Below are 576,716 nucleotides of genomic sequence, written 5' to 3'. Positions count from 1 at the left end.
TGAGCTTTTCTGTGCCTCATCTCTTCATTATATATGTTCTATACGGAGGTTGTAATAATCCCTGAGCTGGTCTGGTCTGGACGTATTTGCTGTGATGTGCACCCTCTCTGCCTTGCCCCTGCTCTGTATCAGGGCGGGGCTGACCTCTGGTTTTTAGCAGGGTTTAGCCAATGGGAGGCACTGGCAGGAGGCTGGCGGGCAGGGATAGAAGGAAGCCAGACTATTTCTCCCCCTTGGCTCTGTCTTGGGCCAGGTCTCTGGAAGCAGCTCCTTCTCATTCATGAGCCCCCCCCCTCTCTCTTTCTCTCTCTCTCTCTCTCGCTCTCACTCTCTCTCTCCCCCTCCCTCCTGCTGGACAGGGCCACCGTGGTTCTGGCTCTGGATGACCCCAGAAGCCACAACATCCACCCTCTTTGTCTGCTCATCCTCTGGGGGGTGTGTGTGTGTGTGTGTGTGTGTGTGTGTGTGTGTGTGTGTGTTGGTGCCTTCCTCCTAGGCTGATCTCTGGGTTGTCTCACTAGCCTTGTTTGGCTTCTCTGCTTGAATGTCCATCCCCAAGAAAGCCAATTCTCTGCGTTAAATCCCCTCAATTCGAAAGACAGAGCGATTTTCCTCTTTTTCCCAATTGGTACCTTGTGCACTTTATGTGAGAATCAAATTAATCAACACGTAGATGATCGGCCCAGGTTAGCTTCTGTTCTTGTCCCCACCAGGCTGGTCAGCTCAACTCCCAGGTTCCTGACCCTTACGCTCCTCTGTGGCCTTTTCCACCGGGGGAGCAGCACTCCCACCCGTGGGAGTGACAGAACTGGGGTAGCGGCATCACCTCTCCTCACCTAAGCGCCAGTGCCAGGGGCTCACCCGCACCCTGTCTGCCCTTGGGTGCACCCGCAAGGTGGTGGTTGTCATTCCTCTCATACAGATGAGGAAACCAGCTCAGCCCACTAGGTGGCTGGCTTGAGGTCGGGGAGTGAAAAGGAAGTTCAACCCCAGCCCTGTGTCATAGAAAGCCTGTGTCCTCACCACCATGCTGGGCCCTGGAGCAGCGAATGCGGTTACATTTTCTGTAAGTCAGAGGGAGTCTGGCTCATGTCCCTGGACGTTCTTAAATTTAGAGTTTCCTTCTAGATGCTGCCGGTACCAGCAGCCGGGGGTGTGCGTGCATGAGTGTGGGTGTGTACATGTCTGTGCGTTTGGGGGGTGCTCTCTACCCCGTCCCTAACCCCACTACCTTCCCTGGGACCGGCTGGAAGCCATGTGACCTTTGCCACCCTGTACAGTAAGGGTCATACTGGATCTTCACCTGGAGTCTATACGGGTTAGTGGAGGGTGCCTCTCCCGGAGGCTGGGGCACGGGAGGGTGCTCTATGAGGAAGGAGGAACTGGCAAGGAGTTTCTCTTTACTCATTTGGGGCAGAGTTGGGAGGGGGAAAGCGCACAGCAAATGAAATGCCCCATCGTAGCGTCTGGTTGAGCAGACTGTGGTAAGTCCATACAACAGTATCCTAGGAGCACCAACGGTTACATCGTATCTGCTGACCTGGTACAAGAGACGCCCAGAGCCTGCTGTGCAGTGAGGGAGGCAGGTCTGTACATTAACTGTGACCTTGTCTGTGAGGAGACAGACAGGTGCCTGGGAGCGGGGTAGCAACAGACCAAACCAAGTCCTCTCGGGCAGAAGAGATTTCAACTTTCCTGCATGATTTGACTCCTGTCAATAAACAGGGAGCACGTACCCTTTTATTAACAGAAATACCCGCAAAGATGTTCACTTTTGAAACCTATGAGTGGAAAATAAGGGCAAAGTTGTGGACTCGTGCCTGTTTTCGGGTTTCTCTGCCAGGAAGGTGGGGGGTGGAGAGGAATACGTTGTCGCTAAAGGCAGGGACAGAAGTCTAGGACTTCGTTCTTCCCCAGAGAGGAGAGACCCGATCAAGCGTTTGTGCCGAAAGGCGCCCGCTGCTGGGGGCGGAGCGGAGACGGCAGGGAGGTAGGTTGTGCTCCTCTGCGGGAAAGGCCTTCGGGAGGTGGGGGTGGGGTGGCATCTGGGTCCCGGGGGTGTGGGGGAGGTGGGATTAGCCCTGGACAGGTGGAGGAGCGCCCCTTTCAGGCCACAGGAAGGGCCGTCAGATGTGCAAAGCGTGTAGGCGGGGCAGCAGGAAGGCGGAGGCGTCCTTTCTGGATCGCCTCTATCTTCTCAGCAGAGTAAGAGGTGAGGTCATGTCAAGACAGTGAGAGGTCAGCTTCCCAGGCTGGGGGCTCGAGGGTCCTGGGGGGGCCTTGGGAGGCACTTCCGTGGGTAGAAGAAGCACAGGTGGAGGGATGGTCACTCTCTGTTGAGGCCAGCTGCTGTCCGAGGCCTCTCCCTTGGCACTTGTCCTGCAGCCGAGTGTCTCTCTGGTGGGATTCCGCTGTCCGGAGCTGGGGGTGGAGACAGCGCATGGCTGGGTTGACTACCGAGCCGTAAGGCTTTATGGGTGAAGTGTGACCGAGGGACGAGGCAGTGGGGGGTTGGCAGTGATGGCTGGGGAGTGGGTTAAATGAGAAATCGTGACCTGCAGACTAGCTGGGAAAGGAGGGGAGTCAGCACGAGGGAGAGCGGGGACTCAGGGAGGACAAAGGTGGGCATCGCAGGACTGAATGAGGACGAGGAGGCTGGCTCCCGTGGCCAGGGATGAGATGTCGATGGTCAGGCGTTGGGGCGGGTGTTGGAAGGCTCCCCTTGTGATCATGGGGGAGGTCAAACTGGAGGAGGGGGTCAAGGTCGTTGGATTGAGGCCGGGGTGGTGGATGGGCCTTCCCCATGGTGAGGTGGAGGTGGGGTGGAGAGGGACAAGTGGGAGTTAGGGGCCCTCAGTGAATAAAAGTCGGGCGGGGCCCTGGCCGGTTGGCTCAGCGGTAGAGCGTCGGCCTGGCGTGCGGGGCACCCGGGTTCGATTCCCGTCCAGGGCACATAGGAGAAGCACCCATTTGCTTCTCTACCCCCCTTCCTCTCTCTCTCTCTTCCCCTCCCGCAGCCAAGGCTCCATTGGAGCAAAGATGGCCCGGGCGCTGGGGATGGCTCCTTGGCCTCTGCCCCAGGCGCTAGAGTGGCTCTGGTAGCGGCAGAGCATCGCCCCCTGGTGGGCAGAGCGTCGCCCCCCTGGTGGGCGTGCCGAGTGGATCCCGGTCGGGCGCATGCGGGAGTCTGTCTGACTGTCTCTCCCCGTTTCCAGCTTCAGAAGAATACAAAAAAAAAAAAAAAAGTCGGGCGGGACTGGTGATGGCAAAATCGGGCAGTGACGAGACTGGGAGGCGCAGGGTGGCACAGGAGGGCATTTTGTCCAAGGTGGGAAGGTCAACGCCAAATGACGTCTGGACAGTAAACCTACAGGGAAAAGAGCAGGTCCTGGGTTCTGGGATGCCAGAGGGGAGCCTGAAGACCATGCAGCACATTTCACAGTGAGGAATTTCTCTTTGAAATACTGAAACAGTCTTTGCACCTGGCCTGCACGAGTGGGAGGAGCTCAATTTGAGAGGAGAGTTCTTCCTCTTTAGGAGGAAAGATGAGTCAAGTGGCTTCATGCTTCCTTCTGCGTGAGACTCTGTCCACGCTACACTCAGCATCAAAGCCATTGTTTAGTCCTTCTAGGCTCACACTGGCCGAGACCGTGACCGCTAGCCGCAGTGAGTGCCATGAGAAAGTGGTCAAAGTGCACAATGCACTCTGGATTTCAAATAGAAAGAAGGAAAACAAAGAGAAATGTTGCGTTCATAATTTTCCCATTGATTGCATGTTGAAATGATAATATTTAGGCTTTTCTTGGGTAATATAATCTACATGATCAATTTCAACTGTTTATACTTTAAAAAGAAATGTGGCTACTAGAAAATTTCAAGGAACGTGTGTAGCTCACGTCTTCTCTTTCTGCTGGGCAGTGCTGTTTAGAGTCCAAAGCCACGTGGTCTAAAAGCTTGTCTGCAGGGCTTGAATCTCGGCTTCTTTACCGACAAATTGTGGGTTCTCTGACGAGATACTTTGTCTCTCTGGCCTTCGTTTTCCTCTTCCGTGCAATGGGAGTCATATGATTTTGGTTCCTGCCCCACCTCCCTCTGGGAGTCATTTCAAGCATCGAAGGAGAAAGGTGTCTGGACTGTCAGATGCAGCACGAATGTGGTCCGATCAGTAGCGGCGGGAGTAGGAGCAGCGACGTCTGCATCATCATCCCCACCGCCACCGTCAGTATCAGCATCACCTCCTCCTTCAGCCAAGAGAACGAGGCCACCAGGGCAGGGAGCATCCTACCAGACCCGGGGTTGAATGCAGCCCGCAAGAATTTCTGTTTTCAGCTCTTTCCAAACCCTGTGGCCGGATTATAAGTGACTTACCTCTGCCAGCTGCCAACAGTGCTTTTGTCTGCTCAGAGGGAGTTGGGTGGGACAGGTCTCCGAGAAAAATGTGCCTTCCACCTAGGACTTTTCAATCAATACTGCGTTTATGCATGCCTTCGGGTTAGAATAAGACATCCAGCTTTTTAATCCCCCCACCCACCCAAAGCATTTCTGTTGCATCAGACCACCAAAGCATTTCCCCTCTCTTTTTTTGGCCACCAAATATTTTTATGATTTTCCACATAAACAGCGAGGGAGAATGGGAGCAGCCGCTCAGGCGGCAGTGGCGGGCACACGCTGTCTCCCGGGAGAGTTGGGGATTCAAAACAAAACAAAACAGAACAAAAAAACAACAACCGGACTAATGCCGAGGATCTGGGGGTGGCAGGCGAGGGGTAATTAGTCTGAAATACAAGGATTTCTATGAATTCTTCTTGGGGATTCTGGGATAATTTTCTCGAATTCACCCTATGGCTTCAGGCATCCAGCACTCACTTTGGAAAGACTCCAGCATTGCAGATGAAATTAGCCATTGGTGAGGTTAGGAGGTGGGCGTGGAGCACCCCACCCACCTGAGGGCTGACCCCGGGGCCCGCTGACCTGTCTCGTTCTGGCCCCTTCTCTTCCCATCTTCCCAGCCTGGCCTGTGGCTGCCGCCCCCTCCCCTTCCTAAGTGAGACTCAGGATAAAATTGGGGACCTGCCTCCTGATAGACAATGTGAGGAGATGGCCAGGAGTGTGTGGTACCTCTTGATTATTTGGTCTTTCCCTCCCTCCCCCCCTCCCTCCCTCCCTCCCTCCCTCCCTCCCTCCCTTCCTTCTCTCTCTCTCTCTTTCTCTCTCTTTCTCTCTCTTTCTTTCTTTCTTCCTCCCTTCCTTCCTCCCTCCCTCCCTCCCTCCCTCCCTCCTTTCCTTCCTTCCTTCCTTCCTTCCTTCCTTCCTTCCTTCCTTCCTTCCTTCCTTCCTCCCTCCCTCCCTCCCTCCCTCCCTCCCTCCCTTCCTTCCTTCCTTCCTTCTTTCTTTCTTCTTTCTCCATCCCTGGCTAGCTTTCCCAGCGACATCGCGGGGCCTCTTGTAGCCAGCCAGCTGCTCTGTGCTGAGAGATTTAAAATCCTTCAATTGATTCTGACTGTGTCCAGGACAATAGGCGTCTGAATCTGATTTATTAATCTTCTGGGAGTGAGGGAGGCGGGCTTCGTGTCCGGGCTGTTTACGGCGATGACAATGGGCTGGTTTGGACTTGGGTTTGTTATGGGTGGAGGCCTGGGAGTGGTGGACAGAGGACACATCTAACTTGAGGGAGCACAGAACTGGGGGAGATGTGGTGGAAGAAGGGTAGGAGGGGTGGGGGTTGACTTTAGGAAGATTCCCAAATGGGCTCTTCTGGCAAGAGATGTAACGGAGGTGGCGGGTGAGGCTCCCGGTGGATGCTCAGCACAATGGTTTCCATGATCTCTGTTTTGTGGTCGAATCTCTCAGGTCTCTGAATGATGTCAGACAGGCAGGGCTAATGAGTTCCTTCTCCAAAGCAGAGGGCTGGAGGAGACTCCCTTGAGTAGGTTGACTAGCAAGTGGGTAAAGGCCTGTAATCAGCTCTAGAAAGTCTGGGTCAGGAAGACATGGCTTCCCTGCAGCCTAGGGGCATAGATTGAGGACAGGACACTTGGCAGGCACATGGCCACAAAGCCAAAGCATCCTGACCCATGAGGAACTAAAGAACACTTTAGTATTTGAAGGTTGCAATAGGAAGACAGATAGAAACTAATCCATCCTGGTACTTATGAGAACTTTTGAATCAGAGTGCCTGAGTCCAAATCCTGATTCTGCCACCTGTTGGTTGTAAAATGGGGAGGGGGGGGGCGAGCTACCTGATCCCTCTAAGTCCCAGCTTCTCTGTCTCTGGAATGGGGGTCGTGGAAGAACCTTTTCTGTGGGGTTGCCCTGAGAATTAAATGAAAGTCACCTTCGAAGTTCTTAGTACAAAATCAGAGCCGAACAACATTCGCCATCATCATCGGTGTCATCCTCATCACTGTTGTCATTTTTATTTACTATCGATGGATTTTGTACAGCCACAGTGGGGCAGAGCAGGAGCAAATGGGTGGAAATTGTAGGGAGGCTGATAGTGGTTCAACACAAGAAAGAAGAGTCTAACTGCCAGAGTTGTAGAGATAGGAAATAGAGAGAAAGGAGGGGCCTGGCCAGTTGGCTCAGTGGTAGAGCATTGGCCCGGCATTTGGATGTCCTGGGTTTGATTCCCAGTCAGGGCACACAGGAGAAGCACCTATCTGCTTCTCTACCCCTCCCCCTCTTGCTTCTCTCTCTCTCTCTCTCTCTCTCTCTCTCTCTCTCTCTCACTCTCTCTTGCTTCCTCGCCTGCAGCCATGGCTCAGTTGGAGTGACTTGGCTCCCAACACTGAGGATGGTGCCATGGCCTCGCCTCAGGTGCTAAGAATAGTTTGGTTGCTGAGCAATGGAGTAACACTCCAGATGGGCAGAGCTTCACCCCCTAGTGGGATTTGCCAGGTGAATCCTGGTCAGGGCTCATGCGGAAGTCTGTCTCTGCCTCCCCTCTCACTGAATTACAAAAAAAAGAAATGAAAGGAGGAAGGCAGAGGTAGGATGGAGGAAGGCAGCTCACACACGTAGATGTTTCTGAGTGAATCTGCCATGAACAGTGAAGGCAGAGAAGCCTGGGGCTAACCCCAGCCCTTGTCAGTGGCATCAGAAGACAAGAACCAGGGAAAGGCTTTCAGGCCACCCGTTGTTAAGAACAAGACGAATCTTATTGCCTCCTTACCTTCCCCTCTCCCCACAGTGGTTAGATCTTACCCCAGGGCTGGAAAGTCGGTGGAGAAATATGGGCTTAACCTTCTCGCAGGATGGTCCTGCAGAGCCCTTTGGCTGGTGTCTTCAAGGGCGCCCCCAGTCCAGAGCCCTTGGGGAACCGAGCGGGGCACTGCCAGCGAGGGAACGCCCCACCCAGCCAGGCGCAGCTGCCAGGGCATCCCGCCTCCATAGCCTCTTGGATGGCCTCTGCCCCACTCTTGCTTGGAAAAAACCCCTGGCTGCTTCTTGATAAACTGCTCTTTCTCCCGTTAGCTCTCGTTTGGAGGCATGCTTCTCTTCCTCCTCCTTCTCCCTCGCCTCTCGATTCCGAGTCTCTCCCAACCATCCCTTCTCTCTCCTTGGGCTAACTCTGCCCCGTCCTGGCCTCCCCTCTTTCCCCCAAAGCAGTGGCCCTCCCGGCCTGATGTGTGCGACCCTGGGACTCGCTGAGTCCACGGAACCCCAGATAGCTAGGCCAGCCTTGACCTCATCCACCTCTGGTCTCCTCACTGAGTGACGGGGCCCCCTGACAGCCTTCTCTTTCTTATTCGTAAACTCGGGCTTCCCTGCAGATTCTGTGAGGTCATGGATAGATGGGAAGTGCTTAGCTCGGGGGCCTCGTACAGTTAAGTGGAAGGGCTGATTATATGGTGGCTGTTATTTTTATTGTCAGAGACAAGGACAACGGAGCCGAGCCCTCCAAGCAGGCTTGAGGATAAGCCTGGAAGGAGGCACCGTGCACTGTGAGTGTGAGGCTGCGCAGGAGAGGAGAGCGATTGGCAGAGGCAGAAGGGGGGGTGGTGGCGGCCGGTGCTAACGAAGTTCATGCTAAAGATACGTCCTTGGCGGCAGCGAAGCCACAGGCCTGTGGCTCGGCGCCAGGCCCAACCGCGAGCCTCATTTCCATATGCGGGTCAGCCTGTGGCATGTTTATAGCTCTCCTCTCCGCAGAGCGTTACCAGGAAGGTCGGCCCCCCCAGGTCCGGGGGAGGGCCGCGGGCGCTGGCGGTGGGAGGTGGGCTGCGTGCCTTTGGCTGGGGGAGCGCGGTCCCCATCAGAGTCAATTACCGCGGCCTGCTCCTGACTTGAGGTCAGGAAGCAGGCCCCGGGCACCTGGGGGATGTGTGAAATGATGTAGGTGAGACCTATATGGGGGGCTGTCCACACAGAGCCCTGTGGTTATAAATACACACAGCCCGCTCGCGGAGAGCGCGCCGCGGGTGCCCAGATAGCCCTGCAGGCTGCTGTATAGGAGATGTAAACACACAGGCGGCCTGCGGTGCAGGGACTTCGGCTGAATGGGAGCTGGGGGCCCGGCCTCTCCCGGGGGGGAAGGGGGGCTTAGCAAGGGCTCTGTCTGGTCCCGCAGCTGCGCAGGGCTGCCAGGGGCCATCTCGGCCTGTACTCACATCCCTAGTCCTGACCCGGGGTCCTCAAGCCCCAGGCCAGCGGTGAGAAGGCCGCGCAGGGAGTGCAGAGCCAAGTCTTGGGTTCCGAGTGCTTCTGTATAGACAGCTCTTTCTCCGCCGGGAGGCGTCCTCCTCTTCCCAGCCCTTCTCCCTCGCCTCTCCAAAGCTCCTCAGTTGAACGGATGCTAATCCAGCCCTCACCGCCTCTCCACTGAGCCTGGCTTCCTTCCCCCTCACTCAGCCGGGTGCTCCTGGATGTTTGACCACTGATTCTCTCAGGGTGTGGGGGGTGGGGAATCCTGATTGCGTAGCATGTGTCCATTGCTGTGTCGATTTCAAATGATCAATGTGAGGTCACCGTATGCGCAGTTGGGAAGAGGTGCCCAGCGGCAGGCCATCATGTAGCATTTCCATCCTATGGGTACGCTAGATCTAGTCTCAAGAGCAACTGTAATAGTAAAATGTCATCGAATGATGAGAAAGCGATGTGTCTTTGCGTATTGTTTACTTTTGTTTCAAATGTAACTTGTTCAACAGTAGCTTTATAGAATCTAGTTTTAAATGAAGGACCACATGCAACGGCTGGCTTCCAAGAATTCTTGAGTATGTAACAATTGGCTTTCACAGGCGTATCAGCAGGACATGGGGCCATACTGCCCCATGCTAGAGCCAGTGTCTCATCTTTGTCTGGAACTGCCTGTCCTGGTCTCTCTTCCTTCCTGAGTCATGTCCCCATGCTTCAAACCTGATTATGTCATTAGCCAGTTTCAAGCTTACGTGAATTCTGTAACTTGAGAGTTAAGGCCCTTCTTCATCTGACCCCATCGACCTCTCTGGGTTCAACCCAGCCGCCAGCTCCCAGCCCCTCTCCTGCACCAAATGCCTTTCCACTGAATGAATAAACTATATTTTTATGTTTAGGTTTTAAGACTTTGTGAAGGCTGGTACATGGTGTCGTCACCCCTAACCCATTCCCCCACCGTCACCTAGAGTGTCCAAATTCGTCCTTTAAGGCAGGGGTAGGCAGACTACAGCTAATTGGCCAAGTCCACCCCGACACCTGAAGTTCTATGGCCCATGAGGCAAGCATTGTTTTTACTTTTTAAAATGGTTGGAAATAATCTAAGGAGCTCGCAGAACAGTGACTGGGGCCCCATCCTGTGTGACCTTGCAGGCTGTGGAGGGCACTTGGAACTTTATTCTGAGGAAAACCGTGAGCTGAGGAACAAAACCTGAGGTCTGTGTAAGAGCATCACTCTGTGAGGACAGGTCCTGTGGGGGCGGGGGACAGAGTGGAAGCAGGAAGAATAGTTAGGACACAACTGTAAAATTCCCAGTGAGAAAGGGCACCTGAAACCTGTATAATTTCATTCATCAGTGCCACTCTCATAGATTCAATAATAAAAAAAAAATCCCAGTGCGACAGGTGGTGGCTCGCACCGGGGTGGTGGGAAATGACCCGGTTCTGGACACGTTCTGAAGGGAAAGCCAACTTTTTTTTTCGATGGCAGAATGATCATGACAAGATAAGGCAGAATTGTCTTAAGTCCCGGCACAGCACGGTAACTTCTGATGAAGAGGCAATGAAGTCTGGTTAGGGGGTTAGGGAAGACTTCTCAGAGGTCACTTCCCAGGGGAAGCGGAGGGAAATGGGAAAAACGCAGAGGTAGGGGAGCATTTGGGACTGAGACAATGATGTGTGCAGAGTCACTGAACTAAAAATGGACCAGGTGGACTTGGGGAGTGGCGTGTGGTCCATTGCCGTTGGCAGCAGGGGAATGGAGGGGTGCACGGAGCGTGGTCCATTGCAGTTGGCGGTAGATGATTGGAGGGGTGCACGGAGCGTGGTCCATTGCGGTTGGCGGTAGATGATTGGAGGAGTACACTGAGCGTGGTCCATTGCGGTTGGCGGTAGGTGACTGGAGGGGTGCACGGAGCGGTTGGCGGTAGATGACTGGAGGAGTGCACTGAGCGTGGTCCACTGCGGGTGGCGGTAGGTGATTGGAGGAGTGCACTGAGCGTGGTCCATTGCGGTTGGTGGTAGATGATTGGAGGAGTGCACTGAGTGTGGTCCATTGCAGTTGGCGGTAGGTGACTGGAGGGGTGCACGGAGCGTGGTCCATTGCGGTTGGCGGTAGGTGACTGGAGGGGTGCGTGGAGGGAGGCCTGGCTTGTGGAGGGTCTTACTGCACAGCGAAGGCAGTGGTCCCCAACTCCTGGGCTGCAGACTGGTACTGGTCCGTGGGCCATTTGGAACCGGTCCTCAGAGAAAGAATAAATAACTTACATTATTTCCGTTTTATTTATATTTAAGTCTGAACGATGTTTTATTTTTAAAAAATGACCAGATTTCCTCTGTTACATCCGTCTAAGACTCACTCTTGACGCTTGTCTCGGTCACGTGATACATTTATCCGTCCCACCCTAAAGGCGGGTCTGTGAAAATATTTTCTTTTTTTTTTTTTTTCTGAAGCTGGAAACGGGGAGAGACAGTCAGACAGACTCCCGCATGCGCCCGACCAGGATCCACCAGCACGCCCACCAGGGGGCGATGCTCTGCCCACCCTGGGGGATGCTCTGCCCCTCCGGGGCGTCGCTCTGCCGCGACCAGAGCCACTCTAGCGCCTGGGGCAGAGGCAAAGGAGCCATCCCCAGCGCCCGGGCCATCTTTGCTCCAATGGAGCCTTGGCTGCGGGAGGGGAAGAGAGAGACAGAGAGGAAGGAGAGGGGGAGGGGTGGAGAAGCAGATGGGCGCTTCTCCTGTGTGCCCTGGCCAGGAATCGAACCCGGGTCCCCCGCACGCCAGGCCGACGCTCTACCGCTGAGCCAACCGGCCAGGGCCTGTGAAAATATTTTCTAAGATTAAACCGGTCCGTGGCCCAAAAAAGGTTGGGGAGCACTGAGCTAAGGCATTCAGGCAGCTTTCCCAGTCAGTAGGGAGCCGTCGGAGCTTTCTGGTAGTGAATGACGCTGTCTCTGGTGGAAGGTCGGCTTTCCGGGCGTCGAGACCGCAGACAAGGATACAAGGCAGAAAGCCACAGTAATGGCCCAAGTACGAGAGGATGAAGGCGGAGTACAGCCACTGACCACGTGGAGGAGAGGAGGAGACGGAGTCTGGTGAACTTCCCGAAGCAGAACTTGCAGCATAACTGATTAGTTGCTGTAAACCGGGAAGGTGGGGGGCTTGAGGCAGCAGCTAACGCCCAGGGCTCTGTCTCGGGATAAGTGGCGATGTGCAGGTCCATGGAGGCCAGACAGGTTTCAGAGTGAGGGCGTGCGGCATCCAGTTAGGACATGCGGGGTAAAATGCATGGTACACATCAGTTTGGTAAATGAATGGAAGAAGGAGTCAAGCTCAGACTCTCAGTATTGTGATGAAAGACCGTAATCTCCCATGCGGGGGCATTCCTGGCCTGACCCAATCGCCAATGACTAGGATTAAGCTGGACAATTTACAGCAACAGCTGTGAGGATGCTCCTCTCTGCCCAGTAGGGCAAGGTGCTATGAAGGACCTAGAGTTTGTAGGGGAGGATATTTGTTTATTTTGGCAACTTTTAATAATAAAATTTTTTTTTTTGCTATTTTTCCAAAGTGAGAAGCAGGGGCTGCAGACAGACAGATGCCTGCATGCACCCAACCGGGATCCACCTGGCATGCCCACCAGGGGGCGATGCTTGGCCCCTCTGGGGTGTTGCTGTGTTGCAACCAGAGCCATTCTAGCGTCTGAGGCAGAGGTCATGGAGCCATCCTCAGCGCCTTGGGCCAACTTTGCTCCAATGGAGCCTTGGCTGTGGGAGGGGAAGAGAGAGAGAGAGATAAAGGAGAAGGGGAAAGGTGGAGAAGCAGATGGACGCTTCTCCTGTGTGCCCTGGCTGGGAACCAAACCCGGAACTTCCACATGCCAGGCCGGCGCTCTACCACTGAGCCAACCGGCCAGGGTCTAATAATAAAATTTTAATGGAAGTATAACCTACGGGCAGAAAACTGCACACATGCTAAACAGACAGCCCAAGGAATTCTCACAAGGTTACCACACATTTGCAGCGGCACCCAGGTCAAGAGCAGAGCACACTGCCAGCACCCTGGAGCCTGGTTCTTTGATGGGCATGGTAGAAATCATCCTAGTGATATCTCTTCTGCTCTGGCTAAAGGCTGAGAGCCCCCGACCTTCCTTCCTCTGGACGGAGGTTCTCTTCCCGGCCGGGGGCCAAGTGCAGACTCCCAGCGCCAGCATCTGGGCAGGGTATGCGGTCATGAATTGGAGTAGGCACCCCTTCCCTGAACCATGCCTTCCCTCTTCTGTCCCCATCCTCCTCCCACATCTTGAGAACCCCTCTCTTCTCAGTGGCGAGAGGCTCGGGCCTCAACCATGGAACTGACTGAGAACTCATTGAATGACCTGTGCACGCCCAGCCAGGGGTCTGCAGCCCTCGACCCCACTGTGCACGCCCAGCCAGGGGTCTGCAGCCCTCGACCCCACTGTGCACGCCCAGCCAGGGGTCTGCAGCCCTCGACCCCACTGTGCACGCCCAGCCAGGGGTCTGCAGCACTCGACCCCACTGTGCACGCCCAGCCAGGGGTCTGCAGCACTCGACCCCACTGTGCACGCCCAGCCAGGGGTCTGCAGCACTCGACCCCACTGTGCACGCCCAGCCAGGGGTCTGCAGCCCTCGACCCCACTGTGCACGCCCAGCCAGGGGTCTGCAGCCCTCGACCCCACTGTGCACGCCCAGCCAGGGGTCTGCAGCCCTCGACCCCACTGTGCACGTCCAGCCAGGGGTCTGTAGCCCTCGACCCCACTGTGCACGCCCAGTCAGGGGTCTGCAGCCCTCGACCCCACTGTGCACGCCCAGCCAGGGGTCTGCAGCACTCGACCCCACTGTGCACGCCCAGCCAGGGGTCTGCAGCCCTCGACCCCACTGTGCACGCCCAGCCAGGGGTCTGCAGCCCTCGACCCCACTGTGCACGCCCAGCCAGGGGTCTGCAGCCCTCGACCCCACTGTGCACGCCCAGCCAGGGGTCTGCAGCCCTCGACCCTGTCCGAGTGGGATCAGTCGGAGCCTGGAGAAACTCTCTTTCAGTCTCTGTCATGTTTGAAGCACAGAAGTGATAAACTTCAGTTTGATAAAAATACGAATGATTGTAGTTGTTCACTGAGCATGCACTCTGAGCCAGGGTAAGTCCTGGGTATCCATCAATGCCTTTCACTCTCCTGTCCCCTCTCTGAGGTTGGGGACCCGTGGGGCTATTCGTTTCCTCACGCTCGAATCATATAGTCAGTGAAATGATAAATCAAAGACAATTCTCAAGAATGGATTTTTCTTCCTTATGAGCTTTCTCTTCTCCAAGGAGGAAAAACACCCCTTAAGTTTTGGTTAAATCAGGTAAACTCAGTCTAAACCAGTAGCTAACGGCCTCTCAGGTAACTGACCTCCAGCTTAGATTATTCAGGTACCTGGTGCCTCTTTCACGGGGCTTCTCCCTCTCTTTACTCCTTCCCAAGATGGCGCTGGGTGAGGACCCTGCTGGGTAGGTGGAGCACCTGGGGCTGGTGTGTTTGCGAGGGGAGTGGGCATACTTATCACCGAGGTGGGCTCCCGGACAAAAGTGATGGAAATGACTTCAGAGCAGTGTCTCTACCTCCACGTCTGCCTCATAAAATGCATCTTTTTTGAACCGGTCTCCAGTAGAGGGCAGCACTGAGGCACAGGGCATGTGTTTCCCCTGGAGAAGGTTGGATCTAGGGCCTCTGGGCAAGAGAGACCACTGACTGAAGGGTAAAGTGAGCTGCAAGGGACAGACACCGTCAGCCTCTGGACATGTTTCTCATACGCTTTGTAGGAAGAAGCTGTGGAATACAAGCGACCCTCCCGTCAGCCTGGGGTGCCGGTCGTCACAGACCTGACCTTCAGGCAGGTGGAGAGGCTGGTGCCCTTCCACTGAATCTATAACTGCCTCCTGCCACCCAGAGCCCTGCTGCTATGTGGGCCATTCTCTCCTGAAACAGAGGCTAGGGATCAAAACCAAACCAAACCAAAAGCAAGCAAACAAACAAGAAACAAAGGCCAGCTGATGCCCCCACAGCCTAAACATGACCTCACCATTCTTTCTAGTCCTGGGAGAGGTCATGTCCACCTTCCTCCCTTCTCCACCAGGTGTGGAACTAAGAAGGTGACATACATTATCCCCTGGGAGCCTGGACCTGAGTTTCTCTGTAGGAGGAAGGGATAGAGTCCCCAAAGTGTCAGGTAACCTTTCTCCTTCCGAGGGAGGGAAGAGCAGGAACTGTCCCGGAATTAGTGGTGCAGGGGTGCGCTGGACTGGCAGCCATGACCTTGGGGACCAGCTGCCCCTGGAGGGCTGAACTGGAGGGCTGTTTCAACCCCCCAGGAAAACGCAGCAGGCTGGGGTTCCTGCACTCAGCTGGAGGCTGGGCTCTCTCTTCACCTCTGGCCACTGCCAAGGGAGGGCGACAGAGCCCGAGGCTGGGCTTGCTCCTGGCTCCTCCGTAGGCAGAGCACAGAGCACTTAAGGCTGTGCATGAAACAACCTCAGTGCATGACTGGAGTCCGGCCATGGAATGCCGAGATACACAGGCCCCACTGTTCCAGCCCAGGTCTCCAGGGACTGGGGCTCCAGGGACTGAAAGCCTGCGTATTCCCTCCTCCCAGCAACCTGGAAGCACTGGGCACAGGCTGGGGCTGTGCAGGGGACAGCTGGGGACTGCGGTGGCGTTAGCTCATGGGCTACGGAGTGTGGCTCCAGAGACGCTCTTTCAAGGTGAAATCCGAGACCAGAATGACCAGATAGTGGAACAATGCATTACTGTGAAGGGACTGAGCAGAGAGGCAACAGGAAGGTATCTGGCAAGATGAGCTGTAGGCTTTGGAAGAGTGGGGAGGAGTCAAAGACTGCAGTGTTCCCTGAAGTGTTGAAATGAGACATGTACTGGGGTGTGGTGGAGCTTTTTATAGGGAACTGACCTGTTTGGATCATCCATCCATCCATCCATCCATCCATTTATCCATTTATCCATCCATCCATCCATCCATCCATCCATCCATTTATCCATCTATCCATTTATCCATCCATCCATCCATCCATCCATTTATCCATCCATCCATCCATCCATTCATCCATCCATCCATCCATCCATCCATCCATCCATCCATCCATCCATTCATCCATCCATCCATCCATCCATCCATCCATCCATCCAGTACACCATTCATTCATGCAACAGCACTTACAATGAGTGTGCAATGTACTGACAGCACTGGGGGATATAAGTAAAATAAGGCCAGTCTCTCCAATGGTCTCTAGCCCTAAAACATACCTACTCTGGGGCTTAAGAAATATCTCACAATGTCGCCACATCTTGCATGCTGTATCTTGTACACATCTGGGTAAGAATAAATCACTGTAGTTTTGAATACCTACCATAGATGCTGCATTCGGTGTTTTCCATACATTATTTCATCTCGTGTTCATGACAACTCTTAAAAGTGTAACAGTATCTGGGAGGTTTAAGGGATCTGCTGAAGTTACATGCCTGCTTAGTGAAGGATGGAACTGGGATAGGAACTGAGGTCTGATTTGGAGCGCATGCTCACTCTCCCCCCCGCCCCACTCACTGCCTCGCTGCTCAGGGGACCCTGGTGGTAGCTTTTAAATTCCTAGGGGGTGCAAGTCAGTATCTGCAAAGCAGAGTGTTTCTACTCCCAACCCTGAGTCCACAGTCAGATCTGCGGGGCAAAGCAAAACTGCCCTCTCATCAAACAAGAAACTATACTTTTATCTGGTTCATAGATTGGATTGTCAAGAAAATCACTTTATATTTTATAAAGTTGCTTATCTGTGGTAAGTAGCTCACTTAGAGGGTTGCTGTGAAGATGATGTGAATTAACACATGTGACATTCCTAGGCTGGGGCCAGGTACGCAGTAAGTGCTCTATAAGTGTGAGCCATGAGCACGCCCAAGATTTTGTTTCCACAAAGGTTTCCATGGCTAACAGACTTGCAAAGCGGCTGGTGCTTCTCAGGCGAGGCGAGGACACCCCCCTGGAGAAGCCGACCCCACCCGCGGCCTCAGCAGCCTGCAGTGTCAGCCTGCTTCTGGCCAGGGACGCCAGGCTTGCTGGGCAGAGGACAGCAGAGGGTGGTGCTGAGTTACTGCCAGGTGCTCCCCCCTTCCTTCCAACTGTGCTTGACCGACACGTGGACCGACGGCCAGCTCTCCTTCTCCAAGAACAGGTGTCCATTTTGTGCCTCAGCTGTGGTCCCTGCTCCCTTCCTCCTCCCCGGGGCCAGGCTGGGCTCCTTCTGGAGGAGCCGGTCTCAGCATCTCTGACTCCGTGTGACCTGGCCCCTCGTCTCTAAGTCCCTTCCTGGGGGGGAAGAGGGAGTTGCTCTCGCATTAAAGAAGCTGCTATGTGGCTTGTGTACACATGGTGCCAGTGTAAGGTCACACCAATGGGACTCACTGGGGTGCATCTAATACTTGGGGGTCTCCTTCACCACAGTGACCGGCCGGAGCGAGTTGTCAGAGGCATCAGTGGGCTCAGTGAAGGCTCGGTGGGATGAGGGTGTGGAGACTCCACGAGAAACCCAAGGTCATTCGATTGCATTGCTTCTGTCACTCTCTCTCTCTCTAGGATTTGAGATTCTTGAGGTCAGGGAGCATCACCCACTAGTCTCTGTGTCCTAGCAGCGTAGCTCAGGGACCGGACACACGATGGGCAAGTCCATACATAGTTGTCGTCTGGGAAACCGCCGAAGGGAGGCAGCAGTCCCCAAGCCGGCGAGGACCTCTCTCCAGAGCTGCTGCTTTGGATCCCACCAGACAGACTGCTTTCCAAGCTCGTCCCTGGCCACTTCATTATCTCTCATGTCCTCTCCCCCTCCCCCTCCCACCCCTGCCCCCCGCCCCACCCCGAATAGAAACGTGGGGAGTCAGGATTCTGAAGAGAGTGGCCTGCCCAGATTTGATCAAGACACAAGTGAGAGGCAATGATTTGTGAAGAAATCCTGGTCCCGTCTAATGGAATTTTCCCAAAATAAATTCATGTAAACAACTTCCCACAAAGAGGCAGTCAGGGGAGCCGGGTGTGTAAACAGCGTGAACAGTCGCAAGTACTATGGGCTCCAGGGGTGCCGTGTCGTCTGGAGGGGGGACTGTGGGGAGACTCCCTTTAGCAAAACACCTTTGGCCCCAGTCCTGACATCATAATGTCAGCCAATTCATTAACTTAAAAAGAAAAAAAGTCCTTATTTTACTATCATCCCCAAAACATAGCAATGCCACTCTGTAGCTTAAAAAAGACTGCAGGATGGATTTTGCTGAAATTTCTCATCCCATTTCAAAACCAATTAAACTGGGCAGGAGATGATCTTCATGCCCGGAGAAGGTGGGGGCAGGAATGGGGCGGGTGGAGGGAAAGAGGTGGGGGGGAAGGGGGGTGTCTGGAGGAAAAATCCCTGGAGAAATAGAAAATGACATCTCTCCGGTGCTCCGTGATGGCTATGAATAAACTCACATGGTTCCTAGAATTAAGGCAAACTGCTCTGCCTAAGGCGCGCAGAAGGACACTGCGTTCTTGTGGCCTGATGTCTCTGGCCACGTCCACGTGGAAGACGGCTTTGAGCTGGGTTGTGTGTATGGCCGTGCAGACCGAGCTTCCGGAGGGAAGTGTGTACAGGGCATCTGTGTGGGACACACCTTTCCCCAGACGTTTTCCCGACCGAGTCTGGCCCAAACCCTGGCTGTTTCTGGGACCTTGGTTTGGAGACTTTTCCTCCCTCCCATTACTGGAGAGAGAAGACCCGTATTCAAGTTAAGGTACCGCTCTTAGGCTCCCAGGAGACTTTTTGGCAAATCACGTCACTTCTCTGAGCCTCCGTTTCCCCATCTAGACAGCGGGAACCTGATAACACTCCCAGCCTTGTGAATCTCAGAGAGTTGTCAAGTTCAAGGTGGGGCATTGTTGCAGAGTTGAGGAATTTTATTCATGATAATGAATTTGATTCTGGTTTTTTGCTTTAGCCCTACCTGGAGTTTGATGAGACCCTGACCGTCTTTGCGACAGTTGAGAGGCAGTGGGAGGAGCCAGGGTGCCGCTAGGGGGCAGGAAGGGGCGGAGGGAAGGAGGACCCGTAGGGTCGTCTGGGCTGATGGGCGGCAGGCAGGGGTCCGGGGCATCTCAGACCCAGCTAGAAGCCTGCTGGTAATGATAAAGGTGCTGACTGGCTCTGGGTCTTAAGTTTTCACCCCCTGAAAAACGACTGTACTACCCAACTTGTTGTCACGTGACTTTTATGGTGCCCTCCCACTATGGGTGGGGGTCCCTTCCTCACCTCATGGATGTTAACTTGACCATCTGACTTGTTTTGTCCAATGAGATGCTAACGAGGTGCTCAGAGGCCTGAAATGTGTCGGCGCCATTCGTCCTCTTTTGCCTGGAGAAGAACGTGTTGGACGCGTGGATAGTTCTGCGTGCCACCCGGAGCCTGGAGTCAAGCACAGCTGATGGGCAGCACCAGCCAGTGGGCAGACCTGAGCGCGACAGGAATAAACGCTTGTTGCAGGTCACTGAGTCCGGGGAAGGTTTGCTGGGCAGCAGCATCTGATACACTGATCATGGCAATGGGGGTTCTCTGGTTCCAAGGCAGCGGCGATTTGCAAAGGAGGGCCTGGTTCTGAGACCCACGAGTTTCAGCGAACATAGGACGGTGCGAAGCGAAGCTGGCCTGTAATAATGGATAATACTATGTTTCCCTTGAAAAAAACATCTGAGCCCCTATGTGGACAGCACACCAGATGCCCGTGACAACGTAAAGAGAAAACAGGGTTCTGTAGAACTTCATGAGTAGGAGAGTGCCCCCTGAAGTCCGGCAGTCTTAGTTTTGAATTCTGACTTGGCCACATTTAAACTTTGGGATTTAGGACAAGTTCCTTAGCCTCTCTCGGCCTGAAGTGCTTCGTCTTTGAAACGAGGATACTACTTTTTGTGGAAAGCACATGAAACATGGTATTAATATGCTGTGAACCAGTGCAGCTAGTAATTCCAGGTCCTGAGTGGGAATGGAGCGGAATTAAGAATATAGGCTTAAAGTAAAAGGATGGGCTCGAGAGGGCTCTGCAACTGCTGATGGCAAGAACAGGGCACGCCCCACACCCGTTTCCTGCTTTATTTATAGGGCAAAGTGGGCCATTAGCAAATCAATGAGATCTCTGATCATATTTCCAGGTCAATTCAAGAATTTTACCAAGTGCAGAAAACCCCCACCATACATAACATCTTAACTTTACACAAAACAAAGGAGAGAAGAAACTTGCCTCCAGTCTTTCCGGGGGACATGGCGGGTAGGATGAGTATAAACAATCCAGCACCACAGCTTAACAGCCTTTTGCAACCTAATCAGGCAAGTGAGGTGGGGGGTTGGGCAGACAGTCAGCTTACAGCCATTCCCCACATTTCTGTCCCCCCAAATCTAAACTGCAAAAACCCTGTTGGCTATTTGGTCCCCAACATTAATATTTTTAATCCAGTGCCTACCATTGGGTGAATGCTCAATAAATATATATGTATCATCATTAGCTATTATTCGGAATGGGAAATTATATTCCTTGCCTTCCATAAAGCAATGACTCCCAATGGGTCAAACGTGGTGAAGGGCGGAAGAGCGATGGGGAGAGGTTGGCCCCATTCTCTGAGGGGGGAGGTCATCTTGCTCCTGCATGGGGGGAGAGGTGGGCCTGGCCTCCGGACAGTGGGCTCCAGCTCTGTCACCTGGGTGAGGTGACAAGACGCCTCAGCTTTCTTGAGTTCTACTTCTCCATTGAAAGCCCCGTCTCCTCGTCACCTGCTGCAGGGTGAGCCCAGATGCCTCGGGGGGACCTCTGGGATACGGTGCTCCTTTTGCTTAAAGGAGGGGATGAGGGCTGGGGGGTCAGAGAAGCAGCCATTTCTTCAGGATTAGGGCGTGTGGATTGGGGGCCCACAGGGTTGGGACTATGGGTCTTCACCATGGAGTGGACACTCCTCTTTCCCCTGAGCAGGAGAAAGACACAGTCTTCCTGCTAATAAAGCTTCCTGAGCTGGACACTGGAAGCTCCCTCCCCATTAGCTCGTGTCGAAGCTAATGATAACAATGATAATGACAATAATGATGTCATCTATCAGAGTGATGTGGATTCTGCAAAGGGCATGGTTTGATTTGGGTTCTTACAGCTCTCTGAGGAAATCTGGACAGGATTTTCAGCCCCACGGTCTCAGAGGCAGAAAGTAAAAGTCTCAGTCCACAAGCTCAGGTGTGCGGGCACTCCGCTTCAATTTCTCCTCCAAACTCCCACTGTTGGGAGGAGTACAGTTTCCCTCTTGGTCCACTTCCCTTCCCCGTGAGCCCCTGCCCTGCCCTGCCCTGCTGAGTCCCTCCTACCCCCTGGTTTTTTCTAAGTTCCAAAGAGCAGACTGGTTTTTGCAGGTCTCCACTGAGATGCCCCTTGTTCTGTCCGACCCTTGGTCAGTGCAGTCACCATCCGCACCTGCCATCCCTTATTCTCAATGGCAAGAGGTCTGGCGTCTGGGCCTTTCTCAGCTACGCAGGGATGGGCACCTGCTCCCTTGCCACAGTGCTGATTCCAAATGCAATCAATGAGGCTCTACTGGTCCTTCTCCGAACACCCACACAGCTTCTCCACTGTTGGCTGTGCCACCACCTGCTGCAGGGTCTCCTCTGTTCTCAGATCCCACAACCCTGAGGAGAAAGAGCTTGCCATTTCCCCATTCCACGCCCACCACACCCAAGGGCCCATTCATCACCTGCTTCTCCAATTGTGTTAGTGAACAAAGGCAGTGTTAGACGCCACTCCCCCGAATGTGCGATGGTTCAAATGCTGTAGGAGTTTCTCTCTCAGTCACATAAATCCCAAAATGGGTGTTCCTCATCGGGAGGTGACACTCTGGGCACCTACTGTAGCTTCGTCAGCCTTACCGTGTGGTCCCAAAGAAGCTGGCTGTGTTGGCATCAGGCCAGGGGACAAAGCAGAGCACGGAAGAATCGAGGTCAGAGGATGTTCCTGGGCCAGGTCTGGGAGTACCACGCATCACTGTCGAGCACATTCTGTTTGCTCGAGCTCAGCCGGATGGCTGTGCTTACCTGCACAGGTGTCTGGCAGGTGCAGTCTCCCTGTGTATCCAGGACTGAGGGGAAATGTGTATCCGGGCTAGGGACACAGCTAACCTGTCTCTGACAGATCGTCACTTCTTCTTGGTTGTTGGGCTTCAGTCAAGGTTGGATCATGCAGCCTAATTCTGATTCATCGTGTTAATTGCTGTGTTTATCTATTTTTGAAAGTCAAATGCCTTTCCTTCTGATATAGCTTTCCTCCCCTGATGCAATCAATTCTGCAAAGTCCAAGTTTCCGATGGGCTAAGGGACCTGGGAACAGTAACACCCAGAGGAAAACACATCAATAAATATTTTGCAATCGTAGAGGAAGTGACTTGCTGAGTTTTGACCCAGAACCCAGAACCTTAGCCTCTTGGTTGGGGATCCCCAAACCATGACATCTGGCAAGCCAGGAATCCACAAGACCCTGGTTCATCCACATCCTGGTGTGCGGTGTCTGGCCCGAGGACGGGGGGGCCAGGAATCCACGAGACCCCGGTTCATCCACATCCTGGTGTGTGGTGTCTGGCCCGAGGACGGGTGGGCACACATTGCGGAGCAGGGCTGAAACTGAGGGCCCGGGGACGGGCGGGCACACATTGCGGAGCAGGGCTGAAACCGAGGGCCCGGGGACGGGTGGGCACACATTGCGGAGCAGGGCTGAAACCGAGGGCTCAGAGGACGGGTGGGCACACATTGCGGAGCAGGGCTGAAACCGAGGGCCCGAGGACGGGTGGGCACACGTTGCGGAGCAGGGCTGAAACTGAGGGCTCAGAGGCCAGAGCACAGCCCGGAGCCGTAGTGGGGAGCTGCCTCCCAGTGCATTTATGCTGATCTTCTCTCTCCTCCTTTTCCTCTCTTCCCTGCGCTTCCACCTCAATTTCATCTTAGCCAACCTACTCCTTCCTGAGTGACTCCCTCTTTATCAAGGCCCCCCCACCCCCAGCTCCGTGCTCTGCTGCTGCTAAGAGACCCAGATCGGTACCTAAGCGGGACTGGGAGCCATGCTTGCACCCAACACTTCATTCCCCTAACACTTCCTGAGCGCCCTCGGTTAAGGAGCACTGGTTTGTGAGCTTCTTGGGGTGACGGGCCAAAGAGAACCACACAGTCTTGGGTTTGGACAAACTAGAGTTTGTATATTCTGTGTGGCCACTTGAGAATCAAATGGAGGGGGGCCAAATGATGTAACTTTCCTGGGCTGCATCCCCTCCTTCTAAAGTGGGGTAAATAGGCCCTGGCTGGTTGGCTCAGTGGTAGAGCGTCAGCCTGGCGTGCAGGAGTCCCGGGTTGGATCCCTGGCCAGGGCACACAGGAGAAGCGCCCATCTGCTTCTCCACCCCTCCCCCTCTCCTCCCTCTCTGTCTCTCTCTTCCCCTCCCTCAGCCAAGGTTCCATTGGAGCAAAGATGGCCCATACGCTGAGGTTGGCTCTGTAGCCTCTGCCTCAGGCGCTAGAGTGGCTCTGGTTGCAACAGAGCAACGCCCCAGATGGGCAGAGCATCGCCCCCTGGTGGGCGTGCCGCGTGGATCCCGGTCGGGAGCATGCGGGAGTCTGTCTGACTGCCTCCCCGTTTCCAGCTTCGGAAAAATGTAAATAAATAAATAAATAAGTGGGGTAAATAAACCAACTTCCCAGGCTTTGCGTTGAGAAGTAAGTGGGGAAGGGCCTTGCTGGGGGCTCACTTTCCGACGGCCGACGCACAGACCCTGCTCCATCTGTCCCCATCTTTTCCTTTGCCCCCTAAAGTCCTGTTCTTCCACAGACGCTCGGGACCCCAGCCCCGGTGACTTTCCAGAGCCCTCTCTCTAGCTTTATTGCCTTTCTTAATTGTGTTGTCCTTTTGCTGGCCCTACTGGATTATTCCAATCAGCACTCTAACAACTGCTCAATTTTTTCAACGTTTTAAAGGAAAAAACCCCACAAAAAACAACCATCCTTCGACCCTCCTCCCAATCCTGCTTCCGCTCCTGTGCTTCTCATACTCCCCACACACCCCAGATTCAAGCTGCTGCAAACAGCTGCCCTCACCTGCTACCCTGGCATCGCCCCATCCAATGTGGCATCCGGCCGACTAGCCCACGAGGCTGCTCTTGCCAAGGTCACCAATGACCGCCGTGATCCCATCCACAATAGCTCCTTTTCTGTCTTCACCTTACTTAACACTCAAGTAGCTACAGACCCTGTGGGTCACTCCGTCCTTTTAAAATGATTAGTTTCTCACGGTTTTTTCTCTCACCTTGTCCTGTTCGTTTTCAACCTCTTTTGCCAGCTCTTGTTTCTTTACTTGCTTTCTAAATGCTGGTGAAGTTCCCCATCCCTCTTCCCTTCTCTCTCTATACAATCTTTCCCTAAGTGGCTTTATTTATTCCCATGACTTATATGACATCTACATGTTCTTACTCCCCAACGAGTAGCTCCTAAATTCTATGTCTTTGGCATTCCAGATTTCTATAGGAATCTGCTGCCTGACATCTCAAAATAGGACCCTTTGCTTGACGTCTGTTCCTTTAGTCTTTCTCCATCTCAGTTCAAAGTTATCTTCATCCTCTTTCTCCTTTACGTCTCGCATCCATTCCGTCACCAGGTCCTGTTGATTACATTTCCCCAGTGTCTCCAATGTCCCCTTAGCAGCCCCAGCCACTTCCTTATTTATAATCACTTCCAGCAGAGTGATCTTTTGAAAATGTAAATTAAATACTATTAGAACAATATACCGGCTCCCAGAGCAGTTGGGTGGCTTCCCACGGATGGACGGACGGACGGACGGACGTGGAGCTGCCTGGCTCCTGCCTGCTCTTCCAACAGCAGCTCGGGGCCCTTCCCCCCAGGCTCACTGCACTGCGGCCCCCTGGCCCTGTGCCTCTGCATCGCGACGACACAGCGTTCTTGGCCACCTTGGGGCCTTGGCACGCTGGCCTCAGCTCATCACCTCTCTCCTGCACATCCTTTCTGTCCTGGCTTAAATGTCACCACCCCCAAGATAATTCCGGATGCCTCTTCTTAGTGCTTTGATCCTCTCTATTCATACTATTTATTTTCTTCCTATCATTCATCACCAGTTGAAGATTATACAATTACTTGTATCTTTACTTAGCGTTAAATGGTTTGCCTCCCCAGCAGACTGTACACGCTGTGAGTCAAGGACCGGGTCTCTGGTTCACGGCCGCAGGCCCCACCGTGGCACACGGTAGAAATGCAATACATTGTTATTGCTGAATGACAGCTAGTAATGGATGAGCTCTTCCTATGTGTCAGACAGTCTTCTAAGCACCTTGCTGTATGATTTTATTTAATCCTCATGATAGCCCTACAAGGTAGGTCCTATCTGCCACTCTATCAATGAAGAAATGGAGGCACAGAGAAGTTAAGTAACGTATCCAAAGTCACCCAGCTAGGGGTCAGTGCAACTTGGATGGGAGCTCCAAGCCCCAAGATCTTCACTGCTGCGCTCTGACGCTGCTGAAGAATGAATGAACACACCAGGCACCTGGGAAATAAAGCTGCCTGGGTGGTAGTTTGCTCCTGCTTCTCTTGGTCTGAAGATGGGGAGAACGTGGGACCTGTGGCTCCCCACCCGGCCCCGTTACACCCCTGTTGTACCTCGTCCCCAGACTCCTCCGGTTGGTAGGTCAGAGCCTCAGGGTGGAGCCTCAGGCAGGCTGGCAGTTGGGAGAGGCCCAAGGCTTCAGGACACCGGGAAGACGAGCAGGTCCTTGTGAGAAGGGTGCCTTGTAGAAGAGGATATCCTCAATGCTAATGCAGGATGAAGGGGGGGTGGCATTGTCTGTGCATGCCCTCATGCACGGGTCCCCAAACTTTTTACACAGGGGGCCAGTTCACTGTCCCTCAGACCATTAGAGGGCCGCCACATACAGTGCTCCTCTCACTGACCACCAGTGAAAGAGGTGCCCCTTCCATAAGTGCGGCGGGGGTGGGGGGTGGGGTGGGGCGGATAAATGGCCTCAGGGGGCTGCATGCGGCCCATGGGCAGTAGTTTGGGGACGCCTGAATGCGGGTTGTCTGCGCGTGCTCCGGGGGATGTGTGCAGTGCTCACCTATCTGGGTCCCTTGAAGAATGGAGCAGAGGGGGATAAACAGGTTTCCAAATGGCAATGAATGAAAAAAATATTTGTATTTCCTGAATCCCAAAGTAAAGAAAGCAACTCAGAAGTTGCTGTAGGGGGTCGCGGAGAAGCCACTGGCTGGTCCTGCTCTGTCCCACCTTTAAGCTTTTCTTTGCTCAGAGGCTGTTCCCTCCCTTTCAAGTCTCCCCCCCCCCTGAAACCCACACCCCCTACAGTCCCAACCACATGTCATGTCCTCCTGCATCCTTTGCCTCAGCCGACCCCAGTCCCTTTGGGGATAGGGGTTGAGATTTATTCGTCTTATCTCCAGGTTCTCACATTGTGCTTGGCGCTTAGTAGGTTACTGGTGAGTCCATTGGACGCATCCAGATTGTTTGAGCTGGCGACTTTCTCCTCCATGTTACCTTCCTAAATGCTACATGCCTTTGTCACAGTCCCTGGCCCATTGTACTTCACTATATCTTTATTCTTCTGCCTCTGCACTTAGAATGCAAGCTCCTGGGAGCCAGGAGCCACATAAAAATCTTTTTTCTATCTCCACTGTTCAGCACTTACATTAAACGAATGAATACATGAACAAACAAATGATCTTCCTTCTCCAGTCTCCGAAAAACCCGGCTTCTGATGTGTCCCAAGCAGGTGTGACTTTTAAGCAGTGCCCCCTACAGGTTGGGAGGTGAAAAAGCAAGTGGAAAGCCTCCAACCTGGCACAGGAGAGGGCTCCCTGCGGGCTGTTTCTTCTTGGAACCCTCCGGGCACGTCTCCCAGCTGATGTCTGAAGACCAGATACAGCTTCAGGGGATCAGACACGTGCAGTGCTGCCTTCATATCAAAAACTGCCTTAAGTGTCTATTAGGTGCCAGTCACTGGACCTATCTTTATTTCTTTTTTTTGGTACATGCAAATAGACATCATTGTTTTCATTACACAGATGAAGAACCAGAGACTCAGAGAAGTGAATTGTCTTACTTGTCTTTTTTTTTTTTTTTTTTTTTCCATTTTTCTGAAGCTGGAAACGGGGAGAGACAGTCAGACAGACTCCCGCATGCGCCCGACCGGGATCCACCCGGCACGCCCACCATGGGGCGACGCTCTGCCCACCAGGGGGTGATGCTCTGCCCATCCTGGGCGTCGCCATATTGCGACCAGAGCCACTCTAGCGCCTGGGGCAGAGGCCACAGAGCCATCCCCAGCGCCCGGGCCATCTTTGCTCCAATGGAGCCTTGGCTGCGGGAGGGGAAGAGAGAGACAGAGAGGAAAGTGCGGCGGAGGGGTGGAGAAGCAAATGGGCGCTTCTCCTGTGTGCCCTGGCCGGGAATCGAACCCGGGCTAGGCCGACGCTCTACCGCTGAGCCAACCGGCCAGGGCTGTCTTACTTGTCTTTTAAGGTGGACGGAACCAGTTTTTTCTTCCATTGGGGAAGAATGATAAATAAATCAGGTTATGTTCTCTTCCTGACTGCTTGGCCTCTTCCAACCAAGTGCCTTTTTGAAGGTAGTCTTCTTTTTTTGTGATGTGAACCTCCCTAGGACCAAGCTAAGAAAGTCCAAAGACCACCGTGAGTTTGGCTCGATCTTACAGCTGACCACCAGGTGGCGCTGTTGGCCCAACATATAGTCTTACAATATTGGGCTTTTGGGGAGTGCTCAAGTTGCTCAAGGAAAAAGCTTGCACTATTGTAATGAGTGCCATGAGCCCTGGAGTTCTGCTGTTTGCCTAAACTGCATTTCCCTTAAGTCACTTCAGTTGAGCCCCAAAACCTGCCTAAGGAGGTTGTCATCCCTTTCATTGGCGCTTTAGAGAATTATAATAATTGGAGTTATGTTCTCAGAGTGATACATCTAAGAGCCTGGATTTGAAACCAGGTCTCTATGATTCTAAATCTTCAGATTCTTGGGGTACACAGGAAGCAAATCCTGACCTCTGAGCTGCACAGCAACCTTCCCACCTCTAGCTCACCTAGCACAGCTAGAGGTGGGCTGTCCATCCGGGAAATACTGTGTCATGTGAGCCCCCTGGGCTAAGTTCTAAAGAACCAGGGTCCACCGATGGTTCTGGGAGGGGTGGGGATATGGGCATCTCTCCCCCAGTGTAGAGCACTGCCATTTCCGTCCTTCAGAAAAGATGCTATTCACAGTCCTTTCCCCATCTCAGGGATTCTCTTGGTGGAAACAGCAAGTTCACCTTAGAGTCACGGCATGTGACCCTCTGGAAAACACCCTTTGTATCCTCTTGTTTCTGAACTGACAAGTCAGCTTCCCTTTCTATTTTTCTCATTTTTCAAGGAGATACATATTGATCTATATGACAGTTGTAAATACATAACCAGAGACAAATTCAATAAATGATAGGGGTGCGTAGACAAGGGGAGATATATATAGTAGATGCATATAGCATTTCTCAGCATAAGAATATGAATACCTTGCAAACAAAACGATTGCTCATCCATTGACGTCCTGGGAGACTGATGACACTCGGGCTCAGAAACGGTAGTCACAGTGGCCACGCTGCACGCTGCTGTGAATGGTCTTAGATGTGCTAGGGGCGGTGAGTTAGTGATTCCTAATCCTCAGAACAGCCTTGGAGGAAGGTAGAATTCTCTTCATGTTATAGATGAGGCGGGAACACCCAGCTTCACGGGTCAGGGTGTGGGCTCTGGAGTCTAGTACCGAGGTTTAAACTTAACTGACCCGCAAGCCCAGGTCGCCTGACACATGTGTGTACTTCCAGGTGCCTCCCTCTGCCTCCTCTTCCTGGCAGCCACCAGCCTTGGACCCACAGGAGCCAGTGGGGAACTTGGAAGGGTTGGCCCAGGTGGGTGTGGGGCAGGCCTGGCAAAGGTCAGGCTTGAGCCCAACGTTTTAGGGTACCTTTGGGATCTGAGCTATTGACCACCTGTTTTTCACCCTTCACTTTTCCCCTGTTCTCTGGAGCTCCAACAGCTAAGGTTGGGGGCAAGGAGAACAGAAGCTTGAGAGGAACACATTTGTACCTATTATAATAAGTAAGAACTTTTGGATGGGCCAGCCTTGACTGAGGTGGCCCATGGCCCTTGGGGGAGTTTTCATCGTTGGAGGTGAGTCATGGAAGGCTGGCCTCAGGCTGACGTAACGTTCGGCAGGGTGGGCACCGGGTATGTAATATTGTTAGCGGCTCATGGACATGTTCTAATTTCTTTTAAAACCAGAAAAAAGATATAATTTGTAGATCGAATAAAATGTTGCATTATATAATCTATATTTGTCCATATCAATGCAAGTGGACAAATACGGCTTTTAATTTTTATTTATAGTTGACTTTCAAGATTATTCATGTGTGCGGCCCAGTGGTTAGACAGTCATTTACTTCACAAAGGGTTCTCCTTGGTATTTCCGCTACCCACCTGGCCCCATGCAAGTTATTACAATCGTACTGACTGTGTTCCCTGCACTGTACTTGGCACCCTTAGGACTGTTGCAACTACCAGCCCATCCCTTCCCCTTTCTCACCAGCCTCCCACCCTCCCCTCTGGCAACCACCAGCCTGTTCTCTGTGTCTACGAGTCTGTTTCTGTTCTGTTTGTTTGTTTGTTTTGTTCTTTAGATTCCACCTATGAGTGACATCATATGGTAGCTAATATAATTTTTCACATTTGTTTGATAAAGGATGTGATTCATGACAGCGGAAGTGCCTCCAGGCCATGAAAGTCTTCGTGTGGCCCTGGCTAGACCACAACTTGGGAAAGGTTAGGACGAAGGGACCCAAGCACTGGAAGGGGGCTGTCACCATCGCCAGCGCCTTCATTCATGCTTTGACACTTGCCTTAGAGTCCAATCTCCCTGGAATAAGTGCCCTTCGGAGAACAAAGCCCTCTTGCAAGGACACCTGCTCTGGGTCGCTTGGAGCTGATGCTGTAGAGGGGGACCCCTGGCAGCATCTGAACAGTGCCCACCATCTGTGGGCATTTGTTAAAGGTTAAACCACAACAATAAGGCAATAAGGCCCCTTGCGAGAGAAGAAGAGGGACCGAGGGTTTCCTGAAAATCTACTGTTGTCTGAGCACTTTACAAAGTTATTCTATTTACAATAGGCAGTTTTTATGTCTTCTGGGCACTTTACAGAGTTCTTTTATTTCCACATTTTACAGACGATGAAAGCGAGGCTCAGAGAGGTTAGGAACTTGCCCAAGTTTCCTGGTTAATAAGAAGTAGACACAGGTCTGCCGGAAGCCAGCGCTGTCTGGTTCCCCAGCTGGGTATCTTTCCACTGCACGGCACTGCCTCCAAGTTCCTGGACAGTGCGTTGCAGAAGAAGAAAACAACAACACAGGATGGGAGTAGGTGGTGGGAAGGGCGGGCTGAGAGTTGGGATGAGGCTTCTCATCCTGGATTTTCAGATTACAGGGCCTGAATGGGGTTCGACTGCAAGGAAACCGACGAGGAGGTCAGCACGCCCAAAGCCTCATTCATGCCGAAAGGCGAGAGGGCTGTGGCCTTGGGAGGCAGACCCGGGCTCTCCTGTTGCTTCTGCTGCTGGTCGCTCTGTGGCCCGGGGGAAGTCACTTCCACTCTCTAGTCGTGGCGTTCTGGCGGGGGAAGCAGAGGAGGCGGACGTGATCTCCGGCATTCCCGGATGGAACAATCCTTTCTGCAGTTTATCGCCCCAGCTAGCTTGGAATTCCCCTCAATAGCAGTGGCTAGCTCTGTTGTTTTATATCCTCAGTAGCTTCTTCATAATTTTTGTCTCGCTGGATACTGCTTGTATTATGATCTACTTGAAATGATCCTTTAAATTCATTTACTTTTCAAAAAAGTGACTCCTGTCCTAAGCAAATAATAGTCTTGAAATCATGGACTCAGTTCATTCATGCATTCCTTCAACAAATTCTTTAAAAAAAATTTTTTTTATTATTTTTTATTTTTATTTTTTTTATTACAGGGACAGAGAGTTAGAGAGAGGGATAGATAGGGACAGGAACGGAGAGAGATCAGAAGCATCAATCATCAGTTTTTTGTTGTGACACCTTAGTTGTTCATTGATTGCTTTCTCATATGTTACTCAGCAGACTGAGTAACCCCTTGCTCGAGCCAGCAACCTTGGGTCCAAGCTGGTGAGCTTTTTGCTCAAGTCAGATGAGCCTGCGCTCAAGCTGGCGACCTTGGGGTCTCGAACCTGGGTCCTCTGCATCCCAGTCCAACGCTCTATCCACTGCGCCACTGCCTGGTCAGGCTCAACAAATTCTTGATTGAATGCCATGGGGTGGCAGGCTCTTCTGGATGTCAGGGACACAGCAAAAGAAATAAACAGGTAAAGTCTGTACCGATGGAGGTGACATCCTACCAGAGAAGACAGCAGATAAACCTGGGTTTCCCTCGGTCCCTGCGGGGGGCTGATTCTAGGACCCCTGTGGACACCAACATCCGTGGATGCTCAAGTCTCTCCTATAAAATATGTAGTCTTTGTGTCTAACCTACACACACCCTCCCGTATGCTTTAAGTCAGCTCTAGATTACCTGTCACGCCTAACACAATGTAAATACGGCATAAACAGTTGTCATGGTGTGTTGTTTAAGGAATAATGACAAGAAAAACGTTGGCTCATGGTGAGTACAGATGCCACCACCGAAGGCCTTAGCTACACCCTTGACGTCAACGGTAACATCACAGTTTTTTTCCCCCCGAATATTTTTGATCTGTGGTTGGGTGACTCCACGGATGTGGCGTCTGCGGACCCGAAGGGCCGACTTGTACATACGTGTACAAGAAAACATCAGAGGATGATGATGACTCTGGACCAGAGGTGGCAGGGTGATATATTAGAGAAAAGACATTTGATTCCTGGCAAGGAGGCGGTTCTACATTGCCACCTGATCCAACGTGTAAACACACATGAAACAGACAATGTTTTGAGAAATACGTTGAGAGGCAGTATTTACCTTTACTGCATGTGACGGATGTAGTCTATTTTCTCTTTTGGTTTTAAATATGCTGATTATAAGCCACTGAAGACTGATCTTTTGATCTGTTAATGGATTGCAGTTTGCAGTTTGAAAAGCAGTGGAACATGGGCAGGGGTGGGGACTGGTGGTGGGACACCTGGCACTATTTTAGAAAGGGCGGCCAGAGAGGGGGCCTCTGTGGAAGTGAAGCTGGCGTCAAGGTAGCTGAGAAGGAGAGAGCCATGTAAAGGTCTAGGGGAGAAGGCCTTGGCCGGTTGGCTCAGCGTTAGAGCGTCGGCCCGGTGTGTGGATGTCCTGGGTTCGATTCCTGGTCAGGGCACAAAGGAGAAGCGCCCATCTACTTCTCCACTCTTTCCTCTCTCCTTTCTCTCCATCTCTCTCTTCCCGTCCTGGAGCCTTGGAGCAAAGTTGGCCCGGGTACTGAGGATGGCTCCATGGCCTCCGCCTCAGGCGCTAGAATAGCTCCGATTACAGTGGAGCGACGCCCCAGAGGGCCTGAGCATCGCCCCCTGGTGGGCATGCTGGGTGGATCCCAGTCAGGTGCATGTGGGAGTCTGTCTCTCTGCTCCCCCCCTCCCACTTCTCACTTTGGAAAAATACAAAAAAAAAAAAAAGATCCCGGGGCAGAGTATTCATTGCAGAGGGAAGAGCAGTGCAAAGAGCTCGAGGCAGGGTTGAGTTTGGGTTCAATGTGCTTGTACTCTGTGTGTGTGTGTGTGTGTGTGTGTGTGTGTGTTTCACAGGGTCCATGTATGCTACTACAGATGGAAATAACTGTATAAGAGTCTACATTGAAAATTCCCCCTGTGAACTGCGTATATTAGTCTCATTGCTTCTGCAACAAATCACCAGAAATTTAGTAGCTTAAAACAACACAGATTTATTCTCTTACAGTGTCGGTGGTCAGAAGTCCAAACAGGTTGGCAGGGCTGTGCTCCTTCCAGAGGCTCCGGGGAGAAGTCAGTTCCCGGCCTTTTCCAGCGGCGAGAGGCTGCTACATTCCTGCCTCCCGGTCCAGGTCACGCCAACCTCTGCATCTGTCCTTACTCCTTCTCCGACTCTGGCCCTCCTCCTCCTCCTCCTCCTTCTCCTCCTCCTCCTCCTCCTCCTCCTCCTCCTCCTCTCCCTCCTCCTCCTCCCCCTCCCCCTCCCCCTCCCCCTCCTCCTCTTCCCCCTCCTCCTCCCCCTCCTCCTCCCCCTCCTCCTCCTCCTCCTCCCCCTCCTCCTCCTCCCCCTCCCCTTCCTCCTCCCCCTCCCCCTCCCCCTCCCCCTCCTCCCCCTCCTCCTCCCCCTCCTCCTCCTCCTCCTCCCCCTCCTCCTCCTCCTCCTCCTCCTCCTCCTCCTGAGAATGCCTGTGATCACGTTGGGTTCACTGGTGTGATCTGGGACAACTGCTTGTGAACCTGCATCACATCTACCAAGTCCCCTTTGCTGTGTAAGGTCACGTGTTCCCAGGTTGTGGGGATTAGGACGTGGACATCTTTGGGGGTGGGGAGACATCGTTCTGCCTCACACACCAGGTACGATCATCTTGTGTGGCCCTAGGTGAACTCGCCACGCTTAGGAAAGCTCTCGCACAGTGCTTCGGCCAACCCGCTAAGAGCACTGGAAGCCTGACACGTGTTTGCCGAGTTGGTGAAATAAATGGACAGAGTCCCCTTCCCCATTGCCTGCTCCACCCCGTCCCTGCTTCTCTGCTCCTCTGGAAATATATCTGCCCCCAGGTGGCACCCAGGCCAGGGACAAATGGGCCAGTGCTTGTTGGTGTGCACAGGTCTAGAAAACTCCCATCCTCTTCTGCTCCCGTTCACGGGAGACTTCTCGCACATCGGACCCATCTGGGAGGGACTCTGAGGATCACAGAGTCAACCCTCTCCATCAGGAGGAGAAGAAAAGCATTCCAACCCTGTCACTTCTGTGGCTTCCCTGGCTGTTTTTAATTAGAAGTCACTTTTGTAAAGTTGCTTTACCTTCTAACTACACGATTCCCTTTTCTTATTTTATCCTCACCCCATCGGTGAAGGGCAACCATCAATCTTCCCATTTTAGAGATGAGGAGAATGAGGCCTTGAAAGCCAGGGAGGAAAACTGGGCCTGGGACACAGGTGTCCTGGCTTGGCCTCACCGCAAACTCCTTCCATTAGATGGTCCTGCTTCTCTTTTATTTGGAAGGGGGCAAAGTATTTGTAGCCCCAGAGGGCTTCTGGAAAGGCCGGCTCTATGGAAGAAGGGTCCATTGTGTTTTGTGGGGTGCCCCAGAACAGAAGTATAAGCTTTACAGAGACAAAAATTAGTTCAACATTGGGGGAGAGGGAGGGGCACCCTAAGAATCAGTATCTCCAGACCAATGGTGTCGGCTGCCTAAGGAAAAACAGCGAACCAATCCCTGTCACTGGAAGCTTCTTAGCAGGAGCTGGATTTGGAAATTATTCACCTTATTTAGATAATCTTTGAGTTAAAGGTTTAGCCCGGGGCCTTGGAGACCCTTAGAGAGCAGAGCCCCACACTGAACACCCGGCATTTTCCGTCTGTGCCGTCTAACTATAGGGCTTTGGAAGAGGAGAAGGGGGAAGGAGGGTACAAACGTGGGTATTACAGTGTGGGGGGGCTGATGTAAAAGGAAACCTCCAACAGGCCCCCCCCCCCAGGAGATAACAATCAAATCACATACATTTTAAAAGGCATTCTTTGGGTCTTAGTGATTTTCATATGAAAACTCAGTTTGGAGTTGTTGGCATCTGTTTCTCCTTTTAGGACAGAAACCAAGGGACTATTTACATATTCTGAGAGCCCTATCACCAATTAAATCATTTCAGAACCTCAGTCCTCCCTGACCAGCCCCTCCCCTCAGCGCCCCCCTCCCACATTTGGGATTAAATTTCTTGGCAGACGGTGGTTGCTGCTCTCTTTGGTGATTTATTTATTCAGTTGGATTATTTTTCATCCCTAGCCTGGGCATTTCAGACCTCGGCGTCCACCTTCTGATCATCGGGAGTTGACCCTGCTTGGGGACCCTCCCCAAACTCAGCCGCGGGCCGGCCGAGCCCGGAACGCATTCCTGCAGGCGCCGAGAGGGGGCCCGTCTCCGTGTCATCCCTCCTCTCCTCTGCCGGGCCTGACCCCTCCCCGACTGTGACAGAGCTTCCTCCGCGAGATGAGGGAGCACAGCTGGGTGACGTCACCAGGAATGCACAGGGGCCCGCGCAGGGGCCCGGAAGGAGCGGGACTAAGATGTCACTGTGAGCAGCTGGACGGGTCATTTTATCGTTTGCCTCAGGGGACAATGTGGTCCTACGGGGACTGGGGACTTAGGACTCTGGCTGAAAAGCTCCAGAACATTGCATCTGGTGGAATGAGCCTCCCAGCCCCTCCCTCCTCAGCGCCCCTCCCTCCTGAGCGCCCCTCCCTCCGCAGCGCCCCTCCCTCCTCAGCGCCCCTCCCTCCTGAGCGCCCCTCCCTCCTCAGCGCCCCTCCCTCCTCAGCGCCCCTCCCTCCTCAGCGCCCCTCCCTCCGCAGCGCCCCTCCCTCCTCAGCGCCCCTCCCTCCTGAGCGCCCCTCCCTCCTGAGCGCCCCTCCCTCCTCAGCGCCCCTCCCTCCTCAGCGCCCCTCCCTCCTCAGCGCCCCTCCCTCCGCAGCGCCCCTCCCTCCTCAGCGCCCCTCCCTCCTGAGCGCCCCTCCCTCCGCAGCGCCCCTCCCTCCTCAGCGCCCCTCCCTCCTCAGCGCCCCTCCCTCCGCAGCGCCCCTCCCTCCTCAGCGCCCCTCCCTCTGCAGCGCCCCTCCCTCCTCAGCGCCCCTCCCTCCTCAGCGCCCCTCCCTCCGCAGCGCCCCTCCCTCCTGAGCGCCCCTCCCTCCTGAGCGCCCCTCCCTCCTGAGCGCCCCTCCCTCCTGAGCGCCCCTCCCTCCGCAGCGCCCCTCCCTCCTGAGCGCCCCGCCCTCCTGAGCGCCCCTCCCTCCTGAGCGCCCCTCCCTCCGCAGCGCCCCTCCCTCCTCAGCGCCCCTCCCTCTTGAGCGCACCTCCCTCTGCAGCGCCCCTCCCTCCTCAGCGCCCCTCCCTCCTCAGCGCCCCTCCCTCTGCAGCGCCCCTCCCTCCTCAGCGCCCCTCCCTCTGCAGCGCCCCTCCCTCCTCAGCGCCCCTCCCTCCGCAGCGCCCCTCCCTCCTCAGCGCCCCTCCCTCCGCACTGCCCCCCTGGCTCCCTCCTCAGCGCCCCTCCCTCCGCACTGCCCCCCTGGCCCCTCCTCTGCCGCGGGGGCTTTCATCGGGGGCTTCTGCTCCCCGCAGGTAGCTAGAAGGGCTGGGAGCACAGCCCCCTGCTCCAGCTTCAGCCCCGCCCTGACCCTGGGGCTTACCAGCCCTGTGACCTTGAGCACATCACCCCACCTTTTTGAGTCACCCGTGAGACTTCTAAAAATCAGGCAAGCAGCGGGCCCTGCCTTGTGGGGCTGGGGGCGTCAGTGAGTCAGTGCCCACTGACACTGACCGGCTCCTGGCACATCAGAGACTGTAATAGCTTCGGCCTTTAGTATTCATTTGTCATCTTTGAGCACAAATGTAGGGGCCTTCAAATGAGACAGTCAACTTAATTCAACAGATCACCGAGTCTTGACGTTGTGTCCTGACTATGTGCTGGTGAAGCAGAGGTCAAGGGCAGAGGCAGGGGTGACCTTGGACTGAACCTCACAGAGCCTCATGGATAAATCGGATGACTTCTCTATAAAGTGAAGATGATACACATCTCAACGTAGCTGCTGAGTGGTGGGGAAGAAAATGCATGGGAAGCTCAGGCCGTAGAGAGATCATGCCATACATTATAGAGTTGTTATTTCTATCATGATAGTAGTCTATTAGTAGTAATAATAATCCTATAATTCTTATAATAATACGAGCCAATTCCTGCAGCCGAGGAGCTCAGCGTCTGGTGGGTGAGATGGGTGGGCCCGGAGACAGTGAAACAGACAAGGCATCAACGGGCAGCTCCCAGCACGGCGGCTCCGGAGTCAGCCTGAGTTCAGTGCCTTCTTCTCACTCAGTCGCCACGTCATCTTGGGTGAGTTACTCCGCGTCTCCCGGCCTCCGTTTTCTCCCGTGTAAAATGTGGATGATAACCATCCCTACCTTGAAGGGTTGAGGGGAGGAGGAAATAAATTAGGATAGGTTAAACCACTGTAATGTACGCTGCCTGCCCCATGATTAGCACTATCGAAGTCTGGCCTTCAACTATCACCAGGAAGCAATTAATACTGCGCACGCATGTGTGTGTGTGTGTGTGTGTGTGTGTGTGTGTGTGTGTGTGTGTGGTGGGGGGGGGGCAAGAGGGAAGTCTTCTGAGAGAGGTAACATTGCCATTGGGCTTTGAAGGTTAAAAAACATCGCCAGGTTGAGTGGGAGGCTCTTCAGGAGGGCTAGGCTTTCCAGGCAGAAGAGGCGTCTCGTTGAGAACATGGGGGCCTCGCCAACGATTGGCGTGTAAGGGAGGGGGAGAAAAGACGGGGCAAGGGGGGGCGGCTGGAGTCTGATGCTGGAGGGGCTGGGACCCCTGCTCTCGGCACTGGCAGCAGGTCTGTGTCTCCGAGAGCGCAGTTGGGCTGCGGTGTGAAGGACGGATTGCTGGGGCTCTTCATTCTCGCTGCCCATTCCTGTTTCCTGGGGTGCTTTTAAAAATACCAGTGTCACAGTTCTGTTCTTGACCAAGTAAATGAGATGGGGTCGGACCTGAGCAAGAGCCAGTGGTTCAGCCCCAGTTGGGGGTTCTCTGGATTGGAGGGAGAGCGGTTATGTCTTAATACAATGTCTTCATTCAGGTCAGAGGTGCCACAACCTGAACCAGAATAGCGGGGCGGCACCAGAGACAGAGAGACAGGAGGTAGGAGGCGGTGGCGGCTGGGAACCCACCTGTCTTTCCTCTGAGAGCCACTGGCCGCATCTCTGGGGCTTGGGACCTCACTCTGACGTGGACAGCGAGAGGTCTTCCGTCAAGACCCAGCAGTTGGGAGCTGCGGGCATGTGCGTTTTGACAAGCAATCGGGAACATGAGCTAAGCCAGGAAGGATTCCCAAATTGGCGAGCTTGTAACTCCATCCTCCTCCTCTGTAGATAGTGCTAATTCACCAGACCCCCTCCCCGGGGCAGGCTCTGGTGTCCCGGGTGAGCTGTCCTGCTGGGGTGGGCTGGGTCTGGGTGGGTGACGGCTCAGGGGTGGGCTTGCTAGCCTTTGAAATCAGAGCTGATTGTTTTTAATAATGTCAAGTTTTAAAATTCATTTCTCATGTTGGTGCTTTGTAAAACATTTGTCAGGCAGGCCAGGGGGTCTGCTCTGGGGTCCCCAGGGCTGGACAGCCCTGCCCCAGAATACGGTCCTAATCCCCGCTCGCTTTCAAGGCCGCAGACACCCGCCATTCACATGATGTCATGGCTGGAGGCTCCCTTCCCTAATGACTCTTGTTATGGCTAAGCTGACTGGGCCCTGCCCGGCGGCCATGCTGCGGGTCAGCCTGTCGCTGCTCTCCCACCGGCTCTGGTGTGGTGTCCCTTCCCTTTCCAGTTTGTCTCAAGCCCCTTCCTTTAAGTTTTCACAAGGCTAGTTCTGGGAGCACAGGCATGTGTGTGCGCGCACACTTGTGTGTGTGTGCATTTGTGCGTGTGTGCACTTGATGACTAGGAAAAAGGCAGCCCCAAGTGGAGAAATCTCTTGAGGGCAGATCAAGTGTAGCATAAGAATTGGACTAGAAATCGAGAAAGGCGCCTGACCAGGTGGTGGTGCAGCGGTTAGAGCATCAGACTGGGACGCAGAGGACCCAGTTTCGAAACCCTGAGGTCGCCGGCTTTGAGCGTGAGCTCATCTGGTTTGAGCAAGGCTCGCCAGCTTGAGCCCAAGGTCGCTGGCTTGAGCAAGGGGTCACTCAGTCTGCTGTAGCCCCAGAGTCAAGGCACATATGAGAAAGCAATCAATGAACAACTAAGGTGCCACGGTGAAGAATTGATGCTTCTCATCTCTCTTCCTTCCTGTCTGTCTGTCCCTCTCTCTGTCTCTGCCACAAAAAAACAAACAAACAAAAAAAAAAATAAAAAATAGAAATCAAGAGAGGCAATGTTTTATTTTTGGGTTGGTCACTCCTTCATTTGGGTCTGTCGCCTCTTATCTTTGGGCCTCAGTTTCCCCCATCTGTAAACTACGAGGTCAGATTTCGGTCTGCTCCACCATCTTCTGACTTCTTGAAGATGAGTTTTTAGTCAATTATTCATTCTAGCCCCGAAGGGTCGAGTCCTTCATAGGGTGCTTCTAGAAGTATGGTGCAGGTAGGAAACGAGCTTCTTGGGGAAACATTCCAGGACCACCCATGAAAAATGAGGGAGAGAAGGTGAACGTGCGTTTGCTGATATCTAGTATCTACCAAGTACTGCTTGAGACCTCTGCTTACCTGACACATTGCCTCCTTGCACCATCCCTGTAAGAGAGGTGTCAGAAACCTCTTGGCATAGATGGAGAAATGGAGAGTTAAGAAACTTTCTCAAGTGACAGAAACGGGATATGAGCAAATCCTACCCAACCCCGAATAGTAATAGCAGCAGTAGCAATAATAACGACTGTGGGTGCTGCGTGCTAACCATCCTTCAGGCTCTGTCCTAATTATCTTACTTACTCTGCATTGCAACGGAATAAAGCTGGTACTCTTAGAATCATGATCTATAGAAAAGGCATCTGAGGGTCTGAGAGGCTCCTTGCTCAAAATATAGAGCAGCCCTTCACTGGTAGGACTGGGATTCATGTCCCAGTCTTTCTAACTCTAGAGCCTATGAGCAAAGAATAACTGCCCTCTGAGCCCATAGGAAGGAACAAATTGGAAAGTGTCAGAGTGTCCCCACATGTCAACAGTGGGGCCTGCCTTTTAGGGGCAGCTGTATCTCTCATAGCTCTGCTCCAGCGGGAGATAAATAGGTAGCTGATGTATTCTGTATCCTGCCCTCCCCCCCATCCCAGCTTTAACCCCTCAGGATCAGACCAGAAGGTGGGACTCGATGACACCCAATAGAACATCTCCCAGCGCCTAGGAGGTGGCTTAGCGATCAATGATGAGTTGGCTGAACCAGGTTTCCTCCTTGGACACGATGAGCCAGGGAGGCAGCGGGCAGAGGGTGCCGAAGCTGGGAGTCTGTGACACACAGGGAAGGCAGTGAGGCCCCCTGAGCCTTCCAGAAGCAGAAGCTACCCGATGGGGAAGAGGCACGCAGAATTGGAGGAGAGGGTCAGCTGGCTGGGAGCAAGGAACAGCATGTGCAGAAAGGAACAGCACGTGCAGAAAAAGCTGGGGCTCTGGACAACCACGGGGCCCATGAGAGGGAACCCATCAGTGGCTATAAAAAAGAAGACAAGCCCCTTTACCCCCAGGGCCAATTCTTGCATCCCAAATATGAGCCCTCTGTCCCCATTGGTGCCCTGACACCACCCACTGCCCCCCATATCCACCCCTTGCATTCTTCGCATTTAAGAGATTTTTCTGATCCTGCAGTCACAGAAGCTTGACTCAAACACAGGTCAGCCTAGTGTGGAGTCCGGGCAAAACAAACTAGAGTCCTCATTTTAGTTTCATACTTGCTGGGGTTTCTTTTTTTTTTTTTTCAGATTGGTTTTTTATTTATTTATTTACTTATTCATTTTAGAAAGGAGAAGGAGAGACAGAAAGAGGAGAGATAGAGAGAGAGAAATGGGGGAGGAGCTGGAAGCATCAACTCCCATATGGGCCTTGACCAGGCAAGTCCAGGGTTTTGAACCGTCGACCTCAGCATTTCCAGGTCAACGCTTTATCCACTGCGCCACCACAGGTCAGGCCTTGCTGGGGTTTCTTGAACCTACTCTGCTCTACCATACTGAGGTGGGTCACAACTCTCTCCTGGAAAAATACCCCCAAGGAACCCCTCTCCAAATTCTCATATGTATGACATGTGCTTGACACATAGCAGGTGCTCAAAAAATAATATATGTGCTCAATAAACTGTATATAATTCTATACATTCTCATTTTATTTCTACAACTGCCCTATGGGGCAAAGTGACCATTACCCCCCCCCCCCCATTGTATAGATGAGGAAACTGAGGCTCATGGAGTTTAAGTGACTTGCCCAAGATCCAATGGTCTCAAGATGCAAAATTAGTTCTGAGCATTGTTAATGGCGAATGCAAAAATGAAGACATGATCTGTCACGTGTTCACATCACCCTGGGCCCCAGTGGAGATGCTACTGGAAGTCTCTCGGACCTTAGCTTGGCAGGGGTGGTGGTGGGCGTTCTCCCGGTGAACACACGGAGAGGGGAAGCTCTGGTGTGGACGCTGGCCTCCTCCCTCCCTCCTTTCTTCCCGAGGGCAAATTAAAGAGGAAAATAACTGAAATTATAGGCCACCTTTTGTTTTCTGTGTAAAGCAAATGAGCGCTGTCAAGTTCCGTGAGGAGATAAAAAGAGACTTATTTTGGGGACTTAGCCCATCTTTTTACGAATGAAGAAACACTAATCTTAACAATGAAATGATCACTACGGGCATTTTGGAGAAGCGGCCACTCACTGATGATGCCTTTGTACCATTCATCCTGAAATTCAAGTTCAAGCCGATGAAATACAAATTGGGGGGCTGTATGGGCCTCCGGGGGGGTTGCTCATCACAGCCTTGCATATTTTGGGTAGAATTCACTTAGTGACTTGGCGCTGAGTCCCCGGAAGCACCCACCCGAGCCAGCTGTTTGGAAAGTGAGAAGTAAGCCTATCTTCCGGCTGCTAGTGGCCTCATGCTCTCTTCCAACCACATGAGCCGGTTCTGGCTTTTAAATGCATCTACAGTATCCTGGTGCCCACCTCATCGCCGTGAGCACGCTGGACTCAGCTGTGGACAGTGGCTCAGGGCGCCGGCTCTCCCGGGTGGCTTTCTCTGCTCCTCCAACCTGCACTCTGCGTCCGAGCCTGGCTCTGGGCTCCACTCCCCGTGTCTGCTCTGGCCCTGTGCCTCTGGTTGGCAACCCATTCCTACCCTTCTGGCTTGCTGATTGGCACTTAGCCCTAGCACGGCCTTGATCTTACCGTCCCTTGTGGCTTCTGATAAGAGACGTGCTCCCGCCTGAAACAGGCCCAGCCAGGGAGTCACCGGTGCCCAGATTTGGGCCATGAGCATCAGAGTCAGGGCAAGCCGGGTTCTAGAGCAAACTTACCTTTTTTTTTTTTTCTTAAGCTCTGTGACCTTAGGCCACAGAGCCTAAGTTTCCCTGTCTGTAAAGTGAAGGTGATGAGATTGACCTTTCGGAGGTGTGGAGAGGGTTAACAATGCTGGTTTTATCGTTATTGCAATGTGAGATTTTCAGTACAAAATTCGGGGTGCTAGGAGCAATACATAAAAACCGGGCTGCTCTAGGACATAGCACTGTGCATGCTCAATGCTTTTTTCAAAGGGACAGCCTCCTAATAATCCTTCTGTTATGATACTGTCGCTTGCAGATGGGGAAACGGAGGCATAGAGGGAGAAATGAGGACACCTAACATCGCAGCCAGCTCATGAGGAAGTCTGGATTTGAACCCAGGTCTTCTGACTCCGGTTCCGGAAAGCCGCGCAGGCGGCCGCTTTGATCTCCCGAGGTTGCTGTCCAACAATGTGCCAGCGGGCAGGGAAGACAGGAGAGGAGCTGCCCCCTGCCGCCCCTCCTCCCGTGCGGCTGGAGGCCGGGCAGGAGGAATCCGAGCGCCTGGCTTGTGCTCATGCTTGAGGAATGTCTTGAGAAGTCGTGCCTAAGCCCTCTGTATCTGACTCATCATCTCCCCGTCTCCAGGAGTGTCAGAGAAGAGCTCCCTTAATCCCTCCTGTCCTCGGTCCCAGGCTTTCATTTGTCAAACTAAAAATATTCCCTCCGGGAACCTCCTTTTGCCAGAGGCGGAGGAGGTGGAAGGGGAATGGCGGGTGGGTGTCACCGCCTGACAGCGCCTCCCCATTGTTCCTCCGCAGGGGGAAAGGGTGATGGGGCCGCGGGAGCGAGGGGCCTCTGTCATTCTTGGGCCAGGGCCAGCCCGTTCACCTTTCCCCTGCAAACTGGCTTCCTTCTCCCCCTTCTCAACGGCCCAGACAATGACCCGTCAGCCTGACACCCAACCTTGGCCCAGGCCCTTGGGGCTGTGTCGTGATTCATGCCAGGTGAGGACTCGAACATGCCAAGTTCATTTCCTCTGCAGCCCGAGGGGAGGGTGAGCTGGCACATACTCGTCTGCAAGGTTAGTTTACCCATCAAGGGATGTAGAGCTTGCAGGTAAAGGAGAAAATATAGTCCTGGCTCCGAGGTGAGACAGAGTCGGAACTCCCCACGTTGGACAAGGGCTCTGGTGAGAGGCCATCAAGGTTTGTTTCCTGTTTCTCAGCTTCCGTTTTATTTTCTTCATTTTGTTACTGCTGGCAGCCTCTTGGTTCTCAGGGCTGTTCCTGAGTGTCCATGATCCTGAGTGTCCCAGGCTCCAGACCTTGGCTCATAGCCATGGAGCTGCCTCCTGGGGCCCCACCAGGGCACCCACCTGCTCAGTGGAAATGGAACATAATGAAACCAGAGGACCAGGGACTTGGGATCCAGGTGTCGGTTTACTCTGGCACCAGTCCCCAACTAAGTTGAGGAAGGCACCTCATCCCTGAGCCTCAGTTTCCTCATCTGTAGTAGTGAAGAGTCATACCCACTCTACTGGGCTATTAGGAAGTTCAATGAGATGGTGTTGAGAGAGAGAATTGTACAATAATGCCTGCACTACAGAAGGGGTTAGAATCATTGTCATCATCCCGATTCCTTCAAGACCCAGCAGCAAATGCCACAATACCATTGGAGTTGGAAGGCCTGGTTCTAATCTCAGCTCTGCCCTGAACTAGCTCTTTGGCCCTAGGCACATCCCCTGACATCTCTGAGTCACCTGTGCTCACTGGCGAAATAAAGAGTTTGGGCTTGATTTCCTCTGAGATTCTTCTCAGATCTCAAATTCTGGGGTGTTGGACATCCTTGGTAGTAGATGTTCATGAAAAATTTCACTCTTTAAAGCAGGGGTCCCCAAACTCTGGCCCACGGGCCATATGCAGCCCCCTGAGACCATTTATCTGGCCCCCGCCACACTTCTGGAAGGGGCACCTCTTTCATTGGTGGTCAGTGAGAGGAGCACAGGATGCATCCTCTATGTGGTACTGTATGTGGTGGCACTGCAAAGCGTGGCGTCGCTCACGTACAGTACTACTTCCGGTGATGCAGGACGCATGCGTCACGGCTCCGGAAGCGCGTCATATCACTTGTTACAGCTAGCAGTGACAAATATAAAACCGGACATTGACCATCTCATTAGCCAAAAGCAGGCCCATAGTTCCCATTGAAATACTGGTCAGTTTGTTGATTTAAATTTACTTGTTCTTTATTTTAAATATTTTATTTGTTCCCATTTTGTTTTTTTACTTTAAAATAAGATATGTGCAGTGTGCATAGGGATTTGTTCATAGTTTTTTTTTTTTATAGTCTGGCCCTCCAACGGTCTGAGGGACAGTGAACTGGCCCCCTGTGTAAAAAGTTTGGGGACCCCTGCTTTAAAGAATAGAAGGATAATGTAACTGCTTGCTATAGACTGAATTGTGCCCCTCTCCCCCAGTTCATCTGTCGAAGCCCTAATCCCCCTTGTAACTATATCTGGGGATTCCGGAGCTAGAGGCTTTAGGAGGTAATTAAGGTTAAATGAGGTCATAAGGATGGGGCCCTAATCTGCTAGAACTGTGGTCTTAGAAGAAGAGGAAAGCCCCTCTCTGTCTCCCCCTTCCTCTCCCTCTCTCCCTTTCCCTCTTTTCTTCTTCTTTCTTCTTTTTCTTTTTCCTTTCTCCTTATCCCTTTCCTTCTCCTTCTCCTTCTCCTCTACCACCACCACCTCTTCCTCCTTTTTCTTTTCTCCCCCCCTCCCCCTCTTTCATGGGAGGACACAAGAAGGCAGCCATTTTCAAGCCAGGAATAGAGTTCTCACTAGAAACCAAACCCTGCCGGCTCCTTGGTTTTGGACTTTCCAGCCTCTGGAACTGTGAGAAATAAATTTCTGTTGTTGAACCCACACACTTGGTTCCTCCAAGTGCAACTGTAATACCAACTTACACTGAAGAGCAAGAAATTGGGGTTTGAACGATCTGGTAAGTCCTCTTTAGGAAAGAGTTGTGGTGCTAAACTCTGTCCAGGGAGATGAGGCAGTCCCTCACCTTACATACTCTCAGCATCTAACAGAGCACAGGCCAGGAGACCACTTTATTTAAAACATAAGTTTAGTTCAACTTCTCATGTCTTGGCCCTTGCCAGCGGCCTTTTCTGGGGCTGGGATCTGCTCATTGTCCACAACATGGCTTGATACTGATGACCGTCCTCTTAGACCCTTTTGAGATGCCCTCAGTTTCTAGTAACGGAAAACCCAATTAAAAACGGCTTCGACATATAGGGCTTTGTTGTGGTTCTCCCCCGATGAGTGCCGAGAGGAAGGCCGTCCAGCTCTGGTGCTCGGTGGAGGCTCCGTGCTGCCCGCTCCTACTCCAGTTCTTTCCGTCCTGCGGTCTCAGCTTGTCAACGTGCTGCCTCCTGGTTTTGCAGGGTGTCTACACTTCTAGGCACTTTGTCCATGTTCCGGTCAGGGAAGCAGGGAGGGCAGAAGAGTCCTAGTCTTTTTATTTGGGAAAGGAAGCCCCGTCCAGGACAGTCCTTGTAAGCTATTTAGCCAGAATAGCTGGGTCCCCGATTCAGACACTTAGGTCAGTTACTGGCCAAGAGCGAGGAGGGGATCGTGACCGGTGTAGACCTGCGAGGATGTGTCTCCTGGGACTGGGGAGGGTGTTTCTGCTCCCCAAGATCCAGCGATCCCCGACTGCTACCTGAACAACAACCAAGTCGGGAAGTAAGGGTGGCAGATGGGTAGGCAGCCGCCAGCATCTGCCACGTATTTCCTTCCCCTTCGTCCACTTCCGTCACTGTCCCTTCCCCAGTCCACCCCCACTCGTCTCTAATTGCTCAGTCTCAGAAAAAGAGGGTGCAGGACTTGCATTTCCCTCAACTGTGTAGCCCACCGAGATGTCAGTGGTGTGAAGGGAGGGACCACTCTGTTTCGTGGCCCCGTCATCTGCAGAGCTTGTCACATGCCGATGCACTGCAGGCGCTCAGCAGATACAGGAGCAAACAGGTGACTCAGTACTGGCCAGGACCCCACGTGCCGTGGGCGCTCACTGTCTCAGGAACCCACACAGACAGAGCAGGCCTCCTCCCAGCCCTGGCCTGGGAAGGCAGTGTGTGTGTGTGTGTGTGTGTGTGTGTGTGTGTGTGCAGGCCAGTGTGCGAGTGTGTGCGTGCATGCACACTTACAGCTCCTCCCTGCCTCAGATTGAATTACTTATAAACAGGCCTACGCCAACCTGGCAGAGGCTGTGTTTCAGCACAACAGTTCTCATAATTTCCCCAATTCTTTTGATTTGGCAAAATCCAAAAATAAAACAAAGCCCCCCCCCACCCCACCCCGCCCCACCCCACCCCACCCCACCCCATCTTCTGCTCAGCATGTCTCTGGAGCCCAGTGCCTGCTCAAGCAATGGGTTCCGGATGTTTGGGCTCTCTCTCCAGAGCCTGCTGATCCCTCTGCTCTCTCCTGCCCTGCGTCCTGGCCTCTCGCTGGAGGTGGGTGTGCAGGCCGGGACTCGGGGCTCCCAGCTCTCTGGACCTGTTCTGCTTGGGCCCTCTCTTCTGCATTCGGGGTTTCTTCATCCAGGATGTCAAATTGACACAATCCTTTTGACAAAGGATTGAGAGTCTTTTTTCTTCTGATTTTGAGATTCCTATTGATCCCGAGATAGAGACTATTAAACTGTCTTCAGCTTCTGGACTCTTCCTAAGCGGTGTGTGGTTGGCTAATTTCATTTAACTTGATTCTTAGACACCGGGATGCGGCCTTTCACTGTTATCTCACACAGGTCTAAGATTTCATACAAATGAATTCGTGAGCTCCTTATCTATCAAATTAGGGGTCAGATTAGACTCTCTTTGAGGTTTCTTCCAACACTGACTAGGTAGAACAGCAAGTGTTACAGTGTTTTTAGTATCACAGGAAACTGAGGCGCAGGGAGGTTAAGGGAAAGACTCAAGGTCACACAGCAGGTCAGTAGCAAAACCAAGCCTTGAAAAAACCCCCACTCAGTCTGGTGAGCTTTTCATTGCACTATCCTGCCTTTCCTGTGAGTGACCCATGAATCGCAATGGGACAGGGACAGAACCCAGTTTCTCTCTAGGAAGTTTTTAACCCTCTCTCAGGACCCTAAAATGTTAGCTGGGCAGGGTATGGGCTCCAGCCAATGCCACGGTGACAGATGTCGTGTGGATGGGCCCCTATGACAAACAGCATCTGGAACTCGCAGCTGGCACCGGCAGGGGCCTGGAGCTCCCTCCCCCTCCACCCCATCTGTGCCTCCTCTGTGTTAATGAAGTGCTCCCATTCCCGATGCCTGTTTTTGTTTGCTTGTTTTTGTTTTATTTCCAAATGCACGGGGCAAACACCGAGTCTAGCACTCTACTGCTAGGATGGAAAGAGCAAAAGGCTGGGAGTGGAGAGACCAGGGTTCGAGGCCTGGCACAGCCACTCAGGAGATGTGGAGTTTTCTCACATCCTTGAATCTTCCCAGACCTCGGTGTTCTCTTGTATAAAATGGATGTGTGTGTGGAGGGGCCTCTAATTCCTTCTACCCCGAACATGCCACCGTATGTCTTTGTGATGCTATTTAACATAGAAATGGCCTGGACATACGTGGAGTCAGGAGCAGCTCATTGTAGATGCTGTTTGTTCCCCTGTGGTCGGGAACCCTGGGAACACAGAAGGAGTGTGTTAGGTGCGACCAAGGTACAGGGTCAGCGTTGTTAGGGAGAGTGGGTGCTAAGAGACTTTCCCACCACGGAGCGTTGACTACGTCCTGAGCGGGGCACACTTTTCTATCTTATTTAATCCTCATCATAACCTCACGTGGTAGACGTTGGTCCTCGGTGTCTCCAACCCACCCTCATTTCATGTTCTTTCCGTAATACCACACTGCTATGAATAGCATCTTCCACTTAGCCAACATTTATGATGTGTCCAATACTGCTACTCCCTGGAATTGAAATGTATGATTTAATGAAATAATCCGAAGGAAGTTAATCCGAGGTCCCTCTTCTGTGGACCTGGACATGGAGGCACAGAGATAGAGTCACCTGCCCAGGGTCACACAGGGAATGAGGGGCAGAGCCCGAGTTCTCGCCCCGTTCTGCTCGATTGCAACACCCACGCTGGGGTAACTTGCCTCCGCTTTGCCTCGCTGACAGCTAACACCCCTCAGCAGATTGTCCGCGGCGCCCTTGCCTAGACTTTTTCCAAAGTGTGGTCTGAAGACCAATTGCATCAGAACCTCCTGGTGCTCTTATTAAAACTGCGGATTCCTAAACCTCTCTCCAGACCTCCCGAAGCCAACTCTCGGGAGGTGGGACCTGGGACTGTGTAATATCAAACTCTCCCGTGAGTCTTATGCCCATTAAAGTTTGAGAACCACTCAACTAGGGAATGAATAGGCCTTACTTTCATTAAACCAACTTTTCCATGAGCATAGGAGATCCAGGGTGTTGTGAAAGTTTCCAGCAGGGAGCTAAGCATTATTATTACCTTACTGAGACACATAAAATATGGGCACTTTGCAGTGGTTTTTGGATATGGGTTTTATTTGTGCTTTAGCATGAGGTAGAGCCTAGTGTTTCAGTTAGCCGAGACTAGGTCAGGCCACGATTACGAGCAGCCCCCAAATATCTGTTGTTTAAAACAATGAAGATCTATTTCTTGCTTATATGACATGTTCAGGGTGGGTCTATGGGGAAGAAGATGAGGGGCTGGATTCAACATTTATTATCTCAAGTTTTTGAAAGGGCGAGTAGTAATTCGGCAGTGGTTCAGCTGGGTAATTCCTGTCCAGAGTCTCTCATGAGGTTGCCATCCCGGGTATCAGTTAAGGGACGTAGTCATCTGAAGGCTTGACCAGGGGTGGAGTATGTGTTTCCAGAGTGGGCCACTGTAAAGCCAGTATCCACGGCCACCATCACAGCTGCCTGGCCCATGCAGGTTCGCATTGGATTCGGACAGATGGTAATGAAACAACAGAGCCACGAACTGGTGGTTTATCATCTTTAATCCTAGCTTGTACCTGGCGGGCAAGTAAAAACACACACTGGGCTCCAAAACCCACTCATTCAGTGCTCACAAAGCTACTGACTTATCCAAGTTTCCTAGAATCAAAGGTTTCTAGCTCACCAGACTTATTCACCTCTGTTCCCCATCTCCTCCTCTCTGCACAAACTGCACAAACTGGCTTCTCACTCAGCATTCCGCCATCTTGGCTGCTTCTTGGGGCCTCTTCCATGTGGCCTTTCTCCACTCTCCTCTCTAATGCTAATCTCAGGAACCAAGAGAGAGCAAGCTCCTGGTCTGCCCCACTTTATAGTATAGAAATCCAAACCTTTAATCCAATATACAAATAGGGAAGTCTCTAATACAAAGTCACTTATCTGAGGCATGATGGGATTCCTCATGAGAGTGCACCACCCCACATCAAAAAAGGTGGGAAAGGCTTAGTCCTAAAACCAAGCCCCAGGATACAAGGATCCTGCCTGCCCACAGCCCGCCTCCAACACACATTAATATAATCACGCCCATCCCAAGCAATCACCTGGGCACAGGCTTCCATGTGGGCAGCGCCATCTTTAACAAAGTGAGCATAATATATTTTATCTGCCCAACAGCCACTCACAGAAGTGTTGGCAGGAAGTCATTATTATGTGGGCACCTCCACAAGTTGCTCCAGTGTCCTCAGGATGTCATACCTGGCTTCCCTTCAGAGTCAAGGATCTGAAGTGGGAGGAGCAAGCAGAAAGCTGGGGTGCCTCTCCTGACCTATTATTCAGAGTTGTGCACCATGACTTCCCCTTCATCCTAGTCATTCAAATTGAGTCATTAAGACCAGCCTTCACTCCAGGGGAGGGAGATTAGTTTCTACTGAGGGGAGAGTATAAACAATCTGTGGTCATTTAAAAACAAGCACAGTCCACCCTCTGGCCATGAATGATTTATATTCTTCTCACATGCAAAATACACTCACTCCTGCCCAAGGCCCCCAAAGGAGCATTCCAGCAGAACATCAGTTTGAATTCCAGAATTTTGTTAGCAAAATTGGGCTCATAACGACCATCAGATATAGTTTCGTAACAGCTCCTTAAGTATAGAAAGACCTTTTTTTTTAAAAAAAATTTGAGTTTATTAATTAGCCAGCTAGCTACACGGGGCACAAATCCCAAGTCATGTAGCACACCATACAGTTCTGAGGCTGATTTTATAGACAAAATCACAGACAGGTTGGGGTGGGTAAGGAGGGGCTCGTGATCCCTTGCAGGGGTCTCAAACTCGTGGCCCGCCCACCAATTTTGTGCGGCCCGCAGACTAATCAAACTTCGTGGATTAGTCTGCGGGCCAGTCTGCGGGCCGCACAAAATTGGTGGGCGGGTCGCGAGTTTGAGACCCCTGGGAGGTATAGTTACTCTCGTGACTTTAGAGTGAGTCCGAGTATAGGAATTCTTTTTTTTATTATTATTATTAATTTTAATGGGGTGACATTGATCAATCAGGGTACATATGTTCTGAGAAAACATCTCCAGGTTATTTTGACATTTGATTATGTTGCATACCCCTCACCCAAAGTCAAATTGTCTTCCATCACCTTCTATCTGGTTTTCTTTGTGCCCTTCCCCTCCCCCCCTCGCCTACCCCCCTTGTAACCCTCTACCCCCCCCAACCACCAACCTCTTGTCCATGTCTCTGAGTCTCATTTTTATGTCCCACCTATGTACGGAATCATATAGTTCTTAGTTTTTTCTGATTTACTTATTTTGCTCAGTATGTTATCAAGGTCCATCCATGTTGTAGATGATCCGATGTCATCATTTCTTATGGCTGAGTAGTATTCCATAGTATATATGTACCAAAGCTTTTTAATCCACTCATCCACTGACGGACACTTGGACTGTTTCCAGATCTTCGCTATTGTGAACAATGCTGCCATAAACATGGGGGTGCATTTCTCCTTTTGGAACAGTGCTATAGTGTTCTTGGGGTATATTCCTAAAAGTGGGATAGCTGGGTCAAAAAGCAGTTTGGTTTTTAATTTTTTAAGGAATCTCCCTACTGTTTTCCACAGTGGCTGCACCAGTCTGCATTCCCACCAGCAGTGCAGGAGGGTTCCCTTTTCTCCACATCCTTGCCAGCACTTATTCTGTGTTGTTTTATTGATGAGCGCCATTCTGACTGGTGTGAGGTGATATCTCATTATGGTTTTAATTTGCATTTCTCTAATGATTAGTGATGTTGAGCATTTTTTCATATGCTTATGGGCCATCTGTATGTCCTCTTTGGAGAAGTGTCTATTCATTTCTTTTGCCCATTTTTGATTGGATTGTTTGTCTTCTTGGTGTTGAGTTTTACAAGTTCTTTATAAATTTTGGTTATTAACCCCTTATCAGACGTATTGTCGAATATGTTCTCCCATTGTGTAGTTTGTCTTTTTATTCTGTTCTTATTGTCTTTAGCTGTGCAAAAGCTTTTTAGTTTGATATAGTCCCATTTGTTTATCCTGTTCTTTATTTCACTTGCCTGTGGAGATAAATCGGCAAATATATTGCTGCGAGTGATGTCGGAGAGCTTACTGCCTATGTTTTCTTCTAAGATACTTATGGTTTCACGACTTACATTTAAGTCTTTTATCCGTTTTGAGTTTATTTTTGTGAATGGTGTAAGTTGGTGGTCTGGTTTCATTTTTTTGCAGGTAGATGTCCAATTTTCCCAAGACCATTTGTTAAAGAGGCTGTCTTTACTCCATTGTATGCTCTTACCTCCTTTGTCAAATATCAGTTGTCCATAAAGGTGTGGGTTTATTTCTGGGTTCTCTGTTCTGTTCCATTGATCTATATGGCTGTTCTTATGCCAGTACCAGGTTGTTTTGAGTACAATGGCCTTGTAGTATATAACTTGATATCAGGAAGTGTGATACCTCCCACTTTATTCTTCCGTTTCAATATTGCTGAGGCTATTTGTGTTCTTTTTTGGTTCCATATAAATTTTTGGAATATATGTTCTATATCTTTGAAGTATGTCATTGGTATTTTAATTGGTATTGCATTGAATTTATAAATTGCTTTGGGTAATATAGACATTTTAATGATGTTTATTCTTCCTAACCATGAGCATGGTTTATGTTTCCACTTGTTTGTATCTTCCTTGATTTCTTTTATCAATGTTTTATAATTTTCCGAGTACAAATCTTTAATCTCCTTGGTTAAATTTACTCCTACGTACTTTATTTTTTTGGTTGCAATAGTGAAGGGGATTGTTTCCTTAATTTCTCTTTCTGACAGTTCATTGTTGGTGTATAAAAATGCCTCTGATTTCTGAGTATTAATTTTATATCCTGCTACCTTGCTGAATTCATTTATCAGGTCCAGTAGTTTTTTGACTGAGACTTTAGGCTTTTCTATATACAATATCATATCATCTGCAAATAATGATAGTTTTACTTCTTCTTTTCCAGGAAGACCTTTGACTATACATACTCAACATATAGTGCTGGGATGGCATAGGATAACCTCTGTCCCAAAGTAAGGAACACAGGAGATACAAAGGGCTTAGGAGTTCATGGCGAGTCTGAAATGTAGCCATTCTTTGATGAAGACTTTGTCTTACCCCTGCCTGGGAATCCTTCTCCATGCTCTGTGCCCTGTCTTCTGGGCTCTCCTGCTTGTTCCCCTTCCCCTGAGTCACCCTTCCTTTTCCATGGAAGGTTGTCTTGTTTGCAGCTGTGTAATGTTCTCAGGCTTTTTCTTGCCAGAATTTTGGGAGAGAGCTTCAAAGATCATTTTTGCTTTGTACTCTTTTCTGTGCCTTTCAGTTTAAGCTGGCTGTGTTCCTACAGATATAATTTTCTTAAAAACTTTCAGAGTCTCCTGCAAACAATACTGGATTTGCTTCATCAGACAAAGGCCATACCTGGAACCTCTGACATAAGCATATGGTGTCTGCTGAAATGGCTAAGGGACAGCATCTTTAAGCTTCTTAGAAACTATTGTTCAACTGAGAGTATCTGCAAGGCACATATTTGAACTTAGAATGACTTGTGTCTGATTGTGCAGCCCTCTGAGATAGCACCTTGCAGCTCTCTGCAGTTTCAACAGAGGGCTTTACTGCTACATCCTTGGCTTCATCTTCTGTGTGTTCACCTTGCAGTACCCTGGAATTGATTAATGTATGGAAGACATATCTTTTATTCTCAATTTAAGTGAGAGGAATGAGATAGAAAGACAGACTTTCACATGTACCCTGACCAGGATCCACCCAGTGACCCCCATCTGGGGCCAGTGCTTTGCCCATCTTGGGCCATGCTTGCAACTGAGCTATTTTTAGTGCCTGAGGTAGAGGCTCCACGGAGCCATCTTCAGCGCCTGGGGCTGATGTGTTTGAATCAGTCGAGCCATGGCTGTGGGAGAAGAAGAGTAAGAAAGAGAAGGGGGAGGGAATGAGAAGCAGATGGTCACCTTTCCTGTGTGCCCTGACTGGGAATCGAACCTGGGATTTCCACACGCCAGGATGACACTGTACCACTGTGCCAACTGGCCAGGGCCTGGAAGTCATTTTTTAATTTTAGCATTGTTTGTCATGTTGAGAGGTTAAAAAAATTTCAAGACTATCAAGTTCTGTCTCTTTCATGCTTAATGGTCCTTCTTTTAGCCCCTCTGTCTCCTCTCAGATTTCACTAGGAGCAACAGGAAGAAGCCAGGTAGCACTTTAACACATAGCTTAGAAAGCTCCGTGAAACCTGGTTAATTAGGTACGTTTTCTTTTCACATAACTGCAGGTGACTGTGTTGCCAAACTTTCTACTGTCGTACAAGAAGGAACTCCCTTTCCTCTGCTTTTCAGTTAAGTTTTTTCCTTCCCTTGTCTGCAGTTTCCTCAAAGGTCAAACGGTGTTGTCGCTGTTCTTTATGTTTTTACTAACACTCTCTTCAGAATTCTCCCACCTCTGCTTACTGCTTGATTTGAAAAACCTTTCCTACATATTTAGATATCTATTATGGCAACATGTCCTTTCTGGTACCAAAACCTATATTAGTTACCTTTTGTTGTATAACTAAGTATTCTAAAACTTCACCAGTTCAAACAACGTTATTTCACTAGTTACTGAGGGCCAGGCGTCCAGAAATGGCTTAGCTGGATGGTTCCGGCCCAGGACCTCTCGTGAGACTGCAGTCGCCCAGGGCTGGACGAACCACTTCCACGCTGGCTCGTTCACAGGGCTCTTGGCTGGAGGCCTCAGTTCCTCAGCACATGGACGGTCCGGCCTTCTCTATAGACTGCCCAAGTGTCCTCGTAACAGGGCAGCTGGCTTCCCCCTGGTTGAGTGATCAGCGAGCGAGAGAGAGTAACGAGGACACTGCCCTGGCCCGTAGGTTTGGAAGTGACGGGGGCCATACCTCCGCCCCATTCTGTTGGTCACACAGACGGACCTGGATGCGGCGTGGGAGGGGCCTCCTTGAAGGTGTGGGTGCCAGGAAGTGCGGGATCACTGGGAGCCATCTTGAAGCTGGCTGCCACATGCCTCCGTTGAATCATCTCTCTGGGTATGCAGAATACTGCTGTGCGTCGCGCTGTGCGAAGGGGAGGGATATCTATTTTTGTTATGTTTTGTGACAGTAACCCTGATTTCATATAGAATTTCAGCAACATTCGTTCTTTTTATTTTTACTCATACTCTGTCATTTCCTAGGATCGAGGCATGAGACGATGAGGGAGGCTGGCCAGGAGACACATCCAAGAGGCAGATGCTGGGCTGGTCGGAACCACCCTTCCTCCGAGCATCAGGATCTGGTTAAGCTCTGCTCTTCTGCCCAACTCTCTGTTCTCTTTGAGTGAGTTATTTCTGAGGAGTCCCCCGAGCTTCCTATCTGAATAAATAAACTCTCGGTGGGACTCCAGAACGCCCTGGAGACATATCTGAGTTCAGGATCGTGTAAGAAGGTAACCTAGGGGAGAAAGAGAAGCAGAAGCTGCAGGGAAATGCTCTAGACAGACCCCTAGTCCCTCAGCTACCAGGGGCCCTGGGGGATGTCTGTGGGTGCAGAAGCTGGGACATCCACAGTTCGCCCCTGAGAGCCCGTTCCAGCAGCAGCAAAGAGTTGGCTGATATTCTCTTGGCTGCCTGCCCTTGTATCTAATCTTAGGGTCCTCATTCCTGTGTGACCTCCTCCTCCAGACTTGAGGTTTCTGGTTGCTTTTCCAGTCCAACCATCCTTTTCTGGAATGATCCTAGGTATTCTTTGTCAATGAATACACCTGTTAATGACCCTATGCCTACTTTTGGTAATTTTTGTTTTTTAAATTAAGTGAGAGGTGGGGAGGCAGAGGCAGAGACAGAATCCCACATGTGCCTGATCAGGATCCACCAAGCAAGCCCCTTACTGGGCAATGCTCTGCCCATCTGTGGCTGCTGCTCCATTGCTTGGCAACAGAGCTATTTTAGCACTTGAGGTGAGGCCATGGAGCCATCCTTAGTGCCTGGGGCCAACTTGCTTGAACTGTTCAAGCCATGACTGCAGGAGAAGAAGGGGGGGCGGAGAAGCAGATGGGTGCTTCTCCTGTGTGCCCTGACTGAGATTTGAACCTGGGACTTCCATACGCTGGGTTGATGCTCTACTACTGAGCTAACAGCCAGGGCTGATAATTTTTTTTTTTTAATCCAGACCTGATTTTACTATTTATCATGATGAAATCTGATCTGTTCAACCTCAGACTGCCTCTCTACCAGTGCCTGGATAGCCTCCAAAAGGGAAATTCTAGGTGTTCTGAAGAAATCCCAACTCAAAATTCAGCCGCCCCGCCACAGACAGGTGAAAGCAAGCAGAAGGAGTCTACTCTCCTCTGTGAAGTGGGAGAGATGGGCACTGTTCCTGAGGCGTGACCTGGAATTTTCTGAGCGGCGCGGACGTGACTTCCTTGGTAGTATTCTGTTAGGACATGTGTATGGAGTGAGGAAGAACCTGCCCACGGCCATCAGAACCACGGATCACTACCTGCTTTTACTGAGTCCCCTGGAAATCACTGAGGGACTGAGCAGATGTTTGAGCCAGTGTAACGATTTGGATTTTTAATACTGTCAAGAAGAAACTGAATAACTTGAAGGCTTAGGTGGCATAGTTGTCTCTTTTTCTCTCATTTTCTTTTCTCTCTTGAAATGCGGGCTTTCAACGAGACGTGATCTGGCCCCTTACAGTCTGGTCCATGGCGCGGGAGAGCAGGATGATCTAGGAGTGGCGTGTCTGTCGTTAAAACCAAGAAGGACACATATGAAGGAGGCTTGCCTACCTGATCAAAATACTTTAAATTGAGGGAGAAAGATGCTCAGATAAAATGATATAAATGAAAGAAAAAATTCTTATGACTTGGAACAGAAGTCCTCTTAAGAGAAGAATTATGTGTATTCAGGAAAATGTCCAGATAAGCAGTTTGGGATGGAAGATAGAACCCCGTAGAAATAATATAACATGAGTCAAAGGGAAAACTCAGTGAAAACTTCCGCATGTTAGCAAAGAACAAACATATGGAGCAAGTTGGGAGAGAGTTGGGAAGTGAGTAGAAGGTAGAGAGAAGAGAGGTAGGGCATCGTGGCAGGTAGAGAAGGGGGGATGCGCCCTGGTCACCTGGACTTGTGTTTCTGCTGTGCTCATCAATGCCTGGTGCTTCTTGTACAAACCAAGGACACGAACTTGGCTTCAAACTTGGGTCAATGTGATGCAACAAGGGAAAATGCAAACAAGAAGGCAAGCTGATCTATAAGCTAAATGCAGGAGGCATGAGCAAAAGCTCAGTGCCAGACACTCAGGCAAAGGGAACAAGAAACAGGTGCGAAGTGGGAAGCAGAGATGCTCCGAAGCCTGTGCACCAGCACATGGGGTCGAGAACCAAGGCGAACCTGACGGGTAAGATGAAGGGCAAATTGGAGCTCAGAGAGTTGGAGGCCTGTTGGGATGTGGCCAGTTTAGAGGACAGTTCTCACAAAGGCAGGGCGGAGTGACCCAGTATATACAAGGAGTGGGGGAATCGATTAACTTCAGGGTGTACAGAGTAGAAAATCTGAGTGATGAAGAAAGATAATGATATCTGTTAATCTTTGTTGCATTTTTTCCTATTGGTAAGTACCATCAAGGCACTTTTCATGTAATATCTTATTTAATTTTTTGACTATACTCTTAAAGGGTAAAACTATTATTAATCCTACATTATGGATGGGAAAGCAATGATCAGAAAGGTTACGCAAGTTGTCCAGGGCCACCCAGACAGAAAACAGACTGAGAATTTAGAGCCAAGAAGTCTGCAGAGTCTAAGTTTTTATGGATATATGATTCACTTGGACTAGGAGAAGATATAGGTGGTTTTTCAAAAAATTTGTGTCTGACCTGTGGTGGCGCAGTGGATAAAGCGTTGACCTGGAATGCTGAGCTCACCCGGTTTGAAAACCTGGCCTTGCCTGGTCAAGGCATATATGGGAGTTGATGCTTCCTGCTCCCCCCCTTCTCTCTCTCTCTCTCTCTTCTAAAATGAATAAATAAAAATATTTTGAGTTCTTTAGCACAGACACAAGACAAGGGCATCAGGACTTCCAACTTTCTGGTCATCTGCTAGGGCTGAGATCTTTTTACATTAAAACTTCAGTGTTTGGCAAAAGCATTTTCACTTGCATAGCAAATAATACTATGTCTGAAAAGACAAAGGAGACAAACAAGAGAACTGTCCCCTTGCATTTTGTCACGGAGGGACGAACTTGCTCTTCCTATGGAGACCATGGGGAGCTTGGGAGCAAGATGCTGTCATCTTAGAGGATGTGGTAGCAAAGAAAGACATCACTGGCTTTAGTTAAACATGTGGCCGGACAGTAGGAGGGTAAATATGTCAGTGAAGTGCTTTTGCTGACATTTGAAAGAAGGGAGTAAATTGGCGCTTGTGACTGGGAAGCCAGAGGGTGATTGTCTTCGAGCTGTGCTGTCATCGGGAGCTCAAACCAGGGGACCAGGGATCCTGTTGTTCCTGTTGCCTCATCCCTTGGTCCCAAGCATTGGGATTTGCAGACAGATGGGAAAGGCAGCTACCTACAATTTCAGATTTATGACCCAGGTAGGAAAGCGTCCTTGAGCTCTTTCACTGTCCATTTTTCAACCCAAGCCAGGTCTCTAGTTGGCCTTGTTGGGTCTATTGTCCCCCCCTTTGGACTAATTGCAATTGCAAGATTGGTCCCATACTGTTTAGAGGACAGTTCCAACTTGGGTCACTGTTCCACCCAGTGATAGAGGTTGGGTTAGGGATGGTGGGTTCTACAAAAGAACTAGGGTCCCCGGGGCAACAAAATGATATCCATCATAGCACATTTTGAATGTTCATAGAGAAGTCTCTGGTCCAGTAGCCAATGACTTCCTAAAGGAAGGTAGACTGTTTCTAGAAAAGACTACAGTCAGAGCTGATCCCAATGAAGAGAAAAAGTAGGGGGCAAACAGGACAAAAGCCACACTGAAGCTACGCAGCTTGCTCTGTGGTGAGCTCTGACTTAAAAAAAAAAAGTGGCCCACAGGACCCTGATGGTGAGCACCAGAGGGTAGAATGAGAATAACGACAACAAGGCTATGGCTCAGAATAAACCCAAATTTAAAGAGAGACATCCTGAGAACAACATGAGGTCTTTGGGCTCTCTGTGTAGTGAAAAGAATAAAGGGTGTTTTAGTGTATACCCATTGCTTGGGCAAAGGAAATAAGGTTAGCTAAAAAGATAGAGAAAGCAAAATAGAAGTTAAAAATAGAGTTTTTCCATCAAGGATGTCAAAGTAGAAAGGGAAGAAGAAATACTATATGGAGACATTGATAGCCCATTCCTTGGTCACTTTCTCCCTTCTTCTTGGCAGACAGCTGACTTTTTTGTATTTGCATCCCTCCATCATGGATGAGGGATGAATTCTGTGTAGTTTAAGACCATTGCTGTGGTTTCATTATCCCCATCATTGACTGTTTAAGGCTAGTCAAGAGACTTACTTCTTATCAGTGAGATGTGAGGACTGGCCTAGCCGGGTTTCTAGAAAAAGTGATATATGGAACAAACAGCCCTTCTTCTACTGCTGGGCATTGTCTTATTTGCTTGTGATCGTTGGAAATGCGACATGTCTTGCAACCCTGAGGGAATTAAACTGACAAACTGAGGCAGGCACAGTAGAAAGGTAGAGAGTTATCCTTGAAGATGTAATCGGACTGCTGAAGTAACCAATTCTGAAGTCCCTCTACCCAGCACTTGTAATTTTATTAGATAATCAATTTTGCTTATTGTTAAAGCCAGTCAAACCTGGGGTTTCTGCTCCCAGCAGCCCAGGATATCTTGATGGGCTCAGAGCTCAAGAAAGATGAGAAGATTAGATAGGAAGGGGACAAGAAACTGTATCCAGCGGGTCTATCTGACCCCATGACTCACATCCGAGGTGTGGAAAGGAACTTTCCGGTGGGGTTGGGAAGCCGCTGTCAGAACCTTCTAAGTCATTGTGGAGACTAGAAGCCGGTGCCAGAAGCAAGAACTGGGCAGAGATTATCCTGATTTTCATAAAAGGGAGAAAAAAAAAAGATTGTTACTGGAAACTCCAGACAAGTAAGTTCGAGGTAGATCCTTGACAACAGGGAAGCAGAATGGATTAAAAAGCAGATGGTGGGTGAGCATTTAGGAAGGAATGCAGTGGTCAGTTGAAAGCAAAATGACTTCACTGAGTACAAGTTATTCCAAACTAACCTCATTTCCTCTTTTGATAAGGTTACTATGTTTGCGAATCAGGTGTATGCCATAAACATTGCAGATCTTGATTTCAGCTTAGGGTTAACAGTTCCTCTCATGGTTTCCTTGTGGCTGAGATGGTGAAATGTGGGTTGGATGAGAGCAGTGGTTTTATGTATTTGCAGCTGGCTCAACAGCTGAATCCAAAGAGTGTTGAGTATTGGATGGATGTCACAGCCCATGTGCTAAACTCAGGCAGGGTGGTGAGGAGAGAAGTGACACATTGGCCTGAGCTTGGCTGGGAGTGGAAGTCTGACACTCTGGGTGAGACAGCCCTTGGATGGGGAGGACAAGTGCCAGCAGACCTTAAGCGTGTTGCCCAGAGTCCCTGAGTGAAGCCGAGAGGATCAGGTAGATATAGGAAGGGGACAGAAATGTAAAAAAGGGTCATTAGGAAGACCCAGGGAGGTGGATGTAGACCAAGAGGCAGGTGTTGGGAGGAAGGAACAAGAGGGCAGAAGCAGCTGGGAGGTGGAGGAAGAGTCGGGTGGGTGGGCAGTCTCATGGGTGGGTGCCTAGAGAGCCGTGCTCTGTGTCCTGTCCCCTCTCTTCTCAGAGGGGCTGTTTCCAACTCATGACAATGGATGTCAACCTTCAGAGAGGATTCTCCCAGAGTTCTCAGGGCTCCGTCCTTGATCCCGTCTGATATATCACTGGATGAAAACTCAGGAGGCATACTGATCAAAGGTGCAGATGTCAGAAATCTGGGAGGGAGAGCTAATACCAGAGGTGATGGAATGAGGACCCAGAGTGATCCTGACAGGTTGGAATGCTGGGTCAAAAACAATAAGAGACAATGTAACTGGCCTAAATGTAAATAAAGTCTGGCATTTACGTGCAAAAAACAAATGGCAAAAACATAGAGTGGGAGAGATTGTCTTGGCAGGAAATCATGTGAAAAATATATGAGGCTTTTAAATGACCACCAGCTTAGAGTAAGCCAACAGTGTGATGTGATTGCTAACAATCCAACCCAAGGTGAAAGAAGAGAATGAGTAGAAACCCAGTACTCTTGGGAAGGAGTGGCCTCATTATATTCTTGGTCAGATGACACCAGGGGTATCCTGTTCAATTTCGGGCACCAGATTTTGAGAAGGGCATTGACAAATTAGAGCATACGCAGAGACGAGCTATTTAAGATGGAGAAAGTTCCAGAAATTATCTGGTGCGAGGCAAGGTTGTAAGAGCAGAAAACATTCTGTCTAGAAAAGCAAAAACAAGAGAGATGTCATTGAAGAAGACGTTGGTCCAGTCTCTGAGGCAGGACTAGAGACAAAAGGCAGGAGTTGTAGGAAAGCCAATTTACACGCGTAAAGAAAACTGTTCTGATCATTATAATCAAGAGAAACCATGACATCTGTGTACCATTTACGAGTTTCAAAAATATGAACTCATTTGTGAAGTGACCCATTGTTTCATGTCACTGATAAGGTAATTGTTTGGAATAATCAAGAAATTGTATACTGATGTGTCCCCAGTGCCTAGAACATTCCCTGGTAAATATTTGTCAAACGAGTGAGATATGAGAGAGGTTGAAGAGGTCACACAGACAGAGTCCCGACTCTATGACACACCTTGGAGCAATGTTCAGATGCCGCGGTCTACCATGAAAAGTCAAGGCGTTCGTGGCAGCCGAGATCACGTGAACCTCGGCGGGCATGCATTCGAGGGCTTAGGGTGACAGGGTCTCACCCGGAGTATTCCTAACCCAAAGAACTCCTCCTTGCTCTTGAGAGCACATGCAGGGTGTGAAGTCTGTCTTCACATGACCCCCGACCAGCCTCTGTCCTTGAGAGTGTCTTTCCTGGAATCTTCCCTCCCTGCAGATCCTGATCTAGGGTGCGCGTGTGTGTCCAGTGTCCCTATACAGACGCTCATGGTGAAATGCACATACAAAGGCTCATGGAAGATGGGATTTCGGTCCACTAATTGCCCATCTGTATACATAGCCAGCCTCTGTAGAGCTGTAAGTCCTCTGTCCTGCTTTGGTGAGGGAGGAATGACTTCATCTGCAGAATGTGACTTAATAGAAATTGAGTTGAGGCCCTAGATCAGGGGTCCCCAAACTACGGCCTGTGGGCCACATGCGACCCCTTGAGGCCATTTATCCGGCCCCCGCCACACTTCCAGAAGGGGCACCTCTTTCATTGGTGGTCAGTAAGAGGAGCATAGTTCCCATTGAAATACTGGTCAGTTTGTTGATTTAAATTTACTTGTTCTTTATTTTAAATATTGTATTTGTTCCCGTTTTGTTTTTTTTACTTTAAAATAAGATATGTGCAGTGTGCATAGGGATTTGTTCATAGTTTTTTATAGTCTGGCCCTCCAATGGTCTAAGGGACAGTAAACTAGTCCCCTGTGTAAAAAGTTTGGGGACCCCTGCCCTAGATCAACCTAAGTGAAGTCAAATATGGGTTCCTTCTATACCAACCCCCAGGATGGATCAAGGAAGTGTTGTTTATTTTCCCCCTTTTCGTGTGAGAATAAATTATGTTCTACCTAGAAGGTCCTCACCCCTTTGATGGTTATGGAGGCGAGGCAATTGGGCCAATGGTCATCAAATCAACAGTATCAGCTTCTACTTGTGCTAAGTTCTTGTGTCCCCTCCACCACAACAAGTGCAGATGAGCTCTCCGGTTAACTGAGGTCCTGGGGAGCCCCTCCCCCTTCCGGTTGGCCGAAGCTTGGCTATCTGTCTTCTGACCCCATCTCTGCTCGGTGGTGTCCACCGTCTCCACTAGGTGGAGAAAAAGAGCGGTCACAAAAAACGTACAAAGCCCCAAATCAAAAACACAGTCCAAAGAGTAAAATCCAATTCTAAATGGAACTCGAAAACTTGAGAAGTAATTTAAGGGAACCACATTAAATACTAGAATGTTTAATGGGGCCCATGTGTCCCGAGCAGAGAAAGAGAGCGCGAGAAATGGAACAGAGGAAACCAGGGAGACAATATGTCTGTGCGACTTGTTCTAATTAGAGGCGCAGGGCCGCTGAGGATCATCCATTATAATTTGGTTAAATCTTCAGCCCAGGGCCGAGGCACCTTTGCCGAGGGGTGTAAAACAAAAGGGCTCCGTCGTAAACGGGGCGAGCGCCTCTCTGCTGGAGGCTCACGCCAGGCGCTGGGGAGGGCCAGGGTTGTACATCACTCTCCTGCCAGCTCCTCTTTATGACTCCAGCGCTGGGCTCCAGCTAGCAGATGTCTGCAAATTTCGGGGAGGAGCGGGGAGGGGAGCGAGGGCGGGAGGGAGGGGGGCCCCCGGCGCTCATTGTCTCCAACTTGTCTGTCGCTTAATTCAGTATCTGTGTCTGCCGCTGGAGCGCGATGGGAAGAGTTCAAAGGAGGAAATCAAAACAGTCCACGGATCAGAGCTCGGGAGTGATCTGTGTGGCACCCAGAAATCACTGGCACTCCTCCGGCTCTCCCCTTTGAAATGGGGATGCCGGTGGTGATTTAGTGGGCCGCGCTGGCGCTCGCATCAGCGGCACGTGGGACCTGTACTGGGGGTTATTTTGAAAAAAAAGGAGTTAGGTAGCCAGAGGTTTGAAGGGGTGTAGGTGGTAGGGTAGGGGGTCAGGCTCAGCTTTGCCTCAGATGCGCTGTTCTTAGTTCGGAGCTTGGGTTGACCTGAGGGTGACAGGGTGACGAGAAGGACCAGAGATGAGGTTGACACCCCCCCCCCCCCCCAAACACACCCGATTCAGGTTTTGGACACCACAGCTCAGTCCCTTTGGCACAGACGCCTCACCCGGGCCTCCTGGCACGCTCGCTAACTCGGGAGGGTGCCCTTTGTTTGTTTTATGTTCTTTCACTGTACCCCGCTGCCCAGCCAACCAGCTGGCTTGCTGGGGCCCGGACAGGGCCTGAGCTGGCCCACAGGGCGTCTTTAAGAGCAAGGTGCCCCCTGGAGATAGAGGCAGAGTGTGGCCAGGCTGAGGATGCTTTGCTCTGGCTGGATGCAGCCTTGAGCTAGGCACTCAGCTTGTGAATGAACTCCACGAAGTTGAATTCCTCCTGTTGTTTGACTCTCCTGCCAGGTGTCTTTGTGCAAAACACAAACCACACACCCTTAGGCACCTGCCTCGGCACGGACAAATGACTAGCCCAGCGCTGCCTTATGCAGCCACGCTTGTGGGGCTGAGCCCCAAATTAATTCTGCAGACAAACATTCCCAGGTGTCATATGGGTCCTCGGCGGGGCCTGGTTTCGTTCCAGTGAGGAAGAGCTGCGTCTCCCGGCTTCATCTCAGCCTCAGCTGGTCCACGGGCTATTGGATGCTCTTGGCCAAGGTGGGGACCCAGGGACAGTGTGGATGAGTCGAGGTGAGCCCTGCCCTATGACTAGTAAACAACAAAGGCCCAGTAAGTCTTAAAGGTAGAATAAATGCTTCACTCCACGTTTCTACCTCTCCAGCTGGGCCAGCTGCCTGTGCTCTGTGTCATATATTTGTCTGTTTACTTGTCCAACACCCTTACTCAATTGTTAATTCGGCCAACGTCGGGGCTGCGGAGCTCCGTTCACATTTATGCCTCGGTGCCCTGCACAGCGCCAGGTTCGACAGATCCTCGTCTCCTCACATGCAAGGGAAAGTCCGCCCTGTCGCCTCGGCCCTGATTCAGCTGGGTCATTGTGCTTTAGTTCATCGATCCTTGATTGAGCATCTGCTATGCTGGCCCTGTGCTATGTGCAAGGGATGTAAGGATCATGAGAATCAGCACCTGACCCTAGGAGACTTCACACTCACGGGCGGAATGAGTTGAGGACTGCGTGGCGTGGGAAGAACAGACGAGAACCCTGCTCTGCGGCCGTGGGGCACGTCCAGGAATTCTTACGCACTCACTACGGCGGGGTCCCTCCCGAGGGGGCTGCCCCGTGTGCGACAGCCCTGGCAAGCCGCCCTGGAAGGCCTGATCCGGAGTTCGAGCGTGGAGGTGCAGCTTGCTTCGGAAACCGTCCTGAATATCAGAGATGCAGCAATCAGCTGCCCTGACAGGCAGCACCAGGACGGAGACGGCTGAAAGCTGGGTTCATGAGGAAGCCTGATTCCCCCATGTCTTCGGGCAGGAGGCACTCCCGTAGAACTGCACGCGGGGCCGAGGGCCGGGGCTTCTCCCTTCCGCAAAGCGAAGGGGTTCAAAGAGATGAGGAAGTTTTCCTGGAGGACGTGAGTCTTGACTGAGAAGATTCCGGCTCTGATTAGCTGGGGCTGTATATATACAGTGGTGGTGGTGGTGGTCTCGTAATGCGAACCACCTCTCGTACCACGTGCGCATCCACACCCACCCATAGCCTGTTACGGACGCGCGTGCTGGTTGCAGGTCATCGTGGTCAGCTCTGACCTGGGCTGACTTCATTTCTCACGCCTTCGGGCATCAGCATCCGGCCACATAGTCTTCTAACCTCGACCGCGCACTGCCTGCAGGAGAGGCCCGGTGCTGGGCAGGAAAGGAACGGAGGTGAGGGAGAGGTGGTCTCTGCTCTGCGCAAACTCATAGACCTGGGAGTCAGACGGTCCACAGAGGAACAAGAGCTTCCACACATTTGCATTTTCTTGGCCACGTCTCACGAGGATTTCTCGAGGACAGATAGGGCTTAGGAGAGTTGAGAGCGGCCAAGCTCAGGCTCTCTGGGTCCGTTTCCCAACAGCATCTCTTGTTGTTGAATGAGCTTGGGCAACATACATTCATCTCGCTGAGCCTCGGTTCCTCCGCTCATGAATTGGGGCTTATAATACGTCCTCCTCAAAGGGTTGATATGAGCATTACATGAGATAATGCATGAAAGATGCCTCGTATGCAGGAAGTGTTCAATAGATGTTAGCAGACATTATTTGTATGTCTGGCCCACTCCACCAGGCTGGTCACTCCCTCTCACTGCCCCCCCACCCCCCAACCATGGCTACATGGGTTTCTATCATAGCAGCTACTGCAGGACCTTGAAGCTCTGCTTCGTGCCAGACATGGGTGGGTTCCAGGAAGTCAGTAGTGAGCTGGCGAGCATTGGGAGTGGCTAGAATTTAATCCCTTGGGGGCAACTTGGGGAAACAGTGTGAAACAACACATCCCAAGGTTATCCTGCCCAAAGGGTGGGGCAGCTGGGGCATTTATATGCCAACTCTTCTAAGTCATTGGTTGAGAGCTGTTGGGGCACAGTGTGGTGAGTAAGGCAATTAAATTAAATTCTAAGCCTTATACACAGAAGTATGTTCCATACTGACGTGGGCACTGACAGCTTCTGTTACAGTTATTGATAGAAACTGCGAAGGTAAGGAGTATGTCGATGAAAGGAAGAAAAAGCTTTGTAAATGCTCAAGTCCTATCCGAGGGTAAGAAAGTCTTACTGTCAATACTCAACAGTAAATATTCTTCTGCACTTTCCTAGTGAGCTCCTTGGTGTAAGTGGCCTGTTGGTTTAGAACAGTGGTTCCTGACCAAGGGTGGTCTTGTCCTCAGGGAACATTTGTCTGGAGGCATTTTGACTGTCACGACTCATGCAGGCTGGGCTGCTACCGACACAGAGGGTGTATAGAGCGTATGGATATCACTGGACAGTCTACAATGTACTGGACAGTGCCGCCCCCTCCACCCCCAACAGTGATCTGCTTCGGATGTCCGTAGTGGCCAAACCTAGGCTAAACTTCTAGTTATAACTTTTTCAGGTCAACCTGGAAGAGAGAGAAGATGCCTGTTAATGCTGAGAGAGAGAGAGAAAGAGAGAGAGAGAGAGAGAGAGAGAGAGAGAGATGAGGGGATGGGGGAAAGAGATAGATGGACATATTAGAGAGAGTTATCTGTCTCCGGGCGGACAAGGACAGGTATAGTTTCTGTCCCTGCTGCAGCCTACAGAATCTCGTGGTCTTACTCTAAGAAACTGTCATCATCTGGAGGAGGACTTGAGTTTCCACTTTTCCTTTGTAGGCTGGGACATGTGATCCCTGGACGTGCTTGTGATCTGCAGTGACCCCGGGACAGGGAAGGGTGCTTGTTGGCCCACTGAGCCAGAGGGCCAGGAGACAGTCTCACAGGTTCTCTTTCAGAACCTGCAGGCGGTGGCCTTTGAACAACATGGGTTTGAACTGCACGAGATCAAATTTTATTTTTTTATTAAGTGAGAGGTGGGGAGGCAGAGACAGACTCCTCCATGTACCCTGACTGAGATCCACCCAGCAAGCCCACTACTAGGCAATGCTCTGCCCATCTGGGCCACTGCTTCGTTGCTTGGTAACCGAGCTCTTTTAGTGCCTGAGGCAAGGCCCTCGAGCCATCCTCAGCACCCAGGGCCAACTTTGCTTGAGCCATGGCTGTGGGAGGGTAAGAGAGAGAGAGAGAAAGAGAGATGATGGGGGAGGAATGGAGAAGCAGATGGTTGTTTCTCCTGTGTGCCCTGACTGGGAATAAAATCTGGGACTTCCACATGCCGGGCCGACGTTCTACTACTGAGTCAACTGGCCAGGGCCTCAAATTTTTTTATGCATTTTTTTTCCCCAATAAATACTGTAGAGTCAGTCCTCTGCATCCCTGAGTTTCACATTCATAGATTCAACTAACCACAGATCAAAAGCAGTATTTTCAATCTGTGCATGGGAATCCACAGATGCAGAGAGCTGATTTCATGCATTGTTCTACCCCATTGCATATAAGGGTCTTGAGCATGTGTGGGTGTTGGTATCCACATGAATATCAAATTCAAGGATTGAAGTCCTGAAAATCCCGCTATGCCAAGGGCTAACTGTATGTATACGGTAGCTGCTAGCATCTTGGCAAAGCTGAGACCTGGCATCAGCTCCTCACAAAGAAATGGTCGTTCTACCTAGGCTATAGCTAGGTACGCTGAAGACCTGGGGTTGTCCAGAAACGTGACCTAAGATCTGAAAGTGGAATGGTCTTTTCTAATTCTATCCTTTGCAACTACATGGCTCTCAAGAGAAACTTAGAGATGCCTCATTTTTTTTAATCAGTACTTCCTTTTTATTATCAAATAGTATTCTTTTTTTTTTTTTGCTTTGTAAACCCTGATATATTTTTAATTTCTTTCAACTATAGTTTACATTTTAGAAGTTTTTCATTCATTGAATACAGTCAGCTTGCCAACTGCTGAATGAGCTATCTTGAAGTAGGGTCTTCAGTCCCTTTGAAGCCTTCAGATGACGGTGGCCCCAGCCTACATATTGATTATAGTGTCATAAAAGACCCTGAACCAGACTTGTCCAATTAAGCCACTCCCAAATTCCTGAACTACAGAAACTGTGCAATGATAAATGTTTATTGTTTTAAGCAAAACAAAACAATAAAAACAAAACAACCCAGGAAGGCTATGTTCATAAAAAGCAGTATGGTTTCGCCTGGTTTTCTCTGAAGATTCTCCATCTTGGGATCCACTTACCATTTTTGCGAGGAAGCCTGGGCCTCACTTCAGGGTTTGCCAGACTTTTCAACCAAAGAAGCAGGAGGCAAAAGCTTGACACATCTTCCTGAAAGGAGGCAGCAGAGATGGGCAGTGCCAAGATCTCACCCAAGAGTCTTTGAAATCTCGTTTATTTCTTCAAAAATTAATGCGGGGTTCTTGTCTGACTCTATAATAAATCTCTTTCTTTTTCTTTCTTTTTCCTTTTTTCTTTTAGTGAGAGGAGGGGAGGCAGAGACAGACTCTCACATGTGCCTAGACTGGGATCCACCCAGCAAGCCTACTTAGGGGGTGATGCTCTACTCATCAGGGGCTGTTGCTCTCTTGAAACTGAGCCATTTTTTAGTGTGTGAGGTAGATGCCACACAGCCACCCTCAGTGCTGGGGGCCAACTCACTCGAGCCAACTGAGCCATGGCTGCATGCGGGGAAGTGAGAGAAAGAGGAGGGGGGTGGAGAAGCAGATGGGCGCTTCTCCTGTGTGCCCTGGCGGGGAATCGAACCCGGGACATCCACACACTGGGCCAACACTCTACCACTGAGCCAACAGGCCAGGGCCATAAATCTCTTTCAATATAAAGTTAATTTTAAATGACACGCCATCAAGTAAACTTGACCTTCTAAGATGTGCCCTGTTTACTCTGTGGCTCCAGTTACCCTGGGCATGCCGGCACGTCCTTCGGGGCCACGCCCGCCCAAGTTTGAGAAGCAGGGTGCTCTCCACACGTCCTTTATCCTGCTTCACCTACCCTCTCCACCTTCCTCCTTCTTTCCCCTGGATTGCCCTCTCTTTTCTCCCCTCTTCCAACACGGTTGGACGTTGCTTCACTGTGCTGGGCTGTTCCAGGCTGGAGAGAGAAGCCGCGGGCCGGGCTCAGGAGTGGCGCTCCTTCTCCAGCCCCGCTCATTCACGCTGAGCTCCGGGGGCCCTGGGCGTGCCCTGAGGAACAAGTCACGTGAGTCCCGGCCCCACCGAGCTTCCAGTGGGGGGAGAGGGCACGCAGCTATTAGTCAAGTAATTACAGTTACCCCAGCAGAGAGCTATGCAGGGCAAGAGCAGCGTGCGAGGGAAATATGGAACAGAGACCACTAGCATCCTCCGGGCGTCCAGGGAGGCCACCCTGAAAAGCACCTGCGAAGCTGAGATCCGCAGGCTGAGGAGGAAGGGGGAGAATGTGCTGGGAGAGGGAGTCCTGCGAGGGACGAGTGACGGCCGCGTAAGAGAGAACACGGAGCGGAGCGTCCAGGGCCCAGAGGAAGCGCCGTCCGTCTGGGTGTAAAAGGGAGGGTCGCCGGGGTGGAAGCAGGACACGCAGGCAGGTCGGACCTCAGGGCCCTTCATAAGTCAGGTCAAGGAGTTAGGGCTCGATTGTGAGGACGTGACCAGAAGGAGTGTGCGCGCGTGTGCGTGCACGTGTGTGTGAAAGAGGAGAGAGGAGAGAGGAGAGAGGAGAGCAGGGCAGGCGCTCTCCCTGTGGCGCCCCGTGAACTCTGTGGTGGAAGCTGGACGCTCCGAACTGCTGGGAACATTATGAAAAAAATAAAGAGGCTGATATTTCATCATCATTGCAGAATGCAATTAAGGACAACACAGACCTAATGAGTCAGAGAACAAATGTGGTGAATCAGAAGGGATATGTGGAAAACAACATGTTTTGGGCAAGAGGGGTAAGGTTGTTTAGGTGGTTCTTGCAGTGAATTGGATTATTTATTGAGCGTTTGATCTGTAAGTGACCTCAGGGGACTCCTCAGAATGGCCCAGGTCCCCCTTACCAGTCTCTGCCACCATAGTAGGCTAATAATGTCAGGTTCATAATGAATTCATTCAAGCCAGGGGGTTACCCTTCTAAGCCGGGAAGCTTACCCATCAGTCACCAAAAGATGAGCAGAGGAAAGTGGCAGGGGAGAAGGTGCCGGGAGGAGGAGTGGATGGTGGGGGCAGAAAGGGTTGGTCACTGCAGAGGCCCCGTGGCAGCCTGGGCCGAAGCATCGGGACCGCTTGCCAATCATCCACACTCCCACCCACCCGCGGCCCCAAATGCCGCCCATTCTTCTCGCTGCGGTTCCCAGGGGTGGACTTTCTGGATCTATTAGCTGCAGAAGAGGGGTCGCCTTCTACAAGCTAAGAGAAGTTCCCTAGCTAGGCTGGTGTCAGGAATTAGTCTAACTATTGACCTATTATCCCCAATCTTCTTTTTGAGGTGAGGGTGTGGGTAAGTCTGAATTGAGGAAGGAAGTTAGGAGGGATCTACAGCCCGAGGTTTTGCCGTGGGAATCTTGAGTGATGCTGAAAGGCGCTAAGGAAAGGTCCGTTCATTCAAAAATATGTATCAAGTACGTGGCAGATGGGATCCTCCAAAAGTGGCCGCAGCAGTATTTTCAGGCCCACATATTCTTCCCGACAAAAGGCAGAGTCTGTTTCCCTACCCGTGAGTCTTCGCCAGCGCTTCATTAAGAGAACAGAAGGCATGTGGCCTCACCTGGCTCCCTCCACGATGCTCCATATTAGAATGCAGTCACATTGTTGGAAGAAGCACAGGTCCAGTGGGGAAGCCACATAAGGGTGTGGTGGCTGACAAAGCCACTGAGATCTCCACTGACAGCCAGCATCACCTGGCAGACCTTGAGTGAACAAGGCTTCATCTACTGCCGGGTGCCAGGCTTGGAGCTGCCCCAGTGGACAGTGAGTGGAGCAGAGATGAACTATGACCCCCGTCAAGTTCTGACCAATCGTAGGTTCGCCAGTGAAATAGTTTCGTTATTGGTTTGAGACAGTAAGCTTGGGGGTTAGTTTACTGCGCAGCCACAGTAATTGGGAAAAGCACAGCTACAAAACACCCGACAATGGCTGCTGAAGACAGTCACATAATGATGTCAGCCAGACCCCTGAAGGGCTTTGTGAAGGGTGGTGGGGGAGGGGGGTTGGGTCAGTTTCACAGAAGGGAAGCTGAGGCTTATAGGGACCGAGTAAAAGGCTCAGAGGCAGTGGACTAGTAAGTAGCAAAGGAGACAAGCGGAGCCCCTGTTCTCAATGTCCCCTAGTTCACCTGACCAAGACCCAGTACGAGGGCTGTGAGGGCTACTTTAGAAGCAGCAGACAAGAGCTGGCATGAAAGCATCTTCCAGACGATAGAGGTGAGTTATGCCCAGAAATGACCATACCACACTACAGGGTACAAGGTGATAGGTTCCCCAATAGATTCATTCATTCATTCAAATAGTAGTTATTGAGTCCCTGTCATATACCAGGCACAAGTCCCTGCTCTCCTGGGTTTTCATTCCAGTAAGTAAGGTAAAATGAGGTCTTTCGGGTGGAACTTAATCCAACATGGCTGCTATCCTTATAAGGAGAGGAGATTAGGACACAGACACACATGCACGGGGAAGACCGTGTGAAGACGGGGGGAGAAGGCGCCCCTCTGCAAGCTCAGGAGAGAGGCCTCATAGGAAACCAACCCTGCCTGCGTCTTGATCTCGGACTTCCAGCCTCCAGCACTGTGAGCAAATAGATTTCTGCTCTTTGAGTTCCCCAGTCGGTGGCCCTTCGTGATGGCCGTCCTAGCAGATGCCATATAATTGTTGAGTCAGTTTGTGGTGGGTCTAGACTACTTTTTCCAAGACAATGGTGGGGGTGGCACTTGAAGAATGTTTTAGAAGAACAGGTCTGAAGATTCTAGGCCTGGGTAAAGGCAGGGTTGGGGGAGTTAGCTATAGGTGGTGGTGGGGCAATTTATAGGATTAAGGGCATCAAAAAACCATGATATTATATAATCCTGTTGTATAACCTTGTTAAGGTAGAAGTGAAGATACTTACAAATGATGCCAGCCTGTTCGTAAGTTCTGCAAATCACTTTGACTCAGCCCATCGCTGTTTAGAGGACACTTGACAGACCCTACCTCCCATCTACACTAATATTAGCAAGTGGCTACCCATTGCTCAGGGCCAAGGGCACAGTAAGACCTGGGCTTTCTTTGCATGCAGATCTGATGGCTGGGAGGAGAGAGCTCAATTTCCTAAGAAGTCCATGGCCTTCTGAGAGGGAAAACAGTTATGGCATCCTTTGTTATCCTAAGTTCAAAGTAAAATGCTCCCAACCAAGTTCCAATGGCCAAAGGGGGGAGCAAACCCCCTACAAATAAAACCTTTTTAAGGAAACAGAGTCTCCCCTGAAGCCCTGAGTCACCACATGGTTTGGGGGTTCCCAGGGGGGTCTCTGGTCTAGCAAAGCTTGTGGCTGGCAATGCTGGAGGCACCTCTGACCCAGCTCTCCCGACACCGTGGGTGGGTCTAGGCAATGCAGACTGGGGAGGGAGTGTGGACCTACACAAGCAAGGACGTCTGATTAACCACGGGCCCACCCTCAGTAATCTCTCCAGGGTACAGAGGGAACTAACAGCGGCAGTGGACCGGCTCAAACCTGGCGCTCTTCTGCTTGCTGTTGTGGTTAGACGGGGACTGGGCCCCCTGGGCAGAGTAACTCCGGGCGTGCTCAGACAAAGTGGGGCTGGGGTTTCAAGAAGGAGACACGGGACTCCAGTTGTGGAGACATTGGGTGCTCGAGCTATTAAATGAACAAGCAAAATAAAGTAGAACAAACGAATATAAGCTGCACTCTTAGATGTGGCTTTCAGGATGTAGACCAAGACACAGCCATGCACAGCTCAGGGCTGGGAGGGATTGTCAGAACTCCCTGTCCTGGGAAAACACGGTCCCCCCCCCACCCTTTCTGTTTCTCAGGGAACACTCAAGTTGAACTCTAGGTGTTTCTCAGAGGTGTGGGGGTTTTGGGAGGGCAGGGTGATGTGTTGCTTAGGTGGGCATCCCGCCCCACAGCCCATGCCTGCAGTAGGTGCTGGGAGATGCTGTCCAAACGGCATTGAGAGGCAAGCCCCTGTCCCCCATCATGTTGCCTGATCTTCACATGGCTCCTCTCCTGCCAAGAGGAGCTGAGCCCCAGGATCACCTTACAGAGTGATTCTCAGAATCTCCCAGACAGGAATAGCCTTTCCTGGACACTCGCTCCCCACTGTCCAGATGGCGGGGGCGACGGCAGTGCTGGGAACAGGAAGCCAGGTGGTAGGAACACTCGGCTGTGTGTGTGTGTGTGTGTATTTCAGTGTTTGCTCAAATCCCTTCTTTGCCACTGCCAGATTCCTCTGTTGGCAAGTGTGTCCTCCAGAACGAGGTGAGGCCCCCGCAGGTGGGTGGGGGACAGGAGCTGGGGGACGGTGGGCTCTGTGACCGCTTCTTTGACCAGGTTACAACACTGGGTTTGGGTTAGGAAAACTGGACAGGGTCCGGGCACTAGGAAGCGGCCCCATTTCCCAGAGCTCAGGACTTACTCAAACAGACCACGACTCGCCAGGATGCAGGCCCAGAGGGGAAGACATGGTCAGGGGCGGGGTGGGCCTCCCCGATCTGGTCCCGGGAATGAGAGTTCTTGCTGGGGGCTGGCATGGATTATCTCACAGTTTCTCATTGTTTTCATATGCTCTCCGGAGCGGAGCTTTGTGATTCTAACCAGCACCGCATCAAAAGACTGGTGGGTTTCACCTACGTTTGATAAGTCCTACCTCATTTCCGACAGTAATTGTCTTTCTCCCTGGGGCCAGGACACGGTGATGTTGGGGGCCCTCAGCCCCCTCCCCCCTTTCACTCCGCTATCTCTCCTGCCTCTGTCTGGTCCGGATGGAGCTGGGAGAAGGGGTGTCTGTTTGTCTGGCGGGGAAGACGACACATCTTCGCCCCGTGCTGGCTACCCTACGCTGTACGGGTACCACCTCTCAAATGCACCACGCAGCTCAGGCGATACGTAGGCGCATGAGATTTTTACAGAGGAGGCTGAGGGAGGTTAAATCACCTGTCCAAGCTCACGCGAGGTAGCTCTGTACCACGGGGATCTGTTAGGCTTGAGTGCCTATATTCAAGCTGCGGTGATTGCCACGCCAGTGTCCTGTCCTGTCCACGTTCCTCAGCCCACAGCGTGCAGCCTGACCAGGCGTCAACCCGGCGTGAGGTGCCCACCGTGGGGGTCCGTCCGGGCAGGGGGTGCTGTGGGAGGGATGCAGAAGGTACAGAACTGGTGTGTGTGGGGGTGTCTGCATCTCTAGCTGTAGAGATGGAATGCCATGCCCACGCCTCTGCAAAGCAGAAGGTTTCTCTTGCAGCCTTTGTAGTGGGCCTGACCCTGGCCCTCTCACCCAGGACGGAAGACCAGATCATTAAAGTGTGCCGAGGAGAGAAGTGTGAGTCACCGCTGCCCCGCGTCCCAATCCCAGCACCTGCAGCTGCCGACACAGACCCTTCATCTTAAGTCCCTTCTGCACCCCTCCCCCCTTCTCTGCCCTGGCCCTCCTGCCTGCCCGCCCCTGATGCTCACCGTCCAGGTGCAGGCTGGGACCGCCGGATGGGATGCTGACAGGAGGTCGGAAGGTTCGAACCCTCACAACTGCCTCTTTCTCATTGTGCCTCCCTCCTCTTCTGTGGAAATCGTGTATTTTTATTGAAGCCATGCCCGGCGGTTGATGTGACCTCAAGTACGGGATAGGCACGCTGGAGAGACGGAGAACCTTCCCTCTTGGACCTGCTTGGAGTCGTTTCCTGCTCCCACCTGCTTTTGGCCAAGGTTGCAGGAGGAAGAAGGTTCACGTCGTGCAAAGCCAGCTTGGAGAGCAGCTCCCGGGAGTGGTGACCCTGGCCTCCTTCGCTGGTCGGGCTGGTTTGTGTTGAAGTGGCCAGCCCTGGGTCACCACTTACTCTGCACGTCTGTTGGGTGGTAAAGCAGCTGAGGCCCAGAGAGGGGAACGGCTTTGCTGAACCCACTCAGAATCCGGAGGGCCACACCCAGGCCCCGGGTGCCTGGCCCAGCACCAGGCTCTGCTCACGTTGTTGTCAGGGGGCAACTGACTGCGGAGGCAGCCTGGTGGGGTGGGGGCAATGGGGTAGGGCCTCCCACATTCTCCTGCCCCCCCCCCCCCCGGGTCGTCTGCCAGGCTCCAGGGAGGAGCCAGGAGCTGGGGGTTCTGGAGACATGCCCGATGAAGGGGGAGCCCCTGCTCTCCGGGGCACCACAGCCTCCCGGGCTGATGGGAGAAACAGCCACAAGTCATTTACTGAGTAACTAGGTAATTGGGAAATAACTAATCTAGGCCACTTCAGTTCAGTGCCCCAGCTGGGTCAGCCCTGAAGCAAAATCTGAAATTAGGCCAAGGACTTACCTGATTTGACACCTGCGGGAACAACTACCCTCAGTGCGTTTAATGTGCTGGGGACGCATCGCAGGAAGAGGTGGGATGCGTGGGACGCTGGCTCCTGGGGCGAGTGACAGACCCTCCCCAAGCCTCGCTTTCCCTATCTGTAAAATGAGGGTGCACATTTCCCCCTCAGGGGTGATCTGTGTAAAGTGCTTAGCAGCATGCGGGGTGCAGGAAGGTCCCCACGCTGTTGCTGTTTATTATCAGGCCCCCGGAAGGCCGCAGTGAGAGAGGAGACAGGTGGAGAATCGGGATACAGCGCGTGGAGCTCCCCTTTCTTCCTCCCCCTGCCGACCTACTGCCCCCTGTTCCCATCCTCAACCTCCCACCCCCCATGCCTGACCCTATCTTGCAGGGCCGGTGGAAATGCAGAAGCCTATGGGGTCGATCCTGCCTGGGGTGGGGACACGTTCACAGGACACGTGAAAGCCTAAAAGACCTTCTACCCCAGACACGTGAATGACCGGTCACTGATCTCACGGGTGGGGTGGAGGGCTTCCTGCACCCTCACATCCTACCCCAGGCCCGCAGCAAGCTCTAGACAGACCAGTGGGTCTTGATCAGAGGTGATTTTCCTGTCCCCTTCCTCCCTGGGGACATTTAACAATGTCTAAAAATATTTTTGGTTGTCACAAGTGGAGGAGTGCTACCAGCATCTAGTAAGTAGAGGCCGGGGGTGCCGCTAAATCGCTGCCCATGTACATGGTCTCCTGGGCAACAAAGGGTGATCCGGACTCAACTGCCGGTGGCGCTGAGGGTGAGAAACTCTGAGACAGGCAGCAAGAGGGTGCTCACCCACAGGCATAGGTGCTCTGCTGGGAGCCAGCTGACCCGGGGGAGGGAAAACGGGACTGAGCACCAAGTGGCATTGCTCCTGGGAAAGAGGCTGGCGGTGGCCAGGAGAGGTGGTGATGGAAGGAGAAACCAGGGCTGGATCCAGAGTGTCCCAGGCTTGAGGGCATTGCAGGGGTTCCCCACTTTCAGCTGGGTGAGTGCTCCCTGTTCACGGCCGTGATGGGCCCAAAGCAGCCAGGCCGCTGGTCGGGATGGAGACGCCGAGCTCGGCTGGGGGACGGGCCCCCCTGGAAGGCACCCCTTCGGCGTCGGGGGCCCTGTGGACATAGCTGAGTTCATCGATCATTGTCGGGTGCGGGTGTGACTATGCTTGTGTGTGCTTTTGTTGTTTTTTAAAATCCACTAGAGGGCATATCAATGCTAAGATCTCCTGGCAGGTTGGACAAATGACATTTTGTGTGAGCTTAGCCGGCTAAGGCTCCCGGCCCTGGGTGGTGATGGGAGTGAGGAGGGGGTGGGTGACAGAAAATGGGGTTATTGATTCCCGCCCCTCCCCACAGCCCCTGCCCCTGCCAAGCGAAGACAGGAAGGTGATTTGTGGGTTCGTGGAGACAGCCAGCCCTGATTCTCCGTGCGATGACAGACACCGTTCGGGAAGTTCAGCTGGGAGAAGGACTGGGAAGGCAGGAGCAGAGTACAGAAAAGGCATCGACAATGGGGGACCCTCTGGGAGGGGAGCTCCTTCCTTCCCCGCCCCCACCTCCCCGTGGCCGGGCCGGGCGGGGTCGGGAGGCCTTCACTCCCCAGACTGAGCAGGGCAGAGTGTGGCTTCTGAGCCCCTGGAGGAGTCCCAAAGTTCTCAGCCCGGGAGCCAAGAGCGCGTCTGAAAACCCTCATTCTGCACGGCCGAACCGCCCCCAGCCCTCCTTTGTGTGCACATCAGCCTGCAGAGCTGGGCAGAAAAGCCCAGAGCAAGGGGTGGCTGACCCTGAAGTGGGCCAGGGTGAAGGTGCACGAAGTTGTGTCATTTTGTGGTCTTACGCTGATGTCAGGAAAGCTAAGAGGATGTCATCCGGGTGGGGGTGAGGGTGTGGGGAGCCGGGAGGGTGGAGGCAATGGGTTCAGGGAGGGGCAGTGGGTCTGCCTTCAGGAGAAGGAATCCCAGACGTTCTGGGGCTCACACAAGAGGCAATAGCTCTGGGCTGAGTCAGGAACCAAACCTGCTGTTTTTAGTTTATACGATAGTCAAGTAGGGAATTTGAGGGAGAATTTGTCCTTGGATTTGTGTTCAGAACTAGTAGGCTCTTTTCATTTTCCTACTGATACTTCCCAGAGGGTCATAAACAGTGGGCCATATATTTGTATATGAAGAGACCTGAGTCCAAAGCCTAGCTCAGCCACCAGTTTGCTCTGTGACTGTGGGCTAGTCATCATACCTCTCTGAGCTTTGGCTTTCTCATCAATGCGTCTCAAAAAAGTATTGTGCAGAGATGATGTATGAAAGGGCCCAGCCTAGAACATGGTTTAAAATAAGTGCTCCATAAACGTTCGTTCCCTCCAATTAGCAGTCCTGAGTCTATACAAATGTCAGTTGGTCACCAGGAAAAAGGTAAGAGAACAAACCAGGTTCAAGGATGAAAGTAGAACCAGCAACCAACCAGGTTGCCTTGGTGCCTAACAATATAGCACTGCTATTAGTACCAGTATAGGTGGTGGTAGATGTTTATTGAAAAGCCACTATTTCGGCCCTGGCTGGTTGGTTCAGTGGTAGAGCATCGGCCGGGATGTGTGGATTTCCTGGATTGGATTTCCGGCCAGTGCACGCAGGAGAAGTGCCCATCTGCTTCTGCACCCCTGCCCTCTTACTTCTCTCTCTCTCTCTCTCTCTCTCTCTCTCTCTCTCTCTCTCTTCCTGTCCTGCAGCCATGGCTCCATTGAAGCAAGTTGGCCACAGGTGCTGAGAATGGCTCCATGGCCACCACCTCAGGTGCTAAGAGGAGCTCGGTTGCTGAGCAATGGAGCAATGCCCCGGATGGGCAGAGCATCACTGCCTAGTGGCCTTGCTGAATGGATCCCAGTTGGGGCACATGTGGGAGTCTGTTCCTCTGCCTCCCCTCCTCTCACTGAATTAAAAAAAAAGCCACTATTTCACACATTCTACTTCCTTCAATCCTTGACAGCTCACAAATTGGTGAAACTAAGTCTCAGAGAGGTTCAGCCACATTCCAAGAGTCACACAGGTAGGGATTTTAAGGGAGTGGGTGCATGTGTGTCTAAAAGTCTCTAAAACCTGCTTAAAATGACAAGCGACTCCTGCCTTTTGCTGTTCTGAGGCAAACAGATAAATCAGTAATACTGCTCCTATCTTTACTTGAAATTTTGATGTTCTGTTCACCATGGTTGTTTTTTTTTTGCATTAATTTTGATTTTTAAAAATATCACGCTCAATCTTATCTTGATTGCTGAGTGTTTGGCACCTCTGAGGTGAATGCCTCATTCTATGCCCCTGGTCCCAGATCACTGCCTTGTCACTTCAACACTTCTGCCTGATGTGACCTGGGCATTGTGACTCTCAAGTATGCAGTGCAGAGCTAGAGGTCACTGTTCACTAAAAGAAATAAAAGTTCCTCAGTCAGTATTGGAAAAGGTCTTCCCCAGGTGGGCCCAGGGCCCATGAACCAATGCCCACAAGAGTGAAGCTGCTGGCAGGCAGAGATGTTTACCCTTTTCTGCAATCGGACTATTGCATGAGGTGACTTCATAATAAGTAAGATGCTTTGCTCTATAAGTCACCACACTTATCAGGAAAAGAAAAAGTGCACAAAGGAGAGAAACTTATGTAATACTGGTATGAGTATAAGTTAGTCTGGCTTCTTTGGAGAACAATTTGATAGTGTCTTTTAAAACTAAAAATATGCGTACCCAGCCTGACCAGTTGGGGTGCAATGGATAGAGCATCAACCTGGGATGCTGAGGTCCCAGGGTTGAAACCCCAAGAATGTTGGCTTGAGTGCAGGCTCATTGAGTTTGAGTGCAGACTCACCAGCTTGAGTGCAGGGTCACTGGCATGAGTGTGGGATCACTGATATGACCCCATGGTGACTGGCTTGAGTCCAAGGTTGTTGGCTTGAGCAAGGGGTCAGTGGCTCGGCTGGAGGCCCCCACTCCTACCCCGGGTCAAGGCCCATATGAGAAGCAATCAATGAACAACGAAAGTGCCACAACTATAAGTTGATGCTTCTCATCTCTCTCCCTCAAGAAAAAGGAAATTGATTATATTATTAAAGAGATATTCTTGAGTTTAAAATGAGTATATTGCAGACTCTGAAGTCAGCCCCCAAAGAAGTATGGGGACTTCTTTGGTATATCATTGAAATATGGCCTCCTTAGAATTCAAGTTCAAAAGATGATTCTACTTTTGGAGGCTTAAGGACTATTGGTCAAATAAGTTTGTAAATATGATATATATATTTGCTCACTTATATTGATAGTTTGCATTGGGTGTGGGAGACAGGCTATAAGCTGGCAAAGTCCTTATAGCCTAAGGCTGTTTTAAAACTAAGCTTTTCCCACCCTTTTAATACTAAGATCTTTTTAAAACTAAGCTTTTCTTCACATCCTTGACTGTTGCATGATAGGGGGTGGTGCACTCTTATGAGGAATTCCATTTATGCCCCTGATAAGTGGCCTTGTATCAAACACTTCCTTATTTGTATATTGGCTTAAAGGCTTTAATTTTCTACACCATAAAATAAAGCAGACCAGGGGCTCTCTCTCTCAGTTCCTGCCATCAGCATTGCAGAGGAGAGGCAGCCAAGATGGCAGAGTGCTGAAGGAGAAGCCAGTTTGTGCAGAGTTTGTGCAGAGAGAAGGAGATGGGTAACAGGTGAATAAGGCTGGTGGGGCCTTTGATTGTAGGCAAAATCGGATGAGTCAGTGGCTTTGGGAGCCCTGAATGGAAAGGGAAGTGTTTTCCTGCTGTGTGTACTTCTCACCCACCGGGTGTGAGCTAGGATTAAAGGTAATGGCCCACCAGTTCTTGGTTCCATTGTTTCATTACCGTCTGTCCGAATCAAATGCAAACCTGCACAGGCCAGGCAGCTCTGATGGTGGCCACGGCTACTGGCTTTACAAGGACCCATAGGTTTGCTTAAACTTTTTTTTTTTTTTTTAGTCCCTATTAATCTTCAATTACACCTTGAACAACCTAGAATTTAACCCGCCCTGTTTCCTAACCTGCTAACATGGACTTTTAGAAACTGGAATGACAGTTAAAGAGGGCCTTCAGATGCAAAAAGAGATAATTAGGAAGAAATAGTTTAGAAGTACCACTGTTCCAAAGACGGGAAGCCTTGCTACAAAATCTGGGCCCTGACGAATGCGTGTGCTACCTTCCTGTCTGGAGATGTCTTTCATATGGAAACAGAGCATCAGGTCCTCCCTCCTGTCTCCCTCTGGTTCGGGGTGTCCTTCCCTTACAGGTTCATGGCTGGGACAGCCCCTGGATGCTGTCCCTGTCTCCATTCCATCCTCAGACACCTGTACCAGATCAATCATCCCAGGACTCTTACCAGATCATGTCACTCTTGGAGGAAAAACACTTGGGATCTCTCAATTGTCTTAACAATTCAAGTTCTAAATGCCTCCGTTTAGCTTTCAAAGTTTGCTAAATGGCCCCACCCTACCTGGCCAATTTTATTTTCTTCTGCTTCCTGGCACACACCCTTTCCTCCAGGCACGTTTGTCTCCTCCACGTCCCATAAACATGCCGTCCTTGTTTTGTTGTATCTTTGTTCACGTTATTCCTGAAGCCTGGAATTCAGCCTCAGGTTCTCATCATAGAAATATTTGTTTTTATACAGTAAGTGAATTCCTGGTTTGTTGTTTAAAGTCTCTGTGTGTGTATGCATGTACGTAAGCAAATTCTGCTTCTATAATTCTGGAAGTTCCAGCTTCAGAAGTTTATTTTTTCCTTCTTTTCCAAGTGAGAGGAGGGGAGAATAGAGAGATAGACTCCCAATGCACCCTGACTGAGATTCACCCAGCAACCCCCATCTGGGGCCAATGCTTTGCCCATCAAGGGCCATGCTCACAATTGAGCTATTTTTAGTGCCTGAGGCAGAGGCTCCACAGAGCCATCCTCAGCACCTGGGGCTGATATGCTCAAACCATTTGAGCCATGGCTATGGGAGGGGAAGAGAGAGAGAGAGAGAGAGTGAAGGAGGAGGTGGATGGGTGGAGAAGCAGACAGTCACTTCTCCTGTGTTCTCAGACGGGGAATTGAACCTGGGACTTTCACATGCTGGGCTGACACTCTACCACTGAGCCAACTGGCCAGGGCCAGAAGTTTGTTTTAATTTGCGATTGGTCTTTGATTGGCTGTGGGCTCAATCCTTATTTTTATATTTTTCTGCTCCTAGTGGCTGCCAATCAACCAATACTTAAATTCATCGAGGAAGTTCCTTTAATATAATAAAAGCACATCTTTGATAGAAAGTGTAGACATACTTTTGCATTTTAAAAATTTGTTGTATTGTCGCCTGACCAGACGGTGGGCGCAGTGGATAGAGCACTGGGCTGGGATGCGGAAGGACCCAGGTTCAAGACCCCGAAGTCGCCAGCTTGAGTGCGGGCTCATCTGGTTTGAGCAAAAAGCTCACCAGCTTGGACCCAAGGTCGCTGGCTCCAGCAAGGGGTTGCTTGGTCTGCTGAAGGCTCGCGGTCAAGGCACATGTGAAAAAGCAATCAATGAACAACTAAGGTGTAGCAACGCGCAATGAAAAACTAATGATTGATGCTTCTCATCTCTCTTCGTTCCTGTCTGTCTGTCCCTGTCTATCCCTCTCTCTGACTCACTCTCTGTATGTCTCTGTAAAAAATAAAAAAAATAAAAAAATTTGTTGTATTGTCAACTGAGTTTTCCTTTCTTTCTTTTATTTTATTTTGAGAGAGAAGAGAGGGAGAGAGAGAGAGAGAGAGAGAGAGAGAGAGAAGCATCAACTCATTTTTCTACGTAGTTGAGTACCCTGTTGATAACTACTCATATGTGCCGTAACCAGGGCTTGAACCAAGGACCTCGGGCTTGAGCTGCTGCTCTTGGGATCAAGCTGGAGACCCTGGCACTCCAGGACAAGGCTCTATCCACGGCACCACTGGCCAGGGCACCAACTGAGTTTTCTTAAAATGGAACCTACTTGTATGTGTCAAACAACCTAATTTGGGATTCCAGAGTGATATATACCAAAGCCATCTTTAGGGTTTTATGTCACTATATCCTCAGAGATGTTTTTCTTCTCATTTAACTCCTATTGTACAGGTTTAGGTTTCAGCCAACTTAGTTCACTGGCTCAGGGCGCTGGCCAGGTGAATTTTACTGGGGTGTTTTTTGGTTTTGTTTTGATGAGAGAGGCTATGCCACCGAATGTTTTGACTGGACAATTAGTCTTTGGACTAAGACTAGTAATAAAAAAGTTCCTGTTGTCCTCCTCCAACATTACAGAAGAAGGGCAGTGATGGGAGAGAATGTCCTAACTTGAAATGCAGATGATTTTTGGGAACAGTTTCGGAAATGCTTATGATACTCTGGCTTCTGACTTGATTCTCTCAGAACGTACAGAATCTTCTGGGGATGGGAACTGTCAGAAGAGGGAAAAAAATAAGAGTAATTCACTTTTTTATGATAGCAGTGACCTCAAGATACCTATGTCTTGTGACTCAGCATAAAATGTAATTGGGCTGAAAGGGCACACATCTCCTTGATTCCAATGGAAAGGGAGAGTGTAGCAAATTAAGTGTTCCCCAAATGGTTGTGTCTCCCATCTCATGCTTGTCTTGCAATGTGATGGGCAACTTCTCCCATCAAGAGGCACTATGTGCCTTCCCCTTGAATCTGGGATTGTTGCAACTATAGCAGAAAGAATGGTATGTGACTTCCAAGGTTTGGTTTTTTTTGGAAGGCTCACTCTTGGAACCCAGCCACCATGATGTGAGGAAGCCCAAGCAGCCACATAGAGAGACTACATGTAGGTGTTTCTGCTAGTGGCTGCTGCTGGGGTCCCAGCCTACAGATTGTATCAGCTGTCAGATATTTGAGTGAGTGAGCTTTAAGATGATTCCAGCTCCTGGCCGTTAAGTCAGTACCAGCATAAATTTTCCCAGCCGAGGCCCTCGACATCATGGAGCAGAGTCACACGCTTCGCTGTGCCCATTTTAAATTTCTGGCTAAGAGCAGCCATGGATATAAGAAAATGATTTTATCATTTTTATACCACTCAGCTTTCTTATGTAGCAATAGAAACTGGAACAGAGCTACTTCTCTGAGGTCGGCGTAAAGGATTTGGGGGGTGAGAGAGAACTCTCCAGGGCATGAAACTGGCGATTACAATGATATCTGGACTCTCCAAGCACGCAGATTGTCCAGGTCTTACCCTGGACATTTCATTTGACCTGGAAACCTAGAGGTCAAATGAAAATAGAAGAAAACTAGAGAAATTTATGAGACCTCTGTGACTGTAACCTCTTGATCTAAAGACGGGAATAGGATGAGGCTGCAGTTTCAGTGGCCTCCCTCGTGAGCGAGGGCCAGGGGGAGAGTTCTGGCCTCATGACCCCCGGGTGTTCCCGGCTGGAGACCTGGGAACACTACTGGCATCTGTTGCATTGAGGGTAGAGTCAAAGAGGCTTGCAGCGCTCTTTCCTGGTGGCTAGTACAACCTGGCTCAATATGTAACACTTCACTTGTGATATTCTCTGGAAAATCCTAAGTAGCTGATCTAGCGAGGGAAAGGAAATGGCCTCCACTCACTCATGTGGACGTGCCACTGTCTACGCCTCTTCGAGGCGGGGCACTTCCCTTAGAGGAAGGACTGAGGGCTCCGCAGGATCAGGCTGGCTGTGGGGCAGCAAACGGCAGTGCACCTGGCCTCCGCTGACCCCTTCCCAGTCCTCCTCAAGCACTTTTGGACACCTCCCTTAGAGGGAAGCTGGGTGAGTGTCATGAAAGGAAATTCCCCCGAATAAATCATCGCTGCTCTTAGGAGCTCGGGAGGAGCACACAAGAGTCAGCTGAGGTACAACGTCTCTCAGGTCACCTTTCCTGACCCCGCCCCGCCCCCCGCCACCTTTCCTCCTCTGTCTGTGTTGCCTATTGACTTAACTGTCTCGCCTAGTGGACTGGGAGCTCCTTAGGGCGCTTTAATCTCTAGCTCTCCAATGCAATCTCAGTTCTGAGCACATCCTACTCAAGAAGTTTGCTGAAAAAATAAAGGACCCCCCCCCCCCAAAACATTGCCAACATTGGATGTATGTCTTTCGATTTCTCCCTATACATCCTTTTTCTTTCCTTCCTTCCTTTCCTTCCTTCCTTCCTTTCCTTCCTTCCTTCCTTTCCTTCCTTCCTTCCTTCCTCCCTCCCTTTCTCCCTCCCTCCCTCCCTCCCTCTCTCCCTCCCTTCCTTCTTCCCTCCCTCCTTTCCTTTCTTCCCTGATTTCTTTTTTCTTGCATAAATACAATCATAGTGAACATACAATTGTGCATCCTGCTTTTTTTCTTACCATGATTTCGGATACATTTTCCCTGTTGTGACATAATTTCAAGCCTTAGTAGGACTGACAATAACAACAACTCCACTGATTGCATATCCTGCTGTGGGCCAGACATGGTCAGTGTTAGGGGCTGTACACACGTTCTGTCACCTAATCTTTCCAGTTTGCAGGGTGGTTGTTATTGGCTCCATTTTACAGGTTGAGAAACTGAGGCTCAGAGAGATTCAGCAACTTGTTAACAATAACCAGCTGATGGAGACGATATTGACCCCTCTGGTTTCAGTATTCACATTCCTACTATTTAACATGCCTCTTCCCATCATTTTAAGTGACTTCACAATGTTTACTCTTTTGTGTGGACGAGTCATAATTTGTTTAACCATTTTGTTATTTTTGGTCATTGAGGATATTTACTAATTTAGATATTATAAACAATGAGGCACTGAACATCATTGTGCTAACAGACTTTGCCCCTATTTTTGGATTATCACCTCGGAATAGAGTCCCAGAAGTGGAATTACTGGGTTAAAGGGTAGGATTGTGTTTATGGCTTTTGATACTTGTTGCCAGATTGCTTTCCCAGAGGCCTGTGTTTAGTGTAACAGGCTCACTTTATAGGCCCAGGGGAGTCACCTTATTTCTCCAAGATGTCAGATTGCCCTCTAACCACTAGAGGGTGTGAAAGGATATTTGCTCAAGTGACCAGAGCCTGGCCCCCTCTAGGAAATCACCAAAACATGCTGGAGGAGCCTTCCGAGTTGCCTGGAAGGGGGGCAGGGGATGCTTAGTCAGAAGCTCAGTGCTGTAAGGACTGACTCTCTTGGATTTGCATTGGAGACGGGATGGTTTTTTGATCAGATTACGGAGAAGAGAGCAGTAAGCAGTGCTTCGAAGGCCCAGTGTTTGAGCTTGGCCATGCCACCGCCTGCTCAGAAACCTTGGGTGACTGACCCTCCCCTGTGTGTCTCTGCCTATGGACTTTGAGCCTCAGATTTCAGTGTCAGTTGGTCTGGCAGCAGTTAATTGACAGTGGAGAGAGTGTGTCCTGCTCATCTTTGTAATGTCTCCAATAGCCAGCACTTAATAAGAGCAGAGGAAATGGAGACTGAATTGATAGATGAAATGAGACCAGGAATTAAGAGTGAACTTCGGGAGGAATTGGCACAGACTGTGATGCTGGCTCCCAGTCCCCACAGATGGTTTATTGAAGGAGGGATACTTAGAGATCCTTCTGTCCACAACACAGGGCAATGACACATCACCCTCGAAAGAGGGGGTGTGCATGGGGATAGGAGAAGGGGGGCTAAGGAAAACAAAGGGTCTTGGGAAAAGTGGCTTGCCTCAGAGAAGCACATCTTAAAATGTATTCCTTGGGACATTAAATTAGTTCAGTTGGACATCTCGTAGATGCAAACTAAGAAATGGTTTGGTAGTTGTATCAGTCAGCTACTGCTGTATTAATGCTCAGTAACAAACTAACCCCAAACTTAGTTGCTAACAACAATATATTTATGATGAGCCTGTGGGATATCTAGGGTGCCTCTGCTCCACAAGTCTCTTATTTTTCTGGGATCAGAAGGCTACCCAGGGCCTGTTGTCCTATGGTGATGGAAGACAAAGGGGACAAGCTTGACCTCTATAAGCATATTTCAAGCCTTTTCCTCCATCATGTTTATTAACATCCCGCTGGCCAGACCAAGTCATGTTGCCAAGCCCAACATTAATGAGGCAAGGACAAGTACTCCACCTGTAGGGGCAGGAAGTGTAAGTCACAGCAAAGAGTGTGGATATAGGGAGGGGTAAAGCATTGGGAGCAGTAGCTCAATCTCCCAGACTGGTTGTATTGATTTAGGAAACATTGATGAATTAGTTTAAAATTAAAAATAAAAAAAATTATTTATTGATTTTAACAAGAGAGGGAGATAGAGATAGAGATAGAGAGAGAGAGAGAAAGAGAGAGAGAGAAGGAGAGAGAGAGGAACATAGATCTCTTCCTGTATGTGCCCTGACCGGAGATTGAACAGGTCCCAGACGATGCTATAACTAACGGAGCACTCAGCCAGGGCTACTTTTTTTTAATTGTAGGACTTCTCAGAGCCTATATAGATGATTCAACCTAAAGCCTTCACTTTAAACGAAAGGAATTTAAGCCCAGAGTGGGAAGTAACTTGACTAGATATTACAGCCACTTTGTAGGGTTAGGTTAAGGTTAGGGTTAGGGTTAGGGTTAGAAATGAGACCCCAGACCTTGTCAGCATCAAGTTAGGGCCCCTTCCCTTACCCTGCACTGCCCATGTGCCTTGGCCACACTGGGCAGACAGACCGGAAGGAGCTGGTACCTGTAGTCCTTCCCTTACCCTGCACTGCCCATGTGCCCTGGCCACACTGGGCAGACAGACCGGAAGGAGCTGGTACCTGTAGTCAGTCCTTCCCTTACCCTGCACTGCCCATGTGCCTTGGCCGCACTGGGCAGACAGACCGGAAGGAGCTGGTACCTGTAGTCCTTCCCTTACCCTGCACTGCCCATGTGCCTTGGCCACCCTGGGCAGACAGACCAGAAGGAGCTGGTACCTGTAGTCCTTCCCTTACCCTGCACTGCCCATGTGCCTTGGCCACACTGGGCAGACAGACCGGAAGGAGCTGGTACCTGTAGTCCTTCCCTTACCCTGCACTGCCCATGTGCCTTGGCCGCACTGGGCAGACAGACCGGAAGGAGCTGGTACCTGTAGTCCTTCCCTTACCCTGCACTGCCCATGTGCCTTGGCTGCACTAGGCAGACAGACCGGAAGGAGCTGGTACCTGTGGGAGAGACAAGCACCTGCACATCCAGGAGGCCAAAGCGGTGCTTCGGGGACCCTCAGAAACATGGCCCTGAGTGGGGCATGGGGAGCCACAGTCAGTTCTAGTCTTGAGGAAAAATGTACTGTGGAGTCAGGTTGTCTGTCCAAGTAGCAAGTTATTTTATGACTCTGTATACCTCATTTGTAAAATAGGGGTGGTAGACATGCCTGCCTCTTGGGAGGGGTGAGTTAGGACTTAGGAAGTACTTAGAACAGGACTGAGAATAGAATAAGTGCTGAATACAAATTAGCTGTTATTATGATTCATTATTATAATGATTAATTCATATTATCATTATTTAGCCTATTTCCTCTATGATGAGTTTTCCTATTCCTGAGTTTTTCCACCCATCCAGTCCCCTTCCTTTTTTTTTTTTTAAGTGAGAGGAGGGGAGGCAGAGAGACAGACTCCTGCATGCACCCCGACCAGGATTCACCCGGCAAACCCACTAGGGGGTGATGCTCTGCCCATTTGGGGCCCTTGCTCCATTGCAACCAGAGCCATTTTTTAGCGCCTGAGGCAGAGGCCATAGAGCCATCCTCAGCACCCGGGGCAAACTCGCTCCAATCAAGCCATGGCTGCAGGAGGAGAGGGGGACAGAGAAAGAGAGAGAGAGAGAGAGAAAGAGAGAGAGAGAAGAGGGAGGGGGAGGGGTGGAGAAGCAGATGTGTGCCCTGACTGGGAATCGAACCCAGGACATCCACACGTGGCTGGGCTAACACTCTACCACTGAGCCACCTGGCCAGGGCCCAGTCCCCTTCCTAATACTCCATTCTTTATATTAGTTAGTTATAGCTGGTCTCCACTAAGATACATCAAGTATCTTATTTAATAAGCATTATTACTGTTATTATAATAATACTGTTTTATGTAACAATAATTATAATAATAACTGATTTAATAATAACTATTGTTATTAAATTATAACAAGGATTATTTAATATTAAAATGGGGGACACTGGAGAAGTTCAAGGTCCTAAGAAGTGGCAGGGAGTGGAGTTACATTTTAGAAACAGGACTCTTATCTAATGCCATATCAAATCTCATTTCCCGATTGACCATCTGTCTCTTCAGATATTTGGGTGGAAATAGGTTGAATTTGACTGGGATGAGGAATTCACCTAAATCTGTGATTCTTAACTCTGGGTGCAGATTAGAATCACCAGGGAAGACATAAAACAACAACAAAAAGCCTTGATGTTTGGCGCCACCTTAGACCAATTAAATCGGAGTCTCTGGGGTGAGGCTTGGGTATTGAAAAGCTCTTAAAGCTCCGTGGGTGGTTCTCACATGCAGCCAGGTCGGACCACCACTGACCTAAGGCCTCAGATGGGCCCACAGAGACTTTGGAGTTACAGGTGAGTTTGCATCCCAGCCCTGCCGTTCATTCGCTGTGTGAGGTTGAGGGAACGGCTTAGTCTCTCTGAGCTTCAGTTTCCCTCCCTATAAAATAGGAATAATAATCATCTTGCTGAGATTTTATAAGAAGCCAATGAAAACCGATGTATCACACCTCATGTCGTTAGCATAAAGAAGGGGCTAAGTATTCATTAAACGAATGACAGTCAGTAAGAGCCGCAAGCAGGGAGCAGGGCTGGTGGCGTCCAATCCCAGACGAGGGCCACCTGCCTCTTCTGTGTCTGTGGTGGCTGACTCCTGTGCTCTCAGGCCTAAATCCTCGGCGAGAAGGACTGAGACCTGGGGGGGGGGGGGGCTTGCTTGCTTCAGGCTTCCTCAGTCTATTTACTGATCATAAGCACCAGGTCTGCGAAAGAGCAAGAGTTGCCAAGTCGTGTGCCCACAGAGCCAGGCCAGCCTTGGGGAATCACCTTTTCTAGTCATTCCTCCCCCAGTGGCTGTCTCGTCCTAAATCACACAACAGTACTGGAAAGACCAGCTGTGGCCTTGCCTGCTCCCTCTTAGGGACAAAGATGCCAGGCGGAGCTCATGCTGTTTGCAGTGCCAGCTTGTCATTCCAGCCCCGACCGTGGCTGCCAACAGCCCATTGGACGGGAGGCAGGGTGCATGCGCACGGCTGGGGCAGCTATTCTGAGCAAAGGCGTCAGGCCCTGGCCGAGTGGCGGTCTAGCAGCTTCCTCCAGGAGGCCTGGGTTTTGGCTAGGTTCATGCTTAGCACGTGGCGGTGTCCATGCTTTTGTTTTGAGAATTTCTTGATAACTCAGAAACAACTGGGTGCAAGCATTGGGATAGACACCATTTTTTTTTTTTTTTAATTTCCCAACAATCGATTTCATATTCCACTCAAGATAAAGGTTACTTATTAGAAGTATGAAATGTTTTAAAAAATAATTTCAGGTATATAAAAAGTGACAAAGAGAGAAAGATCACACAGAGAGTTTCCCAATATCCCAGTACCTTTCCGCCAGTCTCTACTCCCGCAAGCATCTTACAGGACTGTGGTGCCCTTGTCAAAGCTAAGAAACTGACGTCGCTAAAATACTGTCATGTAAACAACGGACTTCGTTCTGATGCCGCCAGATTTCCGCCCTCTCTTCTTTCACCCAAACCAGCATACCAGTTGCATTTTACCAGCGTGTCTCTTTCATCTGCTCAGGATAGACACTGTAAATCATTGTTATCTCAGGAGTTAAGAAACCTTTAAGAACAGAAAAGAAAAGGAAAGAAAAAAAAAGAAAACAAAACTCTCCCGCGACCTGCAACACTCGCTCTCTCTATCTTCTCCTCCGCGCCACCAGTCTAGAAGATTTTGCAGGCTGGACTCTTTGTAGTTAGTATTATGGAAAACAATAGGTCTGCTGCAGTGTGTTCTGAGATCTGGATATGTCCCGCTGGGGGGTGTGGCTCCAATGAGAACCCTGGTGTGACTCATGTAATCCTCTGGACCAGTGTGAGGTAGCTGTTGTCATGGCCCTTCTTCAGATGACAAAGCCAAGGCTCAGAGACATGACCTAGGAACAGCTGGACAAGGCAGCGTCTAGATTCTGCCCCAGGCCTTTTGAATTCGCTTGATGATCTTTCCATTTTAGGGGATTAAAAAAAAGAAAAAAGAAAGAGGAATTTCTGTTAAGCAATTAGCTTCAAAAAACATAATGACTAGAATCTGAATTTTCAAAGTGCAGTTTTCCATCAGGAGTGGCTGGAAATTAATATCTGAGAGCAGAAAATCAAGACATACCTCTTATAAGCGAGGTTGACCATGTATTTTTTTTTTTTTTTTTTTGGATGAGAGTAAAATGAGCACGTACCTTCCTAAGCTGTCTAACGAGAGAAAGACTTGAAAATGCTCTGCAAATCAACGGGCCATGCACGCGTGCTTGTGACTTAGATCAGAGATCCTCAAACTAGGGTTCACAGATTCTGGGGAAACCCATGGATGAGTAATTCACTGTGTGAACCGCTTATATTTGCGAGCAGAATTTTGCATGTGTGCACATATCTGATCATCTCAAGGGAGGGAGCACAGAGCTTTCGTCAGATTCTGAGAGATCTGTGTGACTCAAAAATGATTAAAAACCACTACCCCAGCCCAACCCCCTTATGTCATCTGCTGGGGAGAAGAACAAAGTAATAATTTCAGGATCTGAAATGCCACCTACATTCGCGCTCTGCATGTATCTTTCCAGGTCACGGGAACCCAGGGAAGAGGTCAGAGAAAATTTTCCAGGGGGAGGAAGATTAAGACTCCCTGCTTCCCAGTGGCCGTGGGCCCTGGACTCGCTCTGGGGTTCACGTATCCAGCTAGAGAGAGAGAGAGAGAGAGAGAGAGAGAGAGAGAGATTTCCCCTTCCCACGAAGCCATCGCTGTTTGAGCAGATGGCAGAAACTCCATCCCTTTCACAGTGATGAAGTGAGACGCCTCAGACAAACGCTTTCGAAGTCTTGAACCCGTGAGGTTTTGCTCCGACTTCAGGAAATCACAGGATATAAATCTGCCTGAATCATCCCAGCTCACGCAAATTCAATGCTGGGCCACGGTGGCTCTGGCAATGTCTTGTTCTCTTTTGTGTAATGACTTTTGATGCTGTGGATTTAGACGGATTACGCCATTTAGGGCAAAGAGGGGAATATTAATATACAAAATTGTTAAATGTCAAATAAAATCCCTTAATAATGTGTGTATTTAAGATGAGCATGCAAGCACTTTGAAAACACATCGAGCGCCGGCTCAAACATTTGAGAAATCCATTTTGCAAGTTCAAACAAATAATCCTCTACCAATTATGCTTGTACCTGTGCGCGTCTGACGGAAAATTCTGCACAATCTCAGCCGGGAGTGAGGGCCCGTTCCCCTATTGTTGTCAGGGGCGCTGGCACAGCCAAGTCTTCCCCCAGCTGGCTGAGCGCTCAAATCCCGCAGATCGGGGGAGAGCCTGTAACCAAGAGTTGGTTTTCGTTATTACTGCAAATTGATCACCTAGTGGTTGATTGTACTTGTTTGAAAGACCAATGTGGGTTAGAAGATCTGGATAGTTCGTGGGCAGTTCCCACCCTGAAGGTCCCTACATTTTGGTCTTATAAATGCTTGCAAATAATTGCCTGGAATTGGGAAGCATTTGGCAGTATGGGTGGGTGGGTGGGTGGGGGGCGGGCATGTGAAAATCGAGAGAGATCACATAAAAAGTTGAAAGTAGTAGAGAGTGTGATAATTTATTCCACATCAGATTGGATTATATATTCTAACCAGTATGGGCTAAAAACATGACCATTCTTTCATTTATTGATTCAAAACTAACGTCCTTTGGCATCATAAAGCCAAAGATAGGTATGAATGCAATCATCTATGATTCCATGTAGATCCTGACGACTCCTCTGGCAGAGGAGTGATGGAAGTGCTGGGAGGGCAGTAATGGAAGGCTGTGGAACACAGAGCGGTCAGTACAGTGTTTTACGGAAACAGTCGGGATGGGTAGTCAGAGGAGGCATATTGGAAGTGATCACATTTGAACTCAGCTGTGATCAAGGTATAAGGTTTAAAAGTAGCCTAATTCCTATCCTATAGTAGGTGTTGGCTAAGTGTCATAATCTGATTATAAGAACAACAGGGCTACATTAAAACCCACTTAGAATCACCAGCCAGGTAGCACAGTTGGTATCTTCATAAACCAAGGTTGTGGGTTCGATCCCTGGTCAGGGCACATACAAGCATCTACCAATGAATGCTTAAGTAAGTAGAACAATACACCAATGTTTCTCGTTCTCTCCCTTCCATAAAAAAAGAAAAGAAAAGAAAAATAATTTAGAAAATAGAGGAAAGAAGGAATAATCTCTCACAGTCTATACCAGCAACAGAAGTTTCACTGGCGTTTAGCTGCATTTCTTGCCATTCTTTCTCCCTGGGCACAGCCTCTGCCTAGCTGTTGTTGCCGTGCCGGATGTTATCATATTAAGCATACACTCGTGCATTCATTGTTAAAAGTGAATCAGTAACGAGAAGCAGTTTTCCATGTTCTCACAGGCAGGGGCCGATTTCAAGCAGGTGGAGATGGGGAATGAGCATTCTTAGGGAAGGAGAGGCCAGAGGCCAGGTGCAGAGTGGCGTGTTTGCTGAGAGTCCACTTGGGCCGCACCTGGGGCGGGTGGAAGGTCTGGAATGCTCTGCTAAGGAGCGGGAGTTTTATCACGTGGGTGACAGAGAGCTATTGGTGGTTCCGGGCGAGGTGGCAACATGAGTGTTGGACCCTTTCTTGGCTGGCTTTGGAAATTCTGGGATTTCCTGGGGCACCTGGGAATTTCAGGGGGTTTCTGGTGGAGATGGGTCAATAATTCACCCATCAATAGATAGAACAAAACCCCTGCCTAGCGTCTGATTGAAAATGTTCATGTATTGTCAAGTACTGCTTTTTATTAGTTTGTCATGAGGCTTGCGTTAGGGACTTCACGCCTCATCCTTGGATGTCAGTGGTCTGTCAGAGCCTAACCCCTGCCTCTTGTTGCCAAGCCGTATTTTCTATTCATGGCTGGCATGCCAGCTTCACCATACCTAACATCTGCAGTGCTTGGCCGCAGATGTCCTCGACACTGTGCCGGGGAGGACTCTGAGAGCACGGAGCGGAAAAGAGGGTGGCAAGGAGAGGCATCACTGGTAAGTCATAAATTCACCATCCTTATTCTCCCTCAAATGTTCACTTTAGATGTCTAATATTTATTTTAAAAAATGTTTTTGAAATTTTCAGTTATAGCTGATAGTCAATACTTAGGTCAGTTTCAGGTGTACGGCATAGTGGTGGGACAGGATGTCTTAGCTCTCTTAGGTTTAATTTTATTTTATTATTATTATTATCATTTTTTATACAGAGACAGAGAGAGAGTCAGAGAGAGATATAGACAGGAACAGACAGACAGGAATAGAGAGAGATGAGAGCATCAATCATCAGTTTTTCATTGCGACACCTTAGTTGTTCATTGATTGCTTTCTCATATGTGCTTGACCGTGGGGCTACAGCCGACCGAGTACCCCCTTGCTCAAGCCAGCGACCTTGGGTCCAAGCTGGTGAGCCTTGCTCAAACCAGATGAGCCCACACTCAAGCTGGCAACCTTGGGGTCTCAAACCTGGGTCCTCCACATCCCAGTCTGATGCTCTATCCATTGCGCCACTGCCTGGTGAGGCTTAGGTTTAATTATAGTATGGCCTAAATTGATGGAGCCAAACCAAATTGGGTTCAAAGAAAAAGCAGATGGAAGAAAATCCCTATTAGTCATTGCTTTCATAACATATAGTACTTGATTCATTGATCTAAGTCCACCCATCGACCCATTGACCCATCGATCCATCCACCCATCCATCCATCCATCCATCCATCCATCCATCCACCCATCCATTCATCTTTCCACCCACTTATTCAACAAACCTTTATTCTGCATCTACAATGGGCCAGACAATGTGTGGATTTCTGATGATCTAGAACTGATTCTTGTCTCCAGAATTCAGAAACCAGTAATAAAGCAACTGAAGACATGGGAAAATATAATATGGTGTGTTCCAAGCCGGGCCAGAGGTTCGAACACAGTGCCATGGCAGAGAGGCAGAACCTACTGACCCCAAATGAGGCAGGCCAGATGGTGGGGGCGAAGGTGGCACTGTGGCTTACTCGCTAAACTCAGACCTCCATGAGGACAGGGGCCAAATATTTATTGTCACATCCCCAATACCTAGCATCATGCCTGGCCCATAGTAGGTGCTCAGTGTATTTTTGTTGAATGAACGAGGTATCCAAGGAGTAGAAGGAACTCCCCAATGTCCTCTAGTCCATCCACCTGCCTCTAGGCTGAGCCACACCTAAAGCGTCCCATGTGCTATTTCAAGTGCAGTTATTCTTAGCTGGCCCCTCTGACAGCTGGAAGAGTCAGAGAAGCAGCCTCTCCTTTGAGGCTTGAGTGCTATGGGCCTCATTCAGGAAGAGCTCTGTTTGATTGAAACGAGAGCTGGGAAGAGAGGCAGAGGCAAGAGGGTCCCGAGCCTGCAGCTCAGCTGGAGGTAACTTAAGGTGGGCTGTCTCCTCTTCCTGGACCATCAGGAGGTGACACTGAGAAGTTCATCTTGCAGAGAAGCTTGGAGACTTGGTGATCGGGGCTCCTGAGGGCCTGGGGCATTCTTGGGCTCTAGTCTGGGGACCTGAAAAGGAAGAAGAGGAAATTTCAAGGGCTTCATCAGCATTCTTCCACTAGCAGCCCCCATGAGGGCAGGGGTCTCCTGAAACATGCAGATCCTCCTCCTTTTGGGTCCGCTCAGTTCCTGTGCTCCCTGCCCCCACCTCCCCCCAGTACGTCAGTGCAAGAGGAGTTTGAGGCTGCAGCTCCTTAAGGAGATCTTTTCTTCCAGGACCTGTTTATTCCAGGGTATTTCACACTGGCCGGGAGTGCCGGGGCCTAACACAGTCAGGCTGTACCAGGAGCCAGAGCCCAGAGCATTCTAATCTCATGGGAGATAGGAAGAAATGATTAGTGCGTGTTGAATGGCCCTGCTGTGAGCATTCTGAGCTGGGCTGGTCCTGGGGCAAAATCAAGGGCAAATTCTAATCTCATTTTCAGGTAGGGGAAGGGTAGAGAAGTGACTTTCTGGGGCAGTCTCTTGAAAAACAAGCATAAACAGGGAACAATGGTACTATTCCTTTCTGACCTACTCAACCTGGTGCTTGATACGAAATGAGTGTGTGTGTGTGTGTGTGTGTGTGTGAGTGTGTGTGTGTGGAAGAGAGAGACTAAGTATAACCTTGTGAACCCTCTTAGGAGGCTAATGCCAACTCCCAAATCCCCCCCACCCCCCGCATAGGGATGGAAATACCCCTTCTTCCCTTATAAAAACCTGTTTCTAAATGCAATACAAAAAGTGGTTTATGAAGCCACCCCTGAGCCTCAGGGCCCCCTGATGGCTACACAATCTTTACCCTCTGCTCCCCTCTGCCCCAACCCCTGGCACCCAAAGCTCTTTAATTAAAAATGAAAGTCACAGAACGAGTCCTGGAGACCTCTTCTGACCCTAGGAGAGTAGGAGACAGAGGGGTGACCATGGGCTGTGGGCCCACGGCCTGGAAGGGTAGCAGTGAAGAGGCACTAGGCATTGGATCTGCAAACATTACTGAACAGTGACCCCGGGCCTGAGATCGTCCCGTGGATGCTCCAGCGAGGAGCAGGGCGCTATCTCTGGCTATGAGGATGGTCTGAGACTCTGCTCACTTCCTGTCTACCTGCAGAAGGCCTTTAAACACGGAGTCGGAGGTTCCTGCTTTACTGCTGATGGAGCTCCCGGCAGGCACTTCCTTTCCTCTGAGCCCGACTGTGCGCATACCTTAAACATGACTCCCGAGAGTCCCCATCTCTTAGAATTCATGTCTCTGTCTACTTCGCTCCCTTTGAATGTAGGCTGGGCCCAGGGGCTTTCTTCATTGAGTAGAATCTGGATGTTCCTTCCAAGATTAGGTGACAAAAGACCCTGGCTTCCATCTTGTCCGCCCTCTTTCTCACTTGCTCACGCTTGTGGACATTTGTCCAAATCCATAGCACATACAGCACCAAGAGTGAGCCCTAACGTAAACTGGGAATGTGGGGCGATAATGGCGCTTCTACGTAGGCTCATCTGTTGTAACCAAGGGGCCTCCCTGCTGCCGGATGTTGACCATGGGGGAGACTTTGCATGTGTGGGGCAGGGACTATAAGGGAAATCTCGTCACCTTCCGTTCGGTTTTGCGAGGAGCATCTCAGATTTTTCTTCCCAGGAATGAACCTGTACTGGTTCATTACTCACCCCACACGTTCCACACCTGCCTAAGACGTCATTAGGAGGGGAGACTGGGCGTAAGGCACATGAGAACTCTCTGCTATCTTTTCAATTTTTCTGTAAATCTAAAACTGCTCTACATAAAAGATCAGGGGTTTTTCAATGGGGGTGTGTGTGTGGGTGTGTGTATACATAACCTTACGTTTATGTGCGTTTGAGGTGTGGGGTAGAATGTAAGCTTTCCTCAGACTCTCTTAGTGTTCCCTGACTTCCAGAAGGGCACTGCCCTTGAGAGTTAAAATGAAGGTGGGGAAGGGCAGGGTGGGGGAAGGCTGCGTGTCAGACTCCGAGTGCGAACGCAGGATCAGGCCGCAGAGGGCTGACGACTCGCTGGGACCTTGCCCTTGTGTGGTCTGGTTTCATGTCAGAGGGACTTCACTCCCTGCCTGACCCAGCCGAGTCAGATCATCTCTGAAAGGTGTGGTTGGAATATTCCGGAAAAAATAAAACCAAACCAAACCATGTGATGCATCCCAGAGCCTGAATGAATCAGAATATACATATTAGAAAAGACGCTGAGTGTGCCTGTGTCCTTGAGGTCAGAGCAGGGGAGGGGAGCGGAGGCGCAGGGTGAAGGGTAAGCGGAAGACGCCGCCGGCTGTGCGCCCCAGGCGAGCGGTCAGCCCTTCAGCACGTCCGTGCTGTGGAGAGAGCTTGGAGTCGACTTAGGCAGGCTGATATTTGGATCTTGACTGCGCCCTTCCTAACTAGGGGAGAGGTAACTTGGCACAATACTTAACTCACAGGGCTGATGAGAGATAATTTGCTTGTTTAAACCTCTACTTTGTTCAAAGATGACTTAAGACAGTGTTTGGAGAATAAAATGATATAAACAGATAAGGATCTTCCATAGGGCCTAGCATTTCACCTACTCTCCCCAACCATCTATGCACCCATGCATCTATGACCCCTCCAATTTTTCTGACCATTTACCACCCTTTCATTCATCTAACTATCCATTCACCATTAGTTCATCTGTCTGTCTATCCACCCATCTGTCCATCTGCCTGCCATCCATTCATTCATCCATCCATCCATCCATCCATCCATCCATCCATCCATCCATCCTTCCATCCATCCATCCACCCACCCTTCCATCCCTTCCATCCATCCTTCCTTCCATCCATCCATCCATCCATCCTTCCTTCCATCCATCCATCCATCCATCCTTCCATCCATCCATCCACCCACCCTTCCATCCCTTCCATCCATCCTTCCATCCATCCATCCTTCCACCCATCCATCCATAATATTATTGAGATCCAGTAGTATATCAGGTACTTTACTGGTTGTCTTAGGCTCTGGGGAAATAAGACAGGAATCCTACAATCAATTAAAAGTAAAATCAATGTTTTTCCTTTCCTTCTCCTCCTCCCTCCGCCATCTGCCCTCCATCCTACTTTCTTTTCTTCCCTCTTTTCTTCTCCTCCCTCCTTTCTTCTTCAGGTCCTGTTTTGGGGAAAGAATTGACTCCATCACGAGTTTTCAGGGAAAACCAAAGTCATGATGGGCTCAGTTTCCTGCACAGAGACCCTTAGCCTTGATAGAAAGTGCAGTGGTCAGTTGTCCCAGTGAACCCCATGTGATGAACAGTAAGTACTTGTTTGAGCCACTGTGAGGGGATAGAAGGGATCCCTAAGATTCAGCACCAAGTCTCCCAGTGCATCACCCCTCTGGGACTGCCCTGACCCCTAGGTGGACAGGTGAATGCCTTCCCCTTCTGTCTCCAGCCCTCCCCCCCCCCCACTCTTTGATGCGGGGAGGGCCACCAAGTGAAATGTATTTCTTGAACTGAAGGCTTTGAGCCTTGTGAAAATGGAAATCTCCGTGGGAGGGGCCACAGTTTAAATAGATATTGGTTATTTACACTTGCTTGTGAATGGGCACCACTTCTTCTTTTCAATGGAATTAAATCAACAGGTATTCATTAATTCTGCTTGAGATCGATTTGGGCATCCTTGGGGAGAGGCCTGGATGAGGAACATTGGATCGCCCGGATCAGGAGATGTTGGTGATGGTTCCTGCTGGGCCACTTCTGGGTTACTGGGCCTTGTCCGGGCAGTTCCCGCTCCGGGCTTTTGGACTAGATATCTAAGATGGCTCCCAGTCCTCTGGTGAAGCTGCAGAAAGGAGTCACGGAGGACTGGCTTCACGGGCGTGCGACCCAGGCAGTTGCGCTGGGTCCTGAGTTGGGTTAGTGCTCTTCTGCAGCTGTCTTACGGAGAATAATTTTTTTTTTTTGTATTTTTCTGAAGCTGGAAACGGTGAGAGACAGACAGACTCCCGCATGCGCCCGACCGGGATCCACCCGGCACGCCCACCAGGGGCGACGCTCTGCCCACCAGGGGGCGATGCTCTGCCCCTCCGGGGGCGTCGCTCTGCCGTGACCAGAGCCACTCTAGCGCCTGGGGTAGAGGCCAAGGAGCCATCCCCAGTGCCCGGGCCATCTTTGCTCCAATGGAGCCTTGGCTGCGGGAGGGGAAGAGAGAGACAGAGAGGAAGGAGGGGGGGGGGTGGAGAAGCAAATGGGCGCTTCTCTTATGTGCCCTGGCTGGGAATCGAACCCGGGTCCCCTGCACGCCAGGCCGACGCTCTAACGCTGAGCCAACCAGCCAGGGCCCGAAGAATAATTTTTGAACACAGGACCCACATTTTCATTTTGTGTTGTGTCCGCAAAGCATGTAGCTGGCCTTGGTGGGAGGTGGGAGTCAGGGAAGGGGCCCCAGGCACAACCCTGCTGCCTGTCGGAGTTTGCCTCCAGCCGCTCTGGCTTCCCGCCTCCCGGGCTGGCTCAGGACTCCCCTCCTTGAGGAGCCATTTCTGAAGAAGCCCACCTGCCCAGATCACTCAACTCCCAGGCAAATCTGCCGACAACAGGCTCTGCTCGGCATGCCCTTTAGCTTGTTGGCGGTACTCAGAGAGAAGTTGGGGTTTCAAGTGCGTGTACCCACCTCTCTGCTCGTCCCTCAGCATGGAGGGAAAACATGGCTTTGGAATCACATGGTTCTGGGCTTGAGTTCCGACTTCACCTCTCTTTTTTTTTTAATTAAGTGAGAGCAGGGGAGGTAGAGAGACAGATTCCCACATCCACCCCCAACCAGGATCCACCCAGTAGGCCCAGTAGGGGGTGATGCTCTGCCTATTAGGGGTGTTGCTCCATTGGTTGAACAACAGAGCTATTTTTGGCACCTGAGGCAGAGACCATGGAGCCATCCTCAGTGCCTGGGGACAACTTGCTCAAATCAATTGAGCCATGGCTGTGGGAGAAGAAGGGGAGAAGGGTGGAGAAGCAGATGGTCACTTCTCCTGTGTGCCCTAACCAGATATCGAACCTGGGACATCCATACACTGGGCTGATGCTCTATCACTGAGCACACTGGCCAGGGTCCCAGCTTCACCTTTTATAAGCTGTGTGATGAAGGGAAGGCGCCCCGTGAGGCAGTAGGACCTCAGTGTGCCTGCCTCCCACCCTCCTCCCTGGGTTTCTGAGAGGGCGCAGTGAGATCAGATGACAGTCACTCAGCACGGGGCAGGCAGCTGCTAAATGAAAAGGGTCTTCGTGAATCTCAGAGCCTCATCACCTCACCTCTAAAGCAGAGAAAGCAGCCCTGACCTCTAGGCGGTCAGGCACAGGGTATTTAGGTCCCTTGCAAGCTAAGAACACCCAGAACGCCTGCAGCACACCCCTCCTGGCAGAACAAGAGCCATGCCCAGCGGGAGTCCTGCAGGCAGAGTGGACATCTCTGGGCGACCATGCCTTGTGAGCTTCTAGCCTTAGATGAGCCCTTTGGGGTCGAGTTACATTTTCCCTTCACAGTCTAGTACTCTGATTTAAAGAGAAAAGCCGAGAGAGGAAGAAAGGAAGAGAGAGAAAAAGAGGACGGGGAAGGGAGTATAAAAAAATCCCAAAAAGGCTCCCAGGGTTTTTTTTTGGGACTTGGAATGGCTCTGCGGAGACCAGGATGGTGCCCGCAAATCAGAAACACATGCCCGAGGCTTCCCTCCCAGCGCGCGGGGGCTCCGAGTGAAGGCGCCAAGCCCTTAACGTGTTGCTTTCGGACCGGCCCGTTTCAGGGTGGGGAGGACAGGAAGACGGAGCTGCACCTGTGCTCTCTCGTCCCATCCGGGGTGGGAAGGGAGAAGGTGAGAACCTGGATCAGGAGGCCAGGGGAGGTTCCGAGGGGGTGGAGAGTTCTGGCAGCACCGGGCCGTGGAAGGGGCACCAGCTGTAATGTCAGGCAGACTTGGGTTAGCCTCCTGCTGTGCCCCTCCCTCATAGCTATGTGACTTTGGGTAAGTTACTTAAACCCTCTGTGCCTGAAATTTACCCTCCGAACTAGGAGGACCACGATCACTGTCCCAACAGGCTTCTGTGGGGATAAAAACAAATTTTGCATTTTGTTGATTTATTTAATGATGGATTGATTAGGTCCTATATACTTCTTTTCTTTCTGAAAAAGATGACAACTTCTTGAAAGAGACTCAAGACATGAAAGAAACCATGGCAAAGACACAACAAGAGCTGGACGGAAGTAAGAAGCCAGGACAGTGGTGGTGTACAAGCCCGCCCAGCGTGGGGTCTTACACAACTATTCATGTCGGTTAGCACACTTGTCTCTGAGCTTCTGCTTGGTCGGAGTAAAGCAGAACGCATCCTTTATAAGAGTCATGTGGTTTGTTTACAAAATGATTTCTCGGGGAAGCAGCTTTCTCTGGCGCTGAGGCCATGGTCATTTTTCCCCATGGGTCCTCTTAAGGGGTCACCAATTGGGAATCGAGGGACAGCGGCCCTCTGTGGCATTAGTGTGTCATGGAAGGTGTGGGGAAGAGTACAATACACCTGTCTTGGATCTCAGCACATAGTGGGTGCACTCTTCCAAGGCTCTGCACAGAATGGTTAGGGGAGACCGTCTCATTCCAGGAGAAGGACTAGTGAGCTAGTGATACTTTTTAGCCCATTGCCTGTTCCCTGTGGCTCGGTTTCACGTCTTGGGAATTCAACCCGCTCCTCCCTCCCCACCTGTCTGACGCATGTGTGGGGCACCCCCTAATGTCTCTGAGATGGGGGGCGATGCGGACCCATCGGGCTGCTCTCAGGAGGTCCAAACCTTGCTCCTGAAACTCTGCAATGTTGGGGCAGTGACATTCCATCTTTCTGGACTGTGTCCCAGGGAGAGGACATGTGGCCATTCTCTTGTAACTCAAGCATCGCTCTTTCCTGCCTCCCTCTCTTTGTCTTTCCTTCCCGAGCCAGTGGAAGGCAGAGTGAACGGACGCTTCCCTTCTGATGGGAAAACTCACTCCGGCCCTGACATGAGCTGGGAGAACTGATTTGTCAGGGAAAACCGAGGCTGTGGAATTGATCCTTAGTGTCAGAACAGTCCAGATCACTTTGGTACCAATCCAGTGTCGCTGGAGAGGAGCTGTGAGGTGGGAGCCCAGTGAGAACCACGCAGACTTGAGCAGAAGCAGGACAAGGTTTGACTGCGCCCACGCTCTGCGGCACTGCGCCACCTTGTCGGGACCTGATTTCGGTGCTCCAGACCAAAGGTCCTGGCTCATGCTTGCCTTCTCCCCTGCATCCTGAGGGTAGAAATAACTGGACCATGGCCCCATGGCAGTCACCATTGGAACGTGGGTGTTTAATCTGGAGCTCTGCTCCTCTTTAAATACTTAGGGATGTGGCTGAGGTCTTTGTGTGCTGACGGTGCGATAGACTAGAGAAAATGGAAAACGGTAAGAGAAAGGATTCTCGGCCTCCTTTTCCCGACCCCCCCTCCCCCACTTCCGCTCCCTCATCTTCTGGCTGCAGCTTCTGACGAGAGTGACATTATTTTGACATCTATGGACAGACCCGATGGGGTGGAGGAGAAAGAGAATGTACTTCAGAATCAGAGCCACAGGGGGATGTTTAAATCCTGGCTTCTCCTCCAAGAGCCATGCAAATCTGGGTGAGTGTTTAAGAGCTCAGTCTTCTCATTTGTGAAGTGGGGCTCTGGACACCTACTCCACAGAGTGGATATAAAGAGGAAATGAAGTAGAACGCATGAGTACAGCCACTGCTAGCATACTATTATTATTTTACAGAAATGCCATTGGCCCTAAAACAATGTACTCCTAAAGCATTCCTCAAGAATTCTGGGTCCTTTTATCTTGATGCGTTCCTTGCAGAACTAGATAGGATTAGAGGGTTGGGCTTTGTCCTGTTGTCCAGAGAAAGGGCACAGGGACTAGGGGTGCTTGGGCCATTCTATGAGCCAAATGCCACCATTTGATTCTTCCATTTTCTCCCTCAAACAACTCAAGCAGGTAGGGGGCACATTTTTATTAAAAGGTAAGGAAACAAACCCTAATATACTGAGCCTCTTGTCCTAGGTCCCCGGCTCAGGGCCCAGTCCTCATCTCAGAGCCTCTATGATGCCGCTCACCTCTGAGGGTGATGGAGGGGGTGGGGCGCTCCTTCTCCATCGCCACCCAGGGGCCCATGCTCGGGACTGTCGTTATGCCGTCTTCGGCATATTTCTCAGATGTTTATAGAGGGTTTACTTTGTGCCACACACTGTGGGAGTTAAAGAGGAGCAAGTCAGGGTCCCTGTCCTCAAGAAGCTGTCAGTTTATGTAGAAAGACAGACAGATACATAAACAATATTTTTCTAAAAAAAAAAACAAAACGCAAAAAAGGAAAGTTTGGGAAAGAGTGTCGAAAGCTTCTCTTTTGTCCCTGAGCTGTGATGGCATTGTGAGCCCCTGTGTGGGACGATGACAGGGTCGGTGTGCAGCAAATGTGGTCTGAGTGAATCAAACCTCTTCCACCCCAAGTCCTTCACCAGAGGTCCCACTGTGAGCCTCCCCGAATTGAAGACGTCGTGTCATCAGTGCACACTCAGCCCTCGTACTGATGGGCCGGGAACTTCGTTCCGGAATAAGACCCGGAGTGTGGGAGCCAGACGAGGCGATTCAGCTGAGGTCACAATAGGCACAACCACAGCCAGGAGCTGTTGAGGCTGACTCAGGGCCAAGACGACGTGTCTGCAGAGTCATCTAAGTCTCATGACTCCTGATGAGGTGGGTATTCTGCAGATGAGGACACCGAGACACAGTGAGCTTGCCAGTCTACAGGGCCAACACCCAAGGGGGAAGGAAGGCCGACTCGGGCCGGACCCCAAGGAGAACCTGTCACACCTGCACATGGGGCCGGGGGTCTGGGTCCGAGGGTCCGACGAGCAGCTTCAGGAAGGAAGGCAGGAACAGGAACCCGCGCAGGGTCCCCAGGGCCGACCCTGCACACCCCGCGCTCCAGCTGCCGCTCCCGTCTGCCCTGCCACGCCCCCTGTCTGCCCTGCCACGCCCCGTCTGCCCTGCCACGCCCCTGTCTGCCCTGCCACGCCCCCTGTCTGCCCTGCCACGCCCCCTGTCTGCCCTGCCACGCCCCCTGTCTGCCCTGCCACGCCCCCTCTCGCAGGCGCGAGCTCGAGTCCCCGAGTGTGCAGCTCGGAGGCCACCGAGAGGGCAGCTCCGAGGAGTCCTCCCTGGCCACACACACCCTTCGTGGGCCCGGGAGCATCCTGGGAATTTCTGGCCGGGGAACGCAGCAGAGCAGCGCAGCCGTTTCCTGGGCTGGGAGGAGGCGTCTCCATTCCTGTGTCCTCAGTTTCTTCTTCTGACGAATCTTCCGCCCACCCTCCCCTTCCTCTTTTGAATCCTCAGAATTTTCTATTTCCTTTTTCTCCTTCACATTCTGTTTCTCTGCCTCTTATCCACTCTCTCTGCTCCATATTCCTCCTTCTCATGGATTTTGAAAGAGTTGTCCTATATACACACACACAGGTATAGAAACTCGTACATGCAGACATATATGTATGATGTGAGGTTACCTCATTATGTATTATATGTGTGTCTATATTACATCCGTCCATCTATATAAGCGTAGGATATATGTATGTGGATATACATGTGTGTATACATACCCCACCACACACATACACATGATCAGACTAGTGTCATTATATATACTTCCAAATATGTCCCACTGAGAATGTGGGAGACCCAGAGATCTGGGAACCACAGTCTGGCCAGGGCCCCCTTGGGAGCTTCAAGGGTAGGCAGCAGAAGGGGTCGGGGCACAACAATGCCACAGAGCCTGGACTTTCCGTGTCAGAGATCGCTTGGGCTAGTACGTCCTTTCTGATACGAAGTTGCTGTGTGTCCCTGAGAAAATTACCTTGTCTCTGTTTCTTCTTCATGGGGAACTAAAACCAACAGTACCAATAAATACCATGCGGGAATGTACTGATGCTCAAGTCGGAGAAGAGTATTAGGGGGAAAATGGGAGCCGTTGGTTCAAGGGTGAGTTTTGATTCACCCCCCCACACCCCCATTTGAAACAATTGTGTGTGTGAAGGAGGGGCCAGGAGAGGAGAGAAGAGGGCGGGGAAGCCTTCCTTTCCTACAAAAGGAGAGTGGTTTTTCCATAATTCCGAGTGGATTACTCACTCTCAGTGTCTAAGGGAATATTTCTTAATTTTCTTTTAACTCATGCCCAACTGAACATTTGTCTAGCTTTTCATAATTTGTATAATTAAAACAAAACCTCTCTCTCTCTCTCTTTCTTTTTTTTTTCTGAGTATAATTTTATTTTGCAACATCCAGGATGCTTTCTCAAACTCCTCCTGGACATGTGGAATTGCCCAGGCCTAGGGGGACAGAGCATTTATCCCCATGGTTGTGAGACCTTGGCTCACCCTCTCATCTTCTCTGAGCCTCAGTTTCCCCTTCTGTAAGGTGAGGGACAGTGGTGCCTCCTTACCCCTACAGGGCCTGTGACGAGGAGCTGAGGTCCCCAGAGTCAAGCATCCCTCACCCCAAAGGGGTTTTCTGTCCAGGGTCTCAGGTCAGAGCCACAGGATAAGCAGGCATCCCTCGGTGAGAACAGTTTCTCTCTGGGGACCGTCCCCTGGAGATTTAGTGTGATATTTTTTCTCACCTTCAGGAATCTGGCCAAATTCCAGGGCCGCCTATCATGAGCAGTCTTGTTTGCTTGCAATTTACGGAGTTGTGAGGGGTAAAGGACTGGCTTTGACTATTCAATCAGGCGGCTGGGGGTGGGGAGCTGCCCTGGGCGGGAGGCTGGGCTTTTCCCTGCCTTTTAGGAGTCAGGGCATTCACCTGTGGGGTCCAGTGGGAGTGTGTGTGTGTGTGTGTGTGTGTGTGTGTGTGTGTGTGTGTGTGTTGGGGAAAGGAGGGTATATCATACTTTCCTGGGTGACTATTCAGTGCTAGCTGCTGCCTTGGTAGATGTCCTCTTATGCAATAGTCACTTACACAGTGTGGAGGCGTGCTTATCCCACCTTACAGATGGGACCACCGAGGCTCCAAGAGGGTCTAGTTGTTCCAGGTCCCGTGCTTAGCAAGATTTGTACGTAGCTCTACGGCCTCTGAATCATGGGTGGGAATGTGGGAGGGAGGGAGAGAAAAATGTTTCCAGGGGGTAGCAGGGCAAATTTCTGAGGGTCCCAGCTCCCTTTGACCTGCTCCCCTATTTCCTTGAGTAGAATGGATTTGAGAAGGGGGTGACAATAGTGGCCCGACTCCTGATTGTGCCCATCAAGTGTCCTGAGACCTCTGAGCCTGCCGTTTAGGGGGCCAGCCGTTCAGGATGGGGTGTTTCCTCCTCACACTGCGGGGACCATCCCTGCTGAAAACCAGGGCCGGAGAGGTGTGGCCCTGCCAGTCTTCTCCCCCAGCTTCCGCGGCCTTGGTTCCTTGTTCTGGGATGTCCAGCACTGTGTTCATAGGTGAAGAGAGAGGGTACAAGAAGAGGGAGTAAAAGAAGTGTGGCTTTTAATTGATTAATTAACTTTTATTGCGAGAGAGAGAAAGAGAGAAAGAGAGAAAGAGAAAAAAAAAACCCATGGATTTGTTCCACTTATTTATGCATTCATTGGTTGATTCTTTTTTTTTTTTTGTATTTTTTTTTCTGAAGTTGGAAACAGGGAGGCAGTCAGACAGACTCCCACATGCACCCGACTGGGATCCACCCAGCATGCCCACCAGGGCGTGATGCTCTGCCCAACTGGGGCGTTGCTCTGTTGCGACCAGAGCCATTCTAGTGCCTGAGGCAGAGGCCATGGAGCCATCCTCAGCACCCGGGCCAACTTTGCTCCATCGGAGCCTCGGCTGTGGGAGGGGAAGAGAGAGACAGAGAGAAAGCAGAGGGGGGGGGTGGAGAAGCAGATGGACGCTTCTCCTGTGTGCCCTGGCCGGGAATCAAACCTGGGACTCCTGCATGCCAGGCCAATGCTCCACCACTGAGCGAACGGGCTAGGGCCCATTGGTTGATTCTTGTATGTGACTTGCCTGGGGATCGAACCCGCAACCTTGGTGTAGTGGGATGACACTCTAACCAACTGAGCTACCTGGCCAGGGTCTAAGAGTGTGGCTTTTTAGAATCTGGCACATCTCGGCTTAAATCTTGTCCTGCCACCTCCCAAAGATGTGGCTTCAGACAAAACACTGCAGACCTTGGAGCCTCAGCTTACTCGCCTGTACAGTGGGGTGATGTCTCCTTTGCTGTAACACGAAAGAGATGAAGGAACGGAGGAAGAGCCTGAGACGAGTCCAGCACAGACTAGAAACTCAGGAAATGCTGGAGTTCTTCTTTGTGGGACAGAAGACGTGTTCCCTGGAGACACTTCAGCGAAGTCCCAGCCTTCCCTGCCCGCAGCGGCTCAGACTTAACAGGAAGAGACGGACACCTCACAAGCGCTAAATTTCGCTTGGAGAGAGAAAACAAGAACAGGAGAAAGAAAGAGCTGCAAACACCAGCAGAGAGATGCTCACAGCTATCCTCCTGAAAGGGCTCTCAGGGAGGGGGCTAGGCCTCGATCACGGGTTACCCCCAGGGGCTGCTCCTAGGGGCCGCGGTTCTGATGAGGGGTGGGGAGGTGAGGTCCTGGAGTCACTGGCTTCAGGGGCAGGAAGAGCCACCAGGCTGGGGCTCCCCGCCCGCTGTCGCTGTGGGGAGTTGAGGGACGTTGCCCACCGGGATTTTCAGAGCCGAAGAAACAGAAATTCTCCGAATTCACAGCTGCAGAGCAACACTTACCCAGTTTGGTTTTAATCAAGCTCCCCACGCTGACACTTGGGCTCCATTCAACCATTTAGAAAGTTCCATTAGCAAATAAACACTTAGCCAAATATTCACCCTTATGTCTTTTCAATAGTAAATACCAGCTATATTGCTCATCTCCTTATATCACCCAGCTGGGCCCGCCCCCTGTCGTCGCCCTGAACCCAGTGGCCTCCGAGGAGGGGTGGAAACCCCTTGCTGACCTCCTGCGGTGGAACCAAGAGCAGATGACTGAGGCCCTCGTGGCAAGATGTCCCCCTCCCACCCAGAAGGGCAGATCTGCTGAAGACCTCCGTGTGGAATTCGTGCGACCTGCACCGTAGCCCCCAGGCCCTGGAAGTGTAGTCCGTTCCCTCCTCTCCTTGGCCCTGCAGCACCTTCCCGTGCTCAGCGGCCTCCGGCCACCACCAGCCCACCTCTGGGAGCAGGGCGGGGTTCAGCGCTGCCTCCCACCCGGCCTCCTGGCCCAAGAGGGCTTTGGGGGGAGAGTCTAGGAACTGGATGGGCAGAATGGGAGGGAGAGTGAGTGAGCAAGGAAGGGCTTCCACTTTCACAGGCACAAGGGGGTTTGGGACTTTAGTGACACAAAACCCAATTCCACACAGATGCACACACGTGCACACCAACAGCCCCCACCCCCCACAGTGACCATGGTACTGGTTGGCATCCCAGTTGGTGGCAAGCAACTACTCCTCTATTAGCAGAAGTAAGAGCAGTGCGTAAGAGAAACGGCTGAAAACCCGGGCTGGGGAGAGACGGTGCCGCCCCTGGAGAGGGTGTCGTCCTAACATTTTCCATCTCTGACACTCTGCCTAGGAGTCAAGTCCCAGAAAGGAACTTTCTGGTTGGCCGGGATGGGATCCTGTACCTCCCTGCAGAGCAGGGGAGGGCAGGCCACCTTCATCAACAGTCCCCTGAGGCTCAGAAGCATGGTTTCTCAACTTTTTTTCACACCCCAACACACATACCAAGTGACATTTTAAGGCATAATGGGGTGAGAGGATAAGGCTACTTCTGGCCGTCAGTCACAGCTGGGCTGAGGGACGCAGCATCTCTGCACACTTATCCCCATTCATGGCAACTGTTGGGAAGCTCACCCGTGTCCCAGAGGGAGCAGCGATCCCTCAAAAGACAATCACGATGTGAGCGACAGGAGCGAATGGCGTGGAGACGGAGGCCCCACCCCCACCCCCCTGCCAACGTGTGCGGAGGCCTTGACCATCATCACCGAAGCAATCCGAGCTGCTCCCCTGCCTCGGCCCGGCCCATGCTGCTGCGACTCTGCATCTCATTCCCGCCCCAGTCTGTTAGATTTCCCACCTGGTTCCTGTCTCAGTAAAGGGACAGCAAGCAAATGCATCTGTATCTCTGCTCGCACATCACAAATCTCTCCTTCCAAAGACTGCGGGCGCTTGAGGGCCCAGGCTCTGACTCACGGGTTTTCAGTGGCACCTAGAACATAAGTCAGTCTTCAAAACAGACCCCAACCTTAGCTGAAACTCATGCTCCGGACATACCACTCCCGTAGCCCCGAGCACGCACTGCCGTTTCCAAGTCTGCCTGGGAGCCCTTCTTCGTTGGTAGAAACTCTACTGAAGGAGACCCTGGATGCGTCTTTATAAAATGAATAGAGAGAGGGCTAGGATGGATTCTCCCCAAAGAGGAATCAGGCCAAAGCACCAGATAATCCCAAGAGGTCCATGGTATCCTTTGTTTTTTCAAGGCTTGACAACTGGAATCTCTTATAAAAACTTGATCTAGCCTGCCATAATCTTGGCCTGGCACAAGTATCATGTTGAGGTTTCTGCCTATGATAACCCAAGAGAAATCCAGGCAGAACTGCTCTGAGGGGAGCATACATACTGATGCAGAAGTGGGACTTGATTTACGAGACTTTCTGAGGAAGTCCTGGGAAGTCTCCAGAGTGGAGAAAACTGACTGTATCAGGTAATTGCGCTTGTATGGTTTTGTGGAGTCTTTTCAGCAAAGCTTTGAGGTGAACGTTAGATTCCCATTTTGCAGATGGAAATACTGAGGAGTGGTTTACAACTCTACCTGGGTTTGTTTTTGATTAACTGGTGGGAGGCAGAGCCGGGGCTGAATCTCAGGTTTTGTGTGCTCTCTTCATCACCCTTTGCCTGTGCTTTTTGTAGGATCAGTGTTTTCTTGGGGGGCAGACAATTCTTTTATGTTGACTTCTTGCTTCATGAGAGAAAGAGCCTCCTATTTAGTTAAGCTGCTGTTATGTGTGGCTATGGCAATCCTATCTAATATAATAAATGTGCCGGGTACATTTGCACTTGATAAATAAATGGTAGCTATTGTTAGGGTAACATACAGATAGATGCACATTATGAAACAACCAACTTATGCAAATCTATATTGAAGAGATAAAGAAAGATTAAAAAAATTCTGCTTTGTTAAGAACCCAATTAATTAATTTGTTTTTTATAAAAGAAACTGAGCAATATAAAAGAATATATAAATAAAATAAGAAATAAAGATTTCCTGGGGCCATCCCTTTAATACTTTTCTCCAGAGGTAACATGTGTACTAGCCCCAAACATATTTTTATGCACTTAGGTTGGGACAACAGTGAGGCAAGGCAATACCTAGGGTGCAGAATTTAAGGAGGCACTCACTCTCAGGTTTCTGCAAGCACAGAGTCAACACCTCTATAAACCTGGATGGAGCACCTCCTTAAAATTTGCTCCTGAGAAGCCTGAGTTGAGTCATTCTAGTCCTGGCCTTGCTATGCATTGCATGTATTCATGTGGGTGTTTATATAGTTAAAAAACTGAAGTGACATATTTTATTGTAATTTTATTTCACTCAACAATGAATCAGAACCCATTTGTGTCAATTCTTATAAGTCTATCTTAAACTTTACCAGCTGTGTGATATTCTGTACTATGCATGAACCATCGATCCACCATTTCCCTACTGATGAACATTTCAATTTCAATTTTTGTTATTACAATGTGTCTTAGTCAGTTTGGGCTTCTATCACATAATATACCCTAGACTGAGCGGCTTAAAGAAGACATTTACTTTCTCACAGTTCTGGAGGCTGAGAAATCCAAGATGAAGGTGCTGAAAGATCTGGGTCTTGGGGAAGACTCTTCCTGGCTTGTAGACTGCCGCCCTCTCTCCCTGTGTGCTCCCACGGCTTTCCTGGGTGTGCGCTCACGGGGAGAGTAAGATCTTGTCCTGTCTTTTCCTTTTCTTATAAGGGCACTAATCCCATCATAATGGCTCATCCTCATGACCTCATCTAAACCTAACTACCTCCCAAAGGTCTGACCTTCAAATACCAACACGCTGGAAGTTAGGATTTCAGAATATTAATTCGGAATGACACAAACATTCAGTCCCTGACACAATAAGTGCTATGAAGTAGATAACCCAGGGCATAGCTACTTGCAAGTATTACCAGGTGACAGATTCCTAGCCGTGAAAATGCTAATAAAGGAGTATTTTAAATTTTGAAAGCTATAACCAAAACAGCCTCCCCAGCTTTGCACCAATTTGTGTTCCCACCAACAGTGCAGAAGGATAAAATGATAGACACTTTCCATTGGAATCATCTGCAGCATTTCTTTAAGTAGTCAGACGTTGTGGTACTTGGGTGCTCACATTAGACTGATATGCCGCTTTCCAGCAGTCAGTTTCCTGACCGGGTCTAGATGGGCTGGCAGAAACGTTTGCACTGCCTTCTGGGCCAGTCCTCCCCTGCTCGGTCTTCCCCACGGCTCAGCTGAGCAGTGGCTGCCCTGGCTTTTCCTACAGACCTGCAGGGGTACTCTGGAAATGGAGAGCCAGGTACTCTGAAAGGCCATATCATTGGTTATGATTTTATCATCGCTCCCCAAAGGCCAGTGCAGGATCACGAGTCCTATGGGACATTGTGGGGTGACAGCTGTAAGGGTCAATTGCTTGAATGCAGAGGAGGTTGTTGAATCTCAGTTTAAAAATATTTATTTTTTTATTTAATGAGAGGAGGGGAGGCAGAGAGACAGACTCCGACATGCACCCTGATGGGGATCTACCTGGCAAATCCACTAAGGGGCAATGCTATGCCCATCTGAGGCATTACTCTGTTGCTCAGCAACCGAGATCTTCTTAGCATCCGAGGCAGAGGCCATGGAGCCATCCTCAGTGCCCGGGGCCAGCTCACTCCAACCAAGCCATGGCTGCAAGAGGGGAAGAGAGAGAGAGAGAGAGAGAGAGAGAGAGAGGGAAGTGAGAGGGGGAGGGGTGGAGAAGCAGATGGGTGCTTCTCCTGTGTGCCCTGACTGGAAATCGAACCTGGGACATCCACCTGCCCAGCCGATGCTCTATCACTGAGCCACCGGCCAGGGCCTCTCAGTTTTTATATTAACGTGGAATAGTGAAGAGATCACCTTGGTGAAGAGGCAGGGTACTAGACCTGATGACCATTTGAGATTCTTGAAATTCTCTTCCTTCCTCCACCTCTCACACTTTCCCTACAATTCTGGGTGTCAACTCCTGACCATCCACCTTCTCAATCAGGAGTTGGCAAAATCTGGCCCATGAGTCACGTCTGCCTCCCATCTCTTTTTGTAATAAAGTTTTATTGGAACCCAGCCATGCTCATTCGCAGATTGTCCACAGCTGTTTTTGCAACTGTAGAAGTTGTGACAGGTTGTGTGGCTCACAAAAGCTGAAATATTTACTATCTGGCCTTTTACAGACACAGCAGGCCGATTTTGGCTCTAAATGTCTTTTGAATTTGTCTGTTCTTCTTTCCCACTAGCTTATCTCATCTTGCCTGGACTTCTGCAGTAGCCAGTAAGCTCATCATAGTCGGTGTGAGCTTTCTCGAATGCACATGTGAGGGGGGCAGGCCCGCAAAGGCTTCCACTTCTCTTGGTGCCTATGGTGTGAGTGTCTTGTCATCTAAGGCCCACCGAGTCTGGAGGCTGTTGGTAGTCACCTCTCTACTCTCATTTACTTGTAAGCCTTTCCTATACTCAAAGCTCAGTCGGTTCATCTGTGGAATGGAGCAAACAATACCTTGCTGGTGTTTCAGTCCCTATGGACTATTGCATTTCCCACCCACCCTACTCACTGAGTTTTCTCCCAAGCTGGTCCTCTTGCCCAGGGGGACCCCCTCTTCTTTCTTTCTTTCTTTCTTTCTTTCTTTCTTTCTTTCTTTCTTTCTTTCTTTCTTTCTTTCTTTCTTTCTTTCTTTCTTTCTTTCTTTCTTTCTTTCTTTCATTTTTCTGAAGTGAGAAGAGGGGAGGCAGTCAGACTCCCGCATGCACCCGGCTGGGATCCACCTGGCAGGCTTACTAGGGGGAGGTGCTCTGCCAGTCTGGGGTGTTGCTCTGCTGCAACTGGAGCCCTTCTATCGCCTGAGGCAGAGGCCATGGAGCCATCCTCAGTGCCTGGGCCAACTTTGCTTCAATGGAGCCTTGGCTGCAGGAGGGGAAGAGAGAGACAGAGAGGAAGGAGAGGGGGAGGGGTGGAGAAGCAGATGGGCGCCTCTCCTGTGTGCCCTGGCTGGGAATCGAACCCGGGACTTCCACATGCCAGGCTGAAGCTCTACCACTGAGCCAACTGGCCAGGGCCAAGGGGACCCCCTTTTGTGTAGCTGGTCAACTGCTACTTCTTCAGTGATGCATTTTTTTTTCTAGTAGGAAAGAGAAAGAGAGAGAGGGACAGATCGGGACAGACAGGAAGGGAAAGAAATGAGAAGCATCAATTCTTTGTTGCAGCACCTTAGCTGTTCATTGATTGTTTTCTCATATGTGCTTTGACTGGGGGGGCTCTAACCGAATTAATGACCCCTCACTCAAGCCAGCGACCCTGGACTTCAAGCCAGTGACCTTTGTGCTCAAGTCAGAGACCTTGGAGGTCATGTCTATGATCCCATGCTCAAGCCAACAACCCTGCACTCAAGCTGATGAGTCCACGCTCAAGCTGGTGACCTTGGGGTTTCAAACTTGGGTCCTCTGCGTCCTCAGCTGATGCTCTATTCACTGCACCACTGCCTGGTCAAGCTTCAGTGATGCATTTTTTGACTCCCTTGTTAAAAAAGGTATTTGTTCCTCCCTCTTTGCTCCCATGAACCACTCATGGCCTGCCTCCACTGTAGTACCTACACGGCATTATTTGTAATAACACGTGTCTTTCCCTGTCTCTCCCACTGATCTGTGAGCTCCAGCCTGCATGCAGCCTGTCTCATTCTCCGCAGCATCTAACAGTGTGCCTGGCCCCTACAGGTACTAAGGACATGTTTGTTGAATGAGCAAACAACAATATTCACGGAGCTCTTGCTCTGTTATCAATAGTGTCTTTCAGAATCCTTACAAAAGCCCTGTGGCACAGGTCCTGTTTTATCCCCACTTTAAAGATGTGGCAACTGAGGTCATAGAGAGATTGCACGCCCCAGGTCACAGAGCTTGCCAGGACTTGAACCTGGCAGCTGGATGCCAGAGCTCACGCTCTAACTTCTGGGTGACTAGGAAGCAAGTGAATGAATGAAGTCAGTGAGATTCTAGGAACGGAAGACAGGATAGGTAAATGCTAAATGACCTCATGAAACATTAATGGGGTTCGCAAAAGAAAAACGCAAGGATTGCAGGAGACCTGGCAGGGATGGAGGTTGACAATGGCAAGCCAGGCACTTGGAAAGGCTATGCCGTGGGTTAAGATGTTATCATTGCTCTCCAACCTCTCCAAAGGTCAGTGGAGGACCACAAGTCCTATGAGACTTCGGGATCAACAGCCCACAGAGTTCAGGGACAGTTTATAGTAAGTGAACTATCAGACCTTCCCATGAATCCCCGGGAGTGTGCAAAGAAGCTATGGGGCCATAGTTAAACAAGGCCCACCCTCTGCGTGTTGGGAAAGGACAAAAAGGCGCCAACCTTAACATTTATGGTGTGCCTTCCATGTGCCTCATGCCACACCATCAAGTTTCACATGCTTCTGCTCACAGAATGGAAACTGCCTCCTTCCCTCACCCCCTAAACTTTCTGATCCAACAAAATTTCCTTGAGCAACTACTACATGCCAAGCCCTTGAAGTAGATGCCAAGAGAACAAAAAGTGAATGACATTCTAGCGGTCCCCCACTAGCAGGGGAGACAGATGAGTTTATAATGCCAGCAGCGTACTCAGTGCCATCGGAAAGATGTAGCCAGGAACACTCAGGGGACCCGACTCTGCCTGGAGACGTGCAGGAAGATTTCAAGGCAGCGATGACCGAGTTGGGCTTTGAGGGATGAGTAGAAGTTTTCTGGGTGGACAAGGCAGTGGAGGGCTTCTAGGGAGAAGGCACAGGGGCAAGAATGTCAGGGAGCTATCAGTAATTCCCTGGGGAGGAATGGCCAGTGAGAGTCAATCCGGGAGAGTCTTCTGGGAACATTGTGAAGCTTGGCTTTCTCCTGTGAGGCAATGGAAATGTAGCAAAGGGATTTATAAGCAGGATTTATTTTATTTTATTTTATTTTATTTTATTTTATTTTATTTTATTTTATTTTATTTTATGAGATGGTACTTGCATGGCAGTATTGTGAGGAAACAGAGCAAGGCAGAAGTGGACGTGAGAAAACTGGTTAGGAGGCTACTGCCATAGTCCAGTTGGGATGTGAGGCTCTAAGCTGAGGACACAGGCAGGGAGGTAAACAGTGAATCAAAACACTGACAAATCTTGGTCTTAAATGGTAAAGTATGTATTAAGCATCTGTGTCTTTAAAAGTTTATTAGGCTTTTCACTTGAAGAGTCTGCGCACACACGGTAGAGGTAACACAGCGCATCTCTGGGGAGTGCGGGTGCTTGTGTGCGCACGCATGCGCACACGTTCACGTGGAAGAGGAATGCTAAACAAACCTATGCAAAAAAAGGAACCACAGGGTAGAACACCTGCAGGTGTTCTCGTCTGAAACAAGTGCGTGTGTTGCATTGGATGGAGGTAGGCAGGGAAGGGAAGCGTTAGGGGCAGCCGGGGCAGGGGCGTCACGAGTGGTGTGCTAGTTATCTATTGCTGTGTAACAAATTAGCCCGAAGTTAGCAGCTTCAGACAGCAAGCAGGTATGATCTCAGAGTTTCGGTGGGTCAGGAATTTGGGAGCGGCTTGGCTGGGGTGGTTTCGGCACAGGATGAAGCAGACGTCTTGGTTGGGCCTGCAGACTGATTCCGAGGTGGTGCACTCATCTGGCTGCAAGTCCACGCTGGCATCTGGCTGAGGCCTCAGCTCTTCACCACAGGGACCTCTCCGTAGGGTCCCCTGAGTGTTTCCTTGGCGCTGCGACAGGCTTCCTCCATGCGGCGTGGTCTGAGAGCGCAAGGTGGAAGCGGCAATGTGTTTGAAGACCTAGCCTCGGCAGTCATTTCCACAATATCCTTGTGGTTATGCAGGTCTGACCTATCCACGCGGGAGGGGACTGTATGAGGGTGTGAGTGTGAGGTTGTTGGGAGCCATCTTGGGCGCACAAATGAGCCCTGAGCTAAGTGGGCGAAGACCGGGTGTGCTGTGAAGGAAAGTCTGTAAGGCTTGGTGACAGGGACACATGAACGAATGGTCACGCTGCCTACGTTCTGCGATGAGCCTGTTTCTCACTTGGAACGTGGGGCTTGTCATCCCATCCTGGGGGGTAGTAGCGATGGGCATTTGAGAGAAGGTTTGTAAAATGCTTCTTTGACTCACAAAGCACTGTAGCCTGGTGTTGTGTAAAGTGACTGCACAACCAAAGGGGTATTGTGAAGTTCTCTATTTCCTCGGGAAGTTTAGACTTGATGACTCTAGGAGGGCCTCATGGAAGACACTTATTCCCTTAGTTCTGTGTCTGCACAACTCCAATAAATAACATCTATTGATATCCTGTTTCTACCCTGGCCAGATGGCTTGCTTGGTTAGAGAGTATCATCCTGAAATACAGAGGTTGTGGGTTTGATCCCCAGTCAGGGCGCCTACAGGAACAGATCGATGTTTCTGTCTCACTCTCTCCCTTCCTCTGTCTCTGAAATCCATACAAAATTAATATTAAAAAACAGAAGAGATCTTCTATTTCTACACCTGCATGTCAGGAGAGGCACACCCGTTCTGTTGCGATCTTTCAGCAATGCTGAGGATTGGGAGCTGTAAACCACACTGTGTGGAGAGGGGACAGAGGCTCGGGTTAAACAGCTTGCTGTGAAAAGGGGGGAGTTGGGGCTGCCCAGCCCTGACGGGTGACAGTGAGCGAGGGCGAGATGGGCTTGCAGGGCTTGTGCAGTGCCCCCGCCCCATCCAGATCTGGGACCCCAGATGTCCTTGGGGCTGGGTTTTGCAGGTCTGTAACATGGGGAAGGTGGCCAGGGGGTAACACGGCCTCTCCGTCCCTGTATATCCCAAAGCCCTCAGCCTTGAGTTGATGAAGGGTCTTCGAGCATGCACGTACATACGTGTGTGTGTGTGCGCGCACACGTGCACGTGTGTATGACCAGCCCGGCAGCTGCTGCCGTCTTAAAGCCGGGGATTAGGGTGACGAGGCCCACAGGACCCTCTGGCGCTGGCCTGCAGCCAGAGCCATACGGGGCCGTGGGCTCCTGGGAATTTGGATCCCAGGCCGTTCTCGGAAAAGCATTTGCAGCGAGAGGCCACTCCAGGTGCCAGGCCTGGCCATCAATCCCTCACTCTTTGGAGCAGCAAGTTTATAAAGTAGCAATTAAATAAGAGCTCTGTAAGTGCTTCTGGGAACTGCCCTGAATGCATTTTCCAAATATAAATAACGGGGACCTCCACTCCGCGCAGAGCTCATGCGGAGCAGAGAGGCAGCCACACTGAAAAGAAGGGAGCCCTGTTGTGCCGACAGTTGGGCTACGTGCCCCGGTGTGCACGCGCGCTCCGTGTAGGTGGCAAGTACATTTGTCTTGCCTGCCTGGGTGGCATGTCAGCCTGCCTGGACGTGTCGCAGCGAGAGGATGGTGGCCGTGACTCACTTTGCTGGGGGAGGCAAGAGATCGCTGGGCTGTAGAGATAATGGTAATGATTGCAAAAGCAACAATGATGACACTGTATTTTCATTGAGCACTTACTATCTGCCAAGAACGCACCGATCCCATATTTTGGGTAGGTGGGGAGACTTGTCCGTGGTGACAGAGCCTGTAAGGTGGTGGTGGTGGGGGGGCAAATTAAAACTCTTCAGCCTCTTGAATTTTTAGGCCCTCATTATATGACGGCATTGTTCTAACAGTTTTGCACGAATGAACTGACTTAAGTCTCCCAACAAAACTGTGAAGAGAGTGTTATCTTATCACCCTGCTTTGCAGGGGAGAAACTGCAGCACAGAGAAGTTAAGTCTCTTGCCCAGCGCCATCACTTAGGCCCGGGCAGGCTGGCTTCAGAACCCCTGCTCTTAACCCCTCCCTGTGCTGCATCAGAACACTGGACCTGGGCCCTGGTACCAAGTGCCACTCTGTCTTCTCAATTCAGGTTCGATGACTGTCAACAGTCCCAGCCCAAGGCATGAGCAACTCAGTCTGGTTCAGAGAACAGCATGGGACTGAGTGCTCCCTGCCAGCTTCCTCCCCCTCTGTGGGCCCTCCAAGTCCCTTCTTTGGCCTCTGCCCCAGGATTCCTCCCCTCCCCTCCCCTCCCCTCCCCTCCCCTCCCCTCCCCTCCCTCCCTCCCCTCCCCTCCCCTCCCCTCCCTCCCCTCCCCTCCCTCCCCTCCCCTCCCCTCCCCTCCCCTCCCCACCCTCCCCTCCCCTCCCTCCCCTCCCCTCCCCTCCCCTCCCCACTCTCGCCCTCCCCTCCCTCTCCTCCCCTCTCTCGCCCTCCCCTCCCTCCCCTCCCCTCTCTCGCCCTCCCCTCCCCTCCCCTCCCTTCCCCTCCCCTCCCCTCCCCTCCCCATTGCTGGCACCCACAGCGGTACTGGGACCCCACCAGCCATGCTTGCTTTGCTCTCACACCTTCACACCTGCTGGCCTGTCCTCCTGGATGCTCTTTCCTTGCTTGGCCACTAGGAAAAAAAAATGCCAAGGTCCGTCCGTTAAGTCATAGATGAAGGCTCAGCCCATCTTAGGAGTTATTTCCTGACCATCACCTCCTGTCCACCCCACCGTCCAGGTGAATTAGATGTCTTTCCTCTGTGATTAACTCTATTAAAATACACTGCAGGTCTTGTTGTTTTTCTAGATATTGCTGGGTGGATGGGGAAAGCCACCTTCCAATAAGGGTGGACACTGGGCTCCAGCGAAGACTAATCCTGCCCCGTCAGAGCAGTGCAAGCAGGAAGACTGATTGGAACTGGCTTAGGCTCTGCTGTGTGACCTTGCCCAAGTCACTCTCCTTCTCTGGGCCTTGGTTTTCTCATCTGTAAAACAAGAACAATTATATCATCCTGGCAAGGTTCTTCTGAAAGTTAAATAAGACATAGAAAGCAAAGGTACCCAGCCCATAATGGGCACTTAGTCCATATTAGATCCCCTCCTCCTTCTCCTTACTTGTGAAATGCGCTCTCAGGACAGCAGAGAATGGAGATAATCAGGATGGCTCCATGAATAGCTGTTGGCAACACACGGCTCTGCGGCTTGATGATTCTTGCGGCGCTCCGCCACCTCGGGGTCTCATTGCTTTCTGCAGGAGCCCCTTTTCCTGCCTCTGCCGGGGTGAAAAAGCAGGCTTCACGCTCAACTCCTGGTCACGTCACAATGAAATGTGGCATTGCTTGAGTGTTGTCTTCCCAGCAGCCTCTCACCCGAGGATCCCATCATAAAAGCCCCATCTAAAATCTGGGCCCTGTTCATTCCCGAGCGGGGAGTCAGTGATTTCCCTGTCTCAGACTCCATCGAAGTTGCCAGTGATTAAGAAACTCATATATTTTCACACTCATTAAAAGAAACATGATATTCACTTTTCCAAGAAAAGCCATCCTTGTTTGTAGACCCTGTAATATATTGGGAACGCCTCTTAATTGGCTTCTAGGACTCAGTGTCAGAAGTCAGACCCAAGTTTGTTTATTGACACAAGGAAAAAAATAAAACGTCGTATAATTAGTTGAGTGACTGACTCTAAATTCAGTAACTCCCATCGGTATGTGGCCTTGTCAGGGTTTAAGATTCCATTTTGGGTTATGAAAGAGGCCGGGTCCTAGGTAGTCCAGACGCGGGCTGCCCTGCGCCGTAGCTATTGTACAAATGGCCTCAGTGTGCTGTTTGTGTTAAGATGGAAAACTTTTACATGTTTGATTTTTATGCAAGTCAATTAACTTGTTTTTTATAACTGTAAGGGCTTGCTTTGCAAATAAGATTACTTACCACTATAAATTATGGGAACATAGGGGCCTATTCAGACAAAATGTTACACACCCCTACCCCGTGCACCAGGCTGCGTGCCGGCCTTCTGCAGGGGGACAGCTGAGGCAAACGGATAGGGAGGTGCAGGAGGAGGGAGGGGTTATTTTGGTGCATTCTGAGGGGCCCTTCCAAGAGGGATGCAAAGGGGGGTGGGAGGTCTGGGGGTGGGGACTAGGGAGCGAACCAGAATACTCTTGTCTGGCTTCTCACCCCCACCTCCACTCCCCCTGGTCGCACAGCCTTAGCCAAGGCTTTCCCTTATATGGCAACGGAGGAATCGCATTTTTTTTTTTTTTTTTTTTAATGTTTGCTTCTTGGTGATAGCACCTCCCCCTGAAATTTGAAGTTTAGGGCAGGGCTATGTCCGGACTTTATCCTCACTGTCATCTTGTTGCCCTTCCCGCAGTGATGACCCATGCCTATCCCGGCATCCAGTGAGCGACAACGCCCTCCGGCAGTGCAGATGGAAGGGGCGAGGGCAGGGGAGAGTGGGGAGAGCAGCAGAGAGGAGAGGAGTTGGGGAAGGGGTGTGGGAGGTCCAGGCAGAGGCGAGAAAGAGGAGACTCAGTCTTGGGTCCCCGGGACTGACACCCTGCCTACAGCTCCTTCACGGAAGGCCCCGTAGTACTACACGGAAGGCCTTCTGGAAAGTGAGGTTGGGACTCTCGGCTGTCCTTCTACTTTGTGAACGTGGACAAGGTCCGTCCTGTTGTGGGTCTCAGGTTATTTCTCATCTGTGACACGGAGGCAGACACCCAGGCCTGGCGTACCTCCTAGGGGTCTGTTGTCACATATGATTGTCAACAGGGTGATTTTGCCCCCCTGCCCTATGGACATTTAGCAATTTTTGGATACATTTTGGTTGCTACAATTGGGGGTATATTGGCATCTAGGATGGCATGTAGGAGGGAGAGACCAGGGGTACTACTACACACCCTAGAACAGGGGTCCCCAAACTTTTTACACAGGGGGCCAGTTCACTGTCCCTCAGACCATTGGAGGGCCGGATTATAAAAAAAACAACTATGAACAAATCCTTATGCACACTGCACATATCTTATTTTAAAGTAAAAAAACAAAACGGGAACAAATACAATATTTAAAATAAAGAACAAGTAAATTTAAATCAACAAACTGACCAGTATTTCAATGGGAACTACGCTCCTCTCACTGACCACCAATGAAAGAGGTGCCCCTTCTGGAAGTGCAGTGGGGGCTGGATAAATGGCCTCAGGGAGCCGCATGTGGCCCGCGGGCCGTAGTTTGGGGACCCCTGCCCTAGAAGCACTGGCAGCCCCTACAACAATGAACTGTCTGGTCCAAATTGGCCACAGTGTCACTTTTGGAAACCCTGAGTGGTGGAATTGCCCTGCTTCTCTGAGACATAAGAGGGACAAGCTGAACAGTCTCTGGGATGAAATATAACTTACCGAAGAGGCGACGTAGGGTGTCTAGTCACTCAGGAAAAGAAGGACAGGTTTTCACCAGAAACAACAGCAGCGTATTACTTCACACAGACATGGGAGGTTGAGGTTGATTCAGTGTTTTGGGGTATATGTTATGTCATGGGGGTCCCATGGAGATCTATGGGGGTAGCTAGGGAAACGACAGTCATTACAATCCTAAAAATGATTAGAATGATCGTTATTCCTATTCTGCGGATCAAAACACTGGGGCTTGAAAGTATGAAATCACTTGTCTGAAACCACCCAGCCAGGCCTCCGAGGGCCGGACCTTTCTCACACCCTCAGGGCAGGAATCAGGATGTGTTTACCCTATCGTGAAGCCACAGGTCTGAGGAACAGTTAACCGTCACTGTCAAGTGTCATTGTCAGGCATGCTTCACCACATTTGCAAATACTTCCCAAAGGGAGGCCTTCCTTCTTAAGAGAGTTGCAGGATCCTCCACATGCTTTGAGTACTTTGTACCCACTCTCACTGGGTCATAGGTCATAGCCTTCATGTCTGTCACCTCTATTGAAATGGGGCTCTTTGAGGTTAGGGACCATATCTTAATCGTCTTGACAGACCTCTCTGAGCGGTAGTTTCCTCTCCCGGAATATAGGAACAATGGGCCTCACCGGCAGACCTTCATTAAATGTCTGTGGAACACTTGGATGAAATAAGAAAACAGGTCCTCTTGTGTCCCTAGCCTCTGGCCCCCACCCCTTCGTCCTTTCCCCTGCTGGCTTGATGTCACATTTGGGTGGCAAAAAGCAGAGAAAGCAAAAGATTTGGGAGAGTGTGAGAAGCGTTATTGAACTCTGAGGATTTTACCTAATTTTTTAAAGCACAATTACAGAAAACTGAGGATCATTGATTGGTATTCAGGAGAATTGGCCTTTGGGCATCCGGTTTTCCTAATAAATGGAAACCAGTGGAGAGATTTCAACTTGCAAATAAATTTCTGCTCTGACTCTTCAGATCATTAAAGAATTGAATGTCCTCAAGGAGATGGAAATTTAGGTGGCCACCTGGCAGACCCGGAACCCACAGATCTGTTAGTGCCCAGCTTCTACACCTGCAGATGGCAAGAGTCACATCTGCCCTGATGTGCTCCCCTCTGTGTCACTCATGATGCATGCCCCCTGGACAGGCTTAAGAAAAGTCTTCTGACATTTTAGGCATAACTCTGTTCAAATCTGTGTCTGATGTCCTTATGCAAATCAGTTCTATTCTAGATGTTGTGGGGTCAGATCATAAAAGACAAAGGTTTTGTTCTTCAAATTACCAGTGATTTTGAGAACACACTATCCATTTATCCATCCATCCATCCATCCATCCATTTATTCATCCATTCATTCATTCATTTATTCATTTATTTCTACAAACATTTTTTTAGTGTCTTCCATGCAAACAGTTGTGTGCCCCTTGGCAAATTAACCTCTGTGAACCTCAGTTTTTTCTTTTATATAACAGGGATAATAAAACACTCTTCATAATGCTCACTACCCAGTTTCAGGAATATGGTTAAGTACTCAGAAAATAATATTATTAGAGTCTAAACAGATATAAATGTCAGAGTATCAGCAAAATGTAAAGATATTTAAATAAATTTAATCAGCAACATAGAAACAAGTGTTAACTGAGGCCCTAGTGCATGTTGGGGATTCTAGACACAGTCTCTGAATGATCTTGGAAGGCTCCCCAGAGGAGGTGAGATGTGAGTCTCAGAGTAAATAGCATCCTAGATCTTAGAACTAGAATCAAGATGAAATCCCCCTTGTCTGCATTCTGACACATATAATTATTGTTATTTTCTCATTATGAGGTGAAGAAACTGGAAGTAAATGAGATCGTCTTGCACCTATGAGTTAGAATCAGATACTATTAATATGTTCTTTTTGCAAACACGGAAACTGAGACATAGAGAAGATTACTCTTTCCCATGACCCACCATCAGTCAGGAGTGGACCTTGGATGAGACTGCATGTAGCCTAGCTCCAGAGGCTAGGATTGTAGACCCTAGATTCCATGGCAACAGAGGCTTTTGTGGGATATTAGACTTGGGGTCAGACGCACCTGGCTTCTAATCTCGGCTCCAGCACATACTGTCTTGTGAACCTGGAGTAGACACAGGCTCCTGGGCTCTGTCTTCTCTGGGAACTGGAAGTGATGATGATTTTCACCCTGTAGGGCACTCACAGACTGATACATACAGATTTGAAGAGTTTGCCATGGTTCCTCAGACAGAGGAAATTACACCTTAGATCTTTATAGGTTCTCAAAATACATTAGAATGTTTACGAACACAATCATATGGGATTTGCTCAGATGCCCAATGAGTTATGCAAGGGAGATATTTAAAAAACAACAACAACTGTTTATTGTGTTGATTTTAGAGAGAGAGGGAGAGAAGAAAAAAGCATCCATCTGTTCCTGTATGTGCCCTGACCAAGGATTGAACCAGCAGCCTCTGCACCTCGAGAGGATGCTCCAACCAACTGAGCTATCCGGCCAGGGCTTCAAGGGAGAGATTTTTATTTCCCTTCCGGATGAGAAAAGTGAGCCAGAGAGGGAAAGAAGGGTGATGGAAACTCTTTTAAATTCTCCATTTATTTAACAAATACTAGCCCGGCAACTGTTATGTCCCAGCACCACATTATGTTGAGATAGATAAGGATTGTCTCCATTTTTCTGGAAGAGGCCCTGAGGCTCAGAGAATCTGTATAACTTGCTCATGATCATGAACAAATCATAAGCAGAGTTGGCATTTAAACCAGGGTACAGGTGGCCCCCAGACGTGCCCATGGTAGAGAGATTTACTCCGGGGTCACAAAGGCAGTAAAAGGCACAGCCCAGGACAGCTCCAACCCTAGCCTTTCAGGTTCAGACTCACGTATTTGACATATAGGTTAGGCCTGCACAGGAGTTGGAGTCCGAATTCAAAGCAAATGCTGACTTACGCAAAAGGTTAAAAAGTCAGAACCTCGGAGCTAGAAAGTAGCCCCTTCCTTGATGAAATGTGGGAAGTCTTTCCATTATAACAATTGCTGTCTATAGGAAACCTTCCCAGACGGACACCGCCCCTATCTTCTCACCAAAGGGATTTGGAGACGGCTTAACTAAAGACCCAGCTACAGGGTAGTCAATGCAAAGGGATCTCTGACTTGGGCAAGTGCAGCCTCCCAGGCAAGTCTGTGAGACTGAAGGGTGTGGCTCGGTGATAAGTGCGATCAGAGGGTCTCTGTGGGTTTTGGAAAAGACAGGGTGACATGAAGCCAGAGACAGGGGATTGAAGTCTTGGTTCCTCCGCTATCGGCTGAATCACTCAACTTCGGTGTTGAGTGATAACCATCTTCCTCTGAAAATGAAGGCAATAACATTTTTTTTTAACTGCCACCACAGGATTGTTTGAGACTTTAAAAACATAAAAGAATGATATAAACTGTATTGTACAATATATCTGATATTCTTTTTTTAAAGAAAAAGTTCATGGAGAACAGTGAAATGAATTGGCGAATGAAAGTATTTTTCTTTGCTGCCAGTAATGTAATCCAGAGACCAGAAGTCCAGAATCTGACGGGTTTGGACAAACTGGTCACTAGAGAAGGTCAGTGCAGTCCACTTGTGGTGTGTTTCACTAGGTCCTACCTTATGAACATGATGATGATGACGATGATGATGATAATAATAGTAATAATAATATAGCACGTTGCTGTTTATAACACACTTCCACATATGGTTTTTGGTTTTGGGTCTCTGAGTTGATCACATGCTCTCTTCTTTCTGACCTTTGTACAATGCTGTTACTGCTCCTGGAAGCTCTGTCCCCTCTCTCTGCCGGGCTGACTATTTATCCTTCAGCATCAGTGTAAGTATCTCATTCTCAGGGAAACCGTTCCTGACCCACTCTACTCCCATCCCAGGGAAGAGCCTTCCTTTCCTAGTGTTTTCTGATTCTATGTAACGCAGGTAAAACTGCCTGTTGTTTGTATCTTCCCCAGAAGAGCTGGTGTGGACACTTGTTTATCTTTGGACTCCCAGAGCCTAGAACAAGCCTAGGCACGTGGAACATGCTCAGCGGATATTGCTGTATGTATGAATGACTGACTGAGTGAATGAATGAATTTGGCTTTCATGGCAATTGCATGAAAAGGTAGACAGGGCTGGAAGATACCTGAGAAATGGTCTAAGCCAACTCTCCCACTTAGATGAAGGAACCAATGTTCCCAAATTAAATAGCAGTCCTGAAGTCACCCTATGGGTGGCAGAGCCTCACTGGACATAACCCTTTGACTGGTTCAAGACTGTTCTTTCTGTTTAACTTGTGTCTGTGGTCTCCAGGTAACCTCAGGATGATGTTAGGTATTTAGGTACGTCGGTTTGGGGCTGAGAACCCTCCAGACAGTAGTTAAGGTTCTGTAATGGAGAGGACACTGGGGCTAGCCTGACTCCTCCCCTCTCTTGACTGTCTATAGCCAGTCAATCACCAAGAGCTGTTCATTTGACCTCCCAAGAAGTTCTTGAATCAGTTTTCTCCTCTCCATCTCTAATTCCTCCATGATAAAAGACCACCCAATTTTGAGCGCAGACATTGCAAAGTTTTACTAATAAATTCTCTTTTTCCGACCTATTCTCTACTTGATATACGATGCCCTTCAGTGGCTTTGTATGAAACCTTCGACGATTGTATGAGAGAGCCCCCTCCGCGTGAACCCTTCCATAGCTCGCAGTGGCCTTGAGGATGGAGTCTAAATTCCTGAGTGGCAGCTGCAAGGCCCTCCTTGCATGGCCCTGGGCCTCAACCACAGTTCTTCTTTTCCCACCATTCTCAGACTCACGCTCTGTGTCATGGTAACCCCAAACTGCACAGAGGGCCCGGTTTACACCAAGCTACTTCAGATCTCTGTGCGTGTGGCCGTGTCACTCCCCTCACCAGCAGTGCCTCTTCCCTTCTCCGTTGTCTCCCCCTTTTGCCTGACTCACTCTTACTCATCTTCCAACCCGCTGAAGTTCCCAGGCTGGACCAAGAGCTCAGTAGGAACACTTGCCCACATCACGGCCAGAAACCAGTTCTGCTGCATCTCATTGGTCCAGCACTTGGCTTTGTGGGTGTTTAGCAAATGTATGTTGAATTAGACGCTACAAGGAGTCATAATCTTATCCTGTTACTGGCTACCGTCTTGAGCAGATCACTTCCTCTCTTCGGACTTCAATAGATATATATATAATGTAGCTATTGTGTGTACACATGGTATAGGGTTCAGTATCTTCCCTTGTAAAATGGAGGGTAATAGAGAATGACTTACATAATCTTTCAGGTCCCCTCAGATTTTAAAGGGCATAGTTCCCACATCAGTTCCACTGGCATAATATCACTGCACTATAATATTGTATAATAAACAAACGGTGGCTTTGGGGATGGATCCGTTGTAGCATGGTGGTCAGGAAACCAGTCTTGACATCAGATGAAGAGGTTGTGAACAGCTGATTGGCGTTTTCTTAGAGGCTCAGTTTCCTTGCCTCAGAAATAGGTTGGCGGTGATAATAAAGGTTGGTGGGACAATCAAGTGAGACGCTGTGTGTGATGTGGCATGTGGCCCCTCGTGCTCAGGATGCTCAGGATGACTGAGAATGGCTGGCTGTGGCCCATCGTCACGTGACGTTCAGCCCCTGACAGGTGGTGTGAAGTCTGGGTTCTATGACTCCAGACTTGTAGGAACCAGGCTTGAATTTTCCATCCAGGGGGGCCCTCCAGTCAAATAGGTTGGAAGCAGCTAGCCGCCCTTAGTCATAGCATACCACAGGGGCTGAAGTCCCACAGTAGCTTCACCAGCGCCCATGCCTGGGAAAGGCTTGTCTGGATGTCCAGAGACTTCAGTTCTTCCACCCTGTCACCATCCCCCACACAGAGTTGTTTCTCTTGTTTGCTTTTACCCTGGAGTGTCTCTACCTTCTTCCCTTTCTGTTCTCTCTCTTGGGAAGATGTCTCGTTACCTCCTGAGCAAGGCCAGCTTGACCCTCTGGAAGATGCCCTTTGAGTTAGATGGACAGTCTTGATCAGCAGGATAAGGGGTGGGGGGGGGGAGCAACTCTGCCACCCCTCACTGTGGCTGGGATGCGTTGCCATGGCTACTAAATGGGGGGGGGGTGAAGGGGAGCAAAAGAAGCAGAAGAGAAAGCCAAGCCACAGCACATGTATATTGATGGGTCTGTGTGTCCACGTGTGCACACTCCTGTAGGGAAAAAGGAAGGGTGCTCATTTCGGAGGAGGCCTGACATTTTTTTTTTTTTTTTTTTTTTTTACAGAGACAGAGAGAGTGAGAAATGGAGAGAGACAGAGAGAGATGAGAAGCATCAATCACTAGTTTTTCCGTTGCACGTTGCAACACCTTAATTGTTCATTGATTGCTTTCTTATACGTGCCTTGACCGCGGGCCTTCAGCAGACCGAGTAACCCCTTGCTCGATCCAGCAACCTTGGGGTCTCAAACCTGGGTCCTCCGCATCCCAGTCCGGCGCTCTATCCACTGAGCCACCGGTCAGGCAGAGGCCTGACATTTTAACGATAAGACCGAAATCGTCCAAGGTGGATAGACCCACATTTCCATTCGCTGTATTGGTGACCCCCTACATAATGCTGTACGGTCAGAACAGACCCCAGAATCTTGGCTCCCGTTCCTCCCCTTCTCATCCCTTGCTATTGCCTCCGTCCCCATAGGAGAGAGAGGATGCACTTCTTACGTGCCCACGTGTGGCAGGCCTTGTGCAGGCCTCCTATTTTCCGACCTGCTTTCATCCTTGCAATACCGGGCAGGGTAGACAGTGCTACCGCTACTGCATAGACAGGGGTGGGTGGGTGTGGGGGTGTGGGGGGGTGCGGGCGAGTTAGGAGGCTAAAGGCACAGGTTGTGAAGGCAGAATGCCTGCGTGAGTCCCAGATCTGCCATTTCCTAGCTGGGTGACGTCAGTCGGTTTCTCCGCCTCTAAGCGGTAGTGCCGCCTCCCAGCCCTGCGAGGGGTGAGCGGGGACACGGAGGATGCTTAGTGCAGAGCTTGGCACGCGAAAAGCGTCCAATAAATGACCACTGCTCTCACTGACTCTCCCCAGGGACTGTGGGAACGGAAGGAGTTCGCAACTGTTGTTACTATGCCTTAACTTCCGTGGGGGCAGGACTCAGCCCACGAAAGGAAGGACACCTTTACCGTGGCTTTGCCATCGTCAGGGGCCGAGAAGGCCTGATGGGAGAACGGCAAGGCTCTCAGAGGCGGCTGCCAGTCCAGGTCTTTCTACTCTGAAACGAGCTCTTTCTACCCACTGCGTTCACTTGAGTCAGAGGCTGGTCGTGCCTCCGGAGAAGTTTCGGGGTAGGATTGGCAGCGGTCTGTCTCTGAGAGCCGACCGTACTCAGCCCGGCAGGGAGGACGTGGCTGACCCCGTGAACGTGCTGGGCGCCTTTCTGTTGTTTTTTTTCTGAAGCTGGAAACGGGGAGAGACAGTCAGACAGACTCCCGCATGCGCCCGACCGGGATCCACCCGGCACGCCCACCAGGGGCGACGCTCTGCCCCTCATGGGCGTTGCTCCGCGGCCAGAGCCACTCTAGCGCCTGGGGCAGAGGCCAAGGAGCCATCCTCAGCACCCGGGGCCATCTTTGCTCCAATGGAGCCCTGGCTGCGGGAGGGGAAGAGAGAGACAGAGAGGAAGGAGAGGAGGGGTGGAGAAGCAAATGGGCGCTTCTCCTATGTGCCCTGGCCAGGAATCGAACCCGGGTCCCCCGCACGCCAGGCCGACGCTCTACCGCTGAGCCAACCGGCCAAAAAGACAGTTGTATCGAGTGCTTTAAAAAATGATTTTAATCTTGAGGGGATGGTTCCGGCATTTCCACGGGGGTGCCGCTAGGATCTAGTCCCGGCTCCAGTGCTAACGAGCTTTGTTATTTTGGGCAAGTCTCTGGCCTTCTGTGGGCCTCAGTTTCCTCACCTCTGATGGGAGAGGACAGGGATAAATGGCAGCTGCTCTAATGTCCCTTCCGTGCTGGTCTTCTTTGACTCTACCCTCGGGTCCTCTTGGTTTAAATAGACTATAATTCCTCACTGTCCCACCTTTTGTCGAACCTGTGCCTCAAGAGGCAGCGTATCTACGGAAGAGCACGCCTACCTGGGGTCCACCGTTCTTTCCAGAGAGACCCTGTGGTCTCTGCAGTTGCTCCTGTCCACTGCCCCTCTCTGTCTGGGTGGGGACAGCCTGCGAGCTCCTTGGAGTATCCCATATTACTAATAACAGTGACTTCTGTTTGCTCAGGGTTTTAGAACTTACAAAAGCATTCATATTATCAGTCATATGGCTGGGAGGGGATAGAGCCAACAGCTGAGGGTCAACTTCAAAGTCAGGCTTTTCACAACTCCACGCTACCTACCTCTTCGAAAGGTCTCCTTAAGTTGAAGTTGGAATTAACTGGTCTTTATTAAACAAACCAACACATTCTTTTGGATTTGGCTTAAGAAAAGAAAGAAACAACTGGTCCATACCCACTCACACGGTTACTCACTCACCACATAAATATGCCCACTGAGTATTGGTCACTATTTTGGATAATATGGCTGAAAATCAGAATCAAATAAAGTAGCTTCCCTCAAGGGGCTTTGGAACCAGAGACAGCCAGATATGGGTTCGTACAAATTTCATGCAATGCTGTCGGTGCCGGGTGAATGTGTACTATGCGAGATTGGAAAGAGTGTGGGTTTTGGAATTTGGACCCTGGTTTTGACTTGTGGCTTTGCTACTAACTCATGAAGAGTCCTTGGTTAAGTCACCAAATCTCTTCGAACCTATTACATAGCAATTATAATACCAAATGGATTACTGTTGGAATTTAAACGCTACAGGTACCTAGGACAGTGCCTCTTTCATATGGGCAGTTGAGATCTATCATTGTATTATTATTCATCAACACTATGGGAGGACAAGGTATGTTTTAATTAATTCCACCCTGGCCAAGGGCTAAGGAGGCACCCTGTGACCTGGGCCCTGAAATATGAGTAGGTTTTCCCTAGGTAGAAGCCTGCTTTGGGGTGATGGGGCAGGGTGCGGTAGGGGGCATTTCAGGTAGAGCAAATAATTCAGGCAAAAGCATCCAAGGTCCAGCAAGCTTAGGCAGCCATGAGCAAGTCCGTGTGGCTGACAGGTGGCAGTGGGTGAAGCCCAAAGTGTTGGCAGATCATAGTGGAGAAGTTGGAGGTCATGGCTGGGTGGAGGACCTTGGCCACCAGGCTGAGGAAGTTAGTCCTGGCTCTATGGGGAGGCACTGGAAGGTTGGTGGATGTGCTAAGGAAATGGCTAAGTAAGTGGCGATACTGAAGACAGGACAGGCTGGAGGTGAAGAAGTTAACTATCAGGCTATCCCAAGGCCAAGGCAAGGGGTGAAGAGGGCCTGAGCTATAGTTTCTGATGATGATGGGGAGGAGTGGGTGACCCGAGAGGTACTCTGTGAGTGGGCACTCTGTGAGTAGAGAGAGGATGCTCACAAGAGGTAGACCAGCTGTTTTTGGGGGTCTCTATACCTGGGTGAATGAATGGTCAGGCCATTATGCAAGAATGAAAACAGAATTGAACATTTAGGAATAAGGCTGGGCTTCAACTTTGAACTTGTGTATGATGTGAAGTCCAGGAGGCTGTGGGCACCATAGGTACGGAGCTCAGAACAGACATGTAGCCCAGGGCAAAGATGGGGGTGCTGACTGCTCAGGCATGGGACTCCCACTGTGGGGGGCCCAGACCTCCCCTTCAGGCAGAGGCCATGAAAGGACAAGAGGAGAGCTGACCAGCACCCTGGGGAGCATCCATCTCCCAGGGTCTGGCCAGAAGGCAGAGTCACACTGAACATGTGCCCAGGGATCTGAGTGGGCAGGAGACACAGCACAGGGCTCACCCATGGTGATTGCTTTTGAAGGGAAGGAAAAGGATCATAGCAGAGGCATAAAGACTGCGGAACCTGCTTGGAATGTGGCTTTTGGTGCAAGTTGTTCAACCTTTTGGGTGAGAAGCACTTGAGTCCATAGGTTAGCTACCACGAGCCCTAAGTCCCATCAAAATTTCTCTGTTAGTCTTGATCTCTAACTTGAGATTCAACATTACCCAGGTCTCTTCCCCTCCTTGGGCCTCAGTTTCCTCATTCTTCCTGGCAGTGGCCCGGAGTGGTAGGTAGATGCCTCTAAAGTTCTCCATTGCTGCTAGTGCGTGCTGATGCCCATGGCGGCCTTGGGCGGACCTGCATGTGTCTGTTTCTCTCATAACTGGGTCTCTGCCCCCAACGTGAGATGAGAATGACACCACTCAGCACCGCTTCTGAAAGGTGGTCGCTTCTGGCTGATTGCTGGTCAAGGACCAGTAACTGGAAACGAGGAATTTCTAGAATTAAAACAAACTAGGGCTAATCACCTAGGCTGGATTCCAGCCTCTGTTCATGTGAAACAACTCCCTGGTTCCTTGATTTCCTGCCATCTTGATTTATCCTTCTGTCTCTCAGGTTTGCCTTTGATCATTCCTTTTCCCACTCTTGTCCATTCTTTGATTCTTTGGCCTATAATTTAAATAATAGCGACAACAACAAAAACCTAACCAAACCAACTGGCACTAAATACAGAGAAGACCCTCATAATAGCAAACTCCCTTCCCAGTAGAAAGGTTTTTGCCTCCAGGGCAAGTTATTCTTCAAGCCTCAGTTTCCTGATTTTATCTTTAAAATGATCATCAAAATTCTGGCTAAGGGCTAGAAAGAGAAAAAGGATGTGAAAGTGGTTCTAAAATATAAAATGTTAGGTGTGAATTGGTCACTGTTAAATTTTATTATTCCCTGGACAGGAAAGATCAAGTCTTAACTGTTCAGCAGATAAGATGTCACCTATTATTATTATTATTATTATTATTTTTTTTTTTTTTGTATTTTTCTGAAGCTGGAAATGGGGAGAGACAGTCAGACTCCCGCATGCGCCCGACCGGGATCCACCGGCATGCCCACCAGGGGGCGACGCTCTGCCCACCAGGAGGCGTCGCTCTGTTGCGACCAGAGCCACTCTAGCGCCTGGGGCAGAGGCCAAGGAGCCATCCCCAGCGCCTGGGCTGTCCTTGCTCCAATGGAGCCTCGGCTGCAGGAGGGGAAGAGAGAGACAGAGAGGAAGGAGAGGGGGAGGGGTGGAGAAGCAGATAGGCGCTTCTCCTGTGTGCCCTGGCCGGGAATCGAACCCGGGACTTCCGCACGCCAGGCCGATGCTCTACCACTGAGCCAACCGGCCAGGGCCCTATTATTTTTTTTATGTGAGGGGAGGGGAGATAGACTTCCACATGAGCCCCAACTGGGATCCACCCAGCGACTCCTATCTGGGGCTGATGCTTGAATCAACCAAGCTATCCTCACTGCCTGGAGAGGTGCTCCAACCAATCACTGGCTGAGGAGGGGGAAGAGGGAGAAAAGGGAGAGGGGAGGAGGAGAGAAGCAGATGGTTGCTTCTCCTGTGTGTCCAGACCGGGAATCGAACCTGGGATGTCTACACACCAGGCTGATGCTCTATTCATTGAGCCACTGGCCAGGGCCTACACATCTCCTATTTTTAAGGATTTCAGATGTGGGAAAAGTGAATCTGCCACCCACACATGAAAAGTGTCAGAAGTTTCTGCATGGATTTACTCAATGCTATTTAGCTTTTGATGCAGAAGTCTTCTCTAGGGGGTGAATTCCCTTCCTTGATTTGCTGAAAGAGTTGATCTCAGTTTAACTCAGCCATCCCCCACCCCCCTCAAGCTGACAGGCACCTTCGAAGTCAGTAACCCTGAAGTCACTGTAATCCCCAGAACTGAGACTCACTTTCGGGTCACCTGAACAGCCCTGGCTCGGTGTGCTCTAACACAGATGGGCACATTCTCAAATGTTCCCTGGATCACTGTTTATCAGGAGCAGGCTGCTGAACTCCTGCTATCCTCAGAGCCCCAGATGGAACCTGGCGGATTCCACACAGGTGGTCAATGAATATTTCTTCATGTATGCAGTCAGCTGTCTCTATAAATTGAGTGTCTATATGTGCCCCAAACTGCACCCGTACCCAGGGATACCTGGTGAGCAAATCAGAGGGAGGTGACAATCCACTGGAAGAGACAGAGCACAGAAGTAACTGAAAATTATAAATACCTACTACAAACTCGGATATATCCTGTTAGGAAAAGTCCTGAGAGCCAAGAGAGCATGAACCAGAGGGGGCGTGACCTGGTTTCCTCAGCAACGGTATCTGAAAGACGGGGACATTTAGGATGCTCGGCGGCAGAGAAGAATACACTCCGGCCTGAAGGTACAGCACGTGCAAAGGCACTGACGCAGGGGGAACTCAGTCCGTGATGAGAGAACCTTAACTGTGTGGCTTGAACCCAGTGGCAGGAGGAGAGGGGCCTCGTTCTGGTAAGGATTCTGGCCTTCATCCTCAGAGCCATGGGAAGACATTGAGAAGTTTTATGCAGGGGAGTGACAAGACCACATGTGTGTCTTAAGGTCACTCAAGCTATAGCGTGGAGAATGGATTGGAGCTGGGGCGAGCCTGAGACTGGCTAGGATTATGAACTCAGGGAGCACTAAAAACCCTTCTGCTTTTCCCAACAACTCGACTGGGCTCTTTTGCTGTCTCATCCATCCATCCATCCATCTCACTGATAAACTGAAATCTTCTCTAGACCTGTTCGAATCTTGTCTCCACCACCAATTAGCTGTGAGCTCTTGGGCGAGTCACTTAAGCTTCCGGTTTCCACATCTGCAACGTGGGGGAAGGATTGTTAACCTTGCTTGACTAATTTTTTTAATTCAATGTATTTAACACCGGTCAGACATCCTGTCAACAGTGGTCCCCAACCTTTTTTGGGCCACGGACTGGTTTAATGTCAGAAAATATTTTCACGGACTGGCCTTTAGGGTAGGACGGATAAATGTATCACGTGACCGAGACAAGTGTCAAGAGTGAGTCTTAGACGGATGTAACAGAGGGAATCTGGTCATTTTTAAAAAATAAAACATCGTTCAGACTTATGGAAATAATGTAAGTTATTTATTCTTTCTCTGCGGACCGGTACCAAATGGCCCACGAACCGGTACTGGTCCACGGCCTGGGGGTTGGGGACCACTGCTGTACAACACGGTCTGGGAAGAGGCTGCCAAAACCAGTGACTTTGTCACTTGGATGGTGTAGGCCACCACTGTCCTTCTCACTCCTATTTCATAGACTCACTGAGCAGTCTCTAGATGTGGGGTGGGCTTTCTGAGCCCAACCCGGACTCTAGAGAAATAATGGCAGCCGACCTCTTATTACTGATGGTACTAGCCACTCCTGTCTCCACCATCTGGAATTAGCTCTGTTTCCTCTGTTCAGTTTCTGTGAGCTTCCGTTTTCCTAGCTGTGACCCAGACCTAAGCACCCCTATCCTTCCTGTCAGTATTTGCTAAGTGCTCCTGTGGGCAGGCACTGTGCTCGTCTTTGGGGACATAAGACAGGCCTGCTTCCTTCCCTTGGGAGTTTTCACATCTCGTTGCATGTATAATTATGTTCATGAAGGTGCTTTTTAAGTTCTAACACTGCTTATACTTATGCTTATGACTTCCATAACTTATAAGCTTATACTTCAAGGGAGGGTTGAACCGAAAATCTGGAAACGTTCCTTTTGGTGCCATTTCTGTTTCAAAGTCACTAGAACTGAGACGAGTCATTTGGCCTTGACAAGCCTTAATTTCTGCAGTCAAGTGTGAAGAACTTTAAGCCCATCTCAGTTTAAATGTTGTCATTCTATCGCCTTTTCCTCGAAAGTGGCCTCCCCTTCCCAAATTTTGTATGTGGTTTCCTTTAGGACTTCCTTTCTTTGTACTTCAAAGAATCAAAATTTGCTGTTTATTTTCAGCCTCCTCCTTATATCTGATCCCAGGGTCCCAACAGCAAATGCCTGCAAGAGTTCTGGTAGGTAATAGAATAAGTGAAGCAGGCGATAGGGAGAGGTGGGGACTGTGGCAAAAGAAAGAGGGTATGTTCAAATTGAACAAGACAGCTTCTTCTCAGCGCCAGCAAATTACTATTTAATACAAAAATGCAGGCTGGGACTGACTTCTGTTTCCCTTTCAAACATCTCTTACTTGTGTCCTTTTCTTTCCTTCCCCCTGACCACACTGTCTTTCAGTAACGGGTGACCGTTACAGTCCCTCCCGTGTGGCCTTTCAGCCTGCAGATTTTTTTTTCTTTTTTTACACAAATCCAATCTAAAAGAATCTTCCCACTCATCCCTTCCACAAGAACCTACAATGGCTCCCTGTAGACCTCCCAGTCATTTCACTTCATTGAACCTACTACCATTTCCCCGAAAATAAGACCTAATGCAATTTTTTTTCAAGCTTAGAAATATAAGACCTCCCCTGAAAGTAAGACCTAACATGTCTTTAGGAGCAAAAATTAATATAAGACACTGTTTTATTTTCAGGGAACCAGGGTATAACCGAGCATTCACCATGTCGAGCATTATATTGTGTGCTATGAAGACTTACCAAGTGAGTTACAATAAGAAATTCTGTCCCTTAAAGATCCTTACAGCCTACCCTCACTGGTGATGCTGCACTGGATAGAGCGTCCACTTGGGGCGCTGAGGATCCAGGTTTGAAACCCCGAGGTCATGAGCTTGAGCACAGACTCATCAGCTTGAGAGCAGGGTCGCTGACTTGAATGTGGGATCATAGACATGATCCCAGGGTCACTGGCTTGAGCCCAAAGGTTGCTGGCTTGAAGCTCAAGCTCGCTAGCTAGAGCCCAATGTTGCTGGCTTGAGCAAGGGGTCACTGGCTCAGTTGGAGCCCCCTGGTCAAGGCACATATGAGAAGCAACAATGGACAACTAAAGTGCCACAACTATGAGTTGATGCTTCTTATCTTGTCTGCCTGTCTCTCTCTAGCTAAAGAAAAAACAAAACAAAACTCCTACAGCCTAGAACAGGGTTTAACCTTTATGACACAGACCTTAGAATCTGATGAATACTGCAGACCATCTTCCCAGAAAACAAACAAACACATACAAATGCGTTTTACACATGCTCTGCAGAGCCCCCCTGGACAACCCTTTTCTGAGTACAACGGGTTGAGACTTCCCTTCCTAGGGAGCCTACCATCCATCGGGCTCAGTGTGATGAAGGAGCTCAAAGAAGGGAGGTGACTCATCCCAGCCAGGGGAGGCCGTTATGGAGGAGGTCTGATGTGACAGGACATCACAGGCCTGCATTTGAATCTGGCTGCTTCTGCTTACCGAAGGTGTGTCCCCGGGCCAGTCACTTGACCTCTCTGAGCCGCATTTCACTCGTGTGTGTAATGGTGATGATGCCTCATTTCACAGTGAGATCACCAGTGTGAAGCAACAGGCTGGTAGTGTCACTCGGGCTGGGCCAGCACCTTTCTTTGCCCCTGGGCCTCTCCCAGGTTCTCCTGCAATGCTGTCTTCCGACCATTCCCAATGCAAATACATCTCGTACCACCAGCGTCCTTCTGGTCTGCTGAGGAAACATCTTACCACTCTCCAAGCTCAGAGTGCTTGATTATCCCTGCCCACCCTCTTTTGCTGTCTCTACCACCCACCCACCCATCCATCCATCCATCCATCCATCCATCCATCCATCCATCCATCCACCCACCCACACATCCGTCCATCCACCTACCCAACTCAATTATAAATTAAAACCTCTCCGGGCTTCTCAGATTCCTCCCTCTTCTGGACAAGCCTGGAACCTCTAACCTCCGTGTGTGTGAGGAAAAGGTGGCAAGTGGCAAAGGAAGCTCTTTCATATGAGATTCCTCTTCTGTGCCTGGTCCTATGCAGGCCTGAAATGTCAGGGGCCTTTCTAACCTTTCCCTCAGCGCCCACATCCAATCAGTCACCAAGTCCTTTCCAGTCTTCGGGCAAATGAGCTTTGTGTTCATTGGCCATTGATGTTCCTCCAGTATCTGCTCTTCCTGCCTCTCTCTGGACCACGTCAAGGTCCTCCTTACCTAATATTCTAGCAGCTACTATCCTATTTCCAATTCCTCCTGGACCCTGGCACCACACTTAAATTGCAAAAGACTATATCTTCTCATGTTTTTGTCTTGAGCATAAAATATAGAGTCTGGCCTATAGAAAGTGCTGGTGGTAGATTAAAGGTGGCCCGGGGTTCTTTGCTGCTGCTCCCATGGAGACGTGATATCTAATTCCCTCCCCTTGAGTCTGGGCTGGTTTTAGAGACATGCTTAACCAGTAGCCTGCAGTGGAGACAGAATTGTGGGACCTTTTGAGGCAATGTCATAAGAAGCCTTGTGACTTCCATTCAGGTCCCTTGGAATACTCTGTCTCAGAGCCATTAGCCCATTGGGAGGTCCAGCTATTCTGAAGCCACTGGACAGTGAGAGAACCCAAGCCGCATGGGGAAGCCACTTGTCTACTTGTAGGGGCTCAAGTCAACAGGCCAGCTGGGCTCTTAAAATGGCTAGAAACTGTTTGGGAAGTGGCTCCTTCAGCCCTCGGTGGATACCATGAATATCAGATGTGAATTGCTCAGCTGAGACCTTCCTAATTCCACACCCACAGAAGCCTGAGGAAAAGAAAATGGTTGTTTTGAGATTGTTAGTTTTGGTCTGCCTTGGTATACCTAATAGATAACCAGAACTGTGCTAAAAAATCTGGGGAATAAATAATCCCTTTGCAGTCATGCTCTTATGGTGTTCCTGCCCTATTCAAGAGCCATTAGTGGCTCCCTATTGCCTGACATATAAAGTTGAGGCCCTGTGTTGGCATTCCAGGTCCTCCACTATTTGGCCTCAGCCTACTTTTCAGACCTTACCACCTGCTGTCACTAGGCATGGATCCATCCTACTTTCAAGTTTGTGTGAGCTGTTTCCTAAGCACATACATTCTTTTCCAACAGTCTTTCTTTCTTTCTTTCTTTCTTTCTTTCTTTCTTTCTTTCTTTCTTTCTTTCTTTCTTTCTTTCTTTCTTGTGTGTGTGTGAGAGAGAGAGAGAGAGAGAGAGAGAGAGAGAGAGAGAAAGGGAGATAGAGAGACAGACTCCCACATGTGCCCTGACTGGGATCCACCTGGCAATCCCCGTCTGGGGCCGACACTCGGACCAGCCAAATTCTCCTCATCACCCTGGCGGATGCTCGAACCAGTTGAGCCGCTGGTTGCAAGAGGGGAGGAGAAAGAGAAGGGGGAGAGGGAGGAGAAGAGAAGCAGATGGTCACTTCTCCTGTGTGCCCTGACCGGGGATCAAACCCGAACATCCACACGTGATGCCAATGCTCTATCCACTGAGCCAACTGGCCAGGGTCAACAGCATTATGTCTTTACTTATATATAATGCTTGTTCCATCTAAATGCCCTTTCCTCTCACATCACCACCACAGTAGGTTGACATTTAACTTGTCCTTTGGGACTTTAGTCAGATGACTTCTCTGGCCGCCCAGTCCAGCACTGAGTCCTCCACTGTCTGGCCCAGATTTGTTTGATGGTTTGTTTACCTCCTTTTTCATCACTTACGCCATTCTTCATTTTTTACCTCCTCTATTGTATTTTAAATTCCTTATGTGTGTGTATGTGTGGGGGAGTCACAGAGACGAGGGAGAGGGGTCTTGGCACATAATGGGGTGTACAAAAATGTTCTGTGTGGCTTGCCAGGCACGAATCCCTACAAAACTACAGAAGAAGCAATGGGCTTTAGTATCAGCTCGGATTTAAAAATATAACTGTGTCACTTACTGTGTGGCTTTGGGTAAGATGCTTAAACTCTCTGGGCTCCAGTTTCCTTATTTGGAAATCAGAACCCTTGGATGAGAGTGGGTAAAAAGGGCCTCTCTCAGTACTTGGTGTCTCACAAGCCATTAATAAGTGACTTGTGAATAGACACAGCAGAATGGCCGAGCAGAGTTTCTGACGGTCTGTTGTCATTATGTCAGTTTTGGAAAGAACTTTCCCTGGCCAAAAAATAATAATTACAGTGATGATAACAACAACAACAACAACAATAATATACAAAGATAAGTTAAGAACAAAGAAAAGGGGAGCAGTGAAGGGCACCATGGATGTCCCCCCAGTCAACCCCAGCTATGTTAATCAGCGTGATCTTCCGCAAGTCCTGGCTGGGGTCTCAGTCTTCTCATCTGTAAATTGAATGGTGGGCATTGGAATCTAAGCTCCCCTCCAGCTCTGGCATTCCAAAAGCATTAAAGAAAAAGGATGAATCACTCCTTCAAAATACCAATATGGGCTGGGCCCTCCCCCTGCCGTCCCCCTCCAGCACAACTAAGAGCTCTTAATACACAGTCAGCCTCCCTGCTGCAGCTGCCACCAACCTTCAACCCCCTTTCCCAGGAGTCTCACAAGCAAGACTGATAATGGACCCCTGGCCTTCTCCATCTCAACAGGGAACCAGATCCCATTCCCAGACCCCCCTCCCCCGAGGGGGCTGGCTCTCCGCGGACATTCGGCCTCAGTATGCGTGTGCATCAAGTGTGGGGTGTTGGAAGAACCGAAGGGAGGAAGAAAAGGAAGAGTTAAAAACAGAGAGTTGATGAGTGGATTCTTGCAATCACGGCAGGAAGGCTAAGAAGATGAAAACCTCGCCATTATTTTCCAGGATTTTGAACAAGTTGATGTATCTGTATCAGTGATGGCTATAACTCTCCATCCCGAGGGGGCGTGGCCCCAGTAGCTGCATACATTCTCACACACAAGTTGTCAAAGCCTCAGAAGACGTCAAGATCCATTTTCCTTCTTACAGGAGATAGGCACTGGGTGACCACAAGAGATAAATTTCCTTGCCTCTCTGCCCAGAGCTCTCCACTCCTATCCGTGTGGATGCTATTATTAGTATTATCTACATTAACAATAATAGAGACGTAACCGGTTGTGCATTAGTCACAGTGTTCCGGGAGCCAGCACCTCCTTCGCTCTCTTCTGGGACTGCCTGGTTCCTGCCGGGTTCTCTTTCCGCGTCGGTGCGGCTCCGGCTCCGGTCCTTCCAGTTTCTGTCCGGGGGTCTGTCTCTTGCAGTCACCTCTGCAGCCGGTCCTCCTAGCTCACACCGGCTCCCGCTCTGAAAGCCGAGAAGCTGCCCGGCTGCGCGAGCGGGTTTTCCAAGTGGGCAGGGGTGGGGAGGAGGGGCGCGGGGCGGCGGGCGGGCGCAGGGAGGAGGGGGCGTCACGGAGGGGAAGACCTCGCATTGTAATCCAATGACATTGCCAGCGTGGGGGTGGGGGCGCTGGCCTCGGCGCGCTCTCCGAGTTTTGGCTGCCCGCCCAGCTGGGAATAACTCTCTTCGCATAATTCGCGTGTTTACCAGGCATGAAAATTCTTGCTTTCGCCCCCCCCCCAAGCCCTCTCCTCCTCTCCCCTCCCCACTACCTCCGCCTCTCGCAAGTGAAACTCTGTCTAAAAAAATATTGGCCCGGGGCACAGAAAGTTTTGCATAAATTCATAAGTGATGAATGGCTGATTTTAACGTTATTTGGGTATTTGTCAGACCTTAACAAATATACACGGGGACGGCGGTTCATAAACTTAAACATCTCAATATCCCCTTTCTTCTGGAAATAAATTACGTTTGTTTGCCCGGCTTGGAGTCTTAAGGTAGCCGACATTAGGAATATTTTAAAAGCCATCATCCATCGAGCATGTCTCCCAGGCGCCAGGAAGATTAAATGAAAGAATCATAAGATGGAGGTCTTTAACTTTTAATCCTTTTACAATGAAGCCTCAGATAGTCGCGGGGGCAGGGTGCCCTCTCTGGGGGGAATAATGCCGTTATTCCTCGGCTCTCAGTTAATGAATACCCTAACGTCTGTCCCACGGCTGACGGAGGCAGCGCCGGGGAGGGGGCTCGGGCTCCCGGGCCAGGCTATTGAAATGAGGAGCCAGCGAGGCTGCGTCGGGAGGGAAGAAAGCGCTCGGCTGGAGGGACAGGGCGGGCGGGGCCTGGAGCATTGAGGCTGCGCTGGGGACCCGGCGCAGGTTTGAAATAATTAGCATATATTCGCGGGGACTCCGGGCTGGGGGCCGGGGTGGTGGCGAGGCTGGGAGGGAGGCGCGGGGAGGTGGCGGGGGTGGGGTGGGGAAGTAGCAAAGGAGAGCGACTTTGGAGTCCAAGATAAATAAAGGGAGCGCGGAGCACTGTCAGGAAGCGGGCCCACGTGGAGCTGCGCGGATGGGCGCCACCGAGGACTGAGGCGGAGGGACGCACGCGAGTCGGGCTCCCGCCCCCAAGAAGTTGGCTTTTTAAGGGGTGCAGTGGGGTGATGTTTTGCACGTCCCTTTAAGAGATGACACATCTTTTGCCCCCATCTAACCCCAAACGCAAAGATCCGCATTCTGATTTCTCCTCCCTCCCCACCCCCAAGTGGAGTAAGTGTCCAAAGCGGAGGGGGCGAGGGAGAGGGGTGCACCCGGTTCCCACCGGCAGATTCTACCGGTGGCGTTTTTTAATTCAGTTCGGACCCCTCTGAAACTCTGACCCTCCGAGGCCTCCTGAGGTCTCGGGAGAGGAGGGAGGTGAGCGTCAGCTCTCTCGGCTATCCCAGCCATTGCGGCGGAGGGCCTGGGATTGCAGGGGCTCAAACTGGCAAGATCCCGGAGGCTGTTAGTGCCGATTCCAAGGGATTGCCTCAGCTCGCATCACCGTAACTTCCGGGCGTGCAAAGGGTTAACCCGGGCTGAATATTGAGGGGGGGAATGCGAGGCAGGAGGGGTGGCGGGGATCTGGGTGGGCGCGCTCTGATCCCCCCCCATTCCTCGGGGGTCAAGTTTCAGCGGCACTCCGCCCCCAGGGTAGGTGTGAAAGACACGTGTCCCCATTGTGAAGGGCCTGTCAGGCAGGACAAAGCGGCCGCCCACCCTCCCTCCTCCCCCCCCCCCCCCCGCCCCTCGGCCCAGCCTGGGGTCAACTCCAGGGGGCCGGCTGGGTGTCGAGGTCACGATGGCCAGAGCTTTGGTGACAGAGGGAGAAAAAGCGGGGAGACTGGGCGGAGGCCACGTGATGCTCAAGTGAGGGGGTTGAGAATACCCCCCCCCCCCAATGAAAAACTGAGTGGTCACCTCCATCACACCAGAAAGGGGATGAGCCCTTTCTCCCAACAGGCGCAGTAAGCACAGCGGCCCCCCCGCCCCCCCCCCCGCCCCCTCCCATCAATCACCAACACAGAGAATCGCAGTGTGGAGCGCAGTCGATTTTAGTGGTTTTCTTTAATCCTGCTCTGCACTTCTTTCTCATTTACTACACGGGATATTATAAAGAATAAATAGAAGATACTCTTAATTTACAGTGATTAGTCATTCCATTTGTTCTCTATATTTACAATAACTGTAAAATAACATTGAAATCTATAGCTTCTTCGAGGTCCAAGGAAAACCAAAACACTTTCCGAAGAATGGAAAATAGCTTTTTAAAAGTCCTTCTACAAAAGTTCTCCCCTCTCTTTGTACTTTAAGAAAAAATAACTTTCCCCCCTGCTTCGCCATGCGAAGGGCACTGGAATATAAATAGCAGGTTAACATTATTAGCAACAACCAGAATAAGTCTCTCTTTTCTCTGTTCTTTTTTTTTTTCCTTTTGCTTATTATTTTTTTTTAAAAATACAGTAGAAGCCGGTAACTTTTAACGTATAATACTGACCTTTTAATAAGTAAATTAAAACTGGGACCGTATATACACACAGATATACATTCCTACACAGTTAAACAGTGCATTACATGAACCAGAAAGCTAGGTCTCTGTAGCCAAAAAAAAAAAAAAAAAAAAAAAAAAAGTTCATTGAATCCCCTCGCGAGAGGGTGGTAGAACTGGTTGGAGACGGTGCGGGGGCGTCGGTGGGGATCGATCAAGTGTCCGGTTGCGGGCAGGGGGCCCCGAGTTCTAGCATGAGCACTTGCACTCGGAAATGATGGGGTACTGGATGGGAATCCAGCCGCAGCGCTGGCCCCCGCGCCGCTGACAGCGCCACCGCAGCACCGTGAGGTGCACGGACTTGGACGGCTTGCACACCATGCCCTCGGGCACGGAGCACGAGCGCTTACTGAAGCAGCTGCCCACCTTCACGTAGCGCGGCCAAAAGCGGCTGCCCAGGTCGTTCCACGCGTACAGCACCGGGCAGAAGGTCTGCGACCACAGCCACATCTGTAACTTCCTCCGCAGTTTCTTACTCAGGCGCTGCTTCTTGCCTGGGGCCAAGCCCTCGGAGAACTCCAGCCCTTTGATCTCGCTCGGCATGGCCCCCGACGGCCGCTGCCGCAGCAGCTGGTCCAGCTCGGCCAGGTCCTCTGCGCTCCCGGCCGACCCCCCTCCTCCGCCTGGCCGGTCCTCCGGGGGCGAGGTGGCCATAAAGCCCGGGTCGTAGTGGCCCCCAAGCAGCGAACGCAGCAGCGTCTCGTTCAGATCCTTCTCCTTGGGGTCAAAGATAGGGTCCGGGTGTTCGATGAGGTCCACCAGGGGCAGGTTGTCGCTGGGGGCCGGGCGGATGTGGAGATAGTGCTGGCCGCCGGCCGGTGCCGCCCGCAGCCCCAGGACCACCACCAGGGCGTAGAGGGTGACCCCCAGGCTGGGGCAGCGCTCCATGCCTCCGGCGCGCGCCCGGGGCTGCTGCTTCGTTCTGCGTCCCCGGAGGAGAGCACGCCGAGCCCGCGGCGCCGCCGCGCTCCCCCGTCTCTCCGGCGGCCGCTCACCCGAGGCTGGGCAGGCGCAGGGCCGGCAGCATGAGTCGCCCGCAGAGCCCTTCGCGCAGCACCGGCTCCCACCGGAGGCGGAAAAAAGGCACACAAGTTGGCTGCAACTCCTCTCCCGGCTCTATTCGGGCAGGCGGCCGCGGCGGGGCATCCGAAATGACTCCAGGGCGACCGCAGGCGCGGGGGGCGCCGGCTCCTCGCTGCCTTCCCGGGCCGGCGGCGGCGCAGGGCGCGTGGACGAGCCGCTCTCCCCTCCTCCTCCTCTCGCTGTTCCTCGTCCTGCCGCTCTGTGCAGCGCCGCTGGCCGAGCCGGTCCTAGGGGCACTTCCCTCCGTCTGCTCTGGGCTCCACGGCCGGCTCTGCCCGGCGGACTCCAGCGGCGGCGGCGGCGGCGTCGTCCGCGCACGTTGGCACCGGTTTGTCTGTCTCGCAGGGTCCAAGCCTTTAAATTTCCTGCACTTTCAGCTCCATCACCATGGAAACCACTGACTCTCTCGGCGTTGCCCCCTCCCCCTTCTTCCCCCCCAACAACAACCCCACCCCCCACTTCTCCACCCCCGAGGAGCTGGAGCGGTACAGGCTCCGGGGGAAGCCGCCTGCACTCGCCGCGGAGGCGGCGGCGGCGGCTTCGGCAGCGCCCAGGGCTGTGCCCCGCCGGACCCAGATGCCCCGGGAAGCCGACAGTCCGGCTGCCCGCCGGAGCTCACAGGCGGCGGCGGCGGCGGTGGCGGCGGCGGCGGTGGCGCTTGGCAGGTCTCCGCGCAATTTTCTCTCTCCCCCACCACCCACCCCCCTTCTCCTCCTCCTGCAAAATGCACCGCCCCCCTCCTTTCTCCTGGAGCAATGCAACTGGGGCTCTAGGCGCCCCGCCAGGGCCAGTGCTAGGGAAAGCTCGCGGCCTCGCTAAAGCCGGACTGGAGGGCGCAGGGCCGGTTTTAGGGTGCTCTAGGTAGTGCTGGGAGGCTTCTCACTAGCCGGGTGCTTTGCGCTGGGAGAAGAGGTACTGGGGGCTCGTTTCTCGGTGCAATTCGGCGCAAGGAATTTCTCCATGTGCATGGAGCTTTTTACCGGGCGCGTCTCGCCTTCCTCTCTCCCGGGCTGGGTCTAAGTCCCCCCTCCCCCAGCACACCACACACACACACACACGCGCGCACACACACACACACACACACACACACACGCGCACACACACACACACACACTCACGCGCGCGCGCGCGCACACACACACACACACACACACACACACACACACACTCAAACACACACTGCGTTGGGGAGTCTGGGAACCGCAGCGTTGCGCAGCGTGATGTAATTCCTAGGAAGTACTTCGGCCCGTCTGTTACCCGGGCCAACGAGGGGGGTCCTCTCCTCACCCTCCTCCTTGGCGGGGTCCTGCACCCTGAGTGGCCGAGCTGCAGGGACGCGTCCGGCTCGCCTGCGGCTCTTCTAGCCCGCCGGGCTCCGCGCGGCCGCCCCTCGGCTCCCTGGGGGCCGCGCGCCCTCTGCTGGCTTGCTGCAAGTTCTGCACCTGGCGCCGGCGGGGGCGGCCCTGCGAGGTGGGTTTGTGGGCTGTCTACTCTGACCTGCTCAGTTTCTGCTTCAGTGTCTGTGTCATCACGCGCGCTGATGGGTCCATTCTGGTTTCGGACCTTCTCTCAAAGCTCTCCAGGCCCTCAGTCTAAACAAACTTCCTGAGATGCTTCCCCAAACCCCTCAAATATCACAAGAACATATTGCACCTTTCTCCTCCACTACATCGGCTTCAGGGGACAAGTGTGGACCAGAAACTTAAAAGATGAATGGTAGTAAGGGGTCCGGAGTGCTGGCTGGGCTTCGCCCTGATATAGCCACATTAACCTTAGACGAGTCACTTTGTGGCATCATATACCTTGCTTTCTGTATTAGTGACACAATGACTACATTTCGCTTATGATCCTGCCTGTCTGTGATTCTAAATAAGCCTATACAACTCTTTCTCTTCCAGAAGCCGTTTCTCTCCGATGGGAGACGGATATTGACATGGTGCTTCTGGGTAATTTTCCTTTGCATGAAGAACTAAGTCCAAGCTACAGAACTCAAACTCAGTTTCCTTTGTGGTGGACGTGATTGGAGTCTGGGAAAAGCTGGAGAAGAGCTTTGGAGTGGAGGCCTCAAGTCTTCACCAGCACTCCATGGAGTGGAGTTCGGAGGTCTCATTGGGACAGTCGCAATCACTCTCCTTTCTTTCCCCAGAGATCTGATTTTTCCTTCCAACCTGTGCAGCCCTCCATCCTCGAGAAGTTTATCATTTGTCTTCGGAAGAAAACACATTGTTTTACAGTCCTTATGCGAAACCTCAGCAGTTGGGAGGTTCGGCCAGTTTTAGCTGAACACATTCTCTTAAAATATTCAAGTCTAGACAATATCTAGAATTAGACTCTTAAGGTGCTGCCTAAAAGGAAATCTTGCTTTGATGAAAATAAGAACAATTCATTGGTTGTTTGAATTGAGTTGTTCTCCAATAACGTGTGACTGCAAGCTGGCACGTAGTAGGCTCTTAAACAATACTCCTTTCTTTCTGATGGGTTTTAGGGGGGCTGGTATTGGTGTGTTTTCTTAGGGAGATTAAATGTTCCAGAGCAATTTGGTCACTGCTGCAAATTAACTAACAAAAATAATTTTTTCAGTCAAGAGTTCAAAGGCTAAATTCTAGCCCAGCCCTCCTGAGATGGTGCGTTCCAATTAGGGACATTCTACTGGGCTGTTCTCTGTTCCAGCAATCTCTTCTGTTCTCCTTCAGATCACCTTTCTGGTTGTTGTTGTTGTTGTGTGAAAACCAACTCAGATCCTTCAGTCCTTTATTTAAGCTGGGTGTATTGGATTGAACAGCAAAATAAAAGGGTCTCTTGGGAATGAAAAAACAAACCATGTTAGACGGCAGTTTGGGTGCCTATCTGTAGAGTGTCCGCTGGGTGAAGACCATGGAGGAAAACACAAAGGAGAAAGAAATCGCTGGGCATCGCCACCCTCCATGACTTTTGTAGTCTAGTTCAGGGGCATAGGACGAACGCATTTAAAAAGTGTGGCAAAAGAACTTACACATTCCCATGACAGTGTAGACGGGTGTTTCACAACCTTTTGAAAACCCATGCCCACTTTTGGTAAATATGGCCGGTCATGCTGTTCATTGAATGAATGCTGCTCGACATTTTTTAATACATTATGATGGCCCCCCCTGCCCCAACAAAAGTCAAAACAATGATAATAGAAGCTATACTATTTTGAAACTACGCTTCCCCTTCTTCACTGTGGGGTTCTGAAATGGCCCACTTGGGAAGCACGCAGTCGGTCCCCTACTCCATGCTTATGTACTTAGGTACTGGGTGAATCTGGGGATGTTGTTTGCAGAAACTAAGCGATACTGACACTAATAAATACTAATACTAATATCACTGATACTAATAGTAATACTAATGGGAGAGCTGGGCTTTAGGCTGGGCTTCGTGAAGAAAAAGAATATATTTATCTGAGTAGGGAGAGTGGGAGATTTGAGGCATACCATTTGACTCTGCAGGAAGAGGGACAACAGGCTGTGTTAGGACAGTCAGAAGATCTGGATGGACAAATGGAGGAGGAAGCGTCACCCACAGGGAAGCTCAGCACAAAGACATCTACCTGGCTCAGGCGGATCTCAGCTGGAATCCTGGTCCTGCCACTCACCAGCTGGGTTACCTTCTATGCATCTTAAGTGTAAACTTCCATTTCCGCATCTGGGAGATGGGAATGGCACACATCTCTCAGAATTGTCTCGCTAAAGCAGGTAGAGAACGCCTTGCTGAGCACAGCACTCAGGGCAGGGGAGAGAGTGGGCAACAGTCTTTCCAGAAATGTTAGTTCTTCAGAGGGCCCCACTGCCCTCCGCTGGCTGACCGTCTCAGGTTTGGGCCAGAGAGGCTCGAAGGGGACGGGATGCAGCTGAAATGGACTCTGGTACATTTGAGCCAGCTTTCTGTCCGCCCAGCACGTGGAACTGAGCTAGTCTGCACTGCCTCTGGCTCTCCGAGTTTGGGGGAGGGACACTGGAATTTCTTGGGGACTCAACAGCCGACCCATTTCAATGCTTCCGTGGCTCTATTGAAGAGGGAGCTTGACAAGCAGGACAAAGAGGGTTGTATTTCTTCAAAAGGAAGTTGTGGGGCGGGAGATGTGCGAAGGGAAGGGTGGCTATGGGCTCAGCTTTCTGGGCAGGCCCTCACTGTGGGGGGTGTTCGGACATTAGTGGAGACGGGTTAGGGACACGGGCCTTGGCAGCCTTTGTGAGGAAGAGCCTAGAGAACTAGGTGAGTGTAGGGCCAGTCTTCGCTGTCCACATCCCGGGATTTCTGTCCCTGCAGAATGCTCTAGGCAAGGGAAGCCAGAGCACTCCTCTGAACAACTGCTCGGCAGCTCTAGGTCAAGGCCAGGGCGCCCTGAGGAGGCTTTTCTGCATCTTTTCTTATTTCCAGCTGATTCTAAGAACAATTCAACAGTCTGCTTGTCCCCCCCCCCCCTTTGGCCCTGGAAACATAACCCTGAGGCAGCTGTGGGTGATGTACAGTATCACATGAGTGATGCTGGTGTTGGAAAACCTGCAACCTACCAGCTGTGTGACTTTGGGCGAGTCACTCTACCTCTCTGGTGCTCCTCTGACCTCAAGAGGTCAGGGAACCCTGAGGCACCGTAATAGAGAAAATCATCACCCTCTGATTCTGACCGTATCTCAGGTCTCCTAAATGTCAAATTTGACAGGCTTTTTCTTGGACTCAAAATATATTGCTCACAAAAATTAGGGTATATTTCAAAATGAATATGAAGTGATAAAATATCCCCTAATTTTTGTGAGCAGTGTAGCATTTTAGGACTTGATACAACTTAGCAAAGTGAGGAGCAATCAGCGGTGAGGGACGCTTGTCACTTTCCTCTCCTGGGTGGTGGAAGAATGGAAGGGTGGAGGTGACTTCCCAGGCGAAACAGAGGGTGGTGGACCCCCCCACAGCCTGCTTGGGGCGAGGAGGGTGCACCCTGGCTGGGTCAGGACTCACAGCCAGAGTGGCGGCCAGTTCACCTTCACAATACAATCTAATTGTGTGTCCCATTGGTGATGGGATTCTATTTAGAAGAAGTTGTAACTATGTATATAGTATAGGCGGGGTGGGGGGTGGGGGGTGGGGGGAGGATAGATGGAGAAGGGGAGGCAGACAAGTCCAAATATTGGGCTGGGCTGGGATAATGGGGAAATAAACGTGCAGTGCATTTCCAGGAACAGAAACAAAGCTAAAGGCCAAAGATGGAAGGGCTCTGGTCCCGGCTTGCAGCCCCTTCCCTTCCCCAGCCTGACTCCCGTTCCGCGCGGCCCTCGCTCAGCCCGACCCCCCGCGCCGCCGGGCTCCAGCTCCACGCTGTTGGGAAGGGGAGACGACTCCGGAGCCCGGTGGCTCATTCATCTCCTGATAAACTGTTTATCTGAGTTTTAACGAGGGCGCCTCTCTTTCAGCCCTGGAGACAGAAGCCTCCTCATGTTTAGCCTGCCCTGATGTGGGGGGCCTGGGGGTGGGTGGGGGGCGACGCCGGCAGGCCCAGCGCCTGCCCTCGCCGACAGCGGCTCGCGCTGCCTCTGCCTTTGCCCTCCGCTCCCTGGGCTCCGCGGGCCGTTCCCTCTGCTGGAGTCTGGGGCTAGGACGGGCTCAGGGTTCTGTCTGCACACGCTCACGCTCACGCTCACGCTCACGCTCACGCACCCATGGACTCGAGGTAAATTTAAGAATCAAACAAAACTGTGTTCTGAGTGGTGGACTATGTGACTCAGTATTTCAAAAGGAAAATGAATGGAAGGACGTAGCTGCACACGCGCTTCTGGTGTGGGGAAGGGATCTCTCAAATGATGGCTGGGATGTTCTGTGAAAAGACAGCTGTCACCAAAAAATTTTTTTCATTTGTAATCATCTTTAATTTTCCAGTTACAGTTGACATGCATTATTACATTAGTCTCCGGTGTACACCTCGGCGATTAACTCTATATTACATGACTCACTAAGTGTCATTCTGATAAATCTCACAACCATCTGACATCATGCATAGTTATCAGAATATTAAGGACTATATTCTCTGTGTTGTACTTGACAGCCTCATGACTGTTCTGAATCAACCAATCTGTACTTCCCAAACTCTTCCTCTTTGTTACCCACCCCCAAACCCCCTCCCACCTGTCAGCATTCAAAATGCTCTCTGTATCTTTAAGTCTGTTTCTGTTCTGCTTTTTTTTTTTTAGATTTAATTGTCGATAGTTATGTATTGATTGCCATTTTATAATTCATATTTTTAAAATCTTTTTCTTTCCTTCTTTTTCTTAAGACCCTTGAACATTTCATATAATACTGGTTTCGTGGCGATGAGCTCCTTTAGCTTTTTCTTGTCTGGGAGGCTCCTTTTATGTCCTTTGATTTTAAATGATAGATTTCCTGGGTAGAGTAATCTTGGTTGAGGGCCCTTGCTTTTCATTACTTTGAATATTTCTTGCCAGTCCCTTCCGTCCTGCAGAGTCTGTTGAGGAATCAACTGACAGTCTTGTGGGAGCTCCCTTGTAGGTAACTAACTGCTTTTCTCTTGCACTTTTAAAACTCTGTCTTTGAAAACAGAAAAGATTCTCTCTTTGTCTTTCATCTTTTGCATGTTAATTATGGAGCACCTGGGTGTGGGGCCTCTTTGGGACTCTGTGCTTCCTGGAAGTGTGTATCTCTTTCCTTCACCAAGTTAGGGAAGTTTTCTGTCATTATTTTTTTCAAATAGGTTTTGCAATTTCTTTTCTTTTTATTTATTTTTATTTTTATTTTTCCGAAGTTAGAAGCGGGGAGGCAGTCACACTCCCGCTTGCATCCAACCGGGATCCACCTGGCATGCCCACCAGGGGGTGATGCTCTGTCCATCTGGGACATTGCTTCGCTGTAACCAGAGCCATTCTAGCGCTTGAGGCCATGGAGCCATCCCCAGCACCCTGGCCAACCTTGCTCCAGTGGAGCCTTGGCTGCAGGTGGGGAAGAGAGAGACAGAGAGGAAGGAGAGGGGAAGGGTGAAGAAGCAGATGGGCACTTCTCCTGTGTGCCCTGACTGGGAATCGAACCCCGGACTTCCACACACCGGGCCGACGCTCTACCACTGAGCCAACTGGCCAGGGCCAGTTTTGCAATTTCCTGCTCTCTCTTCTCCTTCAGGATCCCCATGACGTGAATGTTGGTGCACGTGAAGCTGTCCCAGAGGCTCCTTACACTATCCTAATTTTTTTTGTATTCTGTTTTTCTTTTTACTGTTCTGATTGGGTGCTTTTTGCTTCCTTATATTCTAAATAGCTGATTTCATTCTTGGCTTCATCTACTCTGCTGTTGACTTCCTGTAAATTATTTATATTTATCATTTCAGTTAGTGACTTCATTTCTGACTGGTCATTTTTTATGCTGTTGGGGGTCTCACTAGGTTCATTGAGCATCCTTATAACCAGTGTTTTGAACTCCGCATCTAATAGATTATTTGTCTTCATTTTGTTTGTTTTTTTTTTCTGGAGTTTTGTTCTGTTCTTTCATCTGGGACCTGTTTCTTTGCCTCCTCATTTTGGCAGCCTCCCTGGGTTTGTTTCTGTGAATTATGTAGAGCTGCTGTGTCTCTCTCCCAGGCTTGGTAGGATGGCCTAATGTAGTCTTGTAGGGCCCAGTGGCACAGCCTGGTAGAATGGCCTAATGTAGTCTTGTAGGGCCCAGTGGCACAGCCTGGTAGAATGGCCTAATGTAGTCTTGTAGGGCCCAGTGGCACAGCCTGGTAGGATGGCCTAATGTAGTCTTGTAGGGCCCAGTGGCACAGCCTGGTAGGATGGCCTAATGTAGTCTTATAGGGTCCAGTGGCACAGCCTGGTAGAATGGCCTAATGTAGTCTCGTAGGGCCCAGTGGCACAGCCTGGTAGGATGGCCTAATGTAGTCTTGTAGGGCCCAGTGGCACAGCCTGGTAGAATGGCCTAATGTAGTCTTGTAGGGCCCAGTGGCACAGCCTGGTAGAATGGCCTAATGTAGTCTCGTAGGGCCCAGTGGCACAGCCTGGTAGAATGGCCTAATGTAGTCTTGTAGGGCCCAGTGGCACAGCCTGGTAGAATGGCCTAATGTAGTCTTGTAGGGCCCAGTGGCACAGCCTGGTAGAATGGCCTAATGTAGTCTCGTAGGGCCCAGTGGCTCAGCCTGGTAGAATGGCCTAGTCTTATAGGGTCCAGTGGCACAGCCTGGTAGAATGGCCTAATGCAGTCTCGTAGGGTCCAGGGGCACAGCCTGGTAGAATGGCCTAATGCAGTCTCGTAGGGCCCAGTGGCACAGCCTGGTAGGATGGCCTAATGTAGTCTCGTAGGGCCCAGTGGCACAGCCTGGTAGAATGGCCTAATGCAGTCTCATAGGGCCCAGGGGCACAGCCTGGTAGAATGGCCTAATGTAGTCTTGTAGGGTCCAGTGGCACAGCCTGGTAGAATGGCCTAATGTAGTCTTGTAGGGTCCAGTGGCACAGCCTGGTAGAATGGCCTAATGCAGTCTTGTAGGGTCCAGTGGCACAGCCTGGTAGAATGGCCTAATGTAGTCTTGTAGGGTCCACTGACACAGCCTCCCCAGCCACCCAAGCTGGGTTTTTGAGGCAGGTCCCCTCACACCCCTATGGGGTGTGTACACTTTCCTCTTGCAGTTGAGACTTGGTTGCTGTTGGCATGTGAATGGGAGGGATTTACCCCTAGGCTGATCAGCTGCAAGGACTGGCTGTGACCTCTGACCACCAATGTCTGACCACCGACCACCGACCACCATGGAGGATCAGCGGTGCAGGGGCCCACCCCACAGAGCAGGCTTACCTCTGATGCCCACTGAGCAGGTTTCTGATACCCACTGAGTCCCCTCCCCCCCTTGAGTGTGTCACTTGCAGAGGTTTTTGGGTGGTGATGCTTCGATCTGGTCTGAGCTGTCCACTGGGTACACTGGGGCTGGGGCCTCCTGGGAAATGCAGGCCAAGGTCAACTGCCACCTGTATTCTGCCTGGGGCCACCCAGCATGAGCTTCAGAGCAATGAGCTGATGGCTGTTAGTTGTGTTGGGCTTGGAGGTGCCCCTGTGAGGCCCATCTGTGAACCAAGGCCGGCTGCGGCTAGTGCCACACCTGGGGCCACTTAGGACAGGTATGGGGGATGCTGAGGCCAGATGCTGCTTGTTTGAAAGATTTTAGGAAATTCTGAAGCACGAACGAAGACAGGCCATTCATATGAAAAAGCCACTGAAAACAGTTGGGTGGGTCTGAAAGTTGGGTAGGGTGGGGTCTCCGGGAATCGCCAGAGCAGGGGAACAGTGTGAGCCAAGTTAATGGAGACGCAGGTATAGGACCTGCCTGCTGACTCTTTGGGAGGAGGGCTCATCAAAGGAACAGTGGCCTCTGCCAGTATTTCTGTGTGGGAGAAAGCTGTCCCCCTAGCTCTCAGCTTGATGCTACACAATTCAGTTTCTCCTCATATGGTGCTTTTGAGCTGCTGCCCCAGTGCTAGAGTTCAGAGAGGGTGAGTCTGAGTAAGTTAGTGTATGGGACCTTTAAGAGGGATCTCTTGGCCCTGGCCAGTTGGCTCAGTGGTGGAGCGTCGGCCTGGTGTGTGGGAGTCCCGGGTTCAATTCCCGGCCAGGGCACACAGGAGAAGCACCCATCTGCTTCTCCACCCCTCCCCCTCTCCTTTCTCTCTTTCTCTCTCTTCCCCTCCCGCAGCCAAGGCTCCATTGGAGCGAGGTTGGCCTGGGCACTGAGGATGGCTCTATGGCCTCTGCCTCGGGTGCTAGAATGGCTCTGGTTGCAACAGAGTAACGCCTCAGATGGGCAGAGCATCGATCCCCCGGGTGGATCCCGTTCGGGTGCATGCGGGAGTCTGTCTGACTGCCTCCCCGTTTCCAGCTTCAAAAAAATACAAAAACAAAAAAGAAAAAAAAAAGAGGGATCTTCTGGGCTCCAGCAGCTGTCTGTCTCACTCAGCCTCCATCCCTACTGGTTTTTGCAATCACAAGTTATGGAGACTTCTCTTCTGGGCACTGGGACCCTGGGCTGGGGGGCCTGGTGTGGGGTTGGGACCCCTTGCTCCTCAGCAGAGGGACTCCGCAGCCGAAGTATCCTTCCCATTTTTTATCCACCATATGTGGGCACAGGACCAGCCTGTTCCATGTGCCTGGCCCTCCTACCAATCTTGATGTGGCTTCTTCTTTAAATCCCTAGTTGTAGGACTCCCATTCAAGCAGATATCAGGTGGCTCTGAATGATGGCTGTTCTGTAATTTAGCGGCAGTTTTGATGCAGAGTGGGAGGAGGCAAGTACCGTGTTTACCTGTGCTGCCCTCTTGCCTAGAATTCTTTCACCAAATTAATAGAAAAGTAAACTCTCGATGCTCTGGGACCTGCTTCCCACCTCCACGTACTCACTCTTCAGATCCACACAAGCGCCCACTTGTACAGACACTGAGGCACTTGTTAACAGGCATAGCTTCCTCCTACCACCAGACATACAAGACTAGTAAATGCAAACACACCAGGATGCACACCCACACACACATGCACACCCACCACACTCACATTCTCTCTGCCTCTCCGTACACATGGCTGTCCTCTGCCCATCCCTTTGTCACCTGGGCTATCAAGGTTTCTAGAGATAGTCCTTCTAAGCCACCTGCCATGAGGATTACACATCACCTCCGCATCCTACCCCCAAATATACAGGCAGTCCTCTCAACTGAGGCTCACAGTTCCCCCACCTCTTGACACCCTGCTGCCTCAGATAGATGGTTATTGAGATCATATGGTTCAGTCTTCTTTACCCCCTCCAAGACTCTAGATAACAAGGAGATTGGAGCTCAGTGGAGTGAAAAAGAAAGGGAAAAGCTACCCCTATTTCAAGTGTGTGTGTGTGGGGGGGTGATTAACAGGTTCCGGCCACTGAATCCATCTAATGCTACAGTTTTTCCATCTCTCAATGTTTTTACAGTCCAGAACTGTATCTCCCCACCACCCAACTGTTGGCGCAGGCTTGGAAATTATTCACTGTGACTGCCTACTGTCATCCATCAGTCTTACCATTTATTCACCAGGCATGTACCCTTGTGTACCCTGATTCCAGATACTCTGCTTGCCAAGGAATAGACACAATCCCTTTTTTTCTTTGAGGAGCTCAAAGACTATTGGGGAAAAAAAGGGAAAATTAGTCAAAGATTACAATTCTGGATGTCAATTGCCATTACGAAGCATTGGAATGTTGGGGTGGGATAGAGGATCCAAGAAGGCTCCCCAGGAAATTCAGTGTCCAAGCTGGGTTCTGAAAGACCAATCGGAAGTCACAGGCCTGAGGAATGAGGAGGGAGCACTGACTGGGTCAGATCTAGGGTGATGGAGGTGACCGGCCACATAATCCAAATGCTGGGGACAAGTTGGCAATGCCAGGGGTTGGGGCTTGAGGACTAGACCCTGGGAGGCCAGGTGCTCTGTATAGTGGGCCATCAAGGGTCTTGAGCCATTTGAAATCCAATTCAAATTTAGGCTTGAGTTTAGAAATACTTGAAAGAAACCTTGGAAACCGTATTAATATGGTGATTATAGCTCCTAAATATTTTACGATAGGTACTGTTAAAAAACAAAAACAAACTTGATTTTGATTGAAATCTAAGCTGCTCAGTTCTAGAACACTTGCTTCCAATCTCTATGTAGGGATTATTTTATGTGCACGGAAAAATTCCAAAAGATATGTTTGTAAGTCATTCATTGTCATGATTACCCCCCGAAGAATGGGAAACTCACTTTTTACTTTATATTATTTTAATATAAATCTGCTTTTAATAAAGAGAGGGAGGACGATCATTACTTTTGTATTTAAGGAAAAAATCAATAAAAGATTAAAATCCATGAACTTAGAGGAAATAACTTGCCCCAGAATAACTATCAGGCATTAGTAAAGCTGGAAATGGTATTTAAAGTTCTATGTGTTGAAAAGAATTTTGAAGCCAGCACTAGGCTGCCCGGGAGGGCCAACTGGTAGGTATTCTTGGATGATTTCTGTTTCAGGTTCAGTTAAATGGTTCAGTGCTCATGTACGATGGTAAAGAAGGAGAAGCCAGTTTTAGGACCTGTGGTGTGCAGGGGCGTGCGTTTGTGCGCATGCGTTTAAGCATGTGCCCGACACTATTTCGTCTCAGGCATCCACAGAGAAATCAGACGGTTTTCAAAATAAAATGATACCCATGCCAAAACCCACCCCTGAACTGAGAAACAAAACAAAATGAAAATGCTCCAAGAACCAATCTCACACTTGATCAAAACGCTGCAGTCTGGAATGAGTTTGGGGTGGGGGTCGGGGACCCCGCGTAAGTCACCCCAGTTGAGGGTTTTCTCTCTCAGTTGCCAATCTTAGAAACAAGAAGACAAGTTCACCTTTTGGGAAGGTACCACCTGCCTTACAAACATTATCTTCTCTACATCACACCGGAGGAGCTTCTGAAGTAGAGACACTATCTCCCCATTTTAGAGATAGGGAAGTCGAGGCCCAGAGAGGTGAGGGAGCTTCCTGTAAGGTATTTCCCGCCGAGGAAGAAAGAAGAACGTAGCCACCAAGTGTGGAATAGCAAAAGCTTTATTTAGAGTGCATCCCAGGTGAGGTTCACTGGTCTGCAAGGCCGGGGCCAGGGAAGTCGCGCAGCCTCCCCTGCCAGGGGTAATTTATAGCGTTGGTATGGTAGTGGCGGGTTGATATGACACCGCGAAATTTCATTGGCTGACAGACAGTCATTCTTTTTCAAAGTGCTCCTGGGCCCTTTCTTTTGGTGGGCATGGATGTGGGTGGTTCTAGCCAAAGTCCCCAGACCTGGTTCCTCACGTGACCTCCCCCCATTGCCAACCGATCTCATACTGCCCGAGGCCATATTTCACCACAAGGATCGTCTCAGGAGGTAGGGCAAGGCTTCTTAACTCAGAGCTGGGGGCCCAGCGGGCCTGCTGGCTAAGGCATCGATCCTTCTCGGCCTATGTGCATCCATGTTTGACTTATTGCGGGGAGTCATCTGCAGCAGCAGGCTGGGGAGACTTAGTTCTGACAACCTGGTCAAGTGGGGGAAGGGTTCCTGTCGTCTTCCCCTCCCCCACCCCGCCCTCAGTCCCACCCTCCATAATGGAGCATGACTGTAGTAAAACAAGGCTTTTGATCAAGCTTCCTCACATCACTTTCAAGACAAACAATGTCTCTGAAGCCCCCAACTGCTTTTATTTTTATTATATCTAAGGTTTCACCGTAGTGCCTTTACCCAGCTTCATTAAAAAAAAAATGCCCTCAATTAAGAAAAAACCCCCCAAAACCAGAGCATTTCACCAGAGCAATTTACAAAAGAAACCCGCAGAAAATGAAAGAGAGGCTCCCACGTTATATCAATCTCCTTCAATTTCTAAAAGTGGTTCCACAGATGAAAAAAAATGTCAACAGTTTTTATATGGAAAAAATTTTTTTTTCCACAATAAACAAAGGATATTAATCTCGTATGAAATAAATAAATTTTAAAAAATAAAAATAAAAGGAGTTCCTACTGTCCCTCAAATTCATCAGGATTCTCTACCTACCCCCAGAAATTTCGTCTTTTTCTGGCATAGTAAATTAAGATGTTATGTACTTATGTATATTAGTTAAAATACAAATAACAGCGAATGAAACCATGACCAGTTCTTCACCAGCAGGAGTTATGGGTATACTCATGTTTCCATACAGGATTTTTCCAAGGTATGATTCCTTATTTATAGGATTTAAAAAGAAAAATGAATTTCATAAGTTATTTATAGACAAATAATTTTTTTTTAAAAATTTCTTTTCGCCCATGGTAGAGAGAAGGGATAAGGTCAGAGAAGAGTCCAAATGTTGGGCTCCTCGGTCCCCTCCCCACAACACGAATCCCAGCATACTACAATCTCAGACAAGTGTCTCTTTCCTCGCACAACGGCTTAACCACGTTAACTAGTTAATGTAAAGCTTGATTAAACTCGCCAAGATAATCCCTAAAATGCTGGGCGAGGGGCCCTTGAAGTGCCGGAAGGTGGCAGGGAGGGGGTGGGCCGGTAATGAGGCGAGGCTGTGGTTCCATCCTCATTTTCGCTTTGCATTGTTTCAGAAGTGAATTACCGCAGCGGCTTGGCAAAATACGCTGAGAAAAATGCAGAGCTGCCTCCCTCACCTCCAGGAGGATTTGAGTCACCACAGATGAGCCTTTAAATGTAGTAAGAGGCATCGTAATTATCATGCCACGGGGGTAAGAAAATCCTGGCAGATCACATTTTATAGAACTTGCTTTGCCTTCAGGCCCTGGCCTGGGAGGATAGGCAGCTCCTTTGGAGACTTGATGTTTATGGCTCAGGCTTCCTCAACAGTAGGAACGTTTGCTTCTGAGGTAGTCCTGTTGATTTGTGTGTGATTCCAACGGGCTTCTTCTAAATATTCTGACAGCCAGGGAAGCCTTCGAGCACTTGTCCTCTCTTAGGGACTACGAGGTGGTGATTGGTTGTGGGGTGGGGATTTGGTGAGGTCTCTGATTTGTCCCTGGGAGTAGCTCTTCTTCATCCTACAGCTAATAGGATCCTAAGTGAGGTCCCCATGTCCCATCACCATTTCTCCAAGTTCACCCCTGAGAAGTAGAGCTTAGCTTACAGGTAATACTAGCCTACCGGAGGCAAGAGTGCTTCCTGCTCAAGTGCATTGAAGTGCCCTCTCATTTCTCCCAAAGTCTTAGTACTCCTGAAGCAGAAACAGGCTAAAAGAAATTGATACATAGAAAAAGAATGACTTAACGATTGTTAGAAAACCTCTAAGGGTTCGCCTGGTTACTCTCGAGATAAAGTTGTGACATTGGATGCCTTTTCCAATCCGACCACAATCTACCTTGTCCCCATCACCTTTTCCCACTCTGCTCTTTACCTTATAGGCAGCTTGTCTAGAACTCCTTGGAGCTCGCTACACGGGGCCTGCACTTCCGCTGTTATATGTCTGTCTACTCATGTTCTCCCTTTTGCAAGATCATCTGCCACTTTCTAGATTCTGCTTATACATCGCCTCCTCCGTGTCTGATTCCCTCTGGGTGAAGGTCGTTGCCCCCTCCCTCAGAATTTGCACTATGCTACACCTTTATCTACTTTACTGAGGACCAGTTGGCATTCTAGGACGTGTTCTGTCTTGACCACGAGGCAGGGAGCTCTTTCTATGAGGGCTCATCTCTATGTTCCAGTACCTAGCATCGTGTTTGCTACACGGGAGGTGCCTGGTAGTGAATGAACCTTTGAACTTGTTTAATTGCTTTTGGGGACTATCATGGATCCTGTAAGTGGATGGAGGGAAGTCATGGTGGTGAAAACTAAGCCTATTTCTTAGTTAATCCAGCAAATCCGGACAGTCATAGCTTATAATGTTTGGTCTTTCTTAGAAGTCAGATCCCTTCTAGGTATCTGGAAGGTAAAGAGGCCAATTTGACTAAAATAGCTGCTTTGCGATATAACTGGTACACACCAAGGCCTTGCCCATGCCGAACTGGATGTGGCCTGGTTGTTGTACCAACACCCTCAGCAGCCCGAACGCTCACAAATTAGCAGCTCAGTATCCTGGGGTTGGTCGTCTCTGGTAGCAGAAGCAAGCCAGGGCAGGGGAGGGGGCGTGGAGGGCTTGGCTCTGTCCCAGGAAGCTGCAGCTTGGGTGGGGGGTGGAGAGTAGCTGAATGATCCCAGCTCGTTCTGGGGAAGCACAGCTGCTGCGACATGTCAGGCTGAACTCGGCCCACACCCTTGCAAAGAAAGATGGTGGAGTCCCCACCCCCATCCCTGAGACCCCAGGACCCAGTCCTCGTCGGAACTCTTTTCTCTCCTTCCCACCCCACTGCTCCCAGGCCCTGCTGTCTTCTTGGAGAGGTGGATTCAGAAGCTGCTTCCAAAAGGGCCGCAGATCACTAATCTTCCTGAAGACTCGGCTCCTCTTGGTGTCCAATTCCTCTCTGTGTAGCCAGCGAGCCTTGCACCCCATCTGGCACAGCTAGCGCTCACTGGGGGCGACTGGATCAATGGCTAGGTTCACTGTCAACACCAACGAGGTGCAACTCCCTAAACATCCTTTAGGTACTCTCAGCTGTCACTCCGTAGCCACCATTGTCCAGATAACCAGGTCAAAGGTGCCCCTCTGGGTATTCTTTTCCCAGCCAGAGTGACGCAGCCCAATGCAAGAGCTTCACAGGGGCAGCTCTGGGGTTCTGTCCACCTGGCACGAACGGCAACGCTTTGAAGAAGAAATGGATTAAGGTATTGGATTACAGTTTCTGTAGCCAGGCTCAGGGCCTGAGCTGAATGTCCTCCCCCAAATAGGGTGACTTGGCAGAACAGTTCAGGCTTCCCTCCCTCCTCTCTCGCTCTCTCCCAGTCTCCATAGCCCTTTGGACAGGGGGAGGGAGGTAGAAGGGGGACCCTCGCTCCTTACGACGGAAATCAACATTTTAGAGAAGGGTGGATGGGGCCACATTTCCTGCCTTAGACTTCTGCACACGTCTGTCCTATGCCGAGGCAACGTGAAGATGTGGGCAAGAATAGTCAGCGGGTATTATGAGTGAGTGGCAGCTGGGTAGAGGCAGCGGCTCAATGAGAAAATTGCTGTTAATCTCTTTCTTCTCTTCCTCCTCCTTCTTGCCAATTACTGACTTCTTGCTCTGCAACTAGCACAGTGCATTATATTTGTCATCTCATTTAGGCATTTTGAGGAAAACATCTCAGTTAATAAGTGAGAATACTAAAATTCAGGGAGGTCAAGTGACTTGACCAAGGTCACCCAAAGAGAACGTGGCCTTGCTGTGGTTGAACTCTCTGCCTAAACGCAAAGCTGTGGTCTATTCCTGATGGCCTCTTTTTGTTTCATCTGGGACTCTGCTTCTGGTGTTCCTTACACCAAATATAACAAACACAGAAGGTGGTGGTGGAAGAGACACCGAAGCGGAAACCAATGTGACCACCACAACGATAGTCTAAATTATTAGTAGATGCAAATATGTGTGGTAAAGCTTATAATGAGTGGGAATTATACACACTAGTTTGGATATAGTGGTTCTTTGGAGAGAGGGGGTGAAGTACTTGGTGGGTATTCATGTGTATTTATAACATATTTTTAAAAAAGAAAAAAAAACCTGTCAAAGCAAACATGAAACAAATAAAAATCTTTGGCATCCAAAACCACAATGAGATACCACTTTATACCCATCAGGATGGTGATGTGTGTGTGTGTGTGTGTGTGTGTGTGTGTGTGTATATATATATATATATATATAATTGGAAAATAAGTGTTGACAAAGATATGGAGAAACCGGAACCCTTGTGCACTGCCGCTGGGAATGTAAAATGTTGCTGTTGCTATACAAAACAGTATGGCAGTTTCTTAAAAAAATTAAAAATAGAATTACCATATGCTCCAGCAATCCCATCTCTGGGTATACACCCAAAGAGCTGAAAGCAGGGACTTGAGCACATATTTGTACATTCACCTTCATAGCCACGTTATTCACAAAAGCCAGAAGGGGAAACAATGGAAGTGCTCATCAGCAGAGGAATGGGTAGGCAGAATGTGGTAGGTACATACATCCAATGGAATATTGTTCAGCCTTAAAAAGGCAGGAAATTCCGACGTATGTTACAACATGGATGACCCTCGAGGCTATTATGCAAAGTAAAATAAGCCAGCCACGAAAGGACAGTGCTGTATGATTCCACGTATATGAGGTACCTAAGGTAATAGATCTCCTGGAGACAGGAAGTAGACTGGTGGTTGTCATAGGACATGGGTGGGAGGATGGGGAATTAGTTTTGTTTTTTGTTTTTGTATTTTTCCGAAGTGAAAAGCGCGGAGGCAGAGACAGACTCCCACATGTGCCCGACTGGGATCCATCCGGCATGCCCACCAGGGGGCGATGCTCTGCCTGTCTGGGGTGTTACTCCATTGTAGCTGGAGCCATTCTAGTGCCTGAGGCAGAGGCCATGGGGCCATCCTCAGCACCCGGGCCAACTTTGCTTCAATGGAGCCTTGGTTGCGGGAGGGGAAGAGAGAGACAGAGAGGAAGGAGAGGGGGAGGGGTGGAGAAGCAGATGAGAGGGGGAGGGGTGGAGAAGCAGATGGGCGCTTCTCCTGTGTGCCCTGGCTGGGAATTGAACCCGGGACTTCCACACTCCGGCCAATGCTCTACTTCTGAGCCAACCGGCCAGGGTGGGAATTAGATTTTAATGGAAACAAAATTTCAGTTTGGGAAGATGAAAAAATTCTGAGATGGATGGTGATGATGGTGGCACAACCATGAGGATGTACTAAATGCCACTCAACTGGACATTTACAAATAGCTAAAGTGGTCAGTTTTACAGTATGTGTATTTTACCACAATAGTAATAATAATGATAATGATAATAATAATAATAATAAACCTGTGGTGTCCAGAGAGGGAGGAGTAGACAGCTTTACAGACAGTCCCCCAGGTGCCATCTTTCCTTGACTCATCTGGGTCAGAGACATTAGACACAGAGTGAAGGGAGAAGCCCCCCTCTCCTGGGCATGCTCAGAGGGCAGCTTTCTTGACTCAGGTGGGCTCTGTGCAAAGCGAATTTCTCCATCCCTTTCCCTGTTGCTCAGCCAAGCCCTGGATGCTTTCAGGCTCCGAGGAAGTTCATCTGAAAAATCAAAGCAGGCCTTCAAGGGTCCACATGGATTGAAAGGCTCTTCCCTGGTCAGCCCTGAGGCTGAAGCATGGCTGGAGCCAGCCCCCTGGGTATAGTACCAGCCCTGTCAGCCAGGGCCGACCTGCCCACCTCAGAATCCCAAATTAGCACCTGGCCCTTGATAGGGCAAGGTTGGTTTAAAGTTTAAGTGAAAGCTTGACAGTCCCAGGGCCTTGAGGGGAGGCCCGGGCAGCTCTCATAGGATGCCCTTTCTTCAGAGGAATGCGATGTGTGTACAGTGTGGTGTCGCAGTCACATCCTACAACTGCAATTAGGGCCTTTCAGTGGGGGTGTCAGCCACACTCCCAGTCTGAGCGGTCTCACCCATGAAATTCATAATGGGATAAAAGTTCCATTCCGGGACTGACAACTTCAAATGGAATTTGGTGTAATCTTTTATTTGTTTACAGGGCTGTGGGAGTGTGTGTGTGTGTGGGGGGGTGGTTGTAAAAACCCAGTCTCACCGAGCATCCTCCCTTCCCCCTCCTCCTCCGACCAAGCTTCCAAGGATAAAAATGCGGGTTGGGATTACATTTGGAGGGAAGCAAGGCTATATTTAAATAACGCTTTGGAAAGCGTGGCTCCGTGTCTGAGGCAGTCGGTTCAGAGCGATGGCTTCATCCAGCCTGGCCCGGGCCATTCCAAAAGAATCCTTTCGAGACCTTGTGCTAATTGGTTCCAATTGATCGGCCCCAGCGTCTCCGGTACCAGGGCCAGGTCTGAGCTCTCAGAGAGAGGCAAGGCACTGAGTGTCCTCCAGCGGCAGAGAAACGGTGCATGCTTTGCCTGCTGTTCAGCGATGACGATGGCTGCCTAATTAATTCTTGAATGCCCCTTCTTTTTAACCTAAGCTTACCCAAGTCATTATTTCATTAGCGGCCTCTTGGTAGATCTTGCAGTAAGTTCAGTTCATCTTATTTACATAAAAGCAGAGTTTTTTTCCCCTCCTTTTTGGTATTTAGGGAGCCAGCCGAGTCGGAGGTTGGGGGTGGGGGCGGACGGATTAATTTGTAATTACAGTCGAGTTCTCGCTCCCGACCGGTCCCACCATTCTGTCCATTCACAGGCTCCGGCCAGGGCTGGCGCCAAGATCTCCGAGTTGCCCTGTGTTTATGTCATTGAGACGAGGACAATATTTCAGTGTGGAGCCAAGCCACAGGGATCCACTCTATAAAACCCTCACTAAAAATAGACGCTCCAACCCCTGCCCAGCCCCCTCCCCGCCTCCACGACTCCCCCGCGCCTGCCCCGGCTCCGCTTGGCGCTCCGGCACCCAGCTCCCATTCGCAGGGCGACAGGCGTGCCAAATCAGCCGAATCTCGCCGCGCGGGGCGCCTGGCGCGCTCCTTTCTTCCCCAGGAGTTTTAAAGCGGAGTAAAAGGCGTCAATTAGCAGCCTTTAGAGCTGACAGCGCAATTAAAGCTAAGTTGCAAGACAGAGGGAGAGCTAGAAGAGAGAGAGAGAAAGAGAGAGAGAGAGAGAGAGAGAGAGAGAGGAGAGAGGGAGGGAGGGAGAGAGAAGGACAGAAGGAGAGAGAGGGAGAGAGGAAGACCAGACACACAGAGAGGAAGACAGAGAGAGATTTCAAATGTATTTTTGGTGACAGCTGCATTTTTGAGGAGGGGGAGCCTCTCAAACTACAACTGGCTTTTTGGATATACTTTCACTTGTGAAGGGATATTTTCAGGGAACACTGATATGCTCAGTTTATTGCACTTTCCTCGTTAGATCTGAGCTGCTTGGGAAAATTCAGACAAACAGAAAGCAAAGAGATCTAGTCTTTGCAAACTCTCCCAACTGGCCTGGGTCCCAACACATCCGTTTCTTTGCAGGGTAAGGTAGACGCAGCAGGAAGTTGTGAGGGAGGATGGGGTAGGGCTGCAAGGCTGCGGGGCTGCTGCACCGTCAGGGAGGAATCCGGTGTGGGGGCTGCCTCCCGGGGCTTAGAGCTGATGACTCGGTAATAACACACTTTCTGTTGCCATCCCAGGACCCCAAAGTTATAGAACTATTGGGAAGGAGTTTGATTATTATTATTTTTTCCTCCCGAGTGACCATCATTCAGAGTCAGGCTTTGGTTTGGGATTTGGGAAGGCCTGAAGCTGTCTAGGGCAGATGGCGCTTGTAACAAGGGCAGTATTGATTTTGATTCACTGTTGCGACACACCAGTTCAGGGGGATATAGAGTCAAGAGGTGCTGTGCACCCGGATGGTTACAAGAGAGAACTACAACCCAATCAGAGAAGTCAGCCAGGGGAAGCTAAGAGCTTCATCACGGAGGCCTTCCTAGGCACCTCGCCCCCCCCCCCGGCCCCCCACCCATGGAGGAAATAGTGAGTACAGTTCCTGAGAGAATGTTCTCAAGATCACACTTGCTTTGCTGAGCCTCAACCTTCAGCCTCCCGTCCTATCACTTACAATTCTTTTCTCTTTAGCCTTCCTTACTCATTAAAAAGAGGGACCAATTCTATTTCTACCACATCTACCCCGCTCCTGGCTTCCCTGAACCTAGGGTGAGGCAGGCGCTGCTATTGTGCCCATTTTATGTAAAAGGAAACTGAGGCTGAGAGAGAGCGTCAGTGACTTGTCAAGGTCATCCAGTTGGTGAGTGGTGAAGCGGAGACTGGAACCTGGTCTAAGTCTAAAGATGGAGCTTTTAATCCTGACAATAGACAGGGGGCCCTCGAGTCACTACACAGCTCCGTTCCTACAACAGTGACGTAACCCAAAATTTGGTGTAAGTCGAAACGCACCCTAGCCTAAGTCACTTACCTATCCTAACAGTTGTAAAGTCATAATTTAGAACATAAAACACAACTAAGCCACAGAAAAAGGAAAAGGACGTAAATATACTGGACTGTGCACTGTACTGCGTATTCTTCCGCCACGTGCACAAACTAGTTCGCCCACATAGTTAGCAAGTACGACGCTAAAGGCAGAAGCCAAAACCCTCATGTCTCAATTTTTAAAAGTTTTTATGGGAGTGAGTGTTGTAAACTCGAAACATCATATACTGGGAGTGTTGTAACCTGAGGACCCCCTGTATACCTTCTGTACAAGGCTCCCGTGAAACTTGGGGAAAACTTGTTAACATGGGAGCGGCGTTCATTGGAATGGGGGCTAAGCTTTGAAGCCCTGAGTAATGGGGACTTACTTGCTCCTTCTCGGATACTGGTGAGAGTATAAAGACAAAGGTCAACATGCTTAGATGAACAGTGTTCAGCTGAAGGGAACTGAGAGGGACACTGAGTGGAGTGCGTCTCAAACCAGGGTCCAGGGCTCCTGGATTTGTTAGAACCTGTTCTCAGGAGCACAGGGACATTATGTATCTGAGGCAGTAGCTAGCCCAAGTCAAACCCCAACATTTATATTCAGCAAGGTGAGAGGCCAGAGAAGGTCACACAGTTAGTGATGGCAATTGAAGTCAGAATTAGAATGACAGCTCTGCCCATGACTATTTCTGCTAACCAGTAGAATTTTCTAGCCCCGGATTTATAGGTCACAGCTTGATTGAAGCCCCTTAGGACAAGGACTGATTAGAGGGGCTTTAATAAATATTTGGTGAGTGATTATGTAAAACCAATTTCGGAGTGGTTACAGGTAAGTAAACACTTGATATGCTAATTACAGACCCGTGTTACCTGCACTCAGGAGTATTAATATTTGGCCACAGTTCAATTGCTTAAATCAAATAAAATTGCCTTTCTGTGTATATCCTGAGTTCTTCTCTATTCATTCCACATTTAGTAATTTTTTTTTTTATAGAGTATGGACTAGGCACAGTTCCAGATTGTAAACAAAACAGACTAATTCCCCACTCCCGTCCCCATCAAACTACTATTTCTAGGCCGTATTGCTCTGTACAGTAATTGGGGTTTAGTTTAGTGAAGTTTAAACGATAAGAGGCCCAGTTTAGTTTCTCCAATCTGGAGGCAATGACTGCATCTAATTTTGTTTTTCTTCTATTATGCCTAAATAAATGTTTTTACCGTAACATTTTTAAAATGTAGAATTGACTAGATAATACATTGTAAAAAAATAAATAAAATAATATATGGATAGAAGTATAAAAAGTAGAAACAGGAAAGCCTCCCCCATCTCTCCCTAGAGTGGCGGGTGTTAATGATTTGACAGAGAACATTCTCCCATCCCTGCAGCGCGCGTGCGCACACACACACATACACACACACACACACACACACACACATTACTCATATAATATACAATGTATACTCATAGATATAAGTGGAACAATTCAGTTGGGGGAGGGGCAAGGTAACCATCCTTGTAATTTTGTAATCTGCATGGTGGCATCTTCTATAGACCTGGTAAGATAACATTATGATCAGACGTTTCAAAACAGAGTTTGAATGATCTTCAGAAAAGAAGACGGGAAGGCAGAAACTTACAGCCCTTTCTTCTTCCCTCTCACCTTCCCTGAAATCACATGCCCAGGACAGCCTTGGCCTCTATTTGAGACCCAAAGGATGGATCTCTGTTGGAGTTATTATTTTTGGCAGTACAAACAGAATAGCTTACTCTTTAATGGCCGCATGCTGTTTCATAGCATGAGGGTAACATGCTTTTTTTTTTTTTTTCCTTTAACTGTTTTACTAATGAGGAGCAATTTGGTTTTCTCCCCTTTTCTGTTATCACCAACAAAGCTGCAATGGAACAGCTTTGATACATGTCATCTGCTCACTTCTGTGACTGTTTTTTAAGGATAGATTCCTGGAAATGAATTATTGCAGCTAAGGGTTTGTTCATTTACAATTGTGATACCGCCAACTTCCCTTGAAAAGTGTTCCAGTTTGCACACCGACCAGAGGGGTGCCATTTACCCACCCATACTACAGTGGACATTTCTGCTCTTCATGAAGCAAACTGCAGGAGTTAACCAGAGGAATAGGATCACTGACAAATTGAGAAGTCCTAAGAATTCAGCTTGTATTGGAGGTCCCTTAGATCATCATGCCCGGCAAAAGTAGAACTTAGCTCATAATGTTACACATGGTGATTTCTTTTCTTTATTTTTCTTTCCTTTTTGTTTTTGTGAGAGGTGGGGAGATAATGAGGAAGATTCCTACATGTGCTCTGACCAGGATCTACCCAGCAATTCCACTTGGAGCTGATGCTCGAGTACCAAGCTATTTTTAGTGCCTGAGGCTGATGAACTCCAGTGGAGATATCTTCAGTGCCTAGGGCCATGCTCCAAACAATCGAGCCACTGGCTGTGGGAGGAGGGAGAGTAGGGGGAGAGAAAGGGGCAGGGGAAAGCAGATGGTTACTTCTCATGTGTGCCCTGACTGGAATGTCCATACGCCATGCTGATGCTCCATCCACTGAGCCACTGGCCAGGGCCCACACGGTGATTTCTTAACCTTTATAGAGATGCTTCGAAGAAGGTGTCCTTGGCCTTTGCCAGGTAGCCTACTTCAGGAGAAAGGGCACTGGACTGAGAAGAAGGGGTTAGATGACTAGATCCCACCTACTCTTGGCCACTTATTAGCTGTATCACCCGGAGCAGGTGTCCATCTAGCTCAGTGCCCTAACCCACTGAGCAGGATCATATTACATACTTTTCAAAACCTATGGGTTTGCTGTGCAGATATCACGCCCCAACATAGTATGGGAAAGTGTTTTGTAAAAGGTGTGTCGTTTTGATAACTGCAGATTTGGTGGATCTCTGTAGGGAGGACTACTGTTTTGCCATAGATTCAGAGAGCAGCTTGGATAATATTTGACTCTGTGCATAGTTATTAAATGATAACAGAAAGAGGCCTTGCTGTCTGGGTGCTTTGAAAGAGGGACCTTGGGTTGCTTATCTAAATCATGCTTCTTTTGTCTTCAGAGAAGCTTGTGAGGACTGTGGTGAGTTGTGAGGCACTTCTGGGGATTCTTTGTAATAATAGGAGGCGGAAGGGGGCAGGATGACAGAATGCTGTGTAACTGCCTAAAACCGTTAGGGTAGCTTTTGTATCTGCTAGCCTTGTCCATAGTAGGAGCTTTAGACGTACAGAATGAATGCACACATAGTGCTCACGCTTACATCCCAGCAGCTTGAGTTGGAGACCACGTGTCAGCCCCTTCCATGTTGCGTGCTACTGCCTACCGCCATGTGCCTGACTTCCGGGAGGGGCACCATTAATGCTTCCGTTTTGTTCCCTCCACCCTCTGTGTCCTGACCCTTTCTGGGTGGCACAGCTCATGCCCCACCTGTCCCCCTAGTTTAAAAACTGTTTGCATAAGAAATAATTCTGTGCCATCGTTGTAACCAGGCACAATTGTGTTCAGAGTTCAACTTTGCTATGTACTTGTTGTATGACATTGGACAAAATGCTTAACCGAGCCTGGCCTCAGTTTCCCCATCTGCAGAACAGAGATACTAGGAATGATCTCAGAGTCCTTATGAAGTTTAGATGGAACGGTACCGTGGGGTGCTATTCCAATGTTTATGACCCAACAGAAAGAGGCATTTTAGATCGCTATTGTTGTTGAGTATTAATAATACTAACAACTAACATTCTGGTGTGTTCCTGCTTCCAAACTCCTGTAACCTCTTACTTGAATTCCATTCTTACATGATATCATGAAACTGTCTTGGGGGGGGGGGCGGTAACTTCCCCAGAGTCCCACCCTCGAAGCGGTGAAGCTGACCATACTGAATCCTCAGGCTAATTCCATTCTGCTTGTCTGACTTGGTTCGTGTTCGGCTTTGGAGGTCCACAGACATCTGTCAAGTTCTGCAGCAAATGAAACCCTCCCTGGGTGGGTACAAGAAGACCCATCCTCCTCGCTGGCCTTGTTTCTGCTGGGTTCTACCTGAATTCTTCCCTAGGAGCTGTAGGAAGACCAGGGGACAAGTAGGAAGGGTGCGAGCCCTTCAGCTAACAGAGAAGCGAGCCTATCTTTCCGAAGTCTGGGATGAGAGATCATCTCATAGGGGAGCAGGTCCCTGGAGAAGCGTGAGGTTAAAGAAAGCCAGACTAGGAATGACCTCCGAACACTGGCCTCTCCCTCCATCCATCATTGCTCCTCTCTCCCTGCGTCTCCAGTCTCCTGGGGGACGGCTGTCTCCTTTCTTTTTCTGTAGCATCAGGGAAGATGACTCAAACACTGCCTTAGGGCACCAAAGCATCCACAAATTGGTCCCAAGCCCAGCTAATGAGGACGGCCAGAGAGGAGACTGGCAGGCTGTGTCCTGTGGCTTTGGGTTGTGCAAGGGACAGAGAAGGCAAGACATAGGCCCTCCTCTGACGCTACGCAGCTCGGAAGCCTCCAGCCTCCTGCCCTGGGCTTGTGGATCAGGCTTTTCTAACATTTCTTCTGCTCCAAGTCAGTGAAAAAACAGATCTGTCTCCAACATCCCACCCTCTTTTCTATATACATGCTTTCTCATATCAGATCAAACAGTGTAGCGGAGAGGTTAGGGTCTCAAGATCTTAGTGCCCATTCCAGCTTGTCCACGCCAAGCTGTGGAACCTGGGAGAAGCCATCCGCTGCCTCAAAGGCTTTAGCGTTCTTATCTGCGAAACGGACAAAGTTACACCTGCTGTGGAAAGCTGTGACGAGGAAGTGAGCGTGGGCACAGGAACTGCCTGGAGCCCCGTTCTTCAGGAAGTGGTGTCTCTTTTGACTTAAAAACCTTGTTCCAATATCCCCAGCCTCCCACCCTCCACACACACACACAGGAAAGAAAGCAACTACAGAACTCACTCAAGACCCATTTTTCTAAATCACTCCCTTTCTTTTAAAATCTATGACTTCTCGCAGTGTGGAAATCCAGCCCTGATGGCAATATCAGCATCCTTTGCTGATGAAACGCTGGCTGTCAGATTGGCTTCGCCCACTCCCGCCTACGACCTGAGTGTGGGGGAGGGGAAACAGAAGCCAAGGCATAGCCTGTGGAGTCTTCTCCTTAAACTCCTTTCCCTATCGCCACATGTAATCTCTGCTCATTCGAGGTGGTTTCCTCGGTTGATAAACTCAGCGGACTTCCTTTCTTTTTTTTTTTCACACCCGGCTTGAAGTCGGAAATTATATTGGTAAGACTCACGATGGTGGATGTTATTAATGTGCTTAATGGGCACTCAAGGCAGTTTAAAGATCTTAGCCTTTGCACCGCGCCTTTATCCCACCCTGGGGGTAAATAATGGAGATGCTAACACAGTCTGTAAAGGGGAAGGAGCAGGGGTGGCCCGCTGCTTCCCAGGGGCAGGGCGATGAAATCAGCTTGCCTCATTTTTACACCCTTTCAAACGGCCACTTCTCCCAACACAATGCACATTTCCAAGTCATTTTTAATTTGGCATGAAAATGTCTCCTTTACCCTAGACCTGAGCCAGCAGAGTTAATGGGAAACACACATCTGGGCAGCTGTGCTCTCCCCAGTGAGGCGGTAAGGGGGGGCCTGGGGAGGAATTAAAGATGGCACCCCCTCAGCCCCCATCAGCCCACAGGGATTTAACCCCATCACATTGTAAGTTTTCAGCCCTATCGGTGGCTCCTGTGAGGGGTCATAGGTTCCCTTCTTTTCCTCCCTAGAGGTGAGGTAGGGGTGGAAGGGGTGTTAGTTAACCTTTGGTGGTCCTTAGTTTCTGGTCCCTGGTGATGGGGGGGGGGTGCATTCTCTTTGCATTCTCTACTAAGGGAGTCCAAACTATTTCTGGCTGGTCCCTCTTCCGCTACAAACGTTGTCCATGCCTGACCCTCTTCATGAGTGCAGAGGATGGGGTATTTGGCTGAGGATAATGGCGTAGGCTTTGTCAAACTTTCAGGATTCTTTGTGGCTTGCTTTCATTCCCTCCCCTGCCCAGGTTCTTGGTGTGTGAATTTAAATTTAGAATGAATTTGTGTCAAAGACCAAGATACAGCGGTCTGGACAGAACCGTATGTCAGTAGTGACTGTCTATGAATGCCTAGAGTCCCAGCGGGAGGTCCCCCTACCTAAGTTCATCCCGTCTTTACTTTGGCCTCAAGTTTTAAGCATACGTTTATCCTACTGTAGTTTGTATATTATTCTTTTTAATTCCTCTTTCAGGCTGAGATGCATAACCTAAAGCCACCTGAGGTCTATGGATTCCTTGGGATTCCCTCCCCACGCAAAAAAATGTGTGTGCTCATGACTTTCATCAAATTCTCCGAGGGGGGCCCTGGCCGGATGGCTCAGTGGTAGAGCGTCAGCCTGGCGTGCAGGGGTCCCGGGTTCGATTCCCGGCCAGGGCACACAGGAGAAGCGCCCATCTGCTTCTCCACCCCTCCCCTTCTCCTTCCTCTCTGTCTCTCCCTTCCCTTCCCACAGCCGAGGCTCCATTGGAGCAAAGATGGCCCGGGAGCTGGGGGTGGCTCCTTGGCCTCCGCCCCAGGCGCTGGAGTGGCTCTGGTCACAACAGAGCGACACCCCGGAGGGGCAGAGCATCGCCCCCTGGTGGGCAGAGCGTTGTCCCCTGGTGGGCATGCCGGGTGGATCCCGGTTGGGTGCATGCGGGAGTCTGTCTGACTGTCTCTCCCCGTTTCCAGCTTCAGAAAAATACAAAAAATACAAAAAAAAAAAAAAAAAATTCTCCGAGGGGTCTCCAAGGCTGAAATGAGGGTGATCATGCACCCTGATTGCCTGGGACAGTTCCAGCTTGTACCAGCTGTCCTGGTGTAATAGTTAATAGCAACTCTTTTCACTCGTACCAGTGTCTTGGTGTGGATAATAGAATATAGCGGGGTCCTCACTGAATGTGGATGCCGTATCTGCATTTCGCTTACTTTGCTAGAATGCATTTGGAGCACCCCAATAGACATGTGTCACTTTTGTGGTCATTTGTGGCCACGCACAGAGTAGCAAAGGATGGAGTCGCCTGACGTGCCCATTTCAGCTGGGTCACAGAAGAGGATACTTTGCTCTTGTGTTCCAGCTCTTGTATCGTGTTCTTTCTATGGTCTATTTAGTGCCACTTTTTTTTTTCTATCTATGCCTTTCATTGGCCATTTCACTGTTTAAAATGGCCCCCAAACACATTGCCGAAGCGCTGTGTAGTGTTTTTTTTGTTTTTGCTTTTTTTTTTTATAGGAACAGAGAGAGAGTCAGAGAGAGGGATAGTTAGGGACAGACAGACAGGAACAGAGAGAGATGAGAAGTATCAATCATCAGTTTTTCGTTGCCGTTGCGACACCTTAGTTGTTCATTGATTGCTTTCTCATATGTGCCTTGACCGTGGGCCTTCAGCAGATTGAGTAACCAACCCCTTGCTCGAGCCAGCGACCTTGGGTCCAAGCTGGTGAGCTTTTTGCTCAAACCAGATGAGCCCACGCTCAAGCTGGCGACCTCGGGGTCTTGAACTTGGGTCCTCCATGTCCCCGTCCAAGGCTCTATCCACTGCGCCACCGCCTGGTCAGGCTGTGGTAGTGTTTTTAAGTGCAAGAAATTTGTGATGTGCCTTATAGAAAAAACAAAAACAAAAACAAAAATGTGTAGTTGGTAAGCTTTGTCCACGTATGAGTTATTATGCTGTTGGGTTGGAGTTTAATGTTAATGAGTCAAGTGCATATATTGAATAAGATGTATTAAGCAGAAACACACCTAACACTGGGTTATGGGTTGATTGGATGACAGAAAACAGGCTCACAGGAACCTAACCCTCTGTTTCCCCTAGGAACGATGGTTCTGTCTTTGATAATTCAGGCTTCTTTACAGACCATAACTACCATGAATAATGAGAATCAACTGCATTTGGTCACCCTTGCTAGAGCTCAGCGCTTTATAAGAAGATGACCGGCCATGCAGTGGGGAAGACTTGGTTCCAAAGCCCTGCTGTGCTTCTTACCAGCGATGACACCTCGAGGAGTCCCTGCCCCTTGCGGGCATCAGCCTCCTCTCAGTAGGGTGAGGATGGTGTAGTTGGGGTGCCCTTCCCCCTTTGCCTTGAGGCCTTGAGTTGAGGAGCCTGTCAGTTCTGTGGAGAAGCAGGCTCTCCACTGCAGCAGAAAATTCCAGATGACAGCTGTAGGTACTTCCTGTGTCTGGGGCCAACTGGCCTCTCTGTGGAGGACCTTTGTGACAATAACTGGAGTGAGTTTCTCCCAGGGCCTCTTGGTTGGGGAGGGGCCAGTCCTTGCACACCCTGGTAGAATCCACGCTCTTCTCCACCACTGCTTCCCTTCAAGGACCATCCACCAATTTGGAGATGTTCTCAGTCCTAAGGAGCCCAGCAAATAGCCCTTCTCTCCTGGGAACATCCTGGTCTGTTTTACAGGTACACTATAAAGCCAAGTGAGGAGCACCTAAACGAGCCAATAAAAACCAGGAAGACAGAGGGGTGGGAACTATCCCGTGCTGAGTGTCCACAAAGAGTTGGGCATTGTATTGTAGACTTCAATCAAATACCCCATTTCCCATGATGGTGTTGCTGGTTAGACATTATCACATCCCTTTGATAACAGCTGTGGAAACTGAAGCTAAGAAAGATAAGACATCTGCCCAGGGACACTTCATGAGTGAGCAGGAGTGTGAACAATTCAAACTCAAGCTTTTCAAACCCCATTATTTTAAGTTCTCCGTGGTATTTTCCAGTAAAGCCTGCTTTTGGAGAGTAGGGGCTAACTTTCAAAATTTCAGGATCTCTGACTCCCCAGGGAACTTTGGGAAGTAAAGCAGATCATACTGTGTCATGGAAACTCAAACAGTTGACCCTTAATCAACAGGGTTTAAACTGTTCTATTCACTTACACACACTTTTTTCAATAAATAATGTAAATACACATTATTTCAGCTCCTTGTGACTTTCCTAATAACATTTTCTTTTCTCAATTTACCATAAGACTACAGTATATAATATTGATACATGTAGCGTACAAAATATGTGCTAATTGACTGTATGTTATCAGCCAACAGTATTGACTATTAATAGTTAAGTTTTGGGGGAGTCAAAAGTTATACGTGGATATTTGACTGCATGGAGGATTGGTGCCTCTAGCCCCTCTGTTGTTCAAGACTGGGCTGTCGTTTCTCAGGGACCCTGGTGGCCAGCAGCCCCTCTGCAGACCCTCATGTGGGAGCAGCAGCAAACCTCCAAATTAGTTGTTTCCCTGCCTGGCCCCGTGGCCTGTCGGCCGCTGTCTGGTGGAGGGCATCCTCTGAGCCTGGCTTTCTGCTGCTTTCGAGCACCCTTTTTCAGAACAGGAGCTCAGTTGCAACTCTCTCTTTTGCTTGGCCATAGGACAGCTTTTCCACTGTCACCGCCCTGTAGCCTCAGCTGGCACAGACATTCCAAAATAAATGAACGTGTTGTAAATCGGGAGAAAATATTGTGTCCTTGCGGTGTTGATGTTGATTGCAGCCCGGCGGCTCAGGCAGCGATGACCACAGTTCCAGCTGCATATTTCTTTACCCAAACACACAGAGGGCCTGCCGGGGCCAGGAGCTCGGCAGACGACTCCATTCAGTACACGCTCGAGCTTCGGGAAGGTGTGCCTGTCGAGGCTGACAAAATGCTGTTGATCTTCAGCCCCCAGCCAGGCCCGGGGCCCTGCCCGTCAAAGTCAGGCTGAGACCAATCTTCCAGCCACGAAGCCCGATGATAACACTTTGGCAGGAGACGGTCCCCTAGAGCAGTGTGGTGCTGGCCTTCAGAATGGCCCTCCAGCCTGGGTTTGATTGGAGCTGGCACAGCCCAGCCTGTAGCTTACTGGAGCCCTGTGGTGAGACGCTTCTTGGGCTGAGTCTGGCTGCAGACTCCGAGGGGGGCTTGAAAGTTTGACCACCCAGTGTCATTTTGGTAGGGACGTGAATAAGAGAAAAACAAAATGTCCTTTGAAGGGGGCTCTGGGCAGGCAGAAGGGGAAAATGATCTGTTACCAGAATTTATTTTTCCCCCTTTGTCCAAAGACTAGGCTTGAATTTTCCAGGGAGCAGTAGGGATTCTTGTGCAGGTCATGCTCCTCGGAGTTTTGCAGAAGACAGCTGTTCATTTTTTCTGCCTATCTAGTAACCCCCACGCGCTCTTTAAGACATTGCTTCTACTTCCTAATCATGTGACTTGGTAGTTCAACCAATCACAGTCTCTCGTGTCCCTGGCTGCAGGAGCAGGACATAGTCTTGATCTGCCAATCACAGAGCTCCATTTCTCTCGCAGGAATGGACGCTTGACCCAACGTGGACCCATCAGAATCCTTCTCTGGGACTTCATTTTTTCTTTCTCACTAGGACCTTGGATTTGGAAGAGAAGGTGGCTTGCCTTTAGGACAGAGAGCTACAGGATATAACTTGTGGTTGGCTGGTGGGCATCTTCTTTAGACTTTGGAAATAGCCATTTGTAGAATAGGAGCGAATGAGACAATACACAGGAAATGTGAGTACCAAGTGATGGTGGGGAGAGAGGGTCCTGGGGTCGTGCTTGAGTTCCTGGATCTAGGTATGCTTGAAGCTTCATAGATTTCTGGAAGCATGGGTCAATATAGTCCCCTGGTCCTTTCTTTTTTAATCCTAAACTAGTTTGAGCTGTTACTAAAAGAGTCCTGTCTAAAACAAAGGTTGTGGCTCAGCCTTGGACAAATAAAAATTTGTTTCTGAGGGGGAGTAGAGAGGAGCTAGGAAAGGAATTATAAATCATCATTTTATGAAAATCACGCATGACAATGGTCTTCAGTTCTTTATTCATCCCCATTTATTTATTTAACACACATTCACTGAATGCCCTCTACAGGCCAGGCTGGTGCCAGGGCTGAGAGTATTAAAATGAATAAGGTGAAATCTCTGCCCTCGAGGAACTTACAGTCTAGTTGGAAACAGTGGTGATACAGCGTGTTATAATGCAGGGTGCAGATCAGTATCGGTGCTAGGGTGGAAGACTGGTACTCTGTGCCTAGGAAGGAAGCAGGCTAAGCCAGGAGGGAAAGGAGATCAGGACGGATTTCCCAGGTGAGTCAGCACCTAAGGCGCAGTGGGTGCTGGTGGGTGGGGTGGGGGGCGGGGCAGATAAGTAGTAGCTAGTCCTTGGCCTGGAGCTCCTATTCTGGGGTTGGGGCTGGAGGGACTGGGAATGAGGCCAGCACAGAAATCATGGTTGAGAGGCAATGGGGGCCATACCTGCTGACTCATCAAGAGCTATAGACTTTCACAGGAAGTTCAGAAACTCTTAGCAGGGGATGAGCTTTTCGGCTCATCACGATTCACCGGCTTGCTCCTCAGTCCTCAACCATAGCCTCTCCTGACCTTTCAGCCACTGACTTTGCTATCTGCTCTTTCTAACTGTGCTTTTCCAATATTTTAAGTCATGCCCCTCCTCAGTACAATTATTTTGATGAGGTGCTCACACTATTTGTGAATAAATTTATGCATTTATAAATTATATAGATAGCTGCTGTGCAACTACAGTCTGTCCATAAAGTCATGGTGCACTTTTGACCGGTCACAGGAAAGCAACGAAAGACAATATAAATGTGAAATCTGCATCAAATAAAAGGAAAACTCTCTCAGTTTCATACCTATTCAGTGCAGTTCGATGTGGGCTCACGCACAGATTTTTTAGGGCTCCTTAGGTAGCTATCCCGTATAACCTCTACAGACTCGTCACTGACTGATGGCCTACCAGAACGGGTTTCTCCACCAAACTGCCGGTTTCCTTCAACTGCTTATCCCACCGAGTAATGTTATTCCTATGTGGTGGCGCTTCGTTATAAACGCACTGATATTCACGTTGCACTTTGGTCACGGATTTGAATTTAGCGAGCCACAGAACACACTGAACTTTCCTCTGTACCATCCACATCTCGACTGGCATGGCCGTGGGCTGTTCCACTGTATACACGATGTTATGTCATCATCTGCGCATGTGCACATGCTGCCACATCATCCTACAGAAACTGGGAGGGTTTTCCTTTTATTTGGTGCAGATTTCACATTTCTATTGTCTTTTGTGGCTTTCCTGTGACCCGTCAAAAGTGCACCATGACTTTACGGACACACTGTATATTAAGCAATTATAATGTGTATTCAGAAACAGGAAATTTAAAAGAATAAAAACCAAATGAACAGTATATTAAGTGCCTTGCCAACAGTAGTAGCTAAATACACATTAGCCAATACGCCTTTGGGGTCAGGGTAATGGGAGATAAAGGTGAATTTAAGCCACCCATTTTGCAAATAGTCATCTTAATAATTTGATTTTTTTGATGATTTTCTTATGGTATATGATGATGCAGCTGATGACGAGTCCCCACTAGAAGCAAGAGAAGCAGGCCTGCCACTTCCCACTTCCTCACTGGTTACTGCACCTGCTCCGCCCGTGGTGTTCTTCATTGACACTTTTTTTGGGAGGGGGGAGGAGAATTCTTTTAAGCTATTTGTCTATTTTGTGAAGATGAGTTTGATTAACATTATGTAATTGTCTTGCCCCCTTTGGCCTGCTGTACCAAAACTCCACACTGACTGGGTAGCTGATAAACAACAGGCTTTATTTCTAACCGTTCTGGAAGTTGGGAATCTGAGATCAGGGTGCCAGGTGAGTCACGGAAGAGCAATGAAGAGATAGCCGGCTCTCTCTCTCTCTCTGTCCTCCATCCTGCGACTGGATCCTCCTCACAGCCTAACCCAACCCGAAGCTAGCCACTGAAAAAAAGCCCAGAAGATGGGCGCAGAGCAGGGCAGCGGATGGATCTGGGTGAGCGCATCGAGCAGGTCCTTCCAACGTTCGCTGTACTGCTGGGGCCGAACTGCAAAACCCGCCTCAGTATTCCAAGCTCGGGAAGTTGGGTGGGCCAGTTCCGAATCTAACCACGCCTCCATCCTAACCACGCCTCCATCCTAACCACGCCTCCATCCTGCTCCGTCTCTCTCGTTTCCTCTTAGGCCCTCTGTGATATATCATAGATGCTACGAAGGTTTCGGTCAACGATTTTCAACCTCTTTCACCTCATGGCACACATAAACCAGTTGCTAGAACTCCGTGACACACCAAAAAGATAGATATTTTTTGCCCATCTGACAAAAAAAAAATAGGTATAATTTTCATTCATCCACACATCCATTCATCCATCCATCCATTTATTCATTCATTCATTCATTCATTCATTCATTCATTCATTCATTCATTCATTCATACCAGATGGCGGTTATTGTGTTGGCTGCTGTCATTTTTTTTGTTTGACAATCTAAGGGAAAAGAGGTCAGTGCCTCTGACTAAATAGTCAGGTATTTCATGTTTAAAACATTTTTGTGGCACACCAGTTGAAAATCACTGGTTTAGATTTATGGGGAGAAATAACCATGAAGAAAAAAAAGAGAGGGGAGAGGGGCCAGAGGAGGTTGGAAGAGCCGTTAGACTGTGACGCAGGTCTGACATCTGTGAAGAAGAGAGGAAGGAAGGTGGAATCGGTAGTCTTAGACTGTAGTGCAGTTCTAAAAAAGATTTGCCAGGTCAACGGGCGGTTCTTGGACCAAAGTCTACACCAAAGGAGAAGGAACTGTCTCCTCTTTTGCAGGAGCTGTCTGCCTTCATACCCCAGTCATGCTGCCTCTTTGGCTGAGAGCCGCGGAGGACGCCTGGTCCCCGTGCGCGCGCAGTGTTGCATCCAGAGCCTGGCAGCTGGAGCCATCAGTCAATTATGCACTTATGGCAGGAGCTCTGAGAGATCGGCTGCATGGTTTCTGCCCTTCTTCCCTCCTTCTCGTTCTCCCTTCCTTCCTTCTTTTCTTCTTCCAGATAATGTTTTTGGAGTGCTCTTTCGGTTCCAGGCTAGGTGCCAGCCAGTGGGGATATGCCGTGAGCAAGGCAACCCTATCTCTACTCCTACGAGCTTCATGCTTCATTCTTCTTTACGACTTTCTGTATGGTTCTGTGAAATGAACTCAGTTCAGCTCTGTGCCCCCTACCCTCTTCACCCATAGAGCTTAGCCAATTGCCTCGCGCATCATTAAGACAACCATATTTTCTAAGCCCCAAACCAGACCATTATTATTTATGAATTTATTTATAGAAAAATTCATAAAAAACTGTGAAAATTTAATCTTTCTTTCCTTTTAGATTTTATTTATTGATTTTGAAGAGAGGAGAGAGAGAGAGAGAGAGAGAGAGAGAGAGGGAGAGAAATGGGGAGAGGGAGAGGAATGGGCAGCATCAACTCATAGTAGTTGCCTCTCGTATGTGCATTGACCCGGCAAGTCAGGGATTTTGAACCAGCAACCTCAGCATTCCGGGTTCATGCTTTATCCACTGCGCCACCGCAGGTCAGGCTAAATCACATTTCTTTATAGTTTTAATGAATCCTCCCCTTATTTATTTTTGAGAGAGGTGGGGAAAGGGAGAGAAAGAGTAGAAGGAAGATATATATACAGAGAGAGAGAGAGAGGAAGAGAGAGAGAGAGAGAGAGAGAGAAGCATTAACTCATTGTTCCACTTAGTTGTGTCATTGATGGCTTCTCATATGTGTGACCCGGCTAGAACCTGTGACCTGGGAGTTGAGCCATGACCTCAGGATTGAGCCAGCCCTCTCAGGGTGGAGCCCTAACTGGGGGAGCCCTAACTGGGGTTTAGACTGGTGCCTTCTGGATCAAGCTAGTGACCCTGTGTTCGAGCAGGTGCTCTAAGATGATGCTCTACCTACTGTGCCACCAACCAGGGCTGAATCCCCCCTTAAGAACTAGAAAATTTATGAAATTAGACTGACCCCAGGAAAGCCAGGGCTTATGTTAAGTATGGCAAGCAGGCTGCCTTAATCAGATTTATCTGGGGGTAAAAACAGAGATTCATTCAAATTATTCATAGGTTCTTCATAAGGTTACATGGGTAGGGGAACTCAGAAAAGCTATTTAGTTGGCCTTGGGAAGGTCGAGAACTCCAGCAGAATTCAGGCCACACAGAGACTGAAAGTGGAATTTGAAGTTCATCTGGAATCCTGGGAGGTTCCAGGAACGTTGGACTCAGCAGGCTACGGACCGTGACTCTGGTGTTCCACCGTCTCCATGACTCACCTCTTCTTCGTGGCTTGTTCTCCTCTTCCTGCAGACCGATTTCCTCAACCTCTGTCTCTTCTATTTTCCTGACTTCTTCTTTTCTTACCCTCATAACTTTACCTTGTTCATGCATCACATTCCCTCTGGTTTATTTCTGTCTCATGATTTGTCTTCTGCTGCTAAATACTTCTTTCTCCTGGCATTTCTTAGTTCGAATTCTACAGAGAAAAAAAATCTGGTTTATGACAGTCTGTGGTAATCAGTACTGAACTGGGGGCCCTCGTTCAGAAGTCCAGTGTGGTCCAATCACTTGGGAAGATTGGGCTGGGTTCCATATGACTTCACGTGTATTGCCTAAGTCTTTCTTTTCTCCTGGGGCAATTGTCATTTCAATTTCCCTTAGAAAAGGACCATGACTTCATTGCTGAAGATATACCATTTAAAAAGTCTTATAGTGGTCTGCACCGCTCTAAGTCATGATGAATGAAATAATGTTGTTATATACCTGTCATAACTCAGTCTTTTTTATATAAACTGATCCACTCTTCCTATTTCCCAGACTGATGAAGGAGGGGTGGATGTAAGGTTGGTTGAGCCCATACCATAGACCAAGAATGCTAGTATATGTTCTACATTCACATTTAATTTAATGATGACAATAACCTTATGAGGTAAGTACTGTCCACATATTACAGATGGCAAAACTGAGACTCAGAGACATTAAGACACTTGCCAGAATTAGCAAGTAGCTGACTCATGGTTCAAACCTAAGTGTCTGATTCCATGTCTGTACTATTTCTTCTTCAGCATCCCTTCTTTCATATCCTCCCATAGCTCAACTAGGTCCAGCCTGGACAGCATTCAAAACACTCCCTTTTCTGCTCTGGTTGGCCTGGGAACATGTCTTTCAGAGAGCATGTGTGTGCCTCTGTCTTTCACTTAGCTCAGAATCCCAGTGATTATTTGGTTCACGAAGATGGTGCGCACGTGCTGCCTGCTCCCTTCTTAATGTCATGTTGACCCTCTACTACACTGCTCCCTCTGGGGTGGTGAAAATAATTTTGGTTCAGAGGCTGTCGTCAGAAGACCTGAGTTCAAGCCTTGGCTCTGCTACTAATGAGGTGGGTGATTTGGGGCCAGTTTTTTTTTGGGTGACAGATAAGAAGGATATTTAAGCTTCTCTCAGTCTCAATAGTCCATGCCCAAAGGACAACTTTCAACTTTATCTCCACTTCTGAAAGCTCACTGGCTTCGGCTCAAGACCCCTCTAGAGACTCAGTCCTTCAAGGTGGATCAAGACTCTTTCATAGGCTCTTGATGGTCCGAGCCACCAGGTACGGTGTTTGGAAAACCAGAGGACACTGGGCTTCAGCTAACAGGGGCTTGAATTTGGGATGCATGTTCCATTCCATCTGATTCAGGACCTTTTGCGGGGGAGGGATGTGAACTATAACTGAGTGGAAGAAGGTAATTCCCCATAGTCGGAATTCATTTACTCCAGCTGTTTCCCAGGACCATGCTTTTGGTTCATCAACCCACAGTGTCACACATCACCCTAGCCTGCCTGGAGCCCCAGTCCTGGGATGCAGAAGTCTACCCACCGGGGAGTTCATCACCACTGCCTTCACTCAGTAGACATTGAGTGCCACCACATAGTTCTGGATGCCAGGTTTATAATAGCCAACAAAGCAGACATGGCCCCTTCCTGCCTGTTGCTTATACTCTGAAGAAAAGACAGTCAGTAAATAGGCGATAAACGGGTGATTCTAACTTCTTGGGCAGCTCTCCTTTAGAAGTTTCATAGGGAGTAAATTAAAGGGGACTAGCATCGTTGGGGAAAAAATCCTGCCTTTTAGTGTTACACATTACAAATAAGACCTCATAGTGGAGAATTCCTTCACATATCCCAATGAATTTTTCACAGTCCAATTCCGTTGCAGTGGGATCTAAAATATTTGGCACGTATTAGGTGTTCATGAAATGTCAATTGTCATTCTTTTCGCTAAGAAATAAGTGACAAGATAGATCCTGACTGGAACAGTGGAAGAAGGAAACTGTGACATAGACAGTTTTGAACTAAGCTTGTCATTCCATTCAATTATTAGATTTTTTTGCATTTATTACAATTATTCATTAAATCCTTAATTAAAGACTTACTATATGCCAGGGCTACTGGGCAAGCTACGTTGTGAGGGGGCCATGGTAGTCAGGACATAGTTCTTACCCCTGTGGAGCTGTTTATAACTGTTTCTTTGCCTTTATTTTTCCTTCCTTCCTTCCTTCCTTCCTTCCTTCCTTCCTTCCTTCCTTCCTCCCTCCCTCCCTCCCTCCCCCCTCCTTCCTTTCTTCTTTCCTTCTTTCCTTCCCTTTCTTCCTTCCCTCCCTCCCTTTTTCCCTTCCCTTCCCTCCCTCCCTTCCTTCCTCCCTTCCTTCCTTCCTTCCTTCCTTCCTTCCTTCCTTCCTTCCTCCCTTCCTCCCTTCCTCCCTTCCTCCCTTCCTCCCTCCCTCCCTCCCTCCCTCCCTCCCCCCTCCTTCCTTTCTTCTTTCCTTCTTTCCTTCTTTCCTTCCCTTCCCTCCTTCCCTCCCTCCCTTTTTCCCTTCCCTTCCCTTCCCTCTCTCCCTCCCTTCTTTCCTTCCTTCCTTCCTTCCTTCCTTCCTTCCTTCCTTCCTTCCTCTTTCCTCTGTTTTTCCCTTTGTCTCCTTCTCTCTTTCTACCAGTGGGCTTTTTCTGTGGGATAATGCTTTAGTAAACATGATTAAGATGATGTTGGGCATGGTGCAGGGAGTAATAAACAGAGACAGAGAAAGATGTGGCAAAATTATGGGGGGGGGACAACTTTCCTTTCTTTACCCTCTTTCTCTTGTCTGATAAACAGCCTATAATTAGAGACTACTGTTATAGTGACTTTTACGTAGAAGGGATTGAGAGAGAGAGAGAGTACTTGTTGTATCGGAGCATTAATTACAACCATGTGGGCCAACAGCCTGTCATGGAAATGATTCTGTTATTTACATAGCTCTTTACAGCAGGGAGATGTGCCATTCTGGAAGCTGACCTGCTTTACTTTCCGCAGGGGTGCAGGCCAGCGACTGTTTACGAGTCTATATATTCTGTGGCTTCTCTAAACAACTGGTAACCGAGGTGATGAGGGGGCTGGGGCTTTGCATAAATAGAAAAGCAAATGTATATTTGTCGGTATGGCTCTCCTCTCCTTTGTTTTATCCTCTTTCCAAAAATAAAGTGCATTGTTCCCGGGGAGTGGAATTTTGAAGGGGCAGCTGTCTCCCTGGCTGACTCCTTCCCAAAGAGCAGAGCCCAAGGAAGTAACCAGGGTTAACTGGAGTTTGTTCTGTCCTTTACCGACACGGGGATTCAAGATGCCAAAGTAGCTGCATTGGCAGGGTGTGCCATGCTAAGCCAGAAATGCCCGTCGCTCACACGTGTGCAAGTGACGCACAAGCTTTGCGGGTACCTGTGTCCTTGGGTTCTATACAAGTGTTGCTCTTTGGAAATCCCCCCACCCCCATAGTGCCATTTGTAAGGACTGGTCTAGCTGTCTGCCACTCTCTCCACAGTCCAATAGGGGCTGAGAATCGCGTCACTGGAGCTGGGTCAACAACGATTCAAATGAGGTTTGCTTTTGATTATGTTTGTGTTGCCCTTGAACTTGCGGGACCAGCCCAAATTATATACAAACAGGGACATGAGCACTGTGCTATGCTGGAGGGCTGGCTTTATTGTTTAACTGATTGATTTGAGAGAGAGAGAGAGAGGAAGGAAGAGAGAGATAAAGAAGCATTCAATTGTTGTTTCACTTAGTTGTGCATTCATTGGTCACTTCGTGTATGTGCCCTGACTGAGGATCAAACCGCAACCTTAGTGTTTTGGGATGACACTCTAAGTAACGGAGCTACCCGGCCAGGGTGTGTAGGGCTGGCTTTGAGAATAACTTCCGATTCACTAGATGACAGCTCACCCGTACTGATCTAAAGCCATTTGTCCAGAAGAGGGGACATGTCACTCAGGAAAATTCTGTGGACAAAATCCAGGTGCATAATCAAGGTTAAATTGATGTGACCTGATTCAACAAACATGATTAAGCCCTTTGGTATAGTTAGCATTCTAAGAGATCTTTGTACAATAATCTGTCTTTTCTTCGAATGGCTGGTGTAGTGTTTTCTATTAGCAGGAATGTTAGAGGGATAGTTTGTCTGCAATCCTCAGTCTTTGGTGGAGGAAGAAACATTCTCTAGAAACCACTGCCAGCCACGTTCTGCTCACAGGCGCGAACTGGAGGGGCTAGGGGCTGTGGATGTTGGGGTGAAATGGCAATAAGATATGTCCCTACCATAAAAAGGCACTTACTGGGTAGAATGGCAACGTCCCAAAAGATATATATATATATACATCCTAATCCCCAGAACCTGTGAACGTGATCTCCTCTGGAGAAAGTGTCTTTGCATATGTAGTTAAGGATCTCAAGATGAGATCATTCTGGATTATCCGAGTGGGCTCTAAATCCAATGACAGGTGTCCTTAGAAGAGACACACGAGAGGGGAGACACGCAGCGAGAGGAGAAGAGGGCCCCGAGAAGAGCGAGGCGGAGGTAAGAGCCGCCCAGCCGGCTGCACACCACGGAATGCCGGGGGCCAGCGAAAGCGAGAAGAGGCCGGGAGAAAGGCGCTTCTGATCCTTTGGAGGAAACGGGGTCCTGCCCCCTGTTGATTGTAGAATTTTAGACTTCGGGCCTTCAGAACTGGGAAAGAATACATTATTGTAGATCGAAGCCACCAAGCTTGTAATAATTTGTAACATTCGTCCTAGAAAACCTCTCCAGGGAATACACTAATCATTTATTCTGAAAATGCATAGTGGGAAGCGAGCTCTTTCTGAACTGTCAGAGGCCTTTGTGATTCATGCGTTCATCCAGTCCCTCTGCAGGCGCGCAACTCGGGCTACTGTGTGCTGAGCACTGTTCTTGGTGCTGAGTAAACAACGACCAGTAAGGCTCAGCTTGGCCCTTCAGGGATCTCAGGGGTGCCAGTAGGCCCCCTCAGAGGTGTGCACGGGGTGGGGTGGGGGAGCCCAGAACCAGGCTGGGCGCTGCTGTGTTTTTGCAGGAGGGTCTGTAGTTTACAAAACAATGGCGCGTGCCCCAAGGTATGGATGTGCTCAGAACCAGGGGGAACTTCTGCACTTCTGCAGGGTGAGCTGAGATTTCTTTACCCTAACCTTAGACTCACTTAAAAAAACAACAAAGACGGGCGGCTCCTAATTTATGGGGCCCATGGGGAGGAAAACAAAAGGGTCCTTTCTTGAGTAGGCCGATGTTTGTGGAGTTTATGCACAGAGTTCCCTCTGGCCTTGCCAGCCTGGTTTTGGATCTTTGTGAGCTGGGGATGGTAAGTGTTGGTGGTGGGTGGGTGGGGAGAGCAGAGCACTGGGGACCCCGTCACAGGAAAGACACCCCCTCCGAGACTGGGGCCTGGGCTAGACGTGGCGTGACATTCCCTGGGGACCGCTGTTTTGTCCCTCAGACTTGTTCAAATCCAGCCACTCGTTTATTCATATATGGAACACCGATTTATTCTTGTGGCATTAACAAGGGAGTTCTGTGCTAGGGGTCAAGATGAGATGGTACTTACTGGAAGGCAAGCAAATTCTATCAGTAGCTGTCATATAGGGGCACTAAGACACAGACCTTGTCACTGGGGACCACTGTAAGGCCAGGGTTAGCCCCACATGCAAGCTGTATGGACGGGACAGTAAAGCTATAGACCAGGGGTTGGGAACCTATGGCTCGCAAGCCAGATGTGGCTCTTTTGATGGCCTCATCTGGCTCTCAGACAAATCTTTAATAAAAAAATAATGTTAAAAATAAAAAACATTCTCATGTATTACAATCCATTCATTTCCTACCGCTCATGTTCATGGTTGCAGGTGGCTGGAGCCAATCACAGCTGTCCTCTGGGACAACACCAAATTTTTATTGGATAATGCGTAAAGTACAGGGGTCGTTGTATGGCTCTCACAGAATTACATTTTAAAATATGTGGCGTTCATGGCTCTCTCAGTCAAAAAGTTTCCCGACCCCTGCTCAAGACAGTTAGAAAAGGAAGGTCATTAAGCGCCAGCGTGATCAGGAAAGGCTTTCTGGAGAATGAGTGACTCCAAGTGGGGGTTAAAATATGGGCAGGATTTAGCCAGTTGAGAGTAGGTGGAGGCTGGATACATCTTCCTTCCTTCCTTCCTTCCTCCCTCCTTCCAGCCTGGCGTAGGACGAGGATGGCATGCCCAAAGGACTACCATAAAAAGGATCATCGTCTGGGGGAGAGGGCAAAACTTGTGTTGCCTGGGATATCAAATTCTGGTTAAAATAAATCTTGAGAAACAGAAAATATTATATAGTTTTATTTAAAGTAGAAAGCATAATTTATGGCCAGATTACAGAAGCCTTACTGGCTAAGGTGTTTGTGATCCTAAAAGCAGTTGAGCCATTTTTTTTTTCTTTTTAAGGAGATAAAATCTATTTCCAACCTAAAAGTAATAATACTTGTTACTAGAAGTAGAAATAGCATGGAGAAGAAGGAAAAGAAAGCACCAGAAGCCTCCCTTGAAGGATTCCTGTCAGTATTTTTCCTGCATGTAATTTTTTAAAATAGTTGCGGAAATCACAGATAGACTATTTTATATCCTGCTTCTTAATCTTACCATTAAAACACAAGCATTTCCTGATGTGATTTTTGTTCTTCAGGGATGCTGCTTTCAATGCCCGCATCCAGGAGATGTCCACTAATTTACTTAATGTTTCCCCTATGGTTGAACATTTGATTTGTTCGCATTTTTCATTATTGTAAATCATGCTGGGATGAGCTTCTCCGTGTGATAATCTTTTTCCATATTTATGATTATTTCCTTTGGCTAGATCCCTCGATGGGGAATCACGGAATCAAAGGGCATGAACATCTTTAAGGTTCTTTGAACATTCTGCCAAATTGCTTCCTTGGGGGTTGTTGAGCTTTGGAAGCGCATGATGAAAGATGAGTCTCATAGCCGAGGACAGGCAGGGTGAGGCCAGAGAGAAAGAGCATTCCAAACATTCTAGCAGGAAGAGACATTCCGGAGTCACCGAAGCCACAGCCCTGGTGATAGGCTGTCCTGATAGGGAAGCATTGTTGGTGACCCTGACATTTTTAGAAAGCCGGTTTTCCATTCTGCCCTACAAGGACAGTGGCCCCCAGCCCCACTGGCCTTTTCTTCTGTTCCGAAGGCACACCCAGCTGGCTTCTACCACAGGGCTTTTGCATTTTCTGTGTTCCTCTCTGGAGTAAGCTTTTCCTTCAGAAGTTGTCACAAAGAGTACCTTCTCATCCTTGCTGACTCAGTTCAAATGTTGAAATCTCAGAGAGGCCATCTCTGACAACTTGCTCTAAAGAAGCAAACACCCTTGACCTCTTGTTGTTTTTTATCAAGTGGACTTTATTCAGAGCACTTACCATCCTGCCCAGTATCGATGTTCAATAGCTATTTGTAGAATGACTGAATTAAAGTCATTCACTTATTCATTTCATCTACAGATATTTTCGAGGGGCCAGTTTAAAATATTCCCCGTTGCTCTAAGAGCAATAGACTTAAGGTAGCCTATAGAAGGTTTTCTGGAACTGGTTCCTACCTAATCTCTCCTGTCTGATCTTGACTCACAGCCTGCCTTAGTCAAAGCACTTCAGCCAAACGTGCTGTCTTGATGTTTTTGAAAGTACCATTTCTTACTGCCTCAGAGCCTTGGCACATTCTGTTCCCTCTGTCTGGAACTCGTTTTTCAGATCTCAGGTCAATGGCACGTCATCTGTAGAAAGTTTTTCTGATCCATTGTACTAGGTCAGATCCTTCTGTTACATACTCTTTGTGGGAGCTAGTCTGCAAAGATGGCCCCCAATGAACCACACCTCCTAGTATTCCTTCATCTTGTAGTGCTCCCTCTTTGAATCCACTCTGGTCCCTGTGACTCATTTTTTTGATTAATAGAATACAGCAGAAGGTAACTGAGCAGTCTCTGAGGTGAGGCCGTAAGGAGCTTTGCACCTTCTCCCTGGGCCTCTCGGAGTACCTGCTGTCTGGATGCTACACCGTCTCAGAATCCAGCCACCATGCTCTGAGAAGCTCGAGCCACACGGAGAGAGGCCATGGGTAGGTGCTCTTGTCATAGGGCCCAGATGAGAGCCCAGCTGATCACCACGTCAATGAGCCATCTCAGATGCCTAGCCCAGCTGGTCCTTCCCGTGACTTCACCTCCTCCAGCTGCCATCGGACCCCATCTGTATGACTGAGCCCAGGTCAGAACCACCTCGCTGAGCCAGGTCAGTCCACAGAACCACAAAAACGAATGTTTGTGTTAGGTCATCACGTTTTCAGGCCGTTGGTTATGCAGAAACAGACGACGGAAGCACACTTGTAGCATTGTATACCTCAGAGCATGTCAGCTCATCCTTCCCCGTAGCCAGCACAGCCGTGACTGTGTTTCCTGCCGGGTTATTTATTCACGGTGGTTACATTTCTTAGTTGTCTGTAAGCTTTCTGAGGGCTGAGGCCACATGGACCGTCTTTGCTTTGTCTTTTTGACTCACCACTGATAATGGACAATTGTCACTTCATGGTCACCAAGAAATGTTTGGGGGACTTGCCAGGGTTTGAGTTTCCAGAGAGGCAGGATTTTGCCTCCCAGCAAGGAAGCTGGCAGGTCAGTTACTCCCTGTCTGCTCCCTGACAGCCGGGGCACAGTACATGCCCTGGGCCCTGCTGGTGGGACACTCCTGCTGGGTCTTTGGAGCTAGTGATACAGAGAAGCAGCAGGGTGTAGGATTCATTCTAGTGGCCCTGGCAGTAACATCTAGTGTCCAGTGGCGGCAGCCTGGAGAACCTAACCTCTTCTGAGCCGTAGCCGACCGTGCTTCGGCTGACCGGCTTTCCTCAGGGCCCACCCAGCCACTTTACAAGTTGGTTCTCCAGACTTGCTGGTGATCTTTTCGGCTACTTGATCTCCCTCCAGAAATTTCATTTCTGGGTAAGTGTGCTAGAGTTGCTTTTGGTTGTATACACAGAGGATGCTGAATAGTGAGACAGTACCCAGCATTGTAACAAGATCACGAAAGGTATTTAATAACTATTGCTAAAGGAATGAATGAGGATATGTCAGGGACCTAGGTGGACATCAGGGATTCCAGGATAAATAAAGCTCTAATTGAGAGAAGTTTACATTTTACTAAACTATACCTAAGCAAAAACAGTAATTACAGGCAAGGGCAGCAAAAGTGAGAGGCACAAAATTATGAGAACAAACGATATGCAGAAGGGGGAAGGAGGAGGGGAAAATCCTTGACTTATCTCAGTGATTATAATTAAATGAACAGTCGATGTTTATTTATTGACTGAATGGATGAATAAATAAATGTAATGTTGAAGTAATGTATATGGAAAAGCTTTGCCAATAATAAAGCGCAACATAAATGAAAATCACTATTCTTAGAGTAATGCTTAATTTCTGTATTAGTTAGGCCTAGTTATATTGCAAATATTTAAAATCTCAAGTCAAACTGTCTTAGGTAAAAAAGACTATTGATTGGCCCATAAACAGAAAAGACCAGGGGGTATAATAACTTCAGGGGTTTAAGCGTTATTATTCAGACTTCTTTCTCCTCTTGATCTTATCTACATTGGCTTTATTCTTAGGTGTTCCCTACCAGGCGGTTCCCAGACATTCAAGGCTTCCCTATCTCAGGTTTATGCTCTGCAGAAACAAACAAGGCACTATTTCTGGTTGTTCAAGCCTTCCTCCTTGGGTTTGCATTGATTGAACCAGATTGGCCTTGCTTGGCAGACATGCCCCTTTCTAGACCAATCACTGATGGAGGGGGATATAGAAAATGCTCGGATTGGCCAGACCTAGTTCATGGTCCTGTCCCTGAAATAGGGGTGGAGGTCAACCCCGCTGCAGCTACTAGTGGATAGGACCCTGGCGCTGGATACAGACTACTTGGTTTTGTAAATTTTGCTTCTACCACTTAAGAGCAAAGCATGTATTTGTTTCTGTTTTAGTGGACACATCTCTGAAATGGAGATAATACTAGTACTTGACACCAGAGAGTTGATATAAAGATTAAATAGGTTTATATATGCAAAATGCCTAGAGCAGTCCCTGGCACACCGGAAGGGTTTACTGCATGTTAGTTACCACTCTTAGCTATTATTGCACGGACCAAGAATAGGAAAGGAACGGCTCTCCAAGGAAATTCATGGAACTGTTACTGGAAGAGAGTATGAATGAACGCTCGAAAGACAGAAACAACAAACGCCCACTACACTGCAGCCCCAAGTTCTAACCAGCAAACCACTGGAGGTGAGCAGCCAGTTAGCTCGTGCTGTCAGTCCTGTCCTCCGACAAGATGTTCCAAAGCACAGTCCCGCTACCTGCCTCATCAACAACCCAGCAGCGCTGAATGTCTCCCTGGCAACAGTCTTTTGTTTTGCGGGCTTTACCTTTGGGGCAGTCTTAGGAAATCCATGCCCTGGCCAGCCCGACTGCATATTAAACCATTTCAAAATGTTGGAAGAGGAAGTCTGCTTGCTTAATGTGTAATTTAGCTGAAAGGACTGGACCAACTTGCATTTTGGTATGTTCCTCATTTTGCAAATGAATGTTATTTTCATAATGGACCATAATGGCTCCCTTAGAGTTATTCTGGTCTGTCATATTAATGTGGATGGTGATGTTTTAATAAGAGTTGACTTTTGACTCTTTGGGCTTGCATGATGGTCACTTGGCGGCTCATGCACCAAACATCAGCCATTCTTGTTTCTGTGAATCCATATTCTTTATTTCACTACTTGCATGGAATGAGAAAGAACAAAAATAATACATCCACAAGCCCAAAGCTATATCAAACACTCGAAGTGACAAGGACTGGTTTTTAAGTCCTTACAAAATTCAGACGAGGAAGCATCATGTCCATATTGTCTAGTTTTGACTGACGTCTCTTCATCTCCATCATTCTTCACCTCTTTCTGGAGAGAGACTGGAGGGATGGTTTCATTTCCCCCAGTTCACAGTTTACTTCAAGATGGAGATGTTCACACCAGAAAATAACTAGGTAAGAAGGACCTTCAGAGGCAAGAGTTCCTGGAGAATATTTCTGGCAGAGAAGTAGTTTTGAGCTAGGTTCCTGGAAAGAAAACATAAACCCTTAAAAAAAATTTTTTTCTTACGGGAGTGCTGGAATATCCGGAGACACCTCTGTGCTTGGAGTCCAACACCATTGTTTGGGGACACCTGGGTGGTGGCTCTGACGCTCTATAGCTCCTGTGACACACCCTTGCTTCAGCTCAGAATACAGCAGGACCCGAGGCTTCCTTCGATCTCTTTCTGCAGCATTCCATGAGTTCTAGGCTCACTTCTCGAGTGTACCCATTGGCTCCTCCGTCTCCCCAGCACCCACTTCTCCCTCCTCTCACTCTCCAGGTGGTCATGCTGCCCCCAAATTCCTCATTATCCCCTTCCTGGTCAGTGACTGCCCACAGCAGCCTTATTCTCCCATAGGAAACCGCTTACTGTGCATATTCTAAGGAAGAAAGAACCCAGAACAGATGTCCCTAGAATGAATGTCCTGTGGCTGTGTTATAATACGTGTTAAACTCTGTATTTATTCTCGGTTGGGAATATATGGTCACTGAATTCTCCACGCATCAACCTTATTACTGAAGAGTCCTTAATGGCTGCTCCATGGTTCTCATTGGAGCTCAACAACCACCTTCACTGTGCATTTTGAAGCAGGCTATTTCACCTTTCTGAGCCTCAGTGTCCTTGTCTGTACAATGGGCACAATCAAATATACTATGCAGGATTTGTTAGGAAAACGGAATGAGATCATGTCAGCAACACACACCCAGCACAGTGTTTGGTACATACACTCTCAGTAAATGGTTGCCCTTGTTATATGAGAAGTCATCCTGTCCGTGGATGTCACTATTCTCCTCTCCCTCTTCCCTAGCTCCCTGGGCCCCTCCCCTGTCTCATTTTTCCCCCCTTTCTTTTTTCCCAGCCTCTGGTCTCCTCCACCGCTTTCCAATCCCACCCACAACTCTGAGAGGGTGGAAGAGGATAGAGTTGTTTATTTGGAGACTAAATTCAACATTGATCCTCAGAAAAAACAACCCCTGCAATACGCTCTATTACCACATAAGCGCCACATTTAAACAAAGCCTTGCGGCCTGAACTGAGTTACCGTCCCACTGGGAGGCATAAAGCGGCAGGCAGCCTGCGCGCAGGCGGGCAGCTGGCTGGGCCACGACTGCGGGGAGAACCCAGCCCCTGGCCGGGTGCAGTGCCCTCCCTCGGAAAATCGTGCCCCCTGGCCCGTGCACAGACAGGGCGGACAATAGCAATCTGTTAAAATGTTGGAGGGTAGGAAAGCCGCGACTTGTATAGATGGAAATCAGTAAGAGCTCTCCATTCAGCGACCTGCAGGAGAATTCAAGGGGGGGCTCAGATGGTACAGCCTGAAAACGGCACGTGGATCTGACGGCAACCCCTGCGCCCCCCACCACCAACAAAACCAACCAAACAAAAACAACAAAACCGACTAAACAAAACCCTAAACAACAGTGGAACCGAGGAGTTCCCCTCGACTGGGTAATGACAATAGGAACACTGAGAAGAGCAGACATTTCTTGAACACGTAGTGAGTACGAGGTCCAGAGCTCAGTGGGCGCTTTCCATATATGAATTCATTTAATCCTCATGACCCGACCGGCCTACGAGATAGGTGCTTTATTTATTTACTTATGACTTTAAAAAAAATTTTTTTGGGGGGGTATTTTTCTGAAGCTGGAAACGGGGAGAGACAGTCAGACAGACTCCCGCATGCGCCCGACCGGGATCCACCCGGCACGCCCACCAGGGGCGACGCTCTGCGGTTCTGGGGCGTCGCTCTGCTGCGACCAGAGCCACTCTAGCGCCTGGGGCAGAGGCCAAGGAGCCATCCCCAGCACCCGGGCCATCTTTGCTCCAATGGAGCCTTGGCTGCGGGAGGGGAAGAGAGAGACAGAGAGGAAGGGGGGGGGGGGTGGAGAAGCAAATGGGTGCTTCTCCTGTGTGCCCTGGCCGGGAATCGAACCCGGGTCCCCCGCACGCCAGGCCGACACTCTACCGCTGAGCCAACCGGCCAGGGCCTATGACTTTTTTTTAAACAGTAGTTTTAGAGATAGCCCGTGTGTCCCCTACTCCCACATGTGCACACCCTCCTGTTATCCACACCCTCTACTAGAGTGGGTAGATAGTACTGTTTTTCTCTTTGTTTTTTTACAGATAAGGAAAGGAAGCACAGAGAGGTTCAGTCACTCCTCTAAAGTCACACAGTGGTTGTATCAAACTCCAGCCTTCTGCCGCCGGAGCCCATGTGCTTAGTCCCCACCTGTACTGCCTCGTTCGGTGTAAGAAGCCCTCAGCTGATGACACTGGGGACCCTGGGCAAACCTGGGTGCAAGTGCGTGCGTCATTCCCATGGACTGGCTGCTCTGTTGCCGGGGGTACCTTATAGTTGTTTGCATGCCTGTCTCGTCATCTCCTGAGAAACGGTAGGGTCCTTGGGGATCTTGTCATTTCAGTGTCCCCTTCGGGCCGTGCACACTGTGCCTGGCACGTAGAAGGGGCTCCATAGATACTTGCTGTGCTTTGAACAGGTAGATGCTAAATAAGGTGACAGTGACTATCAACGTGAACTAGGCCTTCAGCAAAGACGAAGATGGGAGAGGAATGGAGAGGCTGGGGAAAGGTCCACGGGAGAGCAAATCGTGAGGCAGGCCTTGAAAATACGAATAGAGAACAGGTTGCAGAAAGGGCGCTCTGGGTGGGAAAACCACACGGGCAAGGGGTGCAGGTAGGGAAGAGGATGGCGTGGCATGGCAGATACTAATGGGGGCACCGGGTCAGCCAGAGTGAGTACTTGAACTTGGTACAGCTGGTCCTCCCCTGGGCTGGCAGAGGTTCTTGAGTTGAGGGGCTCATACCGTCCAGGGGTTAATATCATACTTGGAGTCTTGAGGTCAAAGCCAAACTCAGTCATTGTTCAGCTGTGGGACCTCATGCAAGCGTCCAGGCATAGGTCCCTCTCGGAGTGTGGAAGGACTAAATGACCTAAAGTGTGGACTAGGTCTGGTGTTGTCCCATAGTCATTGGTGTCAACTGCCATTATCCATGGGAAGCCTCGAGACAGAGGCTGAACTGGAGAGAGACTGAGCAGGGTGAGCATCGAAGGCCATGGCTACCACAACAGAAGCAATGGTAAATGCTGATACTCACGCAACTTTACACAGGGCTCCTCGTCACATAATTACCCGGGGAGGTGAGTAACGTTCAAGTGCTTGTGCAAGAGTGATCACCTGATTTGGGGGTCACGTGCACTCCGGCTTCCGGGCAGATGGGGCAACCCCTCGCCATATCTTATTGATTCAGATCAGGATGTGAAGGAGGAGGGGAGTTCATCGGTGGAAACATCCCTGGGCTGCAAAGTGGCGGGCACCAGGGAAGGGCCCTGAATTTCTGGAGGCCTCTTGTAATTCCTTCTACCTTTTGAGAAACACACAAGCCTCCCCCAGCCCTGCACCTCCAGGAGATTCTTCTAAGACCACCCACTCTTTTGTCTCTCTGCCATCACATCTTCTCTTGATCGTCATTAACCAAGAAGCCGTGTGGCAAGCTTAAATTTCAGGAGCTTGTTTTCTATGTTGTTGCCATTTCCAAGCAGATTTATAACATGAAGTTTTTCTTAATTTGTAGGTAAGCTCCATGAGGCTAGGGGCTTGTCTTGTTCACCCTTTATCCTCTTCATCTAGAATACTGCCGGTGTATAGTAGGCATTCAATATATAATACATTTGTCAAATGAATGGATATCCTTCTTCAAATGCACATGTCGCCGGGAATGCTTTATCCCTGGCACATGTCCAGAAGCTGGTGGCCAGTGTTATTATGGCAGTGAACTTGCTTGTTTTCTCAACCCCACTTCCCACAGCCTCCGTCCACCGGCTAGACTGTCCAGCTTTTATACTTAGTGTCCTGGGGGCTTCAGGACCCTTTATGTCTCCGTTCCAAGTTTGTCAGAGGCGTTGCTCGGAGTGAGTGCTCGGTCCATGCCGAGAGATTGGTTTGTTGGCGTGGCATGTGTGTGCAGGTGGACACGGGTGTGGTTTCCACACCAGCCCTCCTTCCGTGGAGCTGGAGGATGTTTGCTGAAGTTAGTCAGAGCGGCTGGGACTCGGGACTTTTGGGTTCCCTTCCTATGATTCATGGGCATTCTGGGGAAGTCTGTGGGGCCCGTAAGCTGCGGTGAAAGCCGGTACTTAAAACAGAGGATGACCTCGTTCCTCGTTCCCTTTTGCCTATTTTTCCACCAGCACGGAGGCTCCTCCAGGAAATTTTGGATCTTTAACCGCCTTTAGAACAAGTCATTATTAGTATTTATTTTGGATTTTTTTTTTTTTTGTGTGTGTGTGTGTGTGTAAGATGTCTACTAACGAGGCATTTGTTCATAACATTTCATTCATTCATTCATTCATTCATTGCTTTAACTCCCAGTTCCTTTGACCCTACTCTGTGCCAGGCACTGTCTGGCACTACAGAGACAAGACACATCTGTGCCCTTGAGCAGCTCCTGGGGCGAGGAGACTGACAACGGCCTGGGAGCAGAGATCTGGGGAAGAGGAATGGGAGGGTGAGGGAGGAAGGTGGTCAGGGGTTCAGAGACACGTCCAGAGGTGGGAGCACTCTCTGAATGGGGGCTCACAAGGTGCCAAGAACCATGCTAAGCATGGTGCAGACATTATTTCATCTACTCCTCACTGATCTATGATGTAAAGTGCTATTATGTGCCTGTTTTTTTTTTTGTGTGTGTGTGATCTTGGAAGAATTACTTCATGTCTCCAAGTCTCAGTTTCCTCATCTGTAAAATGGAGTCTAAAACCTCGGAGGGGTGTGGTGAGGAATGCGCATGTACAAACATACACGAGGTACTTGCCAACATGCTAAGTTGAGTTACTAGGTGGACTCACAGGTGTTGTCATAGTAACAATGAGGAGATGAGGCTTGGACTGGATGAAGGATGTCCCCTGCTCCCCACAGAGAGTGTTAGGAGTAGGATTTGGATCCTGTGCTCTTAAGGAGACTTGCTCTATTTGCAAGTCTACTTGGGAGTTTGAATGCATTCAGAGAGTTTTTTCCTGGATGCAAAGCTATATTATTGAAAGGTTTTTCGGCAGGGGCAGGGGACACGTCATATTTCTACTCTGTAACCCCATTCACAGTAAATATGCCGAGTCCTGGTCAACCTCTGAAATGGACATGGTCACCACCTTTCTTTGTTTCCAAACATCGTCACTCTTGCTTTGCTCTCAGAATCCCTTTCTTCTGAACGAGCGGGGAATTACCTAGAATGGAGACCACGGAGCCGGGAGAGGACCAGGGATTCTCACTGCACAGCTCCTGGGTAGCAAAAAACAAAGAAGTCGTTCCCAGGGGAGGAGTCGCCAAGGGAAAGAAAAGAGAAGCAAAGAGAAGAAAAGCCGGCCATTCCTGGCTCTGAGGTTGTTCACTGAAATAATTTTTTATCCTCTGTACGGAGTCACCACCCAGCTCTTCCTGGAGCCACCTCCCGGGGCCGTTGTAAGAAGCCCTGATAAAGATTTATGTGGTTTGTTTTCTTTGCCCAAGCCTTTGAAGATCAACAGAGGAGGTAATGTTTATGGTTGGTTGGTTAACCCTACGGCTCTCTCGGGTCTCCTTCTGCGACCCCGGGCTGATGCTCCAGGCAGGAGGCAGGCCTGCCGGGGCTGCCCCATCTGGGGAGCCGGCTGTCCACAGGCTGGGGTGGGAGAGGATTCCAGACCCAATGGTTCTGGAGGCTGCTCACCACAGTGGCGTCATCGCACCAGAACGCCCCCACCGTCTTCGGAACAGAACCAGTGCCTCCCACAGGGGACTGAACTCTAGAAAATCAGCGTCAAGAGGAAGGAAAAAAACCAAGAGGTGAGGGGGTGACACGTGTAAGGTTGGGTTCAGCAAGGTTCTGAAATTGCTCATTTTGGGCAGGTGAAGACAGAATTACCTAGGGTTTTTTTTTTTTTTTTTTTTTTTTTTTTTGGTATGACGGACATTCTAGGAAGATATGTATATATTAAAAAAAAATAAATGAATCTCTGCTTTATTTTTTCAAACTCTAATATTTTCCTGGCACTGCTGGCTAGAATTACTTGCTGGGTGTCTTGAACTGCATTTCTGAGACCCGGCTGAAAACCGTGGACAGCTGGCGGGAAGCAGACACCTTGGAGATTCGAAATATTTGGTATGCCTTTCTGACCTTATTAAAAAACAAATCCATTTGTTTTTTTCACATGTTCCTCCACATGCTAGGATAGCTCCTGAAAGAACATTGGAAAAACATGTCTTGTTGGAGTTACGTTGGTCAACTGTTCCAGGGAGGAGGGGACTTTAGTTCTTTGCTTCATACAGGAAACTGCTCCTTGTTCAGGACCCAGGGAGCTGGCAGCACACTGTTTAGCTTCTCCCTCTGAAAAACAGTGGGACTTGTTGGAGAAGCTAAGCTCAGAAAAGATGTTTACCCGTATATTGATGCATTGGTTTACTTTTGGTCCACAAGCTGGCCACAACCTACTCAATAAATTTGCAAGTCATTTCACTGATCTCAGCTGACTGTATTGAGGGTGTTCATCTCCTACTTTTTATGGCTGAGAAAACTGAGGCATGGTGAGGTCGAATAATTGGACTGCATGGCATTTCTGATCCTTTTTTTTTTTTCTTAAGTGAGAAGTGGGGAAGCAGAGAGACAGACTCCCGCATGTACCCTGATTGGGATCTACCAGGCAAACCCCCTACCAGGTGATGCTCTGCCCATCTGGGCCGTTGCTCCATTGCTCAGCAGCCAAGCTATTTTAGTGCCTGAGGTGAGGCCGTGGAGCATCCTCAGTGCTTATGGCCAACTTGTTCCACCAGAGTCATGGCTGTGGGAGGAGAAGAGAGAGGCAGAGAGAAGGGAAAGGGGAAGGGAGAAATACATGATTGCCTCTCCTGTGTGCCCTGACTGGGAATCAAACCCAGGACATCCACATGCTGGGCCGATGCTCTACCACTGAGCCAACCAGCCAGGGCTCCATTTCTGATTCTTTTTGCTTCCCTAGGTTGCTTTCCCCAGAATTTATGGTAGAATAATCTGAAACTCAGGCTCCAGAAAGACCTGAGTCCAAATTCTGTGTCTTCAATTTTCTTCTGGAAAGGCCTTAGGCAAGTTACTTAATTTTTTCGAGCCTCAGTTTGTTCATCTGTATAATGGAGATCCAAGCAATAACTTTGCCAGAGTTGTGGTATAAAAACAGATAGGATGTTAGAGCCCTGTGTGAATAGGTTCTCCACATTCAGCATGAAGTCGGGCATTATCGGGTCAAAGCTGTGATCCTTTGCTCTGGTCTGGGGGTCCTGAAAGGAGTGCTTCACGTTCGCGGAGGAGCCTCACTGACCTCTCAGAGGGTTAGATCCTGCCGTGGGTGCCATGCTCTCGGTGTTGGGCAGAGGTGGTCCTGAGAGAAGTCAGCTTTGGTTACTCTACCAGGAGGTAGAAATATTTAACATAACAAGGTGACCTCATCAGGGGCATACCAGATGCTATCATCCATAAACAGCCATTTATTCAAGCCGAGCAGGCCCCACATGCCACAGGTAAGCTGGGGAAAGAGAGATTGAATTGTTCAATTCTGCAGGAGCAGAGGTCGAACAGAAAAGCAACACAACCCTTACTCATAACTTCCAATTGCTCCTGCTCGTGGTTTTTTTTTTTTTAAGCAGGTTAAACAGGTTTTCCATGGAAAGGTGCTGAACAGACCCAAAGCAGGACAATGACAAGATTTTCTTTTACATAGAATCATCCTCTTCCTTCCCATCCCCACACTCTCTCCTTATCTCAACCCACCCTGGCCCCTGCCCCACATTTCAGTAATTGTCACTTTTTTTTTTTTTTGCGTCCCATCCTGAAAAAAAAAAACACGACGTGTAAGGCACAAATTAGTTAGACTCAACCGCATAAAGGCACACTCTTCCCAAATGAGCAAAAATATTCCCACTTAAAAATGTATATAAAATGTTTATGAAATGAGGGAGATTTAGAAGTTATAGGAGCTGCCAAATGTATGTTGGAGCACCTCTGATGGTTTGCTTTGCAACTGCCGTTTAAAATATGTAGACATGTTCTTGTTCCCTCCCTGGAAGGCCCCCACTCCCCAACCCCAGGCCCAGCTGCAAATGCACACAAGAACCCATATATATATATATATATATATATATATATATATATATATATATATGCACGCGCGCTCTGACTGAGGAATCCAGCACAACACGGGCTGTTCTTTATAGGCTGGGGAGCTTGTTGTTTTAGTCTGTTGTTTTCATTACGGTGCACCTGCGCCCCTCGCCTCAGCCCCCCACCACACTGCCCCTGCCTCGGCCAACAAAACGGGGATGTGTGTTTCGGAATAAGCCATGCATTATTCCTTTTGGTTTCCTAAGGAATTTGGTAGGAAAACTCTGGATCTCAGTGAATTGAGCTTAATTGGATCCTTGAGGTCCTGAGCATGTTTTACCTGCCTTGGGTTTGTTCTCTGGGACTTCCCAGTCCCCATCAGCCCCCCCCCCCCCCCCCGCCTCCCCCCCCCCCCCCCCAGGCGCTGCATGCATGATTCAGCTGAAGTCTTTACTCTTAGCAGCAGTAGGTCAAGGAGCTAGGTCTGCGGGTGGTAAGAACGGGCTGCCTGACATTTTGGTAACTAAAAGGTGGGTGGAGAGGGTGGACTCCAAGCTCCAGGCTGATGAAGAGCTGCTCCCTGTATTTGATGTCCAGCCAACACAGAACCCTATTTGCAGATGTGAAGCGGCCTTGTCAATATGGTACAGATTATCAGTAGCAGCAGGGGAGGGCGGACTGCAGCCGCTCGGCCTTTGGGTTCCCATGCTCTCGGTGCAATCCAGGGCCCACGATGTCTTACATCCAGTTTTCATTTGGTGGGTCTCTAAATCATGGCAGAGATGGCATTACAAAAACAAAGGCAATGGCTTCTTCATGGTGGGTGGGGAGCAAGCCAGTCTAGACCCAAAGACTTAGAAGAAAATCATCTCGTGCTTGTCTTGCGTTAGCATGAAAGAAACCTTTCTTTCTTAGCCAGAGAAAGGAGTGAAGGTCAGGAAATCAACAGTAGCTGGTTGAGCGCAGAGAACTCACTGCTTCAGCCTCAGGTGGCGTCGTTCGTTCTACTGTTATACAGCTGTGATCATCTGAATTTCTTTTCTGTTACAATTACATTGGTGTCCTTGCCAAACCCATTCTTTTTGCCATTATATTAGTTATTTATTGCAAATATATAGTTATAATGGAATACTCCAAAACTGAGCAGATTGAAGACAACAAACATTTATCATCGCAAAGAGTTTCTGAGGGTCAGAGTTTCTGAGGGTCAGAGGTTCAGGAGCAGCTTAGATGGTTGGTTTCATGCAGGTGCTGTCTAGACTGTAGTAGACAGGGTTGCTTCATTTGAGTTTTGACCGGAGATTGGAAGGTCTGCTTGTAAGATGGATCTCTTGCCTGGTTGTTGGGAGAAGGCCTCAGTTCATTATTGGTAGTTGGCAGGAGTCCTCAGTTCCTTACCAGGCAGACCTCTCCAGGGGGCTGCCTGAGAGTCCTCACGGCCTGGTGGCTGGCTTCTTCCAGAGCCAAATCCAAAAGGCAGAGCAAGATGGAATCCACAAGGCCTTTTATGACAGTCATGGAAGTCCCACGTTATCCCTTCTGCTGCATTCTATTAGTTAGAAGTGAGTCACTAAGTCCAGCCCACATACAAGGTGAGAGAAATCAGCCTCCACCTTTTGAAGGGAGGCGTATAGAAGAATTTGTAGATATATTTTAAAACTGTTAGAGACGTAGGTCTTCTAAATGATACTATAGAAAATAAATTTATTTACGGATTGCAGTACTCCTGTTATTTGACTGCAGCTAACATATCTTCAGTGAACACCTCTGGCTAAATATCCGGAGTTCCTTTGACGACTGCATACACGACTTGGCATGTATCCCTCCAACATCCTTGTAGAGTGTGGCAGTGAAGCTTCAACAAGATATGTTGGATTGAGCACAAGACTCGTAATATGAAAACAGAAGATATATCATTGTGAGAGCTATTAACCATGGTTAGTACAGTGCCTGGTACATAGTCAGTATTCTGTTAATATTTGCTATTGACAGAATGAACAAATGAATCACTAGATGGATGGACTTATATCTATTAGGATACCTGGAGACTGCGTTAGTTTATGTTTTTGGTTTCTTCTTTTTTAGCAGCTTTTTATACTTTTGCTTAATTCTAGTTTATTAAATCAAGTGCATAAATCAACTTTTTTTTTTTGCCTTTCTCTGTCCAGCTAAGATTCTCCCATTTTGTTCTTGGATTTTTTTTTTTTTTTACCTAAATATGGAACTTGAATCTCTATTAAATGACATCTGCTGTTCATGATCGTTCTGCACCATGAGCTATCTTGTGGTATAAATGATCTCTCCTAGACTGACGTTGTCCAAACATCTAATCTAGGAGTTGTACACGGTAATTGATTGACTATTGCTTCTTCAGGCTACCGAGTTATGTCATCTGTATATATTTGCTCTGCCACCGGGGCCCTTGATTTCCTGTCTCTCCCTCTCCCCGGACTCTGCATGTAATCAGCACTCCCCAAAATGGCAAACCACCCATAACGAACTGGTTCTAACTGCACCTAAATCGAAGCCAGCCTCCACAGATGTGGCTCTCTCTTGGTAAAGACCTTTGGAAAAGGAGATTCCACTGCCTCCCACAGTCACCTACTTCCAGAGGTCACCATCTGGAGCTTAGGAAGAAAGGGATGGGGACAATGATACATTTGCAGAATAATTGGGGTGGAAGGGATCTATTCTTGGCCTTTTTAGAGGGGGACCAAGGTCTTTTTTTGGGTATGAGTGGGTGGAAGGAGTTGGGAATGGGGAGCATGCGTCTCAACTAAAGTCTAACATCCAGTGGAGACGGCCACTCTGAGAAGCGATGCAGGAAGGGAAGGGCGGGGCCCTGGGCACTGGAGTCAGTGTGGGGGCCAGTTAAGAAAGTGCACTCGGATGAGCTCAAAAGACATAACAGAAGGGACCTGAACTTTCTGTGTTCAACTCCGACTTGGCGCAATTCTGGTCTCAGTTTATTTTTATCTTGATCTACTTTATTATTGTTTTTTGTTTGTTTGTTTTGTTTTGTTTTTAAACATTTATTTTTATTTTTTTATAGAGACAGAGAGAGAGTCAGAGAGAGGGATAGACAGGGACAGACAGACAGGAACGGAGAGAGATGAGAAGCATCAATCATCAGTTTTTCGTTGTGCGTTGCGATACCTTAGTTGTTCATTGATTGCTTTCTCATATGTGCCTTGACCGCAGGCCTTCAGTAGACCAAGTAACCCCTTGCTCGAGCCAGCAACCTTGGATCCAAGCTGGTGAGCTTTTTTGCTCAGACCAGATGAGCCCGCGATCAAGCTGGTGACCTCTGGGTCTTGAACCTGGGTCCTTCCGCATGCCAGTCCAACGCTCTATCCACTGCGCCACCGCCTGGTCAGGCTACTTTATTATTGTTTTAAATGACCAAAAACTCTCTCTTTTTTAAAAATCAAGTCAGATAGTCCTCTCCTAGTCCCAAAGTAAATTATCGCTTACATTTCTTTGCATATTAATTTCTATATGTATGTTATGTATGTGTGCAACACACCTATGCCTTCCTAGACTTTTTAAAACTTACTCGTACCAAGTTGAATCATTCTACCGGCTCATCCTCCTTCCCCTCCTCTGCTTCCTTTCTTCCTTCCTTTTCAACCCATCATGGATCTTTCCTGGCCAATGAAACGGCTCTGACTCATTCTTTATATTGGTACCACAGGTGCCGCATAATTTGCCTGCTGTTCCTCTATTTATGGGCACTCAGGTTGTTTCCAGCCAGCTTCGCCACAACCAGCAAAGCTGTACTGTCTTGTTCAAATAGCCTGATCTCAGGCCCTGGCCGGTTGGCTCAGCGGTAGAGCGTCGGCCTAGCGTGCGGAGGACCCGGGTTCGATTCCCGGCCAGGGCACACAGGAGAAGCACCCATTTGCTTCTCCACCCCTCTGCCGCGCTTTCCTCTCTGTCTCTCTCTTCCCCTCCCGCAGCCAAGGCTCCATTGGAGCAAGGATGGCCCGGGCGCTGGGGATGGCTCCTTGGCCTCTGCCCCAGGCGCTAGAGTGGCTCTGGTCGCAGCATGGCGACGCCCAGGATGGGCAGAGCATCGCCCCCTGGTGGGCAGAGCGTCGCCCCTGGTGGGCGTGCCGGGTGGATCCCGGTCGGGCGCATGCGGAAGTCTGTCTGACTGTCTTTCCCTGTTTCCAGCTTCAGAAAAATGAAAAGAAAAAAAACAACAACAACAACAACAAAAAAACAAATAGCCTGATCTCCTGGTGTTTTATCTCCGTTGGATAGATTTCCCAAAGAGGGATTTTAGTTGTACTTGGTAGCAGGTTTTACTTTCTTTTATGCTGGCGAATCGTATAATAAACGGTGTACTGTCTTCTCTCCCTTAAACCAGCTCTCTAAGCTATTATTCTGCTTAGATCAGGCAGTAGCAGATTTCCCAAAGGGGCTGTGTGGCTGAAGGGAAACCCAGGAAAAGGCATCTATTCACTGTTTGGGTGGGAGTGTAGGGTGAGCTAGTTTATATGGGCTCAGTTTTGAATTTGGTCGGCATGTGTTGGTGACTGTGTAAATATATGTTTACATATATGTGTGTGTGTAAATATATGTTTCTATGTGTGTTTTAAATGATTCAGCTGAAATGCAGGGGGTAACCATGTCTCAATATCACTCCATGTTAAACAAAATAAATGAACTACAATACTGAGCTGTGGTATAGTAGAGAGAACACAGGATTTAAACATTATTTATTTGTTAATTTTAGAGAGAGGAACGGCGAGAGAGAAACATCAACTTATTGTTCCACTTATTTATGCATTCATTAGTTGATTTTTGTATGTGCCCTGACTGAGTATCGAACCCACAACCTTGGGGTATTGGGACAGTGCTCTAACCAACTGAACTACCTGGCTAGGGAAAGAGACCATCAGATTTTTCTTCTCTTCCTTGCCCTCCCCTCTCCTTCCCTCCCCACCTCGCCTCCCCTCTCCTCTTTTCTTTTCTTAGTGAGAGGAAGGGAGAGAGAAACAGACTCCCATGTGTGCCTCAACTGGGATCCACCTGGCAACCCCTGTTTGGGGCTGATGCTTGAATCAACTAAGCTATCCTCAGCACCTTAGCACCCAGGGCCCACACTTGAACCAGTCGAGCCACCAGCTGCGGGAGGGGAAGAGAAAGAGAAGGGGAGAGGGAGGGGAAGAGAAGTTGATGGTTGCTTCTCACATGTGCCCTGACTGGGGATCAAACCCGGGATGTCTGCCTGCCGGGCCAACACTCTATCCACTGAGACAACCAGCCAGGGCTGAGACTATAGGATTTCAATTCAGAAGACCTGGGTCTGAATTATCTGGTTCTTTATCTACTAGCCATATTCTCTTAGAGTTGAAACCTTCATAAGAAGAATGGACACCATTGCTGTAAATAACAACCTTACCAGTTGAGAGAATTAAAAGAGAGATCACATTGTAAGGCAGACAACTCTTCATCTGCGGTTTAAATTTATTTAATGTAAGCAAAACACTCCAGAGGAAGATCTTTTAAACAAAAACCAAATAAACACATAGTGTCATTAGGAGGCTACCAGGACCTTATGCTGGAGGGGTTCTTTCAGAAACCCAGGAGGGCAGATCCAAATGGCACCTGAAGTCTTGACAAGGGCTGGGGGCTTGAGTGGAAGACACCAGAATCTTAAAATCAAGAGTGTATTTTATTTTATTTTATTTTTTGAATTTTTCTGAAGTGAGAAGCGGTGGGGAAGCAGACAGACTCCTGCATGTGTGTGACTAGGATTCACTGGGCATGCCCACCAGGGGGCGATGCTCAGCCCCTCTGGGGTGTTGCTCCACTGAAATTGGAGCCATTCTAGCGCCTGAGGTAGAGGCCAGGGAGCCGTCCTCAGTGCCTAGGCCAACTTTGCTCCAATGGAGCCTTGGCTGCGGGAGGAGAAGAGAGAGATAGAGAGAAAGGAGAGGGGGAAGGGTGGAGAAGCAGATGGGTGCTTCTCCTGTGTGCCCTGGCTGGGAGTCAAACCCGGGACTTCCACACGCCAGGCCAACACTCTACCGCTGAGCCCACTGGCCAGGGCCAATAAAGAGTGTATTTTAAAACAGTCACACACAAGAAGTTGCTCGAGTATTTTCTGCATTCGGACACCCAGATGTCACCTGGCTGCCCAGGATTAGTTTCTTTCGGAGAGCTGTTTGGTTTTGGTATTGTGGATAAAGATTCTTTTTGATGGACTGAAGCTGTTGGCTGCAGTTCTGTGCTGAGTAGCCTGTGGATACTTCTCAGGTCTTCTTTCACGAGGGCCGTCAGTTCAATGGTGTGCCCTGGACTATCTTGGGTTTTAAATGGAAAATCCAGCATCCTCGATCTTGGGTGCATTGGATGGCCTCGCTTGGATTCCGTGCTCTGGGGGGAGTCAGGTGTCGTGCCATGTGGACACTCAGCAGCCCTATGGAGAGTCCCACCTGGCGAGGAACTGAGGCCTCCTACATCTTGATTGCTATCCCTGGATAGCTAAAACAGTTTAAACAATAAAAAATATGTTATGATCATGAAAGTTGCCCTTTATCCCTCACTCTCTGGGGACTATTTTTGATTTTTAAAACCTGCACTTCTCAAACTGTGCTTTTATGAGATATTGATGTTCTGTGAACTGGAAGGAGGGTATTTTTTTTCATTAAAATGGAAGAACAGCTGCTTTTCCCAATTAGCAGTAAAGTAAAATATTAAAATGGCAGTAGAAGTTTATCAATTTTCAGTCCTTCGTCCAACTATGACTTATCACTTACGTCTTGTGACTCGCCTACAGTCTTATGGTTTTCAAAGATTTAATAAAATGACCGTTTAAGTGAAAATTTCACCTGTGGATATCATGGCATATCATAAAAAGCCGTGGCTTCCAATGGGCTTCATGACATAGTAAACTTTAGGGCCATTTAAAGGATCATCCTGATGGTGTGTTATATAGGGATTCTTTAGAAAGTGAGAGATGAGGGGAATCATATGTCCCAGTTTTCTAGGGATAATCCCTGGTAAGCTAGGGTCCCAGGGTTTATCCAGTTAGTGGCCGCTCTATCAAAAGTCTTCTGGTTTGAATGGTAAATTGTATTTTTTAATTGATTTTAATTTATTGTGTTTACATAGATTCTAGCGTTGCCCAGAATGCACCCCCCCTCCCCCGTAAATTGTATTTTTATACAACTTATTGGGGACCTGCTAAGAGGTTTATTATTTTTTTACCTAATATTTGCTAGCTACAGCCCATGCATTGATTCGACCACTTTCTATACTTATTCTTCTTTAACTTAATGACCATGAGTAGGTGCTATTAGAGGTAAAGATCCCAAGCCCCAGAAAGATTAAATAACTTGCTCACATTCAAAAAGCCACTAAGTGGCAGAGTCCGGATTAGAACCTCTGTCTGGCAAACCCTAGAACCTGTGCACTTAGCCGACACATACACATCTTCATCTTCATCCTTCTGTATTAGCAAGTGGCCTGAGAGGTTGAACTTGAGTCCCAGCGGCCTGAAATCCTCAAGATTCCCAAGGAAGCAGATGCGGCCTCCGGCGGCCACGGGGGCTCCCCTCTGGAGCGGCTGCGCGCCTTGGGTAGAGAAAATGAGGTGTCTGTACTCATCAGAGTATTTCAGGGAACCCCAAGGGAGGCCCTGGCCGTCCCTCATTAGTAGAGCTGCCTGTTTACAAGCTCACTGAGATCCCCCCCCCCCCCCCCCCCCCCGCCCAATTAAAGTATAACGAATTCGCTAAGCCTCCGTCCCACATCCCTCTGCCAGTTGGGCGTCCTGGGGTAGATAGGCCGGAGTGTGAGTCCAGCAGCCTGCCCCGGGGTGAGCAGAGAAAAGAGCAGATCTGTGTGCGTCCGAGCAGCCGGCAGCTCTCCCTGCGCTGTGGCCTGTTCTGGGACTGTGGGCCAAAGGGGCCTTGGAATAGCTTAGACCTGCCTCTGTGCCTTTCGCTGTCCGGGTAAAAACATCACCTCTCTGGAGGCCTGCGCTGGAGCACAAACCCACGTATTGTCTGGCCCCTGGCAGGCTGGTCTGTGGAGGGGACACTCTAAGAGCTCTATTTTAATCTTTTGGAGCCGGGCCAGGGTAGGAATTCAGCTGCCAGCACTAGGCGCCCCACCCCCACGCGCCCCCCCCCCCCCCAGCTCCCATACCGCGCCCCCCCCTCCTGGTTTCATTCGCGCTGACCTCCCATCATGAGAGGTGCTGGTGTTCTTTTTTTCTCCCTTTCTCTTTTCTCAACTAGCAGAGCTCTTTCATTGATTTGACCTCCCAAAGTGAGGCAGACCAGGGCTCCTCAGTGGGCTGCTGGGGACTCGGAGTTGGCACCAGGCCAACCCTTGAATCCTGAGTTTTCCCTCTAGATGTGTGTGCCTCTGTGCTTGTGTGGATGGGCGTGTTTGTGTTGTGCGTGCATGCGTGTGTATGTATGTGTGTGTGTGTATGTGTGTGTGTGTGTATGTGTGTATGTGTGTGTGTGTGTGTATGTGTGTATGTGTGTGTTGTTGGGGGAGAGCTGAGCGTGTTAGCGCATGGATGCGTGGTTTTTGTATCTCTATGACTTTCCTCTCCGTGGGAAGGAAATGATGGGTTGGGACAACGAAGGGGCTGGAAGGGAAAGGAGAAGGTGGCTCGAGTCCATCAACCTCCTCTGTTCCCTCTACCAACAATACTCCCCCCAGCCCGAGTCCGATAATGTCATTGTTGTCCTCCCTAATGGGTCTTCCGATGCCTGTCTGAGTCCCTCGGGTTTGTTTCTTTGGGTAAGAATGAGTCTTGTAGAGAGACGGCATGGCACAATGGCTGTGCGGCTCCCTGAATTCCAGTCCCAGCTCTGCCACTTGCCAGCTGCATGACACCAGGCACGTGATTTCCCTTCCTTTGAGCCTCAGTTTCCCAGTCTGTAAAAGGTGGATGATAATGCTACCAGCTTTCACAGAAAGTAGATAGTGGACGATTAAATGACACTCAGAAGATGACCCATAATGTGAGTTTCTTTCCCGGGAACAAGCCCTAAGGCAACTGTGGAGCTTGGTCCCTGGCCCCAGGGAAGAGGCCCCCAGCTGGGAAGGGGGCCCGGGAGCCTCCGGAGGAGTGGGAGGGTCGGAGGGTGTGGAGCTGCCTCTCCCACCCGGAATCTCCCATCTCCTCTTCCCCATCCTTGTGGCCTCTGCCAATGATGTGCATTTTCCCCTCTGACCCGCCTCCCAAACTGACTCATTACCTCGACAGGGTAGCAACTTCCAAAACAAAACTTTTTCAACCAAGGAAAATATAACTATGGGGAGGAAAACATTTCAATATCAGGCCTCTTGGGACCCGAGGAAATGTACTGAATGTTTGTCAGAGAATGATGCTGCCCTGACTTCAGGGACTTCGCTGAGGGCCGAGGGAGAGCAGTGCCTGGCTCTCGGCCCCGGCCAAGCCACAATGGCCCGCGTGAGCCCACGCTGGTGCTCAAGTTGCCCCAAGCTTGGAAGAATCACAGGTATGCCCAACATTGTGCCTCAAAGCAGGCCTATGGTGATACGATAAACATCCTACATAGAGGGGGCCCTGTGCTCTGTCCATGCCCGTCTTTCATCGTCCCTTCCACCCCAGAGGTGGTGTCCATTGCAGGCTTGCTGCTTGGCAAAGGGCCTACTTGTTTCACTCCCAAGTTCTAGGAAATGGCCAATGGCGTACTCTCCACACTTAGGTATAGTGTCCCCCAGAGCAGTGCAATGGTTTGACCCTTTCCAGGACAGTCCAAGGGGGAGATCGTAGGGTAGTTATTGGGCGAGATCCGAGAACAGCTGGTGGGTGCCTGTTCTGTCAATTAGTGCATTAAGCTGTAGGCCACAGAACAGACTGGTATTAGATACAGGCTAGAGGAGGTCAGGCACCAGGTGGACACTAAACTAGGTCAGGTGCTCTAAGTCAAAAGCAACTGTCTGGGGTTTTTAACCCCCTTCATTTTCCCAAAATATCTCACAGCTCCTGGCACAATACTTATTAAATAGCACCCCCTGGAGTTGTGCAATGCTTTGATGCTTCCCAGAACACTCCAGGGAAGAGATCTTGGGGTAGTGATTAGGCAGGATCTAAGAGTACAGCTAATGGGGGATATCAATACCAATCCAGGACATTGGGGAAGGCCCAAGGGTATATTCCAGATCTCATCCACTGTGATTCCACAGTGGCCTGGACAGCCACGGACTGGGGAACTGAAATAAATGGGACTGTTTTCTGAGAGAGACTGGCATCAGGGTTACCAAGAAAGAGAAATTTGGGGGGCAGAGTACAAACATGGGTTTGTTCCCTTTCCTCTGCACTCTCCTTTAGCTGCTAGAAACTCAATGTCATCTCTTACTTACCCTCCACTACCTACCTCCCCCAACAAGAGCGATGACAGCACAGAACATCTCCATAAAACCGAAATGCTCTTAGAGGACTCCCTCCTCCTTCCTGAGAGGGACGCAATGGGACTGTTCAGATTCTTGGAATTTCGAAGCCGAAAAAGATCCTACACGTTTGATGATGCCTTTGCCTGGAAGTTCAGAAAGATAAAGTATCTCTCTTGCCGTCTCAGAATGTCTGACCCCTCGCTAGAACATGGGCCCCACGGGAAAGTGTCCGTGGGCTTTTCTTGTCCTGTCTGGCTTTATCTGTGGTCATTATCTGTGGGTGTATAAATGTCCCTTGCATGTCTGTCTATGCACAGTGTCTCTTTCTCAGGGAGAGCTTTCCGTGGCCGATGCGGGCTTTGCTTTCTGTTCCCGTAGCACCTAAGTCAAAAGCACAGGGCATCCTGGAAAGTCAAGAGTCCTGGGTCCCAGGACTCACTTTACTGAGCCCCAGGCTCCTTATTTGTAAACAGAGTTGAAAAGTTCTTAGCAGCTCACAGGCTGTTTGTCAAGCTCCGATAGGGCGGGGCTTGTGAAAGCGTTTTATAAACACGTAGGAGATGGGAAGCCTGCGGGAGAAAATGGTGTGTACAAAAGTCACCTAAGAGGGCATGGTGACAAGCTGGGGACAGGTTTTCTGGATGCTCAGAGGATGCAGCCTGGATTGGTAGGTGATTTGCATATCAGTCTCCATGGTGCTCGGCCAGTGAGTATGGTGCCTCTCGGATAATTGCTGTCTGTCTGGACGTGTGTCCTGCACCATGAGCAAGGGCAGGGTTCTCCCCTGGCCCTCCGCTTCCTTCTGGGGGCCGATCTCAATCAAAGCATCCTGGGGATGGTGTGTGGGGTGGGAGGTGGAGCTTCTCAGGAAGTCTTGAGAGAAATACCTTGCGAGGTCCACTAAAGAGACAAACTGAGCTCCATCGGAGCTATTTTAGAGAGCCTCAGGCTGGCAGGTGTTCTCTTTTTTTATATGGAAGGTAAGCAATTTATGGGTGTTAATCTGGCTTGAAGTGAACCTTCATCCGTGATCATTTCACAGGTGCTTGTGCCAGGAGCTATGAAATGTGTGGGGAAGGTGACGGCCAAAGTAATGCAGGCTGTTGCCTTTGACTTCGAGCATCTGATGTAGCTTTGTGTTCATCTGCTGTTTGACCTCCTTAGCCTGCACCTCACCTCAGTCCCTCCTGGGGCCTACAGCTTAACGCAATGATCGACACAACAGGCATTATTATTATTATTATTATTATTATTATTATTGATGCTGGAACAAGGTGCATTATGCAGATGTGAAAATGCAGCATGCCACCTGGAGAGAAAAAATATATACCGTATATATTCACACTCAAGAGATCATTGCAAAGATCTAACGTACTTGACAGATGATAGTATTGGGCAAAAGAATTTCCTTGAGTTTTTTTTTTTTTTTTTTCTGCCTGATAGTTACTGTAAATTGATAAGAAACTCCTGGTTTAAACTTGCCTAATTCCCTAACATGACGCTGTTGCTGCTGCTGATTAATGTTATTATAAAGGTGAAATTAGTTCTTGTTGGCGCGTGGAAACACTGGGTACTGCTCGGCATACCTTAGCAGGGCGAAGCGTTTAATAGAGGCACACTTCTTCCCCACCAGCTGGGATCTGAAAGGCCTCCTCTTGCTCTGCACCCCTCGTGTCCCTCCCGCAATACCTCCCCACGAGTGTTCAGAGAAGAAAGGGGACATTAAAGAGCAATGTCATCTGTTTGGTTTGAGAAAGAAGGTAAACTTTTATTTAAAGACAGAGTTAGGAAAAGAAAGTCATGGTTTACTTAGAAAGATGACAATTTACATAAGGAAAACAGCACATTTGGCCAGGACAACAAAACAGCCCTCTGAGGCCGTCAGGAAAGCCGACCACAAACATGCCAATGGAGAGTTGGATTTGTGTATGTGTGTGTATTTAAAAGAACTCTGTGAAACAGCACAAGACAAATACACGGTCTAAAGCAGCATATTTCCTGTCTTTGGGACGTTGGAAGAACCTTTGTGCAGGTTCACGGGATTGAAGTAATCTCTTCGTGGTGGTTTCAAACACAGGAAAAAAAGTCTCAATTCTCAGCCAGAGGGAGCCAGGGTAAGGTAGGCGCTTTGTGGGCGTGGAAATAGAAGGATAGAGAAACAGAGATAGGACAGCACATGCAGAAATGCACTGCACCCATTTAAACATGCACACCGTGGAGGAAGGGGCAGGCTAGGATGGCCAAACTCCTGGGTGCAACTCGGTGCGAGCGTGCTGTGGCAGCCTACTGCTGTATCTGCAATACTTGGTGGTAACCACTTCTGCAAGAGAAAGAACCCAAATGCTATTGATCAATCAAGAGCCAGCTGCTCCAACTTTTCTGATACTTGTCAAAACAATTCCCCAAATCATAACTCTTTCAAAGTATCAGTGCGAAGATTTTAAAAACTCAGGCTGAAAAATGCGTATCTCACTGAAACTTGGAAAAACCATCAGGTAAGCCAAGGACTGACAATTCTGTTAGTTTATTAGTTAATTGACATTTCTCCACACTGAAGACAAAGGGCTTGGAAATTGTCCTTTAAGTAGCCAAAGATCTTATGAAGAATCAAAAATGTTTTTGACTTCTTTACCCTTGAAGTAGATTTCAACAACATCAGGTTAGATCTAAAGTATATTAGCGTTACTTAATACTTATGAAACAAAGTCATCCCCTCTGATTGCTAAGATCTCTTCAGTGGACTTTTTTTCTTTCAAATACAATTAGGTGAGTAAGAAATTATCAAAAATACTTGCCATTAGAAAAATTATCTTAATCCTGGTTAACCTCTGACCTCTTGTTATAAATTGGTAGGTTGGAGAGACATGCATTTTACTGGTGTTGCATCTGATTGAGGGTACTGGCCATTTACAATATCTTTTTAAAATTTCCGAATAGTTTGCAAAAGTACATACTACAAAATATTATTGTTTCAAGATTGAAAGTCATGTTGAACACACTATACGTGATTCATCTGTACATTTACAGAGGTTTAAAGCACACAAAATTGTGCAGATAACGTACCGAAGTCTAAACTTTTACGTACACTCAGTTGCGTTCATAGCAACAAGATACAATAGCTTCTGAACAAATAACCAATAATCAGCCAAATTATTATGTACATATTAGTCAGGAAGCAATTAAACACTGCCTAACAGAATGTCACTTAAATTACTTTTTCAATAAAACACCCCTCCCCCACTACACATACGCTTGTGCGTGTGCGCGCGCGCGCACACACACACACACACACACACTTCTTTAATTCTTTACCCATCACAAACATTACAGTGATACTTGTGACCACATACATGGGAAATTCGCAAACATTTGGTTTGTTACAGGGCAATAAGCAGTACAGCAACTCAGGGTGACTAAACACAAGAATTTGCCAAACTTAGTTTTTCTAAATCAGCTACTGGATGTTGGTTTCTGTGAAAGCATCCTCAGCCTTTCACGTCTTGGGCTGAAGAAGAGGAGCAAAGAGCAGTAACCAGGAGTGCTATAACATTTGCCACTGAGTTAACTATTGGCTTTTGCTAAAATGAAAAGTGTGTATATCTGGAGGGGAAAGACCCTAAGATGATATTTCAGATAACAACAAACCTCCAACTTCCTTGATCAAAAATAGCATATTTTCACAGCCTACCTATTTGTTAAATAAAACCAACTATCCTTTTGAATAAACATTTTACAAATTGATTATTAATGGAAATAAAAGAAATAATGAAAAAAAAAAAAGCCCTCCCAAATATAACTACTGTGTGCAGATGGAATGGAAAAACCAGAGACCCAAAATATGGCAAAATCAGTGTTTCATAAACAGTCAATGGATTTTTCTAAAAATACTTTTTGCTAATGGCAAAGTTCAACACCTCAGAAAAACTCTGAATTAAGATCTTAGAATAAGTTTCCAAACTGTACAACATAGTTTCAAATACACTACCCTTGTTGTTCGTAAGGCTGCATTGAAGTTTAGCTTAACAGTCATGAGCCATGTGTTTGAACATCTTGTGAGAGGTGACTTGCAAAGAAACAAATTTTTGCCTTGTTCACCCTGCTACCTGTGATGAGGTATCATTGCTTTCCAAATAGCTCCTTTAAAAATTCCCTTAAACGTATGACCAGGAAAAAAACCACGTTCAGATTTGCTTTATTGAATCCTCTGGAAATATATTTCGACTTTATAAAGTGAAAACTGCAGCACTTTCAATTCTCTGAGAGTGTTCTCTTGTTAATCTACAACTACCCTCTCTAACGGGTATGTTCTAATTCAATAAACAAATATACCAGGAGACTCACACTCCCTGCTATTGCTCTGCTGCATGCAGAGTTGAGAGAGCTGAGAATAATAGCGTCATCTTTCTAACAAGTAGCAAGTTTTGAAGAAGCCAGTGACTCCTGTATGCTGTTGACACAGCCAGGGAAACTAAGTGCGCCGTAGACCCCTTAGCGTCTTAAGTTGATAGTTCTCCAAGAGAAAGGGAGTATACCTTGGCTGGAGTAGGGAGAACAAGAGGAGGTCAAGGAGTTGGGATTTTTCCTGTTTCCCTCCTTGTCTAGAATTGTCTTCAAGTGAAGAGCCCGACACTCACTGGGGCGCGTGCTCGTGGGGCAGGATAACAATGAATGAGAAGTCAGTCCTCTTTTCCACTTGTCTGGCACGATCTCCTGGCAAGGATGGGGTAGGTGTTTGCCAGGTGGCTCCTGGACAAGGTCTTTTTAGGGGAGTACAACAAGGCTTTAGTCATTGCTTTTCATAAAGTGCTTTGGGGTCCTTCAGGAATGGGGGCTGGAGGAATATTATTACTAATTGGCTTCAACTTGCAAACCAAATGGAACAATTTTCTCCAGCGTAATTATTGCTTTGAGCATCAGTGAGTGTTCTGAAAATGAAATGGGTCTCATCTGTAAGTACCACTTCCTAAAATACTCATTCCCTAGAGTGAAAGTTTTTAATAACTGTCTCCCAGATGTCCTCACCAACTAAGATGTGATAGCCTTTTAAATGGTTGCAAGCATATACATTGAAGACCTGCATTTTTCAGGCTGTTATCCTTAGAAATAAACAGAAAGAGTGAAATCAAAGATGTCTGGCCCAACATGTACTATGTTGGCCTACCTGAGGAGACAGGCTCCGGCCTCTTCTAAGACACTGGTGAGATGTATGATGATGATGGCTGCACACATCAGATTATGAGCTCCTTGCGGCCTAGGGATGATTCTTTTGTTTCTTGTGGGACTTAGAATAGAGGCAGACATATGGGAAGACCTCAGTCAATCATTTTTAGGGTATTCACAAATGATGAGAGCTGGCTAACACAGGTGAGGATTAAGCATGTTAGAAAAATCATGGAAAAGAAGACTTGGGATGGAGAAGTTTCTTCTAGAGGCTCCCAGATAGGACTTTATAAGAATGAAAGAAAAATGTCCATCATATCCCAAACCAAACCAACAAGATAAAACAAAACAAACAAACGGTCCTCATACACTGTAAAGTTTCCATAATGAGAAGACTGGCCCAATGAATAAAGGACTGTGAATAAGAGAACGCAATTTTCGCTCACACCAATGAATTAATTTAAGCTAGGCTCACACAATGTTGCAAAGTGAAGGTTTGAGTGCAGGGAACCTATTTGAACACATAGCTAATTACTGAGGATACAACATCCACCACTTTTAAGTAGGAAAAGTGCTAGGAAAATGCATTTTCAAGTTGATGAAGTGTGCCCACTGAAACCTAATGTACGGTGTTCATTTCACAGGCAGGCATTTCTCTTCCTCACAGAAAGTGAAGCAATAACCCCGTGTCCTTGGCATAAATAGATTTAATGCAACTTGACTTCCTGAGTCATTATTTGGTCCAGTGCACTAGAGCTTGCTGACTAAGTGAGGGGCCCAAGGGTGCACCAGCCTCTGCTTTTGCTGCCTGTCAAACGCCTTCTGTCTAATTCACAGTCACAAACTTCCTTCCCTGCCACCAGAAAGGCCACGATCAGAGATTTGGTTCCTTAGTTGTTTATAGTTCCAGCAGCACCTCATCTCACTCACCTTTATCCAACATACACCATTTGTCATACAATCAGGAATAAGTGGACGCTGACTGCAGATGTCCTTGTCATTTTTGTCATGAAAGAGGGGTCATATCGTATGTGATTTTAAATTACATTTTCCCCAAATTCGCTTTTTAGTTGATCAGCTTAGATGTTTATTATATGAAATTTGAATTTTCTGGCAAACAAGGAGCTCAGTGATATTGGAAATCTGTTAGGTGAAGATTGAGAAAAAGTTAATTTGGAAGTAGATGTAATAGATAGATGATCTGAAAACTAGATAAGTAATCTATAGACAAGAGTTGACTAAGTATGTGCCAATTCCCAATGGGAGAGCTGCTAGAGAGAGAATGGTTCTGGGTCATGACCCTACCTCTAAGACTAAATTAGCTCTTTGACCTGGAGCAAGTCACTTAACCACTCTGGGCCTTAACTGCATCATCTTGGTAAATGCAAGGACCTAGAGTCCAGTGGTCGAGAAACTCATTAGTCAACAGAGCCAAATATCAACAGTACAACGATTCAAATTTCTTTTGAGAGCCAAATTTTTTAAATTTAATCTATATAGGTAGGTACATTCCTTATCGAGGTAGCGCCCGCACATGGTATTTTGTGGAAGAGCCACACTCAAGGGGCCAAAGAGCTGCATGTGGCTTGTGAGCCTTGGTTTGCCGATCAGGGACCTAGACTAATTTTATGGTCCCTTCTAGCTCTTAACACTCCATACACATAGAATTCACTCAGAAGGAAGAAAATTGCCTTTTAAAATCCTCCCAGGCTTGAGAAAGGATCTGCAGTGATTCTGATCAGATTCTTTGGGAGGTTCATTCAAGTCTCTTAAAAAAAAAAAAAAAAAAAAAAAAGACTGAGCTCTGGGGCTTAGTTTTCTAATGACCATAAGCCATGGGCCAAATCTATACCTTTCCACCAAGGGAATTATTTATGTTTAAATCAAATGTTTTAAAAATGGAAGGGATCAAAATAACATTGTGAACAAGGGACTATGTATGACCTCCCATGAGGATGACCATAGAACCACGAGGACACAAGTTGGGCCATAAAGAACAATATTTAACCAAAATGCCTACGGAGCAGAGAAAGGCCATTTAGGACACCAGTGAACATCCAGTCTTGGCTCCAGGACATGAGGGATGGCTCATGCCTTTTTGAATATGCAGTGTAATTTCTCGTTGACTTGGTTGCCTGTTTTGTGAGAAGGGCAGTGGGAGGCCATGAGACCAAAGCAGGATTTCCCCGTGTCTTCGAGTGTAGCCTGGGAACCACCGGCAGGGCCTTTCAGGGAAAGGCTTTTGCTGAGACTAATGGGCCAGCTGATTTTGGGGTAAAACTTACTTTGGAAGGTGCTGATTAAAAACAGGAAGGCAGCAACTCAAGCCCTGGACACTCTGTCCTATGACCTGTGAGGTGGGGGTGAGCAGATACGGCTGTGTGATCGCAAGGACTCCATCACTGCCTGACCTGACCGACAGGGCGCTTTCTTGTTCCATGAGAATTCTGTCACCTAAGAAATCTGGAGCAGATCCGTTATAACTTTCAGAGACACAGCCCCCCATGGACTTACTTATTTTAAGATTGTCAAGTAAATACATTTTTGCTCATATCTTTCTCTTTCCCCTTGTCTTGACACTGAGCTCAGCCCTCTTCTTGCATCCTGGGATAATATACGGCCTCTCTCATGCTTGAATGGGAGCTGAATGCAGGAAGGGCTGCTTCCTGCCATATTCTATCTTTACACGGAGCTAGAAGAGAAGCAGCCTTTACTTTTGTTTCTGGTGGTTTCCACAGAGCACTCAGTGAAGAAAAGGCCTGTCCAAGGCTTCCTTAATCAGATCAGTGCTGATGGATAAACTGGACTTGGTGAGCCGCTGAGAAGCCGGCACTTGGGAATGACTTGCCTTAGCTGACAGAGAACCCTTGTCAGCTTGACCCTGTGCCCTAGTGATACAACCTGGGCTCCTTTCCCTCAAACTGTTCGAAAGGTTTGGGATGGAGAGAAAAACAATGCTAATCTTAGTTTCATCCATAGAGCTCTTCCTATCAACCACAAATTCATGAAAGAGCCCTAAACCCAGATGACAAAGCCAGCTGCAGAACGGAGGGTGGCTCGTTAGGCTGCCCTACCTCAGTTCCAGGTGCCAGCAACAGGTGGCATGTTCGAACTGTTATGCCCAGGACTCGATGTTGACACAAAAGCCTACATCTTTTGTAGGCTGAGCTGGGAAGGGTACTGGCAACTCTCGCCCCGGCCTCAACTCTCCTCTTAGGATAAAAAAGGACTGTAACCTGTAACCTATGGATTTTTTTTAACATTCAAACCATTTGAAAATGGATGGGACATGGTTGGGGGCAGGCTGGGTGACAGAAAATGCAGGGACTTGCGGTGGAACGGTGGACAGCCAACTGCGGCCTCCCTAAAGCATGCTGCTGAGTATTTCCGACACCGGGGAGGCGGTGGGGGCCTCCGGGCTCATCTCCGGGTGCGTGGGGCTGGGCAGGCCCGAGTGGCCCCCGGGCGGTGGGCTCAACCTGGCCCAGGGCTTGGTGTCCACCAGGGCTTCGGGGTACGGCTCCACATAGATGCGGTGCACCGAAGGCCTCGGGTCCTGGAGGAGGCTCTTCCGCCCCTCCGGGAGGCTTGAGGCGTGGGCCAGCGCCACGCCCCGGGCCCTGTCAGCAGCAGGTCTGAGCTGCTCAGCCTCCCCAGGATGCTGGGCCAGGTCGCAGGCCCTGGACAGGTGCTGCGTGTACACCCCCTCGGACAGCGACAGCGACTGCGTCTCGCTGTGCATGCGCAGCCAGCGGTGGTGCCGGCTGAAGCCTCCGTAGTGCTGGTGCTTGGCCGGCTTCCGCCTTCCCAGAAAGCCCAGCGGCGGCCGTGCGCCTGCCGCCATCTTGGCATGGTTCTTGGGCGCGAAGCCCGTGAGCGTGAGGCCGTGGAGAAACTCGGCGCATGCGTGGTCTGGATCCGGCCCCGGAACCCGGCCCTGGGGGTCGTGGCTGGGCCCCAACGGAGACTTTATGTCGTGCACCTGCAGGACATCCGGGGCGCTGCCGCTTAGGCCGCTGAGAGCCTGCTGGGCGATGTCGTGCGAGGACAGGTAAACCAGGTCCAGGTCTCGGGGGCTCAGGGCATCACTGGAGTCGTAGTCACTGTCGGTGGGGAGGAAGACTTCCGAGCAGCCTTCTTCATCAGAGCCGGGCTGTGAATCTGCAAAGCCGGAAACTGAGGTTAGGGGAAAGGAAAACCTCTAGCCGAGATGCTTGGTGGCCGCAGGGGCCCCGAGGTAGCGAACACCCCCTGCGCCTCTGCGACCCTCCCCTGCCATGCGGGGCCCTGCGCTTGGTTCAGCGGTCTGCTCTCGCCTCTTGAAATTATTAATCAGTTTCGGACAAAGGGCTCCCCATTTTCGTTTTCCATCGGGCTCTCTTTGGAAGCTGTGTAGTGGATTCTATTCTTAGCTTAACGGAGAGGGAGGAGAGGGGCCCCGACAGGTCCACCTGGACAGCGGCAGGGGCACAACATGTTCTCATTCCCCACAGAGGATTTCATTATTATTCGCTGGATGTGTGTAGTGAGGAGGAAACAGGACACAAAGCTGGGTGTTGCTCATGTATTCACTCCCTATTCTTCAGATGTGATTTTTGCAGTTGATACAGTAGCGGGAACTTAAAAGGGGGGAGGAAGAAGAGAAGGCACAACAATAGCTGAAGTCAGGGACACTTGTTGGCAGATCCTCGCCATCCTTCCCCTACTTGCTCTGTGATCTTGGGAAAATTATTTACTTAGCTTCTTTGAGCTTCAGTTTTCTTATCTGTCACATGGGGATGATAATAGAGCTTATCAAGAGTGACTGTAAAAAATAAATCGATTATGTATATAAACACCATGTTGTCAGGTGTTTAAAAAGAAAAAAAAAAAGTAAGACCAAAGGGGGGAGGGGAATCCAGAAGTTAAATCAGAGGCAAAAACAAACCTCAGAGTGCCTACTGTCATGACCATAAGTGAGCCACAAGTTTAGTTTTCTAGACATTTGTCATTTATGTGTTTTTCCCCAATCAAATTGTATATTTCTGTAGGACAAGGACTGTCTTAAAATCCTTCAAATTTCTGTCAAAAACTAATCCCATAGTAGGTACTTGGTAAATATATTCTAATTCTGGAAACATGCAAGTGCTCTTAAAAAGGAAGAAATTTCTAATTTACAAATCTGAGACAATCCTAACAAAAATAGCCTCCAAAGGATTTTAAAATGGAACTTAACAAATTGGCTTTTAAATTCATCTGGAAGAGATCATTGATGAGAATAGGCAAGCTTTTTTCTTTTTTTTAGATACATTAGGGAGGGGCCTGAGTTACCAGATATCAAAACATAGTATAGAGCTTTGGTAATTAAAACTTTGTACTATTGGTGTATAAATGGACAGATAGACCAGTGGAAAAGAAAAATAAAGTCCAGAAGCAGTCTTAATTATGATAATTTAACATATGGTAAAGGTAGCATTTCAAAGTAGGAGAGTGAATATTCAGTATATGATATTGGGAAAGTAGGTTATCCCTTTAGCAAAAATAATTAGAGAAAGGTTACCTCATATCGTATATAAAAATAAATTCCATGTAATATATGTACTCATATATAACATGCAAAGCCTACTAGTATTAAAAGACAATATGTTTGTAATTTTGGAGTGAAAAGTTCTTTCAAATCAAGACAAAGCCCAAAAAGTCAGAAAAGAATTGATAAGTTTGATTACATTGAAGTTTAGTACTTTGTAAAACAATTGATACCATAAAGTAAAAAAGATAAGCGATAGATTTGAAGAAGATAATAATAATATGCATAACAAAAGATTCATATCTTGACTATATAAAAACTTATATAAATCAGTAAGAAGACAGTCCAAATGGGGAGAAAGTGACCAACACTTCAAAGCATAATTAATACAAATGGCCAATAAACTTAAAGCTGTTCAACCTAGATAGACTACAATCACTAACTGAATAGTAATTAGGAAAATGCAAGTTGAAACAACAAGGAAGCATTTTTTCCCATCAGATTTGCTAAAAATAAAGAGTGGTAATCTCATGTGTTGGTAAATGTGTGGGAAATCAAGTGTGCTCATATAATGATGGTGGGAATGTAAACCAGTATAGCTCTTCAGATACCAGTTAGATAGAATGTATTACAATTGTGTTTATCATTTGTTGCAGCAAGTCCTTTTTTAAAGTATCTGCATTTGAGAAATTGTCACTATGTTTACAGGGAAGCATTTGTAAGTTGTATACTGCAATGTGACTTATAACAGTGAAAAGCTTGAAATAACCTTGTGGCTGAGAGTGCTGTAAAAGGAATACACAGTGGTACAGATGCATTACGAAAAGAAAACTAGTGTAAGAGAAGAAAGATAGTTTACTTGCAGAGTTCTGTAAGGGAGTCCAAGTGCAGGACTGGCTTGATTTAAAATTACAACAGGTATTTAAAAAGTAAAAACCCATAGGGTTGCAAGGTTATAGTTAGTCTGTTCATGGTAAAAAGTCAGACATAATTATCATAAGAATATTGCAAACTTTAGGGAAAATTTTGTTTTGTTAGGGATTCAGTGATTTACACAGATGGGATTAGGTTTTTTTCTATTTTAGCAATTAGAACCAGATGTAATACTTTTTTTTGTTTGTTTATTTCAGGGTTAGGGTGTGAATTACTCTCCCTCCCTCCCCCTTTCCTGACTATAAAAGATGGTGTGTGTGCTTATTCATTGGCAGGACAAGATTTTTGTTCGCTCATTGCTGGCAGCTACCCAATAACCATTATCCTTTTTTAGTTATAAAATCTTAGACTGTGTTTGAGACAACAGTGCATTCATGTGAGACCACATTTTTTTCCAGCTTCCCTTGCAGCTAGGCAGAGCCACACAACTCAGTTGGAACCACTGAGGTAGAACTGAAAGTACTGTATGAGAGTTATGGAAGGCTGCTTAAAGGGACCTGGCTTAACTGGGCTTATGCGCTTAGGTTGCCTGTAACAAGATAGCTGGGCTCATGAGGCTTCTTTGGAAAAAAGTCATGTGCTAGGATGGTGGAGCTGAAAAAATGAGCATGGACCATGGAGTCTGCATACCAACCCTGGAAATCTACCTCCAGGCGTCTTTTTCACAAGAGAGAAATAATATCTTGTGTTTAGACAGTTTTATGTAACATGGATCTGAAGTTAATTCTAACTGATAGAAACCGAAATGCCCATTATTAGCAAAATGGTTAAAAAATTTGTGCATATCCATACTATGGGATGTTATCCAGCAGCTATAAAGAGATCATCCTATATGTTGTTCTTTAACATCTACCAAAAGGATGACCTTTTCACCTTTTTTTTTATTGTTGTTCTATGAATCTGTTCAATGTTTCTTTCAAACCTAGCCTTCTTTAGGAAGCATACCCCAACTGTCGTGGAAAGTGAGCTCACTTGTCTGTACATTGGGAACCCTTTTTGTTTCTATTATCCTTTGGCACTTAGCCTGTATATACTTGTAGCATTAGCTATCTCTTTTAGTGCACTTATAATATCTGGGTTTCCTGGTTAGACCAGAGCCTAATTAGGGCAGATATTTAATTAATCCATTCATTCGACAATGGATTTTTTTTGAGCTCCTGTTCTAACAGAAACACTGGGCTGTGCTTGGTATCTGAGTGAATTTAAAACAAATAAGAAATGATTTGTCTCTAGGGAGCTTACTGTTTTAATGGAGGTGTAGGGCACGTGCATCTATGAGACTAGAAGAAATGAACTTTATAAGAGAAGTCTAACAAATATGATGGAAGTGTATAGGAAAGGAATCGCATTTTATTTATTTTCTTCCCCATTCACCTGTCTATTCTCTGTCTGTATATTTTATATCTTCATCCACTTTCAAAAAGTGATTTGACAGCTTTAAATAATAAATGTGCAAATGATGATGGGACTAGGAACCAGAGAAGAGGAAACAGAACAAGTCCTCCTGTTTGATTACCACATGGGAACAGGAATAGAATTCGGAGAAAGTGAGGCTACAAAAGTAAAATGCTGGCAGTTTCACTCTGGGTAATTTATCCTAGAAAATCCAAGGCTCGTTTTCATGGAGGAAATCGTACGTGAATGTTCAAAGCAATTTTATTCATGTTGACCCAAGCTGGAAACTACCTACATATCCTTCAGTGAATGAATGATTAAACAAACTGTGGTACATTACACTATGGAATAATGCTCACCAATAAAAGTAAAATAATTCCATGTATGTAACACTTATTAAGTAATTATAGAGATAAAGAATAGATTAGTAGTAGCCAAGAGTAGGGATGGGGGATGGATAAGGCTAAGAAGGGGCAATAGGGGAGTTTGGTGTTGATGGTCCCGTTGAGTATCTCGATTATGGTGGCGATTACCCAAGGCTACACATATGATACAGTTGCCTAGAACTAGACAAGCGAGCCTGTGTGCTTGTGTGCATGTATACACACGCATGCACACACACGTGAGTGAAATACGGATAAGCGCTATGGGTTGTACTAACTTCTTGGTCTTGATGTTGTACAAGAGTTAAGATGTTAACATTGGGGAGGGGCTGGGGGAAGTGTACACGGGAATTCTTGAACATTTCTTTGCAACCTACTGTTCCTATAATCATTTCAAAATAAATGGTTAGGCTGCTGCTTCTATAATTATATCATAATAAATGGTTAAAGAGGGAATTTATTTTTTTAAGATTGGATGGAGTCCAAAGAGAGTAGTGAATACCTAGATAAGGAGTTAGTACCTAATTTTGGAGCCGGTGAAAGTTATTGAAAAATTGTGAGGAAGTAATTGACAAGATGAGAGCCGTGATTTAGGATATTTATGTAGCAGCTAGGATGTTAGATGAACTGGATGAGGAGGAAGCACGGTAGGGAAGCCAGCTAGGAGGCTGTGGTCCATGCTATGTTCCCTTTAAATACATATTTATCATTTCCAGGTTGTGGGGCGGAGCAAGAGCAGAGGTTATGTGGAGGAAAACAAGTCCAGGAGAGCCACTCATTCAGAGATGTGGACTGAGCACCTGTTTTGTGCTAGACAGCTGTGGTCTCTGCTTCCAAAGACTGTGGATTGGACACCAAATAAGTCAGAAAAGACGAAAGATGAATTTCAGCTAGTGTAGTGTTCTGTGAAGAAAATGAAACTGGGTTTCAGGTAAAGAGACTTGGGAGGAAGGGTCTTCTGATAAAGTGGCCAGGGGAGGAATCTGTAGAAAACGGAGTCTAGTGAGACCTGCATAAAGGAAGCAGTTATGTGGAAGTTTTCGGGAAGAGTGTTCCATGCAGCTTGGAGAAGCAGGTGCAAAGGCCCGGAAGTGAGTAGGAGTTTTCCAGCCTCAGTGCCTGGGAGATACAGTAGTAAACCAGAGCAGTTAACCGGCAGCGGGTTTGGTCAGGGCCAGAGATGGTAAACTTGACTTGGGGCTGAGCTGAGCAGAAACATCCTGGTGGAGATGCAGTGGGAGCCTCGCGTCGTGTATATGGGGCCGGGGGCAAGGTGAGGGGAGATGCAGTGGGAGCCTCGCGTCGTGTATATGGGGCCGGGGGCAAGGTGAGGGGAGATGCAGTGGGAGCCTCACGTCGTGTATATGGGGGCCGGGGGCAAGGTGAGGGGAGATGCAGTGGGAGCCTCACGTCGTGTATATGGGGGCCGGGGGCAAGGTGAGGGGAGATGCAGTGGGAGCCTCGCGTCGTGTATATGGGGGCTGGGGGCAAGGTGAGGGGAGATGCAGTGGGAGCCTCACGTCGTGTATATGGGGGCCGGGGGCAAGGTGAGGGGAGATGCAGTGGGAGCCTCAAGTCGTGTATATGGGGGCCGGGAGCAAGGTGAGGGGAGATGCAGTGGGAGCCTCGCGTCGTGTATATGGGGCTGGGGGCAAGGTGAGGGGAGATGTCTGTGGGTAGAGAAGGAACTACCGGAGAGGGAGCTGTTGCCGATGTAGGAGTGGCAGGTTGGTGAGTTTAACAAGGAAGGGGGACCACTCGCGAGCACCGGCGCTGGCCCTGGTCTTTGATGAGACAGATGGAAGGACACGTGGTTAGGGAAGAAGACAGACATAAAGAGATTTTATAGCTTAGAAGTAGAGAACTTGATAAAGGCTTGGGCTGAATGACTTAGATATTCTGGAAACAAGTTTTAGACAGTACTTTGTACATTTTTTAGTGGGGAAAATGGAGCCTTCTAGTAACAGGGTATCAGAACTCTTGGCTGCTGTTGCTGATGGCAGCAGTAGGCGTCATGGGCATGTGAGGAAGAGAAGTTAGCTGAAAATCGGAAAGTGGGCTAGAAATAAGATCTATACAAGGAACGGGTAATTGGCATCAGTGGAACTTCTCTGTTTATCTGATCACTGTGTCTGTTCAGCTGTCCCCATGTCTTCTTTTGTGTCCGTGACAGTAATAACAGTACCCGTGGACTAGTCATGCTGTGTGCTCTAGGTGCTTTATCTTATTTAATGCTTACGACCGTTCCCATTTTGCAGATAAGTATTCTGAAGCTTAGGCTCATTACATTTTTCAATTCATATAGTGGGTTAAATGGCGAATAGGGACCCACATGCTGATTTGTCTCACTCCAGAGAGCTGCTGTCCTCCCATTCACCTGAGCATGTCCCTGGCTTTCTGTGGTGGCTTCCTGAGCCTGGGACCTGGTCCATCTAAGCCTCTTTGTTCAGTACCCGCCCAAAGTCAGAGTAAGTTCTAGTAAGGACTTCTTGATGCTGCTGCCGCTAGAGAACGGGGCTGGGACTTGTCTTTGCTTCCTGTGGCCAACGTAACAAACTGGCACCCCCAGGCGGCTTAACACAACAGACTTGATTACCTCACACCTCTGGAGGCCAGATGACTGGAATCAGGGTGTCTGTCAGCAGGGCTGCCCCTCCGAGGCTGGCGAGTCCCTTTTTGCCTCTTCTAGCTTCTGGGGGCGTCCCTGCGGCTGCATCGGGCCAGTGTTTGCTTCTCTCTTCTGTTTCTTACAAGGACACTCACCATTGGATTTAGGGTTCACCTGGAGAATCCAGGAGGCTCTCATCTCGAGACCCTCACTTACACCCTCAAAGACCCCTTTTCCAAATAAGATCACGATCGCAGGTTCTGAGGGTTAGGACAGGAACAGAGCTTTTTGGGTCCCACCATTCAACCCATTAGAAGTCTGATAATAAAAATGACCATAACTGGAAGCAACTGCTCCGGAGCTTGTGACGCTTCTTTCCTTTCCCAGCGCATGGTCCGCCCAGCACTCTGAAGGAGCATAGTCCGCCCAGCACTCTGAAGGAGCATGGTCCGCCCAGCACTCTGGAAGAGCATGGTCCGCCCAGCACTCTGAAGGAGCATGGTCCGCCCAGCACTCTGAAGGAGCATGGTCCGCCCAGCACTCTGGAAGAGCATAGTCCGCCCAGCACTCTGGAAGAGCATGGTCCGCCCAGCACTCTGAAGGAGCATGGTCCGCCCAGCACTCTGAAGGAGCATGGTCCGCCCAGCACTCTGGAAGAGCATAGTCCGCCCAGCACTCTGGAAGAGCATGGTCCGCCCAGCACTCTGAAGGAGCATGGTCCGCCCAGCACTCTGAAGGAGCATGGTCCGCCCAGCCCTCTGAAGGAGCATGGTCCGCCCAGCCCTCTGAAGGAGCATGGTCCGCCCAGCCCTCTGAAGGAGCATGGTCCGCCCAGCACTCTGGAAGAGCATGGTCCGCCCAGCACTCTGAAGGAGCATGGTCCGCCCAGCACTCTGAAGGAGCATGGTCCGCCCAGCACTCTGAAGGAGCATGGTCCGCCCAGCACTCTGAAGGAGCATGGTCCGCCCAGCACTCTGAAGGAGCATGGTCCGCCCAGCACTCTGAAGGAGCATGGTCCGCCCAGCACTCTGAAAGAGCATGGTCCGCCCAGCACTCTGGAAGAGCATGGTCCGCCCAGCACTCTGGAAGAGCATGGTCCGCCCAGCACTCTGAAGGAGCATGGTCCGCCCAGCACTCTGAAGGAGCATGGTCCGCCCAGCACTCTGGAGGAGCATGGTCCGCCCAGCACTCTGAAGGAGCATGGTCCGCCCAGCACTCTGAAGGAGCATGGTCCGCCCAGCACTCTGGAGGAGCATAGTCCGCCCAGCACTCTGAAGGAGCATGGTCCGCCCAGCACTCTGGAGGAGCATGGTCCGCCCAGCACTCTGAAGGAGCATGGTCCGCCCAGCACTCTGGAGGAGCATGGTCCGCCCAGCACTCTGAAGGAGCATGGTCCGCCCAGCACTCTGGAGGAGCATGGTCCGCCCAGCACTCTGGAGGAGCATGGTCCGCCCAGCACTCTGAAGGAGCATGGTCCGCCCAGCACTCTGAAGGAGCATGGTCCGCCCAGCACTCTGAAGGAGCATGGTCCGCCCAGCACTCTGAAGGAGCATGGTCCGCCCAGCACTCTGGAGGAGCATGGTCCGCCCAGCACTCTGAAGGAGCATGGTCCGCCCAGCACTCTGAAGGAGCATGGTCCGCCCAGCACTCTGAAGGAGCATGGTCCGCCCAGCACTCTGGAAGAGCATAGTCCGCCCAGCACTCTGGAAGAGCATGGTCCGCCCAGCACTCTGAAGGAGCATAGTCCGCCCAGCACTCTGAAGGAGCATAGTCCGCCCAGCACTCTGGAAGAGCATGGTCCGCCCAGCACTCTGAAGGAGCATGGTCCGCCCAGCACTCTGAAGGAGCATGGTCCGCCCAGCACTCTGGAGGAGCATGGTCCGCCCAGCACTCTGGAAGAGCATGGTCCGCCCAGCACTCTGAAGGAGCATAGTCCGCCCAGCGCTCTGAAGGAGCATAGTCCGCCCAGCACTCTGAAGGAGCATGGTCCGCCCAGCACTCTGGAGGAGCATAGTCCGCCCAGCACTCTGAAGGAGCAGTCGGCACGTTTGCCTCTCAGCCTCCAAACAGTGAGCATGCATTATTGTTTCAGGAGACAGAGCCGTATCTGAAGCTGTGCTTTAAAGGGCCGGCATTCTAACACTTCACCAGCTCGTCGTATTTGAAGACTCAGTCTCTCAGGAAGAGCCTGTGTTGATTTCCCCAGGTGGAGTTAGTTGCTCAGTTCTCTTGGATTTTATAGCATTTTATTTATATCTCTGTTACCGCATTTATCAAGGTTTGTTATAAATTATTTGTTTGCACACGTGTCTGCCTCAGTGATATGTGAACTCTGGAGAAGCATGCGTTCTGTCTTATTCATCTCCACTTGGTCAATGTTGAAGAAGTCAGTCGGTGCAGGAACAGACCAAAGAACAAGCCAACCAAAGGGACCTGGAGAATCTTCTGTGTTTCCCGTATCGTCTAATCTGAGCTTGGACATGTGAGCAGCCTGTGAGGACCCCCTAACTAGACTGACTGAGTCGTCATTGTATTGTTAGCCTCATTATTAGTGCTGAGCCTGATACATACAGAGCTCTCAGTGAAACACGTTGGGGTGAATTGCAACTGAAACAGATACTGAAATCTGGGAGCATAAAGAATGGTAAAATTTGCCTCTTAAAAAACAAAATTGAAAGCAGCCTGAAAATATCTAATTTATTTAATTTGCCATCAGAATTCCTGAGAACAGTCACCCAATCATCTTGCTTTATGTTTGTCCTGCTGAGTCAGCCCAGTTATAGCAGAAAGAGCAACTGTCTTGAAATCACACAAACTTGGGCCGAAGTCCTGGCTGAGCCCTTGCTGTGTGAGTGACCTTGTGCTAATCAGCCCCTCTGAACCTTTCTCTATACGTAGTATGTAGGTGATTATGGGGCCTGCCTTCTGCAGATGCCACAAGGATTACATTCATTTGTTAAAAATGCTTTCAGGGCCTTACACACAAAAGGTGACAATATTGTTGAGATCCGTTCCAACCTTAAACAGAGAATAATTAGAAAACCTATGAAGAAGTGACTCATTAAAGTACACACCAGTAGTCAGATAAGCTTCAAGATTTTGCTGTGAGAATGCTGTTAATAAGAGAGAACAGGAATCTCTTGCGTGCTGTCCTGTGTTGGTGACGACCTAGTCTGGCACCGTTTCTCAGCCTAGGTTTAGCAGAGTTGGTTGATGATGCAGCCTCTTTACTGGAGCTCCGGCGAGCAAGGGAGATAGGAGAGAAATCAGAGAGAGCATGCTAGAACTGTAGCAGCCCAGGAAGGAGAAGGCAAAGGCCTGGGCAGGAGTGCTGAATATTTTCTTATACACTGTAGCTTCACTGGCCCACACTTGGGAAACACTGCTCTAGTGGGAATCTAAGCATTTGACTCCCAGGGTGGTTGTATTGTTTATTACAAGACTTAGTGGAACCTCTTGCTTAGAGTGGGATACCCTTCCCAGAACAAGCTGGGAAAATCTCCAGGATGCCAGCCAGGGCACTGAGGAGAGTTTCCAGGGACTTAGGCCACTGCCACTCCCTCCCTTCCTGGAAAAGAATGCAAAGTGCAGCTTCCATCCCCAGATCCAGCCATATGCCCCATTAAGCATTGAAGGCGCCTTGCCCAGCTGTTATTCTAATAAACCTGCTTGTGCTCCTCAGTCCCCCTTAGTGGGCCCACTGGGCAGCCAGGCACGGGTACAACCTTGGTTTCCCTCTGGGTGACCCAGGAGCTGTTGGATGCAAGTTCTGCCCGTAGTATTAGTGCTGGCTTAGGAGGCTTGGCTTTCTTGCCATTGCGATGGGTGTTGCAACTCCTGGGCGCTGTGGGTCAGGCCAACAACAGCAGAGTGGAGTCGGTGGGGATTTTGCGGGCGTTATGGAGAGATGACATTTCAAGAAAGAATAATTGATTTAAAAGCTATTGCCTTTCTCTTATAAGCAGGGGGCATGGCAAGACAAAAAGAAAGGAATAATAAGCAGTGTTGGGTCTAGAAATAGATCTTTACATTTGCAATGTATTTCTGTCCAAATTTGTATTTTTTTGTTCTTCTTTGACTCTATTTCCACTGTGTTTAAGTAGAATTCAAATAATTTATGCACGAAGAATTTTAATAAATTTCTTAGGGGTTTGTTCACCTTCTAATTTCCCAAGAGAAATAACATCTTCAGCGTTTGGTTGATTTTTCAAGCTATTTAGTTTATGCCTTAGTGTCCTTAACATCATCTAGGAAAAGGTTACCAGGAGGATTTACATTTGGAAGCTCAGGATAGTCTTCAGATGCATCTGAAGGAACCACTGCCCCCTCCCCTCTGTGGCCTCACCCATGCGTCACTAGGAGAAATAGCAATATTGGAAAACAAATGACTGCTGCCTGTGACCACTGTACCCACAGAAAAGGAGGGGGAGAGAAAAGGCCCATGTGATGGACCAAATCATTCCATCCCCTGCCTCGAGCTGCCTTTCCTAGGAGCCAGCTTTCCCCTGTGGGTCCTTAGGAGATGCTTAATTTTAATTGACTCAGAGGAGTCCTGCTTCATGGTTGAGAACCACACAGAAATGGGAAGTACGGTAAAGAGCTCCACAGCCCGCCCCTCCCCCGGAGACACGCAGACAAATCCAAGGACTCAGAGCCGGGGAGCAGAATGCCGGGCTGGCCCAGAGGCCAGGCTTGTGATGGACAGCTCTGTCATCCCAGCAGGTTCCTCAGACGGAAGGGCAGCCCTCCCCACGCAGGACGGAATTGTGTCGCGAACCTTGTCCTGTGAACAACCCACTAGGGATGTTCTTCTAGGTTGGACTTTTCCCTCTTCATAGATGGTTCCCCCCAGATGAAAAGTCATCACACTAGTGGTGACAGAGTATGCAGGAGCAGATGCCATGGCCCTGAGATGGTTTTGTTCTTGTGAGGGGATAGGAAACGAACTTTCTCCTGCGCTCGGCAGTTTCCCTGTCTCTGGGTTCCATTTTTCATTTGCTGCCTTCCACGTCTTTGAGTTTCACAGCCCATGGAATCTTGGCTTCAGAGAAATAAATGGACCCAAGAGAGAGTTATATTTTAAGGAACCAGAATGATGATCGCTCCCATTTTAAGTTAATAATAAAATCTGAATGGAGTTGGCCAGATCCTCCAGGCAGAGAGTATGTATAACCCATCATCTGGCCAACTTGGTACTTATGGGGCATAGGAGAGGCCACCCTCATACAGCCAGGGGGTCCACTTAGGACCCTGTGGCCCGGAGAGACTGCACCCTGGGGAAGCCCCGGGAGCGGACAGGCGACCAGGGCCGGGAAGGGGGAAGCAGACGGGAAGCATCACTTGTAGAAGGACGGGGACGTGGACTGGCAGAGGGCATATTGTGACCTTGCCTTTCAGACCCGTCCTTTCAACCCTGTACCTCGCCAGCTACCGCCCTCCCTCCCTCTTTCACAGCCAGGATTGCGGGAAGAGTGCTCCCTTACTGGTCCCACTTTACCCCCACTAACCCCCATCTACTTCTGTTTCGTTTCTATCGCCTTCCCTTCACAGACTGATGACCTCCTTATTCAGAAGAAAACAATACAAAACAATAGAAGCTTTTCAGTTTTATTTAACCTCTCACCACCATTTGACAGGCTGTACTTTCTGTGCCACTTTCTCTCTCTCTCTCTCTCTCTCATTCTTCCTCTGGTTCCTTCTTAGTCGAAGATGGCTTGTCTCCTCATCTGACTACATCTGCTCTCTCTAGGGAATCCCAAGCATTTTTGTAGCTACGTTATTTATAGTCAACAAGTCTTGAAGCGCATTAGTCTGTTTCTCCTTCCTGAGCTCCAGACCCCAGCCATCTTGTTTTCTCCTGAATGTTTCTTCTATGTGGAATGTCCCCAAACTAACTCGTGCCCAGCCACCCAAGCTTGTTTCTCCTACTGTCTAATCTTTTATTTATTTATTTTTTTGGTAATTAGCATCATAGTATTTTAAGCAGTCAAGCCAGGAAACTTGGTATGTCGTCTGTTAATAATATCTCCTTATTGATCTCCCTGCTTCCAATCTACATGTAACAGCCAGATTTGATTTTAAAGAGTAATTCAGATTATCTCAATCCTTGCTTAAAAGTTTCCAGTGGCTTTTCATTACAAGTAGAATAAAATCCAAACCTCATCCCCTGGCCCTCCCCGATGTGGGCCCGTCCTTTCTCTCTCCCGTCTTTCCCCACTCCCCCTGCTCACTGTGCTCCAGTCACCTTGGCCCTCTTTCCGCCCCTCATCCACCATAGAGCTCTTTGCTGTTTTGTTGCCTAAAATAGCCCGGTCCCAGATCTTTGCCTTCCTGGCCCCTTTTTCTGTGGTTGGTCCGAGTGAACTTCCATGGACAGGTCTCTGCTGACCGTCCATTGAGTCCAGTGCTCTCCCACCCACCCCTTGCTGTTCTGTGTTAGACACTGGAATCTTAACTCTCTGAAATTATCTTGTTATGTTTTCATTGTTTGTCACTCTTTTTAGGATGTGAGCTCTATGGGAACAGAGACTTGGCTTTGTTTATTGCTATGTCCCTGTACCTCACAGAGTGCCTGGAACATGGTGGGTAACCAACCTCACAGAGTGCCTGGAACATGGTGGGTGACCAACAAAACTTTTTTAAGTGGGGGGAGGAGAACAATATGTTTGGACCCCGAGTTCTGCCAGAGGGCTTACAGTTCCCTGAGTCACAGCGTAGTTGCGCATCTGCTTCCTCTGCCTGTGCTCTCCTCTATTTTCTTTTTCTGTTCAGCTGCTGCTTATCCTTCAGTGCTTGACTTTGTCACCTCCTCCCGGTAGCTTTCTTTGATCTTATGAGTTCAACACCTCGCCTAGGCTCCAGAGCAGCCTATACATCTCTTGACCAGAGTACATATACAATTATCATGAAAGTTTTTGTTAATGTATTAGACAAACTTCTGCCAGGGGTGGTGTTTTAGCCCAATAGGTATCGCTAAAAAATACACTTGAGAAATTCTACTGAAAGAGTTCTTCTGTTGATTTGCTAAAACATAGAGTCCTTTGGTAACATGAATTAGCTGTCTCGCAAGTTCTTCCACTTGCCCAGGGTTGATTTTTAAACATTGACGTTTTATTTTTAAAACATAGGAGCTGACACAAACTTACTTATAGGAAAGACTCATATCCTCACTAAAGTTTTCTATAAGAATAATAATATTAGCTATGATACCTACAATTTATTGTCTATTATACACCATGGATCTCTGACATGTTTGTCTTACAAGCAACTTTTCTTTTTTTTTTACTTTTTTTTTTTTTCTGAAGCTGGAAACGGGGAGGCAGTCAGACAGACTCCTGCATGCTCCCGACTGGGATCCACCCAGCATGCCCACCAGGGGGCGATGCTCTGCCCATCTGGAGCATCGCTCTGTTGCAACCAGAGCCATTCTAGTGCCTGAGGTAGAGGCCACAGAGCCATCCTCAGCACCCAGGCCATCTTTGCTCCAATGGAGCCTTGGCTGCGGGAGGGAAAGAGAGAGACAGAGAGGAAGGGGGGGTGGAGAAGCAGATGGGCGCTTCTCCTATGTGCCCTGGCCAGAAATCGAACCTGGGACTCCTGCACGCCAGGCCGACATTCTACCACTGAGCCATCTGGCCAGGGCACAAGCAACTTTTCTTTTTTTTTTTAGGAGACAGAGGAAAAGTCAGAGAGAGGGATAGACAGGGACAGACAGACAGGAACGGAGAGATGAGAAGCATCAATCATTAGTTTTTTGTTGCGCATTGCAACACCTTAGTTGTTCATTGATTGCTTTCTCATATGTGCCTTGACCACGGGCCTTCAGCAGACTGAGTAATTCCTTGCTCGAGCCAGCGACCTTGGGTCAAAGTTGGTGAGCTTTTGCTCAAACCAGATGAGCTTGCGCTCAAGCTGGCGACCTCGGGGTCTCGAACCTGGGTCCTCGGCATCCCAGTCCGATGCTCTATCCACTGCACCACCACCTGGTCAGGCACAAGCAACTTTTCAAGGCATAAATATTACTCTCATTTTATATATGCGGAAACTGAGAGTCATGTGTAGTAATCTGTTCCAGCTCATCTAGCCAGTAAAGTAAAGCTGGGATTTGAATCCAGGTCCCTGAGTGCTAAGCCCAAGCTCTTTTTACTACACCATGCTGCCCCCTATGGGATGAGCCCACATTTCAGTACTAGTTATTAAAAATATTGGTTATTATTAAGCTTACAAAATTGGAACTCTTATAAGCTATAGCTGTGATTTTCAACAAGTAAAAATAGATATTGGAAGTTTTAACAATTCTTATGGCAAATGGGTTGAAAATCACTGAGCTATAGAATCAAGAAAGATGTTTTGAATGCCATTATTTTAATTGACTAGAAAAATGGCCTAGTGTCAACATGTCCTAGGCAAGAACATTATATTGCCTTTGACTAGTATGCTTTCTCTGTATTTATAAACATAAAGATGTTTTGTAGAAATTGCTGTTAACCGACCCATCTTTTGCTGTAAGCATTTGCCATGTAAATTCAAACTTACTCTCGGGTGGAGGTGGCTTGCTAGAGATCCCCTCCAGCTTGTCTGTAAGTTGTCTCCTGCTTGTTGTATCCACGATGATGCCAACCTCCTTGTTTGGTCTTAGGCTCTGGACGCTAGTGTGTCCACGGTTTCCTCTTCCCACCTCCACCCCAGGACCCTGGCGCCATGTGGCTGGGACGTTTGCCTGAGGACGTTGTTCCTCGTACTCAGGTGGGCTCTCCATCCTGCCTCCTTCCTGTCGGCCCCTGCGTGCTAGAGGCCAGGCCTGCACTCCTTCCTTCCCTGGTTTGGGTCAGAGTCCCCCCCGCTGGCTCAGCCTGCACTTGTTACTGTACCAGTTTCCATTCTGCACTTCTGAAGCCTCGTCCCTGCTCTGTGTCCTTTTGTGTCGTGGACACTCGGGGTAGTACTGGACGGACTCTTCCCTACCCCTGAACGGGGCTGCGCTGAGGGTAATGCTTGGTTACTACCCCTCCACTGCTTCAATCTGTCCCCTCTGTGCCTTGAGACTCGTACACCGAGCAGTGTCTCCCACTGCTGGAGGGGCCAGCGCCTCACCACAGAAGGACTTCATCAGTGAAGATGGGGCCACAGATCTGGTGACAGAAATATATACAAAACTTGAGCTGGGCTTGCTTACCACTGACAGCCTTTCTCCTGTGCATCTCTGGGGACGGGGACGGTGACGGCAGACAGTCTATGTGTGATGACGTAGAGCTGATCTTCTTCAGGCTCTGCTCTTTGGAGGGGTCTATCAGCTTGGTGATGGGCAAGCCAGACATCGACTGTTTGTATCTTGCATACTGTAGAGCGTCCATAATCCATCTCATTTCACGCCAGACTTCATCTGTTTGCTTTGCAATATAAGGAAAAAAGACACTAAGTTACCAAACCAGTGACGAAATGGAGGAAGTTGCCCTGACACTCTGAGATGATACATTTTCTACAGTATTGGTTTTGAGCAAGAGTTAAAATATTTTCAGTGTAGGTTGGCTAAATCAGAAAACACCTCTTTACAATCACTCATGTCTTGTATATTTGCCTGAGAGGCCGTATCATTTAATGCAAACAGCAGAAGAGCTGGGTTCCAGCTGGGACCCCCCCCCCCCCACTTACTACTAGCTCTGTGATAATCTTGAGCAAGTCACTTGACCTCTTTGAACCTTGGTTGTCTTATTTGTGAAATGTGGACGAACATTTTACACCTTTTACACCTCATGAGACTGCTGTGATGATTGGGCGCAATGATGCATTTGAAAGTGCTCTGTGAAAACTACAGGGTACATTTCTGACACACAGGGAATGTTAACTCAGCGTCTAGTGCAGTATTCCTCAGTAGGATGTTACGGGAAGGCATATGATAACGTCTGAATTTCAGAATAGTACTTGAGGAAAAAACTGTAGTTTTAGTTCTATGGTGAACTGTAGTAGAAAACACAAAGCATTACTGGAATATTCTACTAAGCAGAGATTCTTGAATTTATTTTAATAGAAAAGAAATAACTTAAATATTAAACATATTTCTCACATATAAAATAAATTATTCTAAAGTACAGAATAGCTTAAATATTGTACTTTATTCCAGGTAATTTAAATATCCGTACATTTCTAGGGTAGCCCATTTTAGACATCACTTCTGGGTTAGCCTGGTAATGTAAAAGTCACTCATATTTTTGTGTCTAACTCTGCCAGTGATAGATCTTCCCCAAGTTCTTCCTAGACACTGGCTGTTCCGACTCTCCCCAAGGCGGGGCTGTCAGTAACACGTATTTTTCATGGGGCCCTGGAGCTGGTGACAGGCTTTGTATCTGATTTCACTGGGTGCCTTTGGCAAGCCATCAACTTCTTCAGGCACATTTACCCAAGTGTACGGTGAGGAGATGGGACTAGAAGGTCAAGGTCACTTCCAACTCTGACACCTGATGATTTATTTTTGAAGGACATTTGGACAGTTAGTGTCACTCCACTTCCAGGTAGGTGTTCCTATGTGAATACTGCAAGGTTAACTCTCTGACTATAGATGTGTCAAAGGTAAGGGACTGCTCAGTATTCTAGTTTATTCAAAATTCCTTCTTCGGGCCTGAATCTAGACTGAAAGTACTCCTTAAAGGATCTCCACCAGCCTGGTGCTTCCGAGAGAGTAGAGTCTGAAACTGTGACAGGCGGCATGTTTAGAGGGACGGACAAGCAAGGGTGAACTGGTGAATGGCCCTGCCTGGTTGATAGCCACCTGCCTTTGCTGTCCAGTTCTGCCCTGTCCGGAATATTCAGGGCTGGTAATGAACACATCAGTGGGAGCTCCAGGCTTTGTTAGGCAGGGAGTGGAGCAGGAAGCCCCCCGGTGGGCAGGCCCATGAGGAGGCACCGGCCTTGTAAAGGGAGAAATTCGAATGGAGTTCAGCTGAACTGGGAGTCCCAGATAAGACTCAGACTGATTTTCTTGATGGGATTGTTGCTCTCTCATTTGGCTTTCATCAGTTCTACCTTCTGTAACATACTGTTGTCTCAGTGTTATTTTAAAGGCACTACATGATTGTGGACAGCTTCTAGGCGCCTGCCAAGGCAGGGGCTGAGCTTTTGTGTCTGTTACTCTTGGCTGTGCAGAGTAAAGTAGGTACTCCATAAGTGATTGCTCGGTGAATGAATGAATGAATGAGTGAGTGAGCTAGTGGTTGCCCGATTCTCTAGATCTCTACCCTCAAACAGAGTTATGATGAGGATTAAGTATGATAATGTAGATGAATACACTATAAGCTGTATATTATAAATTTTCAGTTGTTGCAATGACAGCCATAATTATTATACTGGGCTGAATGTGGCCTCCCAAAAGATATGTTCATGCCCTAATCCCTGGCATTTGTGACTGTGACATTATATGATAAAAAAGTAAATATTTCCTATATGGCAGAAGATGTGATTAAGGATTTTGATAGGAGTTTATTGTGGATTATCTGGGTGGCCCTAATTCCAATCCTAAAGACATCCTTACAAGAGTGAGGCAGAGGGAGATTAGGCAGACAGAAGAGAAGGAGGCAGTGTGACCACAAAGAGACAGATTGAAGTGATGTGGCCACAAGTCAAGGAATGCCAGCAGCTGTAAGAAGCTGGAAGAAGCAGAGAACGGATTGTCCTGTGGAGCCTCCAGAGGAAGCGTGGCCCTGGGGACACCTTGATTTCAGATCTCTGGCCTCCAGACCACGAGTCTATTTCTGTTGTGTTAAACCACTCCGTTAGTGGAAATATGTACAGCAGCCACAGGAAACTGATACAATTATTAGTATAACTACTTGTTCTCTTCCGAGAAGATTGTTCCAGCCTTCTTGCTGAGCATGGGTAGTGAGATTTAGTGTAGAAAAAAATTTTTAATGATATGTAGAAACAATGTTTACTTCTTCATTTTTGTCAGTGGTTCAGGGAGGAGGCACTGCCTGAAGAGATGAAAAGCCGGCCTGGGAGAAGCCCGTGGGCCGAGTGGGACGGACTTAGCTAAGTAGCTCTCAGAGAAGTACAATTTTCACCCATTTTACCTTATACTGTTGATCTAAAAATAACTGACAACATAATCCCCCTGATTTTAAGGTCCAAATTCAGCCTCTAAAGACTTGCTGACACGTTTTTAAAAAGAAAGACCACGAGCTCCCTGGGTCTGCGGGTTGAAAGTTCTGCATCCATTTTCACCCTGCCCTTTAAAAAGTTTGGTTTTCATCCCATAAATTACACCCCTTTCTCTGTACTCAGGCAAGATAATATTTTCATTAAAATGTAAAGGTGATTGGTTTTCTCAGAGCCCAGTTACAAGGTGCTTGAGGGGATGATAGATTGGCTATATTTAATGAGCTGTGTTTCTATTACAGCTTAGGAGCATTTGAAGCATTGCAGTATATAAATTACCGCCTAATTGCCCCTTAGGCTTTAGCAGCTCAGAATCTGCCCAGCCCCGAGTCTCTGCACTTGGACGTTTCGGCTGCGCGTGCTGTCTGTGCAGCCGTCCACCTTATCTGCGCTTTCTCCACCTCCCGGGCCCAGCCCCCTCCTCTGGCTGGGCTCCTTGGCTTCTTCCTCGCTGTATTTACATAGACTCCCTCGCTCTTTACAGTGTTTGGTTTGTGTAGTAACTTCGACACTGTCTTAGATCTGGAATCGTACAGATGCTCTCGTGGCTGGCGGTTGCCTCTGCAGATTACGGTGTGTGGAGGGCTGAGCTGCGAATGCCAATGGGAGTGGCTACAGCTGGTTTTCATTCTAAGCGAGAGAGGGAGAGGAGGGAGGGAGAGAGAGAGAAGAGGAGGAGAGAGCGGTTGAGAAGCCCAAAGTAGATAAGGGGATAGGTGACATCTCATTGTCTTCAGTCAGCGAGGGATCTACGCAGTGTGGAACAAGGCGTTCCGCTGGAGACTGGGTGCGGAGAGGTGGTCTGCTTTCATCTTGGCCAAGAGTGATTTTTTTTTGAACCCTTTGGAAACGACTTTTATCCATGTCCACAGTGGCTGGGGAGACAGAGAGTAGGTAGAGGGGCTCTCTCTCAAGCGACCTGCTTTGGGAGACAAGAGCAGGTGAGAACTCTGTAGAATTCCTGGGCTGGACTGTCTTTGGCCGTCCACTTAATGGCATGGTGAATGGAAGGAGGAAAAGGCGTTGAGCCCTGGGCTGGGTGAAGGAGGAGGGGCGAGTCAGCCACCAGGGGGGAGAATGCGGTGGGGAGCCCCCGGGGGGCTTGAGGCCGGGACGGACTGGAAACGCGGACTTCTGGTTGGATGAACATACTGGATGTGGGGAGGCTTACGCGGACAGAAGCAGACACAGAACCAGGGCATGGTCCACAGCGTGGTTCTCAGAGAACATCCGTGGTGTGAGAGAAGTCATGGCGTATCAGAGTCAGCCAGGCCCTGAGGAAGCTCTGGTCCAGTCCTTCCATGTGACGTGGGAGGACACTGAGCCACTGGAGAGCAAGTAAACTGTCCGGTTCTCCAAGGGTTACCAGCGGGAGTTCCGGCTGACCACGTATGCTGCTCGCCTTCTGGTCCTTGTTCTTACTGAGCTCATCTCCCCGTGTACAGGGTCCCAAAGAGAAGCCCGTCTCTCCTGTTCTCCTGATGCCTCCTCTGTCCCTGTCCCACCCCTCGCCCCTCTCTGTGTTTCACTGTGGTTAGAGATGAAATAAATGATAGAAATGTTTTGAATTTTTAAATGCTACATTCCCAGATCAAGAGAGCAAGCAGCTTCTTAAAAGGTTTATTTCTTTAGTGGGAGATCGCCTGAGCTATCTTATTTACACGGAGAGAGGCAGGACAGGATTCGTCTGCTCACCACTTCACAAGTATATTACATTGTCTTCTTCCCGAGTCCTTAATACACTCCAAACCTTGCACACTCACGTTTCACAGCGTTTCCCCTTCTTAGTCACAAGTGAATGAATAAATGAATATGTAATTTATGACATGGCTCTGTGCAGGCATTTCACTGAGTGCTTTACAGGCATTATCTTGTCAAATTTTCTCAGTTACCCTGCGAGCTGGTGCTGTTACTAGCGTTCCTATTTTTCCGACGACGAGAGAAATTTATTTGGCCAGTTTATAGCATTTTTTCATCGTAGGGCTTTAATTCTCACCTGGATGGTTCTAATAGTTTTGTATCTGGTTTCCCTGCATTTATCCGCCTTCTCCTTAAATCCAGGAATGATATGCAAATTATGTAGTGATCATGCCATTGAGACTGAGCGTCTACTAGAAACAACCAGTGTGGCCATCCCAGTGCACTCGGGAGGGCGATCCTGTCCTGTCGAATCTATCCTAAACAGCCCTGAGAACTTATAATATACCTTTTCCAAAACTCTGGCCAGGTCCCTATTGTCTGCAGAATAAAGAGCAAATTTCTTAAGCCAGCCTTTTCTAAAGCCCCTGTGGACTGATCTCATTGCTACTTGCATTCCTTCCCAACTTCTTCCTACCCCTTCCCGCAGTCCATGCCTCAACCAGTGTGATTCCCGCCCCTTGCGGCAGTTCAGCCTGTCCGTCTGGGCCTCGCTCAGAGCTTAGGTCAGGTACACGCTCCGTGCAGCTTTCTTATACCCACAAATATAACGTCATTTGACTACTTTGTGTTGATACAGAACTTCTATTTTTTTAAACTTTTGGCACCTAACTTGTTTCACAAAGTGTACTTACATACATTTCTTGTTTCCCCTCATGGCTTTTAAACTCTTTAAGGTCAGGGACTATGTCTAATTCAACTTCGTATCTCCCTTACAGTGCCTGCCACCTAGGTCTTCAACAAATATTTATCAGGTTGAACTGAATTTATATCATCATGTTATTTATCATGGGGCTGCTGCTAGTTGACTCATTCTGTGAATTAGGGGCCTGCAGGCAGGAAGATCCTACGCTTTCGAGGTGATGCCAGACTAGATCCAGCTTGTCGTGGTGACTAGTTGGTACCCCTGGCAGAACACCCTGAGGTTGTCACTGTACGGCCTTTCCAGACAAGACCATGGGCAGGGGACACCTTTTCTGACCTCTGTAGCTGCACATGAACGGGTCAGCTCTGCCAGAGGTTCAGAGCGCGAGGACTCCTCAGTGCAACTAGATTTGGGTTAACACAGACTAGCGGGCCGTTTCCTTCTCCTGTTCTCTGGGGTGGGAGTTCATTAGCACAGTGAGTCTGGCGGGCCTGGCGGTGGCTCCCAGGTCAGAATGGCCTTCCTCTCACTACTTCCCGCGGTGGGGACTTGCCTGTCTGCCTGGGAGACGCTGCTGCCTGCACAGTGGCTGGTGCAGCTCTTATAACTGCAGTTCATCCAGAGCTTTCTCTTAAGCCTTTGTTTAAAAACGCACATTTCCTTGAGTTTAGGATTTTAACCAGATCAGCAGGCTCCTTGCACACCGTGGTCCTGCAATCTTCCCAGACTGCGGTTCTTTCTCGTGCTTGTCCCTCAGCCCCTCCCCCCCCTTGCCCTCAGAAGGAGCAGACTCTTACCTGCATGAAATCTAACACTTGCTGGTGTCTTTGTTTGGCAGCGGCAACCTCGCTGTCGGAGATCGCTTCCCTCAGGGACTGCTGGGTGTTCAGAGAGTCCAGCTCCACCAGGGCAGAGAGGCGGCAATACAGACTAATAAATTTCTCCCGGTAGCTGCAGAAGTGCACTGGAGAATGGACAAGCAAAATAAAACGTTTAGATCTGGTAGCAAAATAGAGAAATTCATACCTCAGAGAAAACAAGTCGAATGAAAACATGATTTATTAATCCTATCAGTGGAAAATATTAAGCCATAAATAAATTATGAACGTGCTCTTAAGGAGCCAGTTGTCTGGCTTGAGTCAGACAGTCTTCCCTTTAAGGTTCCCGGGGTCCTGGAAAGGGACGTGGAAGTGCAGTGGGCTCAGCTGCAGTTTGTGATGTTCAGCCCTAAACTTGGGGCTGCTAGAAAGATGGATACATGTGTATGTATATGTATACATGCATATGTATCATAGAGAAGCCATTTATATACTGGGAAAATAGGTTTGCTCATCACTTTAAAGAAAAAAAAACATAACAATTTGAAACTTAGTTGTGGTTTCCCTGTCTGATTTCCAGTATGTATTTTGTATGCTGCTTTTCCAGGCCGGAAGTCCCAGACGATGTGAGAAATGGCTTTCTCAGGGTGCCTTTGGTCTGATGGGAAAACTTCCCCGAAGATCAGGTATGAGGGCTTTGGGTCCTCTTCCTGCCTCTCCGCTCCTCGGCACCCCTGGAAGGATGGGAGCGCCGATGCCCTCAGAGGATAAGGGCCAGAGGTCAGGGCCGGCAGTCTCCCCTGCCTCCCCGCCCAGGAGCAGGGAGAGCGGAGCCTGGGGCAGCGCAGAGAGCGTGGATCTCCCTGCTTGTCTGATGATGTAGCCTAACTTCGGGAGGCGGAGCGCACCCAGATTCAGACCAGTGGGGGCCAGTGTCTTCCTGGCCACTGTGGAATTTGGAGACACACTCCCTAGGAACTTGACTCTGTAGACTTCTGACCTATACCAGTGCATCCATGCTTTGGAAATAGGGCTGTTTATAATGCAACAAATATGTGGACACATTTTCATTCTGGCTCGTGAGTGAAGAAGTTCAGGGAGAATAGCTAATGACTTCCCTTGGGCCTCGTGGCTGTTGATTCCTGAGGCTGAGACCTGGCCATTTAAGGAAGCTAAAAGCCACACCTTAAAATGGGGTATCTCACCTGGTCATCTCCACACCTCACAGAGGAAGCCCTGCTTCTCTGCAGATTGAGAAATTTCTGGGACTCTACAGTTCCCCTGTTACCATTGATTTCCTTTTAGGATGGATCTCAGGTGAGTTTAAGGGCTCCGTGCTCTGTTCCTCATATGGAAGGAGCTCCTTTTTGACTTCGAGATAAAATCTAAACATCTTCTCCCGATCAGGACAGTTTCTGCGACCCAGGACTTGGATGTATCTTCAGTCATCCCCTTCTGTTAGGCGGCCACTTTCTGTCTTTCACTTCACTCGCATTGACCCTAAGCTTGGTCAGGCAGCACTTACTACAGGTCCTTCTGTACTTCCGTGCGTCTGAAACCTGCCTTCTCCTCACCCTCCAACACCCTTCTCTAGCGGCACCTCCAGGTCAGCCTCATCGGATAGTTAATGTCCGCTCAGTGAGATCCTCTCTGGTACCTCTTCCCGGGGGGGCACAGTTAATTTCTCTCTCTTTTGTGCGCCTAGGACACTTATCCTGCTTTATTGTAATTATGTGTTTACTTGACTGCCTTGGTATTAGACTGAGTTGAGGGCAAGAACCATGCCTCCTATTAATCATTTTCTCAGTGCCTGGAACTTTGTAGCTTCTCAGTCAGTGTTGATGGACTGAATGAGCAACAACAAAACGCGCGCCCTGACCTGAAGAGGGTGGACCTTTCCCCGTCTCTGCGTCTGCTCTGCCTCTCAGTGCTCACTGTGCTCCTGAGTCCCTGTTCTGAAAGGTGTGTTCCTGGGCTGTGCTAATGACTGGCAGTCTGCAGGAAGCAGTCACCATTACGTCACAGCTTCCTCTTGACACTTGTAGCGTCTCGTCATACCTTTCGAGGAGGGATTCTATCCTGTTAGTACTTGACTGATGCCCTCTCTGGGCTGCAGAGTGAGGAGAGTGAGGTGTTACACAGCCTGCCTTTCCAAACCAAGCTGTTAAGAGAAAATCATGTCTTTCCCCTTCTTTCTAAACTACAACTTGGAAGGTAGGGAGAACGACTGCACTATTAAAAGAAGCACTGTTGGTCTCATCTGAGCTCTGAAACACCAGGGTGCCCAGGACTTTCTCTTGCTGTGTCTCCTTGTAGTGGGCGTCTTGGATGAGTGGGTGGCCTCGCAGCGCCCACACCGCCTGTGCCACTCACCGCAGTGACCTGTGAGGACCTTCCAACTGCGCGCTTCACTTTCCCGCGCTAGTGGTTTTTATCTGGAGCCTTTAATGTTACTTTAACAAATGTTACTTTAACATAGTCTTTTGTGGTTTAGCAATGATACATTTGGTAGCCATCCCTGAGGAGGGGAGGATAGGCTGGAAGCTTCTAATTCTTTTCTAATGTGAATCACATGCACTTCACAGACAAAATGGTATAAGGGTACAATAATGCATTACTGGGACCACATTACTAATTTGTTAGTGATTTACAAACTAAGACGAATCCCTGTGGTGTTTTCTCTGACCGTTTTTGATATAAGATGGTGACAGACTAGCATGCAGTTGGCATCCACACCAGAAGCCAGATTTGGCGTCTAGTAGAGTGGAGAGCACTCAGGCTGGGTGTCAGACGGTGCTGGGCTTGAACCCTAGCTCTGCCCCTTACTCCTTGCACGTTAGTGGGTGTGGAACCTCCAGGACCCTGCCTCAGGTTTCTCCTATTTTAGGGATAATAATGCCTGCCTAGGATTAAATAATATGTATATAAACTGCCCAACACAGTGTGTGGTACATATCAGATACAAAGTAAATGTTGTTCACACTTCTGTCCTGACCCCACCAGGGAGAATGAGACATCTGGTAGTTAGACTGTTAAAACAGGACTGAGATTAGAATATTCTCCCTAAAGATCTCTCACCCAACAAAGTCCTGATCAGTCTGGGTCATGCAGCCTAGCTTGGAGGCTAGGAATCAACAGGATTACTTCCTGGGGTCATAGTTTTAGTGCCACGAGCCTTTGCCAAGGTGTCAGAAAGAACCTGGGCACAAGATGCCCCACTAAAGCTCCCTGGTAGTAAATGGGCTGGCAGCTGGAATTCAGGAACCAAATCCTAACTCATGAAAAATGGGCACTAGCAACGAGGGTTGAGACCGTGCCATTTCTTGTAAGCCTGTGGCCTGGATCCCATTAGGCTCAGTGCCTGGGTATTCCACAGGCACCTCAGAACTCATCATTTGTCACACTGAACTCATCGTCTCCCCCCGCCCCAAACCTGTTCCTCCCCCCGTGACTCCCGTTTGGGTAGATGGCAACGTTAGCCACCCCAGCACCCTATTCAGACTCTCTGGCTGCTCCATCTTGCTCTCCGACCACATTAAATCAATCATGAAGTCCTACTGATTTAACTCCTCCACTCCCCTCGCCTCTGCACCCCCACTGTGGTGGCGGCCTTGGCCCGGGGTGTTCTCACTGCCCACCCACCTCTTGTCTCACTGCTTCTAGTCTCGGCTCTTTCCCTCTCTTCTGCAGTCCTTCCTCCACAGAACTGCTGAGAACCAGTAAGAACATATCATCCCTTCTCTTAAATCTTTTAATGACTCCCCTTGCCTGCCGGATAAAGTCTGTCCTCTTTAGGATGGCTGAGGTGGCTCTCGGTGTTTCTGACCTTTTTAATTTTCAGTTTCATCTCCTGTCACTCTTCCTCAGATGCCTTAAGCATCTGTCACAATAAGCTACTGAGAATGTACTTAATTAGGCTCCATTTTCCTAGGTCTCCAAGCCTTTGTGCATGCTGTTCCTTCTGTTTATGGTGATTTTTTTCTCTTTTCTGCCTTTTTTTTTTTTTCCTTTTTGGAGTATTTATGTATTCTTCAAGGCCTAGCTCAAATATTCTCTCTGTGAGAAAGGACTAGGTGTCTACCCTCTGAAACTGAACAGCCTGCCTCTTAGAAGAGTGCTTTCCCGGTATTGGGAGTGTGGCTGTGGATGTCTGTATTCTCTGCCGGATTCTAGGCTTCTGGTGGGCAGATTGTGTCCACTAATGTCCTTCTGCCTAGCCCCAGCATAGTACTTGGCGTAGTGGAAACTCAGAAAATGTTAAATGAAGGGTATATCCAAGTACCAATGTATGGAATATGTACATAAGGTTTCAAACTAGAAATTCTCCAGGTTTGGCACTGTCCGGTTGGCTCAGTGGTAGAGCATCAGCCCGGCATGTGGATGTCCCAGGTTTGATTCCTGGTCAGGGCACACAGCAGAAGTGACCATCTGCTTCTCTACCCTTCCCTTTCTCTTTTCTCTCTTTCTGTGTCTCTTTTTCTCTCCCACAGCCATGGCTCAAATGGTTTGAGCGAGTTGGCCCTGGGCACTGAGGATGGTTCCATGGCCTCACCTCAGGTGCTAAAATAGCTCAGTTACTGAGCAATGGAGCAGCTGCCCCACATGGGCAGGGCATTGCCCTGTAGGGGCTTGCTGGGTGGATCCCAGTCAAGGAATCTGTCTCTCTGCCTCCTCTCCTTTCTCTTAATAATAAAAAAAATTCCCCAGTTTTAAAATCTTGCTAGTCCAATCAGTATGAATTATAGGCCCAAAGAATCAATAAAAATGAGCTTTCCTCATCATAGAGCTGCTGTCAATTTTGACTGCCCACAGGGTCAAGGCAGGGCAACCTCTTCAGTGCCGGCTAGGCGAAGTCTCAAGAGGCTGCATCCCGGACAGTGAGGGCTCCTGGTGCTGCTTTTCCTTTCGTTTCTGAAGCAGCATAAGTAGGGGCCCCTGTCAGCCCCCAGGCGCATGCTTTACTACTGCAGAGGAGTGTTAGCCTGCTTTCATCCCCAGGATGGAGGAGTGTCGGCCCTCCGGCGGCAGAGGGGCGTAGGTCTGGCCCGCACCACTCGGCCTCCGCGCAGCCCCGCTCCTCGCGCTAGCACGCACCCTCCTGCGGGACAGCCCTCCCCACGTGCCTCTGCAGAGGAGTGTTAGCCTGCTTTCATCCCCAGGATGGAGGAGTGTCGGCCCTCCGGTGGCAGAGGGGCGTAGGTCTGGCCCGCACCACTCGGCCTCCGCGCAGCCCCGCTCCTCGCGCTAGCACGCACCCTCCTGCGGGACACCCTCCCCACGTGCCTCTGCAGAACGCTGCAGGGGCTGCTGCAGCCCAGCCTGTATTCCAGAACGCGGGGGCTGAGCTCTCGACCACCTTGTCCTTGCTAGGTCTGTGCTGTGCTGGACTCGGCCAGATGCAGTTTCCACGGCTGGTTAGCAAGTTATTTATGATTCACTCAGGCCACTGGCAGGAACCCGGCCAGCTTGCCGAATCCCAAATACTTCCCTTGGGATTGGGATGACTTACACTAGTCAGACTGAAATACAGTATAATGCTTTATTCTATTAAAATTTACATAGTCCCATAGTTTTCACCTTTTCAGGTTTTATTAGAATGTCTCCGGTTGTTGATACAATTTTCTGAGTTCTGATTGAATTTCCAACAACCTTCTCTTTCTCAGCAATGCTTAGTGTCTGTGTTGAGCTTTTACTCTGGACCTATCTATGGAAGAAAGAAGTCCCTGCTTATAAGAAACATGTAAAAATTGCTTGGCATTTTTCTTAGAGGGGCCTAGGCCACTCGTGCAAACTCTTAGACGTTCCTATAGAAGATGTTATTAAGCAACACTTAGTAGGCTGTGGTTATCTGTTCTTAGAAAGCTCTGATTACTTGGGGGTAAGATTCTTATTGAGGCTCAGCAATATTTAAACAATTATTGCTGGTGGTGCTGAAGCGCAATGAACAGCGTACTAGAGTGTATTAATTTCCTGCTGCTGCCAACCTTGCTCCTGCCCCCTAGAAAAGACTAACAGAATTTTGTATATCAATGGGACTAAGCCCAACCAATGGGTCTGTTCTGGAAACTTACATGGTCTTCATTAATCACCTGGATCACCAATGGTATGGTGACCAGTGAGGACCCAGGGGCAAGGAGGTATGTTTTATTGTAGGAAGCAACATCATAAAGTTAAGAACTGTTGAGAGCCAGGTTTTGACCTGTGGCCTGGTTTTCATGGATGAATAATAGTATCAGATGGGCTTACATTGCTTTTAGTATCAAGAAGAGTAAGGCGGGTCAAAGAGATAAGCACTGTTTAATTCTATTAGTATAGTAACCACATCCCTCGTTCTGTAAGTTTGGAAAATGTTTTTGTCTCTGTGTTTGAAGCAGTAAGTACCGTATTCTCCACGTATAAGACTCATATATATATATATATATATATATATATATATATATATATATATATATATATATGACACATCTTAATTTTGGGGCCCGGAATTTGAAAAAAAATGTATCATATAAAGTTATTGAACTCAAGTTTTATTCATCTACAACGAGCGTGAAAACAAGCACGGAAAAAGTGGGAAATGCAAGTAAAAAAATCTACTACCACTATATAAGATGCACCCAGTTTTTAGACCCCAAGTTCTTTGAAAATGGGTGTGTCTTAGACATGGGGAAATACGGTAACTTCAGGTGCGGCCCCTGGGTTCCCTGCAGCAGTGTCAGCAGAGAGCCCCACTGGAAATGCAGATGGTCCGGTCCTCTTCCCAGACCTCTCTGGGGTGGGGTTCAGGAATCTGCGTTACTAGCAAGCTCTCCAAGTGATTCCTATGCACATTCAAGTTTGAAAAGCACTGTTCCAGTGTATCATATCCTCTGGTATGTTTTCTGTGGGTTTTCATTTCAATAGGTGCCTTGGCCAGATGATCCCAGTCATTGTCAAATGAATTTGGAAAATGCTGGGTTAAACAAAAGCTTTTTAAATTTGGGGAGCACTACCAGACTTTGCAGAGCTTTTTAATATGTTACTCTGCTGCTCACAATTCTCCATTGGAGTCCCAATGCACTTAAAGTAAAATCCAAGATCCGTACCGTGGCCTGTGTGGCCCCACATGATCTGGCCCCTGTGGACTCCCTAATCTCATTTCCTGTCTCTGTTGCTCTGCTCTCTACACTCCGCCTGCATTGATCTCCGAGCCGAGCACACTGTTGCTTTAAGGCCTTTGCACCTGCTGGTCCTGTTGCACGGACTCTCAGATCTCTGCTCAGATGTACCTCAGAGAGGCCTTCCTGGGTCACCACATACAAATTGCAGCTCCTGTCACTTCACTCCAGTCCCTTACCCTAAGAGCTTTCTCCATAGCTCTCAATACTGTCTGACAGTTGCAGTATTATTTTTTGTTGCTTGGTTTACTATCTGTCTACCCCACTAGAATGTAAATTCCATGAAGTTTGTTCATTGCTGATTCTTCGGTACCTAGAATAGTGCCTGGCACATAGTAGGTTACTTAATACATATTTATTGATGAATTGATTAATGAACAAATGAGTGGGGAGAGGAAATTGTACAATAGGGAGTAACAACAGTGGGACGAAGCATGGCTGTGGGGGAACAGTGCCTGAGCCTCCAGACAGTGGAGGACAGAGAAGCTTGCAGAGCTTGGTCATCCAGGCTCTCGGGAGTCATGTACCATTATGACTGATGCCAAATTGTGTGTGTGTGTGTGTGTGTGTGTGTGTGTGATTTTCTTTCTATCCTAATACAGGGCTGTTACAATAACCTCTGAACTATTCCCCCAACCCTGCTTTCAGTCCATCGTAAACAGGTTCTTTAGCCTGACTCTGAAGATACTGACCAGTACGGCCACAGCTTGTCCATGCAGATCTATGCCCACTATTCCCTCCCGTCTCCGTGATCTGCCAAACTGGACCACTGTTCTTTACGTGACTCTTTCTGAGTGCTTATATTCTCATGTCTTTGCTCGCTCTGCTCTACCTGACGAGAAAGCTTTTTTCATTACTCGTGTTTGTTAACATCCTGTTCATTCTTTAACACCCACAGCAATAGCCTCTCCTCCAAGGCAGCTTTCGGAGATTTGAGAAGATGTGCATTCTTTAACATCACTTAGTACTAGTGGTCCTGGCGCCCTGCCTCATTCAGTAACCCTCTGTGTTCTTATTCTGCGCCTACCACTGTACTGAGGGCCCACGGGCTGAGCCTTTGTCTTACTAATCTCTGCATCTCCACATTAGGCACCCAGGGTACATATTTAGTAACCTGAATCGAAATGCCTTGATCCACACTATATTTTGTAACAGCGAAACAGTTATATCATGGACCCAGAATGTTCTCTGGGTGGGAACTCATTAAATGGTCACATTCACATCCAGGCCTCTGGGAGGGCCATGGCCAATCAATTGGCACAGAAAAAGTACAGAAAGGTCAAGTGACTGACACTGCCGTACATTAGGCAATAGGTGAGCCAGGACTCGCACACCCCAGACTACAAACCTGATACAGGCGTCCCCTAATAGCCCCCTCCCCTGGGAAACAAACACATTGCTGTGCATCAGCGTTTGGGCATCTGCGCTCCTCGAAACAAGGGCGACTGAGAGGCTCAATCCACTTATCCCCCGAGGGCAGATTCAGATTCAGGGGCCCGAGTCTCCATGAGGCATCAGGCGGTTGCCTTGTCTGCTTCTAAGTTTGGTGGCTGGGGAGCCATCCAAAGAGAGCGTGTCTCCATTCCACCCACCTAGTCACTCTCCCTCCCACGAACGCTACAATTTATTTGAACTGATGAAACTCTTGCCGATTGCCTCTTACTGGCCTGTTACAAGGTGAAACATGTGAAGGAGACAAAGCCTCTCTATTCACTTCTCTGTGGGCAGCAGGGGTCTCTGCAGAAATAGGGGCGCTGGAGCCCGAGCTTTTCGTTTCTGCAGGTCGGGACAAGATTTTCCTGCACTCGGAATCCCACACACCGTCACAGGATTGCACCCTGAGAGAGCCTGTCCATTTCTCCAATGGTCTGCTAGAGTTTTAGTCTATTTAATAAATCAGCAGTAGTTAGAGTTATAGACTTTTTTTCTCCAAAGTGATACACGCTCTACATTTTAATTTCAGAATTTTTTTCCCAGTTGGAGAGAGAGGAGAGAGAGAGAGAGAGGAATGCTTTTCATGAAAACATCAGTTCTTGTATTTATGTTTTAAGAAAGCAAAGGGGAGGTAAGCACTGCAGCCTGATAACTGGACTTTCTGTTTAGCATTCCCTCCTCTCTATTGGGCCTTAGCGAGGGTTCAATAATGATTGCTCAGGTACATAGTCTTGGAGCTTTGCTTTCTCTCAGACTTGTACACAGTTCTAGGAAGGGTTGTTGCCAAAGCCATCATGTGATTTACTGACCCTCCACTGGGACAAGGGGGAACAGATAGAACTTTGTGATTTTATTATAAGGGGGCTGGGTTAATATTTCTAGGTGAAACAAGGTACTATACCGAGTTCAAACATCTGAAGAGGGAGGTTAAGAAACCCTGAGTGTGGGGTGTAAGGATTATTCTGTCCTGGGGCTGTACAGACGTCGTCTGAGGCAGGGAGCAGGAGAAGAAAGGACACATTGTGACCCATTTCCAACACCTCCTGTGTGTAGAGGCGGAAGTGGCCTGCCTGCAGAAGGACACGCGCGGAGGAAAAATAGGAGAGTTACAACATGGCACTTACATAAACAACACCAAACTGGCATAAAACATCTAACAGAATCACACGACTTCAAGCTCGGAATTTTTATACAACATAAATATTAGGGTTCAGCCCATTTAATAATGCTATATAAAATCAAGATTTAAGGCAGTAATGTTCCACATAAACTCTGAAAACAACATTTATGCTTCTTATAAAAGCAGAAAATGATTGCATTCTGTGGGCTTTTCAAAATGATGAATATAATTACATGAAGCAACAAAAATGGATTGAATTAAAAATCCACTAGTTTCAATTTAAGTTGGTTAAGGGGGAAAAATGTAGTTTCTGGCCAAGGACTGAAAAAATTTTACAAGAATCAAAAAAAAAATATTGTATGCACTTTCAGGCAGTGAGGCAGCGCTCTGCTCACGTGTATATGCAGCCCAGGAGTCACCAGTGAAACACGAGCTGCCTCAGACCCGCTGGGCTCCAAAAGCCCTTCACTGGTGTCGCTGTCACCAGCAGCCTGCTCGTTCTCTCCTCCTCCGATGCCCGGCCACCCCTCAACAGTCCAGTTGCTCCCGTGGTGTCTCTATGGCACCTCGTGCAATTTGTTCTTTGTCAGTTTGGGCTGTTTGGGACCAGCCTCGCAGTATTAACGTAGAATTAGAGCACTAACCCAATAAGAACAATCTCGGAGTCACCCCTCATTCCTCTGCCTCCATGGGTCAGAGGCCAGTACACGGTCGTCTCCTGTTATTTGAAAAGAGACAGTTCCTCCTGTAATGGTCTTCGTGTTTATAGGCTCAGCGTGGCTCATTTTGTGTGCGTGCGTGCGTGCGTGCGTTAGGTGGGAGTAGAAGGTGAAGGGAGGCAAAAAATAAAGAACTAAAGCTAATGCTACAGCATGCTAACTTACTAGACAGAGCTAGTTACACCGTTATCATTCTCTCCTATTCCAACATCTGTTCGTGAAATTGCTTGTTACTGGCAGTTAGAGTTCTACTTTTTGACTTCGATTGAATTCTCTCTGGAAAGATAGGATGGCATAACCTTGGCTGTTGCTATGAACTATACTACCGTCAGTCTTCTGTTCTTAGATACAGCATTTGCACATCTAGCTAGACACTTATTCATTTCCTCATTTATTTTCCTTGCTCTGTGCTGTCCTGAAGCTGAGACTTGGTGTTTCTTGAGGGGGGCTCACCAGTGATACCTCCTTGCTCACCCAGAGCGCAGTGAGGGGGTCCCGGGACCTTGGGAGAGTCAGTACAGAGGAGCTGGAGGAAAGGCCCGAAGCGCAGCCTGTGGCTACTTGTAGGCATCAAATTCAGAGTGTGCTTGTGTGTGGAAAATGGTATTTAAATCCATGCAACCGAACATCATATATATATATGTATATATATGCACACACACATACATGCATGTATATATGTATATACTCTAAGCAGTTTTATGCGGTTTCCATTAGCCATGAAGATGAAAGTGGCCGGGACCAGTACCTGGTGCGGAGCTATATTGACCTGCTGGAGCAGAGCTCTCACTGCCGTCTGCAGCTCGTAGGAGAACAATGGCACGGGGCAGTCAGGAGTATGATCCACACTTTCCACAGACTCGGAGCCAGAGAGCTTTTGGATCCATTCCCACTCCTCTCTGTATGTTGAGTCAAGTTAAAATTAGAAATACAACAAAAGTTCAGAACACAGCTCAGAACAGTTTTAGTGTATATGTCCAGAGCCTGGATAACCAATCTTTGCTGGTACAATTTATGATATTTGAACTTTGAGCCACCCAAATGGACTTTAAAATGAGTTTTTTTTTTTTTTTTTTCTAATTTATGTTTAGTTCACTTATCAAACCACCTATATATACTTCAGGAAAGCTGGTCTAATTTGTATCTGTTTTTTATTTTGGAGTATTGGAGTTTTTAGATATTTTGTAATAATTTCCCAACTGTCTTCATTTTTCTTCCCCTGACGATCTCTGTAAGTTCAAAGATCTTACATTTTGCTACAGGGGCATCTGCTGGTTAATTCAGCACTTGGGTAACCACAGGACTCTGGTCCAAGTCAGGCAACAAACCACAGGGCACATTTCAGCCCTGGCCTGTTGTCATCGCGGGGACTATTTTGGTTTCTTTCCCCTTCCAAAGCCCTGAGGAGAATCACAAACAGGAACGCCGGACAGTGCAATACAAGGAACCTGGGCCGTGGCCCTTTCAAACCAGTCATGAGCGTTTCATTCTGCAGGCTCTAGTATGCTCCTAAGGAACTCGCCCAAGTGTCCGCAGAAGGGAAGGGAAGAAGAAGGGTGCTGGGAGGAGAGCACATCTGGTTGATCCCTTGAAGGCTACTCTTCAAAAGCAGCTTAAAAAGATCAAGAGATAGGCCTCTTGGGCAACATGGTTTCTACAGGTATTTTAGCACAAGTCTCTAAACATATTCGCTTGGCTGGGTTTCTCCGCCTCCCAACTCTTCGGGGAACAGCAGCATGCTCTCAGAAGCAGGCTAGAGAGGAAGGGGAAGCCCTCCTCTCTGGGGATGGAAAGAGAGGAGGCGCTAACACGTGTTCCCACTCTCCTGAAAACCCCTCGGGGTTTCCCCAATGGCTTGTACCAGCTGGGGCTCCAATCTGTGGGCCAGAAAATGAAATTGATTGTGACATGAGCATTTCATCAGAAAACACTCTCTTTCAACCAACTACCCTCTTAGAAAAGTTTCTGTTTTCAAGATATCTGTTTCAGTTCCCACACTGGAAAGGACTATGGAAAATTTACCCTTTGTCCCAATAAAAGACAAAATATATCAAGATGAAATCCTCCTTCAATCTGGGCATACCGTTGGCTTCATAAATAATTGAAATCTCTGAGAATCTGCTTGGGAACTGTTTCTTTTCTCCCATCACTGCTACTGAAGCAAATGAGGGGTTCTACTTGGCACAGGCATACAAGCACCTGAAGGAGAACACTGAAAATAGCATCCGTATCAGCTGAGAAAACTAAGGACCAGTGAGAGCACCATGAAGTGTCTCCCACTAACTGATTGCTTTAATCAATCTCTAAGGATGGGGAGGGGGAACTGGCAGAGTGAAGGAAACTGGAATCTCCTGTAAAAACGAAACTTGGACCCTTGGCAAGAGGAAATTAGATGGTGTAATCTCAAAAAGATAGAGACTAGATGTTTAAGATACAAATGTAGAAAATGGATGAAAGTAACCATTGCTGAGTCAACCCACAGATGAGCCTCTAACTCAGGGGTTGGGAACCTTTTTGGCTGAGAGAGCCATGAACGCCAAAATTTTAACATATTTTAAAATGTAATTCCGTGAGAGCCATACAACGACCTGTGTACGTTAGGCATTATCCAATAAAAATTTGGTGTTGTCCCGGAGGACAGCGGTGATTGGCTCCAGCCACCCGCAACCATGAACATGAGCGGTAGGAAATGAATGGATTGTAATACATGAGAATGTTTTATATTTTTAACGTTATTATTTTTTTTATTAAAGATTTTTCTGTGAGCTAGACGCAGCCATCAAAAGAGCCACATCTGGCTCACAAGCCATAGGTTCCTGACCCTGCTCTACCCTCTTGGGTAGGACTGAGATCAGTCATGTTGATTGTAGAAGCGACCACCAGATGGCAGACTTCCAGTCTAGGTGTAGTTGGTAAGAGAGGAGAGAGTGTGGCAGCGAGGGAGTGTTTGACGAGACCACCACCGTCCTCATCTTCACTGTGAGCAGCTAGTACGTAATGAACACAGTGCGACACTATCATTAATCAACTCGCCAGGATTTGAGATGACCAAATCAGAGTCTGCTTTGGTTAAATAAATCCATAGAGCTAACTGGGATTTGGGGGTCTGCTTTGTACTCTGAAGCCTGAAAAACTGGAGAGTCCTTTTTCTCTGATCTAATCTTTCCTTTCCTTTAAATATATATATATTTTTTCATGCTAAGCACAAGTCAGTAGACTTTCAGAGGCCGGCTAGAGGGCTAGTTGTACAGCTGAGCCTGATTACCAAGATGGGCGTCCTTCCCAAAGCTGGCAGGGCGGCCCACCCCAGTGCCCGCATGGGGCAGTCCAGTGGCTCAGGCCTTGCTCATCCTTTTCTTCCCTAGAGAATCAGAGCGAGTGTAGAAAACACACCAAGTCCCCAGGCCAGAGGTTTGGGGAAGGGGCGGTGGGGGAAGGGGTCCTTTAAGATTAAGGGGAAATCCTTGCTCTATTAGAACCTATTTCCACAGTGATATTTAAACAAATAGTGACAATAGGCTGTGAAGAAAAGATACTGGAAATAGCAATGTTGAAAGCAGAAGGCACCTGTGCATTAACCAGCTGGGCATCAGTGGCCGCGCAGTGGATAATCCAGAGGGGGAAAGGGAGGGAACTGCCCCCCTTTTAGTGGCCACACAACAGCACCAGCCCTCCTTGTCCTAGTGCTGACACGCGGCTCTGCCCCCGCCCTCCGCCCCCCAGCCTGCGCTGGCTCCAGAGGACAGCTCACCGTAGAAACCGTACTGGGACGCATCACTCCGCTTTCCTCCTGACGCACCAAACCCATCACTCAAGCCATTGTTTCATCACAAGGAAAATCAAAGCTCCTCACAACTTACTTGGAAATGTTATTGTTCTCACGGACCTTCACGTGGCAGAGAATGTTGGGCAGCTTTTGGGTAACCAGTACTTTGATCTGATCCACAGAGCTACAGAGCTTTAGGTAGCCCAGGTATAAGCCAGGGAGGAGGCGCTGATGACTCCTTTTGTGATAGGAGAGGATGTCCTGTGGGGTGAAGAACAAAATGAAACCCGTTGAGAGGCAATCTCAAAACTTTTTTCTTTCTTCGGTGTAACACGTGAATTAAAGGAGCCGCAGCTGAGTCTCGAGGTGAGATGCCTGGGATTCCACCACGGAGGTCGGGGACAGCCAGTCCGACCTGCAGGAGAATTATCCTCCAAATTTGGTAATCGGCCACTAACATATTTTGCATGCTTATTTTCCTAAGATTTTTGAGCAGGGGTAGGTGTGTGGGTTGTGATTAGGAAAGGACTGGTGGTGATGGTGGCAGTTACTAAAGAAAAATAGAATTGATAATGTGTGTCTTTGGAGGGGTTACGGCGTAGCTGGGGAAACAGACATCCACAAGTGTGAACGCTGACAAAGCAGTGCAGGAAGCCTCACTGTTTCAGGATAATTGGTGTCAGGAAGAATCTATTTCAGATGACACCACTTAGAATAGGATAAAAATTTTATAGTGAGTAGAAAAAAGATTTGATTCTTCATCATGAAAAATGAAACAAAGTATAATAACAGTTCTCTTTATCTTATTAATATTTAAGTTGTAGCTATACTTACTCATTAATTCTGAAAATGAAGAGAGAATCCAATATTGATTCTTCCTTTGGCATAGTTTTTTAAATACTAAATTCTGCAATAGCCGAAACACTGTCTCATATTTGACTTTCACAACGAAGCAGGTACTTTTTGCAAGAGTTTGCAAAAGTTTCATATATATTTTTTTCTTGGCACTTAAAATGGTTTTGATATTCTAGTCATTCTCCTATAAAATCCTTGTTTCCTTTATGTTCTTCCATTGTTAACTGATCTACCACCAAATTGTAACTAACTTTGCACGTGGTCTGATGAGGTCTCCACATCATCTTCATCAGCCTCACAAAATACTGTATCTTTTACGAGATTTAAAAAGTTACTTTGTGCCTGACCAGGCAGTGGCGCAGTGTATAAGAGCATCGGACTGGGACGCAGACAACCCAGGTCCGAAACCCCGAGGTCTCCGGCTCGAGCACGGGCTCATCAGCTTGACCATGGGTCACGGGCTTGAGTGTGGGATCATAGACATGACCCCATGGTTGCTGGCTTGAGCCCAAAGGTCACAGACTTGAAGCCCAAGGTCGCTGGCTTGAGCAAAGGGTCACTCACTCTGCTGTAGCTCACTGGTCAAGGCATATATGAGAATGCAATCAATGAACAACTAAGGAGCTGCAACAAAGAATTGATGCTTCTCTTTCCCTTCCTGTCTGTCCCTATCTGTCCCTCTTTTTATCTCCGTCAAAAAAAAAAAAAGTCTCCTTGTAACCGCTTTGCATTGTATTGTCACAGGGCAGTCTTCCACGGGCAGCAGAGACGGAGGCGAGTTGTTGGTGTAGCTAAGCACAGAGGGATGTTTGAGTCGAGTCTCATTTATATGTGGTCAGCTCTCTAGTGAACAATTTCGGTTGTGGCTTTAGCTCTCCTATATGACTGCAGTAACTCAGATAACGAGTAATTGGGAAGACAGTTCCCCAGCCCCTCATCTCAGTAGGTATGACTTTGTAAACATTGGGGCAGTGCGGGGGTGAAACAGAATTAAGAGTTCTGAGTCAGGTAACTGATTAAAACATTAAAGGATTCCTATAGGCAAAGGATTCCTATAGGCCAGAGGTTAGCCTGATTTTTCAAAGGGGGTAAACAAGGAGGGAATCAACTCTACCACTAAATGTAGGGAAGGTGAAAAGAAAGACAAACATTCTACCTGTACAGAATTCTGTGTGGAACAGAGAGGTAGTGTAGCCTCCCTGCCCTGTTCTCTGTGCAGCGATCCCTCCTCTGTAGAATTAACATCTGCAACATCTACTATGTGCTATTGTGTATTGTCTCCTTTGTCGCAGCCTTTACCAAACATAATGAATTCCAGGCTCTACAGGAGATGTCGGGGTTTCAGGTAACCTGATAAGATCACTGCTTTGGAAGAGATCAAGAAGAGTGGTAAACATATAATCACAGTATACTGTACTGAAATTAGTTTTATAACAGAGACAGTGTAGGCATACAGAGGAAGGAGTACTGAATTTATATTTTTCTTATTTTATGCTCTTTTTTTGAACTAGACTATAAAATTAATGGTGGTGGTGTTGTTGTTTTTAATTGCTCTGTGTCCTTGGTACCCAGTGCTAATATGTACATATGTAATAGGTGCACAATATGTGGAGTGAGGACAGTTCCCTAAAACAGAACACATGGGAAGAGCAGAAGAGGGACAGAGTAAGAAAGGCTGCCATCAGGGTCACAAATGGTCATGTGACTAGTAAGGACAGAAGAGCAAAGGCAAGTAACTTAAGATATTTGGCCCAAAACCCCCAAAACAAAACAGACTAGAAGAAATTTGATTTCATGACCCAAGGGGGAAGGAATGTTTTTAGTATCAGGAGGTTGATATAGCTTAACTTTTACTGTCTTTTATTTTGTCTCTTCAGAACAGATCACAGGTAAGCAGTTGAGTAGAGGAACCTCAGTCGAGGTGAAATTTTGAGACATGAACAAGGTAATCAAAGAGAGAACTGGTTAACGAGAGGACGAAAACCGGAAGTATTCAGGTCAGGAGGATCTGATGATATGCACCCTGGGGGTACTTGCTATACAAGCAGATGTCGCCACAAACCCACAGGTCATTATTTTTGAGAAGTGATGGAGAGCTAGAAAGTCCCTGAAGACGAGGAGAGGGAAAACATGCCTCTCTTTGAATCAAGACGGGAGAAACACAGTAATTAAAGACCACCAACTGATCGATCTTTGCGAAAACAGAAAGAACCATAGAACAATCAGTTTGCAGTCACTCAGGAAATCCTGAGACATTCAGTAGGAGTCAGCATCATTTTGTGAAGGGCAAATCAGACAGAGAATTTTAATTTGTAACAGCAAAAGATCAGGCCCCACAGAGCAGGGAGAAATCTCCAGGCTCACCGGTTTCGCTAGATAATCTGGAAAGAGTAGACTTTTACCCTGTTATTTTAATGAAGGGAGTGTCCAGTTTGAAGATTTGTGAACGATGGAGAGGGTGTGGGAACAGTAGACTTACTGAGTGATGACCCAGAGAGGACTAGTCCTGAGGGGCCAGTCTTTTCAACTTCTTTATTGACATTCCAGACAAAGAAGTAAAAAATGTGTATCAAATTTGTGGGTCCCAAATTTGGTGTGGTTTTGATTTTTCTGGAAAATAGTAATAAAGCTCTGAATGACCCTATGTATGGGAAAAATAAGCCTATCATAATTAGGGTTGAAACTTAACAAGAAAATGTGCTCTTAAAGACTCCAGCTCGTAGTACAAATCTAGGATGAGTATGCGGATAAGAGAAAAACACGTGGGAGTCGGAATTGACCACAAATAGAATGTAACCTGGGAACATTCTGTGGTTGTGTAAAAACCAGCACCATTCTGGGGTGGAGGAATTTACTCTTTCGTTCAGTGTGTTCTTTAAAGACTATTACTGAGCATCGACGATGTGTTTTCCTGCCTTTACATAGTAATTTTATCCTTTATTAGTCAGGACCTTTTGGGGCCTGAGAAATGCATGAGAAGAGAAGGAAGCTGTCCCAGTCACATAACCTGAGGACGCTAGAAAGGCCCCAAACCAAACCAAATGCCTGTGGATTTATATCTTGCCTCCCTCGACCACTAAACCACATCTGTCACCTCTGCTTCCCCTAGAGCACTTTTTTATCTCATTTCCAGCCAAGTGGACTCATTTTTTATTCCCTGGGCATGCCCTAAACTCTTTTTCTGATTTTTTTGTTTGTTTTAGGACTTCACTCAGTCTACCAACTTTTATTGAGCACCTACTATATATCAGGTGTTGTGCAAGGACATTAATGACGTCAAGCTGAATAAGACATGACCCTTCCTTTCATGGAGCTCACACTTCTACGTAGGACAGCTATGTGTCAGCAAGTTTTCTACCCAGTGTGTAAAGACCGTAAGAAATACGTGTAAGGTTCGTTTTGGATCCAAGGAAGGGTGAGATCTACTTTTCTAGCTTCTGCCTCATTTCTTTTACCACACCCTGTATTTAATTCTATTTAGCTCCTTCCCTCCCTCCCTCCCTTCCCTCTTTCCCTCCTTCCCTCCCTTCCTCCCTTCCTCTGTCTCTTCTATCCCTCCTCTCCTCCACCTTTTCCTTTCTCTTCCTCCCTCCATCTTTCCCTCCCCATCTCTTTCTATCTCCTTTTCCCTCCACCTGGCGAACTTAACCTACCCTCCATGGCTCAGCCAAATGTTACCTCTTCTGTGACACCTTCCCTGATATTTCCCGGTGGAATTAATAGCCGCTTTGTCTGAGTCCCCATAGTACGCTGCTTGTGCTGCTATCAGGCTCGGGTTTAATTCTGCCTTGTATTACCTTGATTTGTTTACAAGTCTGTCTCCTTCCCTTGACTGAACTCCTTGAGACCAGGGACCTTGACTTATTCATTTGTTTTTCCTGTAGCACCTAGAAGAATTCCTGGCACCTCCTTGGTGCTGAACAAATGTTTATTAAATATGAAGTGAGAGGCCCAAAGGGACTGGGCCTCTGGGAGAGAACATGTCAGGCAGTAGCTGGGAAGGGCATCTCCGCCTGCTCGCCACTGGCCAGACAGCCTAAGGGTGTGTTCGGAGAAGGCTCCCCACTGGCCAGATAGCCTAAGGGCGTGTTCGGAGGAGGCTCCCCACTGGCCAGACAGCCTAAGGGCGTGTTCGGAGGAGGCTCCCCACTGGCCAGACAACCTAAGGGTGTGTTTGGAGGAGGCTCCCCACTGGCCAGACAACCTAAGGGCGTGTTCGGAGGAGGCTTTGTGTGCTGCTTTTCCAGTAGCCCCCACGCTGTGTCGTTGGTCGGGGGACGGAAGCTGAGTACCCAGGGACAGGACAGCAGAGGGTATAAAATGGTGGCCAGTGGTCTTTGTTGGCCAGCCCGAGATTATTGGTGCAAAGAATGTAAATTTTCTGAATTATTATTATTATTATTATTATTTTTTAATTTTTCTGAAGCTGGAAACGGGGAGAGACAGTCAGACAGACTCCCGCATGCGCCCGACGGGGATCCACCCGGCACGCCCACCAGGGGCGACGCTCTGCCCACCAGGGGGCGATGCTCTGCCCCTCCTGGGCGTCGCCATGTTGCGACCAGAGCCACTCTAGCGCCTGGGGCAGAGGCCACAGAGCCATTCCCAGCGCCCGGGCCATCCTTGCTCCAATGGAGCCTTGGCTGCGGGAGGGGAAGAGAGAGACAGAGAGGAAAGCGTGGCGGAGGGGTGGAGAAGCAAATGGGCGCTTCTCCTGTGTGCCCTGGCCGGGAATCGAACCCGGGTCCTCCGCACGCTAGGCCGACGCTCTACCGCTGAGCCAACCGGCCAGGGCCTTCTACTAGTTTTTAAATTGAGATATCATTCACGTACTTAAAATTCATCCTTTTAACGTATGAAATTCCATGTTTTTATTATATACACAGGGTGGGTAGCACTATTTAACTACAGACCATTTTCACTACTCCAAATGAAAAAAACAAAACCCTTTGCATTCATTGGCTGTCATTTCTAGTCCCTCCTCCGCTTGTCTCTGGAACCACTGATATGCTTCCTGTCGCTATGGACTTGCCTATTCTGGACATTTCATATAAATGGAATCATGCAATACGTGACATTTTGTTGGCTTCTGTCACTTAGTGTAATGTTTTCAAGGTTCCTTTCTGTCATAGCAGGGGTCAGTACTTTGTTCATTTTTATGGCTCAGTAACATTCCATTATACGGCTATACCACTTTTATTTACTTATTCGTTAGTTGTTGGACATTTGGCTACTGTGAATAATTCCGCTGTGAATATCAGTGAACAAGTTGATGTGTGAAACCAGTAGTTGTTTTTTATACCCAGCCCACTTGGCTCATTTCCATTAGTCCTCCAGATTCCAGGAGTTTTGGGGCCCCATGTTAGCAGCTGCTTAGAGATAGGGGGACTAGGAGTGTGCCAGAAAAAAGGCAGAAAAGGGCAGACAGGGTGGTAGGACCTGGGCACCTTGGGTGTGAGGAGATGCTGGGTCCCTTGGGGTGACAAGAGACTGCCTCGGAGAAGAGAAGGAAAGCAGAGATGGGAGGGGATAGAAGGCAAGCTTCACCACTGCTTTGGATCAGTCAAGCTTTTCAAAGAGGACCCAGAGGAAGGAGGGGAGGTGCGCGAAGCAGCCGGCGGGCTGGCAGGGGCACCGGCTCGGAGTCAGAAGATGGCCGTCTCAGTCCCTCCTGGCTGCTTCTCAGCTGGGTGCGACTTTGGCCAGTTATTCCCTGGAATCCATAGCATCATTTATGAATTGGTCACAATAAAATTAGCCACTCAACCTCATTGGGTTTTTGTGAGGATCAAATAATGCCATAGGTGTGGCAAAGTGTCATAAATTTGAAAGTGTAATACAAACGAGAAATTACTATTCATAGAAAACTTCACCTGTGGGGCTTCCCCCAGTTACTGAAGTGCCTGCTGAAGGTCATGGTCAGAGTGACCAGCACCTGAGAGGGCCTCCCTAGTGGAAGTACTCTCCTGTGCGTTTGCTCAGAGGGACCCTGGCTCGTCCGTACTAACTCTCCTTTCCTTTCTGGGCATGTGTGGCAAGGATTTCTTTCTTTCAAATATATAAGCGAGAGGGTCAGGAATTCGAGAGGGTTAGACCCTGGAGTTTCCCTGGGCACTAGGGATTAGTAGATTAGTTACGGGCTCAGATTTTGTACAAGCCCTCACCTGTTTTGAAAATCCCACCGTGGGTCATATAGTCTTTATACAACTTTTCCGTAGTTCTTATGAAAAGGTAGAGGAAGAAAGAAAATACCCCAAGGCATGACTGAGCCAGTCCTTGGGGTCTCCTGGGACAGCAAGGATGCGGACGAGGTGGCCTTGGTATGCCCTGAGGAGAGCCCAGCGTGGGCTGCATGTTTCTGGTAGAGAAGTAATAAGAACCACTGCCATTTCTTGAGCACTCACTTTGTGATACTCTTCTAGTGTTTCATATGTTAGCTTATTTACTCTTCATGAGAACCCATGAAGTAGGTTAAAAGGGCATTTTTCCCCCAGAGGAGGAACTACTTGAGGTGAGAAGCTAAGGAACTTGCCCCAGTCACATAAGTAGAAAAGGTGGGGTCAGGAATAGACCCCGTTAGCCTGACTCCAGGCGGTGGCTCAGGATGTCACGTGATACAGCAGAAAGAAGCTGGGCTTCCATTCGGAAGGCCGGGTGGTCATCAGTGCCCTGACCCTGAAAATGACGGGGTCTGTGGCCCAGAGTGCGGGAGGTACCCCGACAGCTCTGGGCAGCCGCCGCGACCTACCTCTCCTCTCAGGTTCAGTTGGTGGGACCAACTCTTGACATATTTGATCTGGAGTCTGGGAGTGGCTGGATCCCAGCCCTGGTAGTTTTATCCCCCGTTTCCTGTCCAGTGGGAGACCTCCTTGGGAAGGGGTGAGAGAGAGAAATAGGAGGAGGAGAAAGGAGAGGGGGGGGGAATGACATCAAGCAGGAATGTGCCAGTCAGCGGGGGTAGATTTTCCACTTGGATCTGTGTGGAAACCTGATCTTGCCTCTATTTTTGGTCTCCTTCTCTAACAACCTTTCTCCAGATTGGAATTTTTCTGCACCTGTAACACATTTTTAATGTAATAAGTCTAGGAGAAACCAGGTATTGTATCATGCTGGGGCCTGCGCTGTGTTTCTAGGAGGGGAGGTGGCCCAGACCCTGGTTATCCCTATAGGGGATTAGTGTATTAGTCACCCCGTAAAAGCTCAATTTATTATGATTTTTTAAATGTTTCTTTTAGCACTTGCTTATAAAAGGTGAAGAGGGGAGCCACGAATGTGTCTGTGTTCCCTGCCCCCCGTCTGTCTCTCTCTCACACACCCCCTCTATCAATTTCAGATGAACTCAGATTCCATAGAAGCACATCCAGAGGCTTTGGCCAATTAGCCTACCTTTGCTCCATTGGACTTTGTCCTTGTTTGGGACGGGCGACCAATGGAAAGGTGAGAGCGATAGACTGGCCGCCCCTCAGAGGGGAGTGGAGGTAAGCTGGCTGGTGGCGTAGCTGTTTGGGGCCATGGCAGGGGGCCGCTGGGCCCAGCCTTGGATTGGGCTTGTCAGTGTGGAGTGGGGCCCTCCCCCCACGGCTACAGAACACACACCATGGTTTGTACAGGACTCAAGTGGGACGTTTCTGTCAGCATTGCTGCCTAACTGGACAGTTCCATAGAACTCATCCCCATCCCTAGGCTTAAAAAAGAGGAAACAGGCAAGAAAGAGAAGCAGCTTGAAGCCCATATTGACGTGAGCACGTGAGAGGCAGTGTGGTGGCGTGGAGCGTGCAGGACTCGGAGCAAATGTGGGGTGGTCCCGCCACCCGGGTTAGAAGGCTGGGTCTGCGCTGCCTGAATTTGAATTGTGCTGGTATTCAGTTGTCAAGCAAGCCGTGGATCTTCCGTCTCATCTCCTGTTCCCACTCACTGAGCTCCTGCCCCTGCCCCCTGCCCCAGAGCAGGGTGCCACGTAGCAGAAGGAAGCCTGCTTCCGGTCAGAAGACCCGTCCGCAGGTCCTGGCCCTGCCATTGGCTCGCTGTGTGCTCGGTGGCAATCCAAGTTTGGTGGGGCCTGAACCTAGTCCAATTTTGGGTTCTTTCCTTAAGATGGAGAATACACAATTATGAATGTGGAATCGTTAGGTTCCTGCCAGGGCCTCTGCAGGGGCTTACAGAGCGAAGGGCTGAACACTACGGAACCTTCCTCAGCATCACCAAATCGGCCTGTGTGAGTGGTCACATGTCACATAACCTTCTGAGCCTCAGTTATTTCATCCCTGAACTGGATTTAATCATGTCTGTCAGTCTCAAGGGAGTTGTTTAAGGAACAAGCAAGAGTCAATATGTGTAAGAGTGCTTTTGTTTAAAGTATGTGTATATATACACCTACATACATTTATAGTCTGGAAATGTATCACTATTATAGCAGAGCCCTACTCAAACATTCGTCTCAGTGTTTCTCATTGGTTCTTTGGTCAGTGGCATTTTCAAGGTGCCCTTTACTTGAATTCCAGATCAGGAAAGTGACAAAAGCAAGGCTCCGAGTCTTTTCTCTGTGTGTTATACAAACAATGGAGTGTCTCTGGGCCCTCTCCACTCCATCCCTGCATATGCAAATGGCTTTCCAGTGTCTCTGGGCCCTCTCCACTCCATCCCTGCATATGCAAATGGCTGTCCGTACATTTCACTGGTGCCTTGGTAAGCATGTTTGGAACTTGAACGATGTTAGGAAATTGAAAAGGTGGCCTACCTGGATGGTTATCAGTAAGATGTCTAAGGCGGTCGGCTCCTCGGGCGTCGACAGGGACTTCCTCTGACTTTGAAGCTTTGAGATCTGCATCCATTTGCCATTAAAAAACGAGTAGAGCATCTCCACCTCTCTGATGGTGACTATGAGGGTGTTCCCGTGCCGGTCTCTAATGGGCTCGTAGTAAACTCTGCCCAAGTTGTGTGTTCCAAGTAAATTCTAGAAGCAAGCAGATTTCTGGTAGCTTAGGTGATGTACAAACAAGTCATCATAACTGCAACAAAAGACACTAAATAATTATCTGACGTTTCTGAGAAGGTGTTTTATTTTTTTTCTTTTTAGCAGACTGAAACCTAGACTATGGGGCATCATAGAAATGTACTTAACAGGAGCTCAAAGAAAATGTCTGCACCATAAGCCTGCAAAGAGCAGAGCAAAAGGCACAAAAATGATGTTTTCTTAAGCAAATTCAATATCTGTAAATATCTCTTACCCACATTGACACACCAGCACATAAACCTCAGTTACCAGCACTTGAAGAGAATCCCAGATGTTTTAAAGAAAAATGCCTGATATTTCAAGTATGCTACTTGTGGAGTTTTCAAGAGGTCCACAGTAAACCGGTATGAAGTGGGGTTGTTTAAAATGAAGAAGTGAATTGACAATGTAGCACATTGTACAGCTCCCCCAATGCTGCGCATTCTCTTCAATATACTTTAATTGGGAGATTGGCCTGGTTTGACTTATCTGTGTTTCAGGGAGTTCTGTTCATCTGAAGCTTTGTTAAAAGTGTTTGTGAGCTAGGTCAGCTGAGGCAGACAATGCTTTTGAATGGCCGGAAGGGAAGGACGCCACATTAAATGTGGAGGGGCCTGGGTAGATGCTATTACAGTAAACAGTTTCACAAATATGGGGTATGAAGAGCACCTAGAGGAATAGGATAAAATACTCTTAATTTGAATACCTATTTCTTTTTTTTTTTTTTTGGAGAGAGAAAGAGGGAGGAAGAGAGAGAAGAATCAATTAGTAGTGGATCACTTTAGTTGTTCATTGATTGCTTTCTCATCTGTGCCTTGACAGGGGTCTCCAGCAGAGCCAGTGACCCCTTGCTGAAGCCAGTGACCTTGGGATCATGTCGAAGATCCCATGCTCAGGTTGGTGTGACCTTGGGTTTCAAACCTGGGTCCTCAGCCTCCTAGGTCGATGGCTCTATCCACTTCACCACCACTGGTCGGGAAAATATCTATGGTTTTTTAAAATTATAAATCATCTCAGAGCTTCTAGCTGTTTTGTTTTTTTTTGTCAGCTTACCTAAATACTAATGAGATAAGCTGTTAACAAGAGAGCAGAAGTAAAACTGGAAATTGTAAAAGTAACAAGGATGGCCTAAAAATGAATACACCAGCTATTCAGTATCCACATCAACAAAAGCGCTGAAATGTTCCCTCACAGGTAGGGACTGTGTCTTAAATTTTTTTTTTAATTGACAAGGACAGGACACACAAGGAAGAAAGTTAATAAATAATTGTTGACATATAAAATTTCATTTGGCAGGGTTGCTATTTTTTAACAATTACCTAATCACTCAGATTATTCCTTTTCAATAGTTTACTTTTAAATCATTGAGAAGTAAATCAGTAAGGATTTAATTCAGCCCTCTGTAGCACCATGGTTTTAGATAAAGTCATTTCCTGGAGAGTAATGCTGGCCAACAGCAGTGGTATGCCGGTCAACTGGCTATCAAGAAAAAGAAGAAAAGGCTTAACTTACAGGTTATGCCAATGTCTGTGGTGTAAATACTCCCATCGTAAGCTGATTTCAAACTACTAAGGTGTTGACAATAGACTTTCAAAATTCCTAAACGTCTAACAGTTGGCTTTCTTAAGCCAGAGGTTGTTGGCTCCAGCAAACCACCGCTGTTAAGTGTTTAGTTATACTGGTGTTGAATTTCAGGGCTGGCTGCTATTCATTGATTTTTAGACTTCTGAAAAATTATTTACTCCTTTTGGCCCTGAGTTTCATCATCTAAAATTAAGCATCCTTACAGTTCATTAGTATATCCCTTATCCTAATCTTTCCCTTATAGAGTTTTGGGAGGAGTGTAGTCAAGCAATGCATGAGAAAACAGTTTGTAAATTCTCATGTTTGATACAAGTAGGGGTTGGGCCTTTTTTTACTGCTCTAATTGGAGCCCCACCCTGGTTTACACTTACTCGTTTTCAAGGTCAGCCCACGTTTCACCCTCTCTGGGGGACTTTCCCAACTCCCTCAGGTAGAGTTGACCACTTCTCTTTTGTCCTCTATTCTTTCCTATACAGACTTCTATCTTAGCATGACTCTGGCCTTCCCATGTATTGATATAGACGGTACTAGATCGTGGTTGCTTCAGCTCTGTGATTCAGGGTTCCGTGCATGGTGCCTGGCTCAATAACTTTTTGTTGACTGAGTTAACATATTATTGTTAGGGCAATTGGAAAATCTGATTTACTTTGAACCAACCCTGGTGGGTAGACATTAGATGAGGTGTTCATTTTTTTTTTTTTTTTAACAGAGACAGAGAGAGAGTCAGAGAGAGGGATAGATAGGGACAGACAGACAGGAATGGAGAGATGAGAAACATCAATCATTAGATTTTTGTTGCGACACTTTAGTTGTTCATTGATTGCTTTCTCATATGTGCCTTGACCGCAGGTCTTCAGCAGACTGAGTGACCTTGGGTTGAAGCTGGTGAGCTTTTGCTCAAACCAGACGGGCCTGCGCTCAAGCTGGCGACCTTGGGGTCTCGAACTTGGGTCCTCTGCATCCCAATCTGACGCTCTATCCACTGCGCCACCGCCTGGTCAGGTGAGGAGTTCATTTTTTAAGCAGAATTATTATTGGTGGTTCACTGTTAGCATTGGCTAGGTCAGGATGACTGATGGGCTGACAAAGCAAGTATGGAAGTCTTTCTGAAATTCGTTATTGACACCAAATTGGGTTGGATAGCCAGCTCTGGGGAGCACCCAGGTTAAAGCAGACTGTCCTTATAAGAATCAGTTGCAACTATATTCAAAGGTGGCAAATTTGCAATTCTTTAGGGCCTAAAAGAAAAACAGACCATGTTCATACCTGTTACGCTATGCAATCAACTGTAGGGGACCTGGGAACCCTGAGGCTCCCACGAGATAAGAGGAACAGAGCCACCTGATGGCTCACAGGAATGCATCTAGGTTATAACCAGACCAAATCGCAGGACCGTCCTCAAGCCCCAGGCAGATATACACAATGTTTAAAGACCGTTTGTCACTTGGGCGTGCCACAGGGGTTGAAGGAGTTCCAGAGGAGAGATACGAAGGCCTGAAGAAGAAATGTAGAATTTAGAGCAGCGGTTTGCAACCTGTGGGTCGTGACCCTGGTGGGGGTCGAACGACCAAAACACAGGGGTCGCCTAAAGCCATTGGAAGGTGACCCCTGTGTTTTGGTCGTTTGACCCCCGTCGGGGTTGCGACCCACAGGTTGAGAACCGCTGATTAAGAGGGAGGGACCTTCCTCCAGCTTGAGAAATGAAAGAGACACAGTCAATTCTTACCTGGCTTTGACTCGCTCACACTCATTTCTAAAAGCCATGAAGGAGGGGAGTTTAATGTAACTGAATCTACCGTGTCAGATTATTGCTTATTCTGAGGATAACTAGGTTGAACATCTCTTAAAGTAAGAGCAATGTACACTTCTGCCTCTTGGGGCCTCTGTCATTTTCCTAAGAGTAGGAAAAACAACTTGGGGTCTTAGCCAATTACAGGCTTTCTCATCTTTTTTTTTTTAAATCCAATTCCTGGCAGATACTTGTCTCTCCTCTTGCTTACATAATGTTAATCAAATTAAGGCCACTTCTAAATAGGCTCCAAATGATGCGGAATAGGATTCTACTTTCTTTCTTTTTTAAACTATAATGTAGCTAATTTCTATTTAAATTTTTTTGTCTGCTTTGGTAAATGAACACAGAGAAGATGAGGAAGTCTTGGAAAGAACGCAGGCTTTGGAGTTACAGGGTTTGGATTTGTATCCAGACTCTGCTGCTTCCTATCTCTGTGATTGTGGCCAAGTTATTTAACCTTTCCAGCCCTCAGTTTTATCCTCTGTTAAATTAACGTCAATTGTTACGGGGCGGTGAAGATGAAACGAGATAGAGTTTGTAGCGCACTGAGCACAATGCCTGGCACCTGGTCTGTTAAATCAGTGTGGACGTTGTTGTTTCCTGATGATCATTGATTACTGTGTCTAAAAGGACCTCACTACTGAGCGGAAGCTGGAAGAGGAGGCACAGGATGCACAGGGGCTGGCATGCACTGGGCGGAGGGAAGTCGGGGTGCCAGGGAAACAGGAGAGAAGGAGAAAGATGGCGACACAGGTTTGTGGGCCACAATCAAACGGGCCACCCTGGAAAGAGGGAGAGTAAGGGCATGCCGGGGTCCGAATCTTCTATTGGCTACCCTGGCGGAAGTGTGGGAAGCGGGTCGGAGGGCAGAACCGGAAGCAGGAAGATGACTTTGGAGGCTCTCGTGTAACTGGAGTGACCAGGAAGTGGTCGTGATTCTGGAAAGGGGAGGAGAGTGATATGAGATACTCCAGAAATGAATCAACAGAATTTATCTAGGCCTAGGGCCAATGCCAATCAAGCTGTTTAATAATGCATTTTTATTTGCCTCAGAACATTGTAAGAAATGTTAGATTGGTAAACAGAGCTGAAATATGAAGTGAACATCAATTTCCCCCAATTTATTTTTCTTACTCTTCTAAAAAGCTTTTCTGTGACTTGTCACTTCCCCCCTGTCCCACCACCCTCCCTACCCTCAAAAAACAGGCAGCTTCAGTACTAGTTGGGACAGAAGTAGGTTTCCAGTTGTTTGTATGAAAGAGAATATGGCCATTCATAAATAATAATAGAAGAATGTACTCTGTGTTTTGTGCACTCACAACTGTAAACCTCCTTTTGTACTGTACTCTATTTTCAAACATTTTTATCCTGAAGATCAGCAAACAGTTTAGGAAGTAGGTCCTACAAAAAGGCTAGAAATGACTCTTACTGTTGTGAAGGAGAAAATGGCTTTCATAACAGGGCTCTGGCCTTAGATAGGCCCCGGGAGGGGTAGCTATCTATGGGGCACTGTGAGGTGCTGTCGCTGTGCAGGGCCAGAGAACTGGCCAGGTGGCAGCTGGTGTGGGGCACATTCTGTGCCCTTTCCCCTCTGGCTAGGTAGAAGACTCTCAAGTGGGATCTTTGGGGCACAGGGATGGGTTGACAAATACATTTATTTACCCGAACCATGCTTATTGAGGGTCTGGCCTGTGCCACACATGGAGGAGGTAGTAGTAACCAAGATAGATACATTCCCTGAGCTCAGGGCCTCCACAGCCCAGGTGAGTCACTGACCCAATAAGGATACCAATAATTAATTAATGGGTTTATGATGACCATTGAAGAATACAGGGTGCTATTAGAGGGACCCACTGCATCAGGAGATCAGAGAACGGCTCCCTGAGGATGTACAAAACGTAAACTGAGATCTGAAAGACGTAGAAATTAAGGCAAAAAAGTAGAACGAGAGGATTCTGAGCTGAAGAAGCAGCATGTGAGAGAGCAAAGGACACTGAGAAGGACAGGCACGGAAGCGGGGAAGATCCGGAAATTCTGGAGCCACGGAAGCCAAGGGCCGTGGCAGTTTAAAGGAGGGCAGTGGGAGCCGGGGTACCGAGCGCTGCTGAGATGTCAGCTGCCAAGAGGGTTTAAAAGTGTCCACTGGACTTAGTGAGATTGAAGTCATTGGCAGGGATGGATCCAGCTTTTGTAGGGGCCTGCACCATGTAATCTTGGAGCCCTCTTTAAGACAAAGAATACAAAATTACAAATATAAACATGCATATTTAGAATGAGAAAGGAAATCTCCCCAAATACTGGAGTATTAGCAATGTGCAGGCCCTTGTCCCCTGAGATTCCCCTTCCCCACCTGAGACGCTCTGTGACTCCCGCACTCACAGGTGCCATGCAGGCGAGGGGCCTGCTGTATGTGCCTCGGTCTGCCTCTGATTCCCGGAGGCCCAAGAGGGCAGTTTGGTAAGCCTGGTCATGCCCAAGTCAGGGCAAAGGCTGAGAACTACGCGGGAGGTGAGGAACTAAGTGGAGGAGGCGAATACAGACACCTTTTCAAGAAGTGTGGGTCTAAAGGAAGAAGAGAGAGAGCATGGAAGCTGGAGGGGCAGCACAGGCTTGCGGAGGAGACGTCTGGGGAGGTTCAACGGGAGCCCCGTGAGGGCGTTTAAATAAGACGGGCAGGAAGAACTAGAACTCAGAGCACATGTTGGAGGAGAAGGCTTTGGTGGGAGGGCTGAGACTTTATCTGACGGAATGGAAGGGAAGACAAAGTAGGTTCAATACAAGGAGGCTTTTCCATTTGGTGATGGAAAATAGTTCATTCCCATTCATTTTCTGAATGAATTACACCAGTGCTGGTCAACCTGGTCCCTACTGCCCACTAGAGGGCGTTCCAGCTTTCATGGTGGGCGGTAGTGGAGCAACCAAAGTATAAATAAAAAGATAGATTTAACTATAGTAAGTTGTTTTATAAAGATTTATTCTGTCAAACTTAGCAAAAATCCGACATAAAGTACTTGGTAAGTAATTATTATTATATGCTTTAACTTGCTGTAACTCTGCTTTATAAATTTTATAAAGTAAAGTTACTTCCCTACTTTATAAATCACCATGACTATGGAACCGGTGGACGGTTAGAAAATTTTACTACTAACAGAGATACAAAAGCGGGCAGTAGGTATAAAAAGGTTGACTGCCCCTGAATTACACAGTGAAGTCATCAGGTGACGTGGGATGAGGACTGTGAGGAAGGGGTGGGGGTCTGGGAGAGTAGAGAAGGTTTTAAATAGTTGCCTTATATATAGTTTGGGAAAGAGAATGTAGTAGAGGAAGCGAATGTGATCACTAGGTAACATGGCATGTGGGAATTGTAGTAATGAATTTAACATGGAACCAGTCAGACCCCCTCCCCCTTTATTGTGATTTTTCTACAGCAGTGTGTAAGTACTTCAGTGTAGACATGTTGGATTCATCCAGACTTGGGATTTTTCCAAATAAATAATATGGAAGGAGACAGTGGCCAGAAATGTAGACTATTTTCAAGGGAGCGATTATGATGGGCCAGGGAATCTAAGCTAGACAAGGAGGGAAATGACCTCAGAAGGCGGCTGATGCGTTACGAGGAGCGGTGGGGCCCAGGAAACCCAAGGGCTGTTGCAAGGGGGGAGGCTGAGCAGGGAACGCCAGCCATCATGGCTCCCCTCTAGCCTCTCCGCAGCTGACTGCCCTGGCTGTGACAGTCGGGTTCTTCTCACGTTACCGACATCAGCCGAAAGTGTTTTAGGGAGCCTCCGCTAAACATACAATCAGGAGCCCCATTTGAGACCCTCGGCTTGTTCAGCCTGTGCTGCAAGCATGTCTGGGCTGTCTGGTGGCTCCTGTGAGGATCCAGGGGGGAGCCGAGCCTCCTGGGAACAGACTCGACCTAATGAAGGAGCAGGCTGGGGTCCAGCGCGCTAGCTTGATTCAGGCTGATCCGTGACGACAGGACGGGGCGCTGCGCATGCAGTGCAGCCCTCGTGGCCGTCCTGGAGTGGAAGGAGAAGATTCTGCAATCGAGAGTGAGTCGGAATGGAAAGCATTGTTTACTAAACTGTCTGAGGCCAGTCAGGACACAAGACCATAAGCCATGTGGGTGATGGAGCAGAGCGCAGAAAGGGTAAGAGTTACTTTATAAAACTAATAATAGCCAAACAAGAATGACTAATATTGCAGGGAGTTGAATTGCTTTGTGGATGGAGAAAGGAAGTTCTATAGTTGCAGGTGGGGGGGGTGGTGGAGCTGTGGGGTCGCTGTAACTGAGGGCTTTGTAGGGAGATACCCGTTACTGTGAGAGGCTCAGGGACTCACGGACCCCAGTCCCAGGCAGAAGGTACTTTTCTGGGTTAAGAACCACAAATTCAGGGAAAACCAGAAGACAGTGAGAGGAAACCCCAGAAGAGTTTGGTTAGGACTCAGCGTCATTTCTAGGAGGAACTCTGTATCTGTAGGGACCGGGTCCTGACCTGATGGGGCTGATAGGCCAGCAGGATGAAACCATTCATGGTCATCAGAAAGCTTTCAAGAGCTTTCTTGTTTGGTTCTGTTTTAGCTAAGCAACAATGTAGGCAAATGCCTGCGTTTTACCGAAAGCATCAAGCCAAGAAACAGCTCCACATATCTGCTGGGTCTCCCTCCGTCCCTGAACCTTTCAGTGGCTCAGGCTGGCTGAGAGTCCTCCGTATGCTTTGCGGGCTCAGAAAAAGAGCGGATCCCCTCCTTCCCTTGCCGTGTGCGAATGGACCGGAATTGGCCGAGTTTTTCTCCCATTTCTGCGCTCTGCCACCTGGCCCCTCACCTGGAGCTGGGCTGTGGCCGCCAGCATCTTCTGCCGAGTCTGCAGCACGGTGGAGGAGGACATGGAGATGGGGACGCTCTGCCTCAGCCACCTTATATCTTCCCACATACAAGACAGCTGCAAGGGAAGGCACGAGGTCATATCATCGTCCGAGCCAGTGCGTGATTTAGGTGGTGGCATCAAAGCGCAGCAGGGAGAGGAAACCCGACCCCCGATGTTTGTTCTCCAGTCCATTTTCAGATACACGCGAAACAACTTTTTGATCTCTGTCCAATTGGAAAAAGATCTGAATGTTAATGAAACAGTCAGATCCACATTTTAGTCTCTGCCAAATGATCCCATAAGTCAGAGTAGTGGAGACACAATCTGACAGGATGCAAGCTTCTCTGCTTTGAAAATGCAGCAGAGACAGTTTTGGCATGCTGGACGACACAGGGCATATCAGAACTGGAAGAGACCTTTGACATAATTTCCTTCCACCCCAATACTTTGATCACGGGAGACCCCGCAACTAGGTTTGCAGAGATTTATGGGCAGGGACATCAGTGCACCGTTGGGGGAAATAAAATCAGTACTTGGTATACCTTCGTGAACCACAGAAAGTCTTGTGTGATGGAGCTGGTGTGTGAGTCATCTATTTCAACGATCGGTATTTGATCTTCATTGGTGACTAACATATTGTCTTTGTAATAAAATATAACGGCTATGTAGAGTCCCCTAAAAAGAAAAAGCAAAATAAAAACTGTCCTTCACCGTCTTCCTCTGCCAAGACTGAATCAGGGAAAAAAACAAAACAAAACTTTTTTGGACTCAAAAAGGGTAATTTAATATATACTTATAAGCATATTCTTGCTATATACCACAAGTCCACTGACTAGAACTCAGAGAAATGATCATCTTGTCCAAATTCTCAGGAGAAAAAGTGAACTTCATATTATTATTTTTTTTTTTTCATTTTTCTGAAGCTGGAAACAGGGAGAGACAGTCAGACAGACTCCCACATGCGCCCGACCGGGATCCACCCGGCACGCCCACCATGGGGCGACGCTCTGCCCACCAGGGGGCGATGCTCTGCCCATCCTGGGCGTCGCCATGTTGCGACCAGAGCCACTGTAGCGCCTGGGGCAGAGGCCACAGAGCCATCCCCAGTGCCCGGGCCATCTTTGCTCCAATGGAGCCTTGGCTGCGGGAGGGGAAGAGAGAGACAGAGAGGAAAGCGCGGCGGAGGGGTGGAGAAGCAAATGGGCACTTCTCCTGTGTGCCCTGGCCGGGAATCGAACCCGGGTCCTCCGCACGCTAGGCCGACGCTCTACCGCTGAGCCAACCGGCCAGGGCTCATATTATTTTTTTAAAATATGATATAATTATTTAATAAAAATTAAAATATAGTTAACATACGATGCGTTTCAGGTGTATAACATAGTTATTCAACATTTCTATAACGAATGATGTGGTTACCATGATAAAAAAAGGAATCTTGCCATCTGCGACAACATGGACTGGCCTAGAGGGTATTATGCTGAGTCACATAAGTCAGACAGAGAAGGACAAATACCGAGTGATTTCACTTCTTTGTGGAATCTAATAAAGAAGAATGAAAAAACCAAAACAGCAACAGACTCATAGAAAGAAATCAAACTGATGGTGGCCAGAGGGCAGGGGGTGGAAGAGGGACGGGTGAAAGGCTGAAGGGAGATAAAAGGATGAGCTCCACTTTCTTTTAATAACGAAAAAGGAATTTCTACCATGTTTCTACCCGGAACGCAAACCAGCTGATTCCCGAGAAGGTAAGACTTCCTGGGAAAATCCCAGGACCCACCGTTTCAAGGTCTTCACGAACTTGTTTGAGGAATGGAACAGGTGTTTCAGGCTCCTTGACACCGACTGCTTGCGACCCGTGGCTTGTAATTTTGAACTTTCTGGAACACAAAAAGTTTACAGTGTAAATTTCATTGGCAGGAAACACTCCCAGTACCTTCTTCCCATCTTCCTGCTGTCGACTCCCCTGTCCTCTTAGTGTCACTTAAGTTCAGTTCCATGTGGGGATTCAGCTCTTTCATTACTACAAGAAACTTCTGTACCTTGAGATGCCAGCACTTAACTCAATGAGCAGCCCCTCAAAAATGTTGGCTATGAGTGACATAATGCTAGGGCAGGGGTCAGGAACCTTTTGGCTGAGAGAGCCATGAATGCCACATATTTTAAAATGTAATTCCATGAGAGCCACACAACGACCCATGTATGTTGTGCATTATCCAATAAAAATCTGGTGTTGTCCCGGAGGGCAGCTGTGATTGGCTCCAGCCACCTGCAACCATGAACATGAGCAGTAGGAAATGAATGGATTGTAATACATGAGAATGTTTTATATTTTTAACAATATTTTTTTTTATTAAAGATTTGTCTGTGAGCCAGATGCAGCCATCAAAAGAGCCACATCTGGCTCGTGAGCCATAGGTTCCCGACCCCTGTGCTAGGGGAAAACCTACTTAGGTGTTTTGTTTCTGTTTTCTGTACCAGCGACTTATGACAAGGTGGGATATTCCATTATATATATACATGTATATATATATATATATACATGTATATATATACATGTATATATATATATATATTTGTATTTTTCTGAAGCTGGAAACGGGGAGAGACAGTCAGACAGACTCCCGCATGTGCCCAACCGGGATCCACCCAGCACGCCCACCAGGGGCGACGCTCTGCCCACCAGGGGGTGATGCTCTGCCCCTCTGGGGCGTCACTCTGCTGCGACCAGAGCCACTCTAGTGCCTGGGGCAGAGGCCAAGGAGCCATCCTCAGTGCCCGGGCCATCTTTGCTCCAATGGAGCCTTGGCTGCGGGAGGGGAAGAGAGAGACAGAGAGGAGGGGGGGGGTGGAGAAGCCAATGGGCGCTTCTCCTATGTGCCCTGGCCGGGAATCGAACCCGGGTCCCCCACACGCCAGGCCGACGCTCTACCGCTGAGCCAACCAGCCAGGGCCTCCATTATATATTTTGTTTCATGATAAAATTAGTATAGATACATTACACAAAATCTGGAGAATAGAAAAAAAAATCCCACCCATAGCATCCTGCCATTTTACAACCATTGCTAAGCCATTGTGGGAAAGTTTTTTCCAGTGTCTCTGTTGGCTTACAGAAATAGTTGTAGGCATAGGTATGATTACTCCCTTTGTTACTTAGGAGAAGAATTGAGACAGAAAGGCTAAGTGGATTGTCCAAGATATAAAAACAAAAAAGACCAGTACCTGGAAAAAACAGACATTCATCAACTGAATAGGTATGTATTGGGACATGACTAGGTGCAGGGTTTTGTAGCTACAGTCTCGAGCAGGTCACCCATTGCACCTGTACAGCTCTTCTGTTCACAGCCTGGAGCGCTCACTGATAAAAGTGGTAGACTTCCTATAACAGTCTTTGCAAGCAGTGCTCCGTGGAGCTGAACCAGATGATCACTGGTTGTAGTTCCCATCGTAAGCTAATGAAGGGAAGCTGCGGTTGTTGGGTCACCATCAACCTCCTGACAGATTTGTGACTGGGGATAGGCACACAGAACCCTGGACAACGGCCTGTGGCTGAGGCCCAGTGTGGTCCTGCCCATGATCCCACAGGAGCAGTTGGGGATAAGCTGACAGACATAAGCATTCATGCCAGCTTCAAGTAACAGTTGTGCTGGTAACAGTTACCTCTGGTGGAACAATGCAAAAACACTTCTTTTTTTACTTGAACATGAATTTGATTGATCATACACCCTGCTTTAAAATTTTGCTGTTAAAAAAAAAAGTGTGGCTGCTGGGACTTCTGGTTAAAGGCAGCATATTGAACATATTTGTTGCATACCACTCGCTCCCAAAACTTCACTAAAAGCAGAGCGAAAAGCTTTTAAAAATCTATTATAAAGACAAAGACATAAATCTATAGAGACAAAGGGATGGGATAGGAAACTTAAGCAAGTCGTCTTGGTAGCTGGAACGCAGATGGACAGAGGGGTTTAGCAGACTTGAAAAAGAGGAGTCCTAAGCCAGCAGTGGTGAATGCTGAGAAACCACCTGACTCACCCTGTGGGCCCCATATATTACTGGAGGTGGGGGTGTGTGTGAATGTGGGGCTGAAATCAGGGGGACATGTTTAAGGCTGTTTAAAAAGAAGTTAGACTTCTAAATATCTTCGCTGCCCTGCACGGGTGGACAAACACCCCTTCTCCACTCTAGAGGAAAGTGTGAGGCATAGTCTTTAAAAAGCAGAAAATGAAGTCTCTAGAGTGGGAGACACAGGGTATGGTTAAAAGTGGGAGAAAGAAGTGTTATGTACTCAAAACAGGTGTATTAAATGAAAGTTTCCATGCAGAATAATTCCCCACATGGCTCTTGGGACACTGGAACTCAAACTTATGTCCCCTTGGCGGGACGCTGGAAGAAACTTCTCTGGAGTCTGACTGGCCTAAGAGAACACACCTGAAGATTCTGACACTGGCCTCATTGCTTTTCGAAAGAGAAGGCCTCGCCAAATCACCTCACACTGAAGCCTGTCAATAAAGAGCCCTGCCCACGTGCTCAGAGTTTCCCCATAGCTATTGAGCTCCCTGCTCTTAAATCTGAGCAAATGTCTAAGGATCCCCAGGTATCTGCAAACAGCAGAGGCCAAAAGCAAAGACACAAAAGAGTGACTTAGAGGGGAGACTGTGCTGAGAAAAGAAAATATAAAATGAAACCAAGCCTATCATGTGTAGCCTGAAAGATAGGAAAGATATTGCATCGTTGTAAAAACGACAGGAATCTGTAAGAGAAACATTCAGAGAATACAACAGAGCATTGGAAATTAAAAGTATGTTATCAAAGTCTGAAAGATCCAACAGAAAGCCTAGAAAATAAAGTTGGGGAAATCTCTAAGAGAGAAGAGCCAAGGGACGTGGGGATGGAAAGTGGGGTGGGGTGAGGGAGAAAAAAAAATAAAGGGCTAGTCCATGAGTAAGAACATCTGAGTAAGAACTCTTATAGGAGAGAACAGGAAAAAAGGGGAGAAATAATTGAACTAATTTAAGAAAATATTCCATAATTGAAAGGGCTTGCCAAATGTACAGTGCCACACTGGAACAAACAACACTAGAGCCACACAAAGGCACCTGGCAGTGAGATTTTGGAATACTAAAGTTAAAAAGAAAACTTAAAACTTCTGAGAGTAGACAAAAATAGGTTTTATATAAAACTTCTGGAATCAGACTTCCCCACACAAAAAGCTAGAAGACAACAAAGCTATGCCTTTTGAAATCTGAAGGAACTCCATGTACTTAAGATGACGTCAGGGTAATGGCAGCATGAGGGATACTTTTGATCTCTCCCCTTGATAGTTCAACAAGTTGAACAACTATAATGCAGCAAAGGGACCCCAGCTGGGCTTGTAGGCATGCCTGAAAGATCCACGCACTGAATGGAGTAAAGGTGGGGTGGGGTGAAAAGGAAGGTGGAAGATAAAATGCAATCGTGGTGGGCTTTGGAGAGGAGAGGAGACAAACCTGGAGTGACTGGGTTTTCTTTTTCTCTGCTGGACTATGGGGAAGAGGGAAGCTCGGGCTGTCTGGATTTTGTCTGAGGGGTACAGAGAGGGAAACTCGGAGTGACTGGGTCTCCTCTGCCAGGAGGAGCAGTGAGTTGGAGGGGCAGAGGGTGAGAGAAACCAAAGTGGCCAGAGAGCAGGGTCACAGCCAGTGTTCCCACATCTGCCAGTCTGCCCACAGCCTGCACTTGGCAGAGACAGAGAAAGCTAAAATGTGGCCCCCAGCTTCCCTCACCTCGTGGTACAAGGAGTGGCAGAGACAAACCCTACAGCTAGCTCTCCAGAGCTGCTCTCTCCTCTGAAGAACAGAGGTGCACCATGTATGGTCTCCAGGTCTGTTGAGACATGGAAAGAAGTGCCCAGAAGCCTGTGGTAGCCATTGCTACAGCCGTAAAGCCAAAACGGTAAACCCCTCACAATGCATCCCACCCACCAATGCAACAATGACTCCACCTACATTATTGCCATAGCAACATCTCAGTGGACAGCTCAGGAACTTCACAGCACTAAAACTTTTAATACAGCGACACCTACTGGAAGAAACCTCTCAAAACCGAAATATATATTTCCTTTTCTCTCTTTTTCCTTCTTATTATTTTTCTCCTCTTTTTCTCTTTTGAATTTAATTTTCTTTAATTTTCATATTTTTTATTATTTTTTGTGGGTGTTTTGTTTTTAATTTTTTTGTGTTTTTGATCTTTGTTTTCTGCGGTTTTTCTTTTTTACTTGTCATGATTTTATTAATTTTACTTTTTTACTTTTTTTTTTTTTTTTGCTTAGGGTTCTTAACACCACTTTCAAATGCCATCAAGGAAGAAAAAATTGAATATCATGGCTACACAAGACAGAGATATAGTTCAGAAAGAAAATGAAAAATCTCCAGAAAGCAAAAAAAATCTCAATTACACAAAAACCAATATTGCAGTTAAATAATAGAGAATTCAAAATTGAAGTTCTGAAAATACTCAACAAGGTGTGAGAAAACACCAACAGGCAACTTAAGCTCAGAAAACAAAATGAATACCTCACAAAGGAGATTGAAACTTTAAAAACTGAGATGAAGAACTCAATACATGAATTTAAAACTGAGGTAGCAAGTTTGGCTAATAGAAAAAGCCAAATAGAGGAGAGAATCAGTGACATAGAAGACAGGCAACTAGAGATGCTACAGAGAAAAGAAGAGAGACTCATGAATTAAAAAAAATGAGAGAGCTCTAAAAGAATTGACTGACTCCATTAGAAAGAGAAATATAAAAATAATGGGTATATCAGAAGAAGAAGAGAGAGTGAAGGGAATAGAGAGCCTATTCAAACAAATAACTGATGAGAATTTCCCAAACCTACCGAAAGAGTTAGAGTCTTGAATCCAAGAAGCAAACAGAATGCTGAGTTACTGCAACCCAAACAGATCTACTCCAAAGCACATTGTAATAAAATTGTCAAAAATCAATGACAAAGAAAGAATCCTCAAAGTAGATAGAGAAAAGAAGAACATAACATGTAAAGGAAAGCCCATTAGGTTATCATCAGACTTCTCAGCAGAAACTGAAGCGAGAAGACAGTGGACCCAAATACTCAAATTACCGAAGGAGAAGAATTACCAGCCAAGAATATTATATCCATTATAGTTATCCTTCAAATATGAAAGATAAATAAAAACTTTTGCAGACATAAGCTTAGGGAATTTATCACCAGAAAACTCCCACTGAAAGAAATATTCAAGGGGGTTTTTCAACCAGACACAAAAAACAAAATAAATCAAAACTACAAATAAAAGTTCCAAGATTACAATAACAACAAGGATAATCTGTGACAACAATAACATAAAAAGGGAGAGGATAAAGATCTGCAGTAGCAAAGGAGGATGGAGTGCAGAAGCACTCATAAGATAAAGGACTCTTGTGTATATGAACATTTTTCTCTTAACCTAATGGTAACTACCCACGATAAAGCTACTCCTGAAATACACAGCTTAAAAAAAAAAAAAAGAAATGGGAAAGACATATGGAATGCCACAAAAAAAAAAAGGAAAACAAAAACTGACAGAAACACAGAAGAACCAAACAAGATACAGAGCAACAGAAAGCAAAACATAAAATCCTTGTGTCAATAATTACCCTAAATGTAAATGGGTTGAACTCACCAATAAAGAGGCATAGAATAGCAGATTGGGTAAAAAAGCAAAACCCAACCATATACTGCCTTCAAGAGACACATCTAAGGTGCAAGGAGAAAGGTAGACTCAAAGTGAAAGGTTGGAAAATGATCTTCCAAGCAAATAATATCCAAAGAAAAGCAGGTGTAGCCATACTCATATCTGACAATGCTGACTTCAAAGACAACAAAGGTAACCAGAGATGAAGATGGATATTTCTTAATGATAAAGGGGACACTGTATCAAGAAGACATAACACTTCTTAATATATATGCACCAAACCAGGGAGTATCAAAATATATAAGACATCTATTAATTGATCTAAAAATAGAAGCAGACAAAAACACAATCATACTTGGAGAAGTCAACACACCACTGACAGTTTAGATAGAGAATCCAAACAGAAAAATCAATAAGGAAATATTATCCTTAAATGACACACTGGACTAAATGGATATAATAGACATTTATATATTTTCATCCCAAAATGTCAGATTATACATTCTCTTCTAGTGTGATTGGAACATTCTCAAGGATAGACCATATGTTGGGCCACAACACTAGCATCAACAAGTTCAGAAAGATTGAAATTATACCAAGCACATTTCTGATCATAAGACTTTGAAATTAGAATTCAACTGTTAAAAGAAGGTAAAGAAACACACAAAAATGTATAAATTAAACAACATACTTCTAAAAAATGGGTCAGAAAAGAAATAAAAGCAGAAATAAAAAGATATATATAGAAAAATGAAAATGACAGTGCAACATATCAAAACTTCTGGGATGCAGTGAAAGCAGTAATAAGAGGGAAGTTTATATTATTACAAGATCATATCAAGAAATAAGAGAGATCCCAAGTAAACAACCTCATATCATGTCTTATGGAACTAGAAAAAGAACCCAAAGTCAGCAGAAGAAAGGAAATAGTAAAAATTAGAGCAGAGCTAAATGAAACAGAGAACAACAACAAAAAACTATAGAAAAAATTAATACAACAAAGAGCTGGTTCTTTGAAAAGATTAATATTGACAAACCACTGGCTATACTCACTAAGGAAAAAAGAGGAAGGACTCATATAAATAAAATCTGAAACGAAAGAGGAGAAACTACCACAGACATCATAGATATACAAAAGACCACAGTAGAATATTATGAGAAATTATATGCAACCAAATTCAACCACCTAGAGGAAATGGATAAATTCCTAGAACTATGCAATCTTCTTAGACTGCGTCACAAAGAAGTGGAAAACCTTAATAGAGCTATAAGCAGGGAGGAAATAGAAACAAAAATCAAAAACCTCCCAAAAAACAAAAGCACAGGACCAGATGGCTACACTAGTGAATTCTACCATTCAAAGAAGATTTGGTATCTGTCTTTCTCAAAGTCTTCCAAAAATAGAAGCAGCAGCAGCTATACTCACTAACCTATTTTATGAGGCAACATAACCCTGATACCAAAACCTGGCAAGGAAAACACATACACAAAAGAAAAGTACAGATCAATATCTCTAATGAATACAGGTGCAAAAATCCTAAACCAAATACTAGCAAGTCAAATACAACAACATATTAAAAAATAATACATCATGATCAAGTGGGATTCATTCCAGGAGCACAGGATGGTTCAACGTACACGAATCAATCAACATAATACACCACATAAAACCAAAGAATAAAAATCATATGATCGTATTAATAGATGCAGAAAAGGCACTCGATAAGATACAACATCCTTTTATGTTTAAAGCACTCAATAAAATGGGTAAAAAGGAAAGTACCTCAACATAATAAAGGCCATATATGACAAACCAATAGCTAATACACTAAATACAGTGGTACCTTGAGATACAAACAGACCAACATACGAATTTTTTTTTTTTTTTTTTTTAAGATTCGAGCTATGACTTGGTCTGTATTTTTGTTCGAGATCCAAGCAAAATTCCAAGATACAAGTCGTGATTCGGGAAGCTGCTGCTAGTTGGTGCGTTGGCACATGGGTCCAATATCGGCAGTTTGATATACAAGTTGACCGACTTAAGGGCTCGGTTATAGAATGAATTAAATTCGTATCTCAAGGTACCACTGTAATGAAAAAAATGAAGGGTTTTCCTTTAAAATCAGGAACAAGACAAGGCTGCCCATTCTTTCCACTCTTACTCAACATAGTTCTGGAACTTTTAGCCAGAGCAGTCAGGCAAGAGAAAGAAATATAATATAAGGCATCCATATCAGGAAAGAAGAAGTAAAGGTATCACTTTTTGCAGATGACACAGTCCTGTATATAGAAAACTCCAAGATTCCACCAAAAAAAACTATTAGAAACAATAAACCAATACAGTAAAATCACAGGATACAAAATCAATATACAAAAGTCTATTGCTTTCCTATATGCCAATGATGAAACTTTGGAAAATGAACTAAAAAAACAAAAAACCAAACCAATTCCTTTTACAATTGCAACAAAAAATAAATAAAATACCTAGGAATAAACTTAACAAAGGATGTGAAAGACCTATATACTGAAAACTACAAAGCATTATTGAAAGAAATTGAAAAAGACATGCTGAAATGGAAAAATATTCCATGTTTATGGATTAGAAGAATCAACATTGTTAAATTAGCCATATAACGCAAAGCAACACCGAAGTACAAATTTACCCAAATACAAATTTAATGCAATCCCTACCAAACTCCCAACATCATTTTCTAAAGAAATAGAACTGAGAGGAGAAGAAAAAGAGAGAGAGAGAGAGAGAGAAAAGGGGAGGGGGAAGGGTGGAGAAGCAGATGGTCACTTTTCCTGTGTGCCCTGACTGAAATCAGACCTGGGACATCTGCATGCTAGACCAACACTCTACCAATGAGCCAATAGGCCAGGGCCATTTGGGGTTCATTTGATTACGGCAGCATGAGAAAACCCATTTTGACTGATATAAGACCTAACTTCACATTTCTCCTAAGAACCATGGCTTCTCTTCTATCTCTGCTTAATTACGAGCTCTGGACTAATTGTTAGTTTTTTGGACCCTGAATGCAGTAAGTCTTTAGCTTAAAGTGCTTAGAGCACAAGGGAGTTTGTTTTATTCATACTGGTATGTCTGGCACTTGACACATAGTAGGCAGTGTTTTAATTACTGTTTGACAGTTGAAAAATTGGATGATAATTGGAATTCCCTCCTATAGGGTACTGTTACGGTGAACACAGCATTTTCATAATTCATTATGTATGCCAGGGCATTAACCTTATGAATAATAAAGGTTGTTCAACATCTCTACTGAATTTCCATCCAAGTATTGAACATGCAAATAAGCTGTGGCCAGTTCTTTAGTCAAAATACAGAAATTAGTATGGATTTGGGTATCTCCCATGTAGTGGTATGGTAGGAAAAGGGATGTTTTATTATTACTTCTGCATTTGTAACATGCTGAGTATGTATTGAGTACTCCAGGCTCATTATAATGGAGTCAACAATTACACTTTGATTCTAGAACATATATATCAGTAAAGTGCTGAGATTAGAGAATACCTTATGCTTCCCGTAGAAGAATATGGAAGAAAAACAAGCTAGACTTGCCAGTTGAGTTTAATCCATTATCTAATTTAATCCTCACAATGATCCTGATAGATTATTTATGCTGATATTTTCTAATAGGGAAGCTATGGCTCAGAGAGGGGAAATCCTTTTCTCCAGGGTACACAGCTAGTAAAGGGTGGAACTGGGATTTAAAATACTGTCATTATTTTTTATGATTATAAAATTTGTAAAGGTTTATCCCTGCAATAAACCACATAGTATCTCAGTGTGATTGAGTATTTTAAATAACAATTTTCTAGTTTTCTGTACATAATATCTAATTATCTTTCATTTGTCATTTTAGAATTAGATTTATGTTAAATTATCTTAGAATCATTTGTTCGTGTGTGTGTGTGTGTGTGTGTGTGTGTGTGTGTGTGTGTGTATGTGTGTGTGTAAGGTCATTTCTTTTATCCTGGCATATTATTGATCAGTATTTCCCAAAGTTCGAACCTTGGAACACTAATTCTCTGAAACGTGTTTTATAGTGGCCAAATAAGTTTGGAAACCGCTTGTTTGACCAAATTCAAAATGTTTCATTATTTGAGTTTTTAGTATTTTAATATCTATTTTACATTTCCAAGGGAGGAATGTATAATGCAACATTTTCTAAACTTACTTGACCCTTTTTTCAGCTGAGCATCCTATTGGACCACTGTTTTCAGAACACACTATGGGTACTGTTTAAATGTCCAGAACATAAGTCTGTATAAAAAATAATCTTCTTTTTTGGGAAGTTCTACCTTAGGTCCAATCAGTCTTTCCTGATATTGTTCATATATTTACATTCTTATGGGGCAAAAGCATGCACATGATGAAAGCTGAATAGAAACCATAGAAACCATTGGGCTGTCTAGACAATCATTTCTTTAAAATAAATTTTTTTTTGTATTTTTCCGAAGCTGGAAACAGGGAGGCAGTCAGACAGACTCCCGCATGCGCCCGACCGGGATCCACCCGGCATGCCCACTGGGGGCGATGCTTTGCCCATCTTGGGGCATTGCTCTGCCGCAATCAGAGCCATTCTAGCGCCTGAGGCAGAGGCCGCAGAGCCATCCTCAGCGCTTGGGCAAACTTTGCTCCAGTGGAGCCCTGGCTGCAGGAGGGGAAGAGAGAGACAGAGAGGAAGGAGAGGGGGAGGGGTGGAGAAGTACATGGGTGCCTCTCCTGTGTGCCCTGGCCGGGAATTGAACCTGGGACTCCCGCACGCCAGGCCGACTCTCTACCAACTGGCCAGGGCCAAAAGAAATTTTTTTTCTTTTTATTGAATTTGACAATCATTTCTTGACTATCGGATACTAACTCAATAGTAAAGAGGAGAGCATCCAATAGTAATGGGAATGATATAAAATATTGTCCCTCATTCTCATGAGTAGTTTTAGCTTTCCCCCTCTGATAAAGACCAAACAAAATATGGTTGATACATTGCAAAGACATAGGTGTCCAATGTTTTTATTGCCTTTGCCTGCCACACAGGAACCAATGGGCAGGAGGAGGTTGGAGAGGCAGAAAAGGAAGAAGGCAGCGAGGTCAGGAATCTATGGTTGAAATTAAGAGACGCTGGCTGAATTCTGAGTAGTTGTTAAGATGAAGATACTTAGGCATTAGCAAAAAGTTGTTCCCAATCACTGTATGACGGTGACAACAAAGCCTTTTGGAAAATTTGACTCTAGTTAGAAATGAGGACAAATATTGGCAAGAAAATGTTTTTCTAGGTAATTCCTGGTCTGGTTCAGCGGACCCTGGATAACTGAGAATCGAGGGCGTCCTGCACTGGGGGGGATGTGGAAGGCCCTTTCTGAGTTAAAGTTTTCCTAGAGATGTGGAAACGAGATCCCCCTGGGGTTTCCTTCTCAAGCTTCTTCCCTGCCTATTTGCCTCTCCTAATGAACCATTCATTAGAAGGACATTATTTTCTTGCAAACACTTGTCCTCCTTCCTAGCTATAGCCGAAATTTCTGGAGGGCTTTGTTGTCATAGTTCTCCGGTTATTGGGAACGACGTTTTGCTAATGCTAAGTATGATATTTTCATACCTAGTCAAAACTCAGCATCTCTTTGTTTCAGCGGTAGATGTCTCAGCTCACTGGCCCAGCAGTGCCCTGAGTCTAGAGTGCCACGTAGTTGGCCATCTGATGGGTGAAAGAGCATGGAAAATGAAAACTTTATGGAGGCTTTAATTCTCCAAATAAAACTAAGTGCCTGCTCCACGAATCATTACCCAGATCAGAAACCTGACCCTGTCCCACTAGAGCCGCCCAAGTAGAAAAGGAGCTTTCAGAGGCTCCTTGCAGAGCTTCTGGGTAGAGTTGGCTGGGTCTGTGTTAGGCATGTTCACTCTACTTTCTCTTGAGCAGTAGTGGTGCAGGGGAAGATGAAAATTCAGGGTGAGATGAAGGCCCAGGGCCCCATCCTGAGGTCAGGATGGGAGGCAAAAATGAGGTATGGCAAGAAGACTGGACTTGGAGACAGAAAACGTAGGCTGGCATCTTGATTCTGTCTTTGCCTAGCACTGTGACCTTGGGCAAGTCACTTGCCTTTCTTTGGCGGTAATTGCCAAAAGGAGGATGGAAAAGAGAGATTGGATGTGGAATTGCATGTAAACTTTACAGTGAGTATACACAAAGGTTTAACTATTATTATTGCTGTTATAAACAGTGGTGCTGCCCCCGGGACACCCACAGGATTTCCCTTGGAGGTGAAACGTTTTAGGGTGACTATCCCAAAGGCCCAGCACACGGAGGAGTTTCATGAAGGGACGGGAACTAACGGCAGCTGCTGTTTCTCTTGTGCTTATTTTCGAACTGTTTCCCTGTCAAGAGAGCGTGAGGGACAAAGGGAGGAAAGGAGGAAGGAGAGGGAAGTCTCTTCTGAAGGGTTAAAGCGAGATAGTGCAGTAAAGTGATTCCAGATGTCCAAATATTAATATCTCTCTCTCCCTGATGAATGAGAAGGTATGACCCAGTTAGGAAACTGCTAAAATTACCGGCGCCACCGAGACCTCAGTCGATGGCCCAGCGCAGATTCTTATCCTTACCCCGGCAACTGAAGTGCTGGTGGAGAGCTCGGACCTGCTGCAGCAGGCCTTCCAAAACCTCGCTCTGTCCCTTGTGTCTGGGCTCTCTGTCGTCATAGTCTTTCCAGTCTATTGAACAAAAGAAACAAACAGAGTGAGATCTGAAAGCAGGGGAGGCCTCTCCCTGGCCCTGCCCCGGAGGCCAGGCTTTGCTCACACTACCCACAGACTCCGTGGATGGGCACCCAGCACCCACACAGCCGGCGAGCGGAGCCAAGGGGTTGGACGCCGCCATTGTTCGGGGCCCTGTGCAAAACAGTAATTGTGGTTGGTTTCTTCTGTTGGGCAGTTTCAGGGCAAGAGAAAACGGTAACGGAAAGCCAAGAGAAAACGGGAGATTGGGGAGTCCAATTTTCCCTCTCTCAGAAACTTGTTCTGCTTTTCAGCGCCCAGCGCCCGAACCAGTCCCCTGCCACCCTCTCCACTCAGCACCCCCCGCGTGTCAACCGGATTGCCACCGTAGGAAAGAAGGGGGTGGGCATGTGCAGACTAGATGAAATCCACAGGCCCAATGCTTTTATTGTAGGTTTCACACTTTTGGCCAAATTGACATTTCTTTCCAAGGAAAGAGCCCACATCAGATGCCAAGAAATGGAAATCTACATTTTGCTCTAATGAATGTCTGCTTTGGTTAGCTGGCACGCAACCCCCGCATGCTCCCAGCCACCAACCACCCTGTCTGCTCCGTCTCTAAATATACAGTATTAGCTTACATGGCAAATTTAAATTGCAATACCCACTGAGATTTTCCTCCCCCTTCTATTTTCATTCCATTTGGCAATAATGATATCAAGAGTAATAACCCGTACGGGACTAATGTCAAGACAGTAATTCTGCTGTCTCCAACTCCGTTTTTTGGTGTGTTTTTTTTTGTTTTTGTTTTTTTCTAAAGTGGGTCAGTCAGTCATTTCATACTTCATCCCTTCTTCCCTCGATTTTCATCCCTCAGTCTTACTTTCTGAACCTTTCAAAACACAACAATTTAAGGTGCTTCTTGGTTCAAATGCTTTTTCTAAAAATGCTGGACATTTTTCTTCCCCTGGAAAAGTCAGTTCGTTCACGAATGGATTGGAGGCTTAAGTTCTAGTTAAATGATTTTCAAATTCCCTTGTGCCCCCCTCCCTCCAGATTTATTTTAAAATATGGAAACTCCCTTGTTTAGGTGCCATGACAGTTTAAGTTAGGTCCCGTCTTCCACGCTGGTCCCTGCGGGGCCAAGGAGCACAGCCCGTCAGAAGGAAGGCTCGCCGGTCCCGGAGGCGGGTAAACCGGGTGGAATCTCCCGATTCCAAGCGCAGCTGTTTGCACTGACAGGGTCTCTGCTCCGTAACATGAGAAGAGAGCGTAGGGTCCACCTTGCAGTAGTTTGGTGAGGATTGAATGAGAGCCCTGGACCCGTCTCCGTTTCACCCCTCAGAAGACACATACCCGTTAGTTCGGGCTCCATACTCCTTAGCTGGCGGGTGGCATGGCCAGGTCTCTAACACAGCGTATGACTCTTCGCGTCCTGCTCATTTCCTTCAACCACAGTGTTTTCTATTGGGAAGGAAGGCCAGAGCTCGGTGGCCCCTGGGTGGTGTGGGGAAGCTGTGGTGAACCCCAGGGACGGGACTGGCACGGCTGCCTCCTGCATACTGTTCCCTGCGGGCAGGAATGGAGACGCCACTTCTCTTTGCCTCAGGCTTCTTCTGTGTCCAGTGAGTGAGTTCTTGAACTTCTTTTTAGCTTATCTGAGGTTTCAAAGACTTGTTAAGAAAAGCACCCTTGTGGGCACAGAGGAGAGATGCTCACTAAATACCGTTGAGGCACTGTGACTAGTGGCGTAAGGGTGCTCAGACAGGACAGACTAGGAAAGGGCTTTCATTGGGGAATTTGGAAATAACTGAATGTTAAGTGGCCCTTGGATTATCTGCAGTGTCCCTGGTGGCTGGGCACCGTGGGAATAGACGTTGTTCTCATGGATTCCCTAAGGACGTTATGAGTTTGTTCCCCTTGTTGGATAACTATGTCTGAAGTCGAGCGATGCTGTTTGCCCGAGTCAGACTCCTGGGTGGCTGACCGACTACCTGGCCCTGGACACGCTAACGAGCGTTGATACTACCGTCAGTGCATGGGGAGACGAGAGGGACCCGGCTCCCTCGGCTGAGCCCTGTGACATCAGAGGCGAGCCCAAGCCGATGACTTTATAATACGTTAGAAAATTGCTAATGAGAAATTGCAGGCCGAGTGAGCACCAGACACGATGCCAAGGTTTTTGGAAAGAATGAGTTTTTCTCATAGATGTTTGGAAGGTTCTGACGACTACATAAAATAGGAGACTTTAGGGATGAGGGAGAAAATTGAAAATATATTAAGAAATCAGGAACCTGACAGGAATCAGCTTCATGTGGTAGGAAAAGAGCAGACTGCCACATAATACAGTTCACTGTTCTGGTGAGGAGACACTTCGGTTGCGACACAATGCAGAGCTTACATTTGCCGGTGATATCGGGGCTTTCTTGATCGTAACTCAGACGAGCCTGTCTGGGTCCTTTTCTCTTATTATGTACCATACCGTATAACATAAGTCTATAAAAACACATTAAGGCCTTTTGTAAAAATATTTAAAAAAATGTTTTATAGCTTACTGGAACATATTACCTGCTTTCCAGTTATTCTGTCATGTTAGAATACATTGTCTTCTAGTAAATATTTGAAGGTTACATCACAATGTCGTCCTCTGTTTGTAAACAGAACCGGGGTGTTTTTATAGTGTTCTTTCCAAGTGACATGGGGTGTCTGCAGCAACTGTAAGGGCACGTTGCCTCTCGGCTCTTGGTCAGATACCCTCCCAGCCCGTTGGCTGTTTTAGAAAGCCCTGCCATTTTGTTATGTTAATTACGAAGTAGTGAGCGACTCCTCCCGTCTTGGAGGGAGCTCTTCCAATGGGCTGTGAAGGCGAGTGTCTGAGTAGAATCTGTCTGTAGCACCAGACCCTCCGGTGTTTATAAATGCACCCATACACAGGTCAGAACTTGCATGGGGTGTGCGTCTGGAGTGGGTTCCTCCCTGGACTACCTTCAGGGGAGCTGAGTCTAGAGTTTTTTTTCTTTTTTCTTTTCTTTTCTGTCTCTTCTAACCCTTTATCTCCAATAATATACCCTCCACCACTTTTATTTTCTTCCTGGACAGAGATTGGTTCTCTTAGTATCTTAATGTTGCAATATTCTCAAGTTTTGAGAATATTTCTGACAGGTCTCCAGTGAGAAAGGTATCCTAGTAAGACTAGGATAACGAAACCCTAAATGCGAGGAGAGGCAGGAGCCTGAGAAATCTTTGGTGTCAGTGGTCCAAGGCTCTGCAGGACCCGGGTGAGCTGTCTGAATCTGCCAGCGGTGGGAGTCAGGCATGGCTGACTGGCTCTCAGCCTGCTTGTCTGCTGGAGAGAGGGGCGCTTGTTACCCCAGCTCTCGATAGCAGGTCTTGAGCAGTCTGGGCTTGAATCCTGGATTAGCCTCATGCCTGCGTTATTACCTCGGGCAGGGCAGCATTCTTTCTGAATCCCAAATTTCCTTATTATTAGAGGAGGAAGAGGAGGATGGTTTGGACTTGACTTCAGTGCTTGCTAGCTTGGTGCTCTATGTAGGTAGGTATGTGCCTCTATGTTCATAGTTATCTCATCAGTAAAGTGGGTCTAAGAAGAAAATCCACCTCAATAGGTTTGTTAGGAAGATTCATTTTGTTACTCTGAAAAGTTCTTAGGTGAACGCACAGCACATGCGTCTTATGAATGTTAGCTCTGATGTTCCCGGTGATGCTGTTGATGGTGATGCTGTTTGTCCAGGAGACGGGAGCAGTGATGACTGACAGTTGGGAGGGTTAAGTGAGCCACTGAATGTGAATGCCCATAACATACCACCGATTCTTCACTGGTCCTGGGTAAAGGGTTGTTATAAAGCCGGGAAAATACACAAACATAGAAAAGGAAACTCATACCCTAACTATCCACTATTAAACTTGGATAGTTCTACGCAGACATGCCTATCTAATTATAGTCAAACTCGCAGTTTCAATGTTATATAGAAACATTTGCATTTTTTTAAACATGAAGTTTATACTGCAAGAATTTCTTCGATATACTGAATGATTTTTTAAAACACCATTTCTGAGTGGTTACATTTTGTTCGATGGTATAGAGACTCTCCTGTACTTTATTTAACCACTGAGTTAATTTTGAATATTTTTTCTCTCCACTGCCCATGATATTACACTATATCAATATATTGCTGCACTGCACATCTGTGTCCATATTTGTTTGTCTGTATCTGTTTTCTTAGGTTAGATTCCTATATGTATAATTATGGAATAGAAGAAAAATGAATGTTCTTAGAGTAGTGGATATAGATGGCACACAGGAGAAGTGACCTGTGTTGAAGGTACACAGGAGAACTATCTGCTTCTCCACCTATCCCTCTCCCCCTTCTCTCTCTCTTTCTCTCTTTCTTTCCCACAGCCATGGCTCCATTGGCTCTAGTACATTGGCCCCAGGCACTAGGGATGGCTCTGTGGAGCCTCTGCCTCAGGTGCTAAAAATAGCTCAGTTGCAAGCATGGCCCCAGGTGGGCAAAAAGGATGTAGCATCCTTATAATATGCTCACAAGAAGCATATTATATCATTTTTAACTATCACATTAATGATGATCTAAAAAGAAATTACAATACAATTTAGAGCAGTAGACTCCTTGATGCAGGGAAAATCTATCATATGGTATGTTTGGGGATTTTTTTTCTGCTTAATTAAATTTTCCGGTTAATAGAGGGTTACCAAATATATTAGGGCATCAATTATTAGTCTTCAAATAATTAGAAGAGGCTTTTCTGCCACCAGTATACATGTAATAGGTTCTATTTGTGGCAGAGTATGGCAGAGTGCCTGCTAGGAAGAAAGCTTTTCCTTTGACAGCATGTAAGACGTGTAGACTCCTGTTGAGGAAGGGGTGGTGAGAGCTAAAACGGACGGTACGTCCCTGGGCCAGCCCCACGAAAGCCCTGCGTAAGGATGTGAGCAGACCCAATCTACAGCTGCTGACTCGACACTCAGGGAGTTTAAGCAAGTGTTGAAGGCCGTACAGCTAATAAAAAGTATAATGGCTATCAAATTTGGTTTCGCTGGTTACAAATTCTCTCTCCTTCCATTCCACTGAGTTGCTCCCCGGGGAACATCTGCAGAGGGGTCGTTCATTATGTGGCCCAGATGCTGCCCTGCGCTCGTCTTGACCAGTGGGGAGAGGACACAGATGGCAGGCGCGTCCCGCGGATGGAGCTGGGGCTTGTTCCCAGCCTTGAGGGAGCTCACAGCCACCACTTACTAGAAGGAGAGGCACAGGCTGGCGTCGTGGTCTGAGCAGGTCCCCATCCTTTCATGTTATAAGCCGAGACTCGAACAAAATACTGCTGGCCCTGCGAAGTATCAAAATAGAGAGAAGAATGCGTCAGGAATTCCAGTGAGTCACTCTTACCCCAGAAGCAGATTCCTGTGTCTGATGAACTCATTTATCCCTTAGGCACGAACTACCCCACGCCCCATACTTTAGCTTCCTAGCTTTCATGACTATTATGTTTGCATATAATAATAAATATGTTGGGGATGCTCTTTTGATTTCTTTGTGCTTTCTTCCCCCCCCCCCCCAATATAGAATATCATCATTATTTTTTTCTGGCCTTTCTAAAACACACACACACACACACACACACACACACATATATATATATATATACCATTTTTAAAAAGTGGTGCCCTAGGCAGTTGGCTCAGTGGTAGAGCACAGCTCAGTGTGTGGATGTCCCAGGTTTGATTTCCAGTCAGTCACACAGGAGAAGTGACCACCTGTTTCTCCACCCCTCCTACAACCCCCTCTCTCTTTCTCTTTCTTTCCCATGGCCATCGCTCCATTGGTTCGAGCACATCAGCCCTGGGCACTGAGAATGGCTCTGTGGAGCCTCTGCCTCAGGTGCTGAAAATAGCTCAGTTACAAGCATGGCCCCAGATGGGCAGAGCATCGGCCCCAGATGGGGGTTGCCAGGTAGATCTCAGTCAGGGGACATGTGGGAGTCTATCTCTCCTCCTCTCACTTAGAAAAAGAAGATAAAAAAGTCACAGTTCTATAAGGTTTCCCCCAAAAAGAACAATTACTTATCCTCCCCTCTTTTTCCTTATCTTTTCTCTAGAGACAAGCACCATCCCGGTTTTTAGCTGATGAACTTGCTTAATAAAATTACCACGTTATCATGAATGTCTTTTCAGATTAGTAATGAGAAGTCTGCTTCATTCGTTCGGGGCTGTGTAGTACTCCACAGCGGGGCAGATATAGTCGTGCATTTAACCTTCCCTGGTGCCCACTTACACTGTTCTGACACTTTGGTCCCAATAAATAATGCTGCAATAAAGATGGCTTATACCCTCTAATGTCTTATGGCATTATGCATCAAGGAGTGACTTTTGTCTGCTTTTATAATGTTTTCAAGTGTTTTGAATAGTTTTATGTTTTTGCTTTGTGGACTTTTCCCTTTGTCCTGGTGAACCCACACGGGCGTTTTGGAAGCCAGCCATGGATGAAACATTGCTTGCAAAAATTGGAAAATGGTGTCTGAAGTTAAAAAAAAAAAAAAAAAAAAGGTAATCTTTGCAGAGAGCCTTTGCTAGGGGTTTAATAATATTGGCCTTACCATATTATTAAGTTAAATTATTTTAACATTAAAAATGGATTTTTATTAAAAAATGGGTTTCTCCGTACGTCCATGTTATGGGGATTCTGCAGAGTGTAAATCTACTTCTAGGCTTTTATGTGATTAGGATACTGTCTGCGTCGTTCTCCCTGGACGGCCAAGTGGAAAAACTTAATTCCTATAAAAATTAGTTCAAATATTAGAGAAACTCTCTATGGAGAGTTTTCCATTTTTATCACCATATCGCTTTTTCTCCTCAAGCAGTGGGCATTCCCGAGGGCTCTCCGAGGGCCCTCTCCCGACAGGAGAGCTTCAGGGTGGGAGTCGGTGTTCGGCAGATAGCATCGCCGGGGCCCACCCACTCCGGGCTTTGTTTGTTCTGGTAATCCACAGTTTCGGAGTCTGGTGTAGACGTGTGATTAGAACTAAAAGTCAAGTTTCTGTGGTGGCGACCCAACCGCCAAGAATTCTATTAGAAATAAGCTGCTGCAAACTTGGAGGGATGCCATCTAATGCAGATTTTTAATGCTGGGTTTCAGGATTATACTTTATACATAACTATTTTAATCGACTGACCTTTTAGGAAAACAATAATAATAATAACAACGAAATTCTCCCTTTACCTCTCACACGGGAAGGTCCTAAGCTATTCATTATTTGAATTGGGCCCCCAAAATAAAAAAAGGTACAGATTGGATTTAAGTTTACTTAAACATGTTTTTTTTTTTTTTCTTTTCAAAGAAAATGACTTAGATGATTCAATTTTTGCTGTATTTTAATTGTCTGAGGAAATCTAGGGTTTGTTCCAGTCTAAACTGATAGGCTAGGTGTTTTTATATTTTGCATTTCGTGTGCTTACATGGTTTATAGTTCTATAAATAATTACTGTTTAGATTGGTTAAACAAACAAGCACAGTGTGTTCCCGCTTTTCACTCACAGTTTAAACTGGTTCAGGTTACTGAGAAATAGAGCACCACCATATATAGTTTCTTTTCTGTGAAAGCAGATTTAGACAGATTTTTTTTTTTCTTTTTTAATCAAGGGAAAAGGATTTCTCTCAGGAAATTGTGTGACTCCAATTGATGACTGATCTCAGCCAGGCTGTGGGGCTGAGGGTTAGATGAGGCTGTTATTTTTACCAGCAGACAGGGAGTCAGAATTGGATCTCTCAGAGCCTTTGATCCCCCCGGCCGATTAGACTGGGATCCAGAAAGCAGCAGCTTTCGGGGCTTCCGGGAGGCCAGTCTTCTTCTGATCTCCGTAGAACATGGCAGCTTACAAAGTGGTTCATACTGTCTGCTCACTCCTCCATGGGCTTCGGACCACGGATACCAGACATAGCACACTTAGCGAGTAGCAGTTGCCGCCGGAGGACTGGGTGGTTGGCAGTGGCTCCCAGACTAGGCATTTGCTACCCAAATCCCAGCACAGATATCAGGGGCGGGGGAATGGGAGGTCTAAGGATCTGGCATGTACCGTGGTAAGCCCTGTAATCGTGCATCTCAAGGTCTGCAGGTTTTCCATGATGATTTCTCCAGCCAAAGGACAAAAGTCTTTAGACATGCTCCATTCCACTGGATAAGAGAGGGGAAAGAAGGAGGGAGGGAGGGAGGGAGAGAGAGAGAGAGAGAGAGAGAGAGAGAGAGAGAGAGAGAGCATGAATGAAATTGTCATCAAAAAGCGTCATAGACACTCTAGTATACTCTCTCCAAAATAGTGAGTTTACCCTCTTTTTCCTATACCGACACATCTAACATTCTCCTTGACATAAGTTAGTGTCCAAGTTCACAATTATTATTATTATTATTATTATTATTATTTTTGTATTTTTCTGAAGCTGGAAACGGGGATAGACAGTCAGACAGACTCCCGCATGCACCCGACCAGGATCCACCCGGCACACCCACCAGGGGTGACGCTCTGCCCACCAGGGGGAGATGCTCTGCCCCTCCGGGGCGTCGCTCTGCTGCGACCAGAGCCACTCCAGCGCCTGGGGCAGAGGCCAAGGAGCCATCCCCAGCGCCCAGGCCATCTTTGCTCCAATGGAGCCTTGGCTGTGGAAGGGGAAGAGAGAGACAGAGAGGAAGGAGAGGGGAAGGGGTGGAGAAGCAGATGGGCGCCTCTCCTGTGTGCCCTGGCCGGGAATCGAACCCGGGACTTCTGCACGCCAGGCCGACGCTCTACCACTGAGCCAACCGGCCAGGGCTACAATTATTTTTTAAAATGAGAGCAAAACATGTAATTATTCAACAGTGATTAATATCCCTTAAATGTTTGGATGTGTGTGTATGTGTGTAGACACACACATGCTCAGGCACATTATTACATATAAAATTTATTGTATATAGCAGATTAATTATTACGCATGCGAAGTGAAGGGTTTGTTAGAACATTACATTCTATGCACTCCCCAAGTGACACGTATTTCACTCTTCAACTGAAAATGCTATTGCAAGGTCCAGTTGACATTCTCATTCCAAATAAAGAAGGCTTCTTTCATTTCTTTGCACAAAATCTGACAGCTCCTGCTTCTGGAATCGTTCTCTTCCTTTAGTGTCTCAGACGTCACTCCCTGGCTCTCCGGCTTCCTGACGTCACCTCCCAGGCTTTTTTTGTTGACTTGTCTTCTGCCCAAGAGTTCGGGATTTGTGACCGACCTCTTCACCGCTCCCCCAGCCCCCCGACACCCCGAAAGTGGGCATTCATTCAAAGTTAAATTGAACACCCCAATTCTAACAACACCCCATTCAACTGTGAGACTGCGTTCTTGCATAACAGTTTTCACTGGCTGGAAAAAACCCCACCACCACCACGATCAGGAAAGATCAATTTTGCATCATTGGTAAAAAGCATTTTAAGTGAGAGTTTACCTGTGGCAGGAATTCAGGCAATCCTGCACGAGGCGGAAGCTTAAGTCACACGGAAGACTAGGCCTGTACGTTTCTCACCCTCGCGATGACAAGCTACAGAGCTGAAGGGTTAAATTCTATTTTCTATGACTTCAAAACTGAGCCAGGCCGCCCCTAAATTCGGCTGCCCTGGAGTCACAGAACGCTTCTGCTTCAGAGCTGCCCCTCCATCCTCCGCCTCTCCTCATTATTCTCCTGGGGACTGGCCTCTCTTCAGTCTCTCGGAATTGCTCCGTTCCAGTGTCGCAAAGCCTCGTCTCGGGAAGTCCCGGCCCATTGGCCTGCCCTAGTTTTTCGCAACCTTCTTGCCCCTCGGTTTTACTTGCACCGTCCCTTCTGCTTCTCCTACCTCCTGACCACCCCCTTCCAGGCTTTCCCTCGTTCCCCTCTTTCTTCTTCCTTTGATGGGATGTTTCTTGGGGGTTTGGCTTTTTTTTTTTTTTTTTTTTTTTTTTTTTTTTTTTAACTCATGCTTGCCACAGGGAGTGACCTTACCCACTTTTATGGCTCCAACTATGACGGTTGAAGCTGTAGTTCTAGGTATAGCTTCTTTCTGGAGCTTTAACCGCCTCCCATCAATCTCCACTTCACCCGGGCATTCCCTAAGGGCTGGTCCTGGCCAAAGGATGTTACTCTGCTAGTCTTCTCAGTTGTAGTTCCTGACATGGACACATATCCACTCCCCCGACCCTGAATCTCGTAGCATGCTTGTCTCCTCTTTCCCCCCAGTTCCTCACAATGAGTTGATTACTCAACCCGGTAGGTTCTACTTTCAAAATGCTTCCCATAAGCTCCCCTCTCCCCTCACATGGAAAGTAGTCTACAACACGAGCACTGGCTCTGCAGGTGACGGAAAGTGCTCTACGGCACGAGCATTGGCTCTGCAGGTGACAGAAAGTGCTCTACAACACGAGCATTGGCTCTGCAGGTGAATTTCATAGGCCTGATAGATCAGCTGATCAGCTCTCCGGCTTCATGTTTCTGTTCTCCTTCTCATCCTAATCCTCTTAACAATAGCCTGAATTACAGTTTTAAAAATACAGCCCTATTGGCCCTGGCTGGTTGGCTCAGTGGTAGAGCATTGGCCTGGCGTGCAGGAGTCCCGGGTTCGATTCCCGGCCAGGGCACACAGGAGAAGCGCCCATCTGCTTCTCCACCCCTCCCCCTCTCCTTCCTCTCTGTCTCTCTCTTCCCCTCCTGCAGCCAAGGCTCCATTGGAGCAAAGTTGGCCCAGGCGCTGGGGATGGCTCTATAGCCTCTGCCTCAGGTGCTAGAATGGCTCTGGTTGCAACAGAGCAACAGAGCAACACCCCAAATGGGCAGAGCATTGCCCCCTGGTGGGCATGCCGGGTGGATCCCGGTTGGGTGCATGTGGGAGTCTGTCTGACTGCCTCCCCGTTTCTAACTTCAGAAAAATACAAAAAAAAAAAATACAGCCCTATTTATTTTATTCCTCCACTTAAAGTCTTTCATAGTGCTTTCAGAATAAAATGAATTGACACCTTCATAATTTGGTCCCAACCCTACCCTGATCTCCTCACCTCCCTCCATTTCCCAAAACCAAGTCCTTGTTAGGCAAGTCCCTGTTACCTGATCATTGTGAGTTCTTTTCTGTCTCTGTCTTTTGCTTGCCTTCCAACCTTTGCTTGATGAAACCCTGCTAATCCTTTAAGACCGAGCAAAGGCAACTCAAAATTCCTCAGGAGTAAACACACCTGTTTTTGCGCTCCTAAAGCTCTTCATTCATATAAAACAACATTTATTAAACACATATTATGCTTTCTTGCATGTGTCTGTCTTAATAATAGATCGTGAGAAACTTCAGAATAGGAGCTGTGTGCATGGTGCATAGAAGGTGCTTGCTGAAATTTCACACACACACACACACACACACACACACACACACACACACACAGAATTGACGTTTTTTTCCCAACATAAAAATATTTTCTTCCATGTGCATTTTCTCCTTCTTTAGTCTGTTGCCCTTTGAACATCTCCAGCATATTATAAAATCCAATTAGAATCAATGATCACAGTCATGATACATCAACTCTCAAATCAAGTCTCTACCTCTTTGTAAATGTGTATTCTAAAAGATATATACATATGTTTACAAATATATCTTATATATGTATGTGTGTAAAATTCTTTTTCAAAATATTTTATTCTGCTTATTATGAACTACTAGTTCTCGAAGAAGTCGTCTCTGAAAGTCAAATTAGAGAGGGTTTGTATAATTAGAGAATAATCTTGTGTATCATTTTTATTAAAGAAAAAAGGGAATCATTGAGGAAGTTACCACAAACAAAACAGAATGAATATCAGTAGCAAATGTGTAAAGACATCTAGAAAGAGGAAAGAAAATTCTGGAAACAGTAATAACCTGGATTGCCATTGAGACATGTGTGACCTGCTGACATCAGGAAGCTCCAGGTTCAAGGCTGAGAATTACAGGCCTGTGATTCCAGGCTGGGGCACCAGGGTGACGTTTCAGAGGAAGAGTTAGGGAGCAGGGCGGTGGTGGGATTCAGCTGGGTCGCTCCACTTCAGCAGAACCGATACCTAATATTTTGTGGAGTATGGCAAACTCGTTGTTAAAATGGTCTTGTAATCAAGGTTCTCTCTAAGGTGAGCACCTGGGCAGCTGCCCAATGTGGAAACCACAAATTTACATTGCTTACTCTTTTTTAACATTTATCTGTGCAACAGTGTATTCTAAGCACCAGTAGTCATGTTCATTCCATCCATAGGTGAAAAAGATTGCAAGTGAGGACGCCAATCAAGAAGCAATACGGGGCCTGGCAGGTTGGCTCAGTGGTAGAGCGTCGGCCTGGCGTGCAGGAGTCCCGGGTTCGATTCCCGGCCAGGGCACACAGGAGAAGCGCCCATCTGCTTCTCCACCCCTCCCCCTCTCCTTCCTCTCTCTCTCTTCCCCTCCTGGCAGCCAAGGCTCCATTGGAGCAAAGTTGGCCCGGGCGCTGAGGATGGCTCTGTGGCCTCTGCCTCAGGCGCTAGAATGGCTCTGGTTGCGGCAGAGCTACACCCCAGATGGGCAAAGCATCGCCCCCTGGTGGGCGTGCCAGGTGGATCCCGGTCGGGCACATGCGGGAGTCTGTCTGACTGCCTCCCCGCTTCCAACTTCAGAAAAATACAAAAAAAAAAAGAAAAAAAGAAGCAATACGGAAATATCTTAAATAACACTTTTATTGTTTTTGTCAGGTATTATTTAATATTTTTTATTAATATTTTAAAACTCTTATAACAATCTAGTTTTGTCTACCTCTTTTATTGTTCTTAAGTATTAAACATATGAAATAATAAACTACCTTTCAGTATATATATGTATTTATACTTAAAATGGTTGTTAGGGAAGAGAACTGTTCGTTACAGTATTTGAATCCCACCACTGGATCAGGGGGAACAAAACCAGATTAACTGGCAAGTAATTAATGAAAAGTTGTTTAAAGATGTACTCTTTACACCTTCTGAAAAAATACAATTTATTTTTGAATAAAAATTGTTCATGTTCTATTGTGTGTGTGTGTGTGTGTGTGACAGAGATAGAGAGAGTCAGAGAGAGGGACAGACAGACAGGAAGGAAGAGAAATGAGAAGTATCAATTCTTCGTTGCGGCACCTTAGTTGTTCACTGATTGCTTTCTCATACGTGCCTTGACCAGGGGGCTACAGCAGACTGAGTGACCCCTTGCTCAAGCCAGTGACCTTGGGCTCAAGATGGTGAGCCTTGCTCAAACTTGATGAGCCCGCGCTCAAGCTGGCGACCTCGGGGTCTCGAACCTGGGTCCTCCGCATCCCAGTCCGACGCTCTATCCACTGCGCCACCGCCTGGTCAGGTGTTCATGTTCTATTGAAATATGTTTTTTAAAGCATGTTTCAGGAGGAAAAGAGGGTCTGGCTTCTTGAAAAACAAAACAAAAACATAGGAGGTGGGGGTCCTAAGAATTTAAGTCAAATTAGATCTCACAACAGTGGTTTTCAACCCTTTTACACTTGCAGACCAGTGACCTAGCTGGCTGGAAATGGAAACACTTAACGAATAAAGTTTTATCTTACGTGCGGAACAGCGCAACATGGTACAAGCTGGTGCTTGATTTCTGAATTCCACATGTACAATGCATCGAATACTATATACATTTTTCCGTATGTTTTTTGTCTATTGAACATGATTTGTATGTAAATGCTCTGCACAGTGCAGAAGGTTGTTCAAACAAGCCTACAAGTTTCAAAGCTATCTAAGACAACCTCAGTAGTATTTTCATCGGTGATACGGGCTGAGAAGTGAATTTGACTAAGATCACTGGGTCTAGAATTTTCATACAACATCAGCATGGTTAACTCTTGAGAACCAGCACAAAATTTCTGGCAGTCTGACACCGGTCTGCAGACCCACGGTTGAAAAACGCTGTCTCAACATATGTGGGTTTCAAAGGGGGAAGAGACTAGGAAAAGAGAAGATTCACATGGAAGGAAACAAGGTTCTCCATGTTGGAATGGCTAACCTATTCTGGGGCAACCAAGAGCCATGTTCCTCTGGGAACTTCCCTGGGTTGGTGGGCTCTTCTGACATGTAAACAGGAGCTTCTGGTAATTTAAGGGGTGAGACAGGCAAACAGAGTAAGCACGAGTCACTCTGAGAGCCAACTGGGAATTCTAAGAAGGCAAGTTAGCATGGTTTCTCTGAAATGTTACATGTAGGTATTTTAAAGACCCGATATTAAAACCATGAGAAAATCACATATAAGCCTGCTTTAAATCCCTGAAGGGCTGGAGCCATGTATATGAAGTTTAAAACTACACAAGACTTATAATTTTAAGATAAAGATCAGGCAACTGTTTCTACTTAGGTCCGGGAAATAGAAGCAGGGTTTAATCTTGCGATGGCTCATAGAAGGTGAACATTAGCAAGAAAGGTCCCAGACAAAACCTAGTGTTAGTGGTTCTTAAAAATTGGCTCTGGCTGAAACTGTGATTCACTATATTTAAGTCAAATAACAATGAATATTTCAAATGTGACACTTTGTTATTTTTAACAAATATTTCATTTTTATCTATACTTTAGACATGTAGAATCATTCAGGCAGGAGAGTTCGAGCTGAACACAACCATTTTCCTGAAGTCAGCTATATAACCCAAAGGCTGAATCCACTGGCTGGGTGGCTCAGTGGATAAAACTTTGACCTTTGGTGCACCAGAGGTCATGGGTTCAACCCCTGGTTGGGGCACATATGAGAAGCAATCAGTAAGCACACAACTAAGTGAAACAATGGTTTGATGCTTCTCTCTCTTCTTCTCTTCCTCTCATCAATGGAAAAATTAAAAACATAAATCCTGAAGATCCGGCCTTGTCCCCTAATGTCTTTCATGTGAGGAAAACTGTCACAGAACCAGTGAGAAAGGCAGACAACTCCTGACTACAGGTATTAGGGTGGATAAGCTGAGAACATAGCCCAAAGCACAGGCAGACATCGAGCCTCAGTTGCGGACTGTGTGATTAACACACCCTGCATTGGCTGACAACACCTGTAAGATTCCAGGCCAGTTTTTGAGATGGGAAAACTATTATATATAGACCAAAGGCATAAAGAAAACAACACTGCAACAATGTCCAGTTTCATCCGATTAAAAAATAGACACCAAGCCTGGTATTGTCCAGGTCCTCCTGAAAGTCTCTTCTGTCTCGAAGCCTAGAGTTGTTCTATCCCGGTCACACATCAGGAAGGGTGTGCAGTCAAACCCACCCTCTCGCCTCTCACCGGTCCCTGGACCTGGGGCCCACTGCTTTTGCTGTTTTCCGGTATGCTATCCTCTGTCCCCAAACCTTCTTCCTCCTCGTTTGAACAGTACTGGTACAAGGACCTTCCCTTTCCATAGCATTTGCTGGGTTTCCAAGGGAAGCTCCTTTGCCAGTATTCCCATGGCAATTTTAATATATCTTACATTGCACTTGCTTTACTGTTTTGCATTTATTTTTTTAAGACTTCTGCCTCCCATGTCATCCGTATATGCTCTTTGAGGGCAAGAACCGGGTCGAATCAATACCGGTTTTCAAACCACCTGTCACAGCACCTCGCCCAGGGTCGGTGACTCAGTGCACGCTGGGTAAATCGAATGCCTGATTCTTGACTTTGGAATGTTTCAAGTCTAAGGTGGGCAGGAGTCTGACGCTAGTATGTAAGGAACAAGAGAATAATGTCAGAATAGAAAAAATATGAAAAAGTAGCCAAAAGAGTACAGATGTTGCGTGAGCTGCCCAGTAAGCGGCGGGGGTGGCGATGAATTCCTGGCGTGCAGATTCCCGGCATCCCGGACGCTCCCTTCACTCGCCCCTACCGTCTCTCCGGAACCCCAAAAAACAGAAGTGTATTTCCTGTTCCCTATCAGCACTTCCATGGAACCAAAACAGCATTCTTACTGGCCACACTCACCCCGGCGCCTTAGCTAATGAACGGAATTTGGCTAGACTGCCGAGCCCAGCACCAGAACGTTATGAAACCTTCCCCCATGCATCTAATGGTGCCGTTCCTAACCTTCCAGGCCAACCAGAGCAGGAGCAGGCAAGAGGGAGGGGGGATGGGCGGGGAAGCCCAGGGAGGGATCAAACCCAGTCATTTCCAGCGATGGGAAGATGTGTCTTTCTGAAGCCTGAACCCGCTCAGCGCTTGTGGGTTTTCAAATTGGGAACTGACGTGAACACTCCGGGTCTGGGAATTCTGCTGGGCTCTGGCAGGAGACGAGGTCGGAGCCGCTTGCATTTTTTTTTTTTTTTTAAATTCCCCTGGTAGACCTAGGAGCAGGGGCACGCATTACACTCAAACAAGAATCTTTATTGTTTGCATAGCACACAGTCTTCTACTTAATTAGAAAAACATTTTCCCCCCCAAATTAAATTTCCCTAGAAAAACAATGATTTAAATGAAGGGCAAAAGGCTTTTTTCTTTTCTTTTCTTTTCTTTTTTTTTTTTTGTTTGTTTGACACTAGTAAAGACTTCCTGCACCCACGACTTCTAGATTAAAAGTGAAGTCGGAATTGGAAGGCTGTGTTCAAGTATTTATTGTCAGATTCTGCCGCCCACACAGATAACGTGTGCCTGTCTGTATATACTGTATGCTGCTTAAGTTCTGCCTGCCACGTGCTAGAGACACACAGACACAGGTGGGAAGCAGGGACGTTTAAATATTCAAGTACGTAAGCACCAACAAGTAACCTCAGAATGAGTTAGGTCCACAGTTTGGTCTGTTTGCTTGTCTATTTCTCTCCTAATAGAATAGTTTACCCGATACAGCTCTGACCTGAAATTAGTCTTTCTCTCGACCCCGTTGGCTTGTAAATTGAAAGGTATTATTACCACTTTTATGATTCTATTACTAGCAGGGCTTTCTCTCTTCCCACGCCAAGCATAAAAATGTTTGTTGAATGAATACAAGTCAGTTGTCTGAGGCCCAGCTGCCGCCAGCCTAAGGTCTCCGAGGAGACTCATGGAGCCTCCCCTTTCATGTAGTTATCTGGCCACTTAACCAGGAGCGTCTCCGAACAAAATTCCCTTCAGTCGTGTCTACAGTTTGGGGATGAGGACGGCTCAGTCATCTGTACTGGTGGAGTTCCTAGAAGCACAAATAATCCACAAGCCCCGGGTCAGGTACAAGTCACGATTTTCTTACATTTATAGGATAACTTTCCTTAGCAGCTTTACCCATTGGTTTTCCTAGAACAGTAAGAGTTGGGAAGGTGTCAGATTTATCACAAAATAGAGTGCAAACCCACTTCCCTGTGTCACATCTGAGACTGGGTGAATGAGAGGGTGGTTTGTCGAGGAGGCACGCACAGGGAGAGGTGGACGCCGGAGCGTGGCCCCGACCCACACTGACAGGGGATAACGAGCAGGTGCTGGAGGGGACCCACGTGGCTCCCAAGAGCTGAATGCTAACATTTTGAGAGTGGGAGTGATAGAGCAGAAAAAGGACAAACAAACTAACAAACAAAAATAAAACTCTTGGACATAGGTAACACTGATAATTGCTGGAGGGAGGAGATGCAGGAGGGTGTGGGGTGTAAATGGTGAGGGACAGAGACTTGGTTTGGGGGGCAGGTGAACACACAACACGGCGGACAGAGAGAGATGTGTTGTAGGATTGGGCACCTGAAACCTGTATAATTATGTTAACCAGTGTCACCCCAATTAAATTTCAATTAAGAAAATAAAATAAAATTTCAGAAGTCTGTAAGCTGGTGGTTAACACAGTCATCATTAAAAATTAAACTTAAAGAAATTATATTAAAGACAAAGACAGTAAGTACTCAGTAGTCATCTTTCTCTATTTTTGCTGCATTTTATTTATTTATTTATTTGAGAGAGAGAGAGAGAGAGAGAGAGATGAGAAGCTTCAACTGGTAGTTGTGTCACTTTAGTTGTTCATTGATTGTTTCTCATACTTGCCTTGACCAGGGGCTCCGGCTAAGCCAGTGACCCCTTGTTCAAGACAGTGACCTTGGGCTCAAACCAGTGACCACAAGGATCATGTCTTTGATCCCATGCTCAAGCCAGCAACCCCACGCTCAAGCTGGTGAGCCTGCTGTCAAGCTGGCAAACTTGGGGTTTCGAACCTGGGTCCTCAGCATCCCAGGTCAGTGTTTTACCACTGTGCCACCACCAGTTAGGCTGCATTTTATTATTAATCACGCCCTTGGGGTTATTGGTATCTATTATAGCTATATATTATAAATAGTATTTAGTGATGTTCTACTTACTGCACCTCTCTTCCTAATCTATTTAGTGACATCACGTTGGTAGCTTGAAATTGGCCATGGTGGGAATATTGGCAACCACAGAAATCATCAAGTACTATGAACCAAGGCTTGATTTTTCATTTTGTGGACTGTCTATACCACGTATCAACAAACTACAGTTTCATAATTCAAATCTGACCTGAGGTTTTGTATGACCCAGGAGCTAAGGATGGTCTTGGTTTTTATACTTTTAAAGGGTTCTAACACACACACACACATACACACACGTACACATACACAATGAAAAATATGTGATAGAGACTATATATAGCCCATAAAGCATAATGAATTTACTCTCTGGCCCTTTACAGGAGAAATTTGCTGATCAGTGGTCTAGACTTAAAGTGAAGGAGAAAATATTGGTAATGCAGATTAAAGTTAAAAGTTTCTGTGGCTGTTACATTGTAAGTAGCACAAAAAAAAAAAAAAAGAAAGAAAGAAAGAAAAAAATTAAGAAATAATCTTCTAGTACCTGGAAACTATAACTTGATTCAACAAAGAATGTCACTGACAAACGAGTGAAGTTCCACCATAAATCTTTGTTGTTTCATTTTTGTTTTACTTCCTTGAAGTCAATTAAAATATCAAATGACGTTTACATTGGAACTATACTCATTGTTACTTGCAGCTATACGCTGGCGACAGATTCAAGAGTTTGATAAAAATAAACAGAGACATTTTGGGAGAATTAATAGGCTAGAAGGAATTTACAAAAAAAGAGTATTATATATTTTATATTATTTGTAAATTGTGTACCATATATCTTATCTATCAGTAAAATTTATAAAAGACTTGTATATGTGTGTGTATCTATCTATCTATCTATCTATCTATCTATCTATCTATCTATCTATCTATCTATCTAGATGGTTAGATGGACGGATGGATAGATGGACAGATGGATGGTTGGATGGTTGGATGGATGGATGTTTGGATGGATGACTGGATGGATGGATGGCTGGATGGTTGGATGGTTGGATGGATGGATGGCTGGATAGCTGGATGGATGGCTGGATGGTTGGATGGTTGGATGGATGGTTGGATGGATGGTTGGATGGATGGATGGATGGTTGGATGGATGAATGGATGGATGGATGGATGGATGGATGGATGGATGGATGGATGGTTGGATGGATGGATGGATGGTTGGATGGATGGATGGATGGATGGATGGATGGATGGATGGATGGATGAATGGATGGTTGGATGGATGGGTGGATGGGTGGATGGATGGATGGTTGGATGGATGGCTGAATGGCTGGCTGGCTGGATGGATGGATGGATGGTTGGATGGATGGATGGATGGATGGTTGGATGGATGGATGGATGGATGGATGGATGGATGGATGGTCGGATGGATGGCTGGCTGGATGGATGGATGGATGGTTGGATGGCTGGCTGGCTGGCTGGATGGTTGGATGGATGGATGGATGGTTGGATGGCTGGCTGGCTGGATGGTTGGATGGATGGATGGATGGATGGTTGGATGGATGGATGGATGGATAGATAGATAGATCCCCCCCAACCCCAGAAAGCCAGTTGTTAAACAGTTACCATCCCACCACTGCATAAATGCTGGTGACTGCTCAGATGGACCCCAAGGGCTGGTATATCCTGACTAGCTGGGTGTAGTGTCTGAGGAGTGTAGATTTCTCAGGCATAATTAGGGTAACATTCTGTTGTCAGGACATAAGGAGGAGGTGTGTAAACCCCTGTAGGAGGCAGCACTGGCACAATGAGGGCATCAGGGGCAGCAATTCAGTCACGAAGCCCGCACCATCTGGGAGGTCTGCCCAGCGGCCAGGCCCCGGGCACTGGGTAGTGCAGGTGCCCAGGCTCCCTGCGTCAGTCAGTTCTTTCTGCCTAAGCCAGGGCGGCCCAGAAGCTGGTGCAGCAGGCCGGTGGACTTGACTGCAGCGAGGATGGCGAAGGCAGGGGCTGACCTACGGACACCTGAGTGCTGCCTGTGTACAAGGCCGCACCTGCTGGTGCCCTCCTCCTGAGGACCCGAAAGAGCTCCACGCCTAAACAGAGTTATCTGTGCCTCATTGCGATTGTCTTCTTTCTTATATTTCATTATGCATTATTATTATATTTAATTTCACTATTGTCTGGGCTTTACCAATAGACACTTTGAGGACACTGTGGACTGAAAATATAGACTTCAGTCATTAATTTTGAAAAACATCTTAATTTCCCTTTTCCCTTGGCACACTGCCTTATCCTTGGACTAGAGATGCCCAGATGGATTTTCATTTGCTTTAGACTACCTTTTAAGAGAAACTGTCCAGATCATAATTTTTGTCCGTTAAAGAATAAGCTTTTTAAAAGCTTCAAGAAGGGGGAGGGCGAGGGGGAGAGGGCTGCTGCAGGGACTCCAAACCAGTGACAATTAGTGACGTGAAGGTTGGGTACTCCCTCAGCCGCCCCTTGGAGAATGAGCAGCAGGTGGCACCTCTTCAGTAGGGTGGGAGCTCTTTGGCTGGCAGAGCTTCCTGGATGCTGACATTTTTGTTTCGTTTTCTTTGCAGCAGACTGGTGCCTTCCTTGCCTACTGGGGAGAGCGCTCCCCCAAGCTGGTTTACATTTCTAAAGAATACTTGACCAGCTGGCTCAGTGGTAGAGCATAGGCCCAGTGTGTGGAAGTCCAGAGTTTGATTCCCGATCAGGGCACACAGGAGAAGCCACCATCTGCTTCTCCACCCCTCCCCTCCCTTTTCTCTCTCTTTTTCTCTCCCTTCCCCTCCCACAGCCATGACTCGGTTGGTTCAAGCGTCAGCCTTAGGCACGGAGGATAGCTCAGTTGATTTGAGCATTAGCTCCAGATGGGGTGTTGCTGGGTGGGGTCCTGTTTGGGGTGCATGTGGGAGTCTATATCTCCCCTCCTCTTACATAGGAAAGAAGAAAAGAAAAACAGGGAAGTGCAGGATCAACTGTGTGATTGATACGCACAAGGCCCAAGACATGCGGCCCGTTCACAGCTCCCTGATCCTACTGGGCCCTCGTGGGATGCACATAACCAGCCACAGAAGCAAAAGCAAAATCATTCCAACTTTCTTGCCAGATGACGAGCCTTCATGCTAAGATAGGCACCCTGGTTGGCTTTCCTTTCATTCCCTTCCTCTACCCATTTTTAACATACCATTTTCCTCCTTACAGTTTTGACAAAGTGAACTCCTTGTGGGCAGGACCTAGGCCAGATCAGTCTGTGGACACCCACCCACTCTCCCTTGTGGAAGTACGGAGAAGGGGCTCAGATGGACAGGTTTGGTGCATGTGTGAGTATTGACCGGTGGGGGCAGTTCTCATTCATTTTGCTCCTTGTGATCCAGAAAATACGGACTCCTTAGCAGGGCACTGAACCTACCCTCTGAGCCTTATTACCCAGGACTCCGCATTTACCCTGTGCTCCAGGGAAGGAAAATGAACCCTGAATGGAAATGAACCAGTCTTCCACAGATAATTTCCTCATTTACTTCTCACAATATTCCCTCAAGATAGGCTAAGTCATTCATTCAAAAATTCTACCAATTTAACAAGTGGTGGACTGGGAATTACAGCCAGGTCTGTGGGAACCCAAAACTCACCTACACCTTCTTACTGAGTCTGAGATAAAATCCTCACTCCCTCTCCTCCTGGGAGGCTCTGAGTGATCAGGTTCTCCACCTCCTAGCTTTGGTTGCTTAGCGCCCACTTGTTACTTTCTCGCCCTGCTTTTTAGATCCTTAAACTTGTCAGGCGCCTTTCTCTCTCACACAGACTGTTCATTTTGCCAGAACTGTCCTTCCTCCTTCTTTCTGACGTTTGTCCTGTTAACCATCCTTTCCTTTTGCCACAACAATCAATGTCAACATTACTTCTGCACCCGAGCCTTCTCTGGTAACATTAAGTCCTTGTTAGGTCTCTTGGAGCACCAAATACTGTTCCTTTGTAGCACAGTGACGATCTAGTAGTGAATGATCTCTTCAATCCTGCAGGCTTTACAAGGTCAGTGACTATGCATACAGATGCCCCAACAGCATATGCCATAGCATAGAGTAAATAAATACTCACTGAGTTGGTGTTAGATTGTTGACCAGTGAGGGTCTGGGGATATAGAGAGGCAAGTGGTCCCTGGCCTCATGAAGCTTCCAGTTTAATAGCATGGTCCATTTTTACAGCTGAGAGATGAGGACAGGAGATTTAGAGAGGTCTGGTCTAGCTATCTGAGGCTGAAGTTCTTTCCCCATCACCGTGCAAACTTTCAGGAAACAAGATGCCTCTCCAGCCTAAAACCTCAACCGAGTCCTGATGTCAAAACCCAACTCCCATGAAAGGCTCACCTTCCTTCAACTCCAGGCCACTCTCTCTGAGTTCCCCGCATGATTTTATCTGTCATTCTTTCAGGCATTGATACTCTCTCTTTTCTATTATAGTGACTCATCATATGCATTTTGACCTCTACCTGCACGGTATATTACAAAGTAGTCTTCTTTTAATTTTTTTTTAAACTCTATTACTCTCGCCCTTGTCCAAGCTGCTATCGTTTCCTCCTGGGTCCTCCGACAATAGTTACAGAGCTAAGCTAGTCTCTCTGCCTCTCTTCACACCCACCCAAATCCACTGAAGCCAGAACGATCTCTTTAAAGCATAAACCACATCACAATACTTTCCTTCATCAAAACCTTATAAGTGCACTTGGAATAAAATCCCAGCTCCTTCACAGAGTGTACAAAAAGGGGCTGGCAAACTGAGACTGTTGCCCAAATTCAGCTTACTGTTTTTGTATAGCCTGGCAGCTAAGAATGGTTTTTACACTGAAAAAAAAAAGATAAAAATATATACTTAGTCATGTGAAAATGAAATGAAATTCAAATTTTGGTGTCCATAAATACATTTTACTGGAACACAACCTCACTCATTCTTTTAACACAGGGGTCAGGAAACTTTTTGGCTGAGAGAGCCATGAACACCACATATTTTAAAATGTAATTCCATGAGAGCCATACAACGACCCGTGTACCTTATGCATTATCCAATAAAAATTTGGTGTTGTCCCGGAGGACAGCTGTGATTGGCTCCAGCCACCTGCAACCATGAACATGAGCGGTAGGAAATGAATGGATTTTAATACATGAGAATGTTTTATATTTTTAATGTTATTATTGTTTTTTATTAAAGATTTGTCTATGAGCCAGATGCAGCCATCAAAAGAGCCACATCTGGCTTGTGAGCCATAGGTTCCCGACCCCTGTTTTAACATATTGTCTCAATGGCAGAATGGAATCATTGGCAATAGAAACCATATAGCCCAGAAAGCCAAAAAACTGATTATCTGACCCTTATAGGAGGAGCTTGCAGACCTTGAGTTTATAAGGATAACTTATGAGTCATGATCTGGCTTCTGCCTACTTCTCTGCAACACTCTGTCCTATTCTACATATTTTATTTCATCTGCATTTTCTGTTTCTCTAACTTAGCGAGCTATTTCTACCAACTCACTCCTTTTCTCTTATTATTTTACTTTGAGCATTTATCATTATCTGAAATTATCTTTTTTTTTTTTTTTCTTTTTTAGGTGAGAGGAGGGAGGAGGGAAGATAGGCAGACTCCCGCATATGCCCTGACTGAAATAAATCCAGCAACTCCTGACTGGGGCCTGTGCTCCAGTACCAGACTATTTTTAGTGCCTGACACTGATGTGCTCCAACAGAGCCATCCTCAGCATCTCGGGCCATGTTTGAACCAATTGAGCCACTGGCTGCAGGAGGGGAAGAGGGAGAAGAAGAGAAAGGGGAGGTGGGGAAGAAGCAGATAGTCACCTCTCCTGTGTGCCCTGACCAGGAATCGAACCTAGAATGCTCATAAGCCGGGCCAACACTCTATCCACTGAGCCACCAGGCAGAGCCTGAAACGATCTTATTCATTTATTTGTTTATTTTGTCCAAGAAAGTGTAAGTGCCAGGAGCTTGTCTATTGTTTTCTCCCCACCGAATCCCCAGGGCCTAGAATAGAATCTGCATATTGTAGACATTTTAAAAAATCCGTGTTCAATGAGGATTGTCTTCCTTGTCAGTTTTCCTGGCAGGCACTATGTCTGACTCATGTTTGCATCCCCTGCAGTTGGCCAAGGTCATGCCTTGCATGGGGTCATTGTTCCCAAAATAAATGCTGAGTGAATATAATGTCAGTCATTTCCTCTTCCTCCTGAGACACTTACTGTCAACTGGACCACAAGAAACAGTAGTGTGTTTTTTCACCTCTATCATTTAAGAGGACACCTTAAGGAGAGGCCATGCATCCCCCTGTATTTCTCAGTGAATAATGATTATGCATTCCTCCAGTGCCCCAAGAAAGGGTACTTCTAGTTGCTGTAGAGTTCATCCAGGTGTTTTCTGATAATAGAAAAGAACTATTGGCAAAGAGTGGGGCTGGCAGTTTTTCTTAAGAAAATTGCTCTCATAATCTTTCAAAAGATTATAGATTACCTTTTAACATATGACATGTGCAAAACGTTACCAAAATAAAAGTAAAAAGAAAAGCCTGAGTTAAACACAAACAGATAATGGTTTATAGGAAGTGAATGCTTTGTGATCTTTGGCGGATCCTAAGAAAATATGTTAATATTCATTGTCCCTGTGCTTTACTTCCAAATATTTCATCTAATTCTCACAATCTCATAGGGTAGGTATGGTTTTTATCCCCTATTTTACAAATGAGGAAACTGAGCCTCAAAACTTTTAAGTAAGTAGCTTGAGGCCAAACGGCTTCTCAATGCAGAATCTGGATGTGAACCCCTGTGTGTTTTCTCTGCTTCCCAAGCCCATCAGGGGAGAAAGTGATAAGTGGACTAAGAGCCCTGTTGAGGTCTTTGAGCTAGAGAAATGTCCAATGGTGAAAAGCTTGCAGGAAGTATTTGCAAGAGTTGAGTTCTACTGAGAGAAACTAAGTCAGGGCTCCTGGTTGGCACCTCCCCAGAGGACCAAAGTTGTCTCCGATTTCCTTGTTGTGATTTCAAAGGGGAGAGAAGGTTGGGGGGGGGGCAGAGGCCAATGAGCAGAACAGAGGGTTGCACTGAAACTGGGGGATGGGGAGTCTCACGAAGGTGTTCTGTATTCTCTTGTCAGCGACACGGGGCTCTGGTGGCCAAGATAAGTACTGACTTAAAACAAAGCAGCAATATAAACAGTCACTGAAGACTTGTGTAAGCTGCTGGCATATAATTTGAGCCTGGTTTGTGTTATGTAAATAAGCTCACTGGTGCCACATCTTCTTCTTCCCCCTCCTCCTCCTCCTCCTCCTCCTCCTCCTCCTCCTCCTCCTCTCCCTCCTCCTCTCCCTCCTCCTCTCCCTCCTCCTCCTCCTCCTCCTCCTCCTCCTCCTCCTCCCCCTCCCCCTCCAATAGCCTACTCTGAGCCCTCCCCAGTCCTGAGTAAGGCTTATGTCTTCCTTTTCCACCTGTTTCTCTCTACTCTGGCTAGAGACACGTAAGCTAAGGGGAGAGATAGGATAGAGGATCGTCGAGCAAACTGACTTGCAGAGAGGGAGGGAGGGAGGGGGAGAGAGAGAGAGAGAGAGAGAGAGCAGGAAGGAGACCACCGGGGGAGCACCAGCCACAGCCCCTCCCTTCACATCTCATCGAGGGGATGCTCTGTTTGGGGTGCTGCCCTTCTGTATTTGCTTTCACATTCTTCTGTAAATTACTCAACAAGGTGCCTTATTGATCCTGAAGGATCCAATCTTTAGGTTTTCCCATCAAGGCAAGAAGAAGCCTTCCAGAGATTCCCAGGGAGACAAAGAGCCCTGTCTTCTGCTCCCGGTTCAGCTCAGGCGTCTGTGTAGAGCAGTGGTAGTCAACCTGGTCCCTACCGCCCACTAGGGGGCGCTCCAGCTTTCATGCTGGGCGGTAGCGGAGCAACCAAAGTATAAATAAAAGATAGATTTAACTATAGTAAGTTGTTTTATAAAGATTTATTCTGCCAAACTTAGCAAAAATCTGACATGAAGTACTTGGTAAGTAATTATTATTATATGCTTTAACTTGCTGTAACTCTGCTTTATAAATTTTATAAAGTAAAGTTCCTTCCCTACTTTATAAATCACCATTACTGTGGAACTGGTGGGCGGTTAGAAAATTTTACTACTATCAGAGATACAAAAGCGAGCGGTAGGTGTAAAAAGGTTGACTGCCCCTGGGGTAGATGATCAGACTGGCTGATACTGAGAACACAGACCTCCACATGCTCGTGCAGAGGTTCTTTGCTTGGGGTCCAGGCATCCCAAATGGGCTTCAGGGGATCAAAGGAACCCTTCACAGTGCAGGCAACATACATGCATCCCCCCCCTCAGGTTTCCCCTGAGAAGTTACTCATCATAGTGTACAATGTATATGCTAGCTGAGACTATTTGAAGGATCTGATACTTTTCCTGGGATAGTGTGGTAGTTACCTCTGTTTTGTTTGCTGCCTTTCGTATCTGCTTATAGGTGATGTTTCCATATCTGCAACACTCAGTGAACACATTTTGATCAGGAGCTTGTACCTACAATGTATATGACACTGAACACTTCCCTGCTCATTTGTTCAGACTGGCCGAGTACCCTATGCCTTTCATCTTGGTCCATGGGAGCAACTGGCACATAGTAGGTGTCCAGTAAAGATGTCTTAAGTGAATGAATGTAGTAATTCATTTAATAAAGACGACTTTGTCAATTCACAGTTTTAAAAAATTAATGAACCAAGCTGCTATTTAAACAATTTTTTTAAAAGAGTTTATTTGAGCCAAACTGATGATATATGCTGGGGAACAAGATCTCAAATGCTCCCACCACGCTGCTATTTTATAAATATTCTAAAGAGGCCACCAACTGTGGGGAGGAGGGAGGAAAGGAGCGCTCCAGAGTTTGAAAAGTCTTTTATGGATTCTGAGATAACTATGTAGAGCAAGAAAGTCATTGGCAATATTTAAATCTTAGTAGTAAGGTACTTGGCCCATAGACAGTAATGAAAAGAAACGTGGACTTATTGGAGGGGGGGGGGTGCACATAATAGGTGCTCAATAAATAAAAAATAGTTGAAGTTATTGAATTTTGTATCTATTGATCTGATATCTAACCCAAGCTAATTGCTGGTGTATTTGGGATAAGAAATCAAATCCTGTAAATCTAGTACTGAATGAATGGCTGATTGATTTACTGGACTTTTCACTGACCCCCTACTAGGGACCAGGCGTGTACAGTGCTGAGGAGCAAGTATGACTAAAGCCTGATCATAGCCCTCTGGGCGATCACAGTCTAATGGGGGAGACAGAGAGGTCAATGCAAGAGTAGAGTGCGAAAGAATTAGCGCTATGAGGGAGGCAGGCCCCGAGGGGAGGCACCCTGAACGGTCTGGGGAGAAGGCGGTCAGGGGTGGCTTCGTGGGCACGCTGGCTCTTGGCGGAGTCCAGAAAGACGTCGGGACTCTGGGGAGAGAGTGGCTGAAGGCATTCTAGACAGAAGCTACTGCTTGTGCAAGCAAGGGACAGATTCACGGTGCGGTCAGGGGGCCGCAAGGCCATCACGGGGACAGGAGAAGAGGCGAGCTGAGATGGGAAAGGGACCTTAATCACAGAGGAGGCTCCGCAGGGAGGCAGGAGCTCAGCATCAGGCTAACAGGGGTCAACATTTTCAAGTCATTTTGGAGCCATGTGAGGATCAGGCCATTATAGGGTAAGATTTGCATTTTAGAAAGACCCCTCTTGTACCTTGCGGGTGATGAACTTGAGAGGGGCAAGGCTGTAGTCAGGGAGACCAGAAAGATATTAGTGCCGTGATCCACGTGGGACAGGATGCCAGTCGGGGTTGGCATTCTCCTCACCCCTTTGTAAGTAGGAGGAAATTGCCCGACTTCTATTACCTACCAAGAGACAGCTTTTCCTATTCATTGAGGCATTCGTGAGCCAACTTTTTATGTAAACCCAAATATTTGGCATCTCAAGCTCTCATAGGAAATGGTGAATACTAGAGTTCTACTACCCCCCCCCCCCTCTTTTTAACTAAGAGCCATTAGCAACACTGTATACTTAAAAATTTCCAAATCAAATATCGTGGTCATATCAAAAACCCTGCTCTCTCTCCAGGTGAATGTAACTGGTCTCAGCTTGACTCCAAGTTCAATTGCAAACAGTAATAAAAACATTGACATCTCATTGCTCATTTAATATTTATGTAGCTGTCGCCATCTCAATTTTACACATGCGAAACCTCAGAGCTGGTTGGATTTGAGGTGAGCCGAAATCCCCTCTGACAGTACGTTTTTTTGGGGGATGCTTTCATCCTTAAGTAACTTTCCAAACAACACTCAGATAGTGGCAAGAGATCAAAGAAAGGCTCTGTTACCACAGGGGCTGCTGAAACTGTTATTCCCCCCCCCACACACACACACACACAAAAGTTCTCCCTTTGCGGAGGAGAAAGCAGATCAGCCTTATTAGGGATGGGAGCACGCCTCTGTGCAGGAGCCGCCCGGAGCCGGGTCAGATGGACAGTCATCCTGTGGTTCCTCCGCGGGGGAATCCGGCAGTGCAGTGAGGGGGGGGGGGGGTAACGAAGGAGGCTGTGGCTGCTGCTCGTGTTTTTGTCATCCTGGGAATAACGTCTTACCGTTTTCTACATTTTTAGTTTGCAATCCCCTCTTCCACATTTTCTTCGTCCATCTTTCACAACAACCCTGTTACGCATTTTTCTTATTTTTAGAGGTGAGGTCACTGGACCGAGTGCGCTGTCCAAGGCCACACACTGGGCATGAACGAGGGGGTCCTGTTTCAAACCCACGTCAGTCTGGGCTCACAGTCTAGTGCCTCTTTCCCTCCTAGCTAAGCGGCACTGCAGCACGAACGAAAAGGTGGGGACGCAGGAGCTGCCCGCGAGGAACCGTGGAGGGACACAGGTTGCTAAGTTCTGATTCTGAGAAAGGCTTGAGATGCGCCTTCTGAATTTTCACAGTTCCGTGGGCCAGCTCCAACCCACAGCGAAGGGTAGGGTGTGTGCCTTGTAACCCAACAGACTCCCCTCACTGCCTGGTCCACCCACCCCCTCTCCTCCAGGGTCCTGGGAAAACACATAGCATCTCGATTGAATGAGGTCGCGAGACTTGTTCCTTTAAGGGCCAAACTCGGGTGCCAAATGTTCTTCACCTTCAGGGACACAATGGCTGCATGGTAACGAGACTTCCCAGTTGAAAAACATGTCCAGGTAGTTCCGTATCCACGAACGATCCGATAGGTTGGTGAGCGCCTTGAGCTCGGAAGGCGCCCGGCTGGACGATGGGGACATGAACACGCCTCAGGAAGACATCATCTTCACCTGAGGACTTGCAGGCCAGCAGGCGGATGGCTAAGGATCCTGGCAGTTGCAGGCAGATGTGCTGTTTCCTAGAGCAGGCAGGTGAACACAGTGTCGTGGAAGTTCCAAGGGCCAGCGAAACCAGGAGGAGGGGCCAGGATAGAGGAAGGGTCTGGATTTGAAGGCTGAGTGGGATTTTCATCACACAGAGAAGGGCTTCCCGGGGAGAGACCCAGGCTCCACAGGTGTGATGCTGTCGGGAGAGGAGCACAGCACAGGGAGGCTGCAGGATGGGCCGATTCGTGCAAGGCCTTGAGTGCAATGCTGAGGGTGTTGATCTCTGGCGAGCCAGGGGATGGTTATGAGCAGGAGCATGACATGATCAGTGCACGTTTTAATTTGACGACCGTTGTTGTTGTAAGGAGGTCACGGGAGGCCGTTGAATCTTACTGTCTCTGCTACGTTAGTTCTTACTCTTAGAAATATTTCAAGTCAGGGTGCCAAGTCCTAGAGCGTTTTTGTGACTTCCCAACAGCCAGTTGGTGCAGGTGTCCGAATTCAGCTGTATAATTCCTGATGTCAGTTTCTATAGATACCACCTGCCTTTGTGTCACATGCTGCAAAAACTCTTTGTTTTCTCTAGAGCCAATGATTTCTCATATCTGGGGGTGGTCTGCCTGGCTCATTCACCATCAGCATTGTGCACAGATAACTTAGACTTCCTGAGATGGTCCGGCAGACCTGAGATTAGAGACCTTTCTACACACTCTTTTTTTTTTAAAGAAATCTTACTTCAACCCAGTCACCAAGATGAATCTCTGCAGAGTAATTGCTGGATGGTGTTGACAAAGCCTTGAATCACATCATCTGACTGCTGACAGCAGACCCCAGAGAAGCTGGCCACGTGAGCGCAGGGCCAGGACCCTGGGAACCGGGGCAGCTGCAGGTCTAGACCTGGAACGTGAGCGCCCCCATTGTGGAAAAGCTGGCAGAGGACCCTCCTGGAAGTCCTCCTGCCCTTGGGTTCCAGCCAGGAAGAAAGCAGAAGCTAGAGTCCAGGCAGAAGCTGAAAAGAATTACATGGCATTTGCTGTCGCCTTTATGGAATGGATTCTTCTATTTTTAATAGAAACTCAACAACCTACCGGAGTTGGGTCACAGCTGAAACTGCGCAGTTCATGCATCTTAATGCTCACGGCTCAGTGGTTTAGTTCAGATTGTTTTGGGTGGGAGGGTCTCACATCAAGCTGTCAAAGTGTTCGTGGTCCTCACTGTTTACAAATGTCCTTGCCATTTTTTTATTTCTTTTAGTTTCAACATAGAAAAGTAACGAATGTCTTGGCCTTCAGGGTTTTGATTTTGTTAAAAAGCATATACAAACATTAATAGTGATTATTTAGGTATTTAAAAATTTAGTAGCATACAAAGAAAAAAAATAGTTGAAAATGTGTGTGTGTGTGTGTGTCGGGGGGGGTGAACAGGTTTGGATAATTTTCTATCTGGAACTAGAGAATTAAAAAATAAATGTTTATTTATTTTAATACTTACTCTATCAAAAAATCTGGCATAAAACTGCACTGTCCAATAATTCTTCTGAAAACTAATTTGCAAGGAGAAAAAAATCAAGGAGCCCCAAGAAAACAAGTGTTACAAATATAAGTACCATATATTAGCAAGATGCAATCTCGTTATGCTACAAAGAAATTTACTTCTAGAATGTGTAATTGACCCATAAATTATCCGACTAGCATGAGGAGAGCAATGATTGTAAAATTATATGTGAGCTTGCGTAAAAGGTTTCATTTTTCAGAAGACATTGGAAATAACCTGATTTTTCTAAGTGTATCCATTATGTCACCCATTGATAGGGAGAAGACTACAGGTTTAAAAGTAGCAGATCTGGTATCTTTCTTTTTTTAAAAAAATAAATGACGTCACATATGGAAAATATACAAATACTTATAAAAGGTTATATTCCCCCTCAGCTGGCTTCCCAGAGACCGCCCCCGGTACCAGCCTTTGACCCGCCTAGATATTTTCCATATTGATAAAACTAGAGAATATACTCTGACAACCCAGGCCGACACTGGATCTTCGTGAGTAAGACAGCTGGCTAATTGGGTTGTTAAATGATAACAGCACAAGAAATGCTTGACAGACTTTGGAAGGATCAGCAAATATTAACTGATCATGTGGTCCTTAACCTAGACTCCAGGGACCTCTATAGACTCCAAGGCTTGGCTTCAGAGTGTCTATGAAAGTCCTGTAATTATAGGGAAATTATACTGGGGGTGTGCAGAAATGCACTCTTTGTTGTGGTTACCCCCCCTCTTCCCCAGTCAGGCAGAGCCACTGTGGCCATGAGCTATTCAAAGGGAGAATGATACCAGTACCAAAACCAAAGTGGTTTAGAACCAACGTGCTAGAGCTTGAATTCCATTTTCTTGGGGTTGTGCCCTATTCCTTGAATGTGCATCAAATGAATGAGTGGGCAAGGGTTGCGAAACAGTGAAGGGTTGTCCTTGGAACTTTCTAACTCCGTTTTTGTCTGGCTCTCTCTCTCTCTCTCTCTCTCTCTCTCTCTCTGCTGCTCTGGCATTCACTTAGACCAGGCTCTAGAGGCTCCTGGCTCAGGCACCCCATTCCTCTAAAGAAGCCCACTTTTTTGCACCCTTGTGCCAAGTTCCCAAAATAATCTCCCTGCCTTCTTCCACGATCCGAACGCTTAGCCCAGCTCTCACAGAGGAAAGTTAAAGCTCTAATTAAAAATTAAAGATGTACTTCATGATCAATTATGTCAAAGTATGAATGCTGGCCAACAGCATCAAGACATGTCCTGAGAGACTATTTATGTATTTATATTTATGTCTTTAAATTAATTAATTATTCAGTCCCCCCCCCCCCCCGTCACCAAGGTATAATTTCAACCTCTTTTTTACTCAAAAATTATATCAGAATACAAGTGGCGAGCGAACCTAATATTATATGGGTCACCTTGAGTTCCTCATAACATTAACAAAAGCGGAATTTTCTGACAACGTCACTACTCCATCTTCAGTATCATAATCATTAGACTATTTGCTGTATGCGCGGTAGCTGGTAATCACAACACCGGTGTGGTCCAACAGCAACAGTGGGACGACGCAGAGAGTAGAGGACAAATTTAAATTCTTTGAGCAGGAGCTGGAGCTGGAGCTACCTGCGTATAGCAGGTTTTCCTACTGCTCTTCCAGTTACAGTGTATTTGGTCATCCCCTCGTCCACTCACCCGGCAGCCCTCCTCTGTCCAGTCTAGGTGTCGGGACACGGTGGCAGGGCAGGCCAGACAGAGGGAATGGCACGTGCACAGGCACGAAGGCACAAGATTGTATGATGAGTCCAAGGAAAGGTCAGCATTCTGTGGTTCTAGCCTTAGAATGCAGGACGGTGAGGTGGGTGAGAATGGAAGGGAGCGTTGGGGCCAGCATGTGGAAGGTTATCTGCATACTTAAAAGTCATTGTCACCTCGTTCTGCTTACGCTTAAAGGGCATCCGCATGAAGAGCAAAATCAGACTCTTGAATTTATGTTTCTTAAAATCGTGAGCAGAGTCCTGGAGAGGGAGGGACAAGGGGCTACTCCATGCAGTGTATTACTGGTTCCCAGGATCCACCTCCGCTAGGCATATGGGATCTGGGCTGAGGTTCGAATCTCTGACCTCAGCAGCAGTAGCAAGGATCTGACAGCCCTCGGCTGCTACTCTGACCCCAGAGAGAGCAGCCGTGCAAGCTCCTCTTGTGGAGAATTCTCAACTCCTGCAGACTCAAGAAATCTCACCTCTGTTCTACCAATTGCTCAGATTATGGGCTGGGGGCATTAACTCCCGAGGTTCCAAGCCTGGGCTTTAGGCCTCCCTGTGGTTTCTGGGGATTTTTATTTGGGAAATTAGTATGCTATCAGGGAAATAATAGTGAATTGGGGGCAGGAATCTATGATTTTTATCCTGGCTCTGTCAAATAGTTTCCTGACATTGAGCCAGTCCCTTCACCAGTTTTATTTTACTTTCTTTATTTCCATACATGTTTTGGGGTACATGTTTCAAGTGCACAACTCAATAAAACATTATCTGCACATGGCATCGTGTGCCCATCACCCCAAGTGAAGTCTCTTTCCGTCCCCACCCCCTCTCTGTCCACCTCCACTTATCCCCTAAACCCCTTTCCCTCTGGCTGTCACCACACTGTTGTCTGGGGCTATGTGTTTTATAAATATGTATGTATCTATTTTTGCTAAATCCCTTTACTTTCTTTCATCCAGTCCCCTAAACCCCCTCCCTCCTGACAGCTGTCAGTCCGTTTCCTGCGTCCATGCCTCTCTTTCTATCCTGTTCGTCAGTTTATTTTGTTCATTCAAATCTACATATAAGTGAGACCATAGGTTGAGCCAGACCATCTTTGCTTTTCTTTGGTTGTTAACTTCCAGAATCCTGTTTAAAAAAATTTTTTTTTCAATTATACATATTTTATATGAGTGTTTTACAATTTTTATTCTTGCTTTTTAGATTTTAGCACATCACCATTTTAAATAAAACTCTTTTCTAAAATGGATTTTATATCTATTTTAAAACAAAACATTTTAAAGATATAACCTTTTCATTTTTTTATTTTACCCTTTTTAATCATTCTTTTTGACTCTTAATTTTCTGAAACAAAGGGTCATCTCTTAAGGCCATTTTAAAAATCCCAATTCTTTTCTTAACTTTTACTGGGTTTTGCTTTTTCAGAGCCAGATCAGACATTATGAACACAAAAAGATCCAGGAGGGCAAACTTTCTCCTACAACCTCAAAAACCATCAAACCAACACAAATCGGTTCTCTAGCTTTGGTAATTCCTTCCCAAATAACCAAGAATTTATCACCTCAGTGTGAAGTAGATTTGACTGCTCAAACATGAAGGAAGAAAATAATCAGAAAAGAAGGGTAGCTATCATTTAAAATGATACCTCTAGAAACCAGTTAATAATGATCAGATAAACAAAGGAAAATCCTGGGGAAGTTTTGGCACACAGTTTCCGTTGGGTAGTTAGAACTATCCAACTGAAAACCACACAAACATCATTTGCAAGAGATTGGATTCCCTCTCTCTGGCCAACAAAGCAAACAGAGTACCAGGGTTGTGTTTTGATTCAATGCAACAGTCACGTAGGAAAGATGAAGGCTCCAGGAAGTGCTCTTGCTTCTGCATGGTTAAAATCATCTCAAGCCCTACTTCTTGGAGAAAGAAAATAGCGTGGAGATTGGAGAATTCTAGAAAGTTCCCAGATACAACAAGGAGATGTCTTAGGACAAAGGAAATGGAAAGTTTTTTGTTTGGGCCTTCAATTCTCCAAACTGGCCAAGTTTTTCGTTTGCCTAGTGCTTACTACACTCTCAGTTATTTTAAATGATATATTATTTGAAGTGACTGTGGATCAATTCTTATGACTCTGAAAACAGCAGAAACTTTGCCTTCTCATTTTAGAAAAGAATCTGAGGCCAGAGGGGTTAAGTACTTGCTCAAGGTCAGGCGGCTTGTTAGTAGAGCAACTTGTTAGTAGAGCAACTGGGAACAACTTCAAATGGACGAGAAAGGGAATTGGATTTGCTTGTGTTTAAAAAACAGTAACTGTTCTTTTTATTAAATTCATGTTTGAGAAGAAAATTAGGCATAATAAGAGAATTAAAGTTGTGATTTTGCTATCTGGGGATAACTGGGCTTAATGAAGAGGAAACAGGGTCAGAAAGTCTATTTGAGTCACATTTAAAGAGGCGCTGATGAACTTCCGTGAGGCTCTCCTCATCACGGAGAAGTTAGTGATCAGGATTTACTCAGGTGAGACTAGGAACAGGCTTCTAAGTAAACGGGACTAACATAAATTGTTCTTCCTGTGAAAACCTCTAACATTTTAGACATTCCCAAAATAATTTAAAAATCATTACATATGGAAATAATTCCATTTACAGACTTTTTTTTTTTTCTATTTTGATTTGAAGAAAACATAAAGTGAAAAGTTGCTAGTGATCACTGGTACTGTAGCATCCACCGGGTCAAGAACAAACGTCGGAGACTTTCAGGAGTATAGATGTAACTTTATTGGCCAGTTTTACCTGCGCAGGGGCAAATTCCCGAGGTGTCCAGAGACACCGTGCTCACAAGGAGCTACAGATGGGAATCGCACCTAGCGCTCACAGCTAAATCTTTTTATAAGCTAAGCAAGCAAGCCTCATACAGAAGCAGATGTGGCGGTAACCTATTTGCTAAGGGGGCTGCACATAGCATAGCAACAGGGGCTGGGGTCTAGCTCATTGGCGAATTCCAAACCTAAACTTCTGATAAGGGTCTTTTAACCAATAGAATGCAAACGTTTGTCTCTTTTTCCTTTTTTTCTTCTTCTCTCTCAGCTTCCCAGAGTCCCTATCTGTCTCTGCTTCTTGAACGACCTTGGGCATGTTACTCCTAACAGAACAGGAGCAGGACCTGCCTGTAACCCTTAAGTTCCCTGTTCCATTAGTGCCTTGCTTATTTTCTGATCTTCTCTTGGTCCTTACAGTACCAACAAATTTAATAGGTTTGTTTTCTTATATTTTCTTCCACATTGTAGTCTATGACCCTTTTTGTACAGGGTTTGAAATTTAGGGCGAAGGTTTTTGTTTTTGTTTGTTTGTTTGTTTTTGCCTCTGGATAGCCAATTGTTCCTGTACTATTTGTTGAAGAGCTTTTCTGTCCTCAATTAAATTGCTTTTTGCACTTTTTTTCAAAAACCAGTTAGGCATATTTGTGTGGTTCTAATTCTGGGATTTCTTCTGTTCCACTGATCTTTTAACATCTAACCTTTCACCAATACCACATAGCCTTTATTATAGGCACGACAAAGTAAGTCTTGGAACTGGGTAGACTAATTCCCCCCTGTCTTTATTCTGCTTTTTAAGAACTACTATAGTTATTTTAGTTTCTTTGCCTTTCAATATAAATTTTTAAAAGCCTGTATGTATCTACCAAAAAAAAAAAAAAAAAAAAAAAAAGTCTTGCTTGTACTTTGATAGGTAATTTTTCCGGGTATAGAATTCTGGGTTGGCTTGATGATTATTTTCTTTTAGCACTTGGAAAATATTGTTCTACATCTGAATTCTGTGTTTTCTGATGAGAAATGCACAGTCATCTGAATTGTTTTTTCTCCTCTGGGTAAGGTGTTGTTTTTTTCCTGTTGCATTAAAATTTTTTTTTTTCCTTTTCAGTTTTCAGAAAGTTGATTGTGTTATGTCCTTCATGTGGATTTCTTCTGTTTGGTCCTGTTTGGGGTTTGCGCAGCTGTTTAAATCTGTCGGTTTGTGTCTCTTATCCATACTGAGAAGTTTGCAGTCATTATTTTTCAAGGTACTTTTTTCGCACTGCCCTTTTTCTTCTTTTGGGTAGTCTAATGACATGAATGTTAGCTCTTTTGTTATCTTCCCACTGGTCCCTGGGGCTCAGATTATTGTTTTTTGTCTATTTTCTCTCTGTCTTCAAATTGGGTAACTTCTAATGTTGTTTCTTTTAGTTCACTAATTTTTACCTCCACCCCCTTTACTCTGCCGTTAAGTACTTCTACGGAGCTTTGTATTTCAGTGATTGCATTTTCCAGTTGAACAGTTTGCATTTAGATTTTTTATATACCTCTGTTTCTTTGCTAAGACTTTCTATAACTTTGCCCAGGATTTTAATTTTTTTAATTTGGCCCAGCAGGTGTGGAATAGCTGCTGAAATACTTTTATCACAGTGGTTACAGACTCTTTGTCATAACATCTTAACATCTCTCTTATCCTGATGTTGATATCTATTAATTGTCTTCTTTCATTCACTTTGGAGCCATCCTAGTTCTTGGTTTTTTTGTGTCTTTTTTTCCCTCCTATATGTGCCCTGACCAGGGAATCAAACTGGCAACTTCCACACTGGGACGATGCTCCAACCAACTAAGCTATCCAGCCAGGGTTTTATTTATTGATTATTTTTTTCACAGAGACAGAAAGAGTAACGGAGAGAGAGGGGAAAAAGGAAGGGAAGCATTTGTTGGTTGCTTCCCATGTCTTCCCTGACTGGGGATTGAACCACAACCTTGTTGTTTCAGGATGGCGTTCTTCACCGATTGAGCTAACTGGTCAGAGCTCACTGGTTCTTGTTTTTGAGTGATTCTCAATGGAAAGCATGGCTTTTTCATATTATCTTATGAGACTCAGGATATTGTTTATACCTGCCGTTGAGCTGGCTCTCTCTGCCATCACTCCGGTATTTTTAGCTGAGTTTCACAGGAGAAATAGGAGAAAGGGTGTCTGTTCCATCTTCCTGTAAATTCAAGTTGTCTAGTGGTGAAATTGTAAGATCATTGAAATCCAGCTGCTTTTATTTTTTGTATTTTTCTGAAATGAGAAGTGGGGAGGCAGAGAGACAGACTCCCACATGTGCCCGACTGAGATCCACCTGGCAAGGCCGCTAGGGGGTGATGCTCTGCCCAACCAGGGCATTGCTCCACTGCAACCAGAGCCATTCTAGCACCTGAGGTAGAGGTCACGGAGCCATCCTCAGCGTTCGGGCCAACTTTGCTCCAATGGAGCCTTGGCTGCGGGAGGGGAAGATAGAGACAGAGAGAAAGGAGAGGGGGAAGGGTGGAGAAGCAGATGGGTGCTTCTACTGTGTGCCCTGGCTGGGAATTGAACCAGGGACTTCCACACTCCAGGCCAACACTTTACCACTGAGCCACTCAGCCAGGGCCTCCAGCTGTTTTCTTAGACTCTCATAGGATGGAGAGACAAATTGTAAGATGCACATTTAAAAGAAATTCTTAAAAACGTTTACTTTTTGTGTTTTTTAGTAACAGGATCTCACGACTTCCTTCCGGCTCCCTGCTATTAGCCATGTTTAATTCCTGTAGTCTATCCCAGTCTGAAGGGGGAGGAGAAGCTTTTGTTTTTGTAGCAATTTCACCATCTCCACAGAATCTGCTATGCTGATCTTTCAGGAGCTGGTTTACCTTTGTAACCAGGAAGGATGCCAGTACTACCGACTATATCGTAGTTCCGTTCTTTCTTTATTATTTACCTGGCATATGTATTTTGGAAGTACATAACAGAAATGAAAGGTTTCAGTAATCCAGTAATCTAACCTTAATACCTGTGACCCCCTCTTCTGTTTCTTTTACATGAAATCTGTGAGTTGAATGTAGTTTTCAAAAATAAAGGATCTAATTGTTCTTTTTTTCTCTACCACAGAGAAAGTGTCCCTGCTGTGTCCATGTAAAAGGTCCCATCAATTTTACAGGTGTCTTTATCCTAATCCACTAGCAATTTTTTCCTTTTTTTGAGAGAGGCAGGGAAGGAGGGAGGGAGAGATGAAGAGAGAGAGAGAGAGAGAGAGAGAGAGAGAAGGAGGAGAGAGAGACAGGAACCTCGAGCTGTTCCTGTATGTGCCCTGACCAGGGAATCAAACTGGCAACCTTCACGCTCCTGGATGATGCTCCAACCAACAAAGCTATCTGACCAGGCCTCACTAGCAATTTATTAACCTCTTTTAATTCAAAATAGGAGCCCAGGTTTAACTAGAATGTCTCAAAGCAAACGAATGGAGGAAATTTGGTTGACCAACATACACAGGGAGATAAAACTCCTTCAATAGGATACTTTTCAGAAAGAAACCCAGAATGTTATGATGGACTAACTAATTGACTGATATAAAGAATTTAAATGTGTAGCTACTTATGCTTTATAAAATACTCTTCTAGAAGGTTCATATTAGAAATACAGTAATTGTCGTCTCTGAAGAAAGCATCTAGACATTTTGTTAAAATCTGGCTCTGAGATTATTCCAGTTTAACTTATTTCAGTTATAGGCATATGGAACTGGAGTGTTCTGTAGGAAGCATAGCTTACAATTCTTTGTAAAAATGTCCCCAATTATTTTCAGTCACACTTTTAGTCCTCTAATATTTCGGCAGGTCTGAGATAGGAGTGGTTGGATTCCCTTAATTCAAGCCTATGTTTTAGAAGCCATAATCAAATGCAAAGAATTTATTGATTGTAAGTGAGGTCTGACCCACTACTATAGGAAAATAAAAGCCTGAATATGTTTTAACATAAATGGAGGTCTAATATGATGTCAGGTGTGTGTGCTTCGGAGGAAGATGTATCTTGGCTTTATCACTTACTATGTAAGTTGGGCAACTTTTTAATTTTCCTTCTCTAAAAAAATGAAGAGAAGAATAGACCCTACCTTTTAAGATCATAGAGAGACATATACATATATGAGATAAAGCATATAAAACATTTAGCTTGGCACGTACTGAGAGCTCAACAAATATTTCCTAGTATTACTGCTCCCACCAACACTACATTTCTCTCCTGAGCCAATCTAGGGGTAGTGCTTTGTTCCAAATGCCTTATTTGGTAGACTGTTTTTATAAGGTACAAATTTTCTTTACTCTAATAGAATAATTAAACCCTTTCCAGATTAATGCCCATGTCCAGGTTTGAAACAGATGCTATGAGACACCGTGTGCCCATCGGAGGTTGGTTTTTGGAACCCTTGAGCTACAGAATCATCCCCTTTTCTCCCCCTCCCCCCCCTCTGCCATATTTATCTGGTTCCATGCCAGAAACTTCTTGGGGGTAATTCAAATTAGCATCCATTACAGATCAATCTAGAAAAGCTTGGTTATTTATTGTCAGGCTGATACACGAACCTTGGCAGTTTCAGAAACCAGAGCTAAAGTGATCTTATAAAGTTCCAGTTAAATCAACATAGTGATGTGCTAGTCTTGTGATGTCTTGCATGAAATTACCTCTGCAATGCGAAGTATTTTCCCACTCAGAACCTCATTTTAACTCTATAACTTATACCAAAGATCACACTGTACCTGCTCTTAGCCTTATAAGTCTTACAAAAGTTCTTGGCCAAAAACAATAAAATTTGACCTGACCTAATCCTAGAGTTGCAATGGATAATGTGTGTATTTTTCATTCAATAATTTAATGTGGAAATTAACTGCATGTGTCACATATTCCCCCACTCAGAGAAAGAGCTTTTATGGTTCTAGTGTTACACAAAAATTAAATATGTAAACACTCTTGTCATTTAAGACTCTTCACTTTGCTGATAGCTTAAATAAGCACTACAAAAGACTCCTTTGGAGAAATTTGTTATTTTGCGTAGTATGGGAGTCTACTGCATGAAATTCACCCTCTATGGTCACAGAAATGATAGCAACAGACATTTCTTTCTCTCTCCCTGAAAGAGAAGGAATAATTTGCCCTCTTTATGTTTTTATTTTATTTTTATTTTTTAATTAAGTGAGAGCAGGGGAGGCAGAGAGACAGACTTCTGCATATGCACCAACCAGGATCCACCCAGCAAGCCTCCTGGGTGATATTCTGCCCATCTAAGGTGTTGCTCTGTTGCTTGGCAACTGAGCTGTTTTTAGCACCTGATGTGGAGACCAAGGAGCCATCCTCCGTGCCAGGGGCCAACTTACTGGAATCCATTGAGCCATGGCTATGGGAGGGGTTAAAAGAGAGAGAGAGAGAGAGAGAGAGAGACTAGAAGGAGGGGAAGGGGTTGAGAAGCAGATGGTTGCTTCTTCTGTGTGCCCTGACCGGGAATCAAACCCAGGACATCCACAAGCTGGGCTGACACTCTTCCACTGAGCCAACCAGCCAGGGTGTAATGTGCCCACTTTACCTTATTGTATTATTCTCTCCTGTTTGTCAATACATGGAAAACACTGGAAGTTTACAGAAAAATTTTGTTTTTGTTTTTTCTCCCTTCCTTCAGATAAACTCTTAAGCATGTTCTACTCCTGGGCGTGAGCTGAAAAGCGTTCTCTCCTGGCCTTGTGTTTTCTGTAAAGGTGATTCCTTCTCGGTGGTCCCCTGTCTGATATGCCTCCTTTCATTGCTTTTCCATTTCTTGACTCACTGTTTCCTTTGTATCCCACGAACTTTATTTTTTGTTTTGATCCTTTTATTAAATTTAATGTTTTGAATGGCTCCACATGTTCATAAATCAAGATGTATAAAAAGTGAGGCTGCATGAGTCTCCCTCAGTCCCTTGTCTGTTGTCTTCTCAGTCCCCAGCTTCGCCCCCTACTGCAGGTGTCCACAGTTTTTAGTGTCTTCCCAGAGTGTCTTCATTCCTACTCAAGCCAACAGAAATACAGGCCCCCCCCCCCCCATTTTACATAGAAGGTAACATATATGTATGCTTGTAAATGTTTCTGAAAACTTAATTTATCTCGGTGATATCTCCATATTAATACCTTGCGAGACTTCACACTCTTGTTGCAGTGTGTACATGTGTGCGAATGATCTATTTGGTGACTAGTTCTCTGTTGATAGATAGTCCACTCTTCTCATTGGCATGTGATGCAGTTTACTCTTAAACACAGTGCTGATGTGAACAATCTTGTGCCTATTTTATTTTATACATCTGTAAATGTGCCTGTAGGGTAAATACCCCGAATAAAGATAATTAGGTCAAGGTTATTGGCATTCAGAATTTTGATAGATGGTGTAGATGTTGCCAGACTGCCCCGCATATGGTCATAGAAAGTCGTTCTTCCGTGAGCACTACACGAGGTGACTGCTTCCTAGAGACTAAACTATAGAGCAGGGGTCCCCAAACTACGGCCCGCGGGCCGCATGCGGCCCCCTGAGGCCATTTATCCGGCCCTCGCAGCACTTCCGGAAGGGGCACCTCTTTCATTGGTGGTCAGTGAGAGGAGCATAGTTCCCATTGAAATACTGGTCAGTTTGTTGATTTAAATTTACTTGTTCTTTATTTTAAATATTGTATTTGTTCCCGTTTTGTTTTTTACTTTAAAATAAGATATGTGCAGTGTGCATAGGGATTTGTTCATAGTTTTCTTTTTTATAGTCCGGCCCTCCAACGGTCTGAGGGACAGTGAACTGGCCCCCTGTGTAAAAAGTTTGGGGACCCCTGCTATAGAGTGTGTGGTAAAACTTCTGGATCTTTGATGTTCTGAAAGGTGAACAGTGATATCTCAGGTTAGTTTTAAATTGTATTTTTTTATATACTAAAAGAAGTTGAACTTCTTTTATATGCTGTTTCTTATCAAACAACCTTTCCCTCATTTTTCCTTATAGAGCCTTTTAACATCACATGGTCAGCAGAAACAGGTACTTCTGTCCTGACTTTATACACAAAGAAACTCAGGCCCAGAAGAGACAAGATGTTGGCCCAGGACCACAAACAAAGTTAGTAGGTGGTAGAATCATGACTTGCCTCTCAGTTCTGTTGTTGCCAGGTCATAGTTACATCTGTTAGAATTATCCTCTGAATCTCTCTCTCTCTCTCTCTCTCTCTCTCTACTAGAGAGTTTGTTCATTCCCATGGGTTAACTCGATGCTATTGGGTTCTAAGCCTACGTAGTATCTCCAGCTATATCTTAACCCTCTTTGGATTGAGAAGGGACAGCAGACACTGAAATGATAGAATTTTAGAGCAGAAGGCAGATCTGAGAGATCATAGACTAACCTAGTCATTTTATAAGAAAGGAAACCAGGAATCAGAGACGTTGTGTCCTCTGTTTCCAAGGTCATCCCATTTCTAAGAAGTCAGGGCCAAGTCAGAGTTCATTTTGTTTTTCATTTGGTTTAATAACGAAGAGAAGAAGGAAAACATGCGTGTCATTTACTGAAACTGGTCATCTCGATGTTATAAAAACTTCCAGGACGGGAAATGAGAAGTGTGAATTCATTCATTCATCTATCCATTCGCTCACACTCATTCATCCAACAAATAATCATGTTCCATGCATGAGGCACTGTGCTTGTCATGGGGCTTATAATGGTGAACGAAAAGGCATAGTCCCTGCCTTCATGGAGAATACAATCTAGAAGAAGAAACAGATATCAAGCAAGTAATATACAAAGATGTGATTACAAACTGGGGGAAAGACTATATGGGAAACTTGCATGGTGCTGTGCAAGAACAGGACAGGAAGACATAATTATTAGACTCTAGAGTCTGGAAACCTCCCACTGCCCCCCCCCCCCCCCCCAGCCCTAGCCCTGCCCGGCCACATTGCCCCTGAGGCATCTCCATGGAAACCTAAGATTCCATGGATCCATTTGAAACCTACTATTCCCTGAACAGCCCTATTCCCTCATTTCTTCAGAGGAAAGAACGGAGGCTCCAAAAGGAAGCATGACAGGGGACCACCTAGCTAATTAAAGCCGAACCAGCACCAGGACAGCAGCCTCCTGACTTTCCAGGGCTCTTTCCACCAGATTAGGCCCTCGTAGTGCAGCGCTGTGCTCTGCTACCAGAGTTTGCAATGCAACCATTCTTCACAAACCATGGACTCCCAGGAGACGGGGGCATTTTAAATCAATTTATACCATGCTATAATCAATACACTGCATAGAACAAACAAATCAAGATCTTGAAAAACACTTGCCAAGGAAGCTATGCCATTTTAAAAAAAAATAGTTTCCCTTCTTTTCCTTGAGTGGTTCGCCAATTATTGTACCGAAGAGTGGGGTGAACGTGCCTGCAACTGAGCGTACCATTTTAGAGTTTACTTTGTGGAAGAGCCGAAATCCTTCCCTTGTCAACAGACAGCTTTTCTGTGGCAGTAAAGAGCTTGACCTAAGTTCTCCTGATGAATTGTTTCTGTTCACCAGTGGAGTCCCGAGCACACACTTCGTCAGAAGTGGGAAATGGTTGACAGAGGAGATACAACCCCATTTACTTCGATTTGGTCAGTGTGTGTGTAGCTGTTCTGGGCACCCAGTGCTCCTCACTCGTTTACACCCGGGGCAGTGGGGCTGGGCAGGGGGTGATGGATCTTCAGCCTATTCAATGCCATCTCATTAAAATTAGTGCTCCTTGACTCAATATGCTCCCCCGCCACTGTTCTTAAATTTATTTTTCTTCTCTTTGGGGGTGGAGCGGAGCGATAGAATGGGGCAATTTTAATATTATTTCCCATGTTCACATTTAGCTGTTTACAACTAGGTGACTCAAAATGATAGAAGAATCAAGACCAATTTTAGAAATGAGGGAAAAACGAGTAGAACTCTCATTTAAAGAAATATTGCCCCATTAAATTTAACTTTTCTAAATACTAATTAAAAAAAGAACTATTGAAAAATACAGGGGAAAAAAACTCTAAATACTGAGATGTTCATGGCAGCAGCATTGATAATAGTAAAAAATTAAATTTGAATAGCCAACCATCAAGAAAGAGTAAAATGCATGTTGATATATTCCGTGTAATCGTGTGCATGAATTGAAACAGGGCTTCGAAACAAAAGTCCTCACATGGGGATGCGAAGTGGGAAAGAAGGCCCAGCACGGTCATTAAGAGTAGAGGCGCTGGCCTGACCTGTAGTAGCACAGTGGATAAAGCGTCGACCTGGAACGCTGAGGTCGCCTATTGGAAACACTGGCTTCCCTGGTCAAAGTACATATGGGAGTTGATGCTTCCTGCTCCTCCCCTCTTCTCTGTCTCTGTCTCTCTTTCTCTTTCTCTCTCTCCTCGAAAATGAATAAATAAAATCTAAGGAAAATTATCTATCTATATATAAACGAGTAGAGGCGCTGGGGTCAGTGGCTGACCCTCACGGCCACACTAAGTTCCTCCTTTTGCCTTCCGTTCCCCGTCCACGAGCAGAGGGTCATCACCCACCTGTTCCACGGGGCCCTGTGGGATTCAGGAGAGGCCAGGCGTGTAAAGCCTCGACCCCATGCTGGCTACACGGTAGGGGCTTGACCGATGGTCACAATGATCATTAGATAGACGATCTCAAGCTTGTTATGAGATGTCAATATAGGCCGCCAGTTCCTTCAAGAGGCAGATTTCTTTGGGATGTAGGACTGAGGATGACTGATTTGTTTCTGTTTAAAATTTCCACTCTTGGCCATGTTCTGTAATTATTATACTAGTTTTTTTTTGTCCCTCTACCCTCTTTTCACCCCAGAAACATTTTTGACCTTGTCTGTCTTGCGCTGTGTCTCCAGGAGGTCCTTAGGGACTGCATTACTCAGGGCCCCTTGCCCTTGGGCTTCCGGTTGGGTCTAGCTGGTGCCTCTGCGTGGTGGTAGGTGTGACTGCTGACGGCCGCCCCTGCCCGGGTTTACCCCTGTTCTCTTCCAGCGTGGGGGCAATGACAGCTGCCCAGGGCTGCTAGTCCAGGGCGCCTTGCTGTCCCTCGCCCATCCACGAACTCTGCTTACCAGTCTGTGAATCATCAATCCTTTTAGTAAATTTTCTTGGAAGTTCAAGCCGAGCACGCTTCTGTTTTCTGCCGGGACCCTAGCTGATACAAGGAGCGGGGGTTGTTTGTATAATTGGAGCACTTCTTTCGGAATCGCAGAGGACCACCACGGCCGCCTAGCTCCCGAAAGGAAGCCCCTCCTTGTGGCGTGGAGAGAGGCCGCTCGGCTTTCAGACTCCCGGTGATTATTTTGGTTTCATTTTCGAGCCCTCCCATCAAAGTAGACTTCAGGGCTAGAACACCTATTTCCTAGAAAAACACACTTTCTCCTGGAGAGAAATTCTAGAAAGCAGTCGCGGGCTATTGACAAACTATAATGCTGCAAAGGGTTCTGGCCAAAGAGGGGTTGGAAAAAAAAAAAAAAAAACTCCGAAGGGAGAAGGTGTCCCAGAAAGTGGTGCATCCCGGCGGCAGCGGCCGTGTGCCCGGCCGGGCAGGCGCAGACAGAGCTGCGCCTTGAGGGAGACCGGCCTCTGCGGGCACTGGAAACTCCCCAGCCCCTGTGGTGTCTGGGCTCAGCCGCTGCCAGTCTCCCGGGGGGTAAGTGATACAGTTTGTTCAGTCCGGGGGTGGGATGGCGGTGTGAGGTGGTGATGGGGCCGGTTGCGGAGGGGGGCGGAGGGGACTTGGCATGGCCCCACGCACTGCTCCACCGTGAAATCATGATTGGCAGGCGGAGTGTTCCCCAGGAGGAAGCGTGGGGAGGAATCTCACAACTGCATGGCAGTAAAGAGCTGCCTGGTGGGCCTCCCTCTCCGCCAAGAGGCTCCGTGGCTCCGAGGTTCTGGAGGGGCGTGTGGGGTGTGGGGGGGAGGGGGAGGAGGAAGAAGCAGCTGCTCTGCCCAGTGCTGAGGGGTCACCTTTGCCGAAACCTTCCAGTGGCACGTGTGTTAAATAAAGACAGCGAGCCTGGGGGCGCCAGCAGGGCACAGAGGACCAAACTGCAGATGCGGGGAGGGGGCCCGGGAAGCCAGCTGGGGGCTTCCCCTAAAGGAAAGGGATGAGAGGTGAGAGTCAGTGAATCAGACGGCGTGGGAGGGACGAAGCCTGTGAAAACCGTCAGCCTCAGCACCCCGACTCAGGGACGGGCCTTCTTCTCCTTCTGCTGTGAAGTGAACGCCATGTGGCTGAGCTTTTGTCCCCCCCCCCCCCCACCTCCAAGTCCCATAAACAAGGGGACTGTGTTTATCGTGTTTATTGTGACTCACAATGAGTTAACTGAGTGCTTACTATGTACGTGGGGAGCCCTGTGCCAAGCACCAGGAAGACAGAGATGAACACCGCCTTCCTGCTCACCTGAGACTGAGTCTGATGGGGGGGGGGGGGGGGTCAGATATGAAACACGACAGCACATTCACCTCATAGTTCTTAAAAAATATCTATGTTTGGGTCCCTACCCTGCAGAGACTCAGATGTGATTGGCCTTGGAAGGAACCATGACATGGACCCTAAGGTAATTCTAATGTGCAGCTTAGTTTGAAAATTACTGGTGTCCCCCCCATTAAAATTAATTGAATTTATTGGAATGACATTGGTTAACATAATTATACAGGTTTCAGATGCCCAATGTGTTGGAGAATTCCTGTTTTATATATTCTCAGGGTTCCATAAAACATTCTTTCCAAGAAACATTCAGTGATGGCCAAAGTAAATTTGAAAAATAACTTCTTAGATATGCTAGATATTAAAGACTAGGAAGTTCTATAATAAATCTATTTCGATGTAAAGAAATATATAAATAAATAGATGTTGCACATTGTGAACACTGCTTTGAAGAAAAGGTGAAAGGCATGAATAGGCATGATTGGTATAAGATGCTTAGAAAATGTGTCTTTGAAGAAATGACTTTAATGGAGAGCTGCATAATCTGTGTGGGCAGGGAATGGGAAGGGCAGTGTTCCAGGCATAGGGCTCATCATGTGCAAAGGTCCTGAGGTAGGGAAAACATTTGAAGGACAGAAAGAAAGCTAGTGATCCTGGAATGTAGGAGGTGAGGTGAAAAATGAAAAAAAAAGGGGGGGGCAAGATTTCTGCCTTCAAGGAACTTATACCTTAGGGAAAAACTCATATAATTCCAAACACTCCTTATTACTGTATGGATCTATAATTTCCTAAATACAACAGGAAGGAGGAGAAATCAGGGTTGCCAGCTGATACAAACACCCATTTCAGGTTTGTCCCTAAGTAACTTACATAACTTTTGAAACGGCAGATACGCTTTCATAAGTATGTTGTCTTAGGCTAATATTAGCATTAGGTCATGTTTACTGAGTGTGTACAGTCTGGGAAAGAAGTGACTTGGAGGTTGGATCAAGATGCTGAACTGACACACATACCTGCCCACCCTTCTTCTCTCCAAACCCTTAAAAAAGTAAACAGTGTTTAAAAATACACCCATTAGCTAGAAAACAAAAAAGTGAGTTATAAATACCCATTTCCCTCCTCCTCCATTCCTCCTTAATCCCTAGTAACCACTAACCTGTTCTCTATTTCTATATAATGTTGTTATCTCAAGAGTCTGATATAAATGGAATAATACACTATGTTGTCTTTTGGGATTGGCTTTTCCGATCAGCATAATTCTCTGCAGATTCACCCAAGTTGTTATGTGTATCAATACTTTGTTCTTTTTTATCGCTGAGTAGTATTCCATGGTGTGAATGTGCCCAACTGGTTTAATCATTCACCAATTCAAGGACATCTGTTTCCAGATTTTGGTTACTACAAATAAAGCTGCTATTAACATTTGTGCTCAGGGTTTTATATGAACATAAGTTTTTATTTTTCTGGGATAAAGACTCAGTATGTAATTGGTAGAATGTATGATAACTGCCTGTTTAGTTTTTAAAGAAATTGTCGAACTTTTTTTGGAGAGCCTGTGTTATTTTGCATTTCCACCAGCAATGTATGAATAGATTTCTCTGAACTCTCATTGGTGTTGTCACAATTTAAAATTTCTTCTCTACTATAATGGGCATGTAGTAATATTCCATTGTGGTTTTAATCTGCATTTCTCTGAGGCAGCCTAACAATTTATTATGTAGCGAACAGGAGCAGAGAGAACTCTGGGAGGGAAAAGAAGTATGGGGGTTGCTGGGTGGATCTCAGTCGGGGTGCATGAGGGAGTCTGTCTGTCTGTCTGTCTCCCCTCCTCTCACTTGGAAAAGCAGAAATAAAATAGATTAAAAAAATAAGTAGCCATAGATACATATTAATTAAAGTAGACAGGTACCTATGAGAACTAAGGAGTTAAAAGTGGCAGCTCTGAAAAGAGGAAGGGTGGGAAGAAGGAAGCAAGTAACAGTTGTTGTTTTTCATTATAAACCTTTCTAAACAATTTGGTTTTTTAATCCTATTCTAACATCACTTTAGAGAAAATTTAGAAGTGTATATAAAAAGAGACAGACTCTCAGGTTGAGTAAACTAATTGAACCGTATGCTCTTTACAAGAGATGAATGTACTTCAAATGTCATGGCAAGGATGAAAATAAAAGGACAGAGGAGGCAGCAAAGAGAGACTACTAGAGAGCAATGTTAATTACAAACAACACAGAAACTGAGGCAAACAGTAGGAAGCAAGACAAACAAAGCAGCTTCTCAGAGATCAAAGCTCAAAGGGACACTACTTTAAAAAGAACAGGGACTGAAACAACACACGAATTCACACTTTCTACCCAACGGAGCTTACACATTCTTTCAAACATCAAATATGGTATGTACAGAACTGATTCATTGGTTAGTCACATGTAAGAATTTACAAAAATCTGAACAGAATAGAGTCCACATTTAAACATGTTCTAATTATAATAAAATTAGAAATTAACAATAAAGATATAGCCAAAAAATATGGCCCCTTAAATATTTAAAATGACTCATCTAAAAACTGGCTCAAATGGAAATGACAAATTATTTATAAATAAATAATAATTCTAGAACTGCATTTTACACTTTTTGAATATGGACAAAAGTATAGTGAGGGGGAAAATATATAGCCTTTAATTCATGGATTATAAAACAATAAATATAGCCTTTAATTCATGGATTATAAAACAATAAAAATAAAGGAACAAGTAAATTAAGTTTTCAATAAAAAAAAACCAAAATAAGGAAAGAACCCATAAAGTAAACCCGTAGAAGGTAGTAAGATTGGCAAAGCTAAAGCCAGAAATTAAAAAAATAGAAAATAAGCAATAGGTTGAATGAATCAAAAAGTTAATTCTTCAAACAAACAAACAAACAAACAAACCAAATAGACAATGTTCAACAATTCTGAAAGAAAGGGCCCAAATATATGACTTTTGAAATGCTGGAAGGGCTATATTCACAGAGGAGATTTAAAACTTGTGTTCAACACTGAATCAATAATCACAATCCAAGTGAAACTTCCACTGTTGGTAAAAGGCATCTACCAGAAATGTATGGTAGACATACTAATTAGTGAAATATTAGCTGCACGTTGACAGAAGCAGGTAAGAGAGAAGGATACCTACTATCCCCGTTACTATTCACAATGTAGTGGGAACTAGTATTCACATCAAGTCTAGTTAATGAAGCGAGATCAAAAAAGAAAGAAAAATGTTAGGAAGGAACAAAATGACCCTTATTTGAAGATAATATGAAAAAAGTTTTCATGAGATGCAAGACAACCTATTAGAGAAAAGGAAGCCACTACTCAGAAAGTTCAGTGAAGCCGCCCACTAAAGACTTAAAAATTAGTAACAGTTCTTCTATCCCATAATAGTGAGTTAGAGAATAACTTAAAAAGAAAGTTCACTCACAATAGTCACAAAAACTGTAAACTATATCCATCATGAAACTTAACGGGAAGCGTAGAGGATCCATACAAAGAAAATTATTAAACTTTCTTGACTATGTAAAATTCAACTTGGTTAGAAAGACATGTCACGAATGGGAGGTCTCACCAAAGTAATTTAGGAAGATGATGCTATCCCAATAAGATTTTAAAAGTTCAACTTGACATGCCACTTCTAAAATTCATTTAGAAAGGAGCATGTGTGCAAATAACAAACATTCTGAAAGAGATTACCATGGGGCGGGACTTGCCCTGCCAGATGTTAAAATATGCTGAAGTTATTACATGGGATCATCACAGGTATAGACGGATCAGTGAGACGCAGCGTGTGAACACACACATCTTTCCGCTTCTAGGTAACAATCCTAGAAAAAAATAAACATGAAAAAATATTCTAGGATTGTTACCCAGAAGCGTAAAGATGTGTGCGCTCACACAGAGACACACACGGGCATGCCTTGTTTTATTGCACTTCGCAGATGCTGTTTCTTTTTACAAATTGAAGGTTTGCGGCAACCCTGCCCCGAGCGAGCTTACTGGCGTTAGTTTCCCAACAGCATTTTCTTGCGTGTGTCTCTGTAATTCTTTCAGTATTTCGAACTTCTATGGCTGTTATTATATTAGTGACGGTGATCTGTGACCAGTGGTTTTTGATGTTACTATTGTAAGTGTTCTGAGGCACCACGAACAGTGCCCATCGAAGACTGCAAATTTAATAAAGGTGTGTGTGACCGACCCACGGACTTGCTGTCCCCAACGTCTCTCCCTCTCCTTGGGCTACCGATTCCCCGAGGCACAATGTTGAGCTGAGGCCAGTTAAACCTTCGATGGCCTCCAAGTGTTCAGGTGAAGAGAAGAGTCCCGTCTCTTACTCTAAGTCAAAAGGTAGGCATGATTAAGCTTAGTGAGGAAGGCATGTTGGAAACTGGGACAGGCCAAGAGCTGGGCCCCTTGCGCCAAACAGCCAAGTGGTGAATGCAAAGGGAAAGTTCTAGAAGGAAATTAAAAGTGCTACTCCAGTGAACATACGAATTTTAAGAAAGTGAAACAGCCTCATTGCTGATCTGGAGAAAGTTGTAGCGCTCTGGATACAAGATCAAACTAGCCACAACATTCCCGTAAGCCAGCGATTTTCAACCGGTGTGCCTCAAGAATTTAAAAAAATGCAATACCTGACTATTTAGTCAGGGGCACTGACCTTCTTTTCTCCCTTAGATTGTCAAATAATAATAATAATAAAAGACAACAGCCAACACAACAGTGGCTGTCCAGTGTGAAAGTATTAAAATTAAACTTTTTTTTTTTTTGGTAAGATCATCAAAAAGGATATTTTTTGGTGTGCCACAGAAGTTTTGTAATTTATGTGTGCCATGAGATGAAAACGGTTGAAAATTGCTGCCTTAAACCATAGCCTAATCCAGAGTGAGGCCCATCTCTTTCATGAGGGCCTGAGAGAGGTGAGGAAGCTGCAGATGAGAAGTTGGAAGCTAGCAGAGGTTCGTTCATGAGGTTTAAGGAAGGACTTTTTTTCCCCCATAACATACAAGTTCAAGGTGAGCAGCAAGTGCTGATGTAGAAGCTTCAGCAGTCTATGCAGACGATCTGGCTAAAATAATGAAGTTGCCCACACTAAACAACAGAGATTCAGTGTAGACAGACCTGCCTTCTATTGGAAGAAGAGGCCATCTAGGACTTTCTTTTTCTTTAAATTTTATTTTATTTTATTTTATTTTTTGTATTTTTCTGAAGTTGGAAATGGGGAGGCAGTCAGACAGACTCCCGCATGCGCCCGACCGGGATCCACCCGGCATGCCCACCAGGGGGCGATGCTCTGCCCATCTGGGACGTTGCTCTGTTGCAACCAGGGCCATTCTAGCGTCTGAGGCAGAGGCCATGGAGCCATCCTCAGCGCCCGGGCCGACTTTGCTCCAATGGAGCCTTGGCTGCGGGAGGGGAAGAGAGAGACAGAGAGGAAGGAGAGGGGGAGGGGTGGAGAAGCAGATGGGTGCTTCTCCTGTGTGCCCTGGCCGGGAATTGAACCCGGGACTCCTGCACACCAGGCCGATGCTCTACCACTGAGCCAACTGGCCAGGGCCTATTTTATTTTTAAATTATTCATTTTAAAGAAGAGAGAGAGAGAGAGAGAAAGAGAGAGAGAGAAGGGGGGAGGAGCAGGAAGCATCAACTCCCATATGTGCCTTGACCAGGCAAGCCCAGGGTTTTGAACCAGCAACCTCAGCATTCTAAGTTGACGCTTGATCCACTGCACTATTACAGGTCAGGCCATCTAGGCCTGTCTCATAGCTAGGGATTAGAGTCCAATGCCTGGTTTCCAAGTGTGAAAGGACAAGCTGACTCTCTTGTTAGGGGCTAATGCAGCTGTTTTGAACGTTGGTCAAAACCAATGTTCATTTACCATTCCAAAACTCCCAGGACCCTTAAGAATTATGCTAAATCTACTCTGTGCTCTGTAAATGGAACAACAAAGTCTGGGTGGCACATCTGTTTACAACATGGTTGACCAAATATTTAAAACTCACTCTTGGGAGCTACTGCTCAGAATAAAAGACTCCATTCAAAAATATTACTGTTCATTGACAATGTGTCTGGTTCCTCAAAAGATCTAATGGAGATATATAACCCTGTACTGTATTGTTTGAGGATTAAAATATTTTCTCTAAATGAAGAATGTCCAAAAACAAAAGAAAACAAAACAAAACTATGTTTTATAACATATATTATTGTTGAAAAGTTATAAGGCGGTTCACAAGACCGTTGGCGAATAAACTGGCTGAGTCCTGACAACTCAGCAATGAGCAGGGGAGTTGAGGAGGAGTGGAAGTGCAGAGGCTATTGCAGCCGATGACTCTCCAGTGCTGCTGCCCTCCTCTCACTCCCACCAGCCCTGCTGTCTATCCCTGTCACACACTGAGTCACTGGATGCCCACAGTTTCACTTGCAAGAAAGAGCATGTTACTCCACCGAGTTTCCTGTCCTCTGGATGGAACATCTTCTGTCCCTCCTACTTGCTCTCATCTGCATTGGCCTCACCCCTCCCTAGACAGGCTACATAAAGTTATAAATTTTTTGGATTCATGGAATTATACCACTCCAATCTAGTCATGAGGGGAGCCACATCACGCTTATGATTGGATTAATTCTTCAAGTAATCAGATGTGGAAAAGAGCTCTATTCCCTAATGCAGCTTTCTTGGTAGACAAATATCCTTTCAGCTACGAGGTATAGGAGGAAAACAAAGAGACGGCCTCAAAATAGTTTAAACTACTACACAATGTGCACCCAAGTCCCAGGAAGTCATGGGACTCTGGTGAATAGATGACCCAAGTGACCAAGTCAGGATCAAGTTTACACTGTCATTATAAAGGATCTACCCTAAGCGGTTTCGGGTAAAAATGGCGGACACTTCCTCCTAGAAGCTGCAGCGCTACTGGGCATCTGTCTGGGATCCTTTGGCTACTTCTTCTTCTGAGAAGGAGATTGGAGGTGGAGGTTACTAGAAGAATCCACTTGGTCTTTACGAAGGAGATAGGCAAGCAGCTCCTGAAAGGTCCTGGCAAGCTGTACAAGGAGGAAGGCATTTGAATTTTTCAAAAGTGCCATCAAATGAAGAACAGTGAGATAATTTGCTAATACAAGCCTTTGTAGGAAGGAATGGGGGCGGGGGTTTCTAATCGTTTCAGGGACAAGGTGGGAAGTGAGGTAGGGAAGGGCACCGTGCAAAGTGGCGGCTCACACTCCCTGGAGCCCTTCCAGAGGCATCTCATCATCGGCAAACCGTGACGTTGCAAGGCACACTTAAAAAAAACACCAGAAAAGAATTCATCCTGTGGATGGAAAATAGATGCTCTACTGCACCTGTTATAGGATAACTTCCTATCCACCTCAAACCCTCCAAAGAGCAGCAAAAATCGCAGACAAATGACATGTCCCCTGCAAAAGAAAGCGTTAGGCAGGTCGCCCGAGGCAGTGAGAAGACACGGGACAAAGTCTGGCAGCTGTCCAGAGCGTCAGAGCATCGGAAGTCGCCCTAGACGTGCTCTGTGAACTGTGCAGACCGGCGCAATGTGACCAAAGGATGCAAGTGTTCTTTGAACCTGTGGAGAAAACACCGAAAAACAGACAACAGCCCTCTGAGCCCCATTTTCCAGCATTCAGAGGGGTGGGGAGGAGCTGCAGGCAGAAAAACCCAGTGGGTCTCACGCAAAACTGTTCCCTGGGTTTTCAGCTGCAACCAACCCCTTTCATCTCCAAGTTGTGATGGCAGCTGGCCTGGCGCATGGCCCCCGGGGCCTGAAGAAGGCTGATAAAGAGTGCGCTTAAATAGATTTCTGGATATCAACAACTTTAAAAAAACCAACATGTTGATGAATTGAGTGTAAACATGTGAGGAACAGAAGGATTAAGATTTTCTTTCAAATACTGGCTTAAGCACGAAGGGGGAAAAACGTCCAGTTGTCAAAATGGGCTGAGGTCCTGCCGAACGCAGAGCTTCCAGAGAGCAGTCTGGCATTTCTGCCAAAGGCCACAGACGGCGGGGTGAAGCCTTCCCTCTAACCAATTAGATAATTGCCACTTCATTCTGCAGATGTCTCATTGTTCCTTCTTTTTTTTTTTTAAGCAAACAAAATAATTAGCCTTGTCTCGGTAATTTTGCTAATATTTCCATAATTAAATAATTACTTCAATCCTGGATTAATTAACTGTCCTGCCTCTGGGTACAGGAGGCCGCCAGCTGTGTTCAATAAACCCTTGAACGTGGTCAGTGGAAGGACTCAATTTCTGATCTTCTGTATTAACATAAGGAAACCTACTCCATAATGCAACAGACAATTCTATTTATAATGCTGGATTAATCTCCCCCAGTCACTCACACAAGCCCGCTCTGACCTTTCATTGCAACCTCACCCAAACGCAAGTCTCCTGAGATGACACGTGTTAATATGTGAATGCTGATAGAACTCGGTGGTATTGTGGCCAGGGATTAAAGAGCTGACAGTCTGGATAAATTAGCTCCTGATAGCTCACTAATCAAATGGAAGAAGCAAATGTCAAGTTGGGCAGCGCTGATGAAACCCTTCACCAAAACGCTGAGCGGGAGAAATAAAGAGAGGAAAATGCTCATGTTTGACACGGCCGCCAAAACTTTCTCTGCATTTCAGGAAGTCTTGGCCGATGAAACAACCGAGAGAGAAAGTATCAGAAAGTATCCTGGTGGCTTCATTTACCTGTTGTTGCTAGTACCTTCAGACTGCCTTCTCTTAGAATAGCAATTTTCAACTGGTGTGTTGCAAGAATTTTCAAACCATGCAATACTTGACTATTTAGTCCAGGACACTGACTTCTTTTCCCTTAGATTGTCAAACGAAAAAGTGTCAACAGCCAACACAACAATAGCTGTCTGGTTGAATGACTCAAAATGATACCTAATTATTATTATTTTTTTGTCAGATCCACAAAAAATCTATTGGTTGGTGTGCTACAGAATTTTAGTGATTAGTTTATGTGTGCTGTGAAATGAAAATGGTTAGAAATGGCCATCCTAGAATGATACGGAAAAGTCAAAGTGATAACCAATTCAATGCTGCCTTACCTACGGAGTTACAAGCAGAGCAGGGTGCCTGGGATTTCCTCGGAAAGCTAGGGTTTGGGGAGAACAGTGTTTGCGGATGTGGGAACAGGGCTTGGGAAGGCGAAAGGAAGTACATGTACTACCTGGACCTTTTGGTGGCCCAAAGGAGCAGCAGTGACCTGAACACAGATAGTCTACCTTGTTGCCTGGAATATGCGTGGAAGGCCTTATCGGGTGTCAGAACCATTCTGGGTATTTCCAATGCCTTCACCAATCAGGGAAATAGATTGCTTTCTTTTTATCTACCACATTCAACATAATGAGATACTTCTGGCTCTGCTGTGAGCCTTAGGCACATTCCTTAACCTCATTGCCTCAGTTTTTTCATCTGCAAAGTGGGAATCTTAACAGTACCTACCTTATAGGGTTACTGTGAAGATTTAAATAGAGTTAACATATCTAACGGCTTTAAGCAGTGCCTGGTGCATAGTAGGCACTATGTGAGTCTTGGCTGTTATCTCCAAAACATCTCTGTAATATTTTTCTCCTCTGGGCTCTCTCATCCTTCCCGGTTGCTATAGCAACGGCGTCAGGCTGTCATGTCCTCTTTCCTGAATAGCTTCCTAATTCATTTTCTTATTCAAAATCCATCTTTTTCAATACTTTACACATAGTATTGCCATTTAAATCTTTCAATCCTCTGATCTTGTCTTTCTCTTATTCAGCGACCTGCAGAATTCATCGAGTAAAGTCTCAATGCCTTCATCTTTTTTTAAAAATTAAAAAAAATTTTTTTTTTTTTGGTTAGCGACAGAGACAGAGAGAGTGAGACAGATAGAAAGGAAGGGAGAGAGATGAGAAATATCACTTGTAGTTGTGTCACCTCAGTTGTTCATTGATTGGTTCTCCTATGTGCCCTGACCAGGGTCTCCAGCAGAGCCAGCAATCCCAGGCTCAAGATAGCAACCTTGGGCTTCAAACTAGCAACTTTCAGGCTCAAGCCAGGGACCATGGGATCATGTCTACGATCCCATGCTCAAGCTGTTGACCCGCACTCAAGCCAGAGACCCTGCGTTCAAGCTGGCGACTTTGGGGTCTTGAACCTGGGTCCTCAACATCCCAGGTAGACGCTCCATCCACTGTGCCACCACCTGGCGAGGCTCAACTCCTTCATCTTGATTTCAAGCCTCATCCGACCCTTACCTGCTGACCCCAGCTTCACTCTAATCTCACATTTCACTGCACCTTGTCACGAACCCTCCCGTCCCCTGGAGCCACGCCATTTTCTATTCCATCAGCACATTCCCTTGTTTTCCTTTACTTGTCCCGGCAGGTTGTTGCTCTTGTACTGTGCTTGCTGTTCCCTCCGCATGGGGCTTCTCTTCTGGTTCAAACCCTAGCCATCCCTGAGAGCGGGGCCCAAGTGCCACCTCCACCCTAGGGACTTTCTGAGCCCATCATTTCCCGACCCCTCTTTCTTTTCTGAACTCCAATGCACTATATTGGTTGTTGGTGGTGTTTTTAGTCCTCAACCCCTGTCACCTGCCATTGCAGCTATCAATTTATACGCCTCCTGTTTAGGATGTCCCATATCCCAGCCTCTAAGCTCCTTGGAGCCTGGCTGCTTCTGCGGTGTGTCCTCCTCAGTCCTGTCCCCAATCCTATGCTATGCACAGAGCATGTCCTCTGCAACCAGGATAAGAACATTAATATTAATTGAGGGGCTTGGGATGACATCCTGGTCTTGCGCGTCGTCCTCTCTGAGACTTATTCTCAGTCACCTCATTGCTCGGGAAGTGGAAATATATCAACTCCCCGTGGAAGGAAACATCAGCCTATCAGCAGGAAAACAAACATACAAAATGCGCAACTAATCCTGAAACAATGGATTGTTTTTTGTTTTTTTTTTTTTTAAGATGGAGCAATGAAAAAGGATCAGAGTCCCATACCTTTGTATCTGGTTACCACGGCCGCGTTGACACTAAGAGGCTCTTGAAAGGTGACAGTGAGTGATGTGCTGCTGGTTACCATGAGACAGACATTGGTTGGCACCTCGGGGGCTCCTGGGACAGAAGAAAAAACACAGGGATCTTAACATGGCAAATCCTTTTCAAACAGTGTCCCTGCACCTTCAAAGGAAACCCTGAGACACACACGATGGAAACATTTGTTTGCATAGCCTAATAGCTTTCACTTTTGAACATTTTCATTAGAGGTCCCAAAGGCCTTTATTTGTTGCCATCTTGGTCTTATTTGATCCGGGAACATCTTCTGAAGGGGTAAATAATACCAGTTCAGCCTTCCGCAAGTGTCCGGGCAGGACCAGAGGAGCCCGGCAGGATCAGCGAGAAGGAGGCTGGACAGTGCGAGCAGGAACCACCGCATTTCAGAAAGCACTTCTGGGTCAACTGTTTCAGTGGAAACTTGTTTGCCCCTGATGGGTAGAAACGGCAAGTAACAGCGTCCCGTCCTCTAGACTGAGGAAGCTGCAGCCCAAAGAGGCCCAAGCATTCGTTCAAGGACGCAGTGGAGACCCCGCTAGGATGGACGCTATGCTCTGGAGGCCTGATGCTGGGCTCTCCCCGGCATGGAAAGTTACCTCGCCTTCCTCCCATTCGGCCTCCTGTGACTCAGTGGTATTCCTCTAAGGAAGAATTCATGAGCAAATGGCATGTCTAGTGACAAGATTCCTGACGGTTGTCGGTATTTCCTTAACACCTGGAAGGTGTTTTGTCATTTAGAAAATTAAAAATTGGTATCAAGTCTAAAAACATGACTTCTCATATTAACTTGTCCTAAATAAAACACAATAACAAATGCAGTTACTAAGACGACTGCCAGATAATGTTCTTTCTAAAAAGAGCAAACGTACCAGCGTGGCTTAAGAGATTGTTAACATTAAAGGCAGCCTTTCATTCACGTCGGTTCAGTTATTTGCTTCAAGAGGAGGGATGAGGCCTAGTGTTGGGACTTAGGATGCAGCGCTGCAGTAGAGGACAAGACTGTCCCTGCCTTTGGTCTTTATCCCAGCCAAGGTCACGGGAGCCCCGGCAGATAATTTCCAAACCAATGAATTGACCTTCCCCTTAACGTTTAAAATTTCAATATATTTCTAATCCGCTTGTTGTTTGAATAAAATTTCCTTTTGGAATGAAAGCTTAATATTTCATAAGTGTTTGAAAGCTTAATATATATTTCACAAGTGTTTAAAAAATATGTACTTCTATCAGAGGCTGTGCTGAGCAGTAACCCCCAGCGCTAGTATTATCCAGAAACGAGACTCTCTGAAGCTGACAAAAGGAATTGGTGGGAGAGAATGAAGATGTGGACAAAAGCATCATTCCCGGGCTGACTGACCGTCCTGCGCTGCTACCTGGATTAACTGAAGGTCAGTTTACATAAGTTCTATATAAAAAACGGCAGAAGAGTTTGTAAACAACTTAAACTGGAGCTTGCAGCCAAAACTGGACAAATAGGCAAACAAATATTTTTCCATCTCCGCATCCCCAAAATATAGCCACCGAGGCTGGCCATCAGACCGTCCAGGTCATTCGGCACCAGGGCAGAACGGGTGGCACGTGCTAGACGGCTGTGGACGGAGGCCAGCGGCACCGAAGCCTGGTGGCTGTGGCCAGAGGACCTATCAGGAGCCAGGAAATCAAGCGAGACAAAAGATCCTTTTACAGCCTCCCAGAGCCCTTGCTCCAAACCGGCTGACAACGGCCACCCATGGCTCTGGAGTGTTATAAAAAAATAAAAATAAAAATAAATTCGTAAAAGAAGGCCCGGCTGTCTCAAAGCAAGGTTGGGTCTCGTTACACGGAGACGCCCTCTGCTGATACTCACGGGCGTGCTCGAAGCCCGTTTTCATGCGTCTGTAGAGCCGGTACCGCCACTCCCACGCCTTCAGCTGCTTCTCCTTGTCCGTGTTGTCCAGGCTGAAGCCCTCGCTCTCCACCTGCGCAGACAGGTCGCTCACTCGCTCCTGGGCCTCCTGCACCAGGGTGTGGAGGTGCATGGCTCGGCTTTCCAGGCTGACGACTGAACAGAAAGAAATGGGTGACTCCCTCTTCTCTCCCCGGGGACATGCTGCCTCACTGGCCCGGTATGCAGAGTGTCCTCACGTTTCTTAAAAAAAAGTGCCCGGTGAACTTGGGATTTCTATTCCTTATTAATGTCTTGTTACGGTAAGGGCTCACTACTGACGTTTATAACTCAATTCAACGCTGAAATCCGTCAGCTGAAGATACTCCCATTGCCGTCTGGCCCTCTGTGACAGGCACGCTCCGAGCTGCTGAGCAACATACACAGCTCACAAACATCAGGGGGTCAGGGCAGGTGCAGCTGCGCCAGTACTTTCAGCCTTTTGTATAGTGCTTTCCCCCAATGAAATAAAAGTTGGTTTCGCATCTCATTTGCATCATCCAACAACCATCTTTGAATTGTCGGTGCTTTTCTGATGCTCTTGTTTAATAATAAAACTACAAGTCAAATAATGCTTCTTGTTTTTTATCGCTTCATATTCATTTTGAAATACCCTCTAATTTTTGTGAGCAGTATAATTAGAGCCTCACTATCAAGCACCCATGAGGACCAGGTCTAGTCCAGGTTGCACACACACGTTTCCATGATGTTCAGAGGGACCAATACTTAGGGGTCAAAGCTCTGTAGCACCAGGAAGACCCTAGGAAAAGCCATCGATGAGGCGGACTGCATTCTGCTAGACTTGTTTTTTGTTTTGTTTTTTTTTGTTTTTTTTTTTTTTTGTGGAACCTGATTCAAATTTTCTGGTCTAAACACTTTCTAGCTCACAGACATTTTTGTATGTGTGTCTTAGTGGCATAATTCTGTCAGTCAATTTATTTATTGTGAAGTATTCTACAATGGCTGCCACAGTAAGTCTAATGAGTTTTAATGGCTCGTTGACTTGAGTGTGATCAGACGTGGGATCTTGATTGTGATCTTGATTGTAGGAATGGTGTCTGCAGATGACTGTGCTCCAGTTCAACTAGCTCCTCTTGCTGAGGGAGGTTAGCCAGCCCCTGATGTTTCTGTCGTACTCAATGCACGCTAGTCTGTCTCTGATTCACGTTTACCCAACTGACCCTTGTGTGAGTGAACGTTTGCGTCAACGGTACTTCACATTCTGTGTCAGGCTGGGAGGTGCCCTCATGCATGTGAGGGCCTGCCCAGGTGGTCACTGGGTCATTGTAAAGGAGCCCTCCCTTCCTGGGTAGTGATACAGACCGCCTCAGTGTGGACATGGGGTAGGTAGGGGTTCCAAGAATGGAACAGCTTAGAACCGAGTTCCCAGACCTGTCACCGACATGTCGAATCCTCTCTGTGACCAAAACAATATGTCCCCCCGCTGGGTGGGACCGAAATCCAACCACCTCATTCTTCTAGAGAAGGGGGAACATATGATAAAGATAACTCAAGTGAAACTTGGTTAGGTGAATTTTGAAATGGAAATTAGGTGGTAATATATTCATATTCTCTGTGTTCATAGGCATGTTTGCATTAATGACAGGAAATGAATACTAATTTATTATTGCCCTGCTCACCATCAGTCTCAATTTATTTACCGATGAGGTCAATGAAAAATTAGTTGAGTCTTTATTTTCTCTCTCTCTTTCTCTCTCTCTCTTTCTTTCTTCTTTCTTTTTCAAGTCGCTGTTTAGAACACTCAGGACTGTGTTTTGCTGCACATTTGTCATGGTTAATGAATGTTGCTGTAGCAGTCAATCATGTCCTCTAAATACTGTCACACTTTTTTTTTTAAAGCCTCAGTCATGAGCCATGACAGAAAAATAAACAAATAAATATCAAGCTAAGAAACTCTTTCAGTGAGCAGCCCCACGATGCAGAGTCCCCCGGGAAGGCTAAAGGGGGCCAGAATAAATGATAATGTAAGTGCTGTGGGCGTAGGGAAACGATGCTGGGGTATGAACACGGCGGTTCTGGGGAAAAAAAACACACACATACACACACGCGGGCACACACTCCAGTGGAAAAATTGGCAATATTAGTAGCCTCAAGGTGCAATTTCCTGGAGCAGTGAGATTGACAAGTCAGTACTAAATGCTGTTAATTTAACTAACTTCAGATTAATGGTAGAGTCTGCTATGACTGAACCCTCAAACACAGTCTCATTATAGCCTTGCTGGGAAGGTCCTAAATATAGGCATTGACAGTTTAAAACAAATTCGTATACATTTGTGTATTTTTAGACATAGTTTAGGCGTCAGAGTTTGTGTCACAGTTTTCAGGTTGATTAATTGACCCAGTAACTGCACCCTTTACCCACTCCCCCTCCTTCTTCCACTCCAAATTACAGAGAAAATGGGGGAATTGTCCTTGCTAAGTCATTCAGTGAGCTTTTTATTGTAAGCCTGATGTTTGAATTGCATGCATGCGTCAACACTTGGGTGATAGACACATGATTTATATAAATAAATTTTTCTAATACTATAAAATCCCCCCTATTAATTTTTATATTCACAACAGTTATTACTGGTGTGAATTCCAGGTGGCATTTCAGATGGACAGCTTCTCTTGCGCTATGAAAATTTTGGCTCCCCCTGAAAATTTTCCTGCTTTCCCCAGCACAACGTGTTTTGTTTCTAGACTTTTACTCTCCTCCTAGGCTGCAGACATGGTGCTATTTGCGTTGTAAGGGGTCAAGGGATTCTCCGTCTTCAGACAGAGCAGTAAGCCTTTTCACAGACTGGTAAGGGAGGTCCATAGAATTTTATGGCCAGGTAAGTTTTTCAAGATCACCTTGATCCCTGTGCTTCTTAAACTGGGAAGCCCAAACCACAGCCTACTGTGCTGATGGCGGTGGGGTACAGTGCAGAATGAATGCGTGCGTCTTCCTGGAGCCCCGTCTTTCCCACGCAGAATTTGGTGGAAGCACATTATTTAGAAATTAAAATGAACACTTCTATTATGGAGAAGAATGGAAAATCACCCCCCCATTGAAGAATTAAAAAAAGAGGGGGGAACATTATAGAAATTAATTTCTTTTTCTTTCTTTCTCTTTTCTTTTCTTTTCTTTTCTTTTCTTTTCTTTTCTTTTCTTTTCTTTTCTTTCTTTCTTTTCTTTTTCAGGCCACGTCTCCAGGCAGCCCTGGGAACACACTCACTTGCCTCTGTTGTCAGAGGTAATTCTGTGCATGGGCAGACGCACCACTCACTGAGCCGGCGGCTTCCAGCCCTTGCACCAAGCAAACCTTTTTTTATTTTTTTTCCCCTATGGATTTTTTTTTAAAAATAGCTTAATAAAACATTCTCTTCTGAAAGATTTTCTTTGACTACCAGATCAGCTGACTCATAAATTAATCATTTTCTCCCTATTATTAATGACCTATAAAACTGCCAACAGAAGCATCTGTTCAGTGTGAGATAATCAGCCGAAGAAAGCTGGGTTAATATGTTTAAGCGAAAGTGACTAAAAGTGATCATTATGTTAGACCATATAGTTTTATCTTGAGTAATGGTGTGACAGGTTAGGCTTTTAACCCCTCTGGGGCCCCATTCCTGGTTTTCGCCACCTCAGGATGAGAACGCTTTCAACCCCCTTATTTTAAGATAAAGAAACTGAGACCCAAGGAGGGGGAATGATTATTCACCTTTCTTTCTTTCTTTCTTTCTTTCTTTCTTTCTTTCTTTCTTTCTTTCTTTCTTTCTTTCTTTCTTTCTTTCTTTCTTTCTTTCTTTCAATTGATTGATATTTTAGACAGAAGAGATAGAGAGAGATAGAAACATCAATTTGTTGTTTCACTTACTTACATTCCTTTGTTGATTTCTGTATGTGCTCTGACCAGGGATCGAACCCGCAACCCAGTGTATTGTTGGGAAGATGCTCTAACCAACTGAGCAACCCAGCCAGGCCTCATGCTTTTCTTAAAAGCCTTAAAAAACTCAAGGAACTCCCTCTAAACCGAATGGAATGCAAACGAACCTATTACTTCTGAGATGCAGTTTTCTAATCCCTACCCGTTTGCCCTGAGATGGGTGGGTTCATTTCGGTTGGTTGATTGGTTGGACCCGGAAACTAGAAAGGCTATGTCTTCTGTGATTGATTTACCTGTCTGCCCACGCCTCCTATTCTCAGATCCATTCCCCTTTCACTTCCACCCTCTCGGTCCGTCCCCCCTGAGTCCAGAACTCCTGGGTCTGCTTGCCAAGCTCAGCCTTTTTCTCTCCTAGAGCAGCGGGTCCCTCCTCCGGCGAGTGGCCAGCCCTCGGCTCAGCCATCGCCAGCACAATGCAGGGTCTGTGAGTGTGCGGCGAGCAGGCGGGCTGGGGCAGGACCACTCGGCGGCTCCTGAAATAGGCTCCTTGCTATTGTGGTGTTTAATTATCAACAGCATTTCTACCACCCAGTGTTTCTGAGTGGGTATTTGTTCTAAGACCTGCCCAGCTAATTAACTACCGGGCGGGAGTGGGGGAGGGGCGGGCACTTGGTGTTCAAAGAATACAATTAGGGTTACTGTTTAAGTCCTGAGATAAATAATGATCAGGCTGAGTGGATTTTCTTCACCATCCAAAGCTAAGCTGCAGATCACCAGCTACTTACTTCCCTGACTAGTTCTTCATTTCACCCTTGCCCTGCAGCTGGTCAGTTTGGGCCAGGCTGATAACTCCTTAAAAGCTTGAAAAATATAATGATGGTAAAATGTAAACTAATTAAAAAAAATTTTTTTTTCTTTTTTAGATATGAAGGTGAATATTTATTTATTTCTTTAATTAAAGTTCTCAATTTCTTTTGACATTCAATCTATAGGGCTCACAAACATTAGGGGGGTCTAACTTTCAGCCTTTTGTACAGTACGTTTTCACCGAGGAAATAAAAGTTGGTTTTGCATCTCATTTGCATCATCAAACAACTTTTTTTGACTTACTTGCTTTTCTGATGTTCTCATTTAATAAAGAAAAAAATCAAATGCTTCCTATTTTTATCGCTTCGTATTCATTTTGAAATATCCCCTCGTGTCTGTGAGCAGTGTATTAGTTTCAGGCGCACGGCACAGTGGTTAGTCGATCCCGTACTTTACAAAGTGGTCCTCCTGATATTTCCAGTACCCACCTGGCCCGTGCAGAGTTCTCACAATATTATCGACTATATTCCCTAGGCGGGACTATTTTGTGACCACCAATTTGTACATCTTAATCCCAACTACCCCTCTCATTTGTATCTATGAGTCTGTGTCTGTTTTGTTTGTTTATTAGTTCTTTAAATTCCACATAGAAGTAAAATTGTATGGCATTTGTCTTCGTCTGTCTGACTTATTTCACTTAGCATCATATTCTCAAGGTTCATTCATATTTTCACAAATGACAGATTTCATTTTTTTTTTATGACTGAATAATATTCCATTGCGTATATGAACCACATCTTCTTTATCCAATCTTCTATGGCTCATTGCTTGGTTATTTACAATAACCAAGATAGGGGAGCAACCTAAGTGCCCACTACTTTTAATTTTTTAATCGAGCCTTTTAGGACATAATTCATTTGGCTTGCTTGGAAAAAAAAAATGAATCCATCTGCACATTACTAATGATATGCCATTCTTCAATTTAGCAATAACAGCTCTATTGTTATTAGCATTTTCCTTGTTTTTATTGATGAAACGGGCACTAAGACAAGTATTTAATCTAGTGTTCAAAGTACTTTTAGAACAGCCTTAAGTGCCTTTTCCTACAGTCCCCTTGACCCTGTATGTCTGGCCTCCTCCATGAGGGGAGCTCACCAAGGTAGCCTAGTCCATTTCACTTTTAATTTTAATTTAAAGATTAAATTTAATTTTAAAGAGTTTTCTTATTCTGAGCTGAAATCTGCTTTCCTATTATTACTAAAGGTGATAGAAGGCATAAGGGCCCCAGAGCATCTATTATTTCAACACGCAATCAATATAAAATTACTATTATTATTTTTTTGGACAGAGACAGAGACAGAGAAAGTCAGAGAAATGGACAGATAGGGACAGACAGACAGGAAGGGTAAGAGATGAGAAGCATCAATTCTTCGTTGTGTCTCCTTAGTTGTTCATTAATTTCTTTCTCATATGTGCCTTGATGGGGGGGGGGGCTACAGCAGAGTGAGTGACCCCTTGCTCAAGCCAGCAACCTTGGGCTCAAGCCAGCAACCTTGGGCTCAAGCCAGCAACCTTTGGGCTCAAGCCAGCGATCATGGGGTCATGTCTATGATCCCATGCTCAAGCCAGCAACCCTGTGCTCAAGCTGGTGAGCCCGTGCTCAAGCTGGATAAGCCTGCACTCAAGCTGGCGACCTTGGGGTTTGGAACCTGGGTCCTCCGCATCCCAGTCTGACACTCTATCCACTGCACCACTGCCTGGTCAGGCCAATATAAAATTATTAATAAGATATATGTTTGGTGTAAATTTTACACTTAGAACACATTTTGGACTGGACACATTTCAAGTACTTAATAGTTATATATGGCTAGAGATTCCTTTGTTGGACATTGGGATTTTACAACATAAAATTCTATAAACTTTAAAAAGTACTTGTAGCCCTGGCTGGATAGCTCAGTTGATAGAGCATCCTTCTGATAATCAAAGGTTGCTGATCAGGACACATACAGAAACAATCAATATTTCTCTCTCTCTGTTTTCCTCTCTCTCTCAAATTAATCAATAAAAAAGTGCTTGTATTGGGCAGTGTTCTCATAACACAAACTGTATAACAGTGGATAAAATATTTAAATTCTTTACTAGGGACTCTTGGGTTTTATTCTATTTTTGAGAGTCATACTGGCCACCATTTTTTTTTGGACCATTTATAATGTGCCAGAGAAATATTTTAAAGATATTACTACATTTAATCCTCAACCATCCTAGATAGGTGGTGGGGTATCCAGTTTCCAAGAGGGTCTCAGGGATCTGTCTCCTGGCGTCCACACCCTCCTCTGCCATACCAGTGCTGGTCTGTGTGATCAACGTGATTCAGGAGAAATGGTACTTGTCAATTTTGAGATTAGGTTATAAAAGACACTGTTGCAGCCCTGGTCGGTTGGCTCAATGGTAGAGTGTCGGCCTGGCGTACAGGAGTCCTGGGTTCGATTCCTGGCCAGGGCACACAAGAGAAGCGCCCATCTGCTTCTCCACTCCTCCCCCTCTCCTTCCTCTCTCTCTCTCTCTTCCCCTCCCACAGCCAAGGCTCCATTGGAGCAGGGTTGGCTCAGGCGCTGAGGATGACTCTGGTTGCAGCGGAGTGGTGCCCCAGATGGGCAGAGCATCGCCTCCTGGTGGGCGTGCCGGGTGGATCCTGGTCAGGCGCATGCAGGAGTCTGTCTGACTGCCTCCCCGTTTCCAACTTCAGAAAAATACAAAAAAAAAAAAAAAAAAAAAAAAAGACACTGTTGCTTCCATCTTGGTTGGTTGGTCTCTCTCTCTCTCTCTGGGGGGAGCCAGCTGCCAGGTCAGGAGCAGCTCTATGGAGAGGCCCGTGTAGAAAGGAGCACAGTCTCTTGTTAACCGTCACTGTGAGTAAGTTTGGATGTGGGTCCTCTAGATCAGGGGTCCCCAAACTTTTTACACAGGGGGCCAGTTCACTGTCCTTCAGACCGTTGGAGGGCCAGACTATAAAAAAAAACTATGAACAAATCCCTATGCACACTGCACATATCTTATTTTAAAGTAAAAAAAACAAAACGGGAACAAATACAATATTTAAAATAAAGAACAAGTAAATTTAAATCAACAAACTGACCAGTATTTCAATGGGAACTATGCTCCTCTCACTGACCACCAATTAAAGAGGTGCCCCTTCCGGAAGTGCGGCGGGGGCAGGATAAATGGCCTCAGGGGGCTGCATGTCGCCCGCAGGCCGTAGTTTGGGGACCCCTGCTCTAGATCAACCAAACCTCAAGGAGATAGGAATGCTTATGGTGCAAGACTTTGGGGATGAGAACCTAGACCATGAGTGGGTGCATATACACACAAAAGTGTTGAGCAGGCTGTTGAAGACGTCTTCTGACTTTGTAATGTTTTATTTCTTGACAAGGAGGATATAATCTGTGTTATATGTATATTTAAAAATTAAAAACAAAAGAATGTAAGACAATGATCAAATCTTTAATAGAAGGTAAACTGTAACTTAGGCTGTGGCCACCTGATTTCTAAATAATTATTTGGAAATAAAAAACAATCAGTTCACTTGATATTCAGTAAAATCATTACCTTCAAGATAAATAATATATTCACACCTTACAATAGAAGTAGGCTTGGGATTCATTCAGGTAAATTAAACACATTCGTTGAGTGCCTACTGTTTTGCTAGGGACATTGTGATGAATGAGACAGGTAAGTCCTGCTCATGTGGAATTTACATTCTAACGTAGGGGAGGCAGAAAATAAGCAAATGAAAACATTGAGAAAAAGACTGCATAGTGATAAATATTATGCAGAAAATAAAATGATGTGATTAAGTTACATTAAAATGAAAATAAAGTGACTTTAGTCTTTGGAGTTGGTGGTCGTCAGAGAAAGCCTCTCTTGAAGATGTGATCTTTATGTTGAAACGTTAAGAAGGAGTTGACCAGGTAACGATCAAGATTTAAAGCCTTCCGAATATAGAAATAGCAAATTCGAAGTCCGTCTTGTAAGGCAGTGTGGCAGGTTGAAGGGGAGGAATGGAGGCGGATGGGGCTGGCATACTGTGGGTGAGGGGTGAGCAGTATCAGATGAGGTTCAAGGAGCAGGTTTGGAAGTCAGAGTGAGGATTTGCCCACCTATTTTAATGTAGCAGACGAAAATATCTGGGGGATCATTCTAGAGACCCGCCTAAGGCGCGTTCTTGACATATTCTTAATGGTTGCAAATCTCTGTCCTTTGAGGGTGGATTTGGTTTCAGGAAACCTCTCTAAATCAAGTCTGGTGAACGTGGAGGGTGATGACGCTGGGCAATGCTGTTTTGGAACAAAAATCAGGTGTGACTCTAAGCAACGAGTCAGATTTTCTCATAAACTGGCTCTGAGGACAAATCCGAAAGTGTGCAGAGCAATGGCAGCACTGTTGGAGCAAGTCTGGGGTCTCCCAGGAGGACCGTGTTAAAGGATAACATTCGCTGCGATTGTAGACTTGCTGGTGTGTTTGTTTACATAAAGCCAGCCTCATTAGTTTATAGTCACACCTCTCAGACGTGCCCTGAACCGGTCCCAGCACCAGCACGCACCCTCGACTACCGCAGGTACGAGCGGGGCATCCTGAGCAACCGGCTGGGGCTGGAACTCTGGTGTCTGTGCGCACTCAGACGGCAGCTACTCTGCGTGAGGCTGGAACCCTGGTGTCTGTGCGCACTCAGACGGCAGCTACTCTGCGTGAGGCTGGAACTCTGGTGTCTGTGCGCACTCAGACGGCAGCTACTCTGCGTGAGGCTGGAACCCTGGTGTCTGTGCGCACTCAGACGGCAGCTACTCTGCGTGAGGCTGGAACCCTGGTGTCTGTGCGCACTCAGACGGCAGCTACTCTGCATGAGGCTGGAACCCTGCGTGAGGCTGGAACCCCGGTGTCTGTGCGCACTCAGAGGGCAGCTACTCTGCATGAGGCTGGAACCCTGGTGTCTGTGCTGCACTCAGACGGCAGCTACTCTGCAGTTGCATTTTATGAAGTAACTGAACAGAACTCGTTCTGGGCGGCATTTCCTCGTTCCATAGGCTGTATCCCAGAGAAAGTGAGAGAGAGGGGTTCACAAAGAATGCAGATATATATATATATATATATATATATATATATATATATATATAGAGAGAGAGAGAGAGAGAGAGAGAGAGAGAGAGAGGAGAGAGTCTGCAGAGGAGGGAGAACACTGCCGCCCTTGGAAAGGACAGAAAGGCTAACAGTGAGGAGCATTCCACCATTCTTTGCTCCATATTATTAAACAGTGTAAAGATAAAGGCAATCAGGTTGTAGCTACAACCGCATTCTGTAACAGAACCTGGGAAGTAACAACAACAGTTTTTTTTTTTTCATACACTCTATGCATACTACACACAGAATGTATTTGTGCTAAAATTTGATACTTGCAACTCCCAGTAGCATAAGACAGGGCTTAAAATGATGACTGAAAATTTCTGAGTACCTACTATGTGCTGAGTAGGGGGATCAAGTGGTGAGGCAAACTCCATGGGAGTGATGGGATTTTCACATAGTAGGAATCAAAAAAGAACTGGCTTCTGTATGATTACTACTGACGGAACCTAAATGATGCCCAAGGAATGGCAGCCTCGGAAAGGCGAGGGCCTCACTGCTGATTCAGCGAATTCCTCTGGAAACTGAACTGAGATCTGAGGGTGGGGCGAGGGTATGGGTTAATCAGGTAAGGGATGGGGTTCTGATCGGGGACTGTCCCAGCTTGAGACAAGTCTTACTCAGATAGAAGCTGCTCAGTTGAGCATGAGTCTTGGTGACTGAGGATGAAGTGATCAAGAGCATAGCCCCCAGGTGTCCTGAGGTCCCTAACCCCAGTCCTTTCAAATTCTGTGCTTGTTCCTTTGAACTCAGCACAGCAATCTGTGAGGGAGTACTTGGGGTTCTATTTGAATAGTGACTGATGTTTGCTTCTAGAAGGAAGGAGTGTATTACTTCCTGCCACTTGCCTAAAGATGGGAGGAACAGAAAGAGGTTGCAGAATAAAGATAGTAGATCGATCTAATCACCAGGTGAAGGTTGTGAATATATTGAACCTTGGGGCAGTGTACCAGTTTGGGTGGCCACTTCTGGGACATTTCCTTTGACTAAGGAAAGGTACGTGGTTGAGTTTCAAGTCGTGTTTGTAAAGAACATCTCTATATAGTTCTATGATTGAGGAGATGAAGACCGGACAGGCTTGACCCATGACTAAACTCCTCTGTGTCTTTGTGATTCCGGTGATGAAATGGGGAGCATTACAGAAGACTTTCTTCTGAGTTGGGCTGGGTTCTTGGCTGGCATAGTGGAAAGCGTATTGGGCTAGTTTTCAGAAAGGAACATACAGGGGAAAGGAAGACAGAAAACTAACGCTATTAGAAATGCTGCACTCTGCTTTGAAATACTTGATAGGCATTAGAAGAGGACCGGATGGAGAACTGGGGCAGGAGGAAACCGAGAATCTGTGGTGTGATAATGAGTGTGTTAATGTCTTCCGCAAGTACTGAAGAATCAAATACTGAAGATCTGGGTTCAAATTGTGCTTCCAGCACTCATTAGCTTTGTAGCAGTGGGTGAATTATTTGATTTATCTCATTCCAGTTTCCTCATTGATTAAGATGAAGGAACCATCTCCCATCTCACAAGCCAACAAGAGCATTTTTGAAATGTGTAAAACACTCTAGGAACTTAAGACTTTATTGTTATTTTTCCTCTCTTATACCTGTCTCTGCAGCTTCTGGGAGACAATTTGTGGCAGGTATCTGCTTATTTGGGTCTGGCTGGCGAAGTCTGGTGGTTCTCATGGGCTGGCTCATACTCACGCACAGAAACAATTCTATTTCTTCTATACTTGATATAGAAAGTGAGTTAAAAATCCCTGAAAAGATATTGTGCTCTTTTTTTCTGCTTTTCTCCAACAGGAATGGCATCTTAGTGGATAGAACTAAGTGAAGAAATAAACCAAAAGGCACACAGGGAAGGACTCAGAACCCAATGGTCACAGCCTCCACAGTGGCTGTTTGGAAAGGCAGTCCATTTGCATAGAGGGATCATAGGCACGGGTGTCCCACAGACTGGGGTTGAGTTTTTGGCATCCTTATTCATTTGATAGATGCATGACCTTTGGTCCGTCACTTAGCCTCTCAGCATAATAAAATGTCTCTTCGAAATGTGGGAGTTAATAACACCTTCCTGAAGGGCTAGTGTGGAAACTGAAGATAATGAATGTGGAGACTTCACAGATACTCAGTCAAGATTCCTTCACTATATTTACATATAGGGGAGTCAGTACATCCTCCTCTGCCTTTGACTTGTTGGGTGGCCTCAGTTGCTTAGGGGTCATATTTCCAGAGGCTAAAACCTGGGTTTATCTCTCAGTGTCTTTCTTTTACAACTTTGTGATGATAATTGTGGTTATCATTCTCCAAGGAATGAGAAAAACCAGGCATCTTTGAACAAATTTGCTTTTGGCTTACCTAGATATTTAGTACTTGGGTTCTTTTATAGAGATTTAATTATGCACAAGGGGGCTTGGGGAGATGCGGAGTCTTACTGGTTTCACGAGAGTGGAGAGTTCTTTGTAGTCCCAGGTAAGTAGGACTAATGTTTCATCCAGCCCAGGGCAGGCAACATCTGGATGAATGGCCTCCTTGTTCCTGTAGAATGGGGCTCAGTCTGCATCCTCTCTGTCCGGCCCCTCTTGCTTCTCTCTCCACTGCTCTCTCATTGGGTCTTCGGGACTGACAGTTTTTTTTTTTTCTTTTACAGAGACAGAGAGAGTCATAGAGAGGGATGGGATAGGGATGAACAGACAGGAACGAAGAGAGATGAGAAGCATCAATCATCAGTTTTTCCTTGCGACACCTTAGTTGTTCATTGATTGCTTTCTCACATGTGCCTTGACCGCAAGCCTTCAGCAGACCGAGTAACCCCTTGCTCGAGCCAGTGACCTCGGGTTCAAGCTGGTGAGCTTTGCTCAAACCAGATGAGCCCGCGCTCAAGCTGGCGACCTTGGGGTCTCGAACCTGGGTCCTCTGCATCCCAGTCCGACGCTCTATCCACTGCGCCACCGCCTGGTCAGGAGGGACTGACAGTTTTGCAACATAAATTGCAAGGTAGCACATACGCCTTGTTGATTTCTTCCATCCTCATCCTCTCATCCCTGCAAAGCCTCCAGTCCATGAAAAGGAAGCAGCACTTTGATGACAAAGATCTCACTGAGGACGCAGAGCCCCGATCCTACTGAACCCAAACCCTCACTCTCTGACATGGATGTGGTGAGCTTAGCATTTTTAAAATAAAGAGTTTTCTGATACAAGGGTCCGTCTCTGTTACCTAGTCTTTGGGTGGCGAGGGTTTATGAAATTTAGAACCAGAGATGTGACCTCTAATTATATATTTGCTCACTTCTCTTTCAGCCTTCTGGGTCTCACCACTTGGAAGTAAGTGAATCAGTATTAGTGAAACTAACAGTTTGATGAGTTTACTTTTTTTCTTTTAGGAAACATAAAAACCGTGGCTCGGAGCCATTGTGGTCATTGGGTCAGAGAGTTTGCACCGAGGGGAATGTGAGGGCCTACCTCAGAATGTTGCTGTGAGGATTAAAGGCGTGAATACACGTAAAGTGCTCAGAATAGTGCCTGGCACGCGGTGCGGGCTGTGTGATTTTATCCCATCTACTACCGGGCCGCGTCTGCCATTCTCCCTGGAGCAGCTCCCTTTGGCTGGGACTCTCGGCTCTACTTCAAAATACCTACAGAAAGAAGCCATTCACAAAAGACCACATAGTATACGATCCCATTTATATAAACTGCCTGGAATAGGTAAATCAATGGGAGCAGCAAGGAGATCAGTGGTTGCCCAGGGTTGGGAGCAAGGGGAGGTTAGGGTGATATAAAAAGGGTATGTTTTTTTGGGGGTGTGTGTGTGTGTGTGTGTGATGACAATGGTCTAAAACTGGTTGTGATGATGGTTTTACAATTCTGTGCCTATACTAAAAACCACTGAAGTGTACACGTTGAGTGCTTGAATTGTATGACGTGTGTATTATATGTCAATAAAGCTGTGAAAAGATACATCCAGAATTTTATCCTGTTTGCCATCAGTGTCATTACCATGCTAGTCCAAGCAACGGGCATCTGCCTTTCGGACCACAGAGACAGACTCCACACTGCTCTCCCCACCTGCGCAGCTGCCCTAGCACTGTCTGGGTGCCACAGAGCACTGCCGTGGCCCGTCACAGTTGGAAGCAGAAGACGTCATTCACCCGCTTCCACTGCCCCATGGTCTCCCCATCACACTGAACAGTCCAGGTGACACATTCATTTGGCCTGAGCAGTCTGGTTCCAGTGACTGCTTCTCCAGCAATCCATCTCTCCTGTGTTCATTTTGCCTTAGCGACACCATGTTCAGTCTGCCTAAAATTTGACCACACCTCTCATGGCCCATTCTTTGATGCTGTCCAGGACCCGGCTCAGATGTCACCCCATCATGGAGGCTTTTCTTGACCAGCCTTATTTAAAATAGTTTCCCATCCATCAACCTATAGCCACTCATTCATTTTATTTTCTTCATAGTATTTATCACTATTTGAGTTCATATTTTAATTGATCTATTTACTTGCTTATTGGAAGTCCCCTCCACTAATTATGTATAAGATCCCTATTCCATGAGAATAGGGATTTTGTTTTGCTCACCACTGCATTCTTAGTGCCCAGAATAGTGCCCTGTCTTCAGTGTTTGTTGAATGAATAAATGAAGGAATGATGGAGTGCAACCACCATGTGAATTATGGACACAAAGCTCACACCACACATCACACATACACATACTTATTCTTTTTCTATGTATGCTTCCTGTTCTATAGCCTCCCTTAGAGTATTTCACATTTAGTTATAATCTTAGGAGGATGCTCCTTGGACTTTTCTTTTCAATATCACTCAGTGTACTCTACTGAGAATGTAATTTGATGCTGAGACTCATAAACATCATCACTAGTTGCACGAAAGTCCATTAAGAACATGCAAAAAGATTTTAGAACCTATGCTTGGTCAATCATTCATGCTCCAAAAGTCACCCAAGGCTATTTTGGTGACATAAAGCTGATGTCTCGCCTTTATCGGACATGTTTCAATTCTCAGGTTAACTCACAGTGTGGGCTCTCTCTAGCCCCTGTCCTCAGGAGGAGCCGAGCGATGGGCACGTTGTTGGTCATGATGGCGATGTCCAGAGGCGTCAGCCCCTCGCTGTTGGGCGTGTTGAGGTCCAGCTCCTCTGCCGTGTACTGGCACAGAAGGATCTGCACGGCGTCCATGTCCTGCTGCTCAACGGCCTCGAACATGGCTTCATTGCCCTGGAAGTTCTGGAGAAGACCAAAAGCAGGTTAGCACGATTTCACAGACCTGCTGTCACTGCAGCTCAGCTGTCGGGAACTTTAGATAGATGGCTTCAGTGACTGCATTCCCACTGAGAAGTGCTATAACTTTAATTTATCCCAAGGTCTCCATAGTCGACACTGTGTTGGGCCCTCCCTCCATCCCTTCGAAGGGACATTGAACAGACAGGTACATTTAGATGCACTGAGACAATGCAGTAGAGCATGGTTAGTCTATAGATACGAACAAGCATAGGCTTTCTCAAACCAGTCTTCAGTGGACTACTGTTCGATAGGTCCTTAAAAGGTGTGCTGTGAAGAAAGTAGCATGTGGTCAAATAAACATTGGATTAAGCCAAGTTATTGCATTATTTTACTCTAAGACCTCTCAGGGCCTTTAATAATTTTAATGTGCAATAATGACTCTCTGGTAGGTGGGAAATATGACCTGTTTCAAGCATTTGTTCATAGAATGTAGTTTTAATTGCATTTGTTTGAACTGCCCCTGGAATAATGTTCTACAGACTATGGTTTGGGAAATGCTGGCAGAGAGAACATAGCCCAGCCAATTTAAATTGTGACTTGCTTGGAATTGAGAGTTCACATTTTCTGTCTCAAACTTAACCCCACCATGGATTTACTATTGCTCAGATCATTCTCATTCCTTGCCTGGACCATGGCAATGACCTGTCTGTCGCTAGACTTAGTCTCCTCTACTCTATGCTGCAGGCTGATACAAGAGTAATCTCTCTGAAATCTACATGACATGTCCCACCCCTGTTTACAAATCCCTAATAGCTCCACACTGCCTGCAGGCTGATTCCCCGGTTCATACACTCCTTTGCATGAACCTCTACCCTTTCTCACCCCAGAGCCCCAACCACTGAACCCCTGGCATTTCTGAGCCTGTAGGTGAGGGGCTCAAGAGGTAGTGTCCAGGGAGGGTTTCTGTAGCTGGGTGCCAGATTATTTTCAGCCCACAGAGGACCCAAAGTTTAATATTCACAAAGATAATATCCATAAGGACAATATGGTTCCTCTGAAAAGTTCTTTCAGAGGGTTAATAGTGAACAAAGGAGATCAGCCATGGAATGCTCTCCAATACATATTTCTGTGGCTCATGGGAGAAGGGCAACCCACATTTACATGTCTATCTGGTATCTTCTCCAAGACTTGCTTTAAAATATTGAAATAGATGTCCCAGGTTTGATTCCTGGTCAGGGCACACAAGAAAAGCGACCCTCTGCTTCTCTACCCCTCCCCCTCCCCTTTTTCTCTCTCTTTCTTTACTCCTGCAGCCATGGCTCAATTGGTTTGAGTGCATTGGCCCCGGGTGCTGAGGATGGCTCCATGGAGCCTGTGCCTCAGGTGCTAAGAACAGCTCAGCTGTGAGCATGGACCCAGATGGACACAGCATCAGCCCCAGATGGGGTTTGCTGGGTAGATCCCGGGTCAGGTGCATGTGGGAGTCTGACTCTTATCTTCCATCCTCTCACTTGGAAAAGAAGAAATAAATGAAATAAAATAAAATATTGAAATAGCATGAGTCCTGAGCTAGCACAGGAGTTGCCTAATTAAAATGGGTAAGGTCTTCAGTGACCACATATTTAGATGTTGCAGTTTTCATTTTTAGTCTCATCAGAAATCAATCCTCCCTTTCAAAGGCCGCAGGTCTGCTTAGCTGAGCACATAAACACGTGATTGAAACGCAGGGAAAATACAAAGCTATTATGCCAACGCTTGTTTTGACCATGGGCTCCCAGGCAATAGAACCGTTTTGGCGCGTGGCTCTCAAGACAACCTGCTGAACCGAACAGTGTGCTGGTGACAGCCTGCCAAACTGAAGAGCGTTCGGTGGCTGGGCCATAACTCAGCCACAACCACGCCCTCCCAGAAGATGAGTTAGAGATGAAAAAACAAATGAGTGCAAAGTTAAACTGCTGCCCTGTCCACAGTGGGTGTTCGTGATTTTTTAGTGTGTCTAATTTCTTACGTGCCATGTTTGCTCTCCCTCTTATGTCATTTCCTCCTCCAGGCTGCTGTTGGCAATCTCCAGAAGGCTTCTATCTGGAAAGCCTAGGGCTCATTTTCTGCTCTAGGCTCAAACAAATGGTGCCATTACCCTCCGCAGATATCCCCTTGCTGAGCGTGTTACTGCTGTGCCCTCACTGTTACTGAGGGCCGATGTCAGAAACGACTGCATGAGAATATCTGTAACATCACCAATACTAATTTTTTACTCTCCATTACATAATTCATTATGACAGCTTATAAAGGCCAGAGGACTTAGCAACAGAAAAATATTCATGTCTCCTTATAGACCGATATACTTTCAGCTCTCCGCTGCTTTGACTGTATGGGAACTCAGAGATAAATGTGATGATAAATTGTAGGCATTATATATTTGCCTAGGTTTTGGGTAAATCTGTTTCTCTTCCTGTCCCCACTATTTTCTTTTTCTAGTTTTTTTTCCTTTTTCTTCCCTCCTTCCTTTTCCTTTCCTTTCTTTCTTCTTTCTCTTCCTTCCTTCCTTCCTTCCTTCCTTTCCTTCCTTCCTTCCTTCCTTCCTTCCTTCCTTCTTTCCTTCTTTCCTTCCTTCCTTCTCTTTCTTCCTTTCTCAGCACTCCCTCTATCTCCACCCCATCTCTTTACTTCCCATTATATTGATATAATACATATGCATTTTTTGGCTTGGATTCTGCCTTGAATGCCTTTGGAAAGCATATGGAGTATACATTATAAATAAATAAAATGTTGTTTATTGGTCATTCTATATTTGAATGAACAACCAAGGTCTCAGAAAGCCTATTTAATCTCATACTCCACATTTGCTACCTTTGGTGTCTTTGGTCTATTAGAAAATGAAGAAATGAAGGGAAAAGAAAGGGAAAGAAATTAAGAAAAAGAAAGGGGAAACTCTCACGATGACTCGTACTTCAGCCAACAACATAGGTGTTGAGCAGTTCCTGTCTCACCTGACTCTCAGTATGGGTAAAATTATGAGTGCCAGGTTCTTTAACGTGGATCATCTTAGAATCTCTTTCAATCCAAACACAACAGCACCACTCAAACCAAGACAAGAATAAGAAGAGTTCTGTTACCACCGAGGTCTTCCTGAGACTCAGCCGGTCAGTTCTTGTTCTAAAATAGGCCTCGTCGAACGAAGAGTGGCTCCCTTTCAGTTTCTCAGAGAGGTTCCGGTACAGACGTTTGGCGGCATTGGGTGACGACGGCGCGCTGTGCTTTTTTGACTGAGAAAGATGTAAATTCTGCATTTGTTGGGTCATTTTCACACGACAGTTCCTAGGAGGAGGAAAATGTGATGTATCATTTATACAGCATAACTAGAAGCTGACACAGGATGTTATCATCTCCAATAACCATCTGGGACCCTAGTAAAATATTATAGCTGGAAGGGACTGAGAAGTCATCAGCCCCAGCCTTTCCATGTTATAGATGAGGAAGCTGAAACCCAGGGAAAGGAAGCATCTTGTTTATGGCCACCCAGCTGATTGCTGGCAGAAATTAAACGACAACTTCTGTTTACTATATAAACATACACATCTTCACACAAATGTCCATATGACATGAGCCCCTCCTGAAAGTCTTTTTGTCTCTGTCTCACTTAGAGGAAGCACCTCAGTTCTATAACTCAGGGATGTTGTTCAGTTCTCCTTGGGCACATGTGATTGTTACATTTCCACTTTCCTCCTCATAGACGCTGCTCTCTGTGGGGTATATAAGGGAATGTGGTTATCTCCTGACAATCTCCCTTCTCTCAGGGTGTTAAAGTGTGCCTGGTTTTTTTTTTCCCCTAAGATTTTATTTGTTGATTTTATCAAGAGAGAAAGGAAGAGAGAGAGAGAGAGAGAGAGAGAGAGGGGAACGTCTATCCCTTCCTGTATGTGCCGTGATAGGGTGTCAAACTGGCAACCTCAGTGCTTTGGGACAATGCTTCAACCAACCCCGAGCTATCCAGCCAGGGCAAAGTGTGCCTATTCTTTGAGAGCTGGTGAACCCCCTCCATGTCTAGAGATTTGGGGGGCTGATATCCCTAGGCCCATCCCTGTTCACCCAGATTCTCCAGACAGTGTCCCCCAGGGCACTCACCACTAATGTTCTCTAAGTAATACTTGACTGCTGTTCCACAAATCTCTGAGCAGATCCCAATGTCACACCGGAAGTCAGTTTCCAGATTAGCCATCCTATTTCAAAAGCCACCCACCATTATGTTGGATACTACTATTGAAATATTGATGCTACCAAAGCTATGGCTGCTGGCTTGCATGTGCCTACTGGATGAACAAATGCATGAATAGAATAACTGGCCAAGGCAGGCGTGTATAAAGTGCCTCCACCCTGGTGCAGCCCCCGTGCATTGGGCCCAGGTCTCTCTGGAACATGCTGCTGCCTTGCCACCACCTCCTGCCAGATCTCCAGTGGACTCTTCCATTCATAATGCAGCCATGGCTACTCAACTGTGACCTTTAGGTCATCTCTAGTCCTTGAATTTTTATAGCTTTTTGGACCCCATGATATTGTAGCATGTAGAACCTCTTTAAATTGACCAAACTCTTCATAGAACTGACTTGAATGATTCCTTAATTCCTACAGGATAACATCTAAACTCTTTAGCCTCATATATAGTACTTACCTCTCTAGCCTCATCGCCTTACTGTAGCTTTACATGTTATGTTTCAATCTTCTGACCTTCTTAAGGTTTCCTAAATAGTGGCACAAACTTTTTCCTACTTCTGGGACTTTGTATGTACTGCCTTATACGTACTGGAATTCCATTTGTGTCTTCATCACCTAAGAAGCAATTGCTAATCCTTAAAGTCTATGCTCAAGTGGCCTCTGACAACCCCAGGCAACATTACGTATTTCTGTACTCATTCACTTAGTATATGCTTGTTTCAACAAATCCTTTATTGTATTACAACTATTTTGTGGCCTGTCTCCCAGCTAGTCTACGTGCATCTCAAGAGCAAAGACTGCTAGATGTTAATCCTTAGATCCCCAGAACCTACAATGTGCTTTCCCCAGGGCAAAAGAAACATAACCCAAATTAGGACAGGAATTGCTACTCTTCCACCTATTTTGTAATCTTCGGAAAGGTACTTAACATGTCTGAATCTTATTTTTCTCATTTATAAAGAAGGGATAGTAATAACAGCTACATATTATAGCTGTGAGGATTTGATGAGATGGTCCATGTAAAGAGCTTAAAGTGTAGGATAGTTCATGGCAGCTGTCATTTTTATTATAGAAGATAACTCAATAGATACCTTAGGATAAAGGATGCTCAGATGAGACTCTAATACATATAATGTATCAATGGGCAACCCAGAAAGCTCATTTCTACCTCATGCCTCTGAACTGGGTTCCAAGTCTACTAGCACCAACTAAGCTTGATTAACTTTATAACACTTTCACAAATGGAGATCCATCTTCCTTACATTGTTGAACATCCTCAGGCACCTTTTAAGTTTTGCTTGCAATTTTTTTCCAACACAACAAAAGACTTTCTAGTGCCTTGTAAAGTGGTCAGACCTATTCAGAATTAGTCATGTCCATTAAGCCCCACTCAGTCTCATGTCAATGGCCGTATTTAAATTTAGGAGGGTGATATAAAGCACTTTCTGTACTGTGAAGGCACATGTGGGTGTATTTTCATAAATCTTTAATGCTCTATTAATGGAGACAAAAGCAGACATGGAAAGAGTAGGTGATTTGACATCTTTCTCCTTTCATCCACAAATACCCTTTACTTCTGATTTGATAGCCAGTCACTGTTGTGATTCCTCTCGTTCTGTTTAGTTCCACAAAAATTCCAGATTGGGATGCAAGCTGGCTCACATGGGGATTGCCTTAAACTCTTTCTTTCTGCCTTCTGTCTGTAGCCTTTTCCTTCAGAATTAATGCCCCAGTTAGTGCCATCTGTCTTGTCTACATCATTATCAGTCCCAAAATAACTCTACATTTTTTTGTATCTCCCACAGTGCCCAGGAGTCCAGTAAATAAATTTTTGTTGATTGATCCAATTCCGGCGACTTGCCCTACAACTGATGCCACCTACCCACTGGGCCCTTTTGTCCCCCTCAGGTACCATCTGTTCTCTTCAGTCAAAATAGACCGACTTTCTCTTTCTCTTTGACTTCCTATCATACTTCCCCAGCTGTCCCTTCCTTCCAGGCTATCCTTTGACATATTTCCATTCTTCTAGATTTTATTTCTCATTATACTTTCTTTTCTTCCTTTATATTTAAAATTTTGTCTGATTAGAAATTCCAAGAAAGACAAACTATCTAGTATCTGTTCTCACAAGGGTGCACTTCCCTTCCAACTAACTGTACTCTCACATTTGTACCCTCATGGAAAAGGTCACGAATTGTGAGAAGCTGTGTAGCTTTGGTTCTGGTATTCGGCAGACCCAATCTTGAACATGATGTTGTTATCTACAGTCTATGTTATTTCGGACAGTCACATAAAAATTTAAATTTTCCGAATTGGTTTAATCATATATATGAAGAGTTCTTACAGAGTTGAGAAGATGAGATGAAGTAACAAATGAAAGGTGTATATCTTATTTGAGGAGCAGGGTAGCCACTCAAGAAATAACAGCAATTATTAATGTTGCCTCAATTCTCGTTCCCAAACCAGAGACACCAAAGTACGTTGTAACAATTTAAATAGCTTTCTTGTTTGTTTCAAACATTGATCTGAAATCGGATTTTATGTTTTTATTACACTATTTAAAATGTTTATTTTGATAGAAAATATGTAAGTTTAGATATTTTAATATGTATGTTTTCAGTAACTTCTCATGAAACGGGAAGGGCAAGCAGCACCTCAAACTATTAGAAGAAAGTGAGGAATAAAGGTAAAATTGAAAAATAAAGATGAAACAAAATAAGAACAACATAATAAATGCACATGTAAAGTATTAGGGCTATGGTTAAATATATCTATGAGTACAAGACATTCAGATGGTTTACTTTTCCTAATAAAAGACAAATCTCTTCAATTGAGATTTTTAAAAAGCCACTTACAAGTCATACACCTAAACAAATATCTCACAGAAAGATTATAAATGGAAGAAAAGGTATGACTGCGGGAATAGCAAAGTAAGGACCTCTAAAAATTCTCTATAAAATCAATAGGAACACTAGCAAAAATTGCCAGAATGAACTTTTTCAGAATCCTAGGAATGAACTGAAGGTTTGAAGCAGTCCAGGAAGTGTTTATTCAAGAAGAATGGATGAATTCAGTAAGAACAGTGAGCTTCATGGCATTTTTAACTTGATTAATTCCCATCTTGTCCAGCTCTGCCGTAGCCTTGAAGACCAACAGCCTACATTCATGGTAAAAAAAAAAAAAACACCCAAAAAACAAAGGAATAATAAAAACCCTAGTAGTCTGGCAGCCACTGGCAGTGCAGAGTGGCAGTGCAGAGTGGTGATGGAGTTCCTTTGAAACTCCATTTTGAGAGAACTGTCATTATTTGAGCTGTTTTGTGGTTCCTTAGAAGATGCCATTCACGAGGCATTTTCTTTTTATTTGACCTGACTCAAAGCTTACCTCATGCAAATAACCTTCTTCTCTGGGGCATCTGTCAAAAACAAACATCAGCAACTGTTTAACATCACAGCTGCCTGAGGTGGTGGAGAAGAGTGGGGTAAACACTAGACGAACCAAAAAGCTTAAAAGGAGAGCTGGGGAATGCGATGTACATAAAGGACTTTGAAAAGCTCTGCCACATTGCTGGGGCTCTGTCAGATCCCATGCATGTGCAGGGCTGGGAACATTCTCATGAAATCCCTGAGAGGGTCCCAAGCTCTCCTTTCTGCCTGACTTTGAGGCTCTGGGCAAGCAGAAAGTGAAGACTAAGGCAGACCTGTCAACGGCCTGATGAGTACTAACGGTGAGTCCCTACGTGCACGCAGAACCTCTCTGTAAGTACTGGAAGACTTAGTGGTTCCAGGCATTTAAGGATTTTCTTTTTGTTCAACTATTAGCTGACCACTAAGCTAACCAAGAAGAGACTTATTAGTTACGTATGACAAAATACAGACTGTACTGATCTAGTTCTAAAAAAAAAAAAATCACTAAACAATAAGCTCTGATCTCTAGAGTTTTTTAAGTGAGAGGAAGGGAGATAGAGAGACAGACTTCTGCATGTGCCCTGACTGGGATCCACCCAGCATCCCTGTCTGGGGCTGATGCTCAGACAAACCGAGCTATCCTCAGTGCCCTGGCCGACACTTGAACCAATTGAACCACTGGCTGCAAGAGGGGAGGAGAGAGAGAGAAGGTGGAGAGGGAGGGAAAAAGATGCAGATGGTCTTTTCTCATGTGTGCTCGGACCTGGGATTGAACCTGGGATGTCCACATATGGGGCTGATGCTCTATCTATTGAGCCAACCAGCCAGGGCCATTATTCAAAATCTTTAACAAAAGTCATGGTAAGTGTTAATTACAGCCTGTCAAATATTTAAGGAAGGAAAAATACCAATTCCACACAAAACTTTTCAAGAAACTCAACAAAATGTTAGCAAATAAAATCCAGCAATATACGAAAAGGATAACACATTGTCATCAAGCAAGGTTTACTCCAGGAAAGCAAGGTTAGTTTAACATTTAATTACTATCAATGTGATTTGCCATATTAACACAATAAAGGAAAAAAAAATTGATGCAGAAAAAGCAGCATTTGACAATATTTAACATCCAATCATGATTTTAAAAAACATTCAGAAATAAAGGGATTTCCTTGATCTGATAAAGAGAATGTACAAAAATTGGTAGCCAACACTATACTTAATGATTAGAGACCAAATTCTTTCCTAGAGCAGCGGTCAGCAAACTGCAGCTCATGAGCTACATGCAGCTCTTAGGCCCCTTGAGTGTGGCTCTTCCACAAAATACCACGTGCGGGTGCAAAAGCCAGCTTAGGAGTACCCTAATTAAGTTAATAACAGTGTACCTACCTGTATAGTTTAAGTTTAAAAAATTTGGCTCTCAAAAGGAATTTCAGTCGTTGTACTGTTGATATTTGGCTCTGTTGACTAATGAGTTTGCCGACCACAGCCTTAGGATAAGATACAAGGCCCAATGCCCACTTTTACCTTTGCTGTTGTACTAGCCAGTGGAATAAGGCAAATGAAATAAAGAATTATAGATCGGAAAGAAAGGAGCAAGGCAATTTTCATTTACGGACAAGGAGAAAAGTTTTGTAGAACAAGCAAATTAAATTTACTTAGCAATAAATATAACAAAATATATGCAAACCCATGTATACTTAAAACCACATGACATTAATGAGCAAAATTAAAGAAGACCTAAATAAATAGAGCAATACACCTTGTTCATGCATTAGATCAAAATAATTAGTATTGCTAAGGTGTCATTTCTTTCAAATTGAGCTGTAGATTGATTACAATCCCCATTAAAATTCCAGCAAGATTTTTAAAAAAATAAATGAACGAGCTGATTCTGCTCTTTTGCTTGGCAACCGACATATTTTAGCGCTATGAGGTGAGGCCATGGAGCTATCCTCAATGCCCGTGGCCAACTTGCTTGAACCATTTGAGCCATGGCTGCAGGAGGAGAAGAGAGAGAGAGAGAGAGAGAGAGAGAGAGAGAGAGAGAGAGAGAGAGAGAGAGAGAGAGAAAGAAGGAGAGAAAGAAGGGGAAAGGGTGGAGAAGCAGAGGTCGCTTCTCCTGTGTGCCCTGACCAAGAATTGAACCCAGGACTTCTACAAACCCGGCTGATGTTCTACCACTGAGTCAACTGGCCAGGGCCTAAAATTTTTTATAAAAATGGGAAGGATCTAAAAATTTTAGCCAGAACAACTTTGAAAAACAAGAACAAAGTTGGAAGACTTACATTTCCTAATTTCAGGAGCTGCTATAGGGTTATAGGAGTTAAGATGTTGTACATTGGAGTAAAGCGAGTGATGGAGATAAAGACCATGGCATAAAGATAGACACAGATGGATGGAACAGAAAAAAAGGGCCCAGAGATAGCTTGCACGTAAATAATCCATCACCTTTTGACAGAGGCATTGAGGTAATTCAATAGGGAAAAAGAATTAAAACACACACACACACACAAAAAAAAACCAAACACAAAACAGTGTTGGAACAATGGGATAGCTACATTCAAAAAACAAAACCAAAAAAACCTCCCTCAACCCCTACTTTACATCCTGCATAAGAATTAATTTGAGCCTGACCTGTGGTGGTGCAGTGGATAAAGAGTCGACCTGGAAATGCTGAGGTCGCCGGTTCGAAACCGTGGGCTTGCCTGTTCAAGGCACATATGGGAGTTGATGCTTCCAGCTCCTCCCCCCCCTTTTCTCTCTCTCTCTGTCTCTCCCTCTCCTCTCTAAAATGAATAATAATAATAAAAGAATTAATTTGAAGTGAAATAATGGCAAAAGTTAAAACTATAAAGCTTCTAGGGGAAAAAAAAACACCCCAGAGGAGGCTATCTTTGTGAATTTAAATAAGAATGATTGCTTAGAGGAGGCACAAAAAGGAAAAACCATAAAATAAATGGATACATTGGAGTTCATGAACATCAGCAGCTTCTGTGCTTTGATACACAGTGGCCTGAGCCCAGCGCCACTGCTGGAGGGCCCGTGAGTACACCTGGAGCCGAGCTGTAAGGGTTGAGTGACAGCAGCCTGGAGACTCCAGGTTCAAAATGGCGACCATAACCTGTGGACAGTGGCACCTCCTCAGGTTTACTTTAGAGCCATCTCGGTTCCCTCGGCTTTGGCCACTTGCCAGAACAGAACGCCAGCCTCAGGCTGTCACCGTCCTCCTTGCTCCTAACATCACCAGCTCTCTCGAGTGAAGGGCGGGTTCTGGCTTGGCCTCCATCATGACTGCTGTGACTGGAACCACAGCAGCTCCGACCCAGTCAGACCCATGGAGGGAGTTTCCAGCCTCACTCCTGGCTGCCCTGAGGGACTGGGAAACATGATCTGGAATAAAAAAAAAAACAAAACAAAACGGCACCGGTGGGAGACAAGAGACGGGAAGTAGCCCGCAGGTCATGTCTTCATTCCTGTCCCGTGGACTGTTTGCAAGGCTCCATGGGAGCAATCACACGCAAACAAACAACCCCGTGGGCTTTCTTGGGAAGCCCTGCTACTTCCATTTCACCCTAAAACTGTTTCTCCTCCTTCCTTCACTCATTTCCCTCTTCCCTTCACTCTCGATTCCCCGGGGTGCCTCTCCCGATACCCAACAGAACGAAACGTTCACCATCAGCTCCGCCTCCGACTCTGTTTCCGTAGGCTAAGGCGAAAGGTAATCAAACCCTTTGAGAAAATCAGTACTATGATCACGTTCTCATTATACAAGCAAGGAAACTGAGGCCCCGGGAGATGAGGTAACTCGTCCAAGATCCTATAGCCTGTAAATCAGGGGTCCCCAAACTTTTTACACAGGGGCCAGTTCACTGTCCCTCAGACCATTGGAGGGCTGGACTATAAAAAAAACTATGAACAAATCCCTATGCACACTGCACATATCTTATTTTAAAGTAAAAAAAAAAAAAAAAAGGGAACAAATACAATATTTAAAATAAAGAACAAGTAAATTTAAATCAACAAACTGACCAGTATTTCAATGGGAACTATGCTCCTCTCACTGACCACCAATGAAAGAGGTGCCCCTTCCGGAAGTGCGGCAGGGCCGGATAAATGGCCTCAGGGGGCCGCATGCGGCCCGCGGGCCATAGTTTGGGGACCCCTGCTGTAAATGGAGGTCGGCAAGATTTGAACTCTGACTTCAAAGCCCATGCTCTTAGCAACGCTGCTGTTACTCTGCTGAGGGAGCCTGGTCTGACTGCCTGTCCCGTTCCGCCCCCTAGACCTTGACCCCGGAGACCAGATGCTGCCCTCGCTGTGAGTTCTGGCAGGTCCGAGTCCCTGCCTCAAAGCACGCTGCTTGCGGGACTTTCACTTTATCTGTACTGGGGAAAAAGTTCTGCGCCAGGTTGGGTGAGGAGGCCCCGTTGGACGAAGCATATTAGAAACGGGAGCTCTCGCTAAGTTTGACAGCTGGGTAGACAGATCCACTCAGTGAAGGGAACATTTCTGACTGGGACAAGGTTGCTCCTCAGGCTGTGATATGAACTAGAGACCTTCAAGCTTCGACCTGCCTGTCACTAGACAGAAAAGAAAGGAAGACCCTCCCCTGCTTCCTATTCCCCACCTGCTGTTAACATGACAGGTACGCCTTTGATGGCTGCAGGTGGCCAATTCCATCACACTGGTGACATCAAAGGGGCTGGAAGCAGCCCTGCCAGTTCCTGTGCATCTTTTTTTTTTTTTTTTTAAATAACATATTCAGCTATTTAGTGATCAATTTGAAAAGTCAGCTGTGACTTTACAGCAAGGAGACCTGATTTTTTGAAGTGTGAAAGCATGTTTATGAGAAAGATGATAGAAAGACAAGATTGTTTTTATAGTTCAAGAAACCCTTATGGATGCCCTCCTTTGTAACTTACGTAGCCTGTGATGGTCCCTAGAGATTCAAAGGTGAGTAAGATAGGCTTACTGATAGGGTGACCCAGCTGTCTTGGTGCGCCTGGGATGGAGGGGCCCCCCAGGATGCAGGACCATAGCGCTAACACTGGCAGAGTCCTCGGCAAACTGAAACAAGCTGACTGACTCCATTAAGAAATTGAGCTCCTAGGCCCTGGCCGGTTGGCTCAGCAGTAGAGCGTCGGCCTGGCGTGCGGGGGACCCGGGTTCGATTCCCGGCCAGGGCACATAGGAGAAGCGCCCATTAGCTTCTCCACCCCCCCTCCTTCCTCTCTGTCTGTCTCTTCCCCTCCCGCAGCTGAGGCTCCATTGGAGCAAGGATGGCCCGGGCGCTGGGGATGGCTCCTTGGCCTCTGCCCCAGGCGCTAGAGTGGCTCTGGTCACAGCAGAGCGACGCCCCAGAGGGGCAGAGCATCGCCCCCTGGTGGGCAGAGCGTCGCCCCTGGTGGGTGTGCCGGGTGGATCCCGGTGGGGCGCATGCGGGAGTCTGTCTGACTGCCTCTCCCCGTTTCCAGCTTCAGAAAAATACAAAAAAAAAAAAAAAAAAAAAAAAGAAATTGAGCTCCTAGGTTAAAAAGGAAGATGGTTATTCAAGTGTAGCTATGAAATAGTATGATATGCAAAATTATGGAATGATAATAATAATAGCTTTTACTTTTATAGCACTCTCTGTGAGTCAGGAACTATTTAGAATTATGTCTGCGCTGACCCAGGATGGACAGAACGATGCCTGCGCTGATCCAGGATGGACAGAACGATGCCTGCGCTGACCCAGGATGGACAGAACGATGCCTGCGCTGACCCAGGATGGACAGAATGATGCCTGTGCTGACCCAGGATGGACAGAATGATGCCTGCGCTGACCCAGGATGGACAGAATGATGCCTGCGCTGACCCAGGATGGACAGAATGATGCCTTCACACGTTTCAGCTCACTGATCCATGTCGAGCCCTGTGTGAAGGAAGGACTGCTGTGAGCCCCATGTTAGGCAGTCAGGTATTGAGACGTTACTAGAGGGTAGATCTGGGATTCAAACCCAGGACATATGAGTCTAGATCTCAGATCTTACTCACGACACAGTGTTCTCAGATGCCCAAGGCAAAGAAATTGCATGGAGGAATGAGTGATTAACTTTGTGGGTGGCAGAGGTGGTCATGGGAGAAGGGGGTGCGGGGAAATAGGTTCTAGAAGGTGGTCCTTGAGCAAGATTGTGAACAGTGAGTGAGGAATCAGCTAGCAGAAAGGAAAGAAAAGGGCACCCGGGAATAATATCGTAGGTTAGGTCCCAGAGATGTGAAGTGGATACTGTGTTGCTGGTAGATCAGTGGTACCTCTCACCCACCCTTCTAGGACCTCAGGGAAGAAGCCCGGAGAAGTAGCAAGCCCAGACCATCAGGGGCTTCATAGGCTAGTATGACGATAGACCTCAGCCGGTTCACAAAAGGGAAGCACCGAAGAACTTAAAGGAAAATCTGAGATAGTCATTTTTAGAGAATTGCTGTGGTAGCACCCAGAGGATTATTGGAAGGGAAGATGGTAGAACCGGTGACAGGGTACAGTCAGGTAGGAAGTTCTCAGAAGAATCCCCATGACTTCAACTACAGCATATGACAAGGGGATAGAGATAGGTGGAAAGATTTTTTAAAAAAATGAAAGAAGTAACTAGGACCAAACCTGGTTAGTGATCGGATGGAGGGTCGAAGGACTCAGGAAACCTGAGGATAACTCTTGTGAGGTTTGCTTGGCTGACAGGTGCATAATGTTTCACCAATAATTGGGGGGGAAAAGGAATACAGGATGAAGGAAGAGTGGATTTAAAAGGAGAAAGATAGTGAGTTCAGCTTTCTCCACTGTGACCCTCAAGGGTCTAGAGAGGAAATCCATTAATAGATGGTATAATATCATAGTCTAATCTAAGCATTCCATAAAACGAAGGAAGGAGCTTGTCCTAGAGGTTACCTAGCCTGCGGATTGAGAGTGAAATAATTATGCGGAAGTTCTTGGAGAAAGGTCTGAAATAGATCGGAAGCATTAGGATTAATGTAATATTAATGCAACATCCTTTGGATTTCCCCTGAGATGGAAAACATTTCAATACATTCATTTACAGTTAGGTATCGGTGGCATAATTATCCTTTCTCTTGAGAATGTTCATTACTTTATAAAAGACAGCAATTCCTGATGAAAGGATTCAGTTACCCTAATCTTAGAGATGGGACAATTTCTTTTCTTTTCTTATTTTTTTTCTTTTGGTGAATGATCCTTGTGGAACTTCTCAAATCATAGCACATTTATCTCTGTTTCCCGCGTACATGGGGATGGTGGTAATTTGAACCACTGAAAGTAGTCTTGAATTCTACTCATTCTTGAACGAACTCCCTGCCTCCCCAGATATTTGCATGTTTATTTCTTTCAAAACATGTAAGGTCATCTGTATCTTGGCGTCACGAAGATAGAAAATCAATTATTCCTGATCAATATTGAAAAAAATTATTTACGTGACCTATTTATGTGAATCTGCAGTTTTTCCAGTGCTGTTTCCCAGCTCTAGTCTCCCCTTCTAATTCCTTCGGTGTGACCATGCTCTCCGTCCCTTATGTGGGGACAGGGGCATCTACCTCCTGCTCCCATACAAACACCCCTCTGTGGGTTTTGAATGCGTGGCCCCTGGACTAAAGTGTGTGAACGATGACCTTGATTGCCTATGGCGCCCTTTGACAAGAAAGCTTTAAGAAGCATCTCATGGATCCGTTGACTGAGCTTAGCATGTCTTCCGTGAAGCAATCAGGACTGGTAGGAAGGGATGGACGGAGGTATGGAGGGAGAGCTAGGCAAGTTCCCAAAGACACAGGCTTCATCTGGGAACCGGCAGACTCAGACCACTAGGAAATTCTGTCTCCTTCCTGTTAGGATGTCACATCATGAGAGAATTACCCAGCTCTTGGAACTGAATGGCCTGGGAATGCTTTCTACTTGGCAAGACGTTACCCGTCTCTCCAATGTCCTAACTTTGATTTTCCTTTAGAGAAGCACGCTGCTCACTGTTCCAGCATCATCTGCTCTTGTCAGCACCCGAGGTCCCAGCTTCCTCTGAATGGCCAGTGATAATAATGCAGATGGAGCGCAGCAAAGTCACCAAGCCAGGTGTGACATTTATACGGACTCTGAGCCCACCGGAGACGGACCCATTGCTGCCACAACGTCTTGCAGTACCAGGCAAACAAAAGACGAGGGAGAGGCGGTGCTGGTAGGAGAAGCAGTTGTTTGCTCCATACGCTTTCCCCTTCTGCACAGGTTGGCTCACGCCAGAGTTAGAAAATGAAGACATCAAAGGAGAATGGAAATTTGAGGGTCCCAACAGAGGGGGAAAAAAAAGCCTTGATTATCCATGGTACGTGTAGCAGCCTGGGCCGGGTTGATGACCAGCACGGATAACAGGACGCCTAGAACATCCGCCCTTGAACGTAGTGCACCCTAGCAACTGTATCTTTCATGGCATAAAGAAAGGGTTTAAGGAACATGGGTGCAAAAGTGGCCATGCATCAAGCAGGGGTTTGTATGGAGCATGCCCACTGTGTGCCCACTGTGTCCCCTTGGCAGGTGTCCTCAACATCACAGTCATTGTGTCATTTACAGACGTGCTGACCCAGGATGGACAGCAGGCTGGCTTCTACTCTATGAGCCCAGGCTGCATACTGGGTTAAAGACACCAGTGGGTCTGGGTCTGTATTCAGGATCATCAGCGTGAGGGATTCATCTTGACCTGATTTTAACAGGTACGTTGGAGGTACTTGGGAACTCGATTAGAAACTGATCTTATACAACAAAAGAACAATGTACTTTTCATAGCTAGTGCTAATCAGTTATGCAAGCACATAATGTCCTTAAGCCTGCTGCAAACAAAATGTTCAGTGATCAGCAATGGGGCTTTCCTGCCCCCACCCTCGCCTCCCCACAGGGACGTGGATGTGGTATTGTGGACCACCGTGCGTGTGCTTGTGTGCATTCTTCATGGACCACCTGCGGCTAAGTTTGGAAGATGCAGATATTTTTATATCATTCAAACCACAGCCACACATACACATGTTAAAAATAATCCGTTCCTAAGAAAGCCCCGCATTCACAGGAAGAAAGACAACAATAAACCAGACTTACCAGTTTAGGTTGTTCGAGGCAGCAGAGGGACAAGTTGTGGGCGATTGTCCGGTGCTTTCATTCAATAAATCACATTGGCTTTGCTTTCTCCTGTGGCTCAGCCTCTGCGCAAAGCAAGTGAACCTCCTTCCGATTCTGTGTAAGGAATAAAATGCGAACAGGATCACTACAGGCAAGAGCTGAAGTCCATGATCACGGAGCTACTCTCGGCACAAAATAAAAGAGCAAGTGATGCTCAGGGAGGGAAAGGGAGAGGGAGACAGCTTGGCTCAGAGACTAAATGCATTTCGGGACTGCAGCCCCGGGAAGGCTTGGCTTCTCGAGCTCTCGTGCCTGGAGTGAAAGAATGCCCTGACTTCAGTGTGCATTTTGACTACTGTATCTGTGACGTCCACTAGGAACAACAAGCTTCACAGCAAATGAGACTGGATCAGAATCGGCTATCACTGAACGATGTGCAAAGAAGAAGCGAGGTAGCCAGTGAGCTTTGCACTCACTACGTCGACTGCAGGGAAGAAAGACTGGCCATTCAGGAGCCCACCCAGCAATCTGTGACCTCGAGTGAGCCACCGCTCTCTGAGGTCAGTCACCCCCTCACTCCCACAGCTGCCTGGGACTCGGAGCACGCAGGTGGCAGCCACACCCTCACCTCAGGGCACCTGTGCCATCATTGACAAGCTCCTAGCAGGAGCAAGGGTCATGTTAAGAAAGCACCCAGTCCAATCAGGGCAGCCCAGCCACTGCTTGACTTCCTGCTGGAGAAGGTCCCGGGGAAGAGATCCGCACGCCTGGGACTTAGGACCGCAAGAGGCTCAGTCCTGGAGGAAGATTCCAGTGCGTCCTCCACGCGAGCCACAGATGGGTGCACCTGGCTCCTTGCCCAGCGTTATGCTTTACGTCACTAAAAAGATGCACAGAATGGATTTCCTAGAAAGCCACTCCTGTAGGCACTTTTTCATGTTTCTCTCTGAGATAAAAGGGCAAATGACCTTCACGTTGCTTATTGTGTTAGGGAGATGTTGCCGGTTGAGAGCACATACGAATACCACACACACACACACACACACACACACACACACACACACACACACACGTGCACGCACACACACACACATGGCCACACACACGTGCGGGCACACAGGTACACACACGTCCCTAGCAACAACAGCTTTAAGAATCTTTCTAAAGCTCTATTCAGATGGTCTCTCTCTGCCAAATGAAAGCTTAGCTGCTGGGATGACTTCAGAAATAATTCTGGACCCTTCTAACTAGGCACTGACTCTGGTTTGCTATTTATATCTGGAGCCGAATCAACTCCCCAGTTTTGAATGTGACTCTGTAGCAAATCAGGAGACAGTCCCTTGGTTAGAAATAAGCAGGCAGTGTTAACCTTCGTCCTGGTAATCAATTAGAACATTGGGAACGGCATGTTGCATTTTTGAAAATCTCCCCTTTTCTGGAGACAGCAGCTCGCCTGGAAGCTCACTTGTCCCCAACAGGCGTTATTGTGGGGCTGGAATCGGAGGCAAAGCTCAGGGACTCGTGAAAGCTGCATGTCCAAAGGTAGAGCTCGGTTTAGCTTTGCACAAGTGTTTTCCTTTCTTCTTGCTCAAAAGACAATCTCTCTCTGGAACACTTTTCCTCTCTCTTTCTCTCTTTGGACTTATCCAAGGAAGCATTGCTACAAATAATCTAATTTGGGAATATTCATGCCCTGGAGGTTCAGAAGGCTATTTTTTTTTCATCAAAGATTAAGAAGGAGTCAGGCTACACTTTCTCAGCTTAAGTCTGACTGGTTGCCAGGTAAAACTTGACCCTTATCTGTAGAAAAGCTTTGACTGCATTGCAGATTTATTGTACTTAAATGCTGTCTGCTGGAGTACGCCAGGTGACTCAGTAATTCTTCTAAGGTTATAGGGACTGCCTCCCTGGGGTCGTGAGTTCTGTATGCTCTGCAAACCTAAGGGGACAATGTCTTCTGTAATAGGGGCTTTGCTTCCTGGAGCAAATGCTCAAGCCTGAGTCATTTCAGAAGCCCTCATCCTTGCAGAGGAAGTGCATTCACTCATTCATCCACCCTTCAGCAACATTCCTAGGTTAGGTACGCTGCGTTAAATGCTTTGTTACTAAACTCTATTGATGAAATAGAAATGCTGACATACTTTAGCAAAATTCTTCATAATCTGGCTCCGCCTATCACTTGCCTAATTTCTTGACACCTTCTGTTTTTGTTTGTTTTTATTAAGTGAGAGGTGAGGGAGCAGAGTGACAGACTCCTGCTTGTGCTCTGGCTGGGATCCACCCAGCAAACCCCCTACTGGGGAATGCTCTGCCCTTCTGTGACCACTGCTCCACTGCTTGGCAACCAATCTATTTTTAGCACCTGAGGGGAGGCCATGGTGCTATCTTCAGCACCCAGGGCCAACTTGCTCAAACCATTGGAGCCATGGGGGGAGGAAAGAAGGAGGGGGGATGGAGAAGCAAATGGGTACTTCTCCTGTGTGCTCTGACCAGGAATCAAACTCGGGACTTCCACACGCTGGGCCGACGCTCTACCGCTAAGCCAAATGGCCAGGGCCTTGCCACCTTCTAATTTACCCTCCATGCTGTCTGTCTTTCTGAATGTCTTTCGGTTCCTTTGCCATAGTCTCTTGACGCTAGCATTCTATATATGAGGTTCTTCTGCCTGAATGCTCAGTATCTTCTAACTAACTCATGTGAGCCTTAGAGTTTTGGCTGAAACATTTACCTCTCAGGGATATTTTTCTAGCCCTTGGGCCGTGAGGTTCCCTCCTTGGAAATCCTACAGTACCTCATAGCCCTCCCATCATTACTTTGTTGCCCTTACTTGTTTTATACCAGTCATCCCCATGACACTGTAAGAGTTTAAGTGCAACATCTCTAACTCACTGCTTAATTTCCAGTGCCTAGCAGAGTTCCCGGCACATAGAAGGCATTCAATAAATATTTAATGAATCTTCTGCTGAAGTGCGTATCATGTATTTGCTAAATGAATGAATAAACCATCACAAAGAATAAACGGGGTCTGAGAATTGGAAGTCCACTTAGGACATCTAATCTTTTCTGCCAAGCGGCCGTCCACTGAGGCTTGCCTCGTCTGAGCAGTCCTTCTCGATTAACCACACCGATCACACACTGCCTAGTCCCCCACCTCGCAGCACTTTTACAACATGTTCTTGCTTTCTGCTCTCCTGCTGTTTCCTGGAGTTTGTCTCATCTCTACAAACTGATATTCTCCACATTACCTGGCATCAGCCTGCCAGTATTTGACACTTGGTTCATTGATCAGAGTGTTGCTTTTGGAAGATTACTCTGGTATGAGGGGAAAGGTGGGTTGGATTAGCCAGACCTAGAGGGTAGTAATGACCGCAGCGCCAAGACAGGGTTGAACAGCAGCCTGGCCTTTTCTTTCCCTCCCCCGTCCCCCGTGGCCCCACCCTCCATATCATAACACCAGTGTTCTCATCTGGAACACGCAGAACGTTTGTTCCATACTCAGCACTTCCGCTCCACCCAGTTCCACGCCCACAGCTGGTTCACTTGCTTGGTTGTTCCTGAATGTGTCTCACTGATTAAAGCCGCTTGGAAGAGAGGGACTGCCTTTTCAGCAGTTTGTATTTTTCTCCTCCAGCCCTTACAGTTTCTGTCTTGCAGAGAGGGGTGCTCCGTCAGTATTCAGGAAGACAAGCAAAGCGTTTGATGAAGCACCATGGTGAGGAGGAGGTACAAAGGCGAACGAGGCTTCTTCTCAAAGATAACATCTATTCCAGCGAGAAGAGCTTGCAACAACTTATAATGCCGGGCAGAATTAAATGGGGGCTACATAATAGTACGTGAGGGAGTCCTAAAGGGTTCCTTCCTTCTGGGATGGTTGCGCCTGAACTTGATACAGAGGAAGGACGAAGACCTGGAGGGGCTGGAAAGGAGGGAATGGAGTCAAGGCACAGAGTCCCTGGGGTACTTGGGAAGTGACAGTAGTCCAGCTGGGACAGTAGTCAACGGCGATGGGGGGGGGTCTCCTGGAATTTAGGTTCCAAAAGCAGGCTGGACTGGGGGGGTGCTATGTTAAAGAGTTTGGACTTTATCCCGTAGGTGACAGGGGTTTGAGGAGAATGTCAGTGTGGCCACTGTGGGCCACGAACGGAAATGCTAAAGAACCTGGAAGCAGAAAGGCCTTGATGGTGAGGGTCTGTAAAAACGTCCGTTCAGAGATGAACATGGCAGGTGGTCAACGGGACAAGTGAGAGCAGCAGAGGAAATAGAGAGAGTGAGAGAGAAGCTGATTTTCTTTTTTTTTTTTAATTTAGTGAGAGGAGGGGAGGCAGAGACAGACTCCCACATGCATCCCGATCAGGACCAGGATCTACCTGGAAAGCCCACTAGGGGGCGATGCTCTGCTCATCTGGGGCCCTTTCTCTGTGGCAACCAGAGCCATTTTTTTTTAGTGCCTGAGGGGAAGCCATGGAGCCATCCTCAGTGTGATGGAGACCAACTCACTCCATAGAGCCACGGCTGCAGGAGGGGAGGAGAAGAAAAAGAGAGAAGCGAGAGGGGGTGGGTTGGAGAAGCAGATGGGAGCTTCTCCTGTGTGCCCTGGCTGGTAATCGAACCTGGGACATCCACACATGAGGCCAACACTCTACCACTAAGCCAACCGGCCAGGGCCTGACTTTTAAAGTTGAAACGTGAGTGATAACAGATGATGGTGACATCGGTGGATCCCAGGGAATATAGGCTGGGGATAATTTAGGCATGCATGTCATGGTCTGCCCACCTTTTGAAGATGTAAAAAAACAGCAGGAGGCTGAGTCTTTGGAGACACGTGAATGTGCTTGATCTGATCTGCATGGAAGAAGCCAGTTAGTAGCAGCTAACAAAGTCATTTCAGGCTGTGACAGGTGAACTGTCTGAGGCAAGCCCGTGCAGGGCCATTGGCAAGGGAATGGGTCCTTAAAACGAGAACTCTTGGATGAAATGTGAGGGTCTGAAGTTTCTCATCTCAGAGTTGTTCAGCTCAGCGAAAAGGACCCCAGTTGGGGTGGGGGTTTGCACATGAGCCCCTGAGCCTGTCCTCGCCAGCTGGGCGACCTGGGGCAACTTACTTTTCTATCATGAGGTCTCGGTTCTCTGGCTTGGCAAATGAGGGAGTTGGGCCAGTTCGAGTCAAAGGTTCCTTTTATTTTACTGTTCTCTGATTTGTGAAGTGCAGCATTTAGCATTTCAGAATACTTGTGAAATTAGGCCAAAGCCCACCAATGTCAGAAAAGCTACAAATGTTCACTCGCTCCTGCAAAACCACGCCCGTATTTTCAGACCGTCCATATATCATTGCAAACGCGTGTCTGCCCTGCGGTTAGCTCCCTGTGGTTGGTTTGTAAGACAGAAATTTAAATTGATCACTTTTTGATGACCATTTTCTAACAATTTTTCACTTTTTTTTTTTTTCAGCAAAGATTTTTTTTTTTGGGGGGGAGGGGGCTACCTTTTCATTGGAGTCTCAAAATTAAATTATGGGAAGAAAATCATCATCAGTCCCTTACTGTGGTCAGCAGAGTCCGGCCAGCCTACTTCCGCTCCCTAATCTCTTGACCTTTCTTAGGGCGCGGCTGCTCAGTAACTGCTCCGATTCTTTTTTTTTCTTCAAAATAAAATGTGCTACTTATCGAAATCTGCTAAAAAAGGAGACAAAAAAAATAGGAAAAGAAAACTAACACCCCAGGGTGTATCCGAACATGCTTATTATGTGTGAAGTTGTTCGTAATGAATGTGAAACTCTTCCTCCTCCTCCCTCTCCCTTCCTAAGCCCCCAAGAAGAAAGGAAAATGGGTGGGGGAGGGGCAGCGGCTTTTCAGTCCCAAAGCAGACCTTTTCAAAAGGTGCAGACTGTTCATGGGCGTGCTATTCCCTGATTATTTTGTTTAAAGCACCAGTTGACCTTTCAAACTAAAAGTAAAAGGTCTCCCCAAATCCTGAGAGACCCTCTTTGGGATTCCACACACACACACACACCCCCCCCCCCTTCTAAGTCTTGGAGACTAGACTCATGACATTCAAAAAAGACTCTTCAAAAAAGAGGGATGGTTTGCGTGGCTTCTAGTATGATTTGATGACAGAGTGTTTATCTGAATGAATCATGTGAGATTTTCCAGCGTCGCATTTTTGAGAAATGGAATTCTCTTAAGGAGGTTACAAACACTTCACTGACGGCTTTCCAAGAACGGCCTCACACTGCCTCCCAGCAGCCTCTGCCGGGCTGGAGCGCCGATGTGATAATCAGGGTCCCTGTTTCTGAAAAGTCTTCTTGTTCTGCCTGCCACCCTCCTTTCAGTCATCATTAGAATTCTCAGGCTATGAATCCCCTATTGTCCGTGTGAGCCCGGGATCCCCCACACCATGCCGGGGAAGGAATGTGAGCCTGCTAGGTCTGGCTCTGAGGCTCCACCTTATCCAGCAGGTCACAAAGCCCCATTTATTTACAGCTCCCAAGTTTTATCATAATTCTTTATCTGCTCAGCCCCATATATCCTCCGGGGAAGTCAGGAGACGTTTGGTAATGAGGGCCATTTATCCTCATTTTCTCAATTGGCACACTTAAGGTTCTAATATTTATGTTCACACTGTCCTAATTCTGGATGTCAAAGCTACGACGCTAGACAAGTAGTATTGCTGAAGGGTAATTGAACGGCGCGGAACGGTTCACCGGAGTCTGATATGTGCTGTGGTTGTCATATTACCTACCAATCATTACATCACAAACAGTTCCTTTTAATAGCTCTGTGGAAAAATAATAACAAATGTTGCCACTTATCAAACACCTCCTGTGTGCCAGGTAGCAATATTACGGAGCTCTCACACCCTGCAAAGAGGATTATCCACTTTTCATTGATGAGGGAACTAAGGTTCAGAGAGATTAATTAACCGGTTTATGTGCACTAAGGGGCTGAGCTGAGACTCACACCCCGATCTCTGTCTGCAAAGCTCACGGCACGTGTGCACCTCGCTCCTTCGCCTCTTCCCAGAAATACAATTTGTGAGTTGTTATAAATTAGTCTAACATACTTATTCTTCATTACAGACATAGGAAGAGTTATGAACTTAGGGCTGTTAAAATGTTTCGGCCAACACAGTAAATGAGATCTGCTCTGATAAGCAAGCGGTAGCATACACGCCAGGTCAGAGTAAGAATTTGTGGCATATATTTCACCTATCAATAGGTGGCAGTATTCACCTAAATCTCTCCATGAGGAATGAGCACAGGTCAATTCTCCTCACAACCATCCCCAAGGCCATCTGCATTCTTTAATGCACTGGATTTTATCACAAAGAACGGCATTTACAATCAGTAGATTGCTCCCTGGATCTTGGTCATGCCTCTGTATAGTGAGAATGGGACTGGGGAGGGGGCTATGGGGGAGCAAGATGAGCTATCACAGAGACATTGAGACCTAGTCTCCATGTACAACCTTCATTTTGGCCATTTTCCTAGGGAGGTCTTTTATTTGCAACTCAAAGCCCAAGATGATTTTTGCATCTTCACTTGAAGAAAGTTAATTTAAAAATGAAATTGTTAACGCCCTTGGAATTTGATCATTCATACATTCGTAATTCAGAGCAAGATGTTACTCCTATCAGGACAATAAAGCCAACGGCAGACTGCATGGAGTCAACATAGTGTCAAAAACCTGTGAACGTGGAGTAATCAAACCACCTGAATCTTCACCAGGAAGCATGGAAACTTTAGTCTATAAGGTAAGTAAGAGTTTGATATACAAGTCAAAGCGGTCTAGCTGATGAATTGAAAATCTGAAGGATAAAGGACTGTTGAATTTTAGGCAAACTCTTCCTCCTATTCCAATGATTTTTCTTCTTCTTCCTTTCTTGTTTTGTCAAGAAAATTTGAATATGAAAAGTATCTGTAGTTAAATGTATCAGCCCGGAAGTGGTCTCTCTTTTCTAGCTGCCAGTAAGAAAGAGCCTGCATAGGGTTAACTTTGGTGAAGTCAAGAAGACAGACACAGTGGTAGGTAAAAGGACAAGCCAGAAGATCCTTAGAGCTTTCATACTGTTGACCTCTGTATTTTTCATTTGGGATACTTGATACTGATCCTTATCGGTGATGACCAAGACGCACTCAGAAATCAGGTAAGATGGACAGTCCCGACCCTCAGAACTAAAAAGTAAACTCAAGGAAGAGTCTTAAGAAGCCAGATTCTCTCAAAAGAATTCGGATCAGCTGGTAAGTGAAGGTAGAAGGCTTTGGAGACTGCATATGGATTTTAAGGAGTGTCTTCTCGCGTTGGAGCATTTGTGACCATGTTAACGCTCTCGGCAGTCTAACTTTCTTAGTGGTACTTGGGGCTCTCTTGTCCTTACTGGATGGAGATCTCTGTGAGGGCAGGACTCAGGTCTCACTAACCTTTGACTTTGCCTCTCAGCTCCAGGATTAGGGTTTGTGCATGGCAGAACGTGTTCAATATAGGTATGCTTTAAACTAGTATATCATACTTACTCATCATACTTATATGAATGAAAGGTAACTCTGAAGATCGTATTTTATACTTTGGTTCTTAGATTTAAAGAAAAATTGCAGATTGGATGTTAGATACTACCCACCAGTCACAATTCTTGTTTCTCGTCTAGTTCTGCCAAAGTCCACCCCCCCTCCCCCCGGGGACCATTAGTGAATTAGTTTTATATTTGGAAAGGCCACCTTATTTTGTAGAACTTCCTAGCCATAAGAAGGTTAAATGCAGAGGCAGGCAAAAAATTTGTCACCAGGGACATTAAGTGACCCACATCTAACGTATCATTCCAATCACTAATGTTTCCTGCCTTTGTGGTTTGGAGACCCAACCTATACCACAAAGTTGAACACGACAATGTTGTTTCCTAATGGTCACGATCATTGTTTCCCATATTAGGGCAAAGCTAAACACAAGGGGAGACATTCATCTTCAAAAGCTTACAAAATTACATTCTGCTCATTAAGCATATCAGAAGATGGTGCCACGCTCGGGAAATGAATTACCCAGCTGCATATCATAGACATAATGAAGCTGTCAGCAGCAACAGTGCCAAAGGAGGTTGTCTGATTATGTGTCGACTATGCTGGCCATTCAAGGACACACCAGGAAGGAAATTGTTGTCATATTGTTCACCACATTCTTAGTCCTACTCTCAGCCATGGTGATAAACCTGATATCCTTAGAAGCACAGGGGAAACAATGGCAACAACAAACCAGCAAGACCATCCTCTTATTCCTAGCATGTCTAGAGTCTCTTCCCTCCTGTGGCTCAAATCTGTCCTCATCTTAAAAAAAAATGTCACTGGCTGGTTGGCTCAGTGGTAGAGTGTCAGCCTGGTGTGTGAAAGTCCTAGGTTCGATTCTGGTCAGGGCACACAGGAGAAGTGACCATTTGCTTCTCCACCTCTCTCCCTCCCCCTTCTTTTCTCTTTGTTCCCTGCCTCCCACAGCCATGGCTACTTCTAGTCAGTTGGTCCCAGGTGCTGAAGATGGTTCTATGGCCTCCCCTCAGGTGCTAAAATAGCTCAGTTGTAAAGCAATGGAGCAGGGGACCCAGATGGGCAGAGTATCGCCCAGTAGAGGGCTTGCTGGGTGGATCGTGATCAGGGTGCATGTGGGAGTCTGTCTCTTTGCCTCCCCACTTCTCACTTAATAAAAAATAAAAATAAAAAATAACCATAACAAAAAGGGTCAGTTTAGATACTGGTCGTCAAAACAAACATTTCACCACCGGCTTCCTTGGCCTTCGTTAACTTCAAAATAAGCAGCAGTCCAGCAAGAAAGCTTTACGTGGGTGGGGTTTTCACTTTTCCTATGAGTCAAAGGTGAAGACAGGTTGAGTGGATCCTTTCTGCAGAAAGATCTGAGCAGGTGACATATAGTGTCTCTTGACATCAATGGGAATCTTCTCAAAATACTCCCCGCTTAAAAAACACACAACACTTTTAGCTTTCTTTTCTACAAACTGAGGGAGTCAAACTAAATCTTGAAGGCCACTTCTGGCTTTAATAGGCTATGATACCAAAAGGCTGTTAAAACACATAGCTCAGATAAGGGTACCATGCCACAAAGGCAAGGTGCATTATTTCTACCCACCTACTTGGTCTGCATTAGACATTTCTGATACCTCACAACCAATTTGTGTGATTTCTCTTTCCCTAGAGTGCACTGACATCTGCTTTAGATGTGTGTTATTTATCAGGAATGTTTTCTCTCTAAAACAAAACAAAACAAAACAAAAATAAAAAACAAATATAGACGTGCTTCACTTATTAATAGACTCCTGTGTCTGAGTTTTCTTTGGATAAAGCCAACAAGATGTTTCTATTAGAGGGACCAGTGCTTTTTACATGCTTACCGTGTTGCATGGGAGCATTGGTTCTTTGGTTACCAAGTAGTTTCATTGGGTGGGTAGTGATTTGCATGAGTAATCTGGGTAGTTTTGGTGGTCAGTCAAGTCATGAAGAAAATTCTACCCCTTCTACCCTCATTTATATTTTTCTCCTGAGTGCCAGACAAATGGAATCTTCATCAACTCTTTGAGCAACATTTCTGTTTGGAGTTTGAGTCCAGGTGTAAGTTGAATTCTAGGTCCTTAAAACCAAATTTCAGAAAGGGTTCTGTGATGATCGGTCAACTGATAAATAAATGAATCTCTCAAGAGGGCTTTCCTCTTTTCCAAGGTTTCTTTTTGTATTTACTGTGCATCCTGAGAGACCTTTCGATGACATCTGCGTGGCTGGTGAGGGAATCTAGTCTCCTGCCAATGTGCTCACCTTCCTACCCTCACCCCACAAGAAATCCTTTTCCACTCTGACCAACGATTTAATCTCCATAACTTCATGCCATCCGATCCTCGTTCAGAAGGGAGAATTCTTTGTAATTAGTCACAGTGAGGATTCAGCAGATTAAGGTAGAGGACACGTGAGGAAGCTACTTGTATTTGCATGTTCAAACCTAATAATGACCTGGAGCTGTGTGACAGGACCCCGCAATTATAAAGGCAGACTACACGGTCACTTAGACACTGAGCTGTAAATGCCACTTTACCCATTAAAATTACACACAGCTGAAACAAAACACTTCTTCCCCTGTCTCCTAAAAATGCCAGATCAAATCAGCTGGACAAATGTCAGGAGTGTCTGACCTAAAGCCCACAGCGGCAAAAGGCATTTAATGAATTGGGTGAAGAAAGAAAACCAGAGGGAGAAATAAAAAGAGATTTAAAGAAGCTGTAGTCATACTGTCCAAGAAGGCTTTAAAGATCCATCTTGTTGAACTGAAAGCTCACTCCTGTTACTCCATTCTTCCTCTTGAAGCGGTTGGCAGGGCCCTTTAATTCCTGGCCTCACTCTTCCGTCTTCTGACTTCCATCCCACTTCCCTTTCCTCCCTCTGCCCCAGACTCCGATCTCCCAGGAAGGCAGGCCTGGGAGGGGCCGCCTCGGGTGCTCTGGCCACCTTGTCAGACTGCCCAGCAGAGTGTTCTCAAGAGCTGCCTATGCCAAGTTGTCCGTGTCCTTCTTCAATGGCATTGTCAGACCCACCGGATGCACCTCGCAGGCGAGCAGCGGCCCTGAATGGAATTAGAAGCTCAATGGCTTATTCACTTCATTCATTATTTGGGGGTTGGGGGGCGGGGGCATCCAAGACTTTGCTCAGAGAGGATTAAAAGGACTGCAACAGGCGCCTTCTGTCTGTGCGGCCGGCGCGGCTAGGAGAGGCTCCTCTTGATTTGAAAAGGGAGTGGGGTCCCAGGGTCTCTCTCGGTGCTCAGACCCTCAACACGACAACTCAGTGCATCAACGGCAGTCAGAGTGGGTCAGTCACTCTCACCGCTCTTGCAGCGAGGTACCTTCAGCATCAAGGACAAGCAGGGATTTTCCATGACAATCCAACTCCAAAATACATTTACTCCTCAAACGTGGAAAAAAATAATCAGAAAACACACACGACATAGTCATCGCCTCCTCCAGATCCACGAGAGAAAACCCAGCACTTAGAAGCATTTACACTTCATCAACCAAATATTAATTTAGTGCAATGTGGCATATAGACAGGAGACATTGTGGTTATTTTAACTGATTGAATTAAAACCAAATCTGCTGAAGGGAGTGACACATAGCCCAGTGAAACACATTCGCCCTTGAACAAGAAGAGTTTATTTTGAGCTTGGCAGGGCTGAGTAGTGGAGAGTGAGAGCTGATTCCTGTCCGAGGTGGCATCAGGCATCGCACAAGGGCCCCAGAGTTACACTGTAATGGCTCTGAGTTCTGTTTGAAAAAGAATCACTAACGTTTTCAGTTCACCTAAAACTGTTACCCATTTTCTTTCTCCAGTCTGTACTTTTTTTTTTCTTAAGTGAGAAGCAGAAAGGTAGAGAAGACAGACTCCCACAGGCACCCCAACCAGGATCCACCCAGCAAGCCCCTTTTGGGGTGAGGCTCTGCCCATCTGGACCATTGCTTTGTTGCTTGGTAACCGAGCTATTTTAGCAGAGGCGAAGGCTCCACAGAGCCATCCTCAGCACCTGGGGCCAGTGTGCTCGAACCAATCAAGCCATGACTGTGGGAGGAGGAGGGAGAGAAACAGAGAGAAAGGGGGGAGGGGTGGAAAAGCAGATGGCTGCTTCTCCTGTGTATCCTGACTGGAAATTGAACCCAGGATGTCCATATGCTGGGCTGACGCTCTACCACTCAGCCAATCCACCAGGGCCCAGCCTATACTTTTCTACTTCTCCTTTGTCTGATAGGCCAGGAGGTTCAGGGTACTGTAGAATGTTATAGATAAGGAAGGTAAAGTTGGGATCCATTGTAGGACAGAGTCTAGTATATGGGAAATGAAAAATGAGTTGGGAGTAAGAAGATGTGAATAAAAGACTTGGGTTTACTTCCTGTTAGCTGTGAATCTTGGGCAAATCACTTGACTTCTGAGTTTCGATTCTCTTATCCATAAAATGGGATTAATAGTAGTCATCCTGCAAATGACGTGAATAAGCACATCACAACAGAAGATGTAAAAATGGCCAGAAAGCACATTAAAAGGTGTTCAACTTGATCAGTCATCAGAGAATTGCAAAATAAAACCACAATGAGATGCCTGTGTATACCACTAGCATGGCTAATATCAAATGTTGGTGAGGTAGGAATCACAATACATAGATTGTTGATGGGTATAATAACTTTGGAGAGCTGTTTGGCAGTTTCTTATAAAATGAAATATAATGTACTTTATGACTCAGATTTCTACCTTGGGTTTTACCCAAAAGAGAGGAAAATAAATATCCACAAAAAGAATTGTACAGGAATATTTATAGCAGCTTTGGACAAAATAGCCAATCTGGAAAGAGTTTAAATGTCATTAGTGAGATAACAAAACAACAAATTGTGGCATATTCATTCAATGGAATATTGCTCAATAAAAAAAGGAATAAAGTATGGAGATATGTAACAATGTGACTGAATCAATCTAAAAAAGAAAAACCAAAACATGATATTGAGCAAAAGAAGGCCAGACACAATAGCATACTTGTTGCACAACTGCATTTCTATAAAGACCAAGAATTGGCAAAACTGATCACCATTACTGATAGCAATAAAAACAGCGGTTGTCTGGGACTGGGGTGTTAGGATGTATGACTGAACAGTGGTAGCAGGAACTATTTAGGCATGTTGGATATGTTCTATATTTAATTTCAGTATTGCTTAGGTGGGTGTATGCAATTAGTAAAACATATCTGATCAAACACTTTTTATTGTATGCACATTTAAAGAAAAAAAATAAAAGATTGAATGAGATTTTAAGCAAATGTAAAGTGCCACATCCATTTGAGTTGCTACCATTTGACAGATAAAACCAAACATAGACGGGGCTATCCGTAGGCATATGGAGACAGGCATGTGGAAGCCAAGTGCAGCTCCCAAGACGTGGGCCCAGGCTGCAGCCCAGGGACCAGGAGGACAGGACCAAGAACATCCCCTCTCTACCTTCAGGCCAGGACTACTGCTAGTCCACGTGGTGTCTTCTTGTGAATCAGGGAAATAAACCTTATCCTTACCCCTTCCCATGGCACACAGGGTAGGCGCGGGCACAGGCTGGACTTCAGCACCTTCTCGCCCCGTGGGCCAGGCCTGTCCGTGCCAGGAATAACCCTCACAGGCCTGGCCCACGGCCTCCACAGGACCTCGGTACGCACTGTTCCACCTGCCCAAAATGCCTGTCCCTATTTGAACGGCACCAGCTCTCTTTCATCCTTTAGATCTTGGCTTAAATGTCATCTCCTCCGACAGGAAATCTTTATTCCCTCATCTCCATTAATTTCTATTTCAACACGCGGTTGTTTTTCTAAAAACACCAGCCGCTATTTGCAGTTCGTATGTCTTTGCTTGGTTTTTCTCAGCCTCCTTGGTCCAGATGGTGCGCTCCACAGAGGCAGGGAGCTATCTTCTGTTCACCATACTACCCTGAGGTGTAGCCTAGTACCTAGCACAGAGTAGGTGCTCAACAAATGCTCACTGCGTGACAGATCAGACAGAAGTTTGAGTAAGTGTGAGGTTGAAAGCTAGTGATGTTTCCAAGGGGTGATCAGATAGCCAAGGATGAAGACCTGGAGACCAGCAGGGGACAGAGGTCCAGGAGGCCTGTGCTGGACCAGCGACCTGGCGGTTGGGGCCATTGGGATTAGGAGTGAGAATGGTAACAGGCCCTGGCTGATTGGCTCAGTGGTAGAGCATCAGCTTGGCATGTGATGTCCCAAGTTGGATTCCAGGTTAGAGCACACAAGAGAAGTGCCCATCTGCTTCTCTACCCCTCCCCCTCTTTCATCTCTCTCCCTCTCTCTCCCCCCCCCCCTGCAGACATGGCTCGATTGGAGCAAGTTGGCCCTGGGTGCAAGGATGGCTCCATGGCCTCACCTTCTCAGGCACTAAAAAAAATGGCTCCATTGCTGAGCAATGAAGCAAGGGCCCCAGATGGGCAGAGCATCGCCTTCCGGTGGGCTTGCTGGGTGAATCCTGGTCGGGGCAGGGCACATGTGGGAGTCTGTCTTTCTGCTTCCCTACTTCTCAAAAAAAAGAATAGGTAACATACTCTGTCAGATTGCAAAAAGTACAATATTTTGCTGTCAGATTTTTATGTACTACAATAAATAATAGCATTTTACTGTGATCTTGATTGGCCATATTTTTTTTGACTGGATTTTCTGGAAATTTGTTTTTTAAGTCATCAAAATTTATAATTGTAGTAACTTTGCTTTTAATTGATATAATTGGAAGCAACATCAGTTGCTCAGTCTTTCTTGACAAATGCTAGATCATAATTACAATCTGCTGAGTTTTAATATTGAGAGGATTTTCCTCTGATGCAATTATTACTGGATTTAAGAATATTTTATAGGTTATAAAAATATCTGGGTGCATTTTTTATTAATAATTTTGAAATGTCCATTTTAGTACTCTTACAGCTGATGATTCTTGCAGAACTCTTTCTAAAAAGACTTAACTCTGTATAAATTTATTTTGTGTAACTCTGAATTACATTTTAAATGTAAATATATACAATGGCATTTTGATATTTCCTCTGATATTTCCTGTAACTCGTGAAAATCAAATAAGAAATTAAAAGTGCCTTTATGATTTGTCTATAATTAAGAATACTTGTTTATATATTCTATCACTGTATCTTTAATTATGAGAAAAATAATTTTTAACTTGTCTTCCTCATTAATAATTGGTTCATCCAAAGTTTCATATGAAAATACAGGTGGGACAAAAGTAAGTTTACAGAGTACACAAAACACAGAGCTTATTCTTGTATTATTATTTATTAATTACTATATTATTTTTTATACAAACAACTGTAAACATACTTTGTGTCACTCTATAATATCCTTCTCTGTTGAATGTAATAATCCTTAAAATTTTAATTTCTAGAAAAAGAACAAAATAAGCCAAGCAGAAGTGAGAAGATAATAAAGATAAGAGCATAAATATATAAAATTAAAAATAGAAAATAGAGAAAATCAATGAAGTGAAAGGCTATTGTTTTGAAATGATAAATAGAACCGATACCTCTGTTAAGACTGCCAAAGAACAAAAGAGAAGACACAGATTATGAATATCTGTAATTAAATGGGGAAATCAATAAAGATATTAAAAGAATAATATAGAAATACAATGAATAATTCTACAAATAGAAATTTGACCCCTTAGGTGAAATTGACCACTTTCTCTCAAAACACACAGACTAACACACTCACTGAATTTGAAATAAATAATTTGAATAGTCCTTTGACTAGTAAGGAAATTAAATTTATAATTTAAAAATACCCCAAAAAGAAATATCCAGGCCCAGATGTTTTCACTGGAGGTTTCTACCAAACATTTAAAGAAGACTCAACATCAATTTCACACAGTCTCTTTCAGAACACAGAACAGGACACAACACATCCCAATTCATTTTATGAACCTACTATTACCTTGGTAACAAAATCAGACAAATTTTGACTTCATTAAAATGAAAGTTTGCTTTGTGATGGATCCTGTTCAGAGGATGAAGAGACAGCTGCGGACCGGGGGGGACAGTGTTTGCCAGCCACATGTCTGACAAAGGACTGCTATCTAGAACACAGGAACAATTCTTGCAACTCCATAATTAAAAGCCAACATTCCAATCAGGGAAATGGGCAAAAGGCATGAAGAGTCGTTTCACCAAAAAGGACATAGGGATAGCAAAGAGGCAATAGGGATCTGAGATGATATTCAACATCTTTAGCCATGAGGGGGGATCAATGGAAACCGCCGTGAGATGGCATTACGGAACTGTCAGGATGGCTAGCGTGAAAAACGGCAGCAAAGGCCAAAGGCGGGCGAGGATGCAGAGAACGGGGAACGCTTCTCTATGGCTGGCGGGAATGTAAAACCGTAGAGTCACTCTGGAGAAAAGTTTGGGAGTTTCTTACAGAAACTCAGTATGCAGCTCATATGTCCCGGTACTCGCATTTCTAGGCATTTATCTTAAAGAAATGAACCAGTTTGGGACAAAAACCTGTACACAAATGTTTATAGGAGTTTTAGTCTCGATAACCCCAAACTGGAAACCACCCAGATATCCTCCAATGGACTGATGGTTAAATAGACTATGGTACGTCCGTGCCACGGAATACCACTCGTTAACAATAAGGAACAGACTTTTGATACACACAGTGATGCGCATGAATTTCCAGAGACTTACGCTGAGTAAAAAAAGTCGACCTGAAAAGGCTGCATACTTTATTATCCCATTTATATAACTTTTTCTATATAGCTTTTTTGAAATGCAAAATTATAGAAATGGATTAGAGAAGAGTGGATGTCAGGGGTCAGGGAGGGGGTGGGAGTGGTAGGGATGTAGGCGTGGCTATAAAATGGAAACAGGGAGGATTTTTTATGTGACAGAAATGATCCAGTTTTTCTCTTCTCTTCTCTTCTCTTCTCTTCTCTTCTCTTCTCTTCTCTTCTCTTCTCTTCTCTTCTCTTCTCTTCTCTTCTCAGAGAGAGAGTGGGACAGACAGGAACAGACAGATAGGGAGGGAGAGAGAGATGAGAAGCATCAACTCGTAGTTGTGGCACCTTAGTTGTTCATTGATTGCTTTCTTACATGTGCCTTGAATGGGATGGGGGGGCTCCAGTAGAACCACTGACCCCTTGCTCAAGCCAGTGACCTTGGGCTCAAGCCAGCGACCTTGGGGTCATGTCTATGATCTCACGCTCAAGCCGACAACCTCGGGATTTCGAACCTGGATCCTCAGCATCCCAGGATGATGCTCCTTCCATTGCGCCACCGCCTGGTCAGGCTTCTATTTCTTGACTATATCGATATCAATATCCTGGTTGCGATATTGTTATCACAAGATGCAAGACGCTACTGCTGGGAAAAACTGGGTAGAGGGCACACGGGGTCTCCTTGTGTTATTTTTTTACAGCAGCATGTGGACCTACAGTTACTCAAAATTAAAAGTGTCGTGAAAAAGTGAATCAGCTGTGCAAATCGCCGGCTTTAGAAGTGCGTTGCTCAGTCGCTTTTCAGTGGCCGTCCCATTAGTGCTTCTGTGGCTTGAGAACATTAAGGGGCGGTTCTGGTGACACCGTGGTTGTTTACCTGGGTTGCAGCGGTCTGGTACCGAGCAGCAGAAGGAGTCTGTATGGACCATTCACTCCAGGGGCCGGAGGGCTGCTGCCCGATTTACCCCTACTTAACCAGATCTAGTGCAGAGCTCTGCACAAAATTACACACCAGTAAGTAGCTGTTGAATATAATAGTCAATGAAAAGACACTTTCAGAAATCTGCCAACTGTTCTGCCTTCGAGTTGGACTGTGTTGGTTGTTTCTCGAGTCTAATGGAATTGTTGGCTGTCAGATTCCCTAGCAATGAAGTCCAAGGGAAAGACAAAGTTACTCGTCTGAAAATTTGGTGTTCGACTTACTCAGAAATGAAAGGCACTAGAAAGCCACGGGAAGTCTAAGGAAGCAGCCTGTATAGCGGACATAGCATGGGTTGCATATCATTTCACCCAACAAATCCATTCCTAGGACACTATCCCGTGGTCACCCACCCACAAATGTGTAATAGCATCTGAACAAACAGTGCACATCTCATTGCACAAGAGTTTTCAGTTGCTAAAAGTTGGAATTAATCAAACTCTTCAATAGATTTGAGTAAACCACAGCAATCTTTATAGTGAAATACTATGTAGCTATTAAAAAAGACCTGGCAGATATTGTATTATTAATATAGGAAGATATCCATGAACTTTTTTTTTTTTTTTTTGTATTTTTCTGAAGCTGGAAACGGGGAGAGACAGTCAGACAGACTCCCGCATGCGCCCGACCAGGATCCACCTGGCACGCCCACCAGGGGGCAACGCTCTGCCCACCAGGAGGTAATGCTCTGCCCCTCTGGGGCGTCGCTCTGCCGCAACCAGAGCCACTCCAGCACCTGGGGCAGAGGCCAAGGAGCCATCCCCAGCGCCCGGGCCATCTTTGCTCCAATGGAGCCTCGCTGCGGGAGGGGAAGAGAGAGACAGAGAGGAAGGAGAGGGGTAGGGGTGGAGAAGCAGATGGGCGCCTCTCCACCAGGAATCGAACCCGGGACTTCCGCACACCAGGCCGACGCTCTACCACTGAGCCAACCGGCCAGGGCCTCCATGAACTTTTAAAAAGCAAGTTCTAGAACAGTTTTAATTTTTTTGTGTAAAATATAGAAATGTACATCTCTAGGTTTGGTAGTATTAATGTTAGGTTATCTTGGGAAGGGGTGGGATTATAAGGGACTTGAACCCAGTGCTCTATTTCTATATGTTTGACTAGGTTATGATGAATATTAATAATTTTTTATATCAAACAAAGATGCTTTTCTTTTAAAGAAAGAACATGAGCTTTGGAGTTTGACAGATCAGAGTTTGAATTCCAGCAATTTGTATTAACTATGCAAGCTTGGACAAGTTACTTAATATCCTCAGTAAGTAATGTTAGAAGCCCCAGTTTCCTCATCTGTAAAATGGGGGTAATGAGACTCAGCTGATAAAAGTTATCACGTGAATTCAGTAACATGATATAAACATCTGATCTGGGGCCTGGCTCAAAGCAGTAAATACTTGGAGTACATTTGTGGCCCTCTGCACTGCCTAGCCTGTTGAGAAGGAGTCGATTTCTGACTAGTGCCCTTGCCTGTGACTTACCCAAACGTGTAAAATCCTTGATATCCAGCAGGCCCTGTGAACTCACTACATTTCCAAGACTGGCTACTTTTTGTCAGTTGTTTTCTGTGCTCAGCCAAGATCCAAAATGAAGGCAATATGCAGTCTCACAGTCCTGGTTTGGTGTTTGTGTTCTATAGAAATGCCCACCCTCTGGCTTCATTCAGCCACCCAGGTCCAGAATTGGACTGTGGCATCTGTAGCATAAGTGCAGCGATAGAAGCCCTTCAGGGCTCTGAATTTTCATTGTCCCGCGAGTTCAGCTCTTCTGCAACTGTCCCCATTTCAAAATGGCGAAACCATTAGGACATTCTCTGACTGGACTTCTCATGCGTGACTTTGGGAAGATGAATATTCACAAGGCTTTTTGGTGCCTATGGTAGAGAAAGCCTCAGCTCAGGTTGTTATATGACAGGATTCTAATGCCATTTAGTGAAAATGGCACGGGGTAAGTCAGCCCAATGATTTTAGAGCATTTTAGGTGCAACCCGGCCTTTCTGGTGGATCTGACCCAAACTGTTCTGGAACACAAACTGAGAAGCTCCGTGACCCTTCATGTCCAGAGAGACCCCGTCCACTGTGGCAGTGGACACGCTTTCAGCAAGAAGCCTGGCCGGAGTTACCTCCCGTGGGTGGTGCAGGAGGGGGCGTGGCTATCGGCTTAGTTCTGATGCAGGTCAGACAACCCCAGGCATTCTCTCTTCGGGCTGATGTCCACTTCTACCTCCACTGTGGGAATCTGGGGTTGGTGAACCCTTCCCAAGACAGCAAGGTCACAGGCTCGGGAGGTAGGCCAGTGGGAATCTGGGGTTGGTGAACCCTTCCCAAGACAGCAAGGTCACAGGCTCGGGAGGTAGGCCAGTGGGAATCTGGGGTCGGTGAACCCTTCCCTGACAGCAAGGTCACAGGCTCGGGAGGTAGGCCAGTGTTACAAGGCGTGGCAAGCACACCTGCTGTGGCCAGCCAGCTCCTGTTTCTTTTCTGGGGATGATGTGGGAAACTGGATTAGAAACAGCACCTGTGTATCAGAAGTAGTGGCCTCAATTATCTTAAACTTCTTGTGTGCGTGGACTTCGGGTGCTGAATGTCAGGATTTGAGGAAGGTGGAGGAACCCAAAGTCCTTTTTATTTATTTATTTTATTTTATTATTTTATTTTTAGTTAGAGGAAGGGAAGCAGATAGAAAGACTCCCGCATGTGCCCCAACCAGGATCCAACAGGCAAGCTCACTAGGGGGCGATGCTCTGCCCATCTGGGGCCATCGCTCCTTGCTCTGCAATGGAGCCATTTTTTTTTTAGCACCTGAGGCAGAGGCCATGGAACTATCCTCAGTGTCCAAGGCCAACTCGCTTGAACCAATCAAGCCATGGCTGTGGGACCGGAGGAGAGAGGGAGAGAGAAAGAGAGAGAGAGAAGAGGGAGAAAGTAGAGAAGCAGGTAGTTGCTTCTCCTGTGTGCCCTGACCAAGAATTGAACCTGGGACATCCACACGCTGAGCCGATGCTCGACCACTGAGCCAACCAGCAGAGCCGAGGGAGCCAAATTCTAAAGAGCAGATCTCCCAATACAAAAGCTCAGAAGGGAGAGAGACTCTCAGCCTGGTGGGCAAACAATCAAATATCTGAGGACTCTGTCACAACACACTGCCATCTGCCTGCGTGTGACATCGACCTTTCCCCTCCCCCACGCCTGGCAGGAGCAGCACTGGAAGATGCCATTATCGCTGATGCACAGCTTGTGTGTCTGACCCATCATCAATACTGACCTTGAGACTTTTGGTTTGATTCATTTTCTTTTCTTCTTCTTTCTTTCTTTTTTTTTTTAACCCCCCCCCCCCCCCCACACACACACACACAAGTTCCTGTGTCTCAGGGAGGGAAGAAAGGTTAAAATATATCATTATAAAGGCTCCAAAGATTTTTTTGGGACATCAAATTGCTCTGACAAACCATTTTTATGAGTTAAGTGTAAAGGAAACAGAAACATACGGATTAAATTTCCCTTAAAATACACATGGGCTTAAAAATTAAGGGGGGAAAAAAGGACTTGGCCGTGTGGGTTTCAGGCTTTGCCAAACCCTAACTCCTGAGAAATAACTTGAGATGCTTGACAAACCCAAAAAGCAGCTGGTTTTGCCCCGTGCCCTCATCGAGCGACATCTGGAGTGCCGTGAACTCGGAGACGATCAGTAGAATCTGCTCATCTGCAGGCTCGTGCTCTGATTCTCCAGGGTGCCCCAAACAGTCCCTGTTTATAAGATTCCTCCTTACAGGCTTGCTCCTCTTTGAGTCCTTGGATTCCGGCAAATTCACAGTTCAGTGTTATAATTCCCATTCCGTGGGCGAAAGAAAACATGGAGCTCCATGAGGTCTAAACTAGATAGGTGATGGCCACTTTCTTAACGCAGAGAATTTATGCATATGCACCCAACATCTGCACCGAGAATAAGAGCAGAATCATTGGATTAATAAGTTCCCTAAAATAGAGTCACGTCACAGACAGACGGCCAAGGTAAATACCCCACTGAGCCCTGAGAATTCAGAGGGGTGTGTATGAACTTAACTGTAGTATTTATTCACTCACACATTCAATGAAACAAATGCTTATGGAGCACACGCGTATTACTGGATTCACCGTGGAGAACAGAAATAAGAGGAGCTAACGTATATTGGGGTTTTACTCCATGTTGGGCTTTGTGCTAGCCGCTTACCACGCAGTGTCTCATTCAATGCTCACTTGACTTCTGAGAGGTTGAAAAGATGACTGTCTCCATTTTACAGAGGAGGGCGGAGGCACAGATGGATTTGGAATTTACCTAACTTTGGCTAGAAAGGGCAGATCTAGGATTCACAGCCACGACTGGTGTTATAGACACTTGGATGCTGCCTTGAAGACCCCTAAAGTCTCCTGAATAAGCTGAGACATAGTTAAATGTAAACATAACAAAGAGTGTTAGTTGTCCCAGTGATATTCAGAGCATGGAGGATTACTTCCTACTGAGAGTAGAAAGGCTTTTTGTAGGAGGCAGCTTTTACATAAAAGATCTGAATACCAGGAGAGAGAGAAAGAGAGAGAGAGAGAGAGAGAGAGAGAGAGAGAGGTCATTGTCATTTCTGCCGGGGGAACATCCAGAGAAGGCCATAAGAGAAGGAAGCCTCAAGCACCACAGGACGTATTGCAGCTTTGCTTGGAAATCATACCAAATGCACTTTGAATCAGGCAGATACAATTATGTACCATCAACCAAAGCAAAGAAAACAAATCCTCCAAAGCAATTTAAATAGTTCAGGCAATTTCATCTGCATTGCTTAGAAAATGAGTGTAAGATAGGAGGAGTCTGTTATTTTTCTCGGTTGATACCAACTCTCAGGACCTCTTACAGGTCTATGTAATTCTGGAGCTGCGAGGTATACATTTTTGCACGACGCAGCCCCTGACCATGTGAGCTAGGATTCAGGTGGAGTCAGGTCCAGGGCTGGAGGAATAATGACAGACTATGCTGGTGTTCCTGAGATGGACTAATTTGTACCATATGTGATATTTACCTTATTTGCTGATTTTAGAACTTAAACCTCCTGTATAAATGCAAATCCACTATCTCTGCTTACTTTGTAAATGAGCCCTTGAAATGAGAAGGGTCAAGTTGTTAAAAATGCTTTGAGTTGATGTAGTAAAAAAAAAATCCAAACAAAATGTAAACTGTGCATCAAAATATATGCAGAAGCTAAAATTGTTACAAATACATGAAAATATATTGACATCTAAATATATCCCAAAGGAAATAGCGTGCTTTCAAAAAACCCAACTATTCATTCACTTATGACAAACCAAGCATAGAGACTTTTGACAGCTTTTAAAATTCTATTTGTTATTAATAGCAAGGGCTTCCAGACTTGAGGTTGAGAAAAGTCAGTAAACAAGCAATGAGGCTGAGATTTATCAAAGAAAACATGGGAGGTTGACTTGCAAGAATAAAAAACTGAAGAACATTGAAGGTGTATGAACAGCTAAATCTTCAAGAAAATGTTAGTATGGTATGAATTGACACAACAACACATGTATCAGAACTATTAGCTGTCCTTGGACAGTTGGCTCAGTGGATAGAGTGTTGACCTGGTATATGCCTGTCCTGGGTTCGATCCCTGGTCAGGGCACACATGAGAAAAGACTATCTGCTTCTCTCCCCCTTCTTCTCCCCCTTTTCTCTCTCTTCCCCACCCTCAGCCAGTGGTTAAATTGGTTCATGTGTCTGCCCAGGCACTGAGGATAGCTATGTTGGTCCTAGCATCAGCCTCAGGTGCTAAAAATAGCTTGGTTGATTTGAGCATTGGCTCCAGATGGCATTGCCAGGTGGATCTTGGTGGGGGCACATGTTGTAGTCTGTCTCACTATCTCCCTCCTCTCATTAAAAAAAAAGAAAAAGAATGAAAAAGAAAAAGAACTATCAGCTAACACTAAATATCACAGTAAGATACACTCATTTTAGAAAAAGTCGATTATATAGAAAACACAAAAGATAATCAAGGAAGAGTTAAAAATCATCCATAATCCTATCAGAGGAAGAACCACTTTATCTTTTTGCGTTATTTTTTTCCCCTGTATGCATATACTTTACACATTTAGATTGATTTATGCTCTTTACCAGGGATTCTCAAACTGTAACATATATCACATTCACCTGGCTACTTCCTAAAACACACACTGCTATGGGCTTCCTCCCAGAGGGTCTGATTCGGTAGGCGTGGGCGGGGCCTGGGACTGGCCTGTCTACCAAGTTTACAGATGCTGCTGCTGCTGCTGCTGCTGCTGCTGCTGCTGCTGCTGCTGGTCCAGGGACCACACTCTGAGACCTGCTGCTTTTTATATAAGGTTTGGGTTCTGGAGACTTGCACTTGCGTTGCATCAGGAGCATCAACGTTATTTGAAAATACCTCTGTTCACGGCTGCAACATATTTTATTACATGATGTGTTCACCATGCCTTTACTGCCGAATGGTTTTTCCAGACCCGTTCATCAGAGGATGCCGTAAGACGGGTAAGGAACACCTCCAGCCGTGAGACAGAAGCGAGCAGGCCTAACGCCGGCTGTGCGATAAAAGGGAACGTTGGCACGCTTCTGGTGACTCTGGGTTCCAGGGGGTCATCATGCTCACACCACCGACAGGGAAGGTCCTGAGTCGGTCACTGTCGGGGTGAGCAGCCCAGGACCCCGGGAGCCTCAGGGAGCTGGCTGCCCCACCACGCAGTTATCGCTGCCTTCTGAAATGGGCCAGATGGTTCTTTTGAACTACGGAGGAGAGAATCAAGCCAACAGGCCAGGCCACAGATATTTTGATACGCAACCAGTGAAAAATCTTGTTTCAGAAGCAGCTTGATGAGTTGATGGTCCCAGAGAAACCTTTGACGCCCTGGGCGAGCAGGCTCTTCCCGCAAACAGATCCGCAGCGTGGAATGCCCTGGCCCTCCTGCCTTTGCCTCGTCCCCAGCAAGGAGCCTCAGAAACAGTTAAACTGGAGCGCTCCCGGACGGTGGTTTCCGCCCTCGGCGACTGCCAGCCCCTGCGGCTCGCCGCACGCAGCCTGCGAGGTCTGGCTCCCACGCGCCTCCGGCCCAGACGCCTCGACAATGAGAAAGGGAGACTGCGGAGGCCAGCCAGACACGCAGCCCCCGCCCTGCCGTCGGCGCCCCTCACCCACGCCTGCCTCTCGCTCCTCATCCCTTACCTTGCCCCAAACAGCCACGAAAACCTAGCCTTCTCATTCCCATTCCCTGGCGCGCACCGTTCTGAAGAAGACATCCAAAGAGACCCCATGAAGTTACCTTTCCAAGTGAGGAATCCCGAGACATTGGTCCCTGTTCACTGTGAGTGAGCCCAGTAAAGTAACAATGAGAAAGAGAGCAAATATTGCTGGGACAGTGATATTTACCAAGCAGGATATAAATGGGCATTATCCTATGTAATCTGCACTCTGGCCTTAGGAGCTTGATACCATCACCCCTCCTGCCCTACCAATGTGGAAATAAATGGAGGACCAGCAAGGTTAAGCCACTTGCCCAAGGTCACTCGGCTGGCAAAGGATAGAGGTGAATGTTTTTTGATTTTTTTTTTTTACCACCATTATCATCAGCTTCTTTTAAGATATCTAATACTTGCTTAAGATTCTGCTTATCAGACTCATCTAATTGCCAAAGAATATATATATATTATAGTTCCTAAGGAGATTGTTTTGGACATCAAATCTCAGAGTACAAAGAGACTAAATCAGGGATCATAAGTATATATCTTATATATGTATATTTATCTATATTATTTATATCTATATCTCTATATTGAGAGTGAGTGAGAGAGAGAGGTTCATTTCTTTTTATATCCCAGTAGGACCTAGATGTTTTTTTTTCTTTCTTTTCTTTTCTGTACCTTTCAAAAGCTGGAAACGGGGAGGCAGTCAGACAGACTCCCGCATGCGCCCAATGGGGATCCACCCGGCATGTCCACCAGGGGGCGATGCTCTGCCCATCTTCGGTGTCGCTCTGTTGCAACCAGAGCCATTCTAGCACCTGAGGCAGAGGCCATGGAGCCATCCTCAGTGCCCGGGCCAACCTTGCTCCAATGGAGCCTTGGCTGCGGGAGGGGAAGAGAGAGACAGAGAGGAAGGAAAGGGGGAGGGGTGGAGAAGCAGATGGGTGCTTCTCCTGTGTGCCCTGGCCGGTAATCCGGTAATCGAACCTGGGACTCCCGCACACTAGGCTGACGCTCTACCACTGAGCCAACCGGCCAGAGCCAGGACCTAGATTTTTTAATGGAGAGAATTGATCTTTAAATGTTAGTCTGCCTTGGTCACCTATAGGGTTTGTTAAAACACAGACCGCTGGGCCCCCCTTCCAGAGTTTCTGATTCAGAAAGTCAGGGTAGGACCCAAGAACCTGCTTTTCTAAGAAGTCCCAGGGGACGCTGACACTGCTGGTCTGGGAGCACTTCTTTTTTTTAAATTTTATTTATTTATTAAATTTAATGCAGTGACATTGATAAATCAGGGTACATATGTTGAGAGAAAACATCTCCAGATTATTTTGACATTTGATTGTGCTGTATACCCCTCCCCCAAAGTCAAATTGTCTTCTGTCACCTTCTATCTGGTTTTCTTTGTGCCCTTCCCCTCCCCCACCCCCTCTCTCCTTCCTCGCCCCCTCCCCCCTCCCCCACCTCCCCACCCCCATTGCCATCACATTCTTGTTCATGTCTTTGAGTCTCATTTTTATGTCCCATCTATGTATGGATTCATATAGTTCTTATTTTTTTCTGATTTAATTATTTCACTCCGTATAATATTATCAAGGTCCATCCATATTATTGTAAATGATCCCATGTCATCATTTCTTATGGCTGAGTAGTATTCCATAGTATATATGTACCAAAGCTTTTTAAATCCACTCATCCTCTGACGGACACTTGGGCTGTTTCCAGATCTTCGCTATTGTGAACAATGCTGCCACAAACATGGGGGTGCATTTCTCCTTTTGGAGTCGTTCTATAGCAGGGGTCTCAAACTCGCGGCCCGCGGGCCGCATGCAGCCCGCCGAACAATTTTGTGCGGCCCGCAGACTAATCTACGAAGTTCAAAATATTTTGGATAAAATTAAGTAAGCCCGTGGATTAATCTGCGGGCCGCACAAAATTGTTCGGCGGGCCACATGCGGCCTGCGGACCGCGAGTTTGAGACCTCTGTTCTATAGTGTTCTTGGGGTATATTCCTAAAAGTGGGATAGCTGGGTCAAAAGGCAGTTCGATTTTCTGTTTTTTGAGGAATCTCCATACTGTTTTCCACAGTGGCTGCACCAGTCTGCATTCCCACCAGCAGTGCAGGAGGGTTCCCTTTTCTCCACATCCTCGCCAGCACTTATTCTGTGTTGTTTTGTTGATGAGCGCCATTCTGGCTGGTGTGAGGTGATATCTCATTGTGGTTTTAATTTGCATTTCTCTAATGATTAGTGATGTTGAGCATTTTTTCATATGCCTATTGGCCATCTGTATGTCCTCTTTGGAGAAGTGTCTATTCATTTCTTTTGCCCATTTTTTGATTGGATTGTTTGTCTTCCTGGTGTTGAGATTTACAAGTTCTTTATAAATTTTGGTTATTAACCCCTTATCAGATGTATTGTCAAATACGTTCTCCCATTGTGTAGTTTGTCTTTTTATTCTGTTCTTATTGTCTTTATGCAAAAGCTTTTTAGTTTGATATAGTCCCATTTGTTTATCCTGTCTTTTATTTCACTTCCCCTTGGAGATAAATCAGCAAATATATTGCTCCGAGAGATGTCGGAGAGCTTACTGCCTATGTTTTCTTCTAAGATGCTTATGGTTTCACAGCCTACATTTAAGTCTTTTATCCATTTTGAGCTTATTTTTGTGAGTGGTGTAAGCTGGTGATCTAGATTCTTTTTTTTGCAGGTAGCTGTCCAATTTTCCCAACACCATTTGTTAAAGAGGCTGTCTTTACTCCATTGTATTTCCTTATCTCCTTTATCAAATATCAGTTGTCCATAGAACTGTGGGTTTATTTCTGGGTTCTCTGTTCTGTTCCATTGATCTATATGCCTGTTCTTATGCCAGTACCAGGCTGTTTTGAGTACAATGGCCTTGTAGTATAACTTGATATCAGGAAGTGTGATACCTCCCACTTTATTCTTCTTTTTTAAGATTGCTGAGGCTATTCGTGTTCTTTTTTGGTTCCATATAAATTTTTGGAATATGTGATCTATATCTTTGAAGTATGTCGTTGGTATTTTAATTGGTATTGCATTGAATTTATAGATTGCTTTGGGTAGTATAGATATTTTAATGATGTTTATTCTTCCTAACCATGAGTACGGTATATGCTTCCACTTGTTTGTATCTTCCTTGATTTCTTTTATCAATGCTTTGTAATTTTCCGAGTACAAGTCTTTAGTCTCCTTGGTTAAGTTTACTCCTAGGTACTTTATTTTTTTGGTTGTAATTGTGAAGGGGATTGTTTCCTTAATTTCTCTTTCTGACTGTTAATTGTTGGCATATAAAAATGCCTCTGATTTCTGAGTATTAATTTTATATCCTGCCACTTTGCTGAATTCATTTATCAGGTCCAGTAGTTTTTTGACTGAGACTTTAGGCTTTTCTATATACAATATCATATCATCTGCAAATAATGATAGTTTTACTTCTTCTTTTCCAACTTGAATGCCTTTTATTTCTTCTTCTTGTCTGATTGCTGTGGCTAGGACTTCCAGGACTTATGTTAAATAAGAGTGGTGAAAGGTGGCACCCCTGCCTTGTTCCTGATCTTAAGGGGATTGCTTTTAATTTTTGCCCATTGAGTATGATGTTGGCTGTGGGTTTGTCATACATGGCTTTTATCATGTTGAGGTATGTTCCCTATATTCCCACTTTGCTGAGAGTTTTGATCATGAATGGGTGCTGGATTTTATCAAATGCTTTTTCTGCATCTATTGAAATTATCATCTGGTTTTTCTCCTTCTTTTTGTTTATGTGATGAATCACATTGATTGATTTATGAATATTGTACCAGCCTTGCCTCCCCAGAATAAATCCCACTTGATTATGGTATATGATTTTTTCCATATATTGTTGGATCTGGTTTGCTAATATTTTGTTGAGGATTTTAGCATCTATATTCATCAGAGATATTGGCCTATAATTTTCTTTCTTTGTGTTGTCTTTGCCTGGTTTTGGAATCAGAATTATGCTTGCCTCATAAAAGCTTGGAAGTCTTCCTTCTTCTTGAATTTTTTGAAATAGTTTGAGAAGGATGGGAGTTAGTTCTTCTTTGAATATTTGGTAGAATTCAGTTGTGAAGCCATCAGGCCCCGGACTTTTCTTTGTTGGGAGTTTTTTGATAATTGTTTCGATCTCATTTGGTGTAATCAGTCTGTTTAGGTTTTCTGATTCTTCCAGATTGATTTTTGGAAGATTGTATGTTTCAAGGAATTTGTCCATTTCATCTAGGTTGTCTAGTTTTTTGGCATACAGTTCTTCATAGTATTTTCTTACAATATTTTGTATTTCTGTTGTGTCAGTTGTTATTTCTCCACTCTCATTTCTAATTTTATTTATTTGAGTCCTCTCTCTCTTTTTCTTGGTGAGTCTAGTTAAAGGTTCATCAATCTTGTTTACCTTTTCAAAGAACCAGCTCCTAGTTTCATTGATCCTCTGTATTGTTTCTTTAGCCTCTATGTCATTTATTTCTGCTCTGATCTTTATTATTTCCTTCCTTCTACTACATTTGGGCTTTACTTGCTGTTCTTTTTTTAGTTCTTTTAGATGCAGGGTTAAGTTGTTTATTTGAGCTTTTTCTAGCTTCTGAAAGTGTGCCTGTAGTGCTATGAACTTTCCTCTCCGTACTGCTTTTGCTGTGTCCCATACATTTTGAGTTGTTGTATGCTCATTGTCATTCGTTTCTAGGAATTTTTTTATTTCTTCTTTGATCTCATTCTTAATCCATTCGTTATTTAACAACTTGCTATTTAGTTTCCATGTGTTTGAGAATTTTTGAGCTTTTCTGTTGTGGTTCATCTCTAGTTTCATGCCTTTGTGATCGGAGAAAGTGCTTGATATGATTTCAATCTTCTTAAATTTGTTGAGGGCACTTTTGTGCCCTATCATGTGGTCTATCCTAGAGAATGTACCATGAGCACTTGAAAAGAATGTATATTCTGCTGCTTTAGGGTGAAAGGTTCTGAAGATATCTATTAAATCGAGTTGGATCTACTGTGTCCTTTAAGTCTGCTGTTTCTTTGTTAATTTTCTTTCTTGAGGATCTATCTAGTGATGTTAGTGGGGTATTGAAATCCCCTACTGTTATAGTATTGCTGTTGATCTCACCCTTTAAATCCATCAAATTCTGCTTTATATATTTAGGTGCTCCTATATTAGGTGCATAGATATTTATAATAATTATATCTTCCTGTTGGATTACTCCCTTTATCATTATGTAGTGGCCTTCTTTATCTCTTACTATATCCTTTGTTTTAAAGTCCAGTTTGTCTGATATAAGTTTTGCTACCCCAGCTTTTTTTTTATTTCCATTTACATGAAATGTGTTTTTTTTCCATCCTTTTACCTTCAATCTATGTGTATCTTTTGTTCTAAGGTGTGTCTCTTGTAGACAGTATACGTACGGGTCCTGTTTTTTTATCCATGCAGCTACCCTATGTCTTTTTTTTTTTTTTTCTTTTTCTTTTTCTGAAGCTGGAAATGCGGAGAGACAGTCAGACAATCTCCCACATGCGCCCGACCGGGATCTACCCGGCACGCCCAACAGGGGCGATGCTCTGCCCACCAGGGGGTGATGCTCTGCCCCTCCGGGGCGTTGCTCCGCCACGACCAGAGCCACTCTAGTGCCTGGGGCAGAGGCCAAGGAGCCATCCCCAGCGCCCGGGCCATCTTTGCTCCAATGGAGCCTTGGCTGCGGGAGGGGAAGAGAGAGACAGAGAGGAAGGAGGGGGGAGTGGAGAAGCAAATGGGTGCTTCTCCTATGTGCCCTGGCCGGGAATCGAACCCGGGTCCCCCGCACACCAGGTTGACGCTCTACCGCTGAGCCAACCAGTCAGGGCCTTACCCTATGTCTTTTGATTGGATCATTTAATCCATTTACATTTAAGGTTATTATTGATATGTAGTTGTTTATTGCCATTTTATTCTTTAAAGCTGTATTCCTTTTTTTCTATATTTTTTCCCCACTTTGATCTGTTTACAACAGGCCCCTTAACATTTCCTGCAGCATTGGTTTGGTTGTAATGAATTCCTTGAGTTGTTTTTTGTCTAGGAAGCTTTTTATTTCTCCTTCGATTTTAAATGATAGCCCTGCTGGATAAAGTAGTCTTGGTTGTAGGTCCTTGTTCTGCATTACTTTGAATATTTCTTGCCATTCCCTTTTGGACTCAAGTGTTTCTGTTGAGAAGTTGGATGTCATCCTTATGGGGGCTCCTTTGTAGGTGATAGCTTTTTTTTCTCTTGCAGCTTTTAATATTTTCTCTTTATTGCTTAGCTTTGGTAGTTTAATTATAATGTGTCTTGGTGTAGGTTTCTTTGGGTTTCTCTTTAATGGAGTCCTCTGTGCTTCTTGAACTTGTGAGAGTTTCTCCTGCATTAATTTAGGGAAGTTTTCAGCTATGATATGATTGAACAAAGTCTCTATCCCTTGTTATTTTTCTTCTTCTTCAGGAACCCCTATGATGTGGATGTTATTTCTCTTCATGTTGTCACAGAGCTCTATAAGAGTTTCCTCAGACTTTTTGAGTCTCTTTATTTTTTTATTCTCTGCTTTCATGGCTTCATTCCAGTTGTCCTCCAACTCGCTGATTTGATCCTCAGCTCTATCTATCCTGTTTTTAATTCCTTCCATTGTGGTCTTTATTTCTGATATTGTATTTGTCATCTCTGACTGATTCTTTTTTATACTTGCTATTTCTTTATTTAGGTGTTCATAATGACCATCCATTGTTGTTCTAAGATCCCTAAACATCCTTACAATCATTATTTTGAACTCCGCATCTGCAAGTTTGATTATTTCCATATCACTCAGTTCATCTGAAGGTTTCATTTGGATTGCACTTTTTTGTCTTCTCATTGTCTGTGTTTGGGTGTTTTATTTGTAGAGTTGGTTGAGTCTAGGATTGGTGTTGTCTTCCTCCAGTTTTCAGTTGTGTTATTTCTAGGTCTTCTTGGGTTGGTATCAGCTATTATTTGTAATCCACTTTTGGATTTGGGCAGCTTTGAAGTCTTGATTTGTTTGTTTTCTTAACAGGTGATAGCCTTGTTTACTGATCTCAGCAGGGGGCTTCCTTGAAACTATATCCAGGAATGCAATGGGTGTAACCTGAGACTCTGAAGGCCTATTCCACCAACTAATCTCTCTGTGGGCAGGGTGTTTTCTTAGCTTCAATAGGGGGAGGTGTATCTCAGATCTCCATGGAGACCTGAGTTACTGCCCCTCCTCCCCACTTCTTGTTTTCAGCTGTGTCTTGTTGTGCTGATTGGAGCTGGAGAGATGTCTGGACATCTCTGATCCGGAAGCACTTCAGTACTGTTTTGTAGAAGGGTCAGTCCCACCCCCAGCTATGGCCACCTCAAGCACAGATGAATCAGCTTTTTTAGGTTGTCTCCTGCATTCCTTAGTCCTCACAGTCTGTCCCTCTCTATCTACTTTCCACTTGGGAGATAAGCTGGTCTTTTCAACACACCTCGCTCCCTGGTTGCCAGGCAAGTGGCTGTGAGAGTATTTTCTGCTCTTTTCCCTGGAGTGAGATCCCCTCTGGGCTCTCAGCCTCACCCCCCCTCTGTTCCTGTAAGCAGGGGAGATTCAGGCACTCTCTACCAGGTTTGTTGTGGCTTCTTCTTTGCTCCTTGGTTTTTGAGAGCTGTTCTTGTAGTCCAGAGTTGGTTTTTCATGCTGATTTTTCCTAAATTAATTTGTATTTGAGTTTGGTGGTGAGAGCTGGGCGTCTGTGCATCCGCCTACTCCACTGCCATCTTCTTGAATCCTTGTTGCCTGTTTTATACTCGGTCTGGGAGCACTTCTGTTGTGGCCTTTCTTCCTTGAACGCGAGCCATACTGCCTTTCTGCTGCCCTGATGGCTTAGTCATGTGACTGCAAAGGCCAGCAGATCACCTGAAGAATTGAGCCCACTTTGAGCTGAGTCTTCCAGATTGGACACAGGGGGTTTTCCCATGAATGACTGGGCTGTGACTTGAAGTTCCAAGGGTGGTCATTAGTAGATACAAACCTGAGGAAGCCAGATCTTTTCTGATAGTCTCTTCTCTGTCAATAATGGGAAAAGGTATTGGCTTCTTTGCTACTTAGTGCTTTTAGAGATGGTTGTAAACAAGCTCAGTCATTTTCTGTAGCCATCCTAGGAGCTGGACTTTCCTCCTGCTGCTAGAAAGATCACAGTCCCTTGCTAAAACTTATGTCAGTTTTCTTCTTTGACAAGCATTCTCTAATTTGCCCACCAGAATGCTCTGTGATGTTCCCCAGACCCCTGATGGCTCAGGCCTTGTCCTGTGTGCGTGACTTCTGGAAGTTTCTCAGCATATCAGAGTAGGGGGAAGTTTAGAATCAAGAATCAATGTTAACACAGTAATAGTTTCATCTAAATGAAGGGGTTGAGCTTTGTGGCAGAAAATTTCTGCTGTTTCTGCCAGACTTGGGCTGTCCCTGAATGACACAGCTGCGGACAAGTAGGACAGGCCCTCCCTGCAGTGTGAAATTCTTTGTGCCTTGGGCTGTTTTGCTAACGTGGGACCCAGCACACACGGTGCTTTACGAGGCCTCATGTTTTGTGCTGTCACAGAATCCAGTCTTCCCACTTCCGCTCTGTCTCCCCAGGATAGGGAGAGCCAGGCTCACTTCCAACCTGGCGTTCTGAGAGCGAATCGGAGGGCCATAAACGTCAGTCTCTTTCCCTCAGTGATAAGCTTCCTTGGCAAAGTGTGATGACCTGAATTACGGTGTGGCCTGTGGCCCAAGATTCTTGACGTCAGCTCTGACTGCCCTGCCTCTCGCCTCTCTTCGGGCAGTGGTGTTTGGCCTGCGGGGCTCTTGGCTGATCTGTTGGTTTCCAGGGGTGCTTGTACATTCTCTTTATGGGTGCGGTAGGGGGAGGGAAACAGCTGCAGATAACCCCAAACAGAGTGAACCCAGAAGCTGGTTCTACTGTTAGCTTTGGGAAAGCATTACGTACTCAGTTTCTTTATATAGCTGTTTTGCCTTTTGAGATGATAGCAAAACCCATTTCTGGTTCCCTGAGTACATCAGGCCTCATGGTAGGGGAGGTGGATGAGAAATGTGCTAATTAGGAAAGGAAGCAAAGCCTGGAGTTGAAGGAAAAGGCTCCTGGGTATGCCTTTCTTTTCTTTTCTTTTTTTTTTTTTTTGTATTTTTCTGAAGCTGGAAGCAGGGAGAGACAGTCAGACAGACTCCTCCATGCGCCCGACCGGGATCCACCCGGCACGCCCACCAGGGGCAACGCTCTGCCCACCAGGGGGCAATGCTCTGCCCCTCCGGGGCATCGCTCTGTTGCGACCAGAGCCACTCCAGCGCCTGGGGCAGAGGCCAAGGAGCCATCCCCAGCGCCCGGGCCATCTTTGCTCCAGTGGAGCCTCTGCTGCGGGAGGGGAAGAGAGAGACAGAGAGGAAGGAGAGGGGGAGGGGTGGAGAAGCAGATGGGTGCTTCTCCTGTGTGCCCTGGCCAGGAATCGAACCCGGGACTTCTGGACACCAGGTCGACGCTCTACCACTGAGCCAACTGGCCAGGGCCCCTGGGTATGCCTTTAAAGGGGGCTGCCTTGCTGAAGGACTGTGCCAGGTGGCCAGGCCACACAGGGAAGATGTTTCTGCCTAGAATGTTGAGAAGGGAGCTTGGAGAGCCTCCAGGCCAAAGGCCTCAGACAGTTCCCTGGAGCCCTAGAAGGGGACGGAGGCCCTGAGACTGCAAGAGGCGGATAAGGCTCAGCTTTTCCCCTCTAGGACCCCAAGCTCCCCAGAATGGCTTAATGTGACAAGTCTTTTTGACCACTCAGACTGTGCAGGGAGAGGGTTTTGGTAATCAACTCTCAGCATAGAAAGAGTCTTTCAATCAGAGATCGGAAGTCCCCTGAGAGCAGCCTCTCTTCTGTGCTGTCCTTGGGCAGCTCACTGACCGACCCCTGACCACCTCCTGGGGTGGGAAGCGAAACCCTCCGTGCAGCAGCTCACGCATTGCTGCGCAGCCATCATGGCCCAGACGTTCACGTGATACCGCACTGACGCTGTGATCTGCCTTGTTATATCTTACCCTGCAGGAAACCAATGTCCACTTGCAGGAATAGTGTCTAATTCAGTAAGCTGGCCCATCTACTTGAAGCTCACTCTCCTTTTCCTTTAGAATAATCATACAAACACACACATGCACAACACAAGAACTCGGTGGGGCCCTGGCCGGTTGGCTCAGTGGTAGAGCGTCGGCCTGGCGTGCGGGGGACCCGGGTTCGATTCCCGGCCAGGGCATATAGGAGAAGCGCCCATTTGCTTCTCCACCCCCCCCCTCCTTCCTCTCTGTCTCTCTTCCCCTCCTGCAGCCAAGGCTCCATTGGAGCAAAGATGGCCCGGGCGCTGGGGATGGCTCCTTGGCCTCTGCCCCGGGTGCTAGAGTGGCTCTGGTCGCGGCAGAGCGACGCCCTGGAGGGGCAGAGCATCGCCCCCTGGTGGGCAGAGCGTTGCCCCTGGTGGGCGTGCCGGTGGATCCCGGTCGGGTGCATGCGGGAGTCTGTCTGACTGTCTCTCCCTGTTTCCAGCTTCAGAAAAATACAAAAAAAAAAAAAAAAAGAACTCGGTGGGTTTGTTTGTGGTTCTGTGCTTGGTGGCGGCGATGGTATCCGTGTGCTATACCGAGTTAAGAAGGTAGAGAAGACGACGGAATGAACATGTCCAGCCCAGTGCCTAACCCACAGCACGGGACACACCGTAGGGCTTCAGCAAATATTGGTCAAAGGAATGAGGGACTAGAGTATGAATCACTAACTGGACTATAAATTTTTCATGTTATGGACTAGGTCTCATAGACCTAGTACCAAAGACGGTACTTGGCCCATAGCAGGGGTTCAAAAAAAAAATGAATAAACAAATTATGAATAAATGGATGGATGCACAACATTGAAAACCACTGAAATATAAGTGGGTATTAAATAAATGTTTGTGTCAGAATGAATGAATGAATGAATGAATGAATGAATGTGAAAGACAAGGAGTGAGATTCAACTAGGGACCATTATTTTCCTTCAACTGGAGGGACATCATAGTTACAGTGGGTCGGAGAGAAAAGCCTGACCATTTAATAGGGCTGTCAGTCGCCTTTTCAGCATGAGAAGCTCTTTCCTACCGTTGACCCAGCAGCCCAGGCTGTGTGCCTTTGTCCTGTGGTCTTTTCTGCCTCACTGGGGTTAGCGAGGCGAGGTGGCTGCATTTTGTTGTGCTTTATAAATTAAACTCTGCTTTGACGAGAGATTCTACCTTTATTTGGTTTGCTTCCCAGTTGCTTAAGGGCATATGAATGTCAACTAGAAATGGTTGCAGATGCTAAGGTCTGGAGCAAATGAACAGCAAGCACACGTTGAGGACTGTACCCTTGACCTCCTAGAATTGCCTGGAGACACAAGAAGAAGGGTGGATGCTCCATTCCTCCCAAGAGGTCTCCTTTTGGACCTGGCACACTCTAAGGGAGCGAGTCTGTTTCCCCCAGGCATGGTCCTTAGCTGTTCACAGCCAACTCTACAGAGAGGAGACCAGCTGTTGCTTTTGATCACATCACCTCTGTTCCCTGGATGCCCTAAGACGACACAGGACCGTGAGTACTGAGATCTGGTTCGTTTTCCTTCCTGAAACTGTTAGATCCTCAGCCTCTGGGTCAGTCCATTTGCACCGCCCAGGAAACCAAGTTTTACTTGTTCTAGCAGAAACCTGACTCAGCTTCGGCCTCTTTGGAAGGCACGGTGATGTCCATGCCAGTGATGAAAAGGAAAACAGTGATACCCACTGCTTAGCAATGATGTTCTCAGCATCATGCTCCGACATGCCACCTGATTGGCTCTCCTGCACGCTACTAAAACCAAGAACAAAATACTGGCAGCAGTTCTAAAGGAGATAAAGAATTTGAAGTAAACTGTAGGAGAATTCCATGTAGCTTAGTAGATGAAGTGACATTCTCTTAATCTAATTAGCTCCTGGTTCTTTGTTAAGTTGGGGTCATTTGTCAATGAATTTTGAAGGCAAGTATGTGGCACTAAGAAGATACTTTAAAGATATAAGTGAAGAGACTAAAGAAGTTCAACAGATGCCTCCATTCAAAGGAACACAACAGAATTTCTGAATAGCCCCAGGGAAGGGCCAGTAGCATGCTAGGTGGTCAGACCATCTGCTGCCCCTCTATTAAGTTCTAAGCCCTCCAGCAAAGGGCTCTAGGCCAAGTTGGACAAGAAGTGAAGGCCACCCCAGGCCACTATAACAGCCAGCTGTCCAGTGTTCAAGTCAGCCCAGCTAGAAGAAGCCAGTTAGCTGGAATAAAACCAGGAATAATAGAAGTAGGCCCTTAAATGTGCTTTGGGCTGTTATATATCTAGGCATCAGAAGGTCAGTTCTCTCCAGTAGGCTAGCCCATGTCCATCATCATGGTCTCAATCTGGATTGATGTGCCTGACTTGGACGTTACTGGTCACTTCAAGCGGGCACTTCCCAATCACACGAGTTGACCGAGAGTGACGCCACTCAAAATAGAAAATCCTATATATTCACTTAATTAATGAGTTAAAACATCATTCAAGGCCTTTACAGAGGGGAAATTAGATAATAAATTTATGAAGATCTAGACTAGATTCAGAAGAGATACGGGAATGGGCCCAAAATACACAGAGATCCTTGAAATGACTCAGTGACATTCTCCTAAAAGCATCTACCCCAAAGGACTTATTGGCAGTCTCATCAGGGTTCTCTTGGTTCCGGCCCTTTCTCAGGATGGAATGGGCTGAAATGATCCGGACTCTTTACTTATAAACCAGAAATGACAGCTGTTAAGAGTCGAGGGGCATGGTTTTGAGATATTACCTTTCTATGCATCTCTAAATTAGGTTGGCAGTATTTAAATCCTCATAGAGTCAAGGTTCTGTAAGCATTATAACCCTCATAGCCTGGAGACTGGCGACAGGCACTCATAAAAGCCTGTCTTCATGTCATTAATTTTCACAGGAGGGGAGGAAATGAGATCAGACATTGTTCAGAGAGTAATTTTGGTATTTAGATATTCCTCCGAACATCTACCAATCAACAGAAATTGAGGGACAAGGGCTATTAGAAGGCATTGTTGCAATGACTAAGACTAGTTACTGCCTGCCTAAACTAGACTGCAAAAAGGAAATAGAATAGCTTTGCTTTGGATTGTTAAACTATCCTTACTTAGAGGGCCAGATAGACTCAACTCTTCACTGGCCCTTTTGAATATCTAGTTAGCCTGTCTCCCCAAGTAGAAAGGATGGTGTGGGGAGAAAACTCCAGGTGTAGCTAGAAGTCTAATGCTCCAATCCAACACAGCTTCAACTTCTAAGAGAGAAAGTAGGAATTGCTACATCCAGACATACATAAATTTGATCTCAGGAGATCTAGGGGCCCGGGCCAGTTGGTTCAGTGGTAGAGCATCAACCCACCAGGTGGATGTCCTGGATTGGATTCCCATTCAGGGTACACAGGAGAAGCGACCATCTGCTTCTCCACCCCTCCCCCTGTCTCCTTTGTACTCTTTCTCTCTCTTCTCCTCCCATAGCCATGCTTTATTGGTTTGAGTGTGTTGGTCTTGGGTGCTGAGGATGGCTCCGTGGAGCCTCTGCCTCAGGTGCTAAAAATAGCTTAGTTGTGAGCATGGCCCCAGTAGGCACAGCATCGGCCCCAGACAGGGGTCACCAGGTGGATCCCAGTTGGGGTGCATGTGGGAGTCTATCTCTCCTCCTCTTACTTAAAAAAAAAAAAAGATCCAGGTTGTAGGAAGTCCCTAAATCAATCTTTCTTTGGGCACCAGTGGCTTTTAAGAATCCTTTCAACACTGCTATCTTGTAATTATCCACATGACATCCTTATTCCATAGATGCAGAAGGTGAGTCACAGAGAAGCAAAGAGCTTTCCCCTGGAGCTGTTGACACTGCTGGGTTAATGGTGAAGCCGGTGCTTTACTCCTCCAGGGTTACGGTCCTCCCTGAAATCCTTGGTGAAACAAGAGAGTGGAGGATAGAGCAGAGAGAAAAAGTGTGAGAGAGAAGAAGGAGGAAAACAAGGGAAGGATGAGAGCTGGGGAGGAAGAGAAGGGTTAAAGAGGGATGGAGAAGGGAAATGAGCAGTGACGTGGGGAAGGAAGGTCAGACGCAGCCGCAGCCATGGTGGGGAAGCACCCACAACCCGCTGGCGGCGCGATGACACTATCAGAATCTCAGTCTTCTCACCTGTGAAATGGGACTAGCTGCATCTGCCCTGCCCTCCTCACGGGGCTTGCCAGACTGCAGGAGACCGAGCGTGTGGAAGGAGCTTTGGAAAACAGCGGTGTTCAACCCTGAGGCAGTAGGACAGCAGGCAGAGAGTCAGTTTCTGGGTCAGGAGCTCAGGGTTTGGGTTCCCTGGAAGGGGGGGGGGGGTACTGAGGATGTCTGAACTCCCCAGGGCTATGGAATGAGGAGAGCCACCCCTTACGACGGGGCCAACGTGGGCTTGGTTTATAAACAGTGAGGATTCCAAAGCAACCCCGCGCAGGAAGGTTGAGCCGCCCTGATGCCGGGCTCCAGGCGCCAGAAGAAATAGCGCTGTCTCCCTGCTTTTCTGATGCCAAGACACGAACGCGTAAAGCAGCCACAACCGAGTTTGATGGGGGACCAGCGGGGCAGAGAAAGTACTCAGCTGAGACGCCCTGCCCTGCAGGCGGGCTGCCTGCTGACACGAAGGAGCACGAGCCGCGGCTGCTTGTGAATGTGCAGCATCCCTGGGCTTTGTCATGAGCGAACCCACTGTCCTTTCAGCCCGGGAAGCAGAGTGGAGGCGACAGGGTCGGGCCCGCGCGATACGACGGAAGAGACGGGAAAATGACTTCTGAACTTGAACAGCGTGTCTTTTCTCAAGATCTTCGAAGCAACCTTCTAGGACTCTACTGTCATAATTCTCAGAAACTGTAAGCACGGATTATCTGAGCTGCTTCGCTTCTCTCTCATTAATGACAAATACGCTACTTTGTAGCCTCCGCCCGCAGAACACTGTGTTCTCTCGAAACAATGAGAACTCAATGCAGGGCCTGTTAATGGCTCGGGGTCCACCTCTACAGAAACGAGACAATACGGTAACTTGCCGAGAACCTCAGTCGTGTTACCTTCGTGCTCTGCCCGGCCTCGGAAAGTCGGCCAACTCCAGGACCAACTCCCAGGACTGCAGCCTGCTCCGCACAGCACGGCGGACCCTCCCATCACCAGCCGCCTTTTGAGCCTGTATTCCCATTTAATAATGTTTGCGGAGAGGAGTTTGAGAATTGGTTGCCCTTGGTAAGGTTTCTTCTTCAAGCTGGTAAACGGCATTTCCCTCTAAGAAGAGCTCCCGGATGACTGGCTTGCAGGTGTGATTTGAGGATGAAAAGCTTCTATACCTGGATGCAAAGCATCTCTTGTTCGTGGGGGCCAGGCATGGCGTGCAGCGCTGAAAGGGTACGCTCTAGCCAGGTGTGTCACCTGTGAGGTCACATGTCGTTATTAAAATTAACTTCTTAGCTTCTATTTGGGCGACAAAGACGCGTCAGGCACTGTTAACAGGCACTTGACAAGCATTATTCTGTTTCACGGCAGGAACTGAACACGAGGTCGGTTTTATTGCCTTTCTTCTAGGGTGAGGGGTGGAAACTCAGGGAGGGTAAGCTCCTTGTCCAAAGTCAGCAAGCTATAGAACCAGGATGCGAACTCGGGTTCATCTGGTTCAAAGCTGGGGCTCAGACCCCAGTGCCGAGGGGCTTTCCCATTATCAGCAGTTACTTGGTGACAGAAAGAAAACTGATTGCATTCTGTGCTGACTGCTGGCTCTGTGACCTGCAATGCTTCCTTTCTCTTTTGTATACAGGGGAGAGGGAAGCCTGACATACCCGCCTCCCAGGGTCCTGAGGCTCAAATGCAAGGATCTGTGAGACTGTAGCCAGCCTTACCACTATCAGGGATTATAGGAGGGTCGTTGATTAAAAACGTCTCACCTCCGAGAAAAGGGAGACCTCGTGCATTGTTGGTGGGATTGCAAGTTGGAGCGGTCCCATGAAAAACAATATGAACCTTCCTCAAAAAAATTAAACATAGAACTACCTTATGATCCGGCCATTTCATTTCTGGGTGTTTATTTGAAGAAATTCAAAACCTTAATTTGAAAAGGTATGTGCAACTTTATGTTCATTGCAGTGTTATTTATTACAATGGCCAAGATATGGAAACAACCAAATACCCATCAAGAGATGAGTGGATAAAGATGTGCTATATGGATATAACTGCATGTGACTTGGCCAAAAGAAAAAAAAAAGTGAAGTCTCACCATTTGTGACAACATGGATGGACTTAGTGGCTATTATGCTAAGTGAAATAGTAAGACAGAGAAAGACAGATACCGTATGATCTCACTTACATGTGGAATCTAAAGAACAATATAAATGAGCAAACAGAACAGAAACAGACTCACAGACAAAGAGAACAGACTGATGGTTGCCAGATGGGAGGGGGGTTGGGGGGCTGGGTGAGAACGGTGAAGGGGTTACGAAGTACAGATCGGTAGGAACAGAGGAGGAAGAGCAAAGTACAGCACAGGGAATATAGTCAATAATACTGTAATACTATGTATGGTATCAAGTGAAGACTAGACCTGTCAGGGGAACACTTTGTAAATTCTATACGTGTCTAACTATTATGCTATAGGCCTGAAACAAATATAAAATAATATTAACCATCAACTGTACTTAAAAAAATAAAATAGAAAAAGAAAAAAAAAGATCACTCCATGCCATACGATCAAAGGGTTTATGCTTGGAAAATTGTGATAGGGGGTTGCAAGATGATGACATCTTGCCTATGGTTGGTGGGATGCTTGGGGGAGGTGGCTAGTTATATCATATATCGATCTATATCTCCCCAGTCGCATATGATCTTACAATGTGACTACAGTTCTTCTACTGAGCTGTATGTAGGTAGGGGTCTAATGGTCTTCGTACTTAAATCTTGGCAGTGGTTTATAACTTCCTTGATCAATGGAATACAGTAGAGGGATGCTATGTGACTTGATGTCAAGTGAGCCTAGGTCACAGAAAGGATCAGCTTCCGCCTGGCTCGGTGCTTGTCTTGGAACCCTGCCACCATGAGCGTGGGGGGGGGGGGGGGGCCCAGTCACGTGGAGAGGACATGTGTGTGAGTGTTCCAGGCAACAGACACAACTAGGCCTCAAATGACAGCCAGCATCAATCTTCAGATGTGTGAGAAAATGTGTCTTCAGATAATTCCAGCCCTCAACCTTTGAATCTTCCAGCTGAGGACCCAGACATCATGGAGCACTGCAAGCTGCCCCCAACATGTCCTGTCTGAATTCTTGAACCGCAGAGACTGTGCTGGGTAATAAAGAATTATCATTCTTTTAAGTCACTAAGTTTTCAAGACGAGGCTAGGAAGCAGGAGATGTTGAGTCTGGGCCAACCTGAAACTGTAGGCCTAAGGGACAGACCCTGCCACAGGCCACTGAGACACAGGCCACCAAGCAGGCCGAGCGGGGTGTGGCTGTTGGATAGGTGACTTGTCATACTTTCTGAAGTAAAAGTGTGTGGGGGGGGAGGGTGCTCCTAAGAGTTTCTCTGGGACAACAGGTATAGACGGGATGTCCTGGGTAAAGAGACTTAGACACTAGTTTGACATCGGGGAGATCCGTAAGGGCTGATGAGGACTCTGACCAGCCGACTGACCCCAGCAGGGGGACTTCTAGGATGAACAGCCTGAAGGTCTGGACAGGGAAGCCACAAGGCTGGGCGCAGAAGCAGGATTCAAGTCCGGGGAGGGGAAGGGGGAGGCTCCGTCTCAATGACAGAAGAGCTAAAGCTTAAAAGGAAAACCCATCAGCATTATACTGCTCCAACCCTGAGACCTCTCTTCACCAAAAAGGTGAATTTCAACTAACTATATTGTTTTAAGAAACTCTTTAACTAGAAATGGAATCAAGATGGAGAGAGAAATCTGGAGTGTGAGTGTGTGTGTGTGTGTGTGTGTGTGTGTGTGTGTGTGTGTGTGAAGGGAGAAAAGTCAAGGAAATAAGAAAGGGGGCAGAAGGAAGTCCTGGAGGGAGAATGTTCTGGAGCATACCTGGGCTGGGGTGCTGGTTGCTTTTATCCTAAAGACCCCAAAGATCCGACCCCATTGGGGGTGAGATGTCACCTCCAGCCCAGTGGCTCGAGGGAGTAAGCCTTTAGCAGCCTGTCCAGTCTCTGCTACCTACTCCTTAAAGAATAGCAATTTGTCTGCAAGGGAAAGACCACACACAGTCCCCAACCACACCCCTGCTGTCACCCTAAATGACATGGGTACGGCTCAATTAAAATTTTGTGAGAAGGGAACAGATTATAAGGACATCGTAGTTGCAGATTTCTCCGTGAGGACTTAGTGAAGTAGTCAAAGATTCCTTTCTATCAAAAAATAGTGCAATATTTATATAGTCGCAGAGTAAATAGAATCCTGACTTGTGCTTTATATTTTACATAGCTCATTCCAGGTCACTCGGGCTCTTTCTGACATGCTTCTGACAATTACGGCAATTGTCCCTCTGCTGGGAGGCTGAGGGGGGTTTGCTGGCCTCTCTCCCTCATCTCACTAAGCTGGTCTCAATGAAGTCTCTCTCTAGGCTGCCTGGGAATTAATTCCCTGTTTGTTTCTGAAACATTCTCACTTCTCTATACATCGACATGCCTAGACCCCTGTCGCTTGACCGGATTTGGGCTTTCTCCCCTCCGTTGTGGCCTGGGTAACTTGTGCTGTTGCGTTTTGTATTGTTGTCATTAAAATTATTCAATTACAGCTTACATTAAGAAAGAAAATTTTCCATTGCAACCCGGGGAACGCACACATCATATATATAAAACTGAAACCAAAATTTCATAAGGTGTTATTCATCATCACTAATCGCCTTGCTTTGTAGTCTGAGGGCTCCCATCCCATTCTATTCCAGGCTGTGTTTTCCTGTGCTGGGCTATTGTATTAGATCAGGGGTCCCCAAACTATGGCCCGCGGGCCACATGTGGCCCCCTTAGGCCATTTATCCGGCCCCTGCCGCACTTCTGGAAGGGTACCTCTTTCATTGGTGGTCAGTGAGAGGAGCATAGTTCCCATTGAAATATTGGTCAGTTTGTTGATTTAAATTTACTTGTTCTTTATTTTAAATATTGTATTTGTTCCCATTTTGTTTTTTTACTTTAAAATAAGATATGTGCAGTGTGCATAGGAATTTGTTCATAGTTTTTTTTATAGTCCGGCCCTCCAACAGTCTGAGGGACAGTGAACTGGCCCCCTGTGTAAAAAATTTGGGGACCCCTGTATTAGATTATGTGAAATTCAATCAAGGTTAACCGGAAGTCATTTGTGTTGATTGGATACTTTTTAGACTTAAGAAGGTTGACTGTGTGTTTATTTGTGAAGAAAAAGAAGGAAAAGTGAAAGATCTTACTAGTGTTTTTGACACTGTACCTTCTAAGACAACTCAAAAAGTTAAGTTACGATTGGAAATTTTATAGTACTTTTTAGTATTTTAGGAATAGAATTTAAGTCCACTGCTGGAATTTTACAAATCAATCTCTCTCTTTCATATACAAATGCACACGCGCATGTGTGTGCGTGTGCACGCGCTTCAACACAGACACACAGACACACACATGTGCACATACACAATTCCCAGATCTCTTTGGGAACTCTTATCCAATGTGAGGGTACAGGGTATTTAGTTCTCTGACCAGAAATGTCAAGAAGTCCACTGCTGGGTAAGGAAACATATCAGCCACAACGTTGTCATTCTGAAGTGGCATCAGTCTTCTGATCACTGTAAATAATATCGTATCATTTCCTAGTATTTCTGGAAGGGGCTAAGTCACGGTGGGGAAAACAAACAAAACCTAGTCACTGGTCAAGAGGAAACAGTTTCCTGCAAGAAAACTGTGTAAAAAGAAAGGGAAAGGAGCTGAAGTTCAACCTGGGCTCAAGGTGCTCTGCTACCTTGTCGAATATATTACTTCATATCCCCTTTACAATGACATGGTGAAATCAGCGTGCACTCATTGAGCCACGTGCTCTACAAAATGCAGGTTGCACCCACTGTGTGTTAGGGGTTGGGATCAACAGTGAGCAGAGCCATCAGTGAGCAACCCTGGAGCAATCGACGCACCTTTATGCTGAGCTAAGTGCTTTGGCTGACGGACTCCTTGTGTTGGGTGAGACCATCCGTTCAGTGGTCTCCCATCTAGGCTGTGCCTCCCTGATGGAATGATTTGGGGGATGGGGAGGAGTGTGTAGGGTGCACTCTGGGCCTAACATCTCACACTGGTGACACCCTCGTGCCTATACTGAAAGCTCTTAAAGAAGGTCAGCGTTGTGGGAGCAAGCCCTGTCAGCTCCACAATTTTGTCCAGAATAGCCCTTCCGAAGACTCCAGAAGCTGGGTGTGGTTGGAAAAGAGGGGAAAAAAGGGATTTTCTGCTACTGCTGGTGCTTTATGGAAGGTGTGTGTGTATGTGTGTGTGAAAGACAGAGAGAGAGAGAGAGAGAGAGAGAGAGAGAGAGAGGAGGGAAGGGGCTGTTCCTAGAGACTGTCTTAATTGAGATTTTGTTGTAAAATAATATACTTTCACCAGTTTTCACTTTTTTAGCTTCATGCAGATATTTTCATATTGTTGTGTAGTTATTAATTTGATTTACAGAATGTGATATCTTGAACTTCTATTCTTTTTTACTTCAATTCAAAGATGCCTCACTAAAATGACCAGCCATTGCATTAAATAAAGCGAATGTGCCAACATTGTGTCAGGATCCTAGGTTCTATTTATGTAGAGATCACTCTTGGGACCCGTCTTTTTCTTCTTCCTTTATTTTTTTTTCCTTTTTCTCATTGCTAACTAGAGTGGTTAGAAGGTACTGCATTCACTTCCTAAGTTCTGAAGCAAACTCATATTGGAATCAATCACATCAAATATCTAGATGAAAATGGGATTCTCAGCACCCTAGGGTTATTTAGCCTCAGTTCAACACTCTGTCTCAAACTCACCTTTTTCTTGGAAGGTTTTTTAAAAATTAAAACACTTCCTAGTACTTGTATAACACTTTATAGTTTATACAAGTTTTTTTTTTTTAATTTGTGAGGTATAATTTACAGACAGATCTTAAGTATATAGTCTGATGAGTTATAGCAAATGCTTGACAAACATATACACTCGTGGAACCTGTGCCACCATCAGGACAGAATGTTTCCAGCACCCCAGACAGTTCCAGTCTATTGCACACCCTCTTACACCCCCCCCCCACCCCGCCAAAGACAAACAATTGTTCTGTTTTTATCATGATAAATGCAACCATACTGTAGGTATTCTTTTGTGTTTGGTTTCTCTTACTCAATGTTTTTGAGATTCATCCATGCTGTTGTCTGTATTAGTAGTTCACTCCCTTTTATTGGTGAATATAAATATAGCACAATTTGTTTATCCACGCATCTGTTGATGGACATCTGGATTATTTACAGTTTGGGGTCATTATGAATGAGGCTCCTATGAACATTTGTGTACAAGATTTTGTATGGCCATCTGTTTTCATTTCTCTTAGGTAAATAGTTAGGAGTGGAATTGTTGGGTCAGAGGGTAGATACATGTTTAATTTCAAAAGTCAGTGCCAGTTTTCCAATGTAATTATACCACTTTGTACTCCCACGAGCAATTCTTGTTGCTCTGCCTCCTTGCCTATATTTGGTGTCATCCGTCTTTTGAATTTCAGCTATCTAATTGTGTGTGAGAAGTCTTCATTTCAATTTTCTTGTGAGTTTCATTTGTATTTCCTTGATGTCTAAAGAGTTTGAGCAATCTTTTATGAGCTTACTGGTTATTTTTATAATTTTTGTGAAGTGTTTGTTCAGGTATTTTGTGCATTTTTAAATTGGGTTGTCTTTTTGTTATTGAGTTTTAGGAGCTCTTGACCTATATTCTGAATACAATTCCTATATAACATGAATATTTTTCCCCAGTCTGTGCTTTCCCTAGTCATATTTTAAGTTGAGTCTTCTGAAATTTTAATTTATCTTTTTTTAATGGTTAGTTCTTTTTTTTGTCCTGCTTAGAATGTCTTTACAAGTATTTTATCTTACATTTTCTTTTAGACACTTCATAGTTTTAGCTTGCACATTTAGGTCTGTGGACTATATAAAATGAATTTTTGTATTTGGTGTGAGGTAGGGGTTAAGATTCACTTATTCCCAAATGATCATCTGTTTGTTGCTGTGCTAGTCACTGAAAATATTTTCATTTTCTGATTAAATGGTTTTGGTATCTTTGTTGAGACCCAAGTGATTGTTTAAATAAGGTAAAATGTTAGACCATCTATTCTGATCCATTGACCTATTTTGTCTATTTTTACACTAATACCATATGTCTGGGCTACTGTAGTTTGATCATCTTGAGGCCTTCAATTTTGTTCTTTATGTAAGATTGCTTCAGCTATTTTTGATACTTTATTTTTTCAAGAAGATTTTAAAATCAGTTTGCCAGCTTCCACAAAACATCCCACTGGGGACCTTGACTGGGACCACAATGAGACCATGGATAAGTTGTTAACAGTTTGAGCCTCGTAACAGAGGTAGGCACCATCAAGCTCCGAGAGCCACGGGATTTAGAATACTAGAGCTAACAAGGATATTGGATAAATCCAAGATTTCTGCAGCGGCTCTTTCCCATTGTTGCATCCTGGAGTCACCCAGGGATCTTTAAACAACAGCTCTGTGGCTCCCACCCTGAGATATTCTGATTTCGTTGGTCTGGCATGCAACCAGGGGGGGCATCAAGATTTTTCAAAGCTCTCCTGGTGACTCTAACGTGCCTGGTTATTCACCTTTAGGAAATAGTGGTTGAGTGCCATCAGTTATAGAGGTAGAAATTGAGGCTCAGAAATTACCAGCAAGTTGCTTAAGTTTACAAAGCTTACCCATCACCTCATTCTACACCCACGGCTCTTCACACGGTGTCATATGGAATTTCAAAAGCAAATTGATGTAAACCTTACAAAACCACCGCCACCACAGCTCCCAGACCAAAACTAAACAGCCGCCACGCCCCCTCCAGCAGAGAATGCTATCTAGCTCTAGGCGGCCTGCTGAACAAGCTCTACAGATGAATTTCCTCGGGGAAGAAACAGAAGAAATAGAGAGAGGAGGCAGATGAGAAGAAATACCGCAGACCTCAGGACCAGGTATGTTCTTTTAACCCTGGGTGCCACGTCATTGGCTGTCCCCGTGTCATCCGTTGGCAGGCTCTAAAAACCAAAGGCTATTTGAAGAAACACCATGAAGCCTGACGATCTTATGCTTCTTGGGTAAAAAGGCAGAACGCACAGAATATCGGATAAGATTGCTGATTTCAATACCAGCAGTTTCTATTGAAATGTCATTGAAAGGAAAGTGGATTTAAAACATCACGGGGAAAAAGCACATCTCTCGGCATGCACATTAATTTTTCAGTCTCCATGGGATTCAACATCCGTTTGTTTGGAAAGTAGAAATTATAGGACGGTGGGTACAGAAACTGATGTTATACAATGATTAGTTCTTTAAAGTGAGAATATTAGAATTCATAGTGTCCCCCCTTCCCCCCTTCCCCTGCCTCCCCCCCCCCCCCCCCCCCCCCCCCCCGGCCAACACAAGATTTTTAAAACTCACTGATGACAAAAGAACACACTTTTCATACCTGGAACCCTTATGTTAGCACATGGCACCTAGAGGCCCATCAACAATTGTGGAATTGAACTATCTTACTGAAGAAGAGAAACTAAGGGCCGCTTCAAAATTGCTCCAACAAAAGCCCCACAACTTTGACGTTAACAACCAGACACTGTTCATTTCCAACCTTCTAAAAATTCTGCCCTCAACAGGTCTTTCCCCTTTAAGCTTCTCATTAAACATCTCTGAAAATAAATGTAGAGGCTCACAATGTTTCTGGCTTCAAGGCTGTTCAGGACAAAAGAAGACTGTTCAAGGTACCTCTTCGGTTCGAAGGTTTGGGCTTTTATAAATTGGTTTTGATTATTTGCATTTTGTCAGAAAGCATCTTTCAAGGCGCAGATAGGTCGTTAACTGAGAATGACTGGGGCCAAGAAAGAAGGTACTCTCCAGTTATTGAAGATAGAAACAGTCTGAAAAATACTGGTGATGTTCCAGAAGCACGTTGAGGATGACTGTGTGTGTGTGTGTTCACAGAGCAATAAAGATGTTTCTGAGCTGGAGCCGGACGTGGGGTCCGCCCCGAGGGCTGTCCTGTTTGGACTGGGCCAGATGAAGGAAGAGGAGGCATGAGATGGGCGACATCCTGGAGTTTACTTTGGGGACTGTAAAGGATAAAATGAGACTACAAACATTTCTTTCTGTTATTTTTATCTCCCAGATTAGAAGAGACTATTGTAATGAAATAAACATGCGTTTAATACCTAATTTGGGGACTTGGGGAAAACTTAGATCCAGGGAGGGAGGGGGTACCCGACGGTGGGGGATGGGACAGCTGGGAAGAAAAGGTTCCCCGGGGGAGCCATCTTGCCAGAACTTGAATTGTCTTTCACTGCGGTTATCTTTAAAGGCGCTAGAGGTTGGCAACGAAGCATTTAGACAAGATGAGGCTTCAGCAGGAGATATAAGCTGCTGCTTTGATCATTCTGATACTACTGTAGATGGGTAATTCAAAGTGGCTTTTATTCAGAATTACTTTTGACAAGTTACTGATTCATAACAAAGAGCCAGTTTATCTCTCGCTATTTGCTTCATCAACGATTACTTTCTGAAGGGAGTCGGGATTTTCCAACTCCCCATCAGACGGCCGGCACACCGAGTGGGCACACCCCTTGCTCCTACTGGTGGACCGGTACATCGCGAAGTGTGAGGACGCCATGGACAGCGACACCACTGTCTCGGGTTAAAGCAACACTGCGGAGCGTGTGATCCAGCGTGTTCTTCCATGAAGACAGACCTACCTACTAGCTTTCAGGGTTTAATCGGCTCACTCGGGCGCTTCCTCGGAGCTGCCGTTTGGGTTAAAAGTACGATTCCGGGGCAGTGAGCCGGATTTTGAAAACTCAGACTCTGAAGGACTGTGAACTCAGCGGTACAGCCGGGTAAACTTCGGAGTTAGCCGTCCTGTCACTTAGGATCACGGGGCTCTGGACACAATTCTTTGAACTTGAATGCCGTCTTCTGTAAAATGGAGATATACTCGCTCCTTAGGATTACTGTGAGGATGGCACATGGTAGGCCAGGCATGGCCAACATACGGCCCTCGGGCTGGATCCCGCCCGCGTAATGAGTTTATGTGGCCTGCGATTAAATTTTTAATGTTCTCCGCTACTTCAAAATCTCAGCTACTCAGAAGCGGAAGTGTCTTTGATTATTGGAAATCGAGATATTTAAGAAGATAGTGATACGCGGAAAAGAATTCCGCGTGTGACTAATCTAGGGTTAACTTCCAATAATTGGTTGAATGGATTCGCGATACTTGTTTATTTAAAAAAAAAATTTTCATTATAAAGATTTACAACTTTTATACTCATCTGTACTCGATATGAACTATTTGACATTTAGCAGCATTGTGAAACCCACATTCTTTTAGGCGAAGTTTGCCAGTGCGCACCCAAGGTCAAACAATTCGTTATTTCTGTGGTCAAGTGTGCTGAATCAAGTGGCATTGTAGCATAGACAACAGCTGCAGTTGATAACTGAAAACGTGCCCAGGCTGTTTGTGAAACAAAATAATTGTTTTATTTGTGATATAACCCCTTCAAGCTCATTCTATTAATTAAATATTATTTTGTTTGATTGCGATATAGTTTGGATATTTATATGGTATGTACTTATATTTTTATTAAAATAACATTGTATATTGAAATTTTTTTCACTTATATTTATTCATAAACAAATTACATAATAAAATTTTGTTTACTTAAATGAATTGTTTTTATATTTAACATATTTTAATTTTAATATTTTGTCCAGCCTGTGAAAAAGTTTTCTTTCTAATCTGGCCCCGGGGGCAAAAACTATTGGCCACGCCTGTAGTAGGCACTCAATACAGGAGAGCTACTACTGTTATTCTTATATCATTATTATCATGATAGTGTTATTTTACTACCACAGAATAACTGCATGTCAATTCATGAGCAAATTAAAATGACAGACAAAATAGAAACAGAGACACCAGACAGATGAAACAGACTGACAGCAGTTGGAGGGGAGGGGATGGGGGGTGGAGGTGGGCGAGGGTGGGCGGAATGGAGACAAAAGAGACTTTGCTTGGGTTGATTAGGCATAGGATGCGGTATGCAGCTGATGTTTTATTGAATTTCACACCCAAACCTGCACCCCAAATTAAAAAATAGAAGAACAAAATAAAACATTCTGAAATAGAAACAGAGTACTTATAAGATTGATATCGATGAGCCAAACCTGGAAAATTAGGAATTATGAATTTTTATACTTCTTATTACCAAAGTTTGTGTAAGAAGTGCTTTGTGATCGTCACTTAAGAATGAGACAGAAATAATACTTTAATTATTAATGTGCAGTCAAATAGGTATTTTATTACTGAATATTGTATGACAGTGTTGAATTAAATATTGTAGGACAATCAGGATTATGTGGAAAATGTGACCTTTTGATTCTTAGAAATAAAAAGATCATGGAATTGAATCCTGAATTTAGACTTGTTCCCGGGGAATTTTAAGAAGAGAATTTACAGTCGTTTTATATAAGTATATCTTTAAACAGCGACCGGACGTACCAAACAGCCATCAGTTGGTGCCATTCCTCCACGTGGCAGTGGAGATAAGCTGGAATGGCTCCTTGGGTCAAGATCAATTTCAGGAGGAATTTTAGGAGGTCAGGTGTGATGGCTCCTTTTGTATGTCAACTTGACTGGGCTAGCTAAGGGATGCCCAGCTAGCTGGTCAAACATGATTTCTGCTATGTCTGTGAGGACAGTTCTGGAAGAGATTAGCATTTGAATCAGTGGACTGAGTAAAGAAGATGGCCCTGCCCATGGAAGGGGCGTCATCATCCAATCTGCTGAGGGCCCGCCCAAATTGAACAAAGAGAAGGGTGAATTTGCTCTCTGCTTTAACTGGAGCATACAGCTTTTCCGGTTTTAGGACCTCGGTGCTCTTTGCTCTTGGGCTTTTGGACTCTGACTTGCACCACTGGCTCCCCTGGTTCTTAGGTCTTTGGGTTTTCGATTAGAATTACACCGCCAGCTTTCTTGGGACTCCAACTTGCCAACAGCCCAACTGTGGGACTTCTCAGACTCCATAATCACATGAGCTAATCCCTAATACTGCGTCTCCTTCTATGTATCTTTGTATATCCTACTGGTTCTGTGTCTTTGGAGAACCCCAACACAGGAGTCATCTGCAAACGTTACCACCATGGTGCATGGTGTGGTGAGGAGCCTCCCGTCCCTCAGTTAAACCTCAGAGGTAAACCAAAATTCAAGGAAAATGGAGGAACCCGGGGCTCTCTCAGCAAAACACCTGCCTCATCTGCAGCATGTAAACAAACACAGCCTACGATGAGTCAAAGTATATCGCGAATAAGAAAGAATTCAGAAGGGGAGATAAGCTGTCAAAGAGAATAAAAGTTGTATGAGTTAAATAATAATAAACTCTCTTTGATAACATTCCTTGACAACCAGCAGATAATTTCAGTTGGAAGTAGGGTCAGTCCTCTGCTGTGTAAGAGTAATCCTTCTTACTACAGTGGTCCAGCTCTCGCACGTTACATTCCACTTTAGATAGTATATTTGCAGTTAGAAGCAACCATTCCTGATGATGGGTGGGAAGGGTGGCTGTAGCACATGAGATGGTGACAATGCCCTCTCATGCTCCAGAATGGCCCATCACCACTGGGGACCAATGTGTTCCACGCAGGGCTCCTAACAGGGCTCAGGCATTAATACAGTTCATTCTTACAACAACCTTGTGAAGTAGGGGCTACAACCTACTCCATTTATCCATGAGAAAAATGGAAGCTTAGTGAGCTTAAGTGATATCTTTGAGCTATATTGTTTAGAAATGAGATTTGAATCCAAGCCTATCTAACCTCCAAATCCCATATTTTTAAAAGTGAGTCCATCAAACCAGAGCCAGAATGGGTAGGTGTCCTCCTTGGGCTGAATGAATATAATTATGTGGAGACTCAGAGCTGATGGGAGAACTCAGGCAAACTGCCATCCCCAAAGGGCCAGGAGTGAGGTTACCTTTCGGTCAGAGATTTGGAAGCTTGATCAGATTCATCAGTGCTTCTGCTAGGGTCGGACGGACGGGAGACTGCGTTTGCACTGCTCTCTGCCGTGTACTTGGCTGTGTGATCTTGGAGCAATCAAACAAGCTCTCTGAGCCTCAGTGTCTTATCCGTAAAAATGTGGTTAGTAAGAGCCCCTGCCTATAGTGAGGTTACTCCTGCTGCTCAGGATCCATTGACATTACTGATCAAAGGGTCCCAAATTTCCTTTAGCCTTCTGCCCTTTATGTTAGCTCAGTTCGTGCGCTTTGGGTGGTGTTGTATGTGACAAAGCTCCAGCCCATAAGAGTGTTGTATAACCTTGACCATGGACGTGTGACCTGAGGAGAGTCAATGAGATGCAGTGAGACCAACCCAGGCTCTGGGGCAACCTTTCATCACTGAGAATGAAGCCAATATAGAGACAGTCAGAGTCCAGAAATAAAAAAAGGTGTCACTGGGGACTCTAGGTCAAGTGGTACCTGAGCAGACTTATCCCAGGTCGAGTCAGTTGGTTGGGGTATTACAGCTGAAAATGCCCTAACTTTACTATTTACTTGTGCAAATAAGAGATAGTTTTACACAAACAATTTACAATGCATCTGACACATATTAAACACTCACTAATATGTTAGCTATTTAAATTGTTTTCAGAGTCTAAGACTATACTTTGGGAACTTAATTACTTTTACACTTTTAGTTTTTCCTTTATATATTTTTCTTATTTCCTTTAGGTTTTAGTAATTGTCTTTATTTAATAATCTAGTATTACAGCTAACAAACAAAAATAAAATTCAGCTTAACTGGTAATCATATACGTAAATGAAAATGAGATTATTTATTTAGTTATAGTATATAATTATACTATATTCTTGAAATCAGTTTATTAATACTATAAATATCCTAAAAAATATCTCCATTGGTTTTGACTCAGAAATTTACCTCTTATACTCTCTCTTATGAAAACTATAAAAAATTCAGGCAGAGATTCATGAATCATAATATTATTAATAATAGTAAAAATAGCCTAATTACTGAACAACAGAGGAATGGCTAAGAAAATGAGCCAGTCGTAGAACTGAATACTATATAACCATTAAATAAAGATATTTACAAAGAGTTGGTTATCACAGGGAAAACGAACATGTATGATGATAAATGAAAAGGGTTACGGAAATGTACACATATTAATAATTTCATCATGTAAAATTAAGCACGTTGTATCTTTCATACAAATGCAGGAAATATAAAGGAAAACACCAGAGCATTCATCAGAACTTCAGAGGGCCAGACATGTGTCCTGTAGGAGTTTGAATTTGCTGTCTTTTGTGTCAAAGTGATGACTCAAGCTGTTAAGATGTATTAACAGCTATATCTAGAAAAAAATATTTGGGCTGTTGAACCAGAGGCCCAAGCCAGGCCTCGTTTATCAGTTTTCCCTGGCAGGGAATAAAAGGAAACGAACTGAAGAACGTCTTCCCAGACGGACCGGTGAAGTGTGGAATTAAAATCCCTGCTCCGTGGGTTCCACTCACCTCTTGTGTATCCCTCCTTCAGCCTCCATGCAAGAATGTCACTGTTGGATTGACCAGGGGAGACATTTCCCAGGTCACTCCAGTTTGGGGAAGTACCTGTCCTGATATAGTAACCAAAGTACGTCTCTCTGGTTCATCATCAGAATTCTTGTATCTCGACTCTTCCCAATGACAACATCTACCATTTATTGAATACCCTTTTTATGTCAGATCCGGTGTTTGGTACTTTTTACATTTGATAGACTTCAACACCCTCTGAGTTAAATATTCTTACTCCCGTTTTACAGAAGCGGAAGCAGGCTCAGGAAGGGGGAATGACTTGCCCAAAGCCACTTGGCCTGTGCATGTCAGGGGAGGGATGTGGGCTTGGACATACCCTGGGGAAGCAGCATCGGGACGAGCCACTCTCTCAGGCAAGTACCAGGTCTCAACCTGTCTCTACAGCATCAGGTCTGCCAACACTCTAGGTGTTTGGGCCAGATGTTGCTCCTATAGTCATCTCTTTGAAGCTCCCCTGCTTTTCCTGGTCACTGTCACAGCATTTACTCCAAGGGACAGACAGATGCTTGAGAGCAATGGACTGATGCCATCTTATCCAAGACAGAAGCAAGGCTCACCTAGGTCGGCTTGCTCCTGCTGCTCAAGAACTGGCAGGCATCCCTGGCTTCTTGAGTTATACATGACTCTGGGTTGAGATAGCTGTCAAGGACACTCATTCATTCATTCATTCATTCATTCACTGAGCAGATACTTACTGAGATACACCCTGTACTGAGTACTGTTCTGGGCACTGGAGATTTAGAGGCGAATAAGGCAAAACAGTTCCTGACCTCCTGGAATGTATGCTCGGATGGGGGGGGTGTCAAAAGAAATAATCGTATTCATAAAGGCACAAGACCATTTTAGGAGGTGGTAAGTGCTAAGAAAAATATTAGACCTTATAGAGCAAGTTAAGGTGGAAGTGTTACTGCAGCCGGAGTGATAAGGAGAGAAATGTTTGAAAGAAGAAACAAATGGTGAGCTGGAGGCAGCCGTGTGACTTTGTGAAGGAAGAACAGTCCAGGCTGAGGGAGCAGCAAATGCAAATGTCCTGAGGTGGACATGAATGTCACATGCTCACACCAGAGCACAGCAGCCGTGTGGCTGGCTCGGGGCGAAGGGACACAGGAAGTAGGGGCTGGGGTTGGAGGGGCCGGGGAGGCTTGGTCATAACAAATACTCGGACCACGCTAAGGAATTGGAATTTCATTCCAAGTGTTGTTTGGGAAAGGCGTTGGCAGTTTCTAAACCAAAGAGGGGCCACTCTGACTTCTGTTTTAAATGGTTACTTTGGTTTCTTCAGAGTGGAATCTGGGTGGTAAGGGGTCAACAGCAGAAACAGAGTCGCCGGCCGGGGGGCTGTAGCGGGGGTCCCGGGAAGGGATGGTGGTGGCGAGGACCGCCGGCCTGGTGAGCAGGACCCTTCTTCTCCTGGGGTGACCACCTCCTTCCGACCTAGCGACTCCTTAGTTCTTCCCTCCTTCTTGTATCTCTGGAGACTGGGCAGGACTCTCAGAAAACCCTCTACCTTGAGCCTACAGCCCTGCCTGCTTCTTGCTGGTCCCTGTGACAATTACATGGGTCTGGTCCTGGACAAACAGCCCTGTCTCAAGCTTCTCTGGGATCCCCTCGTGGAGTCCCACTGCTGTGGAACCCAAGAGACTCTGCTAAGCAAAGATGTCCCTCTCGGTCTCTAAGCAGACTGGAGCCTGCACGTCCACTAGGCTCTCTGGGCGTCTCAGTAATGTTTACACGTGCTGAACTCAAGCATGGGCACGCCGGTAATAAAAGTTCAATGGCTTATTAAAGTGTGGTGGAGGGGGGGGCTCCGAAAGACTTTTGGACACCAGATAGCTCTTCCTAAACAGAGCTTGATGAGTTAAGTGTAAATGAATCAGAAACATGTGCGTCGGATTTCTCTTTGCAGGCACTTTGGTTTAAAAATGCAAGGCAGGGGTTCGGGAGATGAGAGGGAAGCATGGCTGAGTTTTGCCAAAACCTGAACGCAAGCTTCACAGGACGGAGGGCCCCAAACGCGGTGAGATTTCCACCCCCTGCTCCAATTTCTTTTATCCGCAGGCCGTGCGAGCTGCTTGATGTATGTGGCGTTCTGCTGCGTTTCCTTGCTGACACTATTCCTGGTATTCCCTGTCTGCCTGCCAAAGGGCTTATTATGCTGTGGGTTGAAACTATGCTTCACCAAAGGCCTTTGGACTTACACATCCTAGGAAGTTCACATAGTCTCATAGGATCCAGGCTTTTGATGGTGAGAACTGACTCTTTTCTCGGCTGTGCTGCAGCCTCGTAGGGTTGAGAAAGGACCCGGTCTTGGCTCCGTTCCGAAACCCGTAGCCGTTCTGTGACCTTGAGCCTGTAGTTATAGCTCCACCTTGGTTTTCTCTTCTGTGAAACGGGGACACGTTATTCTCTCCTGCTTCCTGCAGTGGTTTGGGAGGCTGTGTACATCCCAGAGCACGTTTAAGGAAAGTGGTTGATTACAACGGAAGTGCCAGAATGCGGTGGATGGCTTTAAAAAGGTACGTCCGACCTATCAGGATGTGACTTGGGGTAGAGGGGAAAGCCGAATAAAATTGTGTTCTTATCTCTTATGCTGAGAGGGGTGAGGATGTGAGCGGAGTGGAAGGAGATAATTAGGGACAAGTTCAAAAACAGCCTCTCTTCCTGCACACATCGTACGGCTGTCCGTGACACAGGACCCCCGAATGTTCGAGCTGGGAGAACTTCTTGCTAATCTCTTTATCTCCCACTTGCGGAATCTGAGGTCCGGGGGATGGGGAATGACAGTTCCAAGGTCACATTATTACCTCACTAAAGGCGCTTCTATGCCTATGGCTGAGAGAATAAGATTTATTCTTAACAGTTGGTACATCAGTTATTTGTCAAGCACTTCCTGAACATTTTGTATATTTTATTTAAAAAGAAAAAACTCAGGGGCTCAGCTCAGTTTCTGGTATGCAATAGACAAGTCGATAAAATTTTGCAGAATGAGTGAGTGAAGAGTCTGAGGCGGGAGAGGGAGGAATAGAAAATCAGAAGAAAGCATGATTCCTGCCCAGAAATAAAACCACATATATATGGACAAATCGTCTTTGACAGAGGAGCCAAAAACACACAATAAAGTAGAGAGTAAAGTAGTAAAGAGTAAAAAGAGTAAAGAGCAAAGAAAGCCTCTGCAGTAAATGGTGCTGGGAAAATTGGAGAGCCACATGCAAAAGAAGAACAGTTTGTCTTCCTGCACAAAAATTAATGCAAAATGGATCAAAGAGCTACATATAAGATCTGAAACAGTACATTACATAGAAGAAAACATAGGTACTAAACTTATGGCCTTGGCCATAGAGAACAGTTTATGAACTTGACCCCAAAGGCAAGGGAAGTAAAGGCGAAAATAAATGAATGGGACTACATCAAACTAAAAAGCTTCTGCACAGCAGAAGAAACTGACAACAAAACAAATAGGCAGCCAACTAAATGGGAGATGATATTTGGAAATAACAGCTCCAATAAGGGGTTAATATCCAAAATAGATAAAGAACTCACAAAGCTCAGCAACAAACAAGCAAACAATCCAATTAAAAAATGGGGAGAGGACCTGAACACTTCACCCAAGAGGACATACAAATGGCCAACAGATATATGAAAAGATGCTCATCTTCACTGGCTGTTTGCGAAATGCAAAGCAAAACAACAACGAGAAACCACCTCAGACCTGTTTGACTGGCTGTTCAACGAGACAGGTAATAGCAAGTGTTGGAGAGGCTGTGGAGAAAAAGGAACCCTCATTTACTGCTGGTGAGAATGCAAAGTAGTACCACCAGGACATGGAAACAACCAAAGTGCTCCTCAATAGAGGATTGGATAAAGAAGGTGTGGTACATACATACAATGGAATACTACTCAGCCTTAAGAAATGATGACATAGTATCATTTACAACAACATGGATGGGCCTTGAAAACGTTATAGTGAGTGAAATAAGTAAGTCAGAAAGCACTAAGAACTATATGATCTCACACATAGGTGGGATATAAAACTGAGACTCCTGGACATAGATAAAAGCGAAGTGGTTACCAGGGGGAGGGGGATGTAGGGGACGAGGATGAGGTGGGGGGAAGGGTATAAAGAGGGACAAATATAAGATGATGGAAAATGATTTGACTTTGGGTGATGGGTATACAACATAACAGTTCAAAAGCTATAGCAACATTCACCTGAAACCTATGTACTCTTATTGATCAATGTCAGTCACCCTGTTAAATTTAATTTTCTAAATAAAAATCAAAAAAAGAAAAGAAGAGAAAACAGAAAAGATGATTTCTGCCATGGAAGGGCTTCTGGTCAGGCTGTGGAGACATGCTGTCTATGAAAAAGCTTGAAACCTTGCAAGTGAGAGGAAAGCAATTCAATGTAATTCTAAGTAGAATAAAATGAAGCTTTTTCTCTTAAGAAAGATGGATGTTTCTGACTCAACAAGGTGACTGATACCTCCGAAACAAGCAAGATGTATGTTGGTATTCATGGGATAAGCCCTCTCTGGCCACACCCTGCGTTCGGCTCTTGGTACAGAGATGGACATGTGACTGTGAGCAGGGTCAGCCACAGCACTTCCGTGTTACTTGGTGCATGAGCAGTAGAGAGAGGGGGTCTCGCTTCCTTTGGAATCGTTGGTCTGTAGCACGTCCATGTGGAGCAGTCAGTCGCCTTCTTCCCGACATGCGGAGAGTTAGTGAGGACGATGTCAATGGACAGTGGAGCAGATGTGATGATTCAATTTAAGCATCTGGATTCATCCCTGCCTGAAGTCCACCCTTGGTCTGACTTTCAGTTACATGTGCCAACAAATCCTTTTTTTCTCTCCAAAAGGATGTCTGTAACTTTTATTTGAAAAAGTTGATTACAATTGGTAAGGAGCTCTGGAGGCTTGTTAAAATCGGGTTGGAAGACTGAGTGGATAAAGATGAATGGATCACTTGTGGAAGCCAGTGATGTTTGGAAGATCTCAGCATCGGCAGGAAGAGTTTAGTGTTGAGTGCTGAGTCATGAAGGACAGTGGGCTGTTACCTCTGGTCTGAGTTGGGAAGCAGGACAGACCACACCTCCACCTCCATACTGATCCAAACCCACTCTCCTAAAAGACCCACCGCTGAAATGCACTCACGGATGAGACAGAAACTCCCAAAGTGTGTTCTTCTGAAGAACACATGCAAAAGGACCATTGAAATACATCTATTTTCTTTACTGTAGGACCTTGTAGCTATCACTATCCTGAGAGTCTTTGAGAATCTCCAAGAGGAAGTTGGAGTATATAATATTTTCTAAGGTGCATTTTGTTCAAAGAACTTCATGTTTTGCTTTCCTTCCATTAGAGAGGCCTTTCAAAAAACAGCCTTTGATATCCTTGGGTTAAATACTTATTTCCCCAGAAAGTAACATATGCCTTTCACCTGTCTTCCTTCCACAAAGCATTGGCGATCCGGAAGGGAGGAGAGTGGGGACGCACGATGCAGAGCCCAAAACAGAGGAGAGAAGCGAGGAGAAGGGGAGAAGAGAGTTGGGCCGGTTGGAAAAGGAGGAGTAAGGAGGTGCTGACACAGAGGGAAAGACTAGGTTCTGAACTTCCTGGTAATTGTGGCTCCAACGATCTCTTCAAAGCAAGCAAAGGAGTTAATTGAGAGACAAAGAATTTCTTTTTCCTCTTTTAGCGCTAAACCCTAAGAAAAAGTTGATCTTTGTGTGAATAACATAATGGAAGGTCTTCATTAACAAATTCACAAAAGACACAGAAGCAGCCTTCATATGACTATTGATCTATTCACTTTCATCAAAAACCAAGGACACGGTATAAAATTGCAGGTCTTTGTAGGAATATCTACTGTGGACTAAGGTCACGCCCCCTGACACATCCCTTAGGCAATATTAATTCGCACAGGGATAAGACAGGGCAGCTAGTTCACCCACTGGAAGCCACTGATACACACGAGGAGATGATTACCTTAGCCAGCTGTTAGTGAAGAAAGCCGAGGATAGGGTACTGAGGGAAAGGCATGTAGGGCAGGGTTATTTTGAAAGTAGGGAGAGAAAATAGCAGGGAGAGGGGAGAAGGGGAAGGAAAGATGGAAGGGCTCGTGTTGAACCGGCATTCAGACTATAAGGACGCATGATTCAGCCAGGTGTCTTGGTGCCATAGCATTAGGTTCAAAGGAGGGTCATTTTCCTTTGAGTTCTCACCGAGGAGAAGGCCTAAGAAGGTGCGGGTACAAGGAAGCCTGGGGCTGAGGCTCCAAATCTGAGAAATTAAAGAAGTAGAGAGCCCAACTCCCAAATGAAAGAGAAACCCCCAATGCTCAGAAAACAGTGTTATTCACGCATGACTCAAGCACAATCTTAAAATATCAAGAAAACCAAACGTCTCTGTTGACTAATTTAAAAAGCTCTATGTTCCAGTTGTGCCAGAGAACAGCCACTAACCGGATCTTCCTTACAGTGACACCTATTTCTGAGTGTGTCCGCCCGATCAAATCCTGTGTCTTTAGCTACTTACTAGCCATGTGTATACATGGCTTCCCTTGGCCCCCAGGCTGTGACGGACCACCTAGGGTCCCAAATCCCTAACCACCGCCTTAAAACTCAGATTTTATCAAACATTTGCACCATTTGCTCAAATCCTGGGGTTCTTCTCAGAATTATCAGGGAATCTTTAATTCCCACAAAACCAATGAGCTATATCAATATTTTCTGAAGTGACATTAAACTAGCATGGAAAGGGACACGTGAGCTAGAGAAAGAGGCAGGAGAAACTGTTCGGGGGCGGGAGGTTATGGCTTAGATGACAGGGCCAGGGCTGGAGGGTTCGCGGGAGGGCTCTGGGGAGGGGAATGCTGTTCACTCCTTCAAACAAAGTCTTCGGAGAGGGGAGAGGAGAGGCGAATACTAATAGGTTTTATGGGTCCCAAATGAGAGGGAACCATAGAAGACAGACTATGAGTCATGGGCGGGACTTCTGAGGCCACCTCCTTAACTGCCCAGCATAGTCACTTCCAAGTGAGCAAACTAGAGCCCGACTGGATGGTTACTTCTCCTGAGCTCAGCTCGTGGCAGACCTAAGGTTAGAGTCGAAACCTCTAGACTCACAATTCAGTTCTCTATTGGCCACACTGAGCGGAAGGGCTGAGAGGGTGGAGAGAGCTGCCTGGCTCTCCTGGGTGGGCACCGAGGGGCTGGGAGCACAGGGGGCGTTAGGTATGCTTGTGAAATGTCCTCAGATCAACGGGAAGAGAAGGGAGGCATGTGTATGTGGACCACAAATGTTTTGACATTTGCTTCCAGTGTCCTAACGAGCTCCTGAAAACCGGGGTGGCGGAAGGATCCCAAGAATCCTCCGTCCAGGAGGTCGCAGAGAAAGAGTAGGCTCACGGTGGCGTGAGAACTGCCTGTGCCAGGCCAGCAGGCCCGCAGCCAGCAGCCCGGCTGGCCGCATTTCAGGGGACAGGGCAACGATATGGATGGAATTCTTCTGCAGAGGAAATGTGTCTCTGCATATTGAATAAGTTCTCCCATTCAGCCCTTTTCCAGACAACACGAATCAGCTGTGGTCACTTGACCTCACTGGGTGGCTTTCTCTTCGTGGCTCCGACCCACATTTACCCCCCACCCCCCCCACACACAGGGGAGATGCTCTTTTCCCAGAGTTCCCCAGCATCTTACCATCATCGTTACTGCACACAGCGCCCCTGGGACCCAGGGTCCCTATCACCACCTCTAACGAGATTCCAGTCTTGCCTGGCTGGAGGAGGGGGGATCCTCACACCACACTTTCCCTCCTCCGCTTTCAAACTCTCTTTGATCTTTTACAAAATGCAGTGTCACACAGTGGTAGCCTCGGAGGTCAGACTTCACTGTGGGTCCCCCGGAGCAGTCTTTGAGAGCCGCTGGAAGCCCTTGGGGATGGAGGCTAAGTAAGATACAGCAGCAGGTATCAGAGGGACTGTGACAAATGAGAATGGTGTCGAGAGAGCCTGTTCAAATAAACATTTGGATGCTTAGAAGAACAGCCTGACGACCACAGATCTTTCTCCCTCCTGTTTTTTTTTTTTTGCCTCCCACAACAGAAGATTAAGTTTGCTGTGAACATGAGCTGATGAAAAGAATTCAAATAGTGCTTTGAATAGGACCCCAGTCAGACCCACAGGAGAGCTACAAATTGCTTGTGGAGACACCAGTCTCCCTTTATAGAAAGTTAGCATAAAGCCCACATATCTTCCTTCTATAAGGTACTAACTTGTAAATTAACCTTTAATGGTGTATAAATGATGTTCTGAAAGAACTGCTTATGCAGCTATATTTATGATCTAGAAAATTGCAAATATTTACAAGATTATAGGTGTTAATGGTCTGTCAAAAATGTTTGTATATTGTACATACATTAAACCCCGGTTTCAGACCACCCTGGTATAAAAGACCACCACTCTCTAGTCTCATATAGTGTTTCACTTTGATTCCATATAAGCCAATCCCTATAATTAGCCTGTTCCCTAATATAGATCAAGTCCACTTTATAGGGAATTCTCCCGATAGTTTTCATTTAGTTTAAACCCAGTACCCAGGCCACCTATGTAAACTGTTTGCTAAATGGCCCTGGATGGCCAATCGATCTTGTGTCAGCCCTGTGGAGGCTCCCGGGCAGTGGCCTGTGAACTTGTCTGTCTAGTTTCTGAGCGAGCCCCGCCGGAGGGCCTAACTGGCCCTGGTTTGCTTGGTCTCCTGGAAAAAAATTAAGCATAGACGCTTGTTCTCCTGACGCAGCATCTCTGCTGAGGTTTGGTCACAGGCCCGCCTAGTTCATTTCAAAGAGTGGCCCATTGTTACATCAGCACCTTAACTCGGGTGCTTGACAACGGAGAGGACACGAAACAAAAGGGGACTGTCTCCTCTCTCCCCGGTAACTGTTAATCCTATCGTGGCTCCTTTCTCTGGAAGACGGAATGGTGTTACTGTTCCAAGGGGGGGGGGGGGGGTGCGGCAGGAAGAGAAAGGGTCGCAGGTTGTTCTGAAATGGGTCCTCCCTCCTGGTTTATTACCTCACTGGCACGTCTGCCTGCATGCCAGACCATTTCCACGGCCGCCTCAAGGTGCTCTGTCTCCAGAGCTCTGATCGCTTCGGAGGCATTCAGAGAAGCAAGCTCGGTTTCAAATTGTTACCAAATGAACTTCCTTCCCACCTACCCCGATGAAAACACGCAGGAATATGTTTGCCAACGTCCTGATGTGAAAAGATGAACTTTTGAAGTTTTATATAGATTTTCAGATAATTGCTCCTTCCTACGCCACCCCCCCCCCCCACCGCCCACCCTCAAAAACAGAGCAGGGAAATCATAAAATCTATTTTCCCTTAAGCCCTCGAACGAGGCCTGATGACACAGACTTCATTTTCTTAAGAATAAAAGAGGCGTTTGGGTAGCTGAGCTGCGATGGGCCGAAAGCATTGGGGTTTCTGCAAAGGTCTTACCGGGGCCGGCTGGATGGCCTCGGGTCCCGCACGAGGAGCAGGATGCCCCCGAAGGGAAGGGGAGAGGCTGGTGCAGGAACCAGAGACACCCGTGCTAAGGACCGAGTGGCTCCACCGGTCCTCTTCGGACCCTCTGAGGTGATTCTTAAAGCTACCAAGTCTTCGATCTGCCTGCCCAGTGGCTGGCAAAGATTTTTTTAAATGATCGAAGGATTGATTCTTGGAGAACTCAGACCTAGAGATTCTGCTGGAATTGTTCTGGAAATCTCTTCACCTTCAAATGCCTATCGGACCCATGAGGCTAATGATTCCCTATCTGGGGTCCTGGCATTTTGGGGACCTGTGCAGAAGGAGATGATGGCCTTGAGAGAGTCTCAACACTCTACCATACTCATGAGTTAGAGAACTGACTGGTTCAGAGTGCAGAGGCCAGCTAAAATACATACATTTCTTTCGACTCAAATTCTATCAACTCAATGTGTTTATATTGGTTTTCTTACAATGGCCGTTTTGGGTTAATAACAAAAAGAGAAAGCTATTCTTAATAATTGCAGCTGGTGTATAGATCACATGGATCAAAATAGGGAATCTGAGAGGTGGGTGTATATACAAGGTCCGTGGAGGTGAAAAGCGGGGAACCACTGGTTTAGGGGGCTCCATGCCGGCAACGGAGAACCAGGTCACCTTGTGCATTATTCAGGTGCCACGTGAGAAAACCAAAACACACACAAAATGTAAACCCCAGTTAGGGACAGACTGCCATCTCTTCTCAACTGCCTTTTCTGTTTACCTAGAAAAACAAATGGCTGAATGGCCCAATGCACTCGATTTACGGATGTGCTTACAACACAGGAGGCTAACTGAGCTTCCTCTCTTACTCAGGAAGTGATCCTTTTCAAGATGGAACCTCACAGGAAGGCAGCCACCTGGGGACCAGGCAGGTGGGGCTGGGCCCTGGCTGTCCCTTTGTGTTCAGAGGGAGGGGCCTGGCTGGTCACATAAGAAGCCACTTGTCTGCTCCTTCTGGGAGGCTGGCAGGGCCTGGGAAGGATTCATCAATTGTTTCAAACCCCCCCCCCCCTTTTTTTTTTATGTTATGGGTTTGGCAAAACCCCAGACATACTTTACCAAGTGCTTTTTTTCCCTTCATTTTTTAAAATCCCATGTGGATTCCAAATTCAATCCGTATGTTACTGATTCATTTACACTTAACTCATCAAAAATGCTGGTTGGGATGAATTAGTCGGTGCCCAAGGAGAAGTATGGTCCCCCTTTTAAAGAAAATATTAAGAACCTTTTCCCTGCTCCACCCCCGTTTGCCAAATGTAGTTCAAAGTGAATCTGCACCCTCCCCCCCCCCCCCCCCCCCCGCCACCCTCGTCCCTGCCCCAACCCATTTTTAATAACCCGAGAAAGGGCAACGCCAAGGGGCACTGGATTTGGGGAAATTCTTCATTCTACTCTCCCTCATTTAGAAATCCTTGTGTATTTTAAGGGAAATCTAATCCATGTGCTTCTGATTCATTTACACTTAAATCATTAAATTGTTGTTTTGAACCAGCCACTTGGTGAGCAGAAATAAGTCTGAGTCTTCTTTTATTATTATTTCTTCTAGTTCTTTTCTGAAAAAACAAAAATAAAAACAAACAAAAAAAACCCCAAAACAAAACAGGAAGTTCCACTGGGGAAAGCTGAATACCCCAAAGTTTAAATTTGGTACGATAATTCTCAGGACACCATGATTTAGATAAATCTATTTTTGGCTCTTCTCACACAAAACCCAGCGAGGGCTCTGCTCTGCTCAGATGGCAGATGCATGCTCAGAATTTGCACTTCATTGGCTAAATTGTATCTGCGACTAAGTTACTTCTTTTAAGTAAGTTGGATGGAGTGTGAGTGTGTACGTGATATGAAATCTTTTGGGCCCTAGATATACCTGGAAAGATGGGACCGAGAAGGAATTGCGTGCCGAGGAGCAGGAGAGGACCGACAGGGAACGCTTTATGCATTTGGCGTAAGCAGGGACGGGAAACACGTGGAATACAGTCTTCCTCCACTAGTCCGAGCTGAAGGCTAGTTATGATCGCTGAAGCAGTGTCATCAGGCTCACCGACCAATGAGGGGAGCAAACTGTCCTGCTCCCTGTACCTCTCTTCTTCGTGACAGTGGATGCCAGGGACGTCACTCTTCTTTCTTGTAATCATTGTGTGTGTGTGTGTGTGTGTGTGTGTGTGTGTGTGTGTGTGTCTTCCCTGAATCTCATGGTAAAATATTCTTCTGGAAATGCTTACCTACTCCAACCTTTTCATTTGACAGAGGAGAAAACAGAAGTTCGAGAGTTTGTGACAAAACTCCAACCAGAAAATTTGACTCCCAACGTGGAATTGTAGCCGGTGGTTACAAACGAAGACTTCAGTGTTTGAACACTCACTCCGCCCCTCGCCAGTGGATGATTGAGGCCTGTCGCTGTGTCTCTATCATCAACGGGGGATGATAATAGTACTCACACTCCAGAGCTGTTGTGAAGATGACCTAAGCTACTCCAGGTGACAGCCTCTAGATAGAATAAACACTCGACCAATCACCGCTGATGGGATTTCTTCGGGGCCCTGGGATGTGCCTGACATTTTCTGAATAAGGAGACCGGTGGTAGCTGCAGTGGACCAGATAATTTGTTCTGAGGCCCTTCCTTTCTCCTAGTTTTCTACTCCAAATCCTGCCCCGGTGCGGACAGGCTCCATGGACCCAGGTCTGCAGCGGCAGAAGGCAGGCGGGGTCAGCGCCTTCCCGACACAACACTCGGAACCAAACCCTCACATCCTGTGGGAATGTGAGAGCAAAACAGAGACAATGGGGGGGGGGGGGGGTAGCACTATAGTGAACTGCTTGTTGATGTTGTTATTATTTTCACATCCACAGCCTACTACTGTCTTTAAAGTATGATTTTTTTAAGGCGTAGCCGGGCATTATGATTTCTAGTTTGGACCGTGGGTTGTGAAAATTCCACAAAGTTCACCTATCGGGTAAAGTCATCTGAATCCCATTAGAACTGTGGGATGGAGATTTCATGGCAAATAAAAACACTGTATCATTTTAATAAAATCATCATGGGCAAGGGAACAGAGAGAGGCCAGAAAGGGTTAATTCTGACATCTCCTCTCACTCTGGCTAAAAGTCTGAGCCTCAGTAGCAACGTCTCAATCTGCTGCAGAAGCTGGAGTTGGGGTCTGGATTTCTTTCCTACCTTAGGCTGAGGAGCCGTAGTGAGGACTCCAGGGCAGCCTTGGATTACGGCAGGGTAAGCACAGACGAAGTGCCCTGGAAAGGGAGCATTCGTGGGGAGCAAGGAGAAGACAGGTAAGATAGCTATGTGCCCCCCCCCCCCCCCGATTCCCAAGTCCTCCTGGAGCTCCGAATGCTGCCCGAGGAAACCTCTGGCGACCCGTCTTCTAGATCCAAGGTGACACATCCTTTAATATTAATTTCTTAAATTGTCCAAAGGAAACTGTGGCTCTGCCTGTTTCCCTGGTGCCAAACATCTGGAGGAAGGGTGGGGGGAAGGAGTCCCCTCAGTCGTCTCCGTGTCCTCGTCTGCTTGTGGCCGGGAGGGTCGGCGGCTGTGAGTAAACTGGCCGGGTTTCTGAGGAGGCCATCATCCTGGGAGGGAAGCTGCGAGCCCGAGCGGAGGGTTTTACAGACACTGGAAACTGCTCCCACTGTGTCATCGGGGTGTCTGCAGGCCGGAGCCTCAGGGACTGACTCTCTTTTTCCAGAGTCATGAGCAAGAGACAGACTGTTAATGTTTAAGGGCCAATGAATAAATCAGTCATGTAGCATCTTGTATTCATGTGGCCCTGTTGTTTGAGGCTCCATCTGTAGCCAGAGGCAAGGAACAGATGGATCCCCAGGGTCCTTACCAGCTCCAGGTTTCCAGTCTCTGGCCATTATCATAGCCTCCTAGTGGCAGCGTTGGAGAGATGACATCTGCACCCCAGGACCAAGGCTGCTGCTGCTTCTTCTTCTTCTTCTTCTTCTTCTTCTTCTTCTTCATTATCATCATCATCACCATCTCTACTCCCATCGACAGAAAACAGCTGAGCGCTTACTATATCCAGACATCGCGTGAAGGGCTTTAACTTATCATCTCACCATTCTACACTAACCCTTTCAAGTCAGTACCATCGCAGTCTCCTACTTACAAATCAGGAGCCCAAGGTCAAGTGAGTTGAGCAGGTCCCCGCGAAAGCGAGTAAAGGACCTAGGACTTGACCTCAAAGCCGGCGACATTGATCAGTATGTAGTTAAGTAATACTGGCCTAACTGGAATGAGTGGACAATCACAAAGTCCCATTCTGACTCTTGACTCACTTCAGTGACTCTTGAGAGTCTTGGGAGATAGTGTTATTTGGCAAAAATGCTAGACTTAGATTTGAACTCCAGACTTGTCACTTTCTAGATGTGTAGCCTTAGGCAGGCGATGATGTCTCGGCTTAATCTTGTATCTGTAAAATAGGGACGCTACTAACCACACCGTAGAATTGTTGTTACAGTTCTTATGTATAATATAGAACGTGCCTGGTTCACAGTTGGTCCTTAATATGTTGCATATTCTTTTTAATTACTTTAAACATTTATATTAATTGATAATTGCATGTAGACTAAAACCATCCTTCAAGGAGAAAAGAATGATGGGACAGGTGACGGGGGCAGCTGGTCACATTCTCTGCCCTCCACCTCCCTCTTTCGTAGACCCTCAGAATGGGATCCTCTCTTTCGTCTACTCTATTTCAAGGTCTGAGCCTCAAGTAATTCTCCATCATGAAAACACAAACTCCTGAACTCCAGGCTCCTTTCATGAGGTGGGAGCACTGACGTGGTGCTCATCCTCCGGGTCTGCCAAGGGCACAATGCCCAGGCTTTGAGAGACCCAAGAAATATGACATTGTTCTCATTTTCTCACTTGCATATAGTTATTTCCTTCCAAGCTCACAAATAATAGGTTAAAATCCATACTCCTCTACTGCCCAATAAAATGGCTCGGCCTGAGTCATTGAAAATACTTTCGTCCATCTTTTCTAATGCCTCCCCGGCTGTTCTCAGACTCACTGGAGCGCTGGCCTTTGACATCCCTGAGTGGTGAAAGGATTCCGAATGTGAATAGCCTCTCCCTGGGCGGGGCCTCCCTCCCAACACGTTCTTTCTTCAGGCAAAATGATTATCTATGACGTTGTCAGTTCTTACATCAACTCCTATTATTAAGATATGGAGACTTAGCCAGTAGTGAGGAAATAGAACCAAGGAGCCCAAGCAGGATTGGATTGTCTTGAAAGTCTAAGATGTAACAAGCTTGTGTAACAGCCACGTGATACACAACAGTCCAGTGAAGAGTGGACCCGTTTACAGAGCAGGATTGGGTTACACTTACCCCACTGACTTTTTTGCCTTGTAATCTGGCTACTTTTTCACTGGGAGAACATAGTGATTAAATTTCCATGAAAAATTAGCCACTTCTAAGTTTATTCAATTAATTTTGACTTCTTTGGGGGCCCAAGGAAAACAGGGAAATGCACTGTTCTTCTTTTAACAAGTCTGTTTCTCCCAGGACTACCCCCTTCCACACCACCTGAGCCTAAAGGGAGCAGTGCGTCTCTTTTTCTGGGCAAATGTCAACGCTTGGTGGGTTGTGTTGGCAGAGCGAGCTCGATCCTCCATGCCAGGCATTTGGAGCTGGGCTCTGGCTCAGAGCAGGAAGCCTCCGAGAAGCTAGATTTACCTATTTGTTCTTCAAATTCTATACAGGATCCATGACGTTTATCACCTTGAATGTTCCATTCTTAAAAACTCCTTATTTTAAAAAAGCCCTTATTAAACCTCAGTGTTAAGAAATAATATTCAAGAGGGCCTAACCAGATGATATGAAAGTAACAGGCTAATGATCGGACTAGTCTGGGCACACAGTGAGAGCCCAGTCAGGGTGAGCCATGTCTGTTCCTCTAGGTCAGCGGTTCTCAACCTGTGGGTCGCGACCCCGGCAGGGGTCAAACGACCAAAACACAGGGGTCGCCTAAAGCCATCGGAAATACATACATATTTTATGTATTTATGTATTGTATAATAAATATGTATTTTCGGATGGCTTTAGGTGACCCCTGACCCCTGTGTTTTGGTCGTTTGACCCCCGCCGGGGTCGTGACCCACAGGTTGAGAACCGCTGCTCTAGGTGGTCTGATTATCACCCTGGATGAAGCTGGACCCTCACTGAGCTGTAAGCCTGGACTTCCGGTCCAGGTGCTTCCGCTGTCCCGGGCATTGCATTTCCCCAACCTCTGTGAAGAATGGCTTATGGACCAGACTTAAAATTTACTGTTGAATTGATAACAGCAATGCATTATCTGAGGACCTACAGGAAAATTGTCATTGAGCCCTTAAGGCTGGGAGCAGTCATATTTCTCCTGAACATTTAGTTTTGTTTTTTTTTTCTAATAGAGAAACTTTAATTTTTTAGGAGCCATGTTAAGTTCATTGAAAAACTGATAGGAAAGTACAGAGATTTCTCATATCCCTTAACCCCTGTATGCTCAGCCTCCGCCATCACCAACATCACCAACGAGAGCAGGGCATTTGTTATAACCGATGAACATCATCATTATCACTGTCCAAAGTCTAAAGTTTACGTTAGGGTTCACTCTTGGCTTGGACACTCGATGGGTTTGGATAGATGTAGAATGACATTCCAGTATTATACAGAGTATTTCACTGTCTTAAAAATCCCCTGTGCTCCAACTATATCCCTCTTCCCTCCCCTGCTCCTGGCAACCTTGGAGCTTTTGACTGTCACCACAGTTTTGCCTTTTCCAGACTGTCATGTCGTTGGAATCACAGAGTATGTCACCTCTTTACGGTCCAGGTTGTTTTTTTCTCGGATGCCTACCATGAACTTTGCTTCCTTTCCGAGTTGGATGTTGGGAAGTGTTGACTGGTTACTTGGTGGCTCATATTAAGTAACCATGTAGAACCTTATAGGCGCGTTTCGTGAGGTTTCTAAAGTAACTTCTTGTTTCACCTAATTTCTCTCACCTCCTCTGTCTCACTCCAGAGCCCCTCCCTCCCTCATTATGTTTATCTTACTGCACTGCATGCAGTCCAAGTTTACAGAATAACCTTTGAAGAGGTGGGAGGGAAGGAAACAGGCCCACCAATGAAGGCAGTGAGCCCGGGGAAGACAGTTAGATGTTTCCTTTGTAGATTTACGGCCCCCATTTTCCTGTCGGGAAAAGGGCATAACAAGAGTTCCAGCCAGTCTTGGTTTCATCACCAGTTGACTGTGTCACTTTAGAGAAGTCACTTTATCTCACACGCCTTCTGTTTCTCTGTCCATAGGGAGTGAAAATGCATGATTTTTGAAGTCCCCTTCAGGGGTGACCACCTTGAGTGGATAAAGGAGTTCGCATTCTCTCTGCACAGACCAGCAACCTGTAAAGATGCTGAACGCCAGAGGGAGGCCAGCTCGCGAGTCGTGTTCTGAGATCATGGCGCAGAGCGTGCCCGGCACAGTGAGGTGTCTGACAGCTCACTGCCCTGAGCCAGCGCGGTACCTTCCCCCAAGGAGTTTACAATCTAAGGGATGTTTCTGAAACTCATTCTCAATATCCCAAAGACTGGGCATGTAATAAGCATTCAATAAATATTTGTTGGGTAAATAAATGGAGGGGTGAGTGAATAAATCAATACATTCTTGAAAAGCTTCTCAAATTCTGTATTTTTTTCCTTTTAAATAAGCTTTATTTATTTATCAAAACCACATCTATCTATAAAAATTGCTATATACCTACATGAGTTATTATTTATTCAGTATATAAATATTTTTTTTTCTATATATATAGAGAGAGACAAAGACAGGGAAGGAGAGAGGGAGGAGAGAGATGAGAAGCATCAATTGTAGTTGTGGTACTTTAGTTGTTCATTGATTGTTTCTCATATGTGCCTTGACTAGGGGGCTCCAGCTGAGCCAGTGGCCCCTTGCTCAAGCCAGCAACCTTGGGCTTCAAGCCAGCGACCTTTGGGCTCAAGCCAGCGACCTTGGGATCATGTTGATGATCCCACACTCAAGCTAGTAACCTGTCATTCAAGCTGGTGACCTTGGGGTTTTGAACAAGGAAGCTCAGCGTTCCAGGTCAATGCTCTACCCACTGTGCCCCACAGGTCAGGCTACAAATAATTCCTAATGTTCGTATGGATTCCCATTCCCCTTGTTATAACTTTGAGGTACATTTCCCTCTCACTCCCCAGCCCCAGAAGTAGGAAAATACTTCTAAATATGTGATGATACTTGGAAAATAATAATTCCATCTACCCATTCATGTTAGCAAATTAAAATTAAATTGTTATGAAAACTTCATGGTGTGTAAAAAAAAATCCCATTATTTATTGACAGCAAGTTTTAAATAAATACATTTTTTTGTTTGTTTCTGAGGGAATGCTTCAGAACTTTTATTATATCTTTAAAGGGGCTCATAAATCAATACAAAAAGATATTGACCACCAATTTATAGAAACAGATTTGTAACTCAAATCCAGCATCGCGATAGGACTTCCTGGCATTCATTTTATAAGCTATCCCCACCCTTTGCTTCCCTTCCTCTAGTTTTAGTTTCTCAGCGTTCATGTTCCAAGAGTCTTTCATACAGACCCACAAGAACTCTTCCTAAAGTTACTTTTAAAGTTTTAATTTTCCTGATAGAACATGCATTTCCCTATTAGCTCTCAAGCTTCGTCTGCTGTGGGAGTTAAAACTAACGAGATGAGGTCATGGGGGTGACTTTTAACATCAAAACACTAAGTGGAAATGCAAACTGTGCAGCTATGGCATGGATGCCTAATCTGAAAAATTGGACATTGGAGAGAAGACCTTTTGGGCAGCAAGAGATTTACACTCTCTGCTAATTGCATGAGAAAAGTCTTTGTGGATAGCAATGTAACGAAGTCAAATGTTAGCTGAAGTAGAATGAAAAATGCCCTTCCTAGAAACAGAGGCCTCGGTTTTTAAAAATTACCTACATACACTTTCCTAAGCTCTTCTTTATTCCTGTACTCCCTGAAGAACTGAACATGCTTGTAAGGTTACCTCTTATGAGTTACAGTCGAAACATTATTTCACACCATTGCAGAGCTATGCAAAGCTCCCTCATTACAGGAGACCAAGTAATGAAATTCTGAGCAAACAGAGTTGGCTTTCTTTGGAAAAAATGACAATTTTTTTTTATTAGTAAGACTACCCTTTTTTATTATTATTAATAAGATTGTATATGGCTCTTGTAAGCAGATTCAATACTTTTTTTTGGACAGAGATGAAGTATAAATACATTCAAGAAATAAAATGCTGTGTCCTCTAACTTTAGTGTGCCCTCTAACTTTCCTGAATGAAAAAACAAATTGTTCATATTGTTCAAGAGTAATAAACTTTCAAGTGATAATCAATGATAGCTATATTAGTTGAAACCCATGACTACACATAATTGTCTACTGTATTTAGAAGGGGAACCCTGGGCTGCATTGCCTATGTCCTAATCAACAGTTGGCTCGCTGAAGCCAGGAACCTTAACTCTTGAGGGTACGCTTTGCCCTTTGAACATGGTGTATTACTAAAGTTTGCATGGCCTAGTCCAACCAGAGGCTTTAAGAAAAAAGACTCTGTGGGGTGTTGATTCACCCCTTTGAGTAATAATACCAAGCTCTCTAGATTAGTGACATAAACATTTCTATTTCTAGACAGGAACATGTCAAATTAAAGAGTGAGAAAGTCTTGGCAAGCATGCTGTCTGTCACTTGACTATCCCATGGCTCAAACAACTAATCAATTCTGCCGTTCTTTTCCGTGCAATGGAACTTGACTTCAAGAGCTTGTGAACTACTGTTTCCATCGATTGCAGTTCACATGGAAGATGGAACATACTGGCTGTGCATTCTGAGGCAGGCAAAATACGGCAAGACAGTTTTACGGAATGTAGTGAGTATGTCTCAACACCACCTGGGCTTTCAGGAAAGAGTAAAACTAGGTTTTTTGAGCTGAAATTTTCACAGGAAATCGAGAATGGAGGATTCCAGGGTTATGTTGTTTTTTTCTATTCCATTTTTATGAAAAAATGGGCCTTCCGTTCCTACAGAGATGCTTCGGTGGGGGAAGTGAGGAGAGGCCAGCAAGTGGACTTCCAACATCCTAACCCTGTTTCAATCACTGATGAATAGATACAGTAAAACTGTTGCACAGATTTTTTTTGCCTTAGAGAAAAAAATGCTAAAATGGTGCAGCAGAAAATCCAGAAGCCCTTGGAAGCAGCCCCAGTGATTAAATCTCAATAAGTGCCGTGGGACGATTGACTTTCCATATGGAAAAATGTAAAATTCTTCTCATTTACCTCCCTATGCAAAGCCAACAGCCCCATGACTCTCACTGAACAGCCCACCCTCCCCACCCATGCCGCAGGGCCTCCTCTTGTAGGGACCGGGGCCCTTACAAGGTCTGTCTTTGGAATCTAGCCTATCCCGCTGTCTGTCTGTCTATCCCTGCGATAGTACATGCTGTCCTAGTGACTGCTGCTTTAGAAACCTGTCTGTTCATGCCCAGTCTGCCCAATCTTTGCTCCTTTTCAGAATTGTCTTGGCTGCTTGGGGGGCTTTTGTTCTTCCGTATGGAGTTTAGAATCAGTTTGTCTAGCTCTGTCGCTAACCCTGGTGGTATTTTGATTGGCTTTCCTTGGAATGGACAGCTTAGGGGAAAACTTACATTTTTATCGTGTTGAGCAGGAGGAACATGATACAGCTGGCTACCCGTCAGGTCTACTCTTAACGTTTTTCAAGAACCTTTTCTTGTGACGATCGCGAAGGTTAGGATAATCTCAGCTCCTGGTACGTTATTTGCTTCATGGTGCCCTCAGTTGTTCTAGCCAGACTGTCTGTGACTTGGGAATGTTCGGCTCCATTCCAAGCTGCTCCCTCAGGGGGCGCTCTCCTTGCTGTCTCCCTGCCTCCCTTGGTCCTAGTCTCCCCAGCAGGACTGAGTTCCATGGTCCACAGGGTTAGTCTGCTCGAGGCTCCATTCTCACTCTCTTCCTCATGTTTTCTGGGATCACTTCCTTATAAACTTCGTGTACCTTCATCCTTGACTTGGGGTCTGTTTCTGAGAAATCCTTGACAAATACGCAATATATTTTCATGCCAAATGTAATAAAATCTAACGCTCAAAACCTAAAAGCAACAAACAAACAAACCCCAAAACAAAACAAACAAACAAACAAAATAAAACAAAAACAAAAACACATTCATACAAACAAAACCAAAGGGAACCCCCCCTGTGGTGACCTCCAGGTAGGGTCATTTGGAAGAAGAGCAGGGGTTTTGTGACCAAATCGAGGCTCGAATTCTAGCTTCCCAATTTTTTCACTTAGGGCCTCTATAAACCTCTGTCTTCCACCTACCAAAACATAGTAATCGACACCTCATAACATTGTTCTGCTCATTAAATGATGTGCTAAATCTTGCAGTCATTCAACAGATATTTATTTCTCTGGGCATACTCATGTAAGGAACATAATTATGTAAGTGGCACCGACTGGTGTACAGTAAATGGAAACTAGGGTTATTGCTGGACATGGTCGAATGAGAGGCAGAACAAATCTTGGAGACCTTGGGACAGACCGTGACATTTGGTAGGAGGGATGTGCATCTGTCGGAGCTGTTGTACAACAGGGCTCTTCATGCTCTGTGTCCTGGGGTGAGTTTTTGAAGGTAGAGAGATATAGGTTCAAAGTTCAAATGCCCTGCGTATTAGCTAAATGACTGTGTAAATTTCCCTGGGGTCGTCTGTGCGACGGTGACCACGATGCCTCCCTAAAGGACTGTGGGGAGGAGCCACTGAGATAACAGATATAGAGTCCAGTCCTTCAGCAATGTTATTTTCAAAAAACTCCCTTCCTGAAGACTGCCTGGTAGCTGCCTACTGAGTACACTGAATCACTTTCTCCTGACATGATAACATCCCCCATCCAAAGGTATATAGAAGAGTCTGAAAGGGTAGGACTATTCTATCCTATTCTCCAGAATTAATAGAAGTTAATACAGAACACTGCTTTTTGCCCATGTAATATAAGATCTCACTCTTCATTGTCTAAGAAGCTTTCAAGAAGACAGGCTTAGAGTACACATGCTGTGGCCAGGTTTGAAGGCTGGGGGACGGGTGGGTTCTTTCAGTTGTACGCAATCCTAAGAAGCAAGCAGTTAAGCGTGGAGGAAAGAACATGGGGTTTCGAGTCAGATGGGCTTGATAGGAATTCCAGTCCTGTCCTTTTCTAGTTGCCTGTGACCTTGGGCAGAATGCTTCATAACTAACCTTCTGGTTTTTTTTTTCAGTAAAATGCTGAAACAATCCCATTTTGCAGTGTCACTAACCAGATTAAATTGGGTAATTTGGAAAATACACGTGTATAAAATACCCAGTGCAGTGCCGGGCACATAGTCAGTACTCAGTGGTAATGATTGCTATTGTGTATAAAATACCCAATGCAGTGCCGGGCACATAATCAATCCTCAGTGGTAATGATTGCTATTGTGTATAAAATACCCAATGCAGTGCCGGGCACATAGTCAATACTCAGTGGTAATGATGGCTATTGTGTATAAAATACCCAGTGCAGTGCCGGGCACATAATCAATACTCAGTGGTAATGATTGCTATTGTGTATAAAATACCCAGTGCAGTGCCGGGCACATAGTCAATACTCAGTGGTAATGATTGCTATTGTGTATAAAATACCCAGTGCAGTGCCGGGCACATAATCAATACTCAGTGGTAATGATTGCTATTGTGTATAAAATACCCAGTGCAGTGCCGGGCACATAATCAGTACTCAGTGGTAATGATGGCTATTGTGTATAAAATACCCAGTGCAGTGCCGGGCACATAGTCAATACTCAGTGGTAATGATTGCTATTGTGTATAAAATACCCAGTGCAGTGCCGGCACATAGTCAGTACTCAGTGGTAATGATTGCTTTTACGTCACTAGTATAGAACTCTGAAATTCTTACTTTATTTAGCCTCTTTCCACCTGAGCCTGCTAGTCTAAGGTATGGAATATTTGTGGGCAATCAGTGCCTTATCTTTAATACCTGTGATGCTCAAGTTCTATAAGCTTAACTTTCAAACAACCTGCATGTCTGTCTATTATATATTAAAATTCATACATTTCCTTTCCTGCACCAAAGTCAGACTTGCTCCGGAGCTTACCGAAGAGCCCTGTAGTTCTGTTTTTTTTTTTTGTTTTTTTTTTTGTTTTTTTAACGTGAAGCTGCTTTCCTCTGAGTTTCATCAGCAGTGCCACTGTTGTCTACAAAGCAGCACATGTTTGTCAATTACTAAAGTGGCTTATTGTTTTGTCTCTTGGCATTTTATCAACAGGAGTCGAAAATGAAAAAATAAAGATATTCTCATGATAAGCGTAGACTTCAGGAAAACTGTTCTAAGTGCTGAAAGCAGCAGAGCTTTGTTCTTGGTTAGATGTTCTGTTAACTTACGTGGGTTAACTGTGGATTCAAAGGTGAAAATTAATTCCTTCCATTGTGCTGATTGGAGCTGGATAGATGTCCGGGACCTTGACAACATTATACGGAGTGAAATAAGTAAATCAGAAAAAAAAAAAAAAACTAAGATGAATCCATACATAGAAGGGACATAAAAATGAGACTCAGAGACATGAACAAGAATGTGATGGCAACAGGGGCGGGAGGTTGGGAGAGGGGGGAGGGGGTGAAGAAGGAGAGAAGGGTTAGGGGAGAGGAGGGGCACAAAGAAAACCAGATAGAAGATGACAGAAGACAATTTAACTTTGGGGGAGGGGTATACAGCACAATCAAATGTCAAAATAATCTAGAGATATTTTCCCTCAACATATGTACCCTGATTTATCAATGTCACTGCATTAAATTTAATAAAAAATAAATAAATAAATAAATAAAATAAAGAATAAAAAAAAAAAAAAAAGGTGAAAATTAGGCAGAAGTCTGGAATGAGGATTTGACACTTGGTGCCTGTGCCCAAAAGGCAAGTTGTACAGGGGGCTTTTATAATAGTCTTTACATTTTTGAAATAGAAGCCCCCTTGTAATATGTATGGCTACCCTTTAACAGTTGCATGCTAGACTTGAGCATAACTTTTAGTGACACATTGTATATACCAGTAAGAAATTACCTACATTTCTCAAAAGTAATTGAAAATGAGAAGTTTCTTTGTTTTGTTATAGAATTATAACAACTCAGGCTAGCTGAGTCAAAGTTCTGATTGGCCATGTCCCATTTTGATTCATAAAAATTGTAATCCCTATGATAAATTAACTATTTGTGTAGTAGACCAAGTTCTTCAAAGCATGAGCTCCACCAGGGGAAAATATACAAAAGGAGTTTGTGTGTAAAGAAAATAACAAGAAAAGGTTGAAAACCAAGCCGGTCCAACAAACATGGGCAACTTTGTAACCTGAGCTGCAGCCACGAACTTGAGCTGCAGAGACCGGTCAGGGTTGACTGATGTAATGATGTCTCTGTAGGATTTTGATCTCTTTGAGATTGGTTTCTTGGAAGGCACAACAGACAAAAGGTCTCAGTTTAGTCCTCACTGAAGCCTCCACCCGTGATACTGTGAACGAGGCCGGTTTGCACCAAACACACAAATCAGGAAGCCGACTCGGTTATCTGGATAGCCTATATCCCAGGTTCCTTTTCCAATGCAGTTTGGAATCTCCTTGCAAGCACTATGGGCTTTTTCCCTCATCTGATTGGAGGTGGTGGTGGTGGTGGTGTGGAATAGAGAAAGGAGCAACATCAGTTGCAGATGCCTCTTTTTGGGTGAATAATATATTCTTTCACGAAGTAATGCTATCTTGACAGGCAGGACCATTTGAACCTGATTCAGGAGAAGAGACCTGTCTGCTTTTTCCTCTGCGACCTTTAGTAGGTTGATGCTGCCTGTCTTCTCTTTTAATAAATTGCAACAAAGCTCTTCCAGTACAAGAATCCATAAAGCAGGACAGGGCTGTAGACAAACTACAAAAACCAGCTTCCCAGCACAGCTCCTGTGTTAACATTTCAGAATAAAAGCTGGACTCTCCAGTTTCCTTAGAGACGCTTTTCTCTTGATAGTGTCTCTTAGCCCCCACTTCTATTTTGTCTTTATTTTAAGGACATAATTAAAAGGGACCTGGGTGGGTTCTCCTTTAAAACATTGTAAATAAAATGATTTATCTTGTATACAGATAAAATTGCATTACTTAAGTGTGTGCTAGCCTCTTAAAAATGTTACTGACAACATTTAAGAATCGCAATGGAGTCACAGTCCATGTGGGATTTAGCTTTTAAAGTTGATGTGTAAAAATGACCAATTGTCAAAGTGACGAGTGAAAATTCATTATACACTCTAGAAACTTAGGTCCAAAACAACCAGGGTAGCAGCAAGGATCACTGTGGAGCACCAAGTTAAGTAGTTATCCTGTGTGTAGGTACCGTGATGTTAAAAAACAAACAAAAAAACAAACAAACAAAAAACAAACAAAAGAAAGCCTCTTTACTAAAAATCACTCACCAACAGATGAGACCTTTACCCATGACAGTCAGAAAGTGCATGAAATGAATGACTCGAGGGACCAGTCCCTTCAGGCCCCAGCGACTGGTGCCTGGCCAAGGATGAGGGAGGGGGGGGGGTGGGCACCGTTGCTCACGCGCTTGAACTCCCATTTTATTTTGCTTTCTGCTGAATATCATACATTAAATTTGTAGATTGCAAAAAAAAAAAGTGAACCATGGAATATTAGAATTTAAAATACAAATAATGATTTTTTTTTTTTAGCTATATACCCAGCAAATTTCAAGAGGCTACAGACAAGTAAACAATCAGCAAATGTTTGGTTATTCCAGTATTTGGGAATCCTCGGGAGCTAGAGCTCTTTCCTCTCCACTCCTGCTGGTACTCTTGTTAGAGCCACAGATCTAACCATTTGACTGACTGACGCCCCTTGGAGCCAGCGACGTTCAGCCCTCCTGGCTGGCTGCATTCATGAAATGACTCAGCATCTATTTTTACGTATAAAACCCCAAGAACCATAAAGATGTGTGGTAGGACCTGGGATGGAGAAAACCTCTCAGAGAGACGGGGTTCCGTTTTACCTGTAGGCTGCTGGATCTTAAAGGTGGAGGCTTGGGAACTGTCATAATACAGTCACAGCGAGTCCTTGAGAAAGATGACTCTGGGAATGTGACTTTGGGCACTAAGCACAGAGAGAAGGAAGCTGAGAAGTCTTAAAAAAGATACCAACCCAGGAAAAATGACTAAAGGTGGTCTCTCCTCATTTGGGGTCAAATGTTGTGGGAGAAGGGATTTCTTTAGTTATTTTTCTCTATCTTGACCTTATTGCTTCTATTGGATTAAATATGAGGCTCCTTAACTAAGTGTACAGGTATTGCCTGTTTTTATTTAGGCATCGTATCTTCACCAGCATACCTAGCCCAGTGTCTGACACATAGCGCATGCTTGATACACATTTATAAAGCTGTGTTGAAGTGTATGCATTATGCATAGAGGACAGCCAATCACGTACACTGTAATTTAAGTCACCAGTCCCTTTCTGTCACATTGTATGTGTGCCACTCAGAAAGCCCCTCCAAATGGCATCTCCTGCTTTCTTAGCCACCACCCTATTTCATCTCTGATATCTCCTAAGAGTCTAGGGCTGAACTCTGGGGCCAACTGACCACCACAGTACAATAAGGTTTCATTGAACTGAAAATGTATTGAAAGGCACTGAGTTACTGAATGTGATAATGATAGAGGTCCTAAGTTTTAATAGAAAACATAAAAAGTGTTAAAGTTTATACAATTGTGGGGGTTAAAACTGAAATTCCAGATAAGATGTAAATGTGTATGTATCATTTTACAAAATGAGCCCTTGAAACATGTTTCCCGAGTTGGTTCCCATGGTGAGAAGGTGGCTCACAGCCATCTCAATCAATCCCTTGGCTAGAAGCAGTCCGTCTCTCTCCCTGAGAGCCTCTCGTATCTGTCGAGTTTTTGTAGGCCAGTCCCATTTCTGGCTTCCAAATCACACCACACCTTCTGGTCTTTGTCCAGCTATCTACCCTGGGCCTCAAATCAGGATGTGTCCCTATGTCGCCACTGTTGTGGTCCTCCCAATATGAGATCCTCTTTATTGTCTTTGGGTGCTTGACATTAACTCACTGTGTGATCCCTTCCAAGTTGTTTGGGTTTTGTTATTGGTCCTCAGCTTTCTTGTTCAGGCTTTACTTCTTCCTGGCCTCATTTCTATCGCCACAAAGTATCTGCCTGAGGACTTGACCTCATTCGCTGGACATCAGCATTCACATCCTGTCCTTGCTCGCTGCCTTCTTAGCTTTGAATCTCTGATATCTTTCCAATCACTTAGATTCTGGGAGATGGTCATTTGAATCTGGTCCAACTGATGCCGACCTGGAAATGTTCAACAGGTTAACAGCCACCAAATTTGGATTAAATCTGGTGTAAACATCCCAAAGTGGGTTCATAATGATTCTCGGTTACATCAGTACTTTCCATTGTTTGGCTTTATTCATCAGCCTTGTTTGAGATCTAGTCATGTGGTGGCATGTAGCTGTAGAGTCTACATGCTCGTGGCTGCATACCATGTCACTGTGTGGACACCACAGTGCAGCTTTGTTGGGCATCTACATCTGGATGGGACTGCTGAGTAATAGGGGATGCACATATTCATTTTTTATAGATAACGGCAGTCATCCAGAGTGACAGAATCAAAGGTCTCATCTACCAGCAATGACTGAGATTGCAACTCTGCTACATCCTCACCAGCACTTGTATATTCTGTCTCTGGTGACAGCCATTTGGTGGATGTGATTTTATCATCTTTTATTTCGATCCAGATATCTGGAGTATAGGATAGAAGTTCCTTGGAAATACTTTAAACCGGTATCTCCTCATGATCTGGGATGCTAGCTTTTACAGTGTCTTTTAAATAGCATCAAGTCTCTCTCGGTCTGTCTCTCTCCTTTTAAAGGACAAGAGGCTTCATAAATCAGGAATAAGGTTACTCTAGCCACTTTCAAGTTACTCTATTTTAGTCTTAAAATTAAATTAACATGAAGACACAATAAGCTGGTGCTTCTTTTTAAAATTAACTCAAAAATAATAAAGTCTTATTCTAAACCAGGGGTCCCCAAACTTTTTACACAGGGGGCCAGTTCACTGTCCCTCAGACCGTTGGAGGGCCGGACTATAAAAAAAAACTATGAACAAATCCCTATGCACACTGCACATATCTTATTTTAAAGTAAAAAAACAAAACGGGAACAAATACAATATTTAAAATAAAGAACAAGTAAATTTAAATCAACAAACTGACCAGTATTTCAGTGGGAACTATGGGCCTGCTTTTGGCTAATGGGATGGTCAATGTGCTCCTCTCACTGACCACCAATGAAAGAGGTGCCCTTTCTGGAAGTGCGGTGGGGGCCAGATAAATGGCCTCAGGGGGCCGCATGCGGTCCGCGGGCTGTAGTTTGGGGACCCCGTTCTAAACCATATCCTTAACTCGGAGACATAAAGATCACTCTGTACCAAAAAAAAAAAAAAAAAAAAGTTCTATAACCTCTATGATGGCCACTGATGAAAAGGAGTAACAGCCAACTTTAAAGCAGCCTTTTTGTGTGTTGTGGCGCCTTGAAACCCACGGTAACCTTTAACCCCACTGAAGGATACATGGTGATCCCTGGTTCCATGCGTGAAATCATGGACATAAGTAAGGGAAATATGGGAGATAGATTTACTGTCTTCATGGGTCTTTCAGATCTGGGAAAACATCATTAATCCATAAATAAAAATTAGAGAAAAGTTAAAGTGAATATGTAATCGATTGTTAAATAGATGCTGTCATTATAATTGCTAGTCATTGATAATATTTTATCATGAAGCATTGTAAATTTTTGTTTGTTTCCCACATTAGACACAAATTCCATGAAGACAGAGACCACACCTATCTCCTTTATTACTGTCTTCTCTGTGCTGTATTGTGCCTGATCATAGTATAGAGCTCAAAAATATTTAGGCAATTAAACCGCAGGAAGATAAAACATGAGTTAGAATAAATAGCCAGGGGAAAATGTAATGATTTAAGTAGGGACAAAGGAAAAGGAGGGTGTTCTGACACTAGTGTTTCCTTCTATTGCTATCATCCTGTGTGTGTGTGTGGGGGGGGGGGGGGGGACAGAGACAGACAGAGACAGAAAGAGGGACAGACAGGAAGGGAAAGAGATGAGAACTATCAATTTTTTGTTGCGGCTCCTTAGTTGTTCATTGATTGCTTTCTCATATGTGCCTTGTCCTGGAGAGCTATAGCAGAGTGAGTGACCCCTTGCTCAAGCCAGTGACCCTGGGCTTCAAGCCAGCGACTTTGGGCTCAAGCTGGTGACCCTTGCTCAAATGATATGAGCCAGAGCTCAAGCCAGCGGCCATGGGATTTTGAACCTGGGTCTTCCGCATCCCAGTCTGACGCTCTATCCACTACACCACCACCTGGTCAGGCTGTGTGTGTGTGTGTTTTTAATTCACATACTTATCTTGATTCATTCCCCCAGAAAATGATGTATGTTTATAGGACTCAATGAAATATATCACATATTCAAAAGAAATAGCCTTGTTTACAAACAAACCATTATGTTTACAGATTACAAATAAAACAGAAAGACAAAGATCCAAGTGGAGGGGTGAAGCCCACCAGCGGAGCTTCAGTCAGGAATCAGGATAAGGAAGGACAAGAATCAGGGAGAGCAAGGCGTGCTGCTCCTGTGGCTACTGGGCTTACACATGCTGCTATCACATGCAGACTGGAAGCTGGGGAATGTAGGTCTTCTCTGCTTATCAAAAGAAGAACAAAGGGGCTGTGGCTTGTTGCTTGGGACTACAGTTGTGGCCTAGGGAAGCTGCGGAACACACCCCTAGCTTTATAAACAGTTACTGAGCCCATCGTTACCACTTGTGGGCTTGGATCTTGGATCTCCCCAATAGCACCAGGAAGAAGGAGCATAAGCCCCTATTAGAGATTAGGTTAAACTGGGAGTTCTGGGTGGGGAGTAGAGTAGAAGCAACACCAGAACCTTTAAATAAGGAGAGGGGAAGAGAGTGGTATGGAAGGAGGGAGAGAAAGAGAGGAAAGTCTAAAAAAAAGTAAATATACATAAAATTTCCAAAGCACAAGGACACTTAATACTAGGTGAAGGTAAAGAAGAATATAATGACAAAAAAGAAAAACTACAGGTCATTCTCATAAGTGAATATAAATTTAAAAATTTAAATAGAATATGTACAAATTATATATCAATGTATTTTTAAAAAGCACTATGGATTAGAGTATGTCAGGAATGCAGTGGTGGTTCAACATCTGAAAATCTATGAATATCATCTATTATACAAGTAGATTAAAGGAATGAAGCCAGATTATTATCTCAATAGATGCGGAATACTTTATAAATGCCAACATACAATCTTGATTTGAAAAAGAAAAACCCATCAGCCACAGATAACAGGACCAGAGATATTTCCAGCTGAGAAATGCTACTCACTTGCTGGCTGGGGGCCCCAAGCAATAAAGACCTGAACCATGTGGGTTTATGAACTTGGCATTAGGAATTGAAGTGACTTTCCCAAGTGGACAGCAGAGCTAACATGTCCTCTCCTTGATGTCTCGGGCCGCCATATGCAATCTGAGGAGTAAGTAGGTAGACCTGGTCTACAGCAGTAGGAGGAGCCCTGAAGCCCCAGAGAGGAGAGAGCTTCCTCGGTTCTTGATAACCTTCCATTTCTGACGAAACTCCCCAATTCAAGTTAGCGTCACGTCCAACTAAACTTCGTTTCCTGTTGTGTATTTTATTAAATATCTACATTCTTACAATTATCTTCTTCCCACTCTCCTTAACTTGAGCTTCTGACGTTGCATTCTAAACGATTGTTTAGAAAAGATATAATGATGGAATCTCTAAATCAATAATCAATACCCAAGGTGAAAACATATTTTAATAGCCAGCGAGGTAGAATGTAGCTTCTGAATACTTAGGAAATAGTTTTGGTCTCTGGTAAAACTCTATAATAGATTTAAAAGACAATAATTTGTGATTTGGGAAAAAATAAACTTGTAACTATTCACTGTTGCATTTTAACTTCTTCTCTCCACTGCTATCTACAGATGGAAGACCAGTGATTTATAGATAAGGACCAGCAAATTGCCAGTTTGCAAGGGGCAATTGTTAGACTTTCAGAAATTGTTAGTTGTTTATTAATCACAGCCATTTTAAAAAGTTGAACTATATAAATTTATAATGCAATAATGTATTAAAAACAAAGGAAACAAATACTCAAAACTCGCCACTTCCTGTTAAAGACATTTTATTATCACCTGTGCTTCTAGATTATTTTCATCTATTGTATCTGTAGGGTAAAGATACCACAGAAAGGTACTACATATCCCTTCCTAATTCCATGTTCAGTGATGCCAGGCTGGCTACTTGACATTGGCCATGATAGGAATATTAACTCCACAGAAATCAATAAATACTATATCTCAAAGCTTGGTTTATTGTCTTGGTGATTGTTCAGATTTTAAAGTGTGATGCAGAAAATACTAATAATGCATATTAAGAAAAAAGTAGGGTTGTGTCTAGAGCTGTTAATATTGTGAATACTACAGACACTGGAGGAAGTATTCTATAGAATTTAGAAACTATTATCCAACTTAGTGAAGAATTGCTTATGTTATTGATGAGCAAGTAGATCTGTAACATATATCTCTGCTGTTTCACTTTGTCTTACTCATTAACATAAATAAAAATATCAACCACATCTACATGCAAACTACATTTATTCATCAACTGCAGCCACCAATCAGCTACAGAGACAGGAATTCAAGCAAAAATCAACACAAGCATTCTGTGAGAATCAGTTGGCCAAATAAAGGGTATTATGTATTTTCTTCTTATTAATTATATATTTTATTATTATTAAAATTTTATTATTTGTAAATTGTATGCCACACAGCCATTATAGCAATAAAAATTGATAAGTATATTATATATGTAATTATTTTCCCAGAAGAACCCTGGAAGGGCTCTATTGAAATTACATAGGAAATGAAATTTTTGGAGACCGAAAATAGTCATCTAGCAATTTATTGATCTTGAAGAAGTGAGCATGATTAGGAGAGAGAGGTAAATGAGGGAAAAAAGCAACACCAGCTAAGATTGTGATATACAGAGCAGTGGAGAGAAAGAGACAAGATTTTGCTGTGAAATGTATTATAATTCCCCTATGAGGGATTTTAGTAAATATTGATCTTGTTTTCATCTCTTTAGATGTTTGTGTTTCTTTAGAATGTATACCTAAACTTGGATGGGCCATGAATCAGTTGAATTCTATTTAGGTTACACAAGCATTTTGATAATAAAATTATTATTTGGAGTCAATATGGGTACACTATAAACAAATTATGGCAAACTTGCCTTTGTTCCTCTTCAGATAGGGTAATTACACTAGTATGTCCTACCTAGTAACAACAAAAGCAAGAATAATACAACTATTACTACTCTTGAATATTGTTTTTATATTATTGGCCACTGTCTATATTCTTTACATGGAGCAATTTACTGACTCACCACAACAACTTTATGAGGCAGGTAGAGATATGTAATATCTTCATTTTATAGATTAGAAAACAGACCCAGAAAAGTGGAGTAACTTGCTCCAAAGCACATAGCTAGCAAAGTCTAGTCCGATTAGAATCCAGGCAATCCAGCTCTAAAGGTTGCCCTGTTAGGGTGTTAACAGAGCTAATGCTACAAAATCACCAAGCATTAGCAATATAGTGTAATATGTATCTTGTTCTTAGTTCCTAAGAACTAATATCACTTACATCACTCTAAAGGTAGCTCTCTGTCGGGATGTTGGGAAGCTGCCTGTATCGACTTTCCTTGACTGATTTCATAAAAGCTTTTATTGAGCAAAATGATTGTTTCACAGAATGTCACAGACATTTCAGGAGAGACGGTGATGTATAAAACATGAGTCCATCTTTGAGAAGCTCAAAATACAGACATTCACTATTTCATTAATCTTTTCAATGAAGTCAACAAACGACTCAAACGTGCCATCAAACTGGGACAGGATTTAAAATAATTCGAAAAGCATCCTACCAGTTTTCCCCAATATTCTGAAGCTAAGAAGTGTCATAGGGAATAAATGTAAAAGTTTGCATTATAGTCCAAATCAATTCATAAATTCGTGACTGGAAAAACCCTGCATTTATAGCAGCTTTTATATAGCGTATCTAGAGGTTTTAGGATTAACCTCAGGTCTAAAGTGCTGTTAAAATTTGTGAGTTGCTCTTAGCTTACAGTAATAGGAATAACATGACCAGAATGAGAAGAAGAGCTTTTCTTTTCCCTTGGAGCTCTGCAATGGTCAGTCATCTTGACGGCATTCTTTTCCACTCTGGCTGTAATATTTTAAGAAGGACGTTGAAAAAAGCGACAGGGACAAATAAAAAAGGATAACTAAACCAAGACATATGAAGAGTGACTGAAGGAACTGGGAAGCTGAGCCTGGACAAGGAGGCCTCAGAGAGTATAATGGCATCAGATTCCAAAATATATGGAGGGTTGTCATGAGAAAGAAGTCAATTTCCAGAAGATAAAACCAACCAACCACCTAAAAGTTATATTTCAGGTTAGCAAAAGAAAGTTTGAAGTGTTGAGCTATTAAAAAATGGATTGGTGGCCGTAGCCAGTTGGCTCAGTGGCAGAGTGTCTGTCCAGTGTGTGGAAGTCCTGGGTTTGATTCTTGATCAGGGCACACAGGAGAAGTGACCATCTGCTTCTCCACCCCTCCCCCTCCCCCTTCTCTGTCTCTCTGCTTCTCTTTCTCTCTTCCTCTCCAGCATCCATGGCTCAAATGGTTTGAACAAGTTGGCCCCAGGCATGGAGGATGACTCCATGACCTCACCTCAGGTGCTAAAATAGCTCGATTGCTGAGCAATGGAGCAACAACCCAGATGGGCAGAGCATCCCAGGTAGTGGGCTTGCCAGGTGGATTCTGGTACCAGCGCAAGCAGTAGTCTGTCTCTCTGACTGCCTGCTTCTCACTTAATTAAAAAAAATTGATTGGGCTTTGATGGGCCATAGAAAGAGGTCCTAGAGAGGATGTTGTGAGGAAGATGGCTTGGGGTGAGCTATTGAACTGCCTCCCGTTGAATGCATCTTCCAAAATTAAATCCCATGATTTATAACGGCAAGACACTAACAATTCCCTAAAGCTTTAAAACAGATATATGCAGAAAGAAGACCATTGTTTCCCTAATACACAAAAACTATACAATTAACCTGAGTAGTAATTATCTCTATATTTCTCTTAGAAGCAAAAGAAACAGTGACCTTTCGGTCACGAAAGAAGAAATAAGTGGCGCGTGTAATTGACTTTGTGCATAGAAAGCCTGGGAACTAGAGTGTATGTCCCAGGGATCTACTCCACGGAGAGCAGGGGGCTGTTTTGATATGGAGAAGTGAACAGAGAAGGAATACAACAAGGTTTATGCCTCACACAGCTTTAAATCCTTCAGCGCAATGCCCAGCGGCCATAGGAAAGCAACACACATTGGCTAAGGCTTTCCTGAGCAAATCACTCTTGACTGGATAAATGCTACATTGGTGCCCTGCCTCTGGAGCGCGGGCCTCAGTCCTCCTCTGCAAAGAGCATTTGGCTTCAAGGAAGAGGAAGAAAATGCAACCAGAACAACAGCAGCAAGAAGACAGGCACATGGATCTTCAGGTAATTTCCACAAACCAACTTAGTGTCATTGGCAAGCATTCACCTAAAGGTGGAGTATTGAGAGAGAATCCCACGGATGCCAGAAAAAGCCAGAGGGAGCCAGCCAGTAGAAGAGATTGCTCTTGCCTTGCTGAAAACAGGGGAAAAGAATAAGAGACAGAGCCTGCAACCCAGACAGACCTTGGCCTAGCCCACAAAAGCCCGATAAAGTCCCAACCATGCCACACAACTTATTAACAGTTGTTCCTCCCCCACTAACGGACCAGCTTCCACTAGTCTCAAGCATTCTTTCTGACTTAATTCATTAATATTTCCTTCTTTTTCTGGAGTGGTTAGAGCCTCAGGGAATCTCTCTCTCCTCCCCTTCCCTCCTTGCCTCCATCCCCCACCCCCAACCAGTGGGGCATTGAATAGGAGCCAGAGTGTTGTCTTGTGTAAAGAGAAATGGCAAAACCACAAATTGCAGAAAATCGTTACTGCCAAAAATCGAAGGGAACACACAACATCACCGCGCCTCTTAAAAAGCAATTGCGCATTTTACAGGGCTCTGGATAATTCAGGTTTGTTTGGCAACATTCTCACCCATCCCACCCAGAAGACAACCCAGAGGCAGTGGTCCCAAACAATATGTGTGGTTGAAAAGAAACAGAAACTGTGGGTTCCGGTCTTTCCAGGGGCCCGGTATGGCCCGGTGTAGTTCCGTTTTCTTCTATCGTGTAGTTGTAAGTTTAAGGTGCCCAGTCTGCCCCCAGAACCCCAGCGACTCCCACGGAAACAGAGGAAGCCTCCAGTAATTTAAGACAAATCCCTTAACAGTACAATGCATTTCTTTATATGGTAAAATCTTTCTGAAACATTATCTTATGCGATGATCGCAATGACCCTTTGATGGAAGCAGGATGAACAAACGGTTTCCTTTTCCGTCCTCCTACTCATAAAAAAGATTCTTAGAAACACAGGGGTTAACTAACATTCCCAACAGGATATGGGTGCTGAGGGATTGATCTGGGACTCAGACAGGAGCCTTCCTACTTGTGATCCTGAGAGATTCCTTCCATCACCCACCCTCTTTCTCCAGGGAGGCAATATCATGGCTTCCTGACTTAGTGAAGGAGCCCCGCCCACAGGGGCGTCGGGATTTTATGCAGCCCTTCTGCATTTCCAGGTCCTTTCCTTGGAAAACTTTTTTTGCCATTCACAGGATCAAGGCTCCTCTGAATGGAGCGCTGATGAGGTTGTTTTCCACGTGCATTGCTTGTATAATGCAATTTTCATTAGGATATAGTATCAGCTCCTGAGGGGCTGATGCAGTCCGGCTGCCAAAATGAAACTGAGTCACAATTGCCTGGTGATTTTAATGTGTTTCCAGGAGTCCCGGGTCAGACCAACCTTCCACCAATTGCTTGGAGATGACGTGGAGAGGTGTGTGTGACCCGTTTGGTCTGGCTATTGTAAACTCCTAGCACACATTTTCTTCTCAGAATATTTACTGATAACGTGGGTCACCAACCACTTTGTATTTGCTTGAGAAAAAACAGTGAAAATAAAATGATCACAGATTCACCCCTCTAAGGAAGAATAGCTGGACTCCCATCACCCCCAAGTCTAAGGTACTTTCAACCAAAATCGTGACAAAGAGATCTTGAGGCCATTGTCATACATGTGTTTCTAGTTGCATATTTGCTGATAATGATTTAAAACGTTGCCTCAATGACCGTTCATCTAATTTTCAGCCTGGACATATAGCAACTATCTTTTAGTATTTAAAATGAAATCACTGAAAACCAGTGGCAAGCCCAAATAAGCAGAAACGGTGTAAGCAGAGCTACAAAATATGAATAGACAGGGAAATAGACCCACAGGCAGATTCTCCCGAATAGTTGTTATGTTCAAAAGGAAACTTACAGTCAAAGGTTAACATTTGTACATATAAAATACTCATAATAGCACTTCTCATAGAAATCTAACATGACTTCGTCGGTAATAGCAGCTTAAAATATTCATAACATGCAGGTGTCTTGATAATGTAATAAAGACCAAAGCAATATCCTGCAGAGATTGACATTTTAAAATATTCCGGTGAATGCATAATACTTTGATGTAATATTTGAATGGTTTTAAGGGTGAATGTTTCTCATGCTGATGTTTGAATATTTGGTGTGCAGCAGTGGGATCAATTTATTCTAAAGAGAATGTAAACATTATTTTATTTAAAAAAGAAAAAGAGAGAGAAACATTTTTATCTTAATTCCCAATTCCAATCACTCAGGTCATACTTGAAAATACTCAGAACTTTCAGTTTTAAACCTGGTGTGATTTTATTTGGTCTTTAGAATAAAGGGTGTTTATAATTTGGGTATGGATCCTGGAAAAGCCAAGAGTAAAGAAACGTGATACATGGGCAATTTGTTCTAGAAAGAACACTGGTCTACAGAGTAGCCTCAGTGCAATACACACAAGAAGGAATGATCAAGATCGTGAAACAGTCTGGGAGTGTGAGGAGCAGCCCGGCCAAGAGTCATAAATCAGTCAGCCATTGGAGAGAACCTGAATATTCAAATGTGTGGTGTCATGTGGTCATAACGTCTGAAAGACTATCGCCTCATGTTTTCATCTGCACCATTTTCTAGTTTTTTTAGACGCAATACAGTCTCAGGCACAATCAAGCTCAATTCGCTTCTCCAACGGTTTATAAAATGCTGCACAGTTCTATACACACCAAGAGTGGTGGGGGGGCATTAGCTCAAATCATGGCTGCATTTGTTGTCTCAGACTTTAGAAAATGGAGCGCTGTGAGGCGGGAGCCTTAAAGACTAGGTTTTAGGAGTCACAACTGAGAGGTAGACACTGTTCAAGGCAGAAATGTACTTACATTTTGCTGCAGGTGAAATGTCTGTCTTTAAAGGGTAGCTTCTGAAACAAAGGGAGAAAGAAAAGCGTATTAAAAAATTGGACGGTAACCAATTCAAAATGAAAAAAGGCACTGAATCGCCTTTGAAGGTGCAGCCACTGACTGAGAAAAATGAGAAGTTGAGAGCTGAAAACATATTTATTGGGACACTTCTCTGAGGTACAAAGAGCTTCCTTCCAGAAAGAAAATATATGAGTCAACTGTCATATTTCATTGCATATTCAGCTCCCTGCCCTCGAATGTTCTAGAATTTCGAGATCACTTGATGTTCCCTTTGTCTCCCAGGTCTGAGCCTGGGTGAGAGCAAATCTGGGGAGTCTAGTGCCTAGTCCACTGGCTTAGATTCATTATTTTCTTGCTTCTGGTTCATATTAACATTGTACCTTGTTCTTGTAGCCCCAGTACTATACATTGTTCCATTATATAAAACTCCTCCCCCAAATCATGATTTTCTTAATTCATACTTTATTGGGATAAGTGGACTAGTTTCTTCTGGGGAGTTGTGGGGTGGGGGTGAGGGGGCAGGAATTAAAGTCAATGCCAGGTTTCCAAATATCATATGATCTCACTTATATGTGGAATCTAATGAACAAAGTGAACTGAGGAATGGAATAGAGGCAGAGGCGGGGTCATAGGGAGCAGAGGGACAGCTGTCAGAGGGAAGGGGCATGAGAGGATGGGACCAGAGAAGGGGAAGGGATTAGTGAAATTATGTATACATAACACATAGATATAGACAATAGGATAGCAAATCCCAGAAGGAAGGGAGGAGGGAATTAGGCGGTGGGGGCAAAGGGGGTGTGATGAAAGACAAGGGGGTGGCGGTGAGGGCGTTATATTAAGTGGGAAGTTGAATCCATGTTAACACAATACATTAAAATTAATAAAAATTAAAAAAAAGAAAATAAAACTGAAAAAAAAAAAAGCAGTAAAAAGAGAGAAACAATGAGACTGTCCCAGTGCTTGAAAGGACTTTGTCAATGTGCTGGCAGCTCACCAGACAAGTCAACTTGGCTCTAAATCAATTGTGTGTGTGTGTGTGTGTGTTTATATCCAAAGAAGTATTTTTCAGGGTAGTAGGTATAACTGGGGATGTCAGTTAAGTCCACAGGACTGATGTGAACTCTTTGCATTCTCAGATTCAAATGGTTCCAGGTTGTTCATCTCCAAGGCCAAACACTCAGGTCACGGTGTCCTCAGACCTTGAAAAAGACCTTGTCATGCTACCTACAGGGATCTGGATAACTCAGCTTAGTCACTTGAGGGGGCAATAGTTTTCCAAACTTTGCCGTTTTTAGTGATAGTATGACTTTGGCTAATTATAGAAGTAACAATAGTGGTTATTTCAAAGAATTGCAGTAAGAGTCAAAGAAGATAATGCAGGTAAAGCAGCAGCATAAGGCTGAATCATAGTCGGGACTTGATACATGCTTGCTGGTGTCTTTCCTGTTATTGTTATTATTATCATCAGAAGGCCAATCTGCAAAACCAAATAAAATATGTCCATGAAATTGGAGGTAGAAAAAAAAAAGTAGCTATGGAGAGTCTTGCTTGGGTCAGAGATCTCCACTCTTGGCCATCAAAGCTATAATGTTATGCTGAATTTCTTCCCTAGATTGCCTTCTGCTAATCTTGAATCTTCCAACTGCTGAGTATAATTTACAGCAATGTCCTCCACTGGAAAAGTCCCTAAAAGTTTTAGCAAGCCACCTGGTTTCTCATTTCCTCTCCACAGAGATAGAGATGGTTGAAGGTATGGCTCCTACATTTACAAACTACTAAATTATTGACCTGCTGGGTCCAAGAAAATAAGGGACAATTTTTCTTTCACAGTGTTTTGCACAAGTTCTTTACTTGGATACATTTTTATTGAGCTGACTTTTTTAGATGAATCCTCCAAGTGTGACTTAGTAAGATGTCCTATGTGTCACTGACGGGAAGAAATTTGGAACATTGTTCTGACCACCACCTGATATATAATTCTCTCCAGTTCTCACCCCTCCAAACAAAAATGTGTCCTGAAAACTCCTCCGAAATTATGTCCCCTTCAGTGCCTTTAAGGAATTTGTTGCTAGGCAACAATTTTAAAACACTCTCGCCTCCTAAGAGAAGTTTTTACTGCTGCCTCAGATAGTGGGTTCTTCTTTAGCCATGAAAGCACTAACAAAATAAACTGTCCATTATTCATGAATTCATTGGACAAGGCCTCTCCATTCGGGCAACAATTTCACAGTGGTATCACTGATTACTTTGAACACTGTTCAGAGCCATCCTTGAGATTCCATTATGTAGCTACCTGCTGCAATTGCACTGATCATTTATCTTGGGGTGACAAAATAAATAAAGCCATTAAGAACAATGGGGTAGCCTGACCTGTGGTGGCGCAGTGGATAAAGCATCGACCTGGAAATGCTGAGGTTGCCGGTTCGAAACCCTGGGCTTGCCTGGTCAAGGCACATATGGGAGTTGATGCTTCCTGCTCCTCCCCCCCTTCTCTCTCTCTGTCTCTCCTCTCTCTCTCTCTCTCTCTCTCTGTCTCTCCCTCTCCTCTCTAAAATGAACAAATAAAAAAAAAAATTAAAAAAAAAAAAAAAAAGAACAATGGGATTGCTGAGGTCTTACAGAACATAGAGGAACGGAAAAACTTGACTTTGCTTTTTGAAGATTATTTCTACATTAGAAAAAGGAAAACCTGAATTCTTAAAGGAGAAAGAGGGTCCTTAAAAATTATTAACTCATCCGCTAAATGTTTATTGAGTGCCTGGTACGTGCAGGACACTGAGCAAGGCCCTAATAACACATTCTCTGCCAAAGGGTAATGTCTGTCTGGTCAGAGAACTGGACAGTTTGGAGGGAGCACATGGTGATTTAATGCCAAATTACAGGGTGGTCAGTGAGGAGGGAAGGTGGTGTTTGCTGTTCCAATCTAGAAAAAGAAACCAGGGAAGTCTAACTGGGGAAGTGTTGGGATAATATCTGAAGAAAAATTCACGTTTAATAGTAATAACAGCTAATATTGCTGAGTGCTTAATGCATCAGGAACTGTCCTATGGGCTTTTACAGGCACTGATCCACCTATGGGCTTTTACAGGCACTGATCCACTTATGACTCATAAGAACCCTAGAGAGGGCAGGAGCGAGGAAGGCCAATGGGGGTTCAACGAGCCCTGGGCACAAGGAACAGGCGGCTTTGTTTCATTTGCCGTATTTTACACATACTGCAGCAAGGACTGTTCTGCCACCACGTAGGAGACTTTAATGGATCGTGGATGGGCTCTTCTGATATCAATCCTGGATCACTCGAATGAGGGAAGCCTCGCCCCTCTGCTCCCACCGTGAGGGTGAGAGGTACATCCTGCATCTCTGCCCTGTGCCACATACACTCAGTATCTCTGAGCCACCTTCAGAGGATGTGAAGGCTGGAAGGTTACCACCCTTGAGTCGTGGTAGCATCGTGGTCTAATTCAGTAGCCGGCTCCACATGGAATGGGCCTTGTCCAAAGCCCCCGAATACCTCCTTTGGTCCCCTCAGTAGGAATCTAGTCTGAGTCTGCTGTGCTCTGATGGTCATTGGAAGCTGGCAATGGGTAGTCTTGAAGCAACTGATTTCTAGGCCAAAGTGTTCCGCTAGGGGATTGTCCGACTGCCTGTCCCTCTCAGCTCCTCACTGGTCTCTATGGCTGATACTCTCTGGTGCTGATCTGTCACTTACAATGGATGCTTATTAAAAAAATAGACAATATAGGAATTTTGTAATGGTTTATGCCAGTGTTTTTCAACTACCAGTCTACAGATAGGTCTGCCACAAATTTCAAGCCTGGTTCATGAAAGAGTTAACCCTCCCTGATGTTGTATAAAGATTATAGACTCAATGATCTTAATCGAATTTGCTTATGTTTAGGGTGATTTCTGCCCTTAGCGGTCCCCAAAATAAAAAGGTTGAAAACCACTGTTCTATGCTGATTAGAATATCTGGCTTAAGTTATTCACTATTTAAAATTTTTACAATTTGTCAAAAATGTCATCAATGTCAGTATAACTGTTCGAATACTATAACACATTGAGTCAAATATCATATATATATATATATATATATACACACACACACACACACACACACACACACCTCTCTATAATATACAATAAGCTGGTTCCTACAAGTCCAAGATGATACATTTCCAGACGAACTGGTTGTCACTTTCTCATTTTGAATATTGAATGAATTTTATTTTACATTAATTTGACTTACTTGCTTATTGCTGTAGTAGGAAAACTTATTCTCTATTATACATATTTCCAGGAGTACTGGGAACCAATGATCTTTTAGATTATTTGGGAAATTAAATTATGATAAACTGCTGCAGTCTTATATAAGATAGAACATGCCAGTTATCAGTTCATAATATATGTTGGGACTGGGGCATTTCCTCTTGACTTTGAGCACGTGTTCTTTAAAACCCAAGACTGTGTGAGGCAGGCATAGGGACCTGAGGCTGAGAGTCCGAGGGTGTCTGTCCCGGGCTCCCATTCTGGAGGTGGAGGCAATAATACCGTGTGTCCGTAAAGTCATGGTGCACTTTTGACCGGTCACAGGAAAGCAACAAAAGACGATAGAAATGTGAGATCTGCACCAAATAAAAGGAAAACTCTCCCAGTTTCATACCTATTCAGTGCAGTTCGATGTGGGCTCCATTTGTTGCCCTACACACTTCCAAACAATAGTGAAGTTCTTGCCACACACGGGTAAGGACATCTGGTGTAACAGAGTGAATAATGTCTGTGATTCTCTGTTTTAAGTGACTAATGTTGCTGATAAGTTCGATGTACACATGTTGCTTCATATAACCCCAAAAGTAAAAGTCTAAGGGTGTCAGATCCGGGGATAGTGGTGGCCATGGCTTGACAGAACCCCTGCCTATCCACCGCTGGGGGATGTTCTATCCAGAAACTCACAAACAATGGTGGCGCAGTGTGGAGGAGCGCCGTCCTGTTGAAAGATGACACCTTCTGGAAATTGTGGCACTGAATACAATTCCAACATGTCAAAATAGGACTTTGCCATCACAGACTGCTCCGCAAAAAAAAAAAAAAAAAAATGGGCCTATCACCTTATCGTGCATCAGGCCACACCAAATGTTCACTTTAGGGTTGTTACATTTGTACTCAACGTAGGCATGAGGATGTTCAGCAGCCCGTATTCGGACGTTTTGGCAATGAACATGTCCACAGATAAGGAAGGTCACTTTATCGCTAAACACAATCTTCTGCAAAAATCTTGCGTCATTGTAGATCTCATGAAGCATATCTGTAGCAAACGTGCATCGTGTGGGTCTATCTGCCAGTTTGATAGCGTACAACAGCTGCAATTTGTACCCCATAAAACAGAGATGTTTCTTTAACACCTTATGAACTGTAGTCTTGCTTAGGTATAATTGTCGAGCACATGCACACATAGATTTTTTAGGGCTCCTTAGGTAGCTATCCCGTATAGCCTCTACAGATTTGTCACTGACTGATGGCCTATCAGATAGGGGTTTCTCCACCAAACTGCTGGTTTCCTTCAACTGCTTATCCCACCGAGTAATGTTATTCCTATGTGGTGGCGCTTCTTTATAAACGCGCCGATATTCACGTTGCACTTTGGTCATGGATTTGAATTTAGCGAGCCACAGAACACACTGAACTTTCCTCTGTACTGTCCACATCTCGACTGGCATGGCCGTGGGCTGCTCTGCTGTATACACGGTGTTACATCATCATCTGCGCATGCACACATGCTGCCACATCATCCAACAGAAACTGGGAGGGTTTTCCTTTTATTTGGTGCAGATTTCACATTTCTATCGTCTTTTGTTGCTTTCCTGTGACCGGTCAAAAGTGCACCATGACTTTACAGACACACTGTATTAAAGGGTCAGGAGTCTGAGTCCTGGCTGTAACCTCTAGCCAGTTATTTATTCTTATCCTTTTTAAGCGTGTGAAAGCACACATACCTTTAGGTACCTCAAATCTTTTGTCTATAAAATGAAAATAAAAGTAACACTGCGCCACTCTTAAGATTTCTGTGCTTGTTGGAAGAATAATACATATAAAGCACTTAGCAGAGACTTTGTTCATTTTGATTGTTTAACATAATATACTAAGGTTGTCTTTTTTGAGTCCAGTCACACCAAAAAATCACTGTCCCAAGTCCTGCATTTTCCATTTGAATCAAAATGTGCTGCATAAGTTCTTTAAATGGTTATAAAACATGCCATCTCCAAACTCAGTTGTCTCTGACCTTGAGTCTTGATTTGACCTGAAGTGGGTTCCTCTTTTTTTTTTTTAAATGTCACAGTAGATTAGTTGTATAAGATTCTTAAGAATTCTATCAACATATCCAATTGCTTCTCTTATGGTATTAGACGTTCACTATCTTTTATTTCCTGTCTGGACTCTACGCCTTCGCCAGCGCCTCAGCTGTATCTCCCAATGCCTTGCCATGTTTACTTATAAACGGCTTCTTGTGTTTTGATTTCTTTTCAGCTTTTAAGCAGTTAAAAAAATCTAATTAAATAAACAATTCTTTTTTTATTACAGAAACTTTGGAAAATACAAAAGAGCATTAAAATGAAGTAAAAGAACTCAGAAGCTCACAGACTTATTTCGAAGCATCTAAAGAAGTAATCGTCTTACCCAACGCTCTACCCCATTTCCCAGAGGTAATTACTATCAATAGTGTGTGAGGGTAACATTCTAAATTGATTTTTATGCTTATGAAAACATACCTACATAAACATTTATACATATCCACAAATATGAAAATTTTTTCAACAAAAACAAGGTCATGCTATGCAGTTTTCAATAATGTGTTTTTACTCTCTTTATATTTTTGTAGGCATGTATTCTAACTTGGTATATATATATAGAGCTCCTCTTTCTTTAGTGGCTAAATAGAAATCCATTTATCAACCTGCTCTAACTTTTTTAACTCACTCCATATTGATGACCATTTAAGGTTGCTTGTGATTTTTTTGCTATGACATTGGTTTTTAGGCTTATGTCCTTATGCTGGAGGGTAGTTCTTAGAGATATGAGTACTTTGTAATAGGGTACATGCAGCTTAATATTAGCTGGAGAGTCCAAATTACTCTTCAAGAAGGTTGGATTTCTATACCCTCTGACAACAAGAGGATGTAGCTTTCACATCTATCTCTTCGCTTGGCACTCATAATTTCTAGTTCCTTGATGTTTTCCTCCTTCTGTGATAATTCTGTCCTCTGAGCTTCAAGATGCTTAATTTGGTTTTCAACAATGTTTTTTTTTGAGTTCCAGGAACTCTTGCTTTTTCTCAGATTGCTTCTTTGTAATAACTTCTCTAGTCTCCCTAGGAATTTATTTTCTTTTCCTTTGGAGTTCTTTTTATTTCTTCCTTTAAGGATACTCACAAGAGTCATCAGTTCTGATTATATTGTTTAGTTCCTCCCTCAATCTGCTGAGTCACCTTTAACTCTTGTGCACATTCTCTCTCCACTGTTGCTTGTCTGCACACGTCCAGATTCCCTGATCCGTAAGAGAGGAGGGGTCCTCAGCTCATATGCCGGTAGGCTGCTGGGGTCTCCTAAAAAATAGTGGGTCTGCAGGTGGACTGGCTGATAGGCTAGGACCCCTCAGCTGAGCGGTAGGAGGAAGGCCTCCACTTTCTCAGGATCCTCTTGGCAAATGCAGAGTGTAAGATATCTCTTCAAGTTAAATACAATTGATGAATTCCTTAGTTCTGGCCTTCCCAAACACAAAATACAAAGCAACAGCAACAAATCCAAAAATGACTCCTAAAACCACAAAGAAGTTTCCATGCTGAAGCCCAGATCAAGCAGACTCTCATCTTTAGGATAAAAACATGAAGAAATCCACAGAAGCCTGGCTCCCTCAGAAAGTATGCCAGTAATATTATAAATTGTATTCTTTCATATGGGGATAGTTTGGCAAAATAATTGTATTGTACACACAATCCAAATAATATATGTTAGTTATCAGTAGCAATATAGTAGATGGTATTTTTTTGGCTGATAATTTACTTATTTATCAAGCTCATATCATACTTAAAATATGTTGGGTATAAATGGATTTGTGTTGTCAAAACTATCACCCTGGTAGCAGTTAGCTGTGGATTGCAGGGAGGTCAGCTTGGAGGAGAGATGAGTAGTTAGAAAGATTTATTAACTAATCCAGATATCAATGTCAAGGGGCATAATGAGAGAGAGAGAGAGAGAGAGAGAGAGAGAGAGAGTGTAGAGGAGCTATTTATACCCAAACCCCCTCAACTGACAAAGATGAGAATGAATTACTTTTAAACTAAGCTAACATGGTGAAAATAAAAATCATTTAAAACCCAAACGGACTAGCTTCTTCTGCCTTCTACAGCAGGGTGGACTTATTTACATCAGAGGGAAAATAAATCTCTGTGTCAAGGTTGCTTAATCTTGGTGCTATTGATATTTGGGGTCAGTTCACTCTTTGTTATACAGACTGTCCGGGGCATTCCGAGCTGTTTAGCCACGTCCCTGGCCTCTACCCACTAGACGACAGTATCACACACCCATCCACCCTCCAACTCCCCAGCCGTGACAAGCAAAACTGCTCCAAATGTCGCCAATGCCCCGCGTTGCACACTGCCTTCCCTCACCCCCTGAGTGGAGAATCCCTCTGTGCTCCGCCTCTGACACGATGTGGTGGAATTTGGAACAACGCTACTAATTCCTTGGTGCCACTGAACAGTAAAACCCAGAGGAGACGGCCTTTTGTTTAGCAGCACGTATTAATGAGCATCTGCAAAGGCAGAGAGGGCCTGGACTTTGAATCCAGGGTGTGGGAGAAATTCCACAACAGGAGAAAGCGAGGGGAAGCGAATTCTCAAAGTAAACGGCAGGGGACACGGGAAGCAGTAGGAGGCTGATCCCCCCGAGAAAGGAGAGCCCTGAGAAATTCCCCGGGGCCTCTGAGGACGGGAACGCCTCACAAGTCATCCTAAACTTGACCCCTCATTGTCCCGGCATCCCAAGGGAGGACCTCAAGCTGGACGTCACCGTGAGAAGGATTCCTGCCAGGATTCTGCAGAGATCTGAAAGCTTTGTCACTGTCCTCACCATTGCCATCTACTCTTTCTTCCTCTATTTCCCTTTCTTTTCTTTTTCTGTCACATCGTGCGGTGAAAACGTTTTTGTTTTTGTTTTTTTCTTTTTGAAGTTAATTTCTTGGGTTGGAATGACTGGTAAACTTACTTTCCCTGTGGGATGCTGAATTTCTGAAGTTGGAAAAGGCCAAAGTTGCCCTTTAGGCTGGACGGGGCAGGGTTCGACAAAGAGTGACATCATTAAAGGCATGGGGTCTGCTGGCCCGAGGACTCTCTTCACAGCCGGGTACCCTGAGATCCCGAGGGTCCGAGCGTTCTGTCTTAGGAACAGAGTTAGATCTTTAGGCTCTCCGGTCCCTGCTGTTCTAGAGGAGACCTGCTTCGGTCCCTGCTGTTCTAGAGGAGACCTGCTTCGGAAACCGCCTCTCTCTGATTGGCTGACACTAGTTTATGGAAAAGTCTCTGGTTTCTGTTCTAGCAGCTTTCAGGAAATAACCCCGCTAGAATTAAACACGCGCGCGTGCGCGCACACACACACACACACACACACACACACACACACAATAAAAGCTACGTAGCTAAAGCTTCACTCTGAGGATATCTGAAAGCTCCATTTATGCTCAAATCTTTCCTCTATGACATCATCAAAAAACTATCTGGCTCACAATACTTCCTACTTGCAAACATTGCTTTTCAAATTTCTATCTTCTGTCAACTGACAAAAGAGACTCATACAATCCTTTCATGTCCAAACCTTACATGGAAATCGTGGATTTCTAAGAACTAACTATTCAGCTGTGAAAGAGATGGGTCTTTGGCGAGGAACGACTTCTCGTTCAGATCTGCTGTAGACACTCGGAGAGCTGGTCAAGGGCCAGTGTTTGCCTATCTAGCCCTCAATTTTAATGAAGCGTTGCCTTTGAAGTCACTTGCAAAAAATTATGAAGTGCGTGTACATAAAACCTGAAAATCACACCGAAGTTCTGCTTCACAAAAGGTGATCTCATTGATGCTACTCTAAAACTCTCCCAACCAAAGAGGCGCGCTCCAATTCTTTAGGAATCAGATAGCGTGAACCCGGGCGACGTTTCAGTCACCTTTTTATCCTCTGCAGTGTCTAGCAGAATATTCAACACAGGGTGGCCCTTTGATAGATGGCAGTGACGGAGATAAACCTCCCGGCTTTTCCAGCAACAAGATTCTGTCTGCCTGGCAGCCGCCCACCCCAGCCCTGCCTCTGTCACCCGTACCTGTGCCGGGGCCAGCTGTGGAGGCTCGGGGGCTCAGCGCACAATAAAGACGTGGGGTTCCTGCTCTAAAATTATTGAGAAATCAAGACAATGATAACAGAGCATTAAACTAGGCACAGGGCTCAGTGAGACTGCGTCTGGCTCCTTCCCATGGAGCCGGGCCTATCCACCCAGGCAGCTTTCTAGAATTCTAATTTCTTTTCTTCCCTTTTCTTTTTCTTTTTCTCCCTTTTTCTTCCTTCCTCCCTCCCTCCCTCCCTCCCTTCTCTCTCTTTCTTTCTCCTTCCTTCCTTCCTTCCTTCTTTCCTTCCTTCCTTCCTTCCTTCCTTCCTTCCTTCCTTCCTTCCTTCCTTCCTTCCTTCCTTCCTTCCTTCCTTCCTCCCTCTCTCCCTCCCTCCCTCCCTCCCTCCTTTTCTCTTTCTCTCTCCCTTTCTTTTTCTTTCTCTTTCTTTCTTTCTTTCTTTCTTTCTTTCTTTCTTTCTTTCTTTCTTTCTTTCTTTCTTTTTTTCTTTTTATTAATTTTAGAGAGAGAAAGGTAGGAGGGAGGAATGGAAAGAATCAACTTGTTGCTTCTCATATGTGCCTTGGTTGTGCAAGGCCAGGGCTTCAAACTGGTGACCTCAGTATTCCAGGTCAACACCTCGTCCATGGTGCCACCTCAGGTCAGGCTAGAACTCTGCTTTCTTAATGCATGCTGATAATGCCTGTGCCAACTGCAAACCCACAGGCTGCTGTCCCTAGCCGCTTCTTCCCTGTCTCAGTCAGACCCCTCCTCCTTGGGCCCGAGCCCTCCCATGTTCCTGGCCTTTGACCCTTTCATTGCACATCCCCGACCTCCGTTCTGAGCTGAGAGCACTCACGGCTGCCTCTAACTTCTCAGTCCATCTTCTCAGCTGCGTGGAAAGGAGCTGTTCCCATCTGCACGGGTCCCTCCAGGACAACCCACTCTTGTTTCTACTTCCAAAATACAACCATATAAAGGGGCAGTTGGCGGCTATCTCGGATCCAGCTGTGACTGGACAGGTGAGTCACGTGGGTCAGACACTAGGCTTCATTCTCTTCAATGCAGAGGATGGTAGGGGGAAGCCCTGGCTTGGCTTTTCCAGTGAAGTCTGCCAGCTGCCCTGTATTTCTGGTTTATTGGATACTCCCCAGCTTTGAATGACACCCATTTAGTGAAGAAGAGGGAGTAAAGAGTTAGCATCCTGATCCCCAACAAGTCAGTGCACTATCCGGAAACCTTAACATTGAACGTAGCATCTGGAGAGCCAAGAGCTCAGACATGGGACGGGAAACGTGGTCCAGCTGTTGTGACTGGCTTCAGCATGAATGGGCAGTGTTAGCCTTTGTTTCTGACTTGCTTTGGTGGCATTGGCTTTCAGCAAATGTGCAGCTGAGACCAATATTGGATAATTTGAACTTTAAGTGGCCCAAAACAAACAAACAAACAAACAAACAAACAAAACCCCAGAAAAAATAGAAAGAAGAAAATCCCAGCTAGATTCCACCAGAGGTGAATAAAAGAGAGAGTGGTTTTGGCCGACAGGTTTAATGCCGGGCACTGGGAACACTAGTTTAGCTGATCCAACTTGGGATCCTTTATCTCGTTTGGAACTGCACGGGTCCAAGGACAAGGGTGTGGAAGGACGGGATTCCTGATCCTACAGCTGCCTCGCTGGCTCGGGGCTCTCTGCCGATGGTCAGAAGTGGGCTTTCTTCATAGAGCTTTTTTAAAAATAAAATTTAATTGAATTTATTGAGGTAATACTGGTTAGCAAAATCATACGGGTTTCAGGTGCACAATTCTGCAACACACGTTCTCTATGCTGTGGTGTGTTCATCAACCCCCCAAGTCAAGTCTCCACCCATCAGTTCCTCCCCATTGATCAGCCCGATAGCCTCCTCTACCTCCCCCGGCAATCACCACACTGCTGTTCATGCCCATGTGTTTCTCTCTCTCTCTCTCTCTCTCTCTCTTTTGTCCTATTTTGCTCAATCCCTCTGCCCCTCTCACCCAGCTCCCGACAGTGGTCAGCCCGCTCTCTATGTGTGAGTCTGTCTCTGTTTTGCCTGTTACTTCATTTTGTTCAATAGATTCCACATAAGGAGTGAATATGGTACTTGTCTTTCATAAAGCATATTAGTTTAAATAAGATACAATTTCTTACACCCACATCTATGTATGATATGGATTTAAACCCAGATAGCAGTTGTAGAAGAGTGCGTGCGTTCATTATCTCCAGACATTGGGCTAAGAAGAAGGATTCCTCTCTTTCTGATAAATGCTGAGATTTCAGAGGCGAAGTTGGACAGATAGGAACCTAAAATGTTTTAAATGTCCTTAAAGTTGAAGTATGAAAAGAGGCCTGACTGAGGCTTTAAAAATCCAAAAGAAAGTTAAAAGAAGAAAACCAAGGAGACCAATGCCCCGGAGGATGCCCGGATGAGGGGGCTGTGAGACCGCTGCTGGGAGGGGGGAAGGGAGAGCCACACGGGATGGTCACAGGACATTTGGGTCAGAGGATGAGGGACCACTAGGAATACTCTCTCAGGGATTATTTCACTAGGACCAGGATAACACAGCTACTGCAGCAATGAAGCAGGGTCAGGGTTTGCCATGAGGGACAGTGTGCGTTAGTCCTTGGGCCAGGGCTCGCCATGCGGGACAGTATGCGTTAGTCCTTGGACAGACAACTCAGGGCGGATGACATAGCCAGCCTCAGTGGATTGCACGCCAACCCCCAGGGGAACAGCTGGCAATGGTGGTCTGGAGACATGTTTTAATTTGGGGAGGGGGAGCTACTGGTTGTTAAACATCCTACAAAACAGCCCCCCCCCCGCAACAAAGAACTCTCCAGTCCAAAATGTCAATAGTGCTGAGATTGAGAAACTGCCCTAAGGAAAAGCCAGGTTGGGCTACAGCTTTGGAGTCCGGATGGAGAATTATCCAACTTGGACAACTAGACATGGACATGAATAGTTTGGCAGCCTCTGAAACTGCTGACTTCACATCCCTTATTTACGGAGTCTCTCAAAGGACCAAATCTGGAATAATATCATGAAGAAAACAAATGACTGGGGCTGGAAGTGAAGAGAAAGAGCAAGGAAGGCTCTGTGCCCCAGCCGGTGCCCGGCCAGGGCATTAGCACCCCAGAGGAGAGACGGAGGGAGCCAAGTGAGGAAGCAGCTTATATTTTTAAAAACAGCTGAGTTTGCTTGAAAAGTGTGGAGAATTGGAGAGCCAAAGGCAGCACTAGAGGCATTTGCTGCTGCCATAGGGTTGAAGGTGACAGAGATGCAAGTTCTTGGTACCAATGATGTAGCATAATTCTCTCAAGGTCAGGAGATATAAAATCAAATCTGAGGGTAAGAGCACATGGTAAAGAATGTTTCTTTCCCATCTGAGCACGCAAGCTGAAACTGCATTATCAAGAGCCTTAGTGAGAAAATCTGTTGAGGACAAGTGTCCGCTGAGATAAATATGCAAGCAAAGGAGCCTCATCAGTCAGAGACAGGTCAATGGCAGAGCTTCTCAAATCCGCCTTAATTAGAATCACCCAGAGAGCTTGTCAAAACCCAGGTTCCTGGTGCCCATGCCCAGAAAAGTTTCTTTTCAGGTGAGAGGAGGGGAGATAGTGAGGCAGACTCTCACATGTGCTCCAACTGGTATCCACCCAGAAACCATATCTGGGGACAATGCTCAAATACTGAGCTATTTTTAGCACCTGAGGCTATCACACTCGGACTAACTGAGCTATTATCCTAAATGCCCAGGTCAATGCTCAAACCAACTGAGCTGCTGGCTGCAGGAGAGGAAGAGGGAGAGAAGCAGATGATCACTTTTCCTCTGTGTCCTTACTGGAATTGAACCTGGGATGTCCATATGCCGGGCCGACGCTCTATCCACTGAACCTCTAGCCAGGGCCCAGAATTTCTGATACAACAGATCTGGGTGGAGCTTGAGAATCTGCATTTCTAATAAGCACCCAGGTGCTGCACTAATGCTGCCCTGTTTAGAAAATTATGTGGTCTGTAGAATTCCAGTGCAGGAAGCCAAGACAGTAGACACTGCTTCCTGGGATCCTGCAACAGGGGGAGAAATACAAAATGGAGAGCAAGACAGTGAGACTGTGGGGAAGGCCTGAGTGTGACCCTGGTTTAGACAGGTGCCTCTCCTTCTGGAACACACAGGTGGGGGGGGGAGGGAGAGGAAGCTGAGTCATTGCAAAGAGCCCAACCAGGACTCAGCACTGGGGAGAGGAGCACAATGAGGGGCTCAAACCTGGAAAGGAAATGAAAAAGATGGAAAGATGCCTCGTAGCACCAAGCCACACGAAGATCTGCAGGTGAGGTCCAACACTGTCATTTCTTAGTTATGCGATAACAGTAGTGTCTTTAATGCCAGTCTCTGTGAGACAACCAGGACGCGTGGGCAGATTCCCGAAGGATGTGGGAAGCATAGGGTCACAATCAACTTCGCATCTAGTGGCACAAAATTTCTACACTCGATTGTTCACACTCCTAGGTCATGGATTCTAGATAGCCATTGTCAAGAAGCTGAAACCAAGAATATTTTATTTTTTTTCTCCGATTTTTTTCTGTCAACCCTTCTTCCCAGATATGGCTGAGAACCACAATGTGGGGGCGGTACTTTGCCTCCCATCTGCCTCTTTGTTGCTCTCTGTGTATATTTTCTACCAGGAGGAAGAGGAATTGAATGGTTAGATTCAGGCACCACCTTCCATCTTATGCTTGTCAAATCCAGTAAACAGTGATACAGCCACCTACTAAGGGACTATCATGTAACTATTAAAGAAACTTTATGGAGAGTTGTAATTACACAGAGGAAATGCTTATGGTATAATGGTAAGTGAAAATAAAATGATAAAATTGAATATACATATAGTATCACAATTACATAAAAACATAAAAGCAAATAAAGTGCTATGCACAGATAAAACTATAGATTCATTAAATACACAGATGAATTACAATGTTCACTGGGGCTATTCTTAAGTAGTGAAAATTTTCTCCAAAGTTTTTCATTACTAATCTGAATGTCATATATAACAGGAATAATAAACTATCAGTTTTATTTTAATGTGCAAGTGTTACCATTAGAAAGTCATGAGGATGCTTATTTTTTTCTTTACTTAAATTTTTTTTCCCCCAAGTGAAATGAGGGGAGATAGAGAGATAGACTCTTACATGCACCCTGACTGGGATCCACCCAGCAACCGCTGTCTGGGGCCAATGCTCTGCCCATCTGGGGCCATGCTCACAACCAAGCTGTTTTTAGTGCTTGAGGTGGAGGCTCCATGGAAGCCATCCTCAGTGCCTGAGGCCAATGTGCTCATACCAATGGAGCCCTGGCTTTGAGAGGGGAGGAAAGAGAAAGTAAGAGAAGGGGGAGGGGCAGGGGTAGAGAAGCAGATGGTCGCTTCTCCTGTGTGCCCTGACCAGGAATCAAACCCGGGACATCCAAACAGCGAGCTGGTGCTCTATCACTGAGCCAACCAGCCAGGGCCCCTTATTTCTATAAGACAGGAAAAGATGATAGGTAAACAAATTTAGGAAGGGCGATGGTGTAGGTGGAGATGTGCTTTGAGATGGTTGAGAGACTTGTGATTGGGGAGAGGATTTATAATGAGGAGAGAGGTTTACTTTTCCCAGAGAGGAGGGGCTGTTCAACAAGAGACTCGGAAATTTTTTGACTAGCATAGATTGAATGTACAGTAATAAAAATAGATGTCAGGCAAAGCTGGGCTGATATTGCTAACCAATTACAGAACTGTAAGAGAAATCTTTAACACTCTATAGGTAGAATGAGAATCTGTGAAGTTGGGAATTGCTTTAATGAATACCACATGGGAAAACAAAATGAATCAACTATAAAAAAAAAAGAATCAGAAATATCCCTTTGAAAGGATAGCTACGATATCCCTTTCCATTAAAAATGAGGAATATAAACATTGTCAAAAATACACGATGTCAAATGAATTTGAACAAAAATATTTTAGGTTTCTGTCAGTTGACTAGAATAAGTTTAGGTTTTAATTTAAGCATCAAGAAAAATGATCTAATGGTTCCTGGGCAGCTGTGCAGAAAGCAGAAGTGATAAAATTGCAAACAGATGATATGTAAATAAATATTTGCATCAACGGGTATAAATATTTAAAAGTGCTGACAACTCCCAATTATCTTGTTTTAATTGGTTCACACAGAAACGAGTTTTTGACGGTTGCACTTGGCCAATTAACACTTCTGTAGCTCAGCTATGGTCTTTGATCATAAGAGTGCTTTTAGGGACAAGTCTCTGGGTAGTCACTCCTTTGTACCTTGAAGAAATAAACTCTTTATTCAGTCATGAAAATACAGTGGTTTCGGAGAGCCTCCTTCTGCCGCCAAGGACATATTGGTCCAGGAGAATGGAGCCAGGAAAGGTGTAATATTAAACTGTCAAAAAAAAAAAGGGGGATAAATGGTGATGGATGGATGTAGACTTGACTGAGGGGGGAGGGGCGGTGAATAAAGTACACAGAAGAAGATGTGTTGTAGAATCGTGCAACTAAACCCTGTATAATTTTGTTAATCAGTGTCACCCCAATAAGTTAAATTAAAATAAAACAAGTGGTACTTAAATAATGGGTAGGGAGAAAGAGACAACGCTCATAGGGAGCATTGGACTTTGGCTTTGAGATGTCTATGCCATGACAGTGGTTTACATTAGGTTATGTATGATCATAAACAGTCCTGGGTTTTCTGAGAGGGACAACTTAGGTATCGTTTCAGAGTAAAAATCAGGCCGAGCATGAAAGCTCACCTATTTCTTGACCTCCTCCTTCCCCATTTCTATCTGTCAGATTCCTTTGCCAGTGATAATACTTTTATTTAAAAAGTAGGCATCCCTGGCTAGATCATAGCTATCTTGTATTCTAACCCAATATCCAACTTTTCATTGTGCCCCATGCTACCCACTCATGCTCTCTGCCAAATATTGCTCACTCCCTACCTTCTATGTACATGGAGGACTGCCTTCCTGGCTCCTTTTGGGGTGCATGAGGTCATATGACTAGCTCTAGTTTTAGCAGTTTAATTCCTGTGAAAACAATTCCACCTGGCCAGTATGAATAAAACACCCAGTCACACACTCAGAGGTGTATAGAGAATTCTACTTTACATCCTGATTAAATTTTTGTTTTCCACAACTAACTAACTAACTAACTAACTAACAAAACATTCATAAATTCTTAACTCTTGTGGCAAATGTTGGTAAAAGATATAAATAAATATATTTTCCTAGTTTATTAGTCATTTCATCAACAAATATTCATTGAAAGTGTATTATACATAGTCTGGCACTGTGCTAGACATAGAGCTTACAGGGTGTTTCCAGTGTGGTAAGGAAGGAAGACATGGATCAAACAGTCACACACCGATGTGGCTTTCAATGATGATGAGAGATGAAGAGGAGGATACAGCACTCTCTGGCAGCTTCCATAGGGGGAGCTCTTTTGAGCCTAAGGAGCAGAGATCTGAAAGATGAGCAAATTATTGACTAGGGGAAGAAGGAAGGAAGAGTTTTCTGGGCAGAAGAGCAGCATGTGGAAAGGCCTGATGATGAGAGGAAGGATGTAGGTTTAAGGAGCAGAGAAAGGGCTGGTATAGAGCATGTGTTGGTTTCATTGAGGACTGTTTACTTTCTACTAAGAGCAATGGGAAGTCAATGGAGGCAATTAGGCAGCAGCAGTGGAGTGAAAGCTGGTATATATATGACATGACCAGGTGCCCATTTAGGAAGGGTCACTCTTGAGGAGGCAGGGAAATTGGACTGTGGGGCCCCGTGGTGGATGCGGAGGTAGACCTGTTAGGAGGCGCTCACCACAGTCCACGCCACACACTGGGGCTGCCCTGAAGAGATGGCAGGGCGAGTGCACATTTACCACAGAAATCACCCTCTTGGGGAATGCTTCGAATCTTCCCACGCTCCCAGCTCCCCACTGCGACCCTCTACTCTCATGAGACGAGGCTGTCACTATAGAAAGTTGGGATGGCATCCCGTGGTAGTTTTCCTCCTTTTCATAAAAGAAGAATGTGGAAATCGAGCAGGAGTTACTTGTAAGGTTACTTTCCATCCGTGTGGGCACCCATACATTCTCAGGGAGTCTATACCTGGATACTGTCCTGCGGGTAAAGCAAACAGATGATGTTAAAGCAGGAGGGAACGCTGGCCCTGAAGGCTGTTTCACTCAGTGGTGTCCAGTGTTTTACAGGGTTCCTTAAGGGGCCGCTCAGAGAGGCAAAGAACCAGATTAGGGGATGCTGGACCCTACTACATCTTCAAACACAACAGTGCTATGTTTATCTGCATTAGATATTGGGGTTCAGTGTAATATTTCATTTTTAAATGATTTCATCATTAAAAAAAAAAAAAAAAGCTTGACAACCACTTCTATTCTAACTGTGTCATTTTACAGATGAAGAAACTGACGCCCGGAACAGTGAGACGACTTAACCCTGGTCAAACAGCCCGTGTGTGATAGAGTTAGAATTAGATCCAAGGTCTCCTGACTCTACATCAGGACTCATGGCTCTCTCTAACAATGAAAGTACAGTGATATAGTCACTTGTCTCCTGGAGCGAAGAAGTTCCCGTTCCGAGAATCTGGACCGGTGGCTGTGCTTCTAGCTTTCCCCCGGATACTTTAGCATTGAGCAGACCACCCACCAGTTTGTTCCTTTATTTCAATTCAAAACTCTTTACAGTCCGTTGCTCAGCAAGTACTTGATGATCTGCTAGCCATCCTTCATTCCTTTTTAAAAATTCATTAAAAAATCTATTGAAATGCCTAGGATATGTCAGCCACGACTAGGTTCTGGGGATATGACGTGCCCTGTGAGCACATACTTATAACAGAATATTAAAGAACATGTGTATACAGACGGAGCTGTGGGATCACAGGCACGAACTTGGCTTAGCTGGTTTAGTAATTGGAACTGGCCCTAGCGTTGTGAGATGCACCAAATAACCCGGGGCACCCAGTTAAATCTGACTTTCAGATAAACAACAAAATAGTTTTTGACTATACGTGCATTTCAAATATTCTGTGGGACATACTTCTACACCAAAAATGTGTTTGTTGTTTATCTGAAATTCAAATTTTACTGGCGTCCCATGTGCCTGGCGCAGCTGGGATGTCAACGAAGTTCCAAGGGGTCATTGTGGGAAAGTTACCAAGACACCAAGAGATGTTGAAATTCGTTAAGGAGAGTTGAGCAAAAATGCCAGGAAAACTGAAGATATTTGGGGGCGAGGGGGTGGGGAGAGGTGCATCAAAGTTGGGAGACCGAAACGGAATTTACGATCTCACATTTTTCTGGAAGCGAAAGCCAATGTAATGAGAACCATAACAGAAATGGCAGCAGAGGCGGGGGGGGGGGGGGGGGGGGGGGGGGAGGGGAGTATATAATCTTTGCCTATTGGAAAAGAGAAAAAAAAAATCTACTATTTTCAGGAAATGTCTTCTTAAAAAAACTCATGAGAATCAGCCAAAAAACATTGGAATTGATGAGAGTTCAGTAAAATCATTAAGTATGAAATAAACATTGAAAAAAAAGACCGTAGCCTTCTGTAACAGCAATAACCAGCTAGGAAATATAACGGGGGAAATTGCCCTTGGAGTCCCATCAGAAAGACGAAGCAACTACACAACCGTGAAATGTGTTGGCCGTATATAGAAAACAAATTTAACACCATCCAAGACATAAAAGAAGATGAAAAGAGGGTGGTTCATGCCATATTCCTACAGGGGAAGACTAAATAGTACAAGGACGAAAATTTCTCAGAATGTATTTATAGGATCAATGGAATTGGAACCAAGATCTCTGTAGGATGTATAGGGGACTTCAAAAACGATGCTAACATTTACCTGGAAAAAGAGACTGATAAGAACAAGCTAGAGAAATTTAAGAGAAAGTATTAACAAAGGGGGTGGGGGTAGCTAACCGCTACCTGACGTTAAAACATTCCGAAAGCTGCATTCCTTCCGGCACAGTGGCATTCGGGCAGGAATTACAAAGCGACAGAAGCTCTGAGCGCCAAGAAACCGGCCCCGGGTATCTTACACACCTACTTGTGATACAGGAGAGAAAACACAGATCAGAGGGAAAGAGAAGGGTCACTCAGGGGAAAAAAAAAAAAGGTGCTGGAGAGTTGGATATCTATTCAGAAAAAAAAAAGATTAAAAAATTTATCTTGTAGGAAACACTAATTTCCAGATGCATTCAAGAGTTACATGTGAAAATTAAACCAAACAGAAGAAAATAAGGGCAAATATTTATCGGATCTTTGCGCTTAAATTATTTTCCCTCTGTGGTTTAAAGGACTTTGAGCCACAGTAAATCCAGCCAATCAGAAGGCTTTAGGGTTTTAAAAAAAAAGTATATTGTTCTTTGTAGGGTGTTTGCTAACTGCAGAGGAAGGGGCGCCTGGAGGCTAGTTAGACTATCGGAATAATCCAGACCAGAGATTTTTAGGAGTCTAACTAAAGCTTGGCAGCGGGGAAAGATTGCAGAAGGATATGGGAACTAACAGTAGCCTCCCTGGGAATTTGCTCTGCACACTGTGTCTAGACACAAAGGAATATGCTCGGGATATCTCTGTCAGATGGTTTGTAAAGGGTGATTTTTTTTTTTTTTTTTTTTAGTAAAACCTATTTTTATTATTCCCACATACAAGACCTCCCCACAATCCAGGTCTTCTAAACTCTATGCCTAGCATAATCAAATTCAGTGCTTCCCACTTTCTATGTTTTCTTTTCTCAGTCCCTGGAAATACGATATAACTAAGTCTCACTGTAATCGATAAAATATTGTAGAGTGTGTGTGGAATCAGATCTGCCTGTGTTTTTTTTAATTTTTTATTTTTTATTTTTATAAATGCACAGTAGAGAGGGACGGGAATGGGATAGAACAAGGCAGACTTGTTCGTGCTTTTTAATATAGATATGCTGTACGAAACAGCATGATCTGTCATAAAACGAAACCTAATATTCGAAAATGAGATTGCAGTCTCTCCATGTTTAAATGGTTTTCCTGGGAGACAAATCTTCTTTCATTAGGACAAACATACACAAGTGTTTCTTATGGAGTGTGAGGAAATACCCAGCAGTCAAGTCATGCCCGTGAAATAAGAACGGCGGGCCAACTGCTTGCATAACATGCACCAACACAATTCTAACCAAGCCGCGCTTTGACCCGCTCGCAATGTACTTTCAAAGTGCCAGGTTAGAAGGGAGAATTTGTATGACACCCGGCGCGTGGTCCTGCTGATTGGCCACAACTCCCTCCCGAAGTCGTTAATATTCTATCGGGCACCAGAGCAGCGATGGTGGCTCAAAATGAAAACAGGTGTTGGGGCTCTCCATCTCAGAACTGGGAGGCACTTGATCCAGTCCGACTGGATCTGACTTGGATTAAAACCTCAAGGCCCCACACTTCACTCCCTAGAACAAAGTCTTGATTAACTATATGGAGGAAATAATCATTCTTTACATTTCCATGCCCCCCCAAGTGGAGTCACCACGGCAAACGCTGGTGGCCCTCCTCCACACCACCTTGTTCTTGTTAAGCACCCACTTTTATTTTAACAAGAGGGAGTGTTACGCTATCGAGGGAGGAACTAATGAAAATCTAATGTGATGTATCTGCATGCTATTTGTAGGCAACAGCTGAGCATTTGCGCTTTTGCTCTTTATTTTAGTAAGATAGCCAAGCGAACATCCACCAATAGAAGGTACGCCCTGCTGTTGAGTGGAAGCCGAGAAGCAACAGCAGCTCACAAGGGCCAGGAGAAGAACGCGCTGCGTCAGGCTGCTGTCGCGGCCTGTGGGCTAGCTGAGGGAGAGAGGAAATGGGCTCATGGCTACTCCGTCTGGGTCTTCCTGCAGAGCCAGGTGTTTAAGTAAAGACTGGGTGTTTGACAAGACGCAAAGGGTTGTAGGTAACGACACAACCGACATGAGGCAATTAGAGGTAGAGGCCAAGAAAGGGGAATGACTTTGTAAAATAAATCCCTCCAAAACGCAATCACCTCCCCAGACCACCCCCACCCCCTGCCACCATTTAGCAAGGACTTATCTACAGGAGCTAGATTAGATCCTTGAATATACAGACAGAAACCCGACACAGCCTTTCAGGAGCGGAGTTCAGTGAGGGAGGAAAACCTTATTTCCAAAGTGCAAGTCAGTGCTTGACATTCAAAGTGATAAGTACTCGATTTGTGTTGTGAGCATGGCACACAGAAGGAAGATGCCAACCTAGATGATACAGTTTGAAAGGCAAAGGAATATTAGCCCTTCCTGGGGTAAGCTGCCAAAACATGTTGATTAAATATTCTTTCTGTTACAGAAAGAGAGGCTAAGAGAGGTAACTCTTGCGGCCGGCCTCTAAGCTTCTAAGTTATCTTCTGTCTCTCGCCTCTCTCTCTCATTATGAAATGTCATCAGCTACCTGCAGGATGCTTATTCATAGAGGACAGGCACAGGCAGTGGGAAAGAGGGGAGAATGCCTACATTGTACCGCTGAGCTTTATTATTCTGTGTATGCGAGACAGAGGAAATTCAGTCTCAGCTTCTGTTAATCCCAGTGGTGCTTGGCTGAATAATGGCTCCTCCAAAATATCCAGGCTTGAATCCCTAGAATGTATAAATGTGTAGCTTTCCACCAGAAAAAGAATTTGACATATGTGATTAAGTTAAGGGATCTTGTAATGGTGCGGTCATACTGGATGGTACAGATGGACCCAATGTAATCACAAGGATCCTGATAAGAGGGAAGCAGGAGGATATAGTAGGAGATAATGGTTATGGAAGTTGAAATGATGCAAGGATGGGACCACAAGCCAAGGAATGCCGGAGCCTCTAGAAGCTGGAGAAGGCCAGTCCCCAGAAGGAAGACAGCTCTACTGACACCTGATTTTAGACTTCTGACCTCCAGAACTCTTAAAAGCATAAATTTATGTGTGTTTTTTTTAATCACTAAGTTTGTGGTAATTGGTGACAGCCACAATAGGAAACTAATACATCAGGTTCCCATTAATATAGACAGAAAAAGTGGTCTCAGAACCAGTAGGTTCTTAGAGAAAGTCTCAAAGGCACAATCACTTACATCAGTTTCCAGTGATCTTTAATGATACCTTCAGGAAGGTGAATGCCACATATTAGTTCCTCATTTTGCATGTATCTTAAGCAGTGATTGGCAAATTGCAGCTCACGAGCCACATGCAGCTCTTTGGCCCCTTGAGTGTGGCTCTTCCATAAACTACCACATGCGGGCGCTACCTCGATAAGGAATGTACCTACCTATATAGTGTAAGTTTAAAAAATTTGGCTCTCAAAAGAAATTTCAATTGTTGTACTGTTGATATTTGGCTCTGCTGACTAATGAATTTGCCGACCACTGGTTAAGGGGACACGAAACCTTAGTTTTGCAGTTTTCTCCCGGTTCTAGACCATTTTTCTGATGTCTAGGGAACCAGGTTATAAGTCCATTTCCAGTGTCAACTATTTTTCTTCTACACAGTGACCTTAAAGATTTTTGCTTAAATTCCTACCACCATTCTCGGGAGCCACAGTGGACAGAGCCTAACGGGGCAGTCAGAACATCGCTGGCAGTGCTGACGGACTCCTAGTAGCTCCCCAGTTTGGTCCAACCACTTAACCTCCCCTGAACTGTAAAATGAGATAATAACACAGATCATTCCTGACTCACCAGGTTGTTGAGGATCAAACGTGTAATACATGTGAAAGGGCTTTATAAATTCTATAATGCTATTCAGATGTGAAGAATTATTACTTTTATATGCTCAAAATGGCTGGCACAGCCTCTCTCCCAGGTGACTAAAAAGCACATGTGATTTTATTTGCTCCAATAATTTTATTCTTATTAGTACTTGTTCAGTGTACTATGCGGGTATGCACAATGCACAAAGCATTTATTCTTCCTCTCGCTACACACCCCTCTCCCTCCAAACTTACCCTTGTAAAAACAAGTAAGACTTGTAAAACAAAACAAAAGCCAAAAAAAAGGGGGATGGCGGGTGGCATCGGTCATGAGGACTGTGTGTCATCGAAGGCACTCACCTGTCACTGCAAATGAGCTGCTTTGTAGAGAAGACAATTCAGTTTTCTAACCAAACAATTCCCCAAATGCACAGATCTATTGATCTGTCTTTTCTCTCTCTCTCTCTTTTTTTTTTTTACTTTAATTTTTAACGTGGTTTCCTAACCCTCCACTTCAAGAGGTAAATACAATTCTGGCAGAGTCCTGGTCTAATTTAGTTTATTGGGGCTTTTACTACAAGTTTTTAAGCACTCGCTGATTTTCAAAAACATATTAAAATGGCCATGGCCAATCTCGTAGATTGGTACAAGTCCACATTTCCCAAACGACTTAATGGTCTGCAACTTGTGCCAGACAGAGAATGATTTCACCATTCTCTTTCCCACAACCTAAAGGCTGGACATTGTTTTTGAACTCCGTGGTGGGAGGAAGCAGTTAGCTTCGCCACGCTGGTCTCCTCCCTAGAATTCCCTCCTACACATTTTATAGGCCCCACTGTCCTGGAGGGCACATTAAGTCCCCAAAGAACTTCTTTGTAGACCATTCCTGGAACGACCAGCCAGCCCTGCCCTGGCCCATTCTTTGAAGGTGGAGCTCCTAGGAATTTTTCCAAAGGTTGGTATTTGGGGACAGGGGGATTAGAAAGGCTATGGAGACCCTGTCCCATGACAAAATAATGAGAACTGGGATTTATGTCTCTACACCATTCCCTTTGTATCTTTCTCCACATCTTTTCCAACGGCCAATGGCAAATTCAGCAAACGTTTATGTAGAGCAAGTAAATGAAGGGATAAATATTCGGGCCTCTTCTAATGCCAGGTTCTGTGGTGGAAAAGGGATGGGGAATTCACAACCTAGAAGGGGTAGATGTCATCAAGATGTAGGTACCGTGTCACACCGTGGGGGGAGACAGTCGTGATTACAGTGCTGGTCAGGCCCCAGGGCGCTACAACGCGGACACGGTTCACCACACAGGCAGAGACCGAGGAAAACCAAGGTGCTAACTCCTCAAAAGAGGGCGCATCCAGCCAGGCACTCTGCGAAACAACCACTGGGCCTGACACCCCTGTTACATCTCCTACTTGAAGATTGTTACCAGTAGTAAACTCACCGGGGCTAAGTCATTTCATTGTAAAACTGAGTCCGAGAACACAGGGTCTGCCAGCCTCTCAGCGCTGAGCTAAGGATCAAACAAGTTCATGAAGACAATGCTTTACATGAAAACGTTTGAAAATTTTCTACAATGGCACGGCAGCACACAGGAACATGTGTATATTTCCTAAGTAGTTACAGCTACAAATATGGTGAAGTGGTTTTGAATAACCAACTCAAAGTTATTCTTCATGTTATTTCATGTATTATCTATGCATGCATATACATACCATAGACGTACATATGTGATAGTTTATATGTGCACATATGAGGGAAAGGAAGCCACGGGAAAGTAGCAGGCAGCAGCCCGAGCTCTGGGAGTCCTACGTGACTAGTCTGCGGCGACCATGGATGGTTAGGAATTCATCCTCAGGAGCCAGATGGCCTGAGCTACCGCTCAGTGCTGAGTCATCCTGGGTAAGTCACTTTGCCTCCCTCCCAAACCTCAGTTTCATCATCTGGGAAATAGAGACATAAGGGCGCCTGTCTCCTCAGGGTATGGCAAAGATGAAATGACGAGAAGCTCGTGACGGGGCTGGCACCGGGAAGAGCTCACTCAGTAGCTGGTAGCTATACCATTACAATGGGAACTTTTCTTTTTTTAACTTTTGAGAAAAGTCTTTCAATTTCAGAGACCAGGATCCAAAAAGGAAACTAAGAAACAAAAAATACTGGAAAGATGTACGAATGGGGTCTAAAACTTTCCAGATAAAAAGACATTCACGTAGGAAAGATGAAAATTCTTTGCCGTGTTATGCTATCGATGTGATTGACATTATACAGAATTAGCATTATTTTTTGCATTGCAATACCTTAGTTGTTCATTGATTGCTCTCTCATAGCATTATTTTTTAATAACAACAACAACAAAATATCACTTCATTCTCTAGACTGAAATAACCAACCAAGCTCTGGGGAAAGGCATATAGTATGTTAGCAAATTGGAATAGAAACTCCTTTGAAAGCTGCTCAATAAAGAGCCCTTAATGCGCTATATATAATGCAGGGCGACGTATTTTGTAGTCAATGAACCCAGAAGTTAAAGCCAATGGTGTGGCTTAGAAATCGGCTCTCGTTCCTTGATGCTACGAGGTAAATTATCATCAAGTCCTCTGTTGTGAAACTTCCCATAAAGAACCGATTATACAAGGCATTAAGCCTTCCTCTAATTACAGCTATAAATATAGATAATCAAGTCGTTTTGAGAACGAAAATCAATTTCACTGTTTATGCTCTTGCCATACTATATATTTAGCTGTTGACTTTTAACTTGAAGACATAAGCAGCTGGCGAAAAAATATCCTTAGAATGCTAATTATGTTGTCATGGGGGATACAAATAAAGGCTGTCTGTAGGGGAGTTAATAAGGATTGAAAGTCTAATTCTTTTACCGACTAAAACACTATATACGGGGGAGAACCTGGGATTTCATTTCATAAATTAAACGCTAACTGTTTTCCTCTGGTTCTTTTCAGAAGTGTCATCTCTGTAATAAAGTTCTTTCTTTTTTGAAAATTGTATTTATGTATTTATTTTAGTGAGGGAAGGGAAAGAGAGAAGGGGGGAGGAGCAGGAAGCATCAACTCCTATATGCGCCTTGGCCGGGCAAGCCCAGGGTTTTGAACCAGTGACCTCAGTGTTCCAGGTCGATGCTCTATCCAATGCACCACTGCAGGTCAGGCATAAAGTTTTCTTGAAATGTTTTGTTGCACGTGCAGGCATGGGGCTCAGATTGAGCATGGCACCTGGAATCATGGGGTTTGCAGTGTGGGTCCCGTGAAGGGGTGTGCGTAGCTTACAAAGAAAGTGGAATCCCCTTACCCAGTCATAAGTGTGGATGAAGACCACAGACAGCTCACTCACCTAGTCACGGCAGTACCGGCATGGCGGTCCTGCTAAGTTCTCTCTGTGTATTCTACTTACGTGCTGGAGACCGAAAGTGACCCTGCCCCCTAGAAAAATGTCATCCAATGAGCTATCAAAGGGACCACACTTCCTCTCTTGGGGAAAGTCAAATAAGGGATGGAGAGGCCAAAACAATTTCCACCAACCTGCCATTTATGAGAACTGAAGACTAAGTGATTCTTCTATTCATCATTTCTCCCTCTGTGAATCTATGATTCTCTTTTTTAAAAAAATTCATATACAAATATTGTCACACAAACATATTTATTAAACACCTTCTCTGGTCAGGCATCAAGCTATGGGATGAGCTCAGGCTACTGGTTTTCATATGACAGAGCGTACAATGAATGCTTCTTGAATTGACGTCAGGTTAAGGGAAGTTCCTGTCATCTCTAGACTCAGGGGAAAAAGGAAGCACCATTGAATGCAGCTTAGGCAGTCTCCACTGAGCACTGGATGCTGAGCTGGCTCTCTTACAAACGTGGTTTCACTTATTCCCCAGAGAATTCCCGTGGAGGCAGCTACCTTGATTTCACGGAAGAAGCCATTGAGATTAACATTGGTGAAATGACCTGCCCGTGATCACAGAGCTCGTGAGGAACAGAGCTGATTAAAGTCCAAGCCTCAGGTGGCCTTCCTTTTTTTTTTTTTTAATTAAGTGAGAGCAGGGGAGGCAGAGAGACAGACTCCCGCATGCGCCTCGACCGGGACCCACCTGGCAAGCTCCCTGCTGGGCGATGCTCTGCCCAGAGAGACAGACTCCCGCATGCGCCTCGACCGGGACCCACCTGGCAAGCTCCCTGCTGGGCGATGCTCTGCCCAGAGAGACAGGCTCCCGCATGCGCCTCGACCGGGACCCACCTGGCAAGCTCCCTACTGGGCGGTGCTCTGCCCAGAGAGACAGACTCCCGCATGTGCCTCGACCGGGACCCACCCGGCAAGCTCCCTACTGGGCGATGCTCTGCCCAGAGAGACAGACTCCCGCATGCGCCTCGACCGGGACCCACCTGGCAAGCTCCCTACTGGGCGATGCTCTGCCCATCTGGTGCCCTTGCTCTGTTGCTCAGCACACAGCGCCCCTGGGGTGGAGGCCATTGGAGCATCCTCAGCACCAGGGGCCAACTCACGTGAGTGAACCATGGCTGCAGGGGGTGAAGAGAGAGACGGAAGTCAGAGAGATGGAGAAGCAGATGGGTGCTTCTCCTGTGTGCCCTGACTGAGAATCGAACCTGGGACCTCCATATGCGGGGCCAATGCTCTACCACTGAGCCAACTGGCCAAGGCCATTCTTAGCAGCTCCTCTCAGGGTTCTGTGAAGTTCCAAGGTGGTCTAGTGGCAGAACAACTGAAGCCCAGTCTACTGTCCCTACAAATGTCTATTGTCTCAATTTTCACCTGTTTTATCTCCCCCCCCCCCCCTTGGCTGTTTGGAAAATGCATTCTCTCCTTCAAGTTCCCATGGACTACCGAGTGCAGCATTTCAGCTAGACCAGGGACCCCTTGATCCACACCCAGAGAGCTAGGGTGGCCTGCAAAAGTCTGTCCTGAGCCTTCAGGTTAAGGAAACACTCCCCTGTGTTACTAAGAGCTGAGAAAGTGTTGCTATATCTGCCTGCCCATCCTCAGTAACTATTCATGATACTCATCAGCATATAAACACGTCTGGGAAGTTCCGCAGCAAAACAAACAAACAAACAAACAAACAAATAAAACACATTCTCTTTCTCCACCCCATTGACTTTCAGCTAAACCATGTGCCCCCCTGGAAGGCCTTTCCCACCTACTCTGAGGATAAAAACCCTACTCATCCTTCAAGGTCAAGTTTTAAAAATATATAATTCCCTAGCCCCATCCTCAGCGAGTCTGATTTGGGAGAAGTCCAGAGAATTTTAAGCACCTTCTTAAGTATATATTTCAAGCAAGTTGGAGGTAATTCTAATAACCAGCTGCTAAATTAAGAGACAGACCGCAAATCTAGACGTGGGTTAGCACTCTCTTCAGGAAGCCAGGTGCTGAAATGTGTGCGCCCCGGCAAAACCAGCTCCTGCCGTCAATTATTTACACGGATAACTTTATATACCCGGTGATGCAGTGTATAGCGGGGCGTGTTGAAAGTAATGCCCTCCGAAGGAGAACTCTCTTTGAAACTCTTGAAGCAGTTCTGCTGCTTCCCTCATTGCTCTCAAGGATGGCACCGCATCGGAGGGAGCCGGGAGGGCAGACTGCTGTGCCTCACCAGGCTGTCCCCCCTGGCCTCGTCCACCCAAGCCTGCCTCTGTCCCTTTGAAAACGCCTAGAACTTTTGGATCTTTTTTTGACTTGGTTGCAACAAAGCGGGTGAGGACCTGCAGGGGACTTGTGATGACATCAGCCACCCCCAAGAGACCGGTTGTCAAGTAATAAGAAGGACCCCATTCATTGACACGCAGCAAAAATTTGTAAACGAGAAATTTCTTTAGTAGTTGTTCTGTGTTTATAATCAATTCCATTGTGACGTCCCTTCAGTGCCTATGAAATCCCACCTACCGTGTTTTTCGCTCCATAAGACGCACTCCCCCCTCCCCCAATAAGTGGAGAGGAAAACGTATCTTATGGGGTGAAAAATGTGGTATTTTATTAAATATTTTAACACACCATTTGGTTCAGAATATTTTTTTTTCTTATTTTCCTCCTTAAAACCCTAGGTGTGTCTTATGGTCCGGTGCGTCTTGTGGAGCAAAAAATATGGTAAATCATGAAAATGATAAATACTGCTTTGGATGGTAACTTACATATTAATGACACACTGAAAAAAATTCCCAGCAGCTTCAAAACAAAAGCAAGGACCAAAGTTAAGCTGGCAGCGATGGCAGAATCAGGAGCTTAAGCAATTAAAACAAACCAAACACTGACATTGTAGAAAATAACATTTTCACACTTTATTCCTGTTGTGGCAAGAATCACACACCGCAGCCCAGAAAAGGCACATGCTTTTACACAAATGTTCATATTGGACTTTTATCTTGTGAGGCAGTTTCTGATTGCAGCAAATGAGTCCAGGCAAAATGATAGAATCACCCAACCGAGTGCTTGAGCACCAGCCCAAAGAGAGAAATCGACAGTAGGCAATAGTTTAAAACATCCCCGTGTAATCTCCTCTCCAGGGTAGATGGCCCTGGGATCGCCAATTCGCTCTTGCCTCTGGCTTCTGAGACGCCAGGTCAAGCCCCAGGCGAGATGGTTTTCCACATCACACATGTCCATCGTGAAAACATGGGGACTCGTTCCCGTGCTGGGAAGCCGAGACTGCGGCCAGGTCGTGGGGCCGCAGCCACAGAGCTCACACAGTGGCCCTCGGCCACGCTCTCTTGCACATGGACCCCATCGAGGTCACGGAGCTCTGCCACAGGTCTGTGGCTGACGGGCATCCCTTTGGGGAAACCGAAACAAACTGTTGAGGGGGATCCAGGGTGGCCAGACAGCTCTTTGCTCTGCCGGTCGTTCTGAAATGCCACCGTCCTTCACCGAGGACAGAAAGGCAGGTGGGCCACTTCACCGAGGACAGAAAGGCAGGTGGGCCACTTCACCGAGGACAGAAAAGCAGGGGGCTATGGACAAATTCGCACTTTTCTGTAGTCGCAGAAGTCAAGTGTGGCTTGAGTTCTTGGAAACTGCGACCGGTCTTCCTAGACTTCCTTGGCTTGCTTGTTTTGCACAAGGGGTGGGAGTTCGGGGCGGTGATAGATAGGGAAACACCAGGTGTTCCCACCTTGATAAGAGGCAAGAGGAGTGTCCTGGGGAAACTCCTGTTTCGAAGAGAGGAGATACCTAACATGTAATTATGTTGAATCACAGCGGACAGCAGCCTTAGAAGCAAACAGAAGGTGAGTGTGAGCGCGCAGGTTTTTCAGGGGATCCGGTTCGAGGACAAAATCGCACACAAGTCTTGAGATAGTTCTTTTTTTTTTTTTTTTTTTTTTTTACAGAGACACAGAGTGAGTCAGAGAGAGGGATAGACAGGGACAGACAGACATGAACAGAGAGAGATGAGAAGCATTGATCATTAGTTTTTCATTGCGCGTTGCAATACCTTAGTTGTTCATTGATTGCTTTCTCATATGTGCCTTGACCGCGGGCCTTCAGCAGACTGAGTAACTCCTTGCTGGAGCCAGCGACCTTGGGTTCAAGCTGATGGGCTTTTGCTCAAACCAGATTAGCCCGCGCTCAAGCTGGTGACTACGGGGTCTCGAACCTGGGTCCTCTGCATCCCAGTCTGACGCTCTATCCACTGTGCCACCGCCTGGTCAGGCTTGAGATAGTTCTTTGGGTACCTTGGGCAAAACTGCCCCCTCCCCCCTGTATTCAACATCTTTTGAGAGCCGGTGATGTCCAAAATGTGGGACAAAGCACAGCTTTTGACACAGTGACCACAAAGAATGGTTAAGACATTCTGCTTGGACAGAGAAAGACAAATGCCATATGATTTCGTTTATGTGTGGAATCTAAAACACAAAACAAATGAATAAACAAAACAGAAACAAACTCACAGATACGGAGAACAAACTGATGGTAGCCAGATGGGGGTGGGGGGTGGGGGCTGGGGGCCGGGCGGAAAAGGGCAAGGGATTAGGAAGTACTAATTGCCAGTTATAAAAACAGTCACAGGGATGTAAAGTACAGCATAGGGGATCCAGTCAACGGTACTATAATCACTATGTATGGTGTCCGATGGATCCGAGACTTACCGGGGAGGGGGGATCACTTTGTAAGTTATATAGAAATGTCTAATCACTATATTGTACACCTGAAATGAATATAATAGTGATGTCCGTGGTAATTGAAAAGGATTTTTTTCAAGAATTTTATATGTTAAAAAAAGAGACAGTCTGCTTTGCTATAAATGGAGTTCTCTTAACTCCTTATGCACGTTGAACGGGCTCCAACATATAACAAACACTCCAAGTCCCATGCATTCCCAAGCGCATATCCATCAAATCCAAACTTTAAACTTGAATAAATATATCTGTCTTGCAAAGTCCAAGGTATTTATTACAGGGATCACCCACTGCAGGAATTTAAACAATGTTCAGACCAAGGAAAAATGTCTTACCAGGGGTTTTAAACTCCATTTCCCCTCTGTGCAGCCGGCCAGCAGAGCCTGGCATGGAAGCCAGTGAGCCTAGCAGTGCCCACTCGTCCTTCTCTCTGTCCCACACCCTGCTCTCTTTAACCCTGCCCTGTCCAGCCTGATGGGTCTGCAGCGTTTATAGAAAAAATACGCTGGGTAGGTTGGTGCCAAGCTGGCTGGAGACCCCCGGGGGACTCACAGCGTGGTGGTAAGAACAGCCCCTACCCACACCTCCACTGCCCACACACCTACCACCTATGCTCCCCACCCCCAGTCACATGACACCCTGCAAAAATACCACATACACGGATTTAAAGGAGAAGATCATAAAAAGGTATTTTCCTTGTCTCTCCTTCTCCTGGATCCCTCCCCCCCCCCACACACACATGCTATCTAATAATAGGCTATTAATTCCAGCCATTTCAGACTGTCTGCAGTGTGGTGTGTAAGCTGGGGCTGCATCAATCAGAGTCGTGTGTCTAGTTATTTCAAGCATTCCCTGTTGGCATAAAGAAAGGCTGGTTTGTGCGCTCCAGCCCCACTGCAGCTGAGATCTCCAGTGATTGATAACTGGACGCGTGAGCTGGAAAATCCTACAGCTGGGGCAGCAGCAGCAGGCATAGCGGAGTGGCCAGAGGAGGGAGGGAGAGGCTGGAGCTGGTGCCGGGAGGGGGGGGGGAAAGGTGGACACAGACAGCAGCAGGGTGTTTTGTCCACTGAAGTAGGCAGCCATCTGGACTCACCGTCTCTGACCACGGCCTCCTGACCCGGTTGTCTCTGACTTACTTCATCATCCCTGATGATGACCCCCAGCCCTGGCAGTGAATTTCCCAAACGAACCAACTAAACTTACAGAGGCGACATACTCTGGGCGCTGTGGAGCTTGGGCAAGCAATTTAAATGAACAAATAGTTGTGAGAGGCAGTGACTTAACCCCTAATAAGTTAGATCCAGGTTTGTTTGTTTTTTAATATTAAATCTCCTTCCTTGTTATAAACAAACAACAAACAAACAAATAAACAAACAAACAAAAACAAGCCTAATTGACTAGAACTCAAAGTTCCTACCCTGTTATATCTTTAGCACCTTCTGCAGACTTCAAATGACAACACAAAGGACAAAAACATTATTAGATGTCTGTTTTGAAATCTTTCTTTGTGTAGCTAGGATCCTGCAGACATCAGGAGACCCCAGTTTTCTTAGAGAACAATGATAGAAAGTATTCTGGGTCTAAAAATCTGGATAATACCTGTTTTAACACAAATATGATGCAGCTTTTCTTCCTCTCATGACCGTTTACCTTAAGAGGCGGGCTGGGGGGTCAGCACGCGGGAGAAGAAACGGCGGCACACAGAGAGATAATTAACTCCCACCCGCTTAATAATGAAAATAAAGAAGGTCCGCGTGAACTTGTGTGCCTTCTAGATTTGTTTGGACCTGTGTAAAACCTGCTCTTGCCAACACCTGCTGACCCCCCAGCCTGAAGCTTCTCTTTCAAACATGGACACTCCGTCTAGGGATAAAGGGGAACGTCAGCTGGGGAAATCAATCTTTGTTAATCCTGTTCTCTGACTTGGGGGGTAAATGAGTCAACTTGAGAGAGGACAGGCAGGGGTCTGAGTGCCCCTGGAGGCTTCTTTAGGCAAAATCCAAGCCAGGAGCTGCAGGGCTGGTGTGCTGTCTAATTATAGGACCCTTAGCAGGAACGCACAGCTGATCCACACGGCAGAAAGCAGTCATGAATCACCAGAGAGATGGTGAGAAGGGGTACATACAGCCTGTCCCGTGGGCGCAGAGAGACACTCACGGGAGGGGTAATGTAAACACTGGCATCGGGTCTAGCCAAAGGGGCCTCAAGCAGTCCACTGAAAGATCACTCCCTCAGGAGGTCTGAAAGCGGCCTTGGCCTCTCCTCTGTTCTCTAAACCCGCTGTTTCAGAGCTTGACTGCCCCGGGCACCTGCTGGGGATTCCGAGCGGCGTCAGCCCAGTGTCCCCTGGCTGAGCTGCCGGAAGGCCCTGCAGACAAGGGTCACTTGAGGGCTGAGGGGGCATACGGCCTTGGAAGGCCCGCTGCCCCATGGGCATCTGGCATTCTGCCAGCCCCGGAAATGGACAAGGGAGGCAAAAGGGGGTGACAGCCTCTAAGGAAAAGAAGGCGGCCCCTGCCCTCCCAAACGCACTGCCCGCAGCGTCAGGTGGACCCAAGGATTTGGGGAAGGCAGCAATGGAGCCCGACGGCACAGTGAGCCCAGAGAACGTGGCAGGGGCCCAGGAAAAGAGCGGCCCACCTGCTCCTCCCGGGGACTCAGGTGCACAAGGGAAAGGAGGGAGGAAGGAGTCCGCTTTGGAGAAGAAGCATTTGGGCAGGTCGTGGAGAACGTCAGCCAGGTAATCAAGAACTGGGACAAGCATCTCTGTAGTGGATCCCAGACATCTGTTTTCTACATCCCCCTAGGCGATTCTTATGTCTTTATCTATTCACCAGTATTTACTTATTGAGTACTGCCTCTGTGCTCCACATCGTCCTGGGTGCTGGAGACACAGCAGGAAAGGAAACAGACAAAAATCCTTGCCCTCCTGGGGTTTGTGATCTAGTACAAGACTCGGAGAGAGTGAAGCGTATGGCAAGTTGGAAAGTGCTGAGTTCTGTGGGGAAACTGCAAGCCTGGGACGTTCAGGTATCTGTGCACTAGTACAAGTTAGGGCGGTAGGGGGTCCGGGAACACCCCATTGACAAGGTGACAGGTATGCAGACGTAAGAATGGTGAGGAAGTGAGCCATGCCAACCTCCGGGGGAAGTGTGTTCTGTGCAGAGAACGTCCGTAGAGCAAAGACCAAAGGTTGACGTGAGCATGAGTGGTAGTCGGGTGGCAACATGGCCGAGTCCAGGAGCCATGGGGAGGAGTCGCAGGTGAGAACCGAGAGGTCACGGAGGGCCGGTTCACAGGCACACTACCATTGGAGGACGCCGCTCCAAAACTGGTTCTTAGAACTAGTGGAGAGAACACTGCCTCTCACCCAGCCTACTCTGTAAGAAACCCTGTCTCGCTGACTTGATGTATTTGGGGTCGGATAGATGCATAGAGAAGTTGACGAAGTCAGCTGATCAACATCTGTAATGGGCATTCTTGCTCCAGGACAGGCACCTGGCTGGATGCTGGTTATATAACCCCCCACGAGGTAGTTCCTGGCCCTCAGCGCCTTTTATCACAGCGGTAGGGGCTGAAAACTAACCACACAGTGCGGCGCTTGCCAAGAGCGAACCGTGGGGCTCAGACAGCAGGTGCTGCAGCGCTCAGAGAAAGGGGCTGTCCCTCTTGGCTGGCCTGCTTCTAGCCAGCTTCCTGCAATGGACCAGATCTGACCGGTAGTATTAGGTGTCAGGTAGTGCTTTTAAGACAGCGTGGGACAGGGGCCAGCTGAGAAAGCGCTCCCTCTCACACACTGTCCGGAAACCCCACATGGACTTGCCTGGCCAAACAGTTTGTCCTAGCAAATGTGCCCCCTGCTCCTGTCTCCGATTCCTTGGCACAACCCCATTCCTAATCCTCAGCGTGACCTCCGGACTCTGAGCTGGCACCCACCATGTCCTGCTCCTGAGTTGCCGCCACCACCTCCTAGCACTGACCTCCGGAGGCTCCTGTGGCCCTGTCTTGGTTATGAGACCAAGTTCGACACATGTTTGCTGCGTCCTGGTCATGAATCTGTTGGATGCTGTTCTTCCAGCGCCCTGTCTTATCACGATGATAAAGAATCAGATAAGCAAGAGGGCGGGAGGAAGACACCGCTTCCTGTGAGGAGTGACCATTCTCCCGAAAGTGACAAAATGAATAAGGGAGGGGTGTGCTGTGGCCGCTCAGAGGACACATGCTTTCTGATCAGATAGACACGGGTTCGAATCCAAGTTCTGCTATGTTTAGGTGTCTGATCAGAGGCTAAAAGTACTTAACACATGAAGAGCTATTTCCCCCATTGTAATACAAGGGTAAGAATGCTTATGCTTCAGAATAGTGGCGAGTATAGACAAAATGGATCATCCATAGAAACTCCCACAGGTGTGACAAGAACAAAAGAACCATGAGATTAAACCCAGCGTCATTTTTGTGTTTGCTATTGCTGCGGACTGAATATTCACATCTTCCCCCTACCCCCGCCCTCATTCACATGGTAAGTCCAAGCACCCCATGTGAGGGTATTTGGAGGCTGGGGTTTTGGTAATTACATCCTGAGACCCCAGAGAGCTCTCTTGGTCCCCCTTTGCCATGTGATGACAAAGTGAAAAGATGGTTATCTAGGAACCAGGAAGTGGGTCCTCACCAGTCACCAAATGTGCCAGAACCCTGACCTTAGACTTCCCAGACCCCGCAACTGTAAGAAATAAATTTCTATAGTTTATAAGCCACCAAGCTCATGATATTTTGTGATAGCAGCCCAAATGGACTAAGACAACCAATATTATTACCATTCCTGGTGACAACAAGTACGAAAGGAGGCTGGGGGTAAAACTCTGGAAGGTCTTGATTAAGGAGGTGAAATCTAAGAGTAACAAATAGCAAAGCCAGGGCGGAGAACCCCATCCTGGCTTCCTGTGCTAGCTCCGCCTCCTATGGCCTCCTCCTCCAGGCCTCAGGGTTCCTCTGCGTTCGTAGACTTTGCATTTTAATCTCCTCTTCCTGCCTGGATGCCTGTCTCACCCTCTGTGCTCATTTCTGTGCCTGGACAATCTTAATGGGTCCATGTGAAGACCCAGATTCAGGGTGAGGTGACCCAGCTGTCAACAACCTCTTGTTCCAGAGAGTTGGCCTCTTCTCAGGGAGACGCCAAGATGAAGAAAATAACTTCTCTTTGGCGGTTTCCAGCAGGTGACATGCCAGTCCCCGGCCTTCGGATTTTTTCCCCTTCTGTTCACCGGTGCCATTTATGGAGAATGAATCATGCAGCGTATTGACACACAAACGGAGAGTGTGGGGATAAACAACACGACTTCCTGGAATGCCCCCGGCTGCTCCTCGCACTGGTGTTCTCACCACTGCTGGCGACACGGTCGGTCTGCAGAGAGCCTCCTAGGGTACAAGGTACTGCTTAGGTCAGAGGGATAAACCAGCTGCTGGCTGGGCCACTGGGCTCAGCAATGCTGGGGACAGGATTCCCGGGGCATGAACCAAAACCCCCAACTCCAGTCTCTCTGGCTGTAGTCCCTCATCTTCAGTGAAGGTGAGAACGAGTCCAAGGCTGGGAGAAGGCACAGTCAATGCTTTGGGGCACTGCTACCTCATAGGGAGGTCATACAGAAGGCCTAGTGACAGTCCTGTTTCCTCAGGGACTGAGTTCTAGGACTCAAATCCATGTCACTGGGTCCCCAGGGACTCCTCCTGCTCTCCATGACATTCCAGCAGCTGAAGAGGGAAGGGTCGCGTCTCCAGGGAGTTACCTCAACGTGGGGAGCCCGGGACGTGGCTGTGGTGGCGGGAGGTGACTAGAGATACAAATGTGGGGGCGTTCTGATGTTTCAGGACATTTCAGCAAGACCAGGGTTTTCTAGATCCCTGTAGCTCTTAGTGACCCACCCAGCTCAAACATACCATCTGCCTCCTGCAGACTTTGTCACCTGCTCTGTGTCCTGAGAGCTCTTACAACTCCTTCTGCATTTGCACTGGTGCTATTTGCTTACATCTCCCTGAGCAGGTAGCCCCGCAGGGGCAGAGAGAGCATCTCCTTCCTCTTGGAACCCTGGGCAGCACCCGGGAGATGGTAAGAGGCCCCTAAATATTGGGCAAAGAAATGAATAGGTGCTCTCATTGGTCTGTTTTCTCTGCAAGATCATTGTTTGAAGATACTTCCATTTCTGTTTTTCATGGTGGAACAAGGAAGGAGCATGGGTCCTGGAGTCTCAGGACAGGAGCGAACCTTCGGAGCCTGAGTGGGGGCTCTTCCACACGGGTTTTCAGATCGGCCTGATCAGGGGCTCTCTCCTGGTAACGCAGTTCCTGCAGTCTCAGCTCCCTCCTAGATCATTAGATTGACCAAACTCAGTGAGCTGACTGGATTAGAGTGACCGAGGTGGCCTGCTGGAGCTGCCCTGTTCTCCCCTGCTGTCTTCCGGCCTCAGCAGCCTCGGGGTTCACCACAGAGGCTGCCAACAGGGCACACACTTGCCACGGAGCGGGTCCCCAGGGCAGCTCCCCTCACCACCTGTTTGTTACCATCACCCTCACTCGGAGCTCTCCACAGGGCGGGGCAACGTCCCCAGGGATCTCTGGGAAGCACGCTCTGTCACTCCAGCCCGTGGGTATTTCACTTTTCTGCTCTTCTCAAGTTTCTCACTCACCCCACAACCTCCCATCCACTTCCTCCTCGCTCCTGGTGGACGCACGACCTCATCTTCCATAAACACGTTAACCAGTGTCACCCTGAGAAAGTGCAGTAAAAAAATCAGAAACTCCCTAATGTGGGAACCACAAACCTCCCTCCCTCTCCCCTCCCCCTCTCCCCTCTCCCTCTCCCCTCCCCCTTTCTCCCCTCTCTCCTCTCCCTCTCTCCCCTCTCCCTTTCCTTCTCTCCCCTCTCCCCTCTCCCTTTCCTTCTCTCCCTCTCCCCTCTCCCTCTCTCCCTCCCTCCCCTCTCCCTCTCCCCTCTCCCTCCCTCCCCTCTCCCTCTCCCTCTCTCCCCTCTCCCTTCTCCCCTCTCCCTTTCTCCCCTCTCCCCTCTCCCCTCTCCCTCTCTCCCCTCTCCCCTCTCTCCTTTCCCCTCTCCCCTCTCTCCTTTCCCCTCTCCCTTTCCTTCTCTCCCCTCTCCCCTCTCCCTTTCCTTCTCTCCCTCTCCCCTCTCCCCTCCCCCTCTCCCCTCTCCCCTCTCTTTTCTCCCTCTCCCCTCTTTTCTCTCCCCTCCCCCTCTCCCCTCTCCCTCTCCCCTCTCCCTCTCTCCCCTCTCCCTTCCCCCTCTCCGCTCTCCCCTCTCTCTTTTCCCTCTCTCCCCTCTTTTCTCTTCCCTCCCCCTCTCCCCTCTCCCCTCTCCCTTCTCCCCTCTCCCTCTCTCCCCTCTCCCTTCCCCCTCTCCGCTCTCCCCTCTCCCCTCTCCCTCTCTCCCCTCTTTTCTCTCCCCTCTCCCCTCTCTTCTTTCCCTTCTCTCCCCTCTCCCTCTCTCCCCTCTCCCCTCTCTCCTCTCCCTCTCTCCTCTCTCCCCTCTCCCCTCCCCCTCTTCCCTTTCCCCTCTCTCTTCTCCCTCTCTCCCCTCTTTTCTCTCCCCTCCCCCTCTCCCCTCCCCCTCTCCCCTCTCCCCTCTCTCTCTCTCTCCCCTCTCCTCTCTCTCGCTCCCTCTCTCCCCTCTCCCTCTCTCCCTCTCTCCCCTCTCCCCTCCCCCTCTCTGCTCCTTTCCTTCCACCACAAGGGGCGAGCACCACCTCTGCAGATGCACAGCTGGGCCTCTGGGCAGATTCGGGATGTCACCCCCTTGCCCCTCTTCAGGAGCCATTACTTACTCACACTTTCTCTCCCATCTCCGCCCACCCACCCTTTTTCTCCTGGCTCATTCCCCAAGGAAAGGGAGAGAGGAGAGGGGAGAGGGGAGAGAAGGAAAGGGAGAGAGGAGAGGGGAGAGGGGAGAGGGGAGAGAAGGAAAGGGAGAGAGGAGAGGGGAGAGGGGAGAGGGGAGAGAAGGAAAGGGAGAGAGGAGAGGGGAGAGGGGAGAGGGGAGAGGGGAGAGAAGGAAAGGGAGAGAGGAGAGGGGAGAGGGGAGAGGGGAGAGAAGGAAAGGGAGAGAGGAGAGGGGATGTCACCCCCTTGCCCCTCTTCAGGAGCCATTACTTACTCACACTTTCTCTCGCATCTCCGCCCACCCACCCTTTTTCTCCTGGCTCGTTCCCCATAGTGTCAAGCAGGCTCTGTCGTTCCTCCTTTTAAACTGAAACCAAATCAGACTCCCCCGAGACCGCCATTCCACAAAAGTAACCATCTGTTTGTTGTTCTTTGCAGCAAAAATTCTAGAAACAGTCCCCTCCAGTCTGCCGTCCCCACTTACTCACTTACTCTCCTCAAGCTGTCCCACAGGCCTCCGCCCCGCCCCCCACCCCCACCCCAGGGAAGGAGCTTGGGCTAGGATGACAGACAGCTGTCATTCTCACACAGATGGAGAAGTAGCTTGCAATTAACCACTGGGGACATGACAGCAACTTGGACCACAAGGGGTACGGGGTGTGGGGACATGAGAGGTGGATTAACTCTGAGTAGATTTTGGTGTGTGGCCAGCTGCACTTGTTGAAAGGTTGGATAAATACGGTAAGGTGAAGAGGAGTCCAGGATGACTCCCACATTTCCAAGCGGTTCAACCGAAGACGGTGCTGTCATTTACAGAAACAAGGCGAACTGCCGAGGGCAGACTTTTGGATCGTGACGTCTCCCTTTCTGTACTCAAAGCTCTGTGAGGGTGGCGGCTGCTTCTCGTATGTTCACCCTTATTTCCCAAACACCTCGCCCCGTGGGCTCTCAGTACTTTTAGTTTAATGAGCAAGCATCTTCATATGCAGTGGTATTAGTTTGAGTTAGAAAATTTTCAGCTGGAAGTAATTTAAAACCTTGACTCGGATTAGCTTTAAAAGGATAAGCAGATGATCATCTCACACAACGGGGAAGGCAAGCTCCCAGGCGGACTGATTAGCCTTGGCATCCCTGCTCCTCAACCCCGAGTCACATCCACCCAATCGTAGGAACAATAGGCAGCAACTCTCCCAAGAGCCACCCAGCACACTTCTCCTCTTGTTTCCTAGGGAAAATAGGGGCACAACCTCCTTCCTGAGCCAGTCTGGGGGAAAATGAACATCCTGACATCACGCCGGCTTTCCCTGAAGGTGGGATAGAGACAGCTGGCCCCGGGCACCTGACTACAGTTCTGAAGAGGAAACTGGAACCAAGTCTGGACTTGGTTGGAAAGGAAGAAGAGAGAAACTGATGCCAGAATAAACCAACATTGTCAGTCTGATTAGATGCCTTAAAATATAATAATAATAATATTAAAATATAAGCCCATGAGTAAGTAAGTTTTATGAATTGTGGAAATGTTTGTAAAGAAACAAACAAAAAAACATAACAAAACAAGAAAAACAAAAGCAAATACTTTGATGCTTATGAATATTCCAGATAAAACAACTACCCATTATGTTAAATTAGTCTTGCAATCAATTATCATTCTATAACCATAAAAATATGTTCCCTGTGAATGTAAGGTAGCTTATACAAATCATTGCAAATTTCTTCTTTAAGTTATTTAGTAAATATTTCTTGGGCACTAGGAGAAAAGATGTAAGTTTGAAATGGAAAGGAAATAACAATAAATACATATATACGACTTGCCCCAGTTCACCAGGAGGGAAAGGGGAAAGACACCGATACCTGCTAAAGGCCTGTCCTATATGCTTGGTAGGTTATTACATTCCATTCTCCCAGGTGTGCTACAAAGTACTCATTATTATCCTCATCAGACATTTCTGACGGTCACCAATGTCTGGATCACCTCTCCTTCTGAGTTCACGGAATGCTACATATCCCCAGCCCACGAAGTTTGGGTCTGTGGCTACAAGTCAAGTAGGTCACTTCTGTGTGGGGCATTAATTGCTGGTGTGAGAACTTCCACTCTCTTTCCCTAAAACTGTGCTGGGAATTCCATGTGTTCTCAAGAACATGGCGATAAGATGGTGAAGCCTTCGTGCTCCCTGAGTCCCTGAATGACTGTATGGAACAGAGCTTCCTTCCTGCCTGCAGTGGATATGTAGCACAAATAGGCAACTTCTGTCATGTTAAACCACTGAGAGTTGTTACTGCCCCATAATGTATAGTTTATCCTAGTATTGAAAATGAAGGTATAGAGAGTTAGGTGACCAAACTCACCAAAAGTCACTGAGAGTGAAAGAGTCCGGCTAGGAACACAATTTGACACTGCTTAACCATACTGTGCTGGTTCCTAAATTATGTGAAGTTTTTGGCTGGTGACTGTTGGAGCAGATAATATCTTTGTTTTCACCATTTTTTTCTGTATTTGAGTTAAGGAAAGGCATCAAAGCCAAAGTGACATCTTCTAGGATATGTAACCAACAACAACAACAAAAAAAAAAACCTTTATTTAAAAATAGTAATGCAAAAATTGTTCATAGTCTTTCAAAATTGAAAACTACTTAGGCACATTTACCTTATAGATTAATCTTTCTACCAGTATTTTAATCTTGACTTTCTGCTGCCTTTTTTCAAATATTAAGGATGTTAAATTCCCCTTATTACTAAAGGTAATAAAAAAAAAAACCCTGGCATTCAATACATGTTTTATCTATTATTATTGATAATGATAACTTATATGTTTTTATTACATGTTTTTGATATTTGGGCCAAGGTTTTTAAAATACATATAAATCTATATATACACATAAAACGTTAAGTGTATATATGTTTGTGCATGTGTATATTTATATAGTATAACTTTTTTTTTCTTAAGTGAGAATGGGGAGGAAGAGTGACAGAATCCCACGTGCACCCTGACCAGGATCCACCTGGTAAGCCCCCTACTGGGAGATGCTCTGCCCATCTGGGACGTTTGCTCCATTGCTCAGCAACCAAGCTATTTTAGTGCCCAAGGCAAAGCCATGGAGCCATCTTCAGCACCCAGGGCCAAGTTGTTCCAACCAAGCCATGGCTGAGGGAAGGGAAAAGAGAGAAAAAGAGAAAGAGAGAGAGAGAAGGGTGGAGAAGCAGAGAGTCACTTTTCCTGTGTGCTCTGACTAGGAATCAAACCTGGGACATCCACATGCCAGGCCAATGCTCTACCACTGAGCCAACCCGCCAGGGCCTGTAGTCTAACTCTAAGCTCATTCAATTCACTAAGCCCATTTGGTAGGTCTTCATAAACATTTTTCTATATGTCTGTTTCTTCCTTTTTTCCTTTTGTTAAACAAGTAACTATTGACATTTCAGGATGTGCCAGGTGCTGTGTTAATTGTTGGTATTTCACGAAGGCTTCTCAAGAATTCAATGACTTGTCTATGGACTCACAATACCTAATTAGAAGAACTAGAATTTGAACACACGTTGTCTGTTTTTTAAATTACAGGAGTTTATAGCACAGTAGAGGGCTAAGAGAACTATACAAATATCATTAAAGACAGCAGTCAAAAAGGTCAGAGAGGTGCTCTAGAGTTTGTCCTCAATATATTCTTATAATTGAATGAAAAACTATTACGGGGATTTAAGAGTAGAGGGCGTGATCCCTTCCAGCTGGGGTTGCTGGCGAAGGTTTCGCGGCCAGAGCGGCGCAAACTTGAGTTTTGTAAGACGGGTTGGGTTTTGACTGAAGGCTGCGATGTTAGGGGGCATTCCAGTGGCTTAAAGTGTTCCAAACGCATTAGAAGGAAATGTGTAAAATGTTGTTGGCCACAGTGTGAGCTCTGCATTGGGAGCAGGAGGCTGATAAAATGGAAAGAAAATTGTACAAGTGTGGAATTGTAGAGCAAAAGGCAAGCTCAGAGATCATCTCACGCAAGAAGGTCAAAGGGCTCTGATCTCGAGGTAACTCTGGTCGGCCGGCAGTGACTGCATGGATGATTCTGAAGCTCATTAGCACTCCGTGGGGAAATGAAGCCAAGGATTAATGAAAAGTGACTTCCAAGGGCACTATGGGAAAGAGCTGGTGCCCAAATGCTACTCATTTGGTGTCTCTGATCTTGTCCAATCGCTTCACTTCACATGCAGGGAACTGTGATCCAGGGACGGAAGCAGCTCCTCCAGCATCGCAGGGCCCCGTCCTAGCATAGTGGGAACTAGCACAAAGACCACCCGCTTTCCTTACGTTTTCTAACTTCCGTACCACGCATCAGATTCTGGAAGACCTAATTCGTGTGAGCTATTGTGTAGGCGAAAAGGGAGCTCCACAAGTTCTTCAGCAGGCAGATTGTCCTGAAATGTGTGTGAGGGTGTGCTAGGCCTGCGGGCCTGTGGAAACAGAGGGGAGGGAGAGGGTGAGGTGAATTCCAAAGTAGAACTAGGAACCGCGGAACAGCGCCTGCACTAGGGTTACGGAGAGGATAAGGGATGGGCGAGGGTGATTACGACGAGGGGGAAAGAATTCTGGTTGTTATTAACAATACTGACAATGCTATTCATAAACAGGATCGGATCACTGTTCTAGCAAGTGATGTTGAAAAGAACATTTCCCCCGAGAAAGCCCAGGCTAATCCCATGTTTAAACAATCTTTGGATGCTGTATTCCAGGCTGAAGTTAGTTGTTTCTCTAAGTGCCAAATACCCCTATGAAAATTAAAGAAGAAAAAAAAAATGAGTCTAACATCTGAATGTTTGGGCTCCATGACGCCAAGCGTTCCACGGAGCTGATTCAGAGGAAAGCAAAGGGCACGCGCTGACCGCGGGCACGAGCACTGTGCCGGTTCCCCTAGGGCTCGGAGAAATTCGGGCAGGTAGAACACGTAACCCTGACAACACGCGTCTGTATCATTTCGACCAATCTACTTCACTTGACAAGGAGGTGAGGTAGAGGCAAGATCTTTTGCCATTGAAATAAAATCCTGCCTCAAATAGTGAGTGGTCTCTATAACAGCAGCCTATATAATACAGATGAACAGTCTATATCATAGCAATGACAATGTTATGGGACACTCACTGTCTGAGTCGTTTTGAAATATCTTCTAAAAATATTTGGACTGGGTAAGCCATAAACTCGAGAACGATAATATGAGACGGAACTGACGGAAACAGATACCACGTGAGTATGGGGGAAATCTGCCTTTAGGTTTACTCACCTTTAAAAGGGAATGACAGGCACATAGTAGGTACTCAAGCCATATAAATCTTTATTCCATCATGTTGATACAGAACTTAAAGTTCATAAGGCAGTTCGAGCGAACCCCATTCCATTTGACGACAGTCAAGTTCGGTGAGCTCTAAAACATGACCCATCCAGTGCCACCCAATGAGCCAATGGTGAGGACCAGGTTTGAACCTATGCCTGTTGGCTCTAAGTGCGGTGTACTTTTTACTACACAATAATAATGAACATATTATGTATATTGCCATTTTTTCTTAGCAGGCTATAATTTTGGCAGTCTACACCGAATTTTATTTTCCACTGTGGCTTGTGCAATAGTTCCCACCACTGAGTATTTTTAACTGACAGAACAGATTTTTATTGAAAAACAAATTGATGCATTATCCTGAGAAATGGGCTATATTTGGTAATATCTGGCCCCAGGAATAACTTGGGGATCAACTTGGAATCTAGGGGGCATTTGTCCATATTAAAGGGAACTTTGGTACTACTTTCAAATAAAGAGGCTTTCAGAACTTCCAGATTGCAGAGATTAATAAAGCTCTGTTTTCAATTGTTCATTTTTTTTTTCATTTTCATTTCCATTCATTCATTCATTCATTCATTCACCTAGACATTAAACATTTGTCACGTGCCGGTACCGCGCTATGGGCTGGACAATAGGAGGTGATATGTGCGCTCTTCACCCTGAAGGAGCTCACAGTTTGGGTAGTCACAAGCAAACAATGGCTTATGAATTATGAGACAGATCCAGTGCAGGTGGACAGGATACTTTGGGACACTGAGGAGGGGCATGTAATTGAGACCCAGAGGCAGAGAAGAGGGAAGGAAGGATTTCCAGAGGACCCGCTGTCTGGGCTGAGATGCAAAATATGTTTAGACATGATCAGGATTTAGAAGGGGGTGAGGGACAGTGGATGTCTTTCCAGGCAGACGGAGCAGCCGGTGCGAGGGACAGGGGTAGGAAAGCATGGTGCGTGGAGTGTGCAGCCACAGTGAAGAGGAATAAAAAAGATGTTGGTGGGGATAGATTAGGAGAAGCCTTGGAGTCCAATTTCTTACTATTTAATACACATGGAGGAAGACTTTTACCCCAAAGTCATGCCGGCTACTGCTGACACAGGTTAAGTGGCTGTGTGCATGAACACCAACACGCGTACACCAACACATCTACGCCCCAGAAGTCATCGCATGAGGCTTGTGTACACTGACTCAGTAAAGAATAATCAACAAAGGCTGTTTTAAATTTCTAGATGATTTCTTCTTCAGCTTATTTATTTGCCTGGCTGTCTTTCTAAGTCCAATAGATTCATATTCGCAGGCTTTGGAAGTGATGAAGGGAGGCAGACTCTATTAGGCAAAGCAGGCTGGACAAAGTCCCATCTATACCCCGGCGTCCTGGCACTGCTGGGCCTCCTTACCCTGACAGAGAGGCAAACAGTTCAACTCGAAACTTCCAGGAACAAGCCACCTCTTAGTCTCTTCTTGGTCAGCGGAGTCCATCTTCCCAAGGAAACACAGGTATGGAGGATGAGTCTAGCAAAAGTGGATACTGATCACAGAAGAAGACCACGCATGTGTTCTGTGCTGGGAAAATGTGACTCATAGGACCATAAACCCCGAGAGCTGAGAGTTTTAGGAAGCCAGTTAAAGAGGCGAGGATCCAGCCGGGGCTTTCTGCCGCGCTCCATGGGTATTATTTATTTTGTGTATTGCTCAAGGTTGGAGAGTGTCAGGACTAAACAGTGGCCAGAGTCACAGAGAAAAATCTGTCTATGCAGTGGAGGTAATATTGAGTCATTTCTGCTTGGCGCTGCTCTGAGAAAAAAAAAAAAAAAAGACTGAAGATTTTTAGAGGCAAAATTGGCATCTCAGATACAAAGTGGTTACCCATGCTTGTCAAAATTCAAATGCAATTTTTTTTATTATTTTTAATATGGAAAGCTAAGCTTTATTATGGCTGCTTTTAATTTTTTTTTCCCAACAAAATATGTACGATATTACAGTGGTACCCAATAGCAACTCTATAATTAAGGATCAAATTTTTTTTTTTTAGAGAAAGACATTTTTTACTTATTTTTTAAATTTTATTTAGAAAAGGAAATTTAATGGGGGTGACACTGATCAATAAGAGTACATAGATTTCAGGTAAACATTTCTATAGCATTTGAACTGTTGATTGTGTTGTGTGCCCATCACCCAAAGTCAAATCATTTTCTGTCCTTCTTTATGCCCCTCACAACTCCTTCCTCTTGGAAACCACTTCATTTTATCTATGTCCATGGGTCTCATTTTGATACCCCACCTATGTGTGAAATCATATAGTCCTTATCTGTTTCTGATTTACTTATTTCACTCAGTATTACGTTCTCAAGGTCCATCCATGTTGTCATAAATGGCAATATGTCATTATTTCTTATGGTTGAATAGTATTCCATTGTGTATATGTACTACATCTTCTTTATCCAATCCTCTGTCGAAGAACACTTTGGTTTTTAAAAAAGAAATAATGCAGGGGAGAAAACCTGTTAATCTCTGTTCTGATTAGATGAACCAACAAATTTGGAACATCAAAGATATTCATCAAATCTCTGCAGAGTTTGCTGAATATAATAAAACTTAATCCCTCTCCCCCCCCCCCCCGCAAATGCTACAGACACAATGGTCTTTGACAATTGATGTATCTACTTATTTAATCAATTCAATAAGCTAGTGTGTTTAGAGCAAGGACACTATTGTGTCACCTTACACCACCAAATTCATATGTTGAAGTTCTAACTCCCTAACCCTCTACACGTTAGAATGTAGCTGTATTTGAAGATCGGGGTTTTAAAGGGGTAATTAAATTAAAATAAGATCATTACGGTGGGCCCTAATCCAAGATGCCTGGTGTCCTTTTAAGAGGAGAAAATGTGGGCACAGAAACATGCGAAGGGAAGACCATGTGAAGATACAGGGAGAGATGGCCATCTACAAGCCAAGGAAAGAGAACTGGAACAGACCCACCCCTTGAGGTCCTCAGCAGGAGCCAACCCTGCCGGCACCTTGAGCTTGGACTCCATCCAGCCTTTCGAACACTTAGGATAATACATTTCTGTTGAAGCCACTCATTCTACGGCACTCTGCTATGGTAGCCCTAGGAAGCTAATACGACATTCATGTTTATTATATCTAACATTAACAAATTTCCCATGTGAACGTTTATTCTCTGCTACCTACTGCAACATTCTGATTTCTGTTGGAATGACCTCTCCTCGTTTTACATTCTGTCGATGGGACTACAAATAAAAACCCGACCTTACACCTAGGAGCAGGGTGGACATGTGACCCACGTTAAGCCAGTTGGACCCTCTCCTGGGACTTAGACTTTAAGTGGAACAAGGGTGAAAATAATGATAGGAGCTCATTCATGGTGCTGACCAATGAGGCTGCTTACAGTGTCTGCCCCTCAGAACAGTGCTGCTGCCTGCATCTGGCTGTTTTGCTAGCAGAATTGCCCAGCATTCTTATAGATTCTGAGAACTGCCCCAAATCTTCTAATTGCTTTTACTAAACTTGACTTTAGAGAGAGAGGAAGGGAGAGAGAGAGAGGGAGAACAACTAATTCTGATTTGTTGTTTCACTTATTGGTGCATTCATTGGTTGATTCTCGTATATGTCCTGACCAGGGATGTAACCTGCAACCTTGGCATATCTGGATGATGCTCTAATCAACTGAACTGCTTAGCCAAGGCCATCATTGGTTTATTTTACCCTAAGAAGACACATTTTCTGTAGTTGGTGAGCAATTATTTTCCTAATTCAGATCATGAAATTTTTTTTTTTTGTTAAAATATAAAAGTTGGCCCAAGCTGGTTGACTCAGCTGTAGAGCATTGGCCTAGAGTGTGGAAGTCCCAGGTTTGATTCCCATTCAGGGCACACAGGAGAAGAAATCATCTGCTTCTCCATTCCTCCCTCTGTCACTTTTTTTTCTCTCTCTCTTTTCCCCTCCTGCAGCCATGGCTCAATTGGAAGGAGATGGCCCTGGGTGCTGAGGATAGCTCCATGGCCTCCACCCCAGGCGCTAAGAAGAGGTTGGTTGCTGAGCAATAGAGCAACACCCCAGATAGGCTGAACCTTACCCCCCCTGTGGGCTTGCTGGGTGGATCCCAGTCGCAGCACATGCAGGAGTTTGTCTCTTTACTTCCCCTCCTCTCATTGAATAAAATATTATATATATATAAAAGTTTATAAACTTTTTTACTTAAAACCTTTCCTGGCTCAGTTCTCCTTTATTCTCCTCTGTCGGTTTTCTGCATTCATTCAGTAAATGCTTTCTAAGCGTGTGCTTTGTGTTAGACATCAGGTTAGGGGATTTCATCAAGCTAAAGACTAGGTGTTCTGTGTAATATGGGGAATTATTGAACATAAATATAAATTAGATATTTTATATGTTATTATACTGCATCTATGTAGAGCCTATAGACGTTCACATCAGTAGCTCAAACTAACTGGAAAACTCCATCGAAACAAAGAATTTTAAATCAGAAAGTGTTTATTTAGTACCTACTGTGTACAAAGGTTCATATCAAATATAGCTAGCCGTTAAAAAAATAAGAACAAACTCTATATTGAACACGAAACTTCAAGAAAATGAGAAAAGTCATCCCGAATCCTCTTAATCCTGACAATGCCCCCAAGGAGAATTTACTGTATTTCCACTATGCGATTCACTTCGTGCCTGATCTCATTTAATCCTTACGGCAAACTTCAGAGCGGCTACCGTGATATTCCTTCTTTTACAGAGATGGAAACTGAGGTTGGGATACTTTCCCCAAGTCCTTCAGCGTCCTTTATAGTCCTGCAAGTGGCAGACAAATCCCTCTAATTCCATTTGCCCTTTGCCACCACTAATAGCTCAACTATTAGGAGCAAAAAGAACCCTCTTATTCTCTCAAAATAGCTAATAAAACAGAATAACCTCACACCCCGAGATGCCAGGAGCCGCAGTTAGAATGAGTATGCCATGTGCCACTGTCTCCTGTCCTCTCCTGGGTTCAGAACTTTGTTGGTTTTTTTTAATGTTTGTTTTATTGACTTTAGAGAGAGAGAGAGGGAGAGAGAGAAGAGACAGAGAGACAGGAACATCGATGGATCTGTTTCTGTATGTGCCCTGACCAGGGACCAAGCTGGCAACCTCATCCTTCTGGCATGATGCTCTGACCAACAGAACTACCCGGTCAGGGTCAGAACTTTGTTTTATTTGATAATTCCTTCTTCACATCTACAGCATCATAACTGTCTCATGTCTAAGCCTGAGGATGTGAGCTTTGGTCAGCGCGCTACCAAGACTAGAATTTCAGAATGAATCAATAGGCATCTTCTATGGAATTCATAGCAATGAGATTTTACATTTATCATTACTTGGCTCCTAGATTCCTTTAATGGAGGCCAATCGGCAGCTCCCACCTCTTGTAAAAGTTTCCAGGAGACAAAACATGAGAGCTCTGTTCCATTTTTTTCCCTGGGATTCTGTATCTCATACAAGCATCAGTAATCAAAGTGGCATTTACTAGCTTGGCAAATGAATAAACCTTTACTTTCCCACAAGTTCAGTTGTAGGCAACAAGCTCTCCTAAAGTTTCCATAGCAAACAAGCAGCTGCTTGAAAGAAAGATGAAAGAAAGAAAGAAAGAAAGAAAGAAAGAAAGAAAGAAAGAAAGAAAGAAAGAAAGAAAGAAAGAAAGAAAAAAGAAATCAGCAAGGAAAAATAGTGTAACAAGGACCACACTGATCCTACATTAGTTTCCTAGTGACTTGCAGAGTTTGTAATTTTTATCATTTACCTTTCTCTCCACTACACCAATTCCTAGGGGAGGGTTCATTTTTTATTCATTCTGAAAGTTTACCATCAATCATCCTCTTAAAGAGCTTGCCAGAAACTTGGACAGAGCCTCATAATAAAATTGCAGAGACAGAGGACTAATTGATTTCTATAAATAATGTTTAGCTGTAAAGATATGAAAGGTGGTTAGAACCACATGTATTAATCTCCTTTTTTGCTCCATCTGTGTCTGCAAAAGCAGACCTTACCTTGACAAAGTGCCCTGACTATTTTGCCCTGCAAACACACAGCAGGAGATTAACACCAGATGGCCCACCCCTCCCGTCTCCCTGCCCTCCCCTCCCACCCTGCCCCCACCTCCTCTGGCCAAATCCTCTAATTACTCCTCCCCCCCATTTATATTCCATAATATTAAGTTTTTATTTTCATTACCATCCCTGCTCTGACAACATGTGAAATCGACAGCCCCCCCACCCCGTTTTCTCTCTGGGCTTCCACCTTTCTGCGCAACAAACAAAAATCCAACCCAAACCCCAAATGCAAAAGCTTTTCATCAGCCTGCAAGACTGACAATGTTCAAGAAAAACAGTCACTACTGGTGCTCAAGTATTATTAATGTGTGTATCTTGGAAAGAGGGAGGTTGTGGAGAACTCGCTCCCGGGGACGCTCTCACGCATGGCTAGCTTTAATCACGTTGTACAGCAACACCCAGCAGTTACTACTTGTCAACATCATATAAAACGGGAGCAGAATTATAACTGGGGGAATACATGCTGGCTGGACAAGAAGATAATGCTATAAATCTCGTATTTATTTAAGAGTTGTTGAAGAAACGTTGAGAACTCGCAGAAGCACCATCTGCTCGGGCCAACCGTGATAATGGCGAAATAAAGAGCGAACCAGAGACAGGGCAGGTCTACGTGATAGATGCCCGATTCTAAATTATGACGATTAGGGTCATTACATCTCAAAGGCTGATTCAAAAGGGCACCCTCTTAAGCTGGTTCAGTCCATCAGCTGGTTTGAGTCCCAATGAAAGGCAACACAGAATGTCATACTTAGCACAGAACACCATTTTTCTGGCTATAGATTAAATTCAAAATGAATGGTTACCTTGACTTCGGAGACAGGAAAATTGTCACACTCAACGGAATTCAACAAAAATTGGCCAATTTCTTCTTTTTTTCTCTTTCTTTTTTTTTTTGGGGGGGGGGGCTAGCCTGCTCCTCTATGATGGTGGATAGATATTTTCTATAAATAAGGGTGTTAGGGAGTCTTTGTCACGGGGCAACACAAATGACATAATTGATCTAAATAAAGTGATTCCACCTCGCTTGACTTCTGATTGAGTGAGATATTCCTGATGATTATCATACTTGAAATATGGTCATAATATTTCAAAGCTTTCCCAGATCCTTTCCTTTTTCCTTTTATGTGAGGCGGATAAAACTTTCTCAACACCTTTATTTTAGGGGTGCGGGAAACGCATGCTGTGTTTTATAATTTTAAGTCTCAGTTAAGTTAACCGCACTTGTAAAAAGTAATTTATTTTTAGTGCGGGCTTCTTCTCTAACATTCCCATCCACTCCGTGGGTTGAGTTGCCTCTCTTTACACCCCCTTGAACTGGCTTTCTCAATTCTTGTCAGTGGTTTCTAATATCAATGATAAGAACCCGGAAGGGCGGAACTTCTGGTCCCACTTGGCCTAGGGCCCCAGTGGTTTAATGAGGGGCTACCAGCTCAGTTCCTAGCCAGCAGTGTTTTGGATTCCCCGGGTTTTGTATATAGTTTTATTAACCATTTCTGTAATGGCCCTAAGGTCATCTAAGCACCAATGTGGGAGAAGACAAAAGGAAAGGAAATAGTTGATTGAGCCTAAGAGTGTTTTCTTTCTTTTCTAAAAGGTCTTGGGTAGGGAGGGCAAGTCCACAGTGTCATTGAGCTATCCTGCTACTTGATATCACAGTAATTAAAATGCTTCTAGGAATTAGGCTAGGTAACCCTTGAGGTGTATACTGGGGCAAGCTGCTTGGTCTGTGATTAGTAAGGGTAGCAGGACACGGCCCGGCCCGTCCAACCCCCAAGTCCGTGGTGTTCACATGGCTGAAGCAGTTCAAGCAAGCAAGGAATCAGCACATCTGTTCATCGGATCAGTGGAAGGAGCCTACCGAGCTCTGAAACACCATGGCCGATGGGTCTGGTGAATTATTCAGCATTCCAGAAAGCTGGGGTGTTCTCTGGGTAGGCTGGTTGGAAAGTTAAGAGTGCCAAGAAATACATGGTACTGTATTTATATTACCTGGACTTGAAGAACTGTGTAACCCAGTTTCCACTGCTTACAGCTCCAGACTGAAGTCTGAATCCGGGAGCTCTGAGGAACACCTGAGGATCAAGCTCAGGCTTGGATTCCACATGCCCAATCAAGTGAAGCCGCCATGGCTTTCTGACCTATAGGGTTACACCTATAAATGCACCCTCAAACACAAGATTGAAAGCTTAAAGTAGGTAAATGATTAGGTGTTGGGATTGAATGCATCGGTAGCTTTACAGACATAATTAGTAGCAGGATCTACTTATGCGCATCAGTGGAAACTTGGAGGTCAAAGAGAATGATGCCAATCTATGGCCTCCCTGAGTGCCAGGCCAAGAAATAGCCCCTAGCAAGACACCCAAGTGCCTACATGCTCTCGAAGTCTTGAGAGAGAAAGGAGGAGCCTCTAGCAAAGCCCATGAGAGTTTGAGCTGTGGTGTCTAAGAATAAGGAAGCCCTGTTGGTCGGTGTGCTGCTGATATAAGGTGATGGTGTCTGGCTGCCTCTTGGCAGACGTCTCCCAGACAGACCCACTCATCAGCGCCCATCAAGCCTAACTGGTCAGATAAAGCTGCTGCCTCTGTGTGTTGCCTGAACCCTTGCGTTCCCTCCTGACCTCAGTTTTAGAAATAGCTGAGGGCAATGACTTAGGAGTCTTTTGCTCCCCCTCCATGCCCTTTGGCCAGAATCCTCATCCTCTCCCTTTTCTGCCCTCCCTAGACGACCAGTGTTCCTCTGTTGGTTCCCAGGAACCTGAGGTCATTTGCTGTGCTAGTCCACCAGGATGGCTCCTCCCAAAACATCTCTCAGTCCTGCTGACTTCCCTCCGCTCCACTTACCCTGCTCCAGCCCCAGGCACCTTGCTCTGTCTTGAACATGTCAAGCGGACTTGCACGTCAAGATCTTTGAACCTGTGGTTCTCCATCTTGGAGTGCTATTCTCTCAGGATCACAGTGGCTCATTCTCTCACTTAATTGATGCCTCTACTTCAATGCCACCTCCTCAAAGAGAACTTTCCTGACCACTCTTACTCCAAAAAATACCACCCACCACCCATTACTCACTCTTTCTTCACATTTCTTCAGCTGTCTTTGGGTACCTATCACTCTTGGCAATGAGCATGTTTATCTGTCTTCCCCCCCCCCCTTTTTATTCTCTCTTAAATTGAATTTTTATTCTCTCTTAAATCAGCAAAGAATTTGTCCTGCTGATTGTTAAAGGGTGCCTGACCTGGTAGGCTTTCAATAACTATCTGTTGATTGTTGAATAAGTGGAAGAATATATTGGAATGAGACAACAGAGTGTGACTGGCTTAGGATTAGCTGCTCACGACTCTGAGGGTTGTGACTCAAATCTACCAGAGATGAGAAGCCTTGTCCTCTAGTCCCATTATAGGAAGGATAGCTTTCTTGGCTCTATCAAAAGAAATCAGGGTATTACTTTGTCTCAGCCTTAGAAAGTACCCAATATGGGAGAGGTAGTACCAGACTGGGAGAAGTCAGTCTTACAACTCTGAAAGCCATCTAGGGTCCCGAGTTTCCCAGCCCAATTTCTGAGCCACTTCCAGCTCTATTTCTCCACTGCCTGTTCCATTCTTCTCTAGGGGGGCTGTTCCCGACCAGACTGCACCCCGCCCTGCACCCCAGTCCTCTTCACCGCAGAGTTAAGGGCAGTGTGAACAAGGTTTCATGTAAGCACTTGGTGGAGAAACACTATTGTCACCCAAACCGTCATGTCACTTGATGGATAGAGAAACAGAGAGGGTCAGAAAACTGAAGTAGGTTGGCCAAGGCTCCACTGTTAATGAAGGTCACAGCCCAGCCTAGAGTCTAAGTCTCCTGGTGACAGAACTGGTCCTAGCTCTACACTCCATGCCATAAACAGGAAACAGCCAATGACACCCTGGGGTGTTCATCTAAGAATCAGTTCAATTCTCCAAATATTGATTGAATGCCCAAAATGTACCTGGCCCTGCAATTGGTTAGAATCCGGGGAGCAACAATGAAAACAGTAGAGTTTCAAAGAGTTTACTAGAAGTTTGAATACAGAATATATATAATGGCATTGACATATTGATCAATAGGTAATTAATGCAATAATCAGTTTAACTTCAAAGAGAGCCTTAAAGCACTTTCTCAGAAAATTCTCCAACAGCTATGCTTAGGCCCCATTACAGATATGATTTTTAAAGAGAAAGAGAGAGAGAGAGAGAGAGAGAGAGAGAGAGAGAGAGAGAGAAAAGAAGAAGAAGAAGAAGAAGAAGAAGAAGAGGAGGAGGAGGAGGGGAAGGAGAAGGAGGAAGAAAGAGAAGAAGAACAGGAAGGAGAAAAGAGAAAGGAGAAGGAGAAAAGGAAGAAGAAGGAGGAGGAGGGGAGGAGAAAGGGGAGGGGAAAGAGGAGGTAAGAAGGGAGAGGAAAGAAGGAAGGAAGGAAGGAAGGAAGGAAGGAAGGAAGGAAGGAAGGGAAGGAGGGATGGAGGAAGGGGTGGAGGGAGGGAAAAGAAAACTGAATGGTGCTCTGGCTTCTTCCATTGATTTGCACATATTTCTGCATCTTTCAAAGACCCTTACGCTTTCAGGGACCCTTATGCTGGAGGGGCCCTCTTCAGAAGCCTTTACAGCATGGTTCTCAGGTGCTCTGAGGCCTCGGGGTGAAGTGAGAGCGCTGAAGTACTCCTACCACTCAGCACCCCCTCCCTGCTCCTCTGCCCAGATGTCAATGTTAAACTTCTGCATTATCGCAGAAACTTCTGATTAATACTAACCTGATCAATAATAAACACTCCTTTCCTCACCAAAAGCACAGTGGAGGTCTTCGGGGCCAACCTGGGTCAGTGATAGGGATTTAGAAACCCACACAGTCAGTAGGGTGTCCATCAGTCCCCATAGTGCTTAGCCCTGGCTCAGCCGTTCAGAGACGGCCTTTTGACAAGAAAAGTTCACTCTGGACTTTATAAATCTGTCCTCTCCATCATCATAACAATAAAGTCCAAAAAGAGTGAAGGGAAGGAGAAAGAGAGAGAGAGAGAGAGAGAGAGAGAGAGAGAGCAAGTGCATTGGCAGAAATATTAAGCAAGAGTTGATACTAACATGGAAACATTCCTGATTTCCTATATTTGTGTAAGTAAATATCCAAGGATATGAAAGAAACCAGAAAACAAGGTAAAAACTTGCCTCTAGAAACCCCTTTCTTTCCATCTTTCCCCATTTTCCCACCTCCCGCAGATAAGGAGAGTTTCCAGCCCCAAACCACTAGAATCAAGACTTGCCTGGAAACGGAAGCGAAACCAGCTCTCCCTCCGCCCGCCCTCCGCCCGCCGGAGCCCAGATGCTCACTCACCAGCTCGGGCCGGGTTCGCTCGCTCACTCTCCCACATTTTCCTGCCTGTTGCATGCAAGGCGATTTTGTCTCCAGACGCCCATTACTGATTTTCTGAATTGTTTTCCTACCCTGGTTTGAGACGCCTCCATGAGAGACCAGGGGAGGGCCGAGCTCTTCAGCTGAAAAAGACCCTGGGTGGGGGTAGAGGGAAACCCCTTCTCCGAGCCTCCACACTGTTCTCGTTGCCAAGGGAACACTTGCTTTGTCCAGGGAGGCTAAGAATGGCCGCCTCTCCCATGGCCTGGCTCTAGGGATGGCCAAGTCGCCGTGCAGGGTCCTGAGCAGAGGGAGGGGACGTGCCACACACGTACTCCGGACAAAGAAATCACTTTCAAAGAATGCAATGGTGAAAAAGAAGGTCTTAGGGAATGTCTGGTGGGGAGGGAGGAAATTTATGGATACTACTGCTATGATCAGATCTGAGTGGCTTCTGTGCCCCCAAAAGGAGTGGGATTCAAATCCATATCTCAGAGGGAGACAGGGTGGAAGGACAAACAGAGGGACAAGGGGAAGGCTGGGAAAGGTGTGTCTCAGCCTCCTTCAGTTCCACATAAATCAGATAAGCAATTATTTAGTTAAGATGCTCAACTGAAGTTTTGGACTGAACTCTTTTGGCTACGGGATTGGTTGAGGAGCTGTCTATTTCCCAGAAGTCTGGTGGGGAACAGAGAGCATCATTTTGCTGGTCAAACATGTTCTCATTTGCCTTGCATTTTAAGGGCAGGGTTAATGTTCCTTTTCAGAATAGATTCTGAAAGATTCTATTCTGAAGAGATTCAGAATAGATTCTGTGCACATTTATTTTGAAACCCATTTGTCAAGAGTTGACTAGGTCGAACAGTCCTTTGGAGAGTTTGGACGGACCTCTGTTCCTAGCTTACTGCCTGGCTCAGTGTAGCTGCTCAAGAAAACATAAATGGTTGTTGAAAAATAACTTGTTCACAGTGTTCTATCTTTCCAGCAAGGTAGGAGGAAGAATACTTGACAGACGAAGATGCTAAGACTCAGAGAATGCGGCTTACCTGACCAGTGACTGAATGGTACCAAAGAGGAGACTCCAACTCAGAGCCCCATTACTTTTGACCATGATTTCTAATTATTTTATTTTATTATTAGTTGAATTTATTGGGATGACATCGGTTCCCCAAATCATACAGGTCTCAAGTGTACAACTCGATACAACATGGTCTGCACGCTGCACCGTGTGCCCTCCACCCCAAGCAAAGTCTCTTACTTGCTTATTTAAAACTAGAGGACTCAACGGAACCCGACGTGCATGTTACTGTACAATAGGGGAAAATGGCAAACACAGAGAAACAGTACCTGGTCACCTCTATATCTGGTCTGGGCTACATGTGGGGTGAGGCTAGTCACCCTGAATTATAGTCAAGTATCAAGAAAATGTACACACACACACACACACACTTCTCTGCAAGATGGTGTGATTCTTACATTACTCATCTTCTAAGGCTCAACTCTGGTATCAGTCGCTCCACGAACTTCCCATCATGATCCCCAAGCTCAGCTTCCACAGCGCTTTTTAAAGAGCCTTCTCATAATACTTATCACACTGAGGGGGTCATTGGAGCTTGTGTGTGTGATCACAGGGATGGCTCTTTAGCAGCGTATAATCACTGTAAAGGAAGGCACCATGCTTCCTTCACCTCTTCGTCTCTTAAACACCCACTAAGGTGCCTATCACATACATAGAGGGCCCGTGAGACATATATCAAGAACTAAAGAGCAATGAGTCCATTTGTAAGTGTCTTGCTGAGTGTCAGCTCCATGTAGCCCCAGGCAGGATTCAAGAAATGTTGAAGGTGTAGATTCTGCCTGCTTTGAAAAGTCTCTGTAAAGTAAAAGACCTGGTTCTTATATATTACTTAAGTCTATTGCCATAAGTGTAGCTGAGGGTAGCAGGAGTAATGGAAGCATTTGTTTCATGGACGGAACCCAGGTCTCTTGGTGGTTTTGTCCGTTAAGCTGTGGCTGTGAAATCCAGGAGTCCTGAGCTGCAAAGGGGCCCAGGTGGGCTTGCAGGCTCCACACTGATTTCTTCCTGTTAATACTCTTGGCTTTCTCAGCCATCTCCTCTAAGGAAACCCTAGTTAAGTGCACATTACCTCGTGGCAGAAGGGTTGGAAATTGCTCCACCGTAACATCTTCCCTGCTACTTCTGTCATCTTCTATGACGCCACTTCTCTTTTACGAAAACTCTAACCTAAGTCCACCAAAACCCACTATCCAAATGGATAGCTGGCGATAACCACAAAAGCAGCATGGTGGACAGTCTGATCAGTTTGGGGTCCCTGGGCCCAGGCTTCCTGTCAATCTCTCTCGGGGATGCTGACGCTATACATACTTTGCACGGCGGACAGCACTAACTTGTCAACCGAGGAAAAGTCCCAACCAAGAGAGCAGGGTCCTGTCCTCACTGCGCCATCACGATGGAAACAGCAGGTGATAAGTGTTGGGTGCCAAGGAGAGTAGTAGACTGGTGTCTTCAGGTCATCCAAAGGTCATGGCGAAGACTGAGGCCCAGAGCTGCATACCAAGTGAGCCGACACGGACTAGATTCCAAAGTTAGACACATTCAACCACATCTTCCTGAGTGGGTCTTCTGACCTCAGGCCCCCGCCCCCACCAGCCTGCCTCACACCCTGCCCCAGGGACCTCAGGCCCCCGCCCCCACCAGCCTGCCTCACACCCTGCCCCAGGGACCTCAGGCCCCCGCCCCCACCAGCCTGCCTCACACCCTGCCCCAGGGACCTCAGGCCCCGCCCCCACCAGCCTGCCTCACACCCTGCCCCAGGGACCTCAGGCCCCCGCCCCCACCAGCCTGCCTCATACCCTGCCCCAGGGACCTCAGGCCCCTGCCCCCACCAGCCTGCCTCACACCCTGCCCCAGGGACCTCAGGCCCCCGCCCCCACCAGCCTGCCTCACACCCTGCCCCAGGGACCTCTGCAGGCTGATCTCTCCATCTGGTCATGTCCCTCTTCAGAGTAGGATGCCGCCACATCTGACCGTTGCCCTAAGATTAAGTCCGATCTCACGGGCTTTCTGCAACCTGCCCTTTCTTACTTGGCCTCACAGACTCCATGCACTTTTTTGATGACTCACCTCCTTTCTAAAGCACTCTGGGAAGTCATTTTATTTCACCACTTGCGTTTTCCTCTGCTGAAATGCGACTCAAGTGGCGGCAATGCCACTGATCCTGGCCCAAATGACTTTCGAGGTCTTTCTGCTTGAGCTAGGAGTAAGGCGTCGTGGAATGAGGGTTTTGGTGGAGGGAGGTTAACCCGGGGCTGCAATGGAAGGAAGGGGCAATGTCTCGGTGCTCAGCACCCATCATGAGATGCTGTGCATGCTGGGGAGAGAGTGGAATTAGAAGCAGACATTAAGGAAACGGGGAAGGAACGAGAGTTCAGCTGTACCTACCACTCAAGTCCACTCATCCTTTCTGGGCACCTACTAACTTCTATCTGAGCTGATGGCATTACCACACACTGAGGGGTCTCAGAGTTAAAGGGGCCAGATAAGTGAGGTAGTTGAGGGTGGTAGGTCAGTGTTGGACAATAAGGAATGGTGGAGACTATGCTAAAAGAGAGACAAAACACTATGTGTAAAGGGAACAGCAGTGACTCAGCTCTAGCTGCTTACTGACATGTGCGATTGCCTGAGATTTTTACTTTTTTAAAGAGAACCTGGAGATGTGAAAATTTTCCCAATTTAAAAATGTTGACTCAAAATGTTAACAAACATTGTGTAGGGAAAACAAAATAGCCCTGGCTGGTTGAATAGAGCATTGGTGGGCGTTTGGATGTCCCAGGTTTGATTCCTGGTCAAGGCACCCGTGAGAAGTGCTCATCTGCTTCTCTTCCTCTTCCCCTCCCACAGCCAGTGGCTCAGTTGGTTCAAGCATGGCCCTGGGCGCTGAGGATAGCTCAGTTGGTCTGAGTGTGTCAGCCCCAGGTGCAAAAAATAGCTTGGTTGATTCTAGCATCAGCCCTAGGTGGGGGTTGCTGGGTGCATCCTGGTCAGGGCACACATGGGAGTCTGTCTTGCTATCTCCCCTCCTCTCACATATTAAAATAAAATAAAATAAAATAGTATATTAAAAAAATATATCAGTGAGCCATATTTAGTTCATGGGCTGCCACTCCGTGACCTCTGCCCTATATGAAACTTTCCAGAATTATGTACATAGGAATCTGCAGGCGAGAATGGATCGCTGTCATCAGTACAGCAGACCACAAAACTGCATGAAACCATCCACAGGGCAGGAGGGCAGAACCATAAATGACCTCAAGGTGCTGCTGAGTGAACTAGAAGGTGCTGCAGTGATCAGCTAGAAAAGGATGGAAAACAAAACCATGAAAGACTACGCTCCTTCTCAGGAGGTGTGGCTTTGTTTGAAGCGGCAATAGGATTTCACAGCACTCCCATCCAACTCTGGGAGCAGGAGAGCTCCAGGGGTGGCCCTCCCTAATCCTCCTGTGGTGCAGGGAGGCTGATTTGTGGAGGTGCGGAGAGGAGGGGGTTGTCACCATGGCGAATAGGGTGCCATGACAGGTGTAGGCACAGGAAGGACTCAGCACCGGTTCCTCTCTCTCTGGTCTCAAGCACACTTTCCCAGTTCTGAGCCAGAATAGATTCCAAGTTCCGCATCCGGGGAGGGGCTGGCCATGGGGAAATCAAGTCCCCTTCTCGGCGGAAGACCTTTCTTCACTCATGAACACCTGTAGAGACAATGGTGTGACCCCATGTGGCCCAGCTGTCCCCAATGGCTGCCCTGTGGCTAGCTCTCTCTGCTTAACCCTGAGAATAAACCACTCCTACCTTTCAAATTCCCGTTCACCCTCCTTGGCCTCCTTCTTTCTCATGGTTATGATCCCGTGACCATACCTCCCAAGAACTTGCTTTCTGTGTCTCTTTCAGTTCTTCCCTTCCCTTTGGTTATGATTCAGATCTCACCAATAATTTTTCTACAAAGCATCTACTGGTCCTGAGACACCACCTTGTCGTTCCATGACCACCATCCTTATCCAGGTGCTCAACTATTCCAGATCCTATTGCCATAGTCACCGAAGAAGGTTTTTCTTGCTTCTAGTCTCTCTCCGTCGGCCCCAATTTCCATCATGTCGTCCCCTTCCCTGTTATTTATTATCTTATATTAAAATACACAAACATGACCTTAGAAGACATTTCTTTTCACTGCCTGCATGCAGAGCTATCCAGTTACCATCAGGCAATGGAAAGAAAATAAGTTTTGGAATCACACAGACCCAAGTTTACATCCTGGCTTAGCTGTTTGCTCCCTGGGTGATCTGAATAAATGATATATTCTTTTTTTACTCCAGTTACCTCATCTTAAAATGGGTATAAATAATACCTACTTTGCACAGTTGTTAAGAAAATTATATAAGCTAGTGTAGTCTATCTTGTTGTAAGTACTCAAAAACATGGTAGCGGTCATTGATATTACTCTCCAGTAATGAGGCACTGGGGGTGGGTGAGAGGGGGGCAGAAAGGGTGTTTGCATCTGTCAGCCAGATGACAGATATGTCAAAATAATCTGGAGCAAGCTAAATAAATCACGGAAATTTGCACAGTCCTATGTGTTCTGCTGCAGTGCAAAAGAAAAGTTAAAAAAAATTATCAAGAGAGAGAGAGTGAAAACTTACTGCTACTAAGTTCCAGCAATTTTGTCCCCTAAGCGTTTTAGCTGTCACCTCTGTTCCCCAACACAGATATGTGGTTTCGCTCAAAGGAAGTCCCTGCAGGTCCCCTGTAGAGAGCGGGATCCTGCTCAACCTCACGGATTGCACATGCCGCGTGGCGTGTGGTCACACTTCGTTCTTACAGAGCTGGGAAGCGCAGCGGAGTGGAGGTGGTTGAGTCCTCTGAGGTCAAACCAACCTGAACGCGAATCTTCACTTCATCCAGGTCTGACCCGTGGGACTGAGAGCAGGATACCCAATCTCTCCACGTCTCAGCCCCTGAACCTGTAAGGATTAGGAGAACCGCGCCATCCATGTAGGGCACATTAGATTATTGGCTCTTCCTCAGGGCCTCACCTAGTTTAACTGTGCGGTATGTGTTTCCACTCATTCTCTTCCCATATCTTAAATGGATGCAAAGTTCACATTCTCTAGGGAATTCCCTGGATCAAATCCTTCTGAGACTAACTGCTGCTTTACTTTGTATCCTCTCAGTAAACAGAACCTTAAAATGTGTAACTTAGAGTTACAAAGGTAAGTTTAGTAAGACAGGCTTGGTTTTGAAATCTGGCTTCCATACTAACGAGCTATGTTACCCAGCCAAGTCTCAGTTTCTTCACCTACAAGGTAGGGGTCATAACAGTCCTTCCTTTAAAGGGTTCTTCTGAGGATTCAATGAGAAAATCCAGGTCCAGAGTTCAGAGGAGAACCTGGGGAAGAGGAAAGATGCAAGAGAGGCCAGCTGCCCTCAGGAAGGTGGACAGTACCGGAAGTGGAAACCACAGGATGGGATCGGGGTCCGACCTCAACATGGATAAGTTGTACGACCTTCGTCCGTGTCCCCCACCTCCCTCGTTCCACATCCACACAATGAAAATCACACCACCTGCCTTATATCCCAGGAATCTCGGGAAGATGAAATAATGTCATGGACGCAAAGTTTCTTTGAAAGGGAGAAGCACAAGTTTTCTACATCTGCTGGCATGAAAGTTGTTTTTGACTCCGTGTGTGTGTGTGTGTGTGTGTGTGTGTGTGTGAGAGAGAGAGAGAGAGAGAGAGAGAGAGAGAGAGAGAGTCTGAAACCACCTGGAAGGCAGGGAGGGATCCTTCAATCTCTCTGCACCCAGTCTACGGTTTCTATTTTAATCCTGCAGCCTGCTCAGTAGACATTGCACGCTTGTTCCGCACCCATGCCTGCCGTGAAGACCAGGCAGAAATAAAAGCACCCACCCCTTGTGTGTGGGCAGCGTTTCTGCCAAGGCAAAGAGTCGGCTCCTGGGTCCGAGGGCCTGAGCTGCCCCCACGAGAGGGGAAAGATGAAGCATGTGTAATAAATGTTCTCTCCAGGCAGGGAGGGGAAAGTCACCTAACACTCTTGTGGCTTTCAGAAAAAAAAAAAAAAGAGTAAGAGAGAAGAAGGAGGGAAAAGAAAACCCCGAGCTTTAAACGAGTGGCCGGGCTGTTTGTCATCTGTAGAGCGAGGCCCTGGAAAGCGCGGAAGGGCAGTGGTCACTGGGCTGCTTTAGGGATCCACGCCTCAGACGTCTGCTTCGCCGCTCCCGGGCAGCCCATCGGCAACTTCTTCTTCTTTAACCAAAACAGAGAACTCTCACTGGGCTGAAGTTTCCCACCTGGCTCAGGAATTTTCAGACCTGGCCTAGGTGGTCTCTAAGTAAATATTTTCATCCTCACTCACTCAACTCCTCCCGAGGAAAAGAAAATCATCTCTTTGCTCCGCGCGAGAAGAAAGCACCCAAACCAAACAACAGATTATTTGCACCATTGGAACCCTCATTCCAGGGACTCCCGGGAGGGCGTGTGGTTTAAATCAGAGTGTCCGGGCTACCTGTCCATCTTCTGGGTGAGTCTGGTTAGCACAGACCCAGAGAGCAAGGTTGGATGCCTGCCAAAGCACTTCAGTGCCTGACTCTCGCCACCACTCCACGGTTCTAGAATAGAAATCCACCTGCGGGCAAAACGCTAAAAAATGGTCTAACCTAAAGCACAAATTCCTGCATCCTGGACTCCCGACTCGGAGACTGAGCGCCTCGGGGTCCTCCCGTAGGAAATCCTCCTGTGTGGAACTCACTCCAGGGGCGCTCGCTTTCTGCCCGGGGTTGGTTGGGGCTCAGCCGTTCTTTTTAGACAACAGTTCCACGCTCCCCCTCGGGTGCCAGGCACTGTGCTAGCCGGGGGGGGGGGTGTAAAGATGACACTGCCCCTGCCCCCAGGAGCTCACTGATCTGATGGGGAGGAGAAAAACCCAGAGATGCAATTATGAAAATATTTGTAGCAAATGATCATAAACTGGGTGGCTTCAAACAACAGCAGTGTGTTTTCTCACAATCCTGGGGAACAGAAGTCTGAAAGGCAGGTGTCAGCAAAGTTGGTTCCTTCTGGGGGGGTTGAGGGAGAATCCTTGCCTCTCTCCCGGAAGCTGGCAGCTCCCGGCAATCCGTGCTGTTCCTGGGCTCATGGCTGCATCACACCGGTCTCTGCCTTCATCCTCAGCTGGCTTTCCCACTGTGTCTGTGTCAAACCTCCTCCCCTTTCTTTTTTTTTTTTTAATTTTTATTTTTTTTTCTTTTTTAAATTTTTTTATTTTTCTGAAGCTGGAAACGGGGAGAGACAGTCAGACAGACTCCCGCATGTGCCCGACCGGGATCCACCCGGCACGCCCACCAGGGGCGACGCTCTGCCCAGCAGGGGGCGATGCTCTGCCCCTCCGGGGCGTCGCTCTGCCGCGACCAGAGCCACTCCAGTGTCTGGGGCAGAGGCCAAGCGCCCGGCCATCTTTGCTCCAATGGAGCCTTGGCTGCGGGAGGGGAAGAGAGAGACAGAGAGGAAGGAGGGGTGGGGGTGGAGAAGCAAATGGGCGCTTCTCCTATGTGCCCTGGCCGGGAATCGAACCCGGGTCCCCCGCATGCCAGGCCGACGCTCTACCGCTGAGCCAACCGGCCAGGGCCCTCCTCCCCTTTCTAATTCCACTGGGTTTTGGCCCATGCTACCTCCAGGAGGACCTCATCCCGAGACTCTCAACTTAATTACATCTGCAAAGACCGTATTTCCAAACAAAGTATTCATAGATACTGTGAGTTCGGACTTGAACAGACTGTCTTTTGGGGGATGCAATTCCATCCACAAAGACCAAATGTGATAAGCACTATAAAAATAGAGTCAAGCACAGAATACTACTGCAACAGAGAGGAGAATGGGTTAATGCAGCAGAGCTGAGAGTTGGGGAGATCTGTTAAAAACGAGTGACTGATTCCTAAGGGGAGTATCAGAGGTCAAGTTAGAATTGACCTGTAAGTGTGAAGCCCTAGCGATTTCAAAGTATCCTAAAGGGGATGACTCCATCTTTGGCATTTGAATGTTGATGGGCTTCCCGGATGCCCTGACTGGTTTTCCCTCTTTATTATCACTACCTGTGAGATTCAACGAGAAAGACCAGCATGCAGGGGTGCTCTGGCTGGGGTCTGAAACAGCACGGCCTCTAACTCACTGTGCAGGGAGATTCTCACCTTGGCCCCACACCCTAACCCACAAAAGAGAAAACAAAGCCCCAAGTCATTCCCCCCTCACCCGCCTTCGCCTTTTCTTCTCATCAATGGACTCCTGTGTACTCCCCTCTCCTCTTGCGAATGCCAGCTTGTTGTACCAAATACGAGTTTCATTCAGATATATTAGTGAGTGTCATCTGTCTCAACATTCACCATTCAAGTGCATTCCAGGGCTGGTGTTTGCAGCCAGCCTCTGGGCAGACCAATCAAACAGAAGACATGGTGGGATTGGGGACTCTCACGGACTTGGTGTGAACGGGGTGTGTGGTGTGTGAGTCACGCTGGAGACAGGAGACAGATCCCAGAGAATCTGCAGAAGCAGCTGTGCTGCAGGGAAACCCAAACTGGGCCAGACATGGCAAAGAGAAGCAGCCCTCACCTGTCTACAAAAACCAGAAGGACATGCTCCTTGGGGACCGTATTGGTTCTCAAGGAGTTAAGCCTCTAACATCAGGAAATACAGGCAAAGATGGATGGACAAGGGAAAATCCTGAAGGACAGAGAGCTTTCGTCAGTTGTGGGTGGCTGTCTTTAGAGCTAGAATTTCCTAGGGTCTGAATTTCATTCTAGAGACCTGTCTGCAGGTGGGTTAACCCTTCAAGCATAATGTAGGCGTGAGTCAAGTTCTCCTGCAATGTCCTTTGAGACTATTACTGGTTTATAAAGGTTACGTCCTTCCAAAAGCATGTCCTGTTGAGTCAGAGGAATGATTTACTCTTCATGGAGTGAACTTGGCTAATAGCAAACCCTGACATAAACTTTAGGGGGCAACCCAGTAGGGATATTTTCAACTTGTCCAATCAACTCAGTCAATGAAATGACCAGGACAGCATCTATGCGGCTTCTTTGACTCCCAGGACACTATCTGGATCATAAAATAAAGCCTGGTTTTAAAGAATGAGAGAGAATGTGGTATGGGGTTGGAAATGCTTTTTGACAATGATATCAGTGCTTTCTTTCATGTGGAACAGTTTATGAATTTGCGGACATTAATGACCTCCACATCTAAGCAGAGATCACAGCACAGGGGTGGGGATTTTGTGTGGAAATACACACTGCACTGGAATCATTTACTCAACGAAAGCTGTTTCCCCACCACACCCTGATAAATGTGTTTCAAATGGTCCTTCGTCCGAAGAGCCCACCACTCCAAGAACACTGCACGGCTAATTCAGAGGGCCACATCCCATGCATTCTTGTTGTCATTCCAAACTCATTATTGATGTGTGGCTTTGGATGGTCTTCAAGAGATTTGTTGAAGCATTCACACCAATTCAATCCAAAACTTCACTGTTTTGCTGGACCATTCTTTATGCGACTGCCCTGGCAGCCTGAGATCATTTTAGAGTCAAATGTCAGGCACATGACCTCCCCAAGAAAAAAAAATAATGGAGGGAAAACAGCCAGCAGCCCTGGTCCTCAACTACTTCTTCTGAAAGGCTCTATGGTATTCCATGTTAGAGGCTTGGAAAACAACCACACGACTGTCAGCAAACTGCAGGATTGCACTGGCAAGATTGGCTTGCGGTGGCTCTGTCTACAGATTGTGTTGTGTTTTTTTTTTCCTGCCTGCCAAGACCCACTGTCCCTGATAAATGTAGCACTCAGAGATGGCCAATAAGAGAGGTGGATTGTACCACACAAACCAACCCTCCGGAGAAGACCAGTAAGGCCAGATCTAGAAAGAAAGCAAAGATGGTAGATCGAGAATTAGAGAACCCAGGGGCCCGCTTTTGGAAAATCAGGAGCACCCCGGGGAATGATCATGACATGCACATGCCCAGTAGGCAAGGCCACCGGTGGGGATGGTGGGGATAGAAAGAAATACATGGAGCTCTTGCCCTCCATCAGCTTTCAGTCTGCAGGGGTAGCTAATGGACATCCCTTGTGGGAACACGAAGTGGCAACAAGCTGTAATAAATGGAGCAGGGGCAGGGTTACATCTGTAATATGTTAATGGTGAGTATAAAGGAAGGGATAACTTCCAATTTAAGAGAGCGAGAGAATATACAAAGTTTTATTTGTTTAATGTCTTATAGCATTCGTTCTGAGTGTCTTTAACCAACCAATACTAACTCATTAAATTCTTCTTACAATCCTAGGATGTAAGTCCTGTTAGCATTCTCCTTTTCTGTCTTTTTTTTTTTTTTTTAGTTGAAGAAACAAATGAAAAGGTTAAGCAGTCTGCCCAAGATCACATAGCTGGTAAGTAGCAGAGTTGGGGTTCAAAACTTCATGGGAGGAAAAAGAACTTGGGTCAGACTTTAAAGGACTTAGCAGTTGGAAGGTAAGAAGATGAGAAGGCCTTTCAGCTTGGTAGAAGCAGGCCATGGGTCAACCAGGCTGTTGGTGAGGAAGGACGCGGCTTGATGAGTCACACTTCTCACTCTTAGATGGTTGATATTGTGATAAAACACAGGGCCATTGAAAAAACAGGCCAGGAAACAAGTGGAAAAACTGCAAAGAATCAGCCAGCACCCAGCTTACGTCTCGCCTATGAAAACAGAAATGAATGAAAAAATTCAAAGAAAGCTACATGGGGGAACTGACACAAATGGATGACTTAAATCATCAGTTCAGTGACTAGGAGAAAAAAGGATGTGGAAAGTCCAGGACTTCTCTCAAGTTTTGGCCTAAAATTGTCAGGGCCATTGACAGAATTAGGGAAGAAATGAGTCAGTGCTTTGTTTTGGGGTGTCTCTTAATTATCAACACAGTAAATTTTAGCTCAAAAGTGAATAAAGTCAGCACGCTATGGTTTGTTCTTAATGAAAAATGTGGGTTCCTGATGATCACTTTTCTCTTCCAAAAAATTTTGAACCTACCATTTAATAATTTTATTTCTAGAATTTTTCCAAAGATTGTAATAAAATTTAAGCAATGAATTAAATGCTAGTAAATTTAGATACCTGCTGGTCACTAGTCCTCGAGAACTCTCCCATGCACGGCACCAGCTCAAAGAGAAACGATAAGATTGCTAAGAGGACCAATACATGGTTACATATTTTCAGCATAAAGATTTACAGATAAAATGTCTCAGGGCCTAAGAACTTGAGCTTAAACTCATTGGTGCCTAATTGTTCTCTCTCAATCTCGACTTGAATTCCCTTCTTTATATTGTCTATTCTTCATCTCATGGATGTGAAGATAATTCTCGCTAGAAAGTCTGAAAACCTAATAGGAGTTGAGGGTCCTTTCTCCTGTTTTTCAGCAATGCGGTTCAGTTCGACAACTCTTTATTAAATGCCTGCTACATGTGGGTACTGTGACAGGCTTTGGTGACAGGAGCATCTTACTTCCTTCTGGTTTTCATCTTTCACAACAGCCAGAAAATAAATGGCACTAATATTATAATTTCTGAATCAAATCCACTTGAAATTTTTATTATATTTTTATTGATTTTAGAGAGAGAGAGGAACAGGGAGAGGAGAGAAGAGGGGGAGAAAGAAATATTGATTTATTGTTCCACTTACTTATGCAAATATCGATTGATATTTGTATGTGCCCTGACCTGAGATCAAACCCATAACTATGGTGTATCCGGACAATACTCTAACCAACTAAGCTTCCCTGCCAGGACCTCAAATTCATTTTTTTAAAATGGATTCTTTTGAGATCTAAATGCAGAAAGCCCCCCGCCTCCCCTTCCCCCCGCCCCACCGTGCACCCACAGGTGGGCTGCCTGCCCAACCTCTTTCGCTCTCATTGGGATTATTTTCAACTGGAAAACCAGAATGTCAACTACTGGCATTTCTCAAACCTTGAAATCCCTTTTCACTTTATAAGTGCTCTGGATATAGGTTTGTCTCTAGCTATTTTCTGAAATTCTTGGAGCCTTGGGGACAGGTGTATAAGTCCTCACCGTATCTCCAGACTCTCTGAGATGATACTCTCAAACATTGTCATGTTGAAAGCCCATGTTAAGTATAAGGGTAATTCTCCTATTTTTTCTCTACTTTCTAAAAGAGGAAATTGTCAGTGAGGGCAATGATTGTGAGACACTCTAGTTTTAGTGGCATCAGACTTGTGGTAAATTTATGGAGAGATAAAGTCTCTCATCACACTGAGATCACCTCTGCATTTTTAAATATACAAACCTGTATTAGAAAATAATTTAAAAAATAATCTGTAGCAGGCCCAGAACATTCTCAAACATTATCTAGCTAGGCAACCTACAGTATAATGTCACCAAAATAGAACTATGCATTCTCTTTTCCTTTATCAGAATTAAAATGCTTTTTACATCACTTCCTTTCTCAGCTCTATGTTTGGTACAGGTGTGTGATTCCATTGTATGCAGGCCTAAATTTCTCTTCTTTTTCTGTCCTTGATAGGCAATATGCCAGCCATTTCCTCCAATTGGATTGAAAAAGAAAAGATTTACAACAAGTGAGCAGGACTAGCTAGCTATAAGTCAGCATCCTGGTAGCTCAGTTGGTTAGAGCATCATCCGGATATGCAGGGGTTACAGATTCGATCCCCGGTAAGGGCACAAATAAGAACAGATCAATGTTTCTGTCTCTATCTCCCATGCTCTCTCTCTAAAATCAATAAGTAAATTTCTAAAAAAAAAAAAAAAAAAGAAATAAAAGAAGGCTTGAAATAGGTAGATTGAAAGGTTCTAGAAAAACTCATCAAAGTTCTAGTAACGGAAGGGAAGCTCTGGAAAGGCATGTGTCTCACGAGAAACTCCTTTGGCGGGGCAGTCTGAAACAGATTCTGCGAAAGCATACGGTCACCTCTGTTTGTAACAGTTTGTGTCTCACAGAGTCGTGTCCCCGAAACGGGTAAATCCAACCATGAAATGCCATGTTCTTTATCCGACAGGAGGGTCATGCCTTTCCTTGGAAAACCACTTCTTTCTCAGCCCTCTCAGATTTTTATATAAATGTTGGTGATACCTACAAAAAACATCTAGCCTGCTGGATTTTAAATATTTCATTTTCACATCTCTCTTCCCTACCAGATTGTAACCTTCTGGAGGGCAGAGACTGTGGTTAAGCCATCTGTGCATTTCCACAACCCACCGCATTCTTGGTGCTTCTTGAATAAATGGCCTGGTTTCTTTGTGGGCACAACTGTGGTGGATGCCGGGTAAAGATGTCTGAATTCATCAAGAGTGATTCTCCGCTTTCAAAACAACAGAGTTCTTATCTTTGTGACTTAGTCAGGGCACGGATTCTGGTCACAGAGCTCTGACATTTCAATGTATTTATCTGGATAGGTTTAATTTTTGTTTCTTTTGCCTTTTTCTTCAAAGGTTCATTTATTGCTTATTCTATCCATAGGCTTTGTCATGCAAATAGAGAAATACCTAGGAGATTGGCTATGTCTTTCATGTATCTTAGCATCTAAAATTCAACTGCTTGTCCCATCTATTCTGTAGGTTTGGAATATAAATGTATTTCTTTATTGCCTAAAAATACTAGGAATCCTTGCCCTTGCTCTATTTAGATGTCAAACGAATTGAGGCTGTGGCAGAATAGCTCAGTTATTGTCCCAATACACGATGGTTACAGGTTTGATCTCAGGTCAGGGCACACACAAGACTCAGCCAATAAATGCATAAATAAGTGGAACAACAAATCACTGTTTCTCTTACTCCTCCCCCCCCCCCCGCTCTCTAAAATGAATAAAAATACAATAAAAATTTCAAGTGGATTTGATTCAGAAAATACAATATTAGTGCCATTTATTTTCTGGCTGTTGTGAAAGCTGAAAACCAGAAGGAAGTGAGATGCTTATGTCACCAAAGCCTGTCACAGTACCCACATATAGCAGGCATTTAATAAAGAGTTGTCAAACTGAACTGCATTGCTGAAAAACAGGAGAAAGGACCCTCAACTCCTATTAGGTTTTCAGACTTTCTAGCGAGAATTATCTTCACATCCAAGAGATGAAGAATACATAATGTAAAGAAGGAAATTCAAATCAAGATTGCTTCTTGCTATGTTGCTCTGTCAGACGTGGCATCTTCCATACAATCCTGTTTTGCAGTTTATTTGGACTTTTGTTTGCCTCTCTCTGACAAAAGTCCTATTTCAACTCTGTTGATCAGCTCAGAATTGTCTGCCAAACACATTCTTCCCGGTCTCTGTGAAGTGAACCCAGATCCAAGCCAAGGGCCTTTGTTCTAGTATCACAGGCCACAGTCCAGAAAACTAATGCCTCCTCTTCAACACCATCTCAGCCATCACACGCCATATCCTGCTTTCTGTTCCAAATACATGACCTTCAGATGGAAGAAGAGATGAAAACATGATCTATGTCCTAAGAATCTTTCTACAATTTTCCATCAAGAACCCAAAGGTCTCTGGGGACCTGTCTCACCATTCATTCTCATAGGAGCCAGAAGAAGGGAGCAGTGAATTGTGAGGTTCAGGGGTCTTATCTGGCCTATTGCCACATGTCCTCCACTGTGCTGTCCTTATGCAGGTACCTCTGAAGGTCACAGCCTAAATGCTACACAACAGATCATTTCCTTGGACAGTGGTAACAGGGTTCTTCCACATGATGATTTCTGCAAATCTCTCCTATTGCTGCTGCACATAGGTGGGTACTTTAAAATATATATATATATATTTATACAATGTCTTATAAAATGATTTACCACTAAAATCCCTTTGTGGAATTTCCTCTTTTCTTCTCCCTGATATAAGTTTGATATCTGTTTCCATTTGCAACATCAGCCTATTTTTTCAATTTGGTTACCCTCTTCCTGAATTGGTTTTCTACTCCCCATTATGCTCATTGTGTAATAAACTAGAATATAATGAGGTGATCGTCAGCCACTGAAGTTAGAAGAAGGAGCAGACAGAACACTTAATCAATAAGCCAGAAAACTGGGAACAGAGACACCCCAAATAGATTCTGAAGGTCAGAAACTTCTACTCAGTGTAAAACATTTCCAGCCTCAAGAAGAAAGAGCTTTTGTCTCTGGGTCACAGGGAACAACTGTTTTCAAGCCTTGCTGATTGAAACAAGTTAAGCTCCTTCTCATTCATTTTTTTCTTTAAAATAGTCTATATATTTGAGAACCTTAGTCTAGCTTCTCAAGAACTGGTATTGAAATATTAAGACAAGTAATAAACTTGGTGGTGGTGTAAAAAGAACACCAGTTAAAGAATCTAGGGATCTGGGTTCTAATCTAAGTGCCACATCGTGTGGTTCAGGCTATTTATTGGAACTCTAAATCTCACTTTCTCATCTATTAAACTGAGGCAGAAAATAGCTTCTACCCTTTCACTAGCTATTTGCAAGGGTTAGATATACACACATACATATAGACATGTATGTATGCATGAATAAGCAAATACACCCATTACACACTGTATAATGCTTCACGAATGCTACATTTTAGGTAAGTGTCATGGCATTTTAAAGCTAGCTTGGCATCCTAAAGATCTTATGAAAAGAAGAAGCTAGAATGAACAAACCGAGACTGATTTCTGCAGCAAAACTGGCTCTGTTATCTTGAACAGGTCATTCATCCTGTTTTAGAAATTCCTCCTTATGTGAACTAAGGATGATGACTAATCCCTAGCCTTCCTCCAAGAAAGTTCTGCTCTCTGACCTGACAAGAAAGTTCTCCACCTCTTCCCCTAATGAATGGTACCAGCACCCCTACTCACTATTCAACTAACAATTTACCCTAAGGGTCCATCTTAGGCAACACATCGGAAAATGAAATGGTAACACCAATCTCTAGGCAAGATGTGTTCTATATATAATAGTTGATTGAGATGGAGGTAGGAGGAATTGACATTATCATTACACTACGGTATAAAATAACTCAAAGTAGAGCCTAATAGCCTCTCAGCTTTTAGTTTCGGACAGCCACACCATCATTTATTAATTAATCAACTCCCTACTTACAATCCTTTTATTGTACAGTTCTGCCAGCATTGCAGAGTCAGTCATGATTCACACTGACAAGGCTTGCGAGTCAAGGGGGAAGGAACAGAGGTGGGTACAGACTCAAGTTTGTGACATCAGACACAAAGCGACACTATGGAACGCACAGCCGAAATCTGAGAGCACAAAGGAGGGCGTGCAGATATGTGCACACACACATACACACCCATGCACGCATGCAATGCATGCACAAGGTACACACACCCTAAATGGCATCATGGCTGGGAACAAATGCACTTTGCTATTTCATTTTTAATACTGTCATTTTTTTTCAGTAACCCAACAAAGAAGAGCGCAGGAGGAACAGGAAGTGCAGGGAGGGGGGGTTTATTGCTTTTGTTTGAAGTCATTCATGGTGGAGTTGATTTTAATTGAAATGTGGGGTTAGTTGTGACTTTGTGTGTGTGGGGGGGTCATAGCACACATGCAAAGTAGGACACTTAGCAATTAACTTTTCATCCTGTAAAAGTCTATGACCTCATGAAGTTGGAGAGAGGCTGCTTTGTTTGTTTTTCATTTGAAAGAAATTTACCAGCCAACACAAGGATACACAAACTTAAGTACAATGACAAAAATGAGCAGATATTTTCTTTACGTGCATACCTCAGTGGATGTCATAGAGATCTTTGCAATCCTGGGCCGATATCTAGACAGGTAAGCCCAGATGACACTTTTCTTACGGTCTCTCATATGGGAATAGTATCTATTTCCTGTTTTGTGCCTGGTCTTTGCACCAACATAGTGATTTTAAGAGAAATGATTCGAAACTAGCATCCTAATGACCTATCCCAACAACGTCCCTCACCAATAGTCTATTGATGTGTTCCAAATTTAGGAGAACCCATGAGAATGGGGCCTCGCTTTATAAAATAATAGAAGACAAGAGTAGTAAATATTGGTAGATTGAAACTTTTCTGAAATGCATTTGAAAACTCATGACAGTGGAGTCTTCCCAGTAGCAAGAGGTACACCCTGAGGGCTGGTGGCCATGCAGATGAGCACCTCCAGTCGCCGGGACACATCCTCACAAAGACCCCCATGTGGAGTGGGCCAAGGTGGTGCCCATCCTGCGAACTCCAGAAAACCCTAATGTTTTCTCATTTATCAAAGGGGAGAGAGTAAGCCTTTCCTCGTTGAGTTGAGAGGGTTCAAAGATACCTTCACACTAACTGGGAACAAGAAAGCTGGACCGAGATGCAGGTCTGCACTGAGCGAGCAGCTTCTGCACACGACCCCCACAGCTCAGAATATTCCAGCCACAAAGCGAGGAACAACCTATCACCGGTCACTTGCAAACAGTCCAATTGTGGATAGCAAATGAAACCACGGACCTCTTGCATCCAAAGGGCTCCTTGGTTATGCTTTTTAATTGGGGGGGTGGGGAATCACATAATTAGATTCTTAAAGTTAGGATACAATTTGTAGATTTGAGGATAATAATTTACACCACCAAAGGAGTCTTCATATGACCAAAGATTCGCCATAGTGTTTCCTTAAAAGTGAGTTTCCCACGCAATTTTTTCATCTCTAAATCATCTGACTTTGTAAAAATCACTACTATGGTGAACTCTCGCTCCATTCCTGTTCTGGAGCGACAACCTATTGATCATATAATGAGGATGTTTTAGACTCTTTTCGACAATGAATGCCCTCAGACCAGGTCCCAGATGGGAGGCCACTGAAACAGGTCCAGCTCTAAGGAGAGACTAGCACAGCTTATAAAAAGGGATGCATAAAAATCCAGAGATTAAGACTGTGTTTTTTCCCCCTAAATGAAGCAAACTAAGGTAGCTTCAGAGATCTCTGATTCAGGCCTTATATGTTTTCTGCACTTTTATTCAGACAGTGCTCAGACGTTCGGGGCATCCTAAATGCAGTAACGAACCATTTCAAAAGCACTTCTAGAAACCTTCTGAAAATTCTACATTTATACATGTCAAGGCTATTCAGATACTGTTTATTTCAAGACACAGGGCGTAAAACAATAAATAGCATTATGGTTTCGGAACCAGTTACCAACACCGAAAACATTCAGTCGCAAAAAGCGCAAACATCCTTCAGCTCTTTATCGGGCTGGGATTTTTTTCGCTGTTCCCTCCACGGACTGGTTCCTCGAGTCCCTCACTGTCACTTAGGTTTTACCTTTATAGACCAGAGCTGGGTTCTCCTGAACCTCTCCCCTCTCTGTCTCAGATGCTACCTTGAATCTGAGAGAGAGAGATGCCTTTCTCCTTTTGTGAAAATTGTAGTCTTTTAAGTGGCTTGCAGAAGAAAAAGGGAAAAAAAAAATTGAGTTAGAAGTCTGACCAGCCTCCAGATCAGCCAGCCTCACCAGGTCCCATCCAAGGTTTGACAAGTCGCTATACAGAAAAGCAGTCTCTTTGGAGGTAACTCCGCTTGCCAGCGCGCACATCAACCCTGGGAGAGGGCAGAGCACCAGCTGCCCGCACACTCTCCGGGGCGGGCGGCATCTCCAAGAGCAAACAGGACTCTTCAGTTCCAGGGAAGCCAACCCCCACCCCCACCCCCGCTCATCAAAATGCCACTCAGTTGGCCGATTGAAATATCCCCCAACCCACTGAGCCTGCACACACCTTCTCCCAGCTAACCTCTGCCCAGGGAGAAGTCCATAAAGAAACAAAATGCAAATAAATTAGCATTCATCACTGCTGATCTAGTATAAATATTTATAAGGGAGAGATGCGGCGATTTTGAGTGATACCATGATCCCGGGGCCCCCACATCCACAGTGCAAAACAGCCATCCTTGCGAGATTGCACTTGGCATTTTTTTTTTCCATTTCACATCACCATAATCACCTAATAAATATTTAAATGGACCCATTTGCTGTAACTATAAAAGAACCGTGTAAACTTGTTGTCATCTAGACACATTAGCCGTGGTGGAGTCAATGAATTTCAACAGTCACTTAATATTGCAGCCACTAGCTACCTTAAAACTGCCAGCCACCGGCCTGCCAGGAAGCTACTGTAACAGCCTGCTCACTAACTCCGGAGCAAGACACGAGCTTCATTATGAATGCGGGCATTGCCGCTCTAATTAGGCCTGGGAGAAGTTTAACAACCATCCTACAGTCTTGCTGCTGACAAATATAAAAATAAAGCCTTGTTCGAATTAGCAATGTGAAGTGAGAAGGTCTAGAAGCACCAACTGTCTGAGCGGCCCTGGAACGGCTCTAATCTATAGTGAGGTTATTTTGGTTCATAAACTGCTAGTATGTTACCTGCAGGAGGTCTCCCCTGTAAAATGAATTATAGTCAGCTATATGTGATAATTAACCATGCATTAGCAAATATCTTGAAACAGGGAGGCTCTGTTTTCTCTGTATTTTGACTAATAAAAGCATGAATTTGTTCAACAAATGATCATTTAGGTTGTGGAATTCTAACCATATTGGAAGGACACAGTGAGTAATACAACATTGTGCCGGTCCAAGGGTTTCCTTACCCAAACAGGCGGCCTAATAGGCCAGCTCCATACTATGATGCTATTCACAGGCCTAAAAACCACAGCGTGGAGAAGACAAATACAATATACATTTAAAATAATATGAACCTTGTGCTCTTATTTACTTTAAAATCACCCTAGATGTGACAATTAAAAAAAACAACAACAACACAGCACGAGTCAAGTTCTAGTCCAGAAAACAACCTTACATTTCATTTAAAGTAATTTGAAAACAACTGCCACAGCAGTGCAACAATTAAAAATACATCATTGTACTTTTTTTTTTTTTTTTTTTTAATTTACAGGGTGGGTTTCCAAGAATTTTCTTTAGAAGGTTTCAAACCTGCCCTGCAAATAAAAATTAAATCGCAACACTGATGAAAAGCAACACTGTGCTTGCTGAATGATGTAAGTCACCATCCACCATGACGCCACGGGTACAGCTGATGGGTATGGATGACCGGGAACGATGTGTTCTGGGTGCGGGACTGAGAGGCAGCTGGGCTCTGGGAGGCTGATGGGCAGGGGTGGTATCTCCAGTCGCCAGGGCACTCGGCGAGAACTGGAATCCCCGTGTGTCTGCCGTAGAGGAAGCCGTGAATAAAGGCTCTCGGCAATTAGGGATGAAGATATCATGCCTTAAAATTTACAAATTTTCCCCTCTTCCCACAGGACACCGATTGCTTTTTTATAAAAGGGAATATTTCTTCCTTCTTTTTTTTTTTTCTCCTCTTCGTCTTCTAACCTTGCCGTTAAAATGCATATTTATATATAGTATATATAGACACATGCACACATACTTACACAGGTCTAAAAATAAGCCAGACAGACCACTAAGGCAGATTTTTATCCCAAATAGGTGACCAATAGTTCTGCTTTAAATAGTCTCTCCAAATCCATCAATAAATTGAGATTATCCCTTCTAAGCAGTTTCAAGAGTTTATATGTTTATACCGAAACTGTTTCCATGAGATATTAATAGATGTTATGCCAAAAGGGTTCTGTTTTCAGATATATATGGGAATCTCTGGATTAAGTAAAATGACATAGGTTTCTTTACTACAGGACTTCTCAGAGCCTTTGCTACCTAGGACCTTCAGGGATACTGGGCCGGTGTAAACATCAGATAAACATAGCCAGTTCTCATGGGAAAGAGTATCTAGTTTTCTGAAGAGTTTCCACAATGATGGAAAGAAGTGACAAGACATGTTGATCTCAAAGATCTCCTTGAAGGACGAGGTGGGCTGAGGGACAGTTACCAGTCAATCTTCCAGGACAGAATCCCCTGTATCCAATGAGAGAATAGCTAATCCTAAAGGGGGGGGGGGGAGGCAGAGGGCTTTCTTAGTTCGCCTGAGGGGCTATCCTCTTGAATAATAAAAATGTCGCTGGGTTGCAAGCCATTCACCCACTCCAGGTTCTCAAAGAAAATCACAAGGCAAACGTGTTTTGTTACCTCAGCAGAGAATCCCTTCTTTTCTTTCCACAAGCATTTCTACTCTTAATCAATGGCCATCTACCCAGAAGGAACAGGTGGGTGACCATTAGCTTCTGTGAGGGGTGGGAAAACATGCCCCAACTCTACACAATCTTTCTAGCTCCAACCATCCTCGTATCCAGGGGTGATGTGTAAGGACTGTCTCTTTGAGTGAGAAGTTTCTCTTGTAACCCTCTATTGGGTAGTTAGAACGGAGATGGTCAACTCAGAGGAAAGCAGAAATGTGTATATACAGAGAAGACCCTAGGCAAGAATATGGAAGAACGCTGCTGTTTAAACAAACTGCAGACTTCCTTCTGTGAATTTTGGGGCTCGGGGGCTGGTGCAGGAGCCTGGAGACACTCCCTTCAAAGACAATGAACATGGGTCCTCTTGGTACCAACAAATAGTATCTTTGGCGGCTGGTGGCTGGTGGCGTAGGAATGCCTCTCTGACACATGGCTTCTCAGTGCTTCCTATCTCTCTGCAAACATGCTTTGCTGAAAAATTGAAGAATTTCAGTTTGTGCCTTTGAGTACAACTGGAATTGTATCGATAGGTGATGGGAGACTCTTTGGGCTGGCTTCAAGTTTTTATAAAGTGTTGTGGGAGTCTGAGATGACATTAAAACTAAACAAAACAATTAATAATGTTATGCAAAGGTGGTCCTGAACCGTGTGTCTTCATCTAACGGTAGAGGCATAGGCTTAGAATCAACCTAATCAGCCTGGGTTCGAGCCGGCCTCCACCATATATACTATATAGACCCACCTCCGAGCCTCGATTTTCTAATCTGTAACATCCGATGGCAAGATGATGCAGCAAAGTAACGGGCGCACCATAGAAGTTAAGTCAATAGTAGTGATCCCTCGGGCCTTGTCTGCAGCTGCCCAGTGGAGAGACTCCCTCCACAATGGCAGCCATGCGCTCTGACCCAGTCTGGACCTGGGTTCGTGCCCCTACTGAGGCAGGGAAATCTCAGGGCATGTGCTTAAGTAGTAGCTGCTCTTTCTGAGCATTGATCAGAGATGTGCCCCGGTTTTGTGCAAAGCAATTGTGTGTGTGTGTGTGTGTGTGTGTGTGTGTGTGTGTGTGCGCGCGCGCACGCGTGCACACTGATTCCATTTCATCTTCACAACTTGCCTAGGGTTTGGAGATTTTATTTCTAGTGAACTGTAGTCAAAGATAGGAAAAAAAAGAAAGAAAAAAATGAAGCCCTGATGATAGAGTGCTTTCTTTCACCCCATTCCGCTGCCATCGGGACTGACCCGCAAGCCCTGTGCTGTATTCTGCACTATTTATTCATCAGAGCAGGTATGACTGACTGGGCTGGGGAGCGAGTGCTAAGAGTGCCCCCTTTTGGTCCTTGAAAGCCTTACAGCCCATCTGAGAGAATTAGGTGTGAAGCCTCCTAAGGCTGTTTGCAAGCACATTCAGGGTTATTTGTGTCTTGTACTGTTGTGTCCCCTGGTCGGTCTGTATGTGGCTTTTACATTCCTTAATAAAGTAATAGACATGAAAGAATTCTGTGGCTGATGCCAGCAGCCGCAGAGAACACCAAGTCTAAAGTCAGCTAAAGGTAAACATATGGAGCCCTCCAAGGAATGTAGCAATAAAAATTGGAACATATGACGGAGCCTCCCCTCCCCCCTCTAATTTTCTGGGATCATTGTGTCAAGGAGGGGCTGAAAAGCAGCTCTTCGCAGACAGCAAGCCCTCATTGTGATCTGCCCTCCTCCGGCAGGGCGAGCCAGTCAAAAAATCTTTCAAGAAATAGTTAGCTTCTTTTTTTTTTTCTTTTCCCCTGACTGAGTGTTCAACTACCAAAAATCTCTCAAATCAAATCCAAAGACAATTATTTATTTTCCAGACTTAATTTAATAGCAAAAACACCCCTGGAGGACTGAATGTGGTATTTGACTTTTATTTGGGCCACTCTGGGCATCACCGGCGGCTGTATTCTCCAGAGTGTGACTTTGCAGAGAGCACCGGGGCCCACAGAGCTATCCAGGGGCTCTGGCTGCCGTCCTCACGGCCCTTGGAGCAGCGGCCCGGCCCGGGGGCCTGGCCAGAGACAGCACATAAATAACGCTTCTCAGTGCAAGACTGATTCGCTGTTTCTCCTCCGTGGCTCCTACTTCTCATTCTCGTGGAGGGAAAACATGACCCCGGTCTGTCCCCAGACCACCTTCCCAGCCTTGTCTGACACCAAAGGTGGCCCCACCGTAGGCCCTGTCTGCCCCTCCTGTGGGACACATTGATGCCCCTCCCCATCTTGTCCTGCGTGGGCTCCGGCCATTACCTCAGCCAGAAGTACCCCCATCTCTACAGATAGCGTTAAGAGTCTAACACATATACTCTGGAGTCCGAGCGACGGATTCGAATCCTGAGTCATGACTTACCTGTACGTTCTGGAGAAAGTGAGCTGGCTTCGCCGTGTCTTCCCACGTGTGTCTTGATCTGTAAAATGGAAACTCTATAGGACAAACTCATTTTATGGGGCTACGATGAGGATGAAACAAGCACATGGTTTAGCCAGTATCTGGCACAGGGTAAGCACTCAATAACTTTCTGTTATTATTAGAATCATTATTACTACCACTATGGAAATTCTGTTCACCCTTCAAGAGACACTTAAACCTCATTTCTTCCATGAGACCTACAGGGAGTCTCCCCCTCCCTTCCCAGCCTTCTTTTCATTCAATTACTCAATTGTTCTCCACCTCTTAGGTCCTCAATCATTTATTTTGCTCTTCATTAGTCGTCTGACTTGAAATCACTTCATTCAGTCCATTGCCATTTTCTAAGCACAAACAATCTTGCAAAGCATGTTGCTTTGGACATACAACATTGGACCCAACATAGGAGCTGCTTCCAAAGAGTCAAAGACACAAGCGAAACTATGGCCAAGGTTGACTACAGTGCAAGGTTGAAAATGTTAAACGCTATGAGACAGATGCAGAAAAAGACGTTCTTGGGTAGGGAGAGGTCTAGAGAAAGGAGAGGTCAGTGTAAACTGAGGTGATCAGGAAATGCTTGATGAGAAACATGGTGTTTGCTGGATCCTTCTGGCTTTGGGTTTTTAAAGATGGGAGAAAAGGTAGGGAAGGGCAAAGGTAAAGAGATAAGTGATTGGCTATTGGCACCTGTCAATCCAACTAGGCTGTTAGCCCCAGGAAGCCAAAGAACATTTCAGAAACTGCGTCACTTTGCTAGTAGGCGTGTTAAGAGGTCATAGCGAGGCCAGGAAAGGGAACCAAGAGCATCATGGGGTAAGGGCCAGGGAGACTGGACAAGATGGGAAGGAAACGTATGGGCTCTCGAGAAAGGGACAGGTCAAGGCAAACCATTAATCCTAAAGGAGGGACTGAGATTCTAAAACATTCCAGGTAGTATTCTAGTCCATGTAGTCCAATCCAGGGGCAAGGTGAGTCCCTGTCCTTTAGTGGCTAATCCAGCAGGAGCACAGAGGGTTTTGAGCTTCTGATTAGAATAGAAGGTGGGCCCTGCTCTGAGTCTGGAGCTGGATACAAGGGTTATTATGGTGGGTTTAGAACTCCAGCCCCGGAGTGCACCAGCCCAAGGAACTCTGAATGGGAGTGGGCTGAGTCAGCAGTTCCTTACAGGCAAGGATCTCTGGCCTCTGCTGTGTCCCAGTGCCAGGGGTCCTATCCGCAGGCCACCCTATCGAGTGTCCAGGGAGCTGCATCTCGAATGTGCCTGCGGACGAGCATGATGCCTAATAAGAGAAACACGGGCTTCAGAATCATCAGACCTGGACCGAGCTCATGAGCTCTGTGACTGAGCAAGTCACCCTTATTCTCAGCCCCTGCACTTCCACTTGTCAAATGTGGTGGTTCGTGCACGTTCTCCTAGGATCAACTGTGTAAAAGCTCTGGACTGTGCTCCCCACACCAGCGGTATCGGCACCGTCTGGGAACCCGTTAGAGCTGCAGTCTCAGGTCCTACTTCAGACCTGCCGAGTCAGAATCTGAATTTTAACTAGACCCCAGGTGATTCCCATGCACCTTAGAGTTTGTTAAACACAGGACTAGGGTGGTGTACTACTAAAACAGGTGCACCTGCTGTTGCTTTCATTGCTCTGTGGACTCCTGTCACCAGGTATAACTAATTCCAGCATTGAAACAGAACAGAAGAGTTGCTTTTGGAGGGGTTTACTGGTCCAGGGTGTGAGTGAGACCGACTTTGCCACGGAATGCCTCTCATAAATTCAGGTTGACCTGTAGTGACTTGCACAGTGCCCTATGTAGCAATCACACACTCACACATATAATGCACACGGGGCTTTCTGGAAGAGCCAAACTTGACTTGACTAGTCCACGAGCAGTAAGGGCTCTCTCCTTGGTACTCCTAGCCTCTTGCCTCATTCCTTTGCTTTCCAATTTAATGCACCTTGCTATGTCACGCTTTTCAGTTTGCTTTCTACTCAGTGTAGTGGTGGCTGTATTAATTCTTACTGAAGAAAGGCCCACATGCTCCGCTCGTGTGAGTATCCTCTCTGTGATGTTGGGAAGCTGGGAGAGGATGGGGTCTGCTCTGAGCCGGCAGACACAGGTCACCAAGTACGCACCTTCCCTGCCTGCTCGGGCCCACGGAATAGTTCTGTCGTGTCACCTCCCCACCGCCCACCTCCCAGTCACCCTCAAACCGATCCAGCACAATCCCATTTTGTGTCATTTTAGCTCCAGTCGCCCTGAGGTGCTCGGGGCAGGAGCTGGGATGCATTCCCAGCCTTCATTGATTGGAGACGCAGCCACTCTGAAGCCCACGGTGTAGGTGGAAAGAGCTAAGCATGGGCTTTAAATGTAGTCGATTTTGTACCAGCTAAATCTTGGACCACATATGTAGCCACTTATTGTGTGGCCTTCAGTAAGTTACCTGTCGTGCCCAAGCCTCAGTTTCCCCGCATACAAAGTAGGGAAATCACTGTACAGGATTCAAATGGTATCATCCAAGTAAAACGCTTAGTATAAGCTCCTGGCACATAAAGAGTACTCAATAAATGTTTGCTATTAATATTAGGCTCACCTTATACAAAGAGGTTACTCTCTGCCCTCCTTTTCCCATTTAATAAGCAAACAGACAGCTCAGACTTGGAATGGAGTCCTGGTGAGCTCCACCCAAATGGGAGCCAAGTGGTGCCTCATAATCCCTAAGAAAACAACAGGTAACCTCCAAACTACACACCCAAAGGAGCCAAGACCAATGCCTTAGTGCCCATTAGTCCCCGTCTGGCTTTCTATAGGAAATATGACCTCTTTTTTTTTCAGTGACTATAATTTGTGGATTAATTAGACTATTTGATTTTCTTTCTCTTTCTTTCTGATGGCCAGAGGGCCTCATTAGCACCTCCATTAGCATTTGGTCAGGGAAGGAAGAGGCAGTGGTAAGTTCCAATAGTCTGAAGCGGGAGAAAAGAGTAAAAGTTGAATTAACTGTTCTCTCTGGGGTCCTGAGTTTGAGAGGTGAGGAGGGATAAGCAGTGTATCCATCCACGTGGCGCCTGTTTATGAACCCCCGTTGTGTGTGTAGTAGACTACTCCTCGTCAGCTCAGGAGGTAGGAGAGAACTGCACGTGGGCCAACCACAAACAGACAGAAAAACAAATCCACGACATGGACGTAGAGTGGCAATAACAAAGCAGATCTCACTCACGTTTCCTGCCTGAGTTGTAGTTTCTTCGTCTATAAAATGAAGAATTTAGACAAGAGTAAGATTAGAGATTTCAAGGTTGGGAGGGACCATAGACGTTTTCTATGCCAATATTATTTTGTGTCAGAGAATAACAGCTTATCAGAACTTGACCCCCCTCCAGAGACAGGACTCTAATGACTTCAAGAGCTATCTCACAATCACATGAAGCTGATATGTTATTGAAGATCTCTCTATCTCCCTGTAAGTTCCTTGTGTTGCTACTAGTTCGGAAAGTTTGTCAATACCTATACAGCCAATGCTCAGAATGGCCTGTTTTCCTAGGGGTAGATTCCATCTAAGCTAATTCACAGAAAACCAGTCTGTTAAATGCCCAGGCCTGATCTTCAGGTGGCAGATCCAGTCAGACTTGGTCAATTGTATAGTTAAAGCACTTTTCCATCAAAGGGAGATAAGCAGTGACCAGCTTGCCTTTCCCAGAGTCCCCACTACTACCCCGCATCCTGGCAAGTTCCCAAAGAACCCTCTGAACCTTCCCATGCCCCCGAATCCAAGGGCTCAATGCCTCATACAGCAAGAAGGTCCTCTAGGGCTCTCCGCCAGCCATACAGCCAACATCGCTTCTGATTGGTCCTTGCTTGTACTGTACCTATTACTAATATTTTCATATCACCCCAGTGAATGGTCTCTTTACTCTCTGGGCCAAATGGACTCAACCCAAGCATCTTTCTATAAGTATTTGGAGACAACTGTCCAATCCACTAACTGAATATTCACATTCTCAGATTCTGCCCCCCCCTTTTCTGGCACTCTCTCTTCGAATGTGTGCCATTTGGCCACCGTCCCTCTTTGGTGTGACATTCCTGGTGGAGGCTAGACTGCACAGAATGCAGCAGAAGTGTCCTTGCCCATATGATGAATACTTTTTCTCTAACAACAGAGCCCAGGATAATGTCAACGTTAAGCAGCATTATCAGATACAAAATTCTAGGAAACCAAAGATGTTTTAACACAAGGCATTATTACATGACTAATGTCCAATTCAGGATTAAGCTACTAAGTGCTCTCAGCTCGTGAGAGTGGAGGCCATTAACAGCTAGGTGCTGACTCCCTAGAGGTTGTTCAACGTGAGAGCTTGGGGAATGATGATGGGTGGGTGAAGGGACGCGATCAAGGAAGAGAAAGCAAGAACACCTTAAGGGGAATTTTGGGGGGAAATGTGAGTAGCAGACCCATTTGGAATAAAATCTTCTTAAAGAAAGTAGGGAGAAATAGAAAAGCTGAATGGTGGTGTGGGGTGGGAGTGGGGTGGGGAGGGAGTGGGCTTCCAGACACTATTTTGCAAATACTGTGGAGTCACAGAGATTTTTAGCCGGGTAGGGACAAGGTCAAAGGGCAGTTCTAAGAAGAATAATCACTATGTGCACTAACAAAGAGGGGCAAGTACATAGTAGGTCAAAGGGTTCGGGAAATGAGAAAGACAAATTAGAACATTGGAACAAGTGTGGATGGATGACTACTAAATGGATGATAATGGAGTGGGATGGGTCAGTGTTTTAGGAACAAAGAAAATACGATAATTTGACACCATAGGGGATCAGAAGAATAACCAGCAAGCTAAGCAGGAAAGGACATTTTATAAAGGGAGCCTGGTAATGGCAAGTTAATACACAAACCTCCTGAACTCAGTGTGATGATGTAATCCTCTTCAGAGGTGTCAAAAAAGACGGAACTGTGAAACAAGTGGTACATTCTAGGAAGTTCCGTACCAGATAAAATCACTCAATTTTATCATTCATCTGTCTGATCTTCTTTTATTTTTATACTAGCCCCAGTGTTACCTGACAGGGCTGAGGTAACCAGGTGGGAGTATTTCCCGAGGTAGGAGGGTCCTGAGGGGTGGAGTCAATTGGCAACGGCTATTCTAAGATTGCCGAAGGTCATCGGAAGCATTCTAATAGGAATCAAGGTCAGCACCAGGAAACAGATGCCATGAGTCGAGTTCCAAAAAAAATGATGACAGGGTTTGTGGGGGAGCAGAATGGAGTGTGTGCCGCAGAACTAGGTTCAGACAGGCGGCGTAACTCGGGGCCACGCATGGCCACCTGGGGAACTCTTTTTTTATGGACTGATAATGACAGTGATGAAAATGGTAGGTGATTAAAAATATAGCCGAGTAACGTGATAGAGATGGTAAACCCGTGCTGAAAGAATGAACGCAGGGTAATGATGGAAGATTGCGGTATCGTTTGAGAATTCGGCTTAGGGACAGGAAACCTAGGTCCCTAGGTAGCTGTTTGGAGCTTAAAATAATGGCCACAACATCCCTCTCTGCAGTGGAAACATAAGAAGGATGGGTTTGACTGATACGAGTGGCACAACCATGTGGACGGAAGAATAAATAAGTGCTACCATTAATCGGGAGCTACGTGCCAGGCGTGATGACGATGGTCTTTTTGTATTATTTCTCATTGTTGCAACAATCCTGAAAAGAGGAAACCGAAGCTCACCATGTAACTCCATCTCTAAGTCACAGGTCCAGAGTATACCGGTCGTTCATGCTTTTCTGTTTACTCCATATTTGATAAAACTTGCAACATTTGCTCAAGTTTATGCACAAAGGGCAAAGGCAAAATTATTCAAGTGTGGTTGAACTTACAGCCTAGGTCAGTGGTTGGCAAACTCACTAGTCAACAGAGCCAAATATCAACAGTACAACGATTGAAATTTCTTTTGAGAGCCAAGTTTTTTAAACTTAAACTATCTAGGTAGGTACATTCCTTATCGAGGTAGTGCCCGCACGTGGTATTTTTTGGAAGAGCCACACTCAAGGGGCCAAAGAGCGACAGTTTGCTGACCACTGGCCTAGGTCATTATTTTTGTATTTTACTGAACTCATGACGACAACATTTAGATGTGGTTTGGGCTCCTTCTACCAAAGACAAAGCTAAACATGGAAGACCTGTGCTTCTCTTGCCTGTTACTTACCTGCTCAGGATTCTTGTCTACCGAGCTTCTTAAAAGAGTTGTGCTCCTCTGCCTCCATTCCATCATTTTCCACTAGCCTGCACACCTCTGTCCCACAGTGCTTTCTGGAAGGTCCCCAGTGATACCAAGACTCAGTCCAAAGCACCTTCGCCCTCTGTGACCTCCGAGTGACATTCAGAACTGTTGACAGCTCCCTCGCAATGCACTTTGCTTTTGGCTTCATCCACTTACCATTGCTAATTTTGGAGCTGGAGGAAGGTGGCCACAAGCCAAGGAGTGTGGGCAGGCTGTAGTAGCTGTGAACGTCGAGGAAACAGATTTTCCCTAGAGCTTTTAGCAGTGGTAAGTTGAGTCCTCACTTCACTCTGATTTTGCTTATGTCACTATTTCTCCTTCTCTAAGTCTAATTTTTCTAACCTTTCTCTTCAAGTTTTAAGGACCCTTGAGTCCTTAAACAGTGGTTCTACATAGGTAATCCAGGATAAATTTCCTTAATTTTAAATCAGCTGATCAATCAGCAGTCTTATTCATCTACAAATTTAATTCCTCTTTGCCATATAACTTAATATTATTCACAAGTTCCAAGGATTAGGACATAGACATCATTGGGGAGGAGGTATTATTTGCTGAGAGCTATTTACATGGCTTTCCAAATGTGTATATTAATTCACTCCTCACACAATGTATCAGAAAGCCAATGTCCTTACAACCTTATCACACTTGATGTTATCATGTTTAAATTCTTGTCAATCTGGTATGTGAAAAATGAACCACTCCTGGCCCACAGTATCCACTCAGAAGTTCTTTTTGACTGAATAAACGAGTGAATGCCTTTAAATTGAATTTCCCCAATTACTAATCAGGTTGAACATCTTTTCACATGTGCATCGGCCATTTGCACCTCCTTTTCTGTATATTACCTGTTGTTCACTTTTGCCCATTTTTCCTTTGAGACATCATTTTCTTATTAATGTGCAGCATTTCTTAATTTGGTTATTTTTTTTAAAGTCATCATCCAAAATCAGAAACAAGAAATAAGGAGCTATTGCTATAGACCCATTCCTCATTATATTTTTATCTGTTCAAACAAAAGGTGGAGAATAATGCCGAAAATAGGACCATGGAGGCAACAAGGACTTGCAGTGGGAGGTACAGGTTCTGGGTTTGACTCTTGCTTGGGCAGCTTTCCTCTGGGTAAGACCCCTTCTCTTTGGGTCTGTTTCTCATCCGGACAGTGAGAGTTTTGTACTTCATAACCTCGAAGACCCCTTCTTGTTCTGATAACCAATTAGTCTGCAATTAGGACATAATTCAGCATTTCTCTCTGGTTAAAACTAGATCCTGCTCTACAAAGGGTCAGTGAGCTTCCCACCCACATCTCTCCCACGCGTGTATCCGTCTGATGTGCTCAAATGCCACTTAGTCACTACACAGAGACTGTCTTTCCCAGGGCTATGTGACTCTCTCTCTTTAACTTATGATACCAACAATAACTGCTGTCATTACTATTATTTTGGATAATATTTATAGAACCCAACATTTCTTTTCTAGTCACTGTGCCAAAGATTAGATATCTGTGCTTAATTTTTGTCCCATTACAGCAGTTCTATAAGGAGGGTGACACCAGGTTTCCATTTCGCAGATGAGAATGTTGAGATACAAGGAGGCTGTGTAACTTGTCCACAGTCCCCTCACTGCGTATCTGTACATGCCCTGGAAGCTGGTGCAGCCCCGGCTCTGCACAGTATCTGCCAAGCTCAACAGAACCTTTCCATGTTTTTATTTGGCCTCTTCAAGCATAATTAGCAGCACCTCATTAAAGGAGTCATCCCCACGGCTTCGTTTATTGTGTGTGTCATTCTGAGCTTACATCACCTGGTTTTCTTTTGTTTTGAGGGTTTGACAGTGTCCTTACTTATGTACTTGACTCGAAGGTTCATTATGCAGAACACTTAAAAATAAGGTCAGGTCCACCTTGCTCCCCACCAGGGGAATGCAAATGAAATCAGCTATGGCATGTAATTTTCTACCTACAAGGCCGGCAAAAATAAAATAGTGACTCTGGTGGCGATGCAGAGTGGTGAAAAGGGCATCACTGTACCCACTGTTCCTGAATACAGCACTGAGGGCAAGGTGACAGTGTCTGTGACAGTATCAAAGTTTACATTGCACCTGTAATGTAATCTTTATCTCAATGAATTCCTCTGTAGGAATCCATCTTACAGAAATACCACAGAAAAACGTTTACATATATATGTGCATATGTGTGTACAATATACGTGTGATGTACGTATTACAGACTTTGCATGTAGGCATATACATCTGAAACATGTTTCTAATAGTGAGGAAATATCAACTCTAGCAATAGGTACAAAATGGAAAAAAGGAACTTCAGCAATTACAGGCCGAGACACTGTGTAACAGTTAGAAACAATGGCATGTATCTCTGTACATATGGGTGTAAGAAAGATCTCCATAACATATTCTTCAGTAAAAAGAAAGCTAGTTGCAGACTGAGATATATTTATAAGCCTAAGATAATACAATGCTGATAGGTGCATTTATTTTTTATATAATCTGTGTGAATATTCTTATACGATTTTAGAAAAAATAACGTGATCTGCAGGATACAGCTCAGTTCATGGTGGTTACTTCTGGAATGAAAAGGGGAGGGGCTTGGCTTGGGGGTATGGATTAAAAAGAAAATTTCACTCCTTACTCTGTATATATTCATCTGCTTAGCTATATTATAATCACGAATTGCTTTTGTAATACAAAAAACAAAAGTGGGAGAAAAAGGAAAGGACCAGAGGCTGTAGAAAATTGATTTTCATAGAAACCAGACTGGCTCCTCATATTAATGACTCATATGAACAGTAAATCAGATTAAGGTAGCAACCACAGCCGAAACTTCTGTCCTCACCACTCCTGGGGGAGGCCATCTTTCAGGAAGCTAACTCCCTCAGGGGGGAGCTTCTCGTGGCCTTCAGCCCACGGACACGCTCTAGAATGATATAATGCATAACTTTCCCCGGATTTGGTAAAACTTACTTCCTGTTGTGATATCAGCCTCTGCCCTGCATGGCCCGAAATGGCCATATAATTTATATAACACCAGAACCATTTTTTGTCATTTAAGCCCTGCATGAATAGATTTAATCCGTGAGGCAAAGACGATTTCATCCGCAGCCAGCCATTCGAGGGTTTTCCAATCACATAAGTCAAAACAGAGCCCACAAGCCACGCCCTTGACTCAGACCGCGGGGCCCCCTCTGACGACCACTTTTATCCTTGGTCCAGTGGGCTGTGTCGCTGGAGGCACAGCCATGCTGCTCGTGATGATTTCAAGCGCTCTCCAGATTTAATGGTATGCAGTACAGTCAGTGAATGAAGCCACCAGGGCTTTGCCATCTTTTCAAACCTAATGGGCTCTTTATACCCCATCCAAAGCAGAACCAAAGGGGTCGCTCTATTTTTTTTTTGGGGGGGTGGCTAGTTCCTCACTGCCTTCTTGATCTATTTTTCTTTGTCTGTTTTATTTTCCCTCCTGTATATATTTGTATCAAGGAATTTTCTCTTAATAATTCAGCTTGGCAACAATTTTTTTTTTGGAAATGATAAGTTTTGGTTTAATCCTTTGAGTAGTGAGTATTTTTCATACTTGCTGATCCCTGAGAGTGAGATATTTTTTCAAAAAGTGAAATTAGATCCAGTTACAGTTTTATTAACTTAAAATCATGTTTGTTTGAAAACCAATTATGGAAACAAGAAGAACGTACATTTGCCTTTTTTAATGTTGCCTTACACATTTTTAAAATAAAAATTTTTGTTATAATAGTACTCTGGATGGTCAGGGGGCACGAGGACATACATGAACATCCGTACTACTCAAAGGGTTAAATATTTACTGGTATTACTTGTAGGTATGTTATGCATGGCCTCAGCAAAAAGTAATACGAGCATATTTCAAACAGTGACAGAGACCCAGGAGAGGCTGTGAGCCATAGTAAGCTATGCTGGAGCAGGTCTGATGGGCACATGCCTGGCAGGAACTCAGGGGGCAGCTCATCAAATTCTTGGTAGACTGGGTCCAGTTCACCAGAGAGCAACCACGCGGGTAAGTGGCAGTGGAGAAGGTGGGGTGGGAATGGGCAATGAGCCAGGAACACAGAGGTTTGGACTTTCTCCAAGTCAAAGGAAGGTAGAAAATGGATTAAGTTCAAAAGGCCAGCGGCCAGGCTACCAAGGGATGGGGGGCGGGGGGGCTTAGATGAATGAAACCAAGAGCTAACCCCAAATCTTAGGGAATAAGGCAGACTTACCACCAGTAGCTCAGGGGTGGTCCGAAGGGGTCCTGGGGCCTCTGGGCTGTTCCCCTAGGCTACAGCTCCAGGCTGCCCAGCTCTGTTTGGACTCCTCACCATGGTTCCCAACCAGGAACTGGGAGCTCTGTGCTTTCTCTGCAAACACGGCCGCCACAGGGGCAGGCCAGGTTGAACCTGTGTGTGCGGTCACTGTGTGTGCAGGTGACATATCTTCTGCTAGGAGTGTCCTGACAGGGGATAAGGAATCTGACATTTCAGGCTAGGATATCTTCCCCTTCCTTTCCTGGGGGATGTAATGGGGACAATAATTTGTTGCCTGTGGCATGGTTTGAAGGAAAGGGTTCAAAGCAGGTGTCATGGGACCCAGATTTTAGTCTTTACTTCATTCATTCACTTATTCAACATATAGTTATTGAATGCCCATGATATGCCAGGCAGTAGGCCCTCCGGTTTTAAGGTAAGCTTAAAAGAGAAAGTTATAACTGAATTTGCAACCCAGTACAGGAGACAGACGTTAATCAAGTAATCCCACAAGTAAATATATAATCACAAATTATGATGTGTAATGCAGGGAAGAGCTCAGGTTGATGAGCATTCATTAGAATGAGGAGACGGAGGAGGGAATGCCTAGTCTAAGAAGTCAGAAAAGGTTTCCTGGAATGTGAATAAAAATTAGTAAGAATTAACTCAATAAATAGAAAGGGAGCGTTCTAGACAGAAGGAATAGCAGGTGCAAAGACTCTGAGGCAGGAAAACTGGCAGGGGGTGGAAAAGAAGAAGGTAGCTCCATGGATAGAGCATTGGCCTAGCATATGGACATCCTGGGTTCAATTCCCAGTCAGGGAACACAGGAGAAGTGACCATCTGCTTCTCCCCCACCTCTTCTCCCTCTTCTTTTCCTCTTCCCCTCTGCATCCAGTGGCTCAACTGGCGCAAGCATCAGCCCAGGTGCTGAGGATAGCTCAATTGATCCAACTGTGACAGCCTCAGGCATTAGAAATAGCTCAGTACTCGAGCATCAGCTCCAGATGGGGTTCCCAGGTGGATCCAGGTCGGGGCACATGTGAAACCTGATTCACTATCGCTCCACCTCTCACCTAAAAATAATAATAATAATAACAATAATAATAGGAAACTTCAATTGGCCAGTAATATTGTTAATAAGAACTTTACTTGGAAAGAAGCCCCCCAAGCTAATCAATCTCTATTGCCTTTAAATAAAAATGATAGTTCAAACCAGTGAGCTGGAAATTTTGTATTCCTACAAAGAGGATGTCGGTGGAGCTATTTTAACCCATAACTGTCCATTCTCCCCAGGGTAATGGAATGAATTTGCATCCTGATATTCATGGTCTCCAAACAGTGACTCCTTGTTAGTCAGTCTTCAGGCACTGTCATCGACACTTATACACATTATTTCACTTACTCTTCTCAGTGGTTGTTTATCAGGATTATTCACAGATATTCCATGCTCTCCCTTCCTTGGGACAAAGTTGACCTAATTAGGATTGTACCTCCAACCTCCTTGCAGTTACGTGTGACCATGCATATCTAGCTTTAGTCAATCAAACATAAGGATAGTTTCCTGTAGAAGCATTTAATTGTTGGTATTCAAATTCAACCTTTCCTTTTTTTTCTCTGCCTCTGTAATTGTGGAAGTGTATGTTTAGATCAGTGATTCTCAGTTGGGGGTAAGTGTGCCCCCTAGGAAACACTGCAGATATCTGCAGATAGTTCTGGTTGTTATAACAGAGAGGACGGTGGAGGGGTGCTACTAGCATGTAGTTAGTAGCGGCTAGGGATGTTGCTAAATACCCTACAGTGCACAGGATGGCCCTCACAACAAGTCATTATCTAGCCCCAAAGGTCAATAGTGCTGAGAAGAAGAAACCTTGGTTTGGATGGAGCCTCCTCCATCACCTGTGTCTCCGACTAAGCACAGTGAGCGAATCCCCTTTGCAGGTGGGCTCTGAATGGGAGCTCGAGTGAGAACCACAGCTCTGTTGATGTGAGTCACTGATAAATGCAAGATGCTCATTACTCCAGCATAAGCTCCCGACTCCAGCATTCATTCTGTCTAATACAATGGTAGATACAATGATTGCTCCTGATTTATAAATTAGGAACCTGAATCTCAGAGATGCCAAATAAGTCCCCCAAGACCACACAGCTAGGCAAAGCTGAGACTTTTACCCAAATCATTTGAACTCCAAAGCCTGTCTATTAACTACTCTGTTAATGATTAACCAAATGCTAATCCTTAAGGATCCTGTTCACAGACTCCAAAAGAAAATGGGGTCTTAACCAAGAGCTACTGAACCTCTCCCAAGAGGTAGAAGGTAACCTACAAGATTGCTCTTCATTGGCCGATAGCTATTGATGGAGGAAGTTCAGAAAGATGTTGAGAAACAGGTTTAGCTTATAAAGAAAGATAGTATCTCAAAAGTTTAATATTTTGTTTTTGTTTCCCATACTTCCTTGTCTATATCTGAATTTTTCCCTAGTCTTAACTCTAGTACCTGGGAGATACCCCCTTGCCACCAGAAAAAGTGGGACTGTGAGACACTGTTCATTTGCCAAGACTCTAGACTGTGGCTTCAAATACCAGCTCTGTCCTGCCCCTGTGCTAGCTGGCTTATAAAGCTACTTAACCTCTCCATGAGTCAGTGTCCTCATCTGTAAAATCAGATGGAGTAGTCACAGTAGCATTCTCATGGGGTTGTCAAGGGATCTTAACTATCTAATAGTTGCAATGCCAGGCACATTGTAAACACGCTATAAACATTTATTAAACAAATGAAGTTTTTGTGGTGAAGAAATGGAATGAGAGAGGAAGAGTTACAAGAATAGGTCTACCTGACATCTGAGATGACTCAGGGTGTTGCGCATGTAATCACAGTGCTGTGGGAATGCAGTCGCAGCCGATCTAGTTGAGGTGATGGGAAAGTCACAAAAAACTATTCAGAGGAGCGACTATGTGGGCCAAGACTTAGGGAAGGAGTAGGAGTTACCAGGTGGGCCCAGTGCAGTGGTGCATTTGGGCAACACGGAGTAATTCCCTGGGGTGACTAGCTCAGACGTGTGGTAAGAGACAGCACTAGTATGCTCTGTCAGGATCTGGTAGTAAAGAACTTTGGCTGTAGCTTAAAAGTTTCCCAACAGATTCCTTAAATGCAGCCCCTTAAACACAGAGCCTGCAGAGCCAGCCCCTGAAGCTGAGGAGCCCTGGAACCAGCGAAGAATCTGCTAACCAGTTAACTGCTCTGAGTTAACTCTCATACCAACTTCCAGGACCTGCCCTTGCAAAAGTCATTGTTGTGACTCTTTAAAAACCAATGAAAGTCTTTTTGAAATGGTGGTTAGCCATCTGCCTTCCGTTGGGAAGATGGGTGGAGTTCTTCTGACAAGATCTGAAGTCACCAAGCTAGAGCGGGGCCGGTTTTCCTGGTCTCCATTTATTCCCTAAATTCTTGAGCATCCGGAGACCTGCCAGGACTTCAGCTAACTCAGGGCCGACCCCACAAGCCTGGCTTCCCTGTTCTGTGCTCCCAGCATGCTCAGTTCCCAGGCTCACGTTTATTTTATCTCAGCTGCCGAGCTGCCCTCTCTCAAGGCTTCCGAGGCACAAAGAAACCAGCATGTCCCACATTTGATCTAGACATGAGGTCCTTGATCCCTGACATTGAAGAAAAGAGGAACTGCACCCCTAGATCTTATTTGGGTTATTTTGTTTGGGACAGGGCCTGAGGCAAATGAAAAATCACAGTTTTGTGTGATGTTCTTGGAACAGCCAGAGACTAACGGGGTATTTCCACTGCAGAAATCTCTTGGCTTCACCTTCCACCAGCAGATTCCAGGGAAAATGCCCACGGAGTCAGTTATCCAAATAAGGCACCCCGTCATAATCATTGTAATATTAAGATATAATCAACAGTTACATTTCACTTCGTGCATTCTCCAGGGTTCTCCCTTGAATTTTCTATCTGTCTGCTCTTCCTCAAAATCCAGAGATAGGAGATGCTCAGACTAGACAGCCTTTGAGATGAGATATTTGAGACAAAGGAAATATCATTAATCCTGAGTGAGATGAAAAGGGAACTGAGGCACAGAAACACTTGCCAAAGTCCCATGAAAAAGTTAGGACAGTTCTGGAATTAGACATTGGGATTTCAGATTCAGTCCTCTATACACGCTGCTAAAAGAAAATAAACTCATTGGTTCATTTCGTGGTATCGAGCAGTCAAATCAAGCCTCCACCACTATGTCAGCAGGAAACGGCAAATTAAAACAATGACACACCACTACACACCTATTAGAAGGGCCAGAGTCCAGAACACTGTCCACACTGAATGCTGGTGAGGACACAGAGCATTGAGAATGCCCATCATTGCTGCAAGGAATGCAAAATGATGCAACCACCTGAGAAGGCTCTTCTGGTGCACAGACTTAAACCTGCATCCATGCTCCTTGGCACTCACCAAATGAGTTGCAAACTTGTGTCGACGCAAAAACCCACACAGGGGTGTTTAGAGCAGTTTTATTCATAATTTCCGAACGTTGGAAGCAATCAAGATGTTTGTCCTTCTGTAGGTGAATGGATAAACTTTGGTACATCCAGACAGTGGAATATTATTCAATGCAAAAAAAAAAAAAAAAGATACATGAGTTGTCAAGTCATGAAAAGACACGAGGTGTCTCAAATGCATATTACTAAGTAAAAGAATTCGATCTGAAAAGACTGCAGACTGTATGATTCCAACAATAGGATACTCTGGAAAAAAATCTATGATGACAGTGAAAAGGTCGGTGGTTTCCAGGAGGTGGGGGGGGGGGCGGGGTGAACAGGCAGGGTGTGCAGAATGTTTTGGGCAGTGAAGCTACTCTGTATGACACTGTAACCATGGATACATGTCATTACACATGTGTGAAAACACATGCAACAAACACCAAGAGTCTGCCACAATGTAAACCACGGACTTTGGGGGTTAACGATGTGTCCATGTAGATTCATCAAGGGCAACAAAGGTATGATCCTGGTGGCAGGTGTTGATGATAGTTAAGGTTGTGCGTGTGTCGGGCAGGGAGGTATGGGGAATCTCTGTATCTTCCACTCAATACAGGGCGGGCAAAAGCAGGGTTACAGTTGTGAAAATGCAAAATGCCGTTTATTCTTGCATTATTCTTGATTAATTATTGTATTCTTTATTTGAATTATAACTGTAAACCTACTTTTGCCCACCCCAGTATTGTTGTGAACCTAAAATTGTTCTAAAAAAACCCCAAACAAACCTCAAAGTTTATAAATAAATAAAAAAGAAAGAAAGAATAGAATAGAATAGAAAAGAAACTATTGTAAAGACTCGTGCTTCATAAAGGCAAGTATATTTTTGAGACACGTTGTGCCCCAGGTGAGCGTGTATAAAACCCATATCTTACTATGGGTTGTAGTGAAGTTTAAACAACATCGGGTTATGTGATTTCTAAATTCCCTTTCAACTCTAGCCCTTTCATGTCACTAATGAGCCCGGCAGGAGACAAAGAGCATCCTCAGAACAAACAGTGCTCCCACCGGAGTCTCTCACAGCCTCCTCTCTGCACAGCTCATTTCATATTGGAGCCACATCAGAGGACACGGACGAGCGCGGAGCAATTCGCAATTGCCAAACAACTGATCTATTTCCTCTGCCAAGAATATCCCTCCCCTCCACCCCCATCCCTCTGTCCCCTCTGTGTACCTGGTGAGTTCTTACATCTCTTTTGAAGACTCATTTCAAATATCACTTTCTCTCTGAAAAATTTCCCTGCGGACCCAGGCAGAATGAGCTGCTATTTCCCGGGTACACGCCCACAAGTGTGTGCCTACCCCCTCCGCGAGCTCTTCTGGTTTTATTTTAGGCAGCTGTTTGTTTACACGTCTGCTTCTCCCTCTAGACTGGGAACTCTTGGGGAGCAGGAGCTGTTTATTTCCTCTGCACATCATCAGCCTGGGACACAGGGTTGGGAACATCGCGGACACTGGATTACGCTGGTTGAATTAAACTGGGTTCTCTTTCCTGCATATGGTACATCTGCAGGGCAATTCAGGAAATAAAGAAATCACTTTCATCTCATGGAAGGACCATGCCCTGCCAGGGGAACCGGGCAGAGGCCTGTCACCTGTCTCTCAGTGAGTCCCTGGGCTGTCACTGCGGAGGACAAGATGCGCACGGCCTCCAGTCCTCTGCTAGCGGGTGTACCCTCCAGGGAAGCTGCTCTGTTCCACTTCCCTGCAGAGCCCTCATTTCACAGCGGAACGGCGCCTTTGGCTTCAGCCTTTTCCCGACTTAATAACTAGAAACCGCCACTGACCGCGGTCCTGAGCCTTTGATCCCTCCTGGGCCTGCTCCTTCCTGTCCTCCAGGGATGCGGCCTGGAGAGCTTCGGGGTGAACAACTCCGTGCAGAGACACGCAGCACCACAACCATCAAGATTCCTTTCTACGTCACGCATTTCCTCAATTGCCTTGCTCTCTCCTCCAGTGTTGACTTGACAAAGGCGACTGAAACTTGCGAGTGTGTTCATTTTGCAGCCATCCGGATGCTCTCAGTCTCCAGGATCATCAAGGAAGAGGCCCTCTGAAAGGGTCCACGTTGTTCACTACCGAACAGCAGATGCTCATTGACATATTTTGCTGTGCGCTATTTCTGTAAGATGTCATTTTCCAACATACGCTTTCCCCAGAGCTTTGATTTATGTCTTTCTACACCTGATTCTCTATCCCTTAGGACTTCTACGCTCAGGTTATAGTATTATAGACATAGTGCTATTAAATCAGTGATCCCTATTAAATCAGTGATCCCCAAATTCCGCCTGCACATTCAAGTCATATATATACAGTAAGAAAGTGAAAAGACAGATTTCTGTGAGGTCACTTCCCAAGAGCCTTGGGGAGGGCTGGGAGGGACTCAAGCATCTGTATTTTCTGGAAGTTCTCTAGGGAGTCTAATTCTTGTCCCAGTTTGAGAACCAGCACTTTCTATGACTCCATCAGGGAGTGAGATATTCCATATCCATGAACTCCCCAGTTGAATAAAATTTACAAAGTCCAAGACCTAGCAATTTACCCATCTATTCATCCCTCCCTCCCCACAGGGTCTTAAAATTTAGTTCATTAAATATAAGCAGACAGCAGTGAACACAATGAGCCTTCACATTTAGGACCAAGGCTAGCTGTTAAAAACTTTATACTAAAGTATAGCTGGCAAACAGTAACAGCATATTGGTTTCAGGTGTACACCGAAGTGATCTGACATGCACGATCACCAGCCAAGCCTGACAGTGTGATCACCAACTAAGCCTAGTAACCATCTGTCACCAGGCCACGTTATTACATTATTATTGACTATATCCCCTGTGCCGTACACTACATTTCCATGGTTTATTTATTTTATAACTGGAAGTTTGAATCTCTTATTGTCCTTTATCTTTTGCGCCCTCCCTCCCCTCCTCTCTGGCAACCATCAGTTTATTTATTCTCTGTTCCTACGAGTCTGTTTCTGTTTTTTCTAAACACTTACTCTTGAGGATAGGCACTCATCCATGGACCGCACTTGTAAGCCCGGCAATCACTGAAGCCCCAATAATGATGGTTTTGAGAGAAATGATTATCCAGTTGGTTAAAGTGTAAGCTGATGAGGAGGCAAGTACTGGGGCATGTGGCCTAGCTCTGGGAGAGAAGAACGGGAGAATCCATCTGTGACACGGGTGACAGGTGCCTTCCTGTACGGCGAAGAAGGAATGGAGAGGGGAGGATTATGAGAAGACAAAGTACAAAGCCCTCTCTGAAGAGTTCTGTGTTTTTAATCCAGGAAGACCCAGATAGAATCCAAACCACAGCTGTCATTAGGGGAGCCTCAATGGACTGGTTGGTCAAACCCCAAGTTCTGGGAATTTGGATGGACCAAGGAGGAGACTGAGGCTAAGGCTTCATGTGGAAAGCTGGGTGTGGTGAAGGAAAAGGGTACCTGAAGACAACTAACTCCGTTCCTCTACTGCCTCCCCAGGCTCTCCTCTCTCACGAAATGATTACAAAAATACGGGGATTTGCTTTACAAATAGAATGTCAAGAGCTATCAGCACAGCAGCTGTTTACTATGACTGTTTAATTAACATGCCATACAATTATTATCATGTAGCTCACTAGGTGCATGTCAGAGTAACTTTGATTACTGCACTAAAGTATCTCTCTGTGCTTTAGTTTGCTCGTGTAACACAATCATCTGCCCACAACCCGAGAGGAAGTACCATCTCCAGTCACAGTGTATTCCCATAGGTGATGTTCATGGGCTAGATCTGAGAAACTTCTCCTACTTCATTCCATCAACTGAAAAGATCATCAGAAAAGCTGAATGGCACAGACCTCATTATTGATTTGTTCCATAATCTCATTCTCCAAATCTGCTTGGTCTCCAAGTCTTGGTACAACTTCCTTAATGTTCGTTGTGTACCTGTCCCATCTTCTCTGTGTTTATCAGCACTTTCTTTGTTAGATTGCCATCTCTTCTTTTTAAGATATTGCTATAGCCACCAAACCAATCATCCTGTTCGACTCAGCTCTCCTTCATCTATCCTCCATACACCCCCAGGAAGGCAAAATGACCTAGTCATTCTCCACTTAATGCCATTCTATGAGATCAGCCACAGGCTAGAGTCCGAATCTCTTAGCACGGAGGGATCCCTCGTGATCTGGTCTTATATTGTTTCTCAAGAACCACCCCCACCCCTTCTCATCTCACCACACTCCAGCCATGCAGAGCTGTGTCTAGTTTCTCAAGGGGAGCAAAGACTGGCCTCAATCTTGTAGACGCTTTACCAGGAACTTCCTTCTCCTTACATTCCGCCTGGTGAATTTCTCCTCATCCTTCTAGGCTGGTTTTCCATCTTGCCTCCTATGTACTTATTACATTGTTGTAGTGATCTGTAGAATTCCTGGCTTCTCCTGGGGACCACAAGCCATCTGGCATATCAAGACTGGGTTTAATCAAACTTTGAGTTCTGATTTTATCACCAGGTGGCATAACACAAGTAGACACTTAATCCGCACGTGTTGAACACCATCAGAAGCATCACAGAACTATGAGCCAGACTGATGGGTCAGGAAGGAGGGATCTCAGACAAGAGAAAGCTAAAGGAGTTCAGCATCACCAAACCAGTACCACAAGAAACGTCAAAGGGACTTTTGTAAGAAAAAGGGGCAAAAAGATCAAAACTATGAATAATAAAATGGTCATAACTACTTTCAATAATTATGTTAAATGTAAATGGATTAAATACTCCAAACAAAAGGATACAGTAACTGAATAGATAAGAAAACCAGACCCGTACATATATTGCCTATAGGAGACCCACTTCAGATGAAAGTAAAAAAATATATAAAAAATATTTTATGCAAATGGAAACAAAAAATAGGGTGGGGTAGAAATATATACAGCCCAAAAAATAAACTCTAAAACAAAGGCTATAATAAGAGACAGAGAAGGACTCAGCAGTTCCCCTTCTTGGCAGTTGTTCACAGAAACCCAAAACATTAATTTGAAAAGGCATATGCATCCTTATGTTCACTGCAGCATTATTTTTAATAAGTAAGATATGAAAGCAACTTAAATGCTCATCATCGATGAATGAATAAAGAATATCCGATGTATACACACACATACACACACAATGAAATATTACTCAGCCATAAAAAAAGAAATCTTGCCATTTGTGACAACATGGATGGGCGGACCTAGAACGTATTATGTTAAGTGAGATACATGAGACAGAGAAAAATAAGTGCCATATGATTTCACTTCTATGTAAAACATAAACTCATAGAGAACACTTTGATGGTGGCCAGATGGGAGGAGGGTTGGGGGGTGGGTTTAAAATGGGAAGGATCAGGATGTGCAAATTGCCAGTTATTAAAAGCATCATAGGTATGTGAACTACCGTGTAGGGAATATAGTCAGTAATACTGTAGTAACTATGTATAGTACCATATGGTTACTAGACATCGGAGTGAACACCTCACAAGTTACATAAGTGTAACTAATCACTATGTTGTATACCTGAAACTAATAAATTATTGTATGTTAACTGTAATTCAACACTTTTTTAATTATTAAAAAATAAAATTAAAAGAAGGGATAGACTTGGAATTTCAAATATTACCAACTCTTCCCAACCTAAAATCGCTATTCACTGGAGATTTTCAAAGTGTGCTAAATGAAACATTGGCGGAGGAACAAAGGCAGAAAATCAAGCACTTAAGTAATTGTGATGTGATCTATCCCTCTTTCCCTGTGTTCTTTAAGTGAAAGGCTCAGTTGTGTCCTGTTTGACTAATAAGCTGCAGCATTTAAGTAGAAAGCACTTTCTCCCCGCTTACTCCACGGCTCATAAAGGCTCCTGGGGTAGAAAATTGGTGCACAGAAAAATAGCACGTCGCCGTTGAGTCCTGACAAGGTAAGACTACCCTTCCATTACAGTTCCTTTTCCAAACCTGCTGGGCAAATTGCAAAAT

General features: G+C 46.4%; 2 protein-coding genes across 2 annotated transcripts; both read right to left on the bottom strand.

Moving 5' to 3' along the window:
* Window positions 1–143,002: 143,002 nt before the first annotated feature.
* Window positions 143,003–144,939, bottom strand: NOG (noggin). Its single transcript, XM_066366430.1, has one exon. The coding sequence runs from the start codon at window positions 144,370–144,372 to the stop codon at window positions 143,674–143,676; it is 699 nt and encodes a 232-aa protein (XP_066222527.1). The 5' UTR covers window positions 144,373–144,939; the 3' UTR covers window positions 143,003–143,673.
* A 73,106-nt stretch (window positions 144,940–218,045) lies between these two features.
* Window positions 218,046–566,190, bottom strand: ANKFN1 (ankyrin repeat and fibronectin type III domain containing 1). The gene is made up of 20 exons (XM_066366429.1): window positions 566,171–566,190; window positions 474,024–474,064; window positions 381,266–381,400; window positions 367,648–367,849; window positions 364,324–364,534; window positions 349,364–349,558; window positions 347,467–347,580; window positions 297,289–297,386; window positions 294,455–294,545; window positions 289,068–289,175; window positions 276,550–276,649; window positions 275,315–275,447; window positions 274,731–274,847; window positions 266,269–266,484; window positions 256,771–256,937; window positions 253,659–253,809; window positions 251,973–252,141; window positions 242,463–242,629; window positions 236,131–236,344; window positions 218,046–220,291 (listed from the first exon to the last, which is right to left on the bottom strand). Exons 4-20 carry the CDS (start codon window positions 367,831–367,833, stop codon window positions 219,495–219,497), a joined length of 3,234 nt encoding a protein of 1,077 aa, XP_066222526.1. The 5' UTR covers window positions 367,834–367,849; window positions 381,266–381,400; window positions 474,024–474,064; window positions 566,171–566,190; the 3' UTR covers window positions 218,046–219,494.
* Between the last annotated feature and the right edge of the window lie 10,526 nt (window positions 566,191–576,716).

This window comes from Saccopteryx leptura, chromosome 2 (assembly GCF_036850995.1).
Source record: "Saccopteryx leptura isolate mSacLep1 chromosome 2, mSacLep1_pri_phased_curated, whole genome shotgun sequence".
Lineage (NCBI taxonomy): Eukaryota > Metazoa > Chordata > Mammalia > Chiroptera > Emballonuridae > Saccopteryx > Saccopteryx leptura.
Note: the sequence above shows the minus strand (reverse complement) of the source record. Positions and strands in the feature narration are given on the sequence as shown.

What these genes read in the sequence shown, in the direction of transcription:
- NOG (XM_066366430.1), bottom strand. Translation starts at nt 144,372, where the DNA reads ATGGAGCGCTGCCCCAGCCTGGGGGTCACCCTCTACGCCCTGGTGGTG.
- ANKFN1 (XM_066366429.1), bottom strand. Translation starts at nt 367,833, where the DNA reads ATGACCCAACAAATGCAGAATTTACATCTTTCTCAGTCAAAAAAGCAC. An exon ending in CGTGGTAACCAGATACAAAG is followed by an intron (nt 297,387 to 347,466) that starts GTATGGGACTCT and finishes TCTCTTATCCAG; the next exon opens with TGGAATGGAGCATGTCTAAA. An exon ending in CCAGCACTTCAGTTGCCGGG is followed by an intron (nt 276,650 to 289,067) that starts GTAAGGATAAGA and finishes TTTGTGTTCCAG; the next exon opens with AAAGTTCAAAATTACAAGCC.